This window comes from Pleurodeles waltl, chromosome 4_2 (assembly GCF_031143425.1).
Source record: "Pleurodeles waltl isolate 20211129_DDA chromosome 4_2, aPleWal1.hap1.20221129, whole genome shotgun sequence".
Lineage (NCBI taxonomy): Eukaryota > Metazoa > Chordata > Amphibia > Caudata > Salamandridae > Pleurodeles > Pleurodeles waltl.
In genome coordinates this window covers 252,596,390-253,173,105 of record NC_090443.1, presented here as the reverse complement: position 1 = coordinate 253,173,105, position 576,716 = coordinate 252,596,390, and positions in this window count along the sequence as shown.

Below are 576,716 nucleotides of genomic sequence, written 5' to 3'. Positions count from 1 at the left end.
CTGGATACAGTATTGCCAGTACCTGCTCCTCCCATACTGTGAGTTGTGGGGGAGGAGGTGGGGGTCCACCGCTTGTCCTTTGTATGGCGAGCTGATGTCTTGGTGCTATGGAATGTACCTTTCACCGTAGGTCGTTCCACCTCTTCCTGATGTCGTCCCGTTCTTGGATGCTATCCCATGGCTTTCACCCTGTCCACAATTCTCCACCATAGCTCTGTCTTCCTTGCTATAGATATTTGCTGCACCTGTGCTCCAAAGAGCTGTGGCTCTACCCTGACAATTTCCTTCACCATGACCCTTAACTATTCCTCAGTGAAACGGGGGTGCCTTTGGTGCCATGGGTGTTGTGTGATGTGTGTTAGTGATGGTGTGTTGGGTAATGTGGTGGGATGTGTGATGTGAAGTGTGTGAGGGGTGTATGGATGTATGTGATGAGTGTGTCTAGATGTCTCTGTGCTCTCCTTCTCAGTCTCCTGGTGAAAATCTTTGTACATAAGGGGTTGTGGGTAATGTGGGTGGGTGTTTTATGGTGGTGTGGGTGTGTGGGTGTGGTGTGTGTATGGGAGTCAGGTGTGTGTTGTTTGAATTGGCCAATGGTGTGTTGTTTTGTATGTGGGTGTCCATTCTGATCGCAGCGGTATGTATCGCCAATAGTTTACCGCCGTTGAATGTCTGCAGTGATGATTCGTGGGTCATAATGTGATGGGGGTTGTTTTATTGTCGTAACGGTGTGGGTTTTGGGACTGCCAGTTTATCACTGACGTTTGGTCTGGCGGATTTGTGTATGTGGCTGTATTCTGTCAGATTGGTGTGTGTGTGTGTCATAATGTGGTAACCGGACATCCGCCAGCTTGGCGGTAAGTTGGCAGGCGTCAGCGCGGCGGAAAGCGGGATTTAGGGCCAATGTCTCCTTGGAGACCCATAAATGCATGGCATAATCATACGAAAACAAAACAATAATGTTTGAAAACATGTATAAATCAACAATGTCTACACTAAGGTATAGAACAGCCACCAAACTGTAATGGCTGAATGACAGAACCTTAAGAACACAAACACATAGGGCAAGATGTACTAAAATGCAATTTTGCATTTCCTAAATAGCTAATTTATTGAAATCGCTATTTAGGCAACGCAAAATACTATGTACCAAGATACCCATTTCCTAATAGCGATTCCTACAAAGTAGGGATCGCTATACGAAATTGCAAATAAGCAATCCTATGCCATTAGTGACAATGGGCCTTTTTTTCATTTACCAAATAGCGATTTCCTATTATGAATGTGCTAGTTGGGAAATGAAAAACCAAGGACGACTATGGGCAAAAGGCCTCCTGAAATCCACTCCAAAAACAGTGGTGCACATGAAGAGTACACATATGCCTTGAGAGGAACCCACAGTTAGGTACAGTATCCACCAGAAAAAGCGATACCGAATAGAGTCCCAAAGCAGTCCCTCACTCGTAGGTGGGTGCCTGGTCGGTCACACCAAGAAATCCTGCAACACAGAACGTGCAAAATGGCCATCCCTCCTAAGTTTCGGAATCTAAGCAATAATGCTTCACAAAAGTGTGGAGGGAAGCCCAAGTTGCTGCCTTACAAATACCCACAACTGGCACACCTCTTGCCAAGGGCAAAATGGCAGAACTTAGCCCCGGTGGAATGGGCCCTAAAACCCTCAGGAGGAACCTTCTTTGCCAGTGAATAACAAATCTTTATGAAAAGAATGACCCACCTGGAAAGGGTTCTCTTGTGGACGGATTTGCCCTTCATCTTGCCCACATATCCAACGAAGAGTTGATCAACAATACGAAATTATTTTGTCCTTTCAATGTAAAAACTCAAAGCCCTTCTTGGATCTAGGTGGTGAAGTCTTTCTTCCTCCTTTGAAAGATGGGGAGGAGCGTAAAAGGAAGGCAGTGTTATAGATTGCCCCATATGAAAGGGAGTAACAACCTTGGGAAGGAAAGACGCCCTGGTTCTCAGCACCACCTTGTCAGCATGAAAGGAGGTAAAAGGAGGTTTCACACTAAGAGCCTGGAGCTCACTCACACGCCTAACACATGTTATGGCTGTAAGAAAAAATGCTTTTAAAACTAAAAATCTCAATGGGCAAGAATGCATAGGTTCAAACGGTGAACCCATTACAAAAGTAAGACCCAAATTCAAATCCCACTGAGGCATGAGAAACGGAGTGGGAGGAAATTTGTTAGTCAGGCCTCTCGAAAACCTAACAACTATAGGAGACTTGAATAAGGAAGGTTGATCTGTAAGGCACAGAAAGGCTGACAGCACCGATAAATAACCCTTCACAGTCACAACTGCACAACCCTTCTGTGCCAAGGAAAGGGCTAAAAGCAAAACATCCGACAAATGGGCCTTTAAGGGATCAATTTGCCTCTCTCCACACCAAGAAACCAATTTTGCCCACCTGTTGGCATAGACAGGTTTGGTGGAGTGTCGTCTGGCCGATAAGTTAACATCCACCACTTCTGAAGGGAGAGAAAAAGAACTCAGATTGTTCCGTTCAATCTCTAGGCATGTAGGTGCAGGCTCTGGAGGTGGGGGTGTAGAACCTGCCCCTGCAACTGCGAGAGGAGGTCTGCCTGGGAGGGAGACAGAGCGGAGGGCACAGTGAGAGTTGAAGAAGGTCTGAGTACCACACCCTTCTTGGCCAATCCGGAGCTATTAAAATGGCCTGGGCCCGATCTTGACAAATCTTCCTCAGAAGCCGAGGAATCAAGTGTATGGGGGGAAACACATAAAGTAACTGGTCGCACCTAGACATCTGAAACACGTCCCCGAATGCTTCCTGCACTGGATACTGGAGGCTGCACGACAGGCAGTGTGCATTCTCCCGAGTGGCAAACAGGTCTATCTGTGGAAAACCCCACGGAAGATGTGAAGAACCAGGTCTGGATGGAAACGGCACTCGTGATCGGCCGAGAAATGCAGACTGAGAGTGTCCGCATGTATGTTGAGAACTTCGGCCAGATAGTTTGCTATTATGCAGATCCGATGGTCCTGTGCTCAGGACGAGAGCCACAGAGCCTCTCTGCAGAGAAGGTATGACCACACTCACCCCGGCTTGTTGATGTACCACACCGTGGTAGTGTTGTCCGTCAGGACTTGAACTGACTGACCGCTAAGGGACAGGAGGAAGGCCTAGAGAGCCAGACGTATTGCTCACAACTCTAACAGATTGATGTGAAACATTTGTTCCACCAGAGACCAACGATCTTTGATCTCCAGGTCCCCCAGATGAGCTCCCCACCCTAGAGTGGAAGCAACCGTTATGACCGTGGCCACCCTAGGTGGTAGACAAAACGGCTTTATTTGGGAAAGGTTGACGTCCACAACCCACCATCGTAGATCCATTGCATCGTCTCTGGAGATCTTACCGACTCTTCGAGATCACTTTTGTGTTGAAACCACTGCTTGCGGAGGCACAATTGGAGAGCCCTCACGTGCCAAAGTGTCTGAGTGACCAACAGAATGCAAGAAGCAAACAGACCGAGCCGACATAGGACCTTGAGGACTGGAACAACTGCTCCATTTTGAAACAGTGGAATCAATGCCTGAATGTCCTGAATCCGCGGAGGCAGAGGATAGACCCGATTCAATGTGGTATCTAGTAGTGCCCCTATGAACGGGAGGCGCTGAGAGGGCTCCAGGTGAGACGGGCACGATTACCGTAAAACCCAGGTTGAACAACAACCTTGTTGTCACTTGCAAGTGATGCTGCACAAGCTCTGGGGACTTGGCTTTTATCAGCCGATTGTCCAGGTAAGGGTATACAGATATTCCCTTCCTTCATGAAGACCCGAGGTGCGGAAGTAAGACCAAAAGGAAGAACAGCAAACTGGTAGTGTTGCGACCCTATGGCGAAACAGAGATACTTACTGTACGACTTCAGAATGGGGATATGAAAATAAGCATCCTGCAAGTTGACAGACACTATCCAGTCTTTCTTGTTCAACTCGAGAAGCACCTGTGATAGAGTCAGCATTTTGAGTTTCTACTGTTTGAGGAACCAATTCAAAATACTCAGGTCCAGGATAGGCCTCAACTGAACATCCTTCTTGGGAACCAGGAAATATCTTGAATAGCATCCCTGATCCCTTTCCTGCTCTGGAACCAACTCCACTGCACTGTTTAACATAAGGACTTACACCTCCTGCTGAACAAAACGAATGACGGGGAGGGATGGGAGGGGGTAAACTCCAGAAAAAGGAAGGGCATAACCTTTCCCCACAATATTTAGTACCCAAGAGTCCGATGCGACTAACTCCCACTCGTGGAGAAAATGAAATATGCTGCCCCCTACGGGAGAAGCATGATCCAAGATGGATGGAAAACTAGGGCTGCTTTCCTTGTTGGGTTTCCCCAGAGGAAGAGGATGAGGCAGGATGCTGATGGGCTGTTCCTCGTGTCCTAACCCTCCACTGCCCTCTAAAAGATCTATAGAGAGAGTTGGCAGGCTGTTGAGTGCTGGACTGTGGCCTTCCACGATAAGAGGATCCAGGGCCAAACCCCCTAAACCTCCAAAAGGACCTAAAGGGTGTTGATGCTGATGCCTGTAGCCCATGAACATGCCTCCCCAGCACACAGTTAGCATTGGCAAATTTCAGTGCCATACTACAAGAGGAGAAACATTTCTTAGCTGCTTGCTCCATTCTCTTGGACTCCCTGCCCGATGGAGTAGCAGGAGATGAGCCAGGTGCAGATCGGGCAGAACAAGAAGCTTGGACCACCAAGCTCTCAGGAGTCGGATGTTGAGATAAAAATTGAGGATCTCCAGGAGCAACCCTATACCTCCTAGCCACAGTCCTGGAAACTGCTGGAGTTGTGACAGGTTTCTTCCAAATGTCTAAGATAGGCTGAGTAAGAGCATCATTAAAAGGGAGTATGGGGTTCGCAGAAGTAGAGGGAGGATGCAACACCTCCTTCAAGATGTTTGTCTTCACTTCCGAAGCTCCAAAAATTCAGCAGCCTTCCTTATGACAGTGTGATAGGATGCTGCCTCCTCTGTAAATTCACCTGGGGATGAAAGATCCCACTCAGGGGAGGTATCCAGTCCACTTGAAGAGTCCAGACCCTGAAACTCCCCCATAGGCTCAGGAATCTCTCCTTCCTCTAACAACTATTTCTGGTATTCCCGTTCCTCCAAGAGCCTCAAGGCTCTCCTCCTTGATCTCAATCTGACCTCCAATCTTGGCACTGACAGAGAGTTAGCCGACGTCGACAATGCCGGTTTCAAGACAGATGGACGTGGTAGAGGAGATGGTGGAGATACACTGCATCCCAGGACCCATCTGGCACCGTTATTGACTCCATAGGTGCCGTCGGCACCATCATCTGAGGTGACGACATCATCAGCACTGAACCAGCACTCTCAGCCGGATAGAAGGGCACAAACGGAGCCGGCTTGTATGGTGCCGGCGAACCCAAAGAGAACGTTAATGGACCCATGGGACCAGCTGGTGCACCAGCAGGGGCCATAGCCTTGTTGAAAATGCTAAACATAGCATTAAGGAAAGCCGCCGGATACGCTCCCGGAGTCGGGAAGGCAGAAAACCTCTGTTCATCTTGAGGCACTTGGTTCGGATCCAAAACTTGCGCCACCAGCTCCTGAGCCAACATGGGTGAAAAAATGAGTCGGAGGACTCGCAGGGGACTCGACGACCTCAATCAGTGATGGTGCCGGAGAAGCCTGGGGACTCTGAGGCTGGGGAGTAATAGTGTGACTGACCTCCCACGCCGTACGACGTTGTCTCGGAGGGGACAGAGACCAAGATCGATATCTGGAAGAACATCGTCGAGAATATGCCGGCGCTGCTTCTTATGAGATCTCGAGGACTTGTGAGAAGAAGAGTCCCGTGCCTTAGATCTTCGATGCCCCTTGTGACCCCTCCTAGCTTTTGCTAAGAAGAGCTTAGCCTCTCTTTCTTTTAAGGCCTTTAGGTTTATCCTCTGTCATGAAACGCACCCCTCCACGTCGTGGTCCGAACTTAAACATCACAAGCAGTCTTCATGAGGGTTTGTGACTGACATATGAACCCCGCACTCACAGTGAGGTTTAAAACCTGATTTCTTTGGTGGAGACATTGTAACGAGTACAACAAGACACCTTCGAAAAAGTAGCTGTTCAAGAGCCAGGAAAAAAGGGAACTGACTTCAGCATGCCGGCGAGGACTTCATATTGCCACGATGACGTCAGACGGAGTCGCGTGAGTAGCCATGCAATTGTTACATCCTCGTCGACGTGAACAGCTGGGAAGAAAGTTTCCGTCAAATGCTGGGGCATTGAGAGAATTCATGAGGTGAGGAATCCACAGATAGTTGTTTCGATCAGAAATGCACTCTCTTTTCTGAAATTAAATAATATACTGGGACTTCCCTCAAGCTGCTAATATCAACACTTTCCTATAAGGGATACTAAGTTAGAGAAAACAACACTGTACAGTGTGGGAATCTCTGTCCCCTCAAACAAGGGACTAATAGTTCACAAGCTGAGCTATCCCAGCCCAGCATTTTCACATATACATAAAAATATGCTCACCAAGCATACAAAAATATACTCCTCCTAGAGTAAGGTACATACCATAAAGGTATTAGCACATAAGCCCAAGCTCTTCTTCAGAGTAAAGAAACATATAAAGAAACCCTTAAGACCTGTATATCCGGTATCAGTTAACAAACTTAAAAGGATAAATAGCAGAAGAGCTGTCATTGACAAGCCTGGAGTGGAAATTTACCACTTCTGTACCACCTATTGGAGAACGGGGAACAAAGCAACTGTGCATCCACCCAATGCTATTGAAACACTACTAAGAAAGTTGCCTGAAAGCAGCAGGCATGAGAACCCCGTAAGGTCCTAAGGTGATATATACAGGGGTTTTCATGCCTGCCGCTTTCAGGAAACTTTCTTAGGTAAATACATGTGTGTGACCCAGAGAGGGCAAAAAATAATAACCTGTCATTGGCAGTGTAAGAACAAATAAATTCTGCAGAAAGCAGGAACACCCCACCAGGTACTATCATTATGTGGAATAGACACAGAAAAGAAAAAAACCTCATGGGCACTGCCCAAGCATGAAACATTTGTGAGAAAAAGTAATATAAATCTCCCCCATAAAATCTAGTATGGGAGGAACTGACTTGGCGGAGTGTATCAAAGAACATCACTAGTTTGCTGTTCCACTCCAACTGCCACAAAACGTCTTAAAGCAGAGTCCACATGTGTGCTGTATAAATGTGCACCATCAAAATCCAGAGGAGTGTAACCAGACACCATGATATAGGGGGTCATTCTGACCCTGGCGGTCATGGACCGCCAGGGCCAACGACCGCGGAAGCACCGCCAACAGGCTGGCGGTGCTTCCTGGCCAATTCTGACCGCGGCAGTAAAGCCACGGTCAGAAAAGGGAAACCAGCAGTTTCCCGCCGGTTTTCCCCTGGCCATAGGTATCCTCCATGGCGGCGCTGATGGGGATTCCGACCCCCTTCCCACCATCCTGTCCCTGGCGGTTTTTACCGCCAGGAACAGGATGGCAGGAACGGGTGTCGTGGGGCCCCTGGGGGCCCCTGCACTGCCCATGCCACTGGCATGGGCAGTGCAGGGGCCCCCTAACAGGGCCCCATAATGATTTTCAGTGTCTGCTTAGCAGACACTGAAAATCGCGACGGGTGCCACTGCACCCGTCGCACCCCAGCAACTCCGCCGGCTCCATTCGGAGCCGGCTTCATCGTTGCTGGGTCTTTCCCGCTGGGCGGGCGGGCGGCCTTTTGGCGGTCGCCTGCCCGCCCATTGGGAAAGTCAGAATGACCGCCGCGGTCATTTGACCGCGGTGCGGTCTTCTGGCGGGGGAACTTTGGCGGGCGGCCTCCGCCGCCCGCCGAAGTTGGAATGACCCCCATAGCGCCACTGAAGAAGCCATGGCACGACCCACAGAGTCAGTGATGTCCATACCACAACAAAAGAGTAACGTAGCGGCCTGCTGGCCATCTCTGATCAATGGGACAAGATGATTCCCCGAATCATCCATCAATGATGCCAATATGCATCTAAATAGTCCCACAATGAATGGGAGAAACACCCAAGAATGCAAGATATATTAAGAGATCGCAGAACTAGTGGAAGAGAAAACCTGCGTGCCAAAAGTGTCAAGTTTTTTTAATCTCTATCAGATGGAACTTGACGGAAAGTTGATATCAGGTGATGTGGAAACAGCCTGCACCATCAAACTGTGAGTAGCAGGATGTCATAGAAGGCAAGGTGGATCACCAGTGCCTAGTCAGTGTCTGTGAGATATAGCCCGATCAACATAGTCCCCTATAATAGGCTTATTCCAAGCCCCTAACTAAATGTCATATAGTCCTACACAGTAAGGCAGTACCGGAACAACCCGTTTGGCCATGATGGAGGACACCATTGAGAGGTTCAGTAGTCAATTCCACAGAGGTTAGTGTTAGATCTAGTACTTCACTAACTCTCCTAAGCATGTCAGCTGGAGAGGAACTCGCCTCTGTAGAAAGGCCACCTGGGAAAGGAAGCCTGATGCTGGAGAAGAGTCCAAGCGTTAGGAGACACCCCAGAAAACTGATGGAGCATGACTGTCATGACCTGTGCCGTACTCGATGTCGAATGACACCGAGATTAAGCTGTTTGGAGGTTGGGGCACAAATTCAATTGGCACTGCCTGCAGCATCATTGGAGTCAGCTGATCGGATACTGGGACCAAAGGTGGGAACCCCGAAGGGCTGAGCAACGGTGTTGTAATGGCTTCGGAAGCTGAAGCCAAAGGCCTAACTGAAGCTGAGGGCAAACCCGCCAGCAGGACACAGTCAAGGCATCTTGCACCTTCTTGGGGCACACAGACACTTGTGGAGAAGGTGATTTTCCGAAGATAGCCTGAAGGGATTCATAAAATTCACACATCTGAGTCAATCACCTGGGGATGGAGGGGTAATGTGGGCCGGACTCAGGCCTTGACTCTTCATCCGAAGAATGGTGTGAGGCTGGACGTGGTGAAGTTGGCAACTGCAGCAACTTCATCCACTTGTGTCATTACTTACTGCGTGAAGTTGATGGGGAATAGCATTCACAAGAACGTCTCCTTGAATAGGTCTACGAATGAACCTTAGTACGAGAAGGAGACCGAGGGCATCAGGAAGTCTGAGACTGCTCTGACAGCCACGATAAGCTTCATACAGTGCGCGCACAGCTCTTTTGGTCAAAGTTTGTAATATGAGTTGCACTCTACGGAGTCGTGGTGATCACCCAGGCACCACATACAAATTGAGTGGGGTCCGTGGCTGACATTTGTTGTCCACAGGTCCCACAGGGTTTAAATCCTGAAGACATAGACAGAGAAAGGCACACTGTTCCATCAATAAAGATGTCAAAGTAGGCCAAAAACGGCCTAATTAACAGCTACTGGATGCACGTTGCAAGCGTGGAAAGAGAAAGAACTGACGTCGTAGAGGAGGATAAATGGACTCTGTTAATGTCACATTGGGTGGAGGACGTTAGTACGGAGTCACGGAACGCATTCTTCAGACATGCAGACGTGCTGGGGGAGAAAAGTTCCAATTCCAGTTTCACACCTGGGGAAGATTCTAAAGTAAGGAATCTGTGGCTACATGTTTCGATGAGATGAAATAAAGAAAAGCTTGGCTATTGTTAATCTTGTGCATTATATGGATAAGCTCACTAGTTCCATTAAATCTATGTTTTCTACTTAAAGTGCAATGGCTATTTACAGCTTTTGCATTCATGGTAAATCACATTTTATTTTAAAGGAGTCTTATGGGTCGTTCACCAAGCAAGTCAGGTGAGGCACGTTGCCATATTTAGAGATCCTCCCTTGTTGAATGCTATATTTTTCCCACCCACTCAGAACCCATTTTATTTTCCTGAAACAAGCTTGCAAGAGAAGGCTTCTTTGAGTAAAACATCAAAATAATGCTCATATTTATGGGAAGTTAGTGTCGCCTTAGCATCATTTATTTTGATGCTAAAGCAGCGCTAGCTTAACTCCATATGTATCTTGAAGCTAGACCCGACTAGCGTCAAAATATTGGAGTTATATTGGAGTTAGCGTCATTTATAGGAACCGTCAGCCAACCTTGTGTCAATGAGCTGCTCTTCCTAAAATGGACCCTTGCCCCAAGCGCTGTATTTAACACCTGAAGCAGAAGTGACATGCAACTAGGAGGCAGGCCTAAATAATGGCACAAAGTCTGATTAGCATCATTATTTAAATTTAAAGCCTAGTCAGACCAGGCGTTAAAGTGCAGATAGGCCCATTTCTACGGAAAACATAATGGAATGGGTACATAGCTGCCCACCCCAACACCTAGCATCACTAACACGATTTTTTACTAGTATCAGTTCATTATGTTTATTTGAATGTGCATACTATTTTATTTTTATGTATTTTAGTAAATGTATCTAAGATTAGGAAAATTATAAAAATGTTTTTCAATTGGAAAACTACACCTTCCAGAATGCATTGTAAATAATGAAGCACTGTGAGGTATAAATAGCAAAAGGGAAAAGGGACTCATTCACTGTGAACAAGACTCCTTGTGGAGTTGAAACGCGTTGGTGAGTGTTATTTTGGCATCAATAAATAGGCACTATTGAAACTTCAGTGCAGTGAATATTTTTGCTGAATCATATATACATATATATATATATATATATATATATATAAGCATGAGTTATTGTTTCTTCAGACAAGCAAACCTTTGTTTTTTTCAGTGAATTTCTTTGTTTTTTTTAATGCACATGTTTCTATTTCTGTCAGGTTGTGGTCAGTCAATCAGGGCCTTGCTTTTCCCTATGATCTGAGGAGGATTCGAGGAGGATCCTATATATAAATTTGGTGTTCATTTGATAACTAGAAAACTACTGAACGCATTAACACCAAATCAGAAAAAGGTCGCTTTCTGGACCAGGATTTAGCTTTCTGCCAAAAATCCGCCCAGTAATGCGGCCAATATTCCTGTTCAAAATCCCTATGGAAAAACGAATTGAGAAAAAGCATTTTGGGACCCACCCTTTTTCTCTGCCTCACCTTGACAGATCACCCGAAACTTTCTATTCAGGCGCTGAAGTGAGCGATGTATGTTTTTGGAAAATTACAGAACGATTCTTCAAATGGCGCCAAAGTTGCTAGCAAAACAAAAACCGCTTTTTGTATAGAAACTAGGTACTAACTATAAATACCTACTGGCTATTGCCAGTAGATTATATATATATATATTTTCAAATCCAAAACTTTGACAAATGTGTTTATTAACTTTATAATTGCTTGTAAACTGCGCACAACATATATTCCTTTTTATTTAGGTTCTTCTTTCGTTATATCTTGCAAAAGGTTCTATAGATTAATGCTAAAAGTGATCAACATAGAGAATTGAAGTGTTGGTCCCTATCATTCTAGAAGTAGGAGGCCCATTAAGCCATTTGTGCTCTACAGCAGATATGTGATTTGTTAATTCATTCTCGCATCCATACCCTATGGGTATGGGACTGCCATGACATTATGGGGGTTATTCTAACTTTGGAGGAGTGTTAATCCGTCCCAAAAGTGACGGTAAAGTGACGGATATACCACCAGCCGTATTACGAGTTCCATAGGATATAATGGACTCGTAATACGGCTGGTGGTAAATCCGTCACTTTTCCGTCACTTTTGGGACGGATTAACACCTCCTCCAAAGTTAGAATAACCCCCTATGTTCTGTGTGTGCAAGAAACCTTTGCACTCCCGGAGCAAACAGGCTAACATGGTTACATGTCTGTATATGTATTTTGGAACTACACCAAAACTATCAATTATTGATTTACTTTGGTAATAACCAGTGGATATTAAAGGTTTGCTGATTTTGGTTGTTTATTGTTGGGATGAGAATGTCCTTTACCTGGTATTCAGGGGTGTTCACTTTTTCTGAGTGCATGGCTGATGGTATGGTATATCAGTTATTCTACCTTTAAATTTGGCCATAATGGCAGGCCAAACAGGCCAGTCTAAAGGCCTGATTTAGAACTTGGCGGATGGGTTACTCACGCACAAAGGTGATGGAAATCCCGTCCACCAAAATCTAAGTCCCATAGGCTATAATTGATTAAAATTCCAGTGGACAGGACATACATCAAGATTGTGATGGAGTAACCCATCAGCCAAGTTCTAAATCAGGCTCTAAGTGATGACCTAGACTTGTCCTGTGACTTGTGACCTGGAGAAGCACCCCAAGTATGTGATGATAGTGAAGTGAGGATTAATGTTTCTGACCTGGACACAGAGCAAGGATCTGTGGTGGCAGCATAGTGAGTCTTTAGAATTGATGGTCTGACCAAACCAATGTAATATGAAAGTGTGCCAGTTTGATCTGTTACCCTTAGAGTGGATTTCCCATCAACTTTTTGCCTTTAATCCTGCTGTTTTTCTTGACTTCATTTTTGCTGGACTTAGGACTATGGGCACTTTATCACTGCTTGTAGTAAAGCACAATAGGGCCCGCTTAGTGCCTCCATTTTAAAATTCACATTTTAAGGTAGCATTTCATTTCTGATGGTAACTTTTTAAATGGCTTTTCACTCGTGCAATAATGTACTGAGAAATCACTATACATGCAGCATGTTTCTACTGATCATTGCTGCCATCCAGTCTGTACACTGCGTCCAAGGCTAGGCACACAGAACACAATGCCTTAGTATTGTGATTGTCCATGCAGACAGCTCCTTATTTGTAGAAATATCATTGCATCGGCCCGCACCTCTAACACAGTGCAACATGAACGGTGCATGTATTATAAAAACTGCCTCTGGGCCAAATTCAGCACAGAAGCACTGCAGCTAGGATTATCCTGGAAAGTGGCCCACAGTGGCTGAGGTGTAGAGTTGCCGACTCTGATGTTGACTCTGGCCTCTGCCCTTGACAGGACAATAGCTTGCACTACATCAGACTGGCTTCCTGACATCTCAGTACATCTTCCCCTTGTATGAGAATCAGGCTATCCCAATTGATCTGGCAGAGGGTGCTCTCACTAGCGTAGGTAATAACAGACAGGAGTGTAGCAACATAATAACATAATCAGGGCTGAAGTGTTTTTCACCATTTTCACACTGCTTGTTACCATGCTTTGTCTTGTTAGACTGATAATCACAGCTCATGCTTTTTACACACGAATAAGATTGTTGCAATTAATGTTTGAAACAACATTTCCACATCTTTCTTGTGTCTCATCTTGGGTATTCAGTGTGACAACAACAACAAAAGGGTAGATCTTTTTCTACAGTTTCCTTGGGAATATGAGTGGCCATATCGAAGGTTACAAAAATGATCTGGTACCCTGCTTTGTTTGGGGGTTCAAATGGGCCACTGTGAGCTAGCTAGTAACTGTGTCAACAGCTCTTGCTGGTATAGACAGACTGAGTCCCTATACACTGCCGTTTATGTTGACCAGATACACAGTCCTACTTAATTCATAGGGATGGTATAATATGCTCACTAGTGCTAAAGTGTTTATGATCCCTCCCTAAAACATTAATAACACTGGCTTACAGTGAACTGGCACAATGAATTAATTTGTAAGTGCCTAGCAGAGTGGTACTACCTGTACCTGGGACCTATAACTTAAATGCTACCAGCAGGCCTGCAGCACTCATTGCACCACCTACTTAAGAAGCCCCTTCTACATGTTTTCAGGCATGTCATTGTAGTGTGTTTCTGCAGTTTAACTGCAATTTAGAACTGGCAAAACAAACCTTTTGTTATGCCTAAACCTTCCTTTTTAATACATATGTCATCCCTAGAGTAAGACACAAACAGTCCATAGGGCTGGATGCGTTATATTTAAAATGTTGGACATGTACGTTTTAGTTTGACATGTCCTGATAGTGAAAAAATCATTAACCGGTTTTTCACTACTATGTGGCATACCTCTCCCATAGGATAACATTAGGCTACCGTAATACAGTTAAGAAGTGATAACTCTCAATTGGAAAAAAGTATGACTGTTGAATTTGGTCTCTAAAGAACTATAATTTAAAGGTAAAGTCGGATTTTCAGTCACAATTCTAAAAATGCCACTTTCAGAAATCTAGGGAGAATATTTACAAGCCCCTTGTACCACCGAAGGGTCACTTTTCTTCTCCTATTTTAAAGCTGGCACCAAGGATACATAGTGGATCCTCAGACCCAACTCTTCAGTACGCATCTGGACTTGGTGCTCAAGAAACGTATGGCTGAGGAAGAGCAGGATGCCAGGGAGATTTAGGGGGAGAAAATGAGACTAACTTCCCAGGCACAAAGGAAAGGAATGAGTGCAAAATGAAAGAATGGTAGGGGACAGAAGGGAAAAAAGGAAAGAGAAAGAATTTGAGAGTTAGAGGAGAGATACATGTGGGAAAGATGATTCCACCTCCAATTCTACAATTACAAGAGTGCAAGGTTTAAAGGAATTATCTAAGGCTACAAATCTAAAGAGTTGCTTGACCCTAGAAGGCTCTGCAGTCATTAGGAGGATGCTTCTAGCTGATCACATGAACTATGAATGAATGAAGGAATCTCTGATCAGATGGATTGGACTGAATCCAGCTCAGTACCCTCAGAGATTCATAGAAAGCAAGAGAGTGGATGGTGCTCGCTGGAAACTTTGATTCATTGTATATTGCAAAATATCAGCACGGAGCACTAGGCTGGGGTAAAATTGAAATTATACTCCTTAGAAACTCATGGGAGGACTTTCATAGACATCTAGAACAGGTGTTAGTCAAATGCATGGAACAAAACTGATCATCAAGGCTACCACATGCCAGGTGGGGCACTCTTCAGTAGTCTACCTAGAGCATCTGGTGAGCACAGATGAAGATCGCCACTAGAAGCACCAAGATCAAGTCTGTGATGGAAAGGGTAGTTCCCACCACCCAGCATAACTGAGAGCTAGAACTTTATGGCTAGCTACGGCACTATAGTTACACCAATGACAGCCATGACAACAATGTAACATTGCAAGAAGGTGATTTGGACTATAAATTTGAGAAGGCTTTTGAGGACCAGAAAAGAGTACTACGCAATACACTTCTGACTACAGTCAATCCTTCATTGTGGCTGTAGTGAAAAAAAAAAAGTGGTGGGGCAGCGCAGGGGAAAGAGAGGGCAGAGAGGGGGGATGAAAAATAATAATAAAATACATTTTAAAAAATAAATAAAAAACACAACTACTGGCTCAGTGCTCTTCTGCATCTTTTCTCTCGACTCCTGGTAGTCCAGAGCAATGCTCCCAGTCCCCAACGCCAATCCACATGCTTCTCTGATGCTGGTAGTACTATTTACTAGCATGAGAGCAGTGCTGTGGTGGGCCTAAGTGGTCTGATTTGATGCTCACGCAGGCCCTGGGAGCTTGTGCTTTGTCTCCACCTGGCCGTACATCACAGCTCAGGTGGAGAGATCCAAGTGTGCATGACAGTTTGACCATCCTAAGACAGCTGGCCAAACAGTCATGCGCACGTGCAGCTGCCCTTTTACTCAACTCAGCCAGAAAAATAAAATTATAATAACCTGTGTTTTTATCATTTTATTTTTCATGCTTTCACTGCTGAGAGAGCAGTGAGGTGACACCCCTTCACCTTAACAGAGGAGCCACGGCTGAATGGATGCCTCGGATAAGGGATCTTAAGTGGTGCAGGGTCAGATTGATGAGAAGTAGAGAGAATGCCTGATGGTCTTTATCACCCATAAACTTCTTCCAAAGAAACAGAACTGGGAGTACTTTGAAAGAAAGCTTTGAACACTGTAGGCTTTCAGATGTTTCCAATCTTACCTATCTGGCGTCAACTTGGTGGTCCAGATAAATCACAAACCACTCAAGTGATTGATGGCAATCAATGCTGATAATTCCAGCTTGATGCGATTGTCTTTCTCATTAAAATGTCTGGATCTCACAGCAGAGCACAGAGCAGGAACAAACCACAGGAATGCAGATGGATTTTCACATTGGTTTTGCAGATCCAATGACTGGACATCTCTAATGATGGAATAAGGATTCTGGTAGTCAGATCTGGGAGGGGTATCTGTTGGGATGGGATTGCCATTGGCGCAGGATAATGTTTCCTACCCCGAGTGCCCATATGTGCGTATCTGGTCTCCTGACCTTTATTTGGCCATCGCGCCATGCACATTTTAGCAAGTGTATAGTAGCCTAGGCCTGTCCTCACTATGAGAAGTGCTTGACCTATCCTACCAACTATCAGGGCGAGATGTATCCAAGCGTTTTTTTCTGACACTTTTGGAACTGGGGACCAAAGTCACAAATCACTTAGGGCCAGATGTAGCAAATAAAAAATTTGCGAGTTGCAAAGTGCGAGTCAATGCGACTCGCAATTTGCAACTCGCAAATTGGTATGCAGTACGGTGTCTCAGACACCGACTGCAACTCGCTATGGGGTCGCAATGACCCACCTCATCAATATTCATGAGGTGGGTCGCAAATTGCGGCCCCATAGCGAGTATAGGCACTCGAAAACATGGAGGCCTGCTATCGTCAGCAGACCTCCATGTTCGTGACTGCTTTCAATTAAGCATTTTTTTTTTTTTAGTGTAGCCCATTTTCCTTAAAGGAAAACGAGCTGCACTGAAAAAAAAAAACCGAAACCTTTAGTTTCGGTATTTTTTCAGGGCAGGGAGTGGTCCCTTGGACCACTCCCTGCCCTGAAAAAATATTTTGGGGTCCATTCACAAAGTGGAAGGGGTCCCATGGGGACCCCTTCCAAATTGCGAGCGGGTTACCATCCACTTGAAGTGGATGGTAACTGCGATACCATTTGCGACCGCGTACGCGGTCGCAAATGGTATTGCATACCACTCAGACTCGCAAATAGGAAGGGAACACCCCTTCCTATTTGCGATTCTGAAATGCATATTGCGAGTCGTTCCCGACTCGCAATATGCATTTCTGCATAGCAAAGAGGCATTTGCGCCTTGCAAATGGCGATTTTCGCCGTTTGCGAGGCGCAAATCCTTTGCTACATCTGGCCCTTAATCATCCTACGCCTAAATTTATTTGTGTAATCCCCACTTGTATTCCTTTTTCCGTAATGCCTGGTTCTTTGATACTTCAAAGCTAGGTTTGTGCTACATAAATCCCAATAAATACATACATACTTATGACCACAAGGGTCATGACCAAGTGTGTCCTCTTAGTAGGTAGAGCAGTAATGTACATTTCCTGTGTATAACATGTGAAACAGTGATGGGAGCATCTTATGTCTTTGGAACTGATAGTGTGCCTAGGCCTTTTTTCTGTATCACTGAGAGCGTAGCATACAGGCCCCCTGTTGTGTAAAGTTCCACTGTTATGTAAATGCATCAAAACTTTTGCTAACATCCTGTGTATATATAGTGTGTACAGCATGTGTGCAACATGTATGCAGTAGGAGGGCTACGTGCATGTTAGTCTGATTACTGAAATAAGTGGGATCCATTTTGGATACACCTGGTTTAGTAATTAGGGACATCTTCACTGCCTTTGAGCTAAGAGAAATCTAGCAGGTGGACCTAGATTCCCTAGCAACACAGCAAGCACATGGCAGGATCAAATAAAAAAAGGACATTGAAAAGACCCCTGGAGGCAGAAATGGAGGAAGAAAATAGAGTAAGAAACAGCACAATGCAACTCTCAATTATCGGAACTGGAGGGGGAGAGCACAGTCACATTCGCGCTGATGAACGGCAGAAGAGAAAGGATGGAGCAAAGGCCTTTCTGTACATTTTAAGGAAGAGGGTCAATAAGGGAGGAGCAAAAAGGCTGTGACAGATTGGCAGAAACAGGGGTAGAGCAGAGAGTGCAATATATTTGCAACATTAAGGAGGTAAAAACAAAGGTAGAACTCGGAGGGGAAAAGGCATAAAAGAGGCAGAAGCAAAGCCATTTGTAGTTAAGACAAGGAACAGAAGAACTCCCAGGAAGCATGCAAATGGACTCAGGAAAGGTTATCATCCAGGTTTATTGAGAAATCTCACAGGAGAAGCTCCCATTAACCGTAGTCAACCATCCAGCATAAGATCTTGGGAAATCCAGGTCAGCTGTGGGAGCCATTTCCTGAATAGGGAAAGCAGGTCTTCATGGGTTCTTTCAAATAGCAACAAATGTAGCACAGGCACAGTATTATTGGGAGAGGCAAAACTGAGCCAAAACTTAGTGGCGTTAGATAAAGTCAGAAACATGGCTAGAATGTGGAGGAGTGAGAAAACCCCAGATTTCCATCCACAACACAAAGAGATATGAAAGCAAAAGTCATATAAGAAAAAGGGGGAGAAGAAAGGTAGTGGAATGATAGGTCTGTTACAAAGAAGAAGTTTCAGAACAGAAAATGTGATAAAAATCAGAGTAAAGAAATGGGCAGAATGGAAAATGGGAGGGAACATGGCCATGTACAACATTCTTGGAGTGGAGAGAAGGCATGGGGTGCGTAAGGGTATACACCAAAAGAGGTATGTACCAAATGATAGGAAAATGAAAGGTTATAGTGCAGCTGCCAAGAAGCTGGGTCAAGAACCCAATAAATAAGGGGTTTCTTTGCAGGAGTCTGAAAACGTATTGAAGAAGGCATTTTGAGGGCACAGATGAGGCAGAAAAAGAGACAGAATAGAAATAAGTAATGTAAAACAGCTTTGAAGATAGGTCACTAAGGAGAGAAGGAGTTAACAATCATACTTACTACGGGGAAAGGTGTAAAATAGAGAAGAGAAAGAAAAGGCCCAGGACAGCGTTTACAGTACAGCACCAATGAAGGTGACCATTAGGGATTCCACAGCATAGGCAGGGTCCAATGCAGAGAGTAGAAAAGAGCTTTGAAGAAGTATTGGAAGAAGAAGAAAAAGAGGACTCCCTCAGATGTTGGACAAGGTCACAGAGGAAGCTGGTCAATAGTCAACCTCACACAGCTTTCAGTGTAAATCCTGAAGAGGAGCCAAAAGAAAGTTCAGATCAGACACAGAGTTCTTTGGGGCCTCAGTAAGGAAAGCAAGACTTAGTAACAGTGGTAAAAGGACAGAAATTGAATATAAGAGCATCTATCAGAGTAGGAACTTAAGATTCTGAAAGAATGGAAAAAGTAAGTAAGGCCCTAGGCAGTTGTTACAGAGCAGTAGCAAGAAGAGAGAGTATAATGGATAAAACACAGTGTAGAAAGAAATTTAGCAGAAGCACGACAGAGAAAAGACTTGAAAGGTAGGATAGAAATGTAGGTACAGGAAGATGGCAGAGAAAAGACCCAAGGGTTGTCAAAACAGGGCCAAAATGTGGTGAAGAAGAATGGCAAGTCCCATTGCAGCAAAAACATGGGCATAGCAGAGAGGGAAAATCAAAAGGCAATAGGCAGGACTAAGAAGCAGGAACAAGGGAGGGAAATCACAAGGCCATTCATCTAAATATGAGAGGCCGACGTAAAGGAAAAAAATGAAAGGCTCACAGCTGCTGTTAAGGAGAACACCAAAGGGAGAAAGGCGTCTAGGAGGCATTCACTTCAGTTGGAGCAGAAACACTGGCATAATGGAAAAGGAAAATAATACTCTTATGTAGAGTGTGGTGAAGAGAGAGCATTACTGTAGAATAGATAATTATAGTTCCCACTCTGTCAAACTTGTGGTATCTTATTCTATTTAGGGTCAGGGAAGTTTGCTATAGCAGTGCATCCTCTGGATTAGCACATGTAAAACCTCTGACCAGTAGACTGTCTGCCAAGGGCCACAGGTGACAGTGATGGTCATCCTGCCCTACTTACAGTTGTTTATTTTCCCTTCCCAGGCCCGCCATGTGATGCTTTGTTGATGCAGCAGGGAAAATGTAGAATGGCTCCTTCAGGCTGGGCATTTTATTTTATTTTTAACATAAACGTTTGCTTACTGAATGCTTTAAACATGGCTCCTGCTCACCAGTCCTTTCAGTGCTATGAATGGTGACACAGCAGTGGCTCCCTTACAGGACAAAGGTCCCTACCAGGCAAACAAGGATCTCTAAATAGGCTGAATGGTCCTCCACAATGGTCTGTAAAGAACCCCCTTAGAGCTTAAGAGAAGCTAAAACAGGAAAATGTTGGACATGGGAGAGGAAACGGAGATGGAAGGCTTCTGGGATCCTCTAAGGGAGGAAGAGTACAAGAGCTTCCACATTCGAGGGGCAGGTTTGGGAGCAGAATAGAGAAGAGAAAGAAAAGGCCCTGTTGGTGGAAAGAAAAAAACTGGGACATAATTCATAGGGAGAGAAAAATTTGAGGGAAAGCCTTAAGAAGTATAGAGGGAAATACATAAGGTAGGTGAGGTTAGATGCCAAGGACAGTTTTACGAGCACAAAGGGATCCTCTTCCGGGGAAAAATGGGAAACTGGAAGAAACAGGGAAAGAATGGAGGGAGGATATAAAAAACAACTGGTGAGACAGAAAGGGGATGAGACTTAGAGGTTGAAGAAAAGATCCATGTGCTTGCATATAAAGGCACAAATGAATTGGAGAAGTAATGGCCCATGACATCCATCAAAGAGTACTTACAGAGAGAGCAAAAGGAGATCTACAGTAGAGTAAGAAGCAGTGTGGAGACAAGAAAAGGCTCAAAGGAGTTATCAATGAACATGTAAATGAACTGGAATAAAAAAGGACATCCACTGCCAGTAGGTCAGGGCCCTTGAGGATGTCCAAAGGTCAAACTCATGTGACCCTAGCAAATAATACAGCAGTGAATCCAAGGGTAACAGTTCTCAGTTGGGGAAACCTCTTGTCGCTGAGCAAGGAATGTGTCTCTCTCTGTTGGGCTAGGAATATCCCCTTTATGACTAAGAGAGTACACCCATGTCTTTTATTACCTAGTGAGCAAACCTCTACTGTTTTTGACTCTTTCATTTGCCTCACTGTCAGAGAACAATCACACCTGTACACACTTAGGGCCCAATATATCTTGAAATGTGGCCCAGACAGGTGATCTGTGGCCAAAAGATGCACACCATGTACACCCTCTCTAATGGACCTCACGTACCATCTCCTCACTGTGCTGTAGTGGAGTGACAGTGGTGGCACTGGTGAGTTGTAAAGGCAGGCAGACTTTTTCACCTATAACCGGCTTGGGGGGTGCTGTGAAGTGTTGTAAATTAGTCTCTCAATCTCTGGCAACTAGGTTCTTCGCTGCATACAGTTCTGAGTGAATGTCAAATGTTAGTGCACACAGTCCCCAGATCTTTGGGTAGGTGAGTACAGTTGACATGACCATCAACAGCATGATGGGGTCTCTGCCCAAGAAAATAGGTTCTTCTCCTGACAGCGCTTATAATCACTCACCAGAAGATTCATTAGGAGAGTGTAGAGCAAATGCCCTTTGAACATCTGATGGGACATTCTGGGCCAGATTTGGAAGGGCCTAGTGCCACTCCAACTCCACATTAGCATCATTTGTCTGACACTAGTGTGGCGTTGGAAGGCCAAAAAAGCTGCACTATAGTTACAAAGTGGCACAATGTTTGCATTGCACCACTTTGAAACCCCTTGCTTCAGGCATAATGTATGCAACTGAGATATTTCCTTGTGCCATTTTTTCTGCACTTTAAACGCCTGCTCAGAGCAGCCATTAAAAGGGGGCATACCATTATTTATAATGGACCCCTATGTACTCTGGAGGAGTAGCTCCAAAGTTTTGCTGCTACTCCTTCTGAATACATCAATAGTGTCACAAAAAAAGACGCTAGTGCTCCCTACCCTGCGCTATGGTGCACCGTATTTTTTAAATGGCACACACATGGTGGCAGTAGGGGTGCACTAAGGGGCACAAGGAAAGTTGCACTGCACTGAATGCAGCACCACTTTCCTTAAATCTGCCCCTCTGTCCTTTCCTGCCTGGCTTTGGTCAGAAAGGGATGAGAGAATACTTGTGAGTTCACTGCTAAGGACCTACTGAGCTTCAGAAACCTGGGGACACAGCTAATAAGAAGTGTGATAAAGAACGTTTAAGTATGCTCAGAGCTTATGAAGGGAGTGGTATGATCAGAAAGTCTCTCTCACTGGGTACCAGGATGGTGAGGAGGTGCTGGTTTGGAAATCCATTTGTAACGGAGAATGACAAATGAACCACCCTGTAAACATGATCCAGAGGTTCCCTGACTACAAGTATTTAGTTGAAACATAAGCTGCAAGGGAAGCTATAAGGGTGTTCTACGTAAACCAGCTAAAGCCACACCTTTTTAGAGGGTAGACAGTGCATCTCCAAGCAATGCCAGGAAATGTTGAGGAAAGGGAGTCACTTGTGCTCTGTTTCAGAGAGGGTCTAGCCTGGCATTTTGTGCTGGACTGTTCCTACTGGAGCAGGACCAAGACTGATTTGCGTGTGACTGGGCCTCATCTGAGGTGGCATGGTGGCCAAAATAACAATGGGTTAGAAGGCTATTCCAAGCTACTGCCAGTGGGTACATTTACAGTAAGCAATTCTCCAATCACCTTTTGTATGTTTGAGAGTAAGCCACTGCCCAAACTGCTACACAGTGATGAAAAGGATGGCTCGAAGACCACTGGGTTGATACTCATCTTTTCCATAACATAAACACAGAGGACACTTTGCCAGTGAAGAGCAACATGTATAAGATGTCACAGTTGGTCCAAGCGAGCATCAAGATAGAGATGGCCAGGATGCTGTGGTTCTTCAGCATGCTGCAGCCTAGGAACCAGCTCTGTGGTGTTGACTCAAAAGCCAAGGTTACTGGACCTACACTATTGTGGACCTATCACTATCCAAATCACAACACTGTGACCAAAACTGAAGATCACTTGATCCCACAGGCTGGTAGACAGGCTGGATTCACATAAGTACTTGGGCATATTTGAGCTGACCAGTGGCAAGTGATGCCAAGGAGAAGACAATACTTCCCTCACTTAAGTACCTCTACCATTACAAGATCACGCATTTGGCTGAAAGAATGCCGCCACTATTTTAAACCATTGAGTTACGCATGTGTTTTCAGCCCTGGGAGAGTTCTGCATGGCCCACCTTGCAAACACTGCTGTTCTAGTAATTCATGGAAGGGCTACTTACATCACCTGAAGATGGTGTAGGAGGTCCAAGTGATCATAAACACTGCAAAAGTGTCAGTAATCTCATTACTCTAGGAAACAGGCGAATTTGGCTCTGACCACCTATAGATTGTAGATGCCTCCTTAATGGCTGTAACCTCCAAGAAGCAGCCCGGGAAAGTGATCTGGACTGCAAAGTGTCAAAAGAACTTCAAGGATCTAAAGCTTGCACTGTTCCACCCTTGTGCCTTTGAGGCCCCAGACTACCATGTACTATTCATTGTGTAGACTGACACTTTTGTTGAGACAAGTTCAGTAGTTCTCAGCTCGATCGATGACAAAGGAACATCTGGGAAACTTGATCAGTCAGAAACTTCTTACTAGGAGACAACATTGTTGTGCCATTAAATAGGACTGTTTTGCCATGTTGTTGGATGCTTATGTGATTCAGGATTTGTTACCAGGGCACCAAGGGCCTGATTTATGAAAAGTTAGCACCGCCTTTATGGCATTTTGTTGACGCAAAAGCAGCGCAAACCTAAAAAATATAATTATATTTTGTACATTTGGGCCGCTTTTGCATTAAAAAATGACATAAAGGAGGCGCTAACTTTTCATAAATCAGGCCCCAAGTTTGTGATGCTTGATCTTTTCACTTGGTTCTGGTCAGCTGAGGCAGATCTTAAGTGGGCAAGCTATTATTTCTCCTATGTATTCGTTTGTGGGATATCTATCTGACAGGATGAATACAAGCAATATTGAATATACTGATACAATGAACCTGTTGAAGTCCTTCTTTGAACGAAACGAATTGGCTGGGCTGCTGTACGGTATAAACAGAATCTGATAAAATGTGAATGTGACATTACAACATTCCTCCTTGCTGATACTTGGCTGACAAATTTGAAGAACTGGATAATAAGGAATGTTCCTTATATAAATTAGACTTGGACTACCACTTTACATTGGGGAAGCATTTCTCTGTAATCGAGCGCTCCTCTTTAACATTTTGTTGTACACCAAGTTTGTGTTTTTTTCCACATCACAAACCATTTAATAAACAGACAGTATGAAAGGTAAGAACACTAAGGTGCTCCTGAGGCCAATCCCTTTGCAGGGATTAGAAGTCAAGCTGGAGAAAAAGGCTGGGTAGCAACACAAGATTGCAGATTAATTGTTTATATGGTTTTGCCTTTCATAACCACAAACTGTACCAAACTATTCTGCGTAGCTCTGTAGAGATCAGCAATTGAACACCTGGCACATAAATGTAATAATTCACCACCACGGTTCCTAGAGCTGGGTGCAACTGTGGAATATATTGAACACTGATCATTTGTTGCAAAGACATAGATCAAGGAAATGTCAGTGTACACCCATTAACTAAAATGAATGACAATGTTATTGCCCTTTTTAACACTCTGTTGTGTCTACGGGTGAGCATTTCTGCTCAATTTTAGTGGTGGGATCTATTTTGTTCCAGAGTGTTTTCTGCAAATCAACCGACAACAGCTGATGGTTTCTGAAGTGGTACATGTTCCCTACAGTGACTGAAACACAGGGATACAAATCCTTTTTAGGTCTGGTGTAGCCAAGACCTTTTCTTTTAACTAAAATTATATGTATAATACAATTACTAAAAGGGCATTCAGTCAGCGTTCTTCACGAATTGGTCTGTCATTGAGTCATCCATGTTTTGCTTCCGCCCACTGCAGCCTAGGGCAATAGGCCAGTCTACTTAAGCCACTGATTAACCACTTTAAGTCACTGCATTTTTCTCTCTCTCAATGCGAACATCAGCATACAAGAAAGTTCCCTTTAGTGCCACTGTTTTTGTTTTCACTTAATTACTTTATTGTTGCCTTTGTGTTGATGAGATAGCAGAACACTTTCTATCAGCTTTTCATACACAGCTCACATTCTAGCCTTAGCAGTTTCTATCTCCTGCAAATGCTTTTGCAAATTGCTTTTGGAGTGTTCTTTGTTTATCTGACTGCCTTTTTCACAACATGCCAGATTGTGTGCATTTAAAACTGTTTTGAATTATCCTCGTTTTACTATACACACAGAGCTATGTACACAAAGCACATTTATTCTGGACTCGCTCACATTTTTTGTGTTTGATTTACAGCGGTTTTTATACTTTGTTATTTCTTCCTTTTTCAGTTTCTTCCTTTCTTGCCTTCTTTCTTTCTGTCTTTCCTCCTTTTTTGCCTTATTTCTATCTTTCTTGCCTTCTTTCTGTTATTCTTTTCGACTTTCTTGCCATCTTTCTTTCCTTCTTCCTTGCTTTCTTTCTTGCTCTTTTTTCTTTCTTCCTTTCTTTCTTGCTCTATTTCTTCCCTTCTTTCCTTCAATATTTACTTTAGGTTGATGAAAGCCTGGCGGCTTCCCTGACTATAGTGTTTCGCAAAAAACATGAGAAAACATAACAAAAATTGCCAAAAGTTTGGCGACCAATGCCAGACCTGTTGGTTCTGACAATGCTTGTTAAGTGTAGCAACTGCAGTGTGCACTGCTAAATAAAATCTAGGAGAACTGAGTTTGCGCATGCACATACTACTTTCAGGATCAATTAATATTATTGAGGACTCAGAACTCAGCATTAACAAGTACCACTGAAAAGCCATTACCATTGTCCTAACATTGAGATAAATATACAGATGCCTTAGGATTTCACAATTTTGAGAAATGAGACATCTACACTTTTATACAGATCCTATAATTTTCTAATTTTCTTTTTCTTTTATAATGGGACCGACCCACTTCTGTTAGAGCACTGGGCTGTCTCACCTTCCTGTAAACTACTGCCAAAAACGAGGATCGGCAGGTATGTGCACGCCCTGTCCCTTTTTGCAGCACTCTGTATTCCCATCCCCTGCTGTTCCCGTTGCCTCTGCCCCACCTCCACCCACTTTTCCAACCCCTCCATGCCCTATTTTACCTCTGGCTCCCATGACGTAGCTAACAATAGTGCAGCCTGCGCAGTAAAACACCATTGGCCTACTAAAACTGCTTCGTCATTACTGATGCTTGTAATCTCATTTTATAAACATGCAAATCTATACACAAACTGAAATGCTTCAAACTGAAAGGAAGTGTCTCGAGGTCGAGCAGATGAAGTGATGACGTCCCCTCAACTTCCCAAGCCTATCATGTGCTTCCGAATGGATAATTGACCCTGGAGGGAGTGCTCAATTAACAGGAGAATATTTGGGTAGGGATTGTGAAACCCGACAAAAGCCTACCACAAGCCCCTTACTGTCCTGCAAGCCACTTCTCAGTTGCAGCTTCCATCATCTCACTTTGTTGGACGACTGTCCATGCCACCTGCAACTCTGAAGCTCAGCACATCCACTGCCTTCGAGATTTATGTCCCTCATCTCCAGTGCTGAGCTAACAGAAGGACATGCCAGTTCCACTTGCTGTATTCGGTAGTGTCTGTAGTGGTGAGCTCCCTCTGATAAAGGGAGTGCCACTACACTTGGTATCTGGCCTGCAACAGAACATGCAAATAACGACACGGACACATATGTTATTTGCTAGGGTGCCAGGTCTCTCCTCACTACGCCTACCATCGCCAACCTTTTAATAATTACGTACCACATAGGGACAGGGATTTACCATATGTAAGAGGGTGTGAGAGGTATTCTCAGAACAGGCCTCAGGCTAACATAAACATTGTACATACTACTACATCCAAGTTGCGTCACTTGGACAACATTAAATTCCTCCTTTATTGTGAACAAAAATGGAAAAACATAATTGTCCAATCAATATCAAACATCTTGAACAAGGTGATAGTTACTGCTCTACTTGGCGGTGCCACAGTTACATCACATGATCCTGTAAGCGGCAAGATGGCCCAGGGTTGCTTCGCAGTCCATACCTTCTGCAAGTGTCTCGAATGCTGAGAGCATCTGGGAGAGACTCCTCCTATGATGCTGGAACCAGACACCTCCCTACTGTTATCACGAGTAGAAGGTGTTGGACACGGTCCAGTGCCCCCAGAGCTATCTCCCATCTCCTGGAGGTCTTCATCGCTTTAATCTTGAGCATCACATGGTGTAGAGGTTGGTAAATGGAAGCGCTTAAATTGGGAAATGTTTCAAGCCACTTCTTTACTCCCCTATTGTGCAGTCACTTTTGTGCCCTTGAGGTGAGTGATTACCCATGGCGTACCTAAAGGGGCTCGAATCTTACCACCCTGCAACCTGTCCATTACTAACACCAAGGCCCTCATTACAACATTGGCGGTAAAAGCCGCTTACCGCCGTGCAGAAGACCGCCAAAACACAGCCGCGGAATTCCACCACAGCTATAATGACCCACATCTCGGAATCCGCCGAAATTCAGACACCCACACAAGACCGCCACACCAAAGTTCAGTGATAAACTGGCGAAAACAAAACCTCCACCGTCATGCCAACAGAAACACGCCCATGCTATCACGACACACGAATCCACGCGGCGGTCTTTCAACCACGGTATTCCATTGGCGGTACACACCTCCGCGCTCAAAATACACACACATCTCCAAAACACTGCCACATTGGACAATTCAAAATACACACACCTGATACACATACACACACCACTCCCACACACCCAACACTATATAAAACACACACCCACATCACCCACAAACCCCTATGACCAAAAATTAGAGACGAAGGCGACAGAGAGAGCACAGCAATAGACAACCCCACCACACAGAGGCACACCACACCATCACCCACACAACATTACACGCACAATACACCACACACCACTACACATCACCACACACATCAACACTTACACCACCCCACACATCACCCACACCACCTCATGTCAAGCCAAAGACACCCCAGGTTTTCCAAGGAGGAGCTCAGGGTCATGGTGGAGGAAATCCTACGAGTAGAGCCACAGCTATTTGGCTCGCAGGTGCAGCACACATCCATAGCCAGGAAGATGGAGCTATTGCAAAGAATCGTGGACAGGATCAACGCAGTGGGACAGCATCCAAGAAATCGGGAGGACATCAGGAAGAGGTGGAACGACCTACGGGGGAAGGTGTGCTCAGTGGTATCCAGGCACAACATCGCGGTACAGCGGACTGGCGGCGGACCCCACCTCCTCCCACACAACTAACAACATGGGAGGAGCAAGTCTTGACCATCATGCATCCAGAGGGCCTCGGAGGAGTCGGTGGAGGAATGGACACTGGTAAGTTAAATCTCAACTATTATAACCCCCACCCTACCTGCATGCCATCACACACCCCCACCCTCACCCCTCCCCTCCCCTATCACTCCAACTCCTCACTAATGTACTCATAAGACAACCCACACATCCCAACACTAAGCCCGCATGGAAAAACAAAGCATGGTCAGCCCTCACCAAAGCATACTCACTGCACATACCCATAACAACCCCCTAACCATCATCACACAAACCCAAACACAGGAATGCTTGCACTGGGGTACACAAATATCCCTGCAGGACCACTACGGAACGTCACCACACCGGAGGGTCCAGACAACTCCACTCCACCCACAGAAGAGGCCCACAGTGACGACAGCAGCTCTGCCCTACTGGATCCTGATGACCATCCCGGACCATCGGGGGCCTCGGGACAGTCGGTTCCCCTCACACAGGCACAGCCCACCACTGACCTTCCACCCTCTGGTAACACCAGCACAGTACCCACCCAGCGGGCCCATACCTCCGTACCCAGGACACGTCAATCAGCGGTGTGTCCACCACTACAGAGAACCCAGGATAACCCACCACCCCAACAACAACAGGGACCTGGGGGCAGTGGTATTGGGCACACGGTCCAGGGGACGGAGGCACAGGAACGCAGGGGAACTGGGAGGGCTGCTGTGCGACAGGGGGCGGACAGGCCAAGGGAGCCCACCCTCCACGAGGCCCTCTCCTCCATCATGGGAGCATACCACCACTCCCAGGAGACGATGGCGACGGTACTGGCCAAGTTTCAGGAGACCCAGAGCCTGCAGGACGAACTGTATTTGGGGTTCAGGGAGGAGCTCAGAACCATCAGCTCCGCCCTGGGAACCATCATAGGGGTGCTGAAGGACATACAAAAGACCATGAGGGACACTGTGGCACTCCAAGGGGCCCCTGACACTAGCATAGACGATGAACTGCCCACCACCTCCGCCGGCGCTAGTGGACAGGACGCCCCGCTACAGGACCACCACACCAGCACCCCACCCCCTGCAGACGGAAAACCACCCCGCAAGCGGTCCCTGAGATCCAGGAACAGGACAGAGCAAGATGGCAAGACCCCGCCAGGAAATGAGACCACCCTGATTGTCCTCCCCCTGTCTCACTTTGTTACCCTGTCCCGATTGGAACTGCCCCATCTCCACTTCCTTTGCCCATATGGTCAGTGCACCTGTGTGACTAATGGACTGGACTCTGCCATGGACATTCCTTCACCGTCCCCCATCACCATATCACTACCCCCCTCCATTTTTGAGCACTGAAATAAACACCCTTGAACCACAAAACAATCTGGAGTCAGTCTGTGATTTGGTAAATATGTATAATCAATGACAGTGTCAACATGCTTTCCATTTTTATAGCCAACATACCTATATGACACATCACAAGTCCTTGTAGTATGCCAGCAGATGACACACGTTGCTAACCACACCTGTGAAACCGTAAAGGAAAGGTACAACTCAGTGACCAAATACTGCTATGAAATGACAGACAAGTTAGAGGTAGAATTGTGAAAGTGAATGTAATGGTAAAAAGAAAACTGTACTTACCTGTGTGTCACTGGAAATATTGCCGTATGACTGACTCCCTGTTGTCTATGTCTTCTTCCTCAGAGTCCTCCTCATCACTGTCCACAGGCTCCACAGGCTCCACAGCTGCCACACCACCGCCATCTGGACCATCCTCCTGCAGAAAAGGCACCTGGCGTCGCAAAGCAAGATTGTGAAGCATCGAGCAGGCGATGATGATCTGGCACACCTTCCTTGGTGAGTAGAATAGGGAACCACCTGTCATATGCAGGCACCTGAACCTGGCCTTCAGGAGGCCGAAGGTGCGTTCGATCACCCTCCTAGTCCGCCCATGGGCCTCATTGTAGCATTCATCTGCCCTGGTCCTGGGATTCCTCACTGGGGTCAATAGCCAGGACAGGTTGGGGTAACCAGAGTCCCCCAATAGCCACACCCGGTGCCTCTGGAGTTGAACCATCATATAAGGGATGCTGCTATTGCGCAGGATGTAGGCGTCATGCACTGAGCCAGGGAACATAGCATTTACCTGCGAGATGTACTGGTCTGCCAAACATACCATCTGTACATTCACGGAATGATAACTCTTCCGGTTCCTGTACACCTGTTCACTCCTGTGGGGGGGGACCAGAGCTACATGGGTTCCATCAATAGCACCTATGATGTTGGGGATATGTCCAAGGGCATAGAAGTCACCTTTCACTGTTGGCAAATCCTCCACCCGAGGGAAAACGATGTAGCTCCTTACGTGTTTCAGCAGGGCAGACAACACTCTGGACAACTCGTTGGAAAACATAGGCTGGGACATCCCTTATGCCATGGCCACTGTTGTCTGAAACGATCCACTTGCAAGGAAATGGAGCACTGACAGCACCTGCACTTGAGGGGGGATTCCTGTGGGATAGCGGATTGGTGACATCAGGTCTGGCTCCAACTGGGTACACAGTTGCTGGATTGTGGCACGGTCAAACCTGTAGGTGATGAGTAAATGTCGCTCCTCCATTGTCAACAGGTCCACCAGCGGTCGGTACACCGGAGGATTCTGCCATCTTCTGAAATGTACAAGCTGACGGTGCCTAGGAAGGACAACAGCGACCACAGAGTCACCAAAATCCCAGGTATGTACCCACAGATACACAGAACACGACACCAAAGACAAAAATCTTCCTGTATGTGTGTCGAGTGTAGGCCCAGGTATGTGTGACGCTGTTGCAAATTAAGCCATGTGGGCCCCTGAAATGGCGGCTGCCTGACCTCTAAACTGGGACAGTGGGATGTGAGGTAATTGCGCTGGCGTTGTACACCGTTGCGGTAGGTGGTCGAAGACCATGGCGCAAAGCTGCATTGGTTAACATTGGACCCTATGGGTCCCAGGAGCCAATGATGAAGTGCGCCAGCCGTGATGATACGCACCGCCGCGGATGTCACCGCCGCGGACGTGACCGCCATTTTCTATCTGTTCAATCACTTGATACCTGATCTTCGACAGGAGAGGACCTACACTGCAAGTGCTGCTGTGACCTCGGTCTGGAAGAGACAATGGCTGCTGCGTCTGGGGAAAGGGCCCCTGCCTTCAGTGCTCAGGAGTTGGAGAAGCTCGTGGACGGGGTCCTCCCCCAGTACACTCTACTCTACGGTCCTTGTATGGGCTATGCCTGGGTGGAGAGGGCTGGTCGTAAGAGGGAAGGGGGCAGAGTGCAGTGAACATGAAGGACTCTGAATGCATGTGCCACATGGCAAAGGCAGGGATGGGGGCCACTCACTTCGAAGGTGCTCTTGCTAATGACTTCTCTTCTTCCCCTGTGCATGTCATGTAGGTCAGTGCCCACCAGAAGAAGGACATTTGGCGTGCCATCGCCAAGGACGTCCGGACCCTGGGGGTCCACCAAAGACGGGGCACCCACTGCCGTAAAAGATGGGAGGACATTTGCCGCTGGAACAAGAAGACGGCGGAGGCTCAGCTGGGGATGGCCTCCCAACGTGGGAGCGGTGCCCGTCGCCCCATGACCCCCCTGATCTTCCGGATCCTGGCGGTGGCCTACCCTGAGTTGGATGGGTGCTTGAGGGCATCACAGTTGAGGGGTCTAGGTGTGGGAGGAGGGCTGTGGGTTTCCCTAGGCCACGGCGACTTCCACAGCCTAGACCCCTCCGTAATGCAGGCCATGTGGCACTCCACCCCTCCGCAGTAGAGTGCCAAGTACAGGTATACATGCCCCTGTGGCATCCATGTGTGCAGATGCCCACCATAGCGATGTAGGCATATCCCAGGAATTGCATCTGTAGAGGCCAGGAGCACGGCGTAGTGCAGGGGGCTGCTGTGTCTGTATTGTCCGCCAACGGTAGCGGTATGCCATGCACTCAACCTGACTTTCTTCTGTCACCCCCCCCACCCCCCTTTTTCTGCTCTCCATGTTCTTTTGTGCATCAGCATCATCAGGCGGAGGTACAGTGGCACCAGAGCACGAGGGAGCTGCATCCCACATGGCCATGGCCACACCACGGACTCAGAATGCACCAGTGGGACGGAGGGCGAGGGGAGCTTCACGTCGGGCACCGGATCACCAACCAGCGACACAGACTCGTCCGCCGATGGGAGCTCCCTTGTGGTGGCGGCACCATCTGTGCCCCACACTTCTACAGGTACAGCCGCCACCTCCCCTACCAGCACCGCCCTCCCAGCAGCCCCTCAGCGTTCGCCCCGTGCCCGCTCACCCAGGAGGGTGGGCATCACCTTCGCCCCAGGCACCTCAGCCCCTGCCACCCCTGCTGCCCTCAGTGAGGAGGCCATTGACCTCCTCAGGTCACTCACTGTTGGGCAGTCTACCATTGTGAATGCCATCCAGGATATAGAAAGGGAGTTGCAACACGGTAATGCATTCCTGGAGGGCATTCATTCTGGTCAGGCTGCCCTTCATCGAACCCTGCAATCTTTGGCCTCAGCACTGATGGCAGCCATTGTCCCTGTGTCTAGCCTCCCCCCTCCAACTTCCTCCACCCAGACCCAATCCCCTGTACCCCAGCCTATCCCAAGCACACCAACAGACAAGCATGCACACACCTCAACACACAAAAGTAGCTCAAGCAAACATAGGCACCACACATCCCACAGGCACTCACACAAGCATCACACACATACAGACACAGCAACATCCACTGCCTCCACTGTGTCCCCCTCCTCATCGTCTCCCTCCTCCCTCCCAGTGTCGTCTACACTCTCACCTGCATGCTCTACATCTACAGGCACTAGGACTCGCACCAGAACACCCAGCACCACACCCCGCTCACCTGCACTCACCACCCCCCCTCCCATTTACACGTCCCCTGTGTCCTCTCCCAGTGTGTCTGTGACGCCCCCTCCCAAAGTACACAAACGCGGGCACCCACACACCCAACATCCATCCACCTCACAACAGCCTCCAGTACCTGCACCTGCACCCAAAACATATAAAGTGACACCTACAACCACGTCCTCTTCCTCCACTCCCAGACCCCCTCCAGCTACCCATCCCAGTGTTCGTCATAAACTCTCCCTCAGCAACGTTGACCTCTTTGCCCCCATCCTCACCCCTCCAATTCATAAGTCCCATAGTAGCACCTCAGCCAAAAAGACTCCAGTACCAGTAGTGCGTGTTACAGGTGTGTGGAGTGCACCGGCCACCAAGGCAGGCAGTGTGACACGGAGACAAAGAACTGCCAGTTCACCCCCTGTAAAGCATCTCAAGTTGGAAAGTGGCCGACGGGACATGGTGAAGACTCCGGGCGGCAAAACTGCTCACAAGGGTCCTAGGGGGATTGCAGAGTCAGCTGTGACTCCTCCAAAGGTGGTGAAGAGCCAGAGGAAGTCTGCACAGTCTGGTGAGAGCAGCACGGCGGAGAAGGGCGCCATCCTCCCCGGCGGCCGGGACGCCACCTCCAGCACCGTCGTCACTGGTCAGGAGACCACCGCCAGAGTCATTGCCCAGGAGGGCACGAGTATCGTCACTGGTCAGGAGACCACCGCCAGAGTCATTGCCCAGGAGGGCACGAGTATCGTCACTGGTCAGGAGACCACCGCCGGAGTCAGTGCCCAGGAGGGCCCCGGCTGCCACAGCCCCGCTGGAAAATGAGGGACCGTCATGCCACACACCAATACACAGGTCAGAGACCGCATGGCAAAGCACCACTGAACAAGGGAATCACCGCCATGGTGAAGACCGCTGAACACGGCACAGCACCGCTGAACAGGGCAGAGAACCGCTGAACAGATGAGAGACCGCCATGGCAAAGCACCGCTGAACAAGGGAATCACCGCCATGGTGAAGACCGCTGAACAGGGCACAGCACTGCTGAACAGGGCAGAGAACCACTGAACAGATCAGAGACCGCCATGGCAAAGCACCGCTGAACAAGGAAACACCGCCACATCAAGCATCGTTATCCCATGTACAGCTGGGACTGTGACGGTACAGAAACCATCACGGGGAGCTAAATGCAGTGTGGTCACCATTCCCCCTCCAGAACCGTTGGAGACTGTTATCCACTTGAGAGACTATGGCTTTGCACTCCCCAGGATTGTTCAGTGGGCAAACCAACCACTGTATAGACTTGAGAGACTGTGACTTTGCACTCCCCAGGATTGTTCAGTGGGCAAACCAACCACTGTATAGACTTGAGAGACTGTGGCTTTGCACTCCCCAGGATTGTTCAGTGGGCAAACCACCCACTGGAGAGACTTGAGAGACTGTGGCTTTGCACTCCCCAGGATTGTTCAGTGGGCAAACCAACCACTGTATAGACTTGAGAGACTGTGGCTTTGCACTCCGCAGGATTGTTCAGTGGGCAAACCAACCACTGTATAGACTTGAGAGACTGTGGCTTTGCACTTCCCAGGATTGTTCAGTGGGCAAACCACCCACTGTATAGACTTGAGAGACTGTGGCTTTGCACTCCCCAGGATTGTTCAGTGGGCAAACCACCCACTGTATAGACTTGAGAGACTGTGGCTTTGCACTCCCCAGGATTGTTCAGTGGGCAAACCAACCACTGTATAGACTTGAGAGACTGTGGCTTTGCACTCCCCAGGATTGTACAGTGGGCAAACCACCCACTGGAGAGACTTGAGAGACTGTGGCTTTGCACTCCCCAGGGATCATCAATGGGCATGGAGCCCCGTCGTGGAGCTGGCGTGGTGCTGTAATCCGGCTGAGGTGCCCCCCCTTCCCTTCCCCCTGAGGTGCCTGTTGTATTTCTATCTGATGCCCCAGCAGTGTTCTCTCCGTTTGTGGACAGGTATCTATTGTGGGCCTTGCCCATGCATTTTTGGACCAGTGGTGCACGGATATTGATATGTGCATACCTGCACTGCTTCACGTAATGTATATACTTTTGAATGTGTATATATATATCTGTATATATTTGGTAACTGTATTTTGATACATTACAATTTTTCGACTGATTTCCTTTGGTCTTTGCATTCTTCCGGGGGGGTTGTGGGTTGTTACTGTGATGTTTTGACATGCATAGCTGTGTGTGTTATAATGTGCGAGGGTGGGGTGGGGGTGGGGGTTTTGCGTGTGTGTCCCCCTGACTTTTGCCTCTCCCCTCCCCTATGTCGTAGGTGCAGTACTCACCATTGTCTTCGCCTCCGCCGTTGCTGGTGTTCATAAATGAGCAGGAAGACAAGGGCAGGTAGGATTTGTAATTCCGGCTCCATGGTGTCCTCCTTCCTCGTGGAGTGTGTTAAGGTGAGCGTTTTCCCATTGCAAAAGCTGTTTCCGCCGTGTTTTGATCCACGGTGAATCCGCCCCGGAAAAGGTGGCGGATTGGCGGGTTGTGATACTGTGGGCGGTACATTGTCTTCCGTCTGTCTGTTGGCGGTGACAGCAGCGCAGCTTGTCTGTACCGCCGTGGCGGTCGGAGTGTTAAAGTGGCTGTCTATGTTGGCGGTTTCCGCCACCGTCATGATTCCCTTTTTTTGTCCGCCGGCAACTTTCCATGTCAGCAGCACAGAGCCATGAAGTGAAGTGACGAATGTGTGCCCAAACTACGGTCCTGAAAGGAATCAACCTTAACCCTAGAAATCTGTCCGCAGAGCAGGGAGGCATGGGTGGGTGTAAGGAATCTGCAGCTAGATATAGGCCCTCATTATGAGTTTGGCAGTAAACACTGCTGACCGCCATGCTGGCGGCCACAAAAAGACCAGCAGTGTCGGCGGAATGCATTACACCCTATTATGAGTACAAAAAGGGATACTGCCAAAAATGGCTTAAATTTGACACACAATGGCGAAAAGGCAGGACTCAGCAACCCGTTGCCGCTACGCCAACAAAAGGCCCGCCCACAATAATATGATCCACAAATCAGCCCCACGGTCATTCAACGGCAGATTACCATTGGCTGTACGGGCCAGCGCAAATAGTGATGGCACCCACCAAGAACAACACCATGCATTGGGTTATTCAAAAGCTGCACACCTGAGACACATATGCACACACCACACACACCCACACAGCACTATAAAACACTTACAAATACATCCCACAATCCTTTGCAATGCCAATTTCACCATAGCTATTGCCACGAACACCACACACACACTCTACAAACCTATTACACAAGTCACACACACACAAACACACACAAACACACACAGTCTAGACAACACAAACTATACAACCACCACACACCCCCAACCAGGACCCTCACATACACCCCCACACACCACACACCACACCACCCCCACTAAGTCACCCTTACAACACCACGCACATCAAACACCATGGCACCCATTAAGCACCCCCGCTTCACTGACAGGGAGCTAAGGACCATGGTGGATGAAATACTCATGTTCGAGCCGCAGCTGTTTGGGGCACGGGTACAACAGACATCCATCACCAAGAAAATGGAGCTATGGCAGAGGATTGTCAACAAGGTGAACTCTGTAGGAAACCATCCACGCACAAGGGACGACATCAGGAAGAGGTGTAACGACCTGCAGGGGAAGGTACGGTCCCCCTCATCACAACAACAAATTGCAGTACAGAAGACTGGCAGTGGTCCCCCTCCACCTCCCAAATACACTGACTGGGAGGAGAAAGTTTTGGCTATCCTGCACCTGGAGGGCCTCACTAGACTCACTGGAGGACTGGATTCGGGTAAGTCAGATCATCTACCCCACCATGTGTCACACTTGTAATGCATGTCTCACCCTACCCCTATCACTACCACTAAACAACCTATCCAACATCCCAAATTCAACTGTACCCAGAATCCCTGCATGCCAACAACACCCCATCCAACTCATGACACCTCCCTGTGAGCCCAAACGCCAACCCCTGCATGTAATGTATGCATGTAATGTATGCTACACTACATCCCCCACAATACACCACCAAAGTCTTGATCCAAAATTTCATCACACCTATCCCAATTTGCCCCTGCATGCAAGTGACTGGGAATGGAAGCCCAACAAACAGGTGGTTAGTGCTGCCAGGGAAATGGCATGACAGCATAGGGGGCAGAAAACAGAAGAGAAATACGACAAGAGCAAAAACTACAAAACAAACAAATAGAAAACTACAAAAATACTCTGGGACACTACTGTCAATGCCAAATCCCCTACAGCACTGACACTGCACCATCACCCACTAGCCACAAGTCATTACACATTGCAGGAAACTAATTACTCATTGATGTGACACACAGGTACCACAACCCATGACACCCAGCCTAAGATGGCAATAAGTGCAAGCCCCCCACCAGAAGAAGAAGGTCCCAGTGAAGAGAGTGAAACAGCATGGCTGGACCAAGAGGAGTTCCCTGGGCCATCCCACAGCCCTGGGCAGTCAGCCTCCAGAAGCCCCACCCGGGACACCACTGACAAGACCACCATTCAGCCACCACATTCACCAGTGGCCCAACATCCCCACACCAGTGTCTCCAGGCCGTGGACTCTCTGCCCACCTGTACAGGAATTGTAGTATCCACTCACCACTAGGCAGGACGATGAAGGCCACAGTGCAAGTGGGACTTGCCCACTTGTAACAGGGACTGGGACACGGGCACAGGGGACTAGGCCCAGTAGGAGGGTGTCAGTAGCACAGGAGGATAGGACAAGGAGGGATGCAGCTGCCCATTAGGCCATATCAGAGGTCCTGGGAGCATACCACCATTCCCAGGACAGGATGGGCCATATCCTGGCCACGTTGCAGGACAAACAGATGTTGCAGGTTTCTCACCACCAGGAGGCCATGGAGCAATGGAAACAACTCAATGCTACCGTGGTCTCCATTGCAGGGGTGCTGCAGAGGTTTCCTTACATTTTCCCATAGTCCACCACCCACCAACAGGGCCCTTCTACTACTCAGGACACAGCCCAGCCATCAGCATCTGCAGCAGCCAGTGGAATGATGGCCCTGACAGAGGACTCACAACACACCAGTACCACTACCCCCTGTAGCCCAGGAACCCCCTCACAAACATGGCCAGAGATCCAGACAACCCAGTGACTCAGTAGCCAAGACCAAGCCCACTGCCAAGAAGTGACTCTACCCGAACTGTCTCCCTTGTGTGTCACTGAGCCATCTTGTTGACTATTCACTGCTATTTGCCCATTTCACATTGGCTCCATCTATTCTGCCCCTGTTCTACCAACAGTTTGTGGAAATGTAACAGAGTATTTTTATTCACCATGTGCCCGGTCCCTCTCACATTCCCATCCCTATTGTCATTCACAACATCAATAAACAGTACCTGATCACACCAAAATATTGTTTTTATTTTATACCTATGTTTCAGATTTACATGTAACTGACATCATCAAGCATGAACCTAAGTACACACATTTTGCAGGAACACACTGTACAGAGAGGTGGATGGTTAGTACGTGACAGTGTACACTCCAGCAGTGTTAAATTCAATCCATCAACATACATGATGTAGCCATATGTCAGGACACCATAGCAGCATCTGTCAGCAAGAGAAATGCAACACACTTTTAACTGCACTGTACCAATACAATTGATGCCACATTTGCTGCCAGACATACACCCCCCCACTATAGCATAGGGAACTAGGTTAAAGCTAGCACATACACCTAATGTAGGCTATGCACTACTCAGACATTTGTAAAAACACATGTTTACATGGATATGTATGTGGAGTGGCAGATGAAAACAGAACATTATATTACCGACCATAGTGTCTAGGAATGCCAAGCTTCCAGTACAACTGCCAGCTCTTGCACCACCACATGAGTCACATCCATTAGGAATATCCTGATGAGCTCCAGACACCAGCCCTGTCAGAGTTATGGGGAGAATAAAGCCAGCACAGTGTCATGCAGGTAATTACGATGTGTAAAACTACTGTGCCACTCTGTTCAACACTCTGCAGATGACTAAAAGTGGATCCCAAGACATCCACACATACTCATACTCCTATACACACAGCACTGTGGAGGTGCAGTCACCATATGCCACTGACATCCAGCCCAATCTAGCTAACATAACACTGCGACATGTACCTGAGACTCATTGGAGGTAGAGCTGTATTAGCTGGCTCCTTGAGTTAACTTCATCCTCCTCATCTTCTCCATCACTGTCATCCATCACCTGAAATGCCACGGGTGGCAGTGCAACATCCTCCTCTTCCAGTAGAGGCACATGTTTCCTCAGAGCCAAATTAAGGAACATGAAGCAGGCCACTACAATCTGACACACCTTGTCAGGGGCAAGTGATCCACCAGACATGTGCAGGCAGCGAAATCTGGCCTTCAGGAGCCCAATGGTCCGCTCAATCACCCTTCTTGTGTGACCATGGGCGTCATTGTACCGGTGTTCTGAATCTGTCCTGGGATTTCTCATGTCAGGAGCCACTGCATGTTTACCTATCCTGAATCACCTGGGAAAAGAGCTAAAAACTATTTAAAAACACACTTTGCTGCAATGCTATCAAGGTCACAGTCATGTATGATTGCAGATCTGTGTCATACACAACTACCTATTAGCCAAGCTCTCTCCCCCTGTAGTAGTGTCATCATGTGTGACTCACTGCTATTCCTCAGTATGTAGGCACCATGGACAGATCCAGGGAATCGTGCAGCCACCAGTGAGATATACTGATTTGCAAGACAGACCAACTATACATTCAGTGAGTGGTAGTTTTTTTGATTCCTGTTCACCTGTTCATTGGCTCGTGGGAATTAGGGGTATGTGGGTGCCATCTATGGCAGCAATCACAGGTGGTATGCTGGCAATGGCTTAAAAATCTGATTTCACAGTAGTGAGATCATAGCTTTGGAGAAACTGGATGTAGCTCTACATGTGTTGTATGAATCCACGCAGGAATTTTGTAAGGATGTTGCTGAACATTGGCTGTGACACACCAGATGCCATGCCCACTGTCACCTGAAATGACCCAGTTGCTAAGAAATGTAGGACTGATAGTACCTGTAATGTTGAAGGGATGGCAAATGGGTTTCTCATTGAAAGCTTGAGTTCAGGCTCCAATTTGTCACACAGCTCACGGATTGTGTTACTGTTCAGGCAATCAGTGATGATGTGGCTCTCCTCCATGGTAGCCATATCAACCACGGGTCTGTAGACTGATGGAGCCCTCCCTCTCCACATGTGTCAGAAGCTATGTGGGGGAAAAGATAGATAAATGTTGTGTAGGACTGATTACTCTACACTCACCTCTCATATTCATTCCATGTGTATTCCACACACACTACACAGTAAAAGTCCTGAAGCAGGATCTAACCCTGAATGGGCAATGTGTCATGATTGCTGAGGATATGACATTCAACAGTGTAGGCATACTTGCAACCATAGTATGGGTATAGGCATTTGTCTTGTCACCTCTATCTCTCTCACAGTAGACCAAATTGTGCCATATACACTGCCCCTGTCCTGTTTGGGTAAACGTTTTGTACATAAAATGGCAGCCTCCAGTCATACAGGTTCTGGAGAACAGGAAGTGACATCATACCACTGGCGTATGTCGCCATGGCAGTAGGCAGTGTTCACCGCAGTGCTTATGCTCACTAGATAACATTGTTGTCTATGGGTAACAGGGGCCAATCAAGATCACTGTCGGCGGTGATGGTGCACACCACCACGGTCTACACTGCCATTTTAGTTTGCCTATGCCATTTGACTCCTGCACCCCAAGATGACCACTACTCAACTGCGTGTGCTGCTGTGTCCTGACTCTGGTCCTGAAAATGGCACTGGCTACAGGGGAACTTTGCCCCGGCCTTCACATCTTTGGAGTTGGAGAAGCTGGAGGACGGGGTCCTTCTTCCCTTGTAGGCAAAGCTGTATGGGGGACCAGAGGAGCAGGTGAGTGGTATTCATGGGTACTAGGAATGTGTGCCAATGCATGGGAGGGTTGTGCGAGTGACTGGAGAATGTGGGCATGGATAGGTACAGTGTGCCAGGGCGTATGTGTGTAGGCTTATGGATGACAGTAAGTTTGAATGGAAAATGTGCAGGTGTTGTGTCCCATGTGTTAATGGTGCACCTCAACTCACAGCTACTTTTTCCTCTGTGTGTTACATGCAGGTTAGCGCCCATCAGAAGAAGGGATAGTGGTGAGCCATTGCCAAAGAAGTGAGGAACCTGGGGGTATACAATCAGCAGAGCATCCACTGCAGGAAGTGGTGGGAGGACCTGAGATGCTGGGCACGGAAGACCGCAGAGGCCCAGCTAGGGACGGCCTCCCAGCGAGGAAGGGGTGCCTGTCGGGCCATGACACTCCCCTAATTGCCCGCATTCTGGCGGTGGCCAAATCCTGAGTTGGATGGGCGCTTGAAGGTAACACAGCAACCACAGGGGGTGAGTACCACCACTGTTAATAGTCCTTATTGTGAAGCTTAGTTGGGTGCAAAAGGGTGGTTGGCAAGTAGTGGCTGGGTGGTACTAAGGTATGTCCATGCAGGTGTCCCCCTTTCCTTAATTGGGATTGTGAATTCTGTTCAGAAGGGGTGGGTATTTTTCCATGTCACAGGTCCCATGGGTGGTCTAATGGGTCTGATGTATGTCCTCTGAGACTGGACACATTGTGGTGGAAATGTACAGAATGGATGGTGATGCAGTTGGGCAGTGAAGTGTAGGTAGGCCAGTGTATTGTTAGAGCTAGAGCACCACTCAGAGGTATCTACCTTGATGTAGTGGATGATGTTGAGGAATAGTGTCTGGGACTGGTGGGAGTGCATTTGTGTCAATATGCCATTTAATCAGGTATTGACAGCCTACATTTTTCTTTTTTCCTGCCCTTCCTCTTTGTGTTCTTGTGTTCATGTGTGCATTAGCATCATCTTGTGAAGGAGCACAGGCACCGGCGAGAGGGGATGATGTTGCCCACGGAACCCAGGAGGCAGAGACCACCGATGCCAATGGGACCAGTGGGATGGAAGGCGAGGGGAGCACCACGGGGGAGGCATCTACCACTGCAGGTAGTGACTATGACAGCTCCTCCAATGGCAGGTGACAGCTCCCTGGTTGTGGCGTACACTGCTGGAAACAGCGGATATTCAAGATCTTCTGCCACCCCTCATACCAGCACCACCCTCCCAGTAGCTACCCCGAGTTGCCCATGCCCGCTCATCCAGGAAGGTGGGCGTCTCCTTTGCCGCAGGCACCTCTGCCCCTGCCCCAACCAGTCCTGCTGCCCTCAATGAGGAGGCTATTGACCTCCCGAGAACAATCTCTGTAGGGCAGACAACCATTGTGAATGCCATCCAGGGGCTGGCATCCCAGATGCAGCAACGCATTGCAAACCTGGAAGGCATTCACAGTGGCATGTCTGGCCTACAGAGATCTTTTCAGGCTCTGGCCTCCTCTTTGATGGCAGCCAGTGTCCCTGGTTCTTCCGTCCCCCCCACCTCCTCTGCCCCTTCAAGTACCCCACTCCCTTCCCCCATCCCAAGCACACATACAGACAAGCATGCACCCAAGCCAACACACAAGAAAGTCAAAGAGGAATACAAGCACCACACATCCCACCACAAGCAGGAACACACCAAACATCCAATTGCACACACACAGCCACTTCCCACATTGTGTCGACCACCCCTCCACCCTGTCTGTCACCTCACGATACACACCCACATTCTCTGCACCCTCAGTCACTGCTCCAGCCACCTTTCTCACAGTCACCACAACTGCTGACATCCACTCATGCACCCCAGACATCACACCCACAGTCACCACAACTTTCACAGACAATGGCAGCACACTCACCAAACCTGCAGACACAAGCACAACATCCATCTACACTAGCTGCCTGTCTACTCCCACTGTTTCCCCCTCCTCCAAGTACACACAAACATACCCACACATCCACGCAACAGCCATCCACCACACATGAGCAGATGAACCACGCACCTGCATCAACTGACAGCATGCCTACATCTCATACTTCCACTCCCTCTACCTCAACTTTGAATCCTGTCTCCAAAACCCCTCCATGTGCACCTAAGAAGCTTTCCTTTCCTGTGTTGACCTTTTTGAATCCAATGGCCCACGCCTTCTTGTCCCTAAACGCTGGCGTGTCCTCACCAAATCCACTCCTTCCTCGTCAGTATCCTCCCCAGTCGTCACTTCACAGTCCTGTGCCCCTTCCCCAGGGAGGAAAAGGACATGTAGGAGGCCTGATCCCACTCCCACCCCCCGGTCCAAGCCCACTCCCACTCCTTCCCAGGGCAAGTCCAAAACCCCACCCACTCTGAAAGCTAAGCCAGAGAAGCCACTTTCCAAGCCTGAGTCCCCACCCCCACCAGCTCTTACCCTTGCTCCCTGAGGTGCCTGCCAGCCCCATTGATGCCCCTTCCCTGTGAAGGCCATGGTCATGGTAGGAGTCAAGTGGGGGCCTTGTGGGCCCAACAGGACAATTTGAATGGACTGGCCCATGGGCTTGTCTGCACTTATTTTTCTGCCTCCAGTTTCTGGTTTAATATATCTGGCCAAAAGACATGTTGGTGCAATGCCCTGCGTTTTACTGTGGGAGGGTCGTGCACACAGGTATGTGCTTTGCATTTTCTTGCTGTGCATGTGTCAGGTAAGTGTCTACCTATACAGATTGTGTACCTAGTTTGGGGGGGGGTGTTGGGATGTCGTAGCTGAGGGTGTGTGTGTGTGTGTGTACGGGTGTCGGTGTGCTTGTGTGTGAGCGTTGTGGGCTGTGTGTGGGATGTGTGTGGCGTGTGGGTTTGTAATGTCCCATTCCCTCCCTTGTGTGCTAGGGGGCTGTACTCACCATTGTAATCTTCATCGGCGTTCACGGTCGTGGAGGAATGTTGCAAGGATCAGTACTTGGAAGATTTCCAGTTCATGCCCCATGTCCGCCTCGGCGGCGTCTGTGTCCCTACGGTGAGTGTTTCCTTTTGTATGGCTCACTTCCGCAGGCTTTGTGTGGCGGCGGTTCCGGCCCGAAAACTTGGTGGTGTGGTGTTTCATATTACAGTGGGTGGGAAGGGCCTTTCCGGACCGCCACCCTGTTGGTGGTCGCACCACCACCACCAGCGGGGCAGTCCAACACCGTCAGACTCATAATGACCACGATAGTCTTTAGAAGATAATGCATTACCAAAAGGCAAGTAACTTGTTCATCCAATAGAGACTTCGAGCTGCAGATTTCATACCTTTGAGCAAACACCCCAGCCATACCATCCTGGCAGTGGACTGCAGACAAATATTCAACGCTAGTAAGTCCTGCAGGACTGAAGTGCCAAAATGCCCGTCTCTGCGGTCCTGATGGCCCAGGCAACAGTGTTTGGCAAACATGTGTAGTGATGCACACGTTGCTGCCTGACAGATTTTAAGGACTGTGACTCCATGTGCTAATTCTCTGGTTGCCCCTTTTGCCTTGGTAGAAGGGGTCCGTAAGCCCTCAGGAGCTGCTTTTTAGACAGGGCGCATCACATCTTGATAGAGAGAATGGCCAATGCGAAACGGTTTGTTTCAGTACGGCCACATCTTTTTTAGCTCCTATGTAGTCCATGAAGAGTTGGTTGTCAACTCTAGAACTCTTTTGTGTGGACAAGGTAGAACAGCAATGCCCTTTTTGCGTCCAGATGGTAGAGTCGCTCCTCTTCTTTAGAGGGATGTGGAGGAGCATAAAAGATGGGAAGGGTGACAGATTTTCCCAAAGGAAAAGGGTTCACCTCTTTGGCAAAAAAAGATGCCCTGGTGTGAAGCAACACATTGTCTGGGAAGACAGACAGATAAGGAGGCTTGGATGATAAAGCCTGCAGTTTACTCACCCTCCTGGCAGATGTTATTACTCCAGAAAAGCTGTCCTGGTGCTAAGCAGCCAAAGGGGGCAATTGTATAGCAGTTCAAAGGGAGCACACATGAAGTGTGTGACAACTAAACTAAAATCCAGCTGAAACATGAAAAAGGGTGGGGGAAACATACGTAAAGCTCTATGAGAAATCTACTTACAGTGGGGGACTTAAATAAAGAGGGTTGGTCAGGCAACCACAGAAAGAAAGACAGAGCAGAGAGCCCTTAGGAATCCCTAGAGGAGAGGCCCGCTTGCCAAGGTTAAGGATAAAGAGAAGAATATCAGAGAGAGAGGCAAAACAGAGGATCAATAGACTTTTCTGTACAGTGTTTTACAACTTTTTGCCATCCGTGGGTGTATACTCTCTTGGTGGAGAGACGTCGCGCTGCCAGAATTATGTTACAGACTTTGGGAGGAAGGTCAAAAGCTATCAACTGCCCCTGCTCAATCTTCACACAATGAGGCAGAGAGTTGACTGGTGTGGGTGGAGAACCTTCCTCTGCTGCTGCGACACAAGTTCCTCCAGAAGGTGCAGCCTGATTGGGGGATCAATGCTCATTTTCAGAAGCTCAGGATACCAGATTCTCCATGCCCAGACTGGAGCCACAAGAATGGCTTGGACCTGGTTATTCCTGATCTTCTTGAGAACTCTTGGCAGAAGTGGTATAGGCAGAAAGGCATACAGGAGGTCGGAAATCCACTCAAGACAAAAAGCATCTCCGAGTGATAGCCAGCTTTGAAACTCCAACATGCAATACTGCTGATAGTGCGTATTCTCTTCAGAGACAAACAAATGTAACTAAGGCTCTCCCCATTGCTCAAGGAGTCCTTGCACCAATTACGAGCGCAGATGCCATTTGTGGTCCGCTAGGTATCAACAGCTGAGTTTGTCTGACCTGACGTTCGGAGAACCTGCCAGATATTGAACCACCAAGGTTATGCCCTGCTGTTCCAGCCATGTTCAGAAAGGCACAGTCTTTTAACAAAGGATTAATGACCCCATCGCGGCCTGTTTGTGGCAGTATCACATGACAGTGGTGCTGTCCCTGAACACCTGCACTATATTCCCCTTGACAGAGAGAAGAAATGCTTTCAATGCCAATCGGATCACTCGGAGCTCCAGCAAGCCGATGTGGAGACCGGATTCTATTGGAGACAAGAGTCCTCTGATCTCCCCTTCTCCCAGATAACCGGCCCATCCTGGGAGGGATGCATCTGTTGCTACTGTGAAATCTGGTTGGGGAAGGGAAAGACATCTGCCTTTGACCCAATGGTGATTCTTCATCCACCACTGCAAGTCTTTTGCAGTTCCTTCTGAGATCGTGACCATGTCGGAGAGATTACCCTGATGCTGCACACGTTGGAATTTCAGAGGCCACTGCAGAGCCTGCATATACCATCTGATCTGACATGATTCACTAGCAGGATGATAGAAGCCATGAGGCACAACAGCCTCAAAGTCATTATCACCAAAATCCAGGACAGAGGCTGAAACATCGGTATCATAGCCTCAATATCCTGGACTAGTTGCTTGGGAAGATAAGGCAAAAACTACACTGTGTCCAGAACTGCTCCTATGAAAAAGGAGCATCTCAGATGGAGTAAGGCGTTACTTTGGCTTGTTTATAGTGAACCCCAGCAAATGCAGGAGGTCCGATATAGTCTGGAGGTGGGAGACAAAAGTCTGGGACCCCGCCTTTTACAGCCAGTCATCAAGATAGGGGAAGACTGACACATCTAATCTCCACAGATGAGCTGCGACCTCCGCCATCACCTTGAAGAACAACCGAGGGGTGCTGGTAGGGCCGAAAGGGAGCATGGTGAATTGAAAGTGCTTTTTGCCAACCTTGAACTGCAGGTAAAGCCTAGGGGCAGGCAAGATGCTGGTGTAAAAATATGCATCATGCATCCAGCATGTCCAGCACTACCATCCAGTCTCCTTGGTTTAGGGCAGACAAGACCTGAGCTCGATTGACATCTTGCATTTCTCTTGTTTGAGGAAGAGATTGACTGTTCGAAGATCTAAAATAGGGGAAAGACCCATTTTGGGAATAAGAAAGTAACTGGAATAACAACCATGCGTACTTCTGACAACAGAATCCTCTCTACAGCCCTCTTGGCCAAGAGATCCGTAACTTCCTCTTGGAGCAAAGACAGATGATCCTTGTTAGAAATGGCGTCTTTGGTTGGCAGTCAGGTCACCCCCTGACCAAGCAAGGACCCTCACTCTAGTCAGGGTAAAAGAGAATCACCCTCAGCTAACCCCTGCTTACCCCATTGGTAGGTTGGCACTAACAGTAGGCTTAAATTCCGAGTGATAGATGTAAAGTATTTCTACCATCACACACAGTAACTTAATGAAAACGCTACAAAATGACACAACACAGGTTTAGAAAAATAGGAAATATTTACCTAAACAAAACAGGACCATAACAACAAAAATCCACAAAACACAAGTCATGTAGTTTTAAACACACACTAACACTGTTAGCATGAAAATGTACCTTGGGTGCGTCAAAAATAACCTTGCACGGGCGAGTGTGCGTCAAAAAGGGCTTGCGATGTGTCGATTTCACTCACAAGCGAGACCTTGCATCGTTTCTCCTTTTGCTGGCTCAGGTGCATCATTTCTTCTCTCCTCAGGAGAGCGATGCGTCGATCCGGTCAGCACTCTCAGGTTCGGGCACGCCTTGTATTGTTTTTACATGCCCAGTGGTACTTGCATCAGAAATCCAGCTGCATGATGATCCAAAAACCACGCAGTGCAGGTTGCGATCTCCCAGCCTCCGTCAGCGTTGCTGCATGTCATTTCTCCAGCTCTGTGCCTTGATTCTTCAGTCGCATTACAGGAGAGCGTTGATTCTCAGCCACGATGCCGGCGGCGCATTGGCATTCTGTGTGTGGATTTCTTCCTCTTAGGCTGCCAGCATCTCCTTTCTGGGTCCCAGGAACTGGATAGGCACCACAGGGCACAGTAGGATTCTCTCCAGAGACTCCAGGTGCTGGCAGAGAGAAGTCTTTGCTGTCCCTGAGACTTCAAACAACAGGAGGCATGCTCTAAATCAAACCCTTGGAGATCTTCACAAGATGGAAGGCACACAAAGTCCCTCACTATGACATTGGTGGTAAGTGCCGCTTACCACCATGCTGACTGCCGCCAACATACCACGACTGCGGTGGTATACCGATACACGTATGGTGACCCACACATAGAAATCTGCCACTATTCAGACACCCACACAAGTCCGCCACACCAAAGGTCAGTTATAAACTGGCAGTACCAAAACCCACACCATTACGCCAACAGAAATACGCCCACAGCATTATGACCCACGAATCACCACAGAGGAAATTCAACCGCAGTAAACCACTGGTGGTACATACCGCTGCGCTCAAAATACACACACAAATACAAAACAACACCACATTGGTCAATTTAAATAACACACTACTGACACACATACACACAACACACACCCACACCACTATAAAACACCCCCCCACATTGCCCACAACCCCTTACAGCTCAAGAAAATTGACAACTGAGGGAGAGACACGCCAGGAGCACCCACAGAATCAGAGCCACAGAACACCATCACCCATACACCATCCACGCACTTCACAGCACACACCCTAACACATTACCCCACACACCCTCATCCACACCACTCACACTACACCCTTGGCACCACAAAGACATCCAGGTTCTCAGAGAAGGAGCTAAGGGTCATGGTGGAGGAAATTATCCGGGTAGAGCCACAGCTATTCAGATCACAAGTGCAAAAGACGTCCATTGCTAGGAAGATGGAGCTATGGCAGAGACATGGTCAACACTGTGGGACAGCACCCCAGAACAAGGGATGACATCAGAAAGAGGTGGAACGACCTACGGGGGAAGGTGTGTTCCGTGGTTGCATGGCACCAGATAGCTGTATAGAGGACTGGCAGTGGACCCCAACCTCCTCCCCCACAACTAACAACATGGGAGGTGCCTTGGTAATAAAACCCATAGAGGGGAACATAACCATGCACAAGATGTCACACGCAGAAACCACAACACTGCATTTACATCCTCACAGGACTTCTACACAACGTCACCGGAGAGGAGGTGCCAGCAACATCCAGTCCCCCCCGAAGAGGCCCACAGTGATGACAGCACCTCTTCACACCTGGATCAGGGTGACCAACCTGGCCCATCAGGGACCTCTGGACAGTCGGTGGCCCAGGCACAGTCCCATACCACCACAGAGCCTCCCCCCTCAGGAAATACCACCACAGCGCCCACCCAGTGGGCCCATCCCTCTGTCCCCAGGACACATCAAACAGCAGTGTGTCTACCACTACAGGGACCCCAGGCAACCCCACAAACACAGGACATTCAGGGACCTGGGGTCAGTGGCAGTGGGCACACGGTTCAGGGCACAGAGGCACAGGACAATAGGGAAGCTGGGAGGATTGCTGTGCGACAGGGGGAGGACAGGCCCAGGGAACCAACTCTCGACGAGGCACTCACCAACATCCTGGGAGCATACCACCATTCCCAGGAGACCATGGGCCATATACTGGCCAAGTTGTAGGAGACCCAGCGGCTCCAGGAGGGACAGTACCTAGGGTTCAGGGAGGACCTGAGGGACATCCACACCACACTGGTCACCATTGCAGGGGTGCTGGCAGACATGGCCAACACCACGAGGGAGGCAGTAGCACACCACCGGGCCCCTGACAGTAGCCACACTGATGAACGGCCCTCCACCTCTGCTGACGCTAGTGGCCAGGAGGCCCTGCCACAGGAACAACAGGCCACCAGCACCCCTCCCCCTGCAGAACGAGAACCACCACGCAAAAGGTCCCTGTGATCCAGGCAGAAGCCAGAGACAATTGCCAAGACCCCCGCAGGGAAATAAGACTCCCCTGAATGTCATCCTTTTGTCCCACTATGTCATCCTGTCCACCTTGAACTGCCATTGCCCCTTTCCCTATGTCCCCTTGGACAATGCATCTGTGATACCTATAGACAGGAGTCCATCCTGGCCATTCCTCCATCATCAACCCAGCCCATTGCAATACCCCCTACACTTATTATCACATAAATAAACACCCTTGGAACTAATACAAGTATGGAGTCTATCAATTGATTGAAATATGTATTAGATTACCAAGCTGTAAACACTGAAATGTACAGTTATATATACATAGGTATGACCTGTAGTGGGGAGCAGTAAAAACACCAGAAGCCAGAGCTGGGCACAGATATCTGAAAATAGAGATGCCAAAGGGTACAGTAAGTGGCCATAGAATTTGGAAAATCAGGCTGCCGTGTACAATGTCCAACACAAAACTGTAATGGAAGGTGAAGTTACAGTGTCTTACCTGTGTGTCACTGGAAGTACTGTTGAATTATAGTTGTTCTGTTGTCCACATCCTCTTCCTCTCCCTCCTCTTTGTCACTGTCCACAGGCTCCACTGCTGCCACACGACCATCTCCAGCCTCATCCTTCTGCAGAAAAGGCACCTGGCATCTCAAGGCCAGGTTGTGCAACATGCAACATGCAACGATGATCCGGCACACCTTCTTGGGTGAGTAGCACAGGGATCCGTCTGTCCGATGGAGGCACCGGAATCTGGCCTTCAGGAGGCCAAAGGTACGCTCAATGATCCTCCTTGTTCACCCATGTGCCTCATTGTAACCTTCCTCTGCCCTTGTCCTGGCATTCCCCACTGGGGTCAATAGGCATGAGAGGTTGGGGTAACCAGAGTCAGCTGAAAATATTGAGGGGTAGCTGTTAGTCAGACACTCACCCTTAGGGCCAACCCCACACCCATATACCAACAGACAAGGGGTGGGGACCATGGGCTCACCTATTAGCCACACCCTGGGCCATATTTATACTTTTTGACGCAAAACTGCACCAGCGCAGTTTTGCGTCAAAAATATTACCGCCAGCTAACGCCATTTTGGTGTGCCGTGCGGGCATCAAATGTATACTTTGACGCACGGTGGCGCAAACCACAGGTGGGAGTCATTTTTTTTTACGCACACCGCAGCATCAAGCTGTGAAGCAAAACAGACCCCAGGAAGATGACAACAGACCAGGGACCAGCCAGGAGGACCCACACAAGAACCAGGACACTTATAAGAAGAAAAGAAAGTGTCGCTTCAGTGCAGAGGAGCAGGAAATTCTGGTTAAGAGGTGACGGAACACCAGCACCAACTGTTTGTCACCTCAAAGTTGCCAATCAGTAGAAGAGAGGCTATATGGCAACAAATTGTTGACAAGATTAACAGTGTGGCAGAAGTACACAGACCAGTCATCGAGTGCAAGAAACGCTGGCACGACTGGAAACGCAGGACCAAGGAAAAGATGGCCAGGAACAGGAAGGCAGCACTGCAGACTGGAGGTGGGAGTCCAACACACCAGGAGGCCCTGGACCACATGGAGGAAATGGTCACAGCCGTCATCCCTGAGGAGATCGTCACAGGGATTCAAGGACAGGACAGCGCAGACTACCAGGAGACAACGCACATGCAGGGTAAGTCGCATGGGGAATTGAAATGCACTAATGTCAACTGCAACCGGGGGGGGGGAATACCTACTACACATTGCATGTAAGTCATCATATACATGGAGTGGCATGGGTAAAGGGGCACGGCATGGGGGCATGGCCTGCTGGCCTACACAGACAGAAGCTGGGGCACACCATTACACTACACCAACAACAGTCCCAAGAGGGCATGCTGTCATGCCAACGATGGAGCAAAGGGAAATCCACGCCAGGAGGGAAGGCCACAACGTCAAACTGACATCCCAGCACACGTCAGCCACCATACCCCCCACATTAACTAGGGCCCTCTTAACAACCTCTAGCCATAACGACAACTGGAATGTGACTGCGACAACAGTTGCCACTACCACTTCCGCTCTGTGTGCAGCTCAAGTAGCCAATGGCAGTAACCTCCCCATGGATCATACAGACCTAAATTAGGGGGTTAAGGATGACAACTTCAACAATCCCCTGAAAAAAAGACAAAGGCCCCAGTACTGTCAAATGTCAATGCCCATAGTTGTTGCAAACATCAGCCAATTTTAACAACAATAGGAGCTACACAGCACTAAGGACATACCCATGCTGCATATGTCAGGGTCCATCCTGTGCCTGGGTCACAATGTAACATCCCAAATGTCATACTGCTCAGACAACACCATTGGGGTGGGGGGCACATGTAACTGGTCACTGACATACACCTGCACAGTCAGAGGAGGAAATAGGACACTGATACGACAATCAGGGCAATCCAATGTACCACACATTCCCCAACATCAGCAGTACACATTACCAATGCCAACATCCATATCGTGTCATAACATTGCTATGCATAGGATATGCTACATGTCAAATACATTTAAGTGGATGTGAAAGATCAGAGATTGGGGCAGGTCCAGATTGTTAAGTGTGCTGCCAGTGTCATCAGAACACCCACAGCCAGTGAAAGGTCTCACCATGAGAATGGATGTAGACGGAGGGTTGAGTAGGACAAGAAGGTGGCAATTCACTAATTGGCCAAAACCAACACTTAGAAGAGATGATGCCGACAAGTCTAATAACTTAATAACATACATGTGACATGCAGGTGGGCCATAGGCCTGGGAGAATGCCCATCTGAAAGACTGGAGCAATAAACACGAAACAAGATCACAATGTGAATTCATCACAAGGCAGGCATGTCACATCACTCATGCCACAACACAGACACACTAATTGTACCCTGTTTCATTGCAGAGAAAGATGGATCTCCTGCGGATGTGTCTGTCCCAGATTACCGTGATGACATGGATGACGAGCTGATAAACATTCCCCAGGAGACTATCCAAAAGGTCCTTGAAACCCTCCAGACCCCACCTTCAGTCACAAGGAGGAGCACAGAACAAGCAGCCATTGCAGAGGATCCACCCACCACCCCAATTGTAAGACCTGCCAGCTCCAATACAGCTGAGGACTCAGACGACACAGGCACCAGCTTTGAGAGAACTGTAGTTGGGGTACAGCGGGAGCTGGCCAAGGAGGTGCTGGTGGGGATGCAAACTATGGCAGCGAGCCTAGAGGGGGTGAGTTTGTGCATGATGTCATCTGCAGATCAGGCAGAAGCTATGCAAGCCCTAACATCTATCTTGCTAAATCAGCACAGCTGTAATACAGTTGACCCAACACCTACAACAGCAATCCTGTCAATGCGTGCACGAATGCAACATTGAACCCCTCGGGGCCGACCTGGCTGCCTACCATCGTGATGTGGCTGCTATTCTCAAGAACCAGCAGATCCTCCTTGCTGCAGTACTGCCCTTAAGACCTTCACAGGGAGCAGTGACCGGGATGTCTGACTCCACGACTTCTAACACTGAGGTGTGTGTTGCCCCTTCACAACCACCACCACCAAGAACAGAGGAGGCAACACACATATCAGAAGAAGAAGACATGGAACAGATCACCTTCACACGGAAAAGTACCCGGAAGCACTAGTCCATGCCACATGGCCAACTATTACCAAGGTCCTGCGCTTTGTAACATGCCAGTCTTGCAACAACTCTACTTAATGACTGTTCTGCTTACCACTGTATATCTTGTCAGCCTGCCCAGTGATTGTCTCTCTCCTACTCATTAGCAAATCCTGTCCCTCTGCACTGTCTGTAACATCACCCCACCATGTCAAAAGGATTTCCGTAACCCCTTGTGTAGGATCACAATGTAAGATGTCACTCTAATGGACTCACAATCATGGACAATGTACAGATAGCACTACAGCACTTTTCAATAAATAGCACTTACACAACAAATCTGTCTCTAGGTAATGTGACATATCAACTGTGCAGTAGATAACTGAAATGTGCCTACTGTCAAATTACGTAGCTTGTCAATACAACTGTCCTGATATTATGCAGTCAGAGAAATCTGCACAGTGCCCATGATTGCATCATACTCTGCCCATCCTGAGGGACATATCTGATGAAGTGAGAAACCATACACCATCATGCTATGTTGGACAGAATAATGCTTCCCCAAGGGATATCTAAGTCATCAAATAGTGGCCGCAAAATGTTGTCACCATGCAATGCTAACACATATAACAGTGCACATTAATCTAAGAAAACACTACAAAAACTGCATGAATGAAGGTGTCTGAGTTTACATACAAATAGGTAATCATGCTGAACTGTGTCACAAATGACGTATGTGAGTCATGAAGACAAGAATACTAGAGTGCCAACGAGAACTCATCTTATAAGGGTGTCCTTGATCATCACACTGCATTCAGACCTAAAACTGTTCCCCCAATACCAAGTCTGGAAGCACAGTTTGTGACGTAGAAAACACAACTATCAACAGAAACACATTGTCATCCATATTAACTGTGATTGGTGGTTGCAACGAAGGGTGGAAACTTTGCAAGGTAGCTCTGGGGTACCTGCCAATCTTACAGCTCAGTTGGGATTTGTTTGTAGCATAGGACACAAATGTAATAGTACAAAATTCATGTACACTGATTCCAAGCCCAGGATCAAGTACCATTTAACACATACTGTTAAGGGGTAACCAAATATTTATTAAATGCTAATCACAGAAGAGGAAACTGAGGGAAAAATCTCACCTACCCTAATCTACCCTGACTACTCATTACCCACAACTGTCCCTAACTAACCTGAGCTACACTTACTTATCACATGTAACGAAACGTTCTAAATATCCACCCCCCACCCCCCTTATGAGACGGGACACATGGAGGACAACACATACTAACCTAAACACATACTATACTATCCTAAACAAATATATATTTTTTTGTATTTTTTTATTATTAATATATATATTTTTTTTATTAAACACACAAGACCACCAACAGAGCCCCCCACCCACTCCCCCACACATGTAATAAGAAAAAATAGAAACAATCAGGACCCCCCACCCACTAACACTAACTAAGCTAACAGCCTATACTAACCGAACACTAAGCCCACTAAGTATAAGAACAAGGAAAGAGGAGGGAGGGGAGGGAATCATGTCCATATCAAAATCAGTCTAGAGGTTGGCCCTGCGGAGGGTTCTCTTGATCGACTTCACACGCTGGTTAATGTGGCACACATCCCGGCTCAGGTGGCTTATCTTGCCCAGCACACGGTCCTTCTTCCGTTCCATGTTGTGGAAGGCTGCAGGGTCAACAAATGGAGCTGGGGCAGTCTGGGTACTGGTGGAGGAGGTCTGTGTGTGTGTGGAGCCAAGGCCAGTGTGCTGTCCTGCACCTGTAGCAATGCTGGGGCCTGGAAGTCCGGCAGATGTAGGCACAACAGTCCCAGCTGTGGGTGGGGCCACCTGGCTTGAAGTGGTGGTTGTGCTGGTGGTGGCTGTGGTGGGCAAAGTAGGGCCATCCTGTGGGAAGGCCCTCCATGCCCCGGAGGCCCATTCATGGCGATTTTGATGGGCCATCCTCCTGAACCCTGACTCCACCAGCAGAATGTGCTGGTATCTCATGGCCCACCGCTGGAACTCACTGACCTGTTCTGGAGTCATGTTTGCAGCTGTGAAGACAAATGAAAATATTCTACATTAGTAACTGTATTGTGTGAAATGGCACAAGAAGTTAATCAGCCAATACATCTACTGTACTTGTAACAGCTCATATCACAACACAGATCACTGAATGTCCCTGAGGAAGTACATGGCATGCCAGCCTACAAAGGTCACATCACAAATAGCACATCAATAACCTACAAGATGGGTAACAACTGGCTTTGACTTGCCATCTGAGTTCTGCCAGTTATCACCTGACAATCACGCTGCATATCCTCCGCCAAGACCTGGGCTACAAATGTCAGTGTAAGGAATGCAAAACTAAAGCCACATGGTCTGCAAGTTGTAACAGGACTTGCCTGTATAGTACCAAGTGCCAAACCTGAGTGTGTATACTAGGTTCCAACCAAACAGTCACTTATTCACATGTATGTGTAACATACTGGTAGCATCAGTACTAGGTACCCCATTCACAGACCCATGCCTGTGTTTGAGGGTGGGGGTGTGGATAAACAACTATCAATTTCCAACAACATGTACACCGAGGAGTGTATAGAAAACTCCACACATGTTTGGCTCTACACACACACCACAGGTAAGGTCTACCAACAATTAGGAGTCAGCAAACCCTAGACCAATCATAGGGCCACACATGTCAGGAAATGCAGAACTTGGTACACAACATATACTTCCAGTAAGGCCTGACTTACATCAAACACAGAGTTGCAAGAACACCCATGATCATGATTAGCATGCACACGTAGGCCATTGCACTCAAGTACCACATACTTGTAGCACTACATGTGGAATTATATGCTGCTGGGAGGTTCTACCTACAGTTTAATAAGTACCTTGGTAAATAGGGAAGCAGAAGTCTATTGGAAAGCAATTTGCTGTACTAATCTTGGAGAATGTGGGTCTGACAGGCTGACAAAATCTGAGCTGACTTCCAGTGCAACTCTTGTTGATACAAGTGTCATCCACATGACTCACCCCAGTACTCACTTTGGTGCCTACAGGAATGGCCTACAATCCCTAGATAATACCATAGGATATGCATTGGCCAACTCAAAACATTTGAGAAACTGAAATCCCACTCATGGAACAAGACAAATGATTGCCCAACGCATCACACCTTGCTATGCGTTCAACACACATCAGTCCATAACCAGCAAACACAACACATAACAGACATATCAACACTTACTGGAGTGGTCGGGGTCCTCAAAAGTAGCCACCTCTCCCACAGTGTAGGGCGCCGGTCCACCTATGAGGCATGGAAGGAAGAAATGTGCTCAAAATCTGTGCACAGACCAACAATTTCATTAACATATACAATGTGTAGGCTGAATAAGGAAATGGCAGCCATTCAGACATGATGATACTGCATCTGATATATCACGGCCAACTTGTTCATAGCATGGGTCTCCTGTGACAGTTTTACACATATCTGCACACATGCATTGGCCCTAACCATCATGTGGTGGCAAACATGCCCCGTCACTGGTGACCTGAAAAAAATATGGAGTGCAATCGTCTCATCATGTGCATCCAAGAGAGGCATCCAAAGCCTGGTTACTTGAGGACTGCATTACCAGTCAAACATGCTATGTGGCCATGACACATTTATGACACATAGGTACAATGTACAGAGGGACAGGGAATTTTGTAAGCCCTCATGTTGTTACAGTTCATTCATTTGATGTGGCCCAGCTATGGTGATTTGCACCAACCATGGAGATATGAACCCAAGTGCATACCTTTGGACTGCCATTCCTAATTAGAATGTGGCACCACTAACTCCAACAAACGTGCTGAGGGCACCTTACACCTTTTCACGATGTTTCCAAATCCAGATCTGACATGTATCCAAAAAGATAAAGGACCACAATAATTCCTAACATATTCATAGTACTTCCGTGAATGCTTTCCTTCCACACTCACCAGACTCACATGAGACATATGTCTGAGCCACTTTGCTATAATCAATTGATGTGAAGCCAGCACTAATTTTCTGCATCATGTAGTGATTATAAAGTCAGTCTAGCTATTGCGTCAACAAAGTTAGCCAATATGTTGGTACATCTTTACTTCTCTGGCAAAAGTGCCGTATATAGACATGATTGGCTCCTATTTTGTTTGGTTGTCTGACACAAAGGCCGCACCAATTTACTTCACAGAAAAGTGTCCTGTAAGTTTGCTGAGCACGTGCTACCTGACAGCTAGCAATTGTGATCCTTCCCATAGTGCATCAATTATCCCTGTATGTTTCCCCAGCATTACACACAGTCAGCAAGTTATCTGGCAGACATAGTACAAATCATCTGATGTCAATACAGAGCATTTAATCGTGCACATTTACATGATTAGTACTCACCAACAGGGCCACCAATCACGATTCCCAGGTGGTCCAAGAGATCCTGCTCCCTGGTGATGAGGTCAGCCCACTGGTGCTTCAGCTGGTGGTCACTCCTCTGGCTGGTATACACACGCTGCAGGTGATGCAGCACCTTTCCCCACCGGATTCTGCGTGCCTCTGTTTGATACCCCTGTATCACTCTGCTTCGATCATCAGTGGCAATAAATGGCACACAAGCCATATGGAGCCCCCCAACTCATCTTCACCCATCCTGCCAAGACGTGGCCTACCAGACATTGTGGAAATGTGAAAGGGAATAGGGGTTAAAGAAATAGAAAGGGGAAAAGGGGGAAAGCAGGGGTACAAATACAGAAGAAAAGTAAACTTAACCACTAAAAGAGCCCAACTATTCCCAATCTACCACTACCCACAACAGACTCTCACAAACAACAAAAACACTAGATAAATGGACAAATGTACACAAAACACAGTAGGACAGTATACACCAACAATATTTATTTCACAAATTGACAATAGAGACAGCACACAGGACAAAAAAGCACAAATTCTAAGGACACCACTCTACACACAGCCACACAGTCTAGAAGAATCATAGACTGCAAAGTGAAAGTGAAAGTACACCCACTGTACATGATCTGTAAACAGGATATCCTATTACATCACTTCCTGTATAAAATGTCCACCCTTTTTCGCGTTATGCGTCATTTTTTTGTACACCGATACTGTATTTGCGTCATTGTTTTTGACGCACAGGAGTGAAAATTAGCCTGCATCCAAATAATAGTACATGGCCTGTACAATTATCTGGAAGCGGCCTAATGTTCACTCCTGTGCGTCCAAAAAAATGACGCAAATACAGTATTGGTGTACAAAAAATGACGCATAACGCTAGGAACGTCAAAATTTCAGTGCATGAACTGGTTTTGGGCATTTGTTCTGTTTTTATGTTATGTTACATTTGGGACACATCAGAGATAGGCTGATGGCACCCACTATGGTGTTGATGGTGTATGTTCACATGTGTGACATCATACTGCAGCGGACCATGATCCGCTACTTCCTTCACAGTATTTTGACGGTTGGCGGACGCACTAGATGGCCATAGGTGTGGCCTACATATATGTATTGCACAATTTGGGCATGTTTGGCATAAGGAGAGGATAGCAATGTGACACACATATGTACAATACCTAAATGCCTTTGGCTCAATGTGTGTGCTTTGGCAACTAATGTATTTGTTGACCAAGTGTGTGTGTATCACATGATGCATTATTGCACATATGCTTGGATGAATGTGACGTCCATGTGTCCAATCCTTAGATGCAAGTCATTGTGGAAATGAGAGAGGACATGTGCTAGTCATACATGTAGCAACATCCTTAATGTGGACTTCCAAGATTTAGGGTAACGTAGACACCAGATGTGACAAAGCATGCACCTGATAGATGGCAGACGCTTGTTCATTTCAATGGTCCACATTTTCAACATCCTATGTCCCAGAGTTTTGGTAACAGCTTCCTAGGCACTAGTTGGTGAATGCCACAGTGACTCATACACATGCATTGAGGAAGTGGGTACCATGTTGTTTGCCCAGACAGACAAAGGTGAATCACAAATGTATGATGACACCACAGTTGAGGTCATAGAAGTGAGCCACAACTCTCAAGTGGCTGTGGTGGACCAGCAGACGAGGCAGCACGTGTCCACATATTTCCAGTGATCAATCGCACATAGGTGTCTTGTTCATGTGTGTGGTCCAATGATGATCCTGTATATTTTTTGGGGTGTAATTTGTCACAGTTCGGTCCAGGGCTCATCATGAGTCAGTGGCAGCTATTCCAGTATCTACTGAGTATCCTTTGTTGATCAATGTGAGTAAAGTGGATGTGGACATGAGAACCTACATGGGGATGGTCCCACCCTGTCCCTAAAGACGTGTAATGAGACAGTCAACAGGGCAACCTTGGTGTGCTGAGTGAGATAATGTCTCAGGTGTCATGTTCCGGCAGGTGTCATTACAACATTTGTACACAGGTTAGCCTCTGCAATTCCCACTGCATCTGGGAACATCATAGCCTCTGTGCTGATTATTCTCGCAGCTATTCACCACACACGGCCCATCAATATGTTGTGAGCACTGTGATTCTGTGTGTGAACTGTCAGGGTCCTGACGTGTGGATTTTCCATGGACATTATCAGAGGTTGCTGGTTCTGCTGAAGGCCCCGTACCCAATCCCTGCATACGACCCTGGGACACTGTCACACTTTTTCATTCATGCATAAATGCGACCCAGACAAGGGATGGGCCATGAATTGTGCTTTTCACAGAGGATTTAACTCATATGGTACAGTTAAAAGGCATATGATGCTATACAATGTATTTGGGTATGCATTGAAGAAGCCCATGCCCAAATACCTCCTGATGAATGAGAGGTTTGCTAACGTAAGTGTGGTACATATGTAGACACAGGGATACTTTAGTGTGACGCATAGACAGATGCCAGACAGGCTGACAGAATGCAGGGTGAATCAGGATCCAGCAATTTGACAAGTTACATAATCAGTGGTCTGACTAAGACTGTTTGGAGGATGAACTAGAGAGTTGACATGTCAAACTGTGTATGTCCTGTGTTTTTGAAGGTGACAAATGAACCCAAGGGCTGTGTTACACGGCTTAATTAGTATCAATGCTTAACGGTATATTTGACAAAATGGCAACTCCTATGCTGTTCCAGGCATCAGCAGGGGCAGTGCTTGTTGAAATGGGTGGTGTGCATGGAGGTGATAACAGGTGTGGGCTGCATCTGTTTCTCACAAGTCCTATAGGTGAGATTTGCATTCTAATGGCCAACAGACATTTTCACACGAGAGGCAATCTACAGGTGCTAACAGGGCTTAGAAACTAGAAGCCAGTGTATTAATTGACCTGACGTCCATGCAGTCAGATGTTCTATGACAATGGCATACCATAGGAAAGGGTGTAGCACACTGGATTGCTATTGACAGGCTGTGTGTGTAGAGGAGGGAATATCAGGGTACACATCTTAGCATTTCAGGGACCTCTTCAGACAGGTGGGTTGTGACAAGGTGCATGGGTGTGTCAGGAGTTAGGAAATGGGCTGACATGTACATGGAATGTCATGTGCGCAATGCTGCTCATATGTGCGGCACTTGTGCTGTCTATGTACAGCTTCTATAGAACTCTGGTCACAGATAGTCCTTGCAAATATTGGATGCAGTTGGACTTACTGCTGTCAAGGGTCGGGTCAGACATTCCTGTTACTGATGCAAAAGCACATCGACTGCCTCATGTTTGAGGCTTGTTTTCCCCTTATTGAGCGATGGTGTCTTAGTTGTGTGCCATATGCTGCATTGGACCTTGATTTCAACATGTATGTGTGAAATAGGTGTGGTCCTCTGCTATTGACCTTCAAAGAAAAAATGTACATGATAGATGTCATTTACAGTGTGTGTGTATGTGACCATTGTATGTTATGCATGACATTAGCTCTGGGATTTTCAGTGTCCTAATCAGTATATCAGCAATGCTCCATGAGTCAACACTCTTATTCTGATAGTTAGAGATGAAGGTGTGCAAAAATGATTAGCCAGACCATGATATGATGATTATTATAGGTGTTTATTTAAATTAGTTCATTAAAGTGGTGATGGTGATTGCATTTAAAAGAAATTGTTCACGATATGTTGCCGCATGCATATACCAGCGGCCGTGTTCTGCACTTCCCCCTCATGTTGCAGGCCAGCATCCTCCTCTTCCTCCTCTTCAGGCATGTGTGGCTCTGGTTCCGGGAGGGGAATGTTTCTTTTAATGCAAATGTTGTGCAATATTGCACATGTTAGGATGATCTTACAGACCATCTCCGGGGAATATAGGAGGGTACCACCAGTGATGTCGAGGCACCGGAACCTTGACTTGAGGATGCTGAAGGTCCTCTCAATTATGGTGCGTGTCCTCCTATGTGCGTCGTTGTAGGCACGCTCTGCTGCAGTACTCGGGTTGCCAATAGGTGTCATTATCCATGGCTGGATGCCATACCCCTGATCAGCTGCAAGAGAAAATGAATGGGATCATGTTGATGTAGCTAGCCCCATTGAAATGACCTTTCATGGCAGTAGTTGTCTTGTGTTGTCTGTGACTCTTTTGTGTTATTATGTCGCATCCTAGGCTTGTAGGATGTACCATCTGCATCGTGTTGTTTCCTTGGCTGAACGAGTGTTTGGTTGCTGACCGTTTGTCAGCAGTATGTTTTGGGATTTGCAGTACAGTGTGCCCTCCCTAGAATTGTGACTTGTGATACAGGTGTCCGTGTGTCTTCACTGGGGGTGAGATGATAGTTCCTTACACAGAATAATTTTGACAGTGTTGTTAACACGTTCATATCAATGTACCCTGGACATCCCATACCTTTAGACTTATGCAATGGATTAATGTAAACGTCATTGGGACACTTATAATTTGCAAGGTGACCTCAGTGTGTTCCTGTTCACATGTTGTTGTTGTGGTGTATGTGTTGTGTGTCCTAGAGGGTTGCTGTGCAGTGTGTACAGAAGTAGGTATTTGTACTTAACAAGTAGTCCATTGCCATACCGTCCATCCTGGAAGTGTTCATTGATGGTGCAGTGACGAAAGATGAAGGAGTCATGGACACTCCCAGGGTATTTAGCCGCGATGTTGGTGATCAATCCTTGGTGATCGACTATGGCCTGCACATTGATGGAATGTGTGTGCTTCCTGTTGCGGTAGAGGTGTTCAGTTGCAGCAGGTGGCACAAGACGTACATGTGTGCAGTCGATTGCACCAAGGACGTGTGGGATGCCACTAATGAGGTAGAACCCCTGTTTTGTTTCCTGCTGCTTCTGCAGTGCGTTAGGGAAGCAGATGTGGCGGGTGAAAGTCCAATGATGGCATCCAGTACTTTGGGCAAAAAGGCAGAGAATGATGGTTGTGATATTCCGACAAACAGGGCACCAGTTGTTTAAAAAGAGACACTTGCCAGCATGTGAAGTACGGCAAGCTGCTTGGTTTCTGTTGGGATGGTGCAGGGTGTCAGCAAAGTGGGTGCCAACTGCGGTTCAATGTTTCGCAGCAGCTGCTGAATGGCCTGCCAGTTCAACCTGTACCTCTGGATGATGTCGTGTTCCCTGAGGCCATGAAGGGTTGTTCTGGGGTGGAATATCCTCTCCTGCGCTGCCTTTGGGGTCCCTGCTGGTGTTGTTGTAGCTGCTGTTGTAACTGCTGGGCTCTGCGTCTACGTGCACCCTGGATAAGAATCACCTCCATGTCTCCATTTTGCTGCTCTGCTGCTCTGCTGTTGCTTCTGTGTGTCCTGATTAAATACAGGTGTGTTTGCCCCATTTTAATGTCTGCCCTGACCCAGGCGTTACATTTTGACGCAACTCGGGCTGTGCTTCATTTTCCAGGTCCGCCTCCCGGCCGTGCGTAATTTCTGTCTGAAAGAATAAATACGACACACGGCCGTTTAAGTCATTTTTTGGACGGGAACGCCTACCTTGCATATCATTAACGCAAGGCGGGTTGCCTCATCCAAAAAATGACGCACATGGAGGACTTTTGTCGTCCGCTGGCGTCAAAGTTTAAAAACGGGGCAACGTTTGTGCTGAATGTGCGTCAAAATCTTAGACGCACATTCGGCGCAGGCGAGTATAAATATGCCCCCCTGTGCCTCTGGAGTTGAGACATCACATATGGGATGCTGCTATTCCTCAAGATAAAGGCATCATGCACAAAGCCAGGATACTTTGCATTCACATGGGAGATGTACTGGTCTGCCAGGCACACTATCTGGACATTCAGAGAGGGAAAGCTCTTTCGATTTCTGAATACCTGTTCATTTCTATGGGGGGGGGCAAAGGCAATATGTGTACCATCAATAGCACCAGTGATGTTGGGGATATGTCCCAGTGAATAGAAGTCAGCCTTCACTGTGGCCAAATCCTCCACCTGGGGGAATACGATGTAGCTGTCCATGTGATTCATCAGGGCAGACAACACTATGGTCAGCACGTTTGAGAACATAGGCTGTGACATCCCTGCTTCCATGGCCACTACCGCTTGGAAGGACCCACTTGCCAAGAAATGGAGCACTGACAGGACCTGCACTAGAGGGGGGATACCTGTGGGGTGGTGGATAGCTGAGATCAGGTCTGGCTCCAATTGTGCACACAGCTCATGGATTGTGGCCCTATCAAGTCTGTAGGTTAGGATAATGTGCCTGTCCTCCATTGTCGCCAGGTCCACCATGGGTTTGTACATGGGGGTATGTCTCCATCTCCTATTCATCCTCAGCGGTTGAACTCTAGGGTGAAAAACAGTGAGCAGATGGTCATATTCAAACATTTATTTAGATTAATATGCCTTGCATTTTTTGACAGAAACAGTATGTGAACGTCTAGGTCCATTAATGTGCCTATGTCTGCTGTGACACAGTTGGGTCCAATGGCATTTCCCCACCTGGAATGGCGGCCGCCTGACCTGTGAGGAGGGACAAGTTGAAATGAGGTAATTCCGCTGACGTTGTGCGCCGTTGTTTGGAGGCGGTCAGTGACCGCCGTGCAACTCATCATTGGTTATCATTGGGATCTAAGAGTTCCAGGAGCCAATGGTGATGTACACCGGCGGTGACGGTACGCACCGCCGTGGACGTGGCCAACATTTTGTATCTGTTTACTCACTTGCTACCTGACCTTCAACAGGAGAGGACCTACACTGCAAGTGCTGCTGTGACCTGTGTCTGGAAGCGACCATGGCTCGAGTGTCTGGGGAAAAGGTCCCTGCCTTCACTTCCGAGGGGTTGGAGAGACTAGTGGAAGGGGTCCTACCATCAGAAAAAGGGTACTTGGCGTGCCATCACCAAGGAGGTGCGGACCCTGGGTGTCTTTGACAGGTGGATCACCCACTGTTGAAAACGGTGGGAGGACCTGCGCTGCTGGGCAAGGAAGACTGCGGAGGCCCAGCTGGGGATGGCCTCCCAATGAGGAAGGGGTACCTGTCATACCCTGACCCCCCTGATGTTCTGCATCCTGGTGGTGGCCTATCTGGAGTTGGATGGGCGCTTGAAGTCATCACAGAGGCCACAAGGGGGTGAGTACAGATTCAGAATCATAAAGTTGTGCGTGTTGAGGTGTTACCTGGGTGGGGGATGTGGGTCTGTGGGTCCCCCTAGGACAGGGCGAACATGCCAGGGTACGTTCCATGATGGGAAAGCTCAAATGCACTCCAACCCTAATAATGCTAGTGGGCATCTACTACTCGTCAGGGTCCTGTGGGTTTCAGGTGTGCAGCTAATGGCGTTAGGCATTGTATCCCATGGCATGGTGACCAGCATTGTAACTGGTATTGCATGACCTGGTGCATAGGGCTGTTCCCTGTGAGTTGTGTATGCCAACATTAGTGTTGTTGCTGGCATTGACCAAGTGTATCCTCTGTCTCTTCCCTTCCTTTTTGTAGTTTTGTCACCCTGTCCTTGTGTGCATTAGCATCATCTGGAGGAGAAGCAGAAGCACCGGCGACGGAGGGAGCTGCATCCCACATGGGCCTGGAGGCCGAATCCACCGACAGTGAGGGTACCAGTGGGACGGAGGGCGAGGGGAGCACCACGACAGAGACAGGAGGGGACAGTTCTGACAGTGACACCTCCTCCGATGGAAGCACTCTGACGGTGGCAGACACCTCTGTGCCCCCCCAAATACAGTCACAGCTACTACCCCTGTACCAGCACCGCCCTTCCAACAGCCCCTCAGCGAGTTTCCCGTGCCCACTCACCCAGGAGGGTGGTCATCTCCTTCACCCCAGGCACCTCAGGCCCTGCCCCAGTTAGCCCTGCTGCCCTGAGTGAGGAGGCTATTGACCTCCTGAGATCCCTTTCTGTTGGTCAGTCAACCATACTGAATGCCATCCAGGGTCTAGCAGGGCATTTGCAACAAACAAATGCATTTCTGGAGGGCATTCACTCTGGTGTGGCAGCCCAACAGAGATCATTCCAGGCTCTGGCAAACTCATCGATGGCAGCCATTGTCCCTGTCTCTAGCCTCCCACCTCCAATTCCCCCTACCCAGTCCCATTCCCCTCAACCCCAGCCTATCCCAAGCACACCTTCAGACCTGCATGCACCCAAATCAACACACAGAAGTGGCTCAGGCAAACACAAGCAGCACACTTCATCCCACAGGCACTCACACAAGCACCATCCAGATGCAGACACACCAACATCCACTGCCTCCACTGTGTCCCCCTCCTCTTCTCATCGTCCGCCTCCCTCCCTCCCAGTAGCGTCTCCACTCACACCTGCATGCACTACATCCTCATCCACTACCTCCATCACCATCACGCAGCAGACAGACACCTCCTACAACCACTCCCTCTTCCTCCACTCCCATACCTTCACCCTCTTCCAGTGTCTCTAAAAGGCTTTTCTTTCTACCCTTGACCTATTCCCTGCCCCTACCCCCCCTTCCTTCACTTTGGGCCAGGGTGGGCAGAACCCAGGCCAGCCCCTCAGCCACCCAGTCCACGGCCCCTGTAGTTTCTGCAGCTACTGCATGTGTGAGAGGCTCCAAGGAGGCACCCATCAGCACAGCTAGTGTGTCTGCACCACCTGCCAAGGGCAAGAAGGGGCCGCCAGCTAGCAAGGGCAAGGAGGCACCACCAGCTAGCAAGGGGAAGGATGCACCACCAGCCAGCAAGGGCAAGGAGGCACCACCATCTAGAAAGAGCAAGGAGGCACCACCAGCTAGCAAGGGCATGAAGGGAACACCAGCTGGCAGAAGCAAGGACTCACCACCAGCTGCCAAGGGCAGGAAGGGAAAAACGCATGCCAAGGCCAATGTTAAAGGAACAAACGCTGCAGGTAGGATGGATCTGGTGTCTGCGGCTGGAGCAGCATCTGGGCAAACAACAGCAACCATGGCACTTCAGCCGTCTGAGGCTGCAGGGGAAGGGCTGAAGCCTCCCCCCACCACTTACAGCACCGCCACCTGCACTGCCACCTGCCACCACTGAGCAGCCATCACCGCCGGTGAGCAGTGTGTAGTCGTGACTGCATGGGCTGTAGTGCGTCCTGGCACCTGCAACAACTGTGGGTGTGACACACAGGTGAGAGACTGTGACCTTGCACCATTCAGGATCTGCATCACAGGGCGCAAGCCCCCCTGCAGAACCAGTGGAAGAAGGCATCCACTCACCCCCTCCTTGCAAGGATGAAGCACACTGGGCACAAGGCCCCCTCCAGAACCAGTGGAAGAAGGCATCCACTCACCCCCTCCTTGCCAGGATGAAGCACACTGGGCACAAGGCCCCCTCCTGAACAAGTGGAAGAAGGCATTCACTTGAGAGACTTTGGCTTTGCACTCCCCAGGACCAAGCAGTGGGCAAACCACCCACTTGAGAGACTGTGGCTTTACACTCCCCAGAACCAAACTGTGGGCAAACCACCCACTAGAGACACTGTGGTCTTGCACTCCCCAGGACCAAACAGTGGGCAAACCACCCACTAGAGAGACTGTGGCTTTGCACTCCCCAAGACTAAGCAGTGGGCAAAGCACCCACTAGAGAGACTGTGGCCTTGCACTTCCCAGGACCAAGCAGTGGGCAAACCACACACTTTAGAGACTGTGGCTTTGCACTACCGAGGACCAAACAGTGGGCAAACCACCCACTAGAGAGACTGTGGCTGTGCACTTCCCAGAACCAGGCAGTGGGCAAAGCACCCACTAGAGAGACTGTGGCCTTGCACTTCCAAGGACCAAGCAGTGGGCAAACCACCCACTTTAGAGACTGTGGCTTTGCACTACCGAGGACCAAACAGTGGGCAAACCACCCACTAGAGAGACTGTGGTGGTGCACTTCCCAGAACCAGGCAGTGGGCAAACCACCAACTTGAGAGACTGTGGCTTTGCACACCCCAGGACATCACAGAGGGCAAGTAGCCCCCTCCAGGAGCAGTGGCGTTGTACCATCTTCTGGCTGAGGTGCCCCCGTTCCCCTTCCCCCTGAGGTGCCTGTGTATCTTCGACCTGATGCCCCAGCAGTATTCTCTCCGTATTGAGGCAGGAGTCAAGTGTGGCCTTGGCCTATGTGTTATGGGGGCATTTTCCCTCCTTTTGTATATATTGTACATACGTATTTATCTAAAGTTTTTAGATTACACTCACTTTAATCAATTCCTTTTGTCCTTGCGTTATTCTTGAGGGTTACAGGGTGGATATGTAATGTTGTTGCATCTATTTGTGTGTATGGTGTTGCGGGTGGTGGTGGTGGTGGGGGTGTTGCGTATTACGTGTGTGTGTCACTCTCTTTTTCCTCCCGCCCTTGTGTGCTAGGTGCGGTACTCACGTGGCCGTCTTCGCCGCCGTTCATGTTCCTGGTGTAGGAAGAGGTAGACCAGCATGGGAAATATGTGCAACTCGGGCTCCATGGCGTTGTGGTTCTTCCTTGAGTGTCGAGAGCTGAGTTGTTTCCCTTCTGTGTACTGTTTCTGCTGTGCTTTTGCTGGCATTGGTACCGCCCCAGAAAAGGTGGCGGATTTCCCTCTCATAATACAGTGGGCGGTACATTGTCTTCCGTCTGGCTGTTGGTGGTTACCGCCACAGTGCTTGTTGCTACCACCAAGGCGGTTGTAGTGTTAAGGTGGCTGTCTGTGTTGGCGGTTTCCACCGTGGTCAAAATTCCACAGATGCTCCTCTTGGTTTCCAGAAGTGTGTCTCTAGTCTGTGATTTTATGTGCCCTTCTTATACCCAATTTCTCCTTTAAAGTAGGCCTACTTCAAAGTAAAATCTCTTTTGAATGTGAAATCCTGCCTTGCCCAGGCCAGGCCCCAGACACTCAACAGGGGGTTGGAGACTGCATTGTGTGAGGACTGGCACAGCCCTTTCAGGTGTAAGTGACCACAGAGCGGTATAAGCAAGAAAATGCTCACTTCCTAAAAGTGGCATTTTCAAACACACAATCTTAAAATCAACTTTACTAAAAGATGTATTTTTAAATTGTGAGCTCAGAGACCCCAAACCACATATCCATCCGCTCCCGAATGGAATCTACACTTTAATCAGATTTAAAGGTACCCCCCATATTAAATTATGAGAAGGACAGGCCTTGAAACAGTACAAAACGAATTTAGCAATATTTCACTGTCAGGACATATAAAACACATTACTATATGTACCACCTTAACCATACACTGCACCCTGCCTTTGGGACAACCTAGGGACTACCTTAGAGGTGTCTGACATGTAAGAAAATGGAAGGTTTAGGCCGGGCAAATGGGTACACTTGCCAAGTCTAATTTACAGTTAAAACTGCACACACAGACACTGCAGTGGCAGGTCTGAGACATGATTGCAGAGCTACTTATGTGGGTGGCACAACCAGTGCTGCAGGCCCACTAGTAGCATTTGATTTACAGGCCCTGGGCACCTTTAGTGCAGGGACTTACTTAGTAGATCAAATATGCCCTTCATGGATAAACAAATCAACCATACAATTTACACAGAGAGCATATGCGTTTTAGCACTGGTTAGCAGTGGTAAAGTGCTCAGATGTAATGGGGCACCAGTGGGGGAGATGATGCTGGAGTCTCCCTCCAATTGGGCCACCGTGGTCTTGCAGAACCAAACTAGGAAGGCTTGGTTGTTACAGCTGCCGGGGGTGGGTGGCAGACAACGTCTGGCTACCAGACTTACAGGGGTCAAAATGCACCATGACCACATCCCAACATAACTTCGGGAGCTTGAGCAGGATTTTGGCTGGCATGGGGCTGGCGCAGTGCACACCCCTTCTATAGCCACGAAAGGGATGAAAGGCGGACTGGGGGCGAGGTATCACTGAGAAGCTAATGGATTTAGCTGTAGCTCTCAAGACCTTGAAGTGCGCCAATGCTGAGTTTGCTTTTTCTTCGAAGAGACGAGTCCTGTCAAAGGGTGTGTCAATGAGGTTGGCCTTGACATCCCCAAAAAAGTTAGATGTTCTCAGGCAGGCGTGGAGTCTCAGGGCCACTGTTGACGAAACCGCTCTACCCAGCAAGTCAGTCATGTAGAAACCACACCTAATGGTGAACTTTGCTGCATGTCTCTCATCTTTCACTGCTTGGGATAGAATGGCCTGGCCTCCTCCGGTACCTGTGGCAGCACTTGCACAACCATATCCCAATGAGCATGGGAATAACGACTCAAAAGGCAGGCAGTGTTCACTGACTGAAATGCTAGGCTGTTGAAAGAATAGATTTTTTTTCTAATGTTGTTCAGCCTTTTGCATTCCCTGTCCTGGGAGAGCAGGGGATGTGCCATGGGAAGTTGAGGCTTAGACTACCAAGCTCTCAGGAGTGGAGTGTTGGGTGAGGAAACTAGGATCACGTGAGGCAGGGCCACTGAGGTGGCCAATTGTCCTGTTTACAGGAGCCTCTGTACTAGGCTTGGACCAAGTTCCCAGTAAGACATCAGTGAGTGCTTCATTAAAGGGCAACAGCTGGTTTGGATGAGGAAACCCCAGGCTGAAGCACTTCTATCAAGAGGTTAGTCTTTTCGCCACTGAGGGAAGTTTGAGGTCAAGGACCTCAGCTGCAATCTTCATCACCATTGCATAAGATGGTCCCTCCTCCATGGCCAAGGTGGGGGAGAGAGCAAGCAAGAATCTGGAGATGAGTCCAGTCTACTAGCATCTCCTAGCTCCTCATACCAAGTCAAATTATCATTAGGGGTGTGTAACTGGTATTCCAAAGGGTCCAGTGACTCCTCCCACTTTTTGCACATTCCTGGCTGCTCCAAAAATTGCTCAGGCAACAGCTTAGAGCAACTGGGCCCTGTTGGCTCTTGAATCGGCATCAAGCAGTGCCATCAAAGTCATCAGGAACAAGAATGGGGCTAGAGCTGCCGGTGGGTGCCGGCAGCACCACTATCAACAGGATCGATGCCAAAGAAGGTTGTGTTGGCACGACCAGTGCTGATCCAGATCCGAGATCGGATCTGTGTGACCCCATCGGAGCTGAGCATAACCTGATGGTGCATACTTTGACTCTGTGGAGCCTAAAGGTGCTCCAGTGCGGTCAGCCAGCTCAAATTTGCAGCACATGGCCTCATAAAATTCCTTAATCTGAGCATGGGATGTTCTGGCTCCCAGAAATGGGGTGAGGCATGCACTCAGAGCTGGCAACAGCTTCACAGGACCATGCCTGGTACGCCGATGTTCCTCACTCATTGGGTCGGCCAATGGACAAGGTGAAGTCAAATACCTTTTTGACTTCTTTTTCTTCTTGTGCCTCTTTCCCGAGTGTCCCGAAAACCTCAACTGAGAGGAAGAAGACTTGAAGCTCCTGGAGCAGTACCATAACCTTTTTGCTCGATTGAGACCTCCTAGAAGTCATGCTAAGTGGTGTCATGCGCTGGGCCGCAAGCAGCTTCAGGGACCACTCCCTCAAAGCTTCTGGCACCACGGACCAGCACTCTGAGCACGACTTCGAGTCGTGGTTGTGCTCGACACACCATAAGCACACCAAGTGAGGGTCCATTACTGACATGGTGTGGTGACAGGTGCCACACAGCTTAAACCTTACCTTACTTGATGACATTCTCCGGATCGGTGCTAACTGGTGCAGAAAGAAAAGAACTGATGTCTATGTCCCTCGGTGGCATCTATATAAGGTGACGCAATGTAATATTTGGCAATGACGCCACCTGGAGTGGAGCAAAGCCATTCGACGGTGCGCAGGGGTACTGCTCATGCAAAACTCTTCTGGATCCAGTCTGATGCCTGGGAAATACAAAGGTAAGGAACCTACAGCTAGAGTCTCTACCAGATTAGGCTCTCATTGATGAGTTGAGCCTCTGGTAGAGTTGTGCTCTACTGGCCTTGAGCCTGTGCCACCGTCTGCTCCTGACTGCTTCTAATGCTCTCTGCAGGCACATGCCCTGTGAGGTAGCTTGATGGTGGTGTCCACTGAGAAGAGAAGTAGCTGTGACTGGTCAGCTATCAAGCTCATGTACTCTTCAGTTCCATTAGCCTAAGCTTTTTCATCTGGTGTGGCAGATCTGGGGTGCCTGGACAAAGAGTCAGCTGGGTTAGCTGATCCTGGATGGTATTCCACTAAGCAGTTGTAGTCTTGAAGCTGTAGCATCCATTTCTCTAATTGTGGTGATGGCTTGGACACAGTCCCTTGAAACTGAAATGAGGAGTTTGTGGTCCGTGGTAACCACAAGTGGTCACCCATGCACTAATCAATGGAAATGCTGGCACCCCTAGTGTATACCTATGGCCTCTTTCTCTACGTGGGAGTACCACTGTTCAATCACGGTAAGGGACCGACTCACAAAAGACACTGATGTCCATTCTCTGTCATTAGGCCGCAACAACAGCACTGCTCCTAAGCCTCGGGCCTGTGTCTACTGCTACTGAGGTTTCATTGTTTGGTTAAAATACACAATGTTGTACTGGAGGACACAGTGACTTTGAATGCTGCTCCATGTTCTGGGCCCTAGTTCCACAACACTGTTGATTTTGTTAAGTCTCTGAGTGATTGAGTCAAAGTGGTTAAGTTTTTGATAAACCGGCCACAGTAGTTAACCATGTCCAGAAAGCTCTGGGCTTCTGACACAGCAGAGGGTGCTGCTGCTTCTTTGACTGCACATACTTTCTTGGGGTCAGGGCCATGCCTACAGTAGAGAATGTGTACCCAAAAAAAAACTCAGCTTCTGTTTTAGGAATTCACAAGTGTTTTGGTGGAGGGTGAGTACTGATTTTCTTATTCTATGTAAGACTTGTTGCAGTCACGCGCTGTGTTCCTGCATGAATTTGGCATATAATAAAATGTCATCACTGACATTTAGTACTCCTTGGAAGTCAGCCATCAGTTCTTGGACTACATTTTGAAACATCTCAGTGACGTTTCAGATATATAAAATTTAGTCAGCGCTATTGCCAAAGTCCTACATGAGTGGAGAACGTAGTGACGTATCTGGATTCTTCTAGAGCTCAAGTCAACTTTTGAGAACCAACGGGCCCTGTTCAGCTTTCCAGTCAGCTCATCGATTGTAGGTGTTAGGTGATGTTTTCTCTTGATTGCAGTATTTGGTAGTCAAATATTGACACAGATATGCGGACCACTGCTTGTTGTTTTGGTGTGTGTCACAACAATGGGGGATACCCATGGGGTTGGTCCAGATACTTTTTCATGTATACCCTCTACTTCTAACTTCTCTAGTTCTTTCCCTACGTGGGCCCTCAAGTGGAAAGCAATTCTCCGATGGCATACTGCTACAGGTTGCATTGCTTGGTCTATGTCTCGTTGGATTTATTTTCCCTTTAGACACCCTATGCCTTCAAATACATCTGGAAATTCTGTGCAGATGTAGGCCATGCCTTCTTGATGCACTACAAATGTAAAGGTAGCTATCCCCGGGGCTTCTGCAGTACGGCATCCCAACAGCATGCTGTGACTCTCATCTGTGATGTACACTGAGGATTCAACTGCTTGAAACTCTTGAGAGATTGTTGTTTGAAACTTTCCTTACATTCTTAGAGGTTTATCTTGTCCATATGCAAGCACTCTGATGTCTTCTGAAGTGGTGGTGGTGGTTGTAGGGTGTTGTATATTTCTATGGACATCAGGTTTACTGAAGCTCAGGTATCCACTGTAGTTGTCACTGGGTGTGGTCCAAGACTTATCTGGCACTGGGGTAGATGTGCTGCAGTGCTGGTGAAGTTCCAATAATGAACCCAGAATGCAGTACATACTTGGCTGCATCATTGTTATCCATATTGCTGTGGTGACTTCATTTCAGTGACTGCTTTCACTGAGGCGTGGGAGGCCTTCCTTTGGTCAAGCAGCAGACTTCAACAAATGGTTGAATTTGCCCCATCATGTGCATTTTCTGCTCTTTGCTGGGCAGTGTGAGAGGCCTCAGCAGTATCCACATATTTTTGTTGGTGGGACAGGTCTTCTTGTTTTTTTGGGCTGTGGCTGTAGTGCAACTGCGTTGATGGGCTCAGTCTTCACAATCCTTTTCAGGGCTGCCTCCATGTGAGAGACGAAGACTTTGGACAATTCTTTGGTCCTCTTCATTGTAAGGAGGTCTGCTAGCATCTTGCCTGATTCGTGTAGGATCCTTTCCTTGAGCTTCGCTGAAGCACAACCCTGTCTTATTTGTCCTCCTTGTTCTTCTCCTTGTTCTGCAAACCCACATGCACTTGCCAATTCTTTGAGCCGTTTGTAGAAGGCGTCAATCAATTGCTCCGCATTTTGTCTGGCTTTGCGGAATATCAACCTCCTGTAGTCCTGACTGGCCATTTGCTCAAAGTACGCATTGAGTATTACACATGTCTTTGGCGTGGCTTCTGTGAGGGGTTTTGAGATTCTACGAATGAGTTTGACTCCTAGGAGTAGGATCTGGCTCTCTTCCTTTCATCTTCAACATGTGTTACCTTGTAGTATAGCTCCACCTGTTCTACCTAGTCTCTCCACTTGGGTGCCTGAGCAGATGGGGCTCTCTCTATCACGAATGGTTCAACTAGTGGAACATTCATCATGATGCAGAGGCATTCTTGAGAGTGGGCGGGGTGTCCAGGGATTCCTGGCAGTCAGCCAGTATTGTGTTTTAAATTTTAGAGATGTGTAGGTTGTGGTGATTACAGGCACTATGTTTGGTGGTAATTCTTGGGGCCCGTGTCACAGGTGGTTTATGTGGTTGGTGCATGGGGGTCAACTGCTCTGCAGTTGCCCCACTCAACTGTGGCAGTGAGGGGACGTATTGCTGGGGTGAGAGGTCTAGCTACTAATCACTGATTCCTGCGTGCCTGCTTATTTTGTGGAAGAAAGCAAAAAAGAACAGATGATGGACAGAATGCTGAACGATGCAAACATTCATCCTCAGTCACATAGATCTGTGTTCAAGCCATTGTTTCTTTTGCCCACCATGCCACCCCAGTTTTGACTGAGCAATATGCAAATCAGTCTTGGCCCTGCCCCCCTTGGGACCACTCCAATCCACACTGCAAGGTTAGTCCTCTCTGGACAAGAAACAAGCATCCTCGGGCCAGTTTTGGGGTATCACTGCTCATCAGCCAGGCTAGCTTGAATCTAGTGGCACAGTGAGCACGGGACCCACATCTGGATATACCCTTCCCACTTAGGAAGAGAAAAGCAAAAAAGAACAGCTGATGGATGGAATGAGGAACACTGCAAACATTCACCTACAGTCACAGTGATCTGGGTTTAATCATTGTTTTTTTGCCCACCACACCACCCCAGTTTGAACCCAGCCATATGCAAATCAGTCTTCACCCTGCCCCCCATTGAAACAGTCCAGCCCAAACTACCAGGCTAGGTCCTCTCTTGACTGGAAACAAACACCTGTTTCTGGGTATCAAAACGATGGAATAAACTCAGATCTTTGTGATTGGGGGGTGAATGTTTGTAATTGTTCATCATCTGTCCTTTCTGCCTATTTTGTGGGCAGGCCCCTCTCATTGTTCTCTTGGAGTGTGGGCTGTTGATTGTGTATCCCTCAGCTATTGGGCTATTGGTCAGCTGTTGGTCAGTTGTTGTTTGTGGTATTCACATCTTTTCATTTACTCGATATGCCCAGGAAAACACTGATTGAACTGCTGTGCACGGCAAATGTGAGGGGCTCATCACTTGATACTTGGAAGAGCACTGGCAGCAGGGTTAGCGTGCTCACTTAGGGGCCAGATGTACCAAACGTTTAGCGAGTCGCAAACAGCAAAATTTGCCGTTTGCGACTCGCTAAACGCGTATCCCAATGCAGAAATGCATTTTGCGAGTCGTTACCGACTCGCAAAATGCATTTCAGACTCGCAAATAGGAAGGGGTGTTCCCTTCCTATTTGCGAGTCACATTGGGATGCAATACCATTTGCGACCGCATATGCGGTCGCAAATGGCATCGCAGTTACCATCCACTTCAAGTGGATGGTAACCCAATCGCAAATTGGAAGGGGTCCCCATGGGACCCCTTCCAGTTTGTGACTGGAGCCCAAAATATTTTTTCAGGGCAGGGAGTGGTCCAAAGGACCACTCCCTTCCCTGAAAAAAAAACAAAACTAAAGGTTTCGGTTTTTTTGAAGTGCAGCTCGTTTTCCTGTTAGGAAAACGGGCTACACTTCAAAAAAAAAAAAACTGCTTTATTTAAAAGCAGGTCGCTAACATGGAGGTCTGCTGACGTCAGCAGGCCTCCATGTTAGCAAGTGCCTATACTCGCAATGGGGCCGCAATTTGCGACCCACCTCATGAATATTCATGAGGTGGGTCATTGCGACCCCATTGCGAGTTGCAGTCGGTGTCTGAGACACCGTAATGCATAGCAATTTGCGACTTGCAAATTGCGAGTCGCAGGGACTCGCAATTTGCAAGTCGCAAATTGCTACTTTGCTACATCTGGCCCCTAGTTGCTGAGCAGGCAGGTGTGGCATCTCATGATCAGTGGTGATGAAAGGCGGAACTTTCATTTATGTTGCAGTACAGGCACTGCATCATTGGGTTGTGCACCTGCGATACACAAGTGCGGAGTGTTGTTGCTCCTACTGATTTAGGGAATGGCACTACGCCCACTATTGGGCCTGCAGCAGCATCACAGGGGAAATTTGTAAATAAAGACACTGACACTGTGATACGTTCTTTGCTAGGCTGCTGGGTCTTTCCTGACCACGCCTGCCATTGCCCACGATTTTATAAATGACATACCACATTGGGATGAGGAGGTACGAAGTGTAATAGGGTGTGGTGGTATTCGCAGAACAGCCCTCAGGCTATCATAAACATTGTACATAGTACTATGCCCCAATTGCGTCACTGGGAAAACATTCGTGTCCTATCTAGCAGACCAGAGTAGGCTTGCTGATTCTGGCATAAAAGAAGCATAATTGGGTTACATGAGAGAAACTGAAGCACCACATGAGAGTGTCCAACAATCCACAAGAAAGAAAGGTGAGGGAACTGAAAACTAAAGTGAGAGAGAATCATTTATTCTCTGCTAGGAAGGAAGTGTATGTGCACACAAAATAAAATACCATTCTATTATGAGTTTGCTACCCTGAGGCAAAGGCTTGTAAGCTGTGATTATCCACACGCACCTCCCAAAAGGAGCCCAAAAGGGCACCCCTGCCACTTCCAAACAATCTTGGTGTCATGATTGGCTGCAGTAGTGATTTTCTATTGCCTCTCAACCTCAGTGGGACACTAAATGAAGTCAATGACATCAAAACTCCAGGTGCAGCTAAACAACATGAATGTTTTATCACAAGACCTAGTGCTACAACTCAGCATTTCCTACATGCAGAGTACATTACACATACAGACCTACAAATTGGCTGACAATGAATAGAATTAGTTAATTGGGGACCATGGCGCTGACCACAAGAAACACACCCACAATGAGACAGAGACATGAATATGTAACCTGCTCAGTGCAGAAAAGGTACCCTTTCTTGAGAGCTGTGCAAAAGAGTGCTTTCACACAACCAAACATGGTGCACCAATTGCCTGAGCCCAAAGTGAGACCCCAGTGTTGGCCTCACTATGAAGGGAACAAAAGCAGTCAGGTTGTGTAATTCCATTCAAGAGCAGCATCAAGTTCAAGCTTTTTTTCTATTTATATCACATACTAAGGGGCATATTTATAGTGCTTTTGCACCACCTTGCGCCACATTAACGTAATTATTTTTGGCGTTAATGTGGCCCAGCGAGGCCGAAATTCCCACGCTGTATTTACAGGGTGGTGCAATGCATGCATTGCGCCACTCTGTAACCCTTTGTGCTACATTATGCCTGCGCCAGGCATAATGTATGCAAAGGCGACATTCCCCCGTTAGGGGAGCCAGAAAAATGGCGTAAGGAAATCTGTCTATCTATTTTTACAGCACTTTTAACACCTGCTCTGGAGTAGGTGTTAAAAGGGGGCTTACATTCTTTAGGGCCCCATGTACCCTGCAGGTGTGGTGCCAATATTTTGGCGTTACTTCTGCAGAGTACATCAATAGCGTCATGAGAAATTATGCTATTGCCCCCTACCCTGCGCTATGGGGTGCCGTATTTTAAATACGGTGCACATATGTTGGCAGTAGGGGGGTGGTAAGGAGCGCACGGAAAGTAGCGCTGCACTTTCCATAAATCTGCCCCTAAGAATGTAAGGGGTTCTATTCCTAGTTATAATACTTTAATACTTTATGCTTACGAAACGTTAAATCTAGGTGCTCAACTTAATTTCTTATCTGAAAATTGTCTTAACACCTATGGAAAAGTATCTAAAGAATGTAAAGGGCACACAAACCACACATGCATATTTTTAGATATTTTTTCTCGTGCCTTTAGTTATACATAAATAAAAGTATGAGCACAATCATAGAACACTGATTTGTTTTGCCCGAATGCAAAATATGTTAGGGCTTTTTCATGGGGTAGAGGTTGCCAGGAGCAAGTGATAGATGAGAGGACTAAGGGCCAGATGTAGGAAACAGTTTGCACGCCGCAAACAGCGATTTTCGTTTTTTGCGACGTGCAAACTGCACTATGCAATTCACAAAACCCGTTTTGCGATTCGGTCACCTGGTTACCGAATCGCAAAACAGGTTTGTGAGTCACAATTAGGAAGGGTGGTCCCCTTCCTAATTGCGAGTCGCAGTGTAATGCCAGATTGCTTCGTGACCGCGAACGCGGTCGCAAACCAATCGCAGTTTGCACCCATTTGAAATGGGTGGTAACACATTCGCAAAAGGAAAGGGGTCCCCATGGGACCCCTTCCCCTTTGTGAATGTAACTGCAAAAAAATTTTCAGAGCAGGCAGTGGTCCCTGCCTGCTCTGAAAAAATTAAACAAAAACATTTCATTTTTCGTTTTTGTATTGCATCTCGTTTTCCTTTAAGGAAAACGGGCTGCATTACAAAAAAAAAAAATGCTTTATTAAAAAGCAGTCACAGGCATGGTGGTCTGCATTCCGCAGCCGGCCACCATCCCTGTGAATGCCGCCACTCGCAAGGGGGTCGCAAATTGTGATCCACCTCATGAATATTAATGAGGTGGGCCTTTGCGACCCCCTTGCGAGTCACTGATGGTGTCAGGCTGTGCCGCTTCTCCCCGACCCCCGCCCACGCGACCGATCACGTGTTCGAGGCCCCCCTCTGCATCCCTGGTGTCCAGTGTACTCTGGTAAGTTCTACTAATCTGTGCACTGTGTCTCCTGTTTTCCACTGTTTTCTGAACCCTTCTCCTTTCCTTCTATCCTCCGCTGCTAGTCTGTGCTTTGTATTGCCTGTTTCCACCGTTTCCACCGTTTTTCTGACCTCTTCTCCTTTCCTTCTATCCTTCGCTGCTAGTCTGTGCTTTGTATTGCCTGTATTGCCTGTATTCCACCGTTTTCTGACCTCTTTTCCTTCCTTCTGTCCTCCGCTGTTAGTCTGTGCTTTGTATTGCCTGTTTCCACTGTTTTCCACTGTTCCTCTGACCTCATCCACTTTCCCTCTGTTTTCTGCTTCTCTTTACTAGCCTGTGCATTGTGTTTTGCTTTTTTGTGCCTTTTTCACTGCTTTTTCACTGTTTTTCCCTCACCGTTCCTTCTTTTCTGGGCCATCTCGAACCTTGTGCACTCCCCCGGCTCTTGCCTATTCCCCGCCGCTGCGTCCCTGCAGCCCGCCCCCCTCCCGCCCCCATTCGCTCTCCCGCTCCCGCCCGCCTCCCGCCTCCCAGCTGCCCCTCCCTCCCACCTCCCTCTCTTAATGGCGGTCGCTGTGTAGCCACGCCGCTGGCGCGCCAAAGGCGCACCAGAGGCAAGCCCGCCTGCGCCCGTCCGCGCCCAGCGCCAGTCCCCCTGGCCCAACCAGCCAAAACCCCCCAAGACTACACTACCACGCCCACTCCCTCCTCTCCCTCAACCCCAGAGCTCGCCCCAACTGCATACTAACCAGCCCCACACACACACAAGGCCCCTTCTCCTGCCGCACCTGCCTCTTCTCCTGCTCCACCTCCCACGCACCCCACAACAACACCAAACACAACAGCCCCCACACAACTACATCCGCACCCACCAACAAGCCCCACAACCCGCACAAGCCCCACGCCAATACCACCTCTACCCACAGCAACACCACAAGCAGCCCCGCAAACGCTATCTCACATCACAACAACCACACCACCCGCAACCACCTCAGCTGTCTGCTACTAAACACCCAGTCCCTACACAAACATGCCATAGAACTCCGGGACCTCATCACACTCACCCAACATCGTTTTCCTCACAGAAACATGGACAAACCTCACATCCGAGCCAGACATAGCCACAGCCACCCCAGAGGGCTACAAACTCCAACGCAAAGACGGCCTTAACAAACCTGGAGGCGGCATTGCCATCCTTCACAGAGACACCATTTAGGTCACCACCAACACCCTCAACACCCTCAACAACGCAGAACACATGCACTTCCTCATCCACATCAACAACACCACCACCCTCAGAGGCATACTCATATACAGACCCCCTGGACCAGGCCCCCCCTTCTGCGACACCATCGCTGATACCATCAGCACGCACGCTCTCACCCCCACAGACTACATACTCCTCGGCGACTTCCACTTCCACCTGGAAAACCCCCAAGACCACAACTCCTCCTCCCTCCTGGACAACCTCACCAACCTGGGACTCAAACAACTGGTTACAGCCCCCACTCACTCGGCTGGACACACACTCGACGCAATTTTCACCTCAAGGCAACACGTCACCTACACCCACACCACCAAACTCCCATGGACAGACCACCATTGTGTCCACTTCTCCTACAACAAACCACCCACACACCACCACCAACACACCACTCCCTACCGCATGTGGGACAAGATCCCCACGGAGCACCTGAACTCCCAACTGACACAAACCCCCCCACCCAACACCACCGACCCCAACATCGCCACACACAACCTCACCACATGTGCCGACGCTCTCGCGCCCCTCACAAAAAACATCACCACCCGCAATATCAAGAACGCCCCATGGTTCACTACTGAACTCCACGAGTCCAAACGAAAATGCCGCAAAGCAGAGAAAACTTGGAGACAAGAATTCTCCGCCACAAACTTCTCTGCCCTCAAAACCACCGCATGCACCCACCACCAACTCATACGCACCACCAAAAGAGCACACTACAAGGAACGTATTGACAACAACTCCCAAAGCAGCAAAGAACTCTTTTCCATCATCATAGAGCTCTCCAAACCCAAAGCCAGCAACCGAGACCCCACCCACACACAAACCCTCTGCAACTACCTCTCAAATCATTTCCACCGCAAAATCCAGGACATACACAACAGCTTCATACCACACACACCCTCCACACACAACCCCCAACACAAACCCACCACACACACCCCCCAACCTACTCACCACCTGGGCCCCCACCACCAATTCACTCTGGCTCACCCTCTGACCCATGCACCCACCGAATATACAACAAGGCCAGCCCCACCATCGCCCCTAAACTCCGAGCCATAATCAACAGGTCATTCGCAACAGCCACCTTCCCTGACCTCTGGAAACACGCGGAAGTCACTGCGCTCCTAAAAAAAAACAAAGACGACCCAGACGACCTCTCCAACTACTGCCCCAACTCCCTCCTCCCTTTCCCAGCCAAGGTCACAGAAAAACTAGTCAACTCCCGCCTATCCCACTTCCTCGAGACAAACCACACACTTGACCCCTCCCAATCTGGGTTCCGGAAGAATCACAGCACGGAAACTGCTCTCATCGCTTGCACCGACGAAATCAGATCCAGAGTCGACATGGGCGAGACTGTAGTACTCATACTCCTGGACCTCTCCGCAGCCTTTGACACTGTCTGCCACCAAACACTCCGTACACGACTCCACGACGCCGGGATCTGCCACTTAGCCCTGGACTGGCTCACCTCCTTCCTTACCGACAGAACCCAAAAAGTCTGTCTCCCACCCTTCCAATCCTCCGCCACCAAAATCACCTGTGGAGTCCCACAAGGCTCCTCCCTCAGCCCCACACTCTTTAACATCTACATGCCCCACTAGCCAACATCCTCAAACCCCACGGCATCACCATCCTCTCTTACGCTGATGACACACAAACTAATTTTTTCCCTCACCCGCAACCCCACCACCGCCAAAACCAACCTACACGCTGCACTCCTTGATACCGCTGCCTGGATGACAGCCAACCACCTTAAACTCAACTCCAACAAAACCGAAATAATCATTTTTGGTCCACACAAAAACACTTGGGACCCCTCTTGGTGGCCCACCACGTTAGGCCCCCCCCCCTCCCCCGCAAATCACGCACGCAACCTCGGCGTCATCCTGGACCCTTCCCTCTCCATGACCCAACAAATCAACGCCCTGACCTCCTCATGTTTTAACACACTCCACACACTGAAGAAGACATTCAAATGGATCCCCACAGAGACCAGAAAGACAGTCACCCACGCACTCATCAGCAGCAGGCTTGACTACGTCAACGCCCTCTACGCCGGCACCACACAAAAACTCAAACGCAAACTACAATGAATCCAGAGCTCAGCAGCACGACTCATCCTCGACCTGCCCCGACATGAACACATCTCACCACACCTCAAATCCCTCCACTGGCTCCCCATAGACAAAAGGATCACCTTTAAGATCCTCATCCACGCACACAAATCCCTCCACAACACCGTCCCAACCTACCTCAACGAAAGAGTGACCTTCCACACTCCCACACGCCACCTCCGCTCCGCCGACCTCTCCCTCACCACAGTCCCTCGCATCAAACACACCACCACTGGAGGCAGATCCTTCTCCTATCTGGCCCCCAGAGCCTGGAACTCCCTCCCTAACCACCTCCGCAAGACCCAGGACCTCCTACTCTTCAGGAAAAACCTTAAAACCTGGCTTTTCGAACAGTGATCTCCCCTCCCCTCCCTCCCCTTTCTCCCCCCCCTCCAGTGCCTTGAGACCCTCACGGGTGAGTAGCGCGCTATATATGTCTCTTTGATTGATTGATTAATTGATCCTACATTCCAATTTGCGACTCGCAAATTGCGACTCGCTCTGACTCGCAATTTGCAAGTCGCAAATTGGAATCTTCCTACATCTGGCCCTAAATGTCCTTGTTTAATCTTGTTTTGAAAACCCCAGTTCAGTCTGACTATCACACTTGATCCGCATCTATGGATATCTTATCAAGCACAATAATCAATATGGCATCATATGTCCATGTGCAGAACAAAAGCCTGTACATCATTCCACAGACCTACAGGATTGCACTGGACTTTTCAAAGCAAGAACACACACAGGCAAATGTCTACTTTTATCAGACCATCGCAGATGGAGAGCCCCTACACCTTGAAAAATATTTCACAGTGCTCATTTAGGTGAAACACATGCTGGAATACTGTAGGAAGCTGGTTCTCTATTAGGTGCACTAAAAAGAAGTACTCCGTGCAGAGAGTCCAGTGGATCCCCAAATGGATTGCAGAGGTAAAAGTAGATAGGACTAATGCTGTATTTTGTGGTAGTGTGTGCGAGTAATTAGGCTCATTAGAGTGCAGTGCTAAGTACTTGTTGTACTCACAGAGGCAATATATGAGACATACACTCAAAGACAAAATCCAAGACCAATTTAGAAAAATAACACTTCTTTTTATATATATTTCAAACCCAAGAACATCGTAATCAGAAAGTCATTTTTCAAGCATAAATACTTTTCAGATTCAAAAATCAAGACAGTGCAATTCTCAGAGTTCTTCAATGTTAATCTATAGAGGAAAACAATGTTCAGCAAACACAGGTTTAACAATGACTGACGAGGCCAATCACAGGAAGTTAAGGCAAGTAGTGGGCACTGATCAGGGCCATACAAGCAGGTCACTCTAGTCAGCACTGGGCAGCCGGGTGCAGGGGTGCAGTATGGCAGTAGGTGCCCAATGATTTCCAATGGGAGTTTGATCCTCGTGAAGACAGCCTGCAGGCTCTGGCTAAGAAGCCAGTTGGGGACAAAAAGCAGGTAGGTAGGTTGTAGACCTGGGGTGCTCAAGGATGAAGTGTACCATTGGACCTTTTCTCCAGGACCCAGGAGAGATGGATGCAGAGGTGTCCTAAGGCATCAGGTGTCTTCATCCGGGAGCACTCATGGTCAGGAGGAGCTTGTGTGTTGAGGCTACAGGTGTTGTCAGGGAGTCCAGCAGGGTGGACCCAGGGTGGACTCAAGCTCAAGGGAGCTGAGGGATGTAGTTGGTACCAGTGACTCACCTCAGATGGGGTCAGGGGTGACACATGCAATGGCTGCTGGAGGTATTTGGTTTCTCGCAACAGAAGGCTGCAGGAGAGGGGGCCTGTGTGCAGGGGCTGAAGGCAACTTTGGGGACTTCAAGATGGGTGGGACCACCATTGATTCAGGCTCTGGGCAGCTGGGGAACCTTGCTGGCACTGTTGATTGAATTCACCTCAGGTCATGGACGTCAGATGCAGAGGTCACTTCGGGTGTCGGGTATTTGGTGTTCCGGAGGCTGCAGAGTCCTATCTTCAGACTTTTTTGCAAAGCAGTCACTGCTCATGGGAGTCTTGAGTTTCTATGTAAGGTAGGCAGTCCTCCTGAGTTTATTGGAGGGTCAGCTGCAGGACGAGTTGTCTTTTTTGGCAGAGTCTGTAGAGGTCAGTAGGCAGGCTGGTGGGGCTGGATCCAAGTCAGCTGTTTCTTCTTTTCCTCTTTTGCAGGTGCAACTCTTCTTTGTCCTTTGCTTCACAGGTCATCAGGATCTGAGTTCTAGGGTTTGGGATGACACCTAAATACTCAATTTAGGGATATCACAGGGAGTGCCAGGCGATAGCCAATGGGCTGACCACCTTTAGGGTGACTACACACTTTCTATGACCACTTCTGTTGGGAAATTGGCATAATCCTAACCCTATGGGCCTAATTCCTTCTAATCAAGATGGAGGAATTCAAAAAGTAGTGTCTACTTCAGCTCATCCACCTTGGGGGGGGGGATACTGGCAAGAAGTGGGCACACCTCCTAATCTGCCTAATTTTCCCTTCTGTGCAGCGGCCAAAAGTGGGGAGAGGGCACATTAAAAGTGCAGCTAGGCCTTTGAAGCTTCCAGCCCTGGAATGTCGATCCTGCCTGGGTGAGGTGATAACACCCCCACCCAGTGCAGGCTTTTGCCTCTGGCCTGTGAGAGTGCTAGCTCTCACTTTGGGGTGCCAGAAACGCAACTATGGTGGCTGGATTGGTCAGGACCAGTCAGTCAAACCACTAGTAGCTGGCAGATTTTCAGGGGGCACCTCTAAGATGCCATCTGGGTGCATTTATTAATACATCATTTACTGGCATTGATCAGGGTTTATTAAACTGAAGATGTTTGATACCAACCATCCCAAGCCATTGCGTAGCTGGGAAACTCTTTGATTTGAGACCAGCGTCCAGCACATCCATTTAAAATGGCTTCCCTGGTCACTTACTATGCCTGCGAATCGACAAAGACATAACAGGGCCATATCTGCTCATGCAGATATGCCCTCACATGTAATATAATGCACCCTGCCTTAGGGCTGTAAGGCCTGCTAGAGGGGTGACTCACATATACTGCATTCAGTGCTTAGGGGACAATGCACACAGGCTGTCTGCCATGTTGTGTTTTCACTTTTGCCTGCACCAAGACACACAGGCCCTCATTATGACATTGGTGGTAAGTCCCGCTTCCTGCCATGCCGACTGCGGCCAACATACCGCCACCAAGGTGGAAAACTGCCAAGCATATTATGACACTCACAGACCAATCCGTCACAATACAGCCACACACACAAGTCCGCCAGACCAAAGGTCGGTGATAAACTGGAGGTATCAAAACCCACACCGATATTCCAACAGAACTACACCCACAACATTATGACCCATGAATCAATGCGGCGGACATTCAATGGTGCTGAACCATTGGCGGTACATACCGCTGCGCTCAAAATACACACACACATACAAAACAACACCACATTAGACAATTCAAACTACACACACCTGACACACATCTACACATCACACCCACACACCCACACCACTATAAAACACTCACTCACATTACCCACAACCCTATACAACTAAAAACAAGTGCCACAAGAGAGATAGCAAGACCACAGACAAGACCACAGCCACACACCATCATCACCTCTACACCATCCACACACCTTACATCACATACCCGAACACATCACCCCACACACCCTCACCCACACCACTCACACTGCACCAATGGCACTACAATGACACCCCAGGTTCTCAGAGGAAGAGCTAAGTGTCATGGTGGAGGAAATCATCCGGGTAGAGCCACAGCTATTCAGATTACAGGTGCAGCAGACATCCATTGCTAAGAAGATGGAGCTATGACGGATAATCATGGATTGGGTCAACGCCAACAGCACCCCAGAACAAGGGATCAATCAATCAATCAATCAATCAGGGGATTTGTAAAGAGCACTACTCACCTGTGAGGGTCTCAAGGCGCTGAGAAGGGGAGGGGGGAGAAGGTAGGAGTTGGGAGGTGCTGCTACCTCCCGGACAGCAAGGTCTTGAGAAGTTTCCTGAAGGTAAGGAGGTCTTTGGTCTGGCGCAGGTGGGTGGGAAGAGTGTTTCACATTTTGGCAGCGACGTGCGAGAATGATTTACCGCCGGTTGTATTTCTGTGGATGTGTGGGACAGTTGCGAGGGCGGCGGAGTGGAGATGCCGGGTCGGGGTATAGAAGGAGAGTTGTCTGTTGAGGTGTTCTGGTCTGGTGTTGTGCAGTGCATTGTGAGCGTGGGTGAGGAGTTTGAAGGTGATTCTCTTGTTGACTGGAAGCCAGTGCAGGTTTTTCAGGTGGTCTGTGATGTGGAAGTAGCGGGGGATGTCCAGGATGAGGCATGCAGAGGCGTTCTGGATGCGTTGCAGCCTCTTCTGGAGTTTGGCTGTGGTTCCTGCATAGATGGCTTTGCCGTAGTCCAGTTTGCTGCTTATGAGGGCTTGGGTGACTGTTCTTCTGGTTTATGTGGGTATCCATTTGTAGATCTTTCAGAGCATGCAGAAGGTGTTGAAGCAGGAGGAGGAGATGGCTTTGACTTGATAGGTCATGGATAGTGAGGGGTCCAGGATAAATCCTAGTTTGCGTGCGTGGTCGGATGGAGTCGGATCGGTTCTGAGAGTGGCAGGCCAACAAGAGTCATCCCATGTGGAAGGGGGGGAGCCGAACATGAGGACTTCCGTCTTGTCGAAATTGAGTTTGAGACAGCTGCTCTTCATCCATTTGGCGATGCCCTTCATTCCTTCATGGAGGTAGGTCTTGTCGGAATGCTTGTGAGGAGAGGATCAGCTGGGTGTCGTTGGCGTATGAGATGATGTTGAGGTTGTGGGATCCGGCGATGTTAGCGAGCGGGGCCATGTAGATGTTGAAGAGGGTCAGGGTGAGGTACACCGCAGATGATTTTGGTGACCTCCGAGCAGAATGGTGGGAGGCGGACTCTCTGGGTTCTGCCGGTGAGAAATGAGGTGACCCAGTCCAGGGCTCCGTCACAGATTCAGGCATTGCTGAGGCGTGAGAGTAGAGTGTGGTGGCAGATTGTGTCGAAGGTGGCCATGAGGTCTAGGAGGATGAGGGCCTCGGTTTCGCAGCTGTCCAGTATGGTTCTGATGTCATCAGTGCCGGCAATGAGGGTGGTTTCAGTGCTGTGGTTGCTGCAGATTCCGGATTGGGAAGGGTCCAGGGTGCGGTTCTCCTCTAGGAAGTGGGTTTGTTGTCTGTTGACGGCCTTCTCAATGACTTTTGCCGGGAAGGGGAGCAGGGAGATAGGCTGGAAGTTCTTGAGGTCCTTTGGGTCCGCCTTGGGTTTTCTGACGAGGACGTTGATCTCAGCATGTTTCTAGCTCTCCCAGGAAGGTGGCAGACTCGAAGGAGCTGCTGATGATCTTCCATGGTTGGAGTGCGATGATGGAGCTTGCTTTGTTGAGGATGTGGTGAGGGCAGGTGTCAGATCGAGAGCCGGAGTGGATGGTGTTCATGATTATGATGGTGTCGTTGTCGTTGACGGGGGTCCAGCAGAGCAGGAGCGTGGTCTGAAGTAGGTGCATTCCACTGCAGCAAGACACCAAATAGCTGTACAGAGGAATGGTGGTGGACCCCCACTTCCTCCCCCACAATTAACAACATGGGAGGAGCAAGTCTTGGCAATCATGCACCCTTAGGGCCTTGCAGGAGTAGGAAGAGGACTGGCCTCTGGTAAGTCAACACTTTATTACTTTAAAACCAAAACAGACCCCGAAGACCTCAAGAACTACCGGCCCATCTCCCTCCTTCCCTTCCCAGCGAAGGTCATCGAGAAGATAGTCAACAGCTAACTGACCTGTTTCCTGGAGGACAACAGCACCCTAGACATCTCCCAATCCGGCTTCTGCTAGAACCACAGCACAGAGACCGCTCTCATCGCCACAACCGACGACATCAGGATCATGCTCGACAAAGGTGAGACTGCGGCCCTCATCCTCCTTGACCTCTCGTCAGCCTTCGAAACCGTCACCACACCCTCCGTGCATGCCTCCACGATGCCGGGATCCGCCACAAGGCCCTGGACTGGATCACACCTTCCTCTCCGGTAGAACTCAGAGAGTCGCCTACATCGCTTCCTGTGGAAGCCACTAAGACCATCTGCGGAGTCCCCCAAGGTTCGTCTCTCAGCCCAACCCTTTTTAACAACTACATGGTGCCGTTCGCCAACATCGTCTGATCTCACGGCCTCAACATCGTCTCCTACGCGGATGACACCCAACTGATCCTCTCACTCACCAAGGACCCAGCCACCGCTAAGATCAATCTCCACAATGGACTGCATGCCATCGCCAACTGGATGGAGATGAGCCGCCTCAAACTGAACTCGGACAAGACTGACATCCTCATCCTCGGCTCCAACCGATCAGCATTGGGCGACTCCTGGTGGCCAGCCACCCTAGGAACTGCACCAACTCCCACTACCCACGCACGAAACCTTGGCTTCATACTAGACTCATCGCTCAGCATGACCCAGCAAGTCAATGCCTTCTCATCCTCATGTTTCAACACCCTCTGCATGCTTCGCAAGACCTTCAGATGGATCCCCATCGAAACCAGAAGAACGGTCACCCACGCCCTGGTCAGCAGCAGACTGGACTACGGCAACGCACTCTAAGAGGGAACAACGGCCAAGCTCCAGAGGAAATGTCAGCATATTCAGAACGCCTCCGCACGCCTCATCCTCAACATCCCACACCACAAACACATCTCAGCCCACTTCAGAGACCTACACTGGCTCCCCGTCAACAAGAGAATCACCTTCAAACTCCTCATGCACTCTCACAAGGCTCTCCACGACGCAGGCCCTGCCTACCTCAAGTAGTGTCTCAGCTTCCACGTACCTACCCGCCAGCTCCGCTCCGCCAACCTCGCCCTCGCCACCGTCCCCCGCATCCATCGTACCACAACCGGTGGCAGATGCTTCTCCCACCTCGCCGCCAAAACCTGAAACTCCCTCCCTGTCAAGCTACGTCTGCCCCAGGACCTCCTGACCTTCAGGAAATGACTCAAGACCTGGCTATTCGAGCAGTAGCAACCCTCCCATCCCCAGCGCCTTGAGACCCTAACGGGTGAGTAGCACGCTTAACAAGTGATCGATTGATTGATTGTCCTCAGGACACGTCAATCAGCAGTGTATCCACCACTACAGGAACCTCAGGCCATCCCACAAACATAGGACGATCAGGGACCTGGGGTCAGTGGCAGTGGGCGCATGGTCCAGGGGACAGAAGAACATGACAACAGGGAAGCTGGGAGGACTGCTGTGTGACAGGGGAGGACAGTCCCAGGGAACTGACTCTCCTGGAGGCACTCACCACGATCCTGGGAGCATATCAACACTCCCAGGATTCGCTGGGCCAGATACTGGACAAGATGCAGGAGACCCAGCGGTTGCAGGAGGGACAGTACCTGGGGATCAGGGACGACTTCATGGACACCAAAACCACCCTGGTCACCATTGCAGGGGTGCTGGCAGAAATGGCCAACACCATGAGGGAGGCAGTGGCACACCACCGGGCCCCTGACACTAGCCAAACCAATGAACAGCGCTCCACCTACGCTGCCGCTAGTGGACAGGAGGCCCTGCCATAGGACCAACAGGCCACCAGCACCCCTGCCCCTGCAGAAGGAGAACCACCCCACAAACGTTCCCTGCAATCCAGGCAGAAGCCAGAGACTATTGCCAAGACCCCGACAGGAAATAAGACGGTCCTGAATGTCACCCTTGTGTCCCACTCTGTCACCCTGTCCACCTTGAACTGCCATTGCTCCCCTTCCTATACCCCCTTGGACAATGCACCTGTGATCCACATAGACTGGACTCTATCCTGGACTTTCCTACATCCTCACCCCAGCCCATTGCACACCCCCCTCTACTTCTTAGCACTTAACACTATTTGAAAAACTACAAGTATGGAGTATGTCAAATGATTCAAGTAGGTATTCGTTTAACAAGGTTTAAACATTGCAATTCAACTGTACAGTGATGTATACATAGGAATGATCTGTAGTTGGCTGCAGTCAACACACCACGAGCGATAGTATGGCACAAATATCTGAAAATAGAGATGTTGAAGGGTACAGTGAGTGGCCAAAGAAGTTTGAAAATCAGCCTGCCAGTGACAGTGTCAAACATAAAACTGTCAATTAAATGTTAAGTTATACTGTCTTACCTGTGTGTCATTGGAAGTATTGATGGATTATTGCACTTCTGTTGTCCTCATCCTCATCCTCTGCCTCCTCATCGTCACTGTCAACAGGGTCCACTGCTGCCACACGGCCATCTCCAGCCTCATCCTCCTGCAGAAAAGGCACCTGGTGAAGTAAAGCAAGGTTGTGCAACAGACAGCATGCCACGATGGTCTGGCAGACCTTCTTGGGTGAGTAGCACAGGGAACCACCTGTTAGATGGAGGCAACAAAACCTGGCCTTCAGGGGGCCGAATGTCCTCTCTATAATTCTTCTTGTTTGCCCAGGTGCCTCATTGTAGCGTTCCTCTGCCCTTGTCCTGGGATTCCTCACAGGGGTCAGTAGCCATGAGAGGTTGGGGTAACCAGAGTCACCTGCAAATATCGAGGGACAACTATTAGACACACACTAACCCTTAGGGCCCACACCATACCCATACACCAAAATCCACTGAGTGGGAACCAGGGCTCACCTATTAGCCACACCCTGTGCCTCTGGAGATGATCCATCACATATGTGATGCTGCTATTTCTCAGGATAAAGGCATAATGCACTGATTCAGGATATTTTGCATTGACATGGGAGATGTGCTGGTCCACCATGCAGACTATCTGCACATTCATTAAGTGAAAGCTCTTTCGATTTCTGAACACCTGTTCATTTCTCTGGGGGAGGGGACAAATGTAATATGTGTACCATCCTTTGCCACAATAATGTTGGGGATATGTCCCGTTGCATAGAAATCTGCTTTCACTGTGGCCAAATCCTCCACCCGGGGGAAACGATGTAGCTATGCATGTGTTTAATCAGGGCAGGCAACACTTTGGTCAGCACTATTGAGAACATTGGCTGAGACATTCATGCTGCCAAGCCCACTGTCACTTGGAAGGAGCCAGTTGCCAGTAAATAGAGCACAGATAGGACTTGCACAAGAGGGGGGATCCCAGTGGGTGAAGGATAGCAGAGATTAGTTCAGGCTCCAATTGGGCACACAGCTCTGTGATTGTGACCCTGTCCAGTGTAAAGGTGAGGATAATATGCCTGTCTTCCATTGTTGCCAAGTCCACCAGGGGTTTGTACACGGGGGGATGATTCTATCTCCTATTCATCCGCAGCACTTGCAAATTATGGGGCAAAACGGTGAGCAGCTGGTCAGTATCTCATATTTCCAACCACTACACTTCATTGCATGTTGTGATTGTAACAATATATTGTTGGAGAGGTCCAGATGGTGCATATGTGTACTGTGACCCTGAAATGGCGGCTGTCTGTCCTGTATGTAGGACAGGTGGAAATGAGGTAATTCTGCTGATGTTGTGCGCAGTGGCGGGAGGTGGTCGAGAACTGCCGTACAACTCCTCATTGGTTTTCATAGGGCCCTATGGGGTACCGTGGCCAATGGTGATCTACTCCGGCGGTGACGGTACGCATCGCCACAGACGTGACTGCCATTTTCTATCTGGTCACTCACTTGCTACCTGACCTTCAACAGGAGAGGACCTACACTGCATGTGCTGCTGTGACCTGTGTCTGGAACCAACCATGGCTCGTGTCACTGGGGAAAGGGCCCCTGCCTTCACCTCAGTGGAGTTGGAGCGACTGGTAGATGGGGTCTTACCCCAGTACGACTGCTGCATGGGCCTATAGACCAACAGGTGAGTACACTGTGAGCACGATGCATAGGACATGAATGCATGGAGTGGTGTGTGTGAAGGCCTCAAGTGGAGAGGGGTGGTGGATGGGCCCTAGGAAGCGTGCATCATGTATACTGGGCCATGTCTGTGCGTAAGGGGATGGGAAGGGCTAAGGTGGGCCATAAGTTTAACAGGCAGGATGGTCGGACTAATACCTTTCCCTGTGTCCATTTCCCTGCAGGTCAGCGCCCATCAGAAAAAGGGTATTTGGCATGCCATCGCCAAGGACGTGCAGACCCTGGGGTCTACGGCAGGCAGAGCACCCACTGTCGTAAACGGTAGGAGGACCTGAGATGCTGGGTATGGAAGACTGTAGAGGCCCATCTGGGGATGGCCTCCCAATGAGGAAGGGGTGCCCGTCGAACTCTGACCCCCCTGATGGCCCACATACAGGAGGTGGTCTATCCGGAGCTGGATGGGTGCTTGGGGGCATCACAGCAGCCACAAGGGGGTGAGTACAGTGTCCCAATATACAACTTGAGCATGATGGGGTGGTATCCGGTTGGATGTGTATGTGGGCCTGTGTGTGCCCCTAGGCCAGCCCTGTCATTGCATGGTAGGACCCATGTTGGGCAGGGTTCAGATGTAAAATTCCTCCAACCAAGCTAGTAGGCATCCACTACTGGGCAGGGGTGTGTGGGTCTCAGGTATGCTGCAATCAGCGTTAGGTGTCCCTGTCCATGGGCTGGTGACTAGCATTGTGACTGTTAGTGCATTGCCCAGTGCGTAGGACTGTTCCCTGTGTGTGTGTGTGTCATGTACTCCAACTGTGGTGTTGTTGCTGCCATTGACCAAGTGTTTCCTTTGTCTCTTCCCCCCCTTTTTGTTTTGTATCATTGCCTTATATGCATTAGCATTATCTGGCGGAGGAGCAGAGGCACCAGCGTCGGAGGGAGCTGCATCTCACAGGACCCAGGTTGCCGAATCCACTGACGGTAAGGGCACTAGTGGGACAGAGGGCAAGGGGAGCACCACGGCGGAGACTGGAGGGGACAGTTCTGACAGTGATACCTCCTCCGATGGAAGCTCCCTGGTGGTGGCGGACACCTCTGTGCCCACCCCAACTACAGGTACAGCCACCACCCCTGTACCAGCACTGCCCTCCCAGCAGCCCCTCAGCGTGTTTCCCGTGCCTGCCCACCGAGGAGGATGGGCATCTCCTTCACCCCAGGCACCTCAGGCCCTGCTCCAGTTAGCCCTGCTGCCCTGAGTGAGGAGGCTATTGACCTCCTGTGATCCAAGTCTGTTTGGCATTCAACCATTGTGAATGTCATCCAGGGGCTGGCAGCACAAATGTAACAGACAAATGCATTCCTGGAGGGCATTCACACTGGCATGGCAGCCCAACAGAGATTAATTCAGGCTCTGGCCTCCTCTCTGATGGCAGCCATTGTCCCTGTTTCCACCCTCCCTCCTCCAACTTCCTCTCCCCAATCCCATTCCCCTCAACCCCACCCTATCCCAATCACACAGGCAGAGCAGCATGTACACAAGATAACAGTCAGGAGTAGTTCTGGCAAACACAAGCACCACACATCATCCCACAGGCACACAAACACCATCCAGAATCAGACATGCCAACATCCACTGCCTCCACTATGTCCCCCTCCTCCTCCTCATCCACCTCCCTATCAGTTGTGTCTCCACTCACACCTGCATGCACTACATCTTTATCCACTACCACCATCACCAGGATGCCTATCAGTACACACCCCTAAGTGGCAGTCACCACCCCCACATCCATACACACGTCCCCTGTGTCCTCTCCCACTGTGTATGTTCCCCCACCTCCGAAAGTACACAAATGTAAGCACTCAGATACCCAACAGCCATCCACCTCACAACAGCATCCAGCCCATGCACCTGCACCCAAACACAGCATACACCTCCTACAACCACTTCCTCTTCCTCCACTCCCAAACATTCTCCCTTTTCCTGCCCCAATGTCCCTAAGAAGCTTTTCCTCACCACCCTTGACCTCTTCCCTCCCCCTCCCCCTCGTCCTTCATGTCAGGCAAGGGTGGTCAGAACCCAGGGAAGCACCTCAGCCACCCAGTCCACAGCCACAGTAGTGTCCACAGCTACTCCAGGTGGGAGAGGATCCCGTACACCAGGCAGACACACTGAAAGGGTGCCTGCACCAAGTGCTGCGAGGAAGGGCAAGGAGGCACCCCCAGCAGCTTCAAGAAAGGGCAAGGAGGCACCCCTAGCTGCTACAAGGAAAGTCAAGGTGGCACCCCCAGCTGCTACAAGGAAGGGCAAGGTGGCATGCCTAGCGGCTACAAGGAAGGTCAAGGAGGCACCTCCAGCTGCTACAGGGAAGCGCAAAGAGGCATCCTCAGCTGCTACAGGGAAGGGCAAGGAGTAATCCCCGGCTGCTGACGGGAAGGGGAAGGGGCCTGCACTAGCAGGCAGGAAGGACAGGAGACCTGGTGCTGGGACTCATTCAGAGCCCACACCACCAACCGTGGTGGTTCAGCCATCCAAGGCTGCAAGGGAAGGGCTGGAGCCACCCCCACCACTGCCAGCACCAACACCAGCACCACTGCTAGCATCAGCAGACCCAGTGGGCAGCCGTCCGAGGCTACAGGGGATGGGCTGGACCCTTCCCCCACCACTGCCAGCACCGCCACCAGCACCACTGACAGCATCAGCAGCCCCAGTGGGCAGCCGTCCAAGGCTACAGGGGATGAGCTGGAGCCTCCCCCCACCACTGCCAGCACCGCCAGCAGCACCACCACCAGCACCACTACCAGCATCAGCAGCCCCAGTGGGCAGTCGTCCGAGGCTGCAGGGGATGGGCTGGAGCCTCCCCCCACCACTGCCAGCAGCGCCACCAGCACCACTGCCAGCATCAGCAGCCCCAGTGGGCAGCTGTCTGAGGCTGCAGGGTATGGGCTGGAGCCTCACCCCACCACTGCCAGTACCGCCCACAGCACCATCACCAGTACCACTGCCAGCATCAGCAGCCCCAGTAGGCAGCCGTCTGAGGCAGCAGGGGAAGGGCTGGAGCCTCCCCCCACCACTGCCAGCAGCACCACCACTGCCACCACTGAGCAGCCGTTACTGCTGGCAGACAGTGTAGTCCTGCGTCCATGGGCTGTTGTGTGGCCTGGCACCAGCATCTCCTGTGGGTGTGACACCCATGTGGGAGACTGTGACCTTGCACTCCCCAAGATCAGCATCACTGGGCACAAGGCCCCCTCCAGAACCAGTGGAGAAGCCATCCACTCACCCCATCCTCCCAGGATGAAGGTCACTGGGCACAATGCCCCCTCCAGAACCAGTGGAGAAGCCATTCCTTCACCCCATCTCCCCAGGATGAAGCTCACTGGGCACAATGCCCCTTCCAGAACCAGTGGAAGTAGTCAACCACTTGAAAGACTGTGGCCTTGCACTCCCCAGGACCAAGCAGCGGGAAAACCAGTCACTTGAAAGACTATGGCCTTGCACTCCCCAGGACCAAGCAGTGGGCACACCACCCACATTCGAGAGACTATGGCTTTGCACTCCCCAAGACCAAGCCGTGGACAAATCACCCACTTGAGAGACTGTGGCCTTGCACTCCCCAGGACAGTGCCCAGTGCATGTAGCCCCCTCCAGGACCAGTGGCGTTGTACCATCTTCTTGCTGAGGTGCCCCCCCATTCCCCGTCCCCCTGAGGTGCCTGGCTATTTTTGATCTGATGCCCCTGCAGTGTTCTCTCCATGTTGTTGCAGGAGTGAGTTGAGGCCTTGGCCTATGTGTTGTGTGTGAGAAAGTAGCCTCTTTCTAACATGGTTACCCCCACGTTTGGTTGTGAGTGTGTGTCAGTGCATTTTTACTGTGTCACTGGGATCCTGCTAGCCAGGAACCCAGTGCTCATATATAAAAACCTATATGTCAGTGTGTTTTGCCTGTCTTACTGGGATCCTGCTAGCCAGGACCCTAGTGCTCTTTGTATATGGCCTAATGTGTATGCCTGCGTAGTTCCTAACTGTGTCACTGAGGCTCTGCTAACCAGAACCTCAGTGCTTATGCTCTCTCTGCTTTTAAATGTTTTACTGTAGGCCAGTGACTTCATTTACTAATTGCAATTGGCATACTGGACCCCCTTTATAAGTCCCTAGCATATGCTACCTAAGTACGCAGGGCATTGGGGTTCCAGGAGATCCATATGGGCTGCAGCATTTATTTTGCCACCCATAAGGAGCTCAGTCAAACCATTACACAGGACCTCCATTGCAGCCTGCGTGAAATAGTGCACACACTATTTCACAGCCATTTTCACTGCACTTAAGTAACTGATAAGTCACCTATATATCTAACCTTAACTTGCTGAAGGTTAGGTGCACAATTACTAAGTGTGAGGGCACACTTGCACTAGCAAAGGTCCCCCCACATGGTTTGGGCCATTTCCCCGGACTTTGTGAGTGCGGGGACCCCATTACACGCGTGCACTACATATAGGTCAATACCTATATGTAGCTTCACAATGGTAATTCGGAATATGGCCATGTAATATGTCTAAGATCATGGTATTGTGCCCCCATTCAAAATCTGGTATTGGGGAGCCAATTCCATGCATCCTGGGGACTCCTCAATGACCCCCAGTAGTGCCAAACCAGCTCTCTGAGTCTTGCACTGCAGCTACAGCTGCGGCCACCTCACAGACAGGGTTCTGCCCTCCTGGGGTCTAGGCAGCTCTCCTGTGGGTTCTCTTGAGACTCTGCTTGCAAGTTTCCTTCAGGAATCCCGTGCAACAACTCGAGACTCGGATTAACCACAGCCTGCTCCAAGAAACGCTGTAACTGCAGCAAAGTGTCTACAAGAGACACTTTTCTTCAGCAACCTCAGCTCCAAGTCAACAACTGTAATGGTTTCCATGGTGTGCACGCTCTGGGGACTCCGTGTCTTCATCCTGCACCAGAAGGACCGAAGAAATCCACCGTGGAGTGATGGAGTCACTCCCCTGCTCCAAGCAGGCACCTTCCAAGACGACGACTGGTACCTTGGGACTCCTCTCACAGCAACGAGTGTGCTCCTAAGGACACAAAAGATGGCCATCATCGAAGTAGACTGTCCTGAGGTCCTGCTGACAGAATTTGGAGGAGATAAGATCTTGCCTTCTTCAAGAGCTACATTACCCCTGTGTCCTGTGTCCTGTGTCTTCTTCGCCTCCTGAGGCCTCTGTGCACTCTGCAAAATTCCTTTGTGTACAGCTGGCCCAGGTCCCCGGCACTCCATCCTGTGATGCTCAACTTGCTGAGTTGTTCTACGGCGGCGTGGGACCTTCTTTTCTTGTATTGCATCAACTGCATTTTGCATCTCCTTTAAAGCTGGATCCTGCAACCCCTAGGGGTACTGGCTGGCATCCTGAGGGCTATTTAAAATGCTGAGAGCTCCCTCTTCCTCCTCACATAGAGTTGAGGCCCACAGGTCCCCCCTGGGTCCATCCAGCACCATTTAGATGCAAAACGTACTTTTGTCGTAGCCAAGGCTTGTTTTTGACTTCCAACACAAAATCTCATCTGCAACAATCTTCATGCCGTGGGACATCTTTTACATCATGAAGTAACCTGCTGGTATCTTCCTAGGGTGCATTCCTGCAGTCTTTGACTAACTGGAGACTCTTCTTTTTCACCCTCTTCTGGGTCGGCAAGGGCTCCTGTTCTTCCTGGCACTTCTTTCGACTTCTGGACTTGGTTGCTTTCCTTTGCAGGAATTCAGGTCCAATAATCCAGCAGTTATTCTTTGCAGACTTGGATGGCTGCTGCAAAATCCCAAAAACGAGGTGTAGTGTGTCCTAAGGAAACTTGCAGTACTTAACTCCTGCTTTTCTGGGCTCTGGGGTGGGGTAATTCACTTATCTTTACTGTATTCTTACTCTCCCAGAGATTCTTCACACACTACACTTGTCTAGGGGGAGTTTGTGATTCCCAATCCACTTTCTTCACATATGGTTTGTGTTGCCCCAGACCTATTTTCTCCCACTGCATTCTAAACGATTTCCTACTGTTTGCATTGTTCTATGACTATTTACTTGTCTAATTTTGGTGTCTAGTGTATATATTGTGTATAATACTTACCTCCAGAAGGAGTATTGTCTCTAAGATATTTTTGGTACTGTGTTACCCGAATTAATACCTTTATTTTTGGTAACACCGAGTATTTTCTTTACTTGTGTGTAAGTACTGTGCAACTATAAGTAGTATTGCAGGAGCTTTGCATGTCTCCCAATTCAGCCTAAGCTTCTCTGCTATAGCTACCTCTATCAACCTAAGCTACTAGAACACTACTACTTCACTAATAAGGGATACCTGGAACTGGTATAAGGTGTAAGTACCCAAGGTACCGACTACAAACCAGGCCAGCCTCCTACATTGTGGCCCTGTGGTTCACGGACATTGAGGACTGGGCAGTGTCCCTACATTTGTAAATATGTATATACGTTTGGATTTGAATACACTTATTTATTGTATTTTAACCTATTGCACTCACTTTCTTCAAATCATTTTGTCCTTGCATTATTCCTGAGGGGTACAGGGTGAATATGTTATGTTGCTGCATGTGTTTGTGTGTATGGTGTTGGGGGTGGGGGTGTAGCATGTTGTATGTGTGTGTGTCACTCTCTTTTTCCTCCTCCTCCACCCCTCCCTTGTGTGCTTGGCAGAAGTACTTACAGTGGTCGTCTTCGCCGGCATTGGTGTTCATAAGGGAGCAGAAGGTAGACTAGCATGGGGAAGACATGCCGCTCGGGCTCCATGGCGTCGTGGTTCTTCCCTGAGTCTCCACAAGTGAGTCGTTTCCCTTCTGTGCAGTGTTTCCTCCAGGATTTTGATGGCTTTTGTCCTGCCTTGGATAAGGTGGCGGATAGGCCGGTCATTATACAGTGGGTGGAACATAGTCTTCCGCCTGGCTGTTGGCGGTTACCACCATGGTGCTTGTTGATTCCGCCCTGGTGGTCGGTGTGTTAAAGTGGCTGTCTGTCTGAGCGATTTCCGCTGTGGTCTTAATTCCATTTTTGTTACCACCAGCCTGTTGGTGGTATTAGCGCCGCTTTATCACTGACCGCCAGGGTTGTAATGAGGGCCACAGTCTGCAATGGCAGCTTGTCATGGGCTTGGTGAGGGGTCCCTTAGGGTCTCACAATTCATGCTGCAGCCTTTACGGTCCCTCCTTAGTAGTCCAGGCCCTAGGTACCAGGGGTACCACTTAGTAGGGACTTCCAATGAGTGCTAAAGGTTTTGCCAATAGGGAAAAATGACTCTGCAGTTTTGTGGGAAAGAGATCTGGCACTGGGGTTCTGGTTACCAGGATCCCAGTGCACATTCAGTCAAAATTACACCAGAAAATAGGAAAAAAGGGCGGGAGGTGATCATTTCAAAAGAGGAACTTTACTACAAGTACTCTAGAATAATGTACTAAACTTCCTTGAAGAGTTAATGGACTACTTCTGGATATAAGCATGAAAAGTACTCATCTCATCCCTCTATTTAACAATAACACAGGTAGCATCATTGAACAATGAGCATTGGCATTATTTGCCTCTGATTCAAAGCTGCATGCACTGGTCCACAAGTACGAGAAAATAAAGCAAATACTTAATTTGGATGAGAGACTCTGGCATGGAACTGGGAAAAGTAAGAGCTGAAAACCTCATGGTTGAGTATTCAGTGTGAAGCTAGTCACTGATTCAGTACACAGAGTGAAACATGCTTTCTTTCTGTATTGACTTTGAACCAGGATTTATCCAAAATAATTGTATTCTTTGACATCTGACCAACATATGCCTAAACCATGTATGATGTTCACCGCTGCTCCATCATATCCCTCCCCACCCAACCAACATGAATCAGAAAAGTCCAAAAGAAGGGGGACAGATGGCACAGCCCTTTTCAGCACCACCTGGAATCAATATTAAACATGTTGATGTGTGTTGTGTATACTATGCAGTACATAAATGGTGCGGGTGAAGTGAGCCAGAGTAATGGAGGTCAGTGCAATCCATTTTGGATACCCTTGGCCTGACCTTACACAAAATGGAAGGAAAGGACTGTGCTCACAGACTGGAAGTGTATTCGTCACATTCCTGTAGCTGGAGGGAGGAGAACAAAACTCTGAACTGACAAGAGAGGAGACAGGGTTCCTTTAGGCATTCTATGAGGCCTTATGATTAACAAAGAGCTGATGATTAATCTCCCTAGGCACTGCTTTTTGGTAAATGATAGGAGTGAGTGGTGGGGCTGCAGACGCTGCTGTGAAAGGTGAAGAAACCTTTATGTGAGGTCAATCCTTTTATCATTCTCTGATTACTCCTTCAGCTTAGCTGATGACAGTCAGTTGTAGTAACCTAACACCTCTTTCTGCCTCTGTTATAGGTACTCCAGGATGGAGATGACCCTGCTGTGAGGGGCATCAATCTACACAAAGGTTGTTTCTGGACAACAGTCTGGAAAGGACACTTCAAATGAGAACTACCCAAAATGGGTGGATCCACTTCTTCTTTCCTACAGTTGTGTATGCAAGAGGGAAAGATTACCACACTTTGTGGTGTACTGTGCATCCAGGGATGTCTGACAGCCTGTCTCCCAGTGACAAGGGGACATCACCTGAAGTCGGGATCTCTTTCTGGAGAAGATTTGTACTTGTTTTCAAGTGCATAGAAGCAAACCTGCTGAGGGACGGAAGAAGCCTGTCTACACTGCAGAAGGAGACAGTTTCCAGGAAGGAACAAGAAGGCTCTGCTCATGCCTGGAACCAATGGTGTGCCAGAGGTGCTGACATTTGTAGAGTAATTCAGGAGGACCCAGCTGTCAGAGGGCCCCATGAGATTCTTCTGATGGTTCCAGACAGGAATCAAGTTTCTGCAGCCACGTGATTGCTGAGACACACTTGGGCTGTGATTGCATGTTGCCAAATCCGGGGTCGGTCCATACAGTGCTGGATCTGCGAAATCCTGATTGACTCTTGCAGGCTGCATCTATCAAATCATGATCAGCCCATGTGAGACTGCATCTATCAGATCTGTGAACTACCCACGTGGGCCTGTACCTGCTGAATTCCTGAGGGGCCCACATGAGGGTCACATATGCTGAATTCAGGACCAGATCTTGCTGGACTGCAATTCCCCAAATGTCATAGGTCCTGCTGGAGGCTTCATCTGTGGTCCTGAGAGCCCGATTGAGGTGTTCATCTGCTGACTACAGAGAACCTGAGGGACTGCACTAACCCATGTCCAGAGGAGACAGTTCTAGCTGTTGCTATGATCACCCGCTTAGAAGAGTCTGAGCGGACGTGCCACTGAAAGTTGCCCTGTTCCCATCGTGAAGGTACTCTATAACTACCTGCTGGTGTGTCGTTGCTTCTCAGAGTGTGCATGTGTGACCCAGAGTACTGTGCTGACTGAATCGAACCTTGGGAGGACTAATTCTCCTAAGAAGGAGTAAGAAGCTTAAAACTGAAGCACATTCTATTTGGAGTGAATGAGCTGCATCTTCTGTAGATTCATTCTATTCCTGTTTACTCCTGAGACAGATGAGAGACTACACAAAATCAGCAAGAAACCAAAGAGACAGTGGGCTAGAGAGAGAGCAGGGGGAGCGCAGCACATGGCAAGATAATGTTCAGAGCCACTGGCCTGCTTTTATTATTAATAAACAAAAAAGCAAAGGTTCCCAACACACATGTTTAGGCCCAGTAGCACCTGCTTGCTCATTGGCATCCCAAATGGGGTCTGACAGTTGGGTATCATGACTATAGTAGCCATATTTAGAATATGATGGTCAGCTTTGGCATGTCATGGTCGTCTATAGCGGCTGTAGCCAACTTTGAATCTGGTGGCTCTCTCTTGCATGGAATGCATGGAATGCCCATCTCTAGCATTTGGCAGCTCTCCTAGGGATCTAGTAGTCGTTACTGACCACTTATGACCAACCCAAGCAAGGCAGCCTCACATACATATGCTAGCCCTTCCGGATAATTGGTAGGCACTTCTGGCATATGGCTCCCTTTCCTGCATCGAATGAGCCTCTCTAGCTTCTGGTAGTCATCCAAGTCATCCGTTGCAGTCAATGAATGTACGTCAACAAAATGGGATGAATTTCAACAATTGTTAAAACAATTGTTAAACCAAATTTCTAAGTGGTTATTCATACCTTGTCCAGACACATATTACTTATATTATTGCAACATGTCCTTGGTGGCACCAAGCTACGGGGAACATATATGCTGCTACGGTGTTTATTCTGTCACTCATGGAGGCACTTTCTGATTTTGACATATGTATTTTATGACAGTTTGATTATACACACGTGTTGTCTAAGGAGAGAAATTCTATGATCGGTGTAACCTAAAGAATCTGTCTACCAGTAAAGTCTCGGTAATTTGAGCAATAGCTATCTGACCTTGTAAAATCTCTGTGTGACTTACAGGATATCCCCCCTTCAAGGAGGAGTATGGTCTCTGTAACCTGAGGTTAGAGCTGCTGGCTAACGATTGAGATTTGTGCAAATTTCCTTTTTCCCATCCTGTCCACTTCAAGTAAATTCTCAGCTTTATTATTTGACTGATAACCTATTGGGAAAAGGTCAAGATTCAAAACTGAATGGAAAAACAAGGTGGAAGTGAAACAAGGGGCTTAATACATTTGTTAAATGATACAAGGGCAAAGTGCATTGCATGTTACTTGAAGTCTATTTAAAACCTGTGCTTTAATCAATTTATTTTTTAAATTGTACTGTTAAATGCTAGGGGTGGGTGAACAATTACAATCCACCGGCAGAGTTCATGGAGTATTGCCCACTCGGCGTTCCATGTGGAGCACGGAGTTCCGGCAAAACTCCACCAGCAGCCACATGGTGGAGTTTCTTCTCGCATGCAGCATGCCTGGGTGAGAATTTGCATCTCAAGCTCGATTTTCAGGTGCTAGAACACCTTCCAGTGAGATTTCTCAATGCCAGCAGTCGCAGCAGGTCGCAGCCTTTCATGTTGATGCGCCAGCTGAAGTAGAAGAACAAGTTACTTACCTTCAGTAACGCTTTTTCTGGTGGATACAGCAGCTACCTGTGGATTCCTCACTTATGAATTCTCCCAATGCGCCAGCATTCAACGGAAATGTTCTTCCTAGTTCCTCATGTTGATGAAGACGTCACAATTGCACAGCTCTATATTGGGCTCCGTATGATGTCATTCGAGCCATAAAAAGTCCTCACCGGCGTGTTGATGTCAGTTTCATCATTTGTTACCGTGCCTTCGAGGCGAACAGGTGAATACCAACCTCAAAAGCACAACATGTACCAATCGCAAAAAAAAAAAAAAATATATATATATATATATATATATCAAACACTTCAAGTTAGCGTGCCAGTCCTGCTCCTGACCATCAGCGGTGCTCGTCAGGTGGCGCGCGCTACCTCGCCTTTATCACCACACTTTGTTTCCCTTGTTTAAAGGAGAGATGGCACTCCGTGGGCATATTAGTTCATCAAGATTTATTTGCACAAGAGAACGCGTTTCGGAGTTACTGCCTTCATCAGCTTCTTGTTCGCCATTTTACTTTCCCTTTATATATCATGTGATCACATCGTTAATCCCCTACCATCGTTTCCAACAGTATATCTTACGATTACGCTCACAACATTATGTCGCTACTCTCTGCATTTGATGCACATCACCTCATTTACGAAAATAATCGTAAGTAAGTGCCGTTTCTCCTTTAAACAAGGGAAACAAAGTGTGGATATATATATATATATATATATATAATTAACAATATCTATTTACATAAAAACAAAGATTTATACATTCTGTCTATGACAATAATCAAAGTCTTGGTATGACCAGACAGGCTACGGGGAGGCGGGACGGACTGTGAGGAATCCACAGGTAGCTACTGTATCCACCAGAAAAAGCCTTACTAAAGGTAGGTAACTTGTTCTTCTGATGGATACAACTACCTGTGGATTCCTCCCCTTATGAATAGTATCCCAAAGCAGTCCTGCACTCGGAGGTAGGTGCCCGACTGGTCAAACCAAGAAGTCTTGCAAAACAGATCGGGCAAAATGGCCATCCCTCCTAACTTCTGAGTCTAAGCAATAGTCCTTTGCGAAAGTGTGGAGGCAAGCCCAAGTTACTGCCTTACAAATATCAACAACTGGCACACCTCTAGCTAAAGCTGAAGTGGCAGACTTAGCCCTGGTGGAATGGGCCCTAATGCCCTCAGGGCGAACCTTCTTTGCCAGGGAATAATACGTATTTATGCAAAGAATGACTTACCTTGAAAGAGTTCTGTTGCAGACAGCTTTGCCCTCCATTTTGCCCACATATCCATGAATGAAGAGTAGATCATCAATTCTGAAGTCTCAGAGCCCTTCTTGGATCCAAGCGATGCAGTCTTTCCTCCTCTGAAGGATGAGGAGGTGGGTAAAAGGACAAGAGTGTTATAGACTGCCCCAGAAGAAAGGGAGCCACTACCTTAGCAAGGAAAGCAAAATAACTTTGCAGACTTTGTGAGGAAGCCATTAGCTGCCGCTGCTCAATCTCCACGCATGAAGGTGCAGAGTTGACAGGTTCGGGTGCGAACCTTCCCCTGATGCTGCGACAGAAGATCCTCATGAAGGGGCACCCTGATCGGAGGGTTGATGCTCATTTTGAGTAGCTCGGGATACCAGACTCTCCGTGCCCAATCCGGAGCCACTAGGATTACTTGGGCACAGTCATTCTTGATCTTCTTAAGAACTCCGGGCAGAAGTGGTATGGGCAGAAAAGCGTATAAAAGGCCCCAATTCCACTTGTGACAAAAAGTGTTGTCAAGTGATTGCCGCCTTGGAACCTCCAACGCGCAATACTGCTGATATTGCACCTTCTCTGCAGAGGAGAACAGATCTAACTGAGGCTCTCCCCACTCTGGGTGGTGCCTATATAGGTGTCCAGTATGTCACATCCAGTACCACTGATGCCACGCGGAACTGAACTAAGCTGCCCGATGGCACGTGTAGGGGTATTGCTCAAACAAAGATTTCTGGGTCCAGCCCGAAGTCTGGGAAATTCAAAGGTAAGAAATCTGCAGCTAGAGGTTTCTATTAGATTGTCTATATTAATGGTGAAAATGTTGGATATAGGTAGTTCTTTGCTGTTGCTCATACAAGATGGGAGAACTCTGCTTCACATGATGCTGAATAAAGATTCTCTCAGATCAGCAAGAGACAAGTATCTTGCTGGGTGAATGGTCGGTTTTGACATCACTCCTTAAGGTGTAAAAAAAACATCATGGACTGGCAGTAATTGTGGAGGATGACTGGTGATCAGAAGTTTGTCAGTGGAGCTGAAATAGTTCCAAGCAGGAGCTCCTGAGGAACGTGTTGGCAATTTTGAGAAGGGCTACTCAGTTTTTCTATCTTACAGATGGGACAGTGGTTTTATATGGGATAAAGGAGATAGGTGGCTGCTGCAGGAGGAGTGCCAGAGGTGAGACATGGCACCAGGGAGGTGGAAAGTGGTGACACAGAACAGGAGGGGTTGTGGCCTAAGGTAACAGGCTACAGCAATGGACGGGCAATGAGGCAGAACTGCAAGCAAAGTGGACTAATGATGAGATGGACATAATAGTGGGAGGAGGCCCAGAGAAGACTGATAATAATAGAAAGACGGTGGCCAGAGGTGAGGTAGGACAGTGGGGAAGAGGGCAGTGGAGGAAGGGGGCAGATGTGAGATGATACAGTGGGTTATGGTGGCCACAGGAAACAGAGAGCGCAGGGGACAGACTGGCTTGATATGTGAAAGAGCATCAAGGGGAGGGGTGCAAGCTGAAATTACCTTATGGGTGAATAAAGGTCACATGGGCTATAGGAAAGGAAAGGAAAACCCGAACAGAAACATGTCTATTGGAGATTGGGGTCAGAAGAAGCGTAGGGGGCTAGAGGTGACAGGCAGCAGCTCGGTAAGGGGGAAAGTGAAAACAAAGGACAGTTCTACCATCCTATCAAGCTCTATTTAACTTATGACCTCCTGCTGTCATGTATAGCCCCGTGCTGCCCTTCCCATATGTCCTGTGTCAACGCTTGCCTTCTACTTTGCTGACTAATTTATCTTTGCATCCCCTTCCCACATTTTTCAACCTTACTATTGCTCCTCTCCCTGTGACTCTAGTCTACTAGTCTAGACACCAGTCTCTACTGTTCCATCTCACCTCTGATCCCAGCTGTCCTAAGCCACCCCTGACTGATGTCCTTTGTCACCTTTTGCCTCTTCGCCATGATGTCAATCTTAATACTGGCTCTTTCCTTCTAGAAGCTCTGCCTCCCATGAGGCACTTTGTCCCTGAAGCCCTCAATCTGATCTGGTCCTTACTCACAAATCCTTGCCTCATATCTCGAACCCTCGCCTCATGTCACCTCTAACCACCCTTTTTTCCCCAATGTTCTCTCTCACCATTGCCCCGTTTATCTACTATCACTTATCATCTCTGAGTCCCTTTTCCACTGTAATTTCTGACTCTTCAGCCCACCAACTCATCTTACATCTAGCCTAATCATGTAGACTAGTTATACCTCTTCTTCCCCTCCTCAAGATTCAGTCTCACCTCTCCCCCTCTGTTCCCTATTTTTTGTGGTCAGCCTCTACTCACTTCCTTATCTCATCTCAAGCACCCTTTCCTCTATGGAGGGGTCACCTCTTTCCCCTCCCCTTGTAGCCTGCTTTTAACTCTAGCTCACCCGTTTTCCAATCAACATCTAGCACCTCTTGTCCTTGTTTCCCTGCTGTTCTGTCTCACTAATGAGTCCCTTCCCTCCACTGTCCTGTCTTAATTTTGGCCCATTTCCCATGCCCGCTGGTCCCACTCCTTCATTAGACCTGTCTCACCTTTGGAACTCTTCCTTTTCTCTTGTAACTGTCTCCCCTGCAGTCTGCCTTCACTACTGCCTTGTCTCTTCTCTGGTTCCTTTTGCCGACCAGTGCCCCATCTAACTTCTGTCCCCCTTCATCAACTGTGTAATCTCAGAGCTATGGTCCCACGCCCCCTGTCCCATCATACTTCTGACTCCTGTCACCGGTGGACTACCTTCTCTAGTAACCTTGTCTCATTTCTGTCCCCTTTACCAAGGCATAGTGTCTGCTCTGCCCTCTTCCTGTTTATGGCTCAACTCTAGTAACCACTGTCCGTGCTCATCTCCCCTTGCTATTCAGTGACTCTACAGGCTTCCTCTATGCTCCTCCCTCTCACCTCTGACCCCTCTCCCCTTTCTTTCTAATCTTATCTTCCCCCCCCACCACCCTCAAGGTCAAATGTAGCACCCCACCACAATAAGTCCCATCTGACCTCTGGCCTGATGTCACCCATTACCTAATTTCTCTTCTGGTCGCATCCCACAAGCCACTCCTTCTCACCAATTACCACTTAACCATGCTGTCCTATCTCACCACAGAATCACTGTTGCCTCACGTCAGTTTTGGACCTCTTACCTTGCTCTTACTTCTCAACTCTGGCTCACCTCAACCACCGCTGTCCAATCTTGTTAGACCTGATAGTGTTAGGGTGGTCTTCCCTCCAACTTTTTACCTAACTCCTCCATTTTTCTTACCTCATTTTCGCTGTAAATAGGACTCTGTGCAGTTTACCACTGCTCACCAGCGCTATAATGCTTGTGCTCTATCCCCTAAACATGGTAATAAGTCCCTAGTAAAGCACACTACATGTGCCCAAGGTCTATATATTGAATACAACTAGAAGGCCTGCAATAATATTAGGAAAGCAATGTTTTTTATTAGGAATGCAACTGGATACAAAGGCCCATATTTATGGATGGTTAGTGTCATGTCAGTGACATTAATTTTCAGAAACGAAGCGCAAGGAGGAGGCAGGCCTTAATAATGGTGCTAAGCCCGCTTAGCGCCGTTGTTTAATGCCTGGGTCAGACCAGGTGTTAGGGGGCAGGTAGGCCCATTTCCATGGCAAATGCCCACACCAAGCCCCAGGAACACCACCACACACACCACAGGGACAGTGCAGGAGGGGGACCCCATCCCAGGTACGTTTAGGTAAGCATAATTGTATTTTTTGTAAGTACCATTGGGGGCCCCTTACATGGGGCCCCCTACCTGGCACTGGCTATGGTGGCCTTGCCCAGGGGAAACTTGCCCCATGTGGTGGGCACTGAGGTGCTGTTAATGTCTCCTGTCTAGACTTAGACAGGAGTCATTTTTGGCCACTTGGGCTTCAAAAAATGACGCTAGGCTGGTTAACAGCATATTTTATGGCGCTAACCAGCCTAACATCATTTCAGACCCACTAGAGCCATTTTCCCTAACGCCATCCCTGACCGGCTAGCATGTTTTTTTCGATGATAGCCATTCCTTAGCACCATCTTGCATTATTTAATAAATATGGTGCAAAGATGGCTCTAAGAATGGTGTTAGCCGGCGTTGAGAAAAATGACGCAAAACTGCTTTAGCGCAGTTTTGCTACATTTTTCATAAATATGGGCCCAAATGTGAAAACAAGCACAGTCACAAGATACAATGGAAATGTTAATGGCTGCAATAGGGAAAGAGGGCATATTGGGGGCATATTTATGCACCCCTTAGCGCCCCCCTAATGTCATCATGTGCGCGCCGTATTTAAAGTAGTTAGGGGACCAGCGTCAGAATTTTTTATGCTAGTCTGGAGCTTTGCAGGATTAGAGTAAAAAAATTGATACTAATCCTGCAAAGCTCATTGAGGCATATTGCAATCGATAGTGGGCCTCCTTTAAATGCTCCTCTGAGCAAGCATTAAAAGTGGCAAAACAAATGATGCAAAGAAATCTCTTAGATTTCTTTGCAACAGTTTTCGGCCCCCCTAAGCGGGGAACGCCCCCTTTGCATACATTATGCCTGGCGCAGGCATAAAACGGTTATGAAGTGATGCAATGCATGCATTGTGCCACTTTGTAAATATGGCACAGAGATTTTGGCCTCATTGGGCCACATTACTGCAAATAAAAATGATGCTAATGTGCCACAAGGAGGGGCTAGGGGCTCCTAAATATGCCCCTTGATTGACAAACCCAATATGCCTCATCCAAAAGCTATCATTACTGGTCTAGTCACATTGAACCTACATCAAATTATACACAATCCCACACAAATCACTGGATACATCCTAGATATCATTTTTGCAAACTCAGAACTATTTACCATTCAAAGCATCACACCAGTCACAAAGTCAGATCAACATTTGGTAACTTTTCAACATAAAACACCACACATCAACACACCCAAGACCACCTCACATATATCCATCTATCCACCATGGAACAAACTCAAATTTGAAAACTTCGAAACACAACTAACAGCCAACACAGATCTAGAAACAATAAATTCTGTTAAAAAAATGTACAAGTAGCTGCAGGATGTTTTCAAAATCCTAGTATTGCTAAGAAAAACAAAACACAGCAAAATAAAACAAACACCTTGGAGAAATACAGAAGATAAAAGAACAAATCAGAAAGCTGTAACAAAAATGGCTCAAATCAAACAACATTCAAGACAAACTTCAGTTAAGCCAACTTAACAGAATATACAAATCAATAATCAAAAAAGCTACAAAAAAAAGGTACTACTGAGATCGAAATCAAAATGCTATTTCTGCAAATAAAGAATTCTATAAAATTCTCAACGGATTTTGGGAACCTAAATGCATGGAAGGAACTCATCTCATTACTCAAGATTTTGCAGACAAACAAGCAAAACAGACATCTCCATATAAGGTAGTGAGACCCTCCTCGCCAGATGGAACCTACAACGACTTCCTCCTGCAACTTCCTCCTCCTTTACAGCTCACAACCTACAAATTCTACATTACCAGACACATTTTTGGACATAGTTTCAAACCTTATAACACTATAGTCCAACCTATGCATTCTTGGAGACCTAAACATTTGGTCTGACAAACCCAATATGCATCATCTAAAAGCGATCATCATTGGCCTAGTCACATTGAACCTACATCAGATTGTACACAATCCCACACACATCGCTGGACTCATCCTAGATGTCATTTTGCAAACCCATAACTAGTTCCCATTCTAAGCATCACATCAGTCACATGGTCAGATTAACATTTGATAACTTTCCAATATAAAACACCACATATCAGCACACCCAAGACCTCCTCATATACATCTACCTGTCTAACATGAAACAAACTTAATTTTGAACACTTAGAAACACAACTAATAGCCAACACAGATCTAGAGACATTACATTATGTTCAAAAACTTTACAAGTGGCTACAGGAAGCTTTCGATGTCTGTTGAAAAGTGGATTATTGGTAAGATTAGGTGAGTACTTACACTTAGCAATAGGCCACAAACCACTACTAGGTCGAGTCTCGTCTCAATAAATTAATCCCAGCTCAACCCTTAGTAGCTTGGCAACGAGCAGTTAGGCTTAATTTAGGAGACAGGCATGTAAAGCATTTAAAAATCACAAAAAACTAAATAAGTAAATCATAAAACACAATACAACTCCAACTTCAATTTATAAAAATAGATTAATTTTGTATCTTTATAATGACACTAAAATAACAAAACTCCAATAAAGGGAACTGGAGATATGAATTTTTAAAGATTAAGGTCCTCATTATAACCCTGGCGGTCGGTGATAAAGCAGCGGTAATACCACCAACAGGCCGGCGGTAAAAAAAAATAGTATTATGATCATGGTGGAAACTTCCAACACATAGAGCCACTTTAAGACACCGACCCCCACTGCGGTAGCAACAAGCACCACGGCGGTAACCGCCAACAGCCAGGCAGAAGACAATGTACCGCCCACAATATTACAACTGGCTTATCTGCCACTTTTTCCGGGGTAGTACCAACACCATCAAAAGCATGGCGGAAACAGTACACAGAAGCCAAAGGACTCACCACTGGAGACTGAAGGAAGAACCACAACACCATGGAGCCCGAACTGCAGGTGTTCTCCATGCTGGTCTACCTCCTCCTACACCAGGAATACCAACGTTGGTGACGATGACCACAGTAAGCATTGTCGCCTAGCACACAGGGGAGGGGGGAGGAAAAAGAGAGTGACACACATACGCAACACCCCCACCCCCACCCCAACACCAAACACACAGATACAATAACATTACACATTCACCTCCTACCCCTCAGGAATAATGCAAGACAACATGATTTGAAGAAAGTGAGTGTAATAAGATAAAATACTAGAAATATGTCCTCAAAAATCAAAACAGTATTTACAGTTATACAAATGAAGGAACACAACCCAGTCCATGATGTCCGTGGCCCGTAGGGCCTTATCCCATAGGCCAAGGCCCCACTTGACTCCTGCCTCAATATGGAGAGAACACTGCTTGTTTCCAGTCATGGGAAGACCTGGCCTAGCAGTTCGGACTGGACTGTTCCCATGGGGAACAGGGTCAAGACTGATTTGCATATGGCTGGGTCCAAACTGGAATGGCATGGGCAGCAAAAAAACTATGGATTTAGGCCCAGATCACTGTACTGGGGGTGAATGTTTGACAATGTTCAGCATTCCGTCCATCACTTGTTGTTTTTGCTTTGTCGCCCTAAGTGGGAAGGGTATGCCCAGACGTGGGTCCCGTGCTTCCCATGCCACTGGATTCAAGCTAGCCTGGCTGATGAGGGGTGAAACCCCGAAACCGGTCTCAGGATGCTTGTTTCCAGTCCAGGGAAGACCTGGCCTAGCAGTTCGGGCTGGACTGTTCCCATGGGGAACAGGGTCAAGACTGATTTGCATATGGCTGGGTCCAAACTGGAATGGCATGGGCAGCAAAAAAACGATGGATTTAGGCCCAGATCACTGTACTGGGGGTGAATGTTTGACAATGTTCAGCATTCCGTCCATCACTTGTTGTTTTTGCTTTGTCACCCTAAGTGGGAAGGGTATGCCCAGACGTGGGTCCTGTGCTTCCCATGCCACTGGATTCAAGCTAGCCTGGCTGATGAGGGGTGAAACCCCGAAACCGGTCTCAGGATGCTTGTTTCCAGTCCAGGGAAGACCTGGCCTAGCAGTTCGGGCTGGACTGTTCCCATGAGGAACAGGGTCAAGACTGATTTGCATATGGCTGGGTCCAAACTGGAATGGCATGGGCAGCAAAAAACCGATGGATTTAGGCCCAGATCACTGTACTGGGGGTGAATGTTTGACAATGTTCAGCATTTCGTCCATCACTTGTTGTTTTTGCTTTGTCGCCCTAAGTGGGAAGGGTATGCCCAGACGTGGGTCCCGTGCTTCCCATGCCACTGGATTCAAGCTAGCCTGGCTGATGAGGGGTGAAACCCCGAAACCGGTCTCAGGATGCTTGTTTCCAGTCCAGGGAAGACCTGGCCTAGCAGTTCGGGCTGGACTGTTCCCATGGGGAACAGGGTCAAGACTGATTTGCATATGGCTGGGTCCAAACTGGAATGGCATGGGCAGCAAAAAAACTATGGATTTAGGCCCAGATCACTGTACTGGGGGTGAATGTTTGACAATGTTCAGCATTCCGTCCATCACTTGTTGTTTTTGCCAGGTCAAAAATACACAGGCACCTCAGGGGGAACGGGGGCACCTCAGCCAGAAGATGGTACAACGCCGCTGTTCCTGGAGGGGGATACATGCCCTCTGTGATTTCCTGGGGAGTGCAAGGCCACAGTCTCTCAAGTGGGTGGTTTGCCCACTGCTTGGTCCTAGGGAGTGCAAGGCCATAGTCTCTCTAGTGGATGGCTTCTCCACTGGTTCTGGAGGGGGCCTGGTGCCCAGTGTGCTTCATCCTGGCAGGGAGGGGTGAGTGGATGCCTTCTTCCACCGGTTGTGGATGGGGCCTTGTGCCCTCTTTGCTTCATCCTGGCAGGGAGGGGATGAGTGGATGACTTCTTCCACTGGTTCTGGAGGGGGCATTGTGCCCAGTGTCTTTCATCCTGGCAGGGAGGGGGTGAGTGGATGGCTTCTTCCACTGGTTCTGGAGGGGGCATTGTGCCCTGTGTGCTTCATCCTGGCAAGGAGGTGGTGAGTGGGGTGAGTAGATGCCTTCTTCCACTGGTTCTGGAGGGGGCATAATGCCCTGTGATCTTCATCCTGGCAAGGAGGGTGTGAGTGGATGTCTTCTTCCACTGGTTTTGGATGGGGCTTTGTGCCCTGTGATGCAGATCTTTGGGAGTGCAAGGTCACAGTCTCTCACCTGGGTGTGAGATCCACAAGATTTGCTGTTGGCAGGATGCATGACACTCCATGGAGGCAGGACTACAGACCATCCACCGGCAGCGACGGCTGCACAGTGGTGGCAGTGCCGGTGCTGCCAGTGGTGGGGGAGGTTCCAGCCCTTCCCCTGCTGCCTCGGCCAGCTGCCCACTGGGGCTGCTGCTGCTGCCAGTGGTGCTGGTGGTGGTGCTGGTGGCAGTGCTGCCAGTAGTGGGGGAGGCTCCAGCCCTTCCCCTGCATCCTTGGACGGCTGCCCACTGGGGCTGCTGCCACTGCCAGTGGTGCTGGTGGTGGTGCTGGTGGCGGTGGTGGTGTTGGTGGGAGTGCTGCCAGTGGTGGGGGGAGGCTCCAGCCCTTTCCCTGCAGCCTTGGATGGCTGAAGCGGCATAGTTGGTGGTGGGGGCTCAGATCCTGTCACAGCACCAGGCCTGCTGTCCCTTCTACCTGCAGGGCAGGCCCTTTGCCCTTGCCCTTGGCAGCTGGAGGTGCCTCCTCGCCCTTGGCAGCTGGTGGTGCATCCTTGCCCTTGGCAGCTGGTGGTGCCTTCTTGCCCTTGGCAGCTGGTGGTGCATCCTTGGCCTTGGCAAATGGTTGTCCCTTCTTGCCCTTGGCAACTGGTGGTTGTTCCTTGGTCTTGCCCTTGGCAGCTGGTGCAGGCATACTGCGAGTGCTGATGGGTGTCTCCTTGGTGCCTCTCACACCTGCAGTAGCTGTCGAAACTACAGTGGCCGTGGACTGGGTGGCGGAGGTGCTGACCTGGGCTCTGCCCACCCTGGCCCGAAGTGAAGGACAGGGGAGAGAGGTAGGGAAGAGGTCAAGGGTGGAGAGGAAAAGCTTCTTAGGGACACTGGTGCGGGAAGAGGGTGAAGGTTTGGGAGTGGAGGAAGAGGAAGTGGTTGTAGGAGGTGTTTCTCTGCTGTGTTTGGGTGCAGGTGCATGGGCTGGATGCTGTTGTGAGGTGGGTGGCTGTTGGGTGTCTGAGTGCTTGCGTTGTGTACTTTGGGAGGAGGGGGCACAGACCCAGTGGGAGAGGACACAGGGGACGTGTGCATGGATGTGGGGGTGGTGACTGCCAGTGAGGGGCATGTAGTGATAGGCGTGATGGTGATGGAGGTAGTGGATGAGGATGTAGTCCATGCAGGTGTGAGTGGAGACGCTACTGGGAGGGAGGTGGACGAGGAGGAGGAGGGGGACACAGTGGAGGCAGTGGATGTTGGTGTGTCTGCTTCTGGATGGTGTTAGTGAGTGTGAGTGCCTGCGGGATGATGTGTGGTGCTTGTGTTTGCCTGAGCCACTCCTGTGTGTTCTCTTGGGTGCATTATGGTCTGATGGTGTGCTTTGGAGAGGTTGGGGTTCAGGGGAATGGGACTGGGTAGAGGAAGTTGGAGGGGGGAGGCTAGAGACAGAGACAATGGCTGCCATCAGGTAGGAGGCCAGAGCCTGGAATTATCTATGTTGGCCCGCCACGCCAGAGTGAATGCCCTGCAGGAATACATTTGTATGTTGCAAATGCCCTGCCAGCCCTTGGATGGCATTCACTATGGCTGACTGCCCAACAGAGATGGATCGCAGGAGGTCAATAGCCTCCTCCCTCAGGGCAGCAGGGCTAACTGAGGCAGGGCCTAAGGTGCCTGGGGCGAAGGAGATGCCCACCCTCCTGGGTGAGTAGGCACTGGGGATGTGGGGATGCTGGGAGGGCGGTGCTGCGATGGGGGGTGGTGGCTGTACCCCTAGTTGGGGTGGCCACAGAGCTGTCCACCACCAGCAGGGAGCTTCCATCAGAGGAGGTATTACTGTCAGAGCTGTCCCCTCCTGTCTCTGCTGTGGTGCTCCCCTCGCCCTCCGTCCCAGTGGTGCCCTCACAGTCGGTGGATTCGGCCTCCAGGGCCATGTGGGATGCAGCTCACTCCGTGGCCGGTGCCTCTGCTCCTCCACCAGATGATGCTAATGCACATAAGGACAGGGTGACAAAACAAAAAGGGAGGGGAAGAGACATAGGAAACACTTGGTCAATGCCAGCAACAACACCACCGTTGGCGTACACAACACACAGGGGACAGCCCTACGCACTAGGCGATGCACTACAACTCACAATGCTAGTCACCAGGCCATGGACAGTAATACCTAATGCCAATAGCAGCATACCTGAGACCCAGAGATCCCTGCCCAGTAGCAGATGCCCACTAGCATGTTGGGGGGTGGAGTGCATCAGTCCCTGCCCAACATGGAACTTACCCTGCAATGTCCGGCCTGGCCTAAGGGCACCCACAGACCCACATCCCCCACCCATAGACCACCCCACGACGCACAATTTGCAGATTTGGAAACTATACTCGTCCCCTTGTGGCTGCTGTGATGCCCTCAAGCGCCCATCCAGCTCCGGAAAGGCCACCGCCAGTATGCAGAACATCAAGGGGGACGGGGTTCAATGGGCACCCCTTCCTCGTTGGGAGGCCATCCCCAGCTGGGCCTCTGTCATCTTCCTTGCCCGGCATCTCAGGTCCTCCCACCGTTTGCGCCAGTGGGTGCTCCACCTGCCGTAGACCCCCAGGGTCTGCATGTCCTTGGCGATGGTACGCCATATACCCTTTTTCTGATAGGCGCAGATCCGTAGAAAAAATGGAAAAAGGGATCAGTCATACCGTCCAGCCTGTTACACCCATGGCCCCACCATATCCCTCCCATCCCTTTAGGCACCTCCATTTCCCACCATACATGCTGCACGCTGCCCAGGACCACTCCACCACCCCCCCTTACATGAGGCCTTCACACACATTGCACCATGCACTCATGTGCCATACTTCGTGCCTACAGTGTACTCACCTGTTGGTCTGGAGGCCCATGAAGAAATCAGTACTGGGGTAGGACCCCATCCACCAGTTTCTCCAACTCCGCAGCGGTAAAGGCAGGCGCCCTTTCCCCAGTGACACGAGCAATGGTCGCTTCCAGACACAGGTCACAGCAGCACTTGCAGTGTCGGTCCTCTCCTGTTGAAGGTCAGGTAGCAAGTGAGTGAACAGATAGAAAATGGCGGTCACGTCCGCAGCAGTGCGTACCGTCACCACCGGCGTACATCACCATTGGCTACTGTAACCCATAGGGCCCAATATTAACCAATGAGGAGTTGCACGGCTGTACTCGACCGCCTCCCGCAATGGCGCACAACATCAGCCGCATTACCTCATTTCCACCTGTCCCTCCACACAAGACAGGCATCTGCCATTTCAGGAGTGGCAGGCCATGGCACCTAACTGCGTCACAGCCGACATAAGCATATTTTGGGAATAAACATAAACATACTGTTTTTGTCACAAAATGCAATGCATTGTACATACAGGAAATGTTGAAAACTGACCAGATGCTCATCCTTTTGCCCCCTAGAATACAACTGATGAGGATAAATAGGAGATGGAGACATCCCCCTGTGTACAGGCCTCTGGTGGACTTGGCAACAAAGGAGGACAGGCACATTATCCTCGCCTACAGACTTGATAGGGCCACAATCCAAGAGCTGTGTGCCCAATTGGAGCCAGACCTGATCTCAGCTATCCGTCAGCGCACTGGGATCCCCCTCCTTGTGCAAAGTCCTATCTGTGCTCCATTTCTTGGCAAGTGGCTCCTTCCAAGTGACAGTGGCGATGGCAGAAGGAATGTCCCAACCAATGTTCTCAAACTTGCTGACCAGAGTGTTGTCTGCTCTGATGAAACACATGTGCAGCTACATTGTTTCCCCCCAGGTGGAGGATTTGGCCAGAGTGAAAGCTGACTTCTATGCAATGGGACCTATCCCCAACATTGTTGGGGCAATTGATGGTACACATATTGCCTTTGTTCCCCCCCCCCCCGGAGAAATGAAAAGGTGTTCAGAAATTGAAAGAGCTTTCACTCCATGAATGTGCAGATTGTGTGCCTGGCGGACCAGTACAACTCCCATGTGAATGCAAAGTATCCTGGGTCTGTGCATGAAGCCTATATTCTGAGGAATGGCAGCATCCCATATGTGATGGCTCAACTCCAGAGGCACAGGGTGTGGCTAATAGGTGAGCCCATGGACTCCACCCAGCGTATGTTGGTATATGGGTGTGGGGTTGGCCCTAAGGGTGAGTGTCTGGCTAACAGGTATCCCTCGATATTTACAGGTGACTCTGGCTACCCCAACCTCTCATGGCTACTGACCCCAGTAAGGAATCCCAGAACAAGGGCAGAGGGACGTTACAATGAGGCACAAGGGTGAACAAGACGAATTATAGAGCGAACCTTTGGCCTCCTGAAGGCCAGGTTTCGGTGCCTCCATCTAACAGGTGGATCCCTGTACTACTCACCCAAAAAGGTCTGCCAGATAATCATGGCATGCTGCATGTTGCATAACCTTGACTTGAGATGCCAGGTGCCTTTTCTGCAGGAGGATGAGGCTGGAGATGGGCGTGTGGCAGCGGTAGAGCCTGTGGACAGTGATGAAGAGGAGGCAGAGGATGAGGATGTGGACAACAGAACATCCATCATTCGACAGTACTTCCGGTGACACACAGGTAAGACACTGTAACTTCACCTTCCATTGCAGTTTTGTGTTGTAAATTTTCACTGGCAGGATGCTGTTCTCACTACTATGGCCACTTACTGCACCCTTTGACATGTCTATTCACAGATATTTGTGCCCTACTCTGGCTCTTGGTGTATTGACTGCAGCACAATACAGGTCATACCTATGTATACATTACTGAACAGTCTACTTGCAATGTCTACAGCTTGTTAGAGGAATGCACACTTAAATCATTTGACGTCATACATACTTGTATTTTTTACAAGGGTGTTTATTTAATTGCTGAAATTCAATGGGGATGTGCAGTAGGCGTGGGTGATAGTGGAGGAGAGTCCAGGACAGAGTCAAGTCTCTTTGTATCACAGGTGCATTTTCCAAGGTGGCATAGGAAGTGGAGCAATGTCAGTTCAAGGTGGACAGGGTGACAGAGTGGGACACAAGGGTGACAATCATGAAAGTCTGGGGTCTTGGCAATGTTTTCTGTCTTCTGCCTGGATCGCAGGGACTGTTTGCAGGGTGGTTCTCCTTCTGTAGGGGAGGGGTGCTGGTGGCCTGTTGTTCCTGTGGCAGGGCCTCCTGTCCACTAGCGCCAGCAGAGGTGGAGGGCTGTTCATCGGTGTGGCTAGTGTCAGGGGCCTGTTGGTGTGCCACTGCCTCCCTCCTGGTGTTGGCCATGTCTGCTAGCACCCCTGCAATGGTGACTAGTGTGGTGTGGATGTCCCTCAGGTCCTCCCTGATCCCCAGGTACTGTCCCTCCTGCAGCTGCTGGGTCTCCTGCAACTTGGCCTGTATCTGGCCCATCGTCTCCTGGGAATGGTGGTATGCTCCCAGGATGTTGATGAGTGCCTTGCGGAGAGTCGATTTCCTGGGCCTGTCCTCCCCCATCGCACAGCAGTCCTCCCAGCTTCCCTGTTGTCCTCTGCCTCTGTCCCATGAATCGTGTGCCCACTGCCACTGACCACAGGTCTCTGATCGTCCTTTGTTTGTGGGGTGGCCTCGGGTCCCTGTAGTGGTGGACACACTCCTGATTGGTGTGTCCTGGGGACAGAGGTATGGGCCCGCTGGGTGGGTGCTGTGCTGGTATTTTCTGAGGGGGTAGACTCTGTGGTGGTATGGGACTGTGGCTGGATAACTAACTGTCCAGAGGTCCTTGATGGGCCAGGTGTCATCACTGTAGGCCTCTTCTGTGGGGGGACTGGATGTTGCTGGCACCTCCTCTCCTGTGACGTTGTGTGGGGGACCTGTGGGGGTGAGTGCCCTGTCAGCCTTGCCTTGTGTGAGTAGCTATTTTGTGGGCTAGGTGATTCTCTCCAGTGTGCATGCTGTGGTGATGGGTGTCCATGTAGGGCTGTGAGTGGTGTCCATGCATTGGTGGTGCATGCAGTGCTGGGTACTGGGATGAGTGGGTTGTGATGGTGGGCTGTGTGGGAGGTGGTTAAGTGATGGGAGTGAGGGTGAGGGTGGGGGTATGTGATGGAATGCAGGTAGGGGGTGAAAGTAGTAAAGATTTGACTTACCAGAGTCTAGTTTTCCTGCTACTCCTGCCAGGCCCTCAGGATGCAGTATTGCCAAGACTTGCTCCTCCCATGTTGTTAGTTGTTGGGGAGGAGGCGGGGGTCCACCGCCAGTCCTCTGTACAGCTATTTGGAGTCTTGCAACCACAGAACACACCTTCCCCCATAGGTCGTTCCATCTCTTCCTGATGTCATCCCTTGTTCTGGGGTGCTGTCCCACGGCGTTGACCCTGCCCGCGATTCTCCACCATAGCTCCATCTTCCTTACAATGGATGGCTGCTGCACCTGTGATCCGAATAGCTGTGGCTCTACCCGGATGATTTTCTCCACCATTACCATTAGCTCCTCCTCTGAAAACCTGGGGTGTCCTTGTGGTGCCATGGGTGTAGTGTGTGTGGTGTATGTGAGGGTGTGTGGAGTGATGTGTTAGGGTGTGTGCTGGGAGGTGCATGGATGGTGTATGGGTGATGGTGTTCTGTGTCTCTGATTCTGTGGGTGCTCTTGGTGTGTCTCTCTCTCAGGGATGTGGGCAGTGTGGGTGTGTATGTTATAGTGGCGTGGGTGTGTGGGTGTGGTGTGTATGAGTGTCAGGTGTGTGTAGTTTCAATTGTCCAATGTGGTGTTGTAGTTACCCCCCACTTTTTGCCTGAGATTGATGCTGACTTGACTGAAAAGTGTGCTGGGACCCTGCTAACCAGGCCCCAGCACCAGTGTTCTTTCACAAAAAATGTACCATGCTTCCACAATTGGCACACCCCTGGCACACAGATAAGTCCCTTGTAAAAGATACCAGTGGTCGCAAGGGCCCTGTGACCAGGGAAGGTCGCCAAGGTATGCAGCATGTGTTTTGCCACCCTAAGGGACCCCTCACCTAACACATGCACACTGCCATTGCAGATTGTGTGTGTTGGTGGGTAGAAAAAGGAAAAGTCAACATGGCATCCCCCTCAGGATGCCATACCCAAAAATACTGCCTGTGGCATAAGTGAGTCACCCCTCTAGCAGGCCTTACAGCCCTAAGGCAGGGTGCACAATACCACAGGTGAAGGCATAGCTGCATGAGAAGAATGCCCCTACAGTGTCTAAGTCTATTCTTCAACATTTTAAGTACAGGGTGGTCATAATAAGTATAAGGTCTGGGAGTTTGTCAAAACGACCTCCACAGGTCCATAATGGCTACACTGAATACTGGGAAGTTTGGTATCAAACTTCTCAGAATAATAAACCCACACTGATGCCAGTGTTGGATTTATTACCAAATGCACACAGAGGGCATCTTAGAAGATGCCCCCTGTAATTTACCCAATCTTTCAGTGCAGGACTGACTAGCCAGTGCCAGCCTGCCACTGAAACGAGTTTCTGCCCTCCTGGGGTGAGTGCTGTTGTGCCCTCTGAGGCCAGAAACAAAGCCTGCTCTGGGTGGAGGTGCTTCACACCTCCCCCCTGCAGGAACTGTAATACATAGCATTGAGCCTCAAAGGCTCAGGCTTTGTGTTACAATGCCCCAGGGCACTCCAGCTGGTGGAGATGCCCACCCCAGGACACAGCCCCCACTTTTGGCGGCAAGTCCAGGGGAGATAATAAGAAAAACAAGGAGGAGTCACCTACCAGTCAGGACAGCCCCAAGGTGTCCTGAGCTGGGGTGAACCCTGCCTTTAGAAATCCTCCATCTTGGTTTTGGAGGATTCCCCCAATAAGAATAAGGATGTGCCCCCCTCCCCTCAGGGAGAAGGCACAAGGAGGGTGTAGCCACCCTCAAGGACAGTAGCCATTGGCTACTGCCCCCAGTCCATACACACCCCTAAATTTAGTATTTAAGGGCGACCCTGGACCCAAGAAATCATATTCCTGCAACCTGAACTACAAAGAAGGACGGCTGACCTACAAGCCTGCAGAGATGACGAACGACGACAACTGCTTTGGCCCCAGCCCTACCAGCCTGTCTCTAGAGTCGAAAACCTGCAACCAGCAACACATCCAACATGGACCAGCGGCCTCTGAAGCCTCAGAGGACTGCCCTGACCCCCACGAACAAGAAACTCCCATGAGCAGTGGCTCTGCTCAACAACAGCTACATCTTTGCAAAAAAGAAGCAACTTTTAAAGAACTCACTCTTCCCGCCGGAAGTGTGAGACATCACATTCTGCACCCGATGCCCCCGGCTCGAAATCCAGAGAACCAACACCACAGGGAGGACTCCCCGGCGACTGCGACCCCGTGAGTAGCCTGAGACAACCCCCCTGGACCTCCACAAAGATGCCTGCAGAGAGAATCTAGAGGCTTCCCCTGACCGCAACTGCCTGTAACAAGGGACCCGAAGCCTGGACCAAGCACTGCACCCGCAGTCCCCAGGACCTGAAGGATCTGAACCTCAGTGCAAGAGTAACCCCCAGGCGACCCTCTGCCTAGCCCAGGTGGTGGCTATCCTGAGAACCCCCCCCGTGCCTGCCTGCACCGCTAGAGTGACCCCCAGGTCCCTCCATTGTTTCCTATCTAAATCCCGACGCCTGCTTTGCACACTGCACCTGGTTGCCCCTGTGCCGCTGAGGGTGTGTTTTATGTGCCCACTTGTCCCCCCCCAATGCTCTACGAAACCCCTCTGGTCTGCCCCCCTAAGACGCAGGTACTTACCTGCTGGCAGACTGGAACCGGAGCACCCCTGTTCTCCATATGCACCTATGTGTTTTGGGCACCTCTTTGACCTCTGCACCTGACCGGCCCTGACCTGCTGGTGTGGTAACGTTGGGGTTGCACTGAACCCCCAACGGTGGGCTGCCTATGCCCAGGAACTGAGACTTGTAAGTGTCTTACTTACCTCACAATCTAACCATTACTTACCTCCCCCAGGAACTGTTGATTTTTGCACTATGTCCACTTTTAAAATGGCTTATTGCCATTTTAACAAAAACTGCATATGTTATTGCTCTAATTCAAAGTTCCCAACTTATCTGTGTGGAGTACCTTGTGTTATATGTATTTACTTCAAATCTTGAACTTGTGGTTCTTAAAATAAACTAAGAAAATATATTTTTCTATTTAAAAACCTATTGGCCTGGAGTTAGTCTTTGAGTGTGTGTTCCTCATTTATTGCCTGTGTGTGTACAACAAATGCTTAATACTACCCTCTGATAAGCCTACTGCTTGACCACACTACCACAAAATAGAGCATTAGAATTATCACATTTTGCCACTATCTTACCTCTAAGGGGAAACCTTGGACTCTGTGCACACTATCTCTTACTTTGAGATAGTATATGCAGAGCCAACTTCCTACAGGTGTTGTTTTGTATGTGTGTGCGTATTTTGAACGCGGCGGTATGTAACACCAATGGTTTACTGCGGTTGAATGTCCCCCACGGTGATTCATGGGTCATAATGTTGTGGGCGTAGTTCTGTTGGCGTAATGGTGTGGGTTTTGATACCAGCATTTTATCACTGACCTTTGGGCTGGCGGACTTGTGTTTGTGTCCGTAAACTGACGGATTGCTATGTGTGCTATAATATGGGTAGCAGGTATACCGCCTCAGTATGTTGGCGGCAGTCAGCATGGCGGTAAGCAGGACTTACTGCCAATATCATAATGAGGGCCGAAATGGTTCTTAGGGCATAGAAATGAAAAGCGCCAATATGGACATCTGGTTGAACTCGACCGGGTCAAAATCTAAATTTGAGTCTGACTGCCATGGAGCAGTGAGTGGGAGGCCTCAGTCAAAGTTTTACTTTGTGACTTAGGTGGTCATTATGAACATGGTGAGAAACACCACCGACAGCCGTTGCGACGGTGAACAGAAGATCGCCAGTGGCGGTGAACAGCACATCGCCATATAATGATGCCAAAAACAGAAACCTCCGAAAATCCTGCAACCTCCAGCCGCCCCCAGGGCCGATGATGGCAGAAAGGCTGTACACCCCACCCCGCCACCGCCAAGCAGACAAATCCTCAGTTCACCAAATAATGATGCACAAATCACCATGGCGGATAGTGGGTGTCGAAAGACCATTGGCGGTACGGACCGCCAAGGCCAGCAATGGGACCCAACAGCAATAAATGCACACATTGGCAAGTTTGAAACCTACACACCTCACAAACATCTACAACACTATAAAACACTCACATACATACCCCAACAATCCTTTGCAACGCCAATTGCACAAATCGGACTGACAACACTACACGCATACACTGTACACAACATAACAAATGTCACACACACATATACACAAAAGCACCCTAACCAATACACCCCGAATACCACATCCATAGCACACACCATGGCACCCCCTAAGCACCCACGCTTTACAGATAGGGAGCTAACGACCATGGTGGATGAACTACTCAAGGTTGAGTCAACAACTATTCGGGGCACAGGTGCAGCACACACCTATCGCCAGGAAGATGGAGTTATGGCAGAAGATTGTAAACAAGGTCAACGCAGTGGGAAACAATCCACGCACAAGGGGTGACATCTGCAAGAGACGGAACGACCTGCACAGGAAGGTGAGGTCTATGGCATCCAGGTACAACATTGCTGTACAGAAGACTGGGAGAGGACCCCCACCTACACCCCCGACTACACCAACTGGGAGGAGAAGGTACTGGCTATCCTGTACCCGGAGGGCCTCACTGGACTCACTGGAGGACTGGACTCGGGTAAGTCATCTAACATTGCTTCATATCCACCACACCTGTAATGCATGTACCACTGCACCCCTCCAACTACCACCAGGACCACATCCCCACCCAGACCACAACATCCACATCCAGTCACCCTGCATGCCCATAAACCCACAAACAAACCCACATCCCTCCTCCTGTGCACAGTCACCTACCCCTGCAAGGATTCACAATGGCACTACTGCACCCACAATGCACCTCCGCGCCCCATGCAAAATGAAAGGATAATACCACAAAAGGTCCCTTTATGGCCTGACAGGGTTATAAACTGCATAAAATAGGGCAGGGCTGTGCATCCTTATCCGATTTTGTACATGGAACATACATGTCCACTCCCCCCCACAGGCACCACCACCCATGCCACCTGGACGGAAAGGCCAAGGAATGCCAGCACCCCACACAAAGACAGAGACCCAACTCAGGAGACTGGAGAGGGATGTATGGACAGTGAGGAATACCAGTCACACAGTCCTGGACTGTCACTCTCCAGCAGCCCCACCCAGGATACCCCTACCACCCAGCCACCACCATCACCTCTGGCCAAACGACCCCACACCAGTGTCTCCAGACCACAGACTGGTGGACCACATGTACAGAGGCCAGAGTTTCCACCAATCAACAGCAGGATGATGATGGCCACCAGATTCAAGCTAGCCTGGCTGATGAAGGGTGATACCCTGAAACAGGTCCCAGGATGCTTGTTTCTGGTCCAGGGAAGACCTGGCCTGGCAGTTCGGGCTGGACTGTTCCCATGGGGAACAGGGTCAAGACTGATTTGTATCTGGCTGGGTCCAAACTGGAGTGGCATGGCAAGCAAAAAAACTGATGGATTAAACCCAGATCTGTGACTGGGGGTGAATGTTTGGCCCACTAGGGTCTGCCACCACCAGCGAGCTGCCATCGGAGGAGGTATCAGAGTCACTACTGCCAGTGGTAGTAGCCTCCCCCGTGGAACTCCCCTCGCCCTGTGGTATGTATGCTGTCTAGTGCCAGGCATACACACACCCAACATACCAAGGCACACACAACAACATCCACTTCCCCCAGTGTGTCCACCTCTCCCGCCTCCCTGTCTGTCATCTCAACATGCACACCTACAAGCACCGCACCCTCAGTCACTGCTGCTGGCCCCATTCTTACAGTCACCACAACATCTGACGTCCAGTCATCCACCCCAGACACCATCCCTGCACTCACCACAACTACATTGACTGACATGCAGCACACTCACCAACCCTGCAGACACACAGACAACATCTATTTACACTGGCAGCCTGTCTCGTCTCACTGTGTCCAACCCCCTTCCTCCCAAGACACTCAAACGTTCCTAGACACCCACTCAACACACATCCATCACACATCAACATACTGTACAGGCACCGGCATCCACGTTCAGAACCCCTACACCGGGTACAAGCACTCCCTGTACCTCCACTCCCACACCTTCCTCCATATCCACCCCAACCGCCCCTAAGAAACTTTTCCTCTCCTGTGTTGACCTGTTTGAACCCACTGGCCCACCCCTTCTCATCCCTTAACATGCCCATCTCCTTGCCCTTTCCACTCCTTCCTCGTCCAAGTCTGCCCCAGTCCACCCTACCCATTCCCCTGCCCCTTCACCAGAGAGGAAGACACCCCATGTTGCCCCAGGTCCCTCTGCCACCCCCCTTTCCAAGCCCCCTCCCCCACCTTCCAAGGGCAAACGCAAACCCCCTCCACCTCCCAAACGTAAGCCCAAGCCCCCCCTTCCAGACATAAGTCCCCACCCCCTGCCACCCTCTGTTCCCTGAGGGAACCTTTATAGTGATGTCCCTTTACAGTGGAGTACCCTGTGCACATGTGGGAGTCAAGTCCGGCACATTTGGGCCCTTCAGGGTATTCTGCATGGACTGGCCAAAGGCTTTATTTGGACATTACTATTTTAACGTTCTATTAAAGTTTGTGTGCCCAGTGGTTCTGTTGGCACAATATGGAGACGAAGTTCATTGTTTCATTGTGAGGTGTGGTGTGCACATGTTTGTACTTTGACGCAGGTCTTTGTTGTCTTGTGTTGGGTAAGTACCTCTTATTCTGGTGTGTATGGCTTGAGATGGTGGGAGGGGTTAGGAGTGGTTTGCATGGTGGTTGGGATGGGTGGGTATGTAACTATGCCCTTTCTTCCCATGTTTACTAGTTTGTGGTACTTACTGTATCAGCGTTCACGGTCGTGGGGGTATATTGCAAGGAGCAGGACTGGCATTATTTGCAACTCTCTAGCCATGTCTGCTTCGGCGTGTTGTGTGTGCCAATGGTGAGTGTTTCCTTTTATTTGGTTTGTTTCCGCCACACTGCCCCGGAACTGACAGCGGTCTTGTGCTTCATTATTTGTTGGTGGGGCCTTTCCGTTTGCCTGTGGGCGGACTCTTCCGTCGTCATCAGCACTATAATGGTGGCGGTGTGTGGATGGACTGCTACTTGTTTCTCATGAACTTCATTATTTGGCAGTCCGGACCGCCAGTGTGTTGGCGGTAGTTACCACCATTGTCAGCAGATCGGTGATTGCCACCATGTTCATAATGAGTGCCTTAGTCTTTTCCGCAAAGATTTTCTTCACCGGGACGAAGTCACATTTTGGATATGACCTCCCTGGAGTCCTCTTCGGATGTACTTTGCAGGAGCCCTCAGTGAAGAACTCTACCTTCCGACTTTTTTGTAATGGAAGTCTTTGTCTGGGACAAACTTTAAATTTAAGCCAGTCTCCCTGAAGCCCTCCTCAGATACGCTTTGCGGGAAGCCTCGGTCAACTTTTTACCTTCAGACTTAAAAACCTTTTTGGAGCTTTTTCTCTCTGACGTCGGTCGACCCTCCACAGCAAGCCGATTTCGAGTCAAGATGGTCGGATTGCCTTTCCACAAGCCACAGGTGGAATTCCTGGAAGTCTGGGGCTCCGGAGCTTTTCAGCGGGTTGGACCCGCAAGTCAAGCCGGGTCACGTCGACGTAAGCCGGCTTGTCTGTTCAAATCGGGTAGGTCCTCTTATGGAGCTTTTTCCCAAAAGTGCTCCAATCTTTTACAGACACCTTGATCTTCTTCCAGAAAGTGTTTGAAGGTTCTTTAGGGATCCACAACTGACCCCAAGGTTCCAGAAGCTCTCAGTTGCTCCTTGAGGGTTAGGACCCCAACTCCCAGAATGCACCTGGCTCAAATCCAGAAATGACCACTGGACACTGTTCAGCTGGTCAGTTTCTTCAGGGCTTGATGCAGGGGACTCTAGTCCACTATTTTCTACCTCTAGCAAACAAGGAGTCCCTTCTTGAAGCAGTTGAAGGTAGGCAAACTAATTTTAGTGATGAAGCCCAAGTGTGCAGCTGGTGCAGTCTTTCAGACTGCAGTGTCCATGTAAAGATCAGGGGTCCAGGAGGGCAGTCCTTCTTCTTTTTGTCTTGTTCCTAGTAGAGATCTGAGGTGGGGTGCAGCTCTGCTAGTTGTATCCATGCTCCGGGGGATGCAAAGTGGGGGGGGGGGTCTGTCCAATCATGTGCAGGCCACTACCCTCTTGAGTGACCACTTCCTGGTAAGTGTGTCAAAAATCAATCCCAGGGAGCAACATTCTCCAAAAATCCAAGATGGCAAAAATTCAGGGGCATATTTATACTCCGTTTGCGCCGAAATTGCGTCGTTTTTTTCGACGCAAATTCAACGCAAAACTAACGCCATATTTATACTTTGGCGTTAGACGCGTCTAGCGCCAAAGTTCATGGAGTTAGCGTCATTTTTTGGCGTGAACACCTTCCTTGCGTTAATGAGATGCAAGGTAGGCGTTCCCGTCTTAAAAAATGACTCCCAGGCATGTGCGTGGTATTTATACTCCCGGGCAAAAATCACGCCCGGGAGTGGGCGGGGCAAAAAACCCCGCATTTGCGCCTGAATTTAACGCCTGGGTCAGGGCAGGCGTAAAGGGACCTGTGGGCTCAGAATGAGCCCAGAGGTGCCCTCCCCTGCCCCCAGGGACACCCCCTGCCACCCTTGCCCACCCCAGGAGGACACCCAAGGATGGAGGGACCCATCCCAGGGAAGAAAAGGTAAGTTGTGGTAAGTATTTTTTTTTTTTTTTGTGGCATAGGGGGGCCTGATTTGTGCCCCCCTTCATGCCTCTATGCCCAATGACCATGCCCAGGGGACATAAGTCCCCTGGGCATGGCCATTGGGCAAGGGGGCATGACTCCTGTCTTTGCCAAGACAGGAGTCATGTTAATGGGGGATGGGCGTCGTAAAAAAATGGCGCAAATCAGGTTAAGGCGATTTTTATGACTCAACCTGACTTGCCCCATTTTGAGACGCCCGTACGCCATTTTCCCGAACGCCGGCGCTGCCTGGTGTACGTGGTTTTTTTCCACGCACACCAGGCAGCGCCGGTCGGCTAACGCCGGCTAACACCATTCTATAAATACGGCACCCGCATGGCGCTTCAGAATGGCGTTAGACGGCGGTAATTTTTTTGACGCTAAACTGCGTTAGCGCAGTTTAGCGTCAAAAAGTATAAATATGGCCCTCAGTCTCAGAGGTTAGGTCTGACTGAGCCCACCCACTGATGAGGCTAAGTTTCCCTTGGTACACACCCCTTTCCAGCCCTCTACTAATCTAATCAGGGGGCACGTGGCTGTCTGGTTTGACAGGAAATGCGGGAGGTCCACTTGCTGGCCCAAATGCCCTTCCTTCCTTTGAAGTAAAGTTTGGCTGCTCTCCTCCCATCCTGTTTCACCATCTGCTGAGGTAGTTCTCCTCCCCCAGCTACTTCCTTTGTGTTCAGCACAGACCACTTCACACCTCATCAAGGCAGGCTGGACTTGCTGCCGGAGGCTAGTCTTTCAGAGAAGGATACTAAGAGCTGAAACTGGCAACTTTTAGAAAGAGTTCTAAAACTCTTTCTAGGTGCACATTATATTAAATTCAACAGTGGCAAGTTGTTGGACTTATTATAACTTTTAATCTGATACAAGACATGACATATTTTGCTCTTTCCTATGTAAAATAAGGCTTTGTTATTTTAAAATAAAGTCTCCCCATGTTAGCCAATGGAGCATATTAACTACAATGGGGTAAAACAAATGTAGCTATTTTTTCCTCACCAGGGCTTATAAAACATCTTTTATAAGGTCCCTGATTATGGTTATAGTGCACCCAACCCGGAGGGATGACTTATTTATAAAAATAAGGTAGTTTAAGACTTTGGAAGTACTTTTAATTGCAAAGTCGAATTTGGGGTTAACTTTAACCTAAAAGCAGCCAGCAAGGTAGATGTGCCTTTAAAATGACAATTTGCACCTCAGCAGTGCACCTGTGGGTGCACTACATACGCTGGGGTCCCTAAACCTACATGTCCTACCGTATACTAGGGATTTATAGGTAGGTTGATACAGCCAAATATAATTAGCCTAATTTGCATAATCCATTTTACACAGATCACTGGCCATGGGACTGGTTAGCAGTACCCAGGGCACAGCCAAGAGTCAGTAACCACAAGTATCTGTCCAAAATGTTTGGGGCTGACCAGGGCGAAAAGGAGGAATTTCCTACAATATCCTAATATTGCTAAGAAAAACAAAAGAAAACAAGCACCTTGGAGAAATACAGAACTTAAAAAGGTAATACAACAAATCAGAAATCTGCAACAAACATGGCTCAAATCAAACAACATTCAAGACAAGCTTCAGCTACGCAAACTTAACAGAATATACAAATCAACCATCAACAAAACTAAAAAAAAAGGTACTACTCAAAAAGAATTCAAAATGCTATATCTGCAAATAAAGAATTCTATAAAATTCACAACTATTTTTTTTAAACCTAACTGCATGGAAGGAATTCATCCCATTACTTAAGATTTTGCTAACTGGCAAATTGTTACACAATCAAGGCATACACATTGGACTCCCATTTTAAAAAAAAGGAAAACCACCAGCCCATTTCCAAAATTCCCCTCTAAGCGTAAGTCAATCCAGCCTCTGCAGTCCTTCAAACAAATATCACAAAGTGAATTCATGTATCTGGTCAAAGCAAGCAGGCCTTCTGACCTTTGTCCCCACACAGCTTCAAAAATATTTTTAATCTAACTCTTCTGCCACACTAGTAAGGAGAATCATCAATAATTCTTTAACTAGGAGAATCTTTCCTGAAGATCTTAAAAAGGCATGCATATGCCTGTTACTAAAGAAAACAAAATTGGACCCACATGAGCCCAACAAGTAAAGAGCAGTTACAAATGGTCCTTTCCTGGGCAAACTGACAGATAGGGCAGCTTTCCCCAGATATCAAAATTCATTGAAGATAACTCCATACTTTCAGACTACCAAACTGAATTCCACTCAGGAAGAGGCACTGAATCTGACCTCAACAACATACAGGATGATCTTAACACAATAGACCACAGTGGAGCAGCTACACTACTACTCCTGGATCTCTCAGCTGCCTTTGGCACAGTTGACTGTGACATTCTAATACAAAGAATCCAAGAAGCCGACATAAAGGGGACTGCTCTCAACTGGATCACATCCTACTTTCAAAACAGAACTAATAGCATCCGTACTCCCACTTCCTCGTCCAAACCCTACTTCTCAAAACCAGGAGAACATCAAGGCTCAATCATCTCACCAATGCTTTTTAACAGCTACATGATGTCATTACCGATAATGATCATTTATTTTCAACTCACATGCTACAAGTATGCAGATGGCACATAAATACTCCTCAAACTGGAATACCCCAAAGACACTGCAAACACACAAATCTCAGTTGCCTCAGAGCACTTGATCAGTGGATAACATGGAGCCATCTGAAACCGAATGCTATCTAAATGGAAATACTCACATGAGGAGTTTGGAAAAAAATATGACAATTCTGCCCCTGGCCTGACAATCTGGGGCCACCTCTTAAACTATCTATGGAAGTAATAAACCTTTGCATTACCATGGACTCCAAGTTAACAATGAATGCTCAAGTGGACAAATAAGCAAGATCAAGCTTCATCACCATTGAAAACTCTGTGACCCATCTTCCCCCACTTCGGATTTTCACACAAGTTGCAGGCTACCATCTCTCTTGTACTATCTAAACTGGATTACACCAATGGCCTCTACCATGGATCATCTTGATCTACTATGAAAAAATGACAACGTATTCTTAACCCGGCTGCCAGACTACTTCTACATGTAAAAACAGGAGCCAATGTCTCTCCTGCCTTGAGAGCCTATATTGGTTACCGGTTGCAAGAAGAATCACCTTCCAGCTAGTTTGTATCACCCAGAAAGCAGTACATGGAACAGGACTCCTTTTCATCAGGAATAAAATCACCAAATACATTCAAGAAAGAAACCGCAGCTCAAGATTGGCACCTCACCACAATACATCATACAAGAAAAAGACAATAGGTGGTACACCTTTCTATGTTCAGGCAGCCAAACTATGGAATTCATTACCCCCAAATATAAGATCCACGGATAACTATCTTATCTTCAGAAGACTACTCTAGGGTTTGTCTCTTTCCTACACAACCACCATGATCAAACAGCCTGTGCATGTAAACATGTTATAATTTGGTTGTGTGTACATATCTTGATGTGTGTATTTCTTTGTACAAATACATGTAATAATAACTATTTTATCTTTAAATGCATGCATACTCTTTAAGGCTATTTAACAAATGTATATTGTACTCCAGTTAAATATATATATGTATGTATTTGTATGTGTAGGTGTATATACATTTATTATGTATATGTGTATGTTTCTACATATATATATATGTGTCGGTATATTATTCTGCACTTGGCATGTTCATGGGTCATTGCATAGTTTCAATATAAGTTACTTGATTGGATGATTCTCCTCTCTGTTTTTATTTTAACTATCACAAATATTATCTTAACTATTTATCTACAAGCATTTCACTATTTAAATATTGAGGGAAGATAAAATAATAATATAAAAGTACACAAATGAACTTCAAATACTGTAACTCTTGAAAGCCTGTGGTTATAAAATACAACTTTAAATCTCAATATACTATCCTCCTTATACATTTATTCCCTTAATTATGTAGTCATGTATCTATATATTTACTACTCTAGTCCTAGTGTACAAGAGGAAAAAAAAACATTTTATTCTCTAAAACAATTTACTCTGTCTGACCATCACCCTATACCTCTCTCAATTGATCCTGTATCTCCACTCTCTGACTCATCACAAACCCATCCTACTACTATGATCTCCAAAATAACCATTTCCAGATTCTTCCCTCCCCTCCCCCTCCTGGCACAACTAAACCTCAGTCAATGACTACGATCTCCCAAACAACCCTACTACATTCTGCCTCATTTATCTCTCCGTTACCTCATCCCAAACCCCATGTGACTACTGTGATTTCCCTAATCCCTTTCTATAGACTCTTCCATCCTCCATCTCTCCTTTACTCTCCCCAAACCTCCTCTTACTACTATGATCTCCCAATCAACACATCTGAATTCTTCCCTCCTCTATCCCCCATTAATCCATTCAAACCAACTAACAGACTTGCATGTCCTCCGCTCACATTAACTCATCCTTCCTTATACTAATACTGAATCATATTTCCCTATATCCTTTTGGATTCTGAAATAGCGTGCTACTTGCCAAAAAACGATTCAACACCTTGTCAGGGGTAGTACGCGCTATATAAATGCAATTAGAATTACAACTACATGTTACCATGCTCTAATAATGTCTCTTCTCATCTCTACCCCAGCTCCCCAAAAACCCTCTCTCTCTTCTGGCCCCATTTCACATCCCATTCCCAACTAAACCATTAATTCTTAAGCCCACCCCCAACCACTACTGTCTCACCTCTGGCACCCCTCCAACCACTCACTCATATCATTTCTGTGCCAGTCCTAGTTCATTTACTTTCCCTTCCTTGCTGCACCATCACACCTCTAACATTCTCTTTTCAGACTCTCTTCTCACCTCTATAACACGCTCACCACTATCCTGCGTCACCTCTGTCCTACCTTTATCACATCTTGTTCCCATCTCCTCCCCAAAAGAATTCTATCTTCTGTCTCCTCTAGTTCCACTCCTCTCACTGTCCTATCTCACCTCAGACAACCTCCTGTCCTGAGAGGCTCTTCTATACTCCAGTGTCTCCGATTCCTCTGCCTCCCTATCCTGTGACCTCTGTAGGCCCTGTCCTGTTTCCTCATGTCTCCTGTGGCCTACCTACTTCCATCTAACTCACACCTGCTACCCTTTCTCTCTAAAGTCTCATGACTCCTCTAGCCTCCTTTCTCCACTAAAATGGTTGTACACTACCCCTGTACGGTTAGCTCTGGCTCTATTAACCCCATTGCCCCATCTTACATTTGTCATCTGCCATCTGCCCCCTGGTTACACTCATTTCCATCTACCCTACCACTCCATATGCCCTCCCGTCTCCTTGCCCCCCTTGCTGTTACTTTTCACCTCAGGACCCTCACACCATGTAGGATCCTGTCGAACTCCTCCCATGTGAGCCACATTTATGCACCTCTGGCCAATCTCCCCCAGTGCATCATCATACCTCTTTCCCTTATGCCTCCACTACCTGCTGTCTTCTATGACCTAACTCCACCAATCCTTCACCACCTCTGCCCCTCTCCTCTATTTAGTGTTAGGATTCCTCTGGTCCCCTTTCTACTGTAAAACTGTTTCACCTCTGAAACATCACCTCAACTTGTCTCTGCTCCCTTTTACTCACTACCCGGACTCACCTGTAACCTTCTTCTTCTACCTTCCTCCATCACCCTTCTTGACCTCTTCTTCTGCTGTCTCATTTTATATTTGGCCTGTTGAGCTATGTAGTCTCCTTCCATTCCTATGCTCCTCACCCTTTAACAACCTGTATTCCCTGATCACACCCAATAACCCTTTGTCATTCTGGCCTATCTTCAATCTGCCCTGTTACACCTTTTGTCTCACTCTATCCCACTGTCCCCTATCTCCTATGACCGATGACGTTACACTGTCCTATGTCACCTCTGACCTCGCTCTCATACTTTTCAAACTACCCTTTTTCACCACACTCCTGCTACCTTGTCTCACATCTGGCTACACTCCTTATGCTGTTTACTATTACCTCTAGCCCCTCATGTCTGACCCACTCTCCTATTACTCTGTATTGCCTCTAACACCTTCTTCTTCTAACCATACATCTCCTATGGTTCCCCTCTCCTGTAGGAGGGTCTCTTCTTTGCCCCACCCTACCCAAAATCAGGTGTCATTGCTGATCTCCCACACTCCTCTAATGTCCTGTTTCATCTCAGGCACTTCACACCATATGCTGTCTTGTATCACCTCTGTCTCCATCTCCTTGTAGCATGTTCTCAATTCTGTACCAACTCATCCCTATACTGCCATTACCCCCTGTCTCTTTAGGCCTGCATTCCTTCTTCAGTCCCATCTTACCTCTGTCCTGAATCTATTTGCAGCCCTATATCACATCCGCCCCCTTCAACCACCACTGTCTCATCCCACTTCTGGTTCTTCCCCACTGTGACATCTCACATCTGGCTTCCTTCCTTAACTGTCTGATCTCAGGTCTGTGATCCTTTGCACAATTGCTGTAACATCACATCCAATCCCCAACCTAAAGTCACATCAGGACCTCATCCCCGTTGCCCACTCTCATTTTAGGCCCCTTCCTTCTAAAGCACCATGTCTTGCCTGCACCCCTCCCCTTTGCTGATGCCTTGTCTCATCTCTGGAAGCCGACAGTCCTGGGCCAGCTCTGGCCTCCACACCTCCCCCTTTGCTGAACGTTTTCTCCTCTGGCCTTTTCACTGTGATAGCTCAACTCATAATCTCCTCCTATGCTACCCCATCTCACCTCCCTCCTATGCCACTGATGTCCCATCTCAACTCTTTCAATCAATAAATCAATCAATGAGGGTTCTTCTAGAGTGTGGCTAATCACCTGTTCGAGTCTCAAGGTGCTTGGGGTGAGTGGGGGTGTGTGTTTGTGGCTCAATCGAATTGCTGGTTGGCTGGTTCAGTCGAAGAGCTAGGTCTTGAGGTCCTTCCTGAATTGAGGCAGAGAGGGAGATTGCCTGAAATGAAGAGGAAGACAGTTTCAGGTCTTCACATCCAGGTAGGAGAAGGATCTTCTTACAGCTGTGGTCCTGCAGATCTGGCCGATGGTAGCCAGGACCATATGAGCGGAACAGAGCTGTCTGGTGGGATTATGAAAGGATAGGCAGTGGTGGAGGTATGCAAGTCCAATGTTGTGGAGGGCCTTGTAGGCAGGCGTGAGAAGCTTGAAGGTGATTCTTTTGTTGATCGTGAGCCAGTGGAGGTCTCTCAGGTGCCCGGAGATGTGGCTGAGGTGAGCGATGTCCAGGATTAGTCTGGCGGCGGTGTTCTGTATTCTTTGCATCTTCCTTTGGATCTTCTGGGTGGTGCCTGTTTACAGTGTGTTGCCATAGTTGAGCTTACTACTGATGAGCGCCTGGGTGACTGTTCTTCTGCATTCGATGGGAAGTCACATGAAGACTTTTCAAAGAAGATGGAGCATGTGGAAGCAGGAGCATGAGATGGCATTGACTTGGTGGTTCATAGAGACAAGGACTCCAGGATGATGCTGAGGTCATGTGTGTGGTTGTTCGTACACAGGGTGTTGTTCTGAGCATTGTGGGTCACTAGGAGCCATCCAAGATGGAGGTGGTGGTACCCAGAATGAGGACTTCTGTCTTGTCAGAGGCAGCTATCTTTTATTCAGGCAGTGACTGCCTTCATCCTGTTGTGGAAATTGGTCTTTGTGACCATATGTTCATCGGTGAGGGAGAGGATTAGTTGAGTGTCGTCAGCATAGGAGACAATGTTGAGTTTGTGGTTTCTGATGATGTTTGCTAGCAGAGCCATGCAGAAATTGAAGAGAGTGGGGCCCAGAGAGGAGTCTTGGGTGATGCCACAGCTGATCTCTGTAGGTGCGAATGTGAACCGTGGGAGCCTGACTCTCTAGGTTCGGCCGGTGAGTAACGAGAGGATCCATTTGCCACAGATGCCGGCATCGTGGAGTTTTTTGCAGAAGATGTGGTGGGAGACGATGTCGAAGTCAGCTGAGAGGTCCAGTAGGATCAAGGCTGCGGTTTCACCTCAGTCCAGGAGTTTGCAGATGTCGTCTGTTGCGGCAAGGAGAGCAGTCTCCGTGCTGTGGTTGCTTCTGAAGCCGGATTGGGAGGGGTCGAGGATGTGGTTGGTCTCGGTGAATTAGATGAGTTGGGCGTTGATGGCTTTTTCGATGACTTTGGCCGGGAAGGGGAGCAGAGAGATGGGTCTGTAGTTCTTGAGGTCCAATGGGTTTGCGGAGGGTTTCTTCAGCAGGGGGTTGATCTCCGTGTGCTTACAGTCTTTAGGGAAGGTGGCGGTCTTGATGGAACAGATGATGGTGCGGCAGAGCTCTGGGGTGATGGTGTCACTGGCTCAGTTGAAGATGTGGTGGGGGCAGAGGTCCGAGGGGGCTCCGGCGTGGATGATCTTCATGACTCGTAGGGTGTCATCCGTGATGAGGGTGGACCAGTTGGTCAGGGTCAGCTATGATCTGGAACCCTTGGGTGCGGTGGTTGTAGGTGAGGTTGGTGGGTCCTATGTTGTGAAGCTGTCATAGATGTCTGAAATCTTAAGGTAGAAGAAGGTGGTGAGGCACCTTTCCCTGTTGTCCAGTCTCACTTCTAGTCCACCACCCTGCTGTCAAGGCAGGCCTCATACACTTGTAGTGCCATCCTACTTCTGGGTTGATTCTGGCCGTAGCCCCCTTTCACCACTGGCCCCCTGCCATCAGTTGCTTCATTCGAGTCACTGCTAGTCCTCTAAACCTATTTATGCCCTGTCTAACTTAGGCCACCTGTTGCCCCATGTCACCTCTGGTCAACTCTAGTTGCAGCCCATCTAACTTCTGGCTACCTTACCCACACTAACCTGCATCAACTCCAGAATCCGGCCTCCAAATCACATCTGGACCACTCTCCAATTGGATCCATGTCATCCCATCTCTAGCTCACTCCCCCACCCCCAAAATGGTGCATCTCCTCTTGCCCCGCCCCTCAGCTTTGTATCACTTTCTGCTTCTGCTCTCCCTTTCTCTTTAGGGGCCCTCTCCTATCTGTTCTCTGTCTCCTCTGACCCATCTTACCTCAGGCCCCCTCCACCCATCGTCCTATCTCACCTCTGGTCCCGGTCTCTTCTGCTGCCCCATCTCCTCACTTGACACCCAGTTCTGTACCTTTACTAATCTAACCTCACACCCCATGCTTTCTCCTCTCACACTTGTCCTTTTCCACATTTCAGCTTTAGCTCTACCCCATACCCCTGTTTCTCCTCTGGTGAGCACCCTTGTAGGCCCATCTCACTAGTGTCAACCTCTGCAAGTGGCCCTGTCCCGCCTCTTTGCTCCCTCCCTGCTATTTCCTTTCGTCCCTGGCCAATCTCACCTCACTTTCTGACTGTGTCATGTATGAACCTCTTCCCCCACCACTGTCTGGCCTCACCTCTAACCTCCTGCCTTCTGGTGTCCACCTCTACCCACCATTCTATATCACATCTGACCCCTTCCCCACATCCCAGTCTCTCCTCCATCCTCCTTCCTGCTGTTGCATGTCATACTTGGTCACCTGTTGTCCTATTTCACCTCTGGATAGTCTCGTCTTCTGCTGCCCTCTCTCATCTTCAGGTCTGGTGCTGTGTCTCATCTTGCATTCCTAAACCTTCTGTCCCATTTCACCTCTGGTTACTGAGGCTCCGATCTCACCTCTATCTCTTCTATCCATTGCAGCTTTGTCTCATCTCTTGCCCACTACCATCTGTAGCACTTTGTCTCATATGGTCTTTTTCACACCAAAACGTTCTCTCTCTTGCACCACCCATTTTCCTCTTGGCCCTGAATCACCTCTGGCCTCATGTTACATGTTACAACTGATGCACATCCCCTGCTATCCTGCGTCACCTAATGCCTTCCCCTTTTCTCTCACTTCACCTCTGGCCTCTTTCCCCATATAGTTACTTTAGATCATTTTCACAGCTACATGTTATCTTTGGTTTCCCTCCTCCACTGTCCTCCGTTACCTCTTTCTACTTCCTTGCTGTCCCATCTCAACATTGGCCCATTTCCCCACCTGCTCTCTATCACCTATTCCCCACCTCATCCTACTTCTCCATCTCATTACTGTCCTCCTTGTAGCCCAGTGTCTCCTTTGGACTTTCAGCATCACCTCACCTCTGTTCCAGCTCCTCAGGGGTACACTTGTCACAATGTTCTGGTTCAGCTTTAAATACTCTCCACCGAATGCTTTTAAACACTTCTCGCTCTCAAAGCCCTTTGCAGCCCCATCTCAAACATGGTGCTCTATCTTTTTATCCACCTCTCAAATCATAACTTTTTTTGTCTCTTGCAGCTTCTGGCCTTGTGTCTCCTATGGCTGGCCATCCTCAGGCATTCATCTCATCCTAAGCCACCCTCCCCTGCTGTTCCATGTGTCACCTTCCCAGCTGGCATATTCCAACTCTTGCCCCACTACATCCCCCTATCTCTTGTGGCCAATTTCTCCCATTGCCCATCTCACCTATGCACCCACTAAGCCCTGCATCTTCTCTGGTAGATCTGGTCCTGTAGTCTCTTCTCCTCTGGCCCCTTCCTCCTTTGACTTACGTCATGTCACTGTCCTGTCTCACTCCGCGACACACACTACCTCCATGCCCTGTCTAGCCTCTGACCATCCACCATTTCACCTGAGGTGCCTGCGCCCAGTTTATTCTCTAGCCATTTCCCAAAGCCCCATCTCACTCTGTTCCTAACTTCACTGTTTCACCTCTGCACCCACTCCTTCTATTGATCTGTATCAAGTCCCAGCTTTCCAATGTCAACTCTGGCACCTCTTTCTCACCCTCCCATCATTCTAATGGTTCCATTGCGCTGCTGTCTAGTCTCAACTTTTGCCATGTTAAACAAGTTACTTACCTCCGGTAACACATTATCTGGTACAGACTCTATCTAGCTCCAGATTCCTTAACTTAGATTTTCCCCGGGCATCAGACTGGATCTGAAAACTCTTGCTTGAGCAATATCCCTGCACGCCCTGTGGGGTGGCTCCATTCAGCTCCGGGTGATGTCATCGTCGCCAGAAGTGTTGCGGTCATCTATATTGGCGCCACCCAGGCGCATGGGCATCAGTTACTTTTGTCACAATTTCCCATGCCAGAATCGCAGTCATGACAAGAACTGGTGCATATGCTTGTCCAAGCTAGGGCCCTGAAAAAGGGATCACCCTAACCCTAGCACACAAGTCTGCAGAGCGGGGAGGCATTGGTGGGTGTAAGGAATCTGCAGCTAGATAGAGTCTTTACAAGATAATGCATTACCGAAGGTAAGTAACTTGCTCATCTGATAGAGACTTCTAGCTGCTGATTCCTTACCTTTGATTAGATACCCAAGCCATATCCCCCTAGAGGTAGGCTGCGGACAAATGTTTTCAGACTAGAAAGTCCTGCAGGACCGAATGGGTGAAATGCCCATCCCTGCAGACCTGACTGTCCAGGCAGTAGTGTTCGGCAAACATGTGCAAGAATGCCCATGTCGCTGCCTGACAGATGACCAGGACTGGGACTCCATGAGCTAATGCTGTGGTCGCAGCTTTTCCCCCGGTGGAATGGGCTCATAAGCACTTAGTAGGCTGCTTCTTAGTCATAGTATAGCAGATCTTAAAACAGAGAACATCACAGGACGAAGTGGGCCATTTCTGTACTGCCCAACCCTTCTTTCCACACCACCTACAAAGAGTTGGTTGTCCACCTGGACCTTTTTTGTGTGGTCAAGGTTGAATGACAACTTTCTTTTGTGGTCCAGTCAGTGGAGTCACTCCTTTTCCTTAGAGGGATGTGGGGTAGCAAAGAAGGTGGACAGAATGACGTTTTGTCCCAAATGAAATGGGGTCACCACCTTCAGAAGAAAAGAGGCAATGGTGGAAAGCACTACCTTGTCTGGAAATATCATGAGACATGGGGGCCTGGATGACAAGGCCTGTATCTCACTCATCCTCCAGGCAGATGTTATGGCCACAAGAAAGGCTGTTTTAATGGTGAGCAGCCTGAGGGGACAATTGTGAAGTGGCTCGAAGGGAGCACACATGAGGTAAGTGAGAACTAGGTTAAGATCCCACTGAGGCATACTAAAGGGCAGAGGGGGAAACATATGTACAAGACCTTTGAGAAACCCATTCATAATAGGGAATTTAAACAAGGAGGGTTAGTTAGGCAGCCTCAGAAATGCAGATAAAGCAAGAGTGCCCAGAGCAGAGCCCCGCTGGGCAAGAGAAAGAATGAAAATATGAATATCCAAGAGAGAGAACCAGAAAGAGGATCTATAGACTTCTCTGTACAATGTTTTACACATCTTTGCCAACAGCAGGCATATACCTTTTTTGTGAAGGAACACCTGGATGCCACAATAACATTACAAACTTCAGGAGGAAGGTTGAAAGCTGTCAACTGCTGCCACTTAATCTCCATGCATAAAAGCACAGATTTGACAGGTTCGGTTAGAGAACCCTTCCCCACTGCTGTGACAGAATATCCTCCGAAGGGGCGGTCTGATCAGAAGATCAATGCTCATCTTTGGAAGCTCAGGGTACCAGATTCTCTGTGCCCAGTCCAGAGCCACAAAGATGACACAGGTCTAGTCGTTATTGATCTTCTTTAGAACTCTGGGAATGAGTGGTATGGGCAGAAAGACAAACAGGACACCTGAACTTTCCTCATGATGAAAAGAGTTGCTGAGCTATTGCTGCCTTGGAAACTCCAATACCCAATACTGCTGATATTGCACATTCTCTTCTAAGGTAAAAAGATCTAACCAAGCCTCTCCCCGGTACTAAAAGAGACCTTGCACCACCTGTGAATGGAGATGCCACTCATGATCCGCCAGGCATTGATGGCGTGAAGATACCCTGACAGGTGTTGAACCACCAGGGTTATGCCCTGCTGTTCTAGCCGTGATCAGAGATGCAGGGCCTCTTGACAAAGGATCCACTACCCCACCTCACCCTGATTGTTTCAGTACCACATGGTGGTGCTGCTGTCCATGAACACCTGCACTAACTTCTCCTTGATAGAGGGAAGAAATGCCTTCAATGTAAGTTGAATCACCTGGAGCTACAACATGTTGAAGTGGAGCCTGGATTCCACTGGAGACCAGAGACCTCTGATCTCCACCTCTCTCAGATGCCGCCCCATCCCAGAAGTGAGGCGTTAAGGCCATAGAGTCATTTTTTGCACGGGAACGCCTACCTTGCATCTCATTAAGGCAAGGTAGGTCTCCACTTTCAAAAAATGACTTTAACTTCATAAATTTGGCGCTAGAGGGGTCTAGCACCAAAGTATAAATATGGAGTTAGTTTTGCACCAAATTAGAGTAAAAAAACAATGACACTAATTTGGCGCAAACAGAGTATAAATATACCCCAAAGTATTCTGTAAGTATTTTGCCATTTTTTCACATTCATGTAAGTCCTCATATATAGTGGTGAGAAAAACATAATAGAAAGGTAATGCAAGCTACGTTATTAATTGCTAAATGTACACTTAGGAAACCTCAGTTTGCTAAAGCAATCACTGCAGAAGTGTATGTGGCAAGAGGGTCACAGAATTGTATACTTGGTGATGTTGAGGGATAATGACTTGTCTATTTATAGTGCTTTGAAGTCCAGGTGTGTGACAGAAAGCCCTGTGAATATGTAAGTCATTATTTTAAAATTATAATTCACACATTATAAGATAGGGTGGCACAAAACTATGTAGAGTTTAGGATAAAACAAGTGCCCTAAAAATATACTTTTTAGTACTATCTAATCAGACTGTAACTATGGAAAACATTATTGTCTCCAATAAACAGATAATTCCTGTAATACTACCCTTCTTTAGCGCGCAAAAAGACTATAGCCTAGATTTACTAATATTTGATGCAAGTAAACACAGCAACCAAAGCTTCTGGGCTGCCTACCGGCAAAGTGAGAGAGAAAAAATGTGTGATATCTTCTGAGATATGGCACAATTTTTCTCTCCACCAGCGCTGGCACACTTATGGCTGCCATGTTCCAACACACATCCTTGCGCTGCAGTACAAGGGTGTGTGCATTCTAAAAAGCATATGTTTTGTACTGGAAGAGGACACTTCCAGTACAAAAAACAACTCCTGTAATTCTTTCCCCGCTTTCTTTGTTTTTTTTACAGTGTGTGCAGCACACATTCAAAGTTGTAAAGATAAGGAGAAATGAAAACATTTCTACTAGTCGCACCTGTCTCAGAGCAGCGTTAGGTTTTGGTGCACATTCCCAGCTGTGAATTATAGTAGTTAGGGATTTGCATCACAATCCATGTGTGGTTGTATAGGAATGCCCATGTACCAACCATAATACAAAGTAGCGCATAGCACAACGTTGTGTTACTTTGAGAAACTTTCCAATACAAATACAGGTTTGCGTTGGATGGTAAATCACCCTAAAACTTTGCTCTGGGTTGTGTCACTTGTGTGTAGCAAACCCAGAGCAAAGTCTTGGTGAATCTGGTCCTATATTTTTGTCAGTTGAAGCTTCAAATGATTCCATCAATTAAAGCCTATACTTGCTCCCAAACCAGCCTTCAAAATTGGTGACTAAACAGCTGAACACATCTACTTTTCTTTCAGCTATCAGACACCCTTGTAAGAACGCTTGCCTCTTTTTTAGTTCTCTGTCTCTCCTTCAACTTCACAACACAGGAGAATCCAGCCAAGGCCCCCACACTCCTCCTACCCCCACCCCATTGCTTTGCTTTCTGGTAAGGGCATCTCAATGTCAACATGAACTGTTTAGGATTTGTTTTGTAAAAATGGGAGTTCAGTGGGTGGAAGGGGGAAGGCCAGCAGAGCTGCATTTTAATGAAGAGCCCTGTTCCTCCGAAACCCTGGGGCCTCAGAGTAGTGGCCCAGCAGGAAGAAGAAACAAGGAAGATTCACAAATACTATCAAATAGATGGTCAGGAAGGGAGGGAGTATGTGAGGGCTCATTATTTGTTTTCAAGTAGGCAGCAAGCACTTCCTCTGAGGGATGCCCCTGAAGAAGTGGTTGATAGAAAGAGTGCCATTAGTGCAGAAGTTGCTGGTCACGGGGGTCAGGAATGAGTGGCCACTGCACCACAGTTCTGGTTATCTCAGTATGAAAAAAGGGACTTGGAGTTCATATTTCCTTCTAGCATTAGGGCCCAGTTCACCCCTGTTGCACAAAGAACAGGACCCACCAATAGTGGGTAGGATGGAGAGCCTGTTTTTACACAAATGGCAGAAAGCCTTCTTTAGGCCAAGCATGGCAGCAATGGCCCAGTTGACTGAGCAGAGGACACTACCTACTTAGAAGAGCTGTTATCATTGGTGCTGCAGGTACATCAGGCCCCGATGGTATGAGGGGCCAACCAAACCCCAATGATGGCAGTTTTATTATTCTTCCTTGTATACACTGGGAGCAGTGTCTACTTTCTGTCCTAGTGTTGCTTTGGGCCATGTAGCAATGGCCCAAAGAAGGGGGAGAATTGAAGCAGATGGGACACTTTAGTTTGGGTGTCAGAGGGATGCCAGGGAGGTGGACAGGGAGAGGTGGCAGCCCATGTTTTTAACAAAGGACACAGGAGAAACCCTGCTTCGCAAGGCAGTAGCTATTATTAGTGAATCAAGTGCTGCAGCACTGGAAGTCTGAGTCAGAGGGGCCCAGTTCATCACAATTGTGACTATCTCACTTTAGAAAAGGGGCATAGAGACACATTTTCCTTGCTAGCAATGAAACTGAGGACACCTTTGTTTGAAAAAAGGGGAAACATGTGGGAGCTTGTTTTTTGGGAAATACATTTAATTCCTGTTTGAAGACTTGAGTGAGGGTCAGACATGGTGGGGAAAGACTGAAAGAGGTGGCAGAGATAACCTGCTACTGAGGGCCACGGGTATCATTAGTGCATCAGAAGCAGTTGCATTCTGGCCCAGAAGTGTTAGGGGCTAGAAAAACAACATTTATGGGAAATCACTTCTTTTGTCTAATTCTGTTTTTGTTTGATGCTTTTTTAAAAGTCTCACATTTAGGGCCTCATTACAACCTCAGCGGTCTTTCAAAAAGACCGCCGAGGCTGCTGAAGCCAGAATACCGCCATTGCCGGCGGTATTCCTGGCTCCCTATTATGACTTTTCCGCTGGGCCAGCGGACGGTAACAGTGTTACCGTCCGCTGGCCCAGCGGAAAAGTCACATCAACATTGCTGCCTGCTCGTAATAGAGCCGGCGGCAATGCTGATGTGCAGCGGGTGCAGTAGCACCCGTCGCGCATTTTACTGCCCGTAATTCGGGCAGTGAAATGCGCGACGGGGCTATGCCTGGGGGCCCCTGCACTGCCCATGCCAAGTGCATGGGCAGTGCAGGGGCCCCCAGGGGCACCCCAAGTCCCCTTACCGCCAGCCTTTCCATGGCGGTGTTTACCGCCACGGACAGGCTGGCGGTCGGGGACTCATAACCCCCAGGGCACCGGTGCTTGCACCGCTGCCCTGGGGATTATGACCGCCAGGGGTATGTTGGAGAGGCTGGCGGTATGGCCGTGGCTATTGCGCCACGGTCATAATAGCTGGCGGAACACCGCCAGCCTGTTGGCGGTGTTACCGCCAGCGTACCGCCGGCCGCCAGGGTCGTAATGACCCCCTTAGTGTGGCATAGGAGCTACAGAAAAAACACTTCTGAAATTATCTCATAAACCCACCCCGTGTGCTCAGCCCTGCTCCTCCAGTCCTTGCCATAATGTTTTAGAGGGGGGCCTGACCTAAAAACATTTTTTGGGGAGGGGTTGGAGGCACAGAGCAAAAACTTTGAAGAAGTTTGCCTTACTGTAAAGACCATTCTCTTTACTCCCCCCTAGTACTGTTCAATTTCACCACTAGAGGTCTCTCATGTAGCCTTGTCTCAATTCAAGCCCCTGCTGCCCTGGCTCACCTCTGACCCCAGCTGTTCCTAGTTACCTCTGGCTACCCCTCTCCTTCTGTTCACTGGTGCCTCTCCTCCCCACAATATTTCACTGCAACATGTTGCCTGTGGATCCCCCTTCCCATCCTGAATCTTGTGGCAAGCCTCCACACTCTGGTCTGTATGACCTCTGCCCACTCCCCTCTGCAATGTCACACTGAGGCCCCCAACTGTACTGTTTTACCTCTTGCATCACTCTCCACTGTTCTGTGTCACCTCTTGCCCAGTATCACCTCTGTCCCATCTCACCTCTGGTTCCTCTCCCCCTGGTGTCCAGGATTGTTTCTGGACCACCTTTCCCCACTGTCTCATCTCACCAATGTTCCCCTCCCACTGTAACCATCTCAAGCCTGGCACCCCCAAAAACTTGTCTTACCTCTGAAATCAAATGTCTGTGTCACTTCTGGCCATTTTCCTCCACCTGTCCCTCATTACCTTTTGTCCCCTTCCCCTGGTGCCCCACCTTACAACTGCTCATGTTCCCAATAAAGTACTGCTTATCTATGATCCTGTTCCCTTGTAGCCCTTTGTCTCCTCAGGTCCCCCAGAGGAGACAACAGGCTACCATATATCAATTCTGGGCAATAGCTGTACAGGATGGCCTTGGCTGCCCTCTCTCCATTGTCCTTTCACTTCTCGCCTCTTATCATTTGCTGTCCCATTTCATCTTTGCCCCTTACCCCTCAGTTGTCTCTCACACACTATAGTAGCCCCATGAGACCTCTTGTCCACCTACCCACCTCTCACCTTTTTCCACTCTCCACCCCTGACATTAGACATCTTTGGACCATCTCTACATGGAGCCATTTTTCTTGCACTGGCTCAACTATAGCCCCACTCCCTCTACGCCCTGTCACCACTTAATCATTCATCTCAACTCAGGCTACAGGCCCATTTAACCTTTAGCCCGCCCCCCCACTCACTACTGTCTGCATCAAAATACACAGATGTAAGTACAAGACAATGTGGGAGGAGGCATGCGATGATGGGGACAGTGGGGTAATGGCACCAAGAATGGAGACAGGACAGTGGTGGGATTAGGCCATAGGTGAGACAGGGTTATGTGCGGTGGTGACAAGAGGATGAATGGGGCTACGGTGAGTTGGGGATGGTAGGTGAGACGGGACTATGAAGGGAGTTGGCCCAGAGAATGAACATCAAGGGAATAGAACCTAAGGTGAGACAAGACAGTAATAAGGAATGGCAGGAAATTAGAAGAGGCAGCAAGAGCAGAGCTGGGACAACAAATCTGGCATTTGGCATAGAATTTTAAAACAAAATGCAACCTCATGTACACTGTGAATGTAAGGAAGCATTTTGGGCTATAATAATAGTGTGAAAACACAAAAGCACCACAAACAAAGCCCACTTAGGGTCTGTTGTTCCGATTATTCCGATACATTTGCATGTACATTTTTACCACAAATGGCAAGTAATTATGCAACATGGTGAAATAACGCATTTTCCAGAACTATGTTAGATTACACTGGCACAATTAAAATTTCACCTGAGCCTAGTTAGGACACCCTTTCCCCACTTTCCCATATCATTGCTTGCCACAGTCCACCTGTTGACCTCTCATCTCAAGGCTCCTTCTCCCTGCTATCACAATTCACTTCAGCCTTTCCTTTCCACACTTTTCCTTTTCACCTTCCCCCCAATTTCCCATGTATTCTTGGCAGTCCCCAAGTCATTTACCTCTGACCTCAAACCACCCATAGCTCCAGGTCTCATTTTGACCCCTTCCGCAGTAGTCCTGTCTTATCTGTTGCCCTTCTCCTTACCAGTTGGCCTGCCTCTTCTCTGGCTTCCTCCTCTCCTAAGCTAATTCTTGCTCCCCTTCACTTATATAGCTCTGTCTCACCTAAGGTCCTTCCCTTTTAAGTGTGGAGTTTCTCTTTCCTCCCTCCCCCGTAGCATTCTCACTTATAATCTAGATCACATCCTCTGAAGTCCTGTGTCAACGATAGCTCACCTCTCCCAGTAACCTGGTCATTTCACTGGCCATAGCCCTATGTCCTCTCTGGCCACCACAGTAGCTCTATTTCACCTTGGCCCACCTCCCCATGTTACCATGCAGTACCTCTGCTACATCCCGCATTATCAACTTTGCCTCCCTTTCTCCTACCGTCCCATCTCATCTTGGGCCCTCTCCACATGCTGCCCTGTGTCAACTTTTGCCTCACTCCTCTGCTATGTAATCTCACCTCTGCTTCCTCCTTCACTGCCATGTCTCACATTTGTCTCCTTCTCCCATAGCCTTTCTCACCTACTTGATATCTTTCTCCTGTGTCTGGTCTCACATCTAGTCCCTTGATCTGATGCCACCTTTTACCTCTAGCCTGCTGTCCTGTTTCTGCCCCGCTACTGTCCTGTCACATCTCTGGTTACCCTCACGATGTTGTCTCATACCACCCTGGTCCCCTCATCTCTCAGTCTCACCTCTGGCACACTCATCCCTGTAGTGTTTCCTTCCTCTTGAACCCTCCATGTTGTCCTGTCTCATTTTGAGCTCCCCTCCCTCACTGTCCTGTCTCATCTCTCACTACTTCCTCTTCTCTGCTAGCTCACATCGGGGACCTCTTCCTCATTTTCCCATCTCACCTCTGTTCCCCTTTCCTATTCCCCATAGGCTCATCTCACCATTGGTACCACTCTCTACCAACGTCTCTTATCACTTCTGCTTCCCTTCCCCTGCAGTCCTTTCTCTCCTGCGGCCACCAACCTAGTCTCTTGTAATATCTATTACCTCTAACTTACTGCACTCTCTCTCATCCCACTTCCCCACTAAACCATGAATTCTTTAGCCCACCTACACTCACCCTGTATCACCTCTGGCATCCCTCCAACAACAGACTCAGAAATCTGTGCCACAACCCCATCCCCATCTGGCACTCTCCATCAGAGTCTCTTCTAACCTGTCCTGCTTATCCCAATTCTGTCTCATCTCTGGTCTCCCTGTATCACCCGGTCCCACTTATCCCACTTCTTGTCCATCTCCCCCATAGAACTGTGTCCAGTGTCTCCTCTAGCTCCAGTCCCCCCACTGCCCTATCTCACCTCAAGTGACCTGCCGTCCGCCCCTTTCATCCCTGTGTCTCCTCAGGCCTACTCCTTCCTATCATGTCACCCCTGCCCTGATACCTCATGTCTCCTGTTGTGTAACTGCTTCCATCCATCTCATACATGCTACTCCTTCTCTCTGAAGCCCCATGTCTCCTCTAGCCACTTTCCCCTGTAAAATGATTGTACACAAGCCCCCACCCTGTTAATTCAGGCTCCCTTAGCCTCAATGCCCATTTTACAGCTGACCCTGCTCCGTCTCAACTCAAGCCTTCCTCTACCTAGCCACTCACACCCACTCTTGTCCCCTTGCCCCCGATGTAGCATCTCACCTCTGTACCCTCACCCCAGGCAGTCTCCTGTTGTGCCCTTCCATGTTAGCCACATGTATTCTCTGGTCACACACTATAACCTTTTATCACCTCTGGCCTATCTCCTCCCCTGCATTGTCACGTATCTTTACCTCAAGCCTCCGCTGCCTACTGCATCTGTGGCTCAACTCCACCAATCTGTCCCACCTCTGTCCCCGTTCTCGCGTTAGTGATTTGACTCTTCTGGTCCTCTTTCCATCATAGAACTGTTTCCCCTCTGAAACATTACCTCATCTTAACTATCCTGTCCACTACCCTGCCTCATCTATAACCTACCTTTTCTACCTTGCCTCACCTCCCTTCATGATCCCTTCTTCTGGTATCCCATTTCACATTAGGCCTGTTGAGCCTTGCAAGCTCCTTTCATCTCTGGGCTCCTCACCCTTTAAACATGTGTGTATCTGAATACATGCAATAATCCCATATCAATCTAGCCCATTCCCCAGCTGCCCTGTTACACCTCTTGATTAACTCTGTACCACTGCCCCAGTCTCCTATGACCCATGTCTTTCCACTGTCCTGTCTCACCTCTGACCTCTGTCCCATACTGTTCAATCTAACCTCTGCCCCCTCATTCCTGCTACCTTGTCTTGCATCTGAATATCCTCCACATACTGTCTTCTGTTATCTCTTGCTCAATCTAGCTCCATTTCACCTCTAGGCCCCACCATCCTCTGTAACAATATTTCTCCACTGGTTAGACTCCTGTGTTGCCTCGTCTAACCTCTGGACCCGTACTTTCCTGTCTCACCTCTTGCTCTCTCCGTCTGCAGTCCTGCATCTTGTTTGCACCCCCCTCTGATTGTACCATATGCCTGTAGCCCCTCCTTTTTTAACCATGTATATTGTCTCTGGTTCCCTTCTACAGCAGTGTCTCTTCATTGGTCCCCCGCCCCCTTGGTCCAGTGTCATTGCTGATCCCCTGCATCTTTATCCTCCAATATACTGTCTCACCTCAGGAACCTCCCACCATCTGTTACTTTGTCCTACCTCTCTCCAGTCTCCCAGTAGCTTTTTCCCTCTACCAATTCCCCCACAACCCCCATTAGATCTCCATTTCTTCTGTCCTGCATTTTCCCTGCAGTTACATCCCACCTCTGTCACAAATCTACCTGCAGCCCTCTCTCGCCCCTGGCCCCTCTCAACCATCACTATCCTGTCTCATTTCTGGTCCCTCCCCACTGTGCCATCTCACACCTGACTCCCTTCCCATACTGTCTCATCTCACATCTGTGGTCCCTTGCTTGGTGTAACATTACGTCCATATCCCCACCTAAGGTCACCTCAATACCTCATTACTGTAGTCCTCTCTCATTTCTATCCACTCTGCCCTGAAGCACCATGTCTTCTTTGCACCCTTGTTTCACCTCCTGCAACCAAAGGTCCTGGTTAAACTCTGGCCTCCCTCCCTTTGCTGCTCATTTTCTCCCCTGTCCTATTCACTGTTCCAGTTCAAATCTGGATCCACTCCCACTCTAACCCATGCCACCCCCAGCGCACTAAGCCACTGCTGTCCCCTTTCAACTCTGGCCCCCTCTCCTGCTGACCAGTATCACCTTTCATCCACCACACCCAGGGTCAGCTCAGGTCTCCTCCACTTGTACTGCCATCTTCACTCTGGGCTTATTCCCCAGGCCCCCTTTCTCCACTGACCCCCTGATATCAATCGCTTCATCTGAGTCACTGCTAGGCCTCTAAACCGGATTACTCTCTTAAGCCCATTGTTGCCTCATGTCACCTCTGGTCAACTCTAGTTACAACCCATCTCACCTCTGGCCAACTCAAGCTGCAGCTCATCTCACCTCTGGCTACCCTGCTCACACTATCCTATACCGTCTCTAGGATCCCTTCTCAATATCACCTCTGGACCACTCCCTCACTGGATCCATGTTATCTCATCTCTAGTTCACCGCACCCCATAATGGTACAGCTTCTCTTGTACCCTGCCATATATCTGTGAATCATCTCCTGCTTCTGCCCTGTCTCACTCTTTAGAGATTTCCCTTCTGCCTGTCCTCTGCCTCCTTTGAACCCCAGCTCTCTGCTCTGTCTAATCTAAGGCCCTCTCAACCCACTGTCTTATCACACCACTGGTTACTTTTTCTCCTGCTCCCCAACGCCTAACTTCACCCATCCCAGTTCTGTCCCATCTCTAATCTATCCTCAACTCCCTTTTTTTATTCTCTCACATGTAGTCCTGTTCCACATATTGACTTTAGCCTCCTCCCTCTTATCCCTGTTTCTCCTCTTGCAACACCTTTGTAGGACCATTTCAACACTGTTAACCTCTGCATGTTGCGCTGTCTCACTTCTGGTCTCCCTCCTCCACTGCTTTATTTCATCCCTGGCCCACCTCACCCTGCTGCTCTGACTCAGGTTTGATGGTCTACCCTAGAGGTCCTGTCTCAACTCTGGCCACCTTCTTCCGATAGCCCTGTCCCTTATCTGGCTACCAACCGGACAGCCATGTTTCACCTATGAGCCACTCCACCGCCTGCTCTCAACTCTAACTCCTGGCCTACTGGGGTTGACCTCTACTCGCTGTTCTCTATCACATCTAACTCCATTACCTATAGCTCTGTCTTTCCTTCAGACTCTTTCCTGCTATTCTATGTCATATCTGGCCACTGCTGTTCTATCTCAATTCTGGATGGTCTCATCCTCCGCTGACCTGTCTCATCTTTGATGCAGGTTCTGAGTCACATCTTGCTATCCCTCCACCTTCTGCCCGATTTCACCTCTGGCTATCTCTTCCCCAATCTCACCTCTAGCTTCTCCCTCCATTGTAGATCTGTCTCACCTGTTTCACTACCCACTGTAGCACTGTGTCTCCTCTTGTCTTATTCACACCAAAGCCCTCTCTCACCTCTAGCCTCCTTATTTCTCTGGTCCCTGTCTCACCGCTGGCCTCATAATAAGACTAGCACCCGTTCCCTGCTACCCTGTGCCACCTTTTGCCTTCCCCCATTGTCCCAATTCACCTCTTTAGATCTCAGATTTTTCGCAGCAGCATATTTTCTTTGTTTGCCCTCCTCTACTGTACTGTGTTACCACTTGCTCGCTGTCCCATCTCACATCTGACCCATTCCCCTCTGGCCTTGTGTCTCCTCTGGCCACCCTCCCTGTTGCCCTATCTCACCTTAAGTCATCCTCTCCTGCTGTCCTATGCAGCACCCCAATTGCCATCTCCTACCTCTTGACCCCCACTTCCCTCTATCTCTGTGAACGCAACTCCACCCACTGCCCAGCTCACCTCAGCACCCCCAAAGGCCCATGTTAGTTTCTTCTCCTCTGGGCCCTTCTTCCTCTGACTTACTTCATATCACTATCCTGTTTCACCCCTCAACATACTCTCTCTCTTCCAATCTTTTCTACTGATCATCCTCCCCCATTGCTTCATTTCACCTGATGTTTCTGTAGCCCAGTGCATTCTCTAGCTACCCCCCAAAGCCCTATCTCACCTCCGTACTCCGCTTACTTGTCTAATTTCTGTCCACATCTCCTATGACCCACCACACCCGCCATCCTCTTTCACATCTGGATTCACTCCTTCTGCTGCTCTGTATCAATTTCCCAGCTTTCCAATATTAACTCTGGCACATGGACTTCTCGTGTACTGTAAAAAGCTGGCCTGGTGTGTGGTGGGTACCCAAGGTACTTACACCTTGTATCAAGTCCAGGCATCCCCTATTTGTATAGTGTAGGCAGTGTCTAGAAGCCAGGCTCTCTAGAGTTAGCTGTGGATGAGCACCCAAGGCTTATCTAGGAGACATGCAAAGCTCGGCAATACCACTGTAGTCACACAGCACTTACACACATGAAAGAATACACTCAGTGTTACAAAAATAAAGGTACTTTATTATGTTAACACCACACCAAAATACTATAGAGACAATACTCCCTTAGGAAGTAAGTAATACACAAGATATATAGACTAGATGTCAGAAATAGGCATAAGAATAGTTAGAAAACAGTGCAAATAGAATAAACACAATAGAGAATAGTTGACCTAGGGGAGCACAAACCATATACTAAAAAAATGGAATGCAAGAGTGTCACCCCCACCCAAGTAAGTGAAGTGTGCAGAGGGTCGCTGGGGGTACCAAGAAAGCACAAAGGTAAGTACCACAACACCCCCCAGCAACAAGGAAAGCAGGAGTAAATTACTAGAATTTCCCCAGAACAACCACTTAGAAGAAAATAAGAGAATTGCAAAACCCAGAGATTACTGCAAGAAGCCACAGTGATTTCCTGAAGAGGAAGACCAGTGGAAAGAGGGGACCAAGTCCAGAAGACACAGTAGAGTCCAGTGGGGGCAGGAGCCCCTACCCAACAAGCTGGGGATTACAGGAGATGGTCGATGGTGCAAAAGAAAAGTCAGCATTGCAGCCCTGCAGTCGGTGTTGAATTCCTGGAGGATCTAGGTGATGTCCCACGCTGGAAGGAAGATTGCAGTCAGATTGGGTGTCCGGATTCTACCAACAAGCCTTGGCACAGGGAACACTCCTGGTTGGTGGAAAGTGGTGCTGCCGAGGACCAGCAAGGCCCAGGAGGACTCGACCCAGGAGGGTGAGTCAGAGGGGGCCCTCAGCATTGCAGAGAGCCCACAGAAGCACAGGCAGCATGTACTGTACTCCCACAGGACGGGGACACAGAAGGAGCAAATGGAGCCCATGCAGCATTACAAAAAGGAGTCCCATGCCGCAGGAGAGTCACTCAGGGAGCTGTGCATCGGAGGAAGGAGTGCTGCGAACTGGAGCTACACGAAGACTGGAGACCCCATGGAAGAAGTGCCAGCAAGCCTTGGCAGCTGCAAAGGACGCAGTGCATGGGGATTCTGTCCTGCGTGGGAAGGCAAGGGCTTACCTCCACCAAAGATGGACAGCTGGTAGAGAGGACCGTCTGGACCACTTCTGACCACCAGGATCCACGCAACTCAGCAGGAGAGTAGATCCATGTAGCCGGTCGTTGTTGCTGTTGGTGCCTGCAGATGCAGGGGAGTGACTCCTCCACTCCAAGGGAGATTCCTTCTTCTTCCCTTTGCAATCTGAAGACGGGCTGTCCTCAGAGGATGTCCGACCAGGGAAATGGAGCAGAAGCTGGAAAGAACCAGAGAAACAATGTTGCAGTTAGAATCTTCATCTTTGTTGCAGAGTGTCAGGTGCTGGAGAGTCCAGATGCAGTTTCTTTGGTCAGAAGTCGAAGTAAGGGATGCAGAGGAATCCTGCCGGAATCTTGCAAGCCAGATCTGAGGAACCATCCAAAAGAGAGACCCTAAGCAGCCCTGAAAGTGGGATTGGTCACCTAGCTGGGTGACCACCTATCAGGAGTGGGCTCTGACCTTATCCGCCAGGTCTGGCCATTCAGATGCTCCCAGAGTTCTCTGCTAACCTTGTACTCAAGATGGCAGAACCCAGGGACCCTCTGGAGGAGCTCTGGGCACCATCCCTGGGGTGATGATGGACAGGGGAGTGGTCACTCCCTTTCCATTGTTCAGTTTTGTACCAGAGCAGGGACTGGAGCTCCCTGAACCAGTGAAGACTGGTTTATGCATGGAGGGCACCAAATGGGCCCTTCAAAGCATACCAGTGGCTTAGGGAGGCTACCCTTCCCAAGCCATGTGACAACTATTTCCAAAGGTAGATGGTGTAACACCCCTCTCCCAAAGGAAATTATTTGTTCTGCCTTCTGAGGCTTGAGCTGCTCAAGCAACAGGAGGGCAGAAACCTGTCTGTGAGGTCGCAGCAGGTGGGGCTGCCTAGAAAACCTCAGAAGGCTGTGGAAACAATGCTGAGGGTCCTCTAAGGAGCCCCCAGAGTGCATGGAATCATACAACCAATACTTGCACCAAACATGCCTAGGTTCAGAGTTACCATTGTAGCTGAACATAGGTAGTGACCTATGTCCAGTACACCTGTAAAATGGCATCCCAGTACTCACAAAGTTTAGTAAAGTGGGTCTGGAGTTTGTGGGGGTACCTCTGCTAGTGCAGTGGTGCCCTCGCAAACAGGTCCATGCACCCTGCCCTCTGGGCTGAGAGGGCCTAAAATAGGGGTGACTTAAAGTGACCTGGTATAGTGACCTATATTGAAAACGGGCGCATGCACCCAGTTCTCACAGACTGCAATGGCAGGCCTGCAGAACCCTTTGCATGGGCTCCCTATGGGTGGCATAATAACTGCTGCAGCCCATGGAGATCACCTGGAACCCCAAAGCCCTGGGTACCTAGGTACCATATACTATGGGCTTACATGGGGGCACCAGTATGCCAATTGTGGTATGAATACAGAGTTTTGGGAAAGAGAGCATAATCACTGGGGTTCTGTTTAGCAAGATCCCCGTGAACACAGTCAAACTCACTGACATCAGGCAGAAAAGGGGATAACCATGCCAAGAAAGAGGGTACTTTCCTACATGTACCATCTCACCACTGACCCATCGCCATCCATCTTTGTATCTCACTCTCCGTCTTTCCACTGGTCTCATCATGCTGCTATCGGGTCTCACTGCTCGCCCTTTTCCCCGGCTTCCCACCCAGAGTAACCTCATCTCACTGAACCCTATACCCTTAAATTACCTTCTCCCCTCTGCCACCTAATTTTGCATTGAACTTTTCACTGTCCTGGCTCATCTCTAACCCCACTCTCACACATCAACTCTAGCCACTCTCTCACTGCTGTTTTGTGTCACCTTTGGTCCACCTCCTAATCTCTTAAATTTCTGAGCTCTGACCTCTATTGCTACACATCATTCTGTTTTAACCTCCTCACACTACCCTGCATCATCTGCTGATGTCTCTCCTATGTAGTCCTATGTCTCCTCTGTTCCACTTCCATAGTGCTCTCTCATCTCTGGCCCGACCCCTCGGAGGATATATTTGAATTTTGGACACCAACTTATCATTGCCTATCCTACCAGTTGCCTCCTCCTCATGATGCTTTCTCACACATCAGGCCCCTTGCTGTCATGTATCACCTTTGGTATCCTTCCCCACTGCAAGCTCCGGCAACATTATCATTTGCTGTTTTAACTCTGGCAATGCTTTACACTCTGTAGCCCACCTCCACTCGCTTCACCTTTTCTCCTCTGCCCCCAGAACAGCTTCTTGTCTCTTTGAAGAGCACTGCCCTTTATAGCAGCCTCTCAGCTCTAGCTCCCTATGCAGTCTCATCTCTGGGTCCCCATAGTGTGACCTATTGTCGCCCTCCCTCGTCTGTCACATTACCTTTTGCCATCTCTCCCCGTTGTCCCACCTTAACCCTAGCCCCCCTCCCTCAATAGTTTTCCTTCATCTCTGACCACTTAGCACCTGTAGCCTTGTGTCTCCAGTGTTAATTAGAGTAATTTTGCTTTACAATTCCTGAAATATTCTATTGCTCTACATCGCATAACTATGTGCCATAAAACGTAACTACTATTGAGCTGTTCACTGTAGAATAATTACCGTGAATGAACAGGAACAACATGAACGACATAGCATGAGTACCTATTGTTTGCAGTGCTTTTGTTTTTTGCATTTGTTTTGTTTTTTATTTAATACAAAATGCATCCTCCTGTCCAACGTGGGTGGCAGTTTTGCATTTTACTCAATTAAGGTTCCTTTCACGTACTTTTGTTGACATTTTGCATCTTTGCCCAAAGCATATTACATGAATTGTGCACATCTCTACTAATGTCACCTCTGATGTTTTCTCTCTTGAGTTACATGTAGCTGTCATTACCCCATTGTTCTTTATTAACTTTTGCCTCCCTCTCTTCACTGTCCTCTCTCAGTCCCTGTATAGGTTTGTCTCACCCCTGGTGTCTTAATCTTATAAGGTAGTGTCTCTTCTAATCCTCTTCCTCTAGCCATGTCACATTTCTCATGGCATCCTCTCACTTTCTATATTGACCTATGGCACCCTCCACCCATAATCCGTTTTACTCCTTGACCTACTCCCTTCATCCGAGACCTCCCTCCAAGACATTCCTGTTTCACTTCTGGCCCTCTTCCATTCTGTAACTCAGTCTTAGATCTGGCACTCTCAACCCCCTAATGCTGTCTGTCTTCACTTGACCCCCTTCCTTTATTGTACAGTCACAACTTTGGTCCCCCTCCTCCACTGTCCTATGTCACCTCTTACCCCTATCTCTCCATTGTCCCATCTCACCTCTTCCCCTGCTTTCACATGCTGTCTATTCTCACCTCCCCCCGCCTGTCCCATCACACCTTTGGTCTCCCTGTGCCACATAACCCCATCTCAACTCTCCCTGCCATTTTCCACTGTCTCCTTTGTCCACACCACTGTAGCCTCATCTCACCTCCAATCCCTCTCTCCCCATTTTACGGTCTCACCTCTGCCTCCCTCTCCTTCCATTGCCATGTCTCACCTCTCGTTCCGGTACCCCTTTTGACAGCTGTTTCCTGTGGCCCAATCCCACTGCTTCTCTATCTTACCATTGAAATCTATGCTTTTGCTTCTCAGTCTGACCTCTGGTCCGTCTACACACTGCCCATGTCAACTGTGGTTCTCCTCCCCCACTGTTCACTTTTTCTTCTTGCCCCCCACTCCCGGATTGCTTGTCTCCATTTAAGGCCGCCCCTGTGTCAGCTCTGGCACTTCACCGGTAGCCCAACCTCAGATCTGGTTCCATCGCACATAGAGCTATGTCTCTGTTGCATCTGGATGGCAGAGTCTTAACACCAGAGTCTGGAGCTACTCAGGTAGGAGATAAGTTCTTTATTCAATTTTTAGGCCCTTGAGTTACACCTCTGCCTTTGGTTACAACTTTTGTTTACACCTCTGCTTTGCCCTGTTTCACCTCTCATCCTCTCCCCTTTCTTTTTGCCCCTCATCCTACTGTTACCTCTCATCTCTGATCTACTTGACCCTACTGTTCACTCAGTCTCACCTCTGGTCTACTTTCCTTTTAGACCTGTGTCTCTTCTGATCGTGCACCTGTATACCCACCTCAACTCTAACCCTCTTCACTTTCTGCCCCTTGTCTCTTGCAGCCCACTTCCACCAGCTACCCATCTCAGCTCCAATCTGCCGCTATTCGCTGCTCCATTCCACTTGTGGCACCTTCCTCCAATGTCCAGGGCCACCCAAGGCACATTCGCTTTGCAGCCACAATTCACTTTTGCCCCTCCCCTCTTTCCCACTCCCCCCATGTCCAGTCATGCACTCGACATTCATCTTGTCTCTGGATCTACTGTCTCTTAGCTCCATGTTGTCTTTTGCTCACACAGGAGTATCATAGTCTCACCTCTAGCTCCCATCCCACAGTTTCCTGTTTCAGCTCTGCAGGCTCCAGCCGCTGCCCCGCCCCTCCAACCCCCCGCAACCATATCTCCTCTTGCCACAATCTTACCCAAAGGCGTAGAGCTACTAAATTTCTGGGGTCAAGATACAGACAGCTGTGGGGAGAGTCAAGATGCCTCTGTTCATGCCTTAGCTCTTAGCGCAAAGCTAGAGTCGGACTAGGTTTTAAGAGCCAAGGCACAATCAGAAACATCCAAATATATAGAAAAGGCAACAGATGTCATGAACAAATATGATAAAGTCATTTTAAAATGAAAAGTGTATTTTCAGCATTGCTCAGTGTCTTAATAAGTACATATGATTGAAATATATGATTGGTAAATTACATTTACTGAAAGTAACGTTAGTGCTTTGTGTTCAGTTACTTTATGAATTAGTGTTAGTTTACAAAGCTCAATAAATACAATTTCACATCCTTACTCAAATTAACACTATTCACACTTAACATATTTGTGGTGACAATTTTAAAAGTGTGGTTTTCTGTTAGCTATATTCCCAGAGATACTGAATGTTAGAAATGGGGTCTTTGGTTGGCAGTAAGGTTACCCCCTGTCCAAGCAAGGACCTTCACTCTAGTCAGGGTAAGTCACACACAATCCAAATTATCCTGTGCCCACCCTCTGGTAGCTTGGCACTGAGCAGTCAGACTTAACTTAGAAGGCAATATGTAAAGTATTTGTGCAATAAATCATACAATAACACAATATAGCACCACAAAAATACACCACACAGTGTTCAGAAAAATATATAATATTTATCTGGATATTTGCAGGTCAAAACGATCAAAGATGCAATAAGTAAACGTAGGGATATCACTGAAAAGTGATATAAAGTGTCCTAAGTCTTTTTTAAAGCAAACAAAGTCTCTTTCAAGCACAAAGTACCTGGTTCATGTGAAAAATCTCTGCAAAGGGCCGCTAAGGAGGAGAAGCAGGGAAACAAAGGGGAGTGCGACGATTTCTCAGGCCGCACACGCTGATGCGTCGTTTAGTTTCCTCACAGGGACGGCTGTGCGTCAATTTCCAGCACTCGGTCGCGGATCCTCTCCGGGTTGCAGGGTTTTTAGATGCCCCGGGGTCTGTGCGTGGAATCCTGGGCTTGCGGAGCGAAGTCACAAGTGATGCATCATTCTGGTGGGCGTTGCGTGCAAGTTTCTACCGCACGGCAGGCGCTGCGTTGATTTGCCCTTTGGAAGTCGGGCTACATCGTCCCAGGTCAGCTGTGCGTCTATACGGTGGGCCGTGCGTCGAAGGTCCGATCGCAAGGCAGGTGCTGCGTCGATCTTCTCCGTGCGAAGTCACACTGCGTTGTTCTGGTTTGGCATGCAGTGCATTTCTCACAGCGGGCAGGCTGTGCGTCAGTTTTAGCAAGCTGTGTGTTGAATTTTCGCCGCTCAAGGAGTCCAGTTGCAAGAGAGAAGTCTTTTTGGTCCTGAGACTTCAGGGAACAGGCAAGCTCTATCCAAGCCCTTGGAGAGCACTTATTCACCACAGCCAGGGAGCAGCAAGGCAGCAGGCCTTCACAGAAAGCAGTCAGGTGAGTCCTTTGGGCAGCCAGGCAGTTTTCCTCGACAGGATGCAGGTTCTGGTTCCAGTTCTCTTCTCCAGGAAGTGTCTGAGTTAGAAGATGCAGAGGCTCTGTTTATATACCCAAATGTGCCTTTGAAGTTGGGGAGACTTCAAAGTGTGGCTTAGAAGTGCACCCGGTCCCTTTTCAGTTCAATCCTGTCTGCCAGGGTCCCAGTAGGGGGTGTGGCAGTCCTTTGTTTGAGAGCAGGCCCTCCACCCTCCCAGCCCAGGAAGACCCATTCAAAATGCAGATGTATGCAAGTAAGGCTGAGTATCCTGTGTTTGTGGTGTGTCTGAGTGAATGCACAAGGAGCTGTCAACTAAACCCAGACAGACGTGGACTGTAAGGCACAGAAAGATTTAAGTGCAGAGAAATGCTCACTTTCTAACTGTGGCATTTCTAAAATAGTAATATTCAATCCAACTTCACCAGTCAGCAGGATTTTACATCACCATTCTGGCCATACTAAATATGACCTTCCTACTCCTTTCAGATCAGCAGCTACCAGTCAAACAATGTATGAGAGCAGCCCCAATGTTAGCCTATGAAGGGAGCAGGCCTCACAGCAGTGTAAAAACGAATCTGGGAGTTTTACACTACCAGGACATGTAATCTACATAGGTACATGTCCTGCCTTTTGTCTACACAGCACCCTGCCCTATGGGTTATTAGGGCGTACCTTAGGGGTGTCTTATATGTAGAAAAAGGGGAGTTTTAGGCTTGGCAAGTACTTTTAAATGCCAAGTCGAATTGGCAGTGAAACTGCACACACAGGCCTTGCAATGGCAAGCCTGAGACAAGGTTAAGGGGCTTCTTAAGTGGGTGGCACAACCAGTGCTGCAGGCCAAGTAGTAGCATTTAATCTACAGGCCCTGGGCACATACAGTGCACACTACTAGGGACTTATAAGTAAATGAAATAGTCCAATTGGGCATGATCCAATGTTACCATGTTTAAAGGGAGAAAGCATATGCACTTTAGCACTGGTTAGCAGTGGTAAAGTGCGCAGAGTCTAAAACCCAGCAAAAACAGTGCCCAAAAAGTGGAGGGAGGCAGGCAAAAAGTTAGGAGTGACCACCCTAAGGCTTTCAGGTCGAACATGTGTCCCCCCAGCTGAAACTGGGGAGAGTTACCCAACCTCCTGGGAGCTCTCATCGCTAAGGCAGATTTATCTGGGGAGACCATCAGCATTGGCATGGTCAATCCCCGGGCGATGCTCTACCGTAAAGTCCATCTCCTGTAGGGAAATGCACCACCTCGAAAGTTTAGGATTCTAACCCCTCATCTGCATGACCCATCTGAGGGGCCTGTGGTCTGTCTGAACCCAGAAGTGAGTCTCAAACAGGTAGGGTCTTATCTTCTTCAGTGCCCAGACCACAGCAAATGCGTCGCTCTCAAAAGTACTCTACTTCTGTTCCCGTGGTAAAATCCTTCTGCTAAGAAAGGCTTCTCGTTGGTCTGAGCCCTCCTCGTTTAGCTGTGCTAGAACAGCCCTTTGACATGCTCTGAAGCGTCTGTCTGCACAATAAAGTCCTGGGAATAGTCAGGGGCCTTGAGCACGGGGCCGTGCACATGGGTTCCTTCAGAGAATCAAAGGCTTTCTGACAAGCCTCTGTCCAATTCACCAACCTAGGTTGTTTCTTAGAAGTGAGTTCTGTCAAGGGTGACACAATGGTACCATAGGGCCGAAAAAGGCTCTCACTTCAGTCTATGTTCTAGGTGGTTGCCAGGCCTTGATAGTTTCAATCTTGGCATGGAGTAGCTGCACCTTGTCAGGCCTCCCTGTCTCAGGGCCTGAAGCACTTCCTTGAGTTGGAGCAGGTTTTCCTCTCAGCTAGAACTGCAGATAGCTGTGTCGTCTAGGTAGTCAGCACAGTAGGCATCCTTGCCAGCTAGGACCCCGCTAGCCAACCGTTGGAAGGTAGCGGGGTATTTTTCAACCCAAAGGGCATCACCCGGAACTGGTAATGGCCATCAGGTGTGGAAAATGCCAATCTCTCTTTAGACCCCTCAGTCAGGGCGATCTGCCTGTACCCTGATGTAAGATCAAACGTACTCAGAAACTTGGCAGCGCCTAGCCTGTCAATGAGCTCATCAGCACTGGGGGATGGGGTGAGCATCAGTCCGTGTGACTGAGTTGAGACCCCAGTAGTCTACACAGAACCTGAGTTCTGGCTTTGCACCGGGGGCAGCAGCCTTAGGAACCAGCACCACAGGGCTGGCCCAGGGACTACTGGATTTCTCAATAACCCCTAAAGTCAACATCTTGGAGACCTCCACCTTGATGCTGACCTTCACCTTATCCGATAACCTGTAAATTTTGTTCTTCACAGGGGGACTGTCACGTGTGTCAATGTCATGAACACACAAGTGGGTCAGTTCAGGAGTAAGGGAGAAAAGGGAAGAGAACTGCTGTAAGAGCTCATAGCAGACCCCTCTCTGATTTACAGTCAGGGAGTCAGAGAGAATGACACCCTCCACTGACCCATCACCTTCTATGGCAGAGAGGAAGTCGGGGAGAGGTTTACTCTCCTCTTCCAAACCCTCATCTGTGACCAGGAGCATACTGATCTCAGACCTCTCAAAGTGAGGTTTGAGCATGTTGTGATGGAGGACCCTTAGGGGCTGCCTGGGGGTCTTGAGGTCCACTAGGTAAGTGGCCTCTCCTTTGTGCTCATTGATCTCAAATGAGCCAGTCCAGCGGGCCTGGAGAGCCCTGGGCTCTACTGGCTCGATCACCCAAACCTTGTCTCCAGGTGAGAACTCAACCAGAGTGGTCTACCGGCCATACCACTCTTTCATCACCTGTTGACTGGCCTCAAGGTTACTCTTGGCCTACTTCCAGAAGCGCTGGGTTTGATTGGGGAGGGCCAGCATGTAGCTGACCACATCCTGGGGAGGTGTTTTGGGAGCTTTCTCCGAGACCTCTTTAACTATGCTCAGTGGTCCCCTGACGGTGTGACCATAGAGGAGCTCAAAGGGGCTGAACCCCACCCCTTTCTCGGGCACCTCCCTGTAAGCAAACAATAGGCATGGTAAGAGGATGTCCCACTTATACCTCATGGCTTCAGTCAGGCCACCAATCATGCCTTTCAGGGTCTTGTTGAATCTCTCAACAAGCCCATTGGATTGAGGATGATAAGGGGTAGTAAACCGGTAGGTCACCCCACACTCATCCTACATGGACTTCATGTACGCAGACATGAAGTTTGTGCCCCAGTCAGACACAACTTCCTTAGGGAGTCCCACACAGGCTCTGGTCACCACCGGTGCAGTCACTGTTCTCAGAGGGATTGCCTCTGCATAACGGGTGGCATGGTCCACCAAAATCAGGATTAACCTGTTGCCCAAGGCAGTTTTGGGGTCCAAGGGACCAACAATGTCGATGCCCACCCTTTCAAAGGGGGTGCCAACGATGGGGAGTGGGAGCAGGGGAGCCTTAAGCTTTTTCCCTGTCTTCCCACTAGCCTGGCAGGTTGGGCAAGCTCTGCAGAAATTATCTGAAGCTAACCTCATTCTGGGCCAATGGAAGTGGTGACAAGCCTGTCAAAGGTATTGTCTTGGCCCAGATGTCCTGCCAGGGAATGCCGTGAGCCAGACGCAGTAGGAAGGCCCGGTAACACTGGAGGACCACCAGCACACGTGCTGCCCCAGGACCTGGAATCTTAGGCTCACTGTAAAGGAAATCATTCTCCCAGTAAATATGGTTAGAGCCATAGGCGTCACCTGCTGCTTGGGATGTGGCCTGTCACCTCAGACTCTCAAGGGTGGGGCAGGAATGCACCTTGCAGAATTTTGCCTTAGTTTACCCACCCTCTACTTGCCAGCAAGCAAGTTCCGGTAGGTTACCCAGGTCAGCTGTGTCCTCCCCAGTTTGCTCAGGGGCCTCCTCCTCAGGGGCCCCTCCCACCACCGAGGGAACATATGAGGTGGGTTTCCTGCGCCTCTTGTCCTTCCTCTTTGCAGCTGTCTGGGCCATTGTTCCAGGCTCCAGACGCCCTTGACTCCCTTCCATGGACCGTGTGGTCATGCAGACCCAGTCAGGCAAACCCAACATCTCCAGGTGGGATCTGAGCTCTACCTCTTCCCAGGCAGTATGCTCAAGATCATTGCCTAACAGACAATCTACTGGAATGGCAGGACTCACAGCTATTTTCAGAGTACCAGAGGCCCCCCCCCCACTCAAAGGGAACCAGAGCTACCAGTAGGTGACTCTCGCCATTGTCAGCGTCTATGACCTGGTGGAATTTATTAGGGACTAGCTGCTCTGATGACACCAGCTGACTCTTGACTGTAGTCATACTGGCTCCTGTGTCATGCAAAGCCCCCATCCTTTGCCCATCAATGGTGACCCACTGCCTAAACGTGGATGTATTTTCTGGTATGTAGGCTTTAGGCACCATTTCTTTTTCTCCCAGGGACACTAGGGAAACTCTGCCTGCTCTCCAAAGCTAACTGGGACTGTGTTCCCCCCGAGCGCTACACTAGCCAACCCAGGTGTCTGTCCAGTGGTGGACTGTGCCCTCTTGGAACACTGGGAGTCGCCCTTATAGTGCCCATGCCGGTAGCACTCTAAGCATTTGGGGATGAATTTCTCTAATGTTTTATCAAAGTACCCTGGCATCTTCCCAAATCTAGAAGAGGAATGGGGACCACCCCCCTTGGGAATTCTTTTGGGGGCCTTTTGAGAACTCCTTATTCTTAAGTTTTTCTCCCCCCTCTTTCTTCTGTTGGGAACCCTGACCACTTTTGTGGGAGTCCCCCCAGATACCTTCTTGGACACTCTGGTGCTAACCCAGAGGTCCGCCTCCTCAGCAAGCTTCCTGGGGTCAGTCAGCTTACAATCTACCAAATGCTGGCACAACTCTGTAAAAGAAATATTGAGCAAATGCTCTTTCAGAATCAAGTCATATAACCCTTTATAATCATCTACTTTGCTGTCCCGCACCCATTCATCCAGTGCCTTGTTGGAGAAATCATAACAATCCACCCAAGTTTGTGTTGAAAGTTTGGTGCTGTCCCTGAACCTCTGACGGTATCTCTCAGGGGTCAGCCCAAACTTGACCAGGAAAGCGGCTTTCATGTGTGAGTAGTCATTTCTATTCTGTGGAACAAGTGTGAGAAGTGTGTCCCTCCCTAAGGGTGGTACATAAAACCACATGGCAACTCTCCAGTGCTCCTCAGGTGTCCCATGGGCCCTAAGTGCAACTTCATAGGCAGCCAGCCACTTATCAATGTCATCTCCCACCACAAAACTTGGCACCACATTCTTGGGTATACGAACCTATTTGTCCCCAACCGGTCCTGCTCGTATGCTGCCACCATCATTGGACTCAGACTGTCTCGCCTTGATCTCCAGCTCCTTGAGACTCAGTTCATGAGCCAACAACAGATTTTTCTCAGCCAAGACTCTCTCAGCTGCAGCTTCAGCTCTTTCAGCTTCAATCTCTTTGGCTGCTCTTTCAGCCTCAGCTTGCTTGGCTTCTCTCTCTGCTCTCCTTTCCTCCTGTTGAGCCTCAATTATTAACTTTGCCATCTGCAACTGAAACTCTCTCTCCTCTCTCCTTTCCTCTGCAGTCAGGCTTTAATCAGAGACACTGCTCCCTGGTTTTGCAGGGGGCACAATTGCAGCACTAATCTCATCTAGTGAGGACAAAAAAATTCTCTGAGGGGCCATCTTCTCTACCCTCCTCCTCATCATTCTCCTCAGCAGTGGCTTCTGCCCAGGCCCTCAGTGCCCTTTGCAATTCCTCCGTACTGGAGGCTTTCTGGGTAGGTACACCCATATCCCTGTAGACTGCCCTCAGCTGTTTAACAGTGTAGGTCTCCAGCATAGCCATATCAAAATTTTCCTCTCCAGCTTGAGACCCAGCTAGAGACATGTTGATTTGAGGATTTTAATCAAAAATTGACAAGAAAAACAAAATTGCAGAAAAGAGATAAAAATCAAGTTGACCTTCAACTGTGGGTAGGTAGTGAAATACTTAGCTACTGTATGTCACTGCACAAATACAATCCTATCCTCACCGATGATCACCAATGTTAGAAATGGGGTCTTTGATTGGCAGTCAGGTTACCCCCTGTCCAAGCAAGGACCCTCACTCTAGTCAAGGTAAGTCACACACAATCCAAATTATCCTGTGCCCTCCCTCTGGTAGCTTGGCACTGAGTAGTCAGGCTTAACTTAGAAGGCAATGTGTAAAGTATTTCTGCAATAAATCATACACTAACACAATATAGCACCACAAAAATACACCACATAGTGTTTAGAGAAATGTATAACATTTATCTGGATATTTGCAGGTCAAAACTATCAAAAATGCAATACGGAAATGTAGAGATATCACTGAAAAGTGATATAAAGGCCCTCATTATGACAGTGGCGGTAAGAGCCGCTTACCGCCATGCTGACTACCGCCAACATACCGTGACCGCGACAGTATACCGCTACAGGTATTATGACCCACACATAGAAATCCACTACTATACAGACACACACATAAGTCCACCAGCCCAAAGGTCAGTGATAAACTGGCAGTAGCAAAACCCACACCATTACACCAACAGAAATACGCCCACAGCATCATGACCCACGAATCACTGCGGTGGTCATTCAACCGCGGTAAACCATTGGCGGTACAGACTGCCGTGCTCAAAATACACACACACTAATAAAACAACACCACATTGGACAATTCAAACTACACACACCTGACATACATCCACACACCACACCCACACCACTATAAAAGATACACACACACTACCCACAGCCCTTTACAACCCAAAGAATTTGACAGCAGAGAGAGAGACACGCCAAGAGCAACCACTGAATCAGAGCCACAAAACACCATCACCCATACACCATCCACGCACCTCACAGCACACACCCCAACACATCACCCCCACACCATCACACACACCACTCACACTACCCCCATGGCACCACAACAACACCCCAGATTCTCTGAGGGGGAGCTAGGGGTAATGGTGAAAGAAATCATCCGGGTAGAGCCACAGCTATTCAGATCACGGGCGCAGCAGACGTCCATTGCTAGGAAGATTGAGCTATGGCGGAACGTGGTGGACAGGGTCAACGCCGTGAGACAGCACCCCAGAACAAGGGACGACATCAGGAAGAGGTGGAACGACCTACGGGGGAAGGTGCGTTCCGTGGTTGCAAGACACCAAATAGTTGTACAGAGGGCTGGTGGTGGACCCCCACAACTAACAACATGGGAGGAACAAGTCTTGGCGATCATGTATCCTGAGGGCCTGGCAGGAGTAGCAGGAGGACCTTTACTACTTTATCCCCCCCTACTTGCATGCCATCACAAACTCCTACCCCTACCCTCACCCCCATCACTCCACCACCTCACATATACCCCACCATCAAAACCCACCCATCCTAATACCAAGCCCTGCATTCAACACCAATGCATGGACCCCCATCACAGACCTGCTTGGGCGCCCAACACCACAGCATGCACACTAGCCAACCAAATCACAACTCACATAAGCCAAAGCCGCCTTGGTAATAACAACCATAGAGGGAAATGTACCCATGCACAAGATGTGAAACGCAGAAACAATAACACTGCATTTACATCCCCACAGGACCCCCACACAACGTCACCGGAGAGGAGGTGCCAGCAACAACCAGTCCCCCCCACCAGAAGAGGCCAAAAGTGATGACAGCAGATCTGCACGCCTGGATCAGGATGACCAACCTGGCCCATCAGGGGCCTCTGGACAATCGGTGACCCAGCCACAGTCCCAAAAAAACATAGAGCTTCCCCCTCAGGAAACATCAGCACAGCACCCACCCAGAGGGTCCATCCCTCTGTCCCCAGTAGACTTCAATCATCACTGTGTCCACTACTACAGGGACCCCAGGCCACCCCACAATCACAAGACGATCAGGGACCTGAGGTCAGTGGCAGTGGGCACACAGTTCAGGGGACAGAGGCACAGGACAACAGGGAAGCTGGGAGGACTGCTGTGCGACAGGGGGAGGACAGGCTTAGGGAATTGACTCTCCACAAGGCACTCACCAACATCCTGGGAGCATACCACCATTCCCAGGAGATGATGGGCCAGATACTGGCTAAGTTGCAGGAGACCCAGCTGCTGCAGGAGGGACAGTACCTGGGGATCAGGGAGAACCTGAGAGACATCCACACCGCCCGGGTCACCATTGCAGGGGTGCTGGTAGACATGGCCAACACCATGAGGGAGGCAGGGGCACACCAATGGACCCCTGACACTAGCCAACCGAAGAACAGCCCTCCACCCCCGACGACGCTAGTGGACAGGAGGCCCCAACACTGGAACAACAGGCCATCAGCACCCCAACCCCTGCAGAAGGAGAACCACCATGCAAAAGGTCCCTGCGATCCAGGCAGAAGTCAGAGAACATTGGCAAGACCCCGCCAGGAAACAGGACTCACCTGATTGTCACCCTTGTGTCCCACTCTGTCACCCTGTCCACCTTGAACTGCCATTGCTCCACTTCCTATGCCCCCTTGGACAATGCATCTGTGATACCAATAGACTGGACTCTCTCCTGGATGTTTCTCCACCATCAATCCAGTCCATTGCAATACCCCCTACACATATTATCACAGAAATAAACACCCTTGGTACAGATACAAGTATGGAGTCTGTCAAGTGATTGAAATATGTATTATTTAAACAAGCTGTAAACATTGCAATTCAAATGTACAGTTATATTTACATAGGTATGACCTGTAGTGGGCAGCAGTAAACACACCAGGAGCCAGAGTGGGTCACAGATATCTGAAAATAGAGATGCCAAAGGGTACAGTAAGTGGCCATAGAAATAAGGAAATCAGGCTGCCATGTACAATGTCCAACATAAAACTGCAATGAAAGGTGAAGTTACAATGTCTTACCTGTGTGTCACCTGAAGTACTGTTGGATTATTGTACTTCTGTCATCCACATCCTTTTCCTCTGCCTCCTCTTCATCACTGTCCACAGGCTCCACTGCTGCCACACAACGATCCCCAGGCTCATCCTCCTGCAGAAAATGTACCTGGTGTCTCAAGGCCAGGTAGTGCAACATGCAACATGCAACGATGATCTGGCACACCTTCTTGGGTGAGTAGTACAGGGATCCACCAGTCAGATGAAGGCACCGGAATCTAGCCTTCAGGAGGCCAATGCTGTGCTCAATGATCCTCCTTGTTCGCCCATGTGCCTCATTGTAACGTTCCTCTGCCCTTGTCCTGGCATTCCTCACTGGGGTCAGTAGCCATGAGAGGTTGGAGTAACCAGAGTCACCTGTAAATATTGAGGGATACCTGTTAGCCAGACACTCACCCTTAGGGCCAACCCCACACCCATATACTAACAGACACTGGGTGGGGACCATGGGCTCACCTATTAACCACACCCTGTGCCTCTGGAGTTGAGACATCACATATGGAATGCTGATATTCCTCAAGATAAAGGCATCATGCACAAAGCCAGGATACTTTGCATTCACATGGGAGATGTACTGGTCTGCCTGGCACACTATCTGGACACTCAGAGAGTGAAAGCTCTTTCGATTTCTGAATACCTGTTCATTTCTCTGGTGGGGACAAAGGCAATATGTGTGCCATCAATGGCACCAGTGATGTTGGGGATATGTCCCACTGCATAGAAGTCAGCCTTCACTGTGGCCAAATCCTCAATCTGGGGGAATACGATGTAGCTGCGCATGTGTTTCAGCAGGGCAGACAACACTCTGGTCAGCACATTTGAGAACATAGCCTGTGACATCCCTGATGCCAGGGCCACAGTCGCTTGGAAGGTACCACTTGCCAAGAAATGGAGCACTGACAGGTCCTGCACTAGAGGGGGGATACCTGTGGGGTGGCGGATAGCTAAAATCAGGTCTGGCTCCAATTGGGCACACAGCTCTTGGGTTGTGGCCCTATGAAGTCTGTAGGTTAGGATAATGTGCCTTTCCTCCATTGTCTCCAGGTCCACCAGGGATCTGTACACGGGGGTGTCTCCATCTCCTTAGTGGTTGAGCTCTAGAGGTAAAAAATGGTGAGAAGAATGTCATTCAAACATGTCTACAGATTAATATGCAATTTTTGTTTTACAGAAACAGTATGTGAACTTGTAAGTCAGTTGGTGTGCCTATGTCTGCTGTGACGTAGTTAGGTACCATGGCTTGTGCCCCCATGAAATGGCGGCTGCCTGACCTGTGAGGAGGGACAAGTGGAAATGGGGTAATTCTGCTGGCGTTGTGCGCCGTTGCAGTCACGGTCGATGACCCCCATGCAACACCACTTTGGGTATCATTGGGGCCTACGGGTTCCAGGAGCCAATGGCGATGTATGCCGGCGGTGACAGTACACACCGCTGTGGACGTGACCGCCCTTTCAATCTGTTCACTCACTTGCTACCTGACCTTCAACAGGAGAGGACCTACACTGCAAGTGATGCTGTGACCTGCGTCTGGAAGCGACCATGGCTCAAGTGTCTGTGGAAAGGGCCCCTACCTTCACTTCGAGGAGTTGGAGAGATGGGGTCCTACCCAGTACCCTTTACTTTATGGTCCTCCAGACCAACAAGTGAGTACACTGTGAGCATGATGCGTGGGGCATGAAAGTATGGAGTGTCTGTGTGTGTAAGCCTCTTGTAGGGGGGCTGAGGGCTCCTGGGCAGAGTGCTGCATGTATGGTGCTCAACGTCTGTGCGTAAGGGGATGGGAGGGATATGGTGGGCCATGAGTATGACAGTCCAGATGGTATGACTAATACCTTTTCTGCTGTATTTTTCCTGCAGGTCAGCGCCCATTAGGAAAAGGGTATTTGGCGTGCCATCGCCAAGGAGGTGCGGACCCTGGGGGTCTTTGACAGGCGGAGCACCCACTGCCGCAAATGGTAGGAGGACCTGCGCTGCTGGGCATGGAAGACATCGGAGGTCCAGCTGGGGCTGGCCTCCCAACAAGGAATGGGTGCCCATCGTACCCTGACCCCCTTGATGTTCCACATCCTGGCAGTGGCCTACCCAGAGTTGGATGGGCTCTTGAAGGCATCACAGCAGCCACAAGGGGGTGAGTACAGATTCAGATTCTTGACTTTGCACGCGTTAAGGTGTTACCTGGTGGGGGATGTGGGCTGTGGGTGGCCCTAGGCCAGGGCAAACATGGCAGGGTAGGTTCCATGATGGAGAAGCTCAGATGCACTACAACTACAAAAATGTTGGAGAGCATCTACTACTGGGCAGGGTCCTGTGGGTTTCAGGTGTGCAGCTAATGGCGTTAGGCATTGTATCCCATGGGCTGGTGACTAGCATTGTAACTGGTAGTGCATGGCCGAGTGCATTGAGCTGTTCTCTGTGAGTTGTGTATGCCATGGTAGTGTTGTTGCTGGCTTTGACCAAGTGTATCCTCTCTCTCTCCCCCCCTTTTTGTTTTGTCACCCTGTTCTTGTGTGCATTAGCATCATCTGGCAGAGGAGAAGAGGCACCGGTGATGGAGCAAGCTGTATCCCACATGGGCCTAGGGGCCTAATCCACCGACGGTGAGGGTACCAGTGGGACGGAGGGTGAGTGGAGCACCACAACGGAGATAGGAGGGGGCACTACCGACAGCGACTCCTCCTCCGATGGAAGCTCCCTGGCTGTGGTGGACACCTCTGTGCCCACCCCAACTACAGGTACAGCCGCCACCCCTGTGCCAGCATTGCCCTCCCAGCAGCCCCTCAGCGTGTTTCCCATGCCCGCTCACCCAGGAGGGGGGGCATCTCCTTCACCCCAGGCACCTCAGGCCCTGCCCCAGTCAGCCCGGCTGCCCTCAGTGAGGAGGCTATTGACCTCCAGCGATCCATCTCTTTTGGGCAATCAACCATAGTGAATGCCATCTAGGGGCTGGCAGGCCATTTGCAACAAACAAATGCATTCCTGGAGGGCACTCACTCTGGCATGGCGGTTCAACAGAGATCAATCCAGGCTCTGGCCTCCTCCCTGATGGCAGCCATTGTCCCTGTCTCTAGCCTCCCCCTCCAACTTCCTCTACCCAGTTCCATTCCCCTCAACCCCAACCTATCCCAAGCACACATTCAGACCAGCATGTACCCAAGACAACACACAGGATTGGCTCAAGCACCACACATCATCCCACGGGCACTCACACAAACACCATCCAGATGCAGACATACCAACATCCACTGCCTCCACTGTGTCCCCCTCCTCCTCCTCGTCCACCTCCCTCCCAGTGGCGGCTCCACTCACACCTGCATGCACTACATCCTCATCCACTACCTCCATCACCAGCATGCCTATTACTACATGCCCCTCACTGGCAGTCACCACCCCCACATTCATTCACACGTCCCCTGTGTCCTCTCCCACTGTGTCTGTGACCCCTCTTCCCAAAGTACACAAACGCAAGCCCACAGACATCCAACAGCCATCCACCTCACAACAGCATCAGGCTCATGCGCCTGCACCCAAACACAGCAGACTGACACATCCTACAACCACACCATCTTCCTCCACTCCCAAACCTTCACCCTCTTCCCGTCCCAGTGTCCCTAAGAAGCTTTTCCTCGCCACCATTGACCTATTCCCTACCCCTCCCCCCGTCCTTCACTTAGGGCCAGGGTGGCCAGAACCCAGCAAACCACCTCAGCCACCCATTCCATGGGCACTGTGGTTTCTGCAGCTACTGCAGGTGTGAGAGGCTCCAAGAAGGCACCCGTCAGCATAACCAGTGTGCAAGCATCACCCGCCAAGGCCAAGAAGGGTCCGCCACCTTGCAAGGGCAAGAAGGGGACACCAACCAGCAAGGGGAATGAGGCACCACCAGCCAGCAAGGGCAAGAAAAAAACACCAGCTGGCAGAAGCAAGGATGCACCACCATCTGCCAATGGCAGGAAGGGGCACACAACAACAGCCATGGCACTTCAGCCGTCCAAGTCTGCAGATGAAGGGCTGGAGCCTATCACCACTGCGGTCAGCACCGCTACCTGTACCGCGGCCACCTCCGCCACCTGCACCGTGACCAGCACCACCACCTGCCCCGCTGCCAGCAGCACCCCTGCCAGCAGCAGCAGCCCTAGTGGGCATCCGTCTGAGGCTGCAGGTGAAGAGCTGGAGCCTACCACCACCGCGGCTAGCACCGCTACCTGCACTGCGGCCAGCACTGCCACCTGCACCGCGACCAGCACCGGCACCTGCCCTGCCGCCAGCAACACCACTGCCAGCAGCAGCAGCCCCAGTGGGCAGCCATCCGAGGCTGAAGGTGAAGGGCTTGAGCCTACCACCACCACTGGCAGCACCGCCACCTGCAGCAAAACTGCCATCTACTGAGGAGCCGTCACCGCCGGCAAGCAGTGTGTAGTAGTGACTACATGGGCTGCAGAGCATCCTCGCCCCTGCAACACCTGTCGGTGTGACTCCCAGGTGAGTGACTGTGACCTTGCCCCATCCAGGATGAAGCACACTGGGACCAAAGCTCCCTCCAGGACCAGTGGAAGAAGGCATCCACTCACCCCCTCCTTGGCAGGATGAAACACACTGGGCACAAAGCCCCCTCCAGAACCAGTGGAGAAGCCACCCACTAGAGAGACTGTAGCTTTGCACTCCCCAGGACTAAGCAGTGGGCAACACACCCACTTGAGAGACTGTGGCTTTGCACACCCCAAGACCAAGCAGTGGGCAAACCACCTACTTGAGAGACTGTAGCTTTGCACTCCCCAGGACCAAGCAATAGGCAAACCACCCACAAGGGAGACTGTGGATGTGCACTCCCCAGGACCAAGCAGTGGGCAAACCATCCTCTAGAGAGACTGTGGCTTTGCACTCCCCAGGACCAAGCAGTGGGCAAACCACCCACTAGAGAGACTGTGGCGTTGCACTCCCCAGGACCAAGCAGTGGGCAAACCACCCACTAGAGAGACTGTGGCTTTGCACTCCCCCAGGACATCGCACGGGGTATATAGCTCCCTCCAGGAGCAGTGGCGTTGTACCATCTTCCAGCTGAGGTGCCCCCCATTCCCTGACCCCCTGAGGTGCCTGTGTTTTTTCGACCTAATGCCCCTGCAGTGGTCTCTCCGTATTGAGGCAGGAGTCAAGTGTGGCCTTGACCTATGTGTTATGTCCCCGTGGGCCACGGACATTTTGAAGTGGGCATTGTCCCTCCTTTTGTATATATTGTACATACTGTTGATTGTTTAAGGACGTATTCATCTAAATTTGTACGATTACACTCATTTTAATCCATTCCTTTTGTCCTTGCGTTATTCTTGAGGGTTACGAGGTGTATATGTCATGTTGTTGCATCTATTTGTGTGTATGGTGTTGGGGATGGGGGTGGGGGTGTTGCGTGTTGCGTATGTGTGTCACTCTTTTTTTCCTCCCTCCCTCCCTTGTGTGCCGTGGTCATCGTCACCGGCGTTCGTGTTCCTGGTGAATGAGAAGGTACACTTCGGGCTCCATGGTGTCATGGTTCTTCCTTGAGTGTAGAGAAGTGAGTTGTTTCCCTTCAGTGTACTGTTTCCGCTGTGCTTTTGATAGTGTTGGTACCGCCCCGGAAAAGGTGGCGAATAGGCCTGTTGCAATGCTGTGGGCGATGCATTGTCTTCCGCCTGCCTGTTGGCGGTTACCGCCACAGTGTTTGTTGCTACCACCGTGGCGGTCGGAGTGTTAAAGTGGCTGTATGTGTTGCCAGTTTCCGCCGTGGTCATGATTCCATTTTTTTTACCGCCGGCCAGTTGGCGGTGTTACCGCCGCTTAATCACAGAACGCCAGGGTTGTAATGAGGATCAAAGTATCTGAAGTCTTTTTAAAGCAAACAAAGGGGGTCATTCTAATCTTGGCGGGCGGCGGGAGCCGCCCGCCAAGCGGGAACCGCCAGAGAACCGTACCGCGGTCAAAAGACCGCGGCGGTCATTCTGAGTTTCCTGCTGGGCTGGCGGGCGACCGCCAGAAGGCCGCCCGCCCGCCCAGCGGGAAACCCCCTTCCACGAGGATGCCGGCTCCGAATGGAGCCGGCGGAGTGGAAAGGGTGCGACGGGTGCAGTTGCACCCATCGCGATTTTCAGTGTCTGCTATGCAGACACTGAACATCTTTGTGGGGCCCTGTTATGGGGCCCCACGACACCCGTTCCCGCCAGCCAGGTTCTGGCGGTCAAAACCGCCAGAACCAGGCTGGCAGGAAGGGGGTCGGAATTCCCATGGCGGCGCTGCCTGCAGAGCCGCCATGGAGGATTCTTCAGGCCAGGGGAAAACCGGCGGGAAACCGCCGGTTTCCCTTTTCTGACCGCGGCTTTACGGCCGCGGTCAGAATTGGCCTGGATGCACCGCCAGCCTGTTGGCGGTGCATCCGCGGTCCCCGGCCCTGGCGGTCTATGACCGCCAGGGTCGGAATGACCCTCAAAGTCTCTTTCTAGCACAAAGTACCTGGTTCGCAGAGGGGGAGAAGCGGGGAAGCTAAAGGGTGTGTGTCGATTTCTGAGGCCGCACACGGCAATGCGTCGTTTAGCTTCCTCGCAGGGCCATCTGTGTGTCGATTTCCAGTGCTCGGTCATGGATCCTCACTGGGTTGCAATGTTTTTAGACACCCCAGGATCTCTGCGTGGAGTCCTGGCTTGCGGAGCGAAGTCACAAGCGCTGCGTCGTTCTGGTGGCCGTTGCATGGAAGTTTCTTCCGCAAGGCAGGCGCTGTGTCGATTTCCCCTCTGGAAGTTGGGCTGCGTCATACCAGGTCGGCTGTGCGTCGATACGGTGGGCGTGCGTCGAAGCTCCGGTTGCAACGCAGGCGCCGCGTCGATCTTCTCCTTGCGAAGTCATGGTGCTTTGTTCCGGTTCGGCGTGCAGTGAATTTCTCACCATGGGGCAGGCTGTGCATCGGTTTTAGCAAGCTGTGCATCAAGTTTTCACCGCACAAGGAGTTCAGTTGCAAGCGAGAAGTCTTTTTGGTTCTGAGACGTCAGGGAACAGGAGGCAAGCTCTATCTAAGCCCTTGGAGAGCACTTCTTCACCACAGATAGAGAGCAGCAAGGCAGCAGGCCAACAGCAAGGCAGCAGTCCTTCACAGAAAGCAGTGAGGTGAGTCCTTTGGGCAGCCAAGCAGTTCTTCTTGGGAGGATGCAGGTTCTTGTTCCAGTTATCTTCTCCAGGAAGTGTCTGAGTTGGAAGGGGCAGAGGCCCTGTTTATAAACCCAAATGTGCCTTTGAAGTAGGGGAGACTTCAAAGAGTGGCTTAGAAGTGCACCAGGTCCCCTTTCAGTTCAATCCTGTCTGCCAGGGTCCCAGTAGGGCGTGTGGCAGTCCTTTGTGTCAGAGCAGCCCCTCCACCCTCCCAGCCCAGGAAGACCCATTCAAAATGCAGTTGTATGCAAGTGAGGCTGAGTATCCTGTGCTTGGGGTGTGTCTGAGTGAATGCACAAGGAGCTGTCAACTAAACCCAGACAGACGTGGATTGTAATGCACAGAAAGATTTAAGTGCAGAGAAATGCTCACTTTCTAAATGTGGCATTTCTAAAATAGTAATATGAAATCCAACTTCACCAGTCAGCAGGATTTTACATCACCATTCTGGCCATACTAAATATGACCTTCCTACTCCTTTCAGATCAGCAGCTACCAGTCAAACAATGTATGAGAGCAGCCTCAATGTTAGCCTATGAAGGAAGCAGGCCTCATAGCAGTGTAAAAACGAATCTGGAAGTTTTACACTACCAGGAAATGTAATCTACATAGGCACATGTCCTGCCTTTTGTCTACACAGCACCCTGCCCTATGGGTCACTAGGGCATACCTTAGGGGTGTCTTATATGTAGAAAAAGGGGAGGTTTAGGCTTGGCAAGTACTTTTAAATGCCAAGTCGAATTGGCAGTGAAACTGCACACACAGGCCTTGCAATGGCAAGCCTGAGACAAGGTTAAGGGGCTACTTAAGTGGGTGGCACAATCAGTGCTGGAGGCCCACTAATAGCATTTAATCTACAGGCCCTGGGCACATACAGTGCACACTACTAGGGACTTATAAGTAAATGAAATAGTCCAATTGGGTATGATCCAATGTTACCATGTTTAAAGGGAGAGAGCATATGCACTTTACCACTGGTTAGCAGTGATAAAGTGCGCAGAGTCTAAAAATCAGCAAAAACAGTGCCTTAAAACCCATGGGCGGTTGCATTGGAACACTTATGTATCTGTCACGCCCCTTAACTAAAGTAGCTATAGTCCCTTTTGCATGCAAGAAAAATGGCCCCTTTAGCTGCTGTTGGGGTAGTAAAATACATTAATTATCAGAGTTTTATAGGCCCCTCAAGGCTCTGGATCATGGTGTTACCGCACCTGCAGCATTAATGGTAGTTATGCCGTTGAAAGTAGCTCTACTTTGAGCTACTTTAGGGCTACTTTACAACACAAAAATAAGTATTGCTCTGGAATGTTCATCCCAATACAATACTTTCCACAAGTTTGCATCAGTTTTGTGATGCAAGCAAGAAGCATTGGGCTAGTAAATCTGGTGTGAAGAGTGTTCATATCAAAATGGGGTGCCTTTAACGTCCATCACCTACTCATGTCCATGATCAACTTTGTACAACTGGAATGCTTGAAATGAAACATGTGACTCAGCACCCAGGATGGGAATAAACTACCAAGCAAATCCCTCCAGTCTCTCATCGATTGCACTATATGTGTGTGGTTGCTAATGCATGTGTCGATATCGGCAAACCACAATGGGCAAACCTGGGATGACCAGAACTAGCCAGAACAGTTTCTGCCACAAAAGAAACAAGCTTTTCCAATGCAGTAGGTCTCGAGTTTACTCAAGTTAAAGCTATTAGCATTGTTAACTCGTAACCAAACTTTCTTGCCACATAAACTGAAATGCAAAAACAGTTTCACATAAGTGAGCCGGCGGCCACCATGAGCGCAAAGAAACACACAAAAGGAAAATCCGCTTGCATTGATAATTATTGTCAAAAGTGCAATTATCCATGTAACCATAAAAGTGCAAATATCCATGTAACAGTGTCGATGTCATGGGAACACATTTTTAGTGTTCTAACGAAATAAAAGGCAAATAGTAAAACAAAGCAGCATTTACTAAAATATCAAAGGGGCTGGTCCACCTAACACTGATAGCATGCCTGTGAACATGGACAAAGAACAAGAAAATACTCTATAAAAATCCTGAAATGCTGGACTTGTTACTGGGTACAAAATATTATTTTATGAAACTGAAGGTGTGTCTTTGCCTGGGCACCGAATGGTTTAACATCAGAATGGATGCAGGAAAATCAAGCGCTTGGTGTCCCTGCCACTTGAGAATGCTAGAGTCATGTCTATGCCTGGGCCTGGGTGGGACTAATGGACAGGGCAGGCCCATGCATTGTGAAGACCAATAGGACCACCATGAGACAGAGTGGAAGAGTCCTGGGGCCAAATGTAGGTAGGTAGGACTCCATGCAAATCGCTATTTCCGGATCGCAAAACCAAATGCAAGAAAGACTTGCGATACCAATTTGCGAGTCGCAGAGGTGTTGCACCGCATTTTGCGACCTGTGACTCGCAAATTGCCTTCAGGTGCACCCACTTCCTGGCTCTTGGTGATGACATCAGAACCAGGCAGTCATCAAATAGACCTGGGAGGAGGGAGGCCCACACCCATTTCAAACTGCTGAGACATACCCAGGGGAGAGGAGCTGCAGCAACCATGGAGGAGACAGGCAGTGCTGGCAGAAGGAGGAAAATAAAATTTTCTGACAAGGAGTTGGATGTGCTGACAGAAGAATGCTGCCTGCACCATGATTAACTTTTCAGAAAGGCAGCAATGAGTGTCCCAGACACTCAGAAGAAAAGATTATGGCAGCAGATACAGGAGAAAGTCAATGCCATAGGGTAAGCCACCGCACCCTCGAGGAAATCCGCAAAAGATGGTACGACCTGTGCTCCAGGACCAAGGAGAGGGTTGGGAAGTGCATGAGGGAGATGAGGGGCACCGGAGGAGGCCCATCCACCGTACCACCACCCACAGCCCTGGAAAGCATGGTAGAGGAGACATTGGAGCCAGAGGCCATACTGGGCATGGGAGAACTGGACAATTCAGCGCCAGGGACATCAACAAGTGAGTACCATGAGATATGCTTTGACACCCACAAATGCAGTATACACACTATCCCAGTACACAGCAGCAGGCACAACCAGACTAGCTCCATTCCAGTCTAGCAACCTCTAGAATAGTGCATTGTGGGCAATGTAGTACTGTAGTCCAAATATAGGCACATGTTTATTATAAGGCATAAAACAGATGTGCGAGACTGACAGTGTATCCCCTATATCCCACAGGTCTCCCACAAGACACCCCCAGCAGCGACATCAGGCAGGGAGAGGAACATGGGCCATACCCACTGCAGGAGGCCGCCGGTGCCATAGCAGGGCCCAGCAGAACACCACCAGGGTCCATGGAAGATCCAACGCAGGACGTGGGGGCAGCAGAAATAGCACCAGGGCCCAGCCCCACAGAGAGGCGCACAGAGCCACAAGCCGGAGCAGTGCACAGACGCCGGTACAGAGTTCAGTCGGTGCCCCAGGATGATGTAGGAGAAGCAGAGTTTGCGGGCTTGGAGGCATCGCTCATTCAGGGTCAGCGCCTGCAAAACAGACAATTGAGGTCCATCAACAGAAACCTGAACAGACTGCAGACCACAACGACACATGGGATGGCAAATGTGGACAGTCAGTTCAACCACATGAACCAACATCTGGGGAACTTAACACAGGCCATTGAACATTTGGTGACTAAACTTGTGGCAGACAGAGCACAGGCAATGCACAGGGAGCGCCACACTGCCGCACGCTTTGACAGACTAGCAGCATCTATTGGGCGTCTTGCCACTAATACAACATGCCTGTCAAGGCGTACAGTGAGCCTCCAGGTGGAACTAGGGCATTTTGCAGGGGATGTGGAGCGAGGACTTGGCCGCATCAGCCATGCCGTGGACCTTATGGAGAGCAGGCAGGCTGCAAGGGGCACAGGGGAGACCCTGCAGGACAGCGAGGAGGGGTCGACCATAAGTAGTGTTTCTGCCAGCGAGTCCCATGTGCTGGGGTGTAGCAGTGCACGGTAGGGGTCAGGGGACCCACCAGGAATGAGCCATGGTGGCCGCAATAGGAGGAGGGTGTGAGCCTGTCCTGCGAAGAAGGCACATGAATTTAATTTGTCTTAAATGACATTTAACAAATCATGACTGTGACATACAGCAATATTCTTTTTACATAGTTTAGAAATAAAAAGGTTTTGTTTGTTTCACTACATACCTGGGCTATGTGTGTCTGACATTAGTGAGTGTGGTGACAGTTGCCACACACCTGCCAAAGTATTGGGTTGCAATGTGGTTCCGTCTCTGTCTGCCCTCATTTGCGATGCTTCTATCCCCAGGCTGTCGGTGTGGTAGCTCTTGCTCCTCAAGTCGAAGTAAGCCTCAGCAAGGCCTACTAGTGCAAGGGGTTCACCCTTCTCTGCACAAAGTCCTCAGACCATATAGGAAGAAGTTGGCACAGAAACTGAAATAAAAGACAAAGTTTATTAAACCTCAAGAGGTGGTACTACAGTTCAAACAGCACCCTTCGGTAATGTTTGAAGTAGCACACTGAACTAAGAGAGCATGGTCCTTTTATACCCACGCAGGGGCTAAAAAGAAGGTGGTACAATTATAGAAGCAAGACTTATAGACATATAAGGTCATATGGAAATGCACAGTCGACAAGTAGGAGGGGTTAACAGTTTTCAAGGACTAGTAGACACATTACTGTCTGTTACTAATTACTAACAGCTGCAGATCTTACTGGGCATGTGCGAAAGTGGGAGATGCTAAATATAACTTGTCACTAGATAGATTTTCAAGAGTAGTTAACAGGAAGGTAGGACAGAGCATATGGCCAGCACATGGCAGCATGTGGCAGAGAAAATGGCTGCCATGAATATAAGTGGATTCCGCGAAATGTTCGCAATAGTTGCTAAATACAAGATGTCTTCTGCTAATGCTTAATCTAATCGCTACTAAATTACAACACTCATCCTCCGTGTCTGTGTCTTCAGGGGTGAGATGTAGCCCACGTCTGGTGGCAATGTTGTGTAGGATGGCACAGGTGGCAACTATCTTGGATGCTGTTTCTGGGGCATACTGGAGTGCACCTCCACTTTTGTGGAGGCATCTGAATCTCGCCTTTAACAAGCCAAAGGTCCTCTCCACAACAGTTCTGGTCCGCGGATGTGCACTGTTATATCGCCTCTCGTTGCCAGGTGTTAGGTACGGGGTGAGTATCCATGGTCTCAGGGCATATGCACTGTCTCCTATTTGACAAAAAAGGCAAATTTAGCAGGGCATCACAGGGTTACACAGTGGCCTGTATGTATGGCTTCATGGTGTAGTCAGTAATACCTAATAGATATCCGTCTCCAAACTCAACACGTTCTAGGCGTTGGTGTATCCCACTGTGCCTGAAAATGTATGAGTCATGTGTACTCCCTGGATATTTAGCTACAATGACAGTAATGATATTATGGCCGTCACATACCACCTGGATGTTTAGTGAGAGGGTACATTTTCTATTGTGGAACACATATTCCAGATTTGCAGGTGGGCAAATTTGTATATGTGTCCTGTCCACACACCCTATTACATGGGGGAAGTTGGCAATTCAGTAGAAGTCCAACTTGGTGCTGTTGATTTCTGCCTCATTCCTGGGTAGGTATATATATCTGGACATATGTGTGAGTATGGCATCTAGGAAAGATCTGAAGAATTGTGAGAGTGCACTTTGGGATACCCCACCTGCCACAGCAATCACCCCCTGATAGCTACCCAAGGCCAAGAGGTGTAGTGAGCATAGCACTTGCACATGTGCAGGGATGGCGCTGCCGCGCATTGTCTGTCGTTCAAGCTGAGGATTCAGTAGTTCAATTAATTCTAAGATTGCAGCACTGCTCAGTCTATATTTGTCATTTATCTCCTCCTCAGTTTGTTGGAATAGTGTCTTCCTGGCTCGGTATATCCTCTCCTGTCTCTGCCTCCTCCTCCTCTGTTGGGGGGCCTGGACTCTCCTCCTCCATGCTATCACATACAGTTCAGCCATTTTGAGTAACGAGGATGCCTTCTGGGTCTCCTTTTATACTTTGGTTCTGGCTACCACCTGCTATGAATCAGTGGTAATCTGGATGTGCAAAATGGGCTTTTTGCAACTAGTCTCAATTTGCGACTGGCTTTTGCATATGGTTTGCGACTTGCAAATTGCGACTTCCTTTTTGCGGATCGCAAAATCAGGTCGCAATTTTTGCGAGTCGGTAATGGGTTGCATCGCTATTTGTATTTCGGAAATAGGATTTTTGCATCCCATTTCGGATTTTGCGAGATCGCAAATAGCGAATCGGGCCATTTGCGACTCACAAAACTTTGCTACATCTGGCCCCTGGTTCTCCAAAATATGTACTGGTGGGCCCACTGGCACCCCCCTGGCGCAGTGTAACTACTGGGTTAAAGAGAGGGTACTGTATGGCCATAAAGATAGGGTGGTGGTTAGTTATTAAGTAAGGTTTCATTTTAAGGTGTAGGTTAGGATAGGGTCAGTAAACTTACTCTTGAATCTACCTTACTCAATGTAGTGGTAATCTTAGAAGTGGTAATGTAAACAGTGGTAACCCCTGCAGGTGTAATTTCAGAGGTAGTAATCACTGTAATGGAAATATCAGTGGTAATCTCAGAGTTGGTAATCACAGTAGTGGTAATCTCAACAGTGTTAATCCCTGCAGTGGTACTCTCACAGGTAGTAATCACAGTAGTGGTAATTCAGTAGTGGTACTCTCTGCAGTAGTAAACTCAGCTGTAGTATTCACAGTAGTGGTAATCTCAGCAGTGATAATCCCTGCAGTGGTTATCTCAAAGGTAGTAATCACAGTAGTGGTAATATCAATAGTGGTAATCTCAGAGGTAGTGATCACAGTAGTGGTAATCTCAACAGTGTTAATCCCTGCAGTGGTACTCTCACAGGTAGTAATCACAGTAGTGGTACTCTCTGCAGTAGTAAACTCAGCAATAGTAATCACAGTAGTGGTAATCTCAGCAGTGGTAATCCCTGCAGTGGTTATCTCAAAGGTAGTAATCACAGTAGTGGTAATATCAATAGTGGTAATCTCAGAGGTAGTAATCACAGTAGTGGTAGTTCAGTAGTGATAATCCCAGCAGTGGTAATCTTAAATGTAGTAATCACAGTGGTGGTACTATCAGTAGTGGTTATCTCAGAGGTAGAAATCATATCAGTGGTAATCTCATTAGCGGTACTCCCTGCAGTAGTGATCTCAGCAGTGGTAATCACAATGGTGGTAATCTCTGCAGTGATATTCATGCAGTGGTAATCTCAGAGGTAGTAATCACAGTAGTGGTAATATCAGTAGTGGTAATCTCAGTGGTACTCTCGCAGGTATTAATCACTGTAGTGGTAATTCAGCAGTGGTAATCCCTCACTGGTAATCTCAGAGGTAGTAACCACAGTAGTGGTAATCCCTGCAGTGGTACTCTAACAGGTAATAATTACAATAGTGGTAATTCAGCAGTGGTACTCCCTGTAGTGGTAATATCAGCATTAGTAATGACAGTAGTGGTAATTATAATGGTGGTAATCTCAGAGGTAGTAATCACAGTAGTGGTACTGTCAGTAGTGGTAACCCCTGCAGGGATAATTTCAGAAATAGTAATCACAGTAGTGGTAATATCAGCAGTGGTACTCTCAGAGGTAGTGATCACAGTAGTGGTAATTCAGCAGTGGTACTCTCCGCAGTGGTAATCTGAGTGGTATTAATCAGAGTAGTGGTAATCACAGTTGTGGTAATCTACGCATTGGTAATCCCTGCAGTAGTACTCTTACAGGTAATCACAGTAGTGGTAATATCAGTAGTGGTAATCTCTGTGGTAGTAGACACATCAGTGGTAATCTCAGCTGTGGTAATCGCTGCAGTGGTAATCTCAGAGGTAGTAATTCCAGTAGTGGTAACCCGTGCAGGGGTAATTTCAGAGGTAGTAATCACAGTAGTGGCAATCCCTGCAGTGGTACTCCCACAGGTAATAATCACAGTAGTGGTAATCTCAGCAGTGGTAATCTCAGAGGTAGTAATCACAGTAGTGGTACTATCAGTAGTGGTAACCCCTGCAGGGGTAATGTTAGAGGTAGTAATCACAGTAGTGGTAATATCAGCAATGGTACTCTCAGAGGTAGTAATCACAGTAGTGGTAATTCAGCAGAGGTACTCTCTGCAGTGTTAATCTGAGCGGTAGTAATCACAGTAGTGATGATCACAGTGGTGGTATCCCTGCAGTGGTAATCTCAGAGGTAGTAATCACAGAGGTGGTAATATTAGTAGTGGTAATCTCCGTGGTAGTAATCACATCAGTGGTAATCTCAGCAGTGGTAATCCCTGCAGTGATACTCTCACAGGTAATAATCACAGTAGTGGTAATTCAGTAGTGGTTCTCCTTGTAGTGGTAATCTCAGCGGTGGTAATCACAGTAGTGGTGATCTCAGCAGTGTTATCCCTGCAGTGGTAATTTCAGAGGTAGTTATCACAGTAGTGGAAATATCAGTAGTGGTAATCTCAGTGGTATTAATCACATCAGTGGTGATCTCAGCAGTGGTAATCCCTGCAGTGGTACTCTCACAGGTAATAACCACAGTAGTGGTAATTCAGCAGTGGTAATCTCAGAGGTAATAATCACAGTAGTGGTACTATCAGTATTGGTAACCCCTGCAGGGGTAATTTCAGAGGTAAAAATCACATTAGTGGTAATCCCCGCAGTGGTACTCTCACAGGTAATAATCACAGTAGTGGTAATTCAGCAGTGGTATTCCCTGCAGTGGTAATACCAGTGGTAGTAATCACATTAGTGGTACTATCAGTAGTGGTAACCCCTGCAGGGGTAATATCAGAGGTAGTAATCACAGTAGTGGTAATATCAGCAGTGGTACTGTCAGAGGTAGTAATCCCAGTAGTGGTCATTTTTAGCAGTGGTAATCCCTCAGTGGTAATCTCTGAAGTAGTAATCACAGTAGTGGTACTATCAGTAGTGGTAACCCCTGCAGGGGTAATTTTAGAGGCAGTAATCACAGTAGTGGTAATTCAGCAGTGGTACTCCCTGCAGTGGTAATCTGTGTGGTAGTAATCAGAGTAGTGTTAATCATGGTGGTGGTAATCTAAGTAGTGGTAATCCCTGCATTGGCACTCTGACAGGTAATATTCACAGTAGTGGTAATATCAATAGTGATACTCTCAGAGGTAGTAATCACAGTAGTGGTAATCACAGTAGTTGCAATTTTAGCACTGGTAATACCTGCAGTGGTAATCTGAGAGGTAGTAATCAAAGTAGTGGTAATCTAAAAATTGGTAACCCCTGCAGTGACATAGGTAATAATCACAGTAGTGGTAATTCAGCAGTGGTACTCCCTGCAGTGGTGATATCAGCAGTAGCAATCACAGTAGTGGTAATCACAGTGATGGTAATATCAGTACTGGTAGACTCAGTGGTAGTGATGACATCAGTGGTAATCTCAGCAGTGGTAATACCTGCATTGGTAATCTCAGAGGTAGTAATCCCAGTAGTGAAGAGAGCGCTCCAGAGAACACCCAGACACTCTGAGTGTGCAGGTCAACAACAAATCCGGGGCTGACCCATGGGTCACTGCAAATCCAATTTATTAGGCCCTAGCTGACTCTAGCAACAAAGGGATCAAGGGGTATGAAGCCAAAGTTTCAGCCGGTCCAGGGTCATCTGAACCCTCCCTGCCCTTCATGAAGATCTCTTTTCACTGTACCTACAACAATTAGTGAATTCATGTGCAACGGGACAAAGCGCTCACACAGGCACAGCATGTAAACTTCATGTGGTAAAGAAGTGGCCGCACACCAGAGCTGAAAACGCTTAGCAAAGTTCAGTCAGGAAGTCAGTCCAATGCTTGCAGAGACTCTGGCCAAAGTCGACACCAAGCGGGTTCACATAGTGGCGAAGCAGGGACGTGTTGTGTTTAACTCTCCGTGAGCCGGGGACACTGGAGAGCTTTCAGCAGAGACAAAACTGCAGGACGTCCCATGTCAAGGGCTCTGCAGCAGCTCGCAGTGTTTACTCTGAGCCCAACCTCTCTGGCAGGCAAACCCAGCCCCTTCCTGGAGACAGGGGCACGGAGCAGGGGTGTGTGTGTGTGACTCACCCTTCAAAGACAGAGCCAGAGCCTCCAACCCGTCTAATTAAACACAGGACAGGAAGGGCAACACTAAGAGAGTGAGGCAGTTTCAAGGGACCCCTTAAAGAGGCAATGCCACTTATAGCCTTGTGGGGCCCAGAGCTGCCCTTGCTGTGTTATGTCTATGTTTTTCTACCTGTTTCAAATTTTTTCCTATGTATTTAGTTTATCTAAATCAACTCTAAGCTGAATATTTGCTGTACTTAAATGCAGGCTTGTGGGATCATGCTTATACAAACATCATGCCTGCAGTCACTAATCATCAAAGCACTCCCTTTTAAGCAGCTCCGGAGCACAGCAGCTGGTGTTTTCCAGCTATGGCCCGACAACAAGGAAATTAAAGCTCTCATTCCAAGCCCACCATGGGAGTTAAGATAAACGAGGAAAAGCACCCCCTTGCTGTTGGTTTGATGTTTCAGAGGAAGCAGGGAGGGAGGAGGGACTAGCCCAAGGTGGCTGCTCTGCCACACACACTTACAGTGTCAGACGAACAGCCAAAAAGTACAAAAAATAGTCCCCTACAGAAGAGATAAACAGGACATAGCCTAATTATACAGTCATTTGTGCTGCTTCCAATGAGAAAAAGGCAGGACAAAAAGACAGAACTGACCACTAGCAAGCAAAGATTTTTGAAGGACACTGGAACGAAGAAATAAAATAGCTTTGAACCATAGTATAAGTATACTTAAAAGTACAAAACACGTTGAACGCTACGCCTGACCTAAAAAAGAGATACTGGAACCCAGATGGTGCTTCTCCATCAGACATATCCTCTAATCATGCTGGAGTTCATATTATGAGTTTGGCTGGAAGAAAGCCATCTTGTGACCACTGACGAAGATATTCATTCCAAAGCCTCAATTGGTTCCATCACTCCTGATGCCACCAATTTATCCAACTCCAATACCACTTCATTCCAGATTCTAATAGGTATGTTCCTAACTTTATGTACCTTTGGAATACCATTTGTTTTTATCCATTATGCGGTGCTCGAAACCTTTCAAATTACCTAAGATTGTGTTAAAAACTGAAGGAAATTTACACAACCTTTGCTTGAAGGAATACAGGAGTATTAGAGGAAAATGGAAAAGGGGAGCGCCGTGATCGTGAGAGCTAAATATCTATGGAAAAACTTTTCTGTATACATATATCTTGATGGAAAAGAGCCTTACTGTTTAAGGAGTATCATATCTTGTTTGATGCCCACATGCCGATCCGTTGATGAAAGATAACCTGTGAGCTTGCGTCGAAGACACTCACGTGCTACACGGCTCTATTCTTCTATTTCCTGTAGAAACAAATGTGACTGGTTGCACGTTGCCTCAACAACCTCTAATTCCTGCAGAAATCGATGCATCTTACTTTCGGCGGCCATCTTGGCTTGTTATTTCATCTTATATTACAAATAAGAGTTTTGATGGTGTTTTGCTTTTATAACTAAGCATTACTTGTTATATTGCAGCAATCAAATTGGGGCAACATTTACAAACGTTTTCTACACAAATTTCACATATCTACAGAGCAATGGCAACACTGAATTTGAACATTTCTCCACATCAGACATTTTGGCCAACCAGTAATGAGCCAAATATGAAAGGGCAGGAGTGGAAGGAATATTTCATTAATTACATTGCTGCGGTGGATGATTCCAATAGGATGTCACCTGAACAGAAAAAAACAAATTTTGCTTCATTCTTTGGGTCCTTATGGATTAAGAGTATACAACCAGAGGTTAAAAATCCCAACAGTGGGAGATTTGAATGTCTTTGAGGCGGCATTGAAAGATCTTGATTCTTACTTCACACCAACATTTGTATGGGCATTACTAGGTACAATTGTTTTCAACGCAAACACAATGAATATGAATCAGTAGATAGTTCTGTGTCAGAACTTAAGAAATTAGCAATTGATTGAAAAATTGGAGCTTTACAAGATGAATTGATTAAGGATAAATTGGTAATGCATGTTAATAATCAAAGTATTCAGGAAGGTTTATGGATAAATGGTGATTCATCGCTTGAAGATGTTATGAATATTGTGCGCAAAGCAGAGATGTCAGATAGATGTGCTAAAGAATTATTGCCAAAGGATAAAGATACTGGAATGGTTTGTAAATTGAACTCCATATTCGCAAATAAAACTTTCATTGCCCAATCAAAGTCTTCTTATAAAGATACAAATAGTTGTTACAGATGTAGTAGTAAGGATCATCTAGCTTATAGCAAGACGTGCCCAGCAATCCAAAAGAGATGTAGCAATTGTGGCTTTGTTGGTCATTTTGCGAAGGTTTGCAGAAAAAAAAAACAAGATAATATAAAGTGCATTGTTGAAAAAACTGAATCAGTAAATGTAGAGGATGAAGAGTATGGCATGCATGGAAATGATAATATAATGGGATCTTCTACGAATTTGATTCTGAATATTAATGAAGAGTGTAAAAGGAATAAACCTGAATGTGAAACAAGCATAGGTGGGTTCACAATAAAACTCTTTGTGAATTCTGGCTCGCCATACACTATTGTAAATGAGGAGGTTTGGAGAGAAAGATTTGTGGAGAAAATAGGTGAGGAATTATGTGAACCAGACATACAACTGAAAGGGTACAGGGGAGATAAAATTGGCATGTTAGGTTATAGGTGGTTAACATTTAGATTTAAAAATAGGTCCACACGAGCTAAGTTGTATGTAAGTAAGAAAGAATTGCCCAGGGTAAATTACACATTGTTCTTGATCCCAACAGCAAAGGACAAGTAAAGATTGTGGATGTGGAACTAGATTGTGCTAAGCAAAGCTTGTGTACAATTCCTTCACTTTTTAACACAATCTTAGGTAATTTGAAAGGTTTTGAGCACCGCAATAATGTTAAAAATGAATGGTATTCCAAAGGTACATAAAGTTAAGAACATACCTATTATGATCAGGAATGAAGTGGTAGAGGAGTTGGATAAATTGGTATCATCAGGAGTGATAGAACCAATTGAGGCTTCGGAATGAATCTCTTCGTTAGTGGTCACAAGACACAGCAATGGCAGGATTAGGTTATGTGTGTATTTGCGCCATTAGAACAACAATATCATCATAGATCGTTTTCCTCAACCTAGAATTAATGAGATGGTGCTCTCTCTCAAGAATGCAAAAATATTTTCTACCACAGATTTGTCTTCTGCCTATCACTGGATTTCTTTGTCTCCTGAATTCCAAAAATACACAGTGTTTATCACTCATATTGTGTGTTTTCAATTTAATAGGATGCCTTTTGGGTTAGATCCTGCAGCTGCAGTTTTCCAAAGGCTTATGTTTCATATATTCAGATACAAAGTGAATTTTTCCAGCATGACATTTTAGTCCATGGAGAAAACAAAAAAGAACATGATTTAAGGTTGAAGGATGTGATGGAAACTTTGGAGAAGAGTGGATTGACAGTGAAAATTTCAAAGTGCAAGTTTAAAACAGCATCACTTATTTGGGTCTTGACATTGGAGCTCAATGGATCAAACCAAAAGCATCTCTTGTGAATGCCATTTTAGAAGCTCCTATCTTAAAGTCCAAGGATGACATCAGATCTTTTTTTAGATTAGCTGAGTACCACACCAAATTCATCCCACGATTTGCTGACAGAAGTTTCCATCTGAGAAGGTTTTTTTAAAAAACAAAGTAAAATTTGAATGGTCTAATGAAAGCAAGAAGAATTTGACTGTATTACATCAGAAATTGATAACGTTCAGTCCTTGTAATGCTTTGAACTGAATTTGGATAATTGCATCACAACAGATTCCAGTAGTAAAGGGCTGGGGGCAGTACTAAGTCAGAAGGATAAGGATGGAAGGCAAGGTATTATATATTTTGCTTCCAGAGCCTTATCAGCGACCAAGGAAAAGTACCCTATAATTGAGAGAGAAGCATTAGCATGTGCTTGGGCTCTTGATCATCTTAGAGCTTTTGTTTGGGGGAAACCTGTGACAATTTTGTGTGATCATAAACCATTGTTGAAATTGTTGACTACAGAAGGAACAGTGAATGCTTCGGCTAGATTGGCCAGGTTATCAATTAGAATGCAAGATTATGTACATAAATGATATATTAACCAGACAAGGAAAATTATATAGCAGATTCCCTACCTAGGATGCCGGTCAAATTGGAAGAATGTGTGGATGAAAGTTGGAATGAATTTCAAGTAGCCTTTGTGCATGCGGATGGTAGTCATGCAGTATGCAAGGAAGAATGGATGTCTGAATATGCAAGGATGAATGATTGAATAAGGTTAAAACATTTGCACAAGGGGATTGGCTGAGAAGAATAAGTTGCAGGATGATGTTAAACCGTTTTGGGAAGTGAGATCACAATTGTCTGTAGAAAATGGCACAATTGTGAGGGGTGAGCATATTGTTCCTCCAGAATGTTTAAGAAAAATATTAGTGGAATTATTTCATGAAGGATATTTTGGTATTGTAAAAACAAAAGGGGTACTTAGGAATTTATTTTGGTGGCCAAACATCGATATAGAGGTTGAAAGATTTGTGAGGAATTGTTCTAAATGTTCCAATGCAGACAAAACGTTATATACTTTCAGGCCACCAATGACTGAACATTTTATGCCGAAACAACCTTGGGAAATTGTGGCAATTGACTTCATAGGACCTTTCGGTGAAGAACAAAAATATGTTATAGTTTTGATGGACTTATTTTCAAGATGGCCTGTTGTAGAAATTGTGGAAAGTGTGTTCTGGAATTTTTGGACAAGGTTTTTGTATCTGAAGGTTTACCCAAAGCAGTGCTCAGTGATAATGGAGACCAATTTTTATCAAAGACATCTAAGGAATATTTCAAAAGGACTGGTGTGCAACATAAAAGTACTTCCCTTTAAAATCCCAGTTGCAATGGTAAGGTAGAGAGATTCAATAGGGTGATTAAAGGGGTGGTTCAGTCATCCTTTGCTAGCGGTATGAATTGGGAAGTACAGTTACACAAGGCAGTATGGGCACATAGGGTGATGAAGAATGAGGTAATGGAAATGTCACAGTTTGAAATTATGAGAGGAAGAGAACTAGGGACCAAATATAGGTCCTCATTACAACCCTGGCGGTTGGTGTTAAAGCGGCGGTAATACCGCCAACAGGCCGGCGGTAAAAGAAATGGAATGACGACCATGGCAGAACTCGCCAACATAGAGGGCCACTTTAACACTCCGACCGCCACAGCGGTAGCAACAAACACCGCAGCAGTAACCGCCAACAGACAGGCGGAAGACAATGTACCTCCCACCCTATCAGAACCTGCCAATCTGCCAGCTTTTCCGGGCAGTACCAACACCATCAAAAGCTCGGCAGAAACAGGACTTTGAAGGGAATCCACTCACCTCTCGACAAGAAAAGAAGAACCACAACGCCATGGAGCCCGAGCTGCAGGTGCTCCCCATGCTGGTGTATCTTCTCATTAACGACGGATATGAAAGGCGGTGGCGACGACCACAGTGAGTACTGCACCTCGCACACAGGGGAGGGGGGAGGAAAAAGAGAGTGACACACACACGCGACACACAACACCCCCACCACCACCCTCACCTACAACCCCATACACACAAAAACATGCATAAACTTTACATTTACACCCTTGAATCGTCTGGAAGAATGCAAGGACAAAAGGAATAGAGTCCAATCAGTGATATATTAAAAATAGGTAGATGTAGTAAACATTTAGAAAAACAGTACATACAAATATTTACAATATGTACAGAAGGCCGTACAAAGTCCTTCGCAAATGTCCATGGCCCACTGGGCCAAAAAATCATGGGCGAGGCCCACACTTGACTCCTGCCTCAAAACAGAGAGAACACTGCAGGGGCATCAGGTCGAAAACACACAGACAACTTAGGGGGACGGGGAAGGGGGGCACCTCAGCCGGAAGATGGTACTACACCACCAGTCCTGGAGGGGGCTACATGCCCACAGTGATGTCCTGGGGAGTGCAAAGCCACTGTCTCTCAAGTGGGTGCTTTGCCCACTGCTTGGTCCTGGGGAGTGCAAGGCCACAGTCTCTCAAGTGGGTGGTTTGCCCACAGCGATGTCCTGGGGAGTGAAAAGCCACAGTCTCTCAAGTGGGTGGTTTGCCCAAAGCAATGTCCTGGGGAGTGCAAAGCCACAGTCTCTCAAGTGGGTGGTTTGCCCACTGATTGGTCCTGGGGAGTGCAAAGCCACAGTCTCTAAAGTGGGTGGTTTGCCCACTGCTTGGTCCTGGGAAGTGCAAAGCCACAGTCTCTGTAGTGGATGGCTTCTTCCACTGGTTCTGGAGGGGGCATGGTGCCCAGTGTGCTTCATCCTGCCAAGGATAGGGTGAGTGGATGCCTTTCTCCATTGGTTCTGGAGGGGGCTTTGTGCCCAGTGTGCTTCATCCTGCCAAAGAGGGGGTTAGTGGATGCATGTCTCCACTGTTTCTGGAGGGGGCATGGTGCCCAGTGTGCTTCATCCAGCCAAGGATTGGGTGAGTGGATGCCATTCTTCACTGGTTCTGGAGAGGGGGTGGGGCCCAGTGTGCTTCATCCTGCTAAGGATAGGGTGAGTGGATGCCTTTCTCCACTGGTTCTGGAGGGTGCTTTGTGCCCAGTGTGCTTCATCCTGGCAAGGAGTGAGGTTAGTGAATGCATTTCTCCACTGATTCTGGAAGAGGCAAGGTGCACAGTGTGCTTCATCCAGCCCAGGATATGGTGAGTCGATGCCTTTCTCCACTGATTCTAGAGCGGTCTTTGTGCCCAGTTTGCTTCATCCTGCCAAGGATAGGGTGAGTGGATGCCTTTCTCCACTGGTTCTTGAGGGGGCTTTGTGTCCAGTGTGCTTCATCCTGCCAAGGATGGGGTGAGTGGATACATTTCTCCACTGGTTCTGGTGGGGGCTTTGTGCCCAGTGATGCTGCACTTGGGGTGTGGCAGTTCACATTCCCTCACCTGGGTGTCTGAGGCACGAGATTTTCAGGGAACAGCATGATACCCCATGGAGGCAGAGCCAGACTCCATCCTGCGGCGACTAAGGCTGCAAACTAGTGGTGTTGCCGGTGCTGGTGGGGGTGCTTCAAGTGGTGGTGGGACAGTCCTGGCAGTTTCCTGCAGCCCCAGATGCCTGCCCACTGGGGGTGATGCTGCTCACAGTTGTAGTGGCACCAGCTGGGCATGTGGTGGTGTTGATGGTGGTACAGGTGGCGGTGCTTGCAGCGGGGTCTGCAGCAGGGATTCTGCCGGTGCTAGCCGTGGTGCATGTGCTGATAGTGGCGGAGGGAGACAATAGGCCATCTCCTGCAGCCTCGGACAGCTGCCCACTGGGGATGATGCTACTCACAGTTGGTGTGGCAGCGGGGGTTCAGGTGGCTGTGCAGGTGGCAGTGCCTGCAGCGGTGCTTTCCGCGGTACAGGTTACGGGGCTGTCGGTACTGATGGTGGGCACTAGTCCCTCACCTGAAGCCTCCGAAGCCTGAAGTGGCTTGCTTTGGATTTTCTTCCCCTTCCCCACCTTGAATGATGCTGCTGGGACCTTGGCACTGGCAGCTTGAGTTTTGGATGAGGCCTTGCTGGGTGGGTCGTCCTTCTTGCCCGTGCTGCATGATGGCGGGATGGCTTGGTCCTTAGCACGGGTCGGTGGCACACTGGCTGCCCTGACAGGGGCCCCCTTTGATCCTCTGGGACTTGCAGGTACAACAGCGGACGCCAACTTGGTGGCTGAGGTGCTGGCCTGGGATCTGGACACCCTGGCCAGAGGAGAAGGACGGGGGGAGGGGTAGGGAAGAGGTGAACGTTAGCCCGGAAAAGTTTTTTGACACACTGGGATGGGAAGATGGAGAGGGTTTGGGAATGGAGGAAGAGGGAGTGGTTGTAGGAGGTGTACTTCTGCTGAGTTTGGGTGAAGGTGCATGGGTTGGATGCTGTTGTGAGGTGGATGGCTGTTGGGTGGGTGGGTGATTGCGTTTGTGTACTTTGGGAGGAGGGATCACAGATACACTGTGAGAGGACCAGGGGACGTGTGCATGGTTGTGGGGGTGATGACTGCCAGTGAGGGGTGTGTAGTGATGGGCGTGCTGGTGATGTAGGCAGTGGATGAAGGTGTAGTGCATGCAGGTGTGAGTGGAGGCGATACTGTGAGGGAGGTGGAGGAGGAGGGGGACACAGTGGAGGCAGTGGATGTTGATGTTTTTTCATGGCCATGGTACTTGTGTGAGTGCCTGTGAGATGAAGAGTGGTGCTTATGTTTGCCTGAGCCACTTGTGTGTGGTGATTTGGGTGCATACTGGTCTGAAGGTGTGCTTGGGATATGCTGAGGTAGATGGGATTGGGTCTGGGTAGTGGAAGTTGGAGGGGGGAGGCTGGACACAGGCACAATGGCTGCCATCAGAGAGGGGGCCAGAGCCTGGATTGATCTCTGTTGGGCCACCATGCCAGAGTGAATGCCCTCCAGGAATGCAAGTGTTTGTTGCAAATGGGCTGCCAGCCCCTGGATGGCATTCACAATGGTTGACTGCCCAACAGAGATTGATCGTAGGAGGTCAATAGCCTCCTCACTCAGGGCAGCAGGGCTAACTGGGGTAGGGCCTGAGGTGCCTGGGGCGAAGGAGATGCCCACCCTCCTGGGCGAGCGGGCATGGGAAACTCGCTGAGTGGCTGTTGGGAGGGCGGTGCTGGTACGGGGGTGGCAGTTTTACCTGTAGTTGGGGTGGCCACAGAGGTGTCTGCCACCACCAGGGAGCTTCCATCGGAGGAGGTATCACTGTCCCAACGGTTCACTCCTGTCTCCACCGTGGTGCTCCCCTCACCCTCCATCCCACTGGTGCCCTCACCGTCTGTGGATTCGGCCTCCTGAGCCCTGTGGGATGCAGCTCCCTCCGTCGCTGGTGCCTCAGCTGCTCCGCCAGATTATGCTAATGCACAGAAGGACATGCTGACAAAACAAAAAGGGGGAGGGAGAGACAAAGAATACAGTAGGTCAATGGCTGCTCCAACACCACCGTTGGTGTACACGACACACACACAGGGAACAGCCCTATGCAGTAGGCAATGCACTACCATTCACAGTGCTAGTCACCAGCCCATGGACAGTAATACCTAACACCATTAACAGCATACCAGAGACCCACAGACCCCTGCCCAGTATTGGATGCCGACTAGCTTGGTTGGAGGTGGTTCACATCATACCCTGCCCAACATGGGACCCACCCTGTAATCTCCGGCCTGGCCTAGGGGCACCCACAGGCCCATATCCCCCTCCCGGAGACCACCCCACCACACACAAGAAGTATATTAGAAAACTGTACTCACCCCCTTGTGACTGCTGTGATGTCCTCCAGCGCCCATCCAGCTCCGGATAGGCCACTGCCAGTATGCAGGCCATCACGGGGTCAGGGTTCGACGCACACCCCTTCCTCTTTGGGAGGCCATCCCCAGCTGGGCCTTCGCCGTCTTCCTTGCCCAGCGTCTCAGGTCCGCCCACCGTTTCCGACAGTGGGTGCTCTGTCTGCCATAGACCCCCAGGGTCCGCACATCCTTGGTGATGGCACGCCATATACCCTTTTTCTGATGGGCGCTGACCCGCAGAAAAATACACATAGAAAAAAGGTATCAGTCAAACCGTCTAGCCTGTTACATTCATGTCCCACCATAGCCCTCCCATCCCCTAATGCACAGACATTGTCCACCATACATCAGGACGCTGCCCAGGACCCTTCCACCAATCCCTCCCCTTACACGAGGCCCTCACACACAGCACTCTATGCATTCATGCCCCATGCATCGTGCTCACAGTGGGCCATATTTATACTCCGGTTGCGCCGAATGTGCGTCAAAAATTTTGACGCACATTCAGCGCAAACGATGCCCCATATTTAGACCCTGACGCCCGATGCGGCGCACAAGGGGAATGGCGCTATGTGCGTGAGTTTTTGGAAGCGGCACCCCGCCCTGCGTTAATGACATGCAGGGTAGGCGTTCCCGTCCAAAAACCCACGCATACAGCGGTGCGTCGTATTTATGCTTCCGGGCAAAAATGACTCCCGGGCCGTAGGCGGCGCAAAAAAATGACGGAAAGCACGAATAGCGTGAAATTTTAACGCCTGGGTCAGGGCAGGCGTTAAAATGGGGCAAACACACCTGTACTTAAGCAGAACACACAGAACAAACAACAGAGCAGCAGAGCAGCAACAGGGAGCTATGGAGGTGCTTTTTCTTCAACGTGCACGTAGACGCAGAGCCCTGCAGCAACAACAGCAGCTACAACAACAACAGCAGGGACCCCAAAGACAGCGCAGAAGGCAGGACAGGATATTCCGCCCAAGAACAACCCTGCATGGCCTCAGGGAACGGGACATCATCCAGAGGTACCGGTTGAACTGGCAGGCCATTCAGCAGCTGCTGGCAAATATCGAACAACAGTTGGCCCCCACTTTAGTGACACCCCGCACTATCCCAACTGAAACAAAGCTGCTTGCCGTACTACACCTGCTGGCAAGTGGCTCCTTTCAGACAACTGGTGCCCTGGTTGGTGGAATATCCCAACCATCATTCTCTGCATTCCTGCCTAAAGTCCTGGATGCCATCATTCGCCTGACACCCCGCCACATCTGCTTCCCTAACACACTGCAGAAGCAGCAGGAAATGAAACAGGGGTTCTACGCCATCAGTGGCTTCCCGCACGTCCTTGGTGCAATCGACTGCACACACGTACGCCTTGTGCCACCTGCTGATTCAGAACACCTCTACCGCAACAGGAAGCACACACATTCAATCAACGTCCAGGCCATAGTCGATCACCAAGGACTGATCACCAACATCGTGGCCAAATATCCTGGGAGTGTACATGACGCATTCATCTTCCGTCACTCCACCATCAACCAACACTTCCAGGATGGACGCTATGGCAATGGACTACTTGTTGGTAAGGACAAAAAACAAACCCATACACACACCGCACACAAACCCTCTAGGACAAACAACACATACACCACAATAGCAACACCTAGCCAGGAACACACTGAGGTACTCACATCACTAGCCATGTGTCAGAAGTCAACATTTAACCTGTCACACATTGGAATTTAATCCACAGCCTAATGTGAAGACATCAATGAGTGTGGTTGGCCAAATGTCACTTTACAGATTGGAAGTCTCAAAATAACCTGTACACTAATACAATGCATAAGTCAAAAGGTATGGGATGGCCTGGGCTCATACACATGAAGGTGTCAAATACACTTTCACGTTTTAACTCGGCATGGAACTAACATCACACCCCCAGTGAGGACACACAGACAACTGTATCACTAGTCACAATGCTAGGGAGGGAACACTCTACTGCAACAACAAAAACAGTCCTTCTGACAAACGGTTAGCCAACAAACACTTGCTCAGCCAAGGGAAAATATATCCAAGCAAACTTTTCAACAACAACCATAGGTTGGAACATTAGTACACAAAAGAGTCACAGACAACACAAGACAACTACAGCCATCAAAGATCCGTACAACACTGCCTCCTACATCTAATTCAATCCATTCTCTTTCTCTTTCAGCTGATCAGGGGTATGGCATCCAGCCTTGGGTGATGACACCATTCGGGAACCCAATCACTGCTGCAGAGCGGGCATACAATGACGCCCACAAGAGGACCCGCAGCATTGTGGAGAGGACCTTTGGGATCCTAAAGTCTAGGTTCCGCTGCCTTGACATCACTGGCGGGAGCCTACTCTATTCCCCAGAGATGGTGTGCAAAATCATCCTCACTTGTGCCATATTGCACAATATATGTGTCCAGAGGAACATTCCCCTCCTTGAACTGGACCCAGGCATGCCTGAGGATGACGAAGAGGAGGATGCTGGGCCGCAACAGGAGGGGGGACAACCCAACACGGCAGCAGGACAGCGTAGGCGCCAGCAGCTTGTAAATAATTTTTTTGATTAATGTATAATAATCACCTGTATTACACTATTGTAAATAAGCACAGATATCAAACACCACATCATGTTTTGGTCCATGCATTACTGAGCACCTTTACTTATAAAATGCTGACGAAGAATGTGGTCTCCTTGACCAACAATGGCATAACAATCATCACAACAAAAAAGAACATTTCAATTGTATGCACAGAGGGTAGGATGTGACATGATACATTGCCATACACAGAGGCCCACATGAGTACAAATGTGGCAAATCCACATGCTACATCAAAACACCTGAGACAGTCTTGCACCCAGACAAAAAAAGTAGATCATGTGAAAGTCACATCACATGTGGTCAGAGACAGGGTGGGACCATCCATGTGTACGTCACCATGTCATCAATGGCTTCTCTCCAGTGGGTGATATGAGCAAAACACAATTGGGACAACATTAGCTGCCACTAACTCAGGAGGAGACCTGGATGTCACAGTGACAACATACACCCAGACAGGTGATAGTGGATCCACATACCAACACACATGTACACATATGTCATACAATCAACCAAATTATTGAAAGTAGACCATCACAGTCGGGTCCCAGTTTGAACCTAGCAGGAAGAATGTGACATGCCACTTAACCAGTTAATGCAGAAAGGGACACAGACACCCACTAAAGAATATTCCCCAGAACATCAGGAACGCTCAGAGTCTTCCAAACATAGTCATTGGGAAATGGTAGGCATGTCAGCTCAAAATCATCATTACTGCAAACTTCTAATGGGCTAATGAGATGAATGAATGGTCAACAGTCATACATACCATATGGCCTTACATTAGCCTGCTGCTGCAGGTTTCCCATAAAATATTAAGCCAAGCCATGGATACTGTAACTAATCAGGATGGTCAAATCCTAGGGTGCTGGGGGCCTAAGTCCACTTCTACGGTCCCACAAACATACACAAATCCTGTACTTGTGAGCCAAACACATGCATAAGGTACATGTGTGGCCTACATGTCAAGAGTAGAACACAAAGCACAAACACAAAATGAGGCTAGGACATGGTTAGCCCCATAATAACTGTAAGTGACCATTGCACTCCCTGTTAGGACTCCAGATAAAAGCATCACCATCATAAGTGTGGACCAAATTTGGAGAAGGAATACATCATGGTATCCCATCCATCATTTCCAAACAGCCATCAGCAATTGCCACAAATATGTTGACAAATATGGAAAAGACATTATGTAACGTATCCACACCATTACTGTGTGAATGCCTGCCATACATACAACAATGGACATGTGGCATATCCAAACACAAATGTGTATCACATTGCCCCGTTTGACCCTGACAAATCACCTTCCCCAAGTTAAAAACATGAAGACGTAACAAAAAGATTTGATCATAATTCTACGCATACAGCATGGGTGTCATATTTTGGTCACGTACATGAGTGCACAGAATGCAGAGTCAAATCTGAATGTATACAAAAATTTCACAGATTTAGACAGCAAAATATAAGTTACATCATATTTCAGATTTGACTCAGCAGCATGTGCATTCCTGTACGTTTCAAAAATATGACGCACATCATGTATGCGTCGGAAAAAATGACGCAACATGCACATATTTTCGTACATCTCGTACAGTAAATGAATCTTAATATTCATATCATATTTTTTCACTCAGCAGCATTAGCACTCCTGTAGGTGGATAAAATATGACGCCCATCATGTATGCGTCGGAAAAAATGACGCAACATGCACATATTTTTGGACATCTCGTACAGTAAATAAATATTAATATTCATATAATATTTTTACACTCAGCAGCATGTGCAATATTATGCGTCATAAAAAATGACGCGAAATTATGTATGCGTGAAAATACGACGCAAACCGCGATTAAAAAACGGCGGCCATTTTATGCAGGAAGTGATGTAATAGGATATCCTGTTTGCCAAATCTGTATTGGAAGTTGACTTTCACTTTCACTTTGCAGTCTCAGATTTTTCTAGACTGTGTGGTTCAGTGAAGAGTGTTGTCCTGTGAATTACTGCTTTGTTGTCCTGTGTAGCTTGTCTTTTGTACTTTGTTCAGTCTAATATTGTTGTGTATCATTGTCTCAGTCTGTTAAGTCTAGTTTTGTCCATTCCTGTATTTGTTTGTATTGTCTGTGGGAGTCTGTTGTGGGTAGGGTAGTTATTGGGGTTAGTTGGGCTATTTTCTCCTTTTCTTAACTTCACACCTCTACCTTTCCCCATTTCCTACTTTATTTTTTCTGTTTGTCATCAGTCATAATGTTAGGGAGGCCTCGCCTGTCCAGGATGGGCGAAGATGAATTGGGGGGATTTATCTGGCTAGTGTGCCATTTCCTCCCGCTGATGCTGGAGGCTGGGGGCCGTGTGATACAGGGGTATCACACGGAGGCCCGGAAAATTCGCTGGGAGAAGGTGCGCCATCACATGGTCCGGGTCCATGGGAGCATGCGGAATGTCCATCAGTTGAAACACCGCTGGGCCGATCTGATCACGAGGGAACAGGACCTGCTGGACCACCTGGGAGTCAGGATTGGTGGCCATGTTGGTGAGTAGCAATCAATTACATGGACATGATAGTAATCTGTGTGTGAACATGTGATGAATGTTACCCAATCTGCTAGATAAGGAGCTGCCTATGTGTAATGCTAGGGAAACCTAGGCCCTTGTCAATATATATTGATATCCCCAAATTGGCTACACTTTTTCTCCCTCAAACAGCAGAAAGTTAATACATATATCTGTATTTGGCAGGTGTGGCCCATCTCTGCGTGATGCAATGATGCAAATGCTGCCTTACTAATGTTTACATATGTGCCCTAATGTGTACGTGTTGCACAATGTGTATGAAGACCTATGCTAGCAGTCAGATGGCTCAGTTGTTCTACACATACCAGATGGCTGTAGCTGTATGTAATGTAGTGTAGCATTTGTGTCAGACAAGCAACACGTTAATGGCTCTATTTGTACTCTACATGTCATAATGGGCAATGAGTAAGTCATGTCGAAACAACATACCTACATATGTAGACCCCATCGCTCGAAATCTGATTTGAATCCCATGATGATGATATACATGTGTGTTTTATACACGTCACATGAAGTCAGATATGTTTTCCACAGATATGTCACATGTGTGTGTGGTTGCTGTGTGTTGAACATGTCCACATAGGCTGTTTGACTGTGAGTGGTCATGCAGTCCTCATGGAACAAGTGTCTGGATGTCTCTCTGGAATGCACATGCTGAGATGTTTGGATAACAATATTGTCGGGGCATAATTATTGTGAGTAAACTTGGACGACACCTGACTGTCCTGGCCACTGCATGTGTGTAGTAGGGTGTGTAACTGTAGCAGGAGAATCATCCAATGTTAATGTTGAATACAAACTCATCCATGCAGTATGAGCATGTGTGAAAGTGTATCATTACCATGTCATATTCTCACAGTGTCATTGTAACAGAATTATTTTGTCAGTCCACCCAGTCTGAGTACATTCTTCCTGTCATGCTTTACAGGTGGACCAGAGCCTTACACCGTGGGAGAGGTGGCACACTTCGACGACCCCGATACCTACAGTGAGTGTTGCCTGAGTGCTATTGGATATATTTATTTGCCAATGACGCAAAATGGACTACTGTGTGTTCAAGAGAAATCATGATGTGATGCGCTGGCCGTTCATTGCCATTGTCGTGTTAGTGTGATATCAAATTGGACTTATGTTTCTGTTAAGCAACACCTAGCCATCTCTGAGATTGAGGGGCTGTAGGACATTACAGTTGGGCCGCAATGGGGAATGGGATGAGTTACTTAGAATACACTGGTCAAAGTAAGACTTGGTCGGGGACTTGACATGAACTGAGTCTGCATATCAGACTGACATTCTCCCATATAGCTTAGGCACATGGCTGTGATGAAAAGTGCATCTTCCTAGTTGAGGATGGACTGTGCACACTGTAGGTTGGATCTTCCGGGGGCATGTACTTACACAAGCTGAACTAGGAGTGTGTGTGACTTGAGTGCAATGGCCTATGTGTTCTGTTGAATCATGAGAATGGGTGTTCCACCTCCTCTGTGTGTGTAGTAAAACATGCCTCACTGATAGTATGTCATGTTGGCAAAAGTCATATCATTGTGACATGTGTGGTCCATGGATGTCACAATGTTTGCCTAAGTCCAACGTGTTGCTAGCCATTCATAGGTCTTGTGTGTGAAGGCACATACTTGGTGAACGTTCAATACACTCCTGGGTGTGCATTTCACATGGGATTGGTGGTTGTTCTTCCCACACCACCCTCAACGACTGGGATGTTAATGTGAAACAGGCTACCTTGGACTGTAGCAACCAGTATCTCACACTTACTTGACACCTTTTGTGTCGTGAGTCAGAACCTAGGGCCAGATGTGCCAAACTGTGTACAAGTTGATAAACTCATAATTATTGTGTGTGAGTTGCAAACATCTGTTTCCTATTCCGAAATGTATTAGGTGATCATGAAAATATATGGGAGATTTTATTCCTAATCCTAAATATGAAGGCTTTTTCCAGTCCTATTTGCAACTGACAGTGGTATGCAAGTCCATTTGCAATGGAGTTTGTGGTTGCTAAGTGAGTCGCAGTTATCATCCACTTGAAGTGGATGGTAACCCACTTGCTAGCTGTAAGGGGTCCCCATTGTAACCCATCACCTTTCCGAGTGTACCAAAATAATCCTGTACAAAACAGGCAGTGGTCCAAGGGACCACTGCGGCCCGTATTTATAATTTTTTTGCACCACATTTGCGCAGCTTTTTGACGCCAAAACGGCGCAAACTTACAAATTACAATTGGAATTTGCAAGTTTGCGCGGCTTTTGCGTCAACAAGTGACGCAAATGCGGCGCAACAACAAATATAAATACGGGCCTAAGTGCCTTAAATTATTCAATATTGAAATTGTCGTAATTTATTTCTAAGTGCTGCTCATTTCCCGTTGAGGTAAACGGCCTACACTTGGGGAACATGTTCTGCGTTATTTCCAAGCGGTCAAGGACATGGAGGTCTGCTGTTCCCAGCAGGCCTCCATCCCCGTGAGTGCCCATAGTTGCAAAGGTGGAGCAACTTGCAACCCACATCATTGATGTAAATGAGGTGGCTCTTAGCAACCCCATAGCAACTCACAGACGGTGTCAGATACCCCATTCTGCATTGCAGATTGTTCGTCCCATTTCCCATCTTCCTACATCTGGTCCCTAGTGTAGACATTGGGTTATAGCCCATTGGTTCAATCTTAGCACACAACCAATTCCAGATGGCTTAGAGTGAGGAGTGTGATAGTTTTCACATATAGTGACATATGTAGTGAAGTAAGTATGCGGAAGAGGTGCAGCCATGATGTACAAAACCGTAGGGATGATTAGGATGAGTAGTGTAGGGTGATGTCATCCATCATGTAGAGACCTGGATATTCTAGGTGTGATATGCCCTTATGTATGCATGCTTCACATGTACTTCCTCTGAGCCCTTCTGTGAACTATGTTGTGACAATTGCTGCAACCTATACATTTCTAGTAATGTACAAATAACCCATTGTGCTATCCCACCCAATGCAAAGCCAAAGGTAAATATCTGCCTTTTCTCTTCACAGCTGCTAACATGAGGGCGGCCGATCGCATCCATTTTGAGCGGCGTGCCATCCGATACAGGCACATCCTGCAGGTGCAGTCTGGGTATCGGCGGATGGGCCGCAGGTATCACTCCGAAAGGGCCTCCGGGGCGTGGTGGGCCACACCACAGCCTCCAACAAGTGTGCCACCTACAGCCACCAACGACACAGCCACCAGGTCTGGCCCAGTGGTCCCATCTACTTCGGCTGCCATGGACCCGCCGCATGCAGCACGACCTGGACCCAGCCGTGTGCTGGCAGCAGGACAGTCACATGTCCCACCAACAGCTGCCACTAGCTCGACCTCTGCTGGCACACAAACCCTCCCCACAGACCCTCCCGTGGACCCTGCAGCCTTCCAGGCATTGTCCCTGAAAGTGGACCAACTTTTGAGGAAGGTGGACAACCTGACTGATGACATGAACTATGTAAAGACCCGGGTCCGCGACATCAGGCGCACACTAAGGAGTGCAAACCTCTAGTTCGTTTGCCCTCTTAAACTTTTATCCCTCCCCTCTCACCTCTTTCCTTTTTTTATCCTGTTAGTTGGGCTTTGGGGATTAGTATTAGGATTAGGATAGGTATGTAGCTTAGTTAGTGTTAGGGAAGAGGGTGGGGGGTCCTTGTTATTTTTCTCAAATATTTGTGTGTGGGTGGGTGGGTGGGGGGCAATGTTGGGATTCATGTTTAATAAAAAAAAAAAAAAAAAAAAAAAATATATGCTTGTTTAGGATAGTGTAGTATGTGTGTAGGTTAGTATGTTTTGTCCTGCATGTGTCCTGTCTCATAATGGTGGGTGGGGGGTTGATGTTTAGATCGTTTCGTTACATGTGTAGAGTAAGTTTAGCTTAGGTTAGATAGGGACAGTTGTGGGTTATTAGTAGTCAGGTTAGATTAGTGTAGGTGTACCTTTCCCTTAGTTGCCTCTTGTAGTACTAGATATAAATAAATATTTTGTTAACCCTTTACTTGATGCGTTAGGTGCTACTTTATCATGGCCTTGACATCCATGTTGCAGAATGATTTAGTGTGACATTTGTGTCCTATGCTCAGCATCCCCTGGGAATGGATGTTTAACATCCCATCTACCCGTGTGCTCACTTGTTAAGTATCCTCAAATTGGGAGACTCCCCATTGGTAGTGTGCATTGTACACCAAGCTTTTGTTATGATATGTGTCCAACTTCACAAAGAGTGCTTCATTACATGTCAATGTGGGTTAATTGTTAGGTCGGACAGCAGTGTGAAGCTCAGGGAGATCTTTGTAGATGAGGAGTTGTTCACACTCATGTATTGCTGCTTTCATTGCTGAGCTACATCATGTGTGTACTGAAGCAGCATGAATTTCCTTCATGGAAGCCTACTCTGTAAGGGAAGTTAATGCAGTGTGATTTGTACACGATTCATTACATTAAGCGGCATCCATTCTTATTTAAGTCTTGCATGGAGCCTACATTTCCCAGCCACCATTTGCTCTCTGGAATAGCGATAGATGGTGCATCATTCTGACCAACACAGCATGATTGTGTGTGCTTAGTTCCTTCCTCAGTTATTTCCCTCAGTATGGTAGGGCTATGATGCAATCCTGGCCAATGCACAGATGGATCTGAATATATGACATCAGGACAGTAGTATAGAGATTCAACAGGGTTGCCACACAGCCACTTTGGAGTTAGGTACTGCACAGTTGAAGTGTGAAATGACACAGAGACACAATAGGTGAGCAAGTGCGATTTATTTACAGGTGTTGTAGTGCAAATTGTCCATTCAACATTTTTGCTGAGTCCGTTCTGGGGCATCATTTCTTGGTGAGCCTATAGAAGGTGTCAGTGCAGAGGGACAGGATTACCAAATTGTAGGAGAGAGACATTCACTGGCAATGTAGACAAGTCAAACAGTGGATTGCCAAACAGTCATTGAGTGTAGGTGTTCAGAAACTGGGCTTTGACTAAACGCAGGACCTTGGTCAGAGTAGGCCATGGTGCAGGGACTAGGGCTTCCGGGTACTCCTCCGTGTGAAGGTTATCTGTTCCACGTCTTCTTCTTCTGATGTGTGTGTTGCCTCCTCTGTCCTTGTTGTTGTTGGTTGTGAAGGGGCAACACACACCTCAGTGTTAGAAGACATGGAGGCAGACATCCCGGGGGCTAGTCCCTGTGGACTTAGGAAGGGCAATACTGCAGCAAGGAGGGCCTGCTGGTTTCTCAGAATGGCAGCCACATCCCGATGGTAGGCAGCCAGGTCAGCCCTGAGGGGTTCGATGTTGCATTCGTGCACCCGTTGACTGGCTTGCATTCTTAGTTGTTCCGTCAACTGGATGACAGCTGTGGCGATTTGCTTTTGTGTTTCTACAAGTTCCTGCATGTGCGATGTTAGTGCTTGCATCACAGCTGTCTGATCAGCAGGAGGGATCATGCACGAACGCACCCCCTCAAGGCAGGCTGCCATAGTTTGCATCCCCACCCGCACCTCCTTGGCCAGCTCCCGCTGGACCCCAACGACGGTTCTTTCAAAGCTGGTTCCAGTGTCGTCGGAGTCCTCAGCTGTGTTGGAGCTGGCAGGTATTACATTTGGGGTGGCAGGTGGGTCTACTGGGGTGGCTGCTTCTTCTGGGCTCCTCCTTGGGACTGAAGGTGGGGTTTGGAGGCTTCCAAAGACCATGTTGAGGGTTTGTGGGGAGAGGTTGATGGGGTCGTCATCGATGTCATCAGGGAAATCAGGGTCAGGCATATCGGCAGGAGATCCATGTTCCTCTGCAATGAAACAGGGTACAATTAGTGTGTCTGTGTTGTAACAAGTTTGCAAACAGTTACAGGCGTTTGGATGCCTTATCTTTGGTCTCTGTTTTTTTCTGGGTATCTGCTGTCCTTCATATGGGCATTGTTGTAGGCCTATGGCCCACCTGTGTGTCACATGTGTGATGTGGAGCTACCAGACTTGTCTGCCTAATTGCCGCTAGGTGTTGCTTTGTAACATTTTGTGAATAGGCATCTTTGTGTCCTACTAGTCCCTCCGTGATTAACTATTCTTATGTAGAGACATTTTCGAGGGTGTGTTCTCATTATCCGACCTGAGCTGACTTGCTTACGAGGCAGCAGGATAGCTAATGGTGTGATGGACTGAGTCTGACCCACTTTTAATTGACTCTGTCACCCTGATTCTTTCATTTTGCTCTAGCTAACTAGCATTGGCTCATGTCTCCCACAGCAAAGGAATGATTATACATCCGAGCGCATGACATCTTTGGAACTTTTCAGGGAAGTTGTGGTCACTCAGATCCCAACATCTTCACTCTTTTCCAGTATGAACTCATACACAAAAGTCAAAGACAGTATTTGTTTCATATGATGATCTCTTTGAACAACTGACTTGTCTATATTTAGGTGTGAGCCACAATAACCCAAATACTTCAACATGGTAGACTTGAAATAGTCAGCAGGAGAGTAAGACATTGGTCGAAAACTATCATGGTGCCTAACAGTTTGTACTCTCCCTCTGCTTGTTCTATTTATAGCACAGCATGTTAAGCTTCTAGCCTGCCTGTCTGAATCACTGGGGAGACTTCATCCGTCATATCTGAGCAATGGCCTGTGATCTGGTTTTGCATCTGCAGCAAGGCAGGCAGCGTCTGGTGTTTCTCTGTTTGGAGACTCCCTCTTGTGTGTCTTGGGACAAGGAAGTGATTTTATAAGTCATAAGTCATGGTGATGAGATAGTTTCCCTACGCAGGAATGCCAAATCAGAACCCCTACCCCATCTATCCGCAAAGTACCAGACTGTATCCTTGACTGGGGCACAGAGTGTATCTGTTCTGGCACACTCCAGTGCAGATGTAGGCAAAACAGTGTGATTGGACTTATTAACAACACCCTAGGACTGGCTATTTGGTATATTTCCTGATAGGAAGGCCAATGAGAAGCATGTAGTGCAAAGTGCTCAGAGGCTCTTAGATGTGAGCATATGCGTAAGAGTACATTCAGGGTAAGGTGCAGAAAGGCCTACAGCCTGAGGCTAATGCGCAAAGTATACATTACACTTGCCAGAATACACATTGACTGACTGTGGGTGTTGTGAGTGCCCTGCCAACACACTTGCCTCTCAGGACCTGCCCCATTCACTTTTGATTCACATTGCATGCAGTGTACATGTTCCATGCCATTTCCTATGCATGTTCATGTTTGGATGTGGTGTGGATGTAAACATTGTTGATGTTTGAAGATGAAGGTGGGTCATGTGTGTTTGATTGTATAAGCCTGTTTATCGTATGAAGGTCCGATTTGTTTGTCAGACTTTGCAGGTGTGTTTGAGTGACCAGTTGCCTATGTCTCCTCCTCAGGTGTTGTCTGAGCAGTATGACATTAGTGATGTAGCCTTGTTATCCAGGCATGTGAGGGACCCTGACGTATGCAGCATGTGTGTGTGGTTGGTGCTGTGTGGGTCCTATTGCTGTTTACTTTGGCTTATGTATGTGTCAGGTATGGACATTGGGCATTTGAGTGTACTGGTGCGTTTGTATTTTTACACTGACTTGTTGCGGATGTCAATGTCACCCCCTAATTTGTGTATGTATATTCCATGGGGAGGTTGCTGCCATTTGGTACTGTAGCTGCACAGAGATGAGAGGCGTTATTGTAAGGTGTTGTGGCAGTTACATTGCAGTTGTTGCTTTGCCTACTGGGTTACTGATAGGGACCTAGTTGCTGTAGGATAGATTTTACAAAACAAGTGCCTGGATGTGAGTTTGCTGTAGTGGCCTTCCTACCTGTCACTGCTTTCCCTTGGCTCTATTGTTGTACTTACAGGATGTCCCCATGGGGCTGTACTTGTTGCTGTGTTTGGTGGTGCCCCAGCTTCAGTGTGTGCTAGGCATGCCCCCCTACTGTGCTCCTTTACCCATGCCACTCTATGTATATGCTGACTTACATGCATTGTGTAGTAGGTATTCCCCCCCTGGTTGCAGTTAACATTAGTGCATTATAATTCCCCATGCGACTTACCCTGCATGTGCATTGTGTCTTGGTAGTCTGCACTGTCCTGCCCTTGTATCCCTGTGACGATCTCCTCTGGGATGACGGCTGCGACCATCTCCTCCATGTGGTCCAGGGCCTCCTGTTGTGCTGGACTCCCACCTCCAGTCTGCATTGCTGCCTTCCTGTTCCTGGCCATTTTCTCTTTGGTCCTGCGTTTACAGTCATGCCAGCGTTTCTTACACTCAGTGACTGTGCGGCGTTCTTCAGCCACACTGTTGATCTTGTCCACTATTTGCTTCCATATGGCCTCTCTCCTACTGAGTGGCAATTTGGATGTAATGAAAAGTTGGTGCTGGTGTTCCGTCACCTCTCTCACCAGGATTTCCTGCTCCTCTTCACTGAAGCAACACTTTCTTTTCTTTTTTTGGTTATCCTGGTTTGTTTGTGGGACCTCTTGGCTGGTTCCTGGTCTGCTGTCATCATCCTGGGCTCTGTTGTGTCCACTGGGATCCATGTTGGCTCTCTGGTAACACTGCAGTTTTCGCGCTAGAATTTGACGCAATCGCGTGAGAAAAACCAGCGCTTTCACGATTGCGCTGTCGTAAATCGGCCCACGGTGATGTGCGTCGCCTTTACGTGGTTTTTCTTTACGACTTGACGCCGCTGTGTGCGTCACAATATCCTGACGCCCACCTGTTGGTTGCGCCGCCGTACGTCAAAGTATAAATTTGACGCCCGCACGGCGCATCCAAATGGCGTTAGACGGCGCAAAATTTTTTGACGCAAAACTGCGTTAGCGCAGTTTTGCGTCAAAAAGTATAAATATGGCCCAGTGTACTCACCTATTGGCCTAGAGGCCCATACAGCATTCAGTACTGGGGTAGGACCCTATCCACCAGTCTTTCCAACTCTGTAGCGGTGAAAGCAGGGGCCCTTTCCCCAGTGACAGGAGCCATGGTCAATTCCATACACAGGTCACAGCAGCGCTTGCAGTGTAGGTCCTCTCCTATTTAAGGTCAGGTAGCAAGTGGGTGAACAGATAGAAAATGGCGGTCACGTCCGTGGCGGCGCGTACCATCACCACCGGCATACATCACCATTGGCCACTGTAACCCATAGGGCCCAATGGGATCCAATGAGGAGTTACACATTGATTATTTACCGCCTTCCGCAACGGCGCACAACGTCAGCGGAATTACCTCATTTCTACATATTACTCCATACAGGACAGGCGGACGCCATTTCATGGGGGAGGGCAGGCCATGGCACCTAACTGCGTCATAGTACACAAGTGCACCATTTGGGCCTATACAACAATCTTGTGTTACAGTAACAACATGCAATGCAGTGTAGTGTTTTGAAATATGGGATACTGACCAGCTACTCACCGTTTGCCCTCTAGATTGCAAACACTGCGGATGAATTGGAGATGGAGACATACCCCCGTGTACAGACCCCTGGTGGACTTGGCAACAATGGAGGACAGGCACCTTATCCTCACCTATAGACTTGACAGGGCCACAATCACGGAGCAGTGGGCCCAATTGGAACCTGACCTGATATTTGCTCTCCGTCAGCCCACTGTGAACCCCCTCTTGTGCAAGTCCTATATGTGCTCCATTTCCTGGAAAGTGGCTCCTTCCAAGTGACAGTGGGCTTGGCAGCAGGAATGTCTCAGCCAATGTTTTCAATAGTGCTGACCAGAGTGTTGTCTGCTCTGATTAAACACATGCACAGCTACATCATTTTCCCCCAGGTGGAGGATTTGGCCACAGCGAAGGCTGACTTCTATGCAATGGGATGTATTCCCAATATTATTGGGGCTATTGATGGTTCACATATTGAATTGTCCCCCCCCCCAGAAATGAACAGGTGTTCAGAAATCGAAAGAGCTTTCACTCCATGAACGTGCAGATAGTGTGCCTGGCGGACCAGTACATCTCTAATGTCAATGCAAAGTATCCTGGTTCTGTGCATGATGCCTTTATCCTGAGGGATACCAGCATCCCATATGTGATGGCTCAACTCCAGAAGCACTGGGTGTGGCTAATAGGTAAGCCCTGGTTCCCACCCAGTGGATATTGGTGTATGGGTATGGTGTGGGCCCTAAGAGTTATTATGTGTCTAACAGTTGTTCCCCTATATTTGCAGGTGACTCTGGTTACCCCAACCTCTCATGGCTACTGACCCCTGTGAGGAATCCCAGGAGAAGGACAGAGGAACGTTACAATGAGGCACATGGGCAAACAAGAAGAATAATAGAAAGGACATTTGGCCTCCTGAAGGCCAGGTTTCATTGCCTCCATCCAACAGGTGGATCCCTGTACTACTCACCTAAGAAGGTGTACCAGATCATCAAGGCAGGCTGTATGTTGCACAACTTTAGAAACATCACAAAACAAAATAAAATGATGGACGGAGTGTTGAAACTTTTCAAACACTCACCCCTAGTCACAGATCTGGGTTTAATCCATTGTTATTTTGCTCACCACATCACCTCAGTTTGGATCCAGCCATATGCAGATCCGTCTTGACCCTGTCCCCCATGGGAACAGTCCAGCCCGAACTGCTAGGCCAGGTCCTCCCTGGACTGGAAACAAGCATCCTGGGACCGGATTCAGGGTATCACTCATCATCAGCCAGGCTAGCTTGAATCCAGTAGCGCAGCGAGCAAGTAACCTTACCTTATGTCGCCAGGTGCCTTTTCTGCAGGAGGATGAGGCTGGAGATGGGCATGTGGCAGCAGTGGACCCTGTGGACAGTGAAGATGAGGAGGCAGAGGATGAGGACAACAGAAGTGCTGTTATCAGACAGTACTTCCAATGACACACAGGTAAGACACTGTAATAACACTTAACATTGATAGTTTTTTTATTTGACATTGCCACTGGCAGGTGATTTTCCAAATTCTATGCCCACTTACTGTACCCTTTAGCATCTCTATTTTCAGATATTTGTGTCCCACTATTGCTCCTGGTATGTTGACTGCAGCCAACTACATTTCATTCCTATGTATACAATACTGTACAGTTATACTGCAGAGTTTAAAGATCGTTAAACAAATACATGGTTAAATGATTTGACAGACTCCACACATGTATTTTTTCAAATGGTGTTTATTTAAGTGCTAATGATTAGAGTGGGATGTGCAGTGGGCTGGGGTGATGATGGAGGAAAGTCCAGGTTGTAGTCCAGTCTATTTGTCTCGCATTGTCCAAGGGGCATAGGAAGAGGATCAATGGCAGTTCAAGGTGGACAGGGAGACAGAGTGTGACACAGTGGCGACATTCAGGAGAGTCTTATTTCCTGGCGGGGGTCTTGGCAATGTTCTCTGGCTTCTGCCTGGATCGCAGGGACCATTTGCGGAGTGGTTCTCCTTCTGCAGGGTGTGGGGTGCTAGTGGCCTGTTTGTCAGGTGGCGGGCCGCCTGTCCTCTAGCAGCAGTGGAGGTGGAGGGCTGTCCATTGGTTTGGCTAGTGTCAGGGACCTGGTGGTGTGCCACTGCCTCCCTCATGGTGTCGGCAATGTCAGCCAGCACCCCCGCAATGGTGACCAGGATGGTGTTTATGGACTTCAAATCCTCCCTGATCCCCAGGTACTGTCCCTCCTGCAGCCACTGGGTCTCCTGCAACTCAGCCAGTATCTGGCCCATCATCTCCTGGGAATGGTGGTATGCTCCCAGGATGTTGGTAAGTGCCTCCTGGAGAGTCGGTTCCCTGGGCCTGTACTCCCTCTGTCGCACAGCAGTCCTCCCAGCTTCCCTGTTGTCCTGTGCCTCTGTCCTCTGAACTGTGTGCCCACTGTCACTGACCTCAGGTCCCTGATCGTCTTGTGATTGTGTGGTGGCTTGGGGTCCCTGTAGTGGTGGACACAGTGCTGATTGATGTGTCCTGGGGACAGAGGTATGAGCCCACTGGGTGGGTACTGTGGTGGTGTTTCCTGAGGGGGGAGGCTCTGTGGTAGTATGGGACTGTGCCTGTGTAACCGACTGTCCGGAGATACCTGATGGGCCAGGTTGGTCATCCAGATCCAGGCATCCAGAGCTGCTGTAATCACTGTGGGCCTCTTCTGGGGGTGGACTGCAAGTTGCTGGCACCTCCTCTCCTGTGACGTAGGGTGGGGGACCTGTGGGGATGTAAATGCAGTGTTATTATGTCTGTGTGTGTCATCTTGTGCATGGGTGTGTTGCCCTGTATGGTTGTTATTGCTCTGGCAGCTTTGCCTTGTGTGAGTAGTGATTGTGTGGGCTAAGTGATTGTCTCTAGTGTGCATGCTTTAGTGATGGGTGTCCATACAGGTCTGTGAGGGGTGTCCATGCATTGGTGTTGCATGCAGGGCTTGGTAATGGGATGAGTGCGTTGTGATGGTGGGGTATGTGAGAGGTGGTGAAGTGATGTGAGTGAGGGTACGGGTGGGGGTTTGTGATAGCATGCAGGTAGGGGTGATGATAGTAATTGAGATTTGACTTACTAGAGTCCAGTCCTCCTCCTCCTCTGCCAGGCCCTCAGGATGCATGATCGCCAATACTTGCTCCTCCCATGTTGTTAGTTGTGGGGGAGGTGGGAGGCCACTGCCAGTCCTCTGTACAGCTAGTTGGTGTCTTGCTGCTGTGGAATGTACCTTCCCACCTCTCTCTGATGTCATCCCTTGCTCTGGGGTGCTGTCCCACAGCTTTGACACTGTCCACGTTCCCCGCCATAGCTCCATCTTCCTTGCAATGGACGTCTGCTGCATCTGTGATCCAAATAGCTGTGGCTCTACCCGGATGATTTCCTCCACCATGACCCTTAGCTCCTCCTCAGAGAACCTGGGGTGTCATTGCCGTGCCATGGGTATATTGTGAGTGGTGTGGGTAAGGGTGTGTGGGGTGTTGTATTGGGGTGTGTGATGTGGGGTGCGTGGATGGTGTATAGGTGATGGTGGTGTGTGTCTGTGGTCTTGTATGTGGTCTTGCTCTCTCTCTTGTGGCACTTGTTTGTAATGGTAAAGGGCTGTGGGTAATGTGTGTTTGTGTTTTATTGTGGTATGGGAGTGTGGGTGTGGTGTGTGTATTAGTGTCAGGTGTGTGTAGTTTGAATTGTCCAATGTGGTGTAGTTTTGGTTGAGTATTTTGAGTGCGGCGGTATGTACTGCCAATGGTTTAGCACCACTGAATATCCGCTGCAGTGATTTATGCGTCATAATGCTGTGGGCGTAGTTCTGTTGGCATAACCGTGTGGGTTTTGGTACCCCCAGTTTATCACTGACCTTTGGGCTGGCGGACTTGTGTGTGTGGCTGCATAGTGACGGATTGCTATGTGTGGGTCATAATATAGGTGGCGGTAATCCACTGCAGCAGCGGTATGTTGGTGGCAGTCACATGGTCGTAAGTGGGATTTACGACCAAGGTCATAATGAGGGCCTGATTATTTTCTTTCATGTGTGTGAGTACTGAGTACTGTGTGACTACAGTGGTATTGCATGAGCTTTGCATGTCTTCCAGATAAGCCTTGGCTACTCAGCTACAGCTACCTATAGAGAGCCTGGCTTATAGACACTGCCTATATTTCACTAATAAGGATAACAGATCCTGGTATAAGGTGTAAGTACCATAGGTACCCTCTACAAACCAGGCAAGCTACCTACAGCAGTGCTATAATATCCCTATTAGTGTCAAAGCTTCCACGTTAAAGAACAGTAGATATTGTAGCACTCAGGATAATGTGTTGCATGGCTAACTACTTATGCGGGTCCGAAGGATTGTAATGATATCTGTATTTAACCACTGACTCCATTTTGACCACTGACTCCATTTCGTGCTTCGCTTAGCTTCCAATGCCTTAACATCAGTGGCACAGGTATTTTTCCACACCAAGCTTGTTTTCTACATTGAACGTGTTTTCGCTCTTCTCACCAGAGCAGTGAACATATCGTGGGTGATGTGGAGAAGATAAGAGTGTACCAGGATGAGAATGTTTACAGCAGAGAAAGGAACAGCTTTGTCTCAGGAATGCACATTGGGGCCTGACCAGTTCTTTTGAGTGTTTTCGACACAGACTAAGTACAACCAGTGCTTACATTTCATAACTTACTCAAAGGGAGTGGAAAGGTTACCAGCAACCTCCTCTTCGGTTTGTTTAAGGTATATAAGGTGGGAAAGCTTGGTGCTGAGGCAGAAGGAACTCATTTGGGGGTGGACATACTGCTCATAACAAAATCTCACTGGGGGATGCTTATCTTGTCTCAGCTGTCCAGGGCTCCACAGCTTGACATTGGTAAGGATGATGTTGGATTCGATACCCATGGTGATGCCTTTTAATTCCCCATTATCTAGCTTTGCTGTGCATATATATATATATATATATATATATATATATATATATATATGCATATATATATATATATATATATACATATATATATATATACATATCTATATATCTATATTTATAGATATGTATATATATATATATATATATATATATATATATATATATATATATATATATATATATATATTCATTGCATACATATTCATTGTTCAGGTATTGCACTTTTTCTGCCTATCATTGTTTAACTGCTGTAATTATTTTAGTATCTACACATGTTTTACTGCATTCAAGTTAAGTGCTCATGTTCACATTTTTGTGTGCATTTTTTTGAGACCTGGGAAGTGCCTTAATAAATTCATTAATCAGACTGAGGGGCAAATGTATACTTTTTGACGCAAAACTGCACTAACGCAGTTTTGCGTCAAAAAGGTTAGTGCTGACTTGCACCTTTTTTTAACACCAGCCGAGCGTCAAATTTATACTATGGCAGTGGGTGGCGCTAATAATAGGTTAGAGTCATTTTTTCCAAAGTTAACCATTGTGCCTTGTCGTAAGGCAAAATGACGTTAACCGAGGAAAAATGACTCTAATCCAGTTTACGACATGCACAATTTTTGCCTGCAATTGCATCAAAAACAGACACTAACGGAGAAAACAGTGCAAAGGAGACCGGAAATGGAGCCAGGAAGTCAGGAGAGACCCCAGGCAGACCCCATTCAATAAAGGAACTTGCCAGGAGGACACAGACAGGACCCGGGGGAGTAGAAAAAGAGGGAGTGTTGTTTCAGCGCAGAGGAGAATGAACTACTGGTGAGAGAGGTGACAGAGCATCAACATCAACTCTTCGTCACCTCTAAATTTGTAATTGGAAGGAGAGAGGCATTCTGGCAGCAGATTTTGGATATGTTCAACAGTGTGGCAGAGGTCAGGAGAACTGTAACTGAGTGCAAGAAACGCTGGAAGGACTGCAGGCAATGGACAAACGGAAAGAAACGCACAGAACAGGAAGGGAGCACTGCAAACTGGAGATGGGAGTCCAGCACCACAAGAGGACTTGGACGAGATGGAGGAAATGGTTGCAGCAGTCATCCCGGAGGAAATTGTCACAGGAATAGAAGGACAGGACAGCTCAGACTACCAGAAAACACCATAAATGCAGGGTAAGTTGCATGTGGGAAATATATGCTAAAATGTCAAGTGGAAGCAGGGGAAGGCATGTAGGACTCACATGTACCTGCGCCTTGGTAGTGCCATGCACCATGACACATTCACAACCTGGCCATATTTTGAACACAAGGCCTAAATACCTACATGTACGTATGTAGCACATGGGATGGCTGGCATTCATTATCACTGTGCCACTGGTTGTGACATCACAATATCCCTTGCATGTAGTCACATCAACACCACCAACATGACCAGGACCTCAGAGACCAGGTACTCAGTCAACACCATTGCTGGGGTTACTACATAGTGCTGTCCTTTGCAGTAACACCTCACAATTGCCTTGCCTCATTGCCTAAACACATGTGCTGCATCTCACAGCACACAAGTCATTGCAACTCTCCTAACGATACCCAGGCATGTGCTGGTAGCACCACCACACTGCACATAGACAACACATTAACATGATGCAGCTATTCCTACATCATGCATTCAGGGTGACCCCTGGGTGCATGGAACAATGAACTGAACAGGCGCTGGGGGAATAGCAGGCTTGACCTGTATCATTGGTAGCATGCCACTACGCAGACCAACTAAACTGAAGTAGTGTTGAACCACATACATCTTGTTGCTGAGCTTAAATGTGCCACTACAGAAAATATGTACCACAGATAGCAAACAGTAGGTCACAACAGTCACAGGCTGAGCCCACAACTCCTCTGACACAACCATGCCAGACTCATGGGAAGGGGGAAATAAACACACACATTCAACACATGGGATATGACTGTGAACATCAATGGGCGGGGGATGGTGCATGGGCAAGCCTGATGTTGGTAAGACTGCCAGTACAGTGTACCCTTTGCACTTGGCGGTATGAGTCACACATTGGGACGGCGGCTGGAAATCTGTCTGCTCATGGTAGCTCTGTGGGTCACTTAGTAAATATTGTTGATGGATCAAATAGAGTCAGTGCCAGTTTTGGGCTGCATTGGGTGTAACAGGACACTCTGCACTCAGCCCTGCAAATCAGGCAGGGGAAAGGGCAAAGGGCTAGGGTATGGGACCTCTTGCACTGCCCATGGCAAGTGCATGGGCTATGCAGGGCCACACCATACCACATCACCAACAACCATTTCATAGGGGTTACACCGCCATGCAAAGGCTGGTGGAAATGTGGAAACAGACCTGGAGTCACAGGACAGATGCCATAGTCAGTCTGTAAGCTACTGAAAACTTACTACGTCCCGGCCATTGGCCCATGGGGCATTCCACATTGACAACAATTGCCACTACCACCTGTGCTGTTGGGGAAGTCAAATGCACAATGGCAGTCAGGTGCCCCTTGGACTGATGCACATGAAATGAGGGACCACTATGATACCTGCAGAATCACCTCTACCTTGCTTCAGGACCTGACCTAAGTACAACCCCTGTTAAATGGCTATGTCCATAGACTCATTTACCATCAGGCACTGTTATACAGAATGATGTACACAGCAGTAATTTCATACCAATCTTGCCCATCCCCAGGTTCAACCCTGTGCTTGTGTCAAATGAGCTGAGCAGTCATCATGCATGCCCCATGTATCATAGTGCAAGGAGGTCTGCATTGAGGGGGGGGACATAGGTGTTTAGTAAGGCAAACACACCTACACAGACAGGAGGTGAAACTGAACTCTGCCAGGTCCATGAGTGCCATGCAGTGTAGTACACAAACACAAACAACAACATGAGGAGCCATCAATGGCAACAAGAGCATAGTGTCCTGGCAATGCCATCCGTGGGGTGCTGCAAGGTCTCAACACAACATGGGTGTATGTGAAACATGTAAGACCGTGACAGGTGAAAATTGCCATGTGTGGAGTTGTGGCATAAGCACAGCAACACCCATTCCAAGGCCTCACTATGCCAATGGATGCAAAGGGAGGGTAGAACATGAAAAGATGGTGTCAAGCAACAAAAAGGAGAGACAACACACTTAGAAGATATGACACAGCCAATTGTGCCAACTGGGCTTCCATTTATGAGACACACAGGTGGGGCATAGGGCTGTAGACTGTAGCTATGATGTACAGGAACAATCCTTTTGAACTAAGGGGCGCATCATAGGCCCATTGCACAACAGGAGCGTCACTTTAAGTGACGCTCCTGTGGCACTAAGCACTGCGATATATATTGACAAGGTGGCGTTAAGCCACTTTTTGTGGCTTAATGTCACCTTGTGAATAATGCCCCTTCCTGACCATCACTCTGCATGGAAGGTGGTGCAATGGGTGTTGCTGTGGGTGTGCCACAGCAACACCCATTGCATTTTGATGCTGCCTCAGATAAATGGTGTTTTGTCAACTTGAGGAAGTGCCAAAACTCTTACGCCAGCCCCAGGGGTGGTGTTAGTAGGGTGCAATGAAGAGGAATACATTTATACCTCCTTCTTTTTGGTGTTCCAATGTGTGCTGCATTCTGCAGCATACACAGGAAGAGCAAAATGCCAGAAAGTATTGTTTATGTGCGTGAAGGTGTCCCTTTGTGCACATAAACAATCATTTGTAAATGACTTTTTGGCTCTTCTGTGTGTGCTGCATTCTAATCTCACACAGAAGTTCCAAAGCGTCATTAGTGATTGTTAATGTGCAGGAAGTGACACCTTCATGCACATAAACAATCACACCCCTCAACTCATACATCCTTCCATGATGGTACAAGGATGCCTGCGTTTGGTGCTGGCAGCTGAATTTTGCACCAGCGAGTGGGACAACACAGGGGTGCGCCGTATTCACTTACATACGGCGCATCCTTGTGCACCACTTTTACATAAATATGGCCCTAATATGACAATGAGCCTAAAAAATCAAGTCAGTGACGTGACATGTCAACTGCCACAACACAGATAGACTGATTTTACACCATCTCATTGTAGAGGATGATGGCTCTCCTGCAGATCTGCCTGTCCTGGAGTACCCTGATGACCTGAATGACCAGCTGGCAATCATCATCCAAGAGACCCTCCAAGAAGTCCTTGTAAACCTCCAGACACCACCTCCAGTAGCAAGGAGGAGTATTGATGTAGAAGACATCCAACAGACCCCACTTAGCACCCCAATAGTACGACCTACCAGCACCGACACATCAGAGGACTCCAAGGACCCAGGCACCAGCTTTGAGAGGACAGTGGTAGGAGTCCAGCGGGAGCTGGCCAAGGAGGTGCGGATGGGGATACGAACTATGGCTGCCAGCCATGAGGGGATGCGGACGTGCATGTTTACGGCAACAGAACAGACTGCAGCTAACCAACGCACACACTCCCCAATGTATGGAGGTCAGGAGTGTCTGAGAGACATAGCTGCTGCCATGAGGCAGAGGCCACAACAAGTGTCCTCCTAAACTGGCATCAGCATGCTTCAGGACAAGATGGACTCCCTCAGGGCAGACATGGCTGCCGACCGCAGGGATGTTGCAGCTATACTTAAAAATCAGCAGCTCCTCCTTGCAGTGATGCCATATGTAGTACCACAGATGGCAGCTGCCAGGAATTGGGAGTCCACATCTCCAACCACTCAAGTGTGTGTGGCGCCCTCTACCTCCACACTACCACTATCAAGGGTAGAGGAGGCATCACACACATAGGAGGATGAAGATGTGGAACAGATCATCTTCACCCATAGGAGTTCCCGGTAGCATCAGACCATGACACATTGGTAGTGTTTTCTTTGTCCTGTGCTTTACATCATGCCAGTGTTAGCACTGCACTCTTCTTCAATACACTGTTGACCTTTCTGCTATGGAATGCAATTGTCTCTAATTTTTCAATTGGCAATTTATATTCCCCTGCACTGAAAGACAATTTACCCAAACATGCCCCATGACATGTCCCTCAACCCTGGCCTTTTGTTGTGTCACAATTGGATGGATTATACGAATGTGGGTCACAAACCTTGACATTGCAAATACTGAACTGTAACACTTGTTATTAAACACCACCTGTAGAGCCAGCATGTTTTTGTGTGTTGTGACATGTCTACTATGCCTAGGAATTGTGATGTGTGTAACATTTCTCAAGTTACATAGTGTCAGTACAAGAGTGCATGAATATGCTGGCACATATCTGTGCACATGGTACCTACACGAAGATCATCAATGCTGCTCTCATCCCCTAAAAGAAGTTCACTGAGTATGTAAAACATTTTAAACACATGTATGCTACACCAGCTGTAGGCTGTTGTCAAATGTCTCACAGTGCCCAACATTCTGACACAAAACCCATACAATAACAGCTGAATTACCACACCTACCTGTCCTATACATAGTCAACATAGTCACCTTGAGTGGTGGGTACACTGGATGGCAGATGCACAGATAAGTAGATGTGTTGTAGTTGCCAATGTGACATCTCAGTTGTAAGAAGGTGATGGACATGTCAAGATCTGGATCTAGGATCTTTAGGCAGGATGGAATCCCTAGAACAACAAACTGTACACCCATGGGAAGACCCTGAGACCCAAGCACATGACAGATTTTAACAAAACTAAAAAGTATTAAGAACACCCATCCTAACCTAACCTATGTTAACTTTACGAAACCAACAACAGACCCTAACTACTCTAAGCTACACTCACGTAACACATTTAACAACACACTCTAAACAATGGCCCCTCCCACCTCCCTTATAGCACAAGACACATGCAACATAAACTAAACTACACTTATACTACCTATTACTAAACAAATATATATGTTGTTTGGTACATATTTTTTTATAACATATAAAAGCCCCAACATCACCCAACACCCACTCAACCATATAGTAAAATGTAAAAAGTAGAAAACTCACCCTCCAAACCTACTTATCCTATCCTATCTAAACCACTAACTTAAATTAACATACAATTAACTCCTCAATACCTACTAAAAATATTAAAACAAAGAAGGAGGGAGGGGACTGATCTGGGGATGAGAGACATTTTGGCATTCAGAGGTTGGCCCTCTTGAGTTTCCACTTTATGAATTTTAGTCTTTTATTGTTCTTCTCAACCTCCTTCTCAATAGAGTCCAATGTCTTGAGGACCTGTGTTACATCCCTCTGTAGTTCCCTGGTGGCACTCATGTCCATGGCAGCAGGTGTGGTTGGCTGTTGAACAGAGGTTGAGGGTGCAGAAGCTGGGACAATTGTGATGGTGGCCACTGTGGCCCCCTGCACAGCTGTGGTGTTTGGTCCTCCCTGTGTGGGCACTGTGGGTTCACCTTGGGAAAATGCCTGCCACTCACCAGTGGATCGCTCGTGTGATAGGGGCATGCTATTCTCCTGAACCCAGATTCCACTGCCAGTATGTGCCAATAGCGGACTGCCCTCTTCTGAAAGGCACACAGCTCCTCGTTGTCCATATTGACAGCTGTTAAAATGAGAGTCAACCATTAGTGTCAGCATTGTGTGGAGTATGTAACCATAAGGGTCAGTGTTGATAGGTACACATGCAGACCTGATTAAAATGACTGTCACATACACTGTGAGCATCACATCTACCTACAAATCTGTTGCTCCCATCCACTGTGCCTCAGGGGGGATGGCCATGCAATTCATCATCTCAACTGTCCAGGTTATCCACCAAGGCATGCCCACTCATACATGGAGTTCAGGAGTGGACCATATGTTAGGAGGGCTGACTACTAGGAAGCTGGTATCCATAGGTCTATCACGTCTACATTCATGTGTCCAGGTGAAGATGTCCACCAATACTTGATCAGCCAATACCATTCTTTATATACCCATATCCATGCCAGCACACGTTTGGACTTGACCTGCATGCACGCCTACTACATTCTATATAAGTGTCAGTAAGAGGAGTGCAATATATGTGGCGCCATGCTGGGGGACAATTGCCCACCCAGTCCTAAATGTACATTACAATACAGGGATGCACCAAATTATGTACAAAATGGTGCATCACTGTGGTGAGAATGATGGTATGTCCCAGTGCCAATATTTTCACAGCGGTGCTCATCTAAGTCACATCTGGGCCTACATGTGGATTGTCATCACCTTGTTTACACAATGCTGCCCATTGAGCGCCACAAGCCTCACAAGATATGACTCTCTGCACGTGCATGGGGAAAACCTGAAATGTGACACAGTGTCACCATCCAGCCTACTTTGATATCTGATCATTTGACAGCTCATCACTTCTAGCATTGGGTGCAACAAATATGACTCACTCACACAAAAGCCTTAATCAGTACACAGGACAGACATAATCACACTTAGTAGATACATCTTGGTCATCAGATCTTGACACTTCGCCTATGGTGTAGGGGGCAGGTCCACCTGAAAGATATCGATGAAAACACATGGTTAGTATCACATCACTGTCACTACAAGTGGACAACATATTACAGAGTGTACTATTTCAGAGGAGTAAGCTAATTATCTAGGTTGAGGACAGTGCAACAGACAAACCACTGCAAACTCACAAGACTGACACTCAGGTGAGTCAGAGCCACACATCTGCACTCTTACACTGGGCCTGAGACTCATGTAGTGCTGTAAGCTACAACAACCATATTTGGCCAATCAGTAGAAGATTGTACTCAATGGAATGAGGAGGAGTTGGGTGACAGATACATGACACTACCCTGGTGCTCTGCAAGACAACTGACTGAGGTATTCTGGCGTTTCCTGCAAGGCACACAGAGGCACTTTGTGAAGGACAAGCAGCTCAATTTTTAGTCTGCAATTTTCATGCATTGAGTAATCCATGACTGATGTGACACAGTTGTCTGATGGTATCAAATACCCCTTTGCCAGTGCCCCCTAAGGCGGGTATTCCCCCTTTGCAAACATAATGGCAGGGATGATGTATGTGAAATTATGACAATGCAGTGCCATACATGGGTTGCCTACTTTGTAATCATAATCCAGTTACATATGGTATGCTTGCGGTGTCTCGGCCTATCATACATGACACAATGCTAGGGCACAGATGTTGCCATGGCCCCTGAAAAATGTGTAACTTAGTGATGTTGTACATGACTCATCTAACATGTGACTTGCATTGGTAAAAATGTAAGATATGTGAGCCCGATATCTATACTGGCACAGTGACACTTCATTCTGGTTGCATGCAACCTGCCCACTAGCATTGCATGCAACACGCCAACACATCTGCTACTGTCATTCAAGTGTGGTGAACAGTAAGTAGTTTGCCAATGGGAATCTCACTAACAGGGCCCTCAGTCACCACACGAAGATGGTCTAGCAGATCCTGCTCCCTGGCCACCAGATCTACCCAGCGATGCTTCAGTTGGTGATTGTTGGGGCTGCTGCGGTACACCCTCTTTAGGTGGTGGAGCACCTTGCCCCACCGCAGCCACCTCGCCTCTGTCTGGTAGCCCTGTGTCACACTGCCCCCCATTTCCAACATTAATGAGAGGTAGTGGGCTGCCAGCAACACAAAGCCTCCCAGCTCCTCCTCCCCCATCCTAGTCTGCCTCCCCCTACCAGACCTACCACTGGGTTACAGGCTGACAAAAAAATAAAAGATTGTAAAAAAAACAAAAAAGTAAAGGAAACTTAACAGCCAAAAATAACAATCCCAACTAACCAAACTGAACAACTAACCTGGTGTTAGAAATGGGGTCTTTGGTTGGCAGTCAGGTTACTCCCAAGCAAGGTCCCTCACTCTAGTCAGAGTAAAAGAGAATCACCCTCAACTAACCTCTGCTCACCCCCTTGGTAGCTTGGCACGAGCAATAGGCTTAACTTCAGAGTGCTAGATGTAAAGTATTTCTACCAAAACACACAGTAACTTAATGAAAACACAACAAAATGACAAAACCCATATTTAGAACAATAGAACATATTTATCTAAACAAAACAAGACCAAAATGCCAAAAATCCATCATACACAAGTCGAGTTATCAATTGAAAAAAAAAAAGAGTCTTCATGTGATTTTAAACACAACGCTAACGCTGTTAGCGTGGAAATTTTCCTGGGCGCGTCAAAAATAACCCTGCACAGGTGAGTGTGCATCAAAAGGGGCTTGCGATGCATCAATATCATTTACGAGTGACACCGTGCGTCATTTCTCCTTTGGTCATGTCGGCGTGCGTCATTTCTTCTCTCTGCAGGAAAGCAATGCGTCGATCCGAACAGCACTCTCGTGTCCAGGCAGGCTTTGCCTCATTTTTACACACCCAGCGATGTTTGCGTTGAAAATCCTGCTGCACGATGATTAAAAAACCACGCAGAGCGGGTTGCAATCTCACCAGCCTCCGTCAGCGATGCTGCTTGTTGTTTTTCCAGCCATGAGCGCCAATTTTTCAGCCGCGTCTCAGAGTTGCATCAATCTTTTCCCTCGAGGCGGCCTCTGTGTGGATTTCTTACTCTTGTTGTGCCAGCTTCTCCATTCAGGGTCCCAGGAACTGGATGGGCACCACTTGGCTGGGTAGGAGTCTCAGCAGAGGCTCCAGGTGCTGGCTCCAGGTGCTGACAGAGAGAAGTCTTTGCTGTCCCTGAGACTTCAACAACAGGAGGCAAGCTCTAATTCAAGCCCTTGGAGAGTTATTCACAAGAAGGAAGGCACACAAAGTCCAGTCTTTTTCCTCTTGCACAGGCAGAAGCAGCAACTGCAGGATAGCTCCACAAAGCACAGTCACAGGCAGGGTAGCTCTTCTACCTCAGCTCTTCAGTTCGTCTCCAGGCAGAGCTTCCTGTTGGTTCCAGTAGTGTTTTAAAGTCTGTGGTTTTGTGTGCCCTTCTCATACCCATTTTGCCCTTTGAAGTAGGCTTGCTTTAAAGAAAAGTCTCTCTTGTTTGTGAAATCCTGACTTGCCCAGGTCAGGCCCCAGGTACACACCAGGGGGTTGGAGACTGCATTGTGTGAGGGCAGGCACAGTCCTTTCAGTTGTGAGTGACAACTTCTCCCATCCCTCCTAGCACAGATGGCTCACCAGGATATGCATACTACACCCCAGCTCCCTTTTTACTGTCTGGAGATAGGTGCAAACAGCCCAAATCCACAAACAGGCAGAGTCACAGAATAGTGTAAGCAAGAAAATGCTTACTTTCTAAAAGTGGAATTTTCAAACACACAACCTTAAAATCAACTTTACTAAAAGATGTATTTTTAAATTGTGAGCTCAGAGAGCCCGAATTCCACATGTCTATCCGCTCCTAAAGGGAATCTACACTTTCATCATATTTAAAGGCAGTCCCCATGTTAACCTATGAGAGGGATAGGCTTTGCAACAATGAAAAACGATTTAGCAGTATTTCACTGTTAGGACATATAAAACACATTAGCATGTGTCCTACCTGGGGCCTACCTTAGGGGTGTCTGACATGTGAGAAAAGGGAAGGTTTAGGCCTGGCAAGTGGGTACACTTGCTGAGACGAATTGGCAGTTTAAAAATGCACACACAGACACTGCAGTGGCAGGTCTGAGCCCTGTTTACAGAGCTACTATTGTGGTTGGCACAACTAGTGCTGCAGCCCCACTAGCAGCATTTGATTTACAGGCCCTGTGCACCTCTAGTGCACTGTACTAGGGACGTAACAGTAAATCAAGTATGCCAATCATGGATAAACCAATTACATACACATTTTTGCATAGTAGCACTTGCACTTTAGCACTGCCCAGAGTAACAAAAACAGCAGAAACAGTTTCCAGCACACATGAACAACCTGGGAAACAGAGACAAAAAGTAGGCAGCAGCACAGGCACAAGAAAAAAAACAAATAACACACAAAATAATGAACACTGCGACAAAGTACAGTCAAATACTACAGAAAACACATTAGGAGGGACACCACAAGATACAAAACAGAGCACTAACACACCACCAACTCCAAGACACAACCACACAGTCAAAAGAGGCACAGACTGGAAAGAGAAAGTGAAAGTACACTCACTGAACCATGCCTGTAAACAGGATTTCCTATTACATCACTTCCTGTCCCCATGTGTCACGTTTTCTGTAATGTATGCATTTATTTGACGCATCTGATATTTGTGTGAGCATTTCTGATGCATGAATTACATGCTCCTTTTTGATTGATGCATAACCTTTATGCCTTGATTTAATAGTAAATCAGCATTGACATGAGTGCAAAGGTGGAAATCACACTAATGGCCCATGGGCCATATACTTTGGGTTTGAGGATGTTTTTCGAGGCATTTGCGTCATAGTTTTACTCTATTCATGATTGCGTGATTTTGTCCATTATCAATGGATGCACCCTGAACATACAAATTGGGGGGCAGATTTATGGAAAGTGGTGCTACACTGTGTGCAGTGCCACTTTCAATGCACCCCTTAGCTCCCCCTTCCGCCACCATGTGTGCGTCTTATTTAAAATAAGGTGCACCATGGCTCAGGGTAGGGGGCAATAGAGTCATTTTTCAGGATGCTATTGATGTACTCTGCAGGAGTAGCACCAAAATATTGACGCTACTACTACAGAGTACATAGGGCCCTATTCTAAAGAATGGAAGGCCCCTTATAACGCCTGCTGTTGAGCAAGCATTAAAAGTGTGTCTAAAAATGGTGTAAGGAAATATCAGAGATGTCCTTATGCCATTTTTCCTGCTCCACTAACAATGGAAAGCCCCCTTTGAAACATTATGCCTGGCGCAGGCAATATGTAGCACAAAGGGTTACAGGGTGGTGTAATGCATGCATTGCTCCACCCTGTAAATACTGTGCGGGGATTTTGGCCTCCTTGGGCCACATTAACATCAGAATAAATTATGTTAACATTGCGCAAGGTGGTGATAGGGACCTATAAATAGGCCCCTGAATGGGCTAGGCTGCAGTGTGGCATTTTGTGTATGGACACATGTGATAGTCCATACAACAATGTGACTTGGGTGTGATTGGTCTGTTACACCAATGTGTATGTTACAGAATCAACAGCATGCAAATATATTCACATCATGCATATGTATGTATGCGTGACAACAGCGCATCCACCAATGTATTGCAGTCAGTACTATGCAAGAGTAATGGTATATGATTGTGAATTGTGTTTACTTATGTGTTGTGTGTAGTTGTCTTACCAGAGTATCACGTTTCAGATGACATACGCAGCTTGGACATTGTTGATTATGGCTGATGAATGCTATCTAGCTAATGTTACCCGACAACTGTCTCCACATGTTGATCTTGAGTATTTGTTGACTTGAGTGTGAACTACACATATGTCTGACGTGTACATATTTGGTACATAGGGTGATTGACACACTCTGCCTACATTCCAACCATATCATGTATTGAACTCAATAGTCAGTTCAGTCATTACATTTAGCATTGTAATTTTAATGTTTGTGTGGTAGACCTGCAGCCCTAGCTGCATATGTTATCATCCATTCTGATGTGCATTTCACAGACGTTTCCGTCCAAAGTGTGAGGTCATGTGTACCATGTGACAGGATTGAGCCCCATGGCAGTGGCAGGACTGATTTCCTTGGATGTACTGTGCACGCTCCAATTCTTCCATTGCTTATTATACCTGTCCTAATCATGATGTCTGTTGTCACCAATGATGTCCCCCCTTGTCACACATGCTCCATGCAGCCATTGCAACTCTCACACTGAGTTGTGTCAGTGGTCTGTTGAAACATTACAGTCTCACCATGAATTGACATCCACTGCCTCATGTGTGGGCCCCTTTTTTACCTCCTGTTTGGAGATGTTGTAGTTGTGTGTGATGAGCTATTGTTGTACAAGTTGTCAGCATGGATGTAAATGATATGTTGTAGTTCATAGATTGTGTCCTTCAGTTGTCACATTCAAGTGATGAGGCTATTTGTGAAATGAGTGATGGTAGCAGTTCAATCATACGCATCACATGTGATGTTGCAACTATACTCATCAGATTAGTGTTTGTGACATTCTCCCTGAGGTTAGACTCACAATCCTGTGATATATGTTGTGTAGACTGAAGAGACCAAAGCCAGACTTTGTGAATAAGTGAGGTGTTTATTGACAAGTTCTATAAGGTGAGTTATGTGATTATTGAGTGAAGACGTTTTCAATGATGTGAAGTCTGCGGCGTATCCCAGCAGCTGTGTTGTGCTGCTCACATAAGGGGACATTCATCTGTACACATGTGTTGTGCAGGATGGCACATGTCAAAATTATCTTGCAGACGATGTGTGGGGCATATAGGAGGCTGCCTCCTGTGATGTCCCAGCACCTGAATCTGGACTTCAGGATGCCAAATGTCCTCCTCACAATAGCCTGTGTCTAGGATGTCCCTCATTACATGCACGCTCTGCTGCTGTGCTTGGGTTGGGAAATGGGGTCATTATGCATGGCTGTATGCCATAACCCTGATCCACTGCAAAAGATTAAAGGAGTAAATTGTTGTTTAGGCTTGCAACAGCTATGTCATTTAGCATGGCAGTTGATATTTAAAGCTGTTTGAGGCTCATATGTATTTGTGGTATGGTGTGAGTTCCTATCCTTGAGTAATGTTTCCTCAGCACTAGATTGTTGGACATCACAATCTTGTGTTTGGCTCAAGGACCTGGACATATTATTTGGATTCCACAATGATGGTCATTATGTATGTATCAGGCATTATGTAGTGCACCTTTGTATCAGTGTGCTATCACTAGAGGGGACATGACACATCCTCACAAAACAATAGGTTCAGATGTGGTGGCAACATGGTAGCACTACAGAGCCTGGACATCCCATCCCTTTTGACATGTGTTATTGCAGATGATGTGTGACACTTAGGGCCTTTGAAATTGGTAAGTGAGAATGCACAACATGTCTCCAAATTGGCTTCACTGTCCTGCAACACTTTGACTATGCAATAATGCCCCATGTGTGACATGTTACTTTGCAACCCTTAGTTGTTCCCTGCACCAGTTGCTCATGTGCAGCAGTGCTCCGACACTGCCTACTCTGCACCAGGGTACTTGGCTAGCTGCCTTGTAAAGGTGGATGTATCTGTGCAGAATGGTACACCGCCCTATACATATGCTGTTTTGATGGCCAATTGGCTCTTTCTGTGTGTGCAGCAGTATGCAGCATGCATTGGTGCCACAATCATCTGAGTTCACAGCATAATCTACTTCCTTTGTGCAACCTGCATACAGCACCACTGGGGTTTTGTTTTGTTGTTGGCACTTCCTCAGTTTTTAGGTGACAGCTACATGTGAGTCAGCATCATCATGACATTGACATGTCTGTGCTATTCTTTGTTTGGTGTAGTGTGTGTGAAGTGTACTTAGTAGGCAACCTGTGGGCACTTGTAGTGGTTCGTGTAGTTCTGCTAATAGCAAAGGGTATATGTCTGCACCTGTCCTTCCCGTGGTGTGCCTGTCAAGTTGTGGGTGTGTTACATACATGTGGGTGTATGTATTAGTGTTGTGCACTGATTGTGCTGTACTGCAGCATAGTGCATTTGTTTTATCACCTACACATGTGTGTTACTCTGGCCTTATGTTACTGTAGTGGTGTATGTCTTGTGTGTCCAACAGGGTTGGTGTGTTGTGTGTACATTGCTAGATTTGTTGATTTACCCACAAGTAGGCCATTTCCAAATTGTCCAACCTGGAATTGTTCATTGATCCTGCTGTGCCTGAATATGTAGGTGACATGGACACTCCCAGGATACTTTGCAAAAACGTTTATGAATAGTCCCCGGTGGGCCACTCTGCCCTGCACATTAACGGAATGCATGTGCTTGCGATTCCAGTATAAGTGCTCTGTTTCTGCAGGTGGTACAAGCTGGACATGGGTGCAGTCAATTGCACTAAGCACATGCGTGAAGCCATAGATCTGATAGAACCCCTGTTTGTTCTCCTGCTGCTTTTGCTGGGTGTTGGGGAAGCTGATATGGCAGGGTGTCAGGGAGATGATAGCTTCTAACATCTTTGGTAGGAATGCAGAGAACAACAGCTATGAGACACCAGTAACCAGTGCACCCGTTGTTTGGAAGGAACCACTTGCCAGCATGTGCAGGACATCAAGCAGCTTTGTCATAGGTGGTATGTTGTGTGGGGTCTGCAGGCTGGCTGTAATTTGTGGCTCAATGTGGTGCAGCAGGTGCTGGTTCAGTCTGTAGGTCCTAATAATGTAATGTGTAAGGAGGGTTGTCCTGGTTCTGAAGACCCTCTCCTGCCTTCTGCGTTGCCTTTGTGGGCTGCGTTGTCGTGGTGGTGAGTGCAGGAGTTGTTGCTGTTATCTGCGTTGTCTAGCAAGCTGGATCATTATTACCTCTATCTTCTCCTGTGGATTATAATGTTGCTTCTGTGTGTTTTCTTTAAGTAGTGGTGTGTTTGCCTCATTTTAATGCCTGCCCTGACCAAGGCATTACATTTTGATGCAAATCAGTGTTAACGTCATTTTTTGGATCCGCCTCCCACCCGTGCGTCTTTTTTGCCTGGTTTCGATAAATACGGCGCTATGGTGTTTGAGTCCATTTTTCGACGGGAATACCTACCTTGCATCTCATTGACTCAAGAAGGTTTCAGGCATTCCAAAAATTATGTTAACATCATTATTTTGATGCTAGATGTGCCTAGCATCAAAATATAAATACGACGTTGAGGTTGTGCTGAATTAGCGTAAACAAAACTACGCTAATTCAGCACAGAGTATCATTCTATCCCTAAGAGTGCTGCATTCTTTGGCTTTGTTCCCTCTTAGTTTGAATCTGAGAATTACAATTTAGTGTAGTCATTTGCGGGATATGAGGTGCAATATTTAAAAGTGAAAATGTTTGGCAAAAAGTCAAAGGCAGTTTCCAAGGTGCCAAATGACACACCAGGGTGGGAAAAAGCACCCTATGAAGCTCTTGCAAATGAATGGTCTTGTGGAGCACGGTTATGTGAAAATTAGGGCAGATGTTCTTTCGATGCTGAACCAAAAACAGTTTTACTCTGTTTACAGAAAGTGCCAGTTAACCAGGGACATGTTTTATTTATTTTAGGCAAACGGTTCTGGATCCTGTAACCTGCTTATAGAAAAATTCACAAGAAATGTTCTCAGTTGCAACAAGCAAATCAGCAATTGGAGAGGCAGCTACTTGAAACCAAAAATAATGTAACCGTGCTGCTTTGTCAGAATAAGTTATTGCCGGATAAAGTGAATTTTTATCAATTTGTTGAAGAAAAGGCAGCCGTTCGTGTCGCCCAAAACAGATACCGTAAACGTAGGACTGAACCCATAATACAGTAGCAGTTTAGGGGTTATCAGGGTGACCAACAAATCACTCTACTGCAGCTACTGTTTGTGGGGTGGAACCATAAGTATCCTACAGAATCAGACTGGCCACAAAATGACTGGTACACCATAATAGATGGAATGCAGAGAATTAAGGAAAAGGGAATGAAAACTGCTATTTTTCTGGGTGATGCTCACCGTCTGTTAGGTGGACCGCTCTCTGTGTCAGTGTGTAGTAAAATTATTCGCCCTGCTCCTCCAGCTTACAAGCAGGTGATAATGACTCTCCTAATTAATCAGACAGAGCAGCTGTACTGGAGGCTGTCCATAAGCTGGGTGAGCTGGGAGAGTGGTTGAAACATGAGAGAACCTTGAGGTCTGAGGGTCGCACAGACAATAACAAAGTATCTAGGAGAGACCTGTTTAAGGCATTACTGAAGGATGGTGTCAAAAAAGAGCAGATTGATGGGATGGATACAAAAAAGATTGTGGGAGATGTATCGTAAGAGAGGACTGGACAGAAAGGAGGATAGCAGAAAAGTGAATAAGCAGGATAATAAATGAGTGAATCAGGGCCAACCATAGATGCAGGAAGAAGGAAAAGAGAGACAGAAAAATGTTTCTTCACAAGGGAAAGAGGAGGAAGATTTTGACAGCGATTGGTAACCTGCTGAAAACAGGGAAGGAAAGGAATCTCCTCAGAGATATGAGAGCATATCAGACCTGACTTGGGCACAAGTTGACAGGTTTAAGCCAGATTAGGAAACAGGCCAAGCTCCAGTACAGGGATGGGCTCGTAAAGATAACAGACTCCAGGTTGATTTAGAAGTTCATTTTAAACATAGAAATATTCAAAGGGCCCGGCCCTTAGTGGACACCTGAGCGGAGGCCTCTTTAATTTATGGAAATACTGGTCAGCACTAAACCATCACAGGGATGCTTGGAAAGCAAACCCTGCCATGCAGGCTAAGGTTCAAATGAAAATAGGTGGAACACCAAAAAGAGAATATACACTTTTGATTGTGACCCTCCTAGAGTATATACTGGGAATTGATAGTCTGAAGGGGATGACTCTATACTTGAATGGTGGTTGTTGTCAATTTGGATCAAAGCAATATATTTCAGTGACAGCAGTGAGGGTGGGTCATCTGAAGGCACCCCCAGTAAAGGTGCCCCCAACAACCAAGGTAGTTTGTTTAAAATGATACTGAAACCTGGGAGGGCATGAGGAAAATAGTAAGGCTAAACAGGAGTTGATGGAGGCAGGTGTGGTGGCTCCAGTCACCACTAAGTGGAACATTCCTTTGTGGCCTTTGAGCCGAGCAGATGGGCAGTATAGAATGATGACTGATTACTGTGATTTGAACAAATATACACCCCTTTGGTGGCTGCGGTCCCCGACACTATCACTTTGATTGAGAGAATACAAAAACATAAAGGGACCTGGTATGCAACCATTGACATTGCCAATCATTTCTTTTACATTGCCAATCATTTATTTTCTATACCACTGGCCCCTGGGGGCCAGGAGCAATTTAGCTTCTCCCACGGCGGCAGACAATTCAAGATGTTACGGCTCCCCCAAGGGTATGTACATAGCCCCACCATCTATCACCGGCTAGTGGCAGAACACCTGGATGAAGTATCAGTCATTCCAGGGGTGCAATTGCCTCATTCTATTGATGACATGATGATTCAAGGATGACACAAGTACAGGTGCAGACTCAGTTGGACAAGGTTGTGGAACTCTTGCAAAGGAAAGGGTGGATGATCATTCCAGATAAGACACAAGGACCCCCTCAAAATGGGAAGATTTGAGAGAATCTATTAGAACCACAGGCAACACAAAATATATTAGAACTGGCCACACCCGAAACAGGCAGGGGACTCAGCGATTTATTGGATTGTTTGGACTTTGGAGACAGCATATCCCTCACTTTTGTCAGATTTTGGCCCCTTTGCACAAAGTGATATGAAGAAACATGAGTTTGAATGGGAAGAGCAGCAGTAGGGTGCTTTTGACTTGGAAAAATGGGCGATTCAACAGGCTTTAGACTTATGGCCACTCCAGGAAGGAGACATTTAGTTACACATAACCGTCAAAGGCAACATGCAAATTGAAGCATGTGGCAAAAACAGGGAAGAAAGAGGGTGCCCCATGGCTTTTGAACCAAAAAGTTACCATATGCTGGAGAGCAATATACTTCCTTTGAGAAACAGCTACTAGTGTGTTACTGAGTTCTAATGGATACTGAACTAATGACCATAGGTCATAATGTGATTCTGAGAGTTGAGATTCCAATAATGCAGTGGGGAATGTGTTCACGCGCAACACTGGTGCCGGGGGCAGAACCACACACCACAGGGCAGGAGCCACACGTCTCAGGGCAGGAGCCCTTTAAAAAGTTCATCACGCTCCTGCCGTCGCGGGAAGCGCAACGCTGGTGCCGGGGGGCGGAGCCACACACCACAGGGCAGGAGCCCTTTAAAATAAAAAAAAATCATCGCACTCCCGCCGTCGCGGGACGCGCGCGGGCGGTGCCTGTCCTTTGCCCGTCAGCGCCCGGAAGAGGCTGGGCTGGGCCATACCCCTTAATCTTTCAGTTTTTGTGCTGCGTTGACCAGCGGGGACCTGCGGTGCTGAGTAAGTTTCCTTCTTTTATCTTTTCCCCATTCTCTATTCAGCATGGGAAAACGCAAGGTTCGCTCTAGTCCTGACCTGGCTAAAGCCAAATCCAAAAGCTCTAAATCTAACAGAGCTACGCAATTCCACTCCAATTGCGTTTCTAGAGAAATTGATAACTTAATTGAGGAAGTGGAAACCATCCTCAAAGAAAAAGAGGGCAACGCCTGTAAGAAACTGAAATCAGGATCCTTACTTCCATTTCTAACGACTAGCTCCATTAAACCTACTGACATTCAGCCAAAGAAAACTTTAGCCCAGGTTGTAGTCCCTCCCAGCTCGTCTGGTCTGGCTAATTCCTCGCTTTCGCCTGGCACGAGTCCTAATTTGGACGTAAACCGTTCTGTTCCCATTGCTAATGTGATTCCATGTACAAATCGGTTTACGGTCTTGGACCAACCAGAATTAGTAAGTGCCATACAGCCTTCGCTCCCTGTGCCTTTTAAATCCACTTCTGATCTTCCTAGTGATGATATCTTAGCTCTGGTATCTAGTCTAAAGCGTGAAGTCGGGGAATTGAAGAGTCTCTTATTTGAGGTCCTTAAATTACTCAAAAAACCTGACATAACTCCTCAGTTTATCCCGAACTCAGCCACTGTACAAGCTTCTCGGCTACTGGCTCCTGTTGCTCTGCCAGTTGACTCCCCATCGCCACGGGAAACGGACAAGGGTTTTAGTTATAGTCGTCATCATGGAAATCACACGACTTGTGCTCAAGCGAATGTGCCATTCTTTCGTCTTAATCCGGGCCAATTTGTGGCCCATTCTACTCATGCGGCCAACCGAAACTGCTTCGACATGTGTAACGTCCCTCGACTTCCACCTCATACGAGGGAAGACACTTCCTCTCTTATTAACAAGGTGTTGTATTGGATTCGCCACACTAGGGGCTGTGGCTCTTTCATCCACGCGGACATTGCCTTTGCGTCTCGTGTGCGAGGCCCTGGTGGGTGTGACACTATCAAACTCCATCTTGTCAGTCCCGCTTTACTTAAAGGGATCTTGCAGATGGAAGCTCGTAATTTATCAAGATCTGTCTCTGATATTTTTTTTAGAGAAAGTTTGCCTGCTATGGGTCACAAGATCTCGTCCTTGCGTCCACCCGGAGCCATCCCAATTCCCAGAATTGTCTCTGTTTCAACTGTCTCCCCTGGCTTGTTGCCTTATCCAGGCGACGGGGCTGCTATGGTCTGCAACAATAAAGGTACCTTCATACAAGACCCCGTCACCACAGGGGATACATCGGATGTGGATTGACTATGTCATTCTAATTCTTGCAAACAGAATGTTCCGCATGTCTAGGCAACGACACTTACAAGATCTCCACTCGGACTGGGTGACAATACTATAAGGGCTTTACCCTGCACCATTAATGGGACTTCCAACTCTGCTCTTGATGCCGACTCCTGTATGTCAGCTTGCGGTATTACAAAAAGGAAAATATTGTCTTGGAATGTGGCTGGCATCAAGAGCAAATTATCTGATCTGGACTGGGGGGCTTATGTCGAATCTTTTTCTATATGTATGTTTCAGGAAACTTGGGCTATGGATTGTGCGCATAGGCAAGGCTATTGTTGTTTCAATAAAAAGGCGACTCCGTCCACCAGAGGAAGGGCGATTGGGGGTCTATGTACATGGGTCAAGTTGACTGAAGTGGGCAGGGTAAAGGAAATCACTATTGACTCCTGTGACATCCTTGCAATAGCAATATGGCCTATCACAGGCACTCCGGTGTTATGTATTAACATTTATAATTGGCCAGGTCCATCTAACCGCCAGTCTGGAACTATTCATCTGTTGCACAAATTTTTAACCGAACTTCATTCTAAATATTGTGTTATTATTGCAGGTGACCTCAATGCCCAAATTGAATTCGATTCAGCTTTTGTCAAGTCTATCCAGGCCGAAAATGAAGTATGGAATCTTTCCCCGCTTTCAATCCAACCAGTGTCATGTACTCCTCCCCTCAGGGTCATGCAGATAATAGACCTTGTAGTAACTCATGGCCTGCGTTTTGGAAACGGTCGTTTTTTAAATGACAACTCTAGACCCACCTTCTACAGAGGCCACTACAGCAGCACTCTGGATTACGTTATTTTTGATCTACAAGTTTGGCACTTTATAATCAATGTTGAGGTTGGTTCTCGGTACACTAGCGACCATGCCCCCTTACAAATTGAATATAATGCAACCCTTTTTTCAGGGCTCACTCCACCTTATGTTCTGGATGCTCCCAATGATTTACTGGAATTATCCAGCAATAGGCATGTGGTGAGATGGTCTTCGTTTTTGAATTCTAACCTGCTTAATGACAAGCTTTATGACCTAGTCTCTTGCCACCATCTTTTTGATGACTCTATTGTTTTATCTCCCTCAGAAGTTATGTCCTCACATGCGACTCTTTTTATGGATCTCAAGGAGCTTTTTACTAAACCCCCCTCAACCCAAAACAACTCCTCCTTGCCCATTTGTAAGTGGTTTGATAAGGAGTGTCGGGAGGCTAAGAGCCTTTTGTCCAAAGCTCTAAAGCTAAAGAGCCGGGATGCTATCATATACGCAAGAAGGAACTATGCTTCCATTTGTAAGTCATCTAAACTTAAATACGAAGATAAATTGTGGGAGCGTCTGCTGGAGGCAGCTAGTGCCTGTGACCTCAAACTTTTTTGGACCCTGGTCTCACGTAGAGACCCCGCCCTTCCATCTATTTCTGAATGTCATATTGATGCAGAATCCTGGCTATCCCATTTTCGGGAATTATATGGGTCTTGCCCCAATCCGAACAACTCTCCTATTGATTCTTCACTGTGCTTTTCCCCTATGCCACCCTGTACCCTAAAAGAAACTGAGCTGGCAATCCATGCTCAACGAACAGGGAAGGCTCCTGGCTCAGACAGTGTCCCTTCGGACCTGTATAAATCAGATTTATCTATTTGGACCCGGTACATTAATAAGCTATCGAATACTGTTTTGATAACTCGTTCTTATCCAGATACGTGGAAGGTGGCTATTATCGTCCCTATACATAAAAAAGGAGAAAAAAGCTCCCCTGGGAACTACAGACCGATTAGTCTATTAGATTACCTGCAAAAAATAATATCTTTCCTGTTGTTGTCCAGATTAAAACACTGGATAACAAAAAATCAGGTTTTAAGCCATCTCCAGGCTGGTTTCCGGGACAAGGTCAGTACCATCGATCAGGTCTTCCGATTTACTACCATCAAGTGGAAGACCGTAGATGCAGACAAAGGCCATTTATTTGTGGCCTTTGTCGATTTAAAATCTGCATTTGACCTTGTCCCGCGTGCCAAGCTCTGGGAGGTCTTGAGTAACATTGGAGTTCCGGGTTCTTTGATTAATGTTATCCAAGATCTTTACTCTGACAATTATGCCAGAGTGCGCTGGGATTTGGCTGGTGAGTTGACCCCAGCTTTTTCTACAATGTGAGGTGTGAGGCAGGGGTACGTTCTCGCGCCCACCCTATTCCTATTGTTTATCAACGCTTGCATCCCATACCTCTTAGATTGCTATGGTGATGCCCCGAATTTGGGTGGCCAGAAGTTCCCCTTTCTACTGTTGGCAGACGACACCCTGTTACTCTCGCGAACTGCCATGGACCTTTCCAGATTGCTATCACGATTTTTTTTCAAGTTTTGTAAAGACCATGGGTTGGAAATCAACTCAGCAAAAACAAAGTATTTGGTCTTTGGGGACAGTAGGTGTAAAATGAAGAGACCAGTATACCTAGATGGTGCTCCCTTGGAAAGAGTGGGCACCTTTGACTATTTAGGTATCAAACTGGAAGACTCACACCTTTGGCATGCACACCGCCAGAAATCTCTATTGTGCTTGAAGCAAAGGGCGGGTGGCATTGTAAGATTTGCTTCTAGATCTCCCAAGTTTGCAATGTCTCCCGCCCTTGAAATATATAAATCCCAAGCCCCTGGGGGGGCCTTATATGGTGCTGAACTTTGGGGCCATTGTAACCTGGTGGATTTGGAAAGGGCGGAAAATCAATTTCTGAAATCATTGTTAAAAGTTCCTTCTAGCACTCCATCTCTGCCCATCCGTATGGATCTAAATCTTTTTCCTATTTCGCAGATTGCTGCTTTAAGGCCCTTGCTGTATTAGATCCGGCTCTGGATAACAGATGCCTTGTCTCCATTTCGTTGTGGGCTTCTCAAACTGGTGGGCAATAACACTATCAGTAAAACGAAATGGTGTACTTATGTCAAAGATTCCTTATTCCATCTAGGTTTTGGATCCTATTGGTCAGACCCTCCTTCTATTCCTAACAATGCTGTGCAGCTATTGAAGGATGCTTTTTGGCTCAACGCTCAGACTGGGCAATTTACTAAGATTGTTCCGTTGTCAATGTGTGATAATTATTTATCACTCAAATGCCACTATGAATTTGAGCCTTATATGGATATAGCATTATCTCCATTTGCACGAGCTCTTTTTGTTAGATTCAGAATAGGGTCCCTCCCCTTGTGTTCCCTAACGTACAATTGGCATTGTTCCACTAACAGTTCCAAGCTCTGCCCGATGGGCTGCCAACGTGAAGAGTCTATCTCCCATGTTCTCTTTTATTGTCATGTATATTGCAAACAAAGAGCTTGCTGGATTATCCCGCTCTGCAAATCTATAGGCGCCAGATCTCATTTGTATGCTGAGAGAATTTTTAAATCTGATCCATCTCCCGAGGTAGTTTTACCAGTGGCAAAATTCCTCGAATCAATCTGGCGCCTTAGACTAGCAACTTTAAAGAATATGACTGGATAGCTAACTTTAAGATCTATGTATGCATCTTAATTGACCTTTTGATGTCTGATTTTAGTATTTAATTTTTTATATTAAGATACTGTTTTATTGCATAATTGAATTCCCATGGGCATAGGGAATAGGGTCCTTGTTGTGCGGTACACTTTAAATTTAGGAGATGTATACTGTGATCATTTTGTCTGAATTTTAACTTTCTATTATCTCTTTTACATTTTTACTGTGCTTATATTTTTAAGTCTTTTATCAATTTCCAAAATTAACAATTTATGATGCTTGTATTGTACTTTTACGGTATGTTTTTACTTACCGAAATAAAGGTAAATGATGATGATGAAAATGATGATGAAATTGAAGCATGTGGCAAAAACAGGGAAGAAAGAGGGTGCCCCATGGCTTTTGAACCAAAAAGTTACCATATGCTGGAGAGCAATATACTCCCTTTGAGAAACAGCTAATAGTGTGTTACTGAGTTCTAATGGATACTGAACTAATGACCATAGGTCATAATGTGATTCTGAGAGTTCAGATTCCAATAATGCAGTGGGGAATGTGTTCACCAAAAACTCACGAAATAGGACATGCACAGGAAGCTAATGTTATAAAATGGAAAGTGGTACATACAGGACAGGGCCCAAGTGGAACCAGCAGGGACAGCATCCCTCATGAACAGGTGGCACAAACTCCCGTACAGGATAATGAGGTGATGCAGGAGGTGCCCAAGATAAAAGAGTCATCAATGAGGAGGGATGAGCCATTTGAATCCTTGTCCCCTAAAGATAGGAAGCATGTATGGTTCACTGATGGTTCAGCCAAGTATGTGTGGGTCAAGGGACATTGGAAGGCAGTGTCATATAATCCTGTAATCAAAAAGCTGCTTTGCACTACATGAGAAAGGAAGAGTAGTCAATATGCAGAATTGTATGCTGTATACCAGGCACTGAAACAAGAGTTGCCTGGACCCTGACACATTTATATTGATTCTTGGACTACCGCCAATAGTTTTGCCCCCTTCCCATGTGACATGCACACAACTGGCAAATACACTCAAAGGTGGTGTGGGGTAAAGAGCGGTGGTGGAAAGGTTAGGAAATGTTGGAACAAAGTACTGTTACTGTATATCCTGTAGAGGCCCACTGTTCCAACAAATCACTAGAATGGTGGTTTAATTCCCTTGCAGACGATAAAGCTAAAATCTCAGAGGCAGAAGTGGCAACACAACATTCTGTCCTGGTGGGGATGGCTAAGTGGGAGAATGATCATACTTGTTACTTTTACAGATCATACTGTATGGTATGTTTGTGTTGCTTGCACTACCTGGTCAGTATTCGGGCACGTGCATGTGGGGTCAGGAGGGACTAAAAGCCCCCAGCTCTGAAGTGATTGACCGACCACACCGATTGACACCCTTACTGCATTTAAATGAAAACATCTGAGTACATTTGGCATGAGCCGTGCTCAACAGATTTGATTTCTGCATGACAAATATGAAGAGCACTTCTGATGTAATTTCAACCTGTTTGGTCGCCATTCTGACTCCTGCCAGCGTTTTGCTGCAAAACTTTAATGCCACCAACAAAAATGGAGCAGTTCAAGAAAGTGACATGTTGTTACACTTTACACTTTATGAGGACTGCAGGTTTTTCCAAGAGGTAGCAGATGAAAAATGGGACTATTTGACGTATGTGATTACTTTAAATATTACTACCAGTGATATCTGCTACAACTTGTGATACTTACAAATTTGGAAAATGTGCTCGAATGCACCTTGAAGCAAATACCTGGTCTCCTCAACAGATCCTGTGGAAACAACAAGTACTGTCTCAGCATAGAAACAATGTAAAAGTATGAATAATAGATTGTCTTGCCGACACATCCTGACTAATGCTAGTCACATCAAGCATGTTAAATTACCAGTGGGGTGGTTGTTCTCTTGTGGAAATACCACCTATATGTACATTACTGCCAATTTAACTGGTGGACCGTGTGCTTTTCCACTGTTAGGATGCATCATGTTTCCATTTCACTCTGTACATATTCGCTATCCAAGGGAAACAGTTCAATTTAGCGACGACTGTGACTCTGAAATTAAGTTATCATCTAAATCAGAATATGAGAGCATAAGTATTTCTGTAGTAGGAGTTCCAGGATTAGTTGTTTTTTATTACTCGAGATATTAACAAGTTAGCATGTTTTATGATGATGAATAGTAACCACACATACATCACCTTGGCTGAATTACTACTAGATATACGAGGCACTGAAAAACAGGGTAACCATTGACTATTTGCTCTTGAAGCGCAATCATGGCTACACAGAGTTTGAGGGAATGTGCTGCTTTAATTTGTCAGACCACTTCACCTCTATTCAGTCCCATATTGACGCTTTACATGATTTGGTGAAAGGAGTGAGACAAGATGTTGATAAAGAATGGTGGGACTGGTTATTTAATTGGTCACCTGATTTCTGATTTTGGGCAACTGCACACTATATTAGGTGGAATTCTCATAGAGATTTGTATTATAATAATGTTATGTTGCTGTGTACAATGCATACCTAAACTACTTACAATGTTTAGACAGAAAAGCGGTAATTTTAGATCAGTATGTTATGAGAGTCACTGGTCAAAGGGTGGATTGTAATGCTATCTGTATTTATCCACTGACTCCCTTTTGACCATTGACTCCATACTTTGCTTAGCTTAGTTTCAGATGCCATCACTTCGGTAGGGCAGGTATTTTCCCACACTAAGCTTGCTTTCTACATTAAACATGTTTTCGCTCTTCTCACCAGAGCGGGGAACATATAGGGCCTCTTTCCAACCCTGGCGGTCATGGACCGCCACGGCTGGGGACGGAGGAAGCACCGCCAACAGGCTGGCGGTGCTTCAGGGGCAATTCTGACCGCGGCGGTAAAGCCGCGGTCAGAAAAGGGAAACCGGCGGTTTCCCGCTGGTTTTCTCCTGCCCCAGGGAATCCTCCACGGCGGTGCTGCAAGCAGCGCCGCCATGGGGATTCCGACCCCCTTCCCGCCAGCCTGTTCCTGGTGGTTTACACCGCCAGGAAGAGGCTGGCGGGAACAGGTGTTGTGGGGCCCCTGGGGGCCCCTGCAGTGCCTATGCCACTGGCATGGGCACTGCAGGGGCCCCCTAACACGGCCCCATTAAGATTATCAGTGTCTGCAAAGCAGACACTGAAAATCGCGACGGGTGCCACTGCACCCGTCGCACACCAGCAACTCCGCCGGCTCCATTCGGAGCCGGCTTCATCGTTGCTGGGGCTTTCCCGCTGGGTGGGCGGGCGGCCTTTTGGCGGTCGCCCGCCTGCCCAGGGGGAAAGTCAAAATGACCGCCGCGGTCATTTGACCGCGCTACGGTCTTTTGGCGGTCTCCGCCCGGCGGGCGCCGCCCACCGCCCGCCGGGGTCGGAATGACCCCCATAGTGGGGATTCGGAGGAGATAAGGGTGTACCAGGATGAGAATGTTTACAGCATAGAAAAATACAGCTCTGTCTCATGAATGCAGATTGGGGCATGGTCAAGTCATTTGCATGTTTTCAAAACAGACCAAGTACAGCCAGTACTTGAATTTCATAACTTACTCAAGTGGAGGGGGAAAGTTACCAGAACCTTCCTCTTGGGTTTGTTTAATGTATATATGGTGGGGAAGCTTGGTGCTGAGGCAGAAGGAACTCATTTTGGGGTGTACGCACTGCTCAAAACCAAATCCCATTGGGAAATGTTTCTCCTGTCTCAGCTGTCCAGGATTCTATAGCTTGCCGTTGACAAGGATGATGTTGGATTCAATCCCCATGGTGATAAATTTATGCATTTTAATTCTTAATTATCTAGATTTGCTGTGCGTACTTTTGTGTGCTTTTGTTTGAAACCTTGGAAGTGTCTTAATAAATTAATTACTCAGTCTAAGAGTGTTGCATTCTTTGGCTTCGTTCCCTCTCAGTTTGAAGTTAAGCAATACAAGGTGAGACCTGTTGGTTATGGCGTTGCTTGTTAATTCTGAACTTCAATGCAGTCTCTCAAAAAATAGAAAGCTATCAGGCTATCTAACAGTTGTAATAAGAGACACTTTTTATAGTGCTGTTTTCTATTTTTTTATAAACTTTGTTTTTTTTTTTCTTGTGGCTCTGCTCTGAAAGGAAGGTAGTGGTAGCCTAAGACATTTAAACAAACATCATACATGGTATGAGCACAAATGCAATATACATACTATAAAAGAACAAGATAGACAGTCATCTCACCATGCCTTCAACGGAGTTTACAAGTTTCACAATGTGTACCCAGTGAGTATTGAACTAGTATTTAACCAATATATTTAATGTAACTACCCTCAACCACCAGGAACAACAAGTAGGAAACAGATGCCGTGACACCCCATGTTACTCCTGCCTCAGTCTGTGAGTCTTTAGCTGTAAGGGGTGGTGGCAAGCTTGCATGGATAGAGGCTCTTTTTTATTGTTGTCCCCACTGGGGCTCCAAGCTCCAGCAGGACCAGGGTTCAGGTCTTGGTGGGCACAGCAGGAAGACGTTCTTGCAAAAAAGGATTGTCCTCGTGGTGCCAAGCTGAGTGTTGCTTAGCTGGTTGCCAGGCCACCCATGTGGTGTGCCTCTGTATCTTACAGATCATAGAGGTCTATCACCCATCACCCCAAACTTCTTTAGGTCCTACACAAGAACATCCCATTAGTCTGCAATAGAGCGATGCCTGAAAAACCTCTTCTCCTCCTTGCAGATTGTTCTACCCTCTGCTTCTGTCCAGTACTGGACTCTTGCCTACCAGGTCCTGCTCGATGGTAGATGTGCTGATTTTCATCTCATGGCAATATAGCACCTGGCCAGGAGAAACAGGAGGTCAGAAAAATGTGTTTTCACTTTATTTCTAGAAGGTCTTGGAGACGTACCTATCAGATAGGCCTCAGTAGTGGTCAATTGTGTTTTTTCAGTGACCCTGAGTAATGTGCTCCAAACTGCATCCCAATATTGTTTCAGCAAAGAGCAGTCCCACAGGACATGCCTGACATCTGCAGGGGAATGGTGGCACCACTCACAGTTTGTGTGCATTCCTGGGAGGAGGCATTTTCTTGTTAAAAGTGGTACAAAGGCCATGTGTAAAGTATGTAATTGTATGAAGCCAAATCTGGCCCTTCAAAAGACATTTAGAGATATTCCAAGGCTCCCTGTCATTATATATCATGAAATGCCCTTCCTGAGATTTCCTCCCATGATTCTCATAGGGGCTGCAGGGACATTTTTGTGTGTTCTCGATTGGCTCTATACAGCCAGGTTACTAGTCAATGGCCATGACCCATGGTGTGTAATGTCTAAAGCAGGGCATTAGTAGGAGGTATAGTGGAGGTTTCTTTCCAACACTGTCTAAGGTATTCTCTAATCCCCCTATACCTGAGAAACTAGCCCTGTGGGAGATCAAACTGATCATACAACAGCTGAAGAGCAATTAGTACTCCTTCATGATGTAAATCCCCCAGAGTGTGGGACCTGCCTTCTCCCATGCCACCAACACTGGAGGTGAAAGCAGTTTCGATTCAGTGAGCAGTCCAGGCAGGGCCAGAGAAGAGGAGATGGGATGCAAGGTAACAGTATAGGTGCAACTCCTTGTGCATGAGGTGATAGCATTAGTTATCATACGAGGGATTTGCTCTCTCTCTCTCATCTCATGGAATAGCAGTGTGTTTAGTTTCCATCTCGTATCTGAGCATCTAAATACCCCATTTCTTGCAAATGAATTCTCACCAACCATTTGGTCGGCCTCTGGACCTGGGCGGCCAGATAATATCCATAGAAGTCTAGAGCACTCCCATCTACCTCTATCATGGGACAACCTCAACCTGTCAAGTGCTATATGTAGAGTCTAATTGTCTGATTTTTTTGGGGGGTATTACTAGGGGAGGTTTATGAAGTAATAAAGCACTATAGGTACCATCATTATCCTATCTATAGCTATATGGCCCGGGACGGATTTCAGTAGGATGGTCCAGAAGGTAATGTGGGAGTGCAGTTGCCCACAGCTCCACCTAGGTTACCATCTAAGAGATTCACATGAGCATGGTAGATATTAATTCTCAGATACCTGAACGTGGTGTCTGCCCATTGCAGATTTTGAGCTCTGAACTTGAAGGGTTTCTGTGGTGTGTAGGTTTTTAACTGGAAAATCATAGACTTTGTGGGATTAACCATGAAACCGAAGGTGTGCCTGAAACCCTCAAGCCCTCTAGAAAGTGGAACAAATTTAGCCTCCACATCTCTGGCATATGCCTATATATCACCCACATAGAACCACACCACATGAATGGTCCCTGCCAGCAGTAGGCCCCAAGCCAGACTGGTACACCTCAGTCATATGGCTAGGGGTTTGATGGCAAGAGCAAATAATATAGGATATAGTGTGCAACCCTGTCTCACGCCTCTTGAGATTTTATATGGAGCCAATATATGCTGGCCTCTCTTTGCTTTGGCTGTAGGCCCCCGCATATAGGAGCAGGAAGCATTTTGACCAAATCACCTCGGGTTCGGAACAGATAGGACCATTGGAGAGTGTCAAAGGCTTGTTGAAGGTCGAGGGCTGTGCATGCCACTTGTGGCCACACCTCAGTGGCCTTTTCCATTACTTGAAACAATCTTCTTATGTTCATTTGTTTGTTCCTGGGATGAACTCATTCTGGTCACTGCAGATTAACAAGGGCATGGCCAGGAGCAGTCTTGCCACCAGGAGTTTACTCAAGATGCTATAAGCAGTATTTATGGATCAAATCTGTTTATTATTTCAAGTTATAAACATTACAATTACAGCTCTTCGAAATAAGACAATCACAATGCAGTAGTACTTGTCTGGAGGTGTGGAGGTAGGCCATAACAATCCACTCCTGGACAACTGTGTCCCAATGGGCCACCTTTCACCCTCCTCTACTTGCTCACACCCCGAGAGGGTTGCCCTCTATCATGTGCTGCAATATGAAGCGTACTCCATGTATAGTAATATAAAACATGAAAATACATAATAAAACATTATCATTGTTTCCCCGCCACTGGCTCACCATACAGCAATCTCTCAATTCCCGGCCATACACCTACATGATCCTGGTTCTCCAGAAAGTCTCCTCCGCTTACACACTCCCACTAGCTCAAGTCAACCCCAGCACTCTCAAGTAAGCTGGGCATATCAGTTCCGTGAAATCTGTGGATAAGATCTGTAAAAATGGTTGCCAAAGGTCCCTGAAATCGCCGCTGCGCTGCTGTGAGGTCAGAGTAAGCTTCTCCATAGCGAGAATGAACCAAAGCTTATGAAGCCATGATATAAACGTCGGGATCTTGTTCGTAACCCACATCGCTAATATCAGCTGCAGTGACGCATTGAGGGCCAAGGCCATCTGCCGCCCTTTCAGTGATCTCAGGGGGAAGGTGAGCGGATTGGGCAGGCCCAACAAAGTATTCGCAGGGAATCTGGGGATCTGAGTGTCAAACGCTGCATCAATAGTGTCTATAATAGTCTCCCAATATCTATGAAGCTTGGGGCAATGGCATAGTAAGTGCACAAACGAACCCCCACCCCCATACCCCCTCCAACAGAGGCTAGACTTAGTGGGATCCCAAACATGAATCCGTGCTGGGGTGAAGTACCAATAGGAGGCCACCTTATAGACTGTCTCTGTGCCTGCCGTGTTGTATGCCATATGGTGTGACCTGTAAAAGATGCTATCCCACTCTTAGTCAGACATTTCCATTTCCAGTTCCCTCTCCCACCGCAACTGACCCTTAGTCTTAGGCGGGCGACCCTCCCCTCGTAATAGGCCATAAAGCTCAGAGATCACCCGCTTATCATCCTTTTACACTAGGATCCATTTTTCAAACAGGGTTAACGGGCTATCAATTAATGCTCTATTAGCTGGCAGCAAGGCCCAATGCCGTATTCGATAGTACATCATCCTGTCCGCCTCTGTTAAGCTGTATGTCTCCCTCATCTGGTCAAAGGAGATCACCCCTGCTCGTCAAAGAAATATCCCACCCTTTTACAGCCCCCTTCATACCATCGGCGCAGCGCTTCCAGTTGCAGGCCCGGTCCAAAGTCAGGGTTCGCACCCATGGGGGTCATTGGGGATGGGAACGTCGTCAGCCCCAATCTACTAGCCACCACATCCCATACACACATCGTTACTTCCGTGATCGGAGATGCATACAGACCGCTCGCTCTATGGCGGCGTCGAAGCCAGGGCTTCCTGAAAGTATCGTAAGAGGTAGGGGACCGCTAATCCTCCCATCCCCTTGGGGCGGTACAATACCCGATGTGGAAGACACGTCGCTCTGCCCTCCCAAATGAATCTCAGAACCGCCGTCTGAAGGGTTGCAATCATTCGGGCAGGGGCGTCACTGGAAGCGCCTGGAACACATACAGAACGTGTGGCAAAATGGTCATCTTCACCGCCGCCACCCTGCCCAACCAAGACAGCTTAAGTCTCCCCAGGTCTCTAGATCACGCTGCACCTCCCGAGTCAATTTCGTGTAGTTCAGCGCCGCCGTTCGAGCAACAGAAGGCGCTAAATCAATCCCCAAGTAAGGAAGCTGCGAGGAAGACCATATAAAATGGAATTGGGCCTTCAGATCCCTCTCATGCTCGGTGCTAATAAACCTGCTCATGGCCTGCGACTTTAGCATATTCATCCGGAATCCCGAGACCCGGCCAAATTAATCTAGTATCCCCATTAGTGCGGGCAGTGAGATCGCGGGCTCCGCCAGGGTAAGAATCACGTCATCCGCATACAGTGAAATGATGTGCTCATCGCCCCTGAACTTCACACCCGTGATCTGAGGGTTATCCCGTATCCGCTGCGCCATGGGCTCCATATAGAGCGCAAACAAGAGAGGCAAAAGCGGGCACCCCTGCCGGGTCCCTCGTTGGATTGAGAACGGCAACAAAATCGTCCCATTGACCCGGACCGCCGCCCGAGGCGCCTGGTAGATACAGCAGATCCATGCCAAAAAACCTGGGCCCAACCCAAAGCGCTCTAGCACCCTAAACAGGTATGGCCAGTGGACTCTATTGAACACCTTTTCGGCATCAATAGAAAGGAAAAGCGCCTCCCTGCGTGAGCATTCCGTTTTATCCAGTAGATGAAGCAATCGCTTGGTATTATCACTACACTGCCTGTGCGTTATAAAGCCTGCTTGATCGGGATCCACAAGGCCCGGCATGTAATAATTAAGACGGTGTGCCAATATTCCAGTAAATAATTTGGCATCAATATTCAAGAGGGAGATCGGCCTATGGGAGGCGCATTCCTTGGGATCTTTACCCGGCTTAGGAATAACCACAATAGTGGCATCCAACCTACTGACCGCTAGAACTCCCGTCGCTCGAAAGGAATTAAAAAGCTGCACTAATATCGGTACAAGTTCCACACAGAAGGTCTTATAAAAAAGTGCAGTGAAACCATCCGGAACAGGGGACTTCCCCACCTGCAAACGTGAGATTGCTGATATGACCTCTTCCGCCCTTCTAGGTTGATCTAATGAAGTCGCCTCTCTCTCGCCCAAAAAAGTAATTGCTATACCCTCTAGGAAGGCTTCAGGAGCTACATTACCAGGATACTCAGCCCCATACAGTCCCCGATAGAACTCCGCAAATGCCTCCGCAATTTGATCGCTCGTGCGCACTTCCGCTCCTGAGGGAGAACAAACCAGTTTTATCGGCTACGCCGCGGGCTGCATAACCGGTGTGCCAAAAGCTTCCCACATCTATTACTTCCAATATAATACTTGTGCTTAAGGCGAGCCACCGCATACTCTGCCCTGTCCCAATCTAGCCGTTTCAGCTGCTTCCTTACCTTCTCAAGCTCTAGCCATACTCTTGGAGCACCCGTATGTTTATGGGAGCGCTCCAGTACCGCCACCCTCTGTTCTAGATCCTCTCTCATCAATCTGCTCGCTTTATTATCCCTGGCGGACAACGACATCACCTCACCTCTCACCACTGCCTTCAATGCCTCCCACAGCGTCGCCAAACAGGTGCTCCCGTCGTCATTCAAGCTAAGGTAGTCTGCAATTGCACTACGGATCGGCTCCACTGTTGCACAATTCTGAAGCATTGAGTCCCTGAATCGACACCCCGATGCCCCCACCCGCTCCATGCTCATAGCAACCTCCACGGTAACAGGAGAATGATCTGACAGGGCCCGAGGCTCGATCGCTGACTCCCTGATTCGGGAAAGGAACTCTTGCGAGGCCAAGAAAAGGCCAAGCCTAGCGTATGTCTTGGTCGCTGCTGAGTAAAAGGAATAATACCTTAGCGTGGGGAGTGCCCTCCTCCACACATCCTCCAGGCCACACTCACCCAGCCACTGATGACCAGCCGCTGTCAAGGACCCTGTCTGCCCATGACGGTGACTGGAGCGGTCCAAATCCCCATCCATCACCAGGTTAAAATCGCCCCCCACCAAGATGGCACCATCCGGTGAATGCAGCAGCGGGGTCAGAGCCTGCTTTAGGAAGACTTCTTGCTGGGTATTAGGCGCGTATAAGGAAGCAATAGTAAAAGAGAAGGCCCCCAACCTCATCCTCATGGCCAAAAGCCTACCTTGCACCTCATGCAGTTTTGTCACCACTTCCCCGGGAAATGAGGGCGCTAATAGTATTGCAACCCCTGCATGCTTCGATGAAGCCGAAGACCAAAACTGCCTAGGGAACCACTTAGAACGCATGCAATAGATGTCCTTCTGCACGAGGTGTGTCTCCTGCAACAGGCAAATGTGATTTCCCGACCTCTCTAGGGCGGACAGGATGGCTAACCTCTTAGTTGGATTATTAAGCCCATGGACATTCAAGCTTATGCATTTAATAGTCATACCCTAAAGTGAAAGCGGCGATCAAGAAGGGAGAGGCCTCACAGGATGACCACCCTCCAGGCCACTGCATCAACCACCTCAAACGCCAGGGCCCGAGAACATCTCCACACAAAGGCCAGCATCACAGGGAAACACACCAACATTCAACCAATACGCACAACAGGTGCTCACAACCAAGAAGTCCTCGCACATCCATCTCCACGAGGAAAAGTCTCCACAGGGATGTAGAACCATTCATGTTCAACGAACCAGGTCCATCGCATACGCCGCCCCGGCCATCTTCAGCGGCCACCAGGCCGCGAGCACTGCAACCATCCGCAGTTCAGACCTCTCCGGTCACCTCTCGCCTAGGCATTAGTTCCAGTGGCTACGCTGCTCAAAACGGATTCCCGCTCCGACCTCAGCTCCGAAGCCGTAGGGCGCTGTAGTTTCCTCCTTTTCTCCTTCCGCCGCCAATGCGGATGATCCCCGCCAGACAAACTCGCTTTTTCGCTTGCTTCCTGGCTGTGATCCTCCAAGCCCAGGATCCTATTCTCTTCCGATATGGACCTCACCTACCGGAGCTGATCCTCCCACCGGAAGACAAAGCGGAACGGGTGGCCCCAGGAGTAAGACACCTCATGTGCCCGCAGGTGCTCCGTAATGGGTTTAAATTCTCTCCGCCTCTGCAAGGTCCGGACAGAGAGGTCCTGGAATAATTGGAGCTCGTGTCCTCTAAAAAGTACCTGCTGAAGATTGCGGGCCCGCTGTAAGATATTCTCTTTAAGCCCAAAGTTGTGGACACAAGCTAGAATGTCCGGTCTTGAGGCCCACCCGCATGGCCCACATGGTGAACTCTATCCAAGATTACCTCCTGGATCTCATCTGGGCCAAGCAATGAGCGAAACAGGCCCACCACGAAGTCCCCAATGTCCTCCTTCTCAGCCCCCGTCGGGGCCCCTCTGATGCGGATATTATGGCTGTCATTTTGACCCTGGCGGTCGGTGATAAAGCGGCGGCCAACCCGCAAACAGGCCGGCAGTCAAAAAAATGGTATTCTAACTCTGGCGGGAACCGCCAACACAGGCAGCCACTTTAACATTCCGACCTCCACGGCGGAACTGACAAACAGCGCTGCGGTCACCGCCAACAGGCAGGCGGCAGACAATGTACCGCCCACCCTATCACAACTCATCAATCCGCCACCTTTACCGGGGCGGGAGCCCCGCTGATAAAAACACGGCGGAAACAGACTACGAACGGGAAAACGCTCACCTATACAAACTCCACGAGGAAGGAGGACAGCATGGAGCCCGAATTACACATCCTACCAGCTATTGTCTACCTGCTCATCTACCAGGAGTACGAACGCCGGCGCAGACGACAACAGTGAGTACTGCACCTACGACACAGGGGAGGGGGGAGGAGAAAAGCTTACGGGCACACACATGCGCCATGCACCCACCCCCCCACCACAAATACCTACACCCCAATGCCGAGCAACAAGTCAGAGTGACACCACACAAACCCCCCGGAATAATGCAAAGACACAATTTAAATGTTCGATAAAATATATGTATAAATAGCTCCATTGAAGGAATGGCAAATATGCCATATAAAAGATACAAAAATAAGGAATTAACATAGTCAACAAGATATCCATAGGCAAAAAGTCCGGCACATTCCGTCAAAGTTCCATAGTCCGTGGGCCAATGTGCACAAACACATGGGCAAAGCCCACACAGGAGACCAGATACCATTGGAGAGAACACTGCAGGGGCATCAGATGATAAAACTACAGGCACCTCAGGGGGAAGGGAAGGGGGGGCACCTCAGCCACATGAGTCCACGACGCCAGATCCACGAGGGGCCTCCATGCCCACTGTCCCATCCTGGGGGGTGCAAAGCCACAGTCCATCAGACAGATTACCGACTCCACTGTGATTGGAGGAGGCATGGTGCCCCGAGTGCTCCCTGAAGCCCTGCTCGACACAGAACCGGCACTGCCAATGGGCCAGCGGTGCTTGAGATGAAGGGCCCAGCGGAGCGGTGCTTGAGATGAAGGGCCCAGCGGAGCGGTGCTTGACAGGAAGGGCCCAGCGGAGCGGTGCTTGAGACGGCGGGGCCCAGCGGAGCGGTGCTTGACAGAAAGGGCCCAGCAGAGCGGCGCTTGAGACGGCGGGGCCCAGCAGAGCGGTGCTTGACAGGAAGGGCCCAGCGGAGCGGTGCTTGACAGGAAGGGCCCAGCGGAGCGGTGCTTGAGATGAAGGGCCCAGCGGAGCGGTGCTTGACAGGAAGGGCCCAGCGGAGCGGTGCTTGACAGGAAGGGCCTAGAGGAGCGGTGCTTGAGATGAAGGGCCCAGTGGAGCGGTGCTTGAGATGGCGGGGCCCGTTCAGCAGTTCTTGCCCCAGCGGGGCCCTGTTCAGTGGTGCTCCTCCCGGCGGGGCCCGTTCAGCGGTTCTTGCCCCGGCGGGGCCCGTTCAGCGGTTCTTGTCCCAGCGGGGCCCGTTCAGCGGTTCTTGCCCCGGTGGGGCCCGTTCAGCAGTGCTCCTCCCGGCGGGGCCCGTTCAGCAATTCTTGCCCCGGCGGGGCCCGTTCAGCGGTTCTTGTCCCGGCGGGGCCCGTTCAGCGGTTCTTGCTCCGGCGGGGCCCGTTCAGCGGTTCTTGCCCCGACGGGGCCCTGTTCAGTGGTGCTCCTCCCGGTGGGGCCCGTTCAGCGGTTCTTGTCCCGGCGGGGCCCGTTCAGCGGTGCTTGTCCTGTGTGTCTAGGGAGCCAGACCTGGGCAAGACTTCCCGCTCATTCACCATCCGAACTTGCGGTCGCGGCGCCCACCTGTGATGGAGTCCTGGGCCCGTGGGTGTCGTCCGTCACACCCAGGATGGGGCTGGTGGGGCCCTCCTGGGCAGCTTGCCTGCTGCCTGACTTCTCCGCCCTGCTGCCCTTGCCCTCCTTCGCTGGAGCTCTGTGGCCCTTGCCTCCCTTGGATGATGTGGCAGGTGACGGGGCAAGGCTACTGTCCTTGGTGGCAGCCGTCTCAGGCTTGTCGCGCCGGGCCTTTTTCTTCTTTGTCCTCTTCCCAGGGGGGGGGGGCTGGCTGTCCCCTTGCTGCTGGCCGATGTTCCTGCCCTAGGATCTGGTGGACTCCAATAGCCCTGCACTATGGTCACAGTAGATACAGGGCTGGTGGTGGCTGAGGTGCTTTTTTTGGTCTTACCAGATGGAGGGGGTGGGTCAGTGATTGGAACGAGTTCAAGGTTGGAAAGGAAAAGGACTTGGGGAGGACAGGGACGGGTAGGTGTAGTGGGTTTGGGAGTGGAGGAAGAGGATGTGGTTGTAGGAGAGTCAAGTGTGCTGTCTTTGGGTGCAGGTGCTTGTGACGGAGGCTGTCGTGAGGTGGATGGCTGTTGGGTGGGTGGCTGCCTGCGTTTGTGTGCTTTGGAAGAGGGGGTGACAGACACACTGGGAGAGGACACAGGGGACGTGTAAATGGCAGTGGGGGTGGTGACTGCACGTGTGCGGACTGTAATGGAGGGTGTGCTGGTGATGGAAGTACTGGCTGATGGTGGTGTGCATGCAGGTGTGAGTGGAGATATCACAGGGAGGGAGGGGGGAGATGAGGAGGTGGGAGACACAGAGGTGGTAGTGACCTTTGGCATGTCTGCATCTGGATGTTGCTTGGGTGAATGCTTGTGGGATCTGTGGTGCTTATGTCTGGATGAGCTGCCCTTGGGTGTAGAGGTGTGTGCAGGCTGGTCTGATGGTGTGGATGGGATAGGCAGAGGAACAGGAGACTGGGACTGGGTGGAGGGAGTCAGAAGAGGGAGGCTGGAGACAGGGACAATGGCTGCCGTCAGTGCTGAGGCCAGAGCGTTGAACGATCGCTGATGGGCAGCCTGACCCGAATGAATGCCCTCCAGGTATGCATTGCTCCGATGCACCTCCCTTTCTACACCCTGGATGGCATTCAAGAGGGTAGACTGCCCAACAATGAGTGTCCTGAGGAGGTCAATGACCTCCTCACTGAGGGCAGCAGGGGTAACTGGGGCAGGGCCTGAGGTGCCTGGGGCGAAGGAGATGCCCGCCTTCCTGGGCGAGCGGGCACGGAGCGAAGGCTGAGGGGCTGCTGGGAGGGCGGGGCTGGTGCGCTGGGTGGCGGCTGTACCTGTTGTGGCGGTGGGCACGGATGTTGCCACCACCGCTAGGGAGCTCCCTTCCGAGGACGTGTAGGTGTCGCTGACGTCTCCACGGGTCCCCGTTGTGGAGCTCCACTCGCCCTCCGTCTCACTGGTGTACTCGGAGTCTGTCGTATGGCCCTCCGGGGCCATGTGAGATGCAGCTCCCTCGTGCTCCAATGCCACTTCTCCTCCGCCAGATGATGCACACATGAACAGGAAGACAACGAAAATGGGGGGGGGTGGAGAAATGAAGACAGGTTGAGTGCATGCATTGGCAACACCGTTGTCGGAGAGGACAGACACAGAAGCCCCCTGAACTAGGCCGCGCAATGGGGGCACACTACTCAGTTATTGTGACTAGTCCTACGGGTCTATGGACGACAAATGCACACATGGGTGAGGCCAGACCATGGATAGCTGTACTTGGCACCCTACAGAGGTGGGGGGCGGGGGCACAGGGCCGTGTCTAACGGAGGGGCCTAGCCTACAGAATGCGCCCTGGCCTGGAGATAGCCACAGCCCTCCTCCCCCACCCAGACACCTTCCCTGCGCGCAAAGATAGCAGAATGTGCTGATACTCACCCCCTTGTGTCTGCTGTGATGTCCTCACGCGCCCATCCAAATTGGGGTAGGCCACCGCCAGGATCCAGGACATCAGGGGGGTCAATAGGCGGCTGGCACCCCTCCTACGTTGGGAGGCCATCCCCAGCAGAGACTCGACGGTCTTTCTGGTCCCGCGGCGGATGTCCTCCCACCTCTTTTGGCAGTGGGTGCCCCGTCTGTTGTGGACCCCGAGGGCCCGGACGTCCTTGGCGATGGCACGCCAAATGTCGATCTTCTGATGGGCGCTGACCTATGTGACATGTACAGGGTGGTAAAAGAAATCGCATCAGTTTTCTGCCTGGTCAATGTGAGTGGCCCCCCCTCCCCAACCTTGCCATGTGGCACATGCTCTCATCTTTCATGCGTTGCAGTCCTCATTCGCTCCCCTCCGCACCATCTTACATACACCCCACTCAACACAGGCATAGCCCATTCAACGTGCACCCTGTGTACTGACCTGTTGGTCTGGAGGACCGTAGAGTAGCACATACTGGGGGAGGACCCCATCAACAAGTTCCTCCAATTCTTCGGCAGTGAAGGCAGGGGCCCTTTCCCCAGTTGCAGCAGCCATTGTATCTCCCAGACCGAGGTCACAGCAGCACTTGCAGTATAGGTCCTCTCCTGTGGATGATCAGGTCTTGAGTGATTAATCAGATAGAAAATGGCGGTCACGCCCGCGGCGGTGCGTACCGCGACCGCCGGCGCACATCGTCATTGGCTCCTGAGACCCATAGGGTTCAATGTTAACCAATGCTGCTTTGCGCCGCGGTCTTCGACCGCCTACCGCCACGGTGTGCCACGCCAGCGCAGTTACCTAACATCCCACTGTCACACTTCACAGGTCAGGCAGCCGCCATTTCAAGGGCCCACATGGCATGATTTCTACTGCGTCACACAGGCCTAGGCCTTGCATAGCCACTCATACAAGCCGTTCCATGCATAGCGATTCGTGTACTGTGCAAGCTGTGTGAACGTACCTGTGGGTTGCTTGACTCTGTGCTCCATGTTGTCCTTCCTAGGCACCGTCCGCTGGGACTTGCGAGGAGAAGGATGAATCCTCCTGTGTACCGCCCGCTGGTGGACCTGTCGACAATGGAAGAACGACATATCATACTTACATACCGGCTTGACAGAGCAACTATACATGAACTATGTGCCCAGCTGGAGCCAGACCTGATGTCCCCCATCTGCCAACCCACGGGGATTCCCCCTCTGGTGCAGGTTCTGTCAGTACTCCATTTTTTGGCAAGTGGGTCTTTTCAGACAACAGTGGCCATGTCATCTGGGATGTCTCAGCCTATGTTTTCTAAGGTTTTGTCCAGAGTGTTGTCTGCCCTGATGAAATACATGCGGAGCTACATTATTTTCCCTGAGGTGGGCGAATTGGCTACAGTGAAGGGTGATTTCTATGCCCTTGGACATATCCCCAACATCATTGGTGCCATTGATGGGACCCATGTGGCTTTGGTTCCCCCCAAAGACAGTGAGCAGGTGTACCGAAACAGAAAAAGTTATCATTCGATGAATGTCCAGGTGGTCTGTTTGGCTGACCAGTACATCTCCCATGTAAATGCCAAGTTCCCTGGGTCAGTGCATGATGCGTATGTCATGCGAAATAGCAGCATCCCTTATGTGATGGAACAGCTACAGAGACACCGTGTGTGGCTAATTGGTGACTCTGGTTACCCCAACCTGTCGTGGCTACTGACCCCAGTGAGGAATCCCCGGACCAGGGCAGAGGAACGGTACAATGAGGCCCATGGGCGATCTAGCAGGATCATAGAAAGGACCTTCGGGGTCCTGAAGACCAGGTTTAGGTGCCTGCATATGACCAGGGGATCCCTCATGTACTCACCAAAGAAGGTGTGCCAGATCATCGTGGCCTGCTGTATGCTTCACAATCTTGCATTGCGACGCCAGGTGCCTTTTCTGCAGGAGGATGGTCCAGATGGTGGTGTTGTTGCAGCTGTGGAGCCTGTGGAGAGTGAAGAGGAGGAAGACAACGGGGACGACACGGACAACAGGGATACAGTCATACAACAATACTTTCAGTAGCACACAGGTAAGGAACAGCCACCCCAATTTACATTTACTTGAGACCTCATGCGTCTCCACAGTCTGTGTTTCCCCCCAGTTCCTGTTCACTGATTTGTGACTTTCCCTTCCCTTTTCAGAGCTGTATGACCCACTGCCTGACTTCTGCTTTGTTTGCCCATGGACTAAAGCTTATTCAAATTGGTATGTTGTCATCACAAGGTAACTGGCCATTATTGCACCGTTATGTGTAATACATTTGTTAAGAATAAAAGCAGACTCCTGTTTTTTTAAGTGAAATAAGTGATTTATTTTAAGTGCTACATATAGGTAAATGATTGGGAAGCGGGGATGGGTGGGGGTGGAGTAATGTCCAGGGCAGAGTCCAGTTCTCAGTCGCACAGGTGCATTGTCCATATGCCTGTGGAAGGATGGAGCAAGGGCAGTTCAAGGTTGGACAGGGTGACAATGTGGGACAGTGGGATGACATCAGGGGGTATCTTAGGCTGGCGGGGGTCTGGCAATCCTACTCTGTCTTCTTGTGAGATCTCAGGTTCCGCTTGCAGGGTGGTTCATCTTTTGCAGGAGGTGGGGTTCTGGTGGCCTGTCGTTGTGTGGGGGCCTCCTGTCCACTAGCACCGGCGGAGGTGGTAGGCTGATCCTAGCCTGGGCTAGTGACAGGGACCCTTTGGGGTGCCACATGGTCCCGCAATGTGGTGACGATCTGGGTAAGGGCCAGGACGATGGTCCCCATTGCGGAACCGATGTTCCTCAGTTCCTCCCTGAACTCCATGTACCTCCTGCAGTTCCTGGATCTCCTGGAACCGGGCCAGTACCATCGCCATCGTCTCCTGGGAGCGGTGGTATGCTCCCATGATGGTGGAGAGGGCCTCTTGGAGAGTCGGTTCCCCGGGTCTGTCCCCCCCCTGTCGCAGACCAGCCCTCCCAGTTCCCCTGTGTTCCTGGGCCTCTGTCCCCTGGACGGTGTGCCCACTACCACTGCCCCCAGGTCCCTGTTGTTGTTGGGGTGGTGGGTCAACCTGGGTGCCCTGTAGTGGTGGACACACCGCTGATTTACGTGCCCTGGAGACAGAGGCATGGGCCCGCTGGGTGGGAGCTGTGCTGGTGTTCCCAGAGGGGGTTGGGTCTGGTGTAGCCTGTGGTTGTCTGTGGGGAACCGACTGTCCAGAGGTCCCCGATGGGCCGGGCTGGTCGTCTGGCTCCAGGGAGACAGAGCTGCTGTCATCGCTGGGGGCCTCTTCTGGGGGTGGGATGGACATCTCTGGACCCTCCGTGGCGGTGTGGTGGCGTTCGGGTCCTGCAGGGGTATAAAGGTATGGTTATTGCTTCTGTGTGTGGCATTTCGTGTGATTGGTAGGTGTCCGTGTACCCAAGTGCAGGCATTCCCTTGTGGGGGCTTTTGTGAGTGTGGCTTGTGGGGGTGATGTGTGTGTGCAGTGGGCATGTTTTGGTGATGGGTGTCCATGCTTTGTGGTCGCATGCAGGGCTTGGTGTTGGGATGGGTGGGTTGTGATGGTGAGCCTTTTGCTAGGGGTTGGTGTGATGGGGGAGGGGGTGAGGGTGGGGGTATGATTTGACATGCAGGTGGGGTGGGGGTGGGAAGCAGTAGTGAAGATTTGCCTTACCAGAGTCCATTCCTCCACCTACTCCTGCAAGGACCTCAGGATGCAGGATGTGCAAGACTTCCTCCTCCCAGGCGGTAAATTCTGGGGGAGTAGGTGGGGGTCCGCCGCCATTTTTCTGCACCGCAATGTTGTGCCTTGATACCATGGAACGCACCTTCCCCCGTAGGTCGTTCCATCTCTTCCTGATGTCCTCCCGATTGCGTGGATGCTGTCCCACCGCGTTAACCCTGTCCACTATCCTTTGCCATAGCTCCATCTTCCTGGCAATTGTGGTGTGCTGCACCTGTGCCCCGAAGAGCTGGGGCTCTACACGGACTATTTCCTCCACCATGACCCTGAGTTCGGTGTCACTGAACCTGGGGTGTCTTTGGGGTGCCATGGGGTGGTGTGGTTGAGGTGTGGGGTGGCGTTTGTGGTGCTGGGTGTGGTGCGTGTGGTGGTGTGTGGTGTTTGGTGCGTGGATTCTGTGTGGGTGATTGTGTTGTGTGCCTCTGTGTTGTGGGATTCTCTATTCTGTGCTCTGTCTCTCGCCTTCATCAATGATTTCGGGTCGTAGGGGCTTGTGGGTGATGTGGGTGTGTGCTTTATATTGTGTTGGGTGTGTGGGAGTGGTATTAGTATGTGTATCAGGTGTGCGTATTTCGAACTGACCAATGTTGCTGAGTTTTCTATGTGTGTGTGTATTTTGACTGCGGCGGTGTGTACCGCCAATGGAATACCGCGTTTGGAAGACCGCCGCGTGGTTTTGTGGGTCGGAATGGTATGGGCGTTTTTCTGTTGGCGTGACGGTGGAGGTTTGGTCAGCGCCATTTTTTCGCTGTCCTTTGGTGTGGCGGATTTTTGTGGATGTCGGGTATTTGGCGGTTTGGCAGTTGCGGGTCAGAATGACTGTGGCGGTTTACCGTGGCCGCGGCGGTGTTATGGCGGCCTTCTGGCCGGCGGTAAGCGACTTTTCCCGCCGAGGTCAGAATGACCCCCTATGTCTCCTAGAGCGATTTTCCAAATCCTCAACTGCTATCTGGAGGAGGACCTCCTGTTGCAGGCCCGCCACCTCCTCACCGCGAGAAATCTCGCCATCCTCCATCTGCGCTAGTCGCTCGCCCAGGGACATAACCTCTCCTCGCAGCTCTTTCACCTCTTGAGAAATGTCCCTACGAAGATCCTGGATATCACTCCGGAGCGAGTCAAACAAGGAGGTTAAAAAGCCCTTCGTAACCGGGAAACACTCATCCGGCTCCACCTCCGTCTGCCTCTCTGGGGATTTCGACACCGGTGGGTCCTCAGCCACACCACCCGTTGCCAGGTGGGCCCCAGTCAACATTTCTCTAACTGATCGCTCCCGTTTGGATTTGGACGCCGCCATGGCACGTGCGTGCAATCTCGGTAAGATAGGCCGCCCTCCTGGGCCCCTCCGCCGGCTCCGTCCGGGGCCAAACCACCAGAAGCCCCCTATGTCCAAGATTACATCTGGCCTTACGCTTTTGAGCCTCCTCTTGCCAATCGTCGCACCTCTATATCGTCTGCACCACCACTTCCAGGCCTCTCGGCGATCCAGGAGGGTCCAGCTGGGGGGGGAGTTTCCACCCGACCCCCCGGACAAGCCCAGCCGACAGGGCGCCGTCCGCTCCCAGGGGGCGCCCGCAAATCCTGGGTCTCAGGCCCCTGCTCGGCCCCACCGCACGTGGGGCCCAGTGCCGTCCTTCTGGGGCTCCGCCCCCGCAGCTCCGCATCCAAGGGAGCTGCCGGAGCTGGGCCCACCACACGGCCCAGACCGCCGGCCAAACTGCTCGGCGGCCCCGGGAGCAGGCCAAGGCCGGCCGCTCTTCACCCGCCGCGAGCCGCGCCGCGCCCTGCTTGGTCTCTGCTGGCCGTCCTCCAGACCGCGGCACCACTCGCTGTCTCGGGAGGCCTCAGGGCATCCCCCTGCCGGGCCACGCGTAGATATTCTGGGCCAGGGCGGCGGAGCTCGGACGGACACGTCCTCTCACGCCGCCATCTTGGCCACTCCCTATAAGCAGTATTTAGGGGAGAGATGGGGCGGTAAACTGATAGATTGTCTGATTATCATCCCCGTTTCAGGATTAAAATTACGATTTCCTCATTGGTTGAGCTGGGGAGGTTGCCAGAATCCAATGGCACCTGGAATACTTTTTTTAATCGGGGGATCAGTTATGCCATGAAAGTCATGTATAACTCGACCAGGAGGCTGTCTGATCCCAGTGCTTTGACCTTTGGTAGTTGCCATAATAATTCTAGGTTTCCTGTTCAGTATTTGGGCAGTTATACTCTCCAACAGGCTCTCAGGCATTGCTGGAAATTGTATGTCCAGCAGGAAAGCGTTTTTGGCCTCTTCATCTGGAGGAACAGTTCCAAATAAAGCATTTGATGATAATGATAAAAGGTTGTATTGATGTCCTCCTGTTTGTTGACCTCACAGCCCTCCCCTGTCCTAATTGAGAGCACAGGCAATTGCAACTGTTTGGGTTTAACTAGCCACACTAGGAGGCACACAGCCCTGCAGGAGTTGTAATCCAGACATCAAACCCTTTCCAGCAGGGCAGAGTAGAGAATCCACACTTCTTGAGGGCATGGTTCTGTGGTGGGGTGGTGCATGGCCTCACGCTCAAGGGTCAACAGCAGGGCTTCCAGGATGTTGAGCTCTGCCAGCAGTGCTCCCCAAGCTCTAATGGTGGAGTGCAGGCAGGCGCCCCTCATCAATAATTTGAATGCCTGCCACTTCACCACGAGCGAGGTGACCGTACCAGCATTGAATTTAAAGCAGTCCTCAATAGGATTATGCAGGGCAATTGTGGCTGACGTTTCCAGTTGGAGAATGGGATCGACACCCACCCTCTCCTAAATGTGATCTCCAATGACTTATGATCTGAGAGTGTTCTCCCTAAGTATGAAACATGAAGAGCTCCTCCCTAGTCAGCACAGGGGCCGAATATGTAATCTAACAGGCCATGCAGTCTATGTGGGGGTGAACAGAAGGAGTACTTTCAAATCTGGCCTCTGGACTCTCCATTAGTCCAGCAAAGCTGAGTCATGAACCCAGGTCTGTAAAGCCTTGCATTGCGGCATGCAGAGGTACTATGGTAGTGGGGAATGCTAGCAGTACTCCACAGTGTTGTATACTGAGTTAAAATCCCACTAAGAGCCACAGTAGACCCACCCAGTCTGCTAAATGCCTTGATAGGGACACTACGGGCAGATTTAAGGAAAGTGGTGCTGCACCGAGTACAGTTCCACTTTCCCTGCGCTCCCTAGCTCCCATACCGCCACCATGTGTGCACAGTATTTAAAAATCTGTGCACCATGGTGCCGGGTAGGGGACAATAGAGTCATTTTAATGACTCTATTGATGTACTCTGTAGGAGTAGCGCTAAACTGTTGGTGCTACTCCTGCAGTGAACATAGGGGCTTATTCTAAAGAATAGAAACACCTTTTAACACCTGCTCCTGAGCAGACATTAAAAGTGCCGTAATAAATGACGCAAGGAAATCCCATAGATTTTCTTGCAGCATTTTACCGGCTCACCTAATGGGGGAACACCCCTTTGCATACATTATGCCTGGCACAATCATGTGTTAAAATAGCCTCCGGATTTGACCATACTTTTATCCATAACAAAAGGGGGGCAATATCTATCAAATCTGTAATGTAGCGGATTCCCAACTCCTCATGGCATATAATATTCGCTACATTCTTGGGTACCATAAGAAGCTGGTGGAGAAATGTACTCTCTGCCCGTTGTAATATACTTGAACTGGTATATCCCCAGAGGCCACCCCCATAAATCGCCGCCGAGACACATTTGGATTTATAGAGCGTGATGATCTGATGAACCGGTCTATGCCCTAATCTACGGGCAAAGCGAAAGATTGCTTCAACATTTCTTTCCATTTGGTGGAGCTTAAAATTCAAATGGAATTTCCATGACAGAAAGGGAACTTAGGTACAAACCTAAATAGCAAAAGTCTTTTACCTTTCTTAAGATGTTCCCCCCCATTGTAAAACATTTAGTGCGTGTGTTTTTAGGACCGCAAATCATAACATGTGACTTTTTAAAATTTACTTTCAAGTCAAGCTCTTGTGTGTGCGTTAAAAAAAGATCCAAAAGAGTCTGTAGGCCATTGGCCGTGCGGGCAATTAAAACGGCGTCGTCAGCATACAATAAAATCGGCAATTGTCTAAGACTCATCCTTGGGAAATCCTTACCATTTTGACCTAAACAGCTATATAAGCCATTTATATACAACAGAAATAAAAAAGGTGCCAAAGTGCAGCCATGTCTAACACCCTGATTGGATGCAAGGGGATGGGAATTTTTCGCCGTGTTGTCCAAACTGAATTGTGATAGTAAGATCAGAATATAAACGTTTGATCAGATCCAACAACCCCCACTGTGTCCATTATTGCCCATAATACTGAACAGTACCTGAGTGCAAGAAATACTGGCATGATTAGAAGCGAAGGACAAAGGAGAAAATGGCACAGAACAGGATGGCTGCACTGCAAACTGGATGTGGAAGTCCAGCACCACAAGAGGACCTGGACAAGATGGGGGAGATGGTTGCAGCGGTCATCCCATAGGAACTGGTCACTGGAATCGCAGGACAGCACAGACTTCCAGTAACCACCACAAATACAAGGTAAGTTGCATGGGGGATATTAATGCTAAATTGTGAAGTTCAAGAAGGGGGAGCCAAATAGGACACACTCAATACATGTCATGTCAAAGGAGCGCCGAGGGACAAAATGTACATTAATCAAGATGCAGCATTCAAAAGTAAGCAACACATGTACATACGCCTTGGTAGTGCAATGCACCACAACACATACACAACCCAGACATTTGTCAATCACCAGGGATAAATACCTATATGTACATATGCAGCACAGAGGACTGAAGGCATGTCTAATGACTGTGCCTCTGGTTGTGTCATCACAACATCCCTTGCATATAGTCAAACAAACCCTGACACCATGACCAAGACATCAGAGACTAGGAAGTCAGTCAATAAGATTCATGGGGTTATGTCATGGTGGTGTCCCTTGTATTAACACCTTGCAACTGCCTTTTGTCATTGCCAAAACAAATGTGTGCTGCATCTTACAGCACACAATTGTTTGCAACTATTTCCAACAATACGCAGACATGTGTCAGAAGCACCACCACCATGCACATGAACAACACATTCTCATAAGGCAGCCACCACTCCATCATGCAGTAAGGATGCCCCTCTGGGTACAGAGAAAAGTAATTCGGGCAGGCACTGGGGGAATAGTAGGGTGGTCATGTATCATAGGAAACATGCCACTATCCAGTGTAACTAAACTGGCGTAGTGTTGAGCCACATATTTTGACACTGATCAGAACTGTGCACTACAGAAAATATGTACTACAGATTGCAATCTGTAGGTCACAACAAATACAGGCTGAGCCGACAACCATGCAAGACACATAGGAATGGGGAAATAACCACACAAATACAACACTTGGTGTATGTCTGTGAACATAATGGTGTTCAATTTCGCATTGATGGGTGGGGGATGGTGCAAGTCTGGTGCTGGTAAGACTGCCAGTGCAGTGTACCCTTTGTGGTTGGCAGTATGAGTTACACATTGGATGGTGGGTGGAAATCTGTCTGCTCATGGTAGCTCTGTGGGACAGTTACCACAACAGTGTTGATGGATCAAGTAGAGTCAGTGCTAGTCTTGGGGTTCATTGGGTGTGACAGGACACTCTGCTCTTAGCTCTGCAAATCAGGCAGTGGAAAGCGCAAAGGGGCTGGGCATAGGGACCCTGCACTGCCCATGCCAGGTGCATGGGCTGTGCAGGGGCACACCACACAACCACACCACCACCAACCTTTGCATGGGGTTTTACCACTATGCAAAGGGTGGTGGAAAAGCCAGAACATACCTGAGGGTAGCATTGATCATAATGCTGGTTTGGTGTCACAAGACAGGTGGCATTGCCAGTCTAGAAGCTACCGGCAACCTGCCAGGTCCAGGCCATTGGCCCATGGGGCATTCACAATGGACAACATGTGCCACTACCACCTGTGCTGTTGGGGAAGGTCATATAGACAATGGCAGTATGGTGGTCATAGGACTGCCTAACTTGTAATGAGGGTCCATGTGTGCACCAGTATGACTACCCGCAAAATCACCATCAAACTAGCTCAAGGCCCTGACCTAAGTTCAACTGTAGTCAACTGGGTATGTCCATTAATTATTTTACCACCGGGCACTGTCATGTAGAAAATGATGTACACAGCAACAAATGATACCCATGCTGGCCATCCCTGGGTCCACTCCTGCACAGGCCAATTAGCTGCACTGCCACAATGCTGCAACTCTTGCATCATAGTGCAAGGATGGCTGCATTGAGGGAGAGATCATAGTTGTGTAGGAAGGAGAACCTTCTAGCACAGACAGAAACTGAAATGGCAATCTGCTAGGTCCATTTGTGCTGTACAATTTAGCACACATACACATACGTCAACATGAGGAGCAATCAAAGGAAACAACAGCATAGTGCCTTGGCAATGCCATCCCTGGGGTGGTGTAAGGTTTAAGTACAGCCCAGGTGTATGTGAAACATATAAAATTGGAACAGGCGCATATTGCAATGTGTGTTGCTGTGTGTTGTACCTGGCTTTTTTGACAGGGTCATCCCCAAACTTTTTGCCTCCTTCCTCCTATTTTGTCTGACCTGTTGTTGTTGGCTTTTGAACTCTGGGCACTTTACCACTGCTAACCAGTGCCAAAGTGCATATGCTCTCTGTGTAAATTGTACTGTTGATTGGTTTATCCATGATTGGCTATTTGATTTACTTATAAGACCCTAGTAGGGTGTACTACATGTGCGTAGGGCCTGTAGATTAAATGCTACTAGTTGGCCTGCAGCACTGGTTGTGCTGTTGTGCCACCCACTTCAGTAGCCCCTTAACCTTGTCTCAGGCCTGCCATTGCAAGGCCTGTGTGTGCAGTTTCACTGCCACTTCGACTTGGCATTTAAAAGTACTTGCCAAGTCTAAAACTCCCCTTTTTCTACCTATAAGTCACCCCTAATGTGTGCCCTAGGTAACCCCTAGAGCAGGGTGCTGTGTGGGTAAGAGGCAGGACATGTACCTGTGTAGTTTATATGTCCTGGGAGTGTAAAACTCCTAAATTCGTTTTTACACTACTGTGAGGCCTGCTCCCTTCATAGGCTAACATTGGGGCTGCCCTCATACATTGTTGAAGTGGCAGCTGCTGATCTGAAAGGAGCAGGAAGGTCATATTTAGTATGGCCAGAATGGTAATACAAAATCCTGCTGACTGGTGAAGTCGGATTTAATATTACTATTCTTGAAATGCCACTTTTAGAAAGTGAGCATTTCTTTGCACTTAAATCTTTCTGTGCCTTACAATCCACGCCTGGCTACGTTTAGTTGACAGCTCCTTGTGCATTCACTCAGACACACCCCAAACACAGGGTACTCAGCCTCACTTGCATACATATGCATTTTGAATGGGTCTTCCTGGGCTGGGAGGGTGGAGGGCCTGCCCTCACACAAAGGACTGCCACACCCCCTACTGGGACCCTGGCAGACAGGATTGAACTGAAAGGGGACCTGGTGCATTTCTTAGCCACTCTTTGAATTCACCCCCACTTCAAAGACACAAGTTAGTATAAAACAGGGCCTCTGCCCTACCTCATCAGACTCTTGCTGGAGAAGAAACCAGAACCTGCATCCTGCCAAGAAGAAATGCCTGGCTGCCTAAAGGACTGCTGCCTTGCTGTTGCCCTGCTGCCTTGCTGAACTCTTGCCTTGCTGCTGAAGTGCTCTCCAAGGGCTTGGATAGAGCTTGCCTCCTGTTCCCTGAAGCCTCAGGACCCAAAAGACTTCTCTTTTTGATTTGGACGCCTTGTTCGCTGAAAAATTTGACGCACAGCTTGCTCCGCACGCCGATCCGGAAAGACGGCGCTCGATGCGACAGTTGCGGTGCGACCGGAACTTCGACGCACAGCCTCGCCTGGACAACGCCGCCCGACTTCAGAAAGGAAATCGACACGACGCCTGCTGTGAGGGAGAAGATTCCACGCACAGCCCACCAGAACGACGCACAGCCGGAAAACAAGCCTAGGATCCCACGCACAGACCCTGGGACATCTGGTAATCCCGCGAACCACAGAAGGAGACTGTCCGCATGCCGGAAAACGACGCACAACTTCCCCACGTGAAAAATAATGACGCAAGTCTGTGTTTGAAGGGGCGAAACCGACACACACACCATTTTTCCACGTATCTCCTCCTCTGCGGCCCTTTGCAGAGATTTTCCACTTTAAACCAGGTACTTTGTGCTTGAAAGAGACTTTGGGGGTCATTCTGACTTCGGCGGGCGGCGGAGGCCGCCCGCCAAAGTTCCCCCGACAGAATACCGCAGCGCGGTCAAAAGACCGCCGCGGTAATTCTGAGTTTCCCGCTGGGCCGGCGGGCGATCGCCAGAAGGCCGCCCGCCCGCCCAGCGGGAAACCCCCTTCCACGAGGATGCCGGCTCCGAATGGAGCCGGCGGAGTGGAAAGGGTGCGACGGGTGCAGTTGCACCTGTCACGATTTTCAGTGTCTGCTATGCAGACACTGAAAATCTTTGTGGGGCCCTGTTAGGGGGCCCCCGACACCCGTTCCCGCCAGCAAGGTTCTGGCGGTCAAAACCGGCAGAACCAGGCTGGCGGGAAGGGGGTCGGAATCCCCATGGCGGCGCTGCCTGCAGCGCCGCCATGGAGGATTCCTCAGGCCAGGGGAAAACCGGCAGGAAACCGCCGGTTTCCCTTTTCTGACCGCGGCGGTATTGGCCTGGATGCACCGCCAGCCTGTTGGCGGTGCATCCGCGGTCCCCGGCCCTGGCGGTCTATGACCGCCAGGGTCGGAATGACCCCCTTTGTTTGCTTTTTAAAGACTTAAGACACTTTGGTGGTCAATACAACACTGGCGGACGGTGTTAAAGCAGCAGTAAGACCGCCAACAGGCTGGCGGTCTTTTTTTCCGTATTATGACCATGGCGGTTACCGCCATGGTCATCCGCCGCTTCGCCGTTCCGCCCACCAGGGCGGAGACGACCGCTGGGCTGGAGACCTGGGTTTCCAGCCCGGCAGCCGTCACAATACCGCCGCCGGTATTTCGACCCGGCTTACCGCCGTGGATTTCCAGCGGTAGGAACCGCCATGAAATCCATGGCGGTAAGCCCTATCAGTGCCAGGGAATTCCTTCCCTGGCACTGATAGGGGTCTCTCCCACCCCCCACCCCCACCGACTCCCTCCCCTACATCCCCCACCACTCCTGCCACCCCCCAAAGGTGGCAGGGCCCCCCTCCCCACCCCGACCCCCAACATCACATAACTCACACACACACGACACGCATGCAGGCACCACCAACACACAAACACTCAGTCAGACACGCACACCCATATACAGACATACACGCACACATCCATACAGACATACATACAGACATACACGCACTCATTCCCAACACACGCAACACATCCCGCAAGCATACACGCACTCACACCCCCCCTCTACATACACAGACCCAGACCCCCATGTACCCACACAACACGCCCCACCCCCTCCCCTAACGGACGATCGACTTACCTTGTCCGTCGATCCTCCGGGAGGGGACGGGAGCCATGGGGGCTGGTCCGCCGACACCACACCGCCAACAGAACACCGCTGCGCCGAATCACAGGACGTGATTCGCTGGGCGGTGTTCTGTTGGCGTGGTGGTGGAGCAACCTCCACTTCCCCGCCGCCCGCCAGTATGGCTGTTGGCGGCTCTCCGTCGTAAAAAGGACAGAGAGCAGCCAACAGTCATAATACGGCGAGCGGCAAACCGCCACTACTGGCGGTTTTCCGCACGGCGGTATTGTTAAAAGACCGCCAAGGTTGTAATGACCCCCTTTATATCACTTTTCAGTGGTATCTCTACAATTTCATATTGCATCTTTATGCGTTTTGACCTGCAAATATCCATATAAATATTATATATTTTTCTAAACACTGTGTGGTGTATTTTTGTGGTGCTATATTGTGTTATTGTATGATTTATTGCACAAATACTTTACACATTGCCTTCTAAGTTAAGCCTGACTGCCCGTGCCAAGCTACCAGAGGGTGGGCACAGGATAATTTGGATTGTGTCTGACTTACCCTGACTAGAGTGAGGGTTCTTGCTTGGACAGAGGGTAACCTGACTGCCAACCAAAAACCCAATTTCTAACATTGGTGATCAGCGGTGAGGATAGGACTTGTATTTGTGCAGTGACATACAGTAGCTAAGTTTTTCACTACCTACCCACAGTTGAAGGTCAACTTGATTTTTCATCATTTTGCTTTTGGTTCTCTGATGTCTTCCGGGATATATTATTGATTTTGGACTTTGATTTCTGGTTTTGCCTGTGATACCTTGCCAGATTGGGAATGGATTCCATCTTCACAGAAGACTACGATGTGTCAAACCTTGTACCTGTTGAATCCCTCACTAAGGCTGAGCTGAGGGGGCTTTGCAGAAAATGGGGACTTCCCATGTCAAGGAGATCCACTAAGATAGAACTGCTACATATCTATGTAGCCTGGGGAGAAGCACAATGGGCAGAGGAACAGGCAGCAAAGAACCAAAGGAATCATAGCCCTGAGAATGATTATGAGGAGGAGGACTACTCAGATGAGGAAAGAGAACCAGTGAGAGATGAATGGCTCCTAGATCAAGAGCGGCAGGTGGAAGAGCTAGATGAGTTTATTGAGAGGACTGAGGCAGCAAGAACCTTAGCCCTGGAAAAATAAAGGATTGCAGCTCAGGAGCTGAGCTGTGAAGAGCTAAAACTGGAAGCTGGAAGGGCTGAGTCCAGTTCAGATGGTGGCAGCAAAAATCTTGCATCCAGTACTGCTGAAGAAGGGCACAAGCCCAGAGATGTGGTGCCCAACTTGAAGAAGGGAGTTGACACACCCCAGGCGGTTCCATGAGTATGAGGCAGTTCCCGTTATGCACAGGGTCCCTGAGAAGGATTGGGGAACTGGCACAGGGAGTCATATTCCTACAGGGGGGAGGGACACTTTACTGGCTCTGGAAGAGAGTGACAGAGAAAAGGGTTCCCCCCTTTTGGATGTCCTGGATATAGAGTGTGGAGACATCTCAGAAGAGTATGAGTTGAGTGTCAGTGACAGTCAGATACTGTCTCACCAGTCTCAGGATGGTGAGGTAGAGTGCTTTTTCAAGGCTGAGTCACTGGATGGTTGGGTGAAGGGTACTGTGGTTAATACATATGAAGGGCAGAGTGATGTAATTGCTGGAGAGCATATGTCTGGTCCTTATTTTCCAGAGCTACGCCAACACCAGGTGGAGTGTGAGTTCTCTGACCCCAGGGAGCTTACAATGGAGGCAGACTTCTGGGTGAGTACCAGAGAGTCTGAAGAGGCATTTGGGGTGCTCCTGAAGGGAGTGGTCTAGGTGGTGCCCGACCAAGTGAGGTGGGAGAGGATTGTAGTGTCCCATGTAGGTCCCAGGTCCTAGAGGGTTCTATGATAGAAAGCCAGGAGGTAAGCCTAGCCTGTACTGTAGGGCCACCTGTTGAGGGAGGCTCCGCAGTGTCAGAAGAACTTGGGGGGGGGGGTGACTGTAGTCAGCATCCCACCAGTTCTGGTGGCTGGCAGTACAACTCCTAGTGAGGGGGTGCAGAAGTCCAGACAGAGGATTGAGAGGGGGTTGCGGACCCCAGTGGAGGCCCCGGAGAGTCAGGGATCAGCTCTGAGAGCAGAGCCCCCCAGGAATGACCCAGGTGAAACCGTTTCTGGTTTGGGGGGGATCCAGACTCTGCCAGATGGGCAGAGGTCAGGAGACCTGCGCCAGCCAGACTCTTGTGTAGCCCTTGGGGACGGTGTGTCCCTTGTGGGGGGTGAGCGTGCCCCCCAGGAAGTCCTGGCATGCCAGGCAATTGTTCAACCTCAGGGTGGTGACTCTGGGTTGGATGACCCGGTTCAGGGGTTAAACTCTGGCCGTGTGGGGGGTCAGTGTTCTCCCCAAGAAGTCCTGGCGTGCCAGCCAATTGTTCAACCTCAGGGTGGTGACTCTGGGTTGGATGACCAGGTTCAGGGGTTAAACTCTGACCTGGTGGGGGGTAGGTGTACCCCCCAAGAAGTCCTTGTGTGCCAGGCAATTGTTCAACCTCAGGGTGGAGACTCTAGGTTGGATGACCAGGTTCAGGGGTTAAACTCTGACCTGGTGGGGGGTAGGCGTGCCCCCCAAGAAGTCCTGGTGTGCCAGGCAATTGTTCAACCTCAGGGTGGTGACTCTGGGTTGGATGGCCAGGTTCAGAGGTTAAACTCTGACATGGTGGGGGGTAGGTGTGCCCCCCAGAAAGTCCTGGTTTGCCAGGCAGTGATCCAGTCTGAGGGTACAGACCCTGGGCTGGAAGACCAGGTTCAGGTTGTCCCCCCGGACCTGGAGGGAGGGGCTACTGATAACAGTGCCCCTACCATGTTGTCTTCTGAGGAGGCCACTCCTAGTTGGAGGGTGCTGGACCCCAGAAGGGAGGGCAGGGGGAGGGAAGCCTCACCCCGGGCCCTAGTCCGACCTGAAGGTGCAGACCCCAGGTTGGAGGGCCAGTTGCAGGTTAACAGCCCTGCACTGGTGGAGGAATGGTGCAGGGCGGCTTCTATAAGCCCCCTGACCATGTTGGACTCTGGGGGTACCGCTCCAGGAGGGAGGGTACAGAGCCTCAGAGGGGAGGACCAGGTTCAGGCTGTCATCCCTGACCTGGTGGAAGGGAGAGTGGTTAAAGGGTGTCCAGCACCTGGGGCTACCGCCCCGCACTCTCCAGAGCCACAGTGGTTGGAGAGCTTTGAGAGGCCTGGGCCTGGCTCTCCTCCCTGACAGCTGTCAGTAACCACTGTGGCTTGCTGTCCGGGTGGACAGAGTTATCCCTGGGAAGGGGACAAGTGTCACACCCCGGGGGTAGAGTGGGCAACACCACTGTGTTGGTCCTGGTGGTACTATCCTGCTCCTGGGATACATCTGTGAGCAAAGTAAGGTTAGGTGCTGCACAGATGGTATCCGCAGGTAAGGAGAAAGGTTCCCTATGGGTTGGCTTAGTGGGCCCTGAGAGTATGGACAGAGGGATCCAATTTGAGTCAGGAAGGTGAAGAACAGGAGCATGCCCCTGCTGTTGTGGGCCTGGGTCCTTGTTCTGTCGCCTCAAACAGGGAAGTACATAAGGATAGTGATTGTGCTCCCCTGGCTTAAGGCTGGTGGGGGGTCATGTTGGACCTGGCTTTTTTGACAGGGTCATCCCCGAACTTTTTGCCTCCTTCCTCCTATTTTTTCTGACCTGTTGTTGTTGGCTTTTGAACTCTGGGTACTTTACCACTGCTAACCAGTGCTAAAGTGCATATGCTCTCTGTGTAAATTGTACTGTTGATTGGTTTATCCATGATTGGCTATTTGATTTACTTGTAAGACCCTAGTAGGGTGCACTACATGTGCCTAGGGCCTGTAGATTAAATGCTACTAGTGGGCCTGAAGCACTGGTTGTGCCACCCACTTCAGTAGCCCCTTAACCTTGTCTCAGGCCTGCTATTGCAAGGCCTGTGTGTGCAGTTTCACTGCCACTTCGACTTGGCATTTAAAAGTACTTGCCAAGCCTAAAACTCCCCTTTTTCTACATATAAGTCACCCCTAATGTGTGCCCTAGGTAACCCCTAGAGCAGGGTGCTGTGTGGGTAAAAGGTAGGACATGTACCTGTGTAGTTTATATGTCCTGGTAGTGTAAAACTCCTAAATTCGTTTTTACACTACTGTGAGGCCTGCTCCCTCAATAGGCAAACATTGGGGCTGCCCTCATACGTTGTTGAAGTGGCAGCTGCTGATCTGAAAGGAGCAGGAAGGTCATATTTAGTATGGCCAGAATGGTAATACAAAATCCTGCTGACTGGTGAAGTAGGATTTAATATTACTATTCTTGAAATGCCACTTTTAGAAAGTGAGCATTTCTTTGCACTTAAATCTTTCCGTGCCTTACAATCCACGTCTGGCTAGGTTTAATTGACAGCTCCTTGTGCATTCAGTCAGACACACCCCAAACACAGGGTACTCAGCCTCACTTGCATACATCTGCATTTTGAATCGGTCTTCCTGGGCTGGGAGGGTGGAGGGCCTGCCCTCACACAAAGGACTGCCACACCCCCTACTGGGACCCTGGCAGACAGGATTGAACTGAAAGGGGACCTGGTGCATTTCTTAGCCACTCTTTGAAGTCACCCCCTCTTCAAAGGCACATTTGGGTATAAAACAGGGCCTCTGCCCTACCTCATCAGACACTTGCTGGAGAAGAAACCTGAACCAGAACCTGCATCCTGCCAAGAAGAACTGCCTGGCTGCCTAAAGGACTCACCTGACTGCTTTCTACAAAGGATTGCTGCCTTGCTGTTGCCCTGCTGCCTTGCTGAACTCTTGCCTTGCTGCTGAAGTGCTCTCCAAGGGCTTGGATAGAGCTTGCCTCCTGTTCCCTGAAGTCTCAGGACCAAAAAGACTTCTCTTTTTCATTTGGACGCCTTGTGTGCCGAAAAATTCGACACACAGCTTGCTCCGCGGTGAAATATTCACCGCACGCTCGACGCGACGCCTGCGGTGCGACCGGAACTTCGACGCACGGCCTCGCCTGGACAACGCCGCCCGACTTCAGAAAGGAAATCGACGCGACGCCTGCCATGAGGGAGAAGATTCCACGCACAGCCCACACGAATGATGCGCAGCCATAAAACAAGCCTAGGATTCCACGCACAGACCCCGGGACATCTGGTAATCCCGCGAACCACAGAAGGAGACTGTCCGCGCGCCGGAAAACGACGCACGACTTCCCCGCATGAAAAATAACGACGCAAGTCTGTGTGTGAAGGGGCGAAACCGACGCACACACCATTTTTCCACGTATCTCCTCCTCTGCGGCCCTTTGCGGAGAATTTCCACTTTAAACCAGGTACTTTGTGCTTGAAAGAGACTTTGCTTTTTAAAGACTTAAGACACTTTATATCACTTTTCAGTGGTATCTCTACAATTTCATATTGCATCTTTATTCGTTTTGACCTGCAAATATCCAGATAAATATTACATATTTTTTTAACACTGTGTGGTGTATTTTTGTGGTGAAATATTGTGTTATTGTATGATTTATTACACAAATACTTTACACATTGCCTTCTAAGTTAAGCCTGACTGCTCGTGCCAAGCTACCAGAGGGTGGGCAAAGAATAATTTGGATTGTGTGTGACTTACCCTGACTAGAGTGAGGGTTCTTGCTTGGACAGAGGGTAACCTGACTGCCAACCAAAAACCCAATTTCTAACACTGTGACTTGACCACTGCAACACCCATTGCAAGGCCCTACTGTGCAAATGGATGCACAGGAAGGGTCCAGAATAACAAGATGGGGTCAAGCCCCCACACAGATTTACATCACACCTATTAGATGTGAAGCGGCCAATTATGCCACCTAAGCTTCCCCTCATGTTACACTCAGTGGGGCAAAGGGTTGACAGACTGCAACCATGATGTACAAGTCAACTGCCACAACATTGAAAGATTGATTTTACACCATCTAATTGTAGAGAATGATGGCTCTCCTGCTGATCTGCCTGTCCTTGAGTACCCCGATGACCTGGATGACCAGCTGATAACCATCAGCCAAGAGACCCTCCAACAAGTCCTGGTATCCCTCCAAACACACCTCCAGTTACAAGGAGGACAAATAATGTAGCAGCCATCTCAGATGCCCCACCCAACACCCCAATAGTACAACCTGCCAGCACCGACACAGCTGAAGACTCCGAGGACCCAGGGACCAGCTTTATGAGGACAGAGTTTTGAGTCCCACGGGAGCTGGCCAAGCAGGTGCGGGTTGGGATGGAGACTGTTGCAGCCAATGGGGAGGAAATGTGCATGTTTATCATTACAGCCAATGAAAATACAGCAGCCAAATGAGGCACACACTCCCCACTGCAGTCCAGCAGTGTCTGAGGGACATAGGTGCTGCCAGGAGGGGGAGGCCACAACAGCTGCCCTCCAAAACTGGCAGCAGCATGATTGAGAACAAACTGGACTCCATGCACCAGGAGGTGGCCTCCCTCAGGGCAGACATGACTGCCTACCATCGGGATGTTGCTGCTATCCTGAAAAATCAGCAGATCCTTCTTGCTACATTGATGCCATATGTTGTTCCACAAATGGCAGTTGCTGGGAATTGGGATTCCACATCTTCAACCACTGAAGTGTGTGTGGCCCCCTGTACGTCCCAACCACCATCATCAAGGGCAGAGGATGCACCACACACATCGGAGAATGGAGATGTGGAACAGATCAGCTTCCCTCGTAAGAGTTTCTGGTAGTACCAGCCCATGCCAAATGGGCAGTGTTCTCCTTTATCCTGTGCTTGAGATAATGCCAGTGTTAGCACAGTTGGATATGTGCACTCATCACCCACACACTGTTGACCTGTCTGCTATGGACAATTAGCAATTGTTCTTCTTCCGTACTTAACACACTTCTCCCAAGCATGTCCAATGACATGTTCCTCAAACCTGGACTTATGTTGTGTCACCTATGTATGGATTGAACAAATGGGGTCACTTACCTGGACATTGTAAATATCGCACTACAACATTTGTAAATAAACACCATCTACACAATCAGCATGTCTTTGTGTTTTGTGATCCATCTACTAGGCTAAGTAATTGTGATGTGTGTATCCATGTCATTGGTCACAGAATGTCAGTAAAAGAGTGCAGGACTGTGGGGGCACAAAGCTACACACAAGGTCCCTAACATGACAAATATTTATGCTGGTCTCATCCCCTACAAGGAATTCACTGAGTGTGTCACAAATGAAGAACACATGTATGCTTCCCTCAATATATACAGCAGGAATGGCTGTACAGCAAGTCTAGGGCCATATCGTCAGTTGGGGTTGCCAGTAGAACGCATTGGTATGATGCAGAGGTACCTAACCTCATTAGTGATTACCACTGTTCAGTTTTGCAGGATAGAGTTCCAATGTAGGCTGTTGTCAGATGTGCCACAGTTCCCGACATTCCTACACAGGACCCCAACACTGACAGCTGAAGTACCACACCTACCTGTCCAATAAAAAGTAAACATAGTCATCTTGAGTGGTGGGTACGCTGGATGGCAGATGCATGGACAAGTAGATGTGCTGTTGCTGCCAATGTGTCAGCTCAGTTGTCAATGAGTGATGCACATGTTAAGAGAGGTATTCAGAGGCAGGACAGAATCCCTAGGCCAACCCCCAATTTGCACTGTGCACTCATGGGAGGACCCTGAGACACAAGCACATTTCAACTAACCTAAAAAAAATGCTTAAAACCTACTGTATCCTAAACTAAACTATTCTAACTATACTTATCCAACAACTAAAGCTATCTACCTTGTGCTAAACTTAACTTACACAATGAATGAACACCACACTCTAAACATTGGCCCCCCACCCCCTTAAGTTACAAGATACATGCAGGACAACAAATACTAATATTACACATATAATAACTAATCTTAAACAAATATATATTTTGCTGTAGTTTTTTCCCTCATTTTTTATTAAATAAAACACATAGATACCCTGACATGACCCCCCACCCAACCATTAATGAACACATAATAAGTAAAAACCCACCCTACAACCACACGTATCCTTTCTAATCTACATACCTACACTAACCTAACATTGACCCTCTAAAACCCATAATAAAACATATTAGACCATCATAAGGGAGAGGACACAACTTGGAGGTGGCAGATCAACTGAGAGTCAAACGTTTGCTTTTTATTTTTTTTAAATGTATTTTAACATCTTCCTATTTAAGGCAACCTCTTCCTCCAATCTGTCCAAACCTTTTAGTACGAGAGACATGTCCCTCTGCAGATCCTGCAGCAACTGTGTCACAATGGCAGCAGGTGGTGTGGGTTGTGGCTCTGCTGTGGTGACTGTTGCAACTGATGTTGTTGCTGTGTGTGCCAGCTGTGCCTCCCTGCACTGCTGATGAGCTTGGAATCTGCTGAGCCTTTTTAGGCAATGTGGGGCCCCTTGTGGGAATGCCTGCCATTCCCCTGTTGTCTTCTCTGCACGGAAGTGGTGACCCATGCTTCTGTACCCAGACTTCACTTCCAGAATGTGGTGGTACCTCACTGGCCTCTTCTGAAAATCACACTGCTCATCATTGGTCATGTTGGCAGCTGTAAAATGGAGACAAGCAACCATCAGTGTCAGCATTGTGTGGAGTCTGTACAGATTACTAGCTTACACTGCTACATCAAATTACACATGCACTCCAACTCACATTCCAGAAAAAAAAGGCCGTTATAAATATAACTTCAACCTGCCTTAGCATCATATTTTTTATGCTAAAGCAGTGCAAACTAACAAAATGAACCAACATTTTGGAAGTGTGCATCGCTTTTGCGTAAAAAAAAGTGATGCAAAGGTGGCGCTAACTTTACATAGTCGAGGCCCAAACTTCCTCATTGTCTGTGTCTGTTTCCAACCATACATCACCATTAACTTGAACATGTCATTGGGAGGATAGGATGCTGTTAGTAACCATAAGGGGTTAGAGCTGAAAGGTACACATGCAAGCCTGATCAACCAGACTGTCACCTACACTGTGAACATCAAATCTACATACAAATTTGGTATTCCTATCCCCCTAAGCCTAAGGGGGTATGGCCATGCTATCCATCATCTCAACTGTCCTGGTCATCCACCAAGGCCTGCCCACTCATACATGGAGTGAAGGAGTGGACCATATGTTAGGAGGGCTGCCACATAGGAAGCTGGTATCCATAGGTCAATTACACCTACATTTATGTGTCCAGGTGTGGACACCCATCAATTCCGAATCTGACACTACTATTCCTTTCACACAGACTTTCATGCTAGCACACGTTTGGCCTTGACCTGCATGCAAGCCAATTACATTACACAAAAGTGAAACATACCTGGAGTTAAAAAAGATAGCGTGCCATGGTAGGGGACAATTGCCAGCCCAGTCCTCCACCTTCATGACAATACAGGGATGCGCCAATTTAGGATCAGAATTGTGCATCCCTGTGTTGTGAGAATGCGGGAGTGTGCCACTGTCAATTTCTCAAATCATTGCACTCTGTCATTCTTAGGTACATTTGGCCCTACATGAGGCATGCCACCACCTTGTGTACACGATGCTGGCCATTGCGCACCATAAGCCGCACAAGACTTGACCTTTTGATGATGCTTGGGGATCCTTAAAATAGGCCATGATGTCACTATCCAGCCTACATTGATATCTGATCATTGGACAGCTTATCACATCTGACATTGAATTTAACACACATGACTCACTCACACCAAACCCTGGATTACTTCACAGGACACATATTATCACACTTACTGGATACATCTGGGACTTCTAAACGTGCCACTTCACCAATCGTGTAGAGGGGCTGGTCCACCTGTAAGACATGAATGGTAAAGCATGCTTAGTGTCAAATCTTGGTCACTGCGAGTGGACAACAAATTGCAGTGTGAACTAGTTGAGAGGAGTGAGCTAGTCCTTCTAATGGAATTCAGTGCAACAGACACACCACTACGATCACACAAAGACACAGACAATCCGGGAGTTAGAGCCACACATCGGAACACTAGCACTGGGCCAGAGACTCCTTTAGTGCTACACCCTACAACATTCATATGTGGCATTGTCCTTCGGCAGTCTGTGGGCATCACACCTCCATTGCCAAATGGGACTGTTTGATCATGTATTTTCCATCTGAGGGCCATGCTATGGTTGTGGCAGTGGCAGGATGTGGGAGGCTGGCCTGGCTTATAGTGGGTACCTGAGGGTACTTACACCTTGTGCCAGGTCCAGTTATCCCCTAGTAGTAGATTAGTAGTGTTCTAGCAGCTTCGGCTGATACAGGTAGCTATAGCAGAGCAGCTTAGGCTGAACTAGGAGACATGCAAAGCTCCTACTATACCACTTATCTCATATAGCACTATATCACAAGAATGACAATACTCAGAGATACTAAAAATAAAGGTACTATATTTTAATGACAATGTGCCAAAATATCTCAGAGGGTATACTCCCTTAGGAGGTAAGTAAAATACACAAAATATACACACAAACCAAAAACATGTAAGTAAAGAGTTAGAAAAGTAGTGCAAACACTAGAATACAATAGGATGCAATAGGCCTAGGGGCAACACAAATCATATACTAAGAAAGTGGAATGCAAACCACTTAGGGACCCAGGCCTAGCTTAGTGCGTAGAGGGTCACTGGGAGTGTAAGAAAACGCTAAGGGTGCCCAAGATACCCCACCCCAAGACCCTGAAAAGTAGGAGTAAAGTTACCCTACTTTCCCAGAAACACACTAAAGTTGTGATAGGAGATTCTGCAAAGACCACAACAGACTGCAAAGCACTGAAGATGGATTCCTGGACCTGAGGACCTGAAAGGAAGGGGACCAAGTCCAAGATTCATGAAAGTGTCCGGATGGGGCAGGAGCCCACTAAACCCTGGATGAAGGTGCAAAATGGCTGCCTCCGGGTGGAAGAAGCTGAAGATTCTGCAACAACAGAAGATGCCAGGAACTTCTCCTTTGCACAGATGTCCCACGGTGTGCTGGAGGATCCAGAGTTGTTTTCACATAGAAAGACTGCAAACAGGCCTTGCTATCTGCAAAGGTCGCAGATGAAGTAAAAATGGGAGCTGCCCAGGCCCAGGAAGGACCAGGAGGTTGCTCCTTGGAGAAGGAGTGGAGGGGGGTGCTCAGCAACACAGAGACCCCAAGCAGAAGCAGGCAGCGCCCACAGAAGTACTTGAACATGGGTTCAAGAAAACTGAGCACAGCGGTCATCTCAACACTACAAAGGAGGTTCCCACAAAGATGGTGGTCAACTCAGTGAGTTGACCAATGCAGGATGGAGTGCTGGGGACCTGGGCTGTGCTGTGCATGAAGGATTCCTTGAAAAAGTGCACATAAGCCCTAGCAGCTGCAGTTCACACAGTACACAGGATTACTGTCTGGCGTGGGGAGGCAAGGACTTAACTCCACCAAATTTGGACAGATGGACCACTGGACTGTCGGGTTTTCTTGGATCCAGCTCCTGTGTTCCAGGGATCACGCTCATCACGATGAGAGGACCCAAAGGACCGTGAAGCAGAAGTTTGGTGCCTGCGTTAGCAGGGGGAAGATTCCGTCAACCCACAGGAGATTTCTTCTTGGCTTCCAGTGCAGGGTGAAGGCAGACAGCCCCTAGAGCATGCACCACCAGGAAACAGTTGAGAAAGTCGGCAGGATTAGGAGCTACAATGTCGGTGGTAGTCTTCTTGCTACTTTGTTGGCGTACTGGAGCATTCAGTGGTTGATCCTTGGCAGAAGTCAAAGAGGGAGATGCAGAGGAACTCTGGTGAGTTCTTGCATTTGTTATCTCAAGAGGAGCCCACAGGAGAGACCCTAAATAGCCCTCAGAGGAGGACTGGCCATCTAGTCAGGAAAGTACCTATCAGGAGGGGTCTCTGACGTTACTTGCTGGCAATGGCCACTCAGAGGCCTCCATTGTGCCCTCACACCTCTACATGCAAGATGGCAGAGGTCTGGGACACACTGGAGGAGCTCTGGGCACCACCCCTGGGGTGGTGATGGACAGGGGAGTGGTCACCCCCCTTTCCACTCTCCAGTTTCGCACCAGAGCAGGGCCTAGAGGATCCCTGAACCGCTGTAGACTGGCTTATGCAAGGAGGGCACCATCTGTGCCCTTCAAAACATTTTCAGAGGCTGGGGGAGGCTACTCCTCCCCAGCCCTTAACACCTATTTCCAAATGGATAGGATGTAACAACCTCTCTCAGAGGAAATCCTTTGTTCTGCCTTCCTGGGGCTGGGCTGCCCAGACGTTATTTCACTCAGGCTGCAGTGGCAGTCCTGTGTAAGAATTGTCTGAGCTCCCTATGGGTGGCAAAAGGAATGCTGCAGCCCATAGGGATCTCCTGGAACCCCAATACCGTGGGTACCCAGGTACCATATACTAGGGAATTATAAGGATGTTCCAGTGTGCCAATCAGAATTGGCAAAAATGGTCACTAGCCTGCAGTGACAATGTTAAAGGCAGGGAGAGCATAAGTACTGAGGTTCTGATTAGCAGAGCCTCAGTGACATAGTTAGGCACCACACAGGGAACACATTCAGGCCACAAACTATGAGCACTGGGGCCCTGGCTAGCAGGGTCCCAGTGATACATATAGAACACACTGACAAATAGGGTTTTCACTATGAGCACTGGAGTCCTGGCTAGCAGGATCCCAGTGAGGCAGTAAAAACACACTGACATATACTCACAAACGGGCCACAAGTGGGGGTAACAATGCTAGAAAGAAGTTACCTTCCTACACAGGACCATTGTCACACCCATGGTATGTCTGCTTTCAACAGATGTAGGTAACAACTATGTCATCACCATATCTCACAGACACGCTGCTACCCTAGAATTTTGTGGCTATTGCAAGGTGTTGGAGATTTGCATTACACACCCTACAATGAACAGAGTGAAATGTGTGCACCATCACAAGACAGACACACCTAAGGAATTGCTATGGCTGTGGACTCATGTGCAGTTGCTTTGTCTACCTGCATAATGACTGTATTGTGACAGGTAGGTATTGCAAATAGTGGTTGGCCTGCCATTGTTGCCATTGTACACTATTATCAATCCAGTGAGTGACAAGTACATGGGCATAGACATAGCGCTCAGCACAGACACACTTGCTCTGTGGTTAGAGAATGCATCTGGAGTTGCTGGTTAGGGAGTGGTGTGGCAGAGATAGAGCTGATGCAGTGCAGCCTCATACTGTCAGTGGGGAGTTGTAGGCCAGTGGAACAGACTCTGAACATGTGTATGATATGGGGGTGGTAGAGGCAGTCTGTGACAGAACATGAACTGGAACATGGAACTGACAGTAGTCTCTTCCCAATTCATGTTCAATCTCCCTTACATGGCCTTGCCCAATAACACAAAGGGGCCAATAGGACAACAGTGGTGCAGCACCTTAGACTTGAGTAATGAAAAGTGAGCGCCGCCTTTGTGTCATTTTCCAAAGCATAAGCAACGCTAATTTACAAATTTTGTGTTTGAGATTAAATTTGGGCTGCTAATGCATCACACAATGATCCACAGGTGGTGCTACCATCTCATGACTCCACACCCTAGTGCTGCCCAACATGATGTGTGCCCCTTAGCACACCCCTGACAACATCATGTGTGGACCGTCTATACAAAATGGCACAACGTGGTTTAAGGGGGAGTTGTGTAGTAAAAACATGACACTACCCTGGCGCTTTGCTAGGCTTACTACTCAGGTACGCAAGCTTGTGCTGCAAAGCACCCAGAGGCGCTTTGTGATAGAAATGCAGCTCAGTTAAAAGTCTGCAATGATCATGGGTTGATTAAATCATGACTGATGTGGCAAAGTTCTCTAATGGTAGCAAATGCCCCATATTTATTGCCTCCTAATGTGGGATAACATAATGGCTGGGGCAGGGGTCATTTGCTTGAGAAGTTGACAAAGTTGCGCTATGCATGCATTATGCCACTTTGTTGACACAATACAGGGAAAATATGGTAGGCTGGCGGTGCCTTGATGTTTCATAAATTACACTATGCCAGGACACAGGTGATGCTATGGGCTCTGCCATGTGTGCCTTTGTTATGGTTGTGCAGGACTCATCGTACATCTGACCTGCATTGGTTTCTTTGTTGGACATGTGAATTCCAGGCCTGAATTGGCACAGATACTTTTCATACTGGTTGCATACAACCTTTCCACAAGCATTGCATGCAGCACTCCAGCTGATCTGCTACTGTCATTCAAGAGCAGTGAACAGTCAATATTATGCCACTGGGAGACTCACCAACAGTTTCGCCAATCTCAATCCGCAGGTAATCTAACAGATCTTGCACCCTGGCCACCAGATCTGCCTAGCGATGCTTCAGCTGGTGCTCATTCCTGATGGTTTTGTAAATGCGCTTCAGGTGGTGGAGCACCTTGCCCCACCGCAGCCACCTGGCCTCGGTCCAGTAGCCGAGGATCACACGGCCACCCATTTCAAGCATCATTGGCAGGTAGTGTGATACCAGCCAAACAAAGCGCTCATCTGCTGACATTCTGAACATCCTCCCCTTGCCAGACATGTCGACTGATGGTCAACCAATAAGGGGTGATACAAAAAAAAGAAACTTACCCCACTAACTTATCCCAGATAACTAACAACCCGGACAGATACCCCACAGTACAAATACAAAAGTGGGTAAAAACTACACAAAACAACTTCTGGGACAAAATGCACACAAAAATCAACAAGACATGACCCAAGGGAAACCACAAACTTCCAAACACAACCAAGAATCAACAACCAGCTCCAATACTCAACCGCACAGTCACAAAGGCACAGACTGTAAAGAGAACAGGAAGCTACAACCACTGTACCATGCTCGTAGACAGGATTTCCTTTTATATCACTTCCTGTCCCTGTGATTCGCGTTTTTCAGTTATGCATGTTTTTATTTGATGCATTTGACATTTAAGTAGTTTTTTTTAGACGCATACTGCACGTGCTTCGTTTACATTGACACATGACGGTTATGCTTCGATTTCACAGCATTAAGAGGAGTGTGGACGTAAAATTCACGCTAAGGACCCATGTGTCATTTTCTTTGCGTTTGCGGATTTTGTATGATGCATTTTTTACTAATTTCCTGATTGCGTGTTTTTTTGCATTGTCCTTAGATGCACCCTGATTCACCATACATATGACATTGGATGTGCTGCAATGTGGCATATAGGGGGTGGCACAAGTGGTACTCCATGCAACAATGTGGTAAGGGTGTGATTGGTCATTTCCACCACAGTGTGTGTTACGTAGTCAACAGCATGCACAATTTTGCATGTCGTGAATATATGCATTTGTGACAACAATGTGTCCTCATATGTTTGGCATTCAGTAAAATGCAATAGTTCTGAAATTTGATTGTGAATTGTGTATTGGTATGTGATGTGTGATGTTGTCATACAGAGAGCATACTATTTAAAGCTGCATACGAAGGTCAGGCATTGTTGATGATGGGCAAACATTTGCTACCTAGGAAATGTGACCTGACATTTGTCTCTGTATTTGGATTTTGAGATTATGGAGAGCTGTGTGAAAACAGCATATATATCTGACATGTCTACATCTTTGGTGCATAGTGTGTATGACACACTCTGCCTACATTCCACCCAGAATATGGTCTGATCACAAATTTTGGATTTTACTCATTGCATTTACCAATGGTTGTTGTTTTTTTTATGGTGGACCTGCAGCCCTCGCTGCATATGTTCTCATCCATACTAATGTGAATACCACAGACATGTTCATGCAATGAGTAAGGTCATGTTTACCCTGTGTCAGGGTTGTGTCACAGTGCAGTGGCAGGAAAGATCATCATGGCTATACTGCGCATGCTCAACTTCTTCCATTGGTTAATATCCCCGGGAAAATCACGATGACCATCGTTACCAATGATGTCCCACCCTCATCACACATGTTCCATGCAGCCGCTGCAACTCTCACTCAGTTGTGACAGCGCTCATTTCCAACATGACTTAATTTCTATTTTTCGACATCCTAAACCTCAGGTGTGGGCCCCTTGCATACATCCTTTCAGGACATGATGTAGATGGGTGTGATGAGCTATTGATTAGCAAGTTGGCAACATGACTATACAAAATATGTTGTGGTCCATGGATTGTGTCCTTCAGTTGTCACATACCAGTGATAGGGCTGTAAGTGATGTGTGTGATGGTGGCAGTTCAATGTAACACATCATATTTGATGTTGCGACATCACTTGTCAGATTAGTAACTGTTACATTCTCCATAAGGTTAGACTCACATTCCTATGGTATATGTAGGAGAGACTGAATAGGCCAAAGCAGGATTGGTAGTAGATGTGTAGTATCTATTTACAAATTTAACATGGTGATTTCAGTGGTTCTTATGTGTAAAAGTTGTCAACAATATGCTGTCTCTGGCATACCCCAGCAGCTGTGTTGTGCTGTTCCTCCTCCATATCATCAGCACCATCTGCCTCCTCCTCCTCAGGCAGGCCAGCAACCTGGTTGTACATTGGCACGTTCATTCACACACATAGGTTGCGCAGGATGGCACATGTGAGTATTATTTTACACACAATGGGTGGAGCATAAAAGAGACTGCCTCCTGTCAAGTCCAGGTACCTGAATCTGGATTTGAGTATGCCAAATTTTCTTTCCACCACATTGCATGTCTGACGGTGTCCCTCATTGTAGGCACGCTCTGCTGCGGTGTTTGGGTTTGCCAATGGGGTCATCACCCACAGCTGTATGTCGTAACCCTTATCCGCTGCAAGGGATAAAAGATGTAAGTTGTTGTTAAAGCTAGAAACAGGTTTGGAATGTAGCATGGCAGTTGGTAGTTGATTTGGTTGTGACTCAAACTTGTTTGTGGTATGGTCTGAGTTCCTGGCCTTGTGCTAGGTTTTACTAGCACTGTGTTGCTGGATATTGACTTAAGGACCTGGGACATATAATTTGGATTCCTAACTGATGCTTAGTATGTATGTACCATGTGTTGTGTGGTGCAGCTTTGTAGCAGTGTGCTATCACTAGAGGGGGCATGACACATCCTTGCAACACAATGGGTTCAGGTGTGATGACAACATGCTAGCCCTACAAAGCCTGGTCATCCCATCCATTTTGACATGTGTCAGTACAGATGAAGTGCAACACTTAGGCCCATTTTAATGAGTAAGTGACAGTGCACAATACAGCTCCAACATTGGCAGCGCTGTTCTTCATCATTTTCACTATGCAGGATTGCACCATGTGTAATTAGTTACAAGGCAACCCGTTGTTGTCCCCTGCGCTGGTGCCTAATATGCAGCTGTGCACCAACACTGCCAACCTTGCACCAGGGTGCTAGTTGGCTGCCCTGTGGAGGTGGATATATCTGTGCAGGAAGGGACACCTTCCTATACATATACTATTTTCATGGTCAATTAGCTCTTTCTGTGTGTGCAGCAGTATGCAGCATGCATAGGTGGCACATTCATATGAGGTCAAATCACAGTCCATTTCATTATTGAAACCTGCAAACAGCACCCCTGGGGTGGTGCTTGATGTTGAAACTGCCTCACATTTTAGGTGACACCTACATCTGAGTCAGTGTCATCATGCTATGCATCTTGTGGTGACACACCTACGGCAACACACATTGCACGCCCTTCCATGCTAAGTGTCACGATTTACAATGTGGCTTCAATTCACAAAAGAGTGGTCCTCCACCAACTTGTACTTACAGTGCAGGCCATAGAAATGGCACTGGGTCTCTTACATGTGTCCCTTAGTGATCTTGAGTGGCAGCTGATGTTTGTGCCAGCCATCAGGTGTCCAAGGGTGTGTACCCCATTGTTTCGGGGTGATCACATTACTACCAGTGTCTCTCCTATATTTCAAAACATGAATCAGCATTTATACTGTCAACACATGCACAGTGCAGGCAATGGGATGGGGCTCAGCTTCTTAGCAAATGTTTCCCTTAGCACAGTGCATGTAAAGTCAGTGATGTTCTTAATACTCCTAAAGGGTCCCACTATGGCATCCATGATCTGTACTGTCTGACAGTGACTGTGCCCCATGATGGGCTATTTAGTGTTTATGGCACAGACATCATAGTGTTGTGGGTAAGTAAGTGGTGATTTGAGGTGCCACTACAGTAGGTGTGGTGCCACTTCTCACAAATCTGGTTTATTTTGTATTCCTATGTGTGTGACCCAATGCATCAGGCAGACGTATATGCACACTACAGGCAAGTCACATATGTGTTGATGAGATGTAGTTGGGATTGGCACCAGTTGTCTTGCGTTTGAGGTTAGTTCTGGCAGAAACTTGCACGGTAGGATTTAAGGGGTCTGTGCCTATGTTTGACTTTGGTTACATGAGCACGGTGAATGCAATTGACATTTGCTGTGCTGTTCTGTCTTTGGTGTAATGTGTGTGTGACATGTATGTAGTAGCCAACCTGTGGGCACTTGTAGTGGTTTGTGGACATCTTCTGTTAGTAAAGAGTACATATCTCCACCTGCCCTTCGCATGGTCTGCCTGTCAAGTTGTGGGTGTGTTATGTACATCTAGATGTATGTGTTTTTGGTGTGCACTGATTGTGCTGTACTGCAGCATGGTGCATATGCATTCTTACCTGCACATCAGTGTTACCCGGGCCATGTGGTTTTGGAGTGGTGTATGTCTTGTGTGCCCTAGATGGTTGATGTGTTGTGTGTATATTTTTAGGTTTGTTGACTTACCCACAAGTAGGCCATTGCTATATTGGCCATCATAAAAGTGTTCATTTATTCTGCTGTGAATGAATGTGTAGGCATCATGGATGCTACCAGGATACTTGGCTAAAATGTTTGTAATTAGTCCATGGTAGTCTACTATGGCCTGCACATTTATGGAATGCGTATGATTCCGGTTCCTGAATAAATGTTCTGTTGCTGCAGGTGGGACAAGTGGGACATGGGTGCAGTCCATTGCACCCAGCACATGCGGAAAGCCAGTAAATTGGTAAAAGCCCTGTTTTATCTCCTGTGCATTTTCTATGTTTTGGGGAAGCAGATGTGGCAGGTGTCAGAGAGATGATTGCGTCTAATGCCTTCGAAAGGAAGACCAAGAAAGACGACTGTGACACACCATTAAACAGTGCTCTTGTTGTCTGGAATGAGCCACTTGCCGGCATATGCAGGACATCTAGCAGCTTTGTGACAAGTGGTATAATATGTGGTGTCTGCAGGATGGCTATGATCTGTGGCTAATGAGGTCTTGTTACCTCAGGCCAAGGAGGGTTGTCCTGTTACTGAACATCCTCTCCTGCCCTCTGCATTGCCTTTGTGGGTTCCGTAGTGGTGGTTGTGGTTGCTCTAGTAGTGGTGTTGTTTGCTGTTGCAGTTGTTGTCCTCTGCATCATCTCCCGAGCTGGAACACTTACACTTCCATCTTGTCCTGTGGGTTGCCAAAGTTGCTTCTGTGGGTTTTCCTTAAGTAGTGGTGTGTGAGCCTCATTTTAACTCCTGGTCTGACCCAGGTGTTAAAATTTGACGCAAATTGGGGTTAAGGTCATAATTTTGGGTCCACCTCCCACCTGTGTGCTATTTTTGCAGAGGTGGATAAATATGACGCTAGGTACTCAGAGTCATTTTTTGGACGGGAACGCCTAACTTGCATCTCATTTACGCAAGGTGGTTTCATGCTTCCCGAAAATTATGTTAACTCCAATATTTGTACACTAGATGGGTCTAGAGTCAAAATATAAATATGGAGTTAACTTTGCACTGAATAAGCGCACAGAAATTCTGCGAAATCAACGCAAAGCAGGTATAAATTTGTTCCTTAGTGTTTCTGAAACACATTTGCATTGATAGAGATCAAATTTTACTAATAGATTAGTGGCATAGAAGTTAGCATATGGCAGCTTCTAAACCTTCATTTAAAGCCTAACGGAGAACTTTAACAGGAAACGTAAAAAAGCGCACTTTTGAATTATGGAGGACATTGTGACCTCCATTTCTTTTTGACATTGCATTTTGCGATGAAAAATGTTGTGCATTTATATTTGAGAGAACTACTGACATTAATTATAATTAAAAAGTATTATTTTTAGGAGAATAGTAGAGATGAAAGAAATAATATGAATATTTAACAAACATGAATTAATCATACTTATATTGATTTAAATGGTTTAACAAAGAGTTACATGTGTGTATGACAATACATGTAAGTTTAAACTGTTTTTAATGTCAGGCATAGGTAATGATTGCAATTAAATAATTTGCTTGCCTATTTGATTCAAATTGTAAGGTGTGCAATAGGATTTATATGTATTAGTTGCAGTAATAAATAATTAGGTTTCTTTAACTTCATTTTGCAGCAGTAGAGGAAACGTGCTAACTCATTCTGTTCCCTTTGACCAGAATTAATTCCTAGGTTGTTGATGTGTTGGTGAATGTCCTATTGCATTAATGACAGAGAACATGTTTTAACTAATAACAAATGTAACAGTATTTGTTCTAGCTGTCAGACAAGGCGGGAAGCATTTATTAAATTCCCATGCAAACTGTTAGAATCATCCTGTGCACCCTGGGAAAGAATCACAAAGTTTTAATTGATAAATACGTGTTATACTTTGGTGGAAGTGTATGAATTAATCGTGATGACTTTGCACACTCCCTGAGAAAAAACAAAATAGTTACAAACTTGATGTCCTCAATGATTTTCCATTGTATATTGGTTAATGTGCGCAAGATGAGCCCACAAGGAGGACCAATCAGAAACATGTGGACATTTCTAGCTAGGGAGAGACTTTTGAAGTTTGAGTCAGTCGAGGCTTGCTGATGACCGCATTATTTGGTGCTGCTCTCTTTTCTCCTGAATCCCTATGACCCTTAGAGGCCTTCTAAAGAATTAAAAGTCATCCTTCCTATTACTCCATTTGTTTGTGCTGTTCAGTACTAATATGTCCAAAAAAATCTGAACTGCTGATCTGTCCTATGTGCAGCTCATGTTCTGCACTGCCCTTGTTGCCGCTGTCTTCTGATGCTGAGAAGCTGTGAGCACTCTGGACTGACAAATCTTTCCTGTCTGCTGTCCCATGAGGAGAGGTATATAATCTGCAATGTCATTTCTTGTTTCCCTCTCAGCTTAGATGATTATATCAGTGTATGTTTATAATGCGTTACCCTAGTTAGATAATTTTCTCTCTTATATTGTTTTGCCTGCATGTGTTAGCCCATCCCCACACATGCAAGTCCAAATTCGTATTAAGGCTAAGGATGGCCCAGCCCCGAAAACGTATAGTTATTAATTGAATTTAGATGATTTGCTGATGTCACCATCATCTGCTTTGAAATGTGATTCTGATATCCATATTATAGTTCTGTTATTTGTGTTATCCTCTTGAAGTGTATAACAGTATTGCTGTTTAGTAGGCTTAATCTCTTTAGACGTTTTGGTCATCTTATTGATCCAGTCGACCTCTAGTGTAGGTGGGACATGTTTTGGTGTCTTGCCAGAGTGCGTGCGGTTTCTGAATCCTAGGTGGGAGGAAGACCTCTGTGTGTGCTCCAGCAGTTTTGGTAGCAGAGTTATGGTTACACTTCATGAAGTGTGAAATTGGATTTTGTCCACATTGTGAGTCACTCATGGTGAAGTGCAGGAATAGATGTATTCCAGCAATGTGTTACAAGTGTATGATGTATGTTTTGAATAGGGTTTGCACTCGCAATGCTTTTAGATAAATTGCTGTGAAGTGTAATGTGTGAGATGTTTGGGGAGTTTGTGTACTCCAAATAAATGTTTTGCTTTGTGCTCAAAATTGCCCACATGGTTGTTGTTGGTTACGGGGCCTGTGTGGCCTAAGGCTCCGGAATATCTCACAAGTGTATGGAGACACTTGGTTAATTTATTGTCTGCAGTGAGGTGTTGATCGATTAAGTGTTGTCAACAATACCAATAGATTCCTTGAGTGTATGAGTTGTTGGTTAGTATTAGATGATTCCTGAGTGCACAGGGAGCATCTAACTAAACCAGAGTAAGATTTGCGGATCAAATCTTACTTGTGTATGTGCGAAAGCCAAAGTCCCATATCTGTACAGCTTTCAAAGTGCTGGAGCCCTACCCATAGTGAGCAAACAGGTTTGTTTTTTGTGCTGGCAATATTTGCATTTAGGGTGTATATATAAGAGGTGTATGAGACTGCTCTGAAGTAAGTTGCAGCTGCAGATTGAAGTGAGGGCGACGTCATTTGTCAAGAGCCTCACACAGATTGGTGGAGACTACACTTCTATAGGCTGAGGATAGCTTTTGAAGAGGATTGTGGGGTTGAAAATACTTCCTGGATTCTTGGAATTTGTGTTTGTGAAATAGATTTGTACAAAAATGAAGTTTTTCAAAGCTTTAAGGAATGTGCTGAGAGGAGAAGTTTTTATTCCAGTTAGAGAGGGTGAGCCTACTCACCCTGAGGGTGCACCAGCATGTGAAGTAATGGAGGAAAGAGACAGGAATGGTGAGAGTTTGGGATCTCTCCGGAAAAGATGTTGGACTCATTCAGGGTGTTGAGCCAGTCAAAATAACTATAAAGCCAAATGCAGTCTTTCCCAGAAAGACCCCAGTAGTAAAAGAGGGTATTGCTCCAATGATTATAGTCTTTGTTGAGCAGGGAGTTCTAAAAGAGGTGATGGGTAGCCCTCATAATTTTTCTAATATGGGATTGCGAAAGCCAAGTGGAAAATACTGCATATTCCAGGATTTGAGAAAGGTGCGCAAAATTGTGGTATTATGTTTGCCCGTGGTGCCAAATCCATCAGTAATTTTATTCCAGATTCCATGTGAAGCTGAATGGTTTTCTGTTATTTATTTGTCCCAAATTTTCTTTTCAGGGCCCTTACATGAAGACCATTTCTTTCCTTATTTAAATTTGGCAACCATGTGCACTTGTGGTGCTGTACTCCACAGGGATTCTCATAATCACCGTCCATTTTCAATCAGATCCTGAAACAGAACTTAGAGTTCTTAAATATGCCATTACATTTCAGTTCGTTTTGGTATAATACATTGATGATTTGATAATTGCATCCAATACACATGAAGCCTGTAGACAAGATACCATAGCATTGTTGAATCATTTGGGCGAGAATGGACATAAGGTTTCCCCTTCCAAATTACATTGTTGTCAGAAGGAAGTAAAATATTTGCATCACCAGATTGAGAAAGGTGCAAGAAAAGTGTCCAGAGAGAGAGTTGCTACTATTATTCAGAATGCGGGGCACCGCCAGCCTGTTGGCGGTTCCCCCGTCATTTTAGCCCTGGCGGTCGACGACCGCCAGGGTTAGAATGACCCCCATAGGGTCTGATCCTCTAAGAGTGAATGCAGATGAAGAAGGGGTTCAGATTAACCAAGCCATGAGGACTAAACAAGTGGCTAATGCAAAACTTATTTGAGATGGTGAAAATGCAAGCATTCCAAATGCAGATAAAGATGCAGGAGAGCAAAGTGAAAGCCAACTGATGTCTGCCAACACAGCAAATGTTGTGAGTCCAGTTGCACCTGAAAACAGAACTATAAAAGGAGATCAATGCCAGACATCTACACCTGACCTAGTTACTGTTAAACTCCCAACTTTAAGCGCCAAGCCGCATATACTCTTCACCTAAATGGATCTATCTTGTTACAAATGAATTGGGGAACAAGTTTATGGCCTTTTATTTTGACCATGAGAATTCGGTTAAACATTCTGGAATTTGAAATCGCATTTGAGCTGAGTTTTGAAATTGATTCTATAGAAGCCATGAACCCAGAGCAGGGTAAACATAGTAGGTGTAAATATGTGTGCATTGGTTTAGTCATAGAATGTACGATTGTGTGCATTTTATTGATTGCAGGAATTAGTGTTTCAATGAAAGAAGATAAGCAGAACACAACAGGTCCAGAGCAGGGAATAACACCATCTAAGTGGGATGAGGGATTGCTTTATTTAGATGATGCAAAAGGAGCTTTGTCTTTTAATGTTTATTATAGCCTGATGTATGAGTATGTGGATACAATGAATAGGTGTGACTGTTACGTGTGCACACAGATTCCGTCATCAGTACAAGAAGGGATCACAGCTCACCAGTGACTTATGCCATTAGTTTCAGCCACTGTTAACATGTTTGTACAATCAAGAGTACATTCACTATTTATACTCAAACTTTGACCTTGTTTCATTTTTTGATCCTGTTAATCAGCATTTGAGCAGCATTGAAAGAGTTCAATAATCAATTTGATGACAGAAGGAAAGGAATGAACGAAAAGGTAGATAAGTGGATAATTTCACATGATTAAAAAAAGAAATCTACTCATAACATGCCCGATACACAAGGATGCTTAGCTTTAGATTGGCAACATGTAGGGAAGCTTTGTATATATAGGCGACAATCAAAAACTGGCAGTAAGTTTGTAGGGACCAGCTAATACAGACATATATTTTACTTTAAGATTGTATGGGATGTTATGTTAAATGGACTTGACCCATCTGTGCCTGATGTATATGTAGGAAGAACGCTTATTACAGGTTACCAAACAAGTGGTATGGCACCTGCTATTTAGGGGTGCTTTGTCAGAAAATGTATCAAGTAGATGATTTTGACAACTCAGCAGGGAATGAGAAAACTAAAGTGAGGATTAAAAGAGAAGCAAGTATTTCAGAGATTACCAGAGATATTTTGGAGCTTTAATTCCATCAGTGGGTGTGATCATCAATGACATTAAGATGAGGAAGTTATCAACCATAGTAGATATGATGTTAACTGATTTTGTAGGTGCAGTGCTCCTAATGGACACAGATAAATGGTTTTGCAGAATTGCATTGTGTTAGACATTCTTTCACAAAAAGAAGACAGGTCTGTTGAGTCTTAAAGATGCAACATTGTTGCACCTTCATACCTAACAACAGAAAACAGATAAGGAGACGCATTTCTAACCTAAGGAGTCTGAAAAATGATTTGAATTACCTGAAACAGACAAGTGTTTGGGAAACAATAGGTGTAGGATTCTCTGAAGTAGGATCCTAGGTTGGATATTTAGGAAATTGATTTGTGAGAATGATCTTTAAACCTTTATTGATTGTGACAGTGTGCATAATTTGTGCACTCAGATTTTGCAAGACTTACAATATTCTGGATAATACAAATAGCAAAGAATAAACAGAGGAGGAAAGAGATTCAAATGGAGAATATGAGAAACAAATACTACAACATGAAGAGAATTGAAAATTACCACCGACCCATACCTATGTGTTATCACACTACAAGGCTTTGAGTTGTCTTATTGTAAATGAGAATGTCCTTTTGTGATGGCACAAATTGCCGTCAGAGGAGGGACTGTTAGAGATCAAATTTTGCTAATACATTAGTGGCACAGAGGTTAGCATATGACAACGTAAGAACCTTTATTTAAAGCCTAACAGAGAACTTTAACATCAAATGTAAAAATGTGGACATTTGAAATATGGCTGACATGTGACCTCCATTTCTTTTTGACATTGCGTTTTACTATGAAAGAAGTTGTGCATTTATATTTTAGTGAACTACTGACATGAACTTTTATTAAAATTATTATCTTTAGGAGAATAATAGAGTTTAAGGATATATTATGTATATTAAATGAACATGAACTAATAGCACATATTGATTTAAATGATTACTGACAAAGCGTTACATGTGTGATGAAAAATGAATGCAAGTTTAAATTGTTTCTAATGTCAGGCATAAGTAATGATTGCAATTAAAATTAAGTATTCTGCTTTGCATATTTGATTCAAATTGTAAGATGTGCAATAGGATTTACATGTGTTAGTTGTATTATTATGTATTTAGGTTTCTTTAGCTAGACTAGGCCTAAAAAAAATGCACTTTGCAGTAGTAAAGGAAAAGTGATAATTCATTCTGTTCCCTTTGACCTAGATTGCTGATGTGTTGGTGAACGTCCTCTTAGATTAAAGACAGAGAACATGTTTTAACTAATAATAAATGTAACAGTATTTGTTCTAGCTATCGAACAATACAGGAAACATTTTATTACATTTACATGAGAACTGTTAGAATCATCCTGTGCACACTGGGATAGAACCACAAAGTTTCAATTGATAAAGTAGAGAAGTGTTATATTTTGGCCAAACTGTATGAATTCATTGTGATGACTTTGCAAACTCCCTGGGAAAATCTGGGAGAGTTGCAAACTTGATGTAGTCAACAATTTGCCATTGGATATCAATTATTTTGCACAAGATGAGCCGACATGGAGAACCAGTCAGAAACTTGTGGACATTTATAGTTAGGGAAAGACTTTTGAAGTGTTAGTCAGTCGAGGCTTGCTGATGACGCATGATGTGGTGCTGCTCTCTTTTCTCCTGAATCCCTCTGACCCTTAGATGTCTTCTGAAGAATTAACATTCAATCTTCCTATTACTCAATTTGTTTATGCTGTTCAGTGCTAATATGCCCAAAACATTCTGAACTGCTGACCTGTTGTATGTGCAGCTAGGGTTCTACACTGCCCTTGATACCAGTGTGGAACGATTAATCTTTCCTGTCTGCTATCCCATGAGGAGAGGTATATAAACCACAATGTGTTTCCCTTTCAGTTTAAATGATTACACCAGTGCATTTTAATAGTGAGTTACTCTAGTTAGATGATTTTCCAAAATAATTTTTGTCTCCTCTTTTGTTTTGTCTGCATTTCTTAGTCCGTTCACACACTTGCTAGTCCAAATTCCTAATAGTAATATGGATGGACCAGCCCCGAAAAATGATTGTTATTAATTGAATTTTTATGATTTACTGACGTCAACATTATCTGCTTTGAAATATGATTTTGATGTGCATATTATATTTCTGTGTTATCCTCTTGGAGTGTTTAACAGTATTGATGTTTATTAGGCTTGAACTCGTCAGACATTTTCGTCAGTCTATGGTTTTCATGTATGTTTATAACTTAGTTTTGCACACCATTTACGTTACATTGAATTTCTGGTTGTAAATAAGCTTTGAAACTTTATTCAGTTTGGAGTCTTGATTCTGTGGTTGAATTGATCATGGTGTTTAAAATTGATTATGTTCCTTGTGTTATTGATTTATGATGAATTAATCTGATTACCACATTCCTCACTGACTCCAAAGATCCAGTCGACTTCTTGTGAAGTTGGGGCAAGTTGTGGCGTCTCACCAGAGCACAGGCACTTTCTGAATCCTAGGCAGGAGGAAGAGCTCTGTGTACGCTCCAGCAGCATAAAACCATAAGCCAAAATATGGGAACCAAAAACGACTCTCCAAACTGGTTGTTGGTTACTGTTAAAGTGGTAGTTCACCCACAATTGGCACAGTGGTGCCCCCTTATAAGTCCCTAGTATATGGTACCTAGGTACAGAGGGTATTAATGTTCCCGGGGGTCCGTATGGGCTTCAGCATATATTTTGCCACCGATTGGGAGCCCATGCACAGGCTTCTCCAGGACTGCCATTGCAGCCTATGTAAATAGGTGCAAGCACCCTTTCACTGCCATCTTCACTGCACCAGGTCACCTATAAGTCACCCTACAGCAAGCCCTCCAGCCCTGAGGTCAGGGTGCATTTTCCCTGACTTTGTGAGTGCGGGCATGTCATTTTATACGTGTACTGGACATAGGTCACTACCTAGGTCCAGCAATATAATGGTAACTCCGAACATAGACATGTTTAGGATCAAACATGTTGGAATTATACCCAAGGCTTTTGCAAGCATTGGTTGAATGATTCCATACACTCTGGGGGCTCCTTAGAGGACCTGCAGTATTGCTATTTCAGGTTTGTGCCCTCCTGCTGCTTGAAAACCTCGAGCCCAGGAAGGCATAACAAATGATTTACTTTTGGGAGAGGGGTGTTACACCATCTACCTTTGGAAATAGGTGTTACAGGCTTGGGAGGGGTAGCATCCTCAAGCCACTGGAAATGCTTTGAAGGGCACACTTCATGCCCTCCTTGCATAAACTATTCTACACCAATGCAGGGACCCCCAGTACCTGCTCTGGTGCGAAACTGGACAAAGGAAAGGGGAGTGACCCCTTCCCTATCCATCACCACCACAGGGTGGGGCTCAGAGCTTCCCCAGAGTGTCCCTGGGTTTTTCCAGATTAGATTCAAGGTTGGCAGGGAACTTTAGGAGCATCTGAGTGTCCAGTGCCAGCAGGTGACGTCAGAGCCCTCCCCTGATAGGTGCTTACCTGGTTAGGTGACCAATCCCCCATTTCAGATTCAAATTGCAAGACTCCAGCAGGAATCCTCTGCATCCTCCACTTTGACTTCTCACTGAAGAAACTGCATCTGGACCCTCCAGTAACTCTACAAGCTGCAACAAACAAGAAAGACGCTTTCTGCAACATTGTATCTCCGGCTCCTGCCAGCAACTGCAACAATTTCCTAGTCGTACATCCTCTGAAGACAGCGTATTTTTACCCTTCATCAGAAGAGTGAAGGACTCTCCCTTGGGGTGAAGGAGTCACTCCTCTGCTTCTGCTGGCACCAACTTCGTCAATGACCGGCTGTGTAGAGCCACTCTCCTGCTGAGCTGTGTGGATCCTGCATCACTGGTGGTAGACTGAAGTGCTCCAGACAGTCTTCTCTTCCAACTGTCCCACTTTGGTGGGGATAAGACTTTGCCTTCCCTTGCAAGACAATACCCCTGTTCACTGTGTCTTTTGCAGCTGCCAAGGCTTGTTGACATCCATCCTCCAAGTCCTCCATGCATCTTGTAGCCCCGGCCCCCAGCATTCTATTGTGTGAGGCAAAGCTTCCTGAGTGGTTCTCCAGCATCGTGAGTGCCCTTGTTGCAGTGCTGCATGGGCCCCTGTTCTGCAACTTTCTTGTCCCTATCCTGTGGGACTCCTGTGTGTGCTGTCTGGTCTTCTATGGGCTCTCTGAGTTTCTGAGGGCCGCCTCTGATTCCTCATCCTGTGTAAAGTCCACCTGGTCCTTTCATGTTCCGGGCAGCAACATTTTACGCTAACCGCAAGCTTTGCATGAGCCAAGGATTGTTAGCAGACTCCGACGGCGCAAACCTGCCTGCAATCCTCCATTGTGCGTGGGACATCACTTGCACCCTCCAGGAACACGACTTTGTCTTCTTGGGTGCAGTGCTGACTTTTCTTCTTCACCGGTGGTTCTCCTTTTGCACCTTCATCCGGGTTAGGAGGGGCGCCTGCCCTTCTTGGACTGTTCTGTGCTTCATGGACTGGGAACACTTAATCCACTGGTCTTCTTGTCCAGGAATCCTCTGTTGGTGTCATACAGTCTCTTCTGGGTTTTGTGTAATTCTTCTTCTCTTTTCTGTGCGTGTTCTGGGAAAGTTACTTTGATTTCCCCCTGCTCTCCTGGTCACTTGGGTGGGTTGTGGTACTTACCTTTGGGCTTTTCTGATACTCCCAGCTCCGCTCTACACACTATACTTGCCAAGGTGGGGGACCGTTTTCTATCTGTTTTTATGCCTATTTCTGCATACCAGTGTATTTAATATGTGTATTAGTTACCTCCTAAGGGAGTATAGTCTTTATGGTATTTTTGATATTTGTGTCACCAGAATAAGGTACCTTTATTTTTGTAACACTTTTCTGTCATGTGTGTGAGTACTGTGTGACTACAGTGGTATTGCATGAGCTTTGAATGTCTCCTAGATAAGCCCTGACTGCTCATCCACAGCTACCTCTAGAGAGACTGGTTTCTAGACACTGCCACCACTACACTAATAAGGAAAAACTGGACCTGTTATAAGGTATAAGTACCATAGGTACCCACTACACATAAGGCCAGCCTCCTACACAAGGCTCCTCGGGTATTGAGTGTCCATGCTTTAAGCACAGCACGATCAGCATACAACAGAACAGGTACAGGAACCAAGTCGACATAAGGGACCTCATGTGTGATAGTATTTAAAAAGGCAAGGTTTATTGATATAAAAACAAATCAAAAGGGTGCTAAAATACAGTCTCCACTCTGCAAATTAATAGCATTGGGTCATTCACTGTTAGGTCCGAACCTCACTTTGGCACATAAATCTCAATGAAGATAGGCCAAGAAATGCACAATCGTGGCATCTAGCCCTATCTCCAGCATAACTGCCAACAATTTACTGCAATTAACTTTATCAAGGGCATAGGAATAGTCCATAAAAGCTATATGAAATTGACATTTTTCCATAAAGTATACTTTCCTAGCAACAAATTAAGATTAAGACATTGTTCCATCATTCCTAGACTTTCCTAAACCCATATTGACAGGGAGATAAGAGACAACTGTTATCACACTACTCTCTCAATCTATTAAAAAATAACTCTGCCCAGAATTTTAACAGCTGAGTAGATTAAGGAGATGGGTCTATAACACTTAGGGCCAGATTTATGCTGTCCTTGCGCCTTTCCAATGTCACAATACCATCATTTTTTTTTTTCGCTAATGTGGTGTTGGAATGGGAAAAACGCTGTGTCATATTTACTTTGTAACCCCTTGCGCCACATTATCCTCGCACCAGGCATAATGTATGCAGGGGGGCATTCCGGTGCTGCGGGGGGGGGTCATAAAAATGGCACAAAGGAATCTATGAGATTTCTTTGTGCCATTTTGATCAACATTTTTTAACACCTGCTAAGCGCAGGTGTTAAACAGAGGCTCCCATTGATTACAATGGGCCTCTGGGTGCTTTGCAGGATTAGAGTCTTGATTTTTTATGCTAATCCTGCAAAGTGCCGGATTAGCATCAACAATTATGATGCTAGCCACCCTAACTACCACTATGGTGGACGTATTTTAAATATGGCGCTACCATGGTGGCATTAGGGGGACTCAAAGGGGCGCAAGAAAAGTGGAGCTGCACTAGGTGCAGTGCCACTTTTCATACATCTGCCCCATAGGATCAGTCTGGCTTCCTTTTTTAAACTATAGTTTAAACTTTAGTAGAGCTGGACCATGGGGGGACAGAGTACATTCACATCTAGGTTGTTTAGCCAGAGGCAGAGCCCAAAGATCAATTCTACACTTAAAAATGTCAATAGGTACTCCATCCAGTCCAGGGACTTTAGAGTGAGAGCGACTATTAAGGGCAATAATGACCTCCTTTACTTTAAACTGAAGCCTATTATTCTTCACAACTTGAATTAAAGACTCTATGAGGCATATTTAAGAGCCCCTAGTGCCTCTTTACACCACATTAGCGTCATTTGTTTTTACACTGATGTGGACTAACAAGGCGAAAATCCACGCATGCATTGCACCACTTTGTAACCATTTGCGCTAAATTATTCCTGTGCCAGGAATAATGTATCCAAAGGGGGGTTCCCTCTTTAGGACGTCCGAAAAAATGGTGCAAAGAAATAGATTTCTTTGAGCCATTTGTTTGTAAACTTTTAATGCCTGCTCAGAGCAGGCGTTAAAAGGAGGCACACCATTGATTACAATGGGCCTCAATGAGCTTTGCAGGATTAGCATCAAAACTTTGGACACTAATCCTACCAAGCTCCGGTCTAGCACAAAAAATGCTGACACAAGTCCCCTAACTACTGCCATGATGCGCCTTATTTTAAAAATGGTGCACACCTGGTGGTGTTAGGCGGCGCTAAGGGAAGTGAGAATAGTGTCACTGCACTGTGTGCAGTGCCACTTTTCTTAAATATGCCCCTATATGAGCAATGCCACCCAAGGTACTGCAAGAAATGCTGTTAAAAAGGACGACCTACTGATCCCCTGTATTATGGCTATTCATCAAAGTAAGAGAAGACTTCTCTGCGTGAAATTACTTAACCACTCTCCAGAACTCAGAGAAGTTCTTAATTGCTGCTGCACAGGTTAGACAATCCCAGATAGTTCTTTGAAATTCCCGTTTCCTGATCCTCAGCACCTCCTTATACTTTGCCTGAGCCAGGGCAATCACACTAAGGGGCATATTCATGAAAAGTGGCGCTGCACCTAGTGCAGCGCCGCTTTTTTGTGCACCCCTTAGCGCCCCCTAACGCCACCATGGTAGGGCCGTTTTTATAATACGGGGCACCATGGCAGTAGTTGATTCGCTTCATAATTTTTTATGCTGGCCTGGTGCTTTGCAGGACTAGCGTCAAAAAGTGAGGACCCTAATCCTGCAAAGCACCCAGAGGCCCATTATACAATGGGAGCCTTTTTTAATGCCTCATCTTAGCAAGCATTAAAAAATGCAGATTAAAATGGTGCAAAAGAATCTTATAGATTCCTTTGCATAATTCTTTGGACCCCTATAGCGTTGGAACGCCCCCCTTCCATACAATATATCCTGTGCAGGCATAATGTGCAGCATGGAGTTACAAAGTGGAGCAATACATGCTTTGGGCCACTTTGTAAATATGGTGCAGCATTTTATTCCATTCCAACGCCATATTAGCGCTAAACAATGACGCCAATGTGGCTTTGAAACAGAGCAAGGGCTCCATAAATCTGGCCCTATGATCTTTAGGTCTGACTAACAATACTATTCTCAGATCTCTGTTTGCTCTGGAGCAGTATCTTTAGAACCAGCACAAGGCTGGGCAAACAGACCTAGTAGCTGGCTGAAACAACTGATCCTTTATTACAGTACACAATGCCCTAAAATTAGTACACAGACTTTCCCCGAAGGACGTCTCAGCCAAGCACGACAGAAAAATATCCAGATTATTCTTAAGTAGTTCAATTAGAATTTTTCTTTTATCGTGTAAATGCCACACTAATGGTAAGAGTAGCGTAGTAGTCAAAGTGATGGGGTCACTGCATGCTGAGCACAGTATCTCACTGATATAAAGAAATTGTGAAAAACTGCAGGTGATAAAACTATGGATTTATAGCCCTGCCCATGATAAGTGTGTACACTAGGTGCTTTATCATAAGCACCGTCATGCATATTCAACAGGTCACAATCTGAGACATAGGTCCTCATTACAACCCTGGCGGTTGGTGTTAAAGCGGCAGTAATACCGCCAACAGGCCGGCGGTAAAAAAAATGGAATCACAACCATGGCGGAACCCGCCAACACAGACAACCACTTTAACACTCCGACCGTCATGGCAGGAGCAACAAATACCGCAGTGGTAACCGCCAACAGACAAGTGGAAGACAATGTACTGCCCACCCTATCACAACTCGCCAATCCTCCAGCTTTTCCGGGGCAGTACCAATGACATCAAAAGCTCGGCAAAAACAGGACTTTGAAGGGAATCCATTCACCTCTCGACAAGAAACGAGGAACCAGGACGCCATGGAGCCCGAGCTTCAGGTCCTCCCCATGCTGGTGTATCTTCTCATACACAATGGATATCAAAGGCGGCAGCCGCGGCGACGACGACGACGGTGAGTACTGCACCTAGCACACAGGGGAGGGGGGAGGAAAAAGAGAGTAACACACACACGCAACACCCCCACCCCCAACCCCACCCTCACCCTCACCTTCACCCACAACACCATACACACAAAAACATGCAGCAACATTACATTTACACCCCGTAACCCCCTGGAAGAATGCAAGGACAAAAGGAATACATTCCAATCAGTGATATATTAGAAATAGGCAGACATAATAAATGTTTAGAAAAAAAGCATAAACAAATATTTACAATATGCACAGAAGGCCTTACACTGTCCTTTGCAAATGTCCATGGCCCATTGGGCCAAAAAATCATGGGCGAAGCCCGCACTTGACTCCTGCCTCAAAACGGAGAGAACACTGCAGGGGCATCAGGTCGAAAACACACAGGCACTTCAGGGGGATGGGGAAGGGGGGGCACCTGAGCCGGGAGATGTTACTACACCACCGGTCCTGGAGGGGGCTACATGCCCACATCGATGTCCTGGGGAGTGCAAAGCCACAGTCTCTCAAGTGGGTGGTTTGCCCACTGCTTGGTCCTGGGGAGTGCAAAGCCCCAGTCTCCCAACTTGCATGCAGGGATTGGTATTGGGATGGGTGGGTTGTGCTAGTGGGGTGTATGTGAGGTGTTGGAGTGATGGGGGTGAGGGTAGGGGTAGGAGTTTGTGATGGCATGCAGGTAGGATAGGGGGGATAAGGGAGTTAAGATTTGACTTACCAGAATCCAGTCCTTCTGCTACTCCTGCGATGCCCTCAGGATGTATGATCGCCAAGCCTTGCTCCTCCCATGTTGTTAGTTGTGGGGGAGGAGGTGGGGGTCCACCGGCAGTCCTCTGTACAGCAATCTGGTGTCTTGATACCACAGAACACACCTTCCCCCGTAGGTTGTTCCACCTCTTCCTGATGTCATCCCTTGTTTTTGGGTGCTGTCCCACGGCGCTGACCCTGTGCACGATCCTCCGCCATAGCTCCATCTTCCTTACAATGGACGTGTGCTGCACCTGTGATCCAAATAGCTGTGGCTCTACACGGATGATTTTCCCCACCATTACCCTTAGCTCCTCCTCAGAAAACCTGGGGTATCTTTGGGGTGCCATGGATGTGGTGTGAGTGATATGTGTGAAGATGTGTGGGGTGATGTGTGGGATGATGTGTTGTTGTGTACGCTGTGATGTGCGTGAATGGTGTTTGGGTGATGTTGTTCTGTGCCTGTGATTGGGTGGGTGCTCCTGCCTTGTCTCTCTCAGTCAGCTATCTTTTTTCTCGTTATAAGTGGTTGTGGGTATTGTGGGTGTCTGTTTTATAGTGGTGTGAGTGTGTGGGTGTGGTATGTGTATGTGTGTCAGGTGGGTGTAGTTTGAATTGTCCAATGTGGTGGTGTTTTGCAAATGTGTGTGTATTTTGAGCGCGGCGGTGTGTAACGCCAATGGTTTACAGCGGTTGAAAGACCACTGCGTTGATTCGTGGGTCGTGATACTGTGGGCATATTCCTGTTGGCGTAACTGTGTGGGTTTTGTTATCGCCAGTTTATCACTGACCTTTGGTGTGGCGGACTTGTGTGGGTGTCTGTATGGTGGCCATGGTATGTTGGCGGCCGTCAGCATGGCGGTAGGCGGCTTTTACCGCCAGGGTTGTAAAGAGGGCCATAGTGGCTTAACTAGGCAACTCTTGAATCAGAGGTCCCAGCTGTTATGCTCCTCGTACAGTGATGCATAACACCAACATCAGAAGATAAGTAGCTAATGTTTCTGTTAAAGTCTCCACTTATCATGATGTTACAGGCCAAAGCAGCAGAGTTAGAGTTAAGCACAAGTTTATCCACAATCCTAAATAAGGACTGAAAATTCCTGGTGGCGTTACTGGAGAAGTCATTATAATGAAAGTCAATGATGTAAAATTGAAAATGATGAAAATCAATGATTTACAGCACCTGGCCCTCAGGATAATTTAGGTTAATTTGGACTATTCCAGTCTTTACTCCAAGCTTTACCCAGATTAGCAAACCACCTTTTGGATACTCTGAAGAGGAAGGGGTAGTGGAATAAACAAACAAGCATATCCATTAGGCCCAGATTTGGATCATAGGCACTCACACATTGGAATCAACGGAAGCATTAGAGAACATTGAGCGCAATACAAGTTTAACGCCCTACTTGTATTAATCCATTACCTGCAGGATTGTGCAGTCTTTATAGAAAGAATGTTTGTTCAAAAAGTGGACTGTGGTTAGTGCATTTAACTTATTTCATCCGCTGACCTGCCACCTTCTGGTACAATCACAAGATGAATCAACAAAGAAACGTGCAAAGAAGTGACCCATTCAGACCTATCAAAGCATCTTGTGGCTGGCAGGCTTCCCATTCCCAGGGTCACTGGCCTTAGCTGTGGGCAGAAGGAGGAGCTGCATCACAGAAAGATTTCTGTGGTGCACTCATGGGAATATATATCCTTCTGTCAGCAGGTCCACTGTCTCTCTGCTCTGTGGTCCTATTGTAGTATGAGGCAAGGATCCAAGCGAGCAGTTCTCAGCACATAACAGCAGTCTGATAATGAGCAAGACTTGAAACAAGCCTAACGACCAGGCACTGAATAGATGACTTTCACTGGTGGGTTTTGATATGGATTTAGTTACCAGGTTGCAGACTGTGCCAAGCCTCAGATGTGGGAGTGAAGCATGAACTTGAGAATATACGTTTTTTGTTTTAATTGAGCAGAATCAAATAAAAAACATATAAAAATAGAATACATGAAACACTGGGAATGCCTGATAACGGGAAATACTTATCAGCCTTAGATTGGTCTATAGGGATAGTGCCAAAAGTACACGAAGGCTGACGTACCTACTGGATACCCAAATATGAATATGATGACCCTGTATAATCTTAAAAAGCCACACAATGACATGTAACAAGAAACATTGATACATTAAAAAGTGGCTAACAGAAAAAGTGCAAAATTACTTTGATATGCAACATAGATGATTCACCTCGATAACTGATGCCATATCTAATAAAGAGGGACAACCCCTGAAAGTGCATCTGTGGTTTGATATGTTCCATAAATACGTGCCCACGTAGCTTAGAGAAAATGATGACAAAATACAAAGAAAGCATGCTATGTTGTAGTAAAATACTTGACATATCTGATTACAGCTTCTCCTACTGCTGCCACATCTAATAAGGAATCCCAGCTCATTAAAATGTACCTGTGCTTTGGTATGTTCGATGGATAGCTGTCTGTGCAGCTATGAGAAACTAGCAATACACTTCATACAAGGCAATATAGCAACACAGATAAGTTAAAGCCAATCTCTAAAAGTTGCCAGTCCAAAAAGATGCACTTATGCTGTAGAGTGCTACTAAGTATTTTGTTCTATTACCTCAATAAGCTGCCATGACGCAGTGAACCTTTTAATGCAACCCACTCTTCTCGTATATGCCTCTTCAAACTTGTTTGTATGGATCATTTTAATAAACCACTCTTCGTATGTCGGTAATCCAGATGACTTCCATCACCGAAGGATCAAGGACTAATCTATTAAAGAAGACATTGCAATAAACACCTAACCCCGCCTTTTCCTACCAAGGTGATGTTGTTTTGAAAAGCCAAAAAGTGCGACACTTGCCTCTGGATAGAGTATGGTCTATAATCCTAAACTAAGGGCTGTAAACACTGTTTCCCAAAACTGTCCCACTTTTGGGCAGGAAAAGAAACTGCGTAGCCAATCGCTCCTCCCTTGTTGATGGCAGCAAAAGCAACGATCCTGCAAGGCCGGGTACATCCTGTGAAGAGTCCTTGGAGTAACGTCATTCAACGGGATAGAAAGGACATCCTCTTAAAATTAGTTGCTCTTAAAGCCTTGTGACCTAACTGTGATTTTAACTGGCACTCTGCCTCTGAAAAAGTGCATTGGGTCAAGTGGTTGATTTTACTTAAAAAGCTTTTGACCAGATGGCAGTCACCTTTGTTCTGTAATACCAATTACCAGTCCCACAAACCTTTGTCCTGAACAAGGCCGACAATGCGGAATGGAATGATGATCTAGAATTGGGCAGCAGTTTTTCACCAGCCGGATAATCTGCTGAAATCCTATGAAAAGGGGCTTGCATCGTTCACCACACTTCCTGTAAAGATCTTGCCAGGTCATATATTTGCCCTGTACTAACAAAATCACCCATTTGTTTAAAACCATTTGTATTCCAAAATTTTAAATGGCTACATGCTTTTTTTAAAACCTAAGGGCCAGATGTGAGTAGCTTTTTGTTGATCTGCGAATTGGGCTGCTTGCTCACAAGAAAAGGCATTTCCCTTTGCCCAAGCTCAAATTTGTGATTCTGTAATCTATTTACCAAATCACAAAGGCCCATATTTATACTTATTTAGCGCAGCATTTGCATAATTTTTTTACGCAAAAGCGGCGCAAACTTGCAAAATACAATTGTATTTAATAACTTTGCGCCGTTTTTGAGTCCAAACGCTGCGCAAATGCGGCGCTAAAAAAGTATTAATATGGACCCAAGTGTGTTTGCGACTGGCAATTTGGAAGGGGCCTGCCAAGGGCATCCTTTCCTAATAGCACCCCACAGTGGTATATATGATTGTTTTGTGACCAAAAATGTGGTTGCAAAACAATCCCAGTTACCATCAATTTCAAATTGGTAGTAACCCATTCGCAAAAGTGAAGGGGTCCTCAAGGGGGCCCTTCCCCTATGTGAATTCATGCAAAAAACGTTTTTTAAGAGCAGACAGTGGTCCCATAGACAACTGTTTACTTAAAAAATGAAATTGAAATGTTTCATTTTTTGCTTTTTAAACACGTCCATTTTACTTTAAGTAAAAGGGGCTGCATTTTAAAAAAAGATTGCTTTATTTAAAAGCAATCACAGACATGGTGGTCTGCTGACACCAGCAGGCCACCATCCCTGTGATTTTTGAGATTTCCAGTGGGTCACAAATTGCGACCTACCTCATTTATACTTATAAGGTAGGTCTATTTGTCACCCACTGGGAATTGCAAAAAAAAATTAAAGGAGTGTTGTACATTGGAATTGCGATTCGCATGAAATCGCAATTAGGCAATCGCAATTACAAACATTCATACATGTGGGCCAAAATATCTACATCCATTAAGGTACATACTCATATCCTGCTGACATACTTTCCAAAGAATAAAATATTTGCACTATTGCACCTATTTGATGACTCACTTTATACCAGGAATTTTTTGGGACTTTTGGTCGACTTAATAAATACCAGGAGCTGGGAACCTGCCTCCTGCACCATTTTTTCAAAAAAATAAAATTGTCTAGTGACCCAATTGAGTCAATCAATTGTGCTAAAAGATTGTTAAATGAGGCTTTGTGATAGATAGCTATCTGCGGGGAATTAACTCGCCCTGATTTATGACTAGTTGAAGTATAGAAAGTTTAACGTTCCTAGCCTTGTTACTCCACACAAAACGATGAAAAAATACCTTGAGTTCTTTAAAATAAGACTTATTTATTTTATCTGGATATTGGCAAAAAGAAATATCAACTAGGGTATAATCGACATTTTGATAAAGGCCACCCTGCCTACTAATGCAAGAGTATTACGTGCCCACTTGTCCAAGAGGTCCTTAACCTTCTTCTTAATCACCTGATAATTTAATTGTTGGACCTGGCTTTTTGACAGGGTCATCCCCAAACTTTTTGCCTTCCTCCTTTTCTTTTTCTGACCTCATTTTTGCTGGTTTTTAGACTCTGCGCGCTTTACCACTGCTAACCAGTGCTAAAGTGCGTATGCTCTCTCCCTTAAAACATGGTAACCCTGAATCATACCTGATTGGACTATTAATTTACTTATAAGTCCCTAGTAAGGTGCACTTTATGTGCATAGGGCTGGTAAATTAAATGCTACTGGTGGGCCAGCAGCACTGGTTGTGCCACCCACTTAAGTAGCCCCTTTTCCTTGTCTCAGGCCTGCCATTGCAAGGCCTGTGTGGGCAGTTTCACTGCCACCTCGACTTGGCATTTAAAATTACTTGCCAAGCCTAGAACTCCCCTTTTTCTTCATATAAGTCACCCTTAATGTGTGCCCTAGGTAACCCCTAGAGCAGGGTGCTGTGTAGGTAAAAGGCAGGACATGTACCTGTGTAGTTATATGTCCTGTTAGTGTAAAGCTCCTAAATTCGTTTTTACACTAATGTGAGGCCTGCTCCCTTCATAGGCTAACATTGGGGCTGCCCTCATACACTGTTGAAGTGGCAGCTACTGATCTGAACGGAGCAGGAAGGTCATATTTAGTATGGCCAGAATGGTAATACAAAATCCTACTGACTGGTGAAGTCGGATTTAATATTACTATTCTAGAAATGCCACTTTTAGAAAGTGAGCATTTCTTTGCACTTAAATCCTTCTGTGCCTTACAATCCACGTCTGGCTGGGCTTGGTTGACAGCTCCTTGTGCATTCACTCAGACACACCCCAAACACAGGGTACTCAGCCTCACTTGCATACATCTGCATTTTGAATGGGTCTTCCTGGGCTGGGAGGGTGGAGGGCCTGCTCTCACACAAAGGACTGCCACACCCCCTACTGGGACCCTGGCAGACAGGATTGAACTGAAAGGGGACCTGGTGCACTTCTTAGCCACTCTTTGAAGTCTCCCCCACTTCAAAGGCACATTTGGGTATAAAACAGGGCCTCTGCCCTACCTCATCAGACACTTGCTGGAGAAGAAACCTGAACCAGAACCTACATCCTGCCAAGAGGAACTGCCTGGCTGCTCAAAGGACTCACCTGCCTGCTTTCTACAAAGGACTGCTGCCTTGCTGTTGCCCTGCTGCCTTGCTGAACTCTTGTCTGGCTGTGAAAGTGCTCTCCAAGGGCTTGGATAGAGCTTGCCTCATGTTCCTTGAAGTCTCAGGACCAAAAAGACTTCCCTCTTTCACTTGGACGCTCCGTGCGCCGAAAATTTCGACGCACAGCTTGTTTCGCGGCGAGAAAAACACCGCACTCCGACGCTGATCGACGCGACGCTCTTGGGACGATCGAAGATCCGACGCACGGCCTCGCAAGGAAAACGGCGCCCGACCTCTAGAGGAGAAATCGACGCGACGCCTGCCGTGAGATCGTAATTTCAACGCGCAGCCCCGCAGATCGAAGTCTAGAGGAGAAATCGACGCGACGCCTGCCGTGAGATCGTAATTTCGACGCGCAGCCCCGCAGACCGACGCGCAGCCGGAGAACAAGCAGGAAAATCCACGCACAGACCCGGGACATCTGGTAACCCCCGCGATCCACAGAAAGAGACTGTCCGCGCGCCGGAAAATGACGCCCGACTTCCCCGCGTGGAAAATAACGACGCAAGTCCGGGTGTGCTGGGGAGAAATCGACGCACACACCCTTTTTCCACGCACCTCTTCCTTTGTGGCCCTCTGAGGAGATTTTCCACCAGAAACCAGGTACTTTGTGTTTGAAAGAGACTCTGTTTACTTTCTAAAGACTAAAGACACTTTATATCACTTTTCAGTGATATCTTTACAAATTCATATTGCAACTTTATTCTTTTTGACCTACAATTATCCTGATAAATATTATATATTTTTCTAAACGCTGTGTGGTGTATTTTTGTGGTGCTATATGGTGGTATTGTATGATTTATTGCACAAATACTTTACACATTGCCTTCAGAGTTAAGCCTGACTGCTCGTGCCAAGCTACCAGAGGGTGGGCACAGGATAATCTTGGATAGTGTGTGACTTACCCTGACTAGAGTGAGGGCTTTTGCTTGGACAGAGGGTAACCTGACTGCCAACCAAAAACCCCATTTCTAACATTGGTGATCAGCGGTGAGGATAGGACTTGTATTTGTGCAGTGACATACAGTAGCTAAGTATTTCACTACCTACCCACAGTTGAAGGTCAACTTGGTTTTTATCTCTTTTTGAAAACCTGATTTTTTCCTGACAATTTTCAAAAACTAAATCCTCACTCAACATGTCTCTGACTGGGTCTCAGACAGGAGACTTTGACCTAGTCCAGTTGGATGCATATACGGTCAAACAACTAAGAGGATTCTGCAGGGCATTGAGGGTACCCACCCAAGGGGCCTCCAGAAAGGAGGACTTTCAAGTGGCGCTGAGGGCCTGGGCAGAAGCCCATTTAGAGGATGATGAGGAAGAGGAGCCAGAAAATGGCACCTCAGAGGAATTTTCACTATCTGTGGATGGTGTTACCACTGCAATTGTGCCCCCTTCCAGACCAGGGAGCAGTGTCTCTATGCAAAGCCTGACCGCAGAGGAAAGGAGAGAGGAAAGGGAGTTCCAATTGCAAATGGCAAAATTGAAAATTGAGGCTCAACAGGAGGAGAGAAGGGCAGAGAGAGAAGCCAAACAAGCTGAGGCTGAAAGAGCAGCCCAACAGATTGAAGCTGAAAGGGCAGCCAAACAAGCGGAAGCTGAAAGAGCAGCCAAACAGGTGGAAGCTGAAAGAGCTTTGGCTGAAAAGAAACTATTGTTGGCTCATGAACTGAGTCTCAAGGAGCTGGAGATCAAGGCAAGACAGTCTGAATCCAGCAATAATGGTGGCAGCATACTGACAGGACCTGCTGGAGAAAAGAAGGTTCGTATACCCAAAAATGTGGTGCCCAGTTTTGTGGTGGGAGATGACATAGATAAATGGTTAGCTGCTTATGAAGTTGCACTAAGGGCTCATGAGGTTCCTGAAGGGCAATGGGGGGTAGCTATGTGGGGTTATGTACCACCATTGGGGAGGGATACACTCCTCACATTGGATCAACCTGATCAAAACACATACCCACTTCAGAAAGCCACTTTACTTGCCAAGTTTGGGCTGACCCCTGAGGGATACCGTCAGAGGTTCAGGGACAGCACCAAACAAACCACACAAACATGGGTAGATTTCTTTGACTTCTCCAGTAAGGCACTGAATGGATGGGTGCGGGGCAACAAAGTAGCTGATTATAAAGGGTTATATGACTTGATTCTGAGAGAGCATATGCTTAATACTACTTTTACAGAGTTGTGCCAGCACTTAGTGGATAGTAAGCTGACTGATCCCAGGAAGCTTGCTGAGGAGGCGGACCTCTGGGCAAGCACCAGAGTGTCCAAAAAGGTATCTGGGAGTGACCCCGAGAAGGCTAGTTCCGGTTCCCCCCAACAAAGTGAGGGGGAGGTTAGAAATGACCCAGACGAGTCCCAGAGTAAGGGGGGAAGAAAGGGTTCCCATACCTCATCTGAGAAACAGGGTGGGGGTTCTGGTGGGCAGTGGCCCAAAGCATCCCATTCCCAACCCCGCTGCTTTGAGTGTTCCCAGATAGGACACAGGAAGGGGGACTCTGTCTGTCCAAAGAACTCACCCAATATTGGGACCTCTACAGGGGTGGCCCATGTGGCCTTAGGGGAATGTAGTCCCCAGGGGCAGGTCGTAGACCATGCCTTCATCTCCTTTAGTTGGGAGGTGGACTCAGAGGGTAAACTGGTGATCCCTGAGGGTGGGAGTCGTCACTTCCACCAGGTGGGAGTGAATGGGATCCCAGTCACCGCTCTGAGAGACACAGGGGCTAGTCTTACCATGATTGTGGAGAGACTAGTGTCACCAGAGCAGTACACCGGACAGGTGTGTAGAGTGACTCCAGCCATTGGGGAAGATTTCTTCCGCCCCATGGCCCGGGTGTCCCTAGAGTGGGGTGGGGAGGTGACCCAGAGGCGGGTCATAGTTAGTCCCCAGCTGCCCATTGACTGCATTCTGGGGAATGAGTTTCCCTTAGTGTCAGGAGAGCTGAGAGGGCCAACCCCCAAGGGTGCCCTAACAGTTCAGATGTCTGGCAGTACCACTCCCCAGAGGAGGATATGTAAGCCCCGATGGGGAGGCACGGGGAGGAAGGACTCACCCCTGCCCTCTGTTCAGCCTCAGAGTACAGACCCTGGGCTGAGGGACCAGTATCAGGGACCCACCCCTGGCCTGGTGAGAGTGGAGAAGGTGTGCAAGACCCCTGGGGTTACTACCCCCCATTCTGGGATGCTACAGGAATCCCTTGGGAGCTCCCTACCAGCCCCCCAGTTGGAGGAGAAGCTCAGCCAACGGCCCCCCTCAGGGTCTCCACCTAGCAGTGGATGGTCAGGGGCCTGGCTCATAACACTGACAGCTGTCAGTGGCATCTGTTGGTTTCTGTCCTTGTGGGCAGAGTTTTCCCTGGGTTGGGGACAGAAGTCAGACCCAAGGAATGGAATGGGCCACATCACTTTGTTGGCCATGGTGATACTGTCTGCATACTGGGATGCATCTGTAAGCAAATTAAAGTTAGGAGCTGTACAGATGGGGTCCTCCGGTGATGAGAAGGGTTCCCCATGGGCCAGATCAGTGGCCCCAGAGAGTATAGACAAAGAAGCCTCACTGAGTTCAGAAAGGCGTAGAACTGGCGAGTGCCCCTGCAGTACTGGGCCATTGTCCATGTTCTATCGCCTTAAGCAGGGAAGTCCATCAGAGTGTTGATTAGTCTACCCTGGCTTTAGGCTGGGAGGGGGTCATGTTGGACCTGGCTTTTTGACAGGGTCATCCCCAAACTTTTTGCCTTCCTCCTTTTCTTTTTCTGACCTCATTTTTGCTGGTTTTTAGACTCTGCGCGCTTTACCACTGCTAACCAGTGCTAAAGTGCGTATGCTCTCTCCCTTAAAACATGGTAACCCTGAATCATACCTGATTGGACTATTAATTTACTTATAAGTCCCTAGTAAGGTGCACTTTATGTGCATAGGGCTGGTAAATTAAATGCTACTGGTGGGCCAGCAGCACTGGTTGTGCCACCCACTTAAGTAGCCCCTTTTCCTTGTCTCAGGCCTGCCATTGCAAGGCCTGTGTGGGCAGTTTCACTGCCACCTCGACTTGGCATTTAAAATTACTTGCCAAGCCTAGAACTCCCCTTTTTCTTCATATAAGTCACCCTTAATGTGTGCCCTAGGTAACCCCTAGAGCAGGGTGCTGTGTAGGTAAAAGGCAGGACATGTACCTGTGTAGTTATATGTCCTGTTAGTGTAAAGCTCCTAAATTCGTTTTTACACTAATGTGAGGCCTGCTCCCTTCATAGGCTAACATTGGGGCTGCCCTCATACACTGTTGAAGTGGCAGCTACTGATCTGAACGGAGCAGGAAGGTCATATTTAGTATGGCCAGAATGGTAATACAAAATCCTACTGACTGGTGAAGTCGGATTTAATATTACTATTCTAGAAATGCCACTTTTAGAAAGTGAGCATTTCTTTGCACTTAAATCCTTCTGTGCCTTACAATCCACGTCTGGCTGGGCTTGGTTGACAGCTCCTTGTGCATTCACTCAGACACACCCCAAACACAGGGTACTCAGCCTCACTTGCATACATCTGCATTTTGAATGGGTCTTCCTGGGCTGGGAGGGTGGAGGGCCTGCTCTCACACAAAGGACTGCCACACCCCCTACTGGGACCCTGGCAGACAGGATTGAACTGAAAGGGGACCTGGTGCACTTCTTAGCCACTCTTTGAAGTCTCCCCCACTTCAAAGGCACATTTGGGTATAAAACAGGGCCTCTGCCCTACCTCATCAGACACTTGCTGGAGAAGAAACCTGAACCAGAACCTACATCCTGCCAAGAGGAACTGCCTGGCTGCTCAAAGGACTCACCTGCCTGCTTTCTACAAAGGACTGCTGCCTTGCTGTTGCCCTGCTGCCTTGCTGAACTCTTGTCTGGCTGTGAAAGTGCTCTCCAAGGGCTTGGATAGAGCTTGCCTCATGTTCCTTGAAGTCTCAGGACCAAAAAGACTTCCCTCTTTCACTTGGACGCTCCGTGCGCCGAAAATTTCGACGCACAGCTTGTTTCGCGGCGAGAAAAACACCGCACTCCGACGCTGATCGACGCGACGCTCTTGGGACGATCGAAGATCCGACGCACGGCCTCGCAAGGACAACGCCGCCCGACCTCTAGAGGAGAAATCGACGCGACGCCTGCCGTGAGATCGTAATTTCAACGCGCAGCCCCGCAGATCGAAGTCTAGAGGAGAAATCGACGCGACGCCTGCCGTGAGATCGTAATTTCGACGCGCAGCCCCGCAGACCGACGCGCAGCCGGAGAACAAGCAGGAAAATCCACGCACAGACCCGGGACATCTGGTAACCCCCGCGATCCACAGAAAGAGACTGTCCGCGCGCCGGAAAACGACGCCCGACTTCCCCGCGTGGAAAATAACGACGCAAGTCCGGGTGTGCTGGGGAGAAATCGACGCACACACCCTTTTTCCACGCACCTCTTCCTTTGTGGCCCTCTGAGGAGATTTTCCACCAGAAACCAGGTACTTTGTGTTTGAAAGAGACTCTGTTTACTTTCTAAAGACTAAAGACACTTTGGCCCGTATTTATACTCCGTTTGCGCCGAATTTGCGTCGTTTTTTTCGACGCAAATTCGACGCAAAACCAACGCCAACTAACGCCATATTTATACTATGGCGTTAGACGCTTCGGGCGCCAAAGTGCCCGGAGTGTGCGTCATTTTTTAGCGTGAACCCCTTCCTTGCGTTAATGAGATGCAAGGGAGGCGTTCCCGTCTTAAAAAATGACTCCCAGGCCTTTACGTGGTATTTATACTCCCGGGCAAAAATGACGCCCGGGAGTGGGCGTGGCCAAAAACGGCGCATTTGCGCCACTTTTTAACGCCTGGGTCAGGGATGGCGTTAATGGACAAGTGGGCTCAAAATGAGCCCACAGTGCCCTCCCCTGCCCCCAGGGACCCCCCCTGCCACCCCTGCCCACCCCAGGAGGACACCCAAGGATGGAGGGACCCACCCCAGGGACATTCCGGTAAGTTCAGGTAAGTATTATTTTTTATATATATATTTTTTTTTTTGGGTGGCATAGGGGGGCCTGATTTGTGCCCCCCTACATGCCACTATGCCCAATGACCATGCCCAGGGGACATAAGTCCCCTGGGCATGGCCATTGGGCAAGGGGGCATGACTCCTATCTTTACAATGATAGGAGTCATGTTGATGGGGGATGGGCGTCGAAAAAAAATGGCGCAAGTCGGGTTACGACGATTTTTTCGACGTAACCTGACTTGCCCCATTTTAAGACGCCCATACGCCATTTTCCCCCTACGCCGGCGCTGTCTGGTGTACGTGTTTTTTTTCCACGCACACCAGGCAGCGCCGGTCCGCTTGCGCCGGCTAACGCCATTCCATAAATACGGCGCCCGCATGGCGCTTCAGAATGGCGTTAGACGGCGCAAAATTTTTTGACGCTAAACTGCGTTAGCGCAGTTTAGCGTCAAAAAGTATAAATATGGGCCTTTGGCCCGTATTTATACTCCGTTTGCGCCGAATTTGCGTCGTTTTTTTCGACGCAAATTCGACGCAAAACCAACGCCAACTAACGCCATATTTATACTATGGCGTTAGACGCTTCGGGCGCCAAAGTGCCCGGAGTGTGCGTCATTTTTTAGCGGGAACCCCTTCCTTGCGTTAATGAGATGCAAGGGAGGCGTTCCCGTCTTAAAAAATGACTCCCAGGCCTTTACGTGGTATTTATACTCCCGGGCAAAAATGACGCCCGGGAGTGGGCGTGGCCAAAAACGGCGCATTTGCGCCGCTTTTTAACGCCTGGGTCAGGGATGGCGTTAAGGGACAAGTGGGCTCAAAATGAGCCCACAGTGCCCTCCCCTGCCCCCAGGGACCCCCCCTGCCACCCCTGCCCACCCCAGGAGGACACCCAAGGATGGAGGGACCCACCCCAGGGACATTCCGGTAAGTTCAGGTAAGTATTATTTTTTATATATATATTTTTTTTTTTGGGTGGCATAGGGGGGCCTGATTTGTGCCCCCCTACATGCCACTATGCCCAATGACCATGCCCAGGGGACATAAGTCCCCTGGGCATGGCCATTGGGCAAGGGGGCATGACTCCTATCTTTACAATGATAGGAGTCATGTTGATGGGGGATGGGCGTCGAAAAAAAATGGCGCAAGTCGGGTTACGACGATTTTTTCGACGTAACCTGACTTGCCCCATTTTAAGACGCCCATACGCCATTTTCCCCCTACGCCGGCGCTGTCTGGTGTACGTGGTTTTTTTCCACGCACACCAGGCAGCGCCGGTCCGCTTGCGCCGGCTAACGCCATTCCATAAATACGGCGCCCGCATGGCGCTTCAGAATGGCGTTAGACGGCGCAAAATTTTTGGACGCTAAACTGCGTTAGCGCAGTTTAGCGTCAAAAAGTATAAATATGGGCCTTTGGCCCGTATTTATACTCCGTTTGCGCCGAATTTGCGTCGTTTTTTTCGACGCAAATTCGACGCAAAACCAACGCCAACTAACGCCATATTTATACTATGGCGTTAGATGCTTCGGGCGCCAAAGTGCCCGGAGTGTGCGTCATTTTTTAGCGTGAACCCCTTCCTTGCGTTAATGAGATGCAAGGGAGGCGTTCCCGTCTTAAAAAATGACTCCCAGGCCTTTACGTGGTATTTATACTCCCGGGCAAAAATGACGCCCGGGAGTGGGCGTGGCCAAAAACGGCGCATTTGCGCCGCTTTTTAACGCCTGGGTCAGGGATGGCGTTAAGGGACAAGTGGGCTCAAAATGAGCCCACAGTGCCCTCCCCTGCCCCCAGGGACCCCCCCTGCCACCCCTGCCCACCCCAGGAGGACACCCAAGGATGGAGGGACCCACCCCAGGGACATTCCGGTAAGTTCAGGTAAGTATTATTTTTTATATATATTTTTTTTTTTTTGGGTGGCATAGGGGGGCCTGATTTGTGCCCCCCTACATGCCACTATGCCCAATGACCATGCCCAGGGGACATAAGTCCCCTGGGCATGGCCATTGGGCAAGGGGGCATGACTCCTATCTTTACAATGATAGGAGTCATGTTGATGGGGGATGGGCGTCGAAAAAAAATGGCGCAAGTCGGGTTACGACGATTTTTTCGACGTAACCTGACTTGCCCCATTTTAAGACGCCCATACGCCATTTTCCCCCTACGCCGGCGCTGTCTGGTGTACGTGGTTTTTTTCCACGCACACCAGGCAGCGCCGGTCCGCTTGCGCCGGCTAACGCCATTCCATAAATACGGCGCCCGCATGGCGCTTCAGAATGGCGTTAGACGGCGCAAAATTTTTTGACGCTAAACTGCGTTAGCGCAGTTTAGCGTCAAAAAGTATAAATATGGGCCTTTATATCACTTTTCAGTGATATCTTTACAAATTCATATTGCAACTTTATTCTTTTTGACCTACAATTATCCTGATAAATATTATATATTTTTCTAAACGCTGTGTGGTGTATTTTTGTGGTGCTATATGGTGGTATTGTATGATTTATTGCACAAATACTTTACACATTGCCTTCTGAGTTAAGCCTGACTGCTCGTGCCAAGCTGCCAGAGGGTGGGCACAGGATAATCTTGGATAGTGTGTGACTTACCCTGACTAGAGTGAGGGCTTTTGCTTGGACAGAGGGTAACCTGACTGCCAACCAAAAACCCCATTTCTAACATTAATTGATAAAGCTCTAAGGGCCGTATTTATACTCTGGTTGCGCCGAATTTGCGTCGTTTTTTTCGACGCAAATTCGACGCTAAACTAACGCCAACTAACGCCATATTTATACTATGGCGTTAGACGCTTCGGGCGCCAAAGTGCCTGGAGTGTGCGTCATTTTTTAGCGTGAACCCCTTCCTTGCGTTAATGATATGCAAGGGAGGCGTTCCCGTCTTAAAAAATGACTCCCAGGCCTTTACGTGGTATTTATACTCCCGGGCAAAAATGACGCCCGGGAGTGGGCGTGGCCAAAAACGGCGCATTTGCGCCGCTTTTTAACGCCTGGGTCAGGCATGGCGTTAAGGGACAAGTGGGCTCAAAATGAGCCCAGAGTGCCCTCCCCTGCCCCCAGGGACCCCCCCTGCCACCCTTGCCCACCCCAGGAGGACACCCAAGGACGGAGGGACCCATCCCATGGACATTAAGGTAAGTTCAGGTAAGTATTTTTTTTTTTTTTTTTGTGGCATAGGGGGGCCTGATTTGTGCCCCCCTACATGCCACTATGCCCAATGACCATGCCCAGGGGACAGAAGTCCCCTGGGCATGGCCATTGGGCAAGGGGGCATGACTCCTATCTTTACAATGATAGGAGTTATGTTGATGGGGGATGGGCGTCGTTAAAAAATGGCGCAAGTCGGGTTAAGACGATTTTTTTGCCTCAACCTGACTTGCCCCATTTTAAGACGCCCTAACGTCATTTTTTCCCAACGCCGGCGCTGCCTGGTCTACGTGGTTTTTTTCCACGCACACCAGGCAGCGCCGGTCTGCTTGCGCCGGCTAACGCCATTCCATAAATACGGCGCCCGCATGGCGCTTCAGAATGGCGTTAGACGGCGCTAAATTTTTTGACGCTAAACTGCGTTAGCGCAGTTTAGCGTCAAAAAGTATAAATATGGGCCTAAGTAACAATTAGTAACTTATACCCACAAATACCAGATCGGATTACGAGAACAAGCCTGCTGTTGAAGACTGGAAGGGAGATTAGTTACAGAGGTATTACATAAAAGCAATTCTGTTTTATTGTGGTTGATGTTATATCCTCTGATCAATTGGAACTGGTCAAGCTCACCCAACACCCTTTGAATGTTCAGCTCTTCTGGGCTGAAGTATAGGATGATGTCATCAGCAAATAATTGTAATTTTGACATCCCCTCTATTGGAGTCTCTATCCCCAAATCTCTCTGGATCCTCACTGACAAGGATTCTATAAAAAAATACAAATAAGACTGTTGAACGAGGACACCTCTGGCGTGTCTCCCTGTTTATTTCCACTGTTCCAGCTAGATCTGAATTTACAAATACTCCTTCCTTTATAAAATTGAAAAGCTCCTCCGAAAAGGTACAAGCTCAGTGGCTAAAACTTTGAAAAACTTGGAGGGCTGTCATTGCCAAAAACCTTCCCAGATGGCATAGTGGCAATGGATTACTGGATCTCAGCTACTGATATATCTATGGTCATTTTCTCTAGCTGCAAGTTTGACAATTGTGGCAGCATGATGGACTGAAAATATTATGTTATACTCTCCTCAGAGACCGAATATTTGCTCTCAGACAAATTGTTATAGTGCTGCAAAAAAAGTTTGATACCTCGTCCCTACTGGAGACTACTACACCTGATCATGGCTTCTGAAGCTCGGTAACTAAAGCAGCCTCAAGCTTCACCTGTGTTGACCACACAAGAAATTTGCCAACCATCTGGCTCTCCTCATAAACCCGCTGTTGAAACACCCTCAAACTCTTAGGGGGTCATTCTGACCCTGGCGGTAATTACCGCCATGGCGGAGGTCGGCGGTAGCACCGCCAACAGGCTGGCGGTGCACCGCTGGGCACTCTGACCGCGGCGGTTCAGCCGCGGCCAGAAACAGAAAGTCGGCGGTGTCCCGCCGACTTTCCGCTGCCCTTGAGAATCCTCCATGGCGGCGGAGCGCGCTCCGCCGCCATGGGGATTCTGACACCCCTTACCGCCATCCAGTTCCTGGCGGTTCTCCCGCCGGGAACAGGATGGCGGTAGGGGGTGCCGCGGGGCCCCTGGGGGCCCCTGCAGTGCCCATGCCAATGGCATGGGCACTGCAGGGGCCCCCGTAAGAGGGCCCCAAAAAGAATTTCAGTGTCTGCCTAGCAGACACTGAAATTCGCGACGGGTGCAACTGCACCCGTCGCACCTTCCCACACCGCCGGCTCAATTCTGAGCCGGCGTCCTCGTGGGAAGGGTGTTTCCCGCTGGGCTGGCGGGCGGACTTTCGGCGGTCGCCCGCCAGCCCAGTGGGAAAGCCAGAATGACCGCCGCGGTCTTTCGGCGGGAACCGCGTGGCGGGCGGCGACCGCCGTCCGCCGCGGTCAGAATCACCCCCTTAATGTCCTCTAATATAAAAAAAAAAAAAAAACACCCTAAGCTTATATTTAGCTTTGGCCAGCTGCATATTTTATTTTTACCATTGTGACGCCTGATAGCAACGGCTCATCTCGAGAACGACATCAACAGCAGACTGGAACTCAGCTATAGGCAGTGTGCAATTTTTAGCTTATAGAGCCAACAGTGCTATCATCCACCCTTGGATGGTTGCCTTAGGCTACTCAAATTGAAAACAAATAGGCTGCACCCGTATTCAACTGAAAAAAACTCCAAAATTAACGTTTTCACACTCGATAGCCATTCATAATAGGCAAGGAGGCTACAATCCATCTGCCACCTAGACCTCTCCTTCTTCTTGTCTCTAGTTTGATTTCTACAATGACGAAGGAGTGGTCTAACAATGAATTAGCCCAAATATTTGAATCTGTACATTTCAGGGAGCATGAAATGAGAAAATAGTCTATCCGGGTCACTGATTGAAAAGGGCGTGTAAAACAAGTATATCGGGAGACACCCACATGATCTCTATGCCATTGGTCAATCAATTGATGATCCTGCTTTATTCCACCCATCACCTTTTTGGTATGCAGCTTCAATTGTTTTTTCGCTTTATTAGATGTATCCCAAGCTAAATCTTGAACAAAATTAAAATTGCCCTCATAAATAATTGGACCAACCACTGCCATGACAATATTATTAAGCTGTCAAATTGCTTTTGAATCAATTGCTACTGGGGCGTAATAATTTACCACATTCAGAGGGAGACCATTTACGCTAAGAGAAAGCCAGATCCATCTAACATTCAGGTCCCTTTGAACTTGAGTAACCACCCAATCCACTGATTTACCAAGATAAATTGCTACCCCGCTCACCGCCAAACCGGCTGAAGCAAAATAAAAAAGCATAAAAAAGCTTCGGGAATTATTTTTCAAATGAGTCTCCTGAAGAAATAAAATGTGTTGGGAAAAAAAAGTCAACTATCTAATACTTCTGATTGTTAAAGATACCATTAACATTACAGGATAAAATCCTAACTTTAAGGCTCATATCCCGATGACTTTCTTTGAGAGAGAACCCTTCTGCCATCAATCCATCCTAGTGGTTCTAAAATTCCATTGATTCTGCTCATTTTTACTCCTTGTGTATCGCACCACTCAACAGACTCCCTAAAACCCTGCCTCCCGTGACCTCACACAACCCCAAATCTATGCAAGAGGGTAGGAGCCTTCAATACCCCTCTTGCCACTCTGATCTTCCACCCTGGGTGCCATGGTAGAACATCTCTAGAAGACAACCAACCCCTGCTCTCCCACAACCCAAAACACCAGTTACAATTCCAAATGTTACCAGTTAGAAATCTTTCATAACAACTCTTGAGCTTCCGCCAAATTGGTAATGAAATGGAGCTGCCCTTTGACCAGACCTCTGAGTTTTGACTGTTGAGCAATTGCAGCCTGGGCTCCCTGAACTTTGAACAAATACAACATTTTGACTAATTCCTTGTGACGGCATGCTTCCACTGCAACATATCAGGAAACAATAGACAATGAGTAATGCCATTAGTTGTAAACTGTCTCTTTTCTGTTTCTTTGGCTAATATTTGCTCTTTTAAACAATAATCCGAACAATTGACCTGAATTGTGCATGGCAGTTTTGAGTTCGTAAATGGCTGTGCCAGGACCCTGTGAGCCTGTATTATTGACAGGCCTATGGCATACTCTGGCAGGGCATGACTCTTAAAAAATTATTTGACCCACTGAGCAACATGTTGGCCCTTACAACCCTGTGAACAGCCATGAGGCACAGATTGGATCAACTGGAGTGGCTCTCAGAGTCTTTAATTTTACTCCCCAAGAAAGCCTTCTGCTTTGTCACATGATTGACTTTGTCCTGCATTGCAGTGATATGTTCTTCAATATGTGAAATTTTGGAATCAGCTTCCTGCATTGTTTGCGGAAAGTTCTCCATTGCTTTTCCAATCTTAGACAAACATTGATGCAGGGCTGCAATTAGCTTGTGAGACTTTCATGTCCCTAAATTCATCCATAATTAAATTCAGTGTAACTTTAAAATGCCACTGCACTGTTCCCCTGCCACCATGTTGCCAACTTGACTGTAGTGACTCCTGTGACTGGAGAATTATCAAGTCTTGAGGCCAAAACCAGTCAGGACTAGATAACTGCGAGCTAGCAGGTGGAATCAGCCGGGGATGTGATGACCTAGTATCTGAGCTTGGGGTCTGATGAAAGAGCTGTGGGATGGGCTGACCCAGAAGGTTGAAGTGACCTTTGATGCCCCAAGTACAGATTTTCCCTTTAAAAATAGCGGGTAGTCCTTAGTTTTACATTGTAGTGCAATCATGTTGCTATCTTCCTGAAGCTGATCTTTTTTTTCCAGCCCCTTTCCATTGCCTTTTCCATCTACAGTTACAGCACTGTTATCAATAGACTCCTTAGATCATTCTTACCTGTCTTTGGGGTCCTATTGCGCCCAGCCACATCTTGAAAGAGGCCTGCTGTGTTCATTCCTATATCCTGCCCTTCTTCTTTAGGTGCAACAACTACCTCCTTCTCAGAGGTCAGAGGCCCAGTTACAAGCCCAGAGCTATTGCATGACTGACAACTATGACCTGTTCTTGCCAGTGCTGATTTGACTTGAAATATGCATAGTTTTGCTCTGTGGACAAACAATGAAGTTGCATAAATGTTACCCCTCAAGTTTGCAACTCTTGTATGCTTCACCATATTAAATCCTTCTCCTCTTTTGAATTAGTATGTCCTTGCCAGGTTAGGATTAGGGGAGACCCCTACCAGTGTCCCACTACCAGAAACTTGCAAGAAATGACCCTGGTGTGTAACCTGGTAATGCTCCCGTAAATAAGAATCACTTACAATTTTGTCCACAGAGTTAAAACAGTCAAATCTGTCATAGGTAATTCATCACATGTCACTATTCAATGGGGACAGCCCTTGCCCACTGACCCGCCCCCATGTCACATGCAGAGCACTTACCCCTGGTGCAAAAACCAGGAGGCTCCACCTGTATCCACCTTCAGAATAATAGTATACAGCCCAAACAGAAGAGAACCTTCAATGGAAGTTGTTGAGACAGCAAATAAATTGCAATACTATAAAGTCACATCATCAGACAGGTTCAAATCAGGTATAGCTGGAAACACAGGAGCAGTGAAGGGTCAAATCATTAATATGCCCAGATTATTTTCTATGGGCTCAATTGGGCCTTTTAGTTGGGGGTATCCTGGGCTGACAATTTAAAGGTAGTTTTGAGAAATGGATTGTTGTTTGACTGGGGTGTGAGCCCTGGTCTAGCAGAAAACAGGGTAAGGCACAGGCAATCCTCAAATCAACTGTGCTTAACCCCCTGGTAGCTTGTCACAGAGCAGGAAGGGTTAGCTTTGAGGCAGTGTGTAAAGTATTTTTGCAACACTTCAAACAGTAAAACACTGAAGACACCACACAAAAAAGATTCCACACCAAGTTAGGAAAGTAGAGCAAAATGTAATAAATAAATTAAGACCAACACAATAAAAATCCAGTCAGTAGAACCACAGATATGAATTCCTAATGATTAAAGTGAAAATAGCACCAAAAATTACAAAATACCAACACAGGATATCTGGTTGTGCTGGACAAAGTACAAGTCACATTTTTTAGCCAACCGCAATGGAGTACAGGTCAGCTACAGTCACCAGGTTAGGCTTGCTGAAGTTTACCTTCTCAAATATGTGCCAAAAGTCCCATTAGCGATGGAGGGTGCTGCGAGGAGTAGGGAAAGCCTCACACGAGGCTGTGCCCGTAGCATGAAGAGCTCGCCAGCATCACAGCATTGTAGCGTGAAGAGGTGAATGCTAGAGCTTTGCATTCAATCGCAGTGCGAGCAGCGCGGTCTTGGTGTGAACCAGCCCATTCATGGTTGTAAAGAGCCCAAAAGCTTGAATTTACCTCCTTTGAGCCACATCAAGGGTCCACGACCTGGGGGGCACCACTTGGAGGCATTGATCTCATTGTAGCTGGGTCCAGGGGCTGGTTCGGGATGTTGGGAGCCTTTTATGTCACTGAGGCTCATATCAGGAGGACAGCATACTGGACTATGGAGTCACACTGTGGTCCTGGGTTAAAGTACGTAGTTGCAGATCCAGTTCTCCTCTCACTCAGGCAAGAGTGCAGCAGGCACCATGTCAGCACAGCAGGGCACATCCGTTCCTTCAGAGCAGCAGTTTGGGAAGTTTCTGTGGAAAGAGCAGAGATTTCATTGAATATAACTGCATTTATGCTGTTTCTTTCCTTACTTGTTGACAGTGAGATCAGGGGGCACATCATGATGTAGAGAGCATTGGTTTTCAAAATATCACACTCAGGAGGCTGTGAGGGTCTACACTCACTTTCGGGATGAGGTTAACTGTGTGTAGGAGGGTGCTGACCTCGAATTTTAAGTCATTTGTGAGCTTCATGATATTTTTCAAGTGCAAGACGAAGCAAACATAGTATGGGTCAGTGGATTTTTATTGATTATGTTAGGTGCTACGTAGTTGGTGGTAGATTATCAGAGAAGAGTATTGGTGTGGGCTGTTTCCTGGGTTCATCAAGGTAACTCTGCACTTCTTTTCTTGCCTTATTCGAGGAAGTGCCTGGGATTTTAAAGTAAAAAGGAAGGATATTGTTGTAGTACATGATGGCTAAGGTGCTCCTGAGGTAAAAAAGAAAATGCTATTTTTAGAGCACATGATTGGTAAATTGCTTTTCAGATCTCCAATTTTCTCGATGAATTCTAAGGTGAAAGTGACTGATGAACATTTTTATGAAGTTAATGGCAGTTGCTTCCTAGAAACTACGTGGCCGAGACGATGTGTTGGATCTACTGCAAATTCATGAAGATGTCAGTGAAGATTATGTCCAAATGTTCCAAAGGAGCAGCCCAAAATATATCTGTGCACATGGTCCATAAAATCCTTAAGACATTTTTGCATTTTGCATGAAGTCAGCCTGTTGTCCACTTTGCTTTAGTGCAATTTGTACAGACCTTAAACCATATCATGAAAAAAACAGCACGAAGCTGTGCCTACTGTGCTCGAGTGGGTGGTTTATGGTTGCAATGTTGTTTCTATGAATGGTGGAATTCTGCCTATGTAATCTCTCTATGTATGTAGGAAAATAATAATGGTCTGGCTTTTCCAAAGCAATTGACTGAAATGTAGCTTTTTAGAGGTGCGTTTTTTTCCAAATGAAAGTACCTTTATTATTTATGTGCAAAGTACGAGATGTGCATCAAAGGTAAGATTTCAAAGGCATCCTTTGTTTGAAGCTTAGTGGCACAGAGAACTTCCAATGCTGTTCTCATTAGTCTGTATCTATTTAATATTTTATCCGTGAAATATCTTTATTGTTCTTCCTGGAGAATACTGTTTAACGTAAACGGTGGAGGGGAGGAAAACGCTGAAGAGAATGAAAACAATGAAAGCAACAGTACTAGCAGGGCAATGTCTGCTGGAAAACTAAGCATACAGGCACGTTTTAAGCATTGCCAAGGAGAAATGAGCATTTCAAAAACACTAGGGTGCATATTTTTGAGCCACTAGCACCACCGGAGTGACACTTTACATGATGCTCCGGTGGCGCTATGCCCTGCGCAATATTTACAAGGTGGCGTTAAGCATAGACATACATAGGAAGAGCAAAATGGCAGTAATGATTGTTTATGTGCAGGAAGGTGTCAAAATGACTCTTTGGCACTTCTGTGTGTGCTGCTTTCTGCAGCACACACAGAAGTGCTAAATCGCCATTAGTGATTATTTCTGTGCAGGAAGGGACACCTTCCTGCACATAAACAATCAAACCCCTCATCGCAGACATCCTTGCATGATGGTGCAAGGATGCCTGTGTTGGCACTAGGCAGCTAAATTTAGAGCCAGCCCAGGGTGAAACGCATGGGTGTGCCATATTCTAAGAAATACGGGGCATCCCTGCATTTGAAAAGTGACGCAGAGTGGCGCTGTCAATTTTGCCACTGCCTATATTTGGCGCAGCATCGCACTGTGCCACTTTTTGTGAATCTGGCCATTTCTGCACCTGCTTAGACAAAAGCTCACTAACATATTAAATATATCTGAAAAGAGGGAGAGTTAATAATAATCAGCAGACATTTTAGATATAATACTAAAATATCATGCACATACAACAACTCCACAATATAGGCTGCCACCAAATTGCAAATGTGGAATAAATCTACAGCTTGGTCATTTGATAACACCATGATTCAATACCCATGTTACTACAACTGGCACCAATCACGATATTGTTGAATTAACATTAAATGAGGAATAATGAGGAAACAGTGTGATGAAAGGCAGCTCATACCTTTTCTATGAGGCCACACAAAGCCACTTTGTGTGGCTTTCAATGGACTCAGAAATATGGGGTAAGGCACGGCAGAGCAAATTGCTGCAAGGGCGTTGCAGTGGTGGTTCCCACACAACACCTATGGATTTTGACGCATCCCCAGATTTACAATAGCTTGTAAACATGGGAATGTGCCAAAACCTTAAGCCTTCCCAGGGGAGGTGCAACAAGGAGAAATATCTTTATTTCTCCTTGTTTTTCCTCTTTCCAAGTGTGCTGCATTCTGGATAAATACAACACATTCCTGTCCTTTGCCTGTGAGGCAGAGCAGCACAGCAAGGTGACCCTGCACCGCCGGTCACCACAAAGCCCATAAATCTGGCTTGTGTGCCTACATCTTTTCCACATTTAAAAGAGAGATGTTTGCACCAGCCTTTTGCTGTGCTACAGACATTCACGCACAGAGAAGTGAAATATTGTAGTTTTCAACACAGTAACTCAACTTCACTTGAAAAACAACAATTGTACTAAATGTAAGGAAAATCATTTACTGCCAGATCCATTTTAAGGCATGGGCAAAGTGGACAGTACTCAGGCACCCCAACATCTAAGGGGGCCTTCAGTAAGTATTTAGAACAGTCAGAAGTCTCACTTTAATGAAAGTGTGCACAAATACAAATTCTTTTAAATTGTTATTAATCAGTTGTTGGCAATTTAAAAATTCTGTTTCACATATCTTTCTTTCCTCACCTCACCTAAAAGCTTCTACTACAATACTTTCACTTGACCCCACTTTCTTTCCACCTAACTCTGTACCTTATCCCCTTTTGTTTCAACAATCTCTACCTAATTTCTCTCTCAAAAAAATCTCTATCTGGATTTCCCTCTCACAATCTAAACTCTACACATCTGTGTGTCTATGTCTAATTTTCTACCTCTCTATGCCCTCCCTCTTCCCCAACTATCTTCACAGCTCACTCTGCACCTCACTGTGCTGTTTCCACCTCACCTCCCTGTATCTCTCCCCTGTGTACCTCATCTCACTCAAACATTTCATCCTATTAAACTCACCTCTCAATCTCTCTCCATCTTCCTACACCCTGGCCATTCTTAAACTTCTCGCAAATCTCGCTCTCTACCTGACCTCTCATTCTCCATACCTTATGTCTCCATCATTATCTCATCTAGCTCTACTCCACTTGTTTCACTGTCTAATATCACAATTTATCTCATTATTTATTTTTTATCTCACCTCTCTACTTCTGATCTTCCCTCTACTTCACCTTTCCCACTATCTTATTATTTTCTCACCTCATCTCTTTCTCTATTTATACCTCTTTTTCCTCTATTGTCACCTCTTGTCTCATCTCTCTGCACCTCCTTCTCCAAATAAACCCACCATATCTCAAATTTTATCCCTCTGCCTCCCCTCAACCTTTCATACACCTGTTGCTAGCTCAGATTTCTCTCCCTCACCCTCTCTCTTTGTATCGCTGTGTAAATTCCCTTCTTTCTCTACCTCACCTGTCTCCTTTCTTGACACTATGGCCCTCATTATTGCATTGGCAGTAAGTCCCGCTTACCGCCATGCAAGTCCCGCTTACCGCCAACATACTGGCACTGCGGCGGATTACCGCTACCCATATTATGACACACACATGCCAATCCGTCACTATACAGGCACACACACAAGTCCGCCAGCCCAAAGGTCAGTGATAAATTGGCGGCACCAAAACCCACACCGTAACGCCAACAGAACCGCGCCCTCAGCATTATGACCCAATAATCACCGCAGGTGTTAAACCATTGGCGGTACATACTGCTGCATTCAAAATACACACACACATACAAAACAACACCATATTGGACAGTTCAAACTACACACACCTGACACACATACACGCACCACACCCACAACACTATAAAACATACACCCACAATACCCACAACCTCTTATGATGAAAAAATGATGCCAACTGAGAGAGACAGACCAAGAGCACCCACAGAACCAGAGTCACATACCACCATTACCCATACACCATCCACGCACCTTACAGCACACACCCCAACACATCACCCCACACACCCTCACACACACTACACACACTATACCCATGGCACCACAAAGACACCCAAGGTTCTCAGAAGAGGAGTTAAGGGTCATGGTGGAGGAAATCATCAGGGTAGAGCCACAGCTATTCGGATCACAGGTGCAGCAGACATCCATTGCTAGGAAGATGGAGCTTTGGCGGAGGATCGTGGACAGGGTCAACGCCGTGGGACAGCACGCAAGAACAAGGGATGACATCAGGAAGAGGTTGAACGACCTAAGAGGGAAGATGCATTCTGTGGCAGCAAGACACCAGATAGCAGTACAGAGGACTGGCGGTGGACCCCCACCTTCTCCCCCACAACTAACAACATGGGAGGAGCAAGTCTTGGCAATCATGCATCCCGAGGGCCTGGCAGGAGAAGCAGGAGGACTGGACTCTGGTAAGTCATCTCATTTATTACTATCACCCCCCTATCTGAATGTCATCACATAACTCCACCCTCACCCCATCACCCTACCACCTCACATACACCCCACCATCACAACCCACTCATCCCAATACCAAGCCCTGCACATAACACCACTGCACGGACCGCCATAACAGACCTGCATGGACACACATCACTAAAGCATGCACACTTGAGACAATCACCTAGCCCACCAAATCACTACTCACACAAGGCTAAGCTGCCAGGGCAATAACAACCATATAGGGCAACACACCCATGCAGAAGATGGCACACACTGAAACAATAACACTGCATTTGCATCCTCATAGGGGCCCCACGACACCCGTTCCCGCCATCCTGTTCCCGGCGGTAACAACCGCCAGGAAAAGGGTGGCAGGAAGGGGGTCGGAATCCCCATGGCGGCGCTGCAAGCAGCGCCGCCATGGAGGATTCCCTGGGCCAGGTGAAAACCGGCTGGAAACCGCCGGTTCCCCTTTTCTGACCGAGGCGGTACCCAAGAAGCACCGCCAGCCTGTTGGCGGTGCTTCCGCGGTCGTTGGCCCTGGCGGTCGGTGACCGCCAGGGTCAGAATGACCCCCATAGTGTCAATAGAATGGTCAGGGAGTTGCACTTCCTAGGTGATGCTAGTATTCTTCTTTTTTTGACAGATATGCATTCTTTTGTTTGGCTGAAACCCCAAGGCCATCATTAAAAAAAATATAGAGAGAGTATGCTATTTTGACTTCCCCTTTAACCGTTGGCTTTTTCGTGTTTTTCATGCTTTGCCAATGTTAGGATGGGCTTCAATGCTGCTTCACTCCTACACCCTACATCCAGTCTTTTTTTCAAAAATGTTTTATTTATGTATTTATGTTTTGGAGGTGAGGGCCCAGTTGTGAATTTCTGCCAGCCCCTCCACTTTTGCACTGCATTTTTTTTGTTTTTTAATTTTTTAATTTGCTGCTCAATCTCAGATCCATAAATGAAAAAATAATGGTACCAACACTATTTTGTAGGTGCATCTGTGTAATGGTGCACACATCACACATGCAAGCAGCTACAAAATGATACAGCTGTATCTTTGTACTTTCTTTAATACTTTTTTAGCAATGCTGCACAGCATCTTCACTGGGCATTACAGCATCACGTAAAGACATTCTCAAAATAAGTCTCAAGGGTGAGACTCATTGTCTTTGCCAATGCTTGTTTAATTTAGAGGTTGTTTTGTTGCATTGTTTACAGTGTAATGAGGTAGGTTTGACTATAGGTTCGTAATATGTTATTTTATATATAGTTATGCTATGTATTTTTCAAATCCCTTTTTTAACACTGCATCAGCGACCTTCCCATCTCCATCTGACCCGCTGCCAGCCCAAACCTACAACCTCCACTGGTCCAAGAAGGAACTTGGCACCAGACTGACAGAGATAAGCTGTGTGTACTTCATGTGAGTTTGGAGAGCAACAGAGATGTTTGCATTCAGAGGACAGTCACTGCTGTGATGTAATCATTCAGAGGGTTGTCTGTTAATACAAAAATGGCCCCCACCACCTCATTTTTTTCATCAACATCAGTGATGGGACTAAGGGGCATATTTATACTTTTTGGTGCAAAACTGCACTAACTCAGTTTTACACCAAAAAGATGAGCACCGGCTTGCACCATTTCTGTCCACCAGCAGGGCACCATATTTATGGAATGGTGCAAGCCGGTGAAAAGGGTAGGCTAGCGTAAAAAATAATAACGTTAGCCGGGTGGGGCTGCGGTATGGGAGAAGAGGGTTTGCACCAAAAAGTAATATTAGGCAGGTTAGAGTAAAATAAAAATGGCTCTAACCAGCCTAGCGTCATTTTCTGATGTAAAACCATCCATACCACATGACTCCTGTCTTAGAAAAGACAGGAGTCCTGCCCACCACCCCAAAGGCCAGCACAGGGGACCAGGTTCCCCTGGCCATGGCCATTGCACCAGGTGCCATGTAGGGGGGCCTATTTCGCGGCCCCCAATGGCACTTTAAAAAAAATACTTACCTGTGCTTACCTATACTAACCTGGGATGGGGTACCCCATCCTCCGCTGTACCTCTGGTGTGGGTGTCCCTGGGGCCTGGGAGGGCACCTGTGTTCTTATTCCCTGGTGTTCCACCAAGGAAATAGGCCCACAGATCCCCTAACGCCTTCACTCATCCAGGCATTAAATAATGGTGCAAAGCAAGTTTTGCACCATTATTTGACCTCTACTCCCCCATGTGTGATTTTAGCACAGGGGATAAATATGGTGCTAAGGCCATAGAGTCATTTTTTGCACAGGAACACCTACCTTGCATCTCACTGATGCAAGGTAGGTTTCCACATCCAAGAAATCACTTTGACTCCATAAATTTGGCGCTAGACGGGTCTAGCGCCAAAGTATAAATATCGAGTTAGTTTTGCACCAAATTTGCGTAAAAAAAATTACGCAAATTCTGTGCAAAACAAGTATAAATATGCCCCTTAAATTTCTTTCTGCCCAGGGTGATATACGAGCAATGGCTGGCTCTACCAGGGCTTCACTATCCAGATATCATTTGGGCCTCATGTTCAATCTCTGACTGACCCATGGACTTTGACACTTTCTTTCGTCATGCCTCAGTGATAATGGCAACAACTTCTAGTAATTGTTACCATGGCTTCTCTTTTCCTCACAGAATGTTCTGAACAAAACCCTCTCAGTTCTGATCGATGACATAGACACCTGTTGAAAACATTTTTCCTGATGATATGCTGTGCCCTGCCAGCTGGTCTAGTCATGGTATTGCCCACTTTGTGTATTTATATCTTGACACAGCCAATGTCCTCTCCTCATTAAGTAGTGCATTGTTGAGTATACGGCAAAAAAAACCTTCCTTCAGTTTTTTTGTTCAGGGTTTGCAATTGAGATTTTCTCTTTCCTGAGAGGCTGAGCCACTAGTAGGTAATACCTTCCCAGTTACAAACGTTTTGTCACTGCTAAATGGTTTTTTGGAATGTAGTAAACCTATTTTGTGATTAGTTACTGTAGACCTGACAGCCTTAGGGTGGTCACCCCTAACTTTTTGCCTGCCTCCCTCCACTTTTTGGACACTGTTTTTGATGGTTTTTAGACTCTGCACACTTTACCACTGCTAACCAGTGCTAAAGTGCATATGCTCTCTCCCTTTAAACATAGTTACATTGGATCATACCCAATTGGACTACTGAATTTACTTGTAAGTCCCTAGTAATGTGCACTACATGTGCCCAGGGCCTGTAAATGAAGTCCCATTTTTATACTTTTTTTGTGCCGCATTAGCGTCACTTTTTGACGCAAAAGCGGCGCAAACTTTCAAAATACAATTATATTTTGAAAGTTTGTGCCACTTTTGCGTAAAAAAAATATGCAAATGTGGCGCAAAATAAGTATAAATACGGGCCTAAATGCTACTAGTGGCCCTGCAGCACTGATTGTGCCACCCACTTGAGTAGCTCCTTATCCTTGTATCAGGCCTGCCTTTACAAGGCCTATGTGTGCAGTTTCACTTCCAATTCAAATTGCCATTTAAAAGTACTTGCCAAGCCTAAAACTCCCCCTTTTCTACATATAAGACAACCCTAACGTATACCCTAGGTAACTCATTGGGCAGGGTGCTGTGTAGGCAAAAGGCAGGACATGTACTTGTGTAGTTTACATGTACTGGTAGTGTAAAACTTCTAAATTCACTGTTGTGAGGACTGCTCCCTTCATAGGCTAATAGTGGGGCTACCCTCCTATACTGTTTGAGTGGTAGCTGCAGATCTGAAAGGAGTAGGAAGGTCATATTTAGTATGGCCAGAATAGTGATACAAAATCCTGCTGACTGGTGAAGTTGGATTTAATACTACTATTTTAGAAATGCCACTTTTAGAAAGTGAGCATTTCTCTGCACTTAAATCCTTCTGTGCCTTACAATCCATGTCTGGCTGGGTACAGTTGACAGCTCCCTTGTGCATTTACTCAGACACACCCCAAACACAGGATACTCAGCCTCACTTGCATACATCTGCATTTTGAATGGGTCTTCCTAGGCTGGGAGGGTGGAAGACTTGACACTTACATGTCAAAAGACAGTAGCCTGCCCTCACACAAAGGACTGCCACACACCCCACTGGGACCCTGGCAGACAGAATTGAACTGAAAGGGGACCTTGTGCACTTTCAAGCCACTCTTTGAAGTCTACCCCACTTCACAGTACATTTGGGTATTTAAATAGGGCCTCTGCCCCTACCAACTCAGACACTTCCTGGATAAGAGAACCTGAACCAGAATCTGCAACCTGTCCAGAAGAACTGCCTGGCTGCCCAATGACTCACTTGACTGCTTTCTGTGAAGGACTGCTGCCTTGCTGTTGCCCTGCTGCCTTTCTGCTCTCTGCCTGTGCTCAGAAGTGCTCTCGAAGGGTAGAGCTTGCCTCCTGTTCCCTGAAGTCTCAGAACCAAAAAGACTTCATCTCTACAAGAAGGAATCCTTGTGCAGCAAAAATCTACGCACAGTCTGCCAGAAACAGCACACAGCCTGCATTGCGGCACAACATCCACCGCACGTCAAACTGTAACGATGCAGCTCGGCTTTGCAACGAGAAGATCGACGCAGCACCAGCATAGCGACTAGAAATTAGACGCACGGCCCACTGGATCGATGCACAGCCGAGCCGGAATGATGCAGCCTAACTTCCAGAGAGGAATCGACGCAGCGCCTGCCGTGCGGTAGAAATTTCCACGCAATGCCCACCAGATCGATGCAGCCCCTGTGACTTCATCCACCGGAAATCCACTTATCGTCCCTGGGGTGTCCGAAAATCCCACAACCCAAAGAGGAACCATGAACGAGCACCGGAAACCGACACAAAGCCATCCCTGCGTAAAAACTAAATGACGCATCGCAGTGTGCGGCCTGAGAAATTGACGCACACCTCCCTGTTTTCCATGCATCTCCTCCCCTGCGGATCTTTGCGGAGCTTTTGAACGCAAACCAGCTACTTTGTGCTTGAAAGAGACATTGATTGCTTTTAAAAGACTAAAGACACTTTCCATCATTTTTACAGTGATATTTTCAACATATAATTATTGCATCTTAATTGTTTTTGACCTGCATTTTACCAGATAAATATATATTTTTCTAGACTCTGTGCAGTGCATTTTTGTGGTGCTATACTGTGTTATTGCATGATTTATTGCACAAATACTTTACACATTGCCTTCTACGTTAAGCCTGACTGCTCAGTGCCAAGCTACCAGAGGGTGGGCAGAGGATAATTTGGATTGTGTGTGACTTACCCTGACTAGAGTGAGGGTCATTGCTTGGACAGGGGGTAACCTGACTGCCAACCAAAGACCCCATTTCTAACAATTACCGAATCACAAAACTGGTTACTGATCACAAAAATTGATTTAGAAGGGCATTAGAATTTGGATGGGGCTTGTTCAAGACATTCCTTTCAAATAGTGATTTGTTATATTATTGAAATACTGTTGAAAAGCATTGCACTTTAACAGCTCACAACAATGGATGGTGAACCATCTGCCAAGCAGATGGTGTCCCCATGAGACCACTTCCCTTTCTGAATATTAAACAAACATTTGTTGAGGAGTAGGCAGCGGTCTAGGAGACCACTGTTTACTCACAAAAAATCTTTTAAAAATGTAAAACTTTCGATAAGTAGCCTCATTTCCTTTAAGAAAAATGGCCTGTGTTATAAAAAAATACTGAACCAGTGGCTATAGACATGGTGGTATGCTGACTCTATCCCGATCACCATCCCTGTGATGGCCCCTAATTGTAGTAAGTCACAATTTGCAACCAATCTCATGAGTATTCATGAATTAGGTCAGATTGCGAACCACTAAGATTAATTGGAATTGTTTCAAACTAAAACAGGAAAATACATGAAAAGTATTCCTGCTTGCTGGGTCTCTCCCTGTGACAGGACGGTTCTGACCATCTGGTCCACCCTGATTTTCCACTTTTTGACCACATGGTTTTTGACCTTTTACTGTGAGGGAGTCTCCTAGGGAGCCTGGCACAGAAGGAACTATGCAGAGTGGGTGGTGACCTGGAGTAGGCCTCATGAGATGGGTGTACACAGAGGAGGGATAGTCAGTGTGATTACTGTCATTTTACTGTAATGTCAATGGGAAAAGGTGGCCTAGGGCATAACTCAGGTACCCTAGGGCCCACAGAGACCAGAGTCACACCAATGTACACTGTAACCTGTATGAAAAGAATGATGCAGTAGGTTACAAAAGCATAGTTGTACAACTTTTGGGTAATCCAGGAATGTCATTTGTCTCTGACTCTGCTCAGGATTAGGGTCAAGTACTGCTGAGCAGGGCCTTGCATCAATCAGCCAGCTGTCAGCCCCTGCCAGGAAATGGGTGGAGAAGCCCTGAAAGGAAAGTTAGGAAGGAGGGGCTGAGTTTAAGAGCACATGTAGTCCTAGGTCCAGGATGAAACAATTGTTAGCTATCTCAGAAGACTGTGCAGGAAGGAGGGGACAGGGACAAGGAAGTGATGTGGTACACCTGGATTGGCCAGAGGTGCAGGCCTGCTGGACACTTCCGCCTCCACTTAAAAGGTCGTGCACAGCTGAGAGCTCACTCTCTTGGCTGTGCTTCACTGCTGGACACTGGGACTGCAGAGGGGAGTCATGGATAGCTGGAAAGAAGAAACTCCTGGCTGCCCCTGGGGCAGGGACTTTGCCCCTGAATGACTTCAGGCCCTCAATGTGCATGCCAGAGCCAGGTAAGTTTCCCCCTTACTCCCTCTGAGGACTAGTTGGGGGAAAGTCTGGGCTAGCACAAGGAGACCCCACTGCCCAGAAGTAAAGGAGGGCACCTAAAAGAGGTGCTGGCGCAGGGAGTCAGTGGGACTGGCTCCCTACAACCTGGGACCCTTCTAGGCAAGGAGACTTAATGAGAATGCTCATCACCAGGAGTGAAATGACAGCAGAACCATCAAAATCAGCCCTTGGGGGCTTGAGATGTCCACAGGGGAAGGTCTGTGACCTTTGCCCAACTTCTGAGTGAGCTTCCAAGTGCGTGGGGTTCAGCTGCTGCTCTGGTCAATGCCCCCAGTGTTGGCCAGGGCCTTCCCCCAAAACTAAGCAAAGCTGGGGGCTGCTACTCGACACCTGTGAAGACGAATTTAGCGGGCCCCAGACCTAATCCCGGGACCCCACTGAGAAGGAAGATGAGAAGCACGGTTGCTCTGTAAATATGGCGGACCGGGGCCCTGGACCACAAATCCAGGGCCCCACTGAGAACAATCAGGGGGTGCTGTTGTGACCTCCATGAAGATAGCCGCCAGCTGAGGAAGAGCCGGTGGCTGAAGACTAAGCCAGGGAGCTCTGTCGCACTCCAGTGAAGGTGGCGATGGTGCCCCAGACTTCATCCCAGGCCCCACCAGAAGACAAAGTCAGGGGGTGCCATCACGCTCCTTGTGAACATGGCCAGAGGGGCACCAGACCCCATCCCGGGCTCAACAAAGAGGCCAAAGGTGAGGAGCGCTATCACAATCCCTGGAATGGTTAGGGGGACAGCAGACCCCAACCTGGGTCCCCGATTCAGCAGGAGAGGAGAGGAGAGGGGAGTGCAGTTGCACTCCGCCCAGGCGGCCCGTCAGGTAGCCCAGCAGCACGTGTCTGCCCACAGGAGCGAGCAGACACCAAAGGAACGGCCAGCTGCCACTGCAGCACCCGGAGGTGCTGGCCGTGTGGGGAGCCAAAGGGAGTGGCTGGGCTGGGCTCCCAGAGCCACTCCTCAGCAGCACTCACCTGACTGGGCTGTCTGGGTGGAACACCCCCCAACTATGAGAGCAGCTGGGGGGTGCACTCCCCACGCTGCTCTCCACCAAGGAGGCAGCATGACACGGGTGTCCATGTGGGACCAGACACCACCCCCAACCATAAGGGCAGCCTGGGGAGGGCTCCCCACATTGCCCTCCACCAAGGGCATCTGAAAGTGCAGTGCAAGGCCGCAAGAGGAACAAAACCACTGAAGAAACGCAAAGAGGCTCTCTCGGGTGCAGCGGGAGAGCCGTTCATTCATTATGCATATGTCCCACAAGGCCTTGCGAGGCCCAACGTCATTCTGAGCTGTGTGCTCAGCTTGTGGTGACCCCAGGAATACAGGCTCACCAAAAACCAAGTGCCTATTGCCAGGGGGAGCTGCAGGAATAGTGCAGCATCCCCCCTACGCAACGTTTGTGTGACTGTACCCCATCGTATGCAGGATGGTATTACGCCAGGTTGATCCAGGGTAACCAAAAAGTACTCTAAAAGTAATCCAAAAGTAATCTTCACTTTTTAAAGTATTTAAACCTATCTCTAAATGTTTCTTGTCAACGCTGATTTGCGGAATGAGACTGATAAGCACTTTATTGCTCAGTAGATATACTTATTTGCCAGATTTTAGTGCCCTCACTCTACATTACAGTCAGACGTTGCATTAGAATACCAGAATTGTTTTGCCATGTGGGTTGTCCCTGAGGGGAGACATGAGAGATTACACAATGTCATCCAAAAGTAATTCCATCAGTTTGTGTATATTTGTAATTTGTTGCATAGTATTGAGAAGTGAGTGTGTAATAAATGTACTTTTACTTTATAAAAATAAAAAGCAGACTGGACAGTCATTTTTTAAGTGTCATGCTTGTGTGCTCGTAAATGTGGATTACTAGCCCACACCACCTCCCTTGAGTAAGCCTTGGACTTCTCTGCAACCCTACCCTGTGAGAGTCAAGCGCTACAATGGGGTATTTGTTTCCCGGTGGTGGTCTTGTGCGGACCCATTACTTGTGCAGGCCACACAACTAATGACCCACCTTCCAGCACATGCGCAGCCACCCATCGATGCTTGTGACAGGGGACAGTGACTAGGGCAGATTGCTTCCTTGACGACCCCGGTGGTACACGAAATCGGGCCATGGTGGATGCCAACAGCCAAGCCTAGTCCTGATACAGCCGGGGATTGGGCCTGAATAGCTGCACCTTATGGCCCAGCAAGAAGGGGGACCCAGGGGGAGAACGGCAAACTCTCATGAGTTCGGCCTCCTGTGAGGAGGTGAATAGAGATGGAGGCACAGGCTGGCTGCCTGGGCAGCTGGACTGGAGTGCTGGTTAGAGGGATGACTATCATGGGACAGGCTGCCTGGCCTACCAGAGAATTGCTGTGAAGTGGAGCCTGTGGCACATCTGCTTGGGACTCCTTACCTCAATTGGGTGGACTTCCTTTGCTGCTGGTGTGCCATTGTACGGCCTTTGGTTGGGTTGGCAGTGAGCAGCTGATGCTTAGCAGGGACTCCATTGAGGTCACAATTGCCGCCTTCACTGTTTGGGATCCCCGCCTGAAGTGACTGGCTACACCTGGCAGGGCATGTGATGCCCCATCTGGCTGTCGCCAGAAACTTGACTGCAAGACTCACCCCCCCCACCCCCCCGGATTGCAGAAGAGACAACACTTGGTGCACTGCCTACACGCAGCCCTCCTAACATTTTTGTCACTGCTGCATTCCGGTATTCTGTGCGGGAAGAGGCACATCTGCACCGCAACTTTGTTTCTTGCTGGACCTTTCAAGGGTCAACAGACTTGGGCAGGAATTGTCTAAACGGGATGGGGCAAGTGGGCCCAGGATGGAGCCAGATGGCACTCCTCCTCCTCTATGAGGATAACTCTGAAGCAGCAGCTATGAGAGATGCAGGGCTGGGGCCAAGGCAGGCTCTCCTGTACCCTATGGTTGACCGCATACTGGCAGTGGTTAACGCTACCAAAAACACTTGAGGCTGAAATATATAAAGCCTTTGTGGCCCTCAACCTACTGATGCGAAAAAACAGAAATTGACTGAGATGGAGCATGAGCGAACCCAAGATGGCCGTCTCCCGCGGAAGTTCCTGAACCACCCAGCAGTTCAATGCAGCAAGCAGCTGGCCCCAGCTGCCATGCTCCTCCTGCGGGTGCAACCAGGACACAGGACCCTCAGGGGTTTGGTTTAAACCCAGCACCCTCCCACTATAGAGGCCTGGGGTCCCCCTATTCAAAGACACAAGCAACTGGACATGGGCTGTGAAGCAGCGGACCCTGCGTACATTGCAATCTACCCTAGAGCACCAGGAATGCTGCAATCTGCTGTGCGGTCGGGAGAAGACCCCAACACCTCCACATTCCCTAACTCCATGCCCCCAATGACCCTGGAGGATAATTGACATTGAGGCATGCTCAGATGAGGAGTAGTAGCCCATGTGATATTCCTCATTTTCTAACGAAGGGGACAGTGGGCAGCTGCGATGTTCAGTGTGAGGTCTGTAGAATGGCATTTGTAAGGGTTCGGCCTTACCGCATCTGATGTGGCACCGCTGAACTTAGGAAGCATGTGGCTGTGAGTGAGTGGCTTCACACAGACCACACTGGTGCAGCTCGACTGTGGAAAGGAAGTGTCTCTTTATGTTTACTGGCTTAGAGGGGATCCCATGGGCAGGTTTGACTGCCCTGATGCTGGCTAGGTGGCCGCAGCAAGTTACAATTTGGGAAACTAAAATCACGTAGGCAATGCCAGGTTTCGTACCACAGCAGCCTTCATCACTCAGCATTAAATAACTTTTGTTCAAAAGTATCTGAAAAACTGGACACATCTAAGAAACAGGAGCAAGCCAAGTTTGCCATGGCCTCATTGAGGGTCTCGGAGGGCTAGTTGCACCTAGAATGATTGACTGCTGTGTGGGTGTGGCCTGAGGATTGCTGCTGCGCGTCACAGGTTCCCTTGCTTGGTCACACACCACCCACCAGATCATTGCCTTTTCCACATTCTCCAGAATTATGACTCCTGCTGTTCAGCTGTTGTTTATGGAAGTGGTAGCCGGCAGGTGCAAATGCCCAACAGAGCCAATGGGAGACATCACCTTGGGGACGCTCATGACAGAACTTACACACATCAAGGCTACCACAGACTCTATGCATGCGGCTTCCACCTCGCCAGCCACTGAACTTAATTCCTTCTGAACCGACCTGTGCCCTTTCAAAGTGATACTCAATACTACCGATTGATGACTGTAGGCCTTGGATGAGCAACTAATGGTTTAAAGACTAGCTCCAATGCCCGCAATGAAGTGTGGTACCTGCATAGAAAGCTGACAAATGGAAAAATGTAGCAGTCACAAATATGTCCATGCTCACAGCATTCTAGAAGGTCTAGAGATGAAAGATATGGACAGATTCCTCTCTGTGTTCTTTGCAGGACTAACTTTCAACCATCTATTGGAATTCCAAAGGGCGCACAGGATATGGACCAAGGAAACGCACACCGCAACACTCCCAGACCTATCATCACTTGCTTCCTCTACCACCAGCAAGCTCATCTGCCATCGCTTCAACCAAGTGATAGAATGGTCCCTTTCTCCATAGTGATGCCAATATCATCAAGTCAAGTGACTTCTCTCATGGCACTGTTGTTCTATGGAAGGAATTCCTTGTGTTCTGCCCACCTCTCCATAAACGTGGCATCTACTAGGGCTTGCTGGAACTGGTCACCATGCTTCTGGCCATCAATGGAAAGAAACAGGAATTTGATGATCCAGATGACCTTGAGCAAACTTGCCTAGGTTCACAGGAATGGCCAGGGATACTACATTGCAAGTGACCAACACTTTATCCCAGGGGAGCTGTTCATGCCTGCTGCCCATGAAGATACTTGACAGATTTCTCTTCTGAATGCCAGAGATTGGACTCTATCCTTAAACAACGAGAGGTACATGCATACATGGCCAACACAGACGTGGTTCACAGGAGTGAAGTCATGCTTTCCCATCAAATCATTAACCTTCTGGACCTCTGTGCAATCTGCCTGACCCTGTACACCTGCACTCCTTGGTAAGATCCAACCACTGTCAAGAGAGTTGGGACTTGGGCCTTGCCGTCTCCAGTGGGAGGTCTTTGAGGGTGCTCTTTTTATTCCTAGGTGTATTGTGTCTGCCTTCCGAACAATAATGCTGTTATAACTGCATTTGCTGGGCATCCATGATGCTGTTAGTTCCCTCACCACCTGTATTTGACTGGGGTGATTGGTTTGATTGAAGGTGTGGACTGAGTGGATGGGGGCCTTATTGGGGAATATCACATCCAAGGTGATTTGGGGCAATCGTTGTTAGTCAACGTTATTAGTTTGAGAGAGCTGGGTGGGCAAGGGCCTGAGAGATGAGCTTGCTTGTTTACAGTTTATTGTTGTTTATATTTCTCACTCATACTTGTTGCATGGAGCTATGCACACTTGTCCTTGAAGCCTATGGGCTTCTGCCTTGCCAACAGTCAGTACACTGTAAGATTGGTGCTGCTCTGTTACCCTGACGTTACTGCCCCCTAACCTCTCCCTAACCTCTGCACCCACCTTACCCTCAGATGTCATTTGATTGGTCCTGGGCCATGCCTGTCTGCACTGGCCCTCACAGACACTACCCATCTCTTAATGAATGTCTGCATTAGCACAGGCCTCACACTCAATGCCTGCTCCCATAGGTCAAATGTATTTTCATATATTCACAAACATCAACGGCCTCACTCATTTTATGAAGCAAAAGAAAAAACTCACATATATAGCTTCAAAAGCAAAAATATTGTCCCCTCTGGAGTCCAACAAATTGCAGAGGGCCTGGGTGGGAAGGTTTCCAGTAGTAGTCTCCTGCCTTTTTCTCCTGTTGATAGAGGTGGGGCGACGTTGCCCCCGATAAAGTGTGGGGTAGCCATCCTGTTCCACAAATCCTTGCCATTCACTCTCCTAAAAACATGGACAGACCCCATGGGTTGTTATGTTTTTATGAAGATTACAACTATGGGCCAAACCCTGAATCTAGGGTCTGTATATACCGGCAACCATGCCGAGCACCCTTGTTTTCCTCCCTATCGAGGCTCCTGAACGATTTTTTTCTACTAACCCATTCCATATTAGTCACTCTGCATGCTGTACCATAGTAGTGAGGGATATCAGACAATGCCCCTGTCATACTCAAGCTTGACCCCAATCATGTTTTTCCTGTTTCTAAGTGCTGGATGTTGAATCTCTTCCATTATCGCATGCTGAAGTTTAATCAGGAGCTCAGGGAGCACATGTGCCAATATCTGCCCGACAAGGAACCTTCTATGGCCTCTACAGAGGTCCTCTGGGTGGTGGGGAAAGCCACTGTTAGGGGCAATCTAATGCACAACTCTGCCTTTTATAAGCTCAAGGCCAGGGATATGCAGAACAGATTAGAAGATGATATCTGTAGTATCTTGGAGTCCTAAAATAAGGATCCTTCTAAGCTTCTTCTTGGTTGTATAAGCCTCTTCAGGCAATTTCTGCCACTCCCCTAAGGAAACAGAGAACGTTCTGGGAGAGTGTAATGTGTTGGGCGCTTGGGGACAAAGAGCAGAAGCACATACAGGCCCACCTCCTTAAGGTCTCTAGAAACACACGATACTGCTACATGCAATTGAATTACTTACGCACAACTTATCTTACACCCCACAGGTTGAATACCATTTTTTGGATGACATACAATTTATGTCCCCAGTGCCACATGCTGGAATTAGACTTCCCACACACTTGCATGTGTACAAGTTAGGTGCACGAACATCATCCCTAAAAAGAACATTCTGGGCAATTGCTTGAGACTTCATTAAGGAGAACTGCCTGGAGCGATAGTGCCCAGTAGTGAGAGTGGCACTCTTAATTAGGCACATCACATGCAATACCACAGTAAGGCCAGGCACTTTTGGGGTTTTTCCTGCGTTTGTGAAATTATTGTCTTTAATATGAATCTTAAAAGGGGCTTACATCCCACCCTTGATTTTCATTGGTTCCTGTGCTTTCCACTTACTTTTCCTCCATTTCTATTGGCTGTAGCATACTTTTTTTCTGCTGTTCCTCTGTGTGTTTCTCTTATCATCCTCTCATGTCCCAAGAACTGTTTTCATCTGCTCTGTGGGACTTTCTTTGTGCTTTTGCCTGCACAGCGCTTACCCTGTGCTTGTTTTGTTTTTTCCTTGTCATTTACCTACTCTTCCTGTGGCTTCACGCATTTCAAGAACAAGCATGTTTCCCAATCCACTCCCACTGTTCATTCTTTTATTTTATTAATCCAAAATAGCTGGAAGGTATCAGAGCAATTTATGTGAGCACTAGTTCAATTAAATGATTAGTCCGGAATTCTAGGATGTTGATCCTCCTTCCAAAACTTGAACCCTGCTCCCCAGCGGCAAGGTCGGCGCTCTAACCCTTATGCTTCATTTTCTGCTGGAATTGAGAAGATCAGCATGGAAGATGGCTGACACTCTTTTGGATGCATTCCAAATCCGTGCTGGCCATCTTTGTTTTTATATCACTCTTGTTGTTTTTTTTACTTGTTCTCTTCTGTCTCTCCTTAAACTAATTTCAGCTCAGACAGGCATAGAAACCATTTCAGTTTCTATTTCCACTGGTCCCATGTATTCTAAAGGACTTAATGAATAATATCAGCAGGCTAAGGTCAGATGACCCAGCGGACAGGCTTAGTTAGAATAAAGAAACATCAGTTTCATATTTTCATATTGCACATTATAAAACACTGAGATATCCCTTTCCAGTTGGAAGATGGCAGATAGGACAAGAGCAGCCCTAGCAGACCTCATCAAACAAAGTACAAAGGGCTTGAACCATATTCTTTTCTTGTCACAATTTAATGAACTGTCAAAGTCACCAACATTCTAAGCCGTCAAAAACAAATCTCAAAAGCAGAAATGAAGAAATTATTCCTAATTTGCTGGGCCAACTAAATACTTGGAAGAGGAGAGTCTTTGGACTCCTCTCTTTCAGTCCTACTAGAAACTTAAGAACTTCCCCAAAACAAAACTTAAATCAAGGATTCTGTTTCCCTGGTCCAACCATGACTGCATGGTCATCCCACAGCCTGTCTCTCTAATCCACCAGCCCTGTGACACCAAGGACTTTCCTGAGCCAGATTATCTGCACTCCAGTGTTTGACTGTGTAGGAAAGTCCTTCTTTTTACCCTGGTCAACCAGAACATTTTGAGTTGTTCTCCGGTGGCGTGGACCTTCCAGTGTAGTGCTGCAACATTCTTCTTTGTCCCCATGTTCTGGGACTCCTGTGGGTGCTGCCTGGTCTTCTGAAGGCTCACTGAAGTTCTAAGAGTATCCTCTGTCTCCTCAGTCCAAGTTGAGACCCCCCAGGTCCCTCCTGAGTCCAGGCAGCACTTTTTTAATGCAAACAACATACTTACTTGAACCAAGGCGTGTTGGCAGAATCCAGTGACGCAAACAGCCTGCATCCAACAACTCGACATGGGACATCGCCTGCACCAAGCAGGAACCAGCAGCCAACTTCTTTGGTGCTCTTCTCTGCTTTTCTTCTGACCAGAGAATCCACTTTTGCACCTTCTACTAGGTTGGCAGGGGTTCCTGTTCTTTCTGGACTCGCCTCGACATCTGGACTTGTTCTCCTCTCTCCATAGGTCTTCAGGTCCAGGAATCCATTGTTTGTTGCTTGCAGTCTTGCTTGGTTCTTGCAAAATCCTTTATCACGACTTGTAGTGAGTCCTGTGGGAACTTGCTATACTTTACTCCTTCTTTCCTAGGCCCTGGGGTGGGGTAGTTTACTTACCTTTGGTGTTTTCCTACACTCTCAGTGCCTATCTACACACTACACTTGCTTAGGGGGGATTTTGACATTCGCATCCCACTATTTTAGTATACAGTTTGTGTTGCCGTTAGCCCCTTTGCAATCTATTGTATTTTCTACTGTTTGCACTATTCTATGACTATTTAATTATCTGATGTTGATTACTGGTGTATGTATTGTGTACAATACTTACCTCCAGAAGGAGTATTGCCTCTAAGCTATTTTAGGCCTTGTGTCACTAAAATAAAGTACCTTTATTTTTGGTAACAATGATTATTGTCTTTTATTGTGTATCAGTACTGTTTAACTATAATAGTTTTGCAGGAGCTTTACATGTCTCCTAGTTCAGCCTAAGCTGCTCTGCTACAGCTACCCCTAGACAGCCTAAGCTGCTAGAACACTGCCTACATTCCACTCATAAGGGATAACTGGACCTGGTATAAGATGTAAGGCCCATATTTATACTTTTTTATCGCTGCATTTGTGCTGCTTTTTGACACAAAAGTGGTGCAAACTTACAAAATACAATGGTATTTTGTAAGTTTGCACCACTTTTGCGTCAAAAAATGATGCAAATACGGTGCTAAAAAAGTATAAATATGGGCCTAAGTACCTTAGGTACCCACTACAAACCAGGCCAGACTCCTAGATTTGTGGTGCAGCAGTGGGATAAATACTTGCAATTGCTTTTCCACTTTTTTACTAGTGCTTTTCACAAGAAAAGTGTACTCCATTACTTAGAGCTATATTCAATTATACCAAGCAGTAATTTTTTTCACTTTCAAAAAGTTCTTTCAAACTTTCTAAAAGCTTTTAAAAGTTCTGAAAAGTTTTTTCTTTTCCTCTAAAAAGTTAGGTCAAATAGTTTGCTAACTGTTTACTCTTTTCCCTAAACTTCTTCTTTCACTATGTCTGTTGTAGAGGCTAGCCCCCAGGGTTGTTAAGTCCACTTATGAAAGTCTGAATTTCAAAAGTCTGAGGGATCTCTGCTTGTAAAGAAGCTTAGGGACTGGGAAGAACCACAACAAGGAATTTCTCTTGAATCTCCTCTTTCAAGATGGCCAGGAGTATCCTACTGGTCAGGTACAATCATAAGGGGAGGTAGAGGGAGATTCCACCCAAGCAGACTCAGGAGAGGGTCCTGAAGATCAGATCCAGGGGAGAGTCCTTCCACAGATCTTTCCCTTAACAAACATCTTAGTGTAACTGGTAGTAAGAGGGGGTCACACAGAGGTAGGGCACCCTTCACACCGAGAGGCCAGGGCACTAGAGTAACTTAAGTTAGTGAAAGATCACCCTCTGCTCATTCCCATGTCACTTCTGTATCAGAAGTGTCCCACACATTCAAACCTGAGGATCAATCCCTAGATAGGGAACTCAGAAAGCTGAGGTTGAAGGAGGCCAGACTGAGGATACAGCAGCAACAGTTGGCCTTAGATAGGGAATCCCTAGCTGTGGAAAGGGAAAGACAGGGGTTGGGGTTAGTTCCCCATGGTGGCAGCAGCAACAGTAGTATCAGAAGTTCCATTGTCAGAGAAAACACATTTTATTCTAGAAACCTGCATAAGATTGTCCCCCTTACAAGGAGGGGGATGACATTTACAAGTGATTTGTTGCACTTGAGAGGGCCTGTAAAGTTCAGAGGATCCCTCAGGTACAGTGGGCTGCTTCATGTGGTTGTCTTTCTCTGGAAAGCAGAGAGATAGACTCCTTTATGTTAGAGAAGATGACTTAGACAACTGCAATGATCTGAAAACTGCACTCTTGGATGGATTTGGCTTAACCACTGAACAATATAGAATCAAGCTCAGAGAAACCAGAAAAAAGTCCTCACAGGATTGGATAGATTTTGTAGAATGTTCAGTGAACGCCTTAGAAGGTTGGTTACATGGCAGCAAAGTGTCTGACTGTGAAAGCTTATATAATCTGATTTTGAGAGAGCATATTCTTTACAATTGTGTGTCTGATTTGTTGCACCAATATCTTGTGGACTCAGATCTGACCTCTCCCCAAGATTTAGGAAAGAAGGCAGAAAAATGGGTCAGAACAAGGGTGAGCAGAAAAGCTCATGAAGGGGGTGATAAGGACAGCAAGAAGAAGGATGGTAAGTCACATGACGAGGGTGGGGACAAAGATAAAAAGTAATCAGAGTCTTCATCAGTCCCACAGAAATACTGTCGGGGTGGTGGGTCCAAATCCTCTTCTAATCATCGCAAAAAGCCTTGGTGTTATTTGTGTAAGAACAAAGGCCATTGGGCAAGTGACCCCACTTGTCCCAAGAGAAACAACAGGCTTTCTACTAACACAACCTCAGTTTCTTCCACTAGTTCCCCTAGTAACAACAGTGATGGTAGAAAAAAACTCTACAAATAGCCAAACAAAGGGTATAGCTGTGCTCACTTTTGGTAATATTGTGGGTGTTGGTCTAGTTAGGGAGACCACTGAGGCTGTTTTAGTCTCTGATGGTTGCATTGACCTTGCCACCTTAGTTGCTTGTCCCTTTAATATGGATAAGTACAAGCAACTACCCCTAATAAATGGTTTTCAGGTTGAGGCCTACAGGGAAACAGGTGCCAGTGTCACTATGGTGATGGAAAAAACGGTTGCCCCTGAGCAACACCTATTAGGTCATCAGTACCAAGTTACTGATGCCCATAACAACACTGTTAGCAACCCCATGGCTGTTGTGAATAAACCTCGAGGGGGTTGGTCCTAAAAAGGTTGTGGTATCCACTGACCTAACTGTAGAGTGTCTATTGGGCAATGATTTGTAAACTTCAGCTTGAGCCGAAGTGGAGTTGGAGGCCCATGCAGCCATGCTGGGCATTCCTGGGCACATCTTTGTTCTTACCCGGGCTCAGGCCAAAAAGCCAAGAGGACAGGGAAACTTGGATCCTGGAACAATGGATCAAGTCCTCCTAAAAACTAGGGGTAGAAAGGGCAAACACTTGTCCACTCTCCCTCCCTCTTCAAAAGATTCCCCTTTTGATGAGGAGGAGTCAACTCCCTGTGCAGAACCTACACCAGAGGAGTTTCAAGTTGACGCAGCTGAGCTACTGGGTGCAGGGGGGCCTGCCAGGGAGGAACTGAGTGTGGCACAGCAGACCTATCCCACACTAGAGGGTCTAAGACAGCAAGCTGTCAAACAGCAAAATGGGGATACCAGTGACAGTCACACATAGTTTACTGGGACAACAATCTCCTTTACACTGAGGCAAGGGACCCAAAACCTGGTGCTACCAGGAGACTGGTCATTCCCTTGCAGGATAGTAATTCCTCCTAACTCTGGCACATGATATTTACTTGGCTGGACATCTGGGGCAAAGCAAAACCCTGGGACAGACTTGTCCCTCTCTTTCATTGGCCTCACATGTCACAGGACACAAAAGAGTTTTGTTGCTCTTGTGTGTCTTGCCGAGCCAGTGACAAGACTGTTGGCACCCCAAAGGCCCCCTTAATCCCACTGCCAGTGGTTGGGGTGCCCTTTGAAAGGGTAGGGGTTGACATTGTTGGTCCCTTTGACCCTCCAACTGCTTCTGGTAATAGATTAATGTTAGTGTAATGCACCATGCCACGCAATATCCAGAAGCCATCCCCTTAAGGACCACTACAGCACCTGCAGTGGCAAAGGCCCTCCTCTGAATATTTTCCAGGGTGGGTTTTCCTAAATAGGTAGTATCAGACAGGGGTAGAAACTTCATGCCTACATACTTGAAAGCTACCTGGAAGGAGTGTGGTGTAACCTACAAATACACCACACCCTATCATCCACAAACAAATGGACTGGTTGCAAGATTTAACAAAACTCTCAAAGGCATGATCATTGGACTCTCTGAAAAACTCAGAAGGAGATGGGTTGTCCTCCTGCTATGCCTCCTTTTTGTCTACAGGGAGGTACCCCAGAATGGAGTGAGCTACAGCCCCTTTGAACTCCTCTTTGGTCTCCCTCTTAGGGGTCCCCTTGCTGTTGTGAAAGAGTGGGAGCAACCTTTGAGGCACCCAAAACAAGACATTGTGGACTATGTACATGGCAGAAGAACAAGGATGGCTGCGTATATGAAAAAAGCCAATAAGAACCTTCAGGCCAGCCAAGAGCTTCAGAAGCTATGGCATGACCAGAAGGCTGTCCTGACGGAGTACCATCCAGGACAGAAGGTGTGGGTTTAGGAGCCTGTGGTACCAAGAGCACTCCAGGACAAATGAAGTGGACCACATCCTATTGTGGAGAACATGGGTAAGGTCATGCATTTGGTAGATCTTAGCACTGCCAGAAGTACCTTTAAGGTACTTCATGCCAACCGCCTTAAACCTTACTATGATAGGGCAGACCTAACCTTATTCATCGCCACAGATGAGGGTCAGAAGGAAGAGAGTGACCCTCTCCCTGACCTCTCTACAACACTGAAGCTGATGGCTTAGTGGAAGGAGTTGTACTTGTAGACTGCCTCACAGCAGAGCAGAGGGAGGGCTGCAAGAATTTACTAGGCCAATTTTCTGACCTCTTTTCACTCACACCTAGTACCACTACTTGGTGTGAACATACCATTGATACTAGAGACAGTTTACTTGCCTAAAGTAAGATTTATAGGCCGCCTGACCATGTCAGAGACTGTACTGAGTCTGAGGTGCAGAAAACGTTAGACCTAGGTGTTATTGAGCACTCAGATAGCCCCTGGGCCAGCCCAGTGGTGCTTGCCCCAAACCTCATAGCAAAGAAGGAAAGAGAGAAATGTGGGTTTGTGTGGACTATAGAGGGCTCCATACTGTAACTAAAACAGATACTCACCCTACACCCAGGGCAGATGAGCTCATAGCTACCGTGGCCTCTGCCAAGTACCTAAACACGTTTGATTTGACTGCAGGGTATTGGCAGATAAAGTTATCAGATGATGCTAAGCCAAAAACTGCATTTCCAACCATTGGAGGGCATTATCAGTTTCCAGTTATGCCCTTTGGTTTGCAAAATGCACCTACCACTTTCCATATGCTGGTGAACACAGTCCTCCAAGGTCTGGAAGCTTTTAGTGCAGCATACTTAGATGATATTGCTGTATTTAGCTTCACCTGGGATGACCACCTGTTCCACCCGACAAAAGTTTTGGAGGCCCTGCAAAAGGCAGTCCTCACTATCAAGGCTTCAACATGTCAGATAGGGCAGGGGAAAGTGGTTTCGCTGGGCCACTTGGTAGATTGAGAACATATTAAACCACTACAGGGGAGGATCCAGACTATTTTAGACTGGTCTCCCCCTACTACTCAGACCCAGGTCAGAACCTTTCTTGGTCTCACTGGGTATTACAGGAGGTTCATTAAGGACTATGGCTCCATTGCTGCCCCTCTTATTGACCTCACCTCTAAAAAGATGCCTAAAAAGGTATTGTGGACAGCCAGCTGTCAAAGATCTTTAGAGGAGCTTAAGCAGGCTATGTGTACTGCACCTGTCCTAAAAAGCCCAAATTACTCTAACAAATTCAATGTCCAGACAGATGCATCTGAACTTGGGTTTGGGGCAGTGCTATCACAACTGAACTCTGAGGGCCAGGATCAACCTGTTGCTTTTATCAGTAGGAGGTTGACCCTTAGAGAAAAGTGTTGGTCACCCATAGAGAGGGAGGCCCTTGCTGTGGTGTGGGCCCTGAAGAAGTTGAGAGCATACTTATTTGAGACTCACTTCACTGTTCAAACAAACCACAAACCTCTCTTATGGTTAAAACAGATGAAAGGAGAAAACCCTAAATTGTTGAGGTGATCCATTTCCCTACAGGGGATGGACTTTCCAGTGGAACATAGACCTGGGAGTAAGTACACCAATGCAGATTGACTCTCCAGATATTTCCACTTAGACAATGAAGACTCATCTGGGCAAGGCTAGCCTTATTGTCCCTCATTTGTTGGGGTGTGTGTGTAGGAAAGTACCATCTTTCTTGGCATGTTACCCCCCAATTCTGCCTGTTCATCAGTGTGTTTTGCCTGTCTCACTGGAATCCTGCTTGCTAGGACCCCAGTGCTCATCATTTGTGGCCTATATGTGTTGTGAGTATGCTTAACTGTGTCACTTAAGTTCTGCTAACCAGAACTCCAAGGCTTAAGCTCTCTCTACTTATCAAATTTGGCACTACACTTTAGTGACTCCATATTCCAGTTCTGATTGGCACTCTGGACCTCACTTATAAGTTCCTAGTATATGGTACCTAGGTACCCAGGGCATTGAGGTTCCAGGAGATCCTTATGGGCTGCAGCATTTCGTTTGTCACACATATGGAGCTCATGCAAACCTTTCATCAGGACTGCCACTCCAGCCTGAGTGAAATAGTGCACACACTATTTCACAGCCATTTTCACTGCACTAAGGCAACTTATAAGTCACCTATATGTCTAACCTACATTTACTGAAGGCTAGGTGCAAAGTTACTATGTGTGGGGGCACCCTTGCACTAGCAAAGGCACCCCCATATTGTCCAGGGCCAATTCCCCGGACTTCGTGAGTGCGGGGATGCCATTATAAGAGTGCACTACATATATGTCAATACTTATATGTAGCTTCATAATGGTAACTCCAAATATGGCCAGGTGAGGTGTCTATGATCATAGAATTGTCCACCCAACCCAAATCTGGTATTAGATGGCCAATCTCATGTACCCTGGGGGCTCCATCATGGACCCCGAGTACTGCCAAACCAGCTCTCTGAGGTTTCAACTGCAGCCCCATCTGCTGCCACCTCATAGACAGTTTTCTGCCCTCCTGGGGACTGAGCAGCTCAATCCCGTTTCTGCAGAACAATACATTTCCTCTGGGAGGAGGGTGACTCACCCTCTCCCTTTGGAAATAAGAGTCACAGGTTTGGAGGGGCAGCCTCCCAGAGCATCTGTAAATGCTTTGAAGGGCACAAACGGTGCCCTGCTTGCACAATCCTGTATACACCGGTTCAAGGACCCCCAGTCCCTTCTCAGGTATAAAACTTAACACGGGAGAGGGGAGTGACCACTCCCCTGTCCATCATCACCCCAGGGGTGGTGCGCAAAGCTCCTCCAGAGTATTCCTGGCATTAGCCATCTTGGATTCCAAGGTGTGGGGACCCTCTGGAGACCTCTCAGTGGCCAGAGCCAGCAGGTGATGTCAGAGACCCCTCCTGATAGGTGCATACCTGGGTAGGTAGCAATTCCCCCTTTCAGGGATATTTAGGGTCTCTCCTCTGGACGTTTCCTCAGATTCAGATTGCAAGATTCCTCCAGGACTCCTCTGCATCCTCTGCTTCAGCTTCTGACAATTGGATCACCTCAGACTGCTCTAGGAACTGCTGTAACTGCAACAAAGTATCCAGGACAACTCCTGTGACCTGCAACTTCATCTCCAGCCAGCTTTTGCAACAGTTTCCAAGGTGTGCACGCTCTGAGGACTGCCTGTCTTCATCCTGCACCAGAAGAACCAAAGGAATCTCCTGTGGAGTGACTGAGTCACTTCCCTGCTTGTGCAGGCACCCTTCTTCAGTGCGTAGAACTCTTCACCGAGACCTCCAGCGGCATGTATCCGAAGAGGGTCCAGCGAGGTCGGCTTCAACTTGTGACTTCGTCTCGGCTGGTGAGATTTGCTCAAAAAAAATTCTAAGTCCCAAGGTAAAACTTTGACTGAGGCATCCTGTCCAGTGTACCAAGCAGGGCTCCATTGCAGTTGATCTCAACTTTTGACTTTGCCCCAGTCAAGTGCGATTGGCGCTTTTGATTTCTATGCACTCAAAAACATTTATTAGGACCTCATTATGACTTAGAAGATCTGATGGTAAGACCTCTGCGATGGTGGCCACCAAAAGACCGCCATGTTGGTGGTAATCCAAACACAGTATTAAGAGTTATGCTGTAAATTCCACCAAAAAAAAGCCAATATTCCAAAATATCCAGGATGTTGGAGGACAGAAAAGAGGCGGTCCCACCACCAGCACCGCCAGCCCGACAAAAATCCTCCCATCAGATACCGATCCACAAATCATGACAGTGGTAAATCTATGGCGGAAAACCATTGGGGGTGCGAACAGCGGCAGTCTCTACTACATTACACTGAACACAGCACCACATTGGATGGTTTGAATACCCCACACCTAACACGCATCCACACACCTGATAGACCTATACACTCAACTATATAACACACCCCTATATAACCCACATTCTTTTACAAACAAAAAGCCACACACAGCCAACCTACATATTACACAGATACAAAAAGTAAGAATAGGCACCCATAAACACTTCACTACACACACATCACACACCTGCACAACATACTCAACAAACATTTTACTACCACAGATAACCCACAACAACTGTCACCACTCACATAACAGCACCTACACCTCAGCATTTCTCTTTTCTGCAGCCTTTCACTTTGAACAATACCACTCTGTCTTCACCACCACTACCATGTCCCCACAAAAACATCCACGTTTCACAGATTGGGTGAGGATCTGAGGGTCATGGTAGACAAAAATGTAAGGGTAGAGCCACACCTGTGCGGAGCATAGGTCCAGCAAACATCATTAGCCTGGAAATGGAGTTGTAGCAAAGGATAGTCAATAGGGTCAATTCTGTAGGTAGCTATCCACGCACAAGGAGGACATCAGCAAAAGGTGGAATGACCTCAGGGGGAAGGTACGCTCCATGGCCACCTGGCACCAGCTGGTGGTAATGAAGACTTTTGGTGGGCCCTCACCACCTCCCCATACTTTCACATCTTGGGAGGAGAAGGTCTTGGACATATTGCATCCTGAGAGCCTGACAGGAATACCTGAGATTGGAATCTGGTAAGTCACTACAACATTCATGTCACTCAATTGTCAGGTACAGCATGCTCTATCAACAACTTATCCCACCCCAATTAACACAACACCCATGACACCTCTGTCCAAATGACCTAATACCCCTCTCTGGCATTCCACACCTGACCCCACAGCCCTTGGAAATGGTATGTGATGTACTGGCAAATTATAGCACTACAACGCCCAGAATGCAATATCCCATCATTGTGAAAACCCGGAGAGTGCACCAAATATAAGATGTAATGTATGTTAAACTAGCTATCTATCCAAACCATCTTGAATGTATGTCCTAGTGTGGAACAGTATATGACAAGGGCAGCAAAGCAATAGCTCACTCACACTATCATCACAAGCAAAACAAAGCTATATTTGAGTGCCCACTCATGCTGACCTCAGATTAAAAATTCCTAAAATAGAAATATACTCACCTGGGTTGGAAAGTCAGATGGCTGAGTGGATGCACATACAGTACATCCAGATACAGGTCAATGTCCATTGCTTACTCGTATACTGTGTCCCTACAATGAAACTAATGTGCATTGTACAGCTCTTATTTGTGCTATCTATCATGCCAGACAGTTCACTAGGTAACAGAGGTGAACCGCCATGTCAACAATCAAGCAACATCAGATGGCATCAGCAGTACAATCACTACCAACATAGTTTAACAACCCTAAACATGGAATATGGAATTCAGGTCACAGAGCTTATTGTTGTTCTAAGTTATTCTGTGCAGCAGCTGTCATTGTCATTGCTGGAGATCATGTGGAGGCACTGTCTGTATCCCATGCTACTGCAACAATACCCCCAAAGTAACCAGAACTCTTTGTTCTACTTCTCCCATTGGTAACCATGCCACTGTCACCATGGACAGGATACCAGAGACTGTCATTGTCCCTCTGGATGAAGGCCCCAGCAAGGACAACACCCTTGGATGTCTGGACACTGACGAAAAACCTGGCCCATCAGGGACACCTGATCAGTCAACAACTGTCAGCCTCACCCTGCCCACATTCACATCTCCCACCCCTGTTGCACCTACAATACAGGCAACCATTCGCCCCCCAACCTGTGTCCCAAGGACAGTTCCGTCCACTGTGCCCCACTGTAGAGACAGTTGAGTCTCATCTTGTCACCCTTGACAATGATGGTCCTGCCGCCAATGGGAGTAGGCATACTATGCTAGGGCATACTATCCTACAAGGCAAGAGGCACACAGAGTGTTCCTTTGTATCACCTGGTAAAGCCTTATCACATACCCATACCTAAGATTCCAAATTTTAATTCCCATGATACAGCCATATCCACTTCTCATATCTGCCTGCAGCTCCCATCTGCTGCTGAGACTGTCTGTTACTTGCCAAGATTGATGAGCCAAATAGGATCTCAGCAAATCTGTGAATGATAGAGAATAATATAGAAAAGGGATGGGACATAGCAGAAAGCATTAATCAAATCAGAGATGTCATGTCCGTAACTGTGACTTTGCATCTTCTAAAACAAAACATGTTACTGTAGACCACTCTGTCCTGTACACAATACAAATTTTCAATCTGCATGCACAAATTTTCAGTCTGCATGCACACTCATAGGCATTGGAGATACCTACAACCCCACAGATGATGTGTAAAGGAGGCGACATACTACTCATCAACTTGAGGTCACAAAATTGAATCACAAAATTAATTAAACTTCACATACCTTGTGGTCAATTGAATTACTGATTGGTAAGATCTGCCTTGGAGTCTCTTGCTTAATTTTCCTCTGGCTCGTCATCACTTGGCAAATCTGTATTTCCACCCAGAGGTGCTGCTGGCTCCCCCTCATCTGGTAGAAGTAGTATCTGACATCCCAGAGCAAGATTATGAAGCAGGCAGCAGGCAATAAATAATTGATATACCTTGTTGGGTGAATAGAGGAGGGCTCCTCTTGAAATGTTCAAGCACCTAGATCTTGCCCTCAGGAGCCCAAAAGTTCACTCCATCACATGCCTTGTCCTCCGGGAGGCCTTATTGTAGCAGACTTGCCCAACGTGGTTGGGTACCTCACTGGTGTCAACAACCAAAGGGGGGGGTTGGGATAGCCAGAGTCACCTGTAAGTAATTTGGTAGAACAACACAAACATATGTGGGACGTGCAACATTGTGATGGCAGGAGACATACTTTGCAAACACACATTTTAATTGTAACTTACCAATCAGCCAGGCCCTCTCTATGTTGCGTCATGTCATTAGCAGTGGGACATTGCTGTTCCCTATGATGAAGGAATCATGGACTGATCCTGGATACTTAGCACTGACTTGTTAAATTTACTGGTTTTCCAGAAACACCACTTGAATGTTGATAAAGTGGTAGTTTTTTCTGTTCCTATACACCTGTTCATTGGCACTGGGGGGAACCAAGCCTACATGGGAGCCATCTATGGCTCCAACCACATGTAGAATGTGTCCCATATGATAAAACCCTGCTTTCACACTGGCAAATCTGCACGTTAGGGAAACCTGATGTAGCTGTCCAGGTGCTTCGACAATGCACACAGTAAATCCTTCAAAACCAGACTGAACATGGGCTGAGACATCCCTGCAGTTAGGGCCACTGTATTCTGAAAGGATCCAGTGGCCAGGAAGTGCAGCACTGACATGACTTGAACGATGGGAGGTATATTATAGGGATTGCGTATGGCAGGCATCAGACCTGGCTTTAACTGATCACAAAGATCCATGATTGTATGGCGATTCAGCCGATAGTTATCGATGTTATGTCTTTCCTCCAAGATGTACAGGTCTACAAGTGGACGGTAAATTGGTGGTTGTCTTCCTCTACTCATGGCAGGGTAACTATGTGGAAACATGTAAATATGTTATGTGATGTGAAGCATGCACACATCATGTAAATGTCCATATTTAAGTCACACATATCTGCTGTCGAGGTCGGGTTGCAACCTCTGACATCTACAGTACAGCAAATAGCTATTTATCCTATGACACTCTCCTTGGTGCAAATTCCCTCAATTACGTAATGCACTACACATGCATATTCATCTATGACTGCTCACAGGAACTAATAGACAACTAAACATGAAGGCAGTACTTACAGATATAATGCACAGGATGAAAATGTTTGCCTACTTGCTGTTACTGAAGTATTCTGTACACTACTATTGGTACAGTGCATGTGGACCTGACTTTTTGCTTTTGTCTGTGTTATCCATGCAGGTCATTGCCCATCAAAAAAAGGGAATCTGGCAAGCCATCACCAAGCAAGTGCAGAACCTGGGTGTATGCAGCCAGCAGAGCACCCACTGTAGGAAGTGGTGGTGGGAGGACCTGAGACGCTGACCCTGAAAGACCACAGAGGCCCAACTGGGGATATCCTCCCAACGAGGGAGGAGTGGCTGTCAGACATTGACCCTCCCTAATGGCCCGCATTTTGGCGGTGGCCTACTCTGAGGTGGATGGGTGTTTGAGGGCAGCACAACAGCCACAAAGGGGTAAGTACTGACAGAACCCATGTACATGCCTCTGTCAGTTAAATGATGTCTATGTATTGCAATTGTGACAATGTGGTAAGTGCTACAGGTAAAGTGTCTCCTAGGAAGACATAGTACTACAGTTGCCAACATTGCTACACATATGTGGCCATTGTATTGTGTATAGGGGCATGTTAATCACCTCTGTCAACCAAACAGTATGACAGCATGTGGAGATGCACATGTGACTGTGTCATGTGTGTAACTCTACTCAGCAATACATATGTGTAACCTGCTGTGTCATCCTTCCCACCTAGTGTTCCCAATTCCATTTACCCAGTTGGTAAGTTGTATTGCTATTTTGTCTCAGACCAGTCCTATTCCACTGGATCGTGCTCAATGTGCAACATTGGATCTGACAGATGAGTAACAGGGCCAAGTAATCCTGTGCCCTGAAATAGATGGCAACTTCATGTGAGGCTGTCATCCCAATCAGGATTTTGACATGACAAATGTACTACACTCCTTATGAGGTTTGAGGAGGTGTCCCCATTGTAATGTTAGGTTCAGACATTGGGAAATGTGAAGTTTGATCAGGGTGAACATCCTACATAGCGAAAATCAAGGTGGTAATAATACATTGACATTTGAAGACATAACATTGATGTGTTCAAATACCTTTTATTCTAATGTGTTTCGTGTTGAGCAGGTAAGTTGCTAGGCTGTTGATCCCTTAGCCCATATATATTTCCCATTCTATATAAGGCAGTACCATATCTATATGGGTGAAACATACACTTTTTGTGCCTACATCATGTGTCAATTGATACTTCGTGCCTATTGTTATGTTGAAAACTCTTCGCTGCCAGACTTACCTTTGCTAATCTGAGGCTGTTTGGAAAGTTCTAGTAATGGATCTGCTCATTTCTTCCTGACTTAATAGTGTAACAGGGCTTTCATTTGATTAACACATGCTGGTGTTATCAGATATGTTGTCATTCAATTTGCTTGACTCTAGGTGTATGTGTCATTCATGGTTACATTAGTAATTGGTTATGAAAGTGTTAGTTCTGTACTAATGTAACAATTCACATGCCTGGACAATTGTTAGTTATGTAGATGTTTAGATGTTGTCACGTAGAGGCTTCTAATCAGCATGTACAGTAGAATAGTGTGTGGCATTCATATACATTGTTTTGTGTCCATTGTATTGGAGATGTTGGTATGCTCCCTGTGGTTGTCTGTAGTTGTATCCTGTGTGCAAACTAGACCCTTATTGCAGGACATAGAATTGATGTCTATGTGTCAATGAGTGAGATGAGTGGGTCCAGATAACCATTATACATTTTTTATAGCATTCAGATAGATGTTTCAATGTCATTTTGTGAGGCACACTATTTATCTATCCCATATGTTGTGTATTCATCTGTGGTATTTGACATTGTGAAAGATATGGACAGATTCACAAGTTAGGTATGTGACTGCAAAGCAACATGCTGTGTTGTATTTGAAGTGAGATGAGTTTACTTTTATGGAGCACTCACCCCTGAAGGTGGGCATCTCCTTTGCCACAGGCATCTCTGCCACTACCAGCCCTGCTGCCCGCAGTTAGGAAGCTATTGACCTGCTGAAGTCGATCTCTGTGGGTCAGTCGACCATTGCGAATGCCATCCAGGGACTGGCAACTCAAGTCCAACAGAGTAATGCCTTCCTGGAGGGCATTCACGGTGCACTGGTGGGCCTACAGAGATCCTTTCAGGCTCTGGCCTCCACACTGATGGCAGCCAGCCACTCTTTGTCTTCCGTCCTCCCTCCTCTTCCCAATCCCAAATCCCTCTTCCCCTACCCAGCCAAAGCACACAGACAGACAAGCATACATCCACCTCAACATCCAAGGGTAGCTCAGACAAACACAAGCATCACAAGACACACTACAGGCATGCACACAAGCAACATACACCTGCACACACAGCAACAGTCACAACCTGCCCTGACGTCCCCACTAACCCCAGCATCACAGGCACAACATCTGACACACATGCAGACACCACACCAACATTCACAGATCCAGCCACTACACCTATCTTACCCACAGATAGCTCCACAGGAGACCCTCAGAAATTCACCCCAGTCACCACATCCGCATGCACCACACCCACAGACACGCCTACATGCAACACATCAATTATACCTGCAGCCACCACCCCAACAGACACTCACCCACCCACCACAGCATCTCCCAGCACCTCCACCCCCTTCCTCCCAAGACACATGAACACTCACCCACCCAACAGACACCCAGCACCCACAAACATAATTCACACAAACATGCACCCAAATCATCCACACCAACACCTCAGACTTCCTCTTCCTCCACACTCAAACCCTTTTGCTGTGACTGCCTCTGTGTGTCTAAAAAATCTTTCCTTTAGGAGTTGCCCTTTTCCCTACTCCTCACCCACCCCGTGATAACCCTAAACATGCTGTGTCCCTCCCCAAGTCTGGCCCTTCCACCTCCAAGGCTTCCCCTTCCCCCTGCAAGTTTCCATGTCCCTCCCACTGCCAAGAAGTCTACTCCTCAACTAAAAGCGAACTCTCCCCTAAACTAAGTCCAAGCCCAAACCCCCATGCAAGATCCCAAAGGCCCACCTCCAAACCCCAAACTTCCTGCCCCAACAGATAACCCCTTAGGTGTCTGCCTGCCCCATTGATGCCCCTTCCTGTGGAGGGTACATGGCAATCAAGAGTCAAGTTTGGGGCATATGTATGTGCACTGTGTGCATTGTGTTGTTTTGCAAAAGGACTAGCCTATGGCCTTTGTTTTTAAAATATGATGCTACAAATAATAATTTGAACCAACTAGTTGTTGGTTTCTTTGTTTCATCTTTGCCATGCATTTCTTTCTGTAGTATGTAGTTGTTACTGGCAGACATTAGTTGTGCGTCTGTATGAGTGTGTGTGTTCTGCTTGGGCTACTGGTGTTGTTTAAGCAGTATGGGAGGTTGTGCCCAGTGATTTTGTCTGAAAGTTGTGGGGTATGTGTTGTGGGATGTACATTTGTGTGTTCAAGGGGTTTAGTTGTGTTGGCATTGTGTGTTGTTGGTGTTGTGATGTGTTTCTTGGTGTGTTGTGTGGCTTTGTGTGCATTGACTGTGTGAACATTATTAGCATGAAATGTTGGACACTGCGTTCTTTGTAGATCGATTGTAAGTGGTTTCACTGTGTATTTGTATGTGTGTTTTGCCTATTGCTGTTACGTTGTGAAGTCTGTTTGATAAGTCCCTGGGTAGTGTCCCCTCTAGATCCCTTCCAAGTGATTGGAAATGGTGAGGTTATGTTGTTTTTGTGATGTGTTGTGGTGTTGTGTGGTTCTGTGCAGTCTTTCCATGCGTACCTATATGTGTTTGTGACATCTGTGTGTGCGTGTGTGTGTGATGGTGCCGTATTTGTTGTGTATATGTGTGCAGTTATAAGTGAGTGTCGCCCTCGTACCCCCTTTCCGAATGTATGTTGTAAGTGTGTACAAAAGTTGACAATATACAACAGTAACAAGTAAGTATGTATACTTAAGGTTGCTGTCACTGTTGTTGTCACAGATTCTGAAGTCTTTGTGTGAGCATTGAGGCTCCAGATGAGTATGGCTTCCTGAAGGTTGGTGTCTCCTTTTATGCAGTTGGTTTCCATCTGGGTTTCCGTGGTGCTGCGACCACGGCAGAAACCTTGGCGGGTGCAATCTCATAATCTTTCAGGGAAAAAGATGATCTTCACCGGCCTGCAGGCGGCTACCATCATCTGTGGCGGCCAGACCACACTGGCTGTGCCGGCGTTGTTTTGGCTGTATTCTGTTGAGAATACCGCCATGGTCATGAAATGGAGGTCTTCTCTGCCAGTCTGTTGGCAGTACGACCGCCACCACCAACATGCCGGTCCTGGGACCGCCAAACTCGTAATGACCCCCTTAATCTTTAAAAATGTCACATCTTTGATTCCCTTTGTTGAATTTTTGTCTTTTTAGTGTCTTTTTAAACATAAATATATAATCTATTTTCATAAATTGGTGTTTTTTAATTGTGTTTTGATGCTTTACTTATTTACTGTTTTGTCATTATTAAATGCTTTATAAACCTGTCTCCTAAATTAACCCTAATTGCTCGTTACCAATCTACCAAAGGTTGAGCTGAATTAATTTATTGAGACCCTGACTGGACCTAGTGGACTTTGTGGCCTATTGCTAATTGTAGGTACTTACCTGCCCTTACCAATAATCCACTGTCCAACATTTTTGGTTCGCAGTGGTTGGACTCAATGCTTCTGCTTAATATCACAATATAGTTTTAAGTGAAGCAAATTAAAAATCCTTTAAATTGTCCCAGTACAAACATGTTTTTTAATTTTTAATCTGGACTAATTTCAATGTATTATTTTTTCTCATTTTTCTAAATTTCTGATTTAATTTGTGCTAAAAAAAAATTCTTTGACACAAAACTTATGGGACACTATGGAGCTCGATCCGGCTAGACTACCCACACTAACTGCAGTCCAGCTTAGAGGGTTGTGCACTAAGAGCAGATTGCCAGCAGCCACTAATATTAGAAAGGCTGAGCTGATTAAATCCCTTGAGGCCTGGGCAGAGACCCAGAAGGTTGGCTCAGAGGAAGTTCCAGTGGGAGAAGAGAGGGTGGACGTCAGTTCCAGCCTCTCAGAGGAATGAGAACTCCTACACCTCAGTGATGGGGAGGAGAAGGACATCCCTCCAAACAGTTACCAGGGTCCTGCCTAGAGTTAGTTGGGGGAGGGGGGAGCCCATTTAGATGGGGCTATCCTGTCCCTCAGGGAGAAAGAGCTTGTAGTCCATTTGGCCTATATAGCACTAGAGATAGAGAAGTTGTCCCTAAAGAAAAGAACGTGGGCAAGAGAAGAACAGAGAGGTGGTGGCAGTAAAGACGACTTTGAGATGTCCAGGGGTGGTGGGTTATTTCCTAGACTACCCAACGGGGTGGTTCCCGCTTATTAAGAGCAGGATGGCTTAGGCAAGTGGCTGACAGCCTGTAAGAGGGCTCTCAGGATGAGGAGTGTTACGCCTCATTATTAGGGTTCACTCCTAATATCTGGGAGGGATAGGTTCCTGACCCTAGGGGAAGAGGAGACAGACTCCTATCCCAATATGAAGAAGTGCCTCACCCAGAAGTTTGATCTCATCCAAGAACAGTATAGGATAAAGTTCAGGAGCACCCAAAAGGACAATGCCTAGTCCTGGGTTGACTTTGTGGACATCTCAGTCAAAGCACTAGAGGGCTGGATACAGGGTAAGAAGGTAGGTACCTATGAGGGGCTATACAATTTGATGATGAAGGAGCACCTTCTGACTAATTGTGTCTCAGAGAAGTTACACCAGTATCTGGTAGATTCTAAGCTGTCCAAACCCAGGACCTGGCAGAGGTAGTAGAGGAATGGTTATGAACCAGAGATGATAACAAACCCCAAGGTGGTGATCAAAAGAAAGGGGAACAGGATTCTTCCCAGGGGAAAGACCAAGGGAAGGACGTTAAAAAGTCAAAAGAGTCCCCACAAGAATCCCCAAACACTGCATCAGGTGTGGAGGGAGCCTGAGCCATGCCACTTTCAAGAGGATGGGGTATCAGGGGAAGCATTATGATCCTGTCAAGGCAGGAAAGTTTCAGAAACATGCCAAGGAAGGGAGGTGTTTTGAGAGCTATCAGCCTGGGCACAAAAGAGGAGATGCTGTCTGTTCCAAGTAGCTCCCACAGGTGGGTAGTCCTTTAAAATTGCTAGTGTAGGGGTGGGAGTGGACGTTGTCCCGGGGATGGGTTCAGGGTACACCTTAGTGTCTGTGGGAAGGGTGGAAGTTGCAACCCTGGCTGCCTTATCTCCAAACATAGAGAAGTACAGGCAGAGGCCTAAAGTCAACGAGACTGAGATGAAGGCTCTAAGGGATACAGGAGCCAGTGTGACCATGGTCACAGATAAACTGGTTTCCCAAAAGCAGATACTACCTGGTGTATTCCACCTTGAGGCTTATGCAGACAGCAGAACCAAGCTCCATCCCACGGCCAAGGTAAGCTTGGATTGGGAAGAAACTGGCCCTAAAAAGGTAGCTGTGTCTCCTGCCCTCCCAGTAGAGTGTCTACTGGGAAATGATCTGGAAGCAACTAATGGTCAGAGGTGGAAAGAAGGGTCCATGCTCAGATGCTGGACCTCTCTGAATGGGTGTGTGCTGTGACCAGGTCACAAGCAGCACAACAGGGAAGTGCTGGACACTTGGACCCTGGAACAATGGGCTAAGCCTCTAGAAGTAAGAGAAGGTGCACAGGATCTGATTTGTCAGCCTCAGAAGTTACAGAGGTGCACGACAAATCCAATCCTGAGGGTGAGGATCTGACCTCTGAGGGAGGGCCCCCACCCCTGCAAGCTCTGTCTGACTTGGCAGAATTGCAAGGGGCAGGTGGACCCACCAGAGAAGAGTTATGCCAGGAGCAAAGAGAGTGTCCCACTCTTGAGGGCCTAAGGTAAACTGTCTCCAGGCAAGAACAGGGGGATATCAGGGACCGCAAATCAGGGGCAACCAGGAGAGTGGTGGTCCTCAAGAAGTAAAGGGAATTCCTCCTCACATTAAGCCATGACATTCCCTTGGCAGGACATTTGGAGGGAAACTAAGACCTGGAATAGTCTGTCCAACCATTTTTATTCACCCCACATGTCAGAAAAAGTAAAGGATGTTTTAACTCCTGCATCCCCTGTCAGGCCAGTGGCAAGACAGGAGGCAAGCCAAAGGCTCCTTTATGCCACTGCCATTCATTGGGACTCTATTTGAGAGGGTGGGGATTTATTTTGTTGGTCCCTTAGACCCACCAACTGCCTCGGGCACCAAATACATTTTGGTGGTAGTGGACGTTGCCACTAGGTATCTAGAGGCAATACCCATCTGGACAGTCACTGATCCTACAATGGCTAGGATCCTACTTGGTGCACTTACCAGAACGGGCTTTCCCAAGGAGGTGGTCTGAGATATGGGTGCAAACTTTATGTCTGTCTATCTGAAAGCAATGTGGGATGAATGAGGTGTTACTTACAAGTTCACCACCCCATAATATCCCCAGACCAATGGTCTGGTGGAAAGATTTAACAAAACCATGAAGGGCATGATCATGGGTTTGTCTGTCAAACTTGGGAGGCGATGGGATGTTCTCCCCCATGCCTGCTGTTTGCTTACAGGGAGGCACCCCAAAAGGGCGTGGGCTTCAGCCCATTTGAGTTACTGTTTGGGCACCGTATAAGAGGCCCTTTGTGTTTGGTGAGAGGGTCTTGGGAGTAGACTTTCAGAGAGTCCAAACAGAATCTGCTTGATTATGTGTTGGGCCGGCGGTCACGTATTGCACAGTACATGAAGAAGGCAAGCAGCAACCTGGAGGCCAGCCAAGTGCTCATGAAGCTTTGGCATGACCAAAGGCTACTACACCTAAGTACCATCCAGGTCAGTTGATGTGGCTTTTGGAGCACCAGGCTCCCAGGACCCTCCAGGCCAAGTGGACTGAGCCCTACCCCATTCTGGAGAAAAGGGGTGAGGTCACCCATCTGATGGACCTTGGCACCCCCAGGAATCCCCACTGGGTCCTGCGTGTCAACAGACTTAAACCCAACCAAGACTGGGCAGATATGACCATGCTTATTGCCACAGATGTGTGACAGGAGGAGGAGAGTGAACCCCTGCCAGACCTCCTCTCCACCAACACACAAGATGGGTCAGTGGAGGGAGTAGTACTCTCCCCCAAACTGACAGTCCAGCAGCAAAAGGACTGCAGACAAGTGTTGGAGCAGTTTGGCCCAGACCCCTGGACTTCCCAATTGGTGTGTCCATGATGCTGACACTGGTGACAGCTTGCCTGTCAAAATAAGTTGTACATGTTGTCGGACCAGGTCAGAGCCAATATCAAAACTGAGGTAGATATGATGCTGCAGTTAAGGGTAATTGAGTCCTCTGATAGTCCTTGGGCAAGTCCAGTGGTACTGGTACCCAAACCTGAGCCCCAGGGTGGGAAAAGGGAATTGGGATTCTGTGTAGACTAGAGAGGTTTGAATGCAGCCACAAAGATTGATGCTCATCTCATACCTAGAGCTGATGACCTCATTGTTAGGTTGATGGCTGCTAAGTTCCTGAGCACATTTGATCTGACCTCGGGATACTGGCAGATTGCCCTAAGTCCAGGAGCTAAGAAGAGATCAGCAGTTTCCACCCCAGAGGGCCACTTTCAATTCAAGGTGATGCCCTTTGGTTTGAAAAATGCCCCTGTCACTTTCCAAAGATTGGTGAACAGAGTCTTGTCCAGGATGTAATCTTTTAGTGTAGCTTATCTAGATGATATAGCTGTATTCAGTTCTATCTGGGATAATTTCCTGTCTAACTGAGGGAAGTGCTTCAGGCCCTGCTCAAGGCAGGCCTGACTACAAAGGCAAGCAAATGCCAGATAGGGTGGAGCTCAGTGGTGTACCTGGGCCACCTTGTAGGTTAAGGCTATGTGCAACCAATTGAGCCCAAAAATCAGACCATCCTAGATTGGGAGACATAGCACTCCACCAGATCACCAAAAAACCAGCTATCCCCCAAAAGCCATTTAAAAATTTTAAGTTCATCAAGCTAACCTCCTTACTGCTCTATAGCCATAACTAAAACAAAGATGAACTCCATGATTTTCAAAACAGTTACACACTGTTACAATCATCTCTCATTCCCGATTACTCTCCACTCACTCAAGAAAGTATAAAATATGAACAAATTTGTCTCTAAAAAGATCAAAACTATATTTGTCAAAATTGAACATTTCAACACTGGTATTGAGCAACCTCATGCTCCACCCCAGCTCCACAGGATATCCACACCTAGACCAATTTCTAGCCCTCTTCTCTCTGGTATAAATCAGGCGTCTTCAAATTTCTTATTTATTCTGCCAGCCACTTATCTGAACGTTATCAACATCTAACCTAACCTTAAACCCTATGATCCAGCAAATCATTCACATATCACATCTGTGCCATCCCTCAGTAGAATCCCTGGTGATTTTGTAGCCTAACATCTCCAGTCCCACGGAGAACAACACTATCTACTCCAAATCTTGCAATATGACTTCTGTTGAAGCTGTGGCACTGAAATTGCCAATCTACAAGTCTTGCATGATATCATTATCTACACTTTTCTAAGACATTCTGCACTGTTGAACATTGTGAGAAAACACGGCTGATTGCTGAGGCCCCCTACCTTCCCCCATTTTTCCGGTTTTGCTGGTGTTTTCCTGACTCTGATGGTGCCGTGGTACTTATAAACAGCCTGTGATCTGTGTAAAATGAGTATGAAAATTAGGTTAATTACAATCGGCTAATTCTACCTACCTAAAAGTATGCTAGGGAATATAGGTCTAGGGACCCTAGCAGAGATGGTGCACCCATAGGTGCACTGCTGAGGTGCCCAGGATTATTTTAAAGGCAGGCCTGCCTTGATGGCTGCTTTTAAATCAAAGGTATATGAAAATGCGGCTTTGGAATTAAAAGTACTTCCAAAGTCTTAAACTACCTTATTTTTACATATAAGTCACCCCTAAGGTGTGCCCTAACTGTCCCTAGGGTTGGGTGCCATGTAACTATAAGCAGAGACCTTATACAAATTGTTTTATAAGCCCTGGTGAGGTAAAATAGCCAAATTTGTTTTCCCCTCACTGTAGTGAATGGCCCCCATAGGCTAAAATGGGGAGACTTAATTTTAATTTAACTAAGTCCCCACAAGAGACAGATATCTTGAGTTTGGTATCCAATTAATTGTTATAATAACCCCCACAACTTGCCATTGTTGGATTTAATATAACTAGTTTGAGAAAGAGTTTTAAAACTCTACCGGAAAGTTGTCAACTTCAGCTCTGTAGTACCCTTCTCTGATTGGCCAGGCTGCCTTGATGAGGTGTGAAGTGGCCTGGGCTGAACACAGAGGATGTGCCTGGGGTAGGAGATCTGCCTCAACAGATGGTGAAACAAGATAGGGGGAGAGCAGTCAAACTGGTCTTCAAAAGCAGGGAAGGATATATGGAGCAGCTCAGGACCTCCCCTATTTCCTGCAACGCCAGACCTTTAGGTGCCCTCTTGATTAGATTAGGAGAGGGCGGGAGACAGGTGTGTGTAGGATTTTTAGCCACACCAGTGGTTGGGGTCAGCAAGATCTAACCTCCAAAAATCTGTTTCAGTCATGTTGGATTTTTGAAGAATGGTGGTCCCTGGGATTGATTTTTGCCACACTTCCCACAAAGTGGTAATCAAAGGGGGAAGCAACCTGCTGTTATTGGACAACCAGGTCCCCCTGGTTTTCACCCCAGGAGCAAGGATAAATATGGCAGCGCTGCACCCACACCTCAGATCCCTTCTTGAAGACGATATTGGAGAAGAAGGACTGCCCTTCTGGACCCCTGGCCTGCACCTGAGCACTGCACTCACAAGCACTGCACCAGCTGCACACTTTGGGATTCAACAAGAAAAGGACATTTCCTTGCTTCTGCAACTCTAGGACTGGGCTCCCTGTTTGCTACATGTACAATGGAGCTGCCCAGAGTCCCGTGCATCAAGTCCTGCAAGCAGAGCCCAGTGGACCAGCGTCCAGTGGCCATTTGAGGATCCTGACCAGGTGCATTCTGGGAATTGTAGTCCCAACTCCCAAGGAGCAACTCAGGGCTTCTGGAACCTTGGATCAAGTTGTGGACACTTCAATGACCCAAAAAGAACCTCTGGAAGAAGTGTAAGAAGTTTGGAGACGTTTGGAGCAACTCCATAAGTTGAAGAGTTGCTTTGTGGGAGTTGTAGTCCCAGACCCGAAGAGGCAAACCAGAGCCTCTGAACCCTTGACTGGTGCTGTGGACCACTTTCCTGGATCAAGAAACACTTCTGAAAGGAAGTGTAACAGTGTTACATTGTGGGTTGCCAGAACTCTGGACTTTGTCCCTGTCCAGTGTGACCTTTTTTAACCCTTTGAGTGCTAGTTGCTTCTATGCGCTAAAAAACATTAATTCTTTAAAAAATCGTTTCACTGGTTCCCCTTATCTGATTTTAATCATTTTGGTGTCATTTTAAAGATAAGAATATAATCTATTTTTATAAGTGGGTGTTAGATTTTTATGTGTTTCGTGTTTTACTTATTTACTGTTTTGTGATTTGTAAATGCTTTACACACTTGCCTCCTAAGTTAAGCCTTGTCGATCGTTGCAAAGCTAGGTTTAATTTATTGAGACCTAACTGGATCTAAGTGGGGGTTAGTGGTCTATTGCTAGGTGTAGGTACTTACCGGCCCTTATCAATAATCCACTTTCCAACAAACATAAAAGCGTACTTAACATACTCTCATTTGACATAGGCAACTCCTGAACAATCCCCAATTGGTTCTGTTCTGGTTTCTGTCTCTGCCAACTGTGTCACTTGAGTCCTCCAATGACTTTTGTTGCCACTATCACATGCGCTTTATAACAGAACATCAAAGCACAAATATTGACCTACAAACATATCTACTGCTGAATATCAACAATCACAATATCATATTACTATCACTATATCTTCAAGGTAAGTATATAAAGGTACATATTTACAGTTCTTCACTCGACATCTACCTACCTTGACAATGAATCTATTGTTAGGTATTGAGGTATGTATATATGTGATGTGAAGAACAGTAATCTTTAAATATATATATATATATTCTGATAGTATACTGTGTGCCCCACGGCTTTAATCTTTATTCTAACCCTCCTCCCATGATAGCAGGACACCGCTAATCCCACTTGACAGTTTCCTTTATCAGTACGCTGACAACTCTCACCTTTACTTCACAGTGTCATTTACAGTGGACACCAAATGCTCAAAAACTGTCTTCCATGCAAAGGTTTTATCACAATACAAGTACTTTCTCGAATCCTCACTGTCTTCCCAGCCCGCATCCAACTTAAATGCCTCTGAATCAGTGACAAAGCCATACTCATTCATAATCTGACCTACCTAGCTGAAACTGTCTCCCTAACTGGTTGCATTCACATGACATGCAACATCAACCAAATGATCCTCAAACTTCTTAGGTCAAATAAAAACAAAAACAAAGAGGCCTTCTGCTCTTCAATGCCACTCTCCGAAAAAAACCTTCCCACTAAAGATGAAACCTTGTATCGAAAAGCATTGGCAATGGCACTTGGTCTCGCTTCCCAACTGGCCAGAAGGCACTTCAGATTCCACTTGGAACAGAGCACGGCTTAAAGGAGGGTTAAAGCCGAAAGCAAGACATGGGAGAGTAAAGAAAGAGCAGGTAAAACATGATGGGCCATGCACTCCCAAGGAGTGTAAACTGAAAATGCCACAGAAAAAAGCTTAAGAAAAATGTGTTCCATGAGGTCTGCACTGGAAGGAGACTGCTCAGCCAAGCCCATACTAAGAAAATATAGTCCTGGGGTAGAACAACACTAGACTAGGCTGGAAAGCCACCAATAATAAAACTGGAAATGAGATTGACAAAAAATCCATCTAAGCATAAGCAACAGTTTAGTCTGGGGAGTAAGGTATGCAATGCTGCGTGCTGCTCACAGACAGCTGGAGGTGTATGTAGCGAGACCAAAAAATATATCAAAGTTAGGGGCATATTTATACTCTGTTTGCGCCGAATGAGCGTCAAAAACCGTGCACCATATTTAAACTTTGATGCCCGAGCCCACGGACATCAAAATGACATGCAAGGTAGACGTCACCCCCCCCAAAAAAGGACTTTAAGGCCTGTGCGCCTTATTTATACTCCTGCGTCATTATGACGCAAAGGAGGGGGCGGGCCTTAAAAAACGGTGCACAGCCTGATGTGTGCCATTTTTTAACTCCTGGGTCAGGCTTAAAGGGACCTGTGGGCTCACTTCCATGGTCTCTGACCATGGAAGGATTCCAGAGGTGCCCATCCCTGCCCCCAGGGACACCCCCTGCCACCCTCACCCACCCCTGGAGGACACCCATGGATGGGGGGACCCATCCCAGGTAAGTACAGGTAAGTTGAGGTAAGATTTTATTTTTATTTTTTAAAGCGGCATAGGGGGGCCTAATTTGCCTCCCCCTACATGCCACTGGGCCCAATGACCATGCCCAGGGGACAGAAGTCCCCTGGGCATGGCCATTGGGCACGGGGGCATGACTCCTGTCTTTGCTAAGACAGGAGTCATTTCAATGGGGTTTGTGCTTCAAAAAATGGCGCAAGTCCGGTTTGAGCATTATTTTTGCCTCAAACCTGACTTGCACCATTTTTTTACGCACAACCCCCATTTTCCCCTATGCCGGTGCTGACTGGTTTGAGTCATTTTTTTTTACTCTGACCAGTCCGCAGCGCTGGCTAACGTCATTCCTTAAATAAGGCGCCCGCATGGCGCGCAGGAATGGCGTTAGCCGGCGATAAAAAATGTTTACGCAAACCAGCGTCGCACTGGTTTGCGTCAAAAAGTATAAATATGGGCCTTAATGTCAAATTTCTATGCTTCTCGTTTCACCTCTCTCAAACCCACTAATCCTTTCCCTGACACTTCCTCCGCTGTTATGATATCTATTTCTTCCTCTAACACTTGCCATTGTTTGTTTTGTCTCTTGATTGCATACATGAGTGTATGTTTGTGTAGTTTAGAAGCCCATATTCTTTATACTTTGTAGAATTTAAATCCAAAGTATATCGTATCTTTTTTCCTTCCCCGAGACTCATACGTATATCATTGTGTTTTTGTTCCCGTTTTTTCATATGTTCTACTGCATGTGTAAACTACTTTGCATGGAGTATGTTGGCTCCTATTTTTGTTGTGCAATGTAAAGCACTCTGCTTCCCATTGAGAACTGATCCACGTTATAAAAAAAAATATATATATCTTAAAGTAGGTCAAAATAGGAGGGCATGTGAAATATGATAATATGATTAAGGCTGTAATAGTCAGATTTGTGTCTTGGGATAACTCTGGGGAAGGCTGTGTCAAATTGATATATGCTCATATTTCCCAACAGTTTCCAGGTGTTGTAGTTGGCAAAATGTTATTGGGGAATGCTGAGGACCAAAGTAAGTATACCTTAGGGGAAGGGCTTTCAGATAACAGTCTTCGTTAATTCTATTGCAAAACCCCTGTAACACCAGGTGTGATAAACCCCGAAAAACATTTAACATCATAACTTTTCCGACTTGACTTATAAATACTTTACAAAGAAAATTCTGTTGTTTATGTAATGAGAATGCTAAGGCATTATTGAAAACTTCATAACTTGCTAATGTGGCTTTTAGCTGTAGAGTATTCCGGGTACTATTATGTTTTTTCATTTTTTGTTAGAAAGTAAAGCAATAATAGTGGCTACCTATCTAGAGGTATTTGTTTTCCAGTATGCACAATATGTATGTATATACCCCTTTTCAACTATATATCAGGGAGGGGGTGCCAGAGAGCCAGGATCCAATATGGCGCCCTGCAGTAGGTCTCTGGAGTCCTACAGATAATATTCAGAATTGTCCCTTGCAAACAGACAAGTTCTGGTGAGGAGATTGTGTCTTCAGAGAGACAATAACAATGCTAGATCCTTGAACTGAAGAAGTTGTGACTGCGGTTGCGCTCCGCAAAAGAGAGGTGTGGCTCTGATGCTGGACTGACTATCGAATGTCTCCGACAAGACTGGGCGCGCTGTGTGGCAGGTTTAATGCAAAAGCGGCTTTGTTTGTGTGCTGAAATGGACATCAAGGGGCATATTTATATTCTGTTTGCGACAAATTTGCGTCTAAAATTTTGACGCAAATTTGACGCAAACCTAACACCAGATTTATACTTTGACGCCCGACCCCGCGAACGTCAAAATTCAGCAGTGTGCGTCATTTTCTGGATGCCGGAAACCGCCTTGCATTAATGACATAATAGGTAGGCTTTCCTATCCAAAAAATGACTTTAAGGCATGTGCGCCTTATTTATGCTCCTGAGTCATTTTGACACACAGGAGTGGACGGGCCTTAAAAAACGGTGCACAGCCTGATGTGTGCCATTTTTTAACTCCTGGGTCAGGCGTAAAGGGACCTGTGGGCTCACTTCCATGGTCTCTGACCATGGAAGGATTCCAGAGGTGCCCATCCCTGCCCCCAGGGACACCCCCTGCCACCCTCGCCCACCCCCGGAGAACAACCATGGACGGGGGACCCATCCCAGGTAAAAGTACAGGTAAGTACAGGTAAGTACATTTTTTTTTTTAAGTGGCATGGGGGGGGGCTAACTTGGGCCCCCCTACATGCCACTGTGCCCAATGACCATGCCCAGGGGACAGAAGTCCCCTGGGCATGGCCATTGGGCAGGGGGGCATGACTCCTGTCTTTCCTAAGACAGGAGTCATTTCAATGGGGGTTGTGCGTCAAAAAATGGCACAAGTCCAGTTAGAGCCTTGATTTTTTACTCTAACCTGACTTGCACCATTTTTTGACGCACAACCCCATTCTTCCCTACGCCTGCGCTGCCCTGTTAGAGTAATTTTTTTTACTTTAACCAGCCCGCCCGCCGGCTAACGTCAATCCATAAGTAAGGTGCTCAACTGGTACGTTGGAATGGCGTTAGCCGGCGGTACATTTTTTGACGCAAACCAGCACCGGCACTGGTTTGCGTCAAAAAGTATAACTATGGGCCCAAGTGTTCCTGTTGAGTGTGCGGGGCTCATTAGGAACCAATACAGCCGTGCAGCGATGCTGGCAGACTGTGATGCTCTGGAGTCTGCATGTGCACCCTGGGCCTAGATATGGTATTGGCAGAATATTACTGATGGTTGAAGAGATGAAAATCACAGGCGGGGCCGACCTCACATGGATGCGGGTAGCGGGTGTAGTGCTGCTGGAAACTAGTAAAAGCGCATGTGTGATGAGCTTAATCTCAATCTCAGATTCTCATATGTCTCCATGCAGTTTTCTGTGCTGGTAGTTCTACTTTTGCCACCCCACCACTACATAATAGTGAAGGTAAAGCATGTTCTGATATCTGTTCGGGCATCTCGCCACACACATAATTCACGGAATGCAAAACGTTGGTAAGTGCTGTGTAAACCAGTCTATTGGGTGAAGTCGATCATAGGTGAGAATAAACAGACGAAGCTGAGGTTCATCATAAAACGGTTGGGAAGTAATCCCCCAACCCGAGCTCCTTGGATTAAATACCACATGAGGAGAGCTTAGATGTTTAGTCGTTGCTGAAAACAATGCAAAAATAGACTAATGTGATAGAAAACAAAATTGACTTAACTCTACAGTTGAAAAGATTCAGCTAAACTAGATGTGCGGGAGGAAAGTTTAAAAGAGGCTGAATAGCGAATCTTCGATATTCAGGCCACAGAGCAATACAATAATTCTAAAATAGTTGAATTGAGAAGATTCTTGCATTGATAGAAGCAAAAAATAATAATTTAGAGTTGGGATTTCACTGCAGTAATATTCGCATTTTAGGAGTTCCTTAAATAACCACCCCAGGAAAATCTGAAGAGTATGTTGAATCTTTGTAAACAAGTATTTTTTGCACAGATTCATTATCATGCATTTTTGTAGAGCAGCACGGACATCACTCATTCACCTCAAGACTCCCGATAGGTGCATCCGAAAGACCAAAAATTGTGAGGCTGCTCAACTTCAGAGACATTGGCTCACATTACAACATTGGCGGTAAATGCCGCTTACCGCCGCGCAGAAGACCACCAACACACCGCAGCGGCCGCCGAATTCCGCGACAGCTATTACGACCCACAGCTCGGAATCCGCCAAAATCTAGACACACCAAAGGTCAGTGATAAACTGGCGATAACAAAATCTCCACTGTCACGCCAACAGGAATACGCCCACACTATCACGACCCACGAATCCACGCGGTGGTCTTTCAAGCGGTAAACCATTGGCAGTACACACCGCCGCGCTCAAAATACACACACATTTACAAAACACAACCACATTGGACAATTCCAAATACACACACCTGATACACATACACATACCACTCCCACACACCCAATACAATATAAAACACCCGTCCACATCACCCACAAACCCTTACTACCAAAACTTTAGACGAAGGCCAGAGAGACAGCACAGCAAAGACAACACCAGCATACAGAGGCACACAACACCATCACACATACACATACACGCACAAAACACCACACACCCCTAAACATTACCCCATACATCACAACACACACCACCTCACACATCACCCACACCACCCCATGGCACTGCAAAGACACCCCAGGTTTTCTGAGGAGGAGCTCAGGGTCATGGTGGAGGAAATCATCCGGGTAGAGCCACAGCTATTCGGATCACAGGTGCAGCACACCACCATAGCTAGGATGATGGAGCTATGGCGCAGAATCGTGGACAGGGTCAACGCAGTGGGGCTGCACCCAAGAACACGGGATGACATCAGGAAGAGGTGGAACGACCTACAGGGGAAGGTGTGTTCCGTGGTCTCAAGACACCACATCGCGTTTCAGAGGACTGGCAGTGGACCCCCACCTCCTCCCCCACAACTAACAACATGGGAGGAGCAGGTCTTGGCTATACTGCAACCTGATGGCCTCGCAGGAGTAGCAGGAGGAATGGACTCTGATCTTATCTATTACATCCCTCACCCTACCTGCATGCTATCACATACCCCCACCCTCACCCTCACCCCCATCACTCCAACTCCTCACATATGTCCCACTATCACAAACCACCCATCCCAACACCAAGCCCTGCATGCAACAACAAAGCATGGACACCCATCACCAATGCATGGCCACTACACATACCCACACGGACCCCTAAACAATCAGCACACATGGTCCTACAAAGGAATGCAAGCACTGGGGTACAGGGTCACCCACCCATTGCACAGCATGGCACACACAAATGCAATAATCAAGCCTTTACACCCCTGCAGGACCCCTACCCAATGTCACCGGACAGGAGGTTCCAGACATGTCCACTCCACCCACAGAAGAGGCCCCCAGTGATGACAGCAGCTCTGTCCGACTGGATCTAGATGACCAGCCTGGCCCATCTGGGACCTCGGGACAGTCGGTTCCCCTGACACAGTCACAGGCCACCACAGAGCCTCCCCCTCAGGAAATACCAGCACAGCACCCACCCAGCGGGCCCATACCTCTGTCCCCAGGACATGTCAAGCAGCAGTATGTCCACCACTACAGGGAACCCAGGCTAACCCACCACCCCAAGAACAGCAGGGACCTGGGGGTAGTGGCAGTGGGCACACTGTTCAGGGAACAGAGGCCCAGGAACACAGGGGAACTGGCAGGGCTGCTGTGCGACAGGGGGAAGACAGGCCCAGGGAACCCGCTCTCCACGAGGCCCTCTCCAACATCATGGGAGCCTACCACCATTACCAGGAGACGATGGCAACGGTACTGGCCAAGGATCAGGAGACCCAGCGGCTCCAAGAGGAACAGTATTTGGGGTTCAGGGAGGAACTCAAATCCATCAATACCACCCTGGGCACCATTGTAGGGGTGCTGAAGGAACTCGTGAACACCAGGAGGGACACTGTGGCACAACAAGGGGCCCCTGACACTAGCCTGGACGATGAACTGCCCACCACCTCCGCCGGCGCTAGTGGACAGGAGGCACCACCACAGGACCACGACACCAGCACCCCACCCCTTGCCGATGGAGAACCTCCCTGCAAGCGGTCCCTGATATCCAGGACAAAGACAGAGAACAATGCCAAGACCCCCGCCAAGAAATGAGATCACCCTGATTATCATCCTTCTGTCCCACTTTGTCACCCTGTCCATCCTTAAACTGCCCCAGCTCCACTTCCTATGCCCCTTTGGACAATGCACATGTGAGACTAATAGACTGGACTCTGCCATGGACTTTCCTCCACCATCACCCCTGACCATTTTACAACCCCCTCCACTATTTAGCACTTAAATAAACACCCTCAAATCACAAAACTATCTGGAGTCAGTCTGTGCTTTCACAAATGTGTATTTGCAATAACTGAGGGAAATTGCAACGTCCATTGTATTGTCAACATACCTATGTCACACAGCTCTAGTCCATGATGAAACATAGCAGAGGTCACACAGTGGGACCCACATCTGTGAAATCGAAAGGGAAAGTGACAAATCAGGGCCCATACTCTGGGTGAAAGTGACAGACAGATGAGAGGGCGAACAAGTGTATCAGATGTAGGAGGCAGTGATGTCTTCTTACCTGTGTCTCATTGGAAGTATTGATGAATCACTGTGTTTCTGTTGTCGATATCCTCTTCTTCTGCCTCCTCTTCTTCACTGTCCACAGGCTCCACAGCTGCCACAACACCTCCTTCAGGACCATCCTCCTGCAGAAAAGGCACCTGTCATCACAAAGCCAAGTTGTGCAGCATACAGCAGGCCACAGTGATCTGGCACACCTTCTTTGGTGAGTAGAATAGGGAACCGCCTGTCATATGGAGGCACCTGAACCTGGCTTTCAGGAGGCCGAAGGTCCTCTCTATAACCCTCCTAGTTCACCCATGTGCCTCATTGTACTGTTCCTCTGCCCTTGTCCTGGGATTCCTCTCTGGGGTCAGTAGCCATGACAGGTTGGGGTTGCCAGAGTCACTTGCAAATGTCGAGGGACAACTGTTAGACACACACTAACCCTTAGGGACAACCCCAGACCCAGACAAATATTCACACTGTACAGGGTCCATGTCCTCACCTAATAGCCACACACGGTGCCTCTGGAGTTGCCCCATCACATAAGGGATGCTGCTATTCCTCAGAATGTAAGTGTCATGCACTGAGCCAGGAAACTTGGCATTCACATGGGAGATGTACTGGTCGGCCAAACACACCATCTGCACATTCGTCGAATGGTAACTCTTCCGGTTTCTGTACACCTGTTCACTCCTGCGGGGGGGGGGGCCAAGGCCACATGTGTCCCATCAATGGCACCTATGATGTTGGGGATATGTCCCAAAGCATAGAAGTCACACTTCACTGTAGGCAAACCCTCCACCTGAGGGAAAACGATGTAGCTGTGCATGTGTTTCAGCAGGGCAGACAACACTCTGGAGAACACGTTGGAGAACATAGGCTGGGACATCCCTGATGCTATGGCCACTGACCTGCACTAGTTGGGGGATACCTGTGGGATAGCGGATAGCTGACATCAGGTCTGGCTCCAACTGGGCACACAGTTCATGGATTGTGACACGGTCAAGTTTGTAGGTGACAATTACATGTCACTCTTCCATTGTCGACAGGTCCACCAGCAGTCTGTACACTGGAGGATGCCGCCATCTCCTCACCTGCCCCAGCGGACGTGCTCTATGGATGAGAACAGCGAGCAGAGGGTCAGCCAACACTGAGGTACTAAAACACAACTTTATTCCACACATTTGACAATCCGCTATGTGCCTGTCTTAGTGAGTATGCAAGGCCTAGATATGTGTGACGCATTTAAAATGAATGCCATGTGGCCCCCTGAAATGGCAGCTGCCTGACCTGTAAAGTGGGATAATGGGACATGTTCACTGCGCTGGCGCTGTGCACCGTCGCGGTAGGCGGCCAAAGACCACAGCGCAATCCTGCTTTGGATAACATTGGACCCTATGGGTCCCAGGAGCCAATGACGATGTACGCCGGCGGTGACGGTACCCACCGCCGCAGACGTGACCGCCATTTTCTCTCTGTTCACTCACTTGATACCTGATCTTCGACAGGAGAGGACCTACACTGCAAGCTGCTGTATGACCTCAGTCTGTAAGCGACGATGGCTCATGTGTCTGGGGAAAGGGCCCCTGCCTTCACTTCGGAGGAGTTGGACAAACTAGCGGATAGGGTCCTCCCCCAGTACACGCTACTCTACGGTCCTCCAGACAAACAGGTGAGTACACTGTGAGCATGCTGTGCGGGCAATGCCTGTTTGGAGTGGTGTGGATGGGAAAATGGGGTGGGGCGAATGAGGCGTTCATGAAACAACGGTGGGTGTATGTGCATCAGGGCATTGGTGGGAACGTGGGCCAATGACATTGACGGTCCGGACGGTTATATATTCTCCTTTTCCCCTGTACTATTCCTCTAGGTCAGCGCCCACCAGAAGAAGGATATTTGGCATGCCATCGCCAAGGAACTCCGGACCCTGGGGGTCCACCACAGACGGAGCACCCACTGCCGTAAAAGATGGGAGGACATTTGCCGCTGGAGCAAGAAGACGGCGGAGGCCCAGCTGGGGAAGGCCTCCCAACGTGGGAGGGGTGCCCGTCGCATCATGACCCCCTTGATGTTCCGGATCCTGGCGGTGGTGTATCCCAAGTTGGATGGGTGCTTGAGGGCGTCACAACAGCCACAAGGGGGTGAGTACACTCTCATTCAGCACACATGGGAGGTGTCTGAGTGGGGGAGGTGGGCAGCGTGTTACCCTAGGCCAGGGTGAGTTTTGCAGGCAAGGACCCTTTGTGAAGCAGGCTTAGTGGCACCCCATCACCACCAGTGGTAAGAGCCATCTACCTCTAGTCAGGCTCCTGTGACTTCCATGTGTGCAGCAATCAGGCATAGGCCTTGTACCCCATGGCCCTGTGAATAATTAGGGAACTCTTAGTGAATGGCGTAGTGCAGAGGGCTGCTGTGTCTGTATTGTCCGCCAACGGTAGCGGTAGTGCATGCATTCAACGTGTCTTTCTACTTTCTTTCCCCCCCTTTTTGTGGTCTCCCTGTTCTTGTGTGCATTACCATCATCAGGCAGAAGAGCAATGCCACCGGAGCAGGAGGGAATTGCATCCCACATGGACCTGGAGGGCGAGACTAGCGACTCCGAATTCATCAGTGGGACGGAGGGCGAGGGGAGCTCCACAGCGGGGACAGGAGCTGAGACCAGCGACATCGACTCCTCCTCTGATGGGAGCTCCCTTGCGGTGACGGGCCCCTCTGTGCCCACCGCATCTACAGGTACAGCCGCCACCACCCCTATCAGCACTGCCCTCCCAGCAGCCCCTCAGCGTGTATCCCGTGGCCCCTCACCCAGGAGGGTGGGCATCTCCTTCATCCCAGGAACCTCAGCCTCTGCCCCAGTCACCCCTGTTGCCCTCAGTGAGGATGCAATTGACCTCCTCAGATCCCTCATTGTTGGGCAGTCTACCATTCTGAATGCCATCCAGGGTGTAGAGAGGCAGTTGCAACAGACCAATGCATACCTGGAGGGCATTCATTCTGGCCAGGCAGCCCAAAAGCGAGCTTTTCAGACTCTGGCCTCAGCACTGATAGCAGCCATTGTCCCTGTGTCCAGCCTCCCCCCTCCAACTTCCTCCACCCAGACCCAATCTCCAGTACCTCAGCCTATCCCAAGCACACCATCAGACCAGCATGCACACACCTCAACACATAAGGGAAGCTCTGGCAAACATAAGCACCACACATCCCACAGGCACTCACACAAGCATCATACCCTTGCAGACATGCCAACATCCACTGCCTCCACTGTGTCCCCCTCCTCCACGTGTCCCTCCTCCCTCCCTGTCACGTCCCCACACACACCTGCATGCACGACATCTTCAGCCACTACGTCCATCACCAGCACACCCATCACCACACACCGCTCACGTGAACTCACCACCCCCACTACCATTCACACATCCCCTGTGTCCTCTCCCAGTGTGTCTGTGAGCCCTCCTCCCAAACTACACAAACACACCCACACACCCACCCAACCAACAGTCATCCACCTCACGACAACCACTAACCCATGCACCTTCACCCAAAGTCAGCAAATGTACACCTCTTACAACCACTACCTCTTCCTCCACTCCCAAATCCCCTCCATCTACCCATCCCATTGTGTCAAAAGAACGTTTCCTATCAAACCGTGACCTCTTCCCTACACTTCCCCCAACCCTTCCGCCCCGTAGGGCCTGCCTGTCCATGTCCCAACCCAGCACCTCAGCCACGACATCACCGGGATCAGTGGTACCAGCAGTAACCAGCTTCTGGAGTGCGCCAAGCAGCAGGGCAGCCAGTGTGCCAAGAAGCCAGCACAAGGACATTCCCCCACCTCAAAAAGTAAAGAAGTTGGCCACAGCCCGGAGGGAGAAGGCCAAAACACCTGCCACCAAGGGCTCTCCCAGGACTAGAGTTGTGAGTGGCAAGACAGCTTCACCACCATCCAAGGTGGGGAAGGGAGAGAGGAAGAAAGGGAAGTCGCCGCCAACCTGCACGGCGGACAAGACCGCCACTGGCACCGCCACATGCACCGCTGCCACGGGCACTGCCCCTCAGGTAACCGCCGCCAGCAGCACGCTCACAGAGCCAGCCATCAGCACCGCCGCCCAGGACACCACCACCAGCAGCACGCTCACATAGCAACCCACCAGCACCACTGTCCAGGACACCGCCGCCAGCAGCACGCTCACTGAGCCATCCATCAGCACCGCCGCCCACGACACCATCGCAAGCAGCACGCTCACAGAGCCAGCCACCAGCACCACCGCCCAGGACACCGCTGCCAGCAGCACGCTCACTGAGCCACCCACCAGCACCGCTGCCCAATGAGCGCCGCAAGCACCGCGCCACTGAGGCCACCGCCAGCGGCCACGCCACATCCTGTGCTAGTGGCACCACCGCAGACATGGCTGCCATCCCCAGTGGTCAGTCGTACGTGGCTGGTGGTCAGTTCCAGGGGCCTGGACAGCCTCCATGTTGGCCCACCGTCAGTGGAGAATGACATCCACTACCTCAGTCCTTGGCAGGATGAAGCACTCTGGGCACAAAGCCCCCTCCAGAACCAGTGGAGAATGACATCCACTTGAGAGACTGTGGCTTTGCACTCCCCAGGATAAAGCAGTGGGCAACCCACCCACTGGACAGACTTGAGAGACTGTGGCTTTGCACTCCCCTGGATAAAGCAGTGGGCAACCCAGCCACTGGAGAGACTTGAGAGACTGTGGCTTTGCACTCCCCAGGATGAAGCAGTGGGCAAACCACCCACTGGAGAGACTTGTGAGACTGTGGCTTTGCACTCCCCAGGATACCTCAATGGGCATGGAGCCCCCTCGTAGAGCTGGCGTCGTTCACTCATCCGGCTGAGGTGCCTCCCCCTTCCCTTCCCCCTGAGGTGCCTGTTTTATTTCGATCTGATGCCCAGCAGTGTTCTCTCCGTTTGGATCAGGTATCTTGTGTGGGCCTCGCCCATGCATTTTGGGCCCAGTGGTCCACGGACTATGTAGGTGCAGTACATGGACTTGAAATCTTGGTGTACATATTTGTTAATAGTGTATAGATATACATTTTTGACTAATGGATTTTTACTCATTGCAATCGTTCAAATAATTTCCTTTTGTCCTTGTGTTCTTCCAGGGTGGGTTGGGGGGTGTAAATGTAATGTTTCAACATGTATTTGTGTGTGTGTTGTGTATGAGGGTGGGGGTGTTTCGTGTTGCGTGTGTGTGTGTGTCACTCTCTTTTCCCTCCCCCCTCCCAAGTGTCGTAGGTGCAGTACTCAACGTGGTGGTCGCCGCCGGTCGTGCTCCTGGTAGAGGAGCAGGAAGAGAATGGCAGGTAGAATTTGGAGTTCCGGCTCCATGGCGTCCTGGTTCCTCGTGGGATGTGTAGAGGTGAGCGTTTTCCCTTCCAAGTCCTGTTTCTGCTGTGATTTTGTTCGCGTTGAATCCGCCCTGGAAAAGGTGGCGGATTGGCCTCTCATAATGGTGTGGGCGGTATATTGTCTCTCGCCTGTCTGTTGGCGGTGACCGCCATGCTGTTTGTTTCTCCCGCCGTGGCGGTCTGAGTGTTAAAGTGGCTGTCTATGTTGGCAGGTTCCGCAATGGTCGTGATTCCATTTTTTTTACCACAGGCCTGTTGGTGGTCTTACCGCCGCTTTCACACCGACCTCCAAGGTTGTAATGAGCGCCATATACTTTAAGATGGCAAAGGAACCAAAAAACCTTACGCACAATGCCCTCACACTCAAGTTCTTCTCTGGCTTAACTATGGCTGTCCAGCAATCGAGATGCAAAAGTTTGCCTTTGAAGGGGAACCTCCAGCAGGCTGCAATAGTGTATTCAATGCTGTGTCCTACTCACTTAAAAATTACTTTAAACGGAAACATCATAACTTCTTAAGCCCTCAACAGACATAGATGGTCATAAGAAAGAAGACCTTTTGAATCCTAAATGAGAAAGAAAATGGGAGTATCCCCAGGGCCACAAAGTAAAGCTGGCATTGAATGAATACAAGCTATAAGTGTGGCTGTGTGCATTTCACAATTAATCCTTGAAATTGACTGGATAATGCACATTTGTGCCAAGATTTCTCTAGAAGATTTAACTGGGGGAGGCTATCAGAAATATTGAACCATCCACTCTGCCTGCACGTGTCTTGTGCCCCCCATCAGGGAAATACCCAGGGAAGTCTGAAGATGGTTTATGCTGTGAATTTTATATAAGAAAAGGTTTGATGGAGGAACAGTAATTGAGCACTGGTTGGAATGCTGTGTGGGTGGATCTGATCTCCTACTGATATGATGGCCTGAGAGATGTGACCACCAGACACTAGGTAAGACTGACCTCATTGCTGTCTATTGCTCTGCCTTATTGCTGTGTTGAACTTTTATTCTCCCTGTTCCTCCCTCCCTTGTTCCTCATTTTACCCCTGCTAACCATGTTCAGTGGCAGCAGGTGGTGGTAGCCGTCTAGTATGGCTTACTTTTATTTGTTTTTATACCTTTATTCTCCCTGTCCCTTCCTCCCTTGTTCGTCATTTGACCCCTGCTGCCCATGTTCAGTGGCATCAGATGGTGCTAGCAGCTTATTGTGGCTTACTTTTAATTGTTTTTGTGTCTGAAAGGGCACCATTTTTCCTGTAGGCTTCAGTGCCTCGAGGAGACGCCATTTTGGTTGCCAGTGTAGCTGGATTGTCTGCTGCTTCTCTGACCCCTTTAAAAGGGTCATGAAACAGCAGATGCGCAGGGGACATACACAGTGGGCATGCCGGTGGTGCACAAAAGGCAAGCCCCTCTGCACCCATCCACAACCGGCCGGGGACCAGGGGCCAGGGGTGCTAACTCCACCGGCCTAGATGTAAATAACATTTTCAGCTAGTCAACTCCTTGCCATCAGAATGCCTGATTGGACGGCTGCCAGCACTCTTTTGACCCTGGTCTCCCACACTGGGTCTGCAACAACTGCTTATGGACTCCTCAGAGTGTAGTCGTGCAGCCCCAAAGAAAATACAATAAGTCAGTCGGCAGGTTCCTTTTAGTCCATTGCCGATCCCTGCATACCCACAACATTGTTATCCATTTACTGTTGAATGACTAAGCCCCAGCAGTTTTATTTCTGAGAAAAACTTGGCTCTGGGAGGAATCCTCTTGAGAAATCACCTTGGCCCTACCTCATGGGTACTCAGTAAACCTACTAGATAGGTTACATGCAAGGGGTGGGGGCATCGTCATTATCTTTAAGGACTCTATTAAATGTCTTTCTCAACCTCTGATAATTCCTGACTGTGAAAGCATGTCCTACTACCTAGCATTGAACCCTACATTCACTTTCTCCAGGCCTCTTATTTACTGCCACCCTGGACCTCACGATAGGTTTATTTAAGATCTTCCTGAACAAGTTGCGGATCTAGTTGGTAGTATATATAACTTTGCTATTTTCAGCGATTTTAATATTCACTCAGACGAACCAAGTAATGCTGCGGTGTAAGAAAAAAGCCTCTTTCTAGCATGGTTACCCCCATTTTTGGCCTGTTTGTGAGTGTTTGTCAGTGTGGTTTTACTGTCTCACTGGGATCCTACTAGCCAGGACCCCAGTGCTGTAGGAGGCTGACCTGGCTTATAGTGGGTACTTACACCTTGTGCCAGGTCCAGTTATTCCTTATTAATAGATTAGAGGTGTTCTAGCTGTTTAGGCTGATAGAGGTAGCTATAGCAGAGCAGCTTAGGCTGAACTAGGAGACATGCAAAGCTCCTACTATACCACTTATATCATATAGCACTATATCATAAGAAAACACAATACTCAGAGTTACTAAAAATAAAGGTACTTTATTTTAGTGACAATATGCCAAAAGTATCTCAGAGGATACACTCCCTTAGGAGGTAAGTAATATACAAAAAATATATGGACACAAACCAAAATCAGGTAAGGAACAGTTAAAAACGTAGTGCAAACAATGTAGAACACAATAGAATGCAATGGTGAGAAATAGGCCAGGGGCAACACAAACCATATACTCCAAAAGTGGAATGCGAACCACGAATGGACCCCAGGTCTAGTGTATTGTGTAGAGGGTCGCTGAGAGTGTAGGAAAACACTAAGAGTGTCCAAGATACCCCATCCCAAGACCCTGAAAAGTAGGAGTAAAGTTACTTTACCCTACTACCCCAGAAAGACAGTAAAGTCGAGATAGGGGATTCTGCAAGGTCAACAACTGACTGCAAAACACTGAAGACGGATTCCTGGACCTGAGGACCTGTAAAGGAAGGGGACCACGTCCAAGAGTCACGTAAGTGTCCGGGGGGGCAGGAGCCCACTAAACGGATGAAGGTGCAAAAGGGCTACCTCTGGGTGGAGCCAAAGATTCTGCAACAACGGAAAGTGCCAGGAACTTCTTCTTTGGTCAGAAGATGGCACACGGCGTGCTGGAGGAGGCAGAGTTGTTTCCACACAGAAAGACTGCAAACAAGCCTTGCTAGCTGCAAGAGTCGTGGGTGAGGATTTTGGGTGCTGCTGGGGCCCAGGAAGGACCATGAGGTAGCCCCTTGGAGGAGGAGACAAAGGGGGCGCTCAGCAACTCAGAGAGCCCTGGCAGAAGCAGGCAGCACCCGCCGGAGCACCTGACTAGGCACTTAGAAGATCTGAGGACAGCGGTCAACTCAGAGTCACAAAGGAGGGTCCCACGACGTCGGAGTCCAACTCAGGGTTTTGGGCAATGCAGGACGGAGTGCTGAGGACCTGGGTTAGGCTGTGTACGAAGGAAGTCTTGCAAAAGTGCACAGAAGCCCGAGCAGCTGCAGAAGGGCCACTGGACTGTCGAAGACACTTGGACCCAGCTCCTGTGTTCCAGGGACCACGCTCGTCAGGATGAGAGGGGACCCAGAGGACCGGTGATGCAGAAGTTTGGTGCCTGCGTTGGCAGGGGGAAGATTCTGTCGACCCACAGGAGATTTCTTCATGGCTTCCAGTGCAGGGTGAAGGCAGACAGCCCTCAGAGCATGCACCACCAGGAAACAGTCGAGAAAGCCGGAAGGATGAAGCGCTACAATACTGCTGGTAGTCTTCTTGCTACCTTGTTGTGGTTATGCAGGCGTCCTGGAGCAGTCAGCGGGATCAATCCTTGCCAGAAGTCGAAGAGTGAAGTGCAGAGGAACTCTGGTGAGCTCTTGCATTCGTTATCTGGTGAGATGCCCACAGGAGAGACCCTAAATAGCCCACAGAGGATTGGCTACTGAGAAAGGTAAGAACCTATCAGGAGGGGTCTTTGACATCACCTGCTGGCACTGGCCACTCAGAGTTGTCCATTGTGCCCTCACACCTCTGCATTCAAGATGGCAGAGGTCTGGGACACACTGGAGGAGCTCTGGGCACCTCCCCTGGGAGGTGCTGGTCAGGGGAGTGGTCACTCCCCTTTCCTTTGTCCAGTTTCGCGCCAGAGCAGGACTGGGGGATCCCTGAACCGGTGTAGACTGGCTTATGCAGAGAGGGCACCATCTTTGCCCATCAAAGCATTTCCAGAGGCTGGGGGAGGCTACTCCTCCCTAGCCCTTCACACCTATTTCCAAAGGGAGAGGGTGTAACACCCTCTCTCAGAGGAAATCCTTTGTTCTGCCTTCCTGGGACCAGGCTGCCCAGGCCCCAGTGGGGCAGAAACCTGTCTGAGGGGTTGGCAGCAGCAGTAGCTGCAGTGGAGACCCCGGAAAGTTAGTTTGGCAGTACCCGGGCTCTCTGCTGGACACCCGGGGATGCATGGAATTGCCCCCCAATACCAGAATGGTATTGGGGTGACAATTCCATGATCCTAGACATGTTACATGGCCATGTTCGGAGTTACCATGTTGACGCTACATAAAGGTATTGACCTATATGTAGCACACGCATGTAATGGTGTCCCCGCACTCACAAAGTCTGGGGAATTTGCCCTGAACGATGTGGGGGCACCTTGGCTAGTGCCAGGGTTCCCTCACACTTAGTAACTTTGCACCTAACCGTGCCCAGTTGAGGGTTAGACATATAGGTGACTTATAAGTTACTTAAGTGCAGTGAAAGTGGCTGTGAAATAACGTGGACGTTATTTCACGCAGGCTGCAGTGGCAGGCCTGTGTAAGAATTGTCTGAGCTCACTATGGGTGGCAAAAGAAATACTGCAGCCCATAGGGATCTCCTGGAACCCCATGACCTGGGTACCCAGGTACCATGTACTAGGGAATTATAGGGGGGTTCCAGTTTACCAATGAGAATTGGTAAAATGAGTCACTAGCCTGCAGTGACAATTTTAAAAGCAGAGAGGGCATAAACACTGAGGTTCTGGTTAGCAGAGCCTCAGTGATACAGTTAGGCACTACACAGGGAACACATATAGGCCACAAACGTATGAGCACTGGGGTCCTGGTAGCAGGATCCCAGTGACACATATCAAGCACACTAACAACATAGGGTTTCCACTATGAGCACTGGGGCCCTGGCTAGCAGGATCCCAATGAGACAGTAAAAACACCCTGACATATACTCACAAACAGGCCAAAAGTGGGGGTAACAAGGTTAGAAAGAGGCTACCTTCCTACAAGTGCTCATAGTTAAAAACCTATTTGTCAGTGTGTTTTGCCTGTCTCACTGGGATCCCACTAGCCAGGACCCCAGTGCTCATAGTCTGTGGCCTGTGTGTTGTCAGTATGCTTAACTATGTCACTGACGTTCTGCTAACCAGAATTCCAGTGCTTATGCTCTCTCTACTTACCAAATATGTCACTACAGTTTAGTGACTTCATATTCCAATTCCAATTGGCACACTGCCCCCCCCCCTAATGAGTCCCTAGTATATGGTACCTAGGTACCCAGGACATTGGGTTTCCAGGAGAACCTTATGGGCTGCAGCATTTCTTTTGCCACCTATAAGGAGCTCAGACAAACCTTTCTTCAGGACTGCCACTGCAGCCTGAGTGAAATAGTGCCCACACTATTTCACAGCCATTATCACTGCACTTAAGTAACTTATAAGTCACCTACATGTCTAACCTTCATTTACTGAAGGGTAGGTGCAAAGTTACTATGTGTGAGAGCACCCTTGCACTAGCAAAGGTGCCCCCAAATTGTTCAGGGCCAATTCCCTCTGTGTAGCTTCACAATGGTAACTCTGAATATGGCCAAGTAAGGTGTCTAATCTAATGGAATTGTCCCCCATTCCCAATATGGTATTGGGGGGCCAATCCCATGCACCCTGGGGGCTCCACCATGGACCCCCAGTACTGCCAAACCAGCTCTCTGTGGTTTCCACTTCAGCCCCAGCTGCTGCCATCTCACAGACAAGGTTCTGCCCTCCTGGGGACTGAGCAGCTTAATCCCAGGAAGGCAGAACAATGCATTTCCTTTGGGAGGAGGGTGTTACACCCCCTCCCTTTGGAAATAGGTGTTACAGGCTTGGGAGGCATAGCCTCCCAGAGCCTCTGGAAATGCTTTGAAGGGCATTGATGGTGCCCTCCTTGCATAAGCTAGTCCACACCGGTTCACGGACCCCAGTGCCCTGCTCTGGCGTGAAACTGGGTGGTGCCCAGAGTTCCTCCAGTGTGTCCCTGGCGTTAGCCATCTTGGATTTCAAGTTGTGAGGACACTCTGGAGACCTCTGAGTGGCCAGTGTCAGCAGGTGATGTCAGAGACTCCTCCTGATGGGTGCATACCTGGGTATGTAGCCAATTCCCCTCTCAGGGATATTTAGGGTCTCTCCAATTGGCGCTTCCTCAGATTCAGCTTGCAAGACTCCTCTAGGACTCCTCTGCATCCTCTGCTTCAGCTTCTGACTGTCGGATCAACCGCCTACTGCTCCAGGATCTGCTGTAGCTGCAACAAAGTATCCAGGATGACTCCTGTGACCTGCAACTTCAGTTCCAGCAAGCATTTGCAACAGTTTCCAACATGTGCACACTCTGAGGACTGCCTGTCTTCAGCCTGCACCAGAAGAACCAAAGGAATCTCCCTTGGAGTGACGGAGTCACTTACCTGCTTCTGCAGGCACCCTCCTGTGATGATGACTGGTACTCTGGGACTCCTCTCCTGACGACGAGCATGTTCTCTGGAACAAAGATGGTGGACTGACGGGGTCCCAGACTGTCCTAAGGTACAGCTGTCCAAATTTGGTGGAGGTAACAGCTTGCTTCCCCATGCTGTGACAGTACTCCTGTGCACCGCATCTTTTCCAGCTCCTTGGGTTCCTGTGCATTTCATCCAAGAATCCTTCATGCACAGTGTAGTCCCGGTCCCCAGCACTCTATCTTGCTACTCACAACTCGCTGAGTTGTTAACCGGCGGCGTGGGACCTTCCTTTGGAGTGCTGCGATGACCACACTTTGCATCGTCTTTGTCCCCGTGTCCTGGGATTCCTGTGGGTGCTGTCTGATCTTCTGTGGGCTCTCTGAAGTGCTGAGAGCTCTCTTTGTCTCCCCAGTCTGAGTTGAGACCCCCAGGTCCCTCCTGGGCCCAGGCAGCTCCATTTTTACGCAAACTGCATACTTGCGTGAACCAGCAATGCAAACAGCCTGCATCCAACAACTCAATGTGGGTCATCACCTGCACCAAGCAGGAACCTGCAGCAGTCTTCTTTGGTGCTCTTCTGTTCTCTTCTTCTTACTGGAGAATCCATTTTGCACCATCTTCTAGGTTGGCAGTGGCTCCTGCCCTTCCTGGAATTTTCCTTGACTTCTGGACTTGGTCTTCTCTCTCCACAGGTCTTCAGGTCTACAAATTGTTTGTTGCTTGCAGTCTTTCTTGGTTCTTGCAAAATCTCTTATCACAACTTGTAGTGTGTCCTGAAGAAACATGCTGTACTCCTTCTTTCCTGGGCTCTGGGGTGGGGTACTTTACTTACCTTTCGTGTTTTCCTACACTCCCATCGCCCCTCTACACACTACACTTACCTAGGGGGGGAATTCGTGATTCACATTCCACTATTTTAGTATATGGTTTGTGTTGCCCCTAGGCCCATTGCAATCTATGTATTTTCTACTGTTTGCACTGCTCTATGACTGTTTACTTACCCAATTTTAGTTACTAGTGTATATATTGTGTATAATACTTACCTCCAGAAGGAGCATTGCCTCTAAGATATTTTTGGCCTTCTGTCACTAAAACAAAGTACCTTTATTTTTAGTAACACTGAGTATTGTCTTTTAGTGTGTATAAGTATTTTGTAACTATAGTGGTATTGCAGGATCTTTGCATGTCTCTTAGTTCAGCCTAAGCTGCTCTGCTACAGCTACCACTAGACAACCTAAGCTGCTAGAACACTGCCTACATTTGACTAATATGGGATAACAGGACCTGGTATAAGGTGTAAGTACCTTAGGTACCCACTACAAACCAGGCCAGCCTCCTACATGCCTCTAAAACACTACTTACATACCTTGAGGCGCTAGGTCTCACACAGATAATTAATGACCGTAAACATACCAAAGATCATTTTATCGACCTTGTGTTCAGCAACATCTCGGAACTTTCAGCTCCGACACCCCTTCCTCTATCATGGTCCGACCACTTTTGAATTAGGCTCATGATGTCCAATACTGCCACTGACACAGGTTGGCCAGCAAACAAGTTACCTGGTTGGCACTGGTCTAAGCTAAATTGCAAGCAATGGACCTCCGCCCTTGAGAACACTAGAGCCATTCTCCTTAATTCCACCCTAATTTCAGCTGACAAATTCAATGAATGGTTCTCCACATCCTTAGACTCTGTACTACCAATATAAACCTGCCTGAGGTGCAGGCCATAAAAAATCACCATGGTTTACTCCTCAGCTATTGCTGCTAAAAAGGAGTGTAAAAGCCTTGAAAGAAATTGGAGGAAAACGTATGATTTGCCCGCAAAAAACGAATATAGGAAAGCAATTGGACACTTTCATACAGAAATTAAAGCCACACAGTCATCATATTATGCATCTAAAATATATCAGTCCTCTAACTCTCCCCAAAAAAATCTCAATATTTAAAGAAGTCATTCAAGTGCCCTCTCACACTGATCTCAATGAAGCCTCCAAGGAGCATAGCAATAATTTGGACTGTTTCTTTCAAAAGAGAATTCTAGACATCTATTTAGTTTTTCCAGATATTACCACACAGAATGATGACCTTGCAGGCCAGGATCAGGTTCTAAACTCCTCTATTAGATTTTCAGCCACTTATGGAAGAATCTGTAACTAACTTGTTACACATTATAAAATCAGGATCTCAACTGGACCCTGCCCCTCCTCACATTTTATTAGGTTCAGACATGTTTGCCCCTGCTGTGAGTAAGGTTCTTAACAAGCCTTAATAACAGGCCTTATTTCGTCACATTGGAAACATGCTGGGCCAGATGTAGGAAAGCATTTGCAAGTCGCAAACGGCAAAAATTGCCGTTTGCGACTCGCAAATCGCATTTTCCTATTCAGAAATGCATATTGCGAGTCGGGACCGACTCGCAAAAAGCATTTCAGAATCGCAAATAGGAAGGGGTGTTCCCTTCCTATTTGCGATTCGGAGTGGTATGCAATACCATTTGCGACCGCATGTGCGGTCGCAAATGGTGTCGCAGTTACCATCCACTTGAAGTGGATGGTAACCCACTCGCAAATTGGAAGGGGTCCCCATGGGACTCCTTCCCCTTTGTGAATGGACCCAAAACTATTTTTTCAGGGCAGGTAGTGGTCCAAGTGACCACTACCTGCCCTGAAAAAATACCGAAACTAAAGGTTTCGGTTATTTTTTTTAAGTGCAGCTCGTTTTCCTTTAAGGAAAACGGGCTACACTTAAAAAAAAAAAAAAAATGCTTTATTTAAAAGCAGTCACGAACATGGAGGTCTGCTGACTACAGCAGGCCTCCATGTTTGCGAGTGTCTATAGTCGGTATGGGGCCGCAATTTGCGACCCACCTCATTAATATTAATGAGGTGGGTCTCTGCGACCCCATACCGACTCGCAGACGGTGTCTGAGACACCGTTCTGCATTGCAAATTGCGACTTGCAATTTGCGAGTCGGAAGGACTCGCAAATTGCAATTCGCAATTTGCAATTTTCCTACATCTGGCCCGCTATCATTAAACCTTTACTTAAAATGCCTCATCTAGATAGAGCCCTATTGAGTAACTATAGGCCAAAGTCTCTCTTGCATATAGCAGCTAAACTGATTGAAAAACATGTCAATAGACATCTGTCAGGTTTTCTTGAAGAATACAAGATCCTTCATCATACTCAAATGGGCTTCAGACACCAACATAGTACTGAGACTGCCATTCTGGCAGCAGTCGAACATGTTTGACGATGACTGGATTTAGGGGGCGCTGCCTCCATCATTGTATTGGACCTAAGTGCTGCTTTTGACACTGTAGATCATAACATTCTGCTTCATAAAATTTTCCATGCAGGCATCAAGGGGTACACTTTGAAATGGATCTCCTCCTTTTTGAGGGCTAGAACCTTTCAAGTTCTTGATCGCTCCTTTTTTTCCAACAGCCTTCCTCTCAGCTGTGGCATGCCCCATGGCTCCTCTCTCAGCCCTACATTGTTTAATATCTATTTGTCCCCTCTGGCTGAGATTGTGGAACCTTACGGCTTGTCACTGGTTTCCTATGCTGTCGATACATAGCTGGTCTTCTCATTCTCAACCATCTCTAAGACAGGTCAGCCCAACTAGACACCAAATCTTCAAGCAGTAGCTAGATGGATGGCCAGCTGTAAACTTAAGCTGAACAATGAAAAAACAGAAGTCATGCTGGTGGGTAATTATGGCCCACTCAAATCCCCTTCTCTGCTCCCTGATGGGTTGGAAGGCCTGCCTCCACCAAGAGACAACATAAAGTCCTTGGGTTTTTGGCTGGACCCCACCTGACTATGGACTATCAATCTAAAAAGCTTGCAGCCACCTGTTGTAGTCTATTACAACTTCTTAGAAAAGTCTTTAAGATAATTCATTTTCAAGCCAAAAGACTAATCACTCAGGCTCTCATAATTTCATGCCTGGACTATGGAAATAGCATTTATCTGAGTTCACCTTGACATGTACTAAACAGATTTCAGGTGGCGCAGAATGCCATAGCATGCCTTCTTATGAAGATTCCCAGACACCTGTCCACAAAACCTGCTTTAGTTTCCCGTCAATGGCTGTCTGTGGAACAACGGGTCAATTTCAAGGACCTCTGCACTTTGCACAGAGCTCTGCATCATAACACCCTACATCCCTCAAGGGGCTCTTAAATCCTCGACGGCCTCCCTAATGACTAAGAAAGCAAGATGGGGAGGTCGATCTTTACCATTTAGAGCCTCAAATCTCAGGAATTCCCTTCCCTTGGAGCTTCACCAGGATAGCCAAGAAATGTCCTTTCAGAAGAATTTGAAGATCCTTCTATTCACAGCTTAAGTTATATCATTCTTGTTCTGCTTCCGCTCTAGAGGTATGTGTATGTATAAACAAAATGTAATACTTAGGTCATTGAGAACATGCATGAAAAACGAGAATAAGACACAACATATGCTACACCCAGAGTCAACATGACAGACAGCAAACAGGAACTCACTGAATATAATGAAATTGCTGTCAGAGAGCCAAAATATCTGTTGACAGATGTGATTGCTCCGCACCATGCAAAAGTAAGAGACCAAGAAAATCGTTAGACAGTATGTTATAATGCCCAAGGGCATTGGGGGACACTGCTGTGGTCATTTCATCAGCCAGTTGCATACAATACGAAACAAAGGGCATATTCAAGATGTTTGCATCATACCCAGTGATTCCATCATTTACACAGACCTTTGTTACTCCAGGCCTCATGCAGGGGAGCACCTAGTTGGTAATTCACTTTTTTACATCAGACATGGGCACCAGAATGCAATTCTTTCCTGGGAGAAAAGTCCCTAGTAGGGATGAACTTCCAAACAAATTCTATAAAGAACATGCTGCTGTGCTTGGGAACCTTTCATCAACTATGAGGGATGCTCTACTAATCTCCATGATCAAACCAGAGAAGTCACTGCAATTCCTACTGACCATTATTATTAACAGACACAGATGTGAAGATCTTTACAAAAATAGTAGCCATGTGTGCAGGCCAAACACGCATACGCAGTAGGCTGTCTCCAGCCAGCACTATCTTGCTGTGCTGGGGAGAGCAGGCACAGGCTCCCCTGGGAGTGCCCTGGCTGGGCACTCGCAGCCAATCCTAATGTTACTCTGAGCAGTGTCAGGATTGGCTGCAGGGCAGGCTGGGAGCCTGTGCCTTCAGCTATGATGGATAGGGGAGTGGCACGGGTCGGCAGATCAGGTACGTTTAAAAAAAATGTTTAATTAATTGCACCCCTGCTCCCCCCTTCTGCCTCCCTGCGTGCCGCACCCGCCCCACCCCTTGCGAGCACAGCCATCCGCGACTGCAATTAATACCTCAAATAAGTGCAGAGATACTTCTGTTTAGCTGCACAGTCAACATCGGGCATAAACGTAACAAGGGAGCACAACTAATCAGTTTATACTCATCATAACTACCACTGTTGTATTCCCCCAAAATAACTCCTACAGGAGAAGAAAAGTGGCAGCAGTTACTGCTGAAAATATATCTGAACACAATTGAGAATTTATTTTGGGAAGGCTCCTTCCTTAGTTTACCCAGCTTAGAAAGCTCACTGCTCTATAGCCTGATGATTACGTTCTTATATGCTCAGGGTAGCATGTAGACGTTCATTCGACACATACCCTGAGGAGCCTCCAATGCTGCAGTCTGTGTCACTTTTGCTGACATCCAAATCGCCTAAAAATGTGATCACAAAACTCTGTAATAACATACAAACAGAGAAAAGCAGAACTATTCATTGACCAATCGAATAATGCAGGAGAAATGGAAATACTGCGGCTCAGAAACCAGGGCATTGTCCCCCAGTATGTGTTCACAAATTATACGCTTTGAATCATTTTTTCACTAGTTTAGTCAAAGGAGAAAACAAGGGGTGTTTCTCCAAAACTCTTTTGATGACTATCACTACCTCAAGATGGATTAAACACTAAATTAATTTCTATAGCGACCGTATTTAAGGAAGCAACAAGTTGCAGACGGACAATGACTTATTTTGCCCGAATTGGCCCTTGTAACATATTGTACGTTTATGTGTTTCATGGTACGGTGTCAAATGATTGCGATTGCCCTTTTTGAGTTGTTTGAGCAGAGATCTAGGGCCAGATGTATCAAAGCTTTTTGCATTCCCAAACGGTGCGAATGCCCGTTTACTAATGCAAAAAGCCATTTCAGAATGAACCAAAGGCATTCTGAATGCAATTAAAAGGAATCGCTAAAATAGCGATTCCTTAAAATTGCAACCCTGTTTAGAGAGTCACAAATTGCGACTCTCTAAATAAGAAATCGCAAATATGGAATCCTTATTTGCGATTTCTAAAGGACATGTAAGAAGCAATTCCTTAATGTGAATTGGGCTTTAAGGAATCGCTATTTACCACCAAGTTGAACTTGGTGGTAACCATGTGCAAATTAAAAAAATGCATTTAAAATGCATTTTTAAAAATTACATGTAAAGCACACATGTCCTTTTGGCATGTATGCACCTTACATGTCCCCAAAAACCTTTTGGGGTGCACCAGAGGGGGCCTTTAGGCCCCCAGCACCCTGGGGTTTTGCATTTCCAAAATTGCGAATTCCAGTTAGGAATTCGCAATTTTGGAAATGCAAAAAATTGGCAAATATAGGCCTACAGGCCCATAGGTCCGAATGGGGCCGGTATCGCAATTTACGATTCAGTAATAGCATTTGCGATTTTTAAGAAATCGTTATTACCGAATCGCAAATGTGATACATTGCATTTTGCGAATCAGAAATAACGATTTCTTAAAAATTGCTATTTACGACTCGCAAAATGCATTCTTGATACATATGCCCCCTACTACTACACTTTATTTCATAATGTTCGGCAAATAAAAGCTCCTTTGAATTAATGTGAAATATTCCAGAATCGATTCAAATCAACTTCCCAGTAGAAAGTACTTGTTTCATTATGGCATAAGTACAGCTTTATTGAATTTATCATCACCATGTTCCACTGTATTTTTGCTATAGTGAGTCTACCCCACTAACTTCTTTAAGAATGTTTTTCCAAGTGCTTTCAATTGGCCACGTTTCCCACTTACTAAAGGACAATATTGGATCCCCTGAATTGTGGATAACGTGCACCCTACTCACTTCTATGATTGGAAGGTCATTGAGCACTGAGTTCTGCTTAAACTGTCTGATTACACCTTCCAGTCTAGTTTTCAGTTGTAATACTAAGGAAGTTACCCTGCAAGTTATAAATGATAGTATTTGCTAAGAGGATGGTGGAAATCCATGCCCTATCTAAGTCTTGGACCTCACTGTGGATGGTTTTGGTACAGTTAGCCATCAGGGGCTCTTGTAAATCTCTGGTTGAGATTCAGAGGTCCAACACAATTCACACTCCTACTCAATTGAAGGTTAGGCAGAGGTTCATTTAGAGCTCACTCTTTTGCTGCAGGTGGCTTTGAGTAGTCTAGGTTACTGGTATGTGAATAACACCTGGTTATCTCTAAGTGTCATCTTTGGATGGCATCTGTTGATTGGGTGTCTATCTCAGAGCAGCTAGAGGCAAGATGGCTGAATCCTTCCTAAAGTGCAACTTCAAAATATTGAGGGCCATATTTAACGAAAAATGTTGGAGAGCGACACTGCGCCAAAATTGGCTGCGCTATGCTCTGTCAATTTCACTACACAGGGATGCGCCATATTTAATTGAATATGGCGCACCCCTGTGTTGTCCCATGCGCTGGCGCTAAAAAAATTAGCTGCCTAGAACCAATGCAGGCATCGTACAAGGATGTCTACATTGAGAGGTTTGATTGTTTATGTGTGGGAAGTTGTCCCTTCCTGCACATAAACAATCATTAATGGCCATTTGGCACTAAGATGTGTGCCAAAGCATCATTTTGAAATGACGACTGGGCTGCATTGATCTGTGGACGTGGCAATGAGAGGGGGAGGACTGACGAGGCGTGCCGAGTGACCTGTGACCATACTGTCCAGAGGCCTGTGAGGGGGAGAACAGCCTTGTGACTCTGGAGGCCTGAGAACAAGCTCTGCAGCACTTGCAGAGGCCTTAAATTGAGGAGGAAGGGTGATGGGGTGCTTGCTGCCCTTTGGAGGATTTGCATCCTAGCGGAGGGTCCAGGACTAGAGGTGCTGGAGTGGGCTGCAGCAGAGTGAGGTGAGTAGTGGCAGATTCAAGTGAGATAAGCTGGCTTGGGAACCTGAACATTGAAATCCTGCTGAGCCCATTAAGCAGTTGACTTGGCTGATGACCCATGTGAGTAGAGCTGCTGCGGGTGAAGGTGGCATGGACTGGACGATATGGGCCTGCTACACAGTACACCCAGTGATGGATGGCCTTTAACAATTGCCCAGTGTGTGCAGCATCAAAGTGCAGTTTTCTCAGCGCCAGCACCTTGGGAGACCTTATTGGAAGCCAGGGACTCCTTGCTGGCCTGTACCCTTCAGAATGAGGAAGGACAAGATGGCCAAGGGATATCAGGGCAACACAATCATGCAGTATACCACCCTGCAGGGGCCTACCATGAGGGCCGATGGCCTGCTGGAAGCAGCTCTGGAGTGAAAGGGAGAGTCAACCTGCGTGACCCTGTTGGAGGGCAATCCAGGGTTCTAAAATGGTGTTGGAGGGGAAAATAGATGCAGTGTCAATTGATGTGGGGCTGCTCCATGCAGACCTCCGCAAAGTGGTGGAAAAGGTCATGTCAGCCGAACATACAATTAGGGACCTGAAGATGAAAGTTACAACCCTCAGGGAACAGTCGTCTCAACTGATGGGGTCGACTGTGACCCTGAAAAGCAGGGTGGAGGATGCAGAAGGAAGGTCGCAGAGGAACAATCTTTAGTTTCTGGGGGTCCTGGAGTGAGTGGGGGCTGCTTCAGTGAAACAATTCCTCGAGGACTGGCTAAAACCTAAACTGAATTTAACAGATTTGTCACCCATGTTTACTTTCAAAAGGGCTCACATGGCACTGATGGCACGGCCGCCACAGGAGGTGCCCCCAAGAGCTATAACTGTGAGAATATTCATTATTAAGGATCAAGACATCATACATAGGGCCTCAAATGAAGAAAGTGAAATGTGCTTTGAGAAACACAGTTCCCTGATTATACCTGTAAGGTGCAGATGAAAAGAGAGTAATTCCTAGAAGTCAAGCAAAAATGAAAAGCCATGAAATGTTCATACATGCTGTTGTGCTTGGCCCACCTCACAGTCTTTACAGCTGGCAGGACACACTTCTTTGAGAACCCAGAGAGGGTGTGGTCTTGATTGGAGATGTGGGACAAGGTTTTTGAATGGAGAAGGAACTGCACAGGTCAGAACGCATGAGTGAGCAGAGACGACAAAGGCAAGGGAAGGCAGGAATTCTTTCCAAGTTGGGAGTGCAGAGGAATCGGCTCACACCAAGAGTGTTGGTGCAACAGGATGGTACGTTGGGTGAAGAGATGGAGAGTGGTGGTGAATGTGAGATGACTACAGATGATGAGCAATGGGGGAGCAGCGAGTGGACATGGAGGAAGTAAATTGAACTACTGCATGCAGGGCGGGCATGCTGAAGTTTGTCTTTGAGGAGTTGCAGGTGTGATTTGAAAGGATTGGTAAGAGGCAGCATTAGATTTTGAAAGGGGTGTGGTGGAATCGCTGAGTGCCTGGCTATTAAAAAGGGAGGAGCAGAGACTCCTTATTATGTCCTTGAGATGGCCTGATGGGATGCCTGTGACTACACAAGGATCAATTAATGGTGTGCTTAAAGCCCATCTAGAATGTCTGTATGGGATAGGACTGGCCTTGAGGCACAATTTGATGGTTGAGTATTTAGAGCAAATGGAGCTGCCTGTGCTTTAAATAGCAATGCATGAGGAACGGAATGCGGAACTCACAAGATCCCACAGCCTATGGGCCCCTAACAATGTTAAAGGAGGACACAAAGGTGCTCTGCTAGATACTAATGGAGCAACTGGGAAGGGTGATAGGAGCATTCGTACAAGGACAAGTGTGGCTTCATCCCGGGATGAAGTATGGCTATGAACCTATGCAGATTGGCCCATGTGCTGCACTCAGTAGACGATGGCCAGGAGGAGTTGGTTTTGATGTCTGTGGACATTTCTAAAGCATTTGATACACTTGACTGGACATATATGCTTCAGGTACTGCGACGGCTGGGATTTGGTCTGGGCTTTGTGGGTGGGTTAAACTGCTGGACGGCGCACCTGGGTGCGTAGTGGTGGATTGGTGTCAGCAGAGTGGGCGGTGGAGGGGGGTACTTGACAGGGTTGTCTCTCTCACCTCTATTGTTCGCATTAGCCGTGGAGCTAATCGGTAAAAAAGGTCTGGAGTGAAATGGGGGACTGTGACATGTAGGTTGGAGATAGCATACATTTAATATCATTGTACGTTGATGATGTACTGTTCTATTTGAAAAGGCTCAGGGAACCAGTGCCCCTACTGTTGGACTGACTGGAAGAGTTTGGGACTGTGGCTGTGCTAAATACAAATAGACCTAACACACTGCTGTTCCCATTGGGGGTGCCATGCATGGTGCCTGAGGGGGAGCTGACCTAGCTGGGGTTCAGTTGGGAGGCTGAGACCTTTAGGTATTTGGAAATAATTCTGGTGCAAGGGGTCAATACCACTATAACCTGAGGAAGACACTGAAGGGCTTGATGAAGTCTGTGGCATTTTGGAATACACTGCCTCTCTCAGTGGTGGGTAGGATAAAGTTGTGAAAGTGGCTTTCCTTCCTCGATGTTTGTACACTGTGCAGAAAACACTGCACACAATACCAGGCAGTCTATTTGAAACACTGAATAGCATTCTGGTCTCCCTGGTCTGGTTGGGGAAAAGGAGTAGAGTTGCTCTGACAACACTCCAGCTGGATCTTTAGGAGGGGGTATGTGTCTGCCTGACCTTGAGGTGTATTTTTATGTGGCAAAGAAACAGCATGTGGAACACTGGGAAAAGAGACCTAGGGGACACGCCTTCCTGGAATCATTGAGGAGGGTGGCCAGGATACCGGCTCACTTCCTTCCTGGTGCAGCAGATGGGAGAAATATGGGAGAGGGTAATTAGCAGGGTACTTAAGCGGCCTCTGTTCTGTAAAGCTGAGCATTTGATCTTTGGTCCTGTTCAAATGCATAAGTGAGGCAATCTCGGTGTCCAGATGGAGAGCAGGGGGTTGTGAGACACTGGGAGATCTCTATCCAGATATGCAGTATACCTCTTTTGAGAATGCAAGTTTGGAATTCTTGCTAGGGCCTGGCCAATTCCTTCAATATGCTAAAATTGCAAGTATATCTCAGGAGATCTGGACAGGGTTACCTGTGGTCCCTATGAGTTTGGACACACTGGAGCTGTTACTATCGCTGGGCAATGCACTGTGTTTGGTGTCATTGTTATATGGGGCATTTAAGAGGGATCGGGTCAGGTAGAGCATTTCAGCTAGACAGGCCTGGCAGGAAGATCTAGAGGATGAAACGACTGAGAACGCGTGGAAGGTGGCCTGCTCACTTACTCAACCGGTGTTCTATAACTCCAGATTCAGGTTAATACATTTCAATTATTTGCATGAGGCTTATCTGACAGTCATTAAATTGAGCAGAATGTCAGCGAGCAAGGGGGCGGACTGCCTGAGATTTGGATCAATAGGGGTCTCCTTTCTCATTTGACATGGTTGTGTCCATTGGTGTGCGCATTTTAGACAGTGGCAAGAGAGAGAGTGGAGGGGCTGACTGGTGTGATTGAAGAGACACCCAAAGGATGCCTTCTGGGTGTAGTTAAGAAACCCTGAAAGGGGGCGACACGTTGGAAATTTCTCCAACTGGCATTACTGGTAGCCAAAAACGGATGGCAATAGGGTGCCTCGGTCAGAGAGTTCCCTAGGTGGCTATATGGTGGAGGGGTACAGTTGAGAGACTTGGCAGGGGAAAAGCATATCCAGATGACTAGGGTGGACAATAGGGTAAAGGAGGATCTGGGTGGGTCTGTTGAAGGCTTTCAGGGGATTGAGGAAGCAGCAGGGGACCTGGAGGCAGGAGTGCAGCCTGGGGAAGGGATTGTAACAGGTGTGATAGCGCGTCCAGTGTTTGTAAATTACTTGTACTTGGACACGCCGGAGGTCGGTGAATCTTTTGACCAAGCTGGGTTCTCCTCATCCAAGAATAGTCGGATCACTCAAATCAATAATCAATAACCATTATAATCAATACCCAATACTCAATTAATAGATCAAACAACACATTAGGAATCAATAACAATCAGTATTTTGACACACCATGACCTTTCAGACATGAATATCCACACCAGTTTATTAAAAGTTAATGAATTTAATTCCCTATATTAACAAAGCTAGCACAATATAAGTGAGTCTCAAAATCAAATGATATACATATACGAACATTACTAGCTGTCCTTAGCGACGGAAGAAACACAATCTACGCAAAATCTGGATTATAATGCATTCAGTTATAGCAATGCAAATCACTAATATAAGCAACTGAATTTGACTAATTGCATACATCGGTTAGCATAACAAGATTTCAATTTAGCATGGTGCATCAGATGAATACCTCAACTAACCTCTAATTAGCATTGGCATGTGGGACTTCATGCAAAAGAATTTAGTCAACATTAAATTTAGAAAACTTCTGGCTTGGGCCCTATCAAAATAAGCAGTTGGTACCTAAGAAGGAAAATACAATGCATAATACAATTATCCTTTCATATTTACCAAATTCAATCAGCATTCAAGGAAAAGTCTTCATCCTTCAGGTACCGGTTCAATCAGCATGGGGCAGATTTCAAAGGGGCACAAAATTAAAGCAAGTTTCCTTGCGGCAGCAAGGAGAATGGGGCAAAAGTTACTGCATGGACAAGATGGGGCAAAATTAAAGTTAAAGTCTCTAGTGGGAGAATTCTTAAAGTCTCTTTCTCTGTGACAGAGAAAAGGCATCAAGGTGTCATTTAAAATGGCGTCTTGAATCAGGCTTCAAAATGGCATCAAGGAAAAATGGCTGACTTCTCTTTGTCCGGTGGGTTTAAGTAAGAAACGTTCCAAATTCTTCAGGGTCTTCCATTGGAGGGTTCATAGAGTGGCTTCCTTTTGGCCAATGAATAGTGTCTTTCTCTTAGTACTCATTTATGCTTAAGGTCTCATTGGAGCCTTGGAACACAAGGTGCAACAAAGTTTGCCAATTAATTCTATATCAGAGACTTTATTTTCTGCACCTGCAGAAGCTGACCTTGCTTCAAAGGGGATGAAACCAGCCTAGCACGAAACCTTGAGATAAGTGTATTAGTCATTTCTACTGGAAAAATACAACCTTCAAGTAAAAGTACGTTGTTGTTAATACAAGTGAAAACCACGCAGTCAAATTTGAGACCAGGCAACTAGGCCAAAGCCTCTTCTAAATTTAAGCTAAGCATATAACAGTTTCAACAAGAAAATCATGGAATACATCTGCAATTATGACGGATTACTACATTTGTCAATTCTTCATGATTAATTAAGCTCGTTTATAATAATGGCGAACTACCTCGTGGGCACATTTTCCCATGTATATTATTTTTCTTTGCTAAAATCACACTACCTTATACGATTTTGTTACATGATATATGAATATTTGTTAGTCTTTCTTTTTCTGCTTCATTAATCCCTCCTCTGATGACTAATTATGTCATCACATCAAATCTTACATCACAAATTTTATTTCATTAAAATTCTGTTTTAGTAATTTGGCACCTCAGTCGATTCCCTCTTTCTTTTTGTTCCCTTTGATTTTTCCCTGTACATTTCTACTATTTTATTTTGTTCTTTCTCTTCTCTTCTCCTCTTGCTTCTTGATTTCAATGTTTTAATAGCTTTCCATATTCCCCAAATACCTAATAAGCAAATTAATATTATTAATATTCCTTTTACTATTTTCAGTAATGTTCCGTTCCAAATGTTGCTGAGCCAATTTCCCACGGAAGCAAATCCTTTTCCAACCTTTTCCCATACTCCTGGTTCTTTCAATTCTTTAAAATCTGCACTCTCGTTAGTTAAATTTGTAAGCATTTTCCTAATTTGCCCACTGTTGTCCGGAAGATAAGATCAACAGTGACGTGCACTAAGCATTTTGCAAACGCCGCCATTCTTTGCTTAAAGAATGTCTAAAGCAAGCCGGTTTTGAAGAGTCATAGCTCTTTCTGCAGCAAGTTCAGCATCAATCAGGATTATGGCTCCTGAGAATTTTGTCAGTATGTTGTCCACAATAGTAGACAACTTTCGTATTTTGATTGAATTCAATATGACTCCTACTGAAGGAATCATCGCTCCAAATATATCTCCTACCACACCAGAAGCTGTCTCCCTTTTCTGAATGCGATGTGATTCAGACAGCTTTGGAAACTTCTTTAAGTCATCCAGTTGATAAATCTTTGGAAATACTATTCCCAAATAACACATCCCATACCATCCTTTAGGAAGACGATAATAGGCGTTAAGTCCACAAATATAATATATACCTGGAATAACTGGGTCTTGTCCATTCAGCATGAACGTCCACTTAGCCTGAAACGAAAACGTATGTTTATATTCACTCGTTCCCAAAAGGTTGTGTCATATTATGATTTAGGTCTATATATGCAAAGTTTCCCTATATGTAATGCATCTAAAGCTAATTTCCCTTGTGTCTTTATTGCGGCAAAAGCATAGTTATCTACAGATGTCCTTTTGTGTAGTTCCCTTTCTAATTTCTCCTTTACCATTTTCCTCCTATCTTCAGTGTGTTCTAAAAAGCTTTTCTCTACAGGTGAAAGTAAGCATGTAAGGTTGTCTCCATGAGCGTGGACTACAGGAAAAGGCAATAATGGTTCAAAGAAACCTCTAACAAATTGTATATATTAATCTCTTGCTGTTTTATTCAAATATTCAATTATGGGAATATATGGAAATACGACGTCCTGATTGGAATAAAAGTATTGAATATTCTCCTGGTTATAGAATCTGGTTAGTAACAAACTACATGAAATTCCATACGTAAGAGGCATGCTATGATATGTCACTCCTTCTATTACTGGGGTAGGTATTTGTGTGCACACATAACAATCTTTCGCGTACATTGTCTCAACATACTCATTCAGCAAGCGATAGAAGACGTTAGAAGACAGTTCTTTCTTGTTGTGTAAGTATTTCTCGTCTTGTTCGAGTTTCTGCAAGGGGGTTAATTCAGCAGGAGTTTTAGAAGTAGAAGCATCATTCGCATCTCTTTCATTCTCTCCATGCATTCCAAAAACTATTGCTATAATTATTAGTACACATGCAGTTATTAGACCTATACACATGTATTTACAGCACTTCATTTTATGTCCTTTTGTAGTACTGCCTGGCATGATCTATATAGAATCAGAAAGTTGAAGGCACTTTATCAAATCAAACTTTTCAGATATATATAAAGCTGAACGAGTTAAATGTTCACACAGTTTTCTTTAGCAGCTTAGTCTCTTATCGGTGTAGCAGCTTTGTCTCAAAATTGGTTTCAAAGTCAATCAAGTTATCAATGTCTTATTCGGTTCAAATGTCAATCAGGTAATCAATGTCTTATTCGGTAATGTTCATGAAATCTCACTTCTCAAGTACCAAAGTGTTGTTCTGCTTCTTCGTTTTCAAGACTGAGAGATAGAAATTCGTCTGACCAATCGTTAGTGGCTGTGTATGCCCATTCTGGACCAGAATATCTTCTGCTAGGTATTCTTTTCCTTTTCAATTTTGCATCTCCTTTTGATTCTCTCTCGCTGATGTCTTGTTCTTTGGCTGTGTCTTTTTCTTCATTCGGTGTCGTTATTACGATAGAAACGTATTTTCTTTTCTCCTTCAATTTTGGCCCTTCATTTTCTTTTAATGTTTCTTTAGTCTTTGATTTCACTGGCGATATGCTTTGTCTCCGTTTCGCGCTGCTTTCACCTGATGGACTTGCAACCGGTTGTGGAAGAACTTGAACAATTTCACTCTGTTCTGTCTTGTCTCCTTCCCCTAGGAGGTCAATCAGGTTCTCTCTTTCTTTTCCTGTATCGTCTGCTTCTGGGAAAGCCCTCCTCTTATTAGGCTCTCCTGCTTCTTCACCTGTGACAGGATCTTTGTCACCTTCAGGATCTTTGTTGCTTCCTGAGGCTTCTTCTCTGTTGTCCTCAAAAGGATCGACTGTGTCTTCCTCAGAAAACATTTCTTCTGTCTCGATTTCTTGTCGTTCACTTTCAGGCTCTCTTTGTTCTGTCTCAGTGCCTGGTACTTTTCTGTCAGTTGCTGGTAATTTCAGCGCTTCAATTTCCTCTTCTGTGGGACACGTCACCCTTTTCGTGTGACTGGCATGAATCCAGTTGGGAACTCCCGCACACTTCACAGCGGTGGTAGTTGTCAGAATCACCTGAAAAGGTCCTTTCCAACGGGGTTCCAGACACGACTTCCTCACGTGCTTCTTTATCACGACCCAGTCACCTGCTTTCAGGGCGTGTCCTGGACCTTGGATCGGTGGCAAGGTGGTTGCCTCCACCTGGTGAGAAAAAGAGCGGACCACATCAGCCAGACCTTTGCAATAGTCCAATACCATATCATCTGTAATGTTTACAAGTGCATTTGCAGGAACTGCTGGAAGTCTCATGGCTCTGCCCATGAGGATTTTGTGCAGTGATAGTCCAGTTTTTCTATCGGGTGTGTTTCTCATTGACATTAACACCAAAGGCAATGCGTCAGGCCATTTCAAGTTTGTGGATGCGCATATTTTCGCCATCCTCGATTTCAATGTGCCATTCATTTGCTCCACTAGTCCTGATACTTCAGGGCGGTAGCTACAATGCAATTTTTGTTCAATGTTCAGCGCTGCACACAATAATTTGATTACTTTGTTATTGAAGTGACTTCCCCTATCTGATTCTAAAGAGATCGGGAATCCGAAACGTGGTATTAGTTCTCTCAAGAGTAATTTTGCAACTCTAAGGCTGTCATTTCTACGTGTAGGGTATGCTTCAACCCAGTGACTAAAAATACACACAATCACCAACACATACTTCAAGCCTGCATGCATAGGCATCTTAATGAAATCCATTTGCATCCTGCTGAATGGACCGCCTGCTCATCCAATGTGGCTCAAATTTACTACTGTTCCCTTCCCTGCGTTCATTTGTTGGCAAATGACGCAACGATGGCAAACTGCTTCAGCAACTTGGCGGAATTTGGGATTAAACCAATCAATTTTGAATAGTCTAATCATGGCATCCCTTCTAAGGTGGGCTTGTCCATGATACAACTTGGCTAATTGCGTTAAAAGACTGTCTGGTATAACCAATCTCCCTTCACTTGAAACCCACAAATCATCTGGTTTCTTTATGCATTGTAGTTTGCTCCATGAGAGTTTCTCATCCTTACTGACATTATTTTGTAGGAATTTCAATTCTTCAATTGTATCTACAACTTTTAAATCAAAGGCTTCACTTGGTTCAAGTTCTGTCTCATTTATCAAGTTCCATTTGTCTCTGAGCAATATACAGTTCAATGCGCAAAACCTTGCGACTTGATCTGCATATCCATTTCCCAAGGAAACGAAGTCTTGTGATTTCGAATGTGCACTGCATTTTACCACTGCCAATTCTCCTGGCAACTGGATAGCGTGTAACAATTCTCTTATTCTTTCACCCTTTTTCACTGGTGATCCTAAAGAGGTCATGAAGCCTCTCTGTGACCACAATTGTCCAAAATCATGCACTATTCCAAATCCGTACTGACTGTCAATGTAAATGGTGACTTTCATTAATGCGGAAAGTTGGCAAGCTCTAGTAAGGGCTACTAGTTCCGCTACCTGTGCAGAGTAAACTCCCTGAAGCCAAGATGCTTCCAGAACACCTGTTATTGTACATACAGCATATCCTGCTTTCAATATTCCTAGTGCATCTCTTAAACATGAACCATCAACAAAAATAATTTGATCATTTTCTTCCAATCGGGTGTCTTTGATATCAGGTCTTGGTTTTGTACAAAATTCAGTCACCTGAAGACAGTCCTGCTCGATGTCTTCGGCGTTCTCAATTTCGACATTTTCACTGGGAAACAAGGTTGCTGGATTCAACGTAGTGCACCTTTTCAGCTGCACATTGGGTGATCCCAAAATTATTGTCTCGTACCTTGTAAGCCTAGCACCGGTCATGTGCTGTGTTCGGGAACGTGTCAAAAGTATTCGACTGAGTGAGGGACCATAACTGTTAAAGGATGTCCCATCACTATTCCTTCACTCTGATTTAGGCTTATACCAACTGCTGCTACTGCACGCAAGAACCCTGGTAAGGCTGCTGCGACTGCATCCAAAGTAGCTGAAAAATATGCTACTGGTCTGTTTACGACACCATGGGCTTGAGTCAAGACAGACAAGGAACATGCCAAAACAATGTGAAAGGCTTTGTGTAATCAGGCATACCTAAAGCTGGAGCTCTGCACATGCATTCCTTTAATTCAATAAAAGCATCCATTTCATCTCTTTTCAACACTATTTCATCCAGCGCATCTTTCTGGGTCAGTTTCAGTAAAGGTTTGGCTAGAGTTGAGAAATTGGGAATCCATTGGCGACAGTAGCTTACCATTCCCAAAAACTTTCTCACCTCTTTTCTCGTCTTGGGTGGACTCATTTGAAGTACACTTGTTATTCTTTCTTTCATGATTCTTCTCGACCCTTTCTCTATTTGGTGACCCAAATATTTCACTTTCTTCTGGCAGAATTGCAATTTTGAAGGAGACACTTTGTGTCCATTCCTTCCCAAATGGTTCAATAGGGCAATAGTGTCAACCGTACAGTCTTTTTCTGTCTTGGATGCCATCAGTAAATCGTCAATATACTGTATTGTACTAAGGTTGATTCAAATGGTTCCAAATCTTTCTTTAGAATCTGATTGAAAATTGATGGTGACTCCGAAAACCCTTGAGGAATTCGACACCAACTGTAGACTCTGTCCAGGAATTTGAAGCAAAAGAGAAATTGGCTGTCCTCATGAAGAGGCACAGAAAAGAATGCTTGTGACAAGTCGATGACTGAGAACCACTCCGCATCACAGGGAATTTGAAACATTATCACAGCTGGATTTGGTACCACGGGACAACATTTGACTATTATGTCATTTATTTTTTCGCAAATCTTGAACAATTTGGACCTTTCCACTCGGTTTTATTAGTCCCATGATTGGTGAATTACATGGACTACTTAGTACTTCTTTCAGTACTCCCTGTTTCACAAATTCATCAATGAGTTGGGCGACTTTCATGAGAGTGTCTTGTGACATATGGTATTGTGGTGTCTGAGGAAAATTTACATTAGGTTTTACAGTCACTTTCACTGGTTCTGCTCCTTTAACCAATCCTACTTCTTTCCCTGTCATATCCCACACTTCTTTTTCAACTGTTTCCTGTAACTCAGCAGGAATATCTGCTTCAGTGAGCATTGGATAAAGAGTAATCAGGGGATACTCTTCATCGACAGTTTCCACTTCGTCTCCTCCTAAACTGTCCTCTTCTTACTCATCACTGTTTGTCTGTATTTTAATTCCATAATTTGAACACATAATCGAGCATCCTAATTTGCACAATAAATCTCTCCCTAATAGGGATATCGGACTCGAGTCACACACCACAAATTTATGTGACCCTTGATAGTTACCAATTCTGACTTGCACTGGATCTGTGATTGGGTTTGTCAGATACCTATTTGCTACTCCCACTACTTGAACTGTTCTCCCTGAAAGTGGCAAATTTGGTACTTCGATACTTCTGACTGTAGAGCGTGTAGCTCCTGTGTCAACCAAGAATGAAACGCTGTGACCCATAACTCTTCCTTCAACATACAGTCCCTTTTAATCAACTTCCAAAGATGCTGCAAGCATACAATTTCCCTCCTCATCTGAACTTTCACTCTCCCATACATCGTTTATTCCATTCTCACTGTGTAACGGGAACTGGTGTACTGTGTCATTTTGATTCATTCCTTGACCCGCGACCTGTTGAGGAAGCATTACTTGTTGCTGATTCATTGGTGCTAAGGGTATTTGCATTTGCTGATTAGGTACCATAGGAAACTGCTGTTGCATTGGCTGCAACTGTGCCATTTGTACACGGGGCATTTGCACCTGCTGTGGTTGTATGGGTTGTAGACCCTGCATCTGATTCACATTATTTTTTAAATTTGGTTTTGGACCTCTCAATTTTGGTCCTCTCATGTTCTGAAATGTATTGACATCATTGTTTTGCTGACCTACACCTTCCTGCACCAACATTGGGCACTCCCGTTTCCAATGCCCGACGATTCCGCACGTGTGACATGGCATCACTTTCTTCATTGCCTGTATACCATTTGGAATCACAACAGTATTTAAATCAGGACCATTATTCACAAAACCTCCTTGGCCTCTGCCTCTCATCTGTGGCTGAAACATAGCATTTTCCTGCTGTTGCTGCTGCAGCAACTGTTGTTGGAAACCTTGCAAACCTTGCAAACCTGTCTGAGCTGCTCTAATCTGCATCACCATCACTTTTTCCTTCAACCTTTTCTGTTTTGTGTCTATCTCATCACTACAGTATTTTGCATAATTCAACACTTCATCGATCGATTTTGACTGCCAACAAATCAAATGCATTTTAATAATCTGGCTAATTTCAGGTCTCAATCCTTCCACAAATCTGAACACAAAATGGAGCATGTCCTTTGCCTCAATCGTTTCCGTACCACTGTAATTTTTAAACGCTTTCAACAATCTCTCATAGTATGCATGTATTGACTCTTTAACTTCTTGTGCTGTTCTGTCAATTCTCTGCCAATCCACATTTTTCGATGCAACTTTTGTTTTTAAATGCTCAATCACCTTGTGGTATAAACTCATTACCGTAGGCGATGGTGCACCTGTGTCCCTATCTCTTTCTGGTTCACTTGTTGGCCAAACCACAGCCCTTTTACAATCTTCCCACAAATCTGCCCGAACCACAATTTCAAATAAACTATTCAGGTCTTCACAAAGACATTTTGCGAGTTTCACAAATCTATCTGTTTGTTGATACCATTCGATCGGTTTCTCTCTTAATTTAGGGAAGTCATCCGTAAAGGATTGAATATCACACCTGTGCCATGGTACATGGACAAGCTTTCCCCCTGCTGTTTCTCTCATTGGTAACATGGTTATCAGATCATCATTCTGTTGTACTTTCTCATTCCGGTCTGGGTACTCTCTTTCTTCTTGTCCTTTTTCTTAACCCACCTGCTCTCCCATTTGTCTAAACATTCCAAACCTGCGCACTTTGCAGTATCTCTTTAAGGTGTGTTTTCATTCCTGCAGACCTCATGTGTTCAAAATCTTTTGTTTCAAAGTCTAACCTGCAACTTCTGCTCAAGTGTTTGGTTTTACCTATGTCTACTTTGTTTCTGTCTGCAATTTCTTGTAACCTCTTATGTATGCTGCTTACTTCTCTTGTTATTCTAGGGCACATGTATCTCATCTCTTCTTCTGTGTATGATTCTAACCTGTTCAAACCCATCGTTCCCTCTACTAGTTCGTCTGCTTCCATGCCCAATCTTATTCTATTCAAGTATTCTTCTCCTTTTCCGCTGGGTGTACTCTGTGGAGAGTTCAGGCTGTTCAACCATTGTGTTAACTGTTGTGCATTCAGTCCCATCAATGTAGCACCTACGTCTACTGCTACTGATGGTTTCTGTAACATTTCTGTTTTTGAAGTTAGCTGTACTATTAGTGGTGGACTTGACCTTACCACAGTCGACAGAGCACAAATTGGAATTGGACTAAATTCCAACAAATACCCAGATCTATTTGGCAGTGTACCTGCCGGAGTCGTTTCTGGAGTATTTTCTATGCATCTCCTTCCTGTCTCATTTTGTGTCATTACCCCTTGGTCGCATACATTTGGCTTTGCCTGTATATACAATGGCACTGGCGGACCTACAGTGATTGGCAAAGATATTGCATCCGGATTCTGTCTGTTCCCCGAATTCTGTGGCATGTTAATTCCCACATTATGGTTCATCATTGGTGGCATATCTAACAGGTTTTTTGCTATTTGAATGTATTTTGCCGCTTCTTGCATCTGCTTTTGAGGCATCAAAATTTGTGTTGATTCGGCTTGAATCAATGTCGGTCTTTGGTAATTCTGTCCTCCCTGCGCCATTAAATTAGAAGTCATTTCCAAATTATGCTCCTCACATTAGCGCCTTTGAACCTGTGGCTGATAATCATTGACAGGTTTCAATTTAGGCACGTCAGGATATATTCTCTGAACTTGTGGTATTTGTGGTGTAAAAGGCATGTTGGGACTACTTTGCCTCTGCGATATTCTCAAATTCGGTGTTACAGTACCCTGTATTGGTTCTGGAGGGGTAGTACTAGTGCTTGGGCCATTTTCGCTTTCCACATATGGTGGCGGACGGTCATTCAGCAATTGCAGAATGAACTCCTCATCATCTGATTTATCTGACCTTTTCAAATTTCTATTGTCTTCTCTATCTCTTGACTGACTCCTGTTTGTTTTATGGGTAGCTTTCTTTCCTTCCGTCTCTGCTTCGTCAGTAATTGCTGGAAACAATTTAATTACCTGCAATATATCTGATCTCCAAACCTTTTGAGTACTATCCCATCTAGCATCCGCTAGTGTCTTTTCTACTTTTCTCACTCTTGTCTCAAATTTCTTTTGTAGCTGTCTCCTAGCCATTTGCTCCCAAATTGCTAATGCTTCAAACTGTGCTAGTCTTGGAGGTACTTTCATGTCGTATAGCGTGAATCTTAGATTCTTCAAAACTCTTAGATTAAAAGACCCATGGATAGGGAACGCTACACTTCCATGCTTTTCTGTTAATTTACACCATTGCTTTAACCAAAGACATGGTGCAACACACTTTTCTTCAATCACGATGTAAGCTGGTGTACCCTCAGGCGGTGTTTCTTCTCCTACGTTTGCTTTAATATATACATCTCCCCTCAAGGCACTCTTAAGTGCTTTGAAAAATTTCATCTTTCCGTATTTTATTTTCTTAAAAAAATGTAATCAATAAGTGACTTTAATTCCCGGAATACTCTTCGCTTGCCTTTTCCCACCAGTTGCGCTTCACGGACTGCGTCCAATCCCTGCGCGACCCTTCTCACCAACCAACCTATCCCAGTGCGGCTCCTCGTGACGTCACACTCACACACTGCGGCTGACAAAGTCACGTGGCTTGTCCTCCTTCATCCAGCTTCACTCAAAACTAATTTCTGCAATATATCGCGAGCACTAACCAAAAGAAGAAAACAAATCTGTCGGTTTACTACAGGAAGGGTAATACAATCGCTTCAGAAACCTTAGGGATTTTTCACTAACCTCGGTAGTTATTCCATCTTTCTCGGTTTCCCACTTTCGTAAGCAAAATTTGACCCGCAAACTTTACTCTCAACGGATCAATGAACTATTCTAGCGCGCCTTAGAATTCGTCAAATCTCAAAGTCAAAATTTTCTTTTATTCCTCAACACTCGTACTGACTTGTTGACCACACCCGATCAACCTACTAAACCAAACAAATTACAATATCAATCAAGTGTCTCATACACTTTTCAACATACTCCGGAGTCTCTTGACCTCGCAGGGCCCATCTCAACATCAACAACCATGTGGACAATTTTTCCTGCACAAAGCGCTACACACATATGAAGTTCGACGACTTCCCTACTCTCACACTTTGGAGTATCACACCTCTAAAAAATTTTATTGGAGTTCGTAACCCCCTAAAATCTTCGCAAACTTCACAATTCATCTGCGGCATAAGCTATGCAAGCGCAAAACCCTAACTTCCCTCATACCGTCACTAGAAACGCCGAAAACATCCTCACACCTCCATTTCCTCCATTCGCAAGCTCCGAGGTTCCGGGAAAGTCATTGGGGATTTAGGGCATCATCATCTCTCCAACTTGTTTTATCAAAGAAAATTCTAACTTGAATCGTCTATTGTTCCGATGGGGTCCCAAAGGGTGAAACCATCAATCTCTGCTACCATCTACTGATAGCGTGTCCAGTGTTTGTAAATTACTTGTACTTGGACACGCCGGAGGTCGGTGAATCTTTTGACCGAGTTGGGTCCTCCTCATCCAAGAATAGTCGGATCACTCAAATCAATAATCAATAACCATTATAATCAATACCCAATACTCAATTAATAGATCAAACAACACATTAGGAATCAATAACAATCAGTATTTTGACACACCATGACCTTTCAGTCATGAATAACCACACCAGTTTATTAAAAGTTAATGAATTTAATTCCCTATATTAACAAAGCTAGCACAATATAAGTGAGTCTCAAAATCAAATGATATACATATACGAACATTACTAGCTGTCCTTAGCGACGGAAGAAACGCAATCTACGCAAAATCTGGATTATAATGCATTCAGTTATAGCAATGCAAATCACTAATATAAGCAACTGAATTTGACTAATTGCATAAATCGGTCAGCATAACAAGATTTCAATTTAGCATGGTGCATCAGATGAATGTCTCAACTAACCTCTAATTAGCATTGGCATGTGGGACTTCATGCAAAAGAATTTAGTCAACATAAATTTAGAAAACATCTGGCTTGGGCCCTATCAAAATAAGCAGTTGGTATCTAAGAAGGAAAATACAATGCATAATACAATTATCCTTTCATATTTACCAAATTCAATCAGCATTCAAGGAAAAGTCTTCATCCTTCAGGTACCGGTTTGATCAGCATGGGGCAGATTTCAAAGGGACACAAAATTAAAGCAAATTTCCTTGCAGCAGCAAGGAGAATGGGGCAAAAGTTACTGCATGGACAAGACGGGGCAAAATTAAAGTTAAAGTCTCTAGGGTGAGAATTCTTAAAGTCTCTTTCTCTGCAACAGAGAAAAGGCATCAAGGTGTCATTTAAAATGGCGTCTTGAATCAGGCTTCAAAATGGCATCAATGATAAATGGCTGACTTCTCTTTGTCCGGTGGGTTTAAGAAAGAAACGTTCCAAATTCTTCAGGGTCTTCCAATGGAGGGCTCATAGGGTGGCTTCCTTTTGACCAATGAATAGTGTCTTCCTCTTAGTACTCATTTATGCATAAGGTGTCCTCGGAGCCTTGGAACACAAGTTGCAACAAAGTTTGCCAATTAATTCTATATCAGAGATTTTATTGTCTGCACCTGCAGAAGCTGACCTTGCTTCAAAGGGTATGAAACCAGCCTAGCACGAAACCTTGAGATAAGTGTATTAGTCATTTCTACTGGAAAAATACAACCTTAAAGTAAAAGTACGTTTTTGTTAATACAAGTGAAAACCACGCAGTCAAATTTGAGACCAGGCAACTAGGCCAAAGCCTCTGCTAAATTTAATCTAAGCATATAACAGTTTCAACAAGGAAATCATGGCATACATCTGCAATTATGACGGATTACTACATTTGTCAATTCTTCATGATTAATTAAGCTCGTTTATAATAATGGCGAACTACCTCGTGGGCACATTTTCCTACGTACATTATTTTTCTTTGCTAAAATCACACTACCTTATATGATTTTGTTACATGATATATTAATATTTGTTAGTCTTTCTTTTTCTGCTTCATCAGGTGTGAGCATCGAGGAGGGGGAGAATGAGAATGAAGGGGACGTGGAGGTGTCAGGCACTGTTAGGGTTGACTCAGCAATCACAATGGGAGAAGTATAATGTGGAGTTGTTTCTACGTTCCGTGACATAAGTGAAAGAGTTGTAAATATATGTGCCTTGATTTGGAGGAGAGTATTATTATTCATCAAGGACCTGGTTACAGACAGAGGGTCTTATCACAAGAATGGCAAATTTATGACAGGGACATATCAATGCCAAAATAACCTACTCTGTACGGTATCAGCCTGTGAAATGGGTGCACCAAGGAAGAATGACTTTAGTTCCATTTGGTAAATTCAAGTTTTTATTTTTATTTTATTATAAATCATAAATCACATTTAGTATATTTCTCTACACATTATGGCATGGTAGAAAGTATGTAAATTCATCTTCTAGGAATGATTTGTAATCAGTCCATATTCATCAGTCTCCTTCCCTTCTTTTCATCCAGAGTTCTGTGTCTACAAGTCTACGCCCCTTTTTATCACGTCCTTTTCCCACCCCTTGGCATTTACTCCTGAAATTGTCCTTGCGCTACTTGGCCTGTGGAAAGCAGTAGGGAAAAGAGCACTCCTCTTGACTTGTCAAAAGTAGTCCGCTAAAGCAAGTTAAAAACGTAGTGGTATCCTATCTCTGACTATCCATTATTAGGCGGCGCTTCCCATCCACATCTCACAGTTAACTAATACCAGTCTGTATCACTTTCAAGCTGATAACATTATACAGTATAATGGTGTATATATAGCAACTCAAGACCCTAATTTACTTTCCATAGGGATAGTTGAAAAACACATCAACATAAAGTATAAATAGAAAGACAGACCTAGCTATATTGATGAAGAGCATATCCCTCATCCCTTCTCCACAGAATGGGGAATAGCCATGGTGAGACTTTTTTGCAGTTGCAATTCAGCATGGTATTCATTTTCGGTCGAGATTAATCAAAGTTTCCTCTTTTGTCTACAGGAAGCAAAACAATCATAATTTCTTGCTGGACTAAAAAAGCACTGCGTGCCACAAACATAACATTTGCAAAATAGCATTTAACCTATTTACATGTCAGGTGGGGATAAGTAATACCATAGTGCAATTTGGAAATGACCGAAAAAAGCAAAATCATATTCAGTTTATGTAATGCAGCACCTTATTTGGTGATCCACAGTTGGACAGTTCCTTACTGAGCTGCGAGCCAGCTATTCACTGAGAAAACAAATAATGCCAGCTGCATTCGGAACATTTCTGTGACTGAAGAGGAAATTGCTATAAATTAAACGTGGTGTGTGCTGTGACATTTCTCTAACTTCCAGGAGAGACATGGCTCCCAATTTAGATGCATTAGTTTTGGTAGTATGCTCAGTTCTGTTTTTATTCCAAATAGGTAAATAATACAGACCCACTGAAAGGTGTGTTTTGGAGCCCAAAGTGTGGGCTCACCAACGCCATTTCAAAGCTTCTTGCAGAAAATGCTCGTGATTACAGAGCGCGTCGGAGCAGGCACCTCAGCCAAGCATTTATGTTGTTAAAATTGACAGACCACTTTTAGGAAGCGCATCATCATAGAACACAGTGCTACTTACATCACGAACATAATCTTCAGAAACAAAACTGGCATATCTGGATACCATGCTGCTGCAGAAACAATGTGAGCGCTGACAATTTTAAACAGTAATGAGCAGTTTTGAAAATGAATGGATTTCTGTCCTTACATGACTTTTTCCTTGTAAAGTAGATTTATTAGAATAAACAAAATCATTGACTTTTAGCTTACATGGCATAATATTGTGCATTCTGCAATACACATAGAAGTAACAAATCGTCATTATTTAACGATTGTTTATGTGCAGGAAGGGACACGTTCCTACACATAAACAATTAATAATGGTGATTTGCTCCTTCTATGTGTGCTACAGAATGCAGTGCACATAGAAAAAAACAAAACGAGGAGAAATAAAAGTATTTCTCCTGGTTGCACCACTTTAAACGTGGGTGGTGTTCGTTTTTGGAGCTACCTCAGGCTTTCAATGGGTGTTGCAATGGAACACCCACTGCAAACACCCATTGCACGCCACTTTTACACAAAGGGATACATGTAAAGGATCCGCATTTACAAGGCGGTGTTAAGCCACAAAAAGTGGCTTAGCGCCGCCTTGTAAATATGGAAAAGGGCACAGCGCCACCTTAGAGTAGCGGAAGGTGACGCTTCAGTGGCGCGAGTGGCTTGTAAATGAGCCTCTTAATGCCTAAGGGAAGGCTCAAATGTGGGGTTGTATGTCAGAAAACAGAGGACAGAAATATTGTGACACAAAAATAATGGGACCTAAATATCATGAGGCACAATATTGTAAAAGTAAGTGTAGATAGTTAAGGATTTACTGAACTTTTCTCCACATCCATGTACCTCGAAAATTCATGCATATATATTCAATATACATCTATGTTGATTAAAGTATAGTAATCCTTTTTGCCCTTTCTCTAACTCTCCCTTCCTCCCATTTCCCATCCTCACCATCACCTTCCCCATCTTGCTATCTATTTCTCACTTTCTCCTCTCTCTTCCCATCTCCTCTTCTCTGAATCACTTCTCTTTCTCTTGTTCACTAGTCCTCATTTACTCCTTGTTCTCCTCCTTCCTTCCCTTTCTTTCTCTCCCCTCTCTCACTCCTCTATCAAAGCCCATTGGCTAGTGACCGCATTGTCCCCTCAGGGCTCTTTGCTGGGATATAATGGGCATCCCTTGCACCTGAAACTCAAGACTTCAGTACTCGCTTGGCCAGGAAAGAGGTCGAGAAGGAGACCATTCTGCACTTGTTGGAAGTGTACAGAGAGGCTGCGATGTCAAAGCGACTACACCTGATGCGCTTTGGGCTAGTTGAGTTTGGACACTGTTCTGTGTGCCTTGCTTGGGGAAACACTGATCCCCAGCCACAGCCCAAATCAGAGACACCAGTGGGCAGTTGGCTGGCCCCCCAGAACTGCACTGGGGACGTTAAAGCTGAAGGAGCTCAAGACGCAACTCTAGTAGCCAACCCAGAATTCTTGCCACTATCGGACGCCGTACACCCCTAAGGACAATTCGGAGATAGCCAAAAGGTGCACTCGTGTCTATTGGACCCATGAGTGATGGATGTGACCTGATTAGTCACCAGAGAGGGAAACCAGCCTCCACCAAAGTCACCGCTGTGTTGCAAAAGCACAAGGTCTGCATCAGCAGCTCTTGTAACCCTGCTAAGAGGACTTTGTGGGACCCCGATATCAGTGGACAGAATTGTCCCTACTCATCTGTGGACCAAGTAATCGACCAGAATTCACCCCCATGGACTGCACAGCATTCAAATAATCTTGGAGCATCTTTGTGGCTGCATTTATCAGCATCAGGACCGCTCCATTGTCATCTCTAGTGGTCATCCTGTAAAGTTTGGATCTTGCTCTGAAAACACTTTGGTGACCAGGTAACTGTCCAAAGTATCCTCTCTGGCCCCCTGGACCTCCGTCCTGCCATACTTGGTTGCCCAACTCGGGCAGGAGTTGCAGAACTAACTTTCCAAAAGTTTATGAAGTTTTTGGTGACCAATGTTTGTTTGCGGGTGATGCTAAAGTTATTTATTCCATTACAATTCTATATCTTCAAAACCTTTTGATGGATGTTGACCATTAAGGTCTTTCAGGAATCAGAAAAATCTAATTTATTTTTCTAACTTGGAATCTTGTTTCTTTCATGTTGTGTGACTTTCTTATTGTGCTGCTTGGTGTTTGTTAAAGGCTTTACACATTGTTCCTTTGCTGAGCCTTGCAGCCACAGCTACCAGGGTTGAGCTTAAGGTTGAGTAAACGTACCTGACTGGACCCAAAATGGTATTTGTTAGTGTCCTGCATGATAGGGCTACCTAGTCATACCATATAGCACACCCCAAATCCTCACAATGCTGCTCTCTAATTCTCACTTACTCCCCGTCTACATCCTTCGCATTCAACTTCCCTTACCCTTTCCTAGGCACTCGCACCACTGTCATGCAGTTTTTTTGTCAACATTTTTACTCCAGATATTACATTGATATCAATGATGTTATCAAAGATGTCATGAGTGCTGTAATTTGTGGGGTATTTAGCAGGGCATGGTGAGGGCGCAAGTTATAGTTACCTTAGGGTACAGGTTATAGTTACTTGAAATAACTCTAACTATAAGAGCTGAAATTTGATGGTCTTGCACGTTTAGAATGTGAGCTTAACTATAATGTCCCTGTAACCTTTTGTTTTTTCAGTGAATTTCTATGTCTTTTTGAATTCTATTTCCTAACGATAACATCCCTGTAACCTATATTTTTCTCAGTGAATTTCTATGTTTTTTTAACGTAAAGTAATTTTCATTACTATACGTTAATCCAACCACCGCCATGCATGGCCTTCGGCGGTGCACGGCAGCAGTTGGCCAAAGGGCCTGCACGATTCCTAGGGCCCACCTCCAAGGGCTTTCTTAAGCCCTGGACACCACCACCTTCCCATGGCTAGCTAAAAAAAATATATGGGGGGGCTGCACAGACCCCGCGTACCAGGGATCACCAACTCCCAGGGCTCTTTTATACAAAGAAGAGGAGCCACACAAACCTCCCTACCTGGGGCTGTATGAAGCCCAGGGGACCACCACCTCCCTGGGGCAAATACAAAATGAATGGGTAAGCACACAGACACCCACTCCCCAAGGATCACCACCTCCCGGGGGCCTTTTCAAATTTTTACTGAAGGGACGGGGGGGCACGCAGTCACACTCCCAGGCCTTGAATGGCCCAGGGACCACCACCTCCTCAGGGCCAGCCCATGCACAACAAAGCCATTTATGGCTCTGGGTACCACCACCCCTTAGGGCCAGCTTCTGCTATCTACTGAGGTACCCACCCTCGGGAGTGCCAGCTCCCACCAAACAAAAGCAAACACTCCTCTTCCACCAAGAGGGAGCTGTCAAAATGCTCCTGCTTGCTCTAAGTGGAGTTCTCATCTCTTTCCCCCCCTGGAGACATGTAAAGAGATGAAAGTATTGCTCCTGCACGCAAGGAGCTGCATTTCCAGCAGTTCCTGGCATGTGGGAGTAATGTGGGAGTATTGCCGGCTCCCACAGGAGATGGGGAGCTGGCTGGGATTGCAGGGGCCTTGAGGCTCTGCCTATGGTCCCGATTATGGAGATGCGTTCCTAATGCAAAGGAGTATGATTGCATCTCTATCACACAAAGAAACACTTACTTCTGCAAAATACAAACTATCTATCAGCTTCACCTTCAAACGTTATCTGATAAAGACACTTGAGGAACAATTACAATGGCAAATTTGCAAACACAAAAGGTCACTGGAGGCATTACCTCAGCTTCCTTTACATAGCTGTAGTGATAATTTCATGCACATGGTCAGGGCAAAGCAAGTGTTTTTTTCTGTGCAATTCCACCCTGAAAAGTTATCTATAAACCTTAATGCATGTGAGTACATCCTTGCTTTTTTCAAGCACAATATCTCATGTAATGACTCTAACGAGTGGGTTCTTTCCTGTCATCTGCTGCTGAGAATAGAGATCATGTTCTCCCTTTTAAAAACTACAAGTATGTGAAATGACCTAGAAGCCCCCCCCTTTTGGCCCCACTCCATATATATCAGTGGTATGCAATGTCTTCCATTTTCCCAGGATGATAGAAAGCTTTTTTCCCTGATTTAGGAGGCACACGTTCTTGATGCACAGGAATATGATGAGATGTGCACCAAACAAAGAAGCATTCATGAGTTCTGTGAGGCTGGGTGATTATAGCGGGTAGGCCCTGCGGTCAATGCCTGCCACTCATGGCCACTCATGGCGGAAGGGCATGTGTGGCACAAGGTTGGTGGCCTAAACTTTCTCTTGTCCCTGATTAACGGATCACACCAAAACTGTCCATGCCAAACAACACCCAACAAGACACTTTTTTGAGGAATATTTCATGATGATTTGTGAAACGGAGCCAAAGATATAGCCAAGTAAAAAAAAAAAAACGCTTAACCCACAACTACCTACTGGTGACTGCCAGTAGGTCTTATAGAAATATATATATATATATATATATATATATATATATATATATACATATATACTTATATATATATATTTCCACAAAAAACACGATGCCTGCAGTTCACCAATACTGGAAAAGTAGACAACGTCCCATAGCTCCAATTACTTGGCAAGTGTTCTTTTTATTCCAAATGGCAGAAACAACTCAACGCGTTTCGGAGCTCCTGCTCCTTGTTCATGAGTTATGAAAATCAAAATATATATTACCTAGTGGCGGTCTCCACTATGTAGTTATAGTTGGGACCTAGTTTCTGTATAAAAAGCTTTCTTTTTTTACTTCCCTGTATCTTTAGCGCCGCTTGATACATTCTTATGAAACTTTCCACAAATATTTGCCAATCCCATCAGCTGCTGCCCAAAAAGTTTTCAGGTGATCTCTCCAAGGGGGGGGTGGTGGGGGGAAGAGAAAAAAGGGGGGTCCCAAAACAAGTGTTTTCTTATTCATTTTTCCATAGGAATTTTGAACAGCGATACTGCAAAAACTATTGGCGGAATGACACCAAATTTGGCAGTAGGTAGGTCCTGGTCCAGAAAGAGTACTTTTTTGATATTGTGTAATTCTGTTCAGTAGTTTTTGAGAAATTAAGGGGAAAACAAATGTACATATCTAGGGACAAAAATGATTTGAGATCCCTGCTGATCTCGTGCAGAGATCTAACTGGCTGAAAACACTTCAACAACAGAAGTTGTTGAAGTGTTGTCAGCCATTCTAGGACTCAGCTTCAGCCGAGTCCCAAAATAAAAGTAAACAATAAAGAAAAGGGGTTAGGGTACTGAAACCCTGACCCCTTAGCTCTGGTAGGGGGGTCCTGAAGGGACCCCCAGGGCTAAAAAGCATTTTTTTATTTTACGAGCGGAAACACAGTGGATCTGTGACTCCGCTCGTAAAATAAAATAAACAAAGCTTGATCTACAAAAAAGCCACAGCACACAGCTTTATCCCAGGGCTGGACACCCCGGGACATAGCAGGGGCCAGCCCTGGGGGCGGGGGCGGTCCCCACAGCCATCAGTGGCTCCTCAAAGGGGGGTTGTGTGACTTCCCTCCAACATCAATAGCCCTGCGGAGGTGGTGGTCCCCGTGGCTGCGGGATTCCGAAACTCACCCTCTTTTTTTTAAAATATTTGCCACGTGGAGGTGGTGGTCCCCGGGCCTGCAGGGGGCCTTGTGGCCCCCCATATATATTTACAGAAATGCCCCATGTTGGAAAGTGGATGATTGATAAGGGCAGGTAAGTGCTACACTTAGCATTATGCCACTAATCTCCACTAGGTCCAGTCAGGTCTCAATAAACTAATCCCAGCTCAACCCTTGGTTGCTTGGCAACGAGCAGTTAGGCTTAACTTAGGAGACAGGTGTGTTAAGCATTTAAAAATCACAAAACAGTAAATAAGTAAAATACAAAACACAATCCAAAACCAATTTATAAAAATAATTATATTGTTCTCTTTAAAATGACACTAAAATGACAATATTCCAATAAAGGAAACGGGAGATATGAATTTTTAAAGAATAAGGCCCTCTTTAAAACCCTGGTGGTAAATGCCACATACCGCTATGCTGACGGCCGCCAGCATATCGTGACCGCGGCAGTATTCAGCTACAGGTATTATGACCCACACTGAGAAATCCACCACAATACAGACACCCACACAAGTCTGCCAGACCAAAGGTCAGTGATAAAATGGCAGTACCAAAACCCACACCGTTACACCAACAGGAATACGCCCACGGTATCAGGACCCACGAATCCCCACGGTGGTCTTTCAACCGCAGTAAACCATTGGCGGTGCACACCGCCACACTCAAAATACACACACACTTACAAAACTACACCACATTGGACAATTCAAAATACACACACCTGACACACATACACACACCACACCAACACACTCAGACCACTATAAAACACACACCTACATTACACACAACCCTTTCAATGAAAAAAAAGATTGCCAACAGAGAGAGACAAAAGCCAGGAGCACCCACTCAATCTGAGCCACAGAACACCATCACCCATACACCATCCACGCACCTCACAGCACACACCACCCCACCCCACACATCACCGCACACATCCTCACACATATCACTCACACCACATCCATGGCACCCCAAAGACACCCCAGGTTTTCAGAGGAGGAGCTAAGGGTCATGGTGGAGAAAATCATCCTGATAGAGCCACATTTATTTGGATCACAGGTGCAGCAGACGTCCATTGCAAGGAAGATGGAGCTATGGCGGAGGATCGTGGACAGGGTCAATGGCGTGGGACAGCATCCAAGAACAAGGGATGACATCAGGAAGAGGTGGAACGACCTACGGGGGATGGTGTGTTCCGTGGTTGCAAGACACCAGGTAGCTGTACAGAGGACTGGCGGTGGACCCCACCTCCTCCCCCACAACTAACAACATGGGAGGAGCAAGTCTTGGCAATAATGCATCTTGAGTGCCTTGCAGGAGTAGCAGGAGGACTGGACTCTGGTAAGTCAAATCTTTACTACTATATCCTCCACCATACCTGCATGCCATCACAAACTCCTTCTCCTACCCACACCCCCATCACTCCACCACCTCACATATACCCCACTATCACAACCCACACATCCCAATACCAAGCCCTGCATGTAACACCAGTCCATGGACCCCCATCACAGACCTGCATGAACACCCAACACCACAGCATGCCCATTAGAGTGAATCACTTAGCCCACAAAATTACCACACACACAAGCCTAAGCTGGCAGGGCTATCCCAACCATGCAGGGAAACAAACCCATGCACAAGATGGCACATGCAGATACAATAACACTGCATTTCCATCCCCATAGGACGCCTACTCAACGTCACCGGAGAGAAGCTACCACCAACATCCAGTCCCCCTAGGAGGAGGCCCACAGTGATGACAGCAGCTCTGCATGCCTGGATCACGATGACCAAACTGGCCCATCAGGGACCTATGGACATTCAGTTACCCTGCCACAGTCCCAACCCACCACAGAGCCTCCCCCTCAGGAAACACCAGCGCAGCATCCACCCAGCGGGCCCATACCACTGTCCCCAGGACACATCAATCAGCAGTGTGTTCACCACTACAGGGACCCCAGGCAACCCCACAAACCCAGGACGACCAGGGACCTGGGGTCAGTGGCAGTGGGCACACGGTTCAGGGGACAGAGGCACAGGACAACAGGGAAACTGGGAGGAATACTGTGTGACAGGGGGAGGACAGGCCCAGGGAACCGACTCTCCAGGAGGCACTCTCCAACATTCTGGGAGCATACCACCATTCCCAGGAGACCATGGGCCGGATACTGTACAAGTTGCAGGAGACCCAGCGGCTGCAGGAGGGACAGTACCTGGAGATCAGGGAGGACCTCAAAAACAGCTACACAATCACTGTTGCAGAGGTGCTGGCAGACATGGGCAAGACCATGAGGGAGGCAGTGGCACAACAACGGGACCCTGACACTAGCCACACCAAAGAACAGCCCTCCACCGGTGCTAGTGGACAGGAGGCCCCGCCACAGGACCAACAGGCCACCAGCACCCACCCCCAGCAGAAGGAGAACCAGCCCGCAAACGATCCCTGCGATCCAGGCAGAGAACATTGCCAAGACCCCTGCCAAGAAATAAGTCTCTTTTGATTGTCACCCTTCTGTCCCACTCTGTCACCCTGTCCACCTTGAACTTCCATTACTCCCCTTCCTATGCCCCATTGGACAATGCACCTGTGATACCAAGAGACAAGACTCTACCCTGGACTTTCCTCCACCATCACCCCAGCTCATTTCACATCCCCCTCTACATATGAGCACTTAAATAAACACCCTTGGAACAAATACAAATCTTGAGTCTGTCAAATGATTGAATTATGTATTAGTACAACATTCTGAAAACATTGCAAGTCATATGTACAGTCATTTATACATTGGTTTTGCCTTTAGTGGGCTGCAGTAGACATACCAGAAGCCAGAGTGGGCCACAGAGATCTGAAAATAGAGATGCCAAAGGGTACAGTAAGTGGCCGTATACATAGGGAAATCAGGCTGCCATGTACAATGTCCAACAGAAAACTGAAATGTAAAGTGAAGTTACAGTGTCTTACCTGTGTGTCACTAGAAGTACTGCTGTATTATATTACTTCTGTTGTCCACATCTTCTTCCTCTGCCTCCTCTTCCTCACTGTCCACAGGCCCCACTGCTGCACCAAGACCATCTCCAGGCTCATCCTCCTGCAGAAAAGGCACCTGGCGTCTCAAGGCCAGGTTGGCCAACATGCAACAAGCAATGATGATCTGGCACACTTTCTTGGGTGAGTAGTACAGGGATCCACCAGTCAGATGGAGGCACCGGAACCTGGCCTTGAGGAGGCCAAAGGTTCTTTCAATTATCCTCCATGTTCGCCCATGTGCCTCATTGCAACATTCCTCTGCCCTTGTCCTTGGATTCCTCACTGGGGTCAGTAGCCATGAGAGGTTGGGGTAACCAGAATCACCTGCAAATATTGAGGGATACCTGTTAGACACACACTAACCCTTAGGGACAACCCCGTACCCAGACACAAATTATACTGGGTGGGGTCCTTGGGCTCACCTATTAGCCACACCCTGTGCCTCTGGAGTTGGCCCATCACATATGGAATACTGCTATTCCTCAAGATAAAGGTGTCATGCACAGAGCCAGAAAAACTGGCATTCACATGGGAGATGTACTGGTCCGCCAAACACACCATCTGCACATTCATAGAGTGATAGCTTTTTCTACTCCTGAACACTTGTTCATTTCTCTGGGGGGCACAAATGCTACATGTGTACCATCAATGGCACCACTGATGTTGGGGATATGTCCCAGGGCATAAAAGTCAGATTTCACTGTGGCCAAATCCTCCACCTGGGGGAATACGATGTAGCTGCACATATGTTTCAGCAGGGCAGACAACACTCTGGTCAACACGTTGGAGAACATTGGCTGAGACATCCGTGATGCCATGGCCACTGTTGTTTGAAGGAACCACTTGCCAGGAAATGGAGCACTGACAGGACCTGCACTAGAGGGGGATACCTGTGGGCTGTCAGATGGTTGACATCAGGTCTGGCTCCAATTGGGCACACAGTTCTTGGATTGTGGCCCGATCAAGTCTGTAGGTTAGGATAATGTGTCTGTCCTCCATAGTCACAAGTTCCACTAGGGGTCTGTACATCGGAGGATGTCGCCATCTCATATTCATCCTCAGCGGCTGAAGCCTATGGAGGAAAACGGTGAGCAAACGGTCATATTCACACATCAATTGAAATAATGATTCATCTTTTCCTTTACAGAACCTGTATGTGAATCTGAGAGTCAGTTGCTGTGCCAATGCCTGCTGTGACGCAGTTAGGTGCCATTGCCTGTGCCCCCCTAACATGACGGCTGCCTGACCTGTGAGGAGGGACAAGTGGAAATGAGGTAATTCCCCTGGCTTTGTTCGTTGTTGCAGTAGGCGGTCGATGACCGCTGCGCAACTTCGCCTTGGTTATCATTGGGCCCTGTGGATTCCAGGAGCCAATGGCGATGTAGGCCGGCGGTAATGGTACGCACCTCCACTGACATGACCGCCATTTTCTATCTGTGCACTCACTTGCTACCTGACCTTCAACAGAAGAGGACCTACGTTGCAAGTGCTGCTGTGACCTGTGTCTGGAAGCAAAAATGTCTCATGTGTCTGGGATAAGGGCCCCTGCCTTCACTGAGGAGGAGTTGGAGAAACTGGTGGATGGGGTCCTACCCAGTACACGTTACTCTACGGTCCTCCAGACAAACAGGTGAGTACACTGTGAGCATGATACGTGGGCCATGAATATATGGATTGTTGTGTATATAAGCCACATGTAGGGAGAGGCTGAGGCGTCCTGGCCAGGGTGCTGCATGTATGGTGGTCAATGTATGTGCCTCAGGGGATTGGAGGGATCTTGTGGTTGTGAGTGTGACGGTCTGGATGGTTAACTAATTCCATTTTCTGCTGTCTTTTCCATCAGAAAATGGGTATTTGGCGTGCCATCGCCAAGGAGTTGCGGACCCAGGGGGTCTTTGACAGGTGGAGCAACCACTGCCACAAAAGGTGGGAGGAACTGCGCTGCTGGGAAAGGAAAACGGCGGAGGCCCAGCTGGGGCTGGCCTTCCAATGAGGAAGGGGTGACCATCATACCCTGACCCCCCTAATGTTCTGCATCCTGGCCGAGGCCTATCCGGAGTTGGATAGGCGCTTGAAGGCATTGCAGCAGCCACAAGGGGGTGAGTACAGATTCAGATTCATGACTGTGCACACGTTAAGGTTCACCCGAGTGGGGGATGTGGGCTGTGGGTGCCCCTAGGCCAAGGCGAACTTGGTAGGATAGGTCCCTTGATGGGCAGGCTCTGAAGCACTCCACCCCCAATAGTGTTAGTGGGCATCTACTACTGGGCAGGGTCCTGTGGTTTCAGCTGTGCAGCTAATGACATTAGGCAGGTGACCATCTTAGTAACTAGTAGTGCATGGCCTAGTGCATAGGGCTTCTTCCTGTGAGTTGTCTACGTCAACGGTAGTGTTGTTGCTGGCATTGACCAAGGGTTTCCTCTGTCTCTCCCCCCCCTTTTTGTTTTGTCACCCTGTCCTTGTGCGCATTAGCATCATCTGGCGGAGGAGCAGAGGCAACGGCGACAGAGGGAGCTGCATCCCACATGGGCCTGGAGGCCGAATCCACTGACGGTGAGGGCACCAGTGGGACGGAGGGCGAGGGGAGCTCCACAACGGAGACAGGAGGGGAAGCCACAGACAGCGACTTCTCCTCCGATGGAAGCTCCCTGGTGGTGGCGGACATCTCTTTGCCCACCGCAACAACAGATACAGCTGCCACCCCCCCCACCAGCACCACCCTCCCATCAGCCCCTCAGCATGTTTCCCATGTCAGCTCACCCAGGAGGGTGGGCATCTCCTTCGCCCAAAGCACCTCAGGCCCCGCCCCAGTCAGCCCTGCTGCCCTCAGTGAGGAGGCTATTGACCTCCTGAGATCCCTCACTGTTGGCCATTCAACCATACTGAATGCCATCCAGGGTGTCGAGAGGCATTCGCAACAAACAAATGCATACCTGGAGGGCATTCACTCTGGCGTGGTGGCCCAACAGAGAGCATTTCGGGCTCTGGCCTCACCACTGATGGCAGCCATTGTCCCTTTCTCTAGCCTCCCTCCTCCAACTTCCTCTACCCAGTCCCAATCCCCTCAACCTCAACCTATCCCAAGCACACCTTCAGACCAGCATTCACCCAAATCAACACACAAAAGTGGCTCAGGCAAACACAAGCACCACACTTCATCTCACAGACATACACACAAGCACCATCCCCATGCAGACACACTAACATCCCTGCCTCCACTGTGTCCCCCTCCTCCTCCTCATCCACCTCCCTCCCAGTAGCGTCTCCACTCACACCTGAATGCACTACATCCTCATCCACTACCTCCATCACCAGCACGCCCATCAAAATACACCCCTCACTGGCAGTCACCACCCCCACATCTATGCACACGTCCCCTGTGTCCTCTCCCAGTGTGTCTGTGACCCCTCCTCCCAAAGTACACAAACTCAAGCACCCAACCACCCAACAGCCATCCACCTCACAACAGCATCCAGCCCATGCACCTGCACCCAAACTCAGTAGACAGATACCTCCTACAACCACTCCCTCTTCCTCCATTCCCAAACCCACTCCCTCTTCCCGCCCCAGTGTCCCTAAGAAGCTTTTCCTGGCCAACTTTGACCTCTTCCTTACCCCTCCCCCCGTCCTTCCCCTTGGGCCAGGGTGGCCAGAACCCAGCCCAGCACCTCAGCCACCAAATCGTCGTCCGCTGTGGTTCCTGCAGCTATCAAAGACTCAAAGGGGGCACCCGTCAGCCCAGCCAGTGTGCCACCAACCCCTGCCAAGGCCAAAACCATTCCGCCACCTGGCAATGTGAAGAGGGAGACAGGATCCAGCAAGGGGAAGGAGCCACAACCACCCACCAAGGCCACCTCAAACACTCCAGCTGCTAGACCCAAGGTCGCACCACCATCTGCCATGGTAAGGAAGGGGCAGAAAATACCAGCCAAGGCACTTCAGCCGTCCGAGGCTGCAGGTGAAGGCCTGGTGGGTACCAGCACAACCGCCAGCACTGCCACCTGCACCCCGGCCAGCACTGCCTGAAACCCTGCCGCTAGCACTGCCGCAAGCCCCGCCACCCCCACTGCCACCTACATTGCCGCAACCACCACTACTGTCACCAGCAGCAGCCCCAGTAGGCAGCCGTCCGAGGCTGCAGGAGAAGGGCTTGAGCCTCACTCCACCACTGGCAGCACCGGCATCACGGCAAGCACCGTCACCTGCACGCGGCTAGCAACACTGCTAGCACCGCTGCCTGCACCGCTGACAGTAGCACCTCTACCAGCAGCAGCAGTCCCAGTGGGCAGCCGTCCGAGGCTGCAGGAGAACGGCTGCAGCCTCCCTCCACCACTGGCAGGACCACCACCAGCCCTGGCACTACCACCAGTTTGCAGCCGTAGCCGTCCCTGGATGGAGTCTAGCCCTGCCTCCATGGACTACCATGCAACCTGGTCCCTGCAAATCTTGTGCCTCAGACACCCAGATGAAGGACTGTGAACTGCCACACACCAAGTGTTGCATCACTGGGCACAAAGCCCCCTGCAGAACCAGTGGAGATATGCATCCACTCACCCTGTCCTTGGCAGGGTGATGCACACGGGGCACAAAGCCCCCTCCAGAACCAGTGGAAGGGGGCATCTACTCACCCTATCCTTGGCAGGATGAAGCACACTGGGCACAAAGCCCCATCCAGAACCAGTGGAGATATGCATCCACTCACCCAATCCTTGGGAAGATGAAGCACACTGGGCACAAAGCCCCCACCAGAACCAGTGGAAGAAGGCATCCACTCACCCTCTCCTTGGCAGGATGTATCACACTGGATGAAGGCATCCACTCGAGAGGACTGTGGCCTTGCACTCCCCAGGACCAAGCAGTGGTCAAACCACCGACTATAGAGACTATGGCTTTGCACTCCCCAGGACATCGCTGTGGGCAACCCACCCACTTAAAAGACTGTGGCTTTGCACTCCCCAGGACCAAGCAGTGGGCAACCCACCCACTTGAGAGACTGTGCCTGTGCACTCCCCAGGACCAAGCAGTGGGCAACCCACCCACTTGAGAGACTGTGGCCTTGCACTCCCCAGGACATCGCTGTGGCATGGAGCCCCCTCCAGGAGCAGTGGCGTCTCACTATCTTCTGGATGAGGTGCACCCCCCTCCATACCTCCTCCTGAGGTGCCTGTGTGTTTTTGACCTGACGCCCTTACAGTGTTTTCTCCGTATTGAGGCAGGAGTCAAGCGTGGGCTTGGCCTATGAGTTTTGGCCCAGTGGCCCACGAACATTTTGTGTGCATAATTTTGTAAATACTGATTTAAAAAATCTTACATATATCTAACTATTTCTAAAATATCACTGATTGACTCTATCCCTTTTGTCCTTGCGTTCTTCCAGGGGGTTACGGGGTGTAAATTGAAAGTTGATGCATGTGTTTTTGTGTAAGGTGTTGTGGGTGAGGGTGGGAGGGTGGCATTTTGCGTGTGTGTGTCACTCTCTTTCCCCCCTCCCCTGTGTACTAGGTGCAGTACTCACCGTGGTTGTCGCTGCCGCAATTGACATTCCTGGTAGATGAGGAGGTAGACCAGCATGGAGAGGACCTGCAACTCGAGCTCCATGGCGTCCTGGTTCTTCGTTGAGTGTCGAGAGGTGAGTGGTTTCCCTTCCAAGTACTGTTTCCGGCATGCCTTTGATGGCTTTGGTACCGCCCCGGAAAAGCTGGTGGATGGGTGAGTTGTGATGGGGTGGGCACTACATTGACTTCCACCTGTCTGTTGGCAGTTACTGCTGCGGTGTTCGTTGCTACTGCCGTGGCGGTTGGAGTGTTAAAGTTGTGATCCCATTTTTTTTACCGCCAGCCTGTTGGCGGTATTACCACCACTTTAACACCGACTGCCAGGGTTGTAATTAGGGCCTAAATGTTTTTTAGCGCATAGAAACTAAGTGGAATATTTATACTTGTTTTGTGCCAAATTTGCGTAAATTTTTTTTAACGCAAATTCGGTGCAAAACTAACTCCATATTTATACCTTGGCGCTAGACCCGCCTAGTGCCAAATTTATGGAGTTAAAGTCATTTTTGGGATGCAGAAACCTACTTTGCGTCAATGAGATGCAAAGTAGGCGTTGCCGTGCAAAAAAAGACTCTATGGACTTAGCGCCATATTTATCCCCCGTGCAAAAATCACGCACGGGGGAACAGAGGTCAAAAAATGGTGCAAAGCCTGCTTTGCACCATTTTTTAACGCCTGGGTCAGGGCAGGTGTTCGGGGACCTGTGTAACACCATGGAATGAGCCCACAGGTGCCCTCCCCAGGCCCTAGGGACACCCCCACCCACACCAGAAGGACAGTGGAGGATGGTGGGCCCCATCCCAGGCAAGTGTAGGCAAGTACAGGTAAGTATTTTTTTTAGAGTGCCGTTAGGGGCCCTGAGCAGGCCATTGGGATGGTGGGCATGAATCCTGTCTTTTCTAAGACAGGAGTCATGTGGTATGAATGGGTTTGCGTCAGAAAATTACTTTAGGCAGGTTAGAGTAATTTTTTTACTCTAACCCGACTAACGTCACTTTTTTTTTACATTAGCCCACCCTTTGCACCGGCTTGCACCATTCCATAAATATGGTGCCCAGCTGGTGCACAGAAATGGTACAAGCCGGTGCTAAACTGTTTGGTGCAAAACTGCGTTAGTGCAGTTTTGCACCCAAAAAGTATAAATCAGGGCCTAAAAGCACCAATCTGGACATCTGGTCACACTCGACTGGGGCAAAGTCAAAATCAGAGGACGACAGCGATGGAGCCTTACTTGGCTACAGTGAGTGTGAGGCATCGGCAAAAGTTTTACCTTTGGACTTAGTGATTTTCTTGAAGATTTTCTTCACCCGGACGAAGTCGCAAGTGGAATCCGACCTCCCTGGAGCCCTTTTTTGATACGCATCACAGGAGACCTTGGTGAAGGATTCTACGTTCGCACTTAAATGATTTTTCGTGACAGAAACCTTCGGCCGGGATGAACTAGAAATTAAAGCCACGAAAGATGAGAACCCACTTGTAGGAGGCTGGCCTGGCTTGTAGTGGGTACCAGAGGTACTTACACATTGTGCCAGGTCCAGTTATCCCTTATTAGTGTAGAAGAGGTGTTTCTAGCAGCTTAGGCTGATAGAAGGTAGCTATAGCAGAGCAGCTCAGGCTGAACTAGTAGACATGCAAAGCTCCTACTATACCATTGGTGTCATATGCACAATATCATAAGAAAACACAATACGCAGATATACTCAAAATAAAGGTACTTTATTTTTATGACAATATGCCAAAAGTATCTCAGTGAGTACCCTCAGTATGAGGATGCCAAATATACACAACATATATGTACACAATACCAAAAATATGCAGTAATAGCAAAAGGAAGTAATGCAAGCAGTGTAAAGTTACAATAGATTGCAATAGGAGCACATAGGTATAAGGGCAACACAAACCATATACTCCAAAAGTGGAATGCAAACCACGAATGGACCCCAAACCTATGTGAGCTTGTAGAGAGTCGCTGGGACTGTAAGAAAACAGTGAGAGTTAGAAAAATAGCCCACCCCAAGGCCCTGTAAGGTAGGTGTAAAGTGCACCTACAACCCCCAGAGAGCACAGAAGTTGTGATAGGGGGATTCTGCAAGGAAAACCAACACCAGCAATGCAACAACAGTGGATTTTCAGACCTGAGTACCTGTAAGACAAGGGGACCAAGTCCAAGAGTCGCAACAGTGTTGAGAGTGGGCAGGAGCCCAGGAAATGCCAGCTGAGGGTGCAAGGAAGCTGCCACCGGATGGGAGAAGCTTGGTGTTTTGCAAGAACGAAGAGGACTAGGAACTTCCCCTTTGGAGGATGGATGTCACACGTCGTGAAGAAGCTTGCATAGGTGTTCCCACGCAGAAAGACCGCAAACAAGCCTTGCTAGCTGCAAGGGCCGCGGTTAGGGTTTTTGGATGTTGCTGTGGCCCAGGAGGGACCAGGATGTCGCCACTTGGATGAGGAGACAGAGGGGGCGCCCAGCAAGTCAGGGAGCCCTCACAGAAGCAGGCAGCACCCGCAGAAGTACCGGGACAGGCACTTAGAAGAGGAGTGAACCAGAGTCCACCAGAAGTCACAAAAGGGAGTCCCACGACGCCGGAGGACAACTCAGAAGGTTGTGCACTGCAGGTTAGAGTGTCGGGGACCCAGGCTTGGCTGTGCATGAAGGAAATCCTGGAGGAGTGCACAGGAGCCGGAGCAGCTGCAAATCACGCAATACCCAGCAATGCAGTCTAGCGTGGGGAGGCAAGGACTTACCTTCAACAAACTTGGACTGAAGAGTCACTGGACTGTGGGAGTCACTTGGACAGAGTTGCTGAGTTCCAGGGACCACGCTCGTCATGCTGAGAGGGGACCCAGTGGACCGGTGATGCAGTCTTTTGTTGCCTGCGGTTGCAGGGGGAAGATTCCGTCGACCCACGGGAGATTTCTTCAGAGGTCCTGGTGCAAGAAGGAGGCAGGCTGCCCCCAGAGCATGCACCACCAGGAAACAGTCGAGAAAGCCGGCAGGATGAAGCGATACAAGGTTGCAGTAGTCGTCTTTGCTACTGTGTTGCGGTTTTGCAGGCGTCCTGAGCAGTCAGCGGTCGATCCTTTGGCAGAAGGTGAAGAGGGAGATGCAGAGGAACTCTGGTGTGCTCTTGTATTCGGTATTTGAAGAATTCCCCAAAGCAGAGACCCTAAATAGCCAGAAAAGGAGGTTTGGCTAACTAGGAAGGAGGATAGGCTAGTAAGAAAGGTAAGAGCCTATCAGAAGTGCTGGCATTGGCCACCCAGAGCAGTCCAGTGTGCCAGCAACTCCTCTGTTTCCAAGATGGCAGAGGTCTAGGGCACACTGGAGGAGCTCTGGGCACCTCCCCTGGGAGGTGCAGGTCAGAAGAGTGGTCACTCCCCTTTCCTTTGTCCAGTTTCGTGCCAGAGCAGGGCTGGGGGATCCCTAAACCGGTGTAGACTGGCTTATGCAGAGATGGGCAGCATCTGTGCCCATCAAAGCATTTCCAGAGGCTGGGGGAGGCTACTCCTCTCCAGGTATCACACCTATTTCCAAAGGGAGAGGGTGTCACACCCTCTCTCAGAGGAAATCCTTTGTTCTGCCTTCCTGGGCCAGGGCTGCCTGGACCCCAGGAGGGCAGAAACCTGTCTGAGGGGTTGGCAGCAGCAGCAGCTGCAGTGGAGACCCCAGAAAGGCAGTTTGGCAGTACCCGGGTTCTGTGCTAGAGACCCGGGGGATCATGGAATTGTCTCCCCAATGCCAGAATGGCATTGGTGTGACAATTCCATGATCTTAGACATGTTACATGGCCATGTTCGGAGTTACCATTGTGACGCTATACATAGGTAGTGACCTATGTATAGTGCACGCGTGTAATGGTGTCCCCGCACTCACAAAGTCCGGGGAATTTGCCCTGAATGATGTGGGGGTACCTTGGCTAGTGCCAGGGTGCCCACACACTAAGTAACTTTGCACCCAACCTTCACCAGGTGAAGGTTAGACATATAGGTGACTTATAAGTTACTTAAGTGCAGTGGTAAATGGCTGTGAAATAACGTGGACGTTATTTCACTCAGGCTGCACTGGCAGGCCTGTGTAAGATTTGTCAGATCTCCCTATGGGTGGCAAAAGAAATGCCGCAGCCCATAGGGATCTCCTGGAACCCCAATACACTGGGAACCTCAGTACCATATACTAGGGAATTATAAGGGTGTTCCAGTATGCCAATGTGAATTGGTGAAATTGGTCAGTAGCCTGTTAGTGACAATTTGGAAAGCAGAGAGAGCATAACCACTGAGGTTCTGGTTAGCAGAGCCTCAGTGAGACAGTTAGTCATCACACAGGGAACACATACAGGGCACATACTTATGAGCACTGGGGCCCTGCCTGGCAGGGTCCCAGGGACACATAGACTAAAACAACATATATACACTGAAATATGGGGGTAACATGCCAGGCAAGATGGTACTTTCCTACACCACTAAAATCATTTTTAGAAGTGAAATAAAATTTGAATTATAAACAGGCGATGATCTACCAGTTTTTGATATTTTATTCAAGTGAGATTAATGAATCCAAGCATAGAGGTTGTTCTGAAAATGACAAGAAGAAACAGCCGACACGTGTTTCGCCCCATGTGGTGCGTTCACCTACACCTTTTTCAAGGCTCATAAGTGTTGAGTAATGGTCATGGTGAGTTAATTCAACTGAACATATCATGATAGTTATAATCAAAACAGCATCATATTATTGCGTTACTCATCGAGTTAAGTTTGTTTGTGAAATGTAGGTAATCTGAGTCCCAGGGGTAAGAATCCTAGGATTAATCCCAGAAACAGAATTGCGGCATTCTAAATAGGCGCCATATTGAAATTAAAGCCAACCTCCCTGAAGCCCTCTTTGGCTACTCTACGTGCGAAGCCTCAGTCAACTTTTTACGTTCTGAATTACAAACTTTTTAAAAGCTTTTTCTCTCTGACGTCGGCTGATTCTCCACAGCAAGCAGATTTTGAGTCAATGTCGTTGGATTGCCTTTCCATGAGCACCCGGTGAAATCCTTGAAGTCTGGGGCTCCTGAACTTTTCTGCTGGTTGATCCTGCAAATCAGGCCAGGTCGTGGTCGACGTAAGCCGGCTTGACTCACAAGGTCAGGTCAATCCACTTAGGGAGCCTTTTTTCAAAGTCGCTCCAAACATCACCAAAGTTCTGGATCTTCTTTCAGAAGGTCTTTGAAGGTCCTTTAGGTGTCTACAACTCACCCCAAGGTTTCAGATGCTCTGAGTTGCTCCTTGAGGGTTAGGACTTCAACTCCCAGAATGCACCTGGTTCAAATTCAAAAATGATCACAGGTCAGCTGGTCAGTTTATTCAGGGGTTGATGCAGGGGTCTCTGGTGAGGTCTTTTCAACCTGTAGCAAAAAGGGAGTCCCTTCTTGAAGAGGTTGAAGAAAGGCAAAGTCTTTTCAGTGGTGAATCCCAAGTGTGCAGCAAGGTAGTCCTTCTTCTTCTTTCTTGTTCCTTGTAGGGTTCTGAAGTGGGGTGCATTTCTGCCAGTTTTATCCTTGCTCCTGGGGTTGGAAAGCAGGGGGGGCTCTGTCCAATCGTGTGCAGGCTACCACCCTCCTGAGTGACCACTTCCTGGGAAGTGTGGCAAAAATCAATCCCGGGGAGCAACATACTCCAAAAATCCAAGATGGCGAAAATTCAGTCTCAGAGGTTAGGTCTGGCTGAGCCTATCCACTGGTGAGGCTAAGTTTCCCTTGGCACACCCTTTTCCAGACCTCTCTTAATCTAATCAAGGGGCACCTGGCTAGTTGGGTTTGCAGGAAAAAGGGGAGCTACAGTTGCTATCCCAAATGTCCTTCCCTTCTTTGAAGACTAGTTTGACTGCTCTCTCTCCATCCTGTTTCACTATCTGATGAGGCAGATCTCCTACCACTAGATGATTCATTTGTGTCAGCCCAGGCCACTTCGCACCTCATCAACGCACCCTGGCTTCCCGAGGCTGGCCAATTAGAGAAGGGCACTACAGAGCTGAAACTGGTAACTTTTAGGAAGAGTTCTAAAACTCTTTCTAGGTGTAAGTTGTATTATTTTCAACAGTGGCAGATTGTTGAATTTATTATGACTTTTAATTTGATACTAGACCTGCCATATTTTGCTTCTTTCTATGGAAAATAAGACTTGATTATTTTAAAATAAAGGGCCATATTTATACTTTTTGACGCAAAACTGCGCTAACGCAGTTTTGCGCCAAAAAAATTAGCGCCGGCTAACGCCATTCTGAAGCGCCATGCGGGCGCCGTATTTATTGAATGGCGTTAGCTGGCGTTAGCTGACCGGCGCTGCCAGGTGTGCGTGAAAAAAAACGACGTACACCAGGCAGCGCCGGCGTAGGGAAAAATGGCGTTTGGGCGTCCCAAAATGGGGCAAGTCAGGCTGAGGCAAAAAAATCGTCTTAACCTGATTTGCGCCATTTTTTTTGGGCGCCCAGATGCCATTAACATGACTCCTGTCTTAGCAAAGACAGGAGTCATGCCCCCTTGCCCAATGGCCATGCCCAGGTGACTTATGTCCCCTGGGCATGGTCATTGGGCATAGTGGCATGTAGGGGGGCACAAATCAGGCCCCCCTATGCCACAATTTTTTTTAAAAAAAATACTTACCACAACTTACCTTTTCTTCCATGGGATGGGTCCCTCCATCCTTGGGTGTCCTCCTGGGGTGGGCTAGGGTGGCAGGGGGTGTCCCTGGGGGCAGGGGAGGGCACCTCTGGGCTCATTCTGAGCCCACAGGTCCCTTAACGCCTGCCCTGACCCAGGCGTTAAAAAGAGGCGCAAATGCAGGGTTTTTTGCCCCGCCCACTCCCGGGCGTCATTTTTGCCCGGGAGTATAAATACCACGCACATGCCTGGGAGTCATTTTTTAAGACGGGAACGCCTACCTTGCATCTCATTAACGCAAGGAAGGTGTTCACGCCAAAAAATGACGCTAACTCCATGAACTTTGGCGCTAGACGCGTCTAACGGCAAAGTATAAATATGGAGTTAGTTTTGCGTCGAATTTGCGTCGAAAAAAATGACGCAAATTTGGCGCAAACGGAGTATAAATATGCCCCAAAGTCTCCTTGTTTTAGCCTATTGGGCCCATTCACTATAATGAGGAACAGCAAATTCAGCTATTCTTCCCTCACTAGGGCTCATAAAATATCTTTCATTAAGTCCTCGATTATAGTTACACTGCATCCAACCCAATATAAGGTAGCGTAGGACTTTGGAACTACTTTCAATTCTGAAGTCGAATTTGGGTTTACCTTTACCTTAAAAGCAACCAGCAAGGCAGGCATGCCTTTAAAATGACACTGGGCACCACTACAATGCACCAATGGGTGTAGTACCTATGCTGGGGTCCCTAAACCTAAGTGACCTACCATATACTAGGGACTAATGGGAAGGTTTACACAGCCAGTTATAATTAGCCTAATTTGCTTAATCATTTTAATCAGAGCACAGGCCCTGGGATTGTTTAGCAGTGATTAGGGCACCTTCAGCGTCAGACAAACACCAGCATAAGTGAAAAATGGGGGCAAAAGGTTAGTGGGCTTCCGCAATCAGCCCATTTTTCTCACACCCTGGGAAGGTGGTGATCCCCAGGACTTCGGGGGGGCTGCGTGCCCCTCTGCACACAATTAGACAATTGTCCCAGGGAGACGGTAGTCCCCAGCGCTGCTTGAGTAGGGCCGCGTGCCCCCACATAAAATTACAGCAGTGCCTCTGGGAGGTGGTGGTCCCGGGGCCTGTGGAGGGTGGGCAGCAGCCCTCCCGTATTTAAACAAAAAGTAAGTCGGGGGAGGTGGCAGACCCTGGCTCACCCAGGTGAGTTAAAAAACACAAAGCAGGAAGCTTGTGCTTCTTTTTTTCTGCAAATTTTGCTGCTTTTGTTTTTAAAAAATATTTTTTTGCCCTGGTGGGCTTTCTACCCTAACAACCTTTTTTTTTTTTTTGTTTTGTTTTTAGGGACTCGGCTGAAGCCGAGTCACAAGATGGCTGCCAGCATTTCCTAGCTGAAGTGTTGGCAGCGAATCAGAGCTGTGCATTTCCTTGCATGAGCTCATCGTTATACACAGTCATTGCGTCCAGAGATATACAAATTTGAATTTCTTTAAATTTCTCAAAAACTACTAAACCGATTTACTCCAAATAAGCAAAAGCGTAATCTGAGTATGGAAAGCTAGCTTTCTGCCAAACTTGGTGTAATTCCATCTAGTGGTTCAAGCTGTAGTCGTGTCTAAAGGTCCGATCAGAATTACAATGGGAAACACAACTTTTTTGACCCCCCTATTTCCTGGCCCCGCTTGACAGATCACCCCAAAACTTTCTGTGTGCTACAAGAATCAGGGTCACTGTTTTTGGAAAATTTTGTGAAGATTCGTCATACGATGCCAAAGATATAGGCAAGTGAATTTTTTTTTTTTCTATGGAAAGATGGTCCTAACTTTAATATATATATATATATATATATATATATATATATATATATATATATATATACATATATATATACTCTCTTTCACTCTATATAACTCCACTCTGCAAAATAGACCTACAATTCGTACCACTCTACCACTCTTCTAGACTCTACTCTACTTTATCCCCATGCACTCTCCTGTCCAAATTTTCACTAGACTCTATAACCTGTACACTCTAATATATATATATATATATATATATATATATATATATATATATATATATATATATATGTGTGTGTGTGTGTGTGTGTGTATATATATATATATATATGTATGTATAGATATATATGTATATATGTGTTGGATATATATTTACATATTTAGTCAGATGTTTATATATCTAGCTACATCTAGCTATATATATAGAGACGGCAGAAGTAGGCACTGAAATCATATGCAAGTATATTCTAATTCAAATCCAGGTCAGCCAAAATGCACTGATAGTTCTTCATCCATATTTAATCCTAAGGAATGAAGCGTGTTAAACCTTATAATATATCTGGACTCTAGCCTGCACAATGACTACACCCTGTTCCCACCTCCAACACTTGGTGGGACCTGATCTAGAACAAAAATAGTAGAAGACTGCTATCACTCGAATGATATTCCTTAAAGAGCTTTGACACCTTGTATTGCTTGTCATAATTGTTTATCGAGTGTATATGTTCTAAAATGCACTTTTTGGCTCCATGACAAGTGCTACCAATGTATAGCAAATTACTTGGCATTTGAGTACACAAAAATCAAAATTACATGATAGTCCTTTGCTAATTTTAAATACATTCGCTGTCTCAGGTATAGTGAAGGACAATACTTTCTAACTAAACTTGCAGGCTTTACAATTCTTGCAAGGCACAAAGCCAAAAGTTTTTTTCACAGATCCAAGTATTTTCAGAATCATATTGCAGCACAACATATCCTTCAAGTTTCTGTTTCTCCTAAAGGTTGTTTGGATAAATAATGTAAAATTGTATCTTCTGTTTGAAGGACATGCCAATATTTGTGGAGGCTATTTCATCTCTTTAACCTGACTGTTATAGGTCATGATGAACGTGATCAGGTCTCCTCCCTCAGTACCTACTTTGGTCTTTTTGGGGGCAATAAGTAGGTTTTCCCTTTTAATCATGTTGACTTTAGTGACTGCTGCCGAAAGGGTTTGGGTATCATACCCTCTATGGTAGAAGCGGTCTACCATCACTTGTTTCTCCTGTTCGAAGGTATTATCAGTGCTGAAATTGCACCTTGGTCTAATAATGTCCCCATAAGGTATGCTATACGTTAGATTTTTGGGGTGACTGCTGGTGGGCTGCAATATACTGTTACCTGCAGTTTCCTTCCAAAATAATTTGGTCCAAATAACGGAATCACGAATTTCCAGTTTGAGATCATGGAACTCAAGAGAATAACTGTCAGTGGTGATAGTGAAGCTCAAATTTGGGTCATTCTTATTGAGTTCCCCTACCAACCCCTCTGCAACTTGTTCTGATCCCTTCTAGATGACAAATATATCATCAATATAATTTGCCTAGAGCACCACATGATTGTCATGAAGATGGATATTAGACACAAAGGCCCTGATTCATACTTTTTGATGCAAACCTGCGCTAACGCAGGTTTATGTCAAAAAGTATAGCGCCGGCTTGCGCCATTCCAGGACGCCAGCCGGGCACCATATTAATGGAATAGCACAGTCCGGCACAAAGGGTGGGCTAGCATCAAAGAAATTGATGTTAGCCGGATGGGGGTGGCAGTATGGGAGATGGGTGTTTAGCAGCAAAAACTGACACGGCTGCTTAGAGTCAAAAAAGGTCATTATATGGTGCTAAACCTACCATGCCACATGACTACTGCCTTAGAAAAGACAGGAGTCATGCCCACCACCCCAATGGCCAGCACAGGAGACAAGGCTCACCTGGGCATGTCCATTGCACCCTGTGCCATGGATGGGGGCCAATATCTGGGCCCCCTATGGCATTTAAAAAAAAAAGTAAATACTTACCTTTATTTACCTGTACTTACCTGGGATGGGGTCCCCCATCCTCCACTGTCCCTCTGGTGTGGGTGTCCCTGGGGCAAGGAGATGGCAACTGTGGGCTCATTCCATGGTGTTCCACCATGGAAATAAGCCCACAGGTCCACTAACGCCTGCCCTGATCCAGGCGTTAAATAAGGGCACTAAGCAAGCTTTGCGCCCTTATTTAGACCCGCCTCCCTCCGGTGCACAATTGTTGCATGGGAGGATAAATAGGGCGCAGGGGCCTAGCATCAAAATATAAATATCGAGTTAAGTTTACTCTGAAATAGTAAAAACAATTGAAGCTATTTCAGTGCAAACAGTGTATAAATGTGCCCCAAACTGTTCCTCCTACCAGCCCACATACAGACATGCATAACTGGGGGTGAAACAAGTTCTCATTGTGGTGCCATGGGTCTGATGGTAAAATCGACCATAAAAAAAAAAAAAAAATGTTTTTCAAACAGAAATCAATCATGTCCAGGATCATTTAATTGTGCCGCAAATAGGACAATTGCAAAAACAACAGATTGTGGACAGAATGCAGAATAACTCAAACATTCATCCCCAGTCAGAGATCTGGGTTTAATCCATCAGTCTTGTTTGCCTGCCATGCCATTACAGTTTAGACCCAGCCATATAAAATTAGTCTTGACCCTCTTCCCCATGGGAACAGTCCTGCACAAACTACCAGGCCAGGTCTTCCCTGGACCAGAAACAAGCATTCCAGGACTGGTTTCAGGGTATCACCATTCATCAGCCAGGATAGCTTGAATCCAGTGGCACAGCAAGCACAGGACCAACATCTGGACATACCCTTCCCGTTTGGGGCTACAAATGCAAAAACAACAAATGATAGACGGAATGCAGAATAAATTAAAGATTCACCCCCATTAATAGATTTGCGTTTAATAAATCAATTTCTTTCCCTACCATTATATTCCAGTTTGGACTCAGCCATCTGCAAATAAGTCTTGGTCCTGTTCCCCATGGGAACTCGCCAGCCCAGGACCTCCCTGGACGAGAAACAAGCATCCTGGGACCCGTTTCAGAGTATCACCCTTCATCAGCCAGGCTACTTTGAATCTTGTGGCATAGCAAGCAAGTGACTTATGACTGGGCATACCCTTCCCACTTGAGGCGACAAAGGCAAAAACAACAGATAATGGACGGAATGCTGAAGAAATAAAACATTCACCCCCAGTCACAGATCTGGGTTTAATCCATCACTTTTTTGCCTGCCATGCCATTCCATTCCATTCCAGTTTGGAACCAGCCATGTGCAAATCAGTCTTGACCCTGTTACCCATGGGAACAGTCCAGCCCGAACTGCGAGGCCAGGTCCTCCCTGGACCAGAAACAAGCATCCTGGGATCAGTTTTAGGGTATCACCCTTCATCAGCCAGGCTAGCTTGAATTTGATGGCATAGCAAGCATGGGACCCACGTCTGGGCATACCATGCCCTCTTGGGGAGAAAAATGCAAAAACAACAAGTTATGGTCGGAATGCGGACTAAATCAAACATTCACCCCTAGTCACAGATCTGGGTTTAATCCATCAATTTTGTGTCTGCCATGCCATTCCAGTTTGGACCCAGCCATATGCAAATCAGTCTTCACCCTGTTCCCCATGGGAAGAGTCCAGCACAAATTACCAGGCCATATTCTCTGTGGACCAAAAAGAAGCATCCTGGGTCCAGTTTCAGAATATTGCCCTTTATCAGCCAGGCTAGTTTGAATCTGTGGGCATAACAGGCACGGGACACACATCTGGGCATACCCTTCCCACTTGGGGCGTCGAATGCAAAAACAACAGATGATGGACAGAATGCAGAATAAATCAAACATTCACCCCCAGTCACAGATCTGGGTTTAATCCATCATTTGTTTGCCTGCCATGCTATTCCTGTGTAGACCCAGCCACATGCAAATCAGCCTTGACCCTGTTCCCCACGGTTCCTCTGCTTACTGTGGCACTGGATTCAAGCTAGCCTGGATGATGAAGGGTGATACCCTGAAACTGGTCCCAGGATGCTTGTTTCCAGCCCAGGGAGGACCTGGCCTGGCAGATTGGGCTGGACTGTTTCCATTGGGAACAGGGTCAAGACTGATTTGCATATTGCTGGGTCCAAACTGGGGTGGCATGGTGAGCAAAGGATCAATGGATTAAACCCACAACTGTGACTGGGGGTGAGTGTTTGAAAAGGTTTAACACTCCATCCATCATCCTTATGTGTTGCTAAAGTTGCCCTAAGTGGTAATGGTATGCCCCGATGTGGGTCCCTTGCTCACTGTAGCAGTTGATTTAAATCAGCGTTGCTGATGAAGGGCGATATTCTGAAACTGCTGTAAGGATGTTTGTTTTTACTGTGGGGGTACTTGGCCTGGCAAGTTAGGCCAAACTGTTCCCATGGAGACAGGGTTATGACTGATTTGTACATGGCTGGGTCCTAGCTGGGGTGGCATGGCAATCAAAGAAATGATGGATTAAACCCAGATCTGTTATTGGGAGAGGGGAGTGTTTGAAAACGTTCAACATTTTGTCCAATGTCCTTTTGTGTTTACTAGAGTTGCCTCAAGTGGGAAGGGTATGCCCAGACGTGGGTTCCTTGCTCACTGTGGCACTGGATTCAAACTGCCTGGCTGATGAAGGGGGATGTATTGAAATCAGACCAGGATGGTTGTTTCTGGTCCATGGAGGACCTGGCTTGGCAGTTTGGGCTGGACTGTTTCCATGGGGAACAGGGTCAAGATGGATTTGCACATGGCTACGTCCAAACTGGGGTGGAATGGTGAAGAAGGAACGATAGATTAAACCCAAATCTGTGACTGGGGGCGAGTGTTTAATAAGGTTCAACACTCCATCCATCGTTCTTTTGTGTTGTTAATGTTGCCATAAATAGAAAAGGTATGCCCAGACATGGGTCCTTTGCACACTGTGGTACTGGATTTAAGCTAGTCTGGCTGATGAAGGGTGACACTCTGAAACCGGTCCCACAATGCTTGTTTGAGTCAAGGAGGGTCTGGCCTAGCAGTTCAGGCTGGACTTTTCCCATGAGGCACAGGGTCAAGACTGATTTGCATGTGGCTGGGTCTAAACTGGGGTGGCATGGTGAGCAAAGGAACAATGGATTAAACCCACCTCTGTGACTGGGGGTGAGAGTTTTAAAAATTTCAACATTTCGTCCATCGTCCTTTTGTGTTGCTAAAGTTGCCCTAAGTGGGAAGGTTATGCCCAGACGTGGGTCCCTTGGTCACTATGGCACTGGATTCAATCTAGCATGGCTGATATAGGATAATACTTTTCAATTAGTCCTGGGATGCTTGTTTCTGATCCAGGGAGGACCTGGCTTGTCACTTTGGGCTGGACTGTTCCTATGGGAACCAGGGTCAAGATTGAATTGTTGAGGGTTGGATCAAAACTAGATTGGCATGGTGTGCAAAGGAACAATGGATTAAACTCAGATCTGTGACGAAGGGTGAGTGTTTGAAAAGTTGTAACACTTCATCCATCATCCTTTAGTGTTGCTAGAGTTGACATAATTAGGAAGGGTATGCAAAGACGTGGGTCCTTTGTTCACTGTGGGACTGGATTCAAGGTAGTCTGGATGATGAAGGGTAATACCCTGAAACTGGTCCCAGGATGCTTGTTTCCAGTCCAGGGAGGGCCTGGCAGTTTAGCCTCGACTGTTCCCATGGGGAACAGGGTCAAGGCTGATTTGCATATGGCTGAGTCCAAAATGGGGTGTTATGGTGAGCAAAGGAACAATAGATTAAACCCAGATCTGTGACTGAGGGTGAGTGTTTGCAATGTTTCAACACTCCGTCCATCGTCCTTTTGTGTTGCTAAAATTTCTATAAATAGGAAGGAGAATGCACAGAGATGGGTCCTTTGCCCACTCTAGCACTGGATTCAAGCTAATCTGGCTGATGAAGTGTGATACCCTGAAACCGGTCACAGAATGCTTGTTTTCGGTCCACGGAGGGCCTGGCAGTTTAGGCTGGACTGTTCCCATGGGGAACAGGGTCAAGACTGATTTGCATATGGCTGGTTCCAAACTAGTTTGGTATGGTGAGCAAAGAAACAATGGATTAAACCCAGATCTGTGACTTGGGGTGAGTGTTTGAAAAGTTTCAACACTCCATCCATCGTTCTTTTGTCTTGCTAAAGTTGCCCTACGTGGGAAGGGTATGCCCAGACGTGGGTACCTTGCTCACTGTGGCACTGGATTCAAACTAGCCTGTACGATAAAGGATGATACTCTGAAACTAGTCTCAGGGGGCCAGATGTAGGAAAAAAAACCCTTAGTGAATCACAAATAGCGATTTTTATGAAATTGCTTTTCCAGAGTTGCAAAATGCAATGTAACAAATTTGCGATTCGGAAATAGCGATTTCTTAAAAATCGCTAATGCAAATTGCAAGGTCCAAATACCGAATTGCAAAAAGATTTGCGATTCGGTATTTGAAAATTGCAAATTGTGAAAACGGTCACCTGGCACAGCCTGATGACATCACAAGCAGGAAGTGAGTCAGCCCAGGCTGTTTGCAGGTACCACACCCACAGGAGCAGCAGAGAGTCACAGACCAGCCCCAGGGAGCAAGTTTGTGAGCAAGCCAGGACCTGACATCAACATGGCCAATGCTGCTAATGGGAAGGAGAAGGGAGAGAGGAAAAGGAAGCTGAAGTTCAGTGAGCAAGAATTGGAGGTGCTCACTGAGGAGGTGGTGAGGAGCCATGACCCGCTATTTGGGAAGAGCTCACTCCTGGTTCCAGAGAGTGAGAAGCGAAAACTCTGGGCTGACATCCAGACCAAAACCTGCGCAGTGGGGATTGCGCAGCGCTCAGTGGAGGAGATACAGAAGAGGTGGTACGACCTGCGTTCCCGTGCCAAGGAGAGGGTGGCCAGCAGGCTAAAGGAGGCAAGGAGCACAGGAGGCGGACCATCCACCCAGACACCCTCCACCCCCATGGAAGACCTGGTGGAGTCCACACTGCTTCCAGAAGCTGTCAGTGGGGTCACTGACATTGAGACGTCCGGCACACCCAGCACCAGTAAAGGTAAGTCCAATAATGATATGTAACCCCATATGTGTGTGTACAAATGCCCCTTAGGAAATAGCAAGTAGTGCAAACCATTGTGATAAGTACTCCATTCCACATCTTAGATGCAGCACAACAATGCCTTATGGGAGTGGTAGTCCACAACCCAGAGCTGAAATTAGCACATAGAATGCAATTAAGTAGAGCGACACCCAGAAAAACACACCACCCAGTACATAGTGATATGATGTAAGCATACATTTACTAACATTGTGCCACATTTGGTGATACATACATAAATGATATGCTGCACATTGTCGTTGCAGATGGCCCAGGCCCAGCAACAGCAGAATGTGGCATGGTGGGGGATGCAGAAACACAGCCTCTGTCTGACTCCAACACCAGCGAGTTAGTGTGTATCACGCCAATCAGATGCAGGGCAAGGGTGTTACATCTCCCCGATTTGAGCCTGGACTCCAATGACATGCGGGATGAAGGTCACACTCCATCCCCAGAAGCCAGTTGCACCGGAAGGCAGCAGTCCCTGCCTCAGCGTCACTCAACTCCCCAAAGGAGGCCTCACAACGCAGGCACACAGCACACAGATGTAGGTGAGGGCCCATCATTCTTCAGTGGCCTGGAAGCATCAATGCTCAAAGTGCAGCGCCGGCAAAACAAAAACATGAGGGCAATGCACAGGCAGATGCAGGCACACAATGCCAATATGGGGGGGCTGCACAACAGCTGGATTGTCTGAATACTAACATCTGCAAGCTGCATGAGGGACAGCAAACAGCTGCAGAGAACACCAGGGAACTGACCAATGCCATAAAGGAACTCTGTACTGAGATCAGGCATGAGCGAGTTAGCCACCGCAGGCATGAAAGGCGATTCATGGGAATGTTCAGTGCTTTTTGTAGATCAGTATATCACGGCATGCTGTGGCCGCACAGGTGGAAGCAGCTCATAGCAGTCGGGATGTTGCCCAGGGATTGGTCCAAAATACAAAATACAAATGTTCTGGATGCTATGCTGGAAACATGCAGTGCTACACCCAGTGAACTGGGAGTTGGGGATACTGAGGAGTCATCTAGCCTCAGCAGCCTTGCAGTGCCCATGATGGATCATAGGCGTTGCAGTGCGAGGCACAGTACTGCCTCTGAGCCTGATATAAGAGGTGCCGACGAGGCCACTGCGCACTCAAGTGGAATGCGTGGTCGTAAGAAGTGACATTGATGGCCACAGGGGACTAACTTCACATGTAGAATTACAGTAAACTAGGATGACAACAGTGCAACACTGTAAATGGCTCATCTATGACTCATGTGTATTGCTTTGTCCTAGTGACACGTATGTTACCTGAATTCAGGGGAATAAAGGTGCTAACTACCAGAATACATGTCAGTCAGGTTGTGTTGTCATAACTTATATCTAAAATGGGTATGCGTGATGTCAGCACGCCTGTGCCTGCCCTCTGCTGCACTGGCCCTGTCTGCTGGCTGTAAGGGTGGTATGGGATCATCATCCTCATCTGAGTCTGGCTCCGATATTTCCACAGGTATGCCCCTGTTGGTAGCTATGTTGTGCAAGATCGCGCATGTGGCCACTATTCTACAGGTCGTGTCCGGGCTGTACTGTAGTGCCTCTCCACTTTTGTGGATGTACCGGAAGTGACTCTTCAGCAGGCCAAAGGTGCGCTCCACCACATTGCGGTTTGCCCTGTGTGCTGAATTGTATCTCTGCTCTGCTGGTGTTGCAGGATTTAGGTAGGGCGTCATCATGTAGGTGCGCACTGCATAGGCACTGTCTCCTGGAAGGAACAGAGGGTATAATGAGGAGCTGAGCCATCTGACGTCAAACTGCCATCAATGCACGTGTACAGAGGGAAAATACCTAGTAGATATCCTTCACCAAATTCCCCAGCTAGCAGTCTTGTATGAATCCTGCTGTGGTGAAAGATGTACGAATCATGTGTGCTCCCTGGGTACCTGGCCACGAGATCAGTTATGATATAGGAGGCATTGCATATCACCTGTATATTCATTGAATGTTGGTATTTAAGGTTGCGGTACACATACTCTGTGGCTGATGGTGGACAGATTGCAACATGTGTCCCATCTATGGCACCTAGGACGTGGGGGAACTGTACTATCTGGTAGAAATCTATTTTTGTGTGCTGTATTTCCTGTGGGGTGTTGGGGAATCTGATGTACTGGTGTATCCTGCTCAGCATGGCATTTAGAAATGCATTGAAAAATCTAGAGAGAGCAGTCTGTGATACCCCTCCAGCTGCTGCTATGACCCCTTGATAGCTCCCTGAGGCAAGTAGGTGCAGGGAGCATAATACCTGCACATGGGTGGATATGCTATTAGTCCTGTGTGTTGTGTGCTGCATATGGGTTGTAGCTCAGCTATCAGGTCAAGTGTCATGGCTGAGCTTAACCTGTACTTCTCAAAAAGTTCCTCCTCAGTCTGGTCAAAAAGGGTAATGCGCACTCTGAAAATGCGCCCCTGTCTCCTCCTCCCTCTCCTCAAACCTGCCAAGATCTTCATTGTCCTCACCATGACGTAGAGTGCAGCAATTGTGGAAAAGAGTGTGAGGCATTCTGGGCCTCTTTATATAGGTTGCACCTGGCTACCACCTGGTTTCAACCCGTGGTAATTTGCATGTACAAAAGGCCATTCTGCGAAAATTTGCAATTTGCGAATTTTTGATGCGTCGAATTGCGACATGGTTTTGCGTGTCGCATTTTGCGTCTAGTAATTTGCGATGTGAAAAAACGAATCTGTATTTGCGAGTTGCTATTCGGACTCGCAATTTGCGATATGCTAATAGCGATTCGGTATTTCATGTCGCAAATTGCAAGACGCAAAATGCGACACGCAAAACCATGTTGCTTCGCTAAAAATCGCAAATTTTGCGTTTCCTTGTTTTTGGCCTGCAAATGCCTTTCATGCATCGCAGACAACGTTTTTGCATTCGCAAATGGCCGATTTCTGCGATTCGCACCGTTTGCGAGTGCAAATTTGTTTGATACATCTGGCCCAGTGTGTTTGTTTCTGTTCTAGGGAGACCCTGGCCTGGCAGTTTGGGCTGGATTATTTCTATGGGAAACAGGGTCAAGACTAATTTGCATATGGCTGGGTTGTAAGTGGGGTGGCATAGTGAGCAGAGAAAGGATGGATTAAACCCAGGTCTGCGATTGGGGCTGAGGGTTTGAAAAGTTTCAGCACTGTTTCTATCATCCTTTTGTGTTGCTAAAGTTGCCCTAAGTGGAAAGGGTATGCCCAGACGTGGGTGCCTTGCTCACTGTGACACTGGATTCAAGCTAGCCTGGCTGACGAAGGGTGATACAGTGAAACGGGTCCTAGGATGCTTGTTTCTGGTCCAGGGAAGACCTGGCCTTTCAGTTCAGGCTAGACTGTTCCAAGGTCAAGGCTGATTTGCACATGGCTGGGTCTAAACGGGGTGGCAGGGTGAGCAAAGTAGCAATGGATTAAACCCAGATCTGTGACTGGGGGTGAGTGTTTGAACAGTTTCAACACTCAAGTCTTCATTCTTTTGTATTGCTAAAGTTGCCCTAAGTAGGAAGGGTTTGCCCAGACGAGGGTCCTTTGCTCACTGTGGCACTGGATGCAAGCTAACCTTGCTAAAGAACGGTGATATTTAGAATCTGGTACCAGATTGTGGGGCATATTTATACTCTGTTTGCACCGAATTAGTGTCATTTTTTTTTACTCTAATTCGGTGCAAAACTAACTCCATATTTATACTTTGGTGCTAGATCCGTCTAGCGCCACATGTATGGAGTTAAAGTCATTTTTTGGAAGTGGAGACCTACCTTGCCTTAATGAGGATGCTCATTCAGTGCAAACAGAATATAAATATGCCCCTTAGCGTCAAAAAATTATACTAATCTGGTTAGAGTCATTTATTTTGACTCTAACCTACCTAAAGTCATTTTTTTTTTTTTTACGCTAGCCTACCCTTTGCACCATTCCATAAATATGGTGCCCAGCTGGTGCTAAAAAATGGTGCAAGCCGGTGTAAAACCTTTTGGTGCAAAACTGCGTTAGTGCAGTTTTGCACCAAAAAGTATAAATAAGGCCCTGTATGTTTCTGGTCCAGGGAGGACCTGATCTGGCCTGGCAGTTTGGGCTGGGCTGTTCCCATGGGAACAGGGTCAAGACTTATTTACATATGGCGGAGTCTGTTCTGGGGTGCGTTGGTGAGCAAAGGAACAATGGATTGAACCTAGATCTCTGATTGGGGGTGAGTGTTTGAAAAGTTTCGACACTCTGGCCCTCATTATAACCCTGGCGGGCGGTGATAAAGCAGCAGTAATACTGCCAACAGGCCGGTAGTAACCAAAATGGAATGATGAACACGGAAAAAAACGCTCAGACAGACAGCCACTTTAACACACCGACCGCCACGGCGGTATCAATAAGCACCATGGCGGTAACCACCAACAGCCAGGCGGAAGACAATGTACCGCCCACACTATTATGACAGGCCTATCTACCACCTTTTCCGGGGTGGTATCAACGACATCAAAAGCATGGCGGAAACAGAACACAGAAGTCAAAGGACTCATCTGTGGAGACTTAGGGAACAACCACGACGCCATGGAGCCCGAGCTGCACATATTTCCGATGCTAGTCTACCTTTTTCTGCATTATGAACATCAACGACGTGAACACGGTGAGTACTGCCGCCTAGCACACAAAGGAGGGGGGAGGAAAAAGAGAGTGCATCAAATTACAAACGTATATACATATTTACAAATGTAGGGACACTGCCCAGTCCTCAATATCCATGGGCCACAGGGCCACAACACATATGCCAAGGCCCCACCTCACTCCTGCAACAACATGGAGAGAACACTGCAGGGGCATCAGGTCGAAAATACACAGGCACCTCAGGGGGACGGGGAACGGGGGCACCTCAGCCGGAAGATGGTACAACACCACTGGTCCTGGAGGGGGCAACATGCCCTGTGCGATGTCCTGGGGAGTGCAAGGCCATAGTCTCTCAAGTGGGTGGTTTGCCCACTGCTTGAGCCTGGGGAGGGCAAGGCCACAGTCTCTATAGTAGGTGGTTTGCCTACTGCTTGGTCCTGGGGAGTGCAAGGCCACAGACTCTCTAGTGGATGGCTTCTCCACTGGTTCTGGAGGGGGCCAGGACTACACACTGTCCGCTGGCAGTAGCGGCTGCTCAGTGGTGGCAGTGGTGGGGCTTGTGTCGGTGCTGGCAGTGGTGGGGGGGAGGCTCCAGCCCATCCCCTGCAACCTTCGGTAGCTGCCCACTGGGGCAGCTGGTGCTGCTGGCAGTGGTGATGGTGGTGGTGCTGGCAGTGGTGGCGGGAGGCTCCACCCCATCCCCTGCAGCCTCAAACAGCTGCCCACTGGGGCTGCTGCTGCTAGCAGTGGTGCTGGTGGTGGTACTGGTGGCGGTGCTGGCAGTGGTGCTGGTAGGATTGCTGGCAGTGGTTGGGGGAAGCTCCAGCCCATCCCCTGCAGCCTCAGATGGCTGAACCACTGTGGTGGGTGGTGGTGGCTCCGAATTAGGTCCCTTTCCCTTCCTGTCAGCAGCTGGGAATTGCCCCTTGCCCTTCCCTCCTGCAGCTGGTGGTGCCTCCTTGCCCTTCCCTGCCACAGCTGGTGGCGCTTCCTTGCCCTTCCTTGATGCACCTGGTGTAGGCACCCTTTCAGTATTTGTAGGAGGCTGGACTGGTTTGTAGTGAGTACCAAGGGGTACTTGCACCTTGCACCAGGCCCAGTTATCCCTTATTAGTGTATAGGGTGTCTAGCAGCTTAGGCTGATAGATAATGGTAGCTTAGCAGAGCAGCTTAGGCTGAACTAGGAGACGTGTGAAGTTACTACAGTACCACTTAGTGTCATATGCACAATATCATAAGAAAACACAATACACAGTTATACTAAAAATAAAGGTACTTTATTTTTATGACAATATGCCAAAGTATCTTAGAGTGTACCCTCAGTGAGAGGATAGGAAATATACACAAGATATATATACACAATAGCAAAAATATGCAGTATAGTCTTAGAAAACAGTGCAAACAATGTATAGTTACAATAGGATGCAATGGGGAAACATAGGGATAGGGGCAACACAAACCATATACTCCAGAAGTGGAATGCGAACCACGAATGGACCCCAAACCTATGTGACCTTGTAGAGGGTCGCTGGGACTATTAGAAAATAGTGAGAGTTAGCAAAATAACCCTCCCCACGACCCTGAAAAGTGAGTGCAAAGTGCACTAAAGTTCCCCTAAGGACAAAAGAGTCGTGTTAGAGGAATAATGCAGGAAAGACACAAACCAGCAATGCAACAACTGTGGATTTCCAATCTAGGGTACCTGTGGAACAAGGGGACCAAGTCCAAAAGTCACAAGCAAGTCGGAGATGGGCAGATGCCCAGGAAATGCCAGCTGCGGGTGCAAAGAAGCTTCGACTGGACAGAAGAAGCTGAGGTTTCTGCAGGAACGAAAAGGGCTAGAGACTTCCCCTTTGGTGGATGGATCCCTCTCGCCTTGAAGAGTTGTGCAGAAGTAATTTTCCGCCGGAAGGACGCCAACAAGCCTTGCTACACATAAATCGTGCGTTTGGCGTTTTTGGACGCTGCTGGGGCCCAGAAGGAACCAGGAGGTCGCAAATTGGACCTGAAGAGAGAGGGGACGTCGAGCAAGACAAAGAGCCCTCACTGAAGCAGGTAGCACCCGGAGAAGTGCCAGAAACAGGCACTACGAGGATGCGTGAAACGGTGCTCGCCGAAGTTGCACAAAGGAGTCCCACGTCGCCGGAGACCAACTTAGAAAGTCGTGCAATGCAGGTTAGAGTGCCGTGGACCCAGGCTTGGCTGTGCACAAAGGATTTCCGCCGGAAGTGCACAGGGGCCGGAGTAGCTGCAAAGTCGCGGTTCCCAGCAATGCAGCCCAGCGAGGTGAGGCAAGGACTTACCTCCACCAAACTTGGGCTGAAGAGTCACTGGACTGTGGGGTCACTTGGACAGCGTCGCTGGATTCGAGGGACCTCGCTCGTCGTGCTGAGAGGAGACCCAAGGGACCGGTAATGCAGCTTTTTGGTGCCTGCGGTTGCAGGGGGAAGATTCCGTCAACCCACGGGAGATTTCTTCGGAGCTTCTGGTGCAGAGAGGAGGCAGGCTACCCCCACAGCATGCACAAGCAGGAAAACAGTTGAGAAGGCGGCAGGATCAGCGTTACAGAGTTGCAGTAGTCGTCTTTGCTACTATGTTGCAGGTTTGCAGGCTTCCAGCGCGGTCAGCGGTCGTTTCCTTATCAGAAGGTGAAGAGGGAGATGCAGAGGAACTCGGCTGAGCTCGTGCATTCGTTATCTAAAGTTTCCCCAGAGACAGAGACCCTAAATAGCCAGAAAAGAGGGTTTGGCTACCTAGGAGAGAGGAAAGGCTACTAACACCTGAAGGAGCCTATCAGCAGGAGTCTCTGACGTCACCTGGTGGCACTGGCCACTCAGAGCAGTCCAGTGTGCCAGCAGCACCTCTGTTTCCAAGATGGCAGAGGTCTGGAGCACACTGGAGGAGCTCTGGACACCTCCCAGGGGAGGTGCAGGTCAGGGGAGTGGTCACTCCCCTTTCCTTTGTCCAGTTTCGCGCCAGAGCAGGGGCTAAGGGGTCCCTGAACCGGTGTAGACTGGCTTATGCAGAATTGGGCACATCTGTGCCCAACAAAGCATTTCCAGAGGCTGGGGGAGGCTACTCCTCCCCTGCCTTCACACCATTTTCCAAAGGGAGAGGGTGTCACACCCTCTCTCAGAGGAAGTTCTTTGTTCTGCCATCCTGGGCCAGGCCTGGCTGGACCCCAGGAGGGCAGCTGCCTGTCTGAGGGGTTGGCAGCAGCAGCAGCTGCAGTGAAACCCCAGGAAGGGCAGTCTGGCAGTACCAGGGTCTGTGCTACAGACCACTGGGATCATGGAATTGTACCAACAATGCCAGGATGGCATAGAGGGGGCAATTCCATGATCATAGACATGTTACATGGCCATATTCGGAGTTACCATGCTGAAGCTACATATAGGTAGTGACCTATATGTAGTGCACGCGTGTAATGGTGTCCCCGCACTCACAAAGTTCAGTGAATTGGCTCTGAACAATGTGGGGGCACCTTGGCTAGTGCCAGGGTGCCCTCACACTAAGTAACTTTGCACCTAACCTTTACCAGGTAAAGGTTAGACATGTAGGTGACTTATAAGTTACTTAAGTGCAGTGTAAAATGGCTGTGAAATAACGTGGACGTTATTTCACTCAGGCTGCAGTGGCAGGCCTGTGTAAGAATTGTCAGAGCTCCCTATGGGTGGCAAAAGAAATGCTGCAGCCCATAGGGATCTCCTGGAACCCCAATACCCTGGGTACCTCAGTACCATATACTAGGGAATTATAAGGGTGTTCCAGTAAGCCAATGTAAATTGGTAAAAATGGTCACTAGCCTGTCAGTGACAATTTGGAAGTAATGAGAGAGCATAACCACTGAGGTTCTGGTTAGCAGAGCCTCAGTGAGACAGTTAGGCACCACACAGGGAACATATACATGCACACCTATGAGCACTGGGGCCCTGTGTGACAGGGTCCCAGTGACACATACATATAGGCCACAAACCTATGAGCACTGGGGTCCTGACTAGCAGGATCCCAGTGACACATAACAACCATACTGAAAACATGGTGTTTTCACTATGAGCACTGAGGCCTGGCTATCAGGATCCCAGTGAGACAGTGAAAACAGTGACAAACACCCTGACATACACTCACAAACAGGCCAAAAGTGGGGGTAACAAGGCTAGAAAGAGGCTACCTTCTCACAGTATTGCTGCCTGGTGCCCGGGATCCTCTCCCACCTGCAGTAGCTGTCAACACTACTGTGACTGTGGACAGGGTGGCTGAGGTGCTCACCTGGGTTCTGACCACCCTGGCCCGAAATGAAGGATGGGGGGAGTGGTAAGGAAGATCAACGGTGGAGAGGAAAAGCGCCTTAGTGACATTTGGGGAGGAGAGGGTGAAGGTTTGGGAGTGGAGGAAGAGGAAGTGGTTGTAGGAGGTGTCTGTCTGCTGTGTGTGGGTGCAGGTGCATGGGGTGGATGCTATTGTGAGGTGGATGGCTGTTGGGTGTCTGAGTGATTGCGTTTGTGTACTTTGGGAGGAGGGGGCACAGAACAGTGGGAGAGGACACAGGGGACGTGTGCATGGATGTGGGGGTGGTGACTGCCAGTGAGGGGCATGTAGTGATAGGCGTGATGGTGGTAGTGGATGAGGATGTAGTGCATGTAGGTGTGAGTGTAGAGGCTACTGGGAGGGAGGTGGACGAGGAGGAGGAGGGAGACACAGTGGAGGCAGTGGATGTTGGCATGTCTGCTTCTGGATGGTGTTTGTGTGAGTGCCTGTGGGAATGTGTGTTGTGCTTGTGTTTGCAAGAACCACTCCTGTGTGTTGTCCTGGGTGTATGCTGGTCTGCCTGTGTGCTTGGGATAGGTTGGGGTTGAGTGGAATGGGATCGGGCAGAGGAAGTTGGAGGGGGGAGACTAGAAACAGGGACAATGGCTGCCATCAGGGAGGAGGCCAGAGCCTCAATTGATCTCTGTTGGGCCACCATGCCAGAGTGAATGCCCTCCAGGAATGCATTTGTTTGTTGCAAATGAGCTTCCAGCCCCTGGATGGAATTCACTATGGTTGACTGCCCAACAGAGATGGATCGCAGGAGGTCAATAGCCTCCTCACTCAGGGCAGCAGGGCTAACTGGGACAGGACCTGATGTGCCTGGGGAGAAGGAGATGCCCAATCTCCTGGGTGAGCGGGCACAGGAAACACGCTGAGGGGCTGCTGGGAGGGTGGTGCTGGTATGGGTGGTGGCAACTGTACCTGTAGATGGGGTGGGCACAGAGGTGTCTGCCACCACCATGGAGGTTCCATCGGAGGAGGTATCACTGTCAGAACTGTCCCATCCAGTCTCTTCTGTGGTGCTCCCCTCACCCTCCGTCCCACTGGTGCCCTCACCGTCAGTGGATTCAGCCTCCTGGGCCCTGTGGGATGCAGCTCTCTCCGTTGCCGGTGCCTCTGCTCCTCTGCCAGCGAGGCTAATGCACATAAGGACAGGGTGACAAAACAAAAAGGGGGGGATAGACAAAGGATACCCTTGGTCAATGGCGGCAACAACAACACCATTGACTTACACCCCACACACACACAGGGAATAGCCCTACGCACTAGGCAGTGCACTGACAGTCACAATGCTAGTCACCAGCCCATGGACAGGGATACCTAACACCAATTGCAGCATACCTGAGACCCAAAGACACCTGCCCAGTAGTGGATGCCTACTAGCTTGGTTGGAGGAGGTTTACATCAGACCCTTCCCAACATGGTCCCTACCCTGCAATGTCCGGCCTGGCCTAGGGGCACCCACAGGCCCACATCCCCCACCCAGATGCCACCCCACCACACGCAGGTAGTATACTGGGGCACTGTACTCACCCCTTGTGGCTGCTGTGATGCCCCCAAGCGCCCATCCAGCTCTGGATAGGCCACCGCCAGTATGCATGCCTTCAGGGGGGTCAGGGTTTGACAGGCACCCCTTCCTCAGTGGGAGGCCATCCCCAGCTGGGCCTCTGCCGTTGTGCCCAGCGTCTCAGATCCTCTCACCGTTTGCGACAGTGGGTGCTCTGCCGGGCATAGACCCCCAGGGTCCGCACATCCTTGGCGATGGCACGCCATATACCCTTTTTTTTTTATGGGCACTGACCTGTAGAGAAATACACATAGGAAAAGGTATCAGTCAGACCATCCTGCCTGTTACACTCATGGCCCACCATAGCCCTTACATCCCCTTATGCACAGACATTGCACACCATACATGCAACACGCTTCCCAGGGCCCTTCCACCAATACCCCCCACACAACGCCCTCACACACAGCACCCCATGCATTCATGCCCCATGCATCGTGCTCACAGTGTACTGACCTGTTGGTCTGGAGACCCATACAACATTCGGTACTGGAGTAGGACCCCATCCACCAGTCTCTCCAACTCTGCAGCGGTGAAGGCAGGGGCCCTTTCCCCAGTGACACGAGCCATGGCCGGTTCCAGAAACAGGTCACAGCAGCTCTTGCAGTACAGGTCCTCTCCTGTTGAAGGTCAGGTAGCAAGTGAGTGAACAGATAGAAAAGGGTGGTCACGTTCACGGCAGTGCATACTGTCACCACCGGCGTGCATTAACATTGGTCACTGTAACCCATAGGGCCCAATGGTATCCAATGAGGAGTTGCAAGGTGGTTCTCAACCGCCTCTTGCAACGGTGCGCAATGTCAGCAGAATTACCTCATTTCCACATGTCCCTCAATACAGGACAGCGAACGCCACTTTGGGGGGGCAGGCCATGGCACCTAACTGTGTCACAGTACACATAGACACCATTTGGGCCTATCCAACAATATATTGTTACAGTCACAACATGCAATGCAGTGTAGTGTTTGGAAATCTGGAATACTGACCAGCTGCTCACCGTTTGCCCCCTAGATTGCAACTGTTGTGGATGAATAGGAGATGGAGACATCCCCCCATGTAGAGGCCCCTGGTTGACTTGGCAACAATGGAGGACATGTACATTATCCTCTCCTATAGACTGGACAGGGCCACAATCACGGAGCTGTGTCCCCAATTTGAAGCTGACCTGATATCTGCTATCCGTCAGCTTCCCGGGATACCCCCTTTTGTGCAATTCCTATCTGTGCCACATTTCCTGACAACTGGCTCCTTCCAAGTGACAGTGGGCTTGGCAGCAGGAATGTCTCAGCCAATGTTCTCAAAAGTGCTGACCAGAGTGCTGTCTGCCCTGATTAAACACATGCGCAGCTACATTGTTTTGCCCCAGGTGGAGGATTTGGCCACAGTGAAAGCTGATTTCTATGCAATGGGACACATCTCCAACATTATTGGGGCTATTGGTGGTACACACATTACATGAGTCCCACCCCCCGGAGAAATGAACAGGTGTTCTGAAATCGAAAAAGCTTTCACTCTATGAATGTGCAGATAGTGTGCCTGGCGGACCAGTACATCTCCCTTGTCAATGCAAAGTATCCTGGGTCTGTGCATGATGCCTTTATCCTGAGGAAAAGCAGCTTCCCTTATGTGATGGTTCAACTCCTGGGCCCTGGTTCCCACACAGTAGGTGTTGGTGTATGGGTATGGTGTGGGCCCTAAGGGTTAATGTGTGGCTAACAGTTGTCCCTCAATATTTGCAGGTGAGTCTGGTTACCCCAAACTCTCATGGCTACTAACCCCTGTGAGGAATCCCAGGACAAGGGCAGAGGAACGTTACAATGAGGCACATGGGCAAACAAGAAGAATCATAGAAAGGACATTCGGCCTCCTGAAGGGCAGGTTTCGTTGCCTCCATTAAACAGGTGGATTCCTGTACTACTCACCCAAGAAGGTGTGCCAGATCATCGTGGAATGCTGTATGTTGCACAACCTTGCCTTACATCGCCAGGTGCCTTTTCTGCAGGAGGATGAGACTGGAGTAGCCGTGTGGCAGCAGTGGACCATGTGGACAGTGAAGATAAGGAGGCAGAGGATGAGGACGAGGACAACAGAAGTGCAATAATACAACAATACTTCCAATGACACACAGGTAAGACACCGTAAATTCACTTTACATACACAGTTTTGTGTTTGACATTGTCACTGGCAGGCTGATTTTCCCACTTCTATGGCCGCTTACTGTACCCTTTGGCATTTCTATTTTCAGATATTTGTGCCCCACTATCGCTCCTGGTGTGTTGACTGCAGCCAACTACAGGTCATTCCTATGTATACATTACTGTACAGATGTATTGCAGTGTTTAACGTTTGTTAAAGAAATACATTGTTCAATCATTTGACAGACTCCATTCTTGCATTTATTCAAATGGTGTTTATTTAAGTGATAATAAGTAGAGGGGGTGTGCAATGAGCTGGGGTGATGGTGGAGGAATGTCCAGTAGTTCATAGGTGCATTGTCCAGAGGGATATAGGAAGTGGAGCAATGGCAGTTCAAGGTGGACAGGGTGACAGAGTGGGAAACAAGGGTGACAATCAGGAGAGTCTTATTTCCTGGTGGAGGACTTGGCAATAGTCTCTGGCTTCTGATCGCAGGGACCGTTTGTGGGGTGGTGATCCTTCTGCAAGGGTTTCAGGTGGTGGTGGCTTGTTGGTCCTGTGGCGGGGCCTCCTGTCCACTAGTGGCAGCGAAGGTGGAAGGCTGTTCATTGGTTTGACTAGAGTCAGGGGCCCACTGGTGTGCCACTGCCTCCCTCATGATGTTGGCCATGTCTGCCAGCACCCCTGTAATGGTGACCAGGGTGGTGCTGATGTCCTTCAAGTCCTCCCTGATCCCCAGGTACTGTCCCTCCTGCAGCCGCTGGGTCTCCTGCAACTTGGCCAGTATCTGGCCCATCATCTCCTGGGAATGGTGGTATGCTCCCAGGATGTTGGTGAGTGCCTCGTGGAGAGTTGGTTCCCTGGGCCTGTCCTCCCTCTATCGCACAGCTGTCCTCCCAGCTTCCCTGTTGTCCTGTGCCTCTGTTCCCTGAACTGTGTGCCCACTGCCACTGACCCCAGGTCCATGATCATCCTGTGTTTGTGGTGTGCCCTGGGGTCCCTGTAGTGGTGGACACACTGCTGATTGAATTGTCCTGGGGACAGAGGTATGGGCCTGCTGGGTGGGTACTGTGCTGGTGTTTCCTGAGGGGGGAGGCTCTGTGGTGGTATGGGACTGTGCCTGGTTGACTGACTTTCCAGAGATCCCTGCTGGGCCAGGTTGGTCATCAAGATCCAGGGTTCCAGAGTTGCTGTCATCACTGTGGGCCTCTTCTGGGGGTGGACTGGATGTTGCTGGCACCTCCTCTCCGGTGACGTTGGGTGGGGGACCTGTGGCAATGTAAATGCAGTGTTATTGTTTCTGTGTGTGCCATCTTGTGCATCAGTGTGTTGCCCTCTGTGGTTGTTATTACCCTGGCAGCTTTGCCTTGTGTGAGTAGTTATTTTGGGGGCTAGGTGATTCTCTCTAGTGTGCATGCTTTAGTGATGAGTGTCCATGCAGGTCTGTGATGAGGGTCCGTGCATTGGTGTTACATGCAGGGCTTGGTATTGGGAGGGGTGGGGTTGTGATGGTGGGCTGTGTGTGAGGTGATGGAGTGATAGAAGTGAGGGTAAGGGTGAGGGTTTGTGATGGCATGCAGGTGGGGGGTGATAGTAATAGAGATTTGACTTACCAGAGTCCAGTCCTCCTCCTACTCCTGCCACACCCTCAGGATGCATGATTGCCAAGACTTGCTCCTCCCATGTTGTTAGTTGTGGGGGAGGAGGTGGGGGTCTACCGCCAGTCCTCTGTACAGCTATTTGGTGTCTTGCTGCTGTGGAACACATTCTCCCCCGTAGGTTCTTCCACCTCTTCCTGATATCGTCCCTTGTTCTGAGGTGCTGTCCCACGGCGATGACGCTGTCCACGATTCTCTGTCATAGCTCAATCTTCCTAGCAATGGATGTCTGCTGCACCTGTGATCAGAATAGCTGTGGCTCTACCCTGATGATTTCCTCCACCATGACCCTTAGCTCCTCCTCAGAGAACCTGGGATGTCGTTGCGATGCTCTGGGTGTAGTGTGAGTGGTGTGGGTGAGGGTGTGTGGGATGATGTGTTGGGGTGTGTGATGTAAGGTGCATGAATGGTGTATAGGTGATGGTGGTGTGTGTCTATGGTCTTGTCTGTGGTCTTGCTATCTCTCTGGTGGCACTTGTTTGTAGTGGTGAACAGTTGTGGGTAATGTGGGTGTGTGTTTTATAGTGGTGTGGGTGTGTGTATGTGGTGTGTGTATGCGTGTCAGGTCTGTTTTATTCAAATTGTCCAATGTGGTGTTGTTTTGTCTGTGTGTGTTTATTTTGAGCGCAGCTGTATGTACCGCCAATGGTTTAGCGTCATTGAATGTCCACCCCGTGATTCGTGGGTCATAATGCTGTGGACGTTGTTTTGTTGGCATAACGCTGTTTGTTTTGACACCGCTAGTTTATCACTGACCTTTGGGCTGGCAGACTTGTGTGTATGGCTGTATAGTGATGAATTGCTATGTGTGTGTCATATTATGGGTAGCGGTAATCCGATGTGGCGGCGGTATGTTGGCAGCAGTCAGCATGGCGGTAAACGGTCCATTGACCTTTTGTGTTGCAGAAGTAAGACAATGGTCTTGGAGAATACATGTATAAAGGCTGCTTACATCCAATCCGTCAGTAAGTAATTCTCTTCTCACCTAATGCCCTCAATTGTCCTGAGAAAATTCCCATTGTAATGTACATACGATGGAAGTGCCTCCACTAATGACATTAAGAAATCCATGTACCTTGAGGTGTTTTCCAGGAGGGAATTCAAGGAGGACACAATAGTTGTCCTTGTGGATTTGTGGGATTTTTGTAGATTTTAGGGAGAAGGTATAGTACCAGGATCTTAGTGTGTTCATTCAGCAAAAAGTGTTATTCCTCCCACTCCAGGGTCCCTGGTCCCTCCAATCCATCAGTCTGTCCCAATATGTTTTATTTGTGCTATCAATGTCAGATTTAGAACAGTGGGTATAACGTGTTGTTTTCAAATTTGTCTACGACCTTCAGCGAGATAAATATCTTTAGACATAATTACAATGTTCCTATCCTTGTCAGAGTTACGGATCACAATGCATCCCTCCCTTGCAGTTGAGAAAGGGCTTTCTTCTGTCCTACTGTTGAATTGGGAAGTTTGTTTCCATTTTTAAATCTAAGGCCCATATTTATACTTTTTAGCGCCGCATTTGTGTCATTTTTTTACGCGAAAGCGGTTCAAAGTTATAAAATACAATTATATTTTGTACGTTTTTGGCAGCTTTTGTGTCAAAAAATGTCACTAATGTGGTACTAAAAAGTTATAAATATAGGCCTAAGGATCTTAAGATCCCTAATGACTCCCTTCTCAAATACATCAATACCATCATAGGGCTTTGTGGGCCGAAATACTGATTTAGGGCGAAACCCACTGGGACAACACAGATCAATCAGCTACCAAGGTTCAAAATAGCATTTTCATGACATTCAATCATTTCATCAAGATAGACAACAACTGAGCAATGTTACCAAGACAAAACTTAAATAGAACACACATTTGCTCATCACCAAATTCTTTGTCATTTCTGTTGATTCAAACCATTTCTTAAGTTTTGATTTGCTACTAAAATTGAATAAATCAATGGGACTTTGGGTACTACTGAATGATGGGGTGGGAGAAAAGGAATGTCGTGGAAAGAGTCGAGTGAAAATGTGGACAATGGAGTGTACAGTGTTTAAGTGAAGTAGAGTCTAGTACAGTGGAACAGATTGTAGTTCCATTTTGTAGAGTGGAAGAAAGTGTATATATATATATATATATATATATATATATATATTTATTTATATATATATATATATGTATATATATATTTATATATATATATTTCCTATATATGTTACCTAGTGGCAGTTACCACAAGGTAGTTATAGTTAGGACCATGTTCCCATAGAAAAAGCGTTTTTTGACTTGCCTATATCTTTGCCACCATTTGATAAAATCTTCACAAAATTTTCCAAAAAAGTGCCCTGGTGATACTTGTTGCACATGGAAAGTTTGGGGTGATCCATCAAGTGGGGGCTGAGAAAATCAGGGTAAAAAATGTTTTGATTCCCATACTAATTCTTATAAGACAGTTAGGCCCTCGTTATGAACATGGTGGTAAACACTGCTCTGCCGGTGGCGGCGGTAAAAACCGCCAACAGAGGTGCGGTCAGGACCACCAAATAATGAACCAACTGAAACACAGGCATCCAGAAAACCACCCACCGCCAGCAGAGGAATGCCGATAACGACGGCAGAGCCCACCCACAGGCCGACGGAAAGGCCCTACCCGCCCATCAAATAATGAACCACTAGACCGCTGTCAGTTCCGGGATGGGAACGTGGAAGGAGTGGATAGGGCAAGGGGGTGTGCACGTTTAAGGACAAGACAGGGTGGGCCAGTGGGTTGGAATAGGTCAGCACAGGAGAAGAAAAGTTTCTTTGGTGCAATTGGGTTGGGCCTGGAGGAAGGCGTGGGAGTGGAGTGGAGGTAAAGTAAATGGTGTAGGTGTGCGTGTTGTGGGTGCAGGTGACTGGATAGTATGCTAAGATGTGGTGGATGTATGATGGGTGGGTGTTTTGGTGCGTTTGAGTTTTTTGGGAGGAGGGGGGTGGACACAGTGGGACAAGACAGGCTGCCATTGTGAATGTATGTTGTCTGGGGGTCTGCAAGTCTGGTGAGTGTGCTGCATGTGTCAACCAAAGTAGTTGTGGTGAGTGCAAGTGTGGTGTCTGGGGTGCATGTATGGATGTGTGCTATTGTAGTGCCTGCAGGAATAGGGTCAGCAACAGTGAATGAAGGTGCAGTGCCTAGGGGTGTGTAGAGGGTACAGACAGGGAGGCCGAAGAGGTGGACACACTAGGGGAAGTGGATGTTGCTGTGTTTGCATGTGTATGTTGGCTGTGTGAAGGCTTGTGGTGGGAGGTGTGATGCTTGTGTTTTGAAGTGTGCTTCTTGTGTGTTTGAGCTGTGTGCCTGCGTGTCAGAATGTGTGCTTTGGACGGGTAAAGGGAGTGGGGTGCTGGAAGGGGCAGAGGAGGTTGGAGGGGGGACAGAATGACCAGGGACACTGGCTGTGATCAAAGAGGAGGCCAGAGCCTGAAAAGATCTCTGTAGGCCAGACACAGCACCGTGAATGTCATCCAGATAGGCATTGGTCTGCTGCATCCATGATTCTAGCCCCTGGATGGCATTAACGATGGTTGTCTGCCCTACAGAGATGGTTCTCAGGAGGTCAATAGTCTCCTCCATGAGGGCAGCAGGGCTGACTGGGGCAGGGGATGAGGTACCTGGTGCGAAGGAGACGCCCACCCTTCTGAGTGAGCAGGCACGGGCAACTCGGTGGGGAGCAAATGGGAGGACGGTGATGGTGTGGGGTAGCAGAAGATGACACAGTAGGTGTGGGCCCACTAGGGTCTGCCAATGCCAGGGAGTCCCCATCGGAGGAGGTATCGGAGTCACTACCTCCAGTGGTAGTTGCCTCCCCCGTGGTACTCCCCTCGCCCTCCAACCCACTGGTCCCCTTGGCGTCGGACGACTCTGCCTCTGAGGATCCGTGGGCCGCTGCATCCCCACTTGCCGGTGCCTCAGCTCCCTCGCCAGATGATGCTGATGTACACAGACAACACAAGAGAACATGGATGGGGAGAGATTTGTAAATAGCTGAATGGAGTTTACATAGCGATTCAGAACCCTGCTCTACAGCCATTTCCCCAAATAACTGAAGGACCCGACATATAGGAGACCTGAACAAAACACCCCTACTCCCCACGGGGGCCATGTGTAGATGGACATCAGTCAGTCCCTGCAACTAAGCAGCATAAACCTGAATGCACACACACACACATCCATCAATGGTCAAAAATATTGCATGTGTACTCACCCCCTTGAGAATGCTGTGAAGCCTTCAAGCGCCCATCCAGGTCTGGGTACGCCACCACCAGGATGCGTAGCATGAGGGGGGTCAGTCCTCGACAGACACCCCTTCCCCGTTGGGAGGTCTTCCCTAGCTCAGCCTCACAGATTTTTTGCGCCCAGAGCCGCAGGTCTTCCCACCTCTTTCTGCAGTGGATGCTCTCCGGTTTGTAGACCCCCAGGGTCCCCACCTCCTTGGCGATGGCATGACAAAGTACCCTCTTCTGGTGGGTGCTTACCTATAAGGGACACACAGAAATGTAACACAGAGGTCAGGCACTGGCCAATCATATACAGCTGGCTACACGTCAACTATGGGACGGACAGTACAAATGGACTAACAGCACATACACATGCAGCATGTCAGGAACCCTGGCCCATCCACTGTCAGACGTGCACACATGTATGCTGCCAACACCAACCACTACACACATCCATGGCCCCAAATCCTCCTACTCACCTGTACCTCTGGCCGTCCTCAGAGTTTGGTGTACAGGGGCAGGACCCCGTCCACGAGCCTCTCCAATCCCTTTTGGGTGAAGGCTGGGGCCCTTTTCCCTGCAACATGTGCCACTTCCATGACCAGAGGCAGGACACTTCAGTACACTCAGTGGAGTACCTGCTTGCACGAGTTCAGGGAGTCAAGTGAAGTTGGGGTGACGAGTTTGCGTACGCACAGTGGCGGTGTGCACCGTCACCGCCGGCGGAGATCATGATACGCTAGGTTTCCCCATTGACATCCATGTTAACCAATGAATTTGCGCACACCTGTAAACACCGCCTTACATTGTTACATCAGCGGCTAGAGGTATGAGGTCACTTCCACAACTACAGTTCTGGATTACATGGGGCAGACATTTTGGCAAAAACTACGCACTTATAAAACTCCCATCTGCACAATGTACGCCCTACTGTTCCCCAAACACCCATAGACATCTGGCAATTAACATAACCTCACCTGACAAGCCCTGACCTATCATTGTGGTCAAGTTGCTGTTATGTCATACACACTATGCATTTGTGTCGCCGACAAACAAGCCAGCAGTGCTCAATGACTGATAATGTGTGCCGATGTATGAATGTGTTCCTCACACATGATTCAAACTCCTCCTAGGTACAGACCTTTGTGGTGGGGAAGGGCCCCGTCGCTGTACAGACCACTTGTGGATTTGCAGACTATGGTGGAGAGTAACATCATTATCAATTACAGACTCACCTGTGCAACTATTCTTGAACTTTGTGCATTACTGGATCCTGCACTGACTCTGGCAAATCGTAATCAGCATGCCATCCCTACTGAAGTGCATGTGCTTTCTGCACTCCATTTCCTGGCCACATGCTCATTTCAAGTGACAGTGGGCATGGGTGCTGATATTTCATAGCCAATGTTTAGCATTATACTGACAAGATTCCTGAATGCATTTGTACGACACCTGAAGTCCTATGTGAGATTTCCCCAAAGTACTGACCTCCCTGCCATCAAGTAAGACGTCTATGCCTTTGCCAACATACCCCATGTGATAGGTGCCATCGATGGCACCCACATAGCTATCATCCTCGCAAGAGTCAGAGAACAGGTATACAGAAACCGGAAGAACTTTCACTCCATGAATATTCAAGTGGTGTGTACTGCAGACCAGTACATCACACGTGTGAATGCCATGTTTCCTGGTTCAGTCCATGATTCATTTGTGCTGAGGAACAGTAGTATGCAACAGAAGATGGAACAACTACAAGAGGAAAGAGGGTGGATCATAGGTAGGTGTTGCTGTCATTCCTCGCAACCTTGCAGACAGCCAGGCTGTCTGCCTCTGAGGCTTGTAATTTTAAGTTGTGTTGTGAACCTTTTTCTAGGTGATTCTGGCTATCCCAACTTGTGTTGGCTCCTGACACCAGTGAGGAATCCTTGAACAGATGCAGAGAGGAATTGCAATGAGGCCCATGGACATACTAGGAGGGTGATAGAGCGCATAGTAGGTCTCCTGAAGGCTAGATTTCGTTGTCTACATATCTCTGGCGGTTCCCTGGCCTATGGGACGGAAAAGGTGTGTAGAATAGTGGTGGCCTGCTGCATGCTGCAGAACGTGGCTTTGAGAAATTCTATCCCCCTCTTGGAGGAGGAGGGTGCTGTAAATCCAGAGCAGCTTCCTCAGAGGGGACGAGAGTGATGGTGATGATGAGGAAGGGGACGATATAAATTTCAGGACCGAACTGATACAGCTCTACTTCCAGTAACTATGTGGGACAATTGGATGAGATTGGTGTCTGTGCATCATACTGTCAGTGTGCTTTGTCATCTAGGGGAGTGTTGGAGTAATACTAATCGCCACTGTGTCCAGGTCTGCATAGGACAGATTACAATTTAGTGTATTTTTTCTAAACATATTTGGGCCCAACAACATGTAAGGCGAGTGGTGCTTTTCATGTTATGAAGGTGCAAATAAAGGAGTTATCACCCAGTTTCATCCATACTTCACTTTGTTCACACATAATGACAGGGGATATTGTAACAGGTGTGATATGTGTTTTATTTGGTGCAGGGATAAAATTGTGCAAACTACAGTGATGGTAGTGGGTCAATGGTGGTTATCCAAAATAGCAACATGCGGCAGCATTGTTGTTAGTATTGGTAGGTCCATCTACGCTTACATGAGTTTTTAATAATTGGTAGCACTGTTTCTTGGTTGATTGAGTGGGATAGTTGGTGGACAGTTTTTAGCATAGTCACTTCTTAGAGGGGGCCTTGTTCTTGGCAGGTGTTCCTATCCCATATCTTGGCCTGAGGGTCCGTTTGGGCACCTGTTGTTGGCCTGTAGGGGATGAGATGGATGTCCCCTGCATTTCCTCAGAGAATAGTACATGTGAAGTTGCTGCTGGTCCTCTTGTTGTCCGGTCTGTCTCTTGTGCTGTAGTGGGGGCTTCCTGTTCTGTGTGGGCCTCAGGCTGTGTTTGGACAAGCTTCAGCAGTGCACCTGCTATGCTGGCCATTGTGGCATTGTGCAGTTTCCACAGCTCCATGACCTCTTGGTGGTGTGCTTGCTGCATCCTCTGACTCTGCTCCAGGGTGGATACTATCTGAGCCAATCTGTCCTGGGTATGATGGTAGGCGCCTCAGAGATCATGTCCTGGGCAGCAGCATCCATCCTCTGGCCTCCCACCTGGGCCACTGATGCCCTCCCACTGGGCCTAGTCCCCTGTGCCTGTGTCCCCTTCACAGGTCTGGCAATACCACTTGTACTGGGGCCATTGTCTTCCTGCCTGTTGGTAGGGGGTGACTGTGGCCTCTGTACTTGTGTTCCACCAGTCTGTTGCCTGGATACACAGGTGTGGGGACGGTTGCCCTGGGCTGTTATTGGCTGGGTGGTAGGGGTGTCAGTGGTATCCTGGGTAGGGCTTCTGGATGGTTACAGTACAGGACTGTGTGAGGGGCCAGCATGATCATCTGTGCCCAGAGTTCCATCCCCAGTGTCCTGTGAGTTGTCTCTGTCTCCCTGGCGGACACTGCCACTCCTTGTCCTGTCCATCAGGGTGGCATGGGTGGTGGTGCCTGTTGGGAGAAATGGACATGTTTGTTACATTATCGTGGTCGGATGGGGGGCAGGGGCCTGGGCGGGTTTGTGCAGCTTACAAACTTTGGGGGCCATGCAGAATGCTTTAGTGGGTATAGCATTGCCTTTAGCTTAGGATGTGGAGGTGCATTGTGGGTGTTATAGGCCATTGTGTTTCCTCGCAGGGGTGGGTGGGTGTGCACAGGGGGAGGGATGTGGGCTTGTTAGTGGGTTTGTGGGCATGCAGGGGGAATGCATTCAGTGCCTGTCGGCTGGGTAGGGTAGTGGACCTGGTGGGTGTTGGTGGGGTGGGGTGGTGCATGCATTACAGGTGTGATGTATATGTGGTAAAGGTAGATGACTTACCTGAGTCCATTCCTCCAGTGAGTCCAGTGAGTCCCTTAGGGTGCAGGATGGCCAGTACCTTTTCTTCCCAGTCAGTGTAGTCGGGTGGTGTTGGTGGAGGTCCTTCCCCAGTCTTCTAGACTTCAATGTAGTGCCTAGATGCCATGGTCCGGACCTTCCACTGCTGGTCATTCCATCTCTTGCGGATGTCGTCCCTGGTGCGTGGATGGTATCCCACTGCATTGACCCTGTTGACTATTGTCTGCCATAGCTCCATCTTCCTGGCAGTGGGTGTGTGCTGCACCTGAGCCCCGAAAAGTTGTGGCTGGACCCTCAGGATCGCGTCCACCATGGTCCTTAGCTCCCTTTCTGTGAAGCGTGGGTGTTTGGGGGGTGCCCTGGTGAGGGTCGTGGATGGTGTCTGGTGTGAATCTTGGTGAGGGCGCTCTTCTGTGGTTGAGTGTCGGTATCGTGGATTGGCCTACTTTCATTGTAAAGGATTGTGGGGTGTGTCTGTGAGTGTTTTATGGTTTTGTGGATGTGTGTCAGGTGTGTGGGTTTCTAACTTATCCAATGTGTGCACTTCTTACTGTTGGGTCCCCTTGCCGCCCGAAGCGGTCTCTACTGCAAATGGTTGTTCGTCTTCCACTGACCGCCAAGGTGATTTGTGCATCATTATTTGGAGGGTGGGGTGTTGGTGTGCCCCACAGTGGTGGGGTGGGAGGTCCAGCATTTCCACCGACAAGGCCCTGGTGGAGATGGTGGACTGGTGATTTTTGTCGGAATCAGATTTTTGTTCCATTATATGGCAGGTTTCTGTTCACCACCAATGGCGGTCTTCTCTTCACCGTCGCCACGGCGGTCGGCGGTGTTTACCGCCGTGTTCATAAGGAGGTCCTTAGACATGATTACATCCCAAACCACTGGATGGAATTACACCATATTTGGCAGGAAGCTAACTTTTGGTATGCAAATTATGGCTTCGCTTATTTGGTGTAAATTTGTTTTTTGAGATATTAAAGGAAATCCAAATTTGTATATCAGTGATCACAAATAATTAGTGAATATTTGCAAATTTTTGCAAATGCATGTGCGAATAGAAGCGCTGTAATTGGCTGGCACCAACCTTGACAGAAAAGGTGCAGCCACCATTTTAGGTAATGGCACATGGTCCCTGGGGTTCAAAAACAAAATGAAAAGTAGCATAAGGCTTGCGCAATATTCGCAATTAATCAAGATTTATCTAGATTAATCACAAATAAGCAGAAACATTTTTTTAAAGAATTCACAGACTCATCCATACACAAATTCATTCACTAATACATGCACTGAGAGACTCATACGGCCAAACACACACCCACTCAGACACTCATGCACCCACTCAGACCCACTCATAGACTCCCACACCCACTTTCAGACCCAGACACTCATGCACCCACTCACAGAGCCACTCAGCTACTGATGCACCTACTCACAGACCCACTCAGACACTGAAAACCCACTCACTGACCCACTCAGACCTCACACACCCAGTCACAGACCCACTCAGACACTCAAGCACCAACTCACAGACCAACTTAGACCCTCATGCACCTACTCACAGACCCACTCAGACACTGACACACCAACTCACAGACCCATTCAGAGCCTCTAACACCCACTCACAGACTCACTCAGACACTCTTGTACCCACTCACAAACCCACCTAGACCTTCATGCACCTACTCACAGATGCACTTGGACAGTGATGCATCCACTCACAGACCCACTCAGACACTGACAAACCCACTCACTGACCCACTCAGACCTCACACACCCAGTCACAGACCCACTAAGACACTCATGCAACAACTCACAGACCCACTCAGACACTGACACACTCACTTACAGACCCATTCAAACCCTCAGGCACCCACTCACAGACCAATCAAGCACTCATGCATCCACTGTCAGACACACTCACACCCTTATGCATCCAATCATAGACCCACTCAGACACTGACATAACCTATGGACAACCCCCTTGGTGCATGGCCTAAGGCTGTGTGCAGCACAGGGTTGGGTTGTTATAGGGGCTGGCTGCAGGGCCTGGCCACAGGCCATGCGTGGCTACATTTGGATTAACATATAGTAATGGAAATTAGTTTCCGTTAAAAAATATGTGGAAATTCACTGAAAACACTAAAGGTTACAGGGACATTATAGTTAGGAAATAGAATTAAAAAATCCTTAGAAATTTACTTTAAAAAACAAAGGTTACAGGGATGTTACAGTTAGGATATGAATTTACTCGTACAAAACCATAGAAATTCCACAGTTAGAGTTCTTTCACATAGCTATAACTTGTGCCCTAAGGTAACAATAACTTGTGCCCTTGCCAGGCACTTCTAATTACCCCGCAAATTACAGCATTGATGACACCTTTGATAATATCACTGTAATATCTGCAGTAAAACATTTTATCACATAACTGTGAATGGCAGGGGCACAAGTCATAGTTACTTGAAAGAACTCTAACTATAACTGCTAAATTTCTGTAGTTTTGTATGTGTAAATTCAGAACATAACTATAATGTCTCTTTAACCTTTATTTTTTCAAGTAAATATATATATATATATATATATATATATATATATATATATTTATATTTATGAGCGTGGTTAGTTAGGGTGACCAGAAAGAGGGATTTTTTTGTTTTTTGTCCCTCAATATCTTTGCACCTGTTTCACGAATGTCTGTGAAACTTTGCAGACCTGCTGCATTTGAGTACTGAAAGTTTCTTGCCATTTAGTCAAAGGAGTGCAAAAAAAAAGGGGCATCCCAAAATGGGATTGAAATCTAATGCATTTGACATAGATTTTTGTATTTCATGTAGAGCAAAAACGGTAGTCAGATTTTGCTGAAATTCAGCAGCATTTGATTTTAGAGTGCATAGATGATTCTTGGGGGGGATATTTAGCAGGTAAAGAGAGTATGTATTTCTTAAGTTATAAGGTTTTTCAACTTATTTCTGTCTTGGAGCACGATACTACTAAAGAAGCAAGGAAGCCAAAAAATAAAACTAGGGTGCATATGTAAAGCTTGAGATTTACTACATGAACAACTGAAAAGCCCATTTATGGTCACATGCTAATGGAAACCTATAACAAATAGATACCAGATAGAATATATATAAATCTACATGTGTTCTTTGCATGCTTTCTAGCCCACAAAATAAAATTAGCCCGCAAGCCAAAAAAGCATCTTTCTAGTGCACCCCTGTGCAACAAAATGAAAAGTTGGTGTAGGAGTGAGCCACACCAACTATTATTCGGAAGACATGATAATTAGCCACTAGGAAAAAAATATGATGTGAATAAAAAAAAAAAAAAGTGATTGCCTTTCATTCACTTTGGGCTTCTGATGTAGCACAATCCTATTAAAAATAGCAAGGAAGCCCAAAAAATAAAATGCAACGTTATAACGGTATACCATGGCCTAAAATACAACTAAAGCTTAGCTGTATTATTGGATTGCTTTACCCACCCTTGCATCACTCAAGATGTCACATAGGCAATATAAAGCTCTTGTCAGATTTACAAAGGAACGCAAGGCCACCACGTGTGGCCTTGAGTTGATCTGGAGAAATCCAAGGCAGCGCCATTTGCTATTTTGCATTTCTCTGCATGCCATAATCTACTTTGCTGCTAAATATCACATACATCTGTATGCCACTCCACTGTAGCCACTCCACTATAAGCTATTCCACTCTATGCCACTCAGCTCTACTCCTCTCCACTGTACTAAACTCTACTCTACGCTACAACACTGTATGCTATTACACTGTACACTATGCCACTGTACACCATTTCAGTCGGTCACTCCTCTGTGCACCACTCCACTGGACGCTAATCCACTATACGCTATTCCACTCCATGCCATTCTACTGTACACTAATCCACTCTACTGTATTCCACTGTATGCACTCCGCTTTACAATACTCCACTGTTCTTCATTCCTCTGTGTACCACTCCACTTTATGCTACTCCACTCAATGCCACTCCAGTGTATGGTACTCCCCTCTACATTACTTCATTCTACTCTATTCGATTGGACCCCACTCCAACGTATGTCACTCCCCTGTATGCTATTACACTCTGTCCCATGCCACTGATTGCCACTCCAGTTTACACCAGTCCATTATACGCCACTCCACTCTACGTTACTCCACTGTACACTATTACACTCCACACCACTCCACTGTACTACACTCTGCTCTATGCCACTTTATGCTATTACACTGTACACAACTCACCCCTATGCTGCTACACTGTCTACAATCCCACTCTACGCCTCTTCTGTGTACGCCACTCCACTGTATGACACTCCACTATAGAGTACTCCAATATATGATATTCCACTCTATGCCACTACACTCTATGCTATTCCATTGTGTACCTCACCACTGTACCCTCCTCTACCCTGCACCACTCCAGTGTATGACACTCCACTCCAGCCACTTCATTCTACACTATTGGAATGGGCGCCACTCCAATGTATGCCACTCCACTGTATGCCATCACACTCTACCCGTGCCACTGTATGCCAATCCAATTTACACCACTCCATTATACGCCACTCCACTGTATGCTACTCCACTATACACTGTTACTCTCTATGCCACTCCACTGTAGAACACTCCGCTCTACACCACTTCACAGTATGCTATTACACTGTACACAAGGTCAGTCTAAGCCAGTTCACTCTATGCTATTACGCTGTATGCAGCTCCATTCTATCCCACTTCACTGCTAAATGTTATTCCAGTATATGCTCTTCCACTCAATGCAATTCCACTGTATGCCACTCCACTGTGTGTTATTCCACTGTATGCCACCCCACTGTATGATACTTCAATCAAAGGCACTCCAGTGTATGGCACTCCACTTTACCCCACTCCATTCTACATGGTTCCATTGGATGCCACCCCCACTGTATGCCACTCCACTGTCTGCTATTGCAATTTAGTCTATTCCTGTGTATACCACTCCAGTCTATACCACTTCACTGTACATCACTGCACTGTATGCTATTCTACTATACCCTATTTCAGTCTATTCCACTCTAATGTACACCACTCTGTTCTACGCTATTCCACTCTATGCCACTTCACTACATGCTGCTCCACTCTACGTCAGTCCAGGGTTCACCACTCCACTTCATTCTATGCTACTCCTTTGTATGTCACACCACTCCACTTCATTCTATGCTACTCCTTTGGATGTCATTCCACTCCACACCACTCCAATCTACGCCCTTCCACTATATGCTACTTCACTATACCCCAATCTCCATTGTACACTTCACCAGTCTACACCACCCCACTGTACTCCACTCCATTCCAATCTATGCTATTTTACTGTACGCTGTTCCACTCAATGCTAATCTACTCTGCGCCACTCCTGTGTACTTCACTCTACACTATTCCACTCTATGCTGCTCCAATCTACGCTACTACACTGTACGCAACTTCAGTCATTGTCCCTCTACTGTATAGTTTCCACTCTACCCCACTCCACTGCACCCTTACTTCACTGTATGCTATTACACTTTAACATACCCCACAATACACTACTTCAGTCTAAACCACTTCACTGTACACCACTCCAGTGGACTCCAATCTACTATACACTATTACACTTTGAGCCACTCCACTATAAGCTACTACACTATACACTATTACTCTCTATGCCACTGTACACCCCACTCCAGTCTATGCTACTCTATCTATGCTATTCCACTTTATGCCACTTCACTGTGCACTACTCTAGTCTACACCACTATACTGTGCTTTCCTTCACTTTATCTAACACCACTCTACAAAATAGTACTACAACCTGTGCCACTTTACTAGACTCTACTCCACTGTATCCCCGCACACTCCGCGGCCAAATTTCCAATCTACACTACTCCACTGTACACCATTTCTTTCTGTGCTATCCCACTCTATGCCACTCCACTGTGCAGTATTCCACTGTACACTATTCCACTGTATGCTACTCTACTTTACGGAAATCTACTCTACAACAATACAGTGTACGTCACTCCACTCTACCCAGCTCCATTGCATAACACTCTGCTCACTCTATATAACTCTACTTTATAAAAGTCTACCACACTTCACCACACTCTACAACACTTTTCTCCACTCTATTCCCATACACTCCACTGTCCAATTCTATACTTCACTCTCTGCCCGGACACTCCAATGTACAACACTCTATTCCACTGTATAACACTTTTCTATATGACACAACACCCCACTCTAACGTACAAGACTCTAATCCAATTTATAACAGTTTATGACCTGTGCTATGCCAGTACACTCAACTCCATGCCACTCTTTTCTATGACACACTAATACTTTCTATTGTACTGTACTCAAACTACGTTACACCACTCCAATTGGCTCTACTTTACTGTATGAGACTTTACCTCACACTATGCTACTATATAACAATCCACTCTATCCAGCTCCACTGTTTCACACACTACTGTATTGTTTGCAACTCTACTTTACAACACTCTACTACACTGTATGCCACTCTCTGAAAGTTTGCATCTGACTATACGCCTTAATTCCATGGTGCAACACTGTACTATACTGTATACCACTGTAAACACTCTACTCTACTCAACTCTATGATACATTAGGTAAATGTACAACACTGGATGCCACTGCATCCCTCTTTACTCAACTCTACTCTGACACGGTACTCCACTCTACCCACTACTCCACTGTACGCCACTCAATGCCATAGTAACACTGTATGCTAATCCACTGTACCACACTCTACACATTGTACTGTACTGGTCACCACTCCACTCTACTAAGATCAACTAGAATGTATGCCACTCTATTCTACTGTAGTCTACATCACTTTCGAATATTTAAGTAACCACCTGTATCAGTCAGAAAATGGGGGTGTTCAGGGCCAAAAGCATGACTTTCTCACAATGCTACTATACTATACATTATTACACTTTACTCCACTCCACTGTACACTACTGCACAATATGCTATTACACTCTAATCCACTCCTCGGTTTGCCACTCAAGTATATGCTGCTCAACTCTATGATATTCAACTCTATGCTATTCCAACTTTATGCAACTCCACTGTGCGCTACTCTACTTTACGCCACTCCAGTATAGTCTCCTCTACTCTATTTAATTCCGCTCTCCAAAAGTCTGCTACACTCCATGCCACTCTACTAGACTCTATTTCAAACTATCCCTTTGTACTCCACTTTCCAAATTTCCACTCAACTCTATGCCCGTACACTCTAGTGTACAATACTCTATTCCAACACTGTACAATACAGCACTTCACTCTACTATATGAGATGCCACTCCAGTTTATAACAGTTTCCTCAACATTATGCTATGCCACTTTAATGTAGTCCACCCTACTCAGTGCTAACCAACTGTACCCTACTCCCCTTTATCCCTCTCCACTGTTCACCACACCAATATACCCTATTCCACTTTACGTCACTCCACTCTTGTACACTCCAATATGCAGTCAGCTGTACAGTATTCCACTGTATGCTACTCCACCTTATGGTAATCCACTCTACACCACTGATGCACTCTACATAACTCCACTCAATAAAATTCTACCACACTTCATGGACCCCTCCTCCACTCTATCCCCATATAGTCTGCTGTCCAACTCTATACTCCACTCTATGCTCGTACACTCCAATGTACAACACTATTCAGCTATATAACACTTTTCTGTACAACACAACACTCCACTTTACTGTACAAGACCCCACTGTAATTTACAGCAGTTTACTACCTACGCTACACCAGTACACTCCACTCCATACTACTCTACTCTACCACACACCAATACACTCTATTGTATTTTACTCCACACTGTTACACCCTCCACTAAACTCTACTCCACTCCACTCTAAGAGACTTTGGGCCTGATTTAGATGTTGGCGATCTTACCGCCAAGCAGCGGTATCCTTCCCAAGTGGGTGTTGGTCCCAGAATCTTTAAATGTACACGTCGTGCTTCACAACAACAACATATCATGGCAAAAGTCACAAAAAAATGTCCAAATGAAGATGACATGGTGAAGGACCCTGAAACAAAATAGCAAGGCAAAATTAATTTTAACACATATTAAATTTAAATCACTTGACAAGTCATGAGGACACACATACTTAGCACAAGCACAGTTCATCTATGTCAATGACCACATAACCCAATGAAGGGAAGATCTGATCCACTAACATCTTTGCCTTGAACTTTCCTGCACTGACCATTCCTAACTTCCTGATGTAGGAGCGTAATATTTGTAAGCGGATACTTACACTCAAGTCAAGAAGTGGGTAATCACATCTTGATGTAAGTCAACTCCTTCTTCTTTACCACTGTCATCTTCATAGGGCACTTGAACATCCTCACCTTGGAGCTCATCAAGATCTCCCGAAAAGCTCACTCCAGTGGCCTCTGTGTTCTTCAATGGGCCACATTGAAGCCGACTTCCAATGGTGGTGTTGGATTCCTCAGCGGTGGAAATAACCACAGGCGGTTAGGATACGCTGCATCTCCTGCACAGAAGCAACCTATCAACAAATCAGTCACATATCAAACCATTGTTCCTTCCTAAACTAGGATCTAGGCAAAAGATCAACAAGTAATGGTGTACTAATCAAAAAGCCAGGCTCTCTCTGGTTCAAATTGTGGCATCTGTATGGGTATATTGCTGTTCCATAGTATGAATGAATCATGTGCTGACCCAGGGAAGAGGGCACACACACTTGACATGTATAAGTCTGGTAAGCAGATATCTTTCACTTTGATGGAATGGATGTTTTTCCGATTGCAGTAGACCTGTTCTCTGTTTTGTGGTGGCAAAAAGGCAATATATAAGCCATCTCATAATGTGGCGGTATGTACCGCCAGCCTGTTGGCGGTCATACCACCACATTAACACTCACTGCCAGGGTCATAATGACCCCCATATTGTGTTCCAGCATACTCCATATAGTTTAAACCTGTCATGGAGCCACATATAGTTAGACTTATTTTAAGTGCAGCAAATTCAGATGACACTGGCTCACCATCACCCATTCCAGTCTGTTCCATTAGAAATCACTCTTGTTCAAACAACCCACAAATCACTGCTCTCATTAACACATAGCTTTCCACATTTCTTGCCCTCAGTCACTGTATGAGATGCTAAACATGGCTTCTGTCTCTTGGGAGCTTAGGCAGGAAGCCAATGCAGCGGTGAGTAGGTTTATGTGCAAGGATTGTATAGGTTGTTTGGAATTCAGTAGTTCAAAATGATTGTGAGTGATCACAGGTGGCTCTCACAACAGGATTGGTTGCATAGCTGTGGCCAAGATAATGTTGCAGGTCTGATGAGGTATCATAAGAAGCTATCAAGTTGACGGTGCACATGAGACCACTGCAAATCAGTATTTCCACTCTACCTATAACAATTTTATAGCAACAAACTCTAGTAACTGTTTTATAAATGTATGACTGAATTTATGAACAGTGATGTCACAGCAGTAATTGCCAACAGTGACACTGATTTGCCTTTTCCTGTTCTTTATGTCATCTATACAGGTCAACGCCAATCAGAAGTGGGATATCTGAAGGGCCATCACCAAGAAGGTGTGGACCCTGGGGTTCTACAAGTAGGGTAGCCTGCACTGTAGGGAGGACCTGCATCGGGTGAGCAGAAAATCAGCCAAGTCTGGAAGTCCTCCCAGTGATCCAAGTAGGTGCGCCACATCCTGACCCCCCCCATGTCCTGCATCCTTGTGGTGGCTTACTCGGAGCTTAATGGGCAGTTGAGTGCCCAACAGCAGCAACAAGGAGATACTTCATTGTCTGTAGATATTATTGTGGTTTGACCTCATTACTTTCCAGCTGTGTTGTGTGCCATCAACTTTGATGAAGACACGCATCCAAAGGCTATGATGATCTCTGGAGGAATAAGTTGATCAGACATTGTCTGATGCTGTGTATAGTGTATTTCTTTGTGGTATTGTTGAGGGCAGACACATGGCTGCATGCAATAAAAGGGATTGCCAGCAGTTTCACAAAACATGCCTCATGTCATGATTGGGTCAGGTGTGATGGTACATCACAAATGTGTGTAGTTAATGTAGGCATCAATACTGGTGACTGTGGCAAACTGTACAATTATGAAGCAGCTGATTTTCCAGACTTGAAATTGCTAAGTCGGTTTTATGACAATGTGAGCATGTGCACCTGCACCAAATGTTTTGATATTCTTAGTAAATTGGCAGCATTCCTTATCTGAAATATTTTTGAAAGCAGTTTCTCCAGCAAACTTTTGATACTTTGGGCCTCATTACAACCCTGGTGGTCAAAGACCGCCAGGGCTGTTTTGGAGGTTGTACCGCCAACAGGCTGGCGGTACAAACTCGGGGATTACGACCGCAGTGGAAGCGCTGTGGTCGCACCGCCGGGACCAGCGGTTTTCCGCCACAGTGGTCCCGGCGGTTGTAATCCGCCAGGGCAGCACTGCTTGCAGCACTGCCCAGGGGATTATGAGTCCCCTTCCCGCCAGCCTTTCCTTGGCGGTTCGGCTGGCGGAAAGGGGAGTCGCGGGGCCCGTGGGGGCCTCTCCACTGCCCATGCCTTTGGCATAGGCAGTGCAGGGGCCCCCTGGCACAGCCCCACACAGCTTTTCACTGTCTGCACAGAAGACAGTGAAAAGCGCGACAGGTGCAACTGCACCCGTCGCACGGCCGCAACTGCACCCGTCACACGGCCACAACACCGCCGGCTCCATTTGGAGCAGGCTCCCATGTTGCAGCCCACATCACCGCTGGGCCGGCGGGCGGAAACTCTGTTTCCGCCCACCGGCCCAGCGGGGATGTCATAATGGGCACCGCGGGAGTGCGGCCGCATTGGCGGCCACACAGCAGTTACAACTTGGTGGGCAGCGGTTGTTGCCTGCCAATGTTGTAATGAGGGCCTTTATGTGGACAGCAGCTGGTGGACCTGAGTCCTAAGTCCTCCACAAATGTGCATGTAAGCCAGTCTGTGATTGCTAATGTGAATTTCTATGCCAAACTGTATTGTGAGCAATAGACAGCAATGTGTCCACATTTGTGAGAGTTGTGTGTTCCACAGACTACATTTTTGTGTCCTTAATCCTGCCCAGAGGAGAAAATTGTGATGGAGAACAATGTGATAATGAAAGGGACATTTGCATGTGCGAGGTAATATCACATTGAAGTTGTGATGTCCCATTTTGGGCAGACAATTTCCATCCATAAAACTTTCCCTTTAGGAGAAGGCAAACATTTATAGCGCTATACTGCAGTGGCTCAGAGATGTAGCCAGGCCTATGTGTTTACTCCTGCTGTTGGAACTCTTTGTTATGGAGTGCACTACAAGTGTACTAGCGTCAAATGCATACATGATATGAGAGCTGAGAGGGGGGACAACTGAACTTGTTGCAAATGTTGTGTGATGCAGATTGATGTCCAGTTGTGTTCACACAGATAGACCATAGCTGTATCTTTTGTTTCAGCATCAACTGGGCAAGGTGAAGGTGACAGCAACCACATCAGTGGGCATGATCTGGTCACTTAGTATTCGGTGTGGAAACCACAGACATTGAGGGATTCAGTGGCATAGAGGGTGAGGAGACTGGCCAGCAGTCCTTGAGTGATTCAACATCTTTCTTGGAGGCCTCCAATGCAGGCCAGTCCTTAGTGGGGGCAGACCCCGGAGAGACTGTGGCACCTGCATCTTTATCTTCCCCATTCCACTCTACACCCTCCTTCTTGTTCCCCTCCCACTTGGCTATAGCTGCTCCCCTTAAAAAGGGCGGCATCACCTTTGCTGCAGACACCTCTGCCCGATGTCCCAGGCTGCACTCACTCAGGAGGTTGTTGATCTTTTAAGTTTAAGGATGATCGCTATAGGCCAGACTGCACTTTTGAATGCCATCCAGGTTCTGGCTGGTTAGAACACCCAGATGCTGACTTACCTGGATGGCATTCACAGTGCCCAATCTAGCCTATGGTGCTCATTCAAGGGTATGGCCTCCTCATTGACCACAGCCCCCCACCCACCTGCACCTCATACATAGATATCCACCCCTTCTCAAACCCAAATCCCTCAACCCAGCCCTGTCCAAATCACACACAAACATATATACACACCCATTACAACACCCACAAGCAGCAGATCTGAACACAGACACATCAAAACACGTAAGCACAGGCACGCATGAAGACACCACACACTCCACCACAGTCACACCCCCAGTCAATACACCTACCACTACAGATGCACACACACCCTCACCAGTACACCCATAGACATGACACCCACCACTACAGCAACACCTACACACACCACAAGCACATCACTAGTCATCCCTCCCACCATCACACATGCATGCACAAGTACACCCACAGACACCACAGCAACAAACATTACAACCACAAAAGGCACATACACACACACACATACACACACACCAGACACAAATGCCCACACTCACCCTCCCAACAGACAATCAGTAAAAACATAAATTGAAAGATACAGCACATACACCAGACCCTCAAGTACCCACACCTTCAACAGACACATGCACAACAGACACACGCACTCCCTCTACCCCCAACCGGGACTCCCTCCCAACCACCCTATGAATTTTCTCAAAGAAGACCTCCTTTCTTCCCTGGCCCTGACCTCTTACTTCTCCCAAACCACCCCTACCAAACCCACTCCTCCCAAACCTAAACCCACCTCTCCCAAACCCAAGAACCCTCCACCCTCCACACTAAGATCTTTGAGGTGTCTTCTCTCTACCCCATAAATGCCCCTTCCAGAGGAGGTTTTTTTTGGCAGTGAATTTAGGAGGCAAGTGATGGGCCTGAAACCCATTGTGGCCCACATAAGCCATGGTAATATGGACTCATGTCATTTCACTAAGTGACTAAACTTATCAGTTGATAAAGTATTTAATTTTGAGTATACCTTTTTCACAACTGAATTATTCAATTGTTACTAATTGTTTACTGATTATGTTTTTTGTGCATATGTGTGAGCCATGCACTTACTCTCATTTGTGACAATGACAAACACAAGTTGTATGTTTTAATTATTTTTTTCTTTAAATGCAAACAGTAGTGTTGTACATTAGTGATGGATATATATTTATTTTGGTGCAGACATTCATACTGGGTACTTACACCACTATGATATGTGTTTCTTGTTTTTGTGAGTGGAGAATCCATATGTGTTTACTTTGAGATGATGTGTTAATAATATGCACATATGCATTACATAGATGACCTGGCATTTAACAGTTAAATGTGATCTTATGTTTGATATGTATTGCACACACTAAGGGGACATGAGACCGTCAGACATGATATGTTTGCAGGCCACCAGTGAATATTGTGTTACATTCTGTGTATACCCACCTGTAGAATGTGGTGGTGTAATTGCAACATTACATGGGATTGTTTGGTGCAAATTGGGGATACTGTTAGAGGTGATAGTTAAGATATTTTGGGTACATTCTTGCATACACCTTTACATACACATTTCTATTTGTGATTGTTGATACTTTTGTGTAGGTATCCATTGCCATGTATGCTGTGCATACAAAATTGGTGGGTGCTACCTATAACTCGAAGTCTGTTCTGATACATTTGCAGGCTTCTACATTACACACTTCAGCATTGACTCAAAGTATGGTGGTGTGTACACAAATTATTGAGCCATGCAGAAGTCCAGTGTTACCATGCAGCTACAACTCCAAGGGTTACAGGAATGCCCATGACTTACCTTCTGTTCCAGCGATGGCTAACATGATTTCCATTTTGGACCTGGCACAGGAGCAACAGGAGAACTGGTAGTAGCAGGTAAGGGGTTCATGGTGACAGGATATGTGGAAAGAGTTCAAAGGGTGAGTTTCGTGTTTATATAGCTGCCAATCCGCCAACTCACGTGCCACCATAGTTGTGTCAGCCGGACTGCACATCAATTTGGCTCATTGGTAAAAGGGGCTGAAGTCCCGCCACCAGCCACTTTAGCCTGTAGTCCGTCAACATGGGTTAAGATTCTTCATGGTGATGGGAGACTGCTGGCAGTATTTTGCCTATGCACCAGCTGACATCTGAATATTGGGGGCGGACTGTATCAGTGGGGGGTGGGCATCCCGTCAAAAAGTCTATGGTGGGACCATTACCGCAAACCTCTAAATCAGGCCCTATACCTCACTCTATGCTAATATACAACAATCCACTCTACGCAGGTCCACTGTTTCACACACTACTGTACTCTATGCAACTTCACTCTATAACACTCTACTGCACTGTATACTACTGTCCAACACTTATTTGGTCTATACCACTCCACTGTACAAAACTGTACTATAATGTATGGTACTCTACAACACTATATTCCACTCTAATCTAGGATACTCTAGTCCACCATACAAGACTGTATACAACTTTTTGTATGCCACTGCACCCCACCATACTCTACTCTACTTTGACACAGTACTCTGCTCTACTCCACTACTCCACCATATGGCACTCCACCCTATGCCATTCAATGCCATTGTACTCTATAATACTATATGCTAATCTACTGTAGCCCACTCTGCAACCCTGTACCGTACTGCATACCACTCCACTTTGTAAAAATCAACTGCACTGTATTCCACTCTAATGTAGTCTACATCACTTTCTAATACTTTCTGACACCCCACTACACTGTACTGTACAAAACTGTACTCCAATGTATGATTCTTTACTCAACTGCATGCTACACCACTCCACTATACTGTACTTCACACCACTATAGTCTACAACACGTCACTTTACTTTGACACTTTACTCCTCTCTACATTACCCTACTCCAACGTACTCTACTGCACTATACTCCACTCCCCTACACTTTATCCAACTCTATGCCACTGTACTATACTCCTCTCTACGTCGCTCTACTATCTGACACTCTACTCCACTGTGTGCATCTTCACTCTACAAAACTGTACTACACTCTATACCCATCCAGTCTATGCCATTGTACTATTCGTTATGACACTCAAGGACGAGCCACCCAACTTCTCTCAACGATACACCATTCCACTATATGACAACACACTGCAGTCTAACACTCTCCCCCACTGTACTCTACGACACTCCACTTGATAATATGACACTCTTTGCCACTCTACTTCACCCCACCTGACTCTAAAACGCTGTACTGCATTTTATGACAGTCTACAACACTCTACTATACTGTTTGACATTCCACTATACAACTCGCTGCTTCAGTCTAGGAAACTTGACTCCAGCCACTACACTAGATAACACTTTACTACACTATACAATATGCGACTACACTCTACTCTATTCCACCTGATTCCAATCTACAGTACTCCAGTTTCTGACAACAGACTTTACAACATTCTCCTCCACCATACTGTGGGGCATATTTATACTCTGTTTGCGCCGGATTTGCGTATTTTTTTTTACGCAAATCCGATGCAAAGCTAACTCCATATTTATACTTTGGCGTTAGACCCGTCTAGCGCCAAAGATCTTGGAGTTTGCGTCATTTTTTAGCGTGGACACCTACCTTGCGTTAATGATATGCAAGGTAGGCGTTCCCTTCTAAAAAATGACTCCAAGGCATGTGCGCCTTATTTAAACTCCCGTGCAAAAATGACGCACGGGAGTGGACGGGCCTTAAAAAATGACGTCCAGCCGCTTTTGCGTCATTTTTTAACGCCTGGTCAGGGCAGGCGTTAGGGGACCTGTGGGCTCGGAAGGAGCCCAGAGGTGCCCTCCCATGCCCCCAGGGACACCCCCTGCCACCCTTGCCCACCCCAGGAGGACGCACAAGGATGGAGGGACCCATCCCAGGGAACTTAAGGTAAGTTCAGGTAAGTATTATTTTTTTTTTTTTGTGGCATAGGGGGGCCTGATTTGTGCCCCCCTACATGCCACTATGCCCAATGACCATGCCCAGGGGACATAAGTCCCCTGGGCATGGCCATTGGGCAAGGGGGCATGACTCCTGTCTGTGCTAAGACAGGAGTCATTTCAATGGGGGTCGGGAGTAAAAAAAAATGGCGCAAATCGGGTTGAGGCCAAAATTTTGCCTCAGACCATTTTTTGACGCCCAAGCTCCATTTTCCCTGGCGCTGCCTGGTGTGAGTCATTTTTTTTGACGCACACCAGTCAGCTGCGCCGGCTAACGTCATTCAATAAATAAGGCGCCCGCATAGCGCTTTGGAATGGCATTAGCCGGCGTTAATATTTTTGACGCACAACTGCGTTGGCGCAGTTGTGCGTCAAAAAGTATAAATATGGCTGTGTATATCTATATATATATATATATATATATATATATATATATATATATATATATATGTATATATCAAATATCAAACAGTGACCTTTTTTCTGCATGTATGGCCTATATTTTCAGCAACATTCATACCCATAGTCCACTGCAACATGAGCTGGGAAAAGGTATATAGGTATTGGTTCTCGTCCTGCTATTTTAAGTATCTCCAATGGTAGCAAGGAACACACTTTTCTGTGTGTCACTACAGGCTCCTCCTGCTTTTTTATCCGCTCAATCATTTTTGTGGATAGCTTTTCATGGGAGAATTCTAATAAGAGGCAGCGTGATCTTTGTCCTGGTGATGAACGTCATGCTGTATGTGGGTAGTTTTTAACCAACAAATTTACACAAAGGGGATCAATCAAAATTAGTATATCAACAATAAAAATATTAGTTTATCATTGGAAAAGCTTCTATTTATCATAGCTCTTTTATTTACTAAATATATGTCTCTTTTTGTATTACTCCCATACAACATAAGAAGACAAACCAATTCCCTTATTTACACACCATCTACAAAAACTATGTCCACATATACTATTACATATATTTGATAAAACAATTAAAAATAGTCCATTGCACCAAATTTTCCTTTTCATCCATTCCTAAACATATCTGCTGCTAAACCTTTTCTTCAGGAAAACAGTCTTTTGATTGAGGTAGTCCTATTTATGTACCAACTTTGGCAGGGTATTACTTCCTGTTGTTTGTGTGTGGTACTGTTGTATTCTTCTTTTTGTATTCAATAATTAACATTAAACCTTTCGACATTATGGTCGACGCATTTCGTCCTTTCATCTTATGGCCTCCTCAGGACATCAGAAAAGGTGCCCATATCAACAATATCAAACAAATTTACACAAATTTACATGTCCATATTATGTTTAGATCTCACAAACATAGCTGACAGAACCACCAGAGTCCAAACTAGGCTCTGTTCACCATTTTCTACACACATCTCCTCCACAAGGCATTTTTGTCATAAGCAGAATCTCCAGGATCTCAATATTGCCCTTTTGTACAAGGTTTTCAAACATGCTTTGTCTTATTTCCTTTGTCAAATAGTGTGCTTGCACGAAAGAAACTTTTTCACCAACCGTGGGCATGCGCTTCTATTCAATGTGCGTTTACTGTCATTTTCTTAATTTATAACCATAATTAAACTTTTGTGTTTTTTAACTCATTCTTCAAGCCTATACACACTTTGGTATCTAACCTTAATATTGCCACAATAATCTTCTTTTAATCCAACTTTCAGCTTGTGACCCCAAAGGGATTTTGCTTGCTTTGCCCATTTTCCGTGAATGTCTTCATATTCACTAAATGAATGTAAATATACATCATAAGTCCCTATATTTATAAATTATACTCGCAAACGTTGTTTCCCATCATTGTTACTTACGTTTTCCTATATTTCTTGGTCACAGACTCACGATACAGGTTCCCTGGGACACCGTCTGTGCGCCTGTGTTCAAACCCGTTTCGCGGGTCAGAATCCTGTTTTAACCACGGAAGAGGAAACTCCTCCTCTCCGATGTCAATCAGCCGACTGCTTTTGCGGCGTCCATCTTTAAAAGGCTATGGATCTCCATCAACGTCTTGCGCATTGTCATAGAATCAACAATTCTTATTTTTATATATTTGTCTACAGAAATATAAATAAAACCATCCTTCCTACTAACTGATGATTTCAAATCATGGATACCATTGCTTCAAGTTTTTTTATGTCGGATATATTATTATCCAACTTACCACATTGTATACATACCTAGAACATTGTCATTCATTCGCTTCATAAAATATGCTGAGCAAGTTCAATTTAACTAAAATTCACTATTTTAGCACCCATCTGATTCTTAATTTCAAAACCCTTTACAAATCAAAGAACACTAGCCAAAAGCATGGACTGCGGGCTCTGAATTCCTTTCACATTGTTTTTCAATCTTGTATCTAGTACCACAAAGAGATTGTCCCTATTCAAAATTACTTTAGAGTGTAAGAGCTTATCATTTACCAATAAGGGTCCACATTTTGTTTAAATCATTTAGCCCAGATCTAGCTGTCCCATATCTTTCGATAAATCTAGCTTCCATTTTAGCTAGTAAACCCTTATTTGTCATTTGTGTTTTTTCCAGTACATATAATATTGACCAACACATGTCTTCTTCATTATGCTTCTTTTCTGTATAATGTTCCACCATAAGGGCTCCTCGTAGCCCACATCTAATCCTAGACATATGTTGCAGGATCCTCGCTTTTACTGGTTGGACTGTCTGCCCTATATATGTCTGTTGGCACGGGCATTTAGTGCAATAAATTACATTTTTATTGTTGCAACAAGAAAACCGTAGTTGCCCGTGTATTTTACCATTTACTTCTATATCCTTAGAATTCTCAGTATTCTAACATACTATACAATTATTGCATTTAAAGTGTCCTGTTAACAGTGGTAAATCTAACATGTCTCTCAAATTGTTTTGCTATTTCTAATTTTCCAACTGGGGATGAAGAGTGTACTAAAACATCCCGTATATTTTGTCCTCTTTTAAATGAAAACAGAGGTTTTGGTATCCCTAATGGATATAGTATTTTCCAATTTTTTGCTAAGATAGACTTGATCTCATTAGCTTTTGGATGATATGTAAGGACTCAAGTCAATGGGACCCCCTGTTCTTTCTGTTTTGGGGTAAAGAATCATCCTCTAGGGGTGTACCATGCCCTTTTATATGCTCCTTTTAAAAACAATTGAGGGTATCCCCTTGCAAGCAATTTGGTGAGCAAATTATCTGCATTTGCAAAATAATCTTCTTTATTGGTACAGTTCTTCCGAATCCTAAGGAACTGCCCATATGGCAAGTTTTCTTTCAAATTACGTGGATGATAATTAGAAAAGTGTAATAGTGTATCTCTCTCTCTGTGGGTTTCTTATATAGTTCAACCACAATTTGCCCTTCATTCGACCCCACCCATAGATCTAGGAAATTAATCCTCCTTGAGTCGGATGTTATTGTAAAATTTAAATCTAAGGTACAATGATTAATCCATTCATGGAATCTACACAAAGATTCTATGTCACCTTCCACATCATGAAGATGCCATCAATATATCACAATGATCTTTTGATTTTTGTGTGGAAGGGATTATTTCTGCCATAGATCCATTTCTTTTCAAAACTATCCATCATAAGATTTGCAGTTTCTGGAGCAAAGCTGCAACCCATTTCTACACCTTATATTTGCAGATACATATCTTTCCCAAAGACAAAAAAAATGTTCTTGAAACATAGCTTGGCCAAAGCTAAAATGAAGGCCCATGGAACTTTGTGTGGTAACACCCTATTTTCCAGACAAATTGTCATAACTTCCTTGGCTTCGTCCTGTGGGATGTTCATATATAAAGCCTCAATATCTAATGTAACAAGCAACTGTGCTTGTTCTTCAAAACTATTATCCACTTGGATATTTATCATGTGCATTGAATCTCGGACGTATGCTTGGGTCCATCACACCATAGGTTTAAAAAAAGGGTCCAAGTATTGTGCTAAAGGATCCAGAATTGATCCACAGGCAGAAATGATTGGTCTGTCTGGTGGATTTTCTGGATCCTTATGCATTTTTGAAAGAATGTGTATACATGGGGTACTTACATTGCTTTGATTTAAAAAACCATGTTCATTTACAAATCCATCCTTCAGCCAGTGCCTCATCTGTTAAATCTCTTATCATACCTTGTAATCATTTGGTAGGGTCGTCAGTAATTTGTTGCTAATGTTCCATATTATTTAATTGTCACAGTATCTCCCCTACATATTTTTCTTTGTCCATTATTACAATGCCCCTACCTTATCGGCAGACTTTATAATGATATTTTCATTCCGAGATAGTTCTTCCTTAGCTACTTTTTCCTCATTTTTGTGCTTCTGTTTAAAGAACGTCTTTTTTCCATTCATTGCATCAAATTCTCTCAAAACCACATCTTCAAAAATCTGTACTTCTGTTGGAAGATGATTTAAACCTGGGCAAAAGGTGGATTTTACATGCAAGCCACTCACATTTTATTCTCCCGTTATAGCCCCTTTGTGTTCTGATCCTTCACAAAAGAAAGCTTTCAATCGGACTTTACGTAGGAACTGTAACAGTAATATTTGTGAATCTACTGAATCTTGTACTTTAGCAGGGACAAAGGAAAGGCCTTTACTTAAGATAGAACATTCACTTTCAGAAAGTATATAGTTAGATAGATTATATATAGGGATTGATTCCTTAACTTGAGTGCTCATTTGATCTACTTCCTGTAGATTTGTTTCTTTGTTCGACATTCTCCTTGCTCTAAAAAATCACCTCTAGTTTGATCTTGAAATGGGGCTCTCCCTCTCCGGTACACACCTCTTCCCCTACATCCCCCTCTGTTGGTAAAATGTTGTTTTACAGAGTTTTGGGGAACTGAACTTGATCCTGTCATATGGTCTTGTTCAGAGACCGAAGAGGTATCCGAAAAAGTAATGAATCTTCTTCTAGATATTGTTTGAAATTGTAAATTCAAGTTTCTTGGATTATTGTATTTATAAAAATCATCTTTTAAATAAGGGTACACATCTTCTGTTCTAAAACTCTTTATATCTCTAGCTACTTTTGTAGTTTTTTGGTTTACCGTATGTACTTTGAAATCAGCTATAGTTTTATTGGCTGTTTCTGAAAGTTGTTTCACATCTTGAATTGTTTGATCTTGTGCTACTTCCAATTCTAGCAGCTCAATCTCTTTGAGTTCAGCTTCACTTATTCTTAGCGCTGTTTCTATTGACAATGCCAACGAATCACATGAGCGTTTTGTCCCTACTCCACTGAAATGTAACAGGTTTGTTTTGTCTAAGACAAAAATAACTGGTATATTCCTAACTTGTAAACCAGCAGGAATGGTGTTATTTTTTAAATGTTCAAGAAGTACCTGGGCATGTCATTTTCTTTAATTGTTTAAGTTTCTCTACCTTATCTACATTCAAGGGAGTTAATACTGGTTGTTCCCCGCCCAGGAGCGAAGGATGTCCTCACAATGGATTAAGCTGTGCTTCAGTGTAACTTACTGTATAGGGCTCTGTCATATTGAACTATGGTTACATACAGGAACAAGACAAAAAGAGAACAAATTGTGCATACTTTCCGCTTTGCACCACAGATCTAAGCTCTATTTATGCTTATTAGTGATACCCCTTATACCAAAGAATGCAAAATCGACATTCATATCATATATGGAGACCCATATAACCCCACTGAGTAAGGGCCAATTCACAATTCTTAACCAACAAATGTACACAAAAGGGATAAATCAAAATTAGTATATCAACAATGAAAATATTAGTTATTCATTAGAAAAGCTTCTATTAATATAGCTCTTTTAATTACTAAATATATGTCTCTTTTTGTATTACCCCATACCACATAAGAAGACAAACCAATTGCCTTATTTACACACCATCTACAAAAACCATTTCCACATATTCTATTACATATATTTGATAACACAATTAAAAATAGTCCATTGCACCAAATTTTCCTTTTCAACCATTCCTAAACAGATCTGCTGCTAAACCTTTTCTTCAGGAAAACTGTCTTTGGATTGAGGCAGTCCTATTGATGTACCAACTTTGGTAGGGTACTACTTCCTGTTGTTTGTGTGTGGTACTGTTGTATTCTTCTTTTTGTATTCAAAAATTAACATTATACTCCTCGGTATTATGGTTGACGCGTTTCAGCCTTACATCTTATGGCCTCCTCAGGACATCGGAAAAGGTTCCCATATCAACAATATCAAACGAATTTACACAATTTTACATGTCCATATTATGTTTAGATCTCTCAACCATAGCTGACAGATCCACCAGAGTCCAAACTAGACTCTGGTCACCTTTTTCTACACACCACCTCCATAAGGCATTTTTGTCATAAGCAGAATCCCCAGGATCTCAATATTGCCCTTTTGTGTAAGGTTTCCAAACATGCTTTGTCTTATTTCCTTTGTCAAACAATGTGCTTCCACGAAAGAAACTTTTTCACCAACCGTGACTATACGTTTCTGTTCAATGTGCTTTTACTGTGATTTTCTTAATTTATAGCCATAATAAAACTTTTGTGCTTTTTAACTCATTCTTCAAGCCTTTACACACTTTGGTATCTAACCTTAATATTGTCACAATAATCATCTTTTAAGCCAACTTTCAGCTTGTGACCCCCAAAGGGATTTTGCTTGCTTTGCCCCTTTTCCGTGAATGTTTTAATATTCACTAAATGAATGTAAATATACATAATAAGTCCTTATATTTATAAATTATACTCGCAAATTTTGTTACCCGTCATTGTTACTTACATTTTCCTATTTTTCTTGGTCACAGCCTCACGTTACAGGTTCGCTGGGACGCCGTCTGTGTGCCCACGTTCAAACCCATTTCGCAGGTCGGAATCCTATTTTAACCACGGAAGAGGACACTCCTTCTCTCCGATGTCAATCAGCCGACTGCTTTTGCGGCGGCCATCTTTAAAAGGCTATGGATCTCCATCAACGTCTTGCGCATTGTCATAGAATCAACAGTTATTATTTTTATATATTCCCTATGTCTTTAGAAATATAAATAAAACCATACTTCTTACTAACTGACAATTTTAAACTGATGGTCACCTTTGCTTCAAGTTTTTTTATGTCGGATATATTATTATCCAAGTTACCACATTGTATACATACCTAGATCATTGTTATTCATTCGCTTCATAAAATATGCTGAGCAAGTTCCATTTAACTAAAATTCACTATTTTAGCGCCCATCTGATTCTTAGTTTTATCAGCCTTTACAAATCACATTAGCCAAAAAGCATGGACTGCGGGCTCTGAATTCCTTTCACATTGTTTTTAAATCTTGTATCTAGTTCCACAAAGAGATTGTCCCTATTCAAAATTATTTTAGACTGTAAGAGCTTATCATTTACCCCAGGTGCTGCCACTATTCAGCAGGGACAAGCTGTTCAAGGTGCCCTTGGTTCTAATGAGTGTTACTGTGTATAGATGCGTGCTCATTGATTGTGGAGATGTCAATGTGGAGAGTGCTCCTTGTGCTAAACCAGTAAATATGTTGGATGATGCCCAATATTTGTCAGAGAAGGTCATTTAAGGCTGGAGGCAGGCCTTGGAGAGACTTCTGTCTGTCTTGTCACTGTTCTGCCCAGTGGTGCTCATTTCTTTCTGCTACATTCTGCTTCCTGGTCCTCCCTGCTAGCCATAACCATTTGTGTTTTCAACTTTTCAGTGTTTCCTACTGTACTCAATGTTTTTCTGTTGATCGGTGAGAAAGTTGGTGAAAGATAATCATTTGCTAGGAATCCTATGTACACAGGGTTATTCTATACTCTGGTCCGAAAAGGTCTGCTGTCTGATTGGCTATTCTGAGGTTTTGTGGTCTCAGGCTGTGGCATTGTCCATGGGGTTTTCTTGGACGCCTCCTCTACTTAGTTGTTGATGTCTTGTAGCTCATTATTTGCCTTGGAAAACCTTGGTGTTCAAAGTTTCTGGCACAGGTGCTTCTTTTGTTCTTGTCATGTTCTTCCGGGTTCATCCTTTTGCTTCCCTAGTTTTGGGTGCCTCAGTGGTGATATGTCAAACATCTTCCCTCTGGATTGCCATTGCAGTACTTTACAGGTGATGACTGCTTTGTCTGTCAAAAGTGGTGCTCCTCAACTAATTTCTTTTGTCAGTCATTTATCTGGCAGTTTTCTCCACAGGTGATCATCTCCGGCTCCCAGAGTATTTGTATTTGTGTGGCTTTGGTATGATAAGGTTGTGAGTGGGCTTCTTCTCTGTACACCAGTCCTGGTAGGGATCGTTGGTGCATGTCTCTAGTATCTAGTTAGCGCCTGATGTCTCTCCTGCTTGTGGAAAATCTTCCCCAGATGCATGTGTTTCATGCAGTCAAGGAAGGGTGTGCTGCAGTTCGCCACTTTTCCGTGATAAGCTACCATCATGCCTCTTTGCCTAAAGTTGCCCCGATTTGTACCGGCCCTATGAGATGCATGAATAAGTGCACTATTCAATCTATTTGGAAGGACTGGAATGCCCCAGTTCAAGAGACCATCTAGGGAAGGGGTGTGTTCTTCTTGACTTGTCTTAGGACCAAAGATCTCAAAGAGTATCAGATGGTGACAAGGTCAATAAGAAGTTTGGTGGTCAGTCCATTTCTGTCCCACATGGTCTCTCTACTTTGTGCATTTACTTTGGAGAATGCAAGTCCCTTGTTTGTTGCAGTGGGTCTGGTAATTCTTGGAGATTCTATGGACTTTTGTCTTGGAGTTTGGCTTCGTTTTGCGAAATAGATAGAGGAGGCCTTCCTCTTTACATTACACTTGTTCCTAAAGTCTTATAAGGAACTGTCTGTTGTTGTAAGGGATAAGCTATAAGACTATATAAGATACTGATGGAGATCGTGGAACAAAAGCAGGCATCATGTGTTGCAGTGCAAAACCATAGGGTACCATGCTGCTATCCTCTTACTTCTGACAAATCTTCCTCCAAGTCACAATGTATGGTGGATAAATCTTTTAAGGCTAATAATATGTTGTTTAGTCCTCACTTATAATTACATATAATTACATAATGTGTGTTTGTGTGCCCTATGGCTAAAGGATCCCTGCCGAAAATATAATTATTGTAATTAAGGATTCTCTTATCCATTTAACAGAACTACTTATCACTCTGACACTCCTGGGTTAATTAGTGATCCAATCTTACAAACAATCCCTGTTAACTTCATATTTATCCTCATTTATCTACTGTCTGTCTCATCTATCCTCCTTCAGCATCTCACATTTCCTAAAAGCACAGGCTTCCTACTAGGGCTCAGACAAGGGCACACTTACCTGCTTCCTGTAATGTTTGGACAGTCCCTGATATGTCTGCAGCTCCCAGAGGTTGGTGGTTATCAGTCACCTGCAAAGGGGGGAGACATCAGAGACATGTTACAGCAGGCAGAGGCAACAGCAGGTGAACTTCACTGAAGAAGAGTCTTGTTTAAACCCAAGATGATAGCTACAATTTAAGGTTGCAGCCCCCATGCTAAGATGTCGTCTCAATGTAATATGGTGGCATGCACCATGCTTGTGGAAATCAGACTAAAGTAAACCTTCTTGCTGTGCTACCTAAAACATATCCTTCAGGGAAGCAGGGAGCTGTTTATACATATAAAACCCATGATCTTTACTTTTGTTGATATGCCCATTGTAGGAAGTTGGCTCTGTATATACTATTTCAAAGTAAGAAATAGTATGCACAGAGTCCAAGGGTTCCCATTAGAGGTAAGGTAGTGGCAAAATTAGATAATTCTAATGCTCTAATTTGCGGTAGTGTGGTTGAGCAGTAGGCTTATCAGAGGGTAGTGTTAAGCATTTGTTGTACACACACAGGCAATAAATGAGGAACACACACTCAAAGACTTGCTCCAGGCCATTAGGTTTTTATATGGAAAAATATATTTTCTTAGTTTATTTTTAGAACCACAAGTTCAAGATTTGAAGTAAATACATAAAATGCAAGGTACTCCACACAGGTAAGATAGGAACTTTGAATTAAAGCAATATCATATACAGTCTTCGTTAAAATGCCAATAAGCTATTTTAAAAGTGGACACAGCACAAAAATCAACAGTTCCTGGGGGAGGTAAGTTATGGTTAGATTGTGAGGTAAGTAAAACACTTACAAGTCTCAGTTCCTGGGCATAGGCAGCCCACCGTTGGGGGTTCAAGGCAATCCCAAAGTTACCACACCAGCAGCTCAGGGCCGGTCAGGTGCAGAGGTCAAAGAGGTGCCCAAAACACATAGGCGCCTACGGAGAACAGGGGTGCTCTGGTTCCAGTCTGCCAGCAGGTAAGTACCCGCGTCCTCGGGGGCAGACCAGGGGGGTTTTGTTGAGCACCGGGGGGACACAAGTAGGCACACAAAACACACCTTCAGCGGCACAGGGGCGGCTGGGTGCAGTGTGCAAAGCAGGAATTGGGTTTTAGATAGGAAACAACGGAGGGAACTGGGGGTCACTCTAGCAGTGCAGGCAGGCACAGGGGGGCTTCTCCGGACAGCCACCACCTGGGCTAAGTAGAGGGTCACCTGGTGGTTACTCTTGCACTGAGGTTTGTTTCCTTAAGGTCCTGGGGGCTGCGGGTGCAGTGCTTGGTCCAGGCGTCAGGTCCCTTGTTATAGGCAGACATGGGGAGCCTCTGGATTCTCTCTGCAGATGTTGCTGTGAGGGCATCAGGTGCAGAGTGTGAAGTCTCACGCTTCCGGCGGGAAGACTGAGTTCTTTGGAAGTTGCTTCTTTGTTGCAAAGATGTAGCTGTTGTTGAGCAGAGCCACTGCTCACAGGAGTTTCTTGGTCCTGGGGTCAGGGCAGTCCTCTGAGGCTTCAGAGGTCGCTGGTCCCTGTTAGATGCGTCGCTGGTTGCAGGTTTTCGACGCTGGAGACAGGCCGGTAGTGCTGGGGCCAAAGCAGTTGTCGTCGTCCGTTGTCTCTGCAGGCTTGTAGGTCACAAGTCCTTCTTTGTAGTTCAGGTTGCAGGAATCTCATTTCCTGGGTTCTGGGGTGCCCCTAAATACTATATTATGGGGTGTGTTTCGGTCTGGGATGGCAGTAGCCATTGGCTACTCTCCTGGAGGGTGGCTACACCCTCTTTGTGCGTCCTCCCTGTGGGGAGGGGGGCACATCCCTAATCCTATTGGGGGAATCCTCCAAAACTGAGATGGAGGATTTCTAAAGGCAGGGGTCACATCAGCTCAGTGCACCTTAGGGGCTGTCCTGAATGGTGGGTGACTCCTCCTTGTTGTCCTAATTATCTCCTCCAGTCTTGCTTCCAAAAGTGGGGCAGTGGCCGGGGGGGGCAGGCATCTCCACTAGCTGGGATGCCCTGGGGTGCTGTAACAAAGGGTGTGAGCCTTTGAGGCTCACCGCCAGGTGTTACAGTTCCTGCAGGGGGAGGTGTGAAGCACCTCTACCCAGTACAAGCTTTGTTCTTGGCCACAGAGTGACAAAGGCACTCTCCCCATGTGGCAACCAACTCATCTGGTTGTGGCAGGCTGGCAGAAACTGGTCAGCCCCACACTAGAAGTCAGGTTGGTATTCAGGGGGCATCTCTAAGATGGCCTCTGGGTGCATGTTACAATACATTGCACACTGGAATCAGTGTGCATTTATTGTGCTGATAAGGTTGATACCAAACTTCCCAGATTTCAGTGTAGCCATTATGAACTGTGGAGTTTGTGTTTGACAAATTCCCAGACGATATACTCTTATGGATACCCTGCACTTACAATGTCTAAGGTTTTTCTTAGACACTGTAGGGGCATAGTGCTCATGCACATATGCCCTCACCTGTGGTATAGTGCCACCCTGCCTTAGGGCTGTAAGGCCTGCTAGAGGGGTTACTCACCTATGCCACAGGCAGTGTGAGGTTGGCATGGCACTCTGAGGGGAGTGCCATGTCGACTTAGTCATTTTCTCCCCACCAGCACAAACAAGCTGTGAGGCAGTGTGCATGTGCTGAGTGAGGGTTCCCCAGGGTGGCATAAGAGTTGCTGCAGCCCTTAGAGACCTTCCCTGGCATCAGGGCCCTTAGTACCAGGGGTACCAGTTACAAAGGACTTTTCTGAGTGCCAGGTCTGTGCCAATTGTGGAAACAAAGGTACAGTTTAGGGAAAGAACACTTGTGCTGGGGCCTGATTAGCAGGGTCCCAGCACACTTTCAATCAAAACTTAGCATCAGCAAAGGCAAAAAGTCAGGGGGTAATCATGCCAAGGAGGCATTTCCTTACACAACCCCCCCCAAACGAAAGAGGATGAGACTAACCTTTCCCAAGAGAGTCTTCATTTTCTAAGTGGAAGAACCTGGAAAGGCCATCAGCATTGGCATGGTCAGTTGCAGGTCTGTGTTCCACTAGAAAGTCCATTCCCTGTAGAGATATGGACCACCTCAACAGTTTAGGGTTTTTTCCTTTCATTTGCATTAACCATCTGAAAGGTCTATGGTCATTTTGAACTATAAAGTGAGTACCAAAAAGGTATGGTCTCAACTTCTTCAGGGACCAGACCACAGCAAAGGCCTCCCTCTCAATGGCACTCCAACGCTGCTCCCTGGGGAGTAACTTCCTGCTAATAAAAGCAACAGGCTGGTCAAGGCCATCATCATTTGTTTGGGACAGGACTGCTCCAATCCCATGTTCAAAAGCATCTATCTGAACAATGAACTGCTTAGAGTAATCTGGAGCTTTCAAACCTGGTGCTGTACACATTGCTTGCTTCAGGGTGTCAAAGGCCTTTTGACAGTCCATGGTCCAGTTCACTTTCTTGGGCATTTTCTTGGAGGTAAGTTCTGCGAGCGGTGTCACTATTGATCCATAACCCTTTGCAAACCTCCTATAGCATCCAGTCAAGCCAAGGAATGCCCTGACTTGAGTAGTCTGGATCTTGGGTTGGAGTGGCTGAACTTGGCCTCCACCTACAAGGTGACCCAAGTAAACCCAAGTAAACCACAGAACCCTGCCCTTTCTGACATGTAGATGCCTTGATAGAGAGGCCTGCTGCTTGCAGGGCCTGCAAAACCTTCCTCAGGTGGACCACATGATCCTGCCAGTTGGAGCTAAAGACAGAAATATAATCAGGATAAGCTGCACGAAAGGACTCCAAGCCAGCAAGGACTTGATTCACCAACCTTTGGAAGGTGGCAGGGGCATTCTTTGAGCCAAAGGGCATCACAGTAAACTGGTAGTGCCCATCAGGTGTAGAGAATGCTGTTTTCTCTTTTGCCCCTGGTGCCATTTGTATTTGCCAGTACCCTGCTGTTAAGTCAAAGGTACTTACGTATTTGGCAGCACCTAATTTGTCTATAAGTTCATCTTCCCTTGGAATGGGGTGAGCATCTGTCTTGGTGACAGAGTTAAGCCCTCTGTAGTCCACACAAAATCTCATCTCTCTCTCTCTCTTGACATCTTTTGTGTGAGGTTTGTGGACCAAGACCACTGGGCTAGCCCAGGGAATGTCAGAGTGCTCAATCACTCCCAACTCCAGCATCTTGTGGACTTCCACTTTGAAGCTTGCTTTAACTTGATCAGACTGTCTAAATATTTTTGTTTGGCAGGCATGCTGTCTCCACATCATGGGTACACAGGTGTGTCTGACCAGGGGCTAAAGAAAAGAGCTCAGCAAACTGCTGGGAGATTTGCCTGCAGTCAGCCTGCTGTTGGCCAGAGAGGGTGTCTGAATAAATCACTCCATCTACTGTGCTATCCTTAGGGTCAGTGGAGAGGAGATCAGCGAGAGGTTCACTCTCTGCTTCCTGGTCCTCATCTGTAATCATTAACAAGTTTACATCTGCCATATCATGGAAGAGTTTGAGGCGGTTAACATGGATCACCCTCTTAGGTGTCCTGCTAGTGCGTAGGTCCACCAGGTAGGTGACCTGACTCTTCATTTCTAGCACTGGGTAAGGGCCACTCCATTTGTCCTGAAGTGCCCTGTGAGCCACAGGTTCCAGAACCCAGACTTTCTGCACTGGCTGAAACTCAACCATAGCAGTCTTTTGGTCTTACCACATCTTCTGGAGTTGTTGGCTGGCCTCAAGGTTTTTGCTTGCCTTTTCAATGTACTCTGTCATCCTTGAACGTAGGCCTAGTACATAGTCCACCACATCTTGTTTAGGCTCATGGAGCGGTCTCTCCCAGCCTTCTTTTACAAGAGCTAGTGGTCCCCTAACAGGATGGCCAAACAGAAGTTCAAAGTGGGAAAACCCTACTCCCTTCTGAGGCACCTCTCTGTAGACGAAAAGCTGGCATGGCAAGATGACATCCCATCTCCTTTTGAGTTTTTCAGGGAGCCCCATGACCATGCCCTTCAATGTCTTGTTAAATCTCTCAACAAGACCATTGGTTTGTGGATGGTATGGTGTGGTGAATTTATAGGTCACCCGACACTTATTCCACATATGTTTCAGGTAAGCTTACATGAAGTTGGTACCTCTGTCAGAAACCACCTCCTTAGGAAATCCCACTCTGGTAAAAATACCAATGAGTGCCTTGGCTACTGCAGGGGCAGTAGTGGACCTCAGGGGAATTGCTTCAGGGTACCTAGTAACATGATCCACTACTACTAGGATATACTGATTCCCTGATGCTGTGGGAGGTTCAAGTTGTCCCACTATATCCACTCCCACTCTTTCAAAGGGGGCCCCCAACACTGGAAGTGGAATGAGGGGGGCCTTTGGATGTCCACCTGTCTTACCACTGGCTTGACAGGTGACACAGGAGGTGCAACACACCTTCACCTTCTGGGACATATTAGGCCAATAGTAATGGTTGACTAACCTCTCCCATGTCTTGGTTTGTCCCAATTGCCCAGCAAGGGGAATTTCATGAGCTAAGGTCAGAATGAACTCCCTAAACTCCTGAGGCACTACCGCTCTCCTAGTGGCACCTGGTTTGGGATATCGTGCCTCGGTGTAAAGGAGTCCATCTTCCCAATAGACCCTGTGTGTTCCACTGAGATTTCCTTTTTCTTGTTCAGCTGCTTGCTTTCTTAGGCCTTCAAAACAGGGACACGTTTCTTGCCCTTTGCACAGCTGATCCCTTCAGGGTCCCCCTGGGCCCAAGAGCTCAACCTGGTAAGGTTCCAGGTCCATGGACTCAGTTTCCACAGGAGATAGAACATCTTCCTGGGAAGAGAGGTTCTGTTTCTTGTGCTGTGCTGAAGCTGGTTCCCCAGTCTTCTTTCCTTTTCTCTTGGAAGGTTGGGCCATTATTCCAGACTCCAACACTTCTTTTTCACCCTGAGCCCTGCACTGTGCCGTTGTCTTTACACACACCAGTTCAGGGATACCCAGCATGGCTGCGTGGGTTTTGAGTGCATGGGTTTTGAGTTCTACCTCACACCATGCTGAGGACTCCAGATCATTTCCAAGCAGACATTCTACTGGTATAGCAGAAGAGACTACCACCTGTTTCAGGCCAGTGACCCCTCCCCATTCTAAAGTTACCATTGCCATGGGATGGACTTTAGTCTGATTGTCAGCATTGGTGACTGGATATGTCTGTCCAGCCAGGTATAGTCCTGGGGAAACCAGTTTGTCTGTCACCATAGTGACACTGGCACCTGTATTCCTCAGGGCTTCTACTCTAGTTCCATTAATTAAGAGCTGCTGCCTGTATTTTTGCATGTTAGGCAGCCAGGCAGCAAGTGTGGCTAGGTCCACCCCACCCTCTGAGACTAATGTAGCTTCAGTGTGAACCCTGATTTACTCTGGGCACACTGTTGATCCCACCTGGAGAAGTCGGGTTGGTATTCAGGGGGCATCTCTAAAATGCCCTCTGGGTGCATGTTACAATAAATCGCGCTGAGAAGTTTGATACCAAACTTCCCAGATTTCAGTGTAGCCATTATGGAACTGTGGAGTTTGTGTTTGACAAACTCCCAGACCATATACTCTTATGGCGACCCTGCACTTACAATGTCTAAGGTTTTGCTTAGACACTGTAGGGGCATAGTGCTCATGCACATATGCCCTCACCTGTGGTATAGTGCAGCCTGCCTTAGGGCTGTAAGGCCTGCTAGAGGGGTGACTTACCTATGCCACAGGCAGCTTGAGGTTGGCATGGCACTCTAAGGGGAGTGCCATGTCGACTTAGTCATTTTCTCCCCACTAGCACACTCAAGCTGTGAGGCAGTGTGCATGTGCTGGGTGACGGGTCCCCAGGGTGGCATAAGACATGCTGCAGCCCTTAGAGACCTTCCCTGGCATCAGGGTACCAGTTACAAGGGTCTTATCTGAATGCCAGGTCTGTGCCAATTGTGGAAGCAAAAGTACAGTTTAGGGAAAGAACACTGGTGCTGGGGCCTGGTTAGCAGGGTCTCAGCACACTTTCAATCAAAACTTAGCATCTGCAAAGGCAAAAAGTCAGGGGGTAACCATGCCAAGGAGGCATTTCCTTACACCCATTGATAGGCACTCTTCATACTTAGGGATAGCTTTCGCTGGCATATTTTGAGAATTACTGCTTCAAGAGTGAGACAGGCCTGAACAGCAGAGTTTTTACTTTGAAAACTTTGCTTGTACAGTGCCTGCACAAATGGGTACTTAGCAGTGGGTGACTATATCTCTGTGATACCTACAAATTATTTCTGCCTCATTTATGTCCATGCCTGCTGATGTTGCGTCAGTGGCGTACTTCGGCTCCAGGAAACTATAGCCATAGATGTTGTGTTCCTTTTTAATTGTGACTTTGATTGGTGTGGTAAAGAGATGCACTGTTATCTGGTACTGCTCCTGAGCCTTCTATCTGCAATCTGATTAGGTATGTGAAATTTGCAGGGTCATTCTAACTACCAGCTGCCACATATTTTCAGACAGTCTCATCTAGACTCAAGCTCACCTAAATTCTCTATCCATCGCTTTGCTCCCACAATCACCAGTGTCAATCTCATCCAGCCTCAGAGTACCCTAACCTAAAGCCTATCAATTTGGCTGACTCTCTCCGTCTATGGAATGCCTAATTTGTCTTCTCAAGGCATCCTTTATTACTGACCACTTTGAGTCTTACAGCTCTCTACTGTACTAGATATCTGTCATTTAATTCTTGACTGAACCCAAAGACTCTACTACATTAGCTGCCCTTCACACTAATCATACAAACTTCTCCCACATACCACAAACCAATTGCAAAGATGGAGGAGTAGAAATCACATTCAGGAAGGCACAACCACGAGTCCTCCATAACATCCACTCCTATTTCCTTGTTTCAGCATTCCACCTTCAATGTTAAAACCATTACTGAGAACCATTGTCATTTTCTGGGTAATAATGGCTTAGGCTTTGATGCATTGTACACTGTTTTTGACTCATTTACAACAAAAATCATATTCATTATTCTTCAGGAACTTGGAGCCTGATTATGAGTTTGGTGGTCAGACCGCCATGTTGGTGGTCCCAAAAAGACCGCTGCACTGGCTGTCCCTAGCCCATTGTATTACAATGCAAACAGGCAGAACTGTCATTTACCAATCAAAAGGACAAGCATTGGTCAAATGGACACACCTGCAAAACACACCCCTTCATAGACCACAATCTTTTCCATTTCCACTGGAAGCCAGAGTGCTGCAAACACGTTTTTTGTATTTTTCAAAGAGTAGGCACCCCTTACTTCATCATCCCATATAACAACTTGCATACACTTTTGTCCATTCACTCCCTATTGAACTTCCTCTGCTAATTAAGTCCCTGCACTCACTTTAGTTGTCCACCATTTCATGTCCCAAAAATCCATGTTTTTCAGAAGATGAGTTGAGAGTCATGGTAGATGAAGTCATAAGAGTAGAGCCTAAATTGTTTGGAGCCCAAGTAAGTCCAGCTTACTCCTCTCAGTAGGAAAATGGAACTATGGAAAAAGATTGTCAACAGAGTGAGTTAATGCTGTAGGCTCCACCCTGCTCACAAAGGAGGACATTAGGAAGAGGTGGAATGACCTGAGGGGCAAGGTCTGTTACCTGGCCTTCAGGCAACAGATGGAGGTCAACAAGACTGATGGTAGTCTACCCAGTGCCCCATTAAGACTCTTTTCATGGGAGAAGGTCCTGGCCATCCTGCATCCTGAGGGTTTGAAATGAATACCTGGGGGAGTGGAGTCCGGTAAGTTACCACACAAAAACTGTCACAGAAATGCACTGTCCTGCATGCCCAAAGCTCAACTTCTGCCACTGTGTTGTTTATGTACTTCACCAACATTCAATACAGAGAGTATCTGAGATCTTACAGTGTCATGTTGCATTGACAGAATCAACAGCACAGCTACCAAGGCCCATCACATGCCATTAGTCGAAATGGTGCCGGTATGTCTTTCAAAACCAAAGAAAATCCCTGGAATCATGGTGGGCCGCACAAATAAATGTATGCTCGAACCTCAATGCATTCTACCTTCAGATATGTAATACCCAACATTTATCTAGTGTTTGGAAGTGAGGGAGTGACCTGAATGCAACTCCAAGGAGGCCCTGTTTCTGTCATTCCTATCACCAGCCCAGTGTGTACTTGCCCATATACCCCTGTTTGTTAACTCTCAAATGAAGTTTAGTCACCTGGGAGGATACCATTTGTCAAGTGTTGGGAAGTAGAGGGAGCGACCTGACTGCAATGCCCAATAGGCCCAGTTTCTGCACTTCCAACCACCAGCCCAGTGTTCACTTGCCCATATAGCTTTGTTTGTCCTACTTATGTAATTCCAACCACCAGCCCAGTGTTTACTTGCTCATTTACCCCTCTTTGTTAACTCTCAAATGAAGTTTACTCATCTGGGAGGACACAATTTGTCAAGTGTTGGGAAGCAGAGGGAGTGACCTGACTGCAAAGCCCTAAAAACCCCTATTACTCTAACTCCAACCACCAGTCCAGTATTCACTTGCCCATCTACCCCGGTTTATTAACTCTTAAATTAAGCTTACTCACCTGGGAGGATACCATTTGTCGAGTGTTCGGAAGTAGAGGGAGTGACATGACTTCAACACACAATAGGCACTGTTACTCTAAATCCAACCACAAGCCCAGTGTTTACTTGCCCATATACCTCTGTTTGCTAACTCCCAAATGAAGTTTACTCACCTGGGAGGATTCCATTTGTCAATTGTTGGAAAGTAGAGGAAGTGACCAGACTGCAAAGTCCAATAGGTCCTGTTTCTCTGACTCCAACCATCATATACCCCTGTTGTTAACTCTCAAATGAAGTATACTGACTTGGGAGGATACCATTTGTCGAGTGTTCTGGAAGTAGAGGGAGTGACCTGACTGCAACTTCCTGGAGGCCCTCTATCTGTAATTCCAACCACCAGCCCAGAGTTCACTTGCCCATATTCTCTTGTTTGATCACTCTCAAATGAAGTTTACTCATCTGGGAGGATACCATTTATCAAGTGTTGGGAAGTAGAGGGAGTGACCAGACTGCAAAGCCCAAATAAACATGTTACTCTAACTCCAACCACCAGTCCTGTTTCTCTAACTCCTAACTCCAAACGCCAGCACAGTGTTCACCTGCTCATATACCACTGTTAACTCAATTGATGTGTATTCACCTGGGAGTAAGCAATATACAGATCATGCTCAACTCAGAGATGTATCTGTCTACCTAGCTCAATCCTGACCGCCTCATCCAAGATGAAACTATTGAGAACAGAAACAACACCTTGCCAAGTGTGTACAACAAGTATGCCTAGGGACTGAAGCTGCATCACCATATTGGTATTGGCAGCAAACACATTGACACAGCATTGTACACATGATGACTGCAGGCACATATACAACAAAGGCCTGTGTTTGCCTGTATCTCACTCAACTAGACCTCCAAATGGTCAAAGACATATGTTGTCTATCCACTGTTTTGGGCTCACTGTTGGTAAGATGTAATTTACATTCTATCACCCAAAGTCCAATTGATCTACACATCTCATGAGCTGCTTCAGTCAAAAAGTTTAGAAAAGCTTCACACATGTCATGTCAAATTCCCCAATACCATGGTAACATGGCACAATAGGCTAAAATACAATTTAAGAATGTCCCATGTCTGTGCTTGCTGTAACCAAATCCTCTGGATGTAGATGTCACACTTCGGCCAGTAACAATGTACTTTCTTCATCAACAGGTCGAGCTGTCACTGGGCACCTGGAGCCAACGAAACAGGCTACCACTATCCCCCTGGAAGAAGCCCTCAGTGATGAGACACTCCTCAACTTGGGGACATGGAGGAAGGTCCTGGCCCAACTCGGCAACCTGGTCAGATGGCAACAGTGAGTCGCATTGTGACCAAAATGTCACCTCCCAGCCCTGTTGCTTCAATATCACAGGCAACCATGAACCCCCCCAACCTGTTTACAGAGCGCAGTTTCCCCCATCTTGTGTCCCTCAGTCCTAGATCCTGAGGTGCAACTCAACACTCCTGACACAGAGGGTCTAGGACCCAGTTGGAAAGGACACCCTGTGCCAAGGGCACAGGCTTGTGGGGGTAAGGTATGTGAGAGGGATGCTGTGGGCAGCTGAGTGAGGCCACTGGGGCTGCTATCAGCCAGGACACCATCAGCCATGTCTTGGGGGTCTATCAGGAGTTTTAAGGCATGATGGGCCCGGTGTTGATGGAACTCGAAGACATTAAGCAGCTGCAGAGGGTCATGATAGACTAAATGGATACCCATAATAATGAAATGGGCACCCTAACAGGGGTGCCGGGGGAAATTAACACCTCCCTGAGCAGGGCTTTACTCCTAACATCTACCTCTTCTTGTGAGGCAAGTACATCATGCCAAACTATATCTATGACAGACACATAAAGGGAGGCCCAGCCAGAGGCACAATCAGCCACAGGCACCCCAGCCTCTGCAGCAGCTGATCTCCCCACTCACACATGGGGAACATCCATGTAAGAGTCCAGGAGGTGCCGATAGAAAGATACCCACCACTGCCAGCAATAATCCTCTTCTTTAATGTCCTACTATGTGTGTTACATGTTCTCTCTGTTGACTGATCCCGAACCACTTCCTATTTCCAATGGGAGGAGTACTCTGGAGTTTGGACTTCCAGTAGTGTGGCATCTACTCCAATGATTTCATTCACCATGACTGACCCCTTCACATTAACATTTTTGCTAATTTAAGTCACAGATATTTTCTGTTATTTGTAGGTTCCCAATAAATTCACCAGTCACTAACTCATCGTCTGTTGTCTTTAATTTCACATTTTGTCATGTAGATATGTCAGATCTTGTGAACCATATGATGATGATCCAAGTTACTTGTTCAAGATGGAATATGATGCATATACACAGTGCCAGACAAACACATACATGCAAGTGTATGTCAAATTACACTGTTCAACACAGACTGTCAATATGTCTGAAACATAGCAAATCAGACATGATTGAATAATACTGGGTAAATTAACATATTTACAGGCCTCAAGACCATGGAAGGAAGGGATTTGTCAGACAGTGTCCTGTAGAATGGTCAAACATTAAAGTGGTTGATGTCATCATTTGGAGCCATGTCACCTATTACACCAAAGCAACCCAGCATCGATCATGCAAGACTCAGACAGATGGCAGTACAACAGTTTCTGATTACAGGATCATTACAATCCAGTGCTTATGCATCTGGTGGAATCAAACAAACAAATGTCAGTGATTTGGCACAGGAACTTTGGCCTACAATGATGAAACACATCAGCAGCTACATACAGGTCATACAAAAAGAGTATTTAGCCAATGTGAAGGGTAAATAACATGATTTTGGGCTATGACTATATATTTTATGACCACATGATGACACTGCAGGAGGCTGGCCTGGCTTGTAGTGCGTACCTCAGGTACTTACAGATTATGGGGGTCATTCTAAGTCTGGTGGGCGGCGGAGGCCGCCCGCCAGACTTCCCCCACCAAAATACCGCTCCGCGGTCGAAAGACCGATGAGGGTATTTTGGGATTTGCCCTGGGCTGGCGGGCGACCGCCAAAAGGCCGCCCGCCAGCCCAGGGCAAATCATCCTTCCCACGAGGACGCCGGCTCAGAATTGAGCCGGCGGAGTGGGAAGGTGCGACGGGTGCAGTGGCACCCGTCGCGTATTTCAGTGTCTGCAAAGCAGACACTGAAATACAAAGTGGGGCCCTCTTACGGGAGCCCCTGCAGTGCCCATGCCATTGGCATGGGCACTGCAGGGGCCCCCAGGGGCCCCGCAGCACCCCCTACCGCCATCCTGTTCCTGGCGGGAGACCCGCCAGGAACAGGATGGCGGTAGGGGGTGTCAGAATCCCCATGGCGGCGGAGCGCGCTCCGCCGCCATGGAGGATTCACAAGGGCAGCGGAAAACCGGCGGGAGACCGCCGGTTTTCTGCATCTAACCGCGGCCGAACCGCCGCGGTCAGAATGACCCCCTATATCTGGTCCAGCTATCCCTTATCAGTAACATTTATACAGTATCTAGCAGCTTAGGCTGTCTAGGGGTACCAGTAGCAGAGCAGCCAAGGCTGAACTAGGAGACATGCAAAGCTCTCCCAATACCACTATAGTCATACAGTACTGAAACACAATAAAAGACAATACTCAGTGTTACCAAAAATAAAGGTACTTTATTTTAGTGACACAAGGCCAAAAATATCTTAGAGACAATACTCCTTCTGGAGGCAAGTATTATACACAATATATACACTAGTAACCAAAATCAGGTAAGTAAATAGTCATGGAATAGTGAAAACAGTGAAAAACACAATAGATTGCAATGGGCCTAGGGGCAACACAAACCATACACTAAAATAGCTGAATGCGAAGGTCGGATTCCCTCCTAGGCAAGTGTAGTGTGTAGACGGGCGCTGGGAGTGTAAGAAACCACCAATGGTAAGTAAAGTAACCCACCCCAGAGCCCAGGAAACCAGAAGTAAAGTACAGCAAGTTTCCTCAGAACACACTACAAGTCGTAATGAAGAATTATGCAAGAACAAAACAAGACTGCAAGCAACCAACAATAGATTCCTGGGCCTGAAGACCTGTGGAGAGAGGAGACCAAGTCCAGAAGTCAATGAAGAGCCCGTGAAGAACAGGAGCCCCTCCCCACCTTGAAGAAGGTGCAAAACTGGATTTACCGGTTGGAAGAAAAGTACAGAAGTGCACAAAAGAAGATAGCTGTGGGTTCCTGCTTGGTGCAAAAGATGTTACATGTCGAGTTGTTGAATGCAGGCTCTTTTGTTTTGCTGATTCCACAAACAAGCCTTGGTTCATGCAAGAATGCATTTTGCGTCAAAGAGGAGGTGCCCAGACCCAGGAGGGACTGAGGAAACAGAGGGGGCTCTCAGCACTTCAGGGAGCCCTCAGAAGACCATGCAGCACCCACGGGAGTCCAAGGGAACGGGAACAAAGGAGTTGCAAAGTGCAGTCATCGCAGCACTACGTTCCCACGTTTCCGGAGAACAACTCAGAGAGCTGTGTGTCACAGGATAGAGTGCTGGGGACCTGGGCTATGCTGCATGAAGAAGTGCACAGAAGCCCAAGGAGCTGGAGAGGATGCAATGCACAGGGGTACTGTCTGGCACGGGGAGGCAAGCTCTTACCTCCACCAAATTGGGATAGCTGGAACTTTGGAGAGTCAAGGTCACTTCGACAGGAGAGGAGTCCAGAGTCCCAGAGTACCAGTTGTCATCACCAAGAGGTGCCTGCTGAAGCAGGGAAGTGACTTACTCAACCAGAGATTCCTTCGATTCTTTTGGTGCAGGATGAAGACAGGCAGTCCTCAGAGCGTGCACACCTTTGCAAACTGTTGCAGTTGCTGGCTGGAGCTGAAGTTGCAGGTCACAGTAGCCTTCCTAGATACTTTGTTGCAGTTACAGTGGTTTCTGGAGCAGTCTACGGTTGATCCGACAGTCAGAAGCTGAAGCAGAGAATGCAGATGGTGCACGGCAGTCCTGGTGGAGTCTTACAAACCAAGTCTGAGGAAACACCCAGAGGAAGGACCCTAAATAGCCCTGAGAGAGGGATTGGCTACCTACCCAGGTATGCACCTATCAGGAGTGTTCTCTGATGTCACCTGCTTGCACTGGCCACTCAGATTCTCCCGTGGGTAATGTGGGTACCCATACCTTGGAATCCAAGATGGCTAACGCCAGGAATACTCTGGAGGAGCTCTGGGCACCACCCCTGAGGCAGTCCCTCCCCTTCCATTTGTCCAGTTTTATGCCAGAGCAGGGACTGGTGGTCCCTGAACTGGTGTAGACTGGATTATGCAAGGAGAGCACCATTTGTGCCCTTCAAAGCATTTCCTGAGGCTCTGGGAGAATATCCCACCCATGCCTGTAACACCTAACACCCTTGTAACACATCCCTCCTAATGGAAATGCATTGTTCTGCCTTCCTGGGATTAAGCTGCTCAATCCCTAGGAGGGCAGAAACCTGTTTGTGAGGTGGCAGCAGCTGGGGCTGCAGTGGAAACCTCAGAGAGCTGGTTTGGCAGCACTGAAGAGTCCATGGTGGAGCCCTCAGGGTGTATGGAATTGGCCCCCCAAAACCAGATTTGGATTGGGGGTTCAATTTCACAATCTTCGACACCTCACATGGCCATATTCAGAGTCATCATTGCACAGCTACATATATGTATTGAACTATATGTAGTGTACACTTATACTGGTGTTCTCACACTCACGAAGTCTGGGGAATTAGCCTCACACACAGTAACTTTTCACCTAGCCTTCAGTAACTGAAGGTTAGAAATATAGGTGACTTACAAGTTACCTGGTGCAGTGAAAATGACTGTGAAATAGTGTGTGTACTATTTCACTCAGGCTGCAATGGCAGTCCTGAAGGAGTGTTTGTATGAGCTCCTTATGGGTGGCAAAGGAAATGCAGCAGCCCATAAGGATCTCCTGGAGCCCAAATGCCCTGTGTACCTAGGTACCATATACTAGGGACTTATAAGGGGGGTACAGTGTGCCAATCAGAATTGGACTATGGAATTACTACACTATAGTGACAAATTTGGTGCACAGAGAGAGCATATACACTGGAGTTCTGGTTAGCAGAACTCCAGTGACACAGTCAAGCATACTGACAACACATATAGGCCACAAACTATGAGCACTGGGGTCCTGGCTAGCAGGATCCCAGTGAGGCAGAAAAAACACACTGACAAACAGGCAGAAATTTGGGTCATCATGCCAAGAAAGATGGTACTTTCCTACACACACATGATGCATCAGGGCCACCACGTGACAAGAAACAAGTCCAGAGGAGTCTTCTAACCTTCCATCCTATCACTGTGCAAGCTGTCTTGGCACAGGTCTCCTACACCAAAGTCTGTGACCTACATTCCCTGAAACAATCCGTGTCCACTTTGTATGTCTGAGCAGCATTCCATATATGCCAGTGTTAAAACTCCAAAAATGGCCACATAAAAATCTCATGATGAAGGTAACTGAACAAAGAACAAATCAAGGAGTATAGGTATGAAACCATACACATGACACAAGTCACATAGCAAGCATCTGGGAAACAAAGTATATTGCTATAAATCTGACACAAAGAAAGCAACATCATCAAGGTGGGCATGTGTCAAAAGCTATCTCATCAAATATCTTTTGACTGATTTTGCCTGAGTATAAGCTTACTATTTCAAAACAACTGCTACAGACATTACCACAGCTACTGTACATTGCACCGTCAGTCATGACATCACGTGACACACTTACACTCATGAGAAGAAGCTGTTGATGAGATCTTGTTGCAAGTCAGCTTTTTCCTCTTCACCATTATCATCTTCATTAGACATTTCAGAATTATCACTGGGTGGAACCGTAGGCTCCCCCTCCTCCGGGATGTAAGGGATATTCCTCCGCAGGGCGATGTTGTAGAGCATGCATGCAACAGTGTGCTGACACAGTTTACTGGGTGAGTAAAGGAGAGCTCCCCTAGTCTTGTGCAGACAGTGAAATCTGGCCTTTAGGAGCACAAAAGCTTGCTTCACTATCCGCTGCATTGTTTCATGGGCCTCATTGAGGCAGACTACCCCTGGTGTAGTTGGATTCCTCAGTGGCGTCAATAACCAAGAACGGTTTGGATATGCTGAATCTCCTGTTTAGGAATGAGACATAAGTGCAACAATGAGTCACTCACTTCATGATTGTAGCACCTGACATTGCTCACACACAATCAGGACAGATGTGACTTACCAAGCAGCCAGGCCCTTTCTGGTTGCAGTTGTGACACCAGTTGGGGCAGGGTGCTGTTTCACATTTAAAGGAATCATGGGCTGAACCAGGGAACTAGGCACCTACGTTTGAGATGTAGAGATCTGACAAATAGACAACTGCATGTTGATAGAATATACCTTTTTCCTGTAGCAGCCACGAATGGCTCCCACCACATGTGGGAGGTAAGCAAAACCATAGAAGTCACACATCACATTGCTTAAATCCTCACGTCAGGAGAACCTGATGTAGCTGTCACACAATACTGAACATGTGTTGGTATATAGCACCTGATATGGTCACTGTATGTTAGAAGGAGCCTATGGCAGGAAGTGCAATACTGCCATGATTTCAACAATGGGTGGTATGCAGGTTGGATTATTGTTTTCAGGCATGAGATCTGTCTCCAACTGACGGCATAAATCCACTACTCTATACCTATTCAGATGGTACATCTTTATGATGTGGTATGCCTCCATGGTTTTAACGTCTGGCAATGGACAGTACACTAGAGGTTGTCACATCTATCCCTTCCCAAGGTACCTATGTGTAAAAATACATGAGTCGGAGCATTAGTCACCGTGTACACACCAACCTACATGATGTATACTAACAAAATCATGTGGCAAAGCATTTCTGACTGGAAATACAATATACCCAGTACCCATCACAGTTGTGAACTACAGAAGGGTCAAATGTGATCCCCATGGTTAACAAAACATGTGTCGACAACATGGATTTGGGCAACGCCCAACTATCTGCCCCTCGACATTTAACAGTCGGTTCTGACTGCCAAAAATACCATCAGCGGTGGTGGACAGTGCACCTCCATCATATGCCATCTGTGCCCAGCAACACACTACACTGTTGATTGTGTAGTACAATCCACACAATAAAAAAAAAAAGTGTTTTAGGATGTTTTTGATGATCCGACACATATATTGGTGGTGTGACACATTTACCATGGACAAATGCTGTATTTCCAACTGCCAAAATGACAGATGCCTGAGCTACTTCACTCAACATTAAGAACCACCCGCTGCTGCCGGATGGAGTTGTCCGCATGGTGGGCGGTACCAACTGCAGCAGACACAGCCATAGTCTAATGTTCTTGCCTGTGGAGGTTGCGGGCTAATGGCTGTGTCCATCAGCAGTGATGACAGCCTGCGTGGTGTTCATGTATGCCGCGTTTTGCACAACCAGTCTCTTGACTCCTAACACTGCTGCCTTCAACACCTCCACCATTTCAGTTGCTGTGTGCGCTTCTGGGAGCCATCATGCCACACCAAGCAGGTGAAATGGGCTACTGCCTTTTCTCCAGAGGAGCTGGACAAGCTTGTGGACAAGGTTTTCCCCTGCATGGTCAGCTCTATGGCTCACCATAGGAGCAGGTAAGAATCTCATAGGCACATTTGACTCTGTTCAACACCATGCTTTCCCTCCGCACAGGCTACAATGTGCCACTGTGTGCCAGTTAGACTTCTTGTGTGCCTGTTGTCACATTGTGTGTGGTATCCATGGGATGTACATAGTGTAGGTAGTGGAGAATAGTACTCCATGTATTGCACATTCACATTGTGTTCAGGGATGTGTCTTGAGGCCTACATCATCCTTGTGTTGGATTATATATCTAGGCAAGGAGACTTTACAGCCATACAAGGACACATCAATGGATATGATGGTTTTAAATGTCAAATGATATGCATGTGCATGGCAGCATGAGCTGTGTAGGCATACTGTTTGAGTTATTTGAGGATCTTGTAGGCAATGTATATGGTGCCACAGATCATTCATCCCACATGTGGCCCTGCCAAAGTGTTGTACTACAAGCCACATTGATGATGGCCACATGATGTATTGTCATGCATGGAAGAGATGGAAAGGTAAGTGTCATAAAAGTTCTGTATGCTCAGCATGCAGAGACCAGGGCCTATCAAATGTATCTCCTAGTATGAGACCTAGTCCAGACTGGGTGTAGATTTGCCAGATTTTCTCAAAGGTTTGTTCTGTGGTACAGGTACATACCTCAGAAACCCACTCTGAAGTGGCATGAGCCTACATTGGGTAGGCCACATGTCCACACATGCACAGGGAAGAGACTTTCCACCATCACAGTCCTTTCATAGTCACTCAAGTCTTAGAGTGAAGTCTCTACTATGGTATTTGCCTGTAAGGACTGTATGCAGTCAGTCAATGTTGCAGAGTGTAAATGTGTTTGTCCAGTCAGGCCCAAGGTATTTACCGTTCAGAAGCCACAGTGGTGTGTAGTGTCTCATTGTGGGGTCACATCACAGTATGTTACTTTATCCTGGGCTACCTGATGTTAGTAGGCTTGCTTAGTCAGTGTAGGCCATTAGCAGAGTAGTGAATTAGTCTTCAGATGACTCCAAAAGTGTGAAGTCATGTCCCTGTACTGTATCAGCATGGGTGCTTTTCACTTGTGGTGTGTTGACAAGTTGAAAATATTGTGCTTGGTGTTTCTGATGTGTGACACAACCATTTGGGCAAAAACGTGTGTTTGTAACCGTTCAATTTGGCTATTCCATTCATAACGGTCAACACCCATCAGAAGAAGGGGATTTGGAACCCCATTGCCTGTAAGGGAGTCCATAGCTGGTGGAGCGCCAACTGTCAGAAGAGGTGGGAGGACCCGAGAGGCTGGGCCCCAAAGATCACTCAGGTCCAGCTGGGACGGTCCACTCAACGTGGGCTGGGTGCAAATCGGAGGTTGACCCCCCAATGGTCTGCATTCTGGAGGTGGCCTACCCAGAGCTTGACAGGTGTCTGAAGGGAGTGCAGCAGCTGCAAGGGGGTGAGTCCTGGACATATACCTGCCTGTAACATTGCCAAGTTGATGTGTTAGGTTCTGCCATCTCCCCCTGAAGATTGGAGATGCACCATGTGTGATACACAAGATGAGTATGTGTTTGTGTAGGTATGGAAGTTGGTGCATGCTGATGTGCCTTGCCTATTAGTCTAGTGATCTAGGACACAGCAGAGTACAGTTGATTACCAATTTACCCTCCAGAGCCGACACATTGCTGAGTGCAGTGATTAATCAGGTCATGTTGTTTGTTGTTGTGGGTGTAATTTGCATACAACAGTTCACTACTCTTCAGTGTGACAGTCCAACCAACTTTATTAGATCATTGTCCTCAGCCATGTGTCTGCTCAAGTGAGTATATTGGCATCTGTCCCCCAGAGGCCACTTGTCTTCAGTGTGCACAAGTGCTGGTGTCTCACTACTATCTGTCATGTGAAGGCGGTCATCATACATGTGACAGAGCATACATTGTTCTTTGGGTGAAGTCACAGAGCAATACTTTCCATTGGTAAGTGGGCAATGCCCATTGTCATGATTTTGGTGACATCACTGTTACCATCATCCCTTGTGCCTACATGTTAGCATGTGTTCCTTTTACTTTTGCCAAATCATTTTCACTGTTGTTTCACGCATGGTCTACCTGTGTTCATGGGATGATGTATATATTCCCTCACATATGTGGGCATGCGAATGTGTGTTTGGAATTGAGCATATGTCATGGGGCTACATTTCATGTGGTGCTACAGACAGGAGTGTAGCACTATTGATTGGTGACGCACACATACCCTCACCCATCATTGTATGTAATTTGGCACATATAACTGCAGTAGCAATTAAGGACACGACATGCAGTTTTATACACAATGTGCATTTCAATGCCATTGATGTGGAATTATAGAGCAAAGTGCTTTGCGCCTGTGAAATTGGGAAGGTTTGTTACCTCAGTGTTGGCATGCATCATGTAGTGACTTGCAGTTATGTGTGAATCATATGTGGTTGTTTATTACCATTCATCCAAGGGAATCTGTGCCTGCATGACAAAAATGGAGACAGTGATATGACTTCCCATTGGGAAACATTGGGCAACATGATGAAGGCCTTCTCCAAGTACTTTAGAATCCCTGGGCCTCTCCAACATTCAAATGACTATTGACTACTACTGATGCAATGAGAGTATGGTATTGTCAGGGGTACCAATCAAGAGAGGTGTAATCACTGGGGCTAGCTGATTCATTGTGTTGTGGATTCTGTAGACATATCGCCCTGCATTTAGCATAATTTGTCTCAAGTGTACGTTTCAGTGCAAGATGTGTTATCTATCTGAGCAACTTTAGTACAACCTCCATGACTCCATTAGGAGAGTTTACACATAGTGAAGTGAGCATTGTTGATTTGTCTCCAGTGTGACATGGGTATTTCCATGTCACCTTCTTCAGGCTACTGTACATTTGTCAGCAACATGACAGGATTTTTGGTGATCATTTTTTCATGGTGTGGTACTGGGTATGTGAAGATTAGCTGGATGCATGGTCCTGTATGGGATCTGTGAAAATGAACTTGGCATTGACCTACTATTGTATGACAATAAGTAACTGAGGAATGCTACATGAGGCAAACCATTGAAGGTGGTAAGGTCTTCTACTGGTTCAATGGGTACTGTGATTGCACAACTTCACTCATGCAATTAGAGTTGTCCGTGACTCTGAATTTCCTGTGGCCAACTATTGACAGTTCATATAGCATGCATGCATATGGTGTGGCAAATGTAGGAGCCACTTCGGTGGAGCTTGTTGCTGGGGGCTCATGTATGTCAAGGTAATGATTGCTAATCCCAGCTGATTTTCAAGAGTGATCAGGAAAATGTAGTGACCCTATTTCTTTTTGTAATTTCAGCACCATCCCAGGCAAGTAAATGAGACAAGGCTGAACCAAGTGGGGAAGCATCAGGCCACAGTACTGTTGTAGTTTAGCAGCGATTAGATTAAGCATTAGCAGAAGACATCTTGTAGTACACACAAGAAAGTGACCGATAAGATAGGGCAAGGTAATGCAATTGCGGACCGCTTAGCACGTGAGACTGCGATGCAGCGAAGTACTACTTCTATGTATGTAGTGAAGTCACAAGCTGAACGTTGGCATAATGCTAGACAAGACGTATTAGATATGCAGAAATCTGCTTCTGTGAAAGAACGTGAGCAATGGTCTGAAGAAGGAGAATTGGATGATGAGGGCTGTTGGTGGAATAAGCAGATGGATAAATGGAAATTGCCTATAGCTTTTGTATAACCTATGGTTCAGATGGCACATGGCCTGGCACTTTTTGGAGCTTCAACAATAACAAAGTTGCTTACGCAAGTTTGGGAGCATCCAGAAATTTCCAGTACAGCTAAGAGAGTAGTACAGTCTTGTTTGATCTGTTTACAATACAATCCTGGAAAAGGGACACGTACTCCTGCGGGAGGGTTTGCTACACCAACTGCACCTTTTGAAGTTCTACAAATGGATTATATTCAGCTTGAATGCTGCAACAATTTAAAGTATGTCTTGGTGGTGGTATGTGAGAGAGACGTGGAGGCTGCGAGAGAGACGTGGACGCAGGTACTGGCCGGGTGGCTCTCGGCGACTCAGCGACAGCACTCTCCCAGGTGCCTCAGCCGCGGATGCCGCTCACTGAAGGGGACAGATGGTGAACGCGAGCTTCAGTGGAGAAAAGAAGGGAATTACTTCGGGGTCGGCCGAAGGCGGAAAACGCAACCAGCAGTAGCCGCCGTTCGGAGCTGCGCTACACAGCGAGGAGCAGGGAGGACCGAGCTTCGTAACACAGCGAGGAGCAGGGAGGGCCGAGCTTCACAGCACAGCAAGGAGCAGGGTGGACTGAGCTGTACAACACAGAGAGGAGCAGCGAGGACCGAGCTGTACAACACAACAGCGAGAATTGAGCGTCACAGCACAGTAAGTAGCAGGGAGGACCGAGCTTCACAGCAAGGAGCAGGGGGGACCGAGTTTCGCAACCCAGCAAGGATTGACCTTCGCAACTCAGCGAGGAGCGGGGAGGACTGAGCTTCAAGGCAAGGAGCAGGGAGGACTGAGCTTCGCAACCCAGTTAGGAGGATTGAGCTTCACAGCAAGGAGCAGGGAGGAGTGAGGGAGGAGTGAGCCGCACAGCTCACAGCAAGGAACAAATAGGACTGAGCTATACAACTAACAATAAGCAAGAAAGCATTAGCTGTACAGTACACAGGCAATTGCATGACCCAACAAGGAAGAAAGAAGCCTGAACTGTACGACACAGCGTACAACAAAGAGGACCGCAGACCTCACACTATACAACCAGCTGCACCCGAGGATTGCACGCCACGACGTGCAACAAGGAACAAAAACAAGGAACAAAAATAACTGCATCTGCACATTGCACTGGTAAAACAGGTTCCTGCAACCATACAGCTGCACGACACGAAGTATAACCAGCAAGGCCCTGGCTGCATCTCACGATAAACTGCACCATTTATAACACGCCATACCGTAGCAGTGTAGATTTTTGGTGTTTTACCACTGGATGATACTTAGTAATCTGCATCCGAAGATAAGGCTTGTTCGCTCCTTCTAGTATTCTAGTATTCAGACATATGCCCTGTAGGTTACAGAAAAACCCCTTTACCATACGCGACATCTTCTTAATAAGGGCAGTTCCCGTGTAAGAAACTAAGAAAGAAGCGGAGACACCTACTTCCTGCCAGACCCTCTGCTGAGGTCCCCGCTTAAATGGACAGTATTGTAGAGTCCTTTCAGATGTCGTAGAAACGCCAAAAGAAGGTTCTCGGGCACTTGGTCAAAGGAGAGGAAAGCAAAATTATTCCACGGGAACCCGGAAAGGCCGTGGCTGCGCAGGATTCCAGGACACTATAATCAGAACCCACACATTTCCGAGGACCTTAGTCCACAAGAGAGGTCATTAAATTCAAAATCTCTTAAAGGATAGGATACAGGGCTGCCGGCTCGGACCACCGCAACTTCGCGGACGCCGCCGTTGTAGGCTGCCTGCTAAAAACACGCTGGGTGGACTACAATACCCAGAATTCCCTGGGTTTCCTGTGCGCCAAGTGGCACGAAAGTGCTGTTACGCCCCCCGGGCCCTTAAATTGCAACAAGGTACACCGCACCGCAAAGGGCGGGCCCTCTGTGGCCTGAAGAGACTGGACTGGGCACGGGACTCCGCCTAAACTGTAAATTAGCTGTATTAGCTGTATTACTTCTTGATTACACGGTTTTGTGTTTTGTTTTGCTGAATTATAGCTGGTGGTACTTACTGCAACCAACCTATGATGGCTAACTGTAATAACTCCGCCAAAAATCTAGGGGCTACTATGCTTGATAACTACCTGGTTAAGGTGGTTAAAAAGATCAATAGCGATCGCAGAGTTTCCCTAGGGAAAGGAGGTTCCCCCGTTCAGACACTCCCTAGTTCCTCCCCACATATAGTGTCTACTTTTGAGGATCTGGGCGCCAACATTGATAAGGATATGATACTAATCGAGGCACAGATACATTCTAATCCCTTAGACTCAACGGGTATAATTGGCGAGAGCCCTTCTAGCCCCGTGGTTATGGCAGAGACTCCCCCCCAACCAGCAAGAGCAGTTAGGGCTTGTAGAAAGTCGTTGGGCAAAAGAGGAGTGGGGAAGGTCAGCAATTCTCGAAAGCCCCTCGAAGCAAAAACCCATACTATTAAAACAAAAGGATTAGACGGGGGATCTGATAAGCCAGTGGGTTGCTGTCATAACAGGCAGTATATAGAAAATATACTGGCAACAGTAGAGGATAAGTTAGCGACAAAAATGGCTGAAATTTTTAGCACATTATTGCTGAAAATTGAAGTACTTACCCAAGAGGTTCATAGTCTGAGGGTACATGCAACATCGATACCAGCAGATGTACTAACGGTACCTCTAGATTTACCATCTGGAAATTGTGTTGAGCAAGCAACACTCGCGGGCAGCAGTTCAAGATATAAAGCCCCATGTAACGAAACAAGTTTGGAGGCGGAGCCCACTATACCTAGGGAACCCGAAGTGATTCGAGGGTCCCTAGAGGGTAGGCCTCAACCAACTCGAGTTCATAAGGAAGCAAGTGAGCACAACAATAATTATAATGTTAGGATTGATCTCCCACCGGAGGCCGCTCCATTTGTATGTAAATTGTCAGGAGTCCCAGAATTTAGCACAGGTAAAAAAGAAGGTTACAATGACTTAAAAAACAAAGTAGTCTTCTGGCTTACTAAAAATAGACCCCTCCCCCCTACCATTGATGGTAAAATCTTAAATGTGAGAAGGGTGGGTTGGCTTGGCCACATGATTAAAGATATCCCAGGTGATCTGGTAATAGTTAATTTTAGAAGTACTAATGTGGTCCCATTTTTGAGAGGCTGGTGCCCGCAACTTGCAGATGGACCAATAGTCACGTGGGAACTACCAGATTTTTATCCTACGGTGTATCACGAGGTGAAGGTGCCTTTCCAGATTAACAAAAATGTCATTAACCCTCCCAGGGGTTGGTTCGCACCAGAAGGCATTGAACCCTTGATTACTGCCGGGAGATATGGGCCGTTATCCTGCCTAGATGAGAATGATTGACTCATCGGTAGAGAAGAAATAGTTAATTTAACTTCATTGAAATCCCCCCACATAGAAGATATAAGTTGGAAGGCTATTGCCACAGATCAAAGTAATAATCCTATCACTACCCCTGTTGGTACATTGTCTGCATTACCCAATTTTAGTACGGACTCACCCTCTGCTTTAGCTGAGCCTGTTGATATGTTATCAAGGTATATATCCTGGAATATAGCCGGTCTGGAGTCCAGCCAGTGTATTCCTGATTGGAGGGACTTCATAGATCAGGGCGACATAATTGCATTCCAGGAAACATGGGCTATCACACTGATATTTCGGGTGGGGTATCTGAACTTTAGCAAGCCAGCAATTAGAGGCCAGAAAGGGCGTCCTGTTGGAGGTCTTACAATTTGGGTCCGCCAAAGTGCAGGTGTAAGAGTTGAAGAAGTGACAATTGATAGTCCAGACATAATTGCCTTAAAGATAAAGTCCAACCAAGGTTCAAACATCCTGTTGGTTAATATTTATGTCAGGGGCATCCAGGGAGGAAGGGTTTCTCCGACCCTCCTCCTGTTGGATGACATTCTATCAGGAACAACGACCGATGGCCACAAGATTGTGATGGGGGATTTTAATACTTGTTTTGAGCCTTTGGGTATTGAGGACGGCCCGCTCACTGAGGATGAGGATCTATCCTGGGGTATTCCCCAACTCGAGATACCCCCGATTGCTAAGTGGTCGAGCTCAGCCACATACATCAAGGGGCTATGCCTGGATATGGGTCTAAGAGCTGTTAATGGAAGGGTCAAGTCAGATAGGAAGGGCAGGCATACGTTCAACAACGGCAGACACAGTAGTCGTATCGACTATATTTTGGTCAATGTGAGGCAGTGGTTTGCAGTTGTTGATATGCTAGTTATGGAACGCCCAGAGAGCGATCATGACCCGCTGGTTTTGACCTTAAGGGATTCCAGCTTTCAGAGGTCTGAGGGCAGTGGTCCTAATATAACTGAAAAAGAGGTCATTGTGAGCAATGATACGCGCAGGGTACGCTGGCCCAAAATAGTTGTGGACGCTGGGGTCCGCAGGGCGATAAGAACCTTAGTGTCTAGTTCTGTGGAGCTTTTAAACAATTGTGGCTCACAGGACGAGATTAACAGCGCTCTTATACGTACCCATTCTGACTTGTTTCAGGAACTTAAAAAGTTGTTCATCAAATTTATCCCTAAACAACCTAGGACCAAGAAATACTCATCCCCTACCTGGTTTGATAAAGAGTGTAGCAAGACAAAAAGAGTTCTCTTTGAGGCTATTAAAAACAAAAATCATAGCCAGATTAGATCTTGTAGAAAACTCTATAATGAGGCAAAACGCAAAGCAAAACAAAAGTGGGACGAGGAACGCTGGCTTATGCTGTCAGAAGCCTGTGGTAAACGCAATATGCAACAGTTTTGGTTCCTCATAAAATGGGGTATCTCACAGGACGCCCACTATAGCCCAGCATCTGTCTCTAATCATCAGTGGGTAAAAAATTTTGAGGATCAGTTTAAGTGTCATACAGTAGAAGTGACTATACCCTACTGTCTTGAGCCTGTCGAGCCGTTAATATTCTCAGTTACTGAAGTTGCCAATTGTCAATTGCCTGCAAAACATTCCCAAATTGAGGACCCCTGGCCCAGATGGTATTCCAGCGGACATTTTTTTGGAAGACCAGGACCTGTGGGTACCTTATATACTCCACCTGGTGAATGCAGTTGCAGCAGGCGCCAAAATTCCTGACTCATGGTTTGGGGCAGAAATCCTTCCTATATACAAGAAAGGCGATCGCTCAGTTCCTTCAAATTACCGGCCTATCAGCCTTATTGATGCGATCCAAAAAATCATAGCGCGCCTCATTTTAGGGAGGATACAGGAATGGATAACAGACTCAGATATTTTGACTCCGTTGCAGGCGGGTTTTAGACCTCATGTAAGCACCCTTGATCAAGCCTTTCGTTTTGCCCTTTTATATTGGAAAACAGTTTTTTTGGGTAAGGGCAAGTTGTATGCAGCTTTTGTGGATCTAAGATCTGCATTCGACTTGGTCCCTAGGACTAAATTATGGGATTGCATACTGGAACAGGGAATGCCCAGGGCTCTAGTGCGACTCTTAATGAATCTTCATGCATACACTTATGCCCAAGTCCGCTGGGGTAAGCCTGGCGAGGTTACGGACAGGTTCCATGTTTTGAAAGGTGTTAGACAAGGATGTGTTCTGGCTCCCACTTTGTTTTCCCTGTTTATTAACGGGGTTACCAAATATTTTGCAACACATCCCACGGATGCCCCCCAGATAGCGGGAATGAAAGTACCATTGCTCATGTTCTCGGATGATACCTTGTTATTATCAAAGACAAGGCAAGGGCTCCAGCAGGCCCTACTCAGATTTGAGTTATTTTGTGACGAGCATGAGCTAGAAGTAAATGTTTCTAAAACAAAATTCATGGTACTAAGAGGTCGAACACAAACTGTGGCAAGGGTTAAAATGGGTGGTGCTATTCTTGAGCAAACTAATGAATTTACATATCTGGGTGTGCATTTTAGTGATAATTTTAGTTGGAAACCCCAGATTGATATCCAAGCACTTAAACATGTTCAACTAGGCGGTGCCCTTCTTAAGGAATATAAAAGATCATTTACCCGCCCGATGTCCCCACTTATGGAAATCTATGGGTCAAAAATTCTTCCCTCAGTCTTGTATGGGGCAGAGCTTTGGGGTTATAGCAATCTGGACCGACTGATGCTGGCCCAAAACTGATTTACAAGAGGGGCGGTTGGTCTTCCGAGGTCATCCCCACGCATCCCGCTTCTTTATGACCTTGGGCTCCAACCGGTGGAAGATCAAGCCAGATTTCGGCCCTTGGCCTTCTGGCGGAGGTTGTGGTCTACCCCAGAGCTGTTATTATATGCGAAAGCATGCCTCGAGGTAAGGGACACCCTAGGATCCGATAAGATTGGTTGGTTTAAGGGTGTTAGAACCACCCTTTGTGCCATGGGTCTAGGTGCCCTTTGGCACAACCCAGACTCAGCCACTTTTCCTTCTAAAAAAGAGCTGAAGCAACTATATTGGGAATGGGTGGTAGGCATAAGACACTCATCCCTTATAGGTAGTTCCCTCACAACATCATTTGTACACGTGAAAGATGTCTCTGCAATTGAAAAGTACTGGGATGTTATTACAAAACCTATGGACCGCAAATTATATCACCAATTTAGAGTGGACTCAATACCATTAAGGTGTTTAACCTTAACCTGGGGCACTGGAGGCCCAGATAAATGCCCATTGTGTACTGAAATGCGGGAAAATGTGAGCCATTTGTTCTTTGTCTGTCCATTATATGCTGCCCCAAGGAAGAAGTGGTTGGTACCCCTATGCAAAAGTCTGGGCACTCAATCGGCCGAGACTGCTTGTAGGATTCTTAAAACTGATCTTTCACCTACTATAGCAATAGGGGTGGCCAAATTCCTGGGGTGGGCATGGATAATTCGTTCTGAACTACTAAAACAGCTACATGTTTTTGATAAGTAAATTATCTTGAATTTTAGAACTGAGTTTTTAAAAGTAATGTACTTCTTTTTTTAATATGTTAAAATATTTAACAAATGAAGCATTAGATAGATTTAATACGTTCTTAGTAGCTTTTATGAAATATTGTATTTATTGTTATAATCGTTAGCACTGATAATTTTATAAGTATTATGACGTGTAGCATGTCTTTTATGATGAAATATCGAATAAAGACTTCATTGACTTGACTTGACTTGACTTGGTATGTGCCTTCAGTAAATGGATAGAGGCGTACCCCACAAAGGATAATACTGCCATTACCACAGCGAAGGTGCTTTTGAAAGAATTTTTCCCTAGGTTTGGTTTTTGCAGACTTTTATGGAATGATAACGGACCTCATTTTGTTGGGGAAGTTATTAAGTATGTCCTGAAAGAATTAGGGATTAAACAGAAGTTCCATGCGGTTTTCCACCCACAATCAGCAGGGTTGGTGGAAAGGTATAATGCTACTTTGAAGCTGAAGTTAGCGAATATACAGGCTTCCACATCCTTAACTTGGCCGGATGCATTACCGTTGGCATTATTGTCTATTAGGTCAGTGCCACACTCTAAAATCGGCCTTAGTCCTTATGAAGTGGTATTTGGAAGGCCAATGAACATTTGGGGAGTTCCTAAGCCAAATTCTGTATATGATGTACCTTGTGTCCTGATGAATGATTATTTGGCACAGTTAACCGACAATTTGGTTTCTATTCATCAACAGGTTCGAGAAGCACTTCCTGACAGATCTACAGGCGAAGGCCATGAACTCCGACCTGGTGACCAGGTGATGATTAAATACTTTGAAAGATCAAGCAGCTTGGAACCAAGGTGGCGAGGCCCAGAACAGGTGCTCCTTGCGACAAGGACAGCAGTTCGAGTGACGAACCGAAAGAATTGGGTCCATAGTACTCACTGCAAGAGAGTGCTACCTACCTTGGTGGAACCTGCTGTGCTGACCGATTATCAAGAGATTTTGACTACGGAGAAAGGCTGTGCTATATCACCTGACGAATCTGCAGAGGTCTTCCCGGACCATACGATTTCTGGAGTGTCGCAATATAATTTGAGACCGAGGAAAGAATCTTTTTTTTTTTTTTTTTTTAACTGGTTGAGCTACGGCCCTGGGTTAGTGAAACGGAGAGCCAATGTGGCAAGGGGGGGTATCAGCCATGTATTAGAGTAGTGACACCCGTCTTGGCCCGTGGTGAAGAAATCAGCGGCTGCCCAGGGATAGGAGCTCCAACGATTGTTTTTAATTAATTTCTGAAAGGGTCGATTATCACTGTTGCTAAAATGAATAACAAACTGATCATTAGTACTATGGGGTTTGTTGTTGTTTTGGTGGTTATAGCAATAATCACCTGCTTTGTTGAAAAGAAGGCTCCTGCTCGTGAGTTTGTTGTTGCCACTACTCCAGTACCAGAGGATCACTATTACTTTCCGCTTCCCTATCAGGAGCAGAAGCACCGTCGATCGTACTTCAATAATACTTTCACTCAGATGTTGCATCATACTCATAATGCTACAAATACTACTAACTGTTGGGTATGTGGAATGATACCTGTGCATGGTTCTTGTCAAGCTTGGTATACGCTTTTGTTTGCATCTGGAAAACGTACAGAGGGCGGACTTCTTTTTCGCCTTAATAAAGTATGCTACCAAGACAAAGATGGGTATCCCCAAGCCAAAGGAACTAAATGGGAATGGGAAGAGTATCAACCGGACAATGTTTCAATACCAAATGTCTTCACAAATATAAGAGACTCTGACAAGAAAGAACAATTTGTGATTTCTGTTACAAAAACTAAAGCAGATTTATGTATAAGTAGCATTCCAGTAGGGATAAGCGATTGTACCTTGATTTTAACTATTGAGGGTGTAAATAATAGTATTTTTACAGCTTCACATAATACATATTTTGTTTGTGGTAACTATGGATATTACCAACTACCTTTTGGGTGGTCAGGTGTGTGTTATGTATCTTTTCTATTACCCCCTGTGTTTTTGGCCCCTGCATCATATCACCGAGATTTTAAACTGTTCAATGACATCATTAAAAATGGATATAAAAGGGCAATAAGTACAAATGAGGTAGACCAAACGGACACTAGCCTGCAACAATATGTTGATTTTAATTCAGGGTTGTTCTCCTTTGTGTGTGCTGCGTTAAACAGTAGGAAAGTGAGACGATTGACTAGGGTTGTGGAAGCTGTTACCAATCAGGCAGCTCTGGCACTTGGGAATATTACCAAGGAGCTCCAAATTGCGAGGATTGTAGCTCTCCAAAATCGTATGGTACTAGATGTGATATTAGCTGATCGAGGTGGTGCATGTCGCATCATCGGTAGTAGTTGCTGTGTTTTTATTCCAGATCACTCACCTTCAGTATATGATGCAATATCTAAATTGCATAAAATTGCTGCAGAAATCCACACAGAGACTGGTACTTGGACTTTTTCTGGATGGTCTGGGGCTGAGGAAATTCGATTTTTAATACGATCGTATCGACCCGCCATTTTGTGGCCCGCCGCCATTTTATGTTGCCTTCACTCAGGCAGCACAGCGAACGAAGTCCATTCTGCCTTTTCTGCTTATTCTGCAACATGGTGTTCAAAACAGTCTTCTGCCTCTATCTTTACAAGACTGGTATTAAGGTCTGACCGAGTACACTAATCCCTGTCTGGTTTTCTAATCCTTGTTTCAACTATCTGTAGGCTCACACTATTCTCCGCCGATCTTATCTTATCGTCTGGCCTTCGCTGTCCTTTGCTAGTATTCTCTCATTTCACAACTGTCTTCCAAACGCACACAAACTTATCGCACCACATGCAACTTCGTTGTGGATCGGTTAATGAATTAGTTCAAGGGAGGGGTGACAAACACAGCTGGAGGGGAGGCAACCTTAAGTCACTTGATACTTTGTTCTGTCTTGTTTTCCGACATTTCTATTGACTCTGCTCTATCTTTACATCATTCTTACTGGCTCCTTTCTATGTGTTCTGGGAGTGTATGTAGTTAATAAATGTTTTTATACGGTATATAAGATTGTGCGCCACAAAGTAAAGTGGCAGTCTCCTGAGAACATACCTTGTGTACTTCTTGGACAACTGTACTAGCTGCAGCTAATAAAATCCGATCTTTTACGCCTGACAGAGTGTCCCGTGTCTCAGTTAGTTTAGGCAGGTGAATCCAAGGAGATTTTAGGCGTACCCTGCGCCGCCAGGCCCAAAAGGTTCTGGTTCTTCAACTGGCGCCCAACGTGGGGCGGCTTCAGCGGTACCGGTTCTGCCTGAAGGTCGTGAGGAACCCCGCAAGAAAATTCTGGAGGAATCGCGAGCCACGTCAAGCGACCCCTGTATGTCGAAGTGGTCCGAAGGTCTTTTTCAGCGCGGTTACTCCTTCCTGACGGCTACTGACGACTGCTGCCCTGACTGCCGCCCTGCCTTGGCCCTTTCTTTGATGATGTATGGTAAAGCGAGACGATAGACGGGCCTCTGTTGGTGTAAGAAGACATCCTTAGTTAAGTATTTGGTGGGTCGCGCCCACAAATTTTGGTCTTTGTTTTGTCCTTAGGTTCTTAGATTTGGCCATTGCAGTGGCCAAAGCCGAGGGGTAAGTGCATTTGTGCTGTGTAAACTGAAAGTTTTACCCCCTTGATGTTTGTGAACAGCCAGTAAAAATCGTGAGATGTCTGGTCTGACTAAGTTTGGAAAACTTTGTTGCTTTGGTTGTAATAGGGACTCCCAGCTTGAGGACTCCTGTCCGATTCCTTCGGTTGGAACTCCCACATATGAGCTCTATTCTAAACATGGTGTTGGTCCTATTGCCTTTAATAAGACATGGACCCGATATACAAAGAAAGATGGTGTTTTAAAATGGCCAGAAAATGGTAGTTTCGAAACTGATGTGCTAGATAATTTAGAAGCAACGTTATTTAAAAGAAAAGCCCGGCCGGCAATGTTTGACTCTTTTCGCCTTTGGCGTAAGGAAGCCAAACAGAGAGAAATTAAACAAGCGAAACGAGATAGGAAAACACAGGGAATGACGATTATACAGGCTGCTCAGCAATTCAAAGATGATGAAATAGATAATGCAATGGAAATTTCAGACAGACAGCATCGAATGGCAATAGATAAATGCTATCCGACGTTGCCTATCTCTTCCCTTGATAAAAGAAAAGATTTTGAGGAAGATTCCTTAATGTCCCACTTATTGAAATTGCCTCCGCCCTATGTACAAGGTGCTAATGCACCCCCGATGTTACAGCCTGTTCAGCCGCCAGTTGTGCTTCCGCCTGCTCCAGCTTTTCCACATTTGCCTCCTCAAGTATTGCCTATGCCAGCTTTGCCTTTAACTCCTTTGCCTTCTGCTCCTTTGGCAATTCCTAATGCTCCTTTAGTTAATTCACCTAATACCTTGTCCCCTATCCTTATGTCAAATTCTCCATCTACGCGTAAGCGATTTGCAGATACTGTCTCTGGTCTCTTATCACCTTTCTTTGAAGCTTTAAATGTGTCTCCAGCTTTTTCTCGAAGACAGTCTCGTAGTCAATTCCCAGACTCCGAAGAGCGAGAAAAATTGGACTCACTTGCTTGTAGATGGATCAAGAAGGGTCCCCAATATAGTACGTCTGATATTATGTCCACCTTTCTGCAATGGAATGCACCTACGCAGAGATATGTTTTTAAAGTTATGTGCGATACTCTCGCTAAAGAATGGGAGGATATGAATTTGGGTTCGGTCCCACAGGATCTGTTAGATGTTCAGGCTGACTTTGACAAAGGACTTATTGTGGGTCCTAAGGTTGAAAACGCTGTCAGAACACTTATTTCTTTCAGATCCCTATTGTTCTCACAGACTTTTCCTGATTCTGATCCTTCAGTTAGGACAGCACTGAAAAACTATCCCATGAGAGAGGTTTCTCCAATATGGAAGGAAGAAGTTGCAGCAGCAGGTGCTAATCCAGCTATTCCTGCGCATTTTCAGCGCATATGGATACATGTCCCCTGGAAAAGGTCTGAAGTTTTAGCACTTAAACAGTCACTACCAGATTCACGCAAAAATCCTGCTGGTTACTATAAAGAGTTGTCGCAAACAGTTGATGCATGTACTATGAATCTAGCAGATATTGACATGTTGATGGGAAATGTAGTTCCACAGACAATATGGGCTAAAATTCGTAGAGAGGATCACGCTCAAGAATTAGGCGGCGATTGGAACGCTATTATTGCCGCAGATAGAGGTCAAGTAGGTGGTGCAAAGCCCGACGCTTTGATCTCAGAACTCCCTGGTAGGATTATTACATTAATGAAAACAATGATGCCTGCTTTGAGAGTTAATTGGGATAAGCTAGCAGCATGTAAACAAAAGAAAGATGAAAGTGTTTCCGATTTCTTTACCCGATTTGAGGAGACATTCATTGATCACAGTGGTCAAGATATGGCTACAGAAGGGGGACAGCGATTATTTGTGGATAAGTTTGTATATAACTTGCTTCCTGAACTATCACACAAGCTAAAAGACTCCGAGAGTTCATGGGCAGTTTCTTCTTCCGCCCAGATATTGGCTACTGCACAAGATTATGAAAATAGAGACAAAGAAGAAAGGGAAAAACAAGAGAAAAAGACGAAAGAATTAAAAACTAAAGTTCTCTTGCAACAGGCTTATCCTCCTCGTTATGTTCAGCCTCAGTTTCAACAGCCTCTGCAGTTTCAGAGGTTGTATCAAAAGCCTGAACCATTCATTCCAAGACCTTTGCTAGGTCCCAATCAATGTGCTTATTGTAGGGAGGAAGGTCATTTTAAGAACAATTGTCCGGCATTGTTGCAGCGTAATGGAGCAACATCTGCTTCACGAGGTCGTGGTGGTCTTCAGTCAGCAAATAGAGGTAGAGGTCGAGGTGTGTTAACCCAAGGGCAGCGTTCTTTTGTTCCTCCAAATTCCGGAAATTACTTTGACCAGCAAAATGTTAGGTCTACACAGTATTACAGTGAGGATCAGTATATTGAAGGAGGGAATGAAAGTCTTCATTTTGAATAGGACAGCCATGGACAAAGTAAGGGGGTTACGTCAATTCCAGTGGATCAGAATGGACTTTATGTTAATGTCACTACAATGGGTGTTTCAGAGCCATTTCTTTTAGATACTGGTGCCATGAGAAGCTCTATCATTCATTCTAAACTCCCTGGCGCACCTTTGTCTGGCTTAACGAATGTATCTGTAGGATTTTCTGGCGCCCCTGTTCGCAATCCAGTTTCTTGCCCTTTACCTGTTTCAATAGGCCCTTATGATTTAGAAGCTCCGCTTCTTCTGACGAATGGTTGTGGTGAAAATCTGTTGGGTTTAGATCTATTAAAAAGAATGCATGCTACGATATATTGTTCACCTTCTGGTGTATACCTCACTCTAGGACAGAAAATGACTAGTCCAATGTACTTATCAAAAGATCAATTCCCACCTGAATTGCTTTCTCTTCCCGAAACGCTTTGGGCTACGGGTCCGAATGACGTTGGTTGTCTTGAGATCCCACCTTATGTTGTTACTCTTAAACCCAATGCTGAAATGCCACGTATTCCGCAATACAGAATCTCTACTGAAGGTGAGAAAGCACTTCTGGAAATTGTCCATGATTTGATTCAGAAGGGTGTGGTTGAGGAAACGAGAGGAAATACATGTAACAGTCCTGTTCTTCCGGTTCTTAAACGCACTGATCCTTCTCAGCCTCCTGTTTATCATTTTGTAATTGATCTTCGGGAGGTAAACAAGATTGTCGTACCGCAGTTTCCTGTAGTCCCAGATATCACTGCTCTGTTGACGATGATACCTTCTACAGCGACTTGGTTTTCAGTTATCGATTTAAAGAATGCTTTCTTTAGTATTCCCATCGCCGAAGAGAGTAGAGATATTTTTGGTTTTTCCCTCGGAGGCCGAAGCTTCCGGTTTAAACGCGCACCTCAAGGTTATTGTGAAAGTCCCTCTGTTTACAGTCAAGCTCTAAAATGTCATCTTGATGCTTTTTCCTTACCGTCCGGTGCCGCTCTCATTCAGTACATGGATGACTTATTAGTTGCCGCTGATTCAGAGGAGATTTGCAAAAACGTGACCGTTGCACTGTTGCGTCATTTGTTTGATCTAAATCACAAGGTTTCTCCTTCTAAATTACAATATGTCTGTCGCGAGGTGACTTATTTGGGTCATCTCTTGTCAAAGGAGGGACGACGATTGACCCCCGAACGAATTCAGGCAATTGCACAAATGTCAGTCCCATCCACACAAAGAGAGGTACGTGCTTTTTTGGGCATTACTTCTTATTGTAGACAGTGGATTCCGAGTTTCTCTTTATTGGCTAAACCGCTGTTGGCGCTAACTTTAAAAGATACGCCTCAGCCTCTTCCGTGGACTGACGAGTGTCAGAAGAGTTTTACTGATTTGCGTATTGCTTTGTGTTCTGCTCCTGTATTGGGTACTCCTGATTACAGTAAGCTCTTTACGCTCTATGTCCACGAAAGAGAGGGTTGTGCATTGTCAGTCTTAACGCAGCGTTTTGGAGATCAACAGCGACCATGCGCATATTTCTCAGCTACGTTAGATCCAGTAGCTAAAGCATTGCCTAGTTGTCTTAAGGCGACAGCGGCAGCAGCAATTTCTATTCGACAGTCTGCTGGAGTAGTGCTAGATAATACTCTCATTGTTATGGTGCCACATGCAGTGGATATTTTACTAAATAGGACAAAAACGCAGCATCTTACGAGTGCTCGGTTGTCCGGATATGAGCTGACACTTTTGGCTAGTCACATACACATCAAACGATGTAATACCCTGAATCCAGCTACTTTGTTGCCTCTTCCAGAAGAGAGAGATGTCTCTGAACAGCATGATTGTTTTCTCCGTACTGAAGAAGAGACTAAGGGTAGAATTGACCTAAAAGACACGCCATTAGTGAATCCAGATGGAACACTATGGGTAGATGGTTCTTGTTTCAAGCTCCCGAATGGAGATACAGTTTCAGCCTACGCTATTACTACTTTGCATACGATTGTGGAGACAGCACGCATTAGACATAATTCAGCTCAGGCAGCTGAATTGATAGCCTTAACTAGAGCGTGTGTTTTATCCGAAGGAAAAAGAGTAAACGTGTACACTGATAGCCAATACGCTTTTGGTGTAGCGTTTAACTTTGGGCGTTTATGGAAGGAAAGAGGATTCTTTACTTCCCATGGTACTAAGATACAACATGGTCAATTAGTGACTGAACTTCTTGAGTCACTTACAATGCCTACTCAGATAGCGATCGTGAAGTGTAGTGCACACAAAAAGATTGTGGACGATGTTGGTCGAGGAAATGCATTTGCAGATGAGGTAGCGAAAAAGACAGCCAGAGACAACACAAGTCGAATGTATGTTGCAGGTCCCGCAAACTGCGTAAGAGAAAAGGGAATGTGTGAAGATACAGTAGAGAGTGTGAAATCAATTCAAGGAGAGGCTACGGAGAATGAGTTGAAAAAGTGGAAGGAAAGTACAGGAATGTTAGATGAGATGGGATGTTGGGTTGAATTATCAGAACATCAACGTTGGCTGTTACCAGATGCTTATGTACTACCTGTAGTTACTATGGCACATGGTCCAGCTCACCTAAGTGCAAAAGGAATATGTAAACTTCTGGCTCCAGGGTGGCAAAATGAGGGGATCCCAAAGTGTGCAAATAATGTAGTAAAACATTGTATTGTTTGCTTGATGTACAATCCGGGAAAGGGAACCCCAACTCCAGCAGGTCATTTTGCTCCTCCAACATATCCATTTGAGGTGTTGCAGATCGATTATATTCACATGGAACGATGCAACAACCTCAAATATGTTCTGGTGGTAGTATGTGCTTTTTCTAGATGGGTAGAAGCCTACCCTCTGAAGGACAATACTGCTTTATCAACTGCCAAAATACTTTTGAAAGAATTCTTCCCTAGGTTTGGTTTGCCGCGCATTGTCTGGAGTGACAATGGGAGCGAATTTGTGGGTCAAGTCATGCAAAAAGTTTGTGCAGGTCTTGGCATAAAACAGAAGTTCCACGCGGCGAATCACCCACAGTCGGCTGGTTTAGTAGAATGCTACAATGGAACCTTGAAGCTTAAAATTGCTAAGGTGCAAGCTAGCACAGGACTTAATTGGCCTGATGCTTTACCATTGGCTCTTCTGTCCATCAGAACAGCCGTACACTCTCGTTTGGGGCTTAGCCCTTACGAAGTGATATTTGGTCGCCCAGCTAATGTATGGGGAGTTCCTCGCCCTAAGAAATACTCAGACTTGCCATACCCGATGTTGATTGACTACTTGCATGACCTTACAACTAAATTGCGTGTTCTTCATCAACAGGTTCAGAGTGCTCTACCAGAGGCTTCCACAGACCCAGGTCATTCCATCCGACCAGGTGACTGGGTCTGCACGAAAAATTTCCAACGACAGAGAAATTTGGAGCCCAGATGGAGAGAGCCACGCCTGGTTCTTTTGACCACAAGAACAGCAGTTAAAGTCGAAGGAAAGAAAAACTGGGTGCATGCCGTGCACTGCAAGAAAGTGCCTTTGCCCTTGCCTTTCGATCAGTGGGTCCGTAGAGGCATCAGTGACTCTGAAAGTGAGAAAGTTCCGCAATTTGTACCATTCAGTGATGCGCGTCTAATTGGAACACTTTCTGAGAAAGAGGACGACGACATCCTTCAAGAAGCAATACCATCGCATCGTCGCTTGAACACGACAAATCCAGGAACATTGTTTCAAAACCAGACTGCCTCTGGACAGGAACGCTATAATTTGAGACCAAGACCAAAGAACTTGTAACTTTCTCTCCTATGTAGTACTCTATCCCGGTTGCAGGGTCACGGTAGGAGTCTTAGTCACGACCTGAGTAAGTGGCAATAGGCCTGCAGGACCTCACAGTGTCATAGGACGGTAGATAATCGTGACTACAGTGATTGAGGAAGATTGCCGTGAGCATCCACTTAGAAAGATGGAGGCTACATTAGATAAAAGAGAAAGTAAAAATGTAAAGAATAATTGTAAAGAAATATATAGTCGTTGTAGTATTGCTCTATGCGTCATTATATTGTCGTGTATTCTTTTGGCATCTGTAAACTGGATCATTATTACTCTGCAGCAAAAAGTTGTCTCTTCTCCTACCTCTACATCTTCTTCTACTATCTCTCCGCACCTATTTCACACTCTTCCCCAGCATGAACTCATCAGAAGAACTGAATACTTTAACAATTCCTTCGTCCAGTTGTTACATCAACATCAGTTAGTGATCAATACAACTGACTGTTGGGTGTGTGGACTCATACCACATACAGTAGAAAATGGAATGCCATATTTAGTTCTTCCATTCTCCTATGAAGGTTCCGCTTGGGCTTATTTTGTCATTTTCAATAATGCATATCAAAGTAAAATTAAACAACCTGTCAGTTCACATAGTGTTGGTTCAGATTTCAGTCATAGTTTATTGATAAAGGGAATGGTAGCTATGGCTAAAATCATGGAAAAAAGTGAAGCTTCCATAGATGAAAGAAAAGCATATACCAATTGGAACATAACTAATTACATTTCCAGCCTCAATGATAAGATTGAGCAAGGAAAATCTCCTCCGATACGGGTCATACCCCAACAAGGAAATTTCTGTCTGCAAATAAATGGTAGAACTCCAAACACCGGACAAAGAGAAAGTTTATGTTCCCATACATATGTTTATTCAGCCCTGAATTCACCGCCGTTAGTACCATCTCAAGGTACATACTTCGTTTGCCACGATAGGGCTTATACATGGTTGCCAGCTGATTTTTCTGGTACTTGTTATATAGCCTTTCTTCTTCCCCCTACATACACCGCTCCTGCGAATCATCATAAAAATAGATATGGCAGAGGGATTGTGGATTCGAAAGACACAGCAGGACAAGAGGGAGGAGATTTCCTCAAAGGATTTCTTCCCTTCTGGGGTCCAATGGCCAACAGCAGAAATATAAGGCAATTGGTTTGTGTCATAGAAACCACCATAGACATCACTGTAGGAGCTTTAAGTAACATTACAGCTGAACTACAGGCTGATCGTCTTATGACCTTGCAGAACCGTGTTGCCTTAGACTTTGTTCTTGCGGACCGTGGTGGAGTATGCAAATTGATCGGATCAAGTTGCTGTATTTTCATACCTAATGACGCTCCGACTGTATACCAAGCTATCTCTAAGTTACACATAATCTCCGAATCGATTCATCAGGACGAAGGAGATTGGTCCTTTTCAGAGTGGTTTTGGGGATTGCTGTCCAAATGGGGTTGGAAGGTATTGACATTCTTTGGAGTAATTTTAACTTTTATATTCTCTTGTTGTCTTTGTATGCACTGCGGTCCTGCCGTCTGCAACCTATGTGCTACTGCATGTATTCCCAAACCCAAGTCACAAAGAGCAGAGAATATCAAAATGATGGTACAGCAACAGCTTGATGACCTCATGGCCATAGACATCGACTCAGATTAACATGAGTTTGTGTATCTTGCCTGAGTTCTGGCAAAAGGAGGGTCTGAGGAAATTCGATTTTTAATACGATCGTATCGACCCGCCATTTTGTGGCCCGCCGCCATTTCATGTTGCCTTCACTCAGGCAGCACAGCGAACGAAGTCCATTCTGCCTTTTCTGCTTATTCTGCAACATGGTGTTCAAAACAGTCTTCTGCCTCTATCTTTACAAGACTGGTATTAAGGTCTGACCGAGTACACTAATCCCTGTCTGGTTTTCTAATCCTTGTTTCAACTATCTGTAGGCTCACACTATTCTCCGCCGATCTTATCTTATCGTCTGGCCTTCGCTGTCCTTTGCTAGTATTCTCTCATTTCACAACTGTCTTCCAAACGCACACAAACTTATCGCACCACATGCAACTTCGTTGTGGATCGGTTAATGAATTAGTTCAAGGGAGGGGTGACAAACACAGCTGGAGGGGAGGCAACCTTAAGTCACTTGATACTTTGTTCTGTCTTGTTTTCCGACATTTCTATTGACTCTGCTCTATCTTTACATCATTCTTACTGGCTCCTTTCTATGTGTTCTGGGAGTGTATGTAGTTAATAAATGTTTTTATACGGTATATAAGATTGTGCGCCACAAAGTAAAGTGGCAGTCTCCTGAGAACATACCTTGTGTACTTCTTGGACAACTGTACTAGCTGCAGCTAATAAAATCCGATCTTTTACGCCTGACAGAGTGTCCCGTGTCTCTGTTAGTTTAGGCAGGTGAATCCAAGGAGATTTTAGGCGTACCCTGCGCCGCCAGGCCCAAAAGGTTCTGGTTCTTCAGGGCTCTTGTTTCCGCCTGGGGCTGGAAACTACTGACTATCCTGTGTGTAATGATTGCAATATTTTTCACATGCTGTGTCTGTATTCAGTGTGGTCCAATGTTCTGCTCCATGTGTATTACTGCTTGTATGCCTACCAAAAGAAATATTACAGAAATGAAAGCACAACACATGTTAGATAAGGAAATAGCTGAAATGATGAGCATAAATATACAAGATGAATATTTAGATTATCCCAGAAAGACGAATGTCTTCAGTTAATGCTGAAAGGGTCGTCTGTTGTAGTTTAGCAGTGATTAGATTAAGCATTAGCAGAAGACATCTTGTATTTAGCAACTATTGTGAACATTTCGCGGAATCCATTTTGTATTCATGGCAGCCATTTTCTCTGCCACATGCTGCCATGTGCTCACCATGTGCTCTGTCCTACCTTTCTGTTAACTACTCTTGAAAATCTGCCTAGTGACAAGTTATATTTAGCATCTCCCACTTTCGCACAGGCCCAGTAAGATCTGCAGCTGTTAGTAATCAGTAACAGACAGTAATGTGTCAACTAGTCCTTGAAACTGTTAGCCCCTCCTACCTGTCGACTGTGCATTTCCATATGACCTTACATGTATGCAAGTCTTGCTTCTATAATTGTACCACCTCCTTTTAGCCCCTGCGTGGGTATAAAAGGACCATGCTCTCTCAGTTCAGTGTGCTACTTCAAACATTACCGAAGGGTGCTGTTTGAACTATAGTACCACCTCATGAGGTTTAATAAACTTTGTCTTTTATTTCAGTTTCTGTGCCAACTTCTTCCTATATGGTCTGAGGACTTTGTGCAGAGAAGGGTGAACCCCTTGCACTAGTAGGCCTTGCTGAGGCTTACTTCAACAGTACCTGCAGTCAGAATATCACTAACATGGAGAGATCCAGTGTCCCGAAGGGTGAGTGGATTGCAGTGGAGGACACAGGATCGACCTCATTATCTTTTGATTCTACCACCAGTGGCCAATCCCTAGTGGCGGTTAACCCATCAGGACCGCACTTGTTCCATCATTGTCTGCCACCCCCAGTTCCATTGCCACCCTCCCTGTTGCTCCCTACCCAGTTGGCTTACAGAGATTTATTCAGGGTCTGGCTTCCTCAGTGATGGCAGCCACCCACACCCAATTCTTCCCCCACCACCTACCTCTTCTTAATTCCCTATCCACCTACCTGTTCCAAGCACACAGACACAGCCACACATACCCACCTCAACACACATAAGCAGCATACATAAACACAAGCACCCCAAGACACACCAGCACACAAGCACTTGAGAGTCACCCACAGATACCACAATAACCACCATTCCCACAGACACCCCCACCATCTCCTCTGACCCACACACTACAACCATCATACCCACAGACACCACCACAACACCCAGTGACACATCAACCTTACCCACCATACACCAAGACAGCACCTCACAACTCACAGAACCACCGGTAACCACCCAACACCTACAGATGCAGCCACCACATCCACCATACTCTCAGACACCTCCCAAAACCCACTAACATAGCCACCTCATCCATCATACCCCAGACACCACCCCAACACCCACATACACAGCCACCACCTCCACCAGAGACCCAGACACCACTCTAACACCCACACACATCTAGCACTCCCACATCACCCAGCACCCCCATCTCACAGTCCACAAGACATGCAAACACCCACACTCACACATGCAACAGACACCACCCAAACCCAAGCATACCTGACAAATACACACACCAAAAGCATCAACACCCACAGGCATGACCACCACTCCCTCAACCTCCCAAACCCCAATCCCTTCTAAAAACCCTACCTCTTTTCCCAAGGAAAGTTTCCTTTTTGACCCTACCCCTTCCCCTGTGACCTCCACCCCTTCCCAAACCCAAGAGAACTCTCCCCATACCACAACTCATCCCTTCCACATCCAAGTCCTCCCCATTAGACCTGCCCCTCTAAAGCATTCCTCCCACCCTAAAGAAGAAGCCCAACCCTCCTAAGTAAAAGCCCACCCCTCCCAAACCAAAACCTACTCATCCGAAATCTGACCCCTCCCAAAGCATGATTCCAGAGGTGCTTACATGCCCACTTGATGCCCCTTCCTGTGGAGGTTCCCTGGCAGTGATTGGAGTCAAGCTTGGGCACAGTACTGTGCATGGACTAATATGGACTATGTGATCTAAATCACTTGCATTCAATAAACCCAATTTGTTGTTTTTTGGGTACACATTTGTCCTGCCGTTACATTTCTACCTTTTTGCTGTTCGTGAGTAATTTGTGTTTGATGCCTACAGTTCTGTGTGTGGTTCTCCCTGATTGCTGACCATTTAGTGTGGTAGGCAAGACCTGACTTTGTGGGCAGTGTTGGTGTCACCCAGGACAAGGATAGATGTTCACTGTATGTATATGTGGGTGGTAGTCCAATTGGTGTGTCAGTGCATTGTGTTTTGCTTGATATGGTAATTCTTTTTCATCTTGAGTTGGTCAATGTCTGCATGTATTATGTTATATTTGTTCCCCTGATGTGGATTGGACATTGTTGATGTTTTTCCTTCCAGCTACTTCATCTAAATGTAAGGCTCATGCTGTTGCTGTTGTATTTGCTTTTTTAACTTGCACTTACACATAGGCATATTTCTTGGCTCTACTATTATTTGTCCCTGAGCTACATGAAGGGACAGTTCGTGTGCAAATGGTGTTTTAGGGAAATGTGCACAGTGAAATGTGTCACAGTTCAACATCCTTCCAGGAGTGATCCTAATGCCCCTATCCCCATTGTGCAAGTACTGTTAACACTGTGAGCTTTGTATATTTGTCTCCCAAAATTTTGAGCATCCCATTGACCTTCCATCGTGTTGCAATGTGGATGATATGTGTGATTGCATCACAGGGATGTTGCATGGAAGGGTTGTTTGTGTTGAATAACACCTCCAAACATATGTGTCTTCAATCTCACAACAGTCCATGGCATGTAAACAGTATGAGGATGTCAGTTTAATTATGTGTGACGTTGATGTGGTGTTACTGTTGTGTGATTGATTTATTACGCAATTTATAAAGTGCATGGCTACCCCTCAGATTTCCCAGTGCTAGCTAAGGTTACGGTTTGACAACCAGACCTCCAAGGGCTATATACTTAAAAGCAGCCACGTTTTCAGCAGTTTGCAGAATTCCAGAAGGGAGTTACAATCTTTCAAATGTAACAGGAGGTTGTTCCACAGCTTAGGTCCAAGAACACTGAAGGGACAACCACTTTGTCAAACCCTCCTAGCTTTAGGATTCTGATAGCTTTATCTGAAAGTACATGTAGGCACATAATAGGTTACTTCAGAGCTCATGTAAGAGGGGGCAGTGTTATGAAGACATTTAAGGGCAGATTTATGGACAGTGGCTCTTCACCGAGTGCAGCGCCACTTTCCCTGCGTCCCTTAGCACCCCCTGCTGCCACCATGTGTGCACTGTATCTAAAATACAGACGCACCCTGGCTCAGGGTAGCGAGCAATTACGTAATTTTCATGTTGTTATTGATGTGCCCTGCAGGACTAGTGCCAAAATATTGGGGCTACTCCTGCACAGTACATAGGGGCTGTTAGAAATTGGGTCTTTGGTTGGCAGTCAGGGTACCCCCTGTCCAAGCAAGGACCCTCACTCTAGTCAGTGTAAGTCACACACAGTCCAAATAATCCTGTGCCCACCCTCTGGTATTTTGGCAGTGAGCAGTCAGGCTTAACTTAGAGGGCAATGTGTAAAGTATTTGTGCAATGAATCATACAATAACACAGTACAGCACCACAAAAATACACCACACAGTGTTTAGAAAAATATATAATATTTATCTGATAAGATGCAGGTCAAAACAATTTGATGCAATAAGTATATATCACTGAAGAAATGATATAAAGTGTCTTTTGTCTCTTAAAAGCAACAAATGTCTCTTGCAAGCACAAAGTACCTGGTTTGCGTTCAAAATCTCCGCAAGGACCCGCAGAGGAGGAGATGCATGGAAAACAGGGAGGTGTGCGTTGATTTCTCGGGCCACACACGGTGATGCACCAGTTATTTTCCACGCAGGGAAGGCTTTGCGTCAATTTCCGAGCGCAGACTTGGATCCTCTTTGGGTTGCAGGTTTTTTGGATGCCCCAGGGACGATGCATTGAAACCTGGCGCTTGCAGGACAAAGTCACAGGGGCTGCGTGGATCAGTGGGCGTTGCATAGAAATTTCTACCCCATCTCAGGCGCTGCGTCGATTCCTCTCAGGAAGTCAGGCTGCGTCATTCCGGCTCGGCTTTGCGTCAATTCAGTGGGCCATGCGTAGAATTTCCAGTCGTTATGCAGGCGCTGCATCAATCTTCTCCTTGCAAAGTCGAGCTGGGTCTTTCCGGTTCGGCATGTGGTGATTTCTTCACTGTGATGCAGGCTGTGCATCTTTCTTGCAGGCTGTGCATCGATTTCCGCTGCATAGGGAGTTCTTCTTGCAGGAATGAATCTTTTTGGTCATGTAGTGTACTTGACTAGGGACTTACAAGAACATTAATTAAGTCAATTGGGTATGAGCCAATGTCACCATGTTTTAAGGAGAGACCATATGCACTTTAGCACTGTTTAGCAGTGGTAAAGTGCGCAGAGTCCTAAAGCCAGCAAAATTGAGGTCAGAAAAAGAGAAGGATGAAGGTAAAAAAGTTTTGGGGGTAACCCTGCAGAAAGGCCATTTCCAACAGGGGCCCATAGGGGCCCATTATAAATAATGGAAGCCGCCTTTTAATGCCTGCTCTAGGCAGGCATTAAAAGTGCCATGCAAAATGATGCAAGGAAATCTCTTAGAGAAGTCTTTTCAGACATTTCAAGATGCCAAAACAGGTAGCAGCCACCTTAGTTATCTGTTGCCTCATTGACAGCTCCTGATCTAACCACACTTCCAGAATTTTTACTGACAAGACAGGGGGTGGAAGAGCGCCCAAGGATGCCAGCCAGAGGTGTTGGCCCCACGGTATAGGGGATTTACTGGCCACTAGTACCTCGGCTTTGTCACCAATCAGCTTCAAGAAATTTGCGGACATCCAGTCTGCCACTTGCTATAGACATAGACGAAGTGCAGCCACGGTTGACTAGTCCTTTGATGACATAAAAACCACAATATGGGTACCCTCTAAAATGTTAGCCAGTGGCCTCACATAAAGATTAAAAACTAAAGGGCTCAAAATGGATCTGCATTGATTCAAGTGGACCTGAAAGAAACGGCTCTTCAAAAAGGATTCAATCCATGAGAGTGCTTTGCCCCATATACCCAAGCCATGAAGTCTCCTAAGTAATAAATCATGGTTAACAGTATAGAAGGCCACACTCAAGTCCAAAAGCAGGAGTGCAGCTGCCCCTTCAGCATCCAATTTATGTTCCAGGAATTCAGTGTCCCCAAGCAGTGCCGATTCAGTGCTATAACCTGCACGAAAACCCAATTGAGAGTGTTGGAGTAAATCATTCTGTTCCATAAGTTGTGTTAATTGCAGATTTACATGTTTTTCTAACAGTTTTTAAAAAATGGATGAAAGGAATATGGGCCGATAGTTAGACCAGATCCATGAATTGGCATTCAGCAGAGGGTGACTAAAGCTGTTTTCCAACAACTAGGAACTACCCCAATGAGTAGAGACTGATTTAATAGATGGATAATTAACTCTAGATTTTGTTGAGGGAGCTTACCTAAGATATCAGGGAGGCACAGATCTAGGGGGGGGGGGGAAATTTCAAGGACGATAAAGCAAGGTGTACAAAAGATGAATCCATAGGCTCAAAGTGTGTTACTAAAGTTTTGGCGCTAGGTAGATCCATAAATTCATGTGCCTTTCCTGTGGATAAAAAGGTATTCCTAGTAGCCTCGACTTTATTAACAAAAAAGTCAGATATCTCATTGCATTGTAGTTAAGAAAGGGAAATGCTGGGGGTTCATTTACACGAATCCGCAAGCGACTTCACCACCTTATAGAGTGTCTTGGGACAGTTTTTGGATTCTGTAATTTTCTCTATAAATTGAGCCACCTTAGCTTGTCTACAATTTTTCTAGTATGCTCTTAAAGTATTTTTATAAGTTAGCCTGTCACCTAGGAGGTACGATTTGCGCCAGAATCTCTCTAACTGTTTACAAACTTTCTTCTCCTTATATAAGGAGTACATAAACCATTGTGCCAGGGGTAAGAATCTAGAATGGTGCTTATGGTTCATGGGCACCAGCATATATGCAGAGGCTCTAAGCCAATTATTTATTTTTTGCACAGCGCCGTCTACTGTGTTATGTAGGACAGGAGATGATTCCGCTAGCAGCGCATTCCATTTCTGAGCATCCAGCTTAGCCCAGCATCTCCCCTGAGACCTGGGCCATTTGATCTTATCGAGCGGTTGGGAGTCAATTGAGAATGAGCACGGAATAGCAAAATGATCATACCATGTCAGAAGTAGAGGCATATTCGACTGAGTAGAATCTAAATTAGAGAAAATAGGGTCCAATAAATCCCCAGCTATATGACTGGGAAAGTGATTAATCAAATTTAGCTCCAAAGCTGAAAAGTCCTCAATTAGGGACAGGCTAAACTTATCTGTATTGTCCCCAAAATAGAGGTTTAGGTCTCCCGGCACTGTAAAATTGGTGCATTTGAGAATAGTAGAGGACAGTTTCTCTCATAACTTAGAGACCCAGGTACTAACTGCACCAGGGGGATGATAAATTGAAGCGCCTGAGGAACTTCTTGGTCAGCAATATGGAAAATCACAAAGCTTCACAGTCTGAGATCTCAAGCTTCTTTGTTTTGCAAGGGAACTCGTCCCTTGTTAAGATTGCAATGCCACCCCCTTTTTTGATCTTCCGGTCAAAATGCAAATAACAGTATACAGGCGGTAGTGCTGCTACAATGTCCAGGGCAGAGGCTTCATTTAGCAAAGTCTCCGTAAGGAACATAGGTGGTCATTCTGACCTCGGCGGTAAAAGGCGCCTACCGCCGGTCAGAAATCCTCCATAATCCCGCCGCGGTCGCGGTAACCCGCCACGGTCATTCTGACCTGCAGCAGCCAAACCTCCGAAAATCCGACAGCCACAACCGACCGCCAGACCAGCGGGCGGCGGAAAGGTGGAGGTGACCAAACCTCCACCGCCACGCCAACAGAAATACGCCCATGCCATTACGACCCACGAATCCAAGCGGCGGTCATTCAAACGCGGTATTCCATTGGCGGGACACACCGCCGCGGTCAGAATACACACAAACGAACAAAACTCAGCCACATTGGACGATTTGAATCCCACACACCTGATACACATACACACACCACTCCCACACACACAATACAATATAAAACACCCACCCACATCACCCACAAACCCCTACGCAAAAATATTCTGAAAGAAGGCCAGAGCGAGACACCAGCATCCACAAACTAACAGCCACAGCCACTCAACACCATCACCCACACACTATCCACACACAAAACAACACACACCACCACACTCAACACACTTAACTACACATACTCCACCCCACACATCATACACACCACCCCATGGCACCCCAAAGACAACCCCGCTTCACAGACGAAGAACTCAGGGTCATGGTGGAGGAAATCGTTCGGGTAGAGCCCCAGCTGTTCGGCACACAGATACAATACACCAGCATTGCCTGGAGGACGGAGCTATGGCAGAGGATTGTCGACAGGGTCAACGCAGTGGGACAGCACCCCAGAAATCGGGAAGACATCAGGAAGCGATGGAACGACCTACGGGGGAAGGTGCGTTCCATGGTATCCAGGCACAACATCGCCGTGCAGAAGACTGGCGGAGGACCCCCACCTCAACCCCCACAATTCACATCATGGGAGGAGGAAGTCTTGAACATCCTGCATCCTGACGGCCTCGCAGGAGTCGGCGGAGGAATGGATACTGGTAAGTTGAAGCTTCACCACTGCTTCCCCCCCACCTGCATGCCAAATCATACCCCAACCCTCACCCCCATCCTCGAACCCCACCCTCACCCCCACCCCCATCCTCACCCCCACCCTCACCCCCACCACCATCCTCACCCCCACCACCATCCTCACCCCCACCCCCAGCACACCTATTCCCCGCCAATGTCTCACCATCACAACCCACACATCCCAAAACCTAGGCCTGCATGCGTCCACTAAGCATGGACACCCATCACCAAAGCATGCCCAATGCATATACACATCCCCCCCACAAGCCACCCTCACCAAAGCCCCCACACACGAATGCCAGCACTTGGGGACACGAGAACCCATAGATACACCCATATGCCACACATTGAAACTATAACCATACCTCTATACCCCTGCAGGACCCGACCGTCAACACACCGCGGCGGAGGGGCCAGAATTCTCCACACCCCCCACCCAAGAGGCCGTCAGCGATGACAGCAGCTCTGTCGACCTGGACACCGATGACCAGCCCGGACCATCGGGGACCTCTGGACAGTCGGTTCCCCTCACACAGGCCCAGGCCACTACAGCCCCAAACCCCTCTGGGAACACCAGCACAGCTCCCACCCAGCGGGCCCATGCCTCTGTCTCCAGGGCGCGTCAATCTGCGGTGTGTCTACCACTACAGGGCACCCAGGATAACCCACCACCCCAACAACAACAGGGACCTGGGGGCAGTGGTAGTGGGCACACCGGCCAGGGGGCAGAGGCCCAGGGAAACAGGGCAACTCGGAGGGCAGCTGTGCGACAGGGGGGGGGACGGGCCCAGGGAACCCACTCTCCACGAGGTCCTCACCACCATCATGGGAGCATACAACCGCTCCCAGGAGACGATGGCGACGGTACTGGCCCGGTTCCAGGAGATCCAGGTACTGCAGGAGGAACACTATCGGGGGTACAGGGAGGACATCAGAGCCATCAACACCACCCTGGTTACCATGGTAGGGCTGCTGCAGGACCTCGTCAACACCAGGGCGGACACTCAACAACACCCAAGGGCCCCTGACACTAGCCTGGACCAAGAACAGCCAACCACCTCCGCCGGCGCTAGTGGACAGGAGGCCCCCGCACAGCAGCAGCCCACCAGACCCCCACCTCCTGCAGGAGAAGAACCACCCCGCAAGAGGGCCCTGAGATCTCGCAAGACAGAGTAGGATGTCAAGACCCCCGCCAGCAATGGATACCACCTGATGTCATCCCACTGTCCCACATTGTCACCCTGTCCATCCTTGAACTGCCCATGCTCCATCTCTCCACAGGCCTCTGGACAATGCACCTGTGTGACTGTTACTCTGGACTCTGCCATGGACATTCCTTCACCATAGCCCCCACCCACTTGAAACCACCCATCCCATTTTGAGCACTTAAATAAACACCAATTTTGCACAAAACTATCTGGAGTCTGGCTGTGATTTCAATATATTGTAATTGACATGACAGTGCAAATATGTCCTTGTACATGGTGAAGTCAACAAACAGCTGCCACAAAGCTGTAGTCCATGGGGAAACGAAGCACAGGACTCGTAGTGGGGACCCCAGATCTGAAATAGGGAGGGAAAAGCCAAAACTCAGTCATCATACACTGGGGCAAATAGACAGGCAGCAGAGATGCAGGAGAGTAGTTAACAGTTACTAAATTATCTTTGAAATGTTACCTGTGTCCTATTGGAAGTACTGTTCAATGATTCTGTCCCTGTTGTCTGTTTCAGCCCCGTCGTCTTCCTCCTCGTCACTCTCCTCAGGTTCCACCGCTGCCACAACACCACCGTCTCGACCATCCTCCTGCAGGAAAGGCACCTGGCGGCGCAAAGCCAGGTTGTGAAGCATGCAGCAGGCCACGATGATGTGACACACCTTCTTAGGTGAGTACATTAGGGATCCACCTGTCATATGCAGGCACCTAAACCTGGCCTTTAGGAGGCCAAAGGTGCGTTCGATCACCCTCCTAGTACGCCCATGGGCCTCATTGTACCGTTCCTCTGCCCTGGTCCGGGGATTCCTTACTGGGGTCAGTAGCCACGACAGGTTGGGGTACCCAGAGTCCCCCACTAGCCATACACGGTGTCTCTGTAGCTGTTCCATCACGTAAGGGATGCTGCTATTCCTGAGGATGTAGGCGTCATGCACTGACCCTGGGAATTTGGCATTGGCATGCGAGATGTACTGGTCAGCCAAACACACCACCTGGATGTTCATTGAATGGTAATTTTTTCTGTTCCTGTACACCTGCTCCCTGTCTCTTGGGGGAACCAAAGCCACATGGGTCCCATCAATGGCACCAATTACGTTGGGAATATGTCCAAGGGCGTAGAAATCACCCTTCACTGTAGCCAATTCGCCCACCTCAGGGAAAATGATGTAGCTCCTCACGGATTTCATCAGGGCAGACAACACTCTGGATAACACCTTCGAAAACATGGGCTGAGACATCCCAGAAGCAATTCCCACTGTTGTCTGAAATGACCCACTTGCCAAGAAATGGAGTACTGACATGACCTGCACCAGAGGGGGAATCCCTGTGGGTTGGCGGATGGGGGACATCAGGTCGGGCTCCAGCTGGGCACACAGTTCATGGATAGTGGCACGGTTAAGACGGTAGGTCAGGATAATGTGGCGTTCTTCCATTGTCGACAGGTCCACCAGCGGTCGGTACACGGGAGGATTCATCCGTCTCCTCGCCCAACCCAGCGGACGGTGCCTAGGAAGGACAACATGGAGCACACAGTCAAGCAACCCACAGGTACGTACTCACAGCTAGCACAGTAAACGATTCTCTATGCAGTGAATGGCGTGTCTGAGTGGCTATGCAAGGCCTAGGCCTGTGTGACGCAGTTGAAATTGAGCCATGTGGGCCCTGGAAATGGCGGCTGCCTGACCTGTGAAGTGTGACAATGGGATGTGAGGTCAATGCGCTGGCGTGGCACACCGCGGCGGGCGGCGGGCGAAGACCGCGGCGCGAAGCCGCATTGGTTAACATTGAAGCCTATGGGTTTCAGGAGCCAATGGCGAAGGGCGCCGGCGGTGGCGGGACGCACCGCCGCGGTACGCACCGCCGCGGACGTGACCGCCATTTTCTATCTACTTATCCACTTGCGACTTGAACTTTCACAGGAGAGGACCTATACTGCAAGTGTTGCTGTGACCTCGGTCTGGAAGGGACAATGGCTGCTGCGCCTGGGGAAAGGGCCCCTGCCTTCACTGATGAGGAGTTGGAGAAACTTGTGGATGGGGTCCTCCCCCAGTATGCGCTACTCTACGGTCCTCCAGACCAACAAGTGAGTTTAATTCAATCTGGATTTGGGGCCACTGGCTGGCTTGGGGGCCTGGCGGGGATGGGGGGCATGTTGGGCCTGGCGGGGGGCATGGCGGGGGGCCTGGCGGGGATGGGGGGCATGTTGGGTCTGGCGGGGGGCCTGGCGGGGATGGGGGGCATGTTGGGCCTGGCGGGGGGCCTGGCGGGGATGGGGGGCATGTTGGGCATGGCGGGGGGCCTGGCGGGGATGGGGGGCATGTTGGGCCTGGCGGGGGGCCTGGCGGGGATGGGGGGCATGTTGGGCATGGCGGGGGGCCTGGCGGGGATGGGGGGCATGTTGGGCATGGCGGGGGGCCTGGCGGGGATGGGGGGCATGTTGGGCATGGCGGGGGGCATGGCGGGGGGCCTGGCGGGGATAGGGGGCATGTTGGGCATGGCGGGGGGCCTGGCGGGGATGGGGGGCATGTTGGGCATGGCGGGGGGCCTGGCGGGGATGGGGGGCATGTTGGGCATGGCGGGGGGCCTGGCGGGGATGGAGGGCATGTTGGGCCACTGGCAAGGAAAATGCTGACAAACTTGAACGTGGTATTTCTCCCTCCCTGTACGTGTCACATAGGTCCGCGCCCATGAGAAGATCGGGATTTGGCGTGCCATCGCCAAGGAAGTCCGGACCCTGGGGGTCCACCATCGACGGGGCACCCACTGCCGCAAGAGGTGGGAGGACATCCGCCGCGGGACCAAGAAGACCGCCGAGTCTCTGCTGGGGATGGCCTCCCAACGTAGGCGGGGTGCCTGCCGTCAACTGAGCCCCCTGATGTTCCGGATCCTGGCGGTGGCCTACCCTGATTTGGATGGGCGCGTGAGGGCAGCACAGCAGACACAAGGGGGTGAGTACAAGCATTATCTACTCTGTTGTCGCGCAGTGGAGGTGTCTGGGTGGGGGAGGAGGGCTGGGGGTCCCCCTAGGCCAGGGCGATATCTGTAGGCTGGGCACCCCCGTAAGCCCCTGTGTCCCCAGCCACCACCCTCAGTAGTTTGTCAGTACAGCCATCCCTGGGCCGTGTCATCCATGGGTGCAGTTGTCAACTCTAGGCGTGTAGGGCATGTTCCACGGAATGCGTAGCGGACCCCAAGTGCGCAACTTAGTGCAGGGGGCATCTGTGTCTGTCATGTCCGCTAACTGTACCGGAGATCCATGTACTCAATATCCCTTTATTTCTCTCTCCCCCCCCCCCCTTTTTGTTTGTCTTTCTGTGCTTGTGTGCATCAGCATCATCAGGCGGAGGAGAAGTGGCATCGGGGCAGGAGGGAGCTGCATCTCACATGGCCCAGGAGGGCCATGCCACAGAGTCAGACTGGACCAGTGAGACGGAGGGCGAGGGGAGCTCCACGACGGGGACGACTGGACCCTGCAGCGACACGGACACGTCCTCGGAAGGGGGCTCCCTTGCGGGGGTGGCACCATCCGTGCCCCCCGCCATTACAGGTACAGCCGCCACCCAGCGCACCATCTCCGCCCTCCCAGCAGCCCCTCAGCGTTCGCCCCGTGCCCGCTCTGCCAGGAAGCCGGGCATCTCCTTCGCCCCAGGCACCTCAGGCCCTGCCCCTGTTACCCCCGCTGCCCTCAGTGAGGAGGTCATTGACCTCCTCCGAACGCTCATTGTTGGGCAGACTACCCTTTTGAATGCCATCCAGGGGGTGGAGAGGGAGGTTCATCGCAGCAATGCGTACCTGGAGGGCATTCATTCGGGTCAGGCTGCCCATCAGCGATCGTTCCAGGCCCTGGCCTCAGCACTGACGGCAGCCATTGTCCCTGTCTCCTGCCTCCCTCTACTAACTCCCTCCTCCCAGTCTCCTGTTCCTCTGCCTGTCCCACCCACACCATCAGACCAGCCTGCACACACCACAACACCCAAGAGAAGCTCATCCAAACATAAGCACCACAGATCACGCAGACATTCACACACGCAACATTCCGATGCAGACATGCCAACAGTCACTACCACCTCTGTGACCCCCACCTCCTCGTCTCCCTCCTCCCTCCCTGTGACGTCTACACTCACACCTCCATTCACCTCACCATCAGCCAGTGTTTCCATCACCAGCACACCCTCCACTCCAGTCCGCACACGTGCAGTCACCACCCCCACTGCCATTTACACGTCCCCTGTGTCCTCTCCCACTGTGTCTGTCACCCCCTCTTCCACACCACACAAACGCAGCCACCCACCCACCCAACAGCCATCCACCTCACGACAGCCTATCCCTCCTGCACCTGCACCCAAAGACAGCAAACGTGACTCACCTACAACCACATCCTCTCCCTCCACTCCCATTCCCACTGTACCTCCCACTCTCCATTGTCCCAAGAAACTCTTCCTCGCCACTACTAACTTCTTTCCTGACCCTGAGCCCCCCCCTCCTTCTCGTCGGGGTAAGAAGAGCACCTCAGCCACCACCAGCCCTGCAGCCCCCTTGACAAGGGAGCAGGGGTATTGGAGCCCGCCAGCCCGCATGTCTGGATCTTCGCCCAGCAGCAAGGGGACAGCCAGCCCACCCCCTGGGAAGAGGAGCAGAAGGCGGAAGGGGCGCCGCAGGAGCCCGCCTTCTACATCCCCCCCGGACACCACCCAGAGACAGTCACCAGCCACAGCTCCAAAGGGAGGAAAGGGCCACAGGCCCACGACTAAGGAGGGCAAGGGCAGCAAGTCGGAGAGGTCAGGCAGCAGGCCTGCTGCCCAGGAGGAGCCCACAACCCCCATAGCCGCTGCCCCGGGAGGAACCGGCACAGCTGCCCCGGGAGAGCCCACCACCCCCATAGCCGCTGCCCAGGGAGGACCCAGCCCAGCTGGCCAGGAGGGCCCCACCACCCACAGCCCAGGTGGGCATTGAAGGAGCACCATCCCCGCTGCCCAGGAGGGCACCACCAGGCAATGAGCAGTTGGCCATAGACCGGCCGCCGTCTCCAGAACCGCTGAACTGGGCCCCGCCGTCTCCAGAACCGCTGAACTGGGCCCCGCCGTCTCAAGAACCGCTGAACTGGGCCCTTCAAGGCAAGGAGCGCTGGACTGGGCCCCGCCGTCTCCAGAACCGCTGAACTGGGCCCCGCCGTCTCACGCACCGCTCCGCTGGGCCCCGCCGTCTCAAGAACCGCTGAACTGGGCCCTTCAAGGCAAGGAGCGCTGAACTGGGCCCCGCTGTCTCCAGAACCGCTGAACTGGGCCCCGCCGTCTCACGCACCGCTCCGCTGGGCCCCGCCGTCTCAAGAACCGCTGAACTGGGCCCTTCAAGGCAAGGAGCGCTGAACTGGGCCCCGCCGTCTCCAGAACCGCTGAACTGGGCCCCGCCGTCTCAAGCACCGCTCCGCTGGGCCCCGCCGTCTCAAGAACCGCTGAACTGGGCCCTTCAAGGCAAGGAGCGCTTAACTGGGCCCCGCCGTCTCAAGAACCGCTGAACTGGGCCCTTCAAGGCAAGGAGCGCTGAACTGGGCCCGCCGTCTCCAGAACCGCTGAACTGGGCCCCGCCGTCTCACGCACCGCTCCGCTGGGCCCCGCCGTCTCAAGAACCGCTGAACTGGGCCCTTAAAGGCAAGGAGCGCTGAACTGGGCCCCGCCGTCTCCAGAACCGCTGAACTGGGCCCCGCCGTCTCACGCACCGCTCCGCTGGGCCCCGCCGTCTCAAGAACCGCTGAACTGGGCCCTTCAAGGCAAGGAGCGCTGAACTGGGCCCCGCCGTCTCAAGAACCGCTGAACTGGGCCCTTCAAGGCAAGGAGCGCTGAACTGGGCCCCGCCGTCTCCAGAACCGCTGAACTGGGCCCCGCCGTCTCACGCACCGCTCCGCTGGGCCCCGCCGTCTCAAGAACCGCTGAACTGGGCCCTTCAAGGCAAGGAGCGCTGAACTGGGCCCCGCCGTCTCCAGAACCGCTGAACTGGGCCCCGCCGTCTCAAGCACCGCTCCGCTGGGCCCCGCCGTCTCAAGAACCGCTGAACTGGGCCCTTCAAGGCAAGGAGCGCTTAACTGGGCCCCGCCGTCTCAAGAACCGCTGAACTGGGCCCTTCAAGGCAAGAACCGCTGGCCCTTTGGCAGACGTGGCAGGGCAGGATCTATCTCGGGCAGGGCTGCAGGATGTCCTCTGGCCAACTTGCCTCCTCCAGTGGCAGTTGGGTCTGTTATGGACTGTATGGACCGTGGCTTTGCACTCCCCAGGATGGCCCAGTGGGCAGGCCACCCACTGTATGGACTGTATGGACTGTGGCTTTGCACTCCCCAGAATGGCCCAGTGGGCAGGCCACCCACTGTATGGACTGTTTGGACTGTGGCTTTGCTCTCCCCAGGATGGCCCAGTGGGCAGGCCACCCACTGTATGGACTGTATGGACTGTGGCTTTGCTCTCCCCAGGATGGCCCAGTGGGCAGGCCACCCACTGTATGGACTGTATGGACTGTGGCTTTGCTCTCCCCAGGATGGCCCAGTGGGCAGGCCACCCACTGTATGGACTGTATGGACTGTGGCTTTGCTCTCCCCAGGATGGCCCAGTGGGCAGGCCACCCACTGTATGGACTGTTTGGACTGTGGCTTTGCTCTCCCCAGGATGGCCCAGTGGGCAGGCCACCCACTGTATGGACTGTATGGACTGTGGCTTTGCTCTCCCCAGGATGGCCCAGTGGGCAGGCCACCCACTGTATGGACTGTATGGACTGTGGCTTAGCACTCCCCAGGATGGCCGGTGTATGGACTGTATGGACTGTGGCTTAGCACTCCCCAGGATGGCCCAGTGGTCATGGAGTCCCCTTGTGGATCTGGCGTCGTGTACTCAAGTGGCTGAGGTGCCCCCCCTTCCCTTCCCCCTGAGGTGCCTGTCCTATTTTCTTTCTGATGCCCCTGCAGTGTTCTCTCCGTGGAGTTCTTGTCGTGGGACTGGGCCTTGCCCCTTTGCACAGGACCCCTGTGATCCACGGACAGTGGTTGGACTACATTTAGTAGCTGTGTATATTTTGTACATAGTTTATTTATTTATTGGGATTACTGGTGTACATATTTCAATATATCTGCCCGTTTATGATCTCTTCTTTTGGTCTTTGCATTATTTCGGAGGGGGGGGGTTTGTGGGTTGTGACAGTGATCTGTGGGAATGCATTGATGTGTGTGTTGTAGTGGGTGTGGGTGGGTGGGTGTGTGCCGGTAATCTTTTCCCTCCCCTGTGTCGTAGGTGCAGTACTCACCGATGTCTTCCGCGCCGCCGGGCGTGCTCCTGGTATATGAGCAGGTATAGGAGTGCGGGGATGACCTGCAACTCTGGTTCCATACTGCCGGAATCTCGCGTGGAGTGCGTAGAGGTGAGCGTTTTCCCGTTCGTAGTCTGTTTCCGCCGTGTTCTTATCGGCGGTGCTCCCGCCCCGGAAAAGGTGGCGGATTGGTGGGTCGTGATAGGGTGGGCGGTACTTTGTCTGCCGCCTGGCTGTTGGCGGGGACCGCCGCGCTGTTTGTTTGTACCGCCGTGGCGGGCGGAGTGTTAATACGGCGGGCTGTGTTGGCGGTTCCCGCCAGGGTCAGAATTGCATATTTTAGACCGCCGGCCTGTTGGCGGCTTGGCCGCCGCTTCATCACCGACCGCCAGGGTCAGAATGAGGGCCATAGTGTCAGGGTTATGATCTATTAAAAAATCAAATAAATCTTGTTGGTTTTTCCCAGGGACCGACAATTTAAGCTAAGAAGATTCCAAAGAGCTCCCTTTCCCAATAGAAATGTTCGTGGAGTTCCCACTTGAAACCCCAGTTGCCATAGTTAGAGTAGAGGGAGGCAATTCTATAGTGGTAAAGTGAAATGAACAGTGACCACATTCTCTTTCCTCTCCCTGGACATAACCCAAGCAAGGTGTAGGAAGAGTAAGTGGAGTACCTGATGTAGAGGGTGCAGCATCCCTGTCCCCTGAGCCCGTTCGGGTATGAACAGGTGCAGACGGGCTTGCCGTAGATGCGCCTTCGGTGTGCCAGCAATGCGCCTGCTGCTCATCCTCACTGTGACCACCATTAAATAGGCAGGCTGAGATCTGAAAAAAAAAACAGGTGGGAGGCGACAAAGCTATCCACTTTAAAAGATGGAAAAGTTCTTTCCTACCCTTTCATTCTCCCTCCCACGCATCAAGAAGAATCGTGAACATAAACAATAATTCGGGATTCAAAAATTACACTTAAAATATATAAAATATTAACTTCATTGAATTGACATTTTTGAAAGTTTCTAAAGTTTACACGCTCAAGGCAAAAAGCATTATTCCTAAAAACCACATTTAAAAAATATAGTATGTGGTCCTCATGTACCGTAATCAATGTTCTGTACACTTTAATGCCCCTGAAACTGTGATGAGCAGATATGTGTTTTTGTGGAGTGTGGCAGTGCAGTGTCAGTGACCTGCCCAAAGGGGTGTCATGTGGCTGTGAATTGGGTCATTTGCTGGGTATGACTCCAACACGGAGCTCAATGACAAGTGTACTTGCTCCACCTAGAGTAACTTACAAACTAAGTGGATTGCGGCACCTCGATCTGTTGGTGAGTTTCAGTACACGAGTAGGTGTGTGTTCTTATTGTCAGTTGCATCCATGGCGTTGTAAAATTTGTGCTCTATCTATGAGCAGTGGCAGGACGTGTGTGATTGGCTCTATGGCGACACTGTATGTGTGATGCTGCCTGCAGGTGAGTTCCTTACTTTTTTGTCTCGGTTTCCACCAGATGGGAAGTGGTGGTTTGATTTCCACAGTCACGTTGGCAGAAGGCAACATCATACTGTGTCCAGCAGAATCACTGGTTCTGACAGCCTCCTTGGCCTATCTTGACACTGCAGCAGTTTGCACTGCCTGGTGGTGCCGGTGGGACCGCAGTTGTCTTTCCACTATGGAACTGCATGCATCGTAATACGGTGGTCCAACCGCTAACCCGCCAACAGTCAGACTGCCACCACCACAATTGGTCAATGAACCACCACACTCGTAATCGGGCTCTTAGATCGCAACAACAAATCTCAAAGTCCTTGTTATTCTAGCTGCTATCAAATCATGTACTGATCAATGCAATCAGTACACCTAAAAACAACCAGGTGAATTCCCTGGTTCTAATAGTAATATCTTCCACATTATCTCACTTTCCCATCACTTCTAACTCTAAGTATGCTATTACACTAATCTGATCAATAACCCTACTGCCCTTTACATCACTTTCACCCCTATTTCCAAAAGTAAACAATGTCCAGACTTTCCCCTCATACTTACTGCATCATGCGAGCTATCCTGAACTTCGACTAAGATTTTCTTTTAAATTCTGGGACTTACAAACAATGCCTACTCAGATTACCTCTAAAATCATACTACTTCACTTTGACCCCGAGCCATAATGGCTCACATGTACCACCAAAGAGTGACTCTCCCCTCCATGTTTATCAATCACACAATTCACACTATCAGAAAACGTCTACACCCTACTTTTCATCCAAGGTAACTGCCATTGGAGATATCCTTGCTACACTACTCAAAAACCACTTGAAACCTGATAGCCCATCACTCCTGGATCTCATATTGCTCCGCTCTTGAACTTCACCATGGCATCAACATAACAGCTAATTGCCACACCCAAATCTGCTGACCAATCGTGCACTCATTCTGATCCTTTAGCCCATTAACTATCAGCCCTTTCATTCTCACACTAATAGCTCTCCTCTGCGTAACCTCTTCACTCACTCATTTTCTCACATCTTGTCCCACCCACCATGCTATCAATTCACAATGGTCATACGTCTATTAAAAACAAACACAGGCATTTCTTTCTTTGCTCTTGTTACTTAGTGTGGTAGCTTCCAAATTTGTCCAAAAAAAACAAAGAAAAGATAATCTATTTAAATCTGTCGACCAATAATTCAACTCATTCATTGCTATCACATCTATGTTGTCAATTCTATCACCTCAGCTTATCACAATCACCTCTCACCCCTCCACAAATTTCTCCACATTCTTTATCCCCTTACATCTAGACCAAAATCACCTTTGATATTTCCATCAATAAAAACCAGGGCCTGGTCTCCAAAAAATAAGGAGGCCTTGATGGCAGCAGAATTGATTCTTCCCCTCTCCCCTGCGGAGAGTGTATTTCCCTTGTTCCTTCATTAACTGAGTCTACAAGTGAAAACCCCCAATCATTTTTTGTCATGCTGCTGCCTTCTAGTGCATCAAATGTTCAGTTTAACCAGGGAAGGAAACATCTTTGGGAGATTGCTTATTTTAGTGGCTAAAAGAGGACAGTGAGACTGAGTACTGGAACCATTTTATAGCACGGAACTCAGTGGATGATATGCAACCATCCTGCAAGCATAGAAGGTTCTTGAAACAAAATGTTTGGTTTCATTAGTTTTAAACATTGAATACTACATCAAAAGGGTTTGAGTTTCAATTGAATAATTGTGATATACAACTCTCTCTGGTCGAGTCTCTGGCACAATATACTGCTGCTATAGAATCACACTTTGAGATCCTGCACTTGAATTGCTTAGTGAGTCTAACAAACCTCTCTCTACCATAAACAGAGACTGACTTTAAAATACACATGTAGTCCTATTGTGGAAAAACGACAGGAATTTCCTGCTATTGCGTTTTCTATGATTGAAGAAGCTAAATTTATTAGGGTGCTTTTTCTCCCCTCTACAATGGACACTCACTTTGGAGCGCCTCATTGTCCAGACCCCTTAGGATCAATACAACAAAACTCTCTTTAACCAAACCTAATTGACCTCCCAAATTGACATTGTGTGTGATAGCAGAATGACACAAAAGCCAGGACCATGTAGAAAACAATGGGAACGAATTGCCCAACTTCAGTGAGCCTGCATCTGATATAAAAACATTATCATTTTCTTAAACTTTTAGCTTCTGCAACAAAATTCCTTCATCAAATTCCTATGAAAGTTTCCACTTCCACGAGGAGTAAATGGAAAATATTAAGAAAACACAACAAGAAGAAAGAACAAAATGCAAAATCTGTGAAACAAAGAGAACTACTGCCAAGTGTTTCTAAGTTTTTAAACAAACAAAAGGAGCTTCTGCTGACAATGAAGCACAGGAAACCACAAACCTCTCAAAGGCCCAAGAGAAGGCACTCATAGAACATTGCCATGGACAAACACAAGCAGTAAATCACTTTATTTGTAACACAATGGCTTCTCCAGATCACAAAAGGCTACAATCTCATTCACTTGAAAGTGTGAAACACCCACTCCTCTACAAATAATGGACAAGGAGCAAACCAGATCTGGAAGTCACCAGATGTTAAGAGTGAATAGGAAAGAACCAGCTGCTGGGAACTATCAGATGTTACCGGTAAACTGTCAGATGCCAACTGAGAACCAGCTTGACCATCATTACAGCATGAACATACCTCAAGTGTTCTCGCTCAATGGTCCATCTCAAGCTCATGAAATAGGTTTTCAAATATTAAGTCTATCAGAAGACAAGCCTCCATTTCATACAGTCCTCTCTAGATTCCACACAAATGAGGTAAAAAACACAAGGAGAAAAACCAAGCTTGTGTTTCAACCTCAATATGAAACCCAGAGCAGCAGTGACATCCTAAATAGACGTAACATTTTGAGACTTTTAGCCACACAGAAAGATCTGAGCCATCTCTCTTCCTCATCCACTGAGGCAGTTGAATTCAAATCAGGGAACCCCCAATTGGGCTACGTTGGTAATCTTGTCTTTAGCTGCAATTGCAGAACTGGTGCTCTCAAAAACATGGAGTTTTTGCTGAATGGGGAATAATCCTATCATATATGCTAGAGGAGACGTATAGCATTGAGCTATTAGCCGATGACTATGAATGGAAACCAATGGAGAAGGCTAATCATGGGGCCAAGCAGAACTTGAGCAATGCCAACCAAGGAAAAACAGAAAATGGTACTCAAAATCACTAAAGCTTCAATGTCGAGCAATGGTAACTGAAATGAAGGCCATTAATACCCAACTTGATCCCACATGTCAGCATGAAAAATTTGGCTAGCTATGAAAGCCCATAAAAAGGCAGTCAAGGGGTGTGGCCAACAAAATGGCCGAGTAGATGTGCTTGCACGGGCTCCAGCCGGCCCCACAAAAAAATTCTGTCTACATTTCAACCATCCTGTCCCTTTTGTCTGTGGCACACAGGTCGCATGTGAAACCAAGGCATAGTTGGTGCTGGCAGATTCGGTGACTACCACCTTCAGGAAGATAATACGGGACGGGCAAGCCCAGGACCGTGGCCTGGTGGTGCTACCTGCTCTGATTATGTGGCCTCAGCATGGTGCACCCCTGCCTAAACGGAGCCAAGAAAAGACGGCTACTCCTGCCTGTGGACCGCTGATTGCCTGGAGGCCCTAGAGGCGTGAGGGCCCTGAGATGGACACTCTCAGAAATGGGGTCTCTTGATGGCAGTCGGTTTGCACCCTGTCCAAGTAGGGACCCTCACTCTAGTCAGGATAAGGGAGATACCCACTCAGATAACCCCTGCTCACCACCTTGGTAGCTTGGCACGAGCAGTCAGGCTTATCTCAGAAGCAATGTGTAAAGCATTGGCACATAACACACAGTAATAAATGAAAACACTACAAAAGGACACCACACCAGTTTTAGAGAAATAGGCAATATTTATCTATATAAGACGAGACCAAATACAATAAAAATCCACCATACAGTAATAGATATATGGATTCTGCAAGATTTACTCAAAAATACAGTTCCTTGAAGTTGATAGCTCCACCTGGGGCTATCACGTCATTGTGATCAACAAAACCAACAGTTCAGGCCAGCTGCGGCATCGCATGCCAGCTACGGTGTCGGAAAGACCCGCAAAATAGTAACTTTGGAATTGCAGGGTGTCATGATCCTTGCGGTGAGGTCAGAAGAGCGGCATGGCTGATGTTGCGTTGTCGGTTTCGAAGTCAGTGCGGGGGTCGTCAGGCCCTTGAAGTCACACGCATTGCAGATCGAACACCAGGCTGATGAAGTCAGGAATGCTGGCGTGGATGGCGTCGGGGCTGCGGTGCGAAGCGGGACGATGCAATGTGTGGTATCACCAGGTCACGGTGCAGGCAGTGTCATCGTTGTTGCTGAAGCACTGTCATTGGTAGGCCAAAGCTTGCGATGCGGGATGGAACGGTGCTTTGTGACCCGCACGAGCGGTGTCCACAGGCCACGATGCAGGCAGTGGCACCAGTGTCACCAGGAACAGCATCATCAGGGATGGCGAGGCTGTGGTGTGAGCAGGCGATGCCGGAGTGTGGGGCCCACAGGTCGCAGTGCGGTGAAGTCATTTGATGTTGTCGGCGGTGAGACCAGGGTCGCGGTGCGAAGCGAGGCAATGCGACTCTGTGCGGCGTCACGGTGCAGGCAAGCGGCATCGTTGGCGGCGTTGTGGTGGTGTCTCCTCTTGAACAGCACAAAACACACATTTCCCAGTACTGCAGGTCGAGGAAACTGAAGTCTTTGGTGTCCCTGAGACTTCCAACAGGAGGCAAGCTCTAATCCAAGCCCTTGGAGAACTTTCTCAAGCAGGACACACAGAAAAGTTCACCCTTTGCACTCCTTTCAGGTAGAAGCAGCAACTGCAGGCCAGTCCAGCAAAGCAACACAGCAAAGGGACAGTACTTCTCCTCCAGCTCTTCAGCTCTTCTCCTTGGCAGAGGTTCCTCTTGATTACAGAAAGATTCTCAAAGTCTGGGGTTTTGGGTCTTCTTCTGATACCCATTTCTGCCTTTGAAATTGACAAACTTTATAGCAAAGTCTCAAGTGTTTGCAAGCTCCTTCCTTGTCCAGGCCAGACTCCAGACACACACCAGGGGGCTGGAGATTGAATCGTGTGAGGGCAGGCACAATCCTTTCAGGTGTAAGTGACCACTCCTCCTTCCGCTCCAGCCCGGATGGCTCATCAGGACATGCAGGCTACACCCCAGCTCCCTTTGTGTTACTGTCTAGAGGAGAGGTGTGAACAGCCCAACTATAAAACTGACCCAGATGGGGAATCCACAAACAGGCAGAGTTACTGAAAATGCTCACTTTCTAAAAGTGCAAAACAACAGAAGATGGACGGACTGCAGAGCAAATCAAACATTCACCCCCAGTCACAGATCTGGGTTTAGTCCATCAGTTTTTTTGCTTGCCATGCCATTCCAGTTTGGACCCAGCCATATGCAAATCAGTCTTGACCCTGTTCCTCCTGGGAACAGTCCAGCACAAACTGCCAGGTCAGGTTCTCTGTGGACCAAAAACAAGCATCCTGGGTCCAGTTTCAGGATATTGCCCTTTGTCAGCCAGGCTAGTTTGAATCTGTGGGCATAACAATGCAATGATTTGCATATGGCTGGGTCCAAACTGGAGTGGTGTGGTGACCAAAAAAATTATGGATTAAGCCCAGATCTTTGTGACTGGGGGTAAATGTCTGCATTGTTCAGCATTCTGTCCATCATCTGTTCTTTTTGCATTTGTTGCCCCAAGTGGGAAGGATATGCCCAGACGTGGGTCCCGTGCTCACTGCACCACTGGATTCAAGCTAGCCTAGCTGATGAAGGGTGATATCCTGAAACCGGTCCTAGAATGCTTGTTTCTGGACCAGGGAGGACCTGGCTTGGCAGTTCAGTCTGGACTGTCCCCATGAGGGACAGGGTCAAGAATGATTAGCATCCTGGGTCCAAACTGGGGTGGAGTGGTGGGCTAAAAAACAATGGATTTAACCCAGATCTTTGTGACTGGGGGTGAATGTCTGCATTGTTCAGCATTCCATCCATCATCTGTTCTTTTTACTTTTTAAAAGTGGCATTTTCAAACACATAGGGGGTTATTCTAACTTTGGAGGAGTGTTAATCCGTCCCAAAAGTGACGGTAAAGTGACGGATATACCACCAGCCGTATTACGAGTTCCATAGGATATAATGGACTCGTAATACGGCTGGTGGTATATCCGTCACTTTTCCGTCACTTTTGGGACGGATTAACACCTCCTCCAAAGTTAGAATAACCCCCACAATCTAAAAACCAACTTCACTAAAAGATGTGTTTTTAAATTGTGAGTTCAGAGACCCCAAACTCCAAATTTCTATCAGCCCCCAAATGGAATCTGCGCTTTAAGGTTCATTTAAGGCAATTCCTATGTTAACCTATGAGAGAGATAGGCCTTGCAACAGTGAAACCCGAATTTGGTAGTATTTCACTGTTAGGACAGGCAAAATATACAAGTACATGTCCTACCTTTTAAATACACTGCACCCTGACCATGGGGCTACCTAGGTCCTACCTTAGGGGTGCCTTACGTGTACCAAAAGGGAAGATTTGGGTCTGGCAAGTGGGTACCCTTGCCAGGTCAAATTGGCAGTTTAAAACTGCGCACACAGACATTGCAGTGGCAGGTCTGAGCAGGGTTTACAGGGCTACTTATCTGGGTGGCACAATCAGTGCTGCAGAACCGCTGGTGCCCTGATTAACTAGGGTGCTGAGGGAAGTGGACCTACTGCGGTGTTGGCATGTGGCTGTGTTTTGGAGGAGAGTGGCAAATCCAGGATTTGGTAACGACTGCCTCCCTTTGTTACAGGTGCTGACGACCCATAGGGTGGCTATCTTGGAGAGAGGTTTCAGTGAGCAAAAATGCATTTTGGTATGTGACAAGTCCACTTTGCGATTTGGTGACTTGTTACCGAATCGTAAATTGGATTTGCGACTACATACCGATTCAGTATTAGGGAGGTGTGTGTCAAGATTCCAATACTGAATCGCAGAGGTAAGTATGATTGTTTTGTGATCGTGAATACAGTCGCAAAACAATCGCAGTTACCACCTACTTCAAGTAAGTGATAACCCCTTTGTGAATGCATGCAAACATGTTTTTTAAGAGAACTGTTAAAAAATGAAAAGGAAACTTTTCATTTTTCATTTTTAAACGCATCCCGTTTTCCTTTAAGGAAAATGGGCTGCATTAAAAAAAAAAAAAGATTGCTTTATTGAACAGCAATCGCAGACATGGTGGTCTGCTGAGCCCAGCAGGCCACCATCCCTGTGATTGTAGCCATTTGCAATGGCTCGCAAATTGCGACCTACCTCATGAATATTGATGAGGTAGGTCCATTTGCAAGCCCTTGAGAATCACAGTAAGAAACTCCTGGAGTTTCATACATTCCAATAGCGATTACTGAATTGCGATTGGCTAAAAATCACAATTAGGTATATGCTATTGTAAAGATTGATACATCTGGCCCTTAGTGCTTTGAGGCAATATCTAAAGAAATACTGCCTTTGCTTTATGGTTATCTCTGTGGTTGAAGATAGGGGCATGCCTCATTTGTATTAAGTAACATCGAGCTGGGGGCTGTGCCCGGGCATTGTTTCTTGACTCAACAACTTAACCTTGGTCTGGCTTGAGATAGTGGGTTAATCCTGATTCCCCTTCCCTTTCTCAGGATGCGGTTGTGCTCCTGGTTGGCTGGACTCTGACGAGTGCCTCACTAAGTCGACTTCAGGGTGTGTGATTGAATAGTGCCATACTCGACAGTCCATACGTGACAGTGGAATGACACGTTCAATATGGGGAAAGACAAAGGGGGGCATCAGTCGCAGACCAACAAGATTGTCAGTTATACGCAGGTCACCCATGACAGACATATGGTGGTCACTGGCTCCTTCGAAGTTCCTCGCAGCACTGTTAATGAACATGAGACCCCAGAGCCCCCATGTCAGACATCTTAAAAGAAATTTGAGGCATGTGCAAGGAACTGGCCACTAAGATAGACACTTTGTCAGTGGATGTAACCCTCCTGCATGCAGAACTGCATGAGGTGGTGGACAGAGTTGCAGAGGCAGAGCATAATATTGGGAGATTCCACCATGAGGTGACAACTCTGAAGGATACTGTCTCCTCCCTCCAGAGACTCACCATGAGGCTTGAGGATTGTGTGGAGGATGTGGAGGGCAGATCCCACAGAAACAATGTACACTGTGTGGGATTCCCGGAGGGGACAGAGGGGCGACATGCAGAACAATTCCTGGAGAACTGGTTTGAATCTATGGTTCCCTTGGGGGAAAGCTCACCCTTCTTTAAGGTGGAAAGAGCTCACAGGGTCCTGGTGCCCCCTCCACACCCTGGTATGCTTCCGGGTGTGATTATTGCTGCTTCTTTCATTATAAGGATCATGACGTCATCCTGCGGCAGGTGCTGAACAATGGGCAACCACAGTTTGAGGGGCACACAATACTTGTCTTCCCGGACTATACTCAGAAGATTCAGAATCAAAGGAAATCCTTTATGGATGTGAAGAAAAGGATGCGGGATCTGAGCTTGCATTATAGCTTGGTTTTCCCGAAAAAACTCAGAGTGATCCATGACCATAAGGTCCTTTTTTTTTCAAGCCCACAGGAAGCTAGTGATAAGGGGGATGCAGTATCGGCCCAGTTGGGACCTAGGCGCCTTTCAGACACTGGGAGACATGAACATCAGAGGAGATATAATTCAAGATGGCAAAACCAGAAAAGCTTTGAATGTGCAATCTGATTAAACTCTCACCACTGCAGCAGATGACACGCATGGGCAGAACACTTTTGGAGAACAGCGGAGCCATCCTGATTTCGATATAGATACCAGAGCTGATGGCTCAATATGACACCACTAAGTGCAAGGGCCTTTGTATTTGTGCTGGTACTGTTCTTATATAAGTGCTCAGGTGGCCTAGGCCGATCAGATGATGGAAGGTTACATGTGAAGGTTAAAATATTCTGATGAAAACTGTTACGTATTCTAATTTGTTATATGGGGCTAGCTGGCCCCATAACCCTACAGGAGGTCATGTGGAGTTGCGGCCGCTGGAGGCAATGGCCTCGTGGTAAAGTGTTGTGATGACCTCTGACGAAGCTTAATGTTACACAGAGTTGTTTGTATAATTGGCTACCTGGGATTTTTCTACTATTTGGGTAGTGGGGCTTTTAGCCTGTTGTGGTTGACACAGGGAGCGGTGGAGTCCCTGCCCGAGGGAGGGGGGGTGCGTAGGGAATAGTTTTTAGGCTCTTAGTTCAATGGTTGAATGGGGATGTTTACTGCTCCTTCTGAATCTTGAAAATACACTTTTCTCAACCTTGCTATATAAGACAGCCCCTGGGGGGTGGATAAGAGGGGATGGGCTTACACCTGCTAGAATGTACTTTGGCTGACTCTTACACACTACTATTTTGAAATAGGGGTTTGACACAGTTAGAGAAACACTGGTGTGTCTTTGCCTTTCTTAGATGCGATCATGTATTGATTGCCTTGCAGCAGGAGACCCATACTTGGGGGTCCTGTACTCTGAGTCTCCAAAAACGCTGGAGAGGTAAACTTTATGCAACCTCTTATTCAGGCTTTGCTAGTGGGGTCCTGGTATGTGTGGCCCCTGGGGTTCTGTTTCAGTATAAAGGCCACATACTAGATCCTGATGGACATGTTACATGGTATGTGTTGTTGTTTGGAATCCTGGACGGCCGAGAATTGTGCAAAATTAATGTATTTGCCCCCAGTGTGTACAGCCAGACCTTTTTTGGGGATGTGGTCTGGGCTGCCTCCCCATACCTGTTGGCAAATGTCATATTTGCAAGAGACTGCAACTGTGTTTTAGACGGCACACTAGACCATGATCCGCCACAAGCACATACAAAACCACACTTGACGGGGTAACTGGTAGACAGTATAAGGGAACTGCACTTATAGGACCCCTGGTGATATAGGAACCCTACCCTAAAGAATAACTTATGTTACATGCCCAACACACACACTTACAGTAGACACCACCTTGAGAATGATATCTCCAACCATAAAAATGAACTCCGTGAACTTGAACAATGTCTTCCTATGCAGCCACAGTGAGTTGAGGAATGACAACAAACCCGACAAAATCTACTTGATGAATGACAACGCTTGGACAGGCATGTTTACAGAGCCCATCACCATCACCTGCGTGCGGAGGGTAACCCAGCAGGTGCATTGCTGGCGCGACTTTAAGCAAGTCTCTGAACGCAGGTCGGTCACTGTACTGGTGGATGGTACCGGCAAACAGGTATCTACACAAGTAGCAATTAATGAAGTATGTCAGACCTACCTTAGCAGGCTATATGTTGCATGTAACGTGTTATTAGATCATGGGACTGCCATCCTGACGGAGGTCAAGCTTCCCTGATTAGACAAAGACGAAAGGGCCATATTGGACGAACCTGTTACTCAGGACGAAATACTGACCTCTATAAAACGCCTAAAAATGTAAAAAACTCTGAGTTCTGACAGAATCCGGACAGAATTCTACCAAAGATATTCTGACACCCTCTCAGATATATTATTGGAAGTCTACCAGGAGAAGCATGGCTGTGGTCACTTACCAGACTCTATGCATGAGTCCCTAGTGACCTTGATCCCTAAGCCAGATAGAGATCCAGTTGACCTGGCCATATACAGGCCATTATCACTCCTAAATGTTGATGTTAAACTATTAAGAGGTATTCTGGTAGCGAGCATTCTCCCTCATTTGGTATCTCTCATTCATGAGGATCAATATGGATTTATTCCTCACCGCAGCACGATGTACAATCTTCATCACCTCTCTCATATTTATCATGCCCCACTATTGCAGAAGGGCTCATTTGTGTTTGCTATCCTGGATAGAGAATAGGCTTTTGACTCAGTGGAGTGGGGGTATCTGTGGCAAGTTATGAATAGACTGGGCTTGAGCCCCAACTATATAGCCTGGGTAAAGCTCTTATATACTGATCTAGTGATCCGTGAGCGTTCTGGGGAACTGATTTCTGAAACAATTCACTTACAAAGGGGGATGCAACAGGGGTGCCTGCTGTCCCCCCTCTTGTTTGCTATGCCAATTGAGCCCTTGGCAGCTTTTGTTTTGCACAACATTGAAGCCCTTGGGATTGCGCGTGGGGGGATCCACCCATGTGGAGGATATCTTGGTTTATGTCCAACATCCAGAGTCTTCTATCCCCATTCTCTTAATTGCCCTGCAGAGATTTGGGGAGTGCACTGGTTTACCGGTTAAACTTCAAAAGTCCTACTTGTTTCCAATGGGTACCCTAGCTGGACAACAGATTGAAGCCCTCCTGTACATGGACTCCGTTGGGAAGCTGAGGCTTTCACTAATGGGTAGTGTAGCTATTGTGAAGATGGTTATGTTGCCACAGTGCCGATATGGCATGCAAAATACCCTCTATGATGTGCCAAATTATATTTTGAACACCTGGACAGTTTGATATTGGATCTGCTATAGGTGAATAGGAGAAAGATGGTGGGTCTGCCTATGCTCAGGCTAATGTGCAAACGTGGAGGGATTGAGCTTCCCCACATGGAACTCTATTATGTGGCCTTGCAGCCGCAACATGGAGTTCACTGGTTTGATCTTGAGAATAACTGGGAGATGACACTCTTACAGTGCTTGTATGGGGATACCACTCTAACAGCCTTGCTACTGGGAGACCAGGCTGTGCAATGGAGGGCCCCCAATTTGGTACAGTGGGTATGCAGTGCATGGGAGATCTTTATCTCAGGGGAAATTTATTACTCAAAAGGATGGGATTGACTCTTTTCAGTTAGGAAAAGATCAGTGCTTACAGTATGCCAAAATGGTTGCGACTGACCATAGTTTGTGGCCCTGCTTTACTGACAAACCTTTGGTTTCAGCCACTATGTAGACATTACTGACCTTGGAAGGGGGATGAAGATTGATTTCTGTCATAGAGCATTGAGAGATGTCTCCCCTGGCATAATATCGAATGCACAAGGTAGGTGGGAGGCGGTCCTCGATGAGGACGTTTCCACCTTGGAGTGGAAACAAGGGAATGAGGGCACTAAGACAGGCAGCTCAAATGTACTTTATACTCCTACAATATAATTACAATCATCAGATGTACCTGGTCCCAGTTATTGTTCATCGCATATATCCCTCATGTTTTCCTCAGTATCCATGCTGTGTCGTGGTTTTGGCTGATTTTTTTCTATGTAGTGTGGCAATGTAGTTCCCTGGCATCATACTGGAGGGAGATAGTAGATAATTTGGAGAAAGTCACCTCTTGGAAGATTGTGTGTACACCTAAAGTGTACACACTTGCGCTGAAAGGGAAAAAACTAAGGCCCAGATTTATACTTTTTGCAGCAAAACTGCACGAACGCAGTCTTGCGGCAAAAAGTATAGCCCCGGCTTGCACCATTCGCCAGCACCAGCTGGGTGCCATTTTAAAGGAGTGGAGCAAGCTAGCACTAAACTTTGGCTAGTGTCTTAAAAAAAGATGCTAGCTGGGTGGTGGTGGATGTAGGGAAGGAGAGGGGTGTAGGCCAAAAAGTGATGCTAGCCTTGTTTGGGGCAAAAAAATGCCTCTAACCAGATGAGAGCCATTTCCTGGCGCACAACCATCAAAAACATGACTCCTGTCTTAGGAAAGACAGGAGTCATGCCCATCACCCCAATGGCCAGCAAAGGGGACAAGTGTCCCCTGGGCATGGCCGCTGCACCCTGTGCTATGCAGGGGGCCCCAAGCTGGGCCCGCAATGGCACTTTAAAATAAATTAAAAACATACTTACCTATACTTACCCTACTCACATGGGATGGTGTCCCCCATCATCTGGTATCCCTCTGGTGTCGGTGTTCCTGGGACTGGTGTGGGTGGGGGTGTTTAACCATGGAAATGGGTCCACAGGTCCCCTAACAGCAGGTCAAACCCAGGTGTTAAATAATGGTGCAAAGCAAGCTTTATTCAGACCCTCCTTCCACCCGTGCATCATTTTATCACGGGGATAAATATGGGGCTATGGGGATAGCACCATTTTTTGGATGGGAAGGCCATCTCATTTGACGCAAGGTAGGTGCACGCAGCCTAAAAATGGTGCACACTCCTATATTGTGATGCTAGACATGTCTAACGTCAAAATATAGATATGGAGTTAGGTCTGCGCCTAATTTGCCTGAAAAAAATGACGCAAATTTGGCGCAATTGAAGTATAAATATGGGTCTAAGTCACAAATGTATACTGTTCGGACTCTTCCTGGGAAAACGTTGCATTGCGATGAAGTGGCTCAGCCTTACTCCACCTGAGTAGGGGGATTGGCTTAGAGACTTCTCTAACTGGGCAGTGGCAGAGGAGGTTAGGATGAAACATGTTCGAAATGATGAGACATTTTTGGCACAGAAGCTTTACAACCTTAAAATTATCCTTGACCCTTCATCTGATACTAACGGGGATTCATAAACCGATTGAGTGTGCCAGATTCCTCTTGAGGATGGGGGTGTAAATGATGCTGGGAGTGAGAGATTGAGTTCGTGGAACCTAGAGGGTAGGGAGTCTAGTCACAGTGACTTGTTCTGTGTTTTATATTACAATAGATATGGCAAAACGTACTTACAGTATGATAATATCGATACAAGTGAGATGCTATGAGAGCCGATGGGAGGGTGGAGGGTGTTGGGTTTTGTTTCTTTCTTTATTTTTAATAATCATACTATTCATAACTGTCTGTTTTTTTCAACTAAAGATACCATGACTACTTGATATATCGATTGGTTGCTGTGTTACAATGAATAAATAATACAAATATTTCATAAAAAATAGGTCGGCAAAAAGATCCTATATTGAACAGAATTTAATAGATACTGTTAAAGTAATAATGGTAAATCTCTTTGGTTTCTAATTGACCAACTTGAAAGAGATTCAACTGCCACAATATGCAATAAAGTCACTGAAGATACATGAGTGTGGTATATTGAATTTTCTACAAAACCCAGGAACCAAACCGACTCCTGTCGCATAAGGACCATCGTACAACACCCTTATCCTTTTCTCTGGGCAAAATCAGATTAAAAAAAATAGAAATGTAAAAGGAATGGTGCACCTGACCCAAATAGTCTTTCTGCAGCTATTTATAAACAAGATTGTGATTTTTGGTGGGCCTGTTTTAATTTCTGCCTATCTGAGAAGGTAGTTCCCGAATCATGGGGTGGCTCTATTTTGCAACCTATTTACTAGAAAGGCTCATCTGCCTTCCCCAAAAGTTATCGTGCGATTGCCATTTTGGATGTAGACTTAAAAATGTTTGCTAGATTCCTACTGGTTGAGCTGGAACACTGGACAGAAAGAGAAACATTAATTGCCTTCCATCAAACAGACTTCAAAGCTAAATCTAGTACCACAGATAACTTGGTTGCACTCTCAATGATGAGAAATATTTCATCAATAAAAACAGCTTTTATAAAGCGGAATTTATGGATTTTTCTAAAGCCTTCAATCATGTTAATGGCAATCTCCTATGGAGAAAGCATACTCAAACAATTGAGCAAAGGTCAAACTTGGTTCTAATAAAGGCTTTTCATCCAAAATAGAAGTCAAGAGGAACTTGAAACAAAGGATGTGCCCTTTCTCCAATGCTTTTCAATCTGTTTATATCAGACTTAAGTGCACATCTTGACGCAGCCAAATCATATCCACCAAGGCTGGGGCATTGTCAAGTGACCTCAGTACAGTAGACTGATGATGTATTTCTGATGAACTTAACTGGAATTGGGCTACAGAGGCTATTAAATAATCCCCATACTTATTCTGTTGAAAAAGAAATGTTGGCGAATCTTACAAAAACTCAGTTGTGGTGTTCGAAAGGAAGGTCAGAAAGAAAGGTAGCTGATTCCTGTTCGGCTTGCTGGTCTGAAGAAGCTCTTTGTATAAATATCTTGGTGTCTGGCTGCAGGATCGCCTGTCTTACCGTTTGCATCTAAATTCATTAAAGCCAGCAACTGCCTCCTTAATTGCAGCTTTTCAATCCTTACACTGCTAATTGCATAGCCCAACTACGGTGCCTCTTTTTGCAGTGATAAAAATCAACCTTATTCCAACAATTAATTTTGGCACAGTGGCTTTCCCAGGGAAGCTTGGGTCCTTTCTTGATTCTGCACAAAGTAAGGCATTTCGCATTCTTTTTTAACTACCACAATTCGCATCTCTGTCCTAGTTGCAGCTGGATCTTGGTTTGCTTAAACAAGTGTTAGTTCAACACAGCTCCCTACTTAAGCAAATGCCACTCAGGTGACATTGCGTTCCCAGATATGGAAAGAAATTCAAATTGACGTTCCAAAAAAACGCTGAACGAGGGATTTTGATCTGTCCTTGAACGACCTTAAGGCAAATGATCATAAAGAATATTTCATGGCATAGGATAAGAAAGATTGTAGCAAAAGAAGCCAGATGTGGGCGGTCCTTGACTCCTAAAAATAACCCTTCCCACAGTCACATTTAGCTGCTTTATCGAGATTCTTTTTAAGATCAGACTGCTTCACCTGTGTTTTGGACTGTGCCAAACTACTGATTGCCTGCCAAAATAGTAATTGAAACTTCTATGTTCTAAGTGCAAGGTCTGCAATACACAATCAATCAATCAATCAGAGTATTTGTAGAGCACACTACTCACCCGTGAGGGTCTCAAGGTACTGAGGGGAGGGGGGGGCTTAACACCACCTTGTAAATATGGAAAAGGGCATGGCACCACTGAAGTGTAACTAAAAGTAACGCTCATGGTGCAAGGCCCTCGGTGTGCAGTTTAAAACTCCCAAATCGACCTGTCCTGATAAATATTTTTATAGGCATAACCCTTCTTTCTTACTGTTTATATGCTTTCCTTAAAGTAGGCCCTAAATGCCATTAGGGCAGAGTGCTTGGTATTTAAATAGTAGGAGTATGTTTTCTGTGTCACATGTCCTGGCAGTGAAAAACCTCCAATGTCCAGTTTTTCACAGTGGCAAGGCTGGATCCCCATAACAAAGCATTGGGATCCATTATATCACCATGTAATGTTTTACTTCAGTTGTCGGGTAGCTATAAAACTGATTCAAAGAGTCATTTTAATCATAATTTAACATTCAACTTAATGGCCTAGACAACATTTATATTACTAATTTGAGAATGACACTTTTAGAAAGTCATCATCTTGCCTTCTGCCAGTATTCAGTGTTACTCAGGAGCCGACTGTTCCTGGATATGGTATGAAGTGGCTCCCAGAGCTGAGATAAAAGGTCTCTGTGTAGGGCATTTTCATGTTCCCTGACAGGATGACAATCTGGGCAGTGCATAGAAATTGAATAACTTCAAAGGATGCCTCACCTCTCACTGGCAGATGTAGCTCATACTTGGGTCTGCCCTCTCTATTGTCCTACTAGCCAGCCAAGCACAACTCCCATTGGGAGAGGAGCTGCCACTTGAACTGGTTTCGAATGACCATAGGGGAGGGTTTGTTCATTTCCCTAGCCACACTCTGTGGTGGGCACATGAGCTATGTATGAGGGAGTAAATATTCTCCTATCTTTGTTTTGTGAAGAGAGGGTGCTGTGGGACTCTCTGCAGTAGGGCACATAGGAACCACTACAAAAGAAGAAGAGTTACTTTTTCCCTATTGGTCAGAGAGGGGCTCAAAGTCACTCCCACCCGCAGACTAGTGAAAGGCATAAAAGTGGTATCTCTTGGCATCCTCTTTAAAATGCTGCTGTGCCTGTGGAAGACAGAAGAAAGTGCCAGTGTACTTGCTGCTGTGGCCTATGAAAATAACCCTAAGGGCTTGGCGTGCTCCCACTTCTACACAGAAACAGGAGGTGGAATACAAAAGTCAGCTGTTTGACCTCCTGTTAAGCTACAGGGACACAAACGTTGCAAGAAGCCCATATTCCTGAAGATCACAGCTGACCAATTCCAACTGGATCTACCCTGCTGCTGGTCGTTCCTGTTAGAGTGAGCCCCGATCCCCAAATGCTGTTCCTGAAGTCCTAGAACTCTTGCCCAATGTTAAAGTGCACTGCTCCTGCCCAAAACGCAAAAGCTGATACTTAAAACCTTTGTACAACTTTCTGCCTGGAGAACTACTGACGGAGAATGGGAGCATCAGCAAAGCTGTAACCATCAAATTGCTTGTCATCCTTAACCTGCTGGTTTACCCCATAGAATGAAATCCGATCTTAAGAAATGTTTCCAAGTGTGAATGTAGAGGGCCTTACTGAGGGCGAAGCTGAGCTGAAACTCAACATCTAGGCACCTTTGCCTGCTCAGAGTTTTCCCACCTTCTTTGATGATCATGCTAGGAGGCCACTCTTCGGCAACCCGCTGATTATGGACCCTGACTCAGATCCAGCTTGCCCCACCACTCACTCATCGACGGCTTTTTTCCAGTTTGCAGTTAATTCTTTGACATGGACCTACTAGATCCTCATATCTGACCTCCATTCCATCACTGTAAGCCTCGAACATTACCTTTGTACAGTTGCCTGTGATTGACACTTTGAGCTTTTTGACGCTAAAATTTGATTCAAAAATTAAAAGTTCATATATCTATTTTCCTTTATAGGATTTTTGTTTTGGATAAAATATTACCTATTTTTCTGAATTGAAGTGAGATTTTTATTGTGTTGTATTTTTGTGATTTTAACTGTTTTGGGACTTCTAAATGCTTCACACATTTTTTAAGTTATGCCTGTCTGCTCTATGCTATAGCTACCTGGGGTTGAGCTCAGATTCACTGGAACCCTTGCTGGACCTAGCATAAACAGTGACTGTATTACTTGTGGTGGATTACCATCCACGCCAACTAATAATCCACTTCCTCATAATTACCTTTTACCTAATCAGAACTTCTGGGACCATCTAACCTACCCACTTCCTTGTTGATTTAGGTACATGGCCTTATATGGTCACCCAGGATATCCTGGATCGTCTTAAAACCCAACGTTGTTTTGTGGTTACTACTGTGATTATTTCACCTGACTTAGTTTTATGTTAAATGGCAATAACATGAATTTTCTATTCGCTTATACAAATGGTGCAAAATTGGGTTAGTGGTTGCGGGGGTGAAACTCTGTTTAAGCAGGAACTGCAGTCCTCTGCAGGGTAAAGTTATAAGCAAACTCTTAATTAAAATGTGTTCAACCCTTCGGTAGCTTGGCACAGAGCAGTCAGTCTCAACATAGAGGCAAAGTGTAAAGTCTTTGTGCAACACTTCAAGCAGTAAATCAGTGAAAACACCAAACAAAAAGATCCCACACCAGGTCAGAAGACTAAAGCTTATTGTAACAAATAAAAAACAAGACCAAAATGAAAAAAATCCAATCAGTTGAATCAAAGATTTCAGTGAAAATAGCACCAAAATGCACAATTCCACAATTGTGGACATCTGGTTGCACTGGACCAGGACAAAGTTACAAGTTCAGGCCGACCGCAATGGAGCACGGGTGGGTTCCAGGGACCCAGTTGGATGGCTGAAGAAAGTACCTTAGATCCTGGTTGCAGAGCATTGTGAGGTCCTGTGTTGTAGATGCGTTGCACAGCCGATGAGATGTGTCGGTTCCAAGGAGCTGCGGAGCTGTGATGCAAGGTCCTGTATCATTGATGAGGATCCTATTTACGAGGGCGTACGATGTGAAGTTCTGTGTCGGGGAAGCATTGCAATCAGTCAAGATGCTGCAACATTCAGAATAGCTATGAGTTTTCAATGCAATATCCTGCGGCGTCATCCAGGCTGGCGTTGACAAGAGATTTGAGATGTGAGGACCGGCATCAGGAATGTTTTGTACAAGCGCAGCTCTGAGGTGAGCTGCAAGGTCAATGCCAAGTTCTCTGCATCTGAAGAAGTCTTGCACCAGAGGCAATGCATTGGTCCTGCTCCGGTTTGCACCGCACAGCAGCAGAGATGCTTGGGTTCTGCTGGGTCAACAGATGGCCTGGCAAAGCACCTTCAGGTGCACTTCCAAGGGTCCAGGACTGAGATGGCACCATGTGGCAGGGTAGGACTCATAGATGGAAAAGTCCAGGTGCTGGGTTCAAGATTGTTGGAACCTTCTGTCCCTGAGGCTGTGGTCAGGAGGCCATCCAACTTGCCCTTGGAGTCACTCTGGGCTCCTGGGTTTGACAGATGCAGGTCCAGTCCTTCTCAGGCAGTCAAGGGGGCAGCAGGTCAGCACAGCAAGGCAGCAGTCCAGCTAGGCAGTAGTCCAGCAGGGCCGTAGTCCAACAGAGTGGTACAGTCATTTCACCAGCACAGAAGTCCTTCTTCATAGCAGAGTATCCACAGGTCCAGAAGTGTACTGACGAGTTGGCGACTGAGGTCTAATATGTAGACACAGTTCTCTCTTTGAAGTGGGAGAAGCTTTAGGAGGTCCCATTTGAAATGCATAAGTGCCCTTCCCTCATGGCTCTGGCGCCAAGCTAGCTACAGGGGGTATGCAGTATGGAGGCAGGACACAGCCCATTGAAGTGTAGGCTGGCCTGTGCTCAGCTCCTCCTTCCCATCCTGCCAGTGATGGCCCATCCAAGTACACCTAGGCTCTCTATAGTGTGTGGCTGTCTAGGAGGAATACACAAAGCCCAACATTCAGCTACATTCAGTCATGTGCCTCAGGGATAGGCTGCAGGCACCAAATAGCTAAGGAAGGAAAATGCTAACTTTCTAAAAGTGTAATTTTCAAAATTGCAATGAAAAATACAAGTTTACCTGAAGAGAGGATTTTTCATTACAATTCGAAGGACACAAAACATAAACTGGTTACCTTTGGAAGTTACAGCTTATTAAATGTAATAACTTAACTCCAATGTTATCCTATGGGAGGGGTAGGCCTTGCAGTAGTGAAAAATGAAATATTTTTTTACTACCAGGACAAACAGAACTTACAAGTACTTGCCCAACTTTTTAAACACAGTGCACCTGGCCGCTAGCCTGTCCAGGGCCTACACAAGAGGTTATTTATATGTATCAAAAAGAAGAGTTTGGGCCAGGCAAAATGTTTATTTTGTCAAGTCAAATTGGCAGTTAAAAACTGTACCCACAGGCTCCAGTGGCAGGCCTGAGACATGTTTGAAAGGACTACTAAAGTGGGTGGTGCAATTAGTGCTGCAGGCCCACTAGTAGCATTTAATTTACAGGCAATGGGAACAGGAGTACCACTTTACTAGGGATTTATAAGTAAGTTAAATATGCCAGTTGAGAGTAAGCCAATGTTTCCATGTTTTAAGGAGGGAGCACATGCACATTTGCACTGGTTAGCAGTGGTAAAGTGAGCAGAGTCCTAAGACCAGCAAAAATGAGATCAACAAAAAGTAGGTGAAGAAGGCAAAATGTTTTGGGAAAGACAACCCTAAGGCTCACAGGTCTAACAAGGGGCGCATGCCTAGTGATACTCAAGTTTGTGGAGTATATCACATTTCCTACATTTAGGCCCTGGTGTAGTTTTTCATCATTACACTAACAATTACAAGAAAAGAGGGCATTCTATTGCCCTGAAAATTACAATTGTGTAGTCTCACAATTTAATTGGTACTTTATTAGTTGGTCTTCCTGCCCCTTTTTCCTCAGCGTGTGATGAACTACCTTTAAGGGGATTCTGCAGTAAAAGACTTACTGTAACCACCTTGATATAAACTCTGGAAGTTATACAAGGAATCTTATTGACTACAATATGTTTTGATTAATTTATTCTCAGTATCTTGTATGTATAATCATCTTTGGATTTTATGGTAATTGTGTTGAATTGTGACTACTAATTGTGTTGAATTGTGACTACTAATTTTGTACAAAAAGTACATACAAATTTGCTGAATTAATGAATGTCCATTGACAATTCATAGCATCATTGTCGATAAGTAATAATCAGTAATTGACCCCCTCTTTTTCCAATCTTTATTGGTTGATGGTCTATAGCCCAGTAACAGAGGGGTATATGGGAATACCCTTTTTTGGTTATTTATGCACACTTTTCTCCTCAATATTTTCATTCCAAATGTTGCAGTGATATTATCATTGATGTCAGAGGAGATGTCATGACTGGAGTAATATGTGGGGCCAGTACAAGGCAAAGGGACACATGGCATGTCTGTGTTTGGTCGCAAGGCCTGGCCTACGGCCATCTCCTGCATCCAATCCCCCCCCAGGCACCCAACTCTTTCCACTGTTGCAGGCACAAAACCCTCCTTTTTTTAGGGGTTGGGGACTACTTGGACCCACTGATCACCCAATTTGACTGCAGATCCAGAATGAATCCCCAGGGTGTCATGTTGGGTGACGGATCCACAGAACCCCCCAAAATACTTTTTTAAAGATTTGACCCTAGGGTGGGTCACTGTGGGAAAAAGGCACAGGGGGTCAGGGTGCCCCTGCCATGTGCTCTCATATATTTTCTTCTCTTATTTTTTAGGACTCTGGGGTCAAGTCCCTGAGTCCCAAGATGGTGGCTGCAACTTTTCCTTCAGGTTGCAGCCACCTATTCTCTGTAAAGTGAAATGTACACATTTTTAGAATCTGAATTGCTCAAATACTTCTGAATGGGTTTACTCCAAATCACAAAATTCACTCTTTCTGGACCAAGATGTAGCTTTCTACCAAATTTGGTGTAAATCCGTTAAGCAGTTTGGGCTGTAGCTGTGTCTCATGCTCTTACGAAAAATGAAAGGGGAAAACATGTTTTTGGACCCAGACCAACTTTCTCTCAACCCTTGTTTAACAGATAGTGTCAAAGGTTTTGTGAAGATTTGCCAAACGGTGCCAAAGTTATAAGCAACACAAAAAAGGCACTTTACTGAAAAAAACAAAGGTTGCAGGGATGTTATAGCTAGGAAAAAGAATTTCAAAAGCAATAGAAATGCACTTAAAAGACAAAAGTTATAGGGACGTTATAGTTAGGTTCACATTTTACTTGCACAAAACCATAGAAATTCAGCGGTTATTGTTATGGTTATCTCAAGTAACTACAACTTGTGTTCTAAGGTGACTAAAATTTGTGCCCCCACCCTGCGGCCTACTCCTATAAGCACCGAACCCAGTGCTATGCACAGCCTTTCGCCATGCATGGTGGGGGTTGGGCACAGGGCCTGGCTGCAATCAACCCCTTATAAGCACCCAGGCCCAGCAGCCAACCGCCCAAATGGCCCCCCTCCGTGCCCGATGTGGGCCCCCAGGGCCTGGCTAATTATTGAAAGAAGGAAGGGAACTGCATGGCCCACCTCCCTGGGCTGATTTTTGCCCGAGGGACTCCATCCCCTGGGGCCCAGCTAATTATTGGAAGGAGCGGGGGCCGGCTGGCCCATCTCCCTGGGCTGACTTTGGCCCCCAGGACCCAATCTCCAGAGGACGGGCCTATTATTAAAAGGCAGAGGGGGGCAATGCTGCTCACCCTCCCCGGACAGATTTTGGCCTTGGGGACCACATCTGCTGCAGCCCAGCAAGTTATTGAAAGGGGAGGGGGACCTCCCTCCCTGGGCCGATTTTGTCCTTGGGACCACATCCCCCATGTCCTGGCTATTGTTAATGGGGGACAGGACCACACATTCTCCCCAGGAAAGTTTGGCCCCAGGACCTCATCCCCCAGGGCCTGGCAATTATTTAAAGGGGGATGGTTGGCCCCCCTACCCAGGCCAATTTTGGTCCTGGGGACCACTTGTTTCTGAGATCCCTGTCCCCACCCAGGACACCGAGTATTCTTTGATGGAGACTACGGGGGCATTAATGTCCCCACAGTCCTAACCAGCTCCCCACCTCCAGCAGAAGCAGGAATTCTCCTGCATGCAGGGAGCTCTTAAATATGTATCTCCCTGGATTCTGGAGCAATTGATTTTCTGTTACCATCCCTGAATGACAACGGGCAGGGAAACAGATGAAAACTTCAATCCCAGCAAGCAGGAAAACTCCTGCTTGCTGGGAGCGGACTTACTGTTTGCATTCGCTTGAGAGGAGCTGTCACAGCTCCCGCCAAGTGTAAGCAAACTGCTATCTCCCAAGGGTGGATACTTCTGGAGATAGCATGAGCCGGCCCCCCTCCTTTCTATGATTTGGCCATGCCTATGGGAGGTGGTGGTCTAGGGGCCGAATATGGCCAGGGAAGGGAGCCCCCTCCCCCTTTTTTTTAAATTATTTGGCCTCAGAGAGGTGGTCTCTTGGACCCTGAAGGGCAAAATAAGGGGGCCCACCTCATAAGGCTTGGGGAAGGGGTAGTCCCTGGGGCTCTAGTCAGCCAAAGGAGGGGGGCTCACACTGCCCACTCATATATTTAATTTATGCACCGGGGAAGTGGTGGTCCCAGAAGCACTTTTAAGGACATGGAGGAGGGCCATGTCCACTTGTCCCTAAAATGTGTAATTTGGCATGCCACCAGGACCTGGCCCACCCGGGAGCTTAAAAAATACAAGCACAGTTTTTTCTTCTTACATTTAAAAACATATTTTCACCAGATTCACGGATCCTCTGTGATTCCTGGTGAAAATATATTTTTGTAATGCTTTTTTGCCAGGGCAGGGTCATAGGGGGAACCCAGCACAAAGGGGTTGGGGTATTTCCTACCGTGCCCCCTTTTCTTTTTTATGTTTTTTTCTGAGACTTGGATGAGGTTGAGTCCCAAAATGGCTGCCAACACTTCCTGTTTGAAGTGTAGGCAGCCAATCAGTTCTCACAATGAGATATCTGGGATTCACAGAGGTTACACCCCTCTAGATATACACAGTTGGTTTTCCTTTAATTACTCTAAAACTACTGAATGGATTTACACCAAATAACAAAAAGGGCTCTTTCTAAACCAAGAGCTACCTTTCTGCCAAATGTGGTGTAATTCTGTCCTGTGGCTCGGGCTATAGTCGTGTTCAAAATCCTTAATGAAAATTGCATGGGCAAAAAGTGTTTTAGGACCTCCTTTTTTTCTCGATCCCCGCTTTACAAATCACCCCGAAGCTTTCCAAACAACAGCAGAAGTGAGTGGCAAATTAGTTTGAAATTCTTGTGAAGATTTGTCAAACAGCACCAAATTATCGGCACAACAAAAAATGCTTTTCCTTTTCCCAGGCTCTGAGTCTAATCCCCCCACCCCCTCCATGAACGGCCAAAGGCCATGCATGTCACTGGGCTGGATGCTTGCTGGGGGTTGACCACAAGCCAGGTCCTGTTTCCCAAGCCCGCTGCGTCAAAAAAAAAGTTACAAGTTACAGGGATGTTATGGTTAGGAATTAGCATTAAAAGAAAACCTTAGAAATTCACTGAAAAAAACTAATGTTAATGAGACGTTATAATTATGTTCTGAATTCACATGCACAAAATCATAGAACTACAGATGTTATAGTTAGAGCCCTAAGGGATCTATAATTCTCTCACACTCAAAGTCACTCACAGCCAGACACTCTCACACTAACACCAAGATAGACATTCAACTCTCACACGCAGAGACACCCTCTCACACACAGTCTCACATCCAGACACCCACTCTCACACCCATAGACACCCTTTCACACACACTCTCACATTCAGACACTCTCACACCCACTTTCTTACTCAGACACCTTCTCACACATATGCTCACACCCAGACAAACACTCTCACACCCACTCTCACATCCAGGCACACACTTTCACACACAGGCTCACAACCAGACGCACCCGGTTATACCCACTCTCGCAGCCAAATACTCTCACACCCAGGTGTGCACTCTCACACCCACTGTGACTCTCAGACAGACACTCTCCCACCAAATCGCACACACGGAAACACCCTCTCACACCCACTCTCACACCCAGACACTCACACACCAGCTCTCACACTCAGACCAACACTTGCATGCCAATGCTCACACCCAGACAGCCTATTACAGCCACTATCAAATCCAGTCACACACTCTCATGCACACTCTCACACAGATAGTCATACAGTCTGGGTGGCTCTGACATGAGATGCAGAGTTGTAGCTGCCAATTTGTATTAATGGGAAAGGGTCCCGGGGCACAAATGTGAGCAGTAATGCATATGAAGCAGTCAGGGAAGGGGTTCCCTAACCACAAGGGTTGACATAAATGTGGCACATTAGGAATAAATGGGTAGAGAATGTCAACATTTCTTTTTGTTTTCTAAATACGTGAGTGGATCCAAAGATCGGAATGAGATTTTAAACAAATAAGCATTTAAACATAAATATATATGTGTATGGTAAAAGCCTTTGTCTTTATGATGTGTAGGTGATCACTGCACATGAACCAAGATGTATTCTATCAAGTTCTTCAAGAACACCCTGTTGCCTTTGTCTGTTAGGTGAACTCCATCATTTCTGTATATACCATCCATATCAACTAGTAAATTATTGTGGGATATAGAACCCATGTTATGGTCTCTGAGGACTGCAGAAATAGTTGTATCAACAT